The sequence below is a fragment of the Neoarius graeffei genome, chromosome 13, assembly GCF_027579695.1.
Source record: "Neoarius graeffei isolate fNeoGra1 chromosome 13, fNeoGra1.pri, whole genome shotgun sequence".
NCBI lineage: Eukaryota > Metazoa > Chordata > Actinopteri > Siluriformes > Ariidae > Neoarius > Neoarius graeffei.
This window is the reverse complement of record NC_083581.1, coordinates 60,220,980-60,674,432: the sequence shown is the minus strand read 5'-3', so window position 1 is coordinate 60,674,432 and position 453,453 is coordinate 60,220,980. Positions and strand designations below refer to the sequence as shown.

The window sequence follows — 453,453 nt, the reverse complement described above, 5'->3', positions numbered from 1 at the left end:
CTGTTTCAAGTTTCCATCCAAAATCCACATTTGGAAACCGATATGAATGTCTCTCTCTCTGGCCAAATGGACAGAAACAAGCAGAAAATGTAGCAGTTAAGAGATTAAGAAGAACATTACAAGTGTCTTCTGCTGAAGTTAAAACAGCTCATTGCTTATTACATTTCTCTCCAATCATACAAAAATCATTCTTACTAGAAGGTTAGAGTAAACATCTGGCTATTTTGTGGATACATGGTACTGTGTAAAAGTCTTAGTCACGTGTAAAGAAATGCTGGAGACCAAAAATGGCTTAAAATAATGAAATTAAATGTTTCAATGTTTAATATATATATATATATAGATAGATATAGATATATATAAACAACAGTAAGCCATAATAAATGAAACAAAGTCAATATTTGGTGTGAGACAACCCTTTGCTTTATAAAAAAAAAAAAAGTAGTCTCAGGTACAATGAGTGCAGTTTTATAAAGAAATGAGCTGTAGGTTTTACTGAGCGTCTTACAGAACCAGCCACAGTTCTTCTGGACACTTTGTCATACTCGCTTCTTAATTTTGCACCAAAACCCAGTAGCCTTCATTATGTTTTCTTTTTTCATCTGAAAAGTGCTCTCTTATGTAATATGCTGCTCAAACAAATTTTCTGCAACATTTAATTAATTTAAGTCTAGGCTGAAAACATATCTGTTTAGTCAAGCCTTTTGTTAATGGTGTTTATGAGGTAAAGGAGTAGATCTGGAGGGTCCTCAGACATAGAGTGTTTTGGTAAACTGGGATGTATGGATGCTGTCAGTCTCCACTCGCTTGCTCACTCGAGTTTGTTGACGGTGTAGTGGCTGGCTGCTTTATGTCCTGGGGCTCCCTCATGCCTGTGTTACCTTCTGGCTCTCTCCTTTTAGTTATGCTGTCATAGTTAGTTGCCGGAGTCCCTGCTTGTACTCGGTGCAATATGTATACTGTTCCTACTTATTCAGGTGACATTGGGCATACCTAACCACCTGTGTTTTCTTTCCCTCCCCCCCACCCCAAATCTGTCCCTCTGAGTTACATGGAGTCAACAGGAAATCTTTTGTTGGAGAGGGTGGAGACCTCGACTGGCTATCGTAGCCTGCAGGGAATCGGCCGTCAGACATACTGTCGCATGTCCCAGACCCGGTGAAATGTAACTGAATTGTCTTGGCCAGCCCTAAGGGTCCCATCTGCATCTCATCATTGCTGAGGAGTGTGCTCCCATCACCCAATCAAGCATCCAGCCAGAGCAGGTCATGATATATTTTACCATATTAACATGCCATTGTTGTGTGTTATGCCTGATGTAAAGACTCTCGTCTCTGCGAGCCTACCACACAGATTTAATACTTGTCATTTTTAGGACATACCTAACAACGTGTTTTCTTTCTCTCTCTCTTCCCCCCCCCCCCCCCCCCCCAATCTGTCCCTCTGAGTTACATGTTGATCCTGGGATTGAGATGCTGGCCTCTTCTGCTCCTCGGACCTGCTTGATCAATCCTGGTGCCCTGTGTCTGGTCGGAGTTTTATCGCACCGCTCCTGTGAAGGACGGCCCCATGAGGACAGTTGAGGGTTATACCTGTTAAAACTGTTAATATTATAGTCATGCTGTCTGTTGTTGCCCAAATGAGGATGGGTTCCCTTTTGAGTCTGGTTCCTCTCGAGGTTTCTTCCTCATGTCGTCTGAGGGAGTTTTTCCTTGCCACCGTCGCCACAGGCTTGCTCATTGGGGATAGATTAGGGATAAAATTAGCTCATGTTTTAAGTCATTCAAATTCTGTAAAGCTGCTTTGCGACAATGTTTATTGTTAAAAGCGCTATACAAATAAACTTGATTTGATTTGATTTAATTTTGTGCTGGGAAACGAACGTTTGGAACTCTGAAATGTTTTTGTACTGACTCGATAATGTAGAAGTCATTAAGACTTTTGCACAGTACTATATATGGACTGACTTTAAATCTAACTGGCCTTTTTACAGTGACTAGAAAGACTTACAAAGTCTTAATCCTCCATAACCCTATGATCATTCTTACAAACTGTGTTCTAAATGTATTTACCCAAGACCTGCTTAAAAGTGATGCAATAAACAAAGGAATAAAAAGCATATATTAATAAAAAATTTTCGGCTTTGGCCCATGGACGTCATCACAGCTTCATTAGCAGCACTTCCAGTTTGGGTTGTACTAATATAAGTGTTTCTAGTTTCTGTAACAAGTGGTTTTTATGGGATAGAGTTGTCAGCCCTACGCTCAACCCCCAACCTGGAGGATCAGGGGATCACTCTTTGTCAGGATCCTACCCTTCGACCTGTTCGGCATGGGTGGCCCTATCAGGAGTTCAAGACTCCAGCCGACATAGCTCTAAGGATCATAGGGACGCACAAACTGCCCCACCATGATACGGTGGTGATCCCTTCGGGGCAGTTGGTTTTTTTGTTTTTGTTTTTTTTACAACGTGGAGAAGAACTGTAGTGAAGGAGAGGAACAAAGCTGGATCGCAGCTAAAGAGGCAACAAAAGATAGGGAGGAGTGGAAAACAAGGGTGAAAGTCTTATGCGCATACTGGTGCAAAGAGAGATGATGACGATCAATAAAATTTACTACATGGTTGGCTTAATAATAGGTAGAATAATAGGTATTTTACAAGATCCTTTGGATTTGGGTTAATAAGCACATAATAAAACCACAGTTGTTGTTTTCTAAACAAATCTGATTGGATCAAATACAAAAAAAAATCAGAGCATGGTACAGTAGCAGGTGAAAAACTTGGTCATAATGGAGCCCTACTGGAGATGCTCTTGGCGACTTATACAAACCTCAGTTTGTGCTTGTATGGCTGCAGGTTTTAATTCAGACCAAGCAGGAGCTACACCGGATTCCACCTGTTTAATCCCAGGCTTAGGTGTGGATCCTGTTTAGCTGGAATGAAAACCTGCATTCACACCAACCCTTTATGTTTAGGATTGGACAGCCTTCTGTTAAACTATAGCTGGCTAAGCCCATTTGTGAAAATGTAAAAGCCTGGAATTTTTTTTTTCCAGTGCTGAACTAATACCCTGAGTAAAACAGGGTGTATTGGAACTAATCTCAGTGTGATACATTGCCTGGAACGGGGTTGGGCGTCCATGCCTTAAGCATTAGACAAGCCCTCTTTCATTTTTCAAAGAATAATATTTTTGACTAAATTTCAGTAAAGGGACAATCCGGCCAAAAAAAATCTTGGCCAAGGGCCAATGGGTTACTTTAAAACCTAGAAGACTTTTTAAAAAGTACTTGACAGTGGTATTTTTTTTAGATAAAATATTCCAGAAATGTAGGACACTTGATTAGAGTTGAAGCGTATGTGTAGGTTGGGGATGTCACCCAAGGGACAAACACTGTACAGTAACCATTGTGTACATCACTGTGTCACTGATGCATGTGGCCAGTGAACAAAGCCTTCTCCATCATCAAAAACTTAATGCTTTGTAGCTCACAAGCTTTTAACTATTTCCAAGTATAAAAAGTATTTTCTCAAAGAGCCAAAGGCAAAGTATTGACATCTGTCTCCTAGCTCCACAGCAGGCTAAAAACAGAAAGAAGTTTTATGCTGACTTTAATTCTGAGAAAACTCCTGAGGCACTCTGAAGACAAGAAGACGACAAACTGTAACAGAAGATATACTTATTCGGTTGTCTGAGAAAAAGTCAGAGCTACATCACTGCTGCACAGGACAAGACTTGTTTCATACAGTGGGGTGTCTATATACAGTGGGGCAAAAAAGTATTTAGTCAGCCACCAATAGACCTCTTGCAGTCACGTGACCGGAATGTAAACAGCCACCATCTTGTCGGTCAACAACACAGCTGAATACTGCTGCACTCATGTACAAAATGGATCAATTTCAACCGACGGACTACACGGCTCATTTTTCTAATGAACAGATAACTAGATATATGTCTAAAATAAACGACCTACAGATTAGTGACCCTTATCGATTACCGGACGTAGTTTTCACGACTGTGTCAGTGGATATTGAACTGCCAGAGGTGGAATACCCAGATGTGTATAATTACCTCATTAACTTTCCCTCGCTGTTCAGTGGTGAAGCACTGCGTGCTTATACATCTCTGGACAGTTATCTTTACAGAAATTCAGGATTTGTCAGCCCCCCTCAGATGTGGCATCTTGTAAACAAGAAAATAACAATCCTCATTGGACGGGTAAGTCACTTAAGTATTGAGTACTAGTACTGATACTAGATATATCAGTAGGATCTAGTATAGCACTGACCAGCCGATTATAGAATAGAATAGAATAGAATAAGGTAATTCCAGCTGTAATTCCAAATCATCCGTCTTGTTTACCATGGATCTGGCATTGGAGAGGTAGATGCTTGGCAGTGGAGGTTTGAGTGGCTGTTTTCTGAGCTTAGTCAACAGGCCGGCTCTGCAGCCTCGCTTTTGCTTCCTCTCCCGACGCTGCTTTCTTCGCTTGCCAGACCCGATAACAATTCACGGAGACCCCGCTGGTCTCGCTATCTCATCCGGAATGTTGTGCATGCGATGGAAATCGCTACAAACCGTCATTTTCTGCTGGAAACCAATGTCCAGTAAGTCCATACGGTTGTAGTGGATATTGAAGTCCGGTACAAACGAACAACATGCAAAAATACACACAAAAAACATAAAAAACGTGCACAGGTAGGGAGAGCTTGTAGCCGCAGCATCCCCATCATGCGCCGCCATATCCACTATTATGGTTGAATATTTTATATTATCAGTTAGATCAAGTATCAGTAGTCTATCACTATTACTGTATATATGGAATACCTGATAGCAGCAATCCATTTTGCACACCTGTCAGGGTCCTGTGGCAGCCTACTGTCAAGTGTATGTGAGCATCATGGGTTTCCCACACTTGAAAGGGAAGGACTCGGACACAGGATTCCACTCGTCTTATGTTTTATTGATTTTCAGTGGAGTTGATGTTGTAGTAGAATTGTATATAGTAGGGTTTTCCAGAAGAAAAGGTAGAAGTAGAAGCAGAAGTAGAACCAGAAGTAGAAGTGGAACCAGAAGTAGAAGTAGAAGGCGGAAACGTTTGACCGACAAGATGGCGTCTGTTTACAATCTGGATCGGCTGTGACGTCACATGCAAGTAGTCCATTGTGCAAGTTCTCCCACTTAAAAAGATGAGAGAGGCCTGTAATTTTCATCATAGGTACACTTCAACTATGAGAGACAGAATGGGGGGAAAGAATCCAGGAAATCACATTGTAGGATTTTTAATGAATTAATTGGTAAATTCCTCGGTAAAATAAGTATTTGGTCACCTACAAACAAGCAAGATTTCTGGCTCTCACAGACATGTAACAACTTCTTTAAGAGGCTCCTCTGTCCTCCACTCGTTACCTGTATTAATGGCACCTGTTTGAACTCGTTATCAGTATAAAAGACACCTGTCCACAACCTCAAACAGTCACACTCCAAACTCCACTATGGCCAAGACCAAAGAGCTGTCAAAGGACACCAGAAACAAAATTGTAGACCTTTGTTTGTGGGAGCAATTGGTTGATCTTGCACTACATCGCCACCACGTCCCCAGTGCGATCAGGGACCTGATCCTGGATTATTACAACAACTTCAGGTTGAGGGTCACTTCTGGGGAAGTAACATCAGACTGGCATCAGCTGGAGAAAGGGATAATAACTGGGTGTACCATCTCAGTTATCCTCTTTGCCCTGGCGATGAACATGGTGGCCAAGTCAGCTGAGGTGGAATGCAGAGGCCCTCTAACCAGGTCTAGCGTACGGCAGCCCCCATAAGAGCATTTATGGATGACCTCACTGTGACAACAACATCAGTCCCAGGAGGGAGGTGGATCTTGCAAGGCCTTGATAAACTTGTCACCTGGGCCAGGATGAGCTTCAAGCCTACCAAGTCAAGATCCATGGTGCTAAAAAGGGGGAAAGTGGTTGATAAATTCCGCTTCTCCTTGGCTGGAGCTGCTATCCCCTCCATTAGTGAGCAGCCAGTGAAGAGTCTGGGGAAGCTGTTTGACGCATCTCTGAAAGACACCGCCGCCATTCAGAGGTCCAGTAAAGAGCTGGAAAGTTGGCTCACCAAGGTTGACAAGTCAGGCCTGCCAGGCAGATTTAAGGCCTGGATCTACCAGCACTCCATTCTACCACGGGTTTTATGGCCTCTGCTGGTGTACTCAGTCCCAGTGTCAACAGTGGAGTCCCTGGAGAGGAAACTCACCAGCTTTCTCCGAAAATGGCTGGGCCTCCCTCGCAGCCTCAGTAGTGCAGCCCTCTACGGGACCAGCAACATCTTACAGCTCCCATTCAGTGGTCTCACTGAAGAATTCATGGTGGTACGCACAAGAGAAGCCCTTCAGTACAGGGACTCCCAGGACCGGAAGGTGGCAACAGCCGGCATTGAGGTGCGAACAGGGAGGAAGTGGAGAGCAGAGAGAGCAGTGGAGATGGCAGAGTCACGCCTCAGGCAGAAGGAGCTGGTGGGGATGGTGGCCATCAGGAGAGCTGGTTTGGGCTTTTTCTCAAAGACCCAAGTGGGCAAGGCCCAAGGGAAGGAGAGACACCAGCTAATCCAGGAAGAGGTCAGAGCAGGCGTGGAGGAAGAGTGAGTGAGCAGAACAGGGGGGCTCAGGCAGCAGGGGGCATGGATAAAGTGGGAGGGTATCCTACAGCACAAGGTCACCTGGACAAACATCATGCAGGCAGACCTCTATCACATTCATTTCCTCGTCCAGGCTGTATATGATGCCCTACCAAGCCCAGCCAACCTCCATGTGTGGGGCAAGAGTGAGACACCAGCATGCCAGCTATGCTCTGGAAGGGGATCCTTACAACATCTGCTGAGTAGCTGTCCAAAGGCCCTTGCAGAAGGTCGCTACCGCTGGCGCCACGACCAAGTGCTAAAGGTGGTGGCAGAAAGCATATGTAATGCCATCACCCCTGGCAAACACCATCTTGCCCCGAAGACCAAAATTAACTTTGTCAAAGCTGGAGAGGAACCCTGCCAACAGCGAAGAACAAGGTCAGGGCTCCTCTATACAGCCTCTGATTGGCAGCTGCAAGCCGATCTGGGGAAGCAGCTGAAGTTCCCTCAGCATGTTGCTACAACATCACTCCGGCCAGATATAATCATCATCTCCGAGGCAACAAAACAGCTGATTGTGCTCGAACTCACAGTGTCCTGGGAAGAGCGGATGGAAGAGGCAAATGAAAGGAAACGCGCAAAGTACCAGGAGCTGGTGGAGAAGTGCCAGGAAGGGGGCTGGAAGACTCACTACGAGCCAATAGAGGTGGGCTGTAGAGGATTTGCAGGGCGCTCACTCTGCAAAGTCCTCAACCAATTGGGCCTAACAGGAGTGGCTAAGAAGAGGGCCATCCGATCCACATGTGAAGCTGCAGAGAAGGCCACAAGGTGGCTGTGGATAAAGAGGGCTGATCCATGGGCGGTTGCTGCTGGGACACAAGCTGGGGTTTGATCAAACTCAGCTGGGTCACCTGGGCGAGGGTGTCTGATGTTGAAAGACCCGAAACACCCAGTGACCCCAGGTTACATCACTGATGATGCGTCCCAGTGCATCCAGAGGATGTATCTTGCACACTGAGAAAACTCCTGAGGCACTCTGAAGACAAGAAGACGACAAACTGTAACAGAAGATATACTTATTCGTTGTCTGAGAAAAAGTCAGAGCTACATCACTGCTGCACAGGACAAGACTTGTTTCATACAGTGGGGTGTCTATATACGTATATGGGGTGCCAAAGGAGGGCAAGAGATTTTTTTTTTTAAGAGTCACCACCTGATAGGACCTGAATAAGACAAAGTCGCATTTTCAAATTATCTGTTTTGGTCCACTGTATAACATAGCAAAAATAAATGACCTCATAATTACATTACTGTATTGGCTTGTGGTTAATTAGTTTAATTTCACAAGGAAATATGAGAGAAATACAATAACGTTTAATTGAAATACTTTTGTTCTAGGAAAATTAAAAACCTTGATTAAACAATTTAAATATTTTTAACAAAACCATATCTCACATATTCACGCTGAGAGCAACAATTAAGTTTAAACCAACCAAAGCTGCAATGAGTTTGCCTCGAAGAGGATACAAGTGTATTTTGCCCCCATGAGCAGTGAGGAAGATTAGAGAGGAAGGTTAGAGAGGCAAGGTTGGAGATTTGCAGAAGATGGTAGAAGTTTGAGGTCACCAAGTCCACAAATCTACAATTAGATGTTGATCCTGTGCCAAAAATGTGTGACAGAAGAAAGCCTTTCACCTAATCACAAATGTAACCACCTGAAGTTCACTTTGACTGAAACCAGATTCTATGGTGAGGTGAAACTAAAAAAACAACACTCAAGGTGGGTTTGGCATAAACAAAAATAATCTAATCCATACCGTGGAGGATCTATGAAGTTGCAGATCTGTTTTTTTTTTTCCTTCAAAGACCCTGGGAACCTTGTGAGGATACATCACATCATGAAACTCCAGGAGATTTTAAATGGAAATCTGGCTGCCTCTGCTAAGATGTTACAACTGGGTTGTGGTTGGACCTTCCAGCAGGATAATGATCAGAAATGGTTCAATGACCACAGAATCGAGTGAAACGTGGTCATCCCAGACTCTGACCTAAAAATTCTGATTCTGGCATCCTTCTGTCTTGGAAGACCATGGAGAAGCACCTGGTCAGTCTTTTGTTGAGTTGCGGCATCTACTGTGACTATACCTAAACTCAGCTGAAAATCTGTGGGGTGTGCTGAAGAGGAGAGTCCAAAAGAGAGGATGGTGGACTCTGGAGACATTTTGTATTTTGAAGTTCTCACAGATTCCGTGCTCTGTATCCTCATCAAGCATTTCAAGACTCAGTGCTGTTGTGTGGGCAAAGTGATTTTTGGTTTGTTTTTGTTTATTTTCTAAGAATAAATTTTCAGGGTGAAGTTAAGATAATTTCACAATCATTGACATAATATGGATTAATACGATTATGGAATAGGATTGTTTACTGTATTTTTATTATTTACTATTTTAGACTTAGACAACCTTTACTGTCATTCAGTATGCAACAAGTGTACACAGAATGAAATTTCGTTGCAATTTGGCTCAGCACAGAATTAAATATGAAAGTGTATTAAATTATGCAGCAGCAAAAATATTATAAAGTGCAATGTCATAAAGTGACCTGTGGAATTAGGAATTGTTCAAGTATAAAAAGAAGCTTAGAGTTTGGATTTGGAGTTCAGGAGTCTAGTGACCTGGGGGGGAAAGCTGTTATAGAACCTAGTGGTCCTGCACCGAATGCTGCGGAACCTCTTTCCAGAGGTCGGGAGGGAGAACAGTCCATAGTGAGGGTGTGAGGGGTCACTGATGATGTTTCTAGCTTGGGACATGCAGCACCTTGGTGCAATATCCTGAATGGAGGGAAGAGAAGTCCCAATGATTTTCTCCACTATCCTCACCACTCTCCTCACATTCGTCCAGTCAGAGGCACTGCAGCCCCCACACCACACAGAGATGCAGCTGGTCAGAACGCTCTCTACGGTGCTTCTGTAGAATGTAGTGAGGATGGGCAGGGGCAGGTGGGCTATCCTCATCCTACGCAGGAAGTGTGGATGCTGCTGTGCCTTCTTGACCAATGATGCGGTGTTCACAGACCAGGTGAAGTTGTCTGTGATGTGCACTTCCAGGAACTTGGTGCTATTGACCACCTCCACAGCCGTGTTGTTGATGAGAAGTGGAGTGTGGCTGGGCTGGCTCTTCCTAAAAGTCAACAATGATGTCTTTGGTTTTGTCCATGTTCAGGATCAGGTTGTTTTCCCTGCACCAACCCACCAACTGCTCCACCTCCTCTCTGTAAGCCAGGTCGTTGTCATCCCTGATGAGGCCCACCACTGTTGTGTCGTCCGCAAACTTCATAATGTGATTGCTGGCACTGGGGACACAGTCATGTGTCATCAGAGGGAACAGCAGAGGGCTCAGGACACAGCCCTAAGGGGAGCCTGTGCTGAGGGTGATGACACTGGAGGTGTTCTGTCTGACCCGCACTGACTGTGGTCTTTCAATGAGGAAGTCTAGCAGCCAGTTGCACAGGGGGGTGCTGAAGCCCAGGGGACCCAGTTTGTTCACCAGATGCTGTAGCTTACCCCCTTACCGGGTCGAGCTAGCTCGGCTAAGCATGACCCTTTCCCTCCAAACGGCCCTATCGCTCATCAGAGCTGGTAGTTCCTCGGGCCTACATCCTGTGTCGTCACACAGTTGGTCGATGTAGGTCCTTTTAGGGCAGCCTTTAGATCTTCTTCCATGTGATGGAGACCACAGAATGGTGTCCCCGGCCAGTTCTTCTTTGCTGCCCCAGCAGTGACTAGTGAAGAGCAGCCTCTGCTGTCGGATAGAGTCACTGATGGGAGGGATGTTTCCGTAAAGTTCTTTGTTGGTTGGGTGGTCGCTCCAGGATCTGTTGAGAGCGGCGCAAAGCATGCGGGTATATGCCCCGTCAATCTTCTTCTCCAATTTCGATGTTAGGATCCATGTGATAGAACCATACGTAAGAACAGATTCTACGGTCACTCTAAAGAAGTTTTTCTTGAGCTCGTCTGGAAGGTCTGATTTCCAGATTTTCTCCATGCCATTTAGTGCTCCCCAAGCTTTCCCAAGTCTGATATTAACATCCTGTTCCATTGAAGCAATGTAGCTACCCAAGTACTTGAAACTGTCCACCTGCTTGATCTTCTCACCACTCAGGCTTTTCATACCAGTAGATGCGTCTTGATTTAGGCACATGAACTCTGTTTTCTCTGTGTTGACATAAAGCCCGATTTCTTTAGCTAGTTTTTCAATGCTATGAAGGAGAGTTGTTGCATCCTTCAGGTGGTCAGCGAGTATTGCAATGTCATCAGCGTAGTCGGCATCTGTGATCTTCTGAGCTGCATGTTGCCTGCTCCTATGTTCAGTAAGAGTAAAACCAAGCTCCAGATTTTCGTCGATGGCTTTTCTTAATACATAGTCCAGGCAGATGATAAATAGGAATGGGGCCAGAGTGTCTCCTTGGAGAACTCCAGTGGTGATGTCAAAAAAATCAGTGTCTCCATCAGGTGAGCATACCATGGACCGGGTGTTTTTATATAGCATCATGATGGCGTTCACTGTTTCTTGTGGTATTCCATAGGCAGTTAGGATCTCCACCATTTTTCTGCGATGTATGGAATCAAATGCCTTGGAGAAGTCGACAAATAGAAGAGTAGCTGGGAGGTTTTTTGCGTTCATGCCCTCTAATGGCCCTTTTCCACTACCCTTTTTCAGCTCACTTCAGCTCGCTTCAGCTCACTTCAGCCCGACACGGTTCGCGTTTCGACTACCAAAAAACAGCACGACTCAGCTCGCTTCAGCCCTGCTTAGCCCCTAAAACTCGCACCGTTTTGGAGTGGGGCTGAAGCGAGCCAAAGCGAGCCGAGTGAGGCTGGGGGCGTGAGCAGACACTCCCCTGTGCACTGATTGGTGAGGAGGAGTGTCCTCACATGCCCACACACGCCCCGCGAGCGCGCTGGGATCTGTAAACACCGCAAACCCGGAAAAAGAATAATTACGAATTACGAGAATTTCTGAAGCCTTATGCGCCTCGCCTCATCTATACACTCTTGCCAGTATCTGTCCACGTTGTCGGTGACAACAAGCCACAGCACCAAGACCAGCAACACTAACGACTCCATGTCCTCCATGTTTATTGTTTACTATTCGGGTCGTGAGACTACCGCTTAAAAGATCACTGATGTCACTGTTTGCGCTGCTTAACGACATCACGTGACGTCCACCCACTTTCGCTAACTCCACCCAATGTGTCCACCCACTTCCAGCCAGCACGGTTCAGCGCGGTTGTAGTCGAAATGCAACTCCAACAGCCCCGCTCAGCTCGACTCAGCACGGCACGGCTCAGCCCGACTCAGCTGCGTTTGTAGTGGAAAAGCGGCATAAGATTCTTCGGATGGTCAGTATCTGTCCTGAGGTAGACCTGTTTGTTCAGAAACCGTTCTGATTTTTCCTCAGCAATGGGTCGACCTCAGGGCATACTCTGTTTAGCAGCATCAGATTGTAGATTTTCGCCGCGATTGCTATTAATGTGATGCCTCGATAGTTCTTCGTGATCCCTAGATTGCCTTTTTTGGGGAAAGGAAGTAAGTAGCCTTCGGTCCATCTTTCAATAGGGTCTTGGTTATAGACGCTGTTGCACATGTCTAATAAGATCTGATGAAAATCATCTATCTTCCACACTTCTGCAGGTATTTCGTCGAGCCCACAAGCTTTGCCATTTTGAATGCAGCTTACTGCTTCCTTGAGTTCTTCCATTGTAAGGGGGCCTTTCTTTATCTTGAGCTCATCAGTGAATAGTGGTGTTATTACTTTGTCAGATGTCTGGGGTGGCTTACTGAGCAGGTCTTCAAAATGTTGCTGCCATAGGTGCAGTCGCTCCTCCTGACTGGAGGCTTTTAGTGTGCCACGGTTACTGTTTTTTCTGCCGCTGATTTCATTGATGGTTTTCCAGGCTTCAGCAGACTTTTTATTGCTGGCAGTAGTTCTAATGTGGTTGATCTTAATTTGAAAGTATTCCGTTTGCTCGGCAATGTAGGAAGTTTTAAGCGCCATCCGAGCATCTTCGAATTTGTTAACATTTTCAGGAGATGGTATCGAGTTTTTGAGTTGTGCAGCTATATGTAGGTCCTTGCGTTTTTGGCATATCTCTTCAGTTTCCCATGGTTTTTGTTTCTATGCCTTGGGTTTCAGCGGAATGGTATTCTTGGCTGTTTCTCTACATGCCGTTTCGAAGTTTTTGTAGGTGGTATTTACAGAAGTCGACGGTGCGGAGTCTTGAAGAGCAGCAAATCTGTTGTTCAGCTGAATAACAAATGTCTTATGGATCTCTGGGTTCGTATTTAGAGTTGACCAGTCATATGGAACAACACTGCTTAATTTCTTCTTGTTGCCGCTCAGGCGAATTCTGGCCGAGACAATGCGGTGATCGGATGCGACACTCACAAAGGAATTGAAAGCTCTGCAATTTTTAGTGCTGTTTCTCCACTTCCGGTTCATGATGACGTAGTCCAGCTGGACTTTGTTTCCATTTGGAGCTCTGTATGTCCATTGCTGACCTGATCTTTTCTGGAAGATGGTGTTTAGGCAAACAAGGTTGTTTTCATGGAGGTAGTCTTTAAGCATTTGGCCATTTCGGTTAGTCACTGAGTGGTATGCAAATTTAAAGCCGTCATGATATCCAAGATGGGCGTTGAAATCTCCACCAATGATGAGAATGTTGTGTTTTGGGACTTGTCTGGTGACTGATGTCAGTTCCTCATAAAAACGTTCCACTTCGGACTCATCACTCACATTAGTTGGACTATATCAGTAGATTACAGTGGTTTGAGGATTGCCATTGAAGGTGGATATCATTATCCTTGGTGTTATCATTTCAACACTGGTGAGTGCTTTGAAGGCTTCAGGGCTGACAAGCATCCCAATTCCTCCGTTTGTCACATTCACGCTGTTTTTCCAAGCTGAGCAGGTAACCAATCTCCAGTTTCCATAGGAGTGTACCTTTGTTGATAGGTCCTCATGTATGAATCTGTGTTCTTGTACGCAGACAATGTCATGGTTTGAGGCCTCAGCTGAAGCAATGATTTCAGGGATTTTCTCGACTTTCTGAAGTGTCTACGTTGAGTGTGCCAACGAAGATGTCCTTCTTCCCCTTCATTAGTCATGCATAGGGTGTCTTCGGTATCGTGTTGTTGTCCCCAGTAGCTGATTTTTTGACTGCAGCCTGGGACATCACTGCAGGATGTGCTCCTTGTTTAACAGCGCGAGACAAGCGATGCGGGATGAACGTCATTTAGGGGTATGTGTCATGATTAGCTTTCGGTAGCTGGATAAACACTTGCAGTCGCTACTCCATACAAACGTGTGCAGTACCCTATCAAGGGTGATTGTGCCTTACCGCGACATCCAACAGTGTTGAAGTGAAGCGCCTTCCCACCTAGTAGATTGAACCAAATTCACAGTCACTTGTTCATTGCGTCATCTACCAATCTGACGTCCTGCTCACCGGTGTCTTCACGTAACCCTGCGTGGGTGGCTAAACGGATATAATGCCTTGCCAAAGGGCATTCCGTGATTTTGTCCGGCGCTGCTTATTAAGGTTATTCGCAGCCAACCTCTATATCTAGAGGCCATTTCCCTATCCGCAACCTGGGGAGCCGGTGGATGGGAGTTATCATCACCACACCACATACTGTGGAATGATGGTATTAAATGCTGAACTGAGCATTTAATACCATCATTCTCTTTATGATCTCAAACGCATTAAGAAGGCAAGAAATTGCACTAATTAACTTTTGACGAGGCACATCCGTTAATTGAAAAGCATTCCAGGTGACTACCTCATAAAGCTGGTTAAGATAACGGCAATAGTGTACAAAGTGTCATCAAGGTAAACGCTGGCTACTTCGAGGAATCTAAATTATGAAGCATTTTCAAAATTCCATGTTAGTTTTGATGTCTTCAGTATTGTTCTACAATGTAGAGAATAGTCAAAATACAGAAAAACCTATGAACGAGTAGATGTGTCTGAAATTTGACTGGTTCTGTATGTGGTTCCCACAGGACAGCGATGCTCCAAACATCAGAATATGATGCTTTGCTGTAAATTAAACTATCTAACAGTATATAAATTAAATTAAATTAAATTAAATTAGCTCAACCTTGAACATCAACAGCAGCAAATTGCAACATTCACTCAAAAAAACCAACATGGGTGTCTGTTACATGAACCTAAGTCTAACATGTAACGGTTGACATTTAGGTCACTCAACAAAATTGTTTCTGGCTAAGTTAACGCATTTTACTTGGGTGGAAATACTTTCCATAATTTTATTACGTTCACTGAGCAAGTTATTTTTTTGAGTGTACAGAAGTGATATTAATCCAGAGATAAATAGTAAAACACTAACAGGGAACATTTTACTGCACAATGAGTACTTTAAAGGAGATACGCAGAACCATGGCCTCACATTTTGTTTATAAATGCCTTGAGACCTCAAGAATGGCACAGGAATAGTTTTAAGTGTTAACAATAAATCTAATATAGTAATTTTTGTGATTCATATAGGTAGCGGTCTGAGTGAATGACCTTGACATCTATGACATCACCGCAGGAAGGCTATCGGTCTCATCGCCATTTCCGTTATACTAAAACACAGAGCTGACTGCAACTTCGAGCTTCCATTTTGAGCTAATTTATCGCCATGCCACGTAGATGTGTTGCTGGCAGGTGCAGCAACATGACAGAAGGTGGATTTATGTTGCATTCATGGCCCAAGAATGTTCAAACCGCAAAGATTTGGAAGTGTTTTGCGAGAAGTTCACAGGCACATTGGGTGCCTACGAAGTGGTCTCTCCTCTGCTCTGCACATTTTACTGAAGACTCATATGAGACCTCTGATCTGTTGAGGAGTGTTGGCTATAAACCTGTATTGAAAGAGAATGCAGTAGCAACAATTAAAGGAAAAGAAAACTACAAGAAAAGGAAAGTAAGTTCAGCTGCACCAGTTCTCCCGGAGTGTGAGCCGAGAGTTGTTGCTAAAACCCAGGACAGAATGGGACCGGACGGAACATATTATTGCTCGGGCAGTGACCTCCCCATGGTTGTTGCTAAAACCGGTGACATCCCGTCCCGGGTTTTAGTAATTGCCTCAGCCAAGCAGTAATGGCGGAGTACTCAGTATGGAGAAAATGGAGAATGAGTGGCCCAGCCGTCTGATTTCTCCACTGGATATGCTTGCCACAGCAGCAATATCTCGCCGTTATGTGGAAGAAGTGAATGAACGGAGAACTGAACGAACAACAGAAAGTCAGATTGTTTCAAAACAATTGGCCACAAGATCGGCCTTCAGGAAGTGAGAACACAGACGGGTAAGCTCCGACTCTCATTTGGATACAAAACAACACTCGTTGTTTACCTGAATTTAGATTAATACATGTAACTTGTATTGTGTATTTAAGTATAAGATTATTTAATTTGCTTCAGAATGTGATTGTCTCAGTTCATCTGATTTATTTAATTAGCCTTTTACGTTTTATCAGTGAAAATGCATGCATGTACATGTGTGTTGCATAAGTTATAACACCTATCCTGTTTTAATGAGAGTCAACCCACAATCAGTGAAGTCAAATCAGTCTTAGTTGAGCAAGTTGGTAACGGTATTTCTTACTTTCACCATAAATTTTTATTTATATGACGTTGGTCTTTAGCTGTCAAAGGGCATATCACGGGTAAATTCAGGAGCAAGATCAATGTAATTCTCCTATTTTATATTAAACTTTGGTCAAATATCTGTAACATTCTGCATTCTCTGCAATTTTTTTACCTTGCGCAATACCAGAAAAATTCAGTTGAAATCAAGCCATTTGAGGCGAATTGGTCTGCCTCTGAAAAAACTTGGCATTTGGATTTCCTGGGAAACATTGATTTTTGTGACGTCGCGTGCGGGACGCCTCCCTCTGAATTCTACATCAGCGCTGGTTTGTTTATGAAAAAACGACCTGGTGGTTTTCTGCAAATTTCTTCAACTTTATCGTGTAATTATTAAAATGGTTAACAGATGTATCGTAGGAGGGTGTAGCAACACCAATCTTGATGGGATTAGCACTCATCGTTTTCCAAAAGACCGGACAACGAGAGAGAAATGGAAGTGCTTGGTCTACACAGGCTGTGCACTGAAACCGTGCAAGCTCATGCAGCCTGCTGGCGCTTCCGCAGGTAACGTCACGAATCTGGCTCCAGACTCTTTTTGTTATTTTATTTTTTTCTGCTGCCTTGTGCAAAATTACCCTTCTGGATGAGTGTGTAAAGGGACATACTTTCATATAAAAAACCCCGAAATTGGTCCAGAATATGCCTTTTAAAACTGGTTACCGCTGTGACGTCACGCACTCAGGGCTGGCTGGCTTGGCGGGGCAGCTCGAATGCTAACTTATATATAATTCCCATTTATGCAGCATACAGGAGTCAAAGTTGGAGATACTGGGGCGGCACGGTGGTGTAGTGGTTAGCACTGCCGCCTCACAGCAAGAAGGTCCTGGGTTTGAGCCCCGTGGCTGGCGATGGCCCTTCTGTGTGGAGTTTGCATGTTCTCCGCGTGGGTTTCCTCCGGGTGCTCCGGTTTTCCCCACAGTCCAAAGACATGCAGGTTAGGTTAACTGGTGGCTCTAAATTGACCGTAGGTGCGAATGTGAGTGTGAATGGTTGTCTGTGTCTATGTGTCAGCCCTGTGATGACCTGGCGACTTGTCCAGGGTGTACCCCGCCTTTCGCCCGTAGTCAGCTGGGATAGGCTCCAGCTTGCCTGCGACCCTGTAGAACAGGATAAAGCGGCTAGAGATGAGATGAGTTGGAGATACTATCCACTCAGAAATGTATTTAAAAATAAAGGTTCTTTGTGTCTCCTTTAAGTACGTTTTGCTGATAATACTTACATACTTAAGGTTTTATATGCAGGGCTTTTACTTGTGGCAGAATATTTTCAAAGTATGGTATCTTTAATAGTGATTTTACTTAAGTAAGGGATCTGAATACTTCTTTCATCATTGTTAAACCGTGAACTAGAGCACATCTCATCTCATCTCATTATCTCTAGCCGCTTTATCCTTCTACAGGGTCGCAGGCAAGCTGGAGCCTATCCCAGCTGACTACGGGCGAAAGGCGGGGTACACCCTGGACAAGTCGCCAGGTCATCACAGGGCTGACACATAGACACAGACAACCATTCACACTCACATTCACACCTACGGTCAATTTAGAGTCACCAGTTAACCTAACCTGCATGTCTTTGGACTGTGGGGGAAACCGGAGCACCCGGAGGAAACCCACGCGGACACGGGGAGAACATGCAAACTCCACACAGAAAGGCCCTCGCCGGCCCCGGGGCTCGAACCCAGGACCTTCTTGCTGTGAGGCGACAGCGCTAACCACTACACCACCAACTAGAGCACATATGGAACGCAAACCTTGGGAAAACATGGCGGCCTCCAGACCACTAGATGGCGCTGCACATATCTATAGGAAGAAGTTTAAAGACTATTTCTCTGCTTACTTTCATCAAATCTTGTGTGTTTCTGTTTTTGACGGCTCTAAGAAGTTGTATGGCTACATCTGGGTATTTCTCATATAAGTTAGGTTTTAATAAAAGCCAAGCAAGAGCATCACTTCCTTTTTTTCCCCCCTCCTATCAAACAAGACTCGTTAGCTGTCAAGTCAATTAATTTCATTTCCGGAATATTTCAGTGAGGTAAACTTATGATACTCAAGAAGAAGACTTTGCTAATGCTGTGTAAAGTGAGTGAGCTGTAGTGAGAGAGACTGTGGTGAAGTCCTGGTGTGTGTGTGCGCGCGCAGCTGAGTGGAAATGAGCGCCGCTGCACCCACGTGGTTCGATGGCGGAGACTCCGCACGCGCTTTTGTTCCAAATCAATCAAAAAGCGGAGGAAGACAGACAGAGCTGCTAAATCAGGAAATCCATGGTTCCACACAGAGCGGTGTAAATACCCAAGTCTAATAGAGCAGCCTGTCGCGAATTTAAGTCACGGTTACATTCCTTAACTTAAAATATCCACGTTTGAGAAGCGAAGGAAAAGTTTTGAACCGGTACGTTCATGTTATGTTCGCTGTTTGTGACTGGGGCTTTGTTGCATGTAAATGCGGCTTGCTTGCTAGCTAGCTAGCTAGCCAGCTAACGCGGCTAAATTCATGTTTTTATTGAAATGTTGTCAAAATTTCAACACGGCTGACTTATTTCGATATTCTGTTGAGTTTTCATTGGTGTTGAGTTGCTGTTGAGCCACACGACCGGTGTGTTTTGTGCTGAAATGTGTTCTGTGGTGTGAGTTTTTTTTTTTAAATGTAATGTTTTTTTAATCGCGCTGGTTAATTGTTTAGTCAGCTCCTCGGCGGGATGCGCGCGCGCTGCTAGCGGTGCTAGTTTGCTAACCAGAGCCGCATAACGCACCGCACAACAAAGAAACAAACGGAGCTGAAGGTCTACGGCGGTGGGTGATCCCTGAGCCACACACACATAACCCGGCTGATATCGCTTTCACCGTTACCCAGTGTTCATATGGAATAAGAGTCTCCTTAACAACTTTTTTTTTTTTTAATAACTTAACTCTGTCTCTTTAGCTGTGTTTTTTGTTTTTACACGGAAGCTAATTCTCCTGCAGAGTCCCGGATCATTGATATGCTGTGAGCATATGTCCAATTCCTCAGCTAGCAGTTATTGCAGCACAGAAGTGTGAGCTGGAAATTAAGAATTAAAAAGCTTTTAACTCTGCTGTATCCGTATTTAGTCGAATCCAGAGTGCACTTGAGAAGTGTACAGGGTTTAGTTGATAAGTTTGAGTGAAAGAAGTGGGTTAATTATGATGCAGAGCTCGGTAGCGGTGGAGTCTGCTGATCACACGGTGTGTTTGTCAGATTATTTTCAGTGACTATGCCACGCAAGAAGGTGACTGATGTCTCTGGAAATGGTGGTCTGAAGAGAAAGAGAGCCAGCGGCAAAAAGAAAGACCGAGACTTCAGCAGCGACGACGAGTTTGAAGATTATGAGCAGGAAAACACAAAGAAACCCGGCAAGCAAGCTACTAAATCCGGCCTCCAGCCAGTCACAGTGTCTGACGACGTGAAGGAAAAGATTGTAAGGTTTCATTTTTTTTTATACACGAAACCTACCCTTTTTAAACTTTTTGCAGCTATTTTAAACTAAAATTTCACCCTGAAATACATTGTTTGAATTTAAAAAAAAAATTGAGTGAACCTTAGTGACTGGGGTGATTGTATATTAGTGATAGAAGAAACCTTTATTTGTCACATGCACACTTCAGTACAGTGAAATTCATCCTCTGCATTTAACCCATCTGAAGCAGTGAACGCACGTGTGCGCACACACCCAGAGCAGTAGGCAGCCACACTAGAGTGCCCAGGGAGCAGTCAGGGGTTGGATACCCTTCAGCCCAAGGCTGCCCCACGTTAACCTAATCTGCATGTCTTTGGATTGTGGGGGAGACTGGAGCACCCGGAGGAAACCCACGCAGACACGGGGAGAACATAGAAAGGCCCTCGCTGGCTGCTGGGTTCGAACTTCTTGCTGTGAGGTGACTGTGCCGCCCAGTTAATGCTATAGTTTTGTTTTTCCTGTGAGAAGTTGGGAGTTGCCTCACAGCAAGAAGGTCCTGGGTTCAAGCCCAGCAGCCGGCGAGGGCCTTTCTGCATGGAGTTTGCATGTTCTCCTCGTGGGTTTCCTCCACAGTCCCCAAAGACATGCAGGTTAGGCTAATTGGTGGCTCTAAATTGACCGTGTGTGTGTGACTGGTTGTGTCAACCCTGTGATGACCTGGTGACTTGTCCAGGGTGTACCCCACCTCTCATCCATAGTCAGCTGGGATAGGCTCCAGCTTGCCTGCGACACTGTAGAACAGGATAAGCGGCTACGGATAATGGATGGATGGGAGTTGTGCAACGCTGATGTCACAGGGTGATACTAGCTATGTTTACATGGACCCCAATAATCCTTTAATAATCAGATTCAAGCACCATGCAAATGCTGTAAAGGAGATGCACAGAACCTTTATCTTTAAAATACATTTCTGAGTGGATAGTATCTCTGTCCTTGACTCTTGTATGCTGCATAAATGGGAATTTAATGCATTTATTTTATTTATTTATTTTTTTGAGAGTTAAAATCGACCACAAAGTTGGCATTCGAGCTGCCCCGCTGAGCCAGCCAGCCCTGAGTGCGTGACGTCACAGCGGTAACCGGTTTTAAGGCCAAGGCCTTTGACAGCTATAGACCAAAGTCATATATAAATAAAAATTTCTGGTGAAAGTAAGAAATACCGTTACCGACTTGCTCAACTGAGACTTCATTGATTGTGGGTTGACTCTCATTAAAATATACAGGTGCTGGTCATATAATTAGAATATCATGAAAAAGTTGATTTATTTCAGTAATTCCATTCAAAAAGTGAAACTTGTATATTATATTCATTCATTACACACAGACTGATATATTTCAAGTGTTTATTTCTTTTAATTTTGATGATTATAACTGACAACTAATGAAAACCCCAAATTCAGTATCTCAGAAAATTTGAATATTGTGAAAAGGTTCAATATTGAAGACACCTGGTGCCACACTCTAATCAGCTAATTAACTCAAAACACCTGCAAAGGCCTTGAAATGGTCTCTGTCTAGTTCTGTAGGCGACACAATCATGTGGAAGACTGCTGACTTGACAGTTGTCCAAAAGACGACCGTTGACACCTTGCACAAGGAGGGCAAGACACAAAAGGTCATTGCTAAAGAGGCTGGCTGTCCACAGAGCTCTGTCTCCAAGCACATTAATAGAGAGGCGAAGGGAAGGAAAAGATGTGGTAGAAAAAAAAACTGTACAAGCAGCACCCTGGAGAGGATTGTGAAACAAAACCCATTCAAAAGTGTGGGGGAGATTCACAAAGAGTGGACTGCAGCTGGAGTCAGTGCTTCAAGAACCACCACGCACAGACGTATGCAAGACATGGGTTTCAGCTGTCTCATTCCTTGTGTCAAGCCACTGTTGAACAAGAGACAGCGTCAGAAGCGTCTTGCCTGGGCTAAAGACAAAAAGGACTGGACTGCCGCTGAGTGGTCCAAAGTTATGTTCTCTGATGAAAGTAAATTTTGCATTTCCTTTGGAAATCAAGGTCCCAGAGTCTGGAGGAAGAGAGGAGAGGCACAGAATCCACGTTGCTTGAGGTCCAGTGTAAAGTTTCCACAGTCAGTGATGGTTTGGGGTGCCATGTCATCTGCTGGTGTTGGTCCACTGTGTTTTCTGAGGTCCAAGGTCAACACAGCTGTCTACCAGGAAGTTTTAGAGCACTTCATGCTTCCTGCTGCTGACCAACTTCATGGAGATGCAGGTTTCATTTTCCAACAGGACTTGGCACCTGCACACAGTGCCAAAGCTACCAGTACCTGGTTTAATGACCATGGTATCCCTGTTCTTAATTGGCCAGCAAACTTGCCTGACCTTAACCCCATAGAAAATCTATGGGGTATTGTGAAGAGGAAGATGCGATACGGCAGACCCAACAATGCAGAAGAGCTGAAGGCCACTATCAGAGCAACCTGGGCTCTCCTAACACCTGAGCAGTGCCACAGACTGATCGACTCCATGCCACGCCGCATTGCTGCAGTAATTCGGGCAAAAGGAGCCCCAACTAAGTATTGAGTGCTGTACATGCTCATACTTTTCATGTTCATACTTTTCAGTTGGTCAGCATTTTCTAAAAATCCTTTTTTTTTTTGTATTGGTCTTAAGTAATATTCTAATTTTCTGAGATACTGAATTTGGGGTTTTCATTAGTTGTCAGTTATAATCATCAAAATTAAAAGAAATAAACACTTGAAATACATCAATCTGTGTGTAATGAATGAATATAATATACAAGTTTCACTTTTTGAATGGAATTGCTGAAATAAATCAACTTTTTCGTGATATTCTAATTATATGACCAGCACCTGTAGTAGTTACAACTTATGCAACATGCATGTACATGCATGCATTTTCACTGATAAAACGTAAAAGGCTAATTAAATAATCAGATGAACTGAGACGATCACATTCTGAAGCAAATTTAAATAATCTTATACCGGTAACTTAAATACACAATACAAGTTACATGTATTAATCTAAATGCAGGTAAACAACGTGGCGTTTTTTTGTTTTGTATCTAAGTGAAAGTCGGAGCTTACCCGTCTGTGTTCTCGCTTCTTGAAGGCTGACCTTGTGGCAGATTTGTTTTGAAACAATCTGACTTTCAGTTGTTCGTTCAGTTCTCTGTTCATTTGCTCCTTCCACATAAGGGCAAGTTATTGCTGCTGAGGCAAGCATATCCAGCAGAGAAATCAGACGGCTGGTCCACTCATTCTTCGTTTTCTCCATACTGAGTACTCCGCCATTACTGCTTGGCTCAGGCAATTACTAAAACCCAGGATGGGATGTCACCGGTTTTAGCAACAACCGCGGGGAGGTCACTGCCCAAGCAATATGTCCCGTTCTGTCCCGGGTTTTAGCAACAACCCTTGGCTCACACTCTTGGAGAACTGGTGCAACTGAACTTGCTTTCCTTTTCTTGTAGTTTTTCTTTTCCTTTAGTTGTTGCTACTGTATCCTCTTTCAATACAGGCTTATAGCCAACGTGCCTCAACAGATCGGAGGTCTCGTACGAGTCTTCGTAAAATGAGCAGAGGAGAGACCACTTCGTAGGTGCCCAATGTGCCTGTGAACAACTCGCAAAATGCGTCCAAATCTTTGCAGTTTGAATCTTCTTGGGCCATGAATGCAACTTAAATCCACCTTCTGTCGTGTTGCTACACCTGCCAGCAACACCTCTATGTGGCATGGCGATTAAATTGGCTCAAAATGGAGGATTGGAGTTGCAGTCAGCTCTGTGTTTTAGTATAGCGGGAATGGCGATGAGACCGATAGACTTCCTGCTGTGACATCATGGATGTCAAGGTCATTCACTCAGACCGCGACCTATATGAATTGCTTTAATCGTAAAAATTACTATATTTAGATTTATTGTTAACGCTTAGTGCCATTCTTGAGGTCTCAAAGTGTGGCCGTGGTTCTGCGCATCTCCTATAATCTGACCAAAATGCCCCAATCTGATTGCAAATTTAATCCGATTCAAAAGAGGTGCCGTAGATGTCTGTGAATTCATTTGATAGGAAAATATTAGATAAATGTTTCACAGAGTGATAATGTTTTATGGACGAGAAACATAGTGGTGTTTAAGATAAACATTTATCTTTACAAATCAAAGTAAGCCAGTTATGTCTGATCACTTTCATGTAAACGGTATATTTGGAATTGCTGATCAGAATTAATTTATTCCAAATTTTTTTTTTTTTTTTTTTATATTTTGAAGTATGCATGTAAACGTGCCCATATATACCCCTTTTCCACAAATGGGGAATGGGTTCTGTCCTTGTTTTACGCATCAAGTTTTGACCTGTTCAGAGTATTTTGACCGAAAATAAATTGGTTTGGAACCTGAAAAGTTGGTTGCCAGCTGGAACAAAAATAGAACTGGTCTTTCCAGCATGAATCATAACATCAATGGGCGTGTCATTAGTTTGGAGAGGAAGTGGAATACAGCAATGGAGAATGCAGCGGAAAAGGCTGCATCGTCAGGAAAAAAAAAGGGCCATGCAATAACGGAACAAAAGCTCGGAGGTAATCAATGTGCTCTGCCCTCATGATGCTACTGTTTACTCCCGTTGTGCATTATGCAACGCTCTCCGGTCATGACCATCCTTGATTACAGCAGTTTTGGTGAAAATGTGGCCTGGTTTGCTAGCTGGCATCAAGGTTCAAAGAATCCTGAACGAAACTTGTTCAAGAACCTGGTCCCTGTTGGTCGAAAAGGGGTATCGGTGGCATTTAATAGGAGAAAAAATTTATGCAGGTAATGCAGCTATAGAATTATATAGAATACGGCTATATGGCTAGTTGGTGATGACAAGATGACAAGCACGCTGGGGGTTTTCACATGACTGTTTGCACATGCAGATGAGGTGAGCGCTCAATTAAAGCCCTGCTGCACTGGTATCGTTCAGAAGAGATGAAGCGAGAGTTAAGTCTTGTGGTGCTACAATCAGCGGGTTGTTGAACAGCATTATGGGTAGCTGTTAACCAAGTGAAAGAAGTGTAAACTCCAAAATTCAGTGTTATAGGTTACGTTAATTATAAACATTTAAAGGGTCGGCTCAACCTTCCCCGACGCCTCTGCACTAAGTAGCATGTCACTTTTCACATCCATCAAATGTGAGTCACTCTCTTTAATATGCAAATTGTTTGGGTGAGTTTTACCTGAAACTATAAATTAAACTTCTCACACCCAGCATGTACTTATAAAAATAGTTGGATTATGTTTATATGTTAGCCTTATTGAGTAGTTGTGTGTAGTAAAATTCTGGCTATTTAATGGAGCCATAGAGGGTGGAAATACCCCCCCCCCCCCCCCCCCCCCAACAGAACATTGCAAGTCAAAGGTGATATTCTTTTTATAGACCTACTTGTTTTTGAGGTTTGGATTAAACACAGTGCATTAAAATGACTAGTCAAACAGGCTAAATTAGCTATAATTACTTGGTTAGTGGTGGATTGATATTTCCAAAAAAGAAAATTGCAGAGTTCCTCAGAATTCACTTTAAGAATCATTGATAGAAGGAAAGTGTTGACAAGTACAGTGTCTTAATTTTTTATCCTTTTACTCCTGTAGAAACTTGATGTGCCCAAGGTCAAAGGTCAGCTGCTTGTTTTTGGCGCTACTAACTGGGACCTGATTGGCCGAAAAGAAGTCCCAAAGCAGCAAGGTACCTACACACTTGGACTGAAAGTACAAAAAAAAAAACCAGATTCTGGAAATGGTTTGCTTTGTGTGTAAGCATTGCACTTGTTTAATGTGTTTACAGGAAAATAATCACCTTCATGGTGAGTCAGTTCATAACTGCAGTTATTTGGTTAACTGTATTTGCTGTTTGCAGGTGGTAATGTCGTTACTTTAAAAAAAAAAAGTCTGTCATGAACCAGGTCACTGGGCTGCTTTGTTAAATGCAAAGCTTAAATTTTTTGGTTTTTTTTTTAAAATGTTAATTTTACAAAAGAAAGGTGACGGAAAAATAAGCCCAAATGTAAAGTCATTTAAGATGAAAAAGTAAGTTATGACACATTTTGCACAAAAATTCAGATATCTCACTTGCTTTCTCATTCCTGATGTCATTAATGTAAAATGTGAAGTTTTTTTTTTTTTAAAGTCAAATGGCCTTTAAACAAGGTCTTCGTATCTGAGGATTTTTTTTTCATGTGTAACATACAAGACTTTTGCAGTAATTTTGCGATTTCTAAGTTGATTAGGCTTAAATGTAAACTGCAGCATTTCTAAGCGCATGCACAGTGTGAACTCATGAGTCTGTGTATACTGAAGACTCCGAACACCTTTCAAACACAATACAATCCTCTGATTTCTTGACCATAAACCATATAACACCTAATATTGTAGGGAAGCAGACTGTGTATAAGCGCAGTCTAAAGGCCAATTTATGCTGACAACGCAGTCCTCGCAGATGGCGTCTGCGTAGCCCCCCCCTTCGCAGACGCTCTGCGCGCAACTCCCAAAAATTGTGACCACCGCAGAAGCCTCGCAGACGAGGGCTCTGATTGGTCCACTCTACATCCGCTGTACACGCACTTCCGCTTCCCTACTTTCCCGGTTTTTGTTTTCACTACCGCCATTTTTAAAAACACGAGCGAAGATGGAGCAGCACGAAGAGCGGTTGATCGAGGAAGTGAGGAAGTACGTACATCTATACGACTCCAGTTCTAGTCATTATAAGTAACCGGAGGATAAACACTCCACTAACCACACCCACCAACTACTCCTAGCGATTTCGCGACTTCGCGCCCCCTTGCGTTGTGGCGGTGAATAACATCGCGCACGCCTATTACTCCCCGCTCAACGATAAATTACAACTGTCTGCGAAAAGCTATCTGCGAAAGCCTTGTCGCAAGAGCATGCAGAGGCCCTAAGAATGCCAGATTGTGTTTTTGTAAAACTACTTTTATGAACATTATGATTCTAAGCAGCTGTTCGATAAGGGTTATTATGCTGTATGGAGTCAAAGGAAGGTTGAAGCTGAGAAGCATTCCTGTTTACTTTGGTGTGCTCTGGCTTCAGACAGTGTTGTAACAGCTGTGCAGCATGTAGGCCATGGTCTAATGGGATCAATAATGAATTGATCTTGGCCATGGCTGCTCTGACTATTCTGTTTCAAGAAAACAAGCTTGCTTTAAAAGAGCCCAATTTGGAGTTTTAACTGGTTTTAGTTATGACTTCATGCTGCTCTGTATCTAGTGCTTTTGAGGATCAGTGTCCTCGTTTGGTCCTTTTGTGTTTTACTTAAAATTTCAGCTGGGACCTGATGATGAAAACAAAAAGGGTGAATGGTCTTGTTTGTCTTGAATATAATAAGCTGTATGGCCGGGTCGTGTCTTTTTTTTTTTTTTTTTGTCTTTTTTTTTGTCTATACTTCAAAAAGTGTCTCTTTTCATGTGTAAAGCTGCATACAGGAACCTGGGCCAGAATCTGTGGGGTCCTCATCGCTATGGCTGTCTGAATGACGTGATGGTGAGCAGTGTGGTGTCAGGGCCTTGTGCTGCCCACAGCCTGCTCATCACCACCGAAGGCAAACTCTGGAGCTGGGGTGAGTTGTTCTATGCACGGCTTTCTGTTACATTTTGGTGTTATTCCTTACTTGGGATGAAAAATTAAGTAACTAAGATGAGTAACTTGATATCGCACATTCTTGATATTTTTTTAAAGCCACTTTGTGTCCTAAATGCCTCCCTGTGCCTTTAGCAAGAGCATTACTAGAGCACAGAGTGCATGTTCTGTATCATGCAAGAAATACAATAAATTAGGGTTATACAAATGTAAGTACCATTCAAAAAAAAAAAAAAGGCATGTTAGTTTTGTTTGTGTTAAACGAAGTTGTGAAGGCATAATCAAGGGCACTTGCATGGTGTATGCCTTCACCATGACTTAACGGTAACTCCAGCTATTATTTATACTATAAACAGCCACTAAGCTGTGTCTCAACATTTAAAAAGTCAGTCTGATGTCCAGGTTTGGTGTCTTAAATGCATGAACTATGAACATGTATATGTTGAATGTTTGTGGTGGGGGACTATTAGGCATCTGTGTGGTTGTCTTTTAACAAGAATTTTGAAAATTTGTGTAACTGAGCTCCTCACCTAGCCATGAGGCATTTTGTATGTTCATCCAGAAATGAATATTAATTTATGGTGATGAATATATTAACTAGACAAAATATTCCTTTATAAGGACTTCGAAGTCAAATTATCGGTCACAGCATGATTCACTTCAGCACAATGTTTATTCAGTCTAGTCTATTCAAATTAGAAGCTGGGTTGGTTTCTTGCCTTGTTTTTTGTTTTAATGTTGCAGCTGTGGAAAAGAATTAAGCTTTCAATTCAGAGCCACAGCTAGCCAGAAGTCTGTAAGTGCTAATACTCGAATACTGTAAACAAACACTCAAACTAAATCTTACTGTTTGGATCTCATTCTTGTGCTTGGAGAATGATTGATTTAAAACAACTTTCCCTCTCCTGTTCTCTCAGGTCGCAATGATAAGGGCCAGCTGGGCCACGGAGACACCAAGCGGTTGGACGCGCCAAAGCTGGTGGAGGGTTTGGAGGAGGAGGTGATCGTGTCTGCTGCCTGCGGTCGGAACCACACCCTCGCTTTAACAGGTAGGCTGACAGGGTGTAGGACAGAATTATGTGGGGAATTTAATCTCAGAGCTACTCTAAACCACCACCTCCAGTGACTTTACTATGGTCCTGCTCTAAATATTTCCCAACACTCTGTTAGTCCAGTACACCTAAAACACTTCATTTCACATGCAGTGTTTGTAACAATGCAGGAACAGACAGTTTTTCTGGCAAAAAGTGTTATACTTTTTTCATATTCCCATGTCCTCTTATTTCTGTGATGGGTTATTTCCGGTTGAGAGTACGTCATGCGCATTCTGGTTGCCGCTTCTCACCGGAGCTTTATTTTATTTTCTCTCCTTTTTTTTTAAATTAAAATTTTTTTTCTTTTTTCTGTGTTTTGATGTTTGAGTGTTTTTGTCTGCCGTGCTTGGTTTGCTGTGGGTGATGCCTGTGCTCCCAGCTATGGACTGCAGTGAGCTCATTGCTCATTTTAACATCGTGGTTGTCCAGCGCTCTGTGCTTTTAATGCTTGGCGTGATGTTCCGAGCGATGTTGCTCGGTGGCATCGTGGCGGCTGTGCAGGCGGTTTGGGACATACCAGTGCTCTGCATGGCGGTGCTTCTGTGCTCGCTTTGTGGATCCATGGCGTGGTGTTCGAGTGATGTTGCTGACGGCGGCTGTGCTGGAGATGTGGGACTTGTTTTTGTGCACCTTTTGATGGGACTGTGGCTACTACACCACTGGAATGCAGGGCTCTACACTAACTTTTTTTTTCAGGAGCACACATGCTCCCAAGTTAAAAATTTTAGGAGCACAGGGAAAAAAATGGGGGCACAAGTAGGTTTTCATTTTAAAGGTTTATTGCAGTGCAAACCTTAGACACACCAACACACAAAAAGCAAAATTCGGTTGAGAATGAATGAACGAACGAATGAATGAACAACTGAATGAATGAACAAACAGTAGCTAAACAGAGCAGAGCTCAGCAGAGCTAACAACATCATCAAGGACAGCTCCCACCCTGGCTCGGAGTTCTTTGACTTGCTGCCCTCAGGCAGGCGTTACAGGTGCATCAAAGCAAGGACCAACAGACTCAAAAACAGTTTTTTCCCACAGGCCATAACCACCTTGAACAATTAGCCTTTTTCACATTACGTCACTTTCAGGGGAACTCGTATCCGTTTTCAGCCTTTTGAATGGAAGAAGAGATGTACGGCGGCAACATATGTTAACAAAACTGTGTCATTCACAGATAAGATTGATGATAATATTGCGCATTGTTGTTTATCATTACATATTGTTGTCGACCATTCCAGTCACCTATCTGCCTTGTTTTGGAAAGGAAGTTTACTGACTTTCTATGGTTGCTACTTGTTAGCCAGCAGATTAGCATGCCGCCTCTTCTTCCATTCAAAAGGCTGAAAACGGATGTGAGGTTCTTCTGCAAGTGACGTAATGTGAAAAAGGCTAATTACATGCACTGACTGATGCCACTTCTGGCAGGTGCAACAATGCACCAACAAGGACCTAAAAGGACAATATTCTCACACTTACCTGATACAGTGCAATACATATTACAGTGCAACCTCACAGAGCAACGTTTTAGTTTTTATAGCTTCTGTATATTTATATTTATACACTTTTTTTTACATCCATACCCAATACAATGCAATACCAAATACAGTGCAATATCCTGAGTTTTGTAGCTGAACTGAGTTTCTATAACTAATGTGCAATTAACATCTGCAACTCAACACGCCCAGTTGTGAATATATATTATTTGTTTTTCTCCTGTGTTGTATGGTCCCATCTAAATGTTTGCACTGGGGTGTGTGCTTTCCACAGATCTGCCAACCTTTATGCATTTTGCATAGCAGATACGCATTTAGACATCAAACTACGCTGCTACGATTTAACACTTCAGAATACGCAAAAAGCCATTGTTGGCTTTGAGTTCAAAGCTCTTTAATATTCCGGTTCACCTGTCTGTGCATTTGCGCACTAGGCAGCTCGTCTATGGGTGTAACCGCATTGACCAGCAACCTGTAGAGAAAAGAAGATTTCGACCAATCACAGCGCTAGTTTTAAACTCTTCAAATAGGCCCTAGGCTATGAGGCTAAGCGGAGAGCCGAGGAGCCGTCAAAACAAAGGTAACGAAATTGATTTTCATCCCTCTCGGTCGATCTTCATACTGTGACTGGTTTTACAAGGGAGGAGGACGCTAAACACCGTTTCGAAGGTAAATGGGCAGGGCAAGGGTATTGTGAATAAAGCAAGGACAACCGTCCTAACGTCATAGTTGAAAACACAGTGTTCCGCCTTATCTGAAGGAAATATTTGTTCCAGCTTGTTTTGATATTTGACCCAGGCTTCTCAATCCAAAAAATATTGCATACCCTAAAGTGAAAATATAGTAGCCTACTGATGTTTCCATCCAGTCAACCGATAGACGCGTTAAAATCTTCTGAACTAGGCTACTCGTGCGTGTGAGATTCAATGAGCAGCGCACGAAGTGTTTTCACGCAAGTGCATGTGGTGGATGTGTGTTTGTGTATGTGCGTGCCTTGCAGTTAATCATACACGACGTCAGATGAGGATACTGACAGAGAGAGAGAGAGGGAAGCAAATCTAAAAAGAAGCGAGTCTATGCCCCTCAGAAGTTCCTAACGAAGGATCAAGATCAATGGCCATGCCTCCGCCCCTCTAAACTGCCTAATCATGCGTTTTGCAGTGTGCAATTATGATTTTGACATTAGCCATCAAGGAAATACAGGTAATAATATTGCTAACATAGAAATGCTTGCATTTATATACATAGGCCATTATTTTTTCCAAATTAGGCCAGGTCAGTGAATATGACTATTATAAAGGCTATGTTATTGGATAGGCCAGAGTAGCCTATAATTTATTTTCAGTAAATTTTTCTGTAAGTGTGGTTATCAGTTTGCATTTACTAAATATTAATGTTGAAATATATATTTATATAGGCACTCTGGAATATTCACTTTCGATGGTTAGTGTAGCCTAGTTCAAAGTGTAGCGAGGAGCAACAGAATCTCTTTTACGGTCAAAACTAAATTTATGAAAAAAGGATTTTGTGTGTGTGTGTTTTGCAGACTGCCGATGTCTGTTTTAAAAGACAGGCTATAGCCCTTTGGTTTTTCTGTTATCTATACAATATAATGCTAAATGTCAAAAGGGACATAGCATGCTATTTGGGATTCTTTGTTTATAATTCCCAATGTATTTAAGACACAAAATGCCAAAGGCAGTACATTTATCCCTTATCTTTTTTTTTTTTTTTTTAAAGATTTTTTTTGGGCTTTTTTCACCTTTATTGGATAGGACAGTGTAGAGACAGGACAGGAAATGAGTGGGAGAGAGAGAGACCAGGAGGGATCGGGAAATGACCTCAGGTCGGAATCGAACCTGGGTCCCCGGATTTATGGTATGGCGCCTTAGCCACCTGAGCTACGACGCCCCCAGTATCCCTTATCTTTAAGTTTGTCTGTATAAAGGACATATTTTTCGGGCACAGTTGCCTTGTGCCAAATGTCTTGGTGAAAGCATTGGAAATATATTCATGCCTTTTCATTAAGAGTTCTTGTTTTCTTCATAGTCTACTTGTATGTTGAATAACTAGATATGGTGGTGAGTGGGAACTCTGTGCTTAGTAATACATTGTTCACATGCTCACTCATGACGATCAATACTGATCAGCAAATGTGTCTGACCTCACGCCGTGCTGCGCTGCACCACCGCGATAAGTTGCTACTCAATTTTTTTTTTCCAAGGTTGGCAGGTATGTTTCCATCTCATTATTCTATTAAACAAAAATCATGTCACTATCGGTTACGGGAAATGTTACGGGGGATAGTTATTGTGACAGTAGGCTATTGTAGCATCAGCACAAAAGCACCAGACTCAACTTTAACTGAAAGTGTTATTCAGTAGCCTAAACTTATTCAAGCTACAGACTGGGAAGAATAAAAATGCTGAAATCTCATGTCCTGGTAAAATGCACTAGCATGGCAGAACAGCAAAAAAAAAATGTAACTTGCCCCCCCCCCCCCCCCCGGCTACCGTGGGAACCACCGCAGTGCAAGACAGAGGCAATGCACGCAACTACAGACAGGGAGCAAGGCGCAGGCAGAACACACGCACGTACACAACACTGAACACACACACACTTGCAACAATACAGGCCGTTACTCATTACACTATATTAGGTAGGCTATCCAGCGCTGGATTTACATACTTTGCAGTTTAACATTTGATACATTTTAGAATGTTAAACTCGTCGCGTCTGTGCTCAGTGCTTTCCTAAATTGTCGGCCGCAAGAAGCCCTCGCACGAATGCGCATGTTTGGTTTTTTTTTTTCGTCGTTCGCATGCCGAAAAATTCACTCGCAAATGCGAGTGAAATGTGCTCACTGTAGAGCCCTGCTGGAATGATATCCTGACCTCTATTTGGTGGACTTTTTTTCTGCCTATTATTGTAAAGCGACCTTGGGTTTTGAGAAAGGCGCTATATAAATTGAACTTAATAATTTCAGTTTATCTTTAACCCCACAAGTAAACTTCAGCCTAGCTCGACTACAAACCTTGAAGGTGTGAGCCATTACATGGGCTGTGGTCTTTCTTAAAAATCTACAATGAGCCTATGTACTATTTCCTGTTTAATGATCATTTCTGATGTTCCTGGTATAAAAATGTCTCAATAGTTTTTGATTGAGATCCCAGTCTTCTGAAACAGGGTGTTGCTGTTTGAATTGTTTGAGCTAACCAGCAGTTTTCCCTGCAGAAAATGGTACCGTCTACTCATTTGGAGAGAACAAGCTTGGGCAGCTTGGGCAGGGCAACCAGACAGACGCAGTCCTGAGCCCAGCTACAGTAAGGAACTTCTGTCTGAAATATGTAATATCTTTCACATCAAATTCACAAGTCAGTAGCACCATTCTTGTATTAGAAGGTAAAGTTAATTGTTTTCTTGAACCATTCTACTAAATTCTATAATGGACTAGTGAGTTGTATTTGTGTTTATGCCTGTCTGAAGCATAAACTGTTTTGCGGTGTTTTGTCTGCAGATCTTGTACAACGGACAGCCTATAGTTAAAGTGGCATGTGGTGCTGAGTTCAGTATGGTGGTGGACTGTAAGGGCAATATTTACTCTTTTGGGTGTCCAGAGTATGGCCAGCTCGGTAATCTATTATAATATTTAAAGGGCTGTTGGCTCTTATCGTTTTAGTTAGAATTTTTAAATGGCTATTTTTGTTTATTTTGCTTCCAACAGGACATAACTCAGATGGGAAATTCATAGCTCGAGCCCAGCGTATCGAGTTTGACTGTGAGCTTATCCCTCGACGAGTGGCCATTTTCATCGAAAAGACTAAGGATGGCCAGGTGATGCCTGTACCCAACGTTGTAGTGCGGGATGTTGTGTGTGGTGCCAATCACACTGTGAGTAACCAGACTGTCTTTTTGTTTGGAACCTTTATTTTTTTTGAATTGTTACTTTCGGTGCTCAGATAAGTTTTTAGTTGAACTCGATAGGTTGTTTGAACAGGAGTACACCATGTGTTTGTGAAATTATGTCGACATGAAAGTGGTTCAAAATGGACAAGGACAAATTAAAGGGATTGCCTTAATGTTTAGACTTTTTGAAACACGAGATGTATTGGATTAAAGGAGTGGCAGGTAGTTGTTTCCAGTCTAAACATGTCCTTGGCAGCTTTGTTCTAACCACAAATATTATACAAGCTGTTGTGCAAAGCCGACCTAGAAATAAATGAGGAACTTTTTATATTCTGGACAGTTATCTAACTGATGATCACTGGGTTGCTCGTTTATAGCTGGTACTAGACTCGCAGAAGCGTGTTTTCTCCTGGGGTTTTGGGGGCTATGGACGTCTGGGCCACACCGAACAGAAGGATGAGATGGTCCCTCGTTTGGTCAAGCTCTTTGATTTCCCTGGTCGTGGAGCCACCCAGATATACTGCGGATACCAGTGTTCCTTTGCTGTCAGTGAAATGGGTAAGAAGAGTTTCTGTAAGTGATGGATGACTCAAATAGCGATTGTGTCTATTGGTAAATGGTTTGCCGTGTGGGTTTTTATTTATTTTTATTAAAGGTGGTCTGTTTTTCTGGGGAGTGACAAATACATCTCGTGAGTCCACCATGTACCCAAAAGCTGTGCAAGACCTATGTGGCTGGAAAATCCGCAGTCTGGCCTGCGGGTAAGAGTTCAGCCTACTTCTAGCTTTCTTCAGTTGTACTCACTAGTGTTATGCCGAGCAAAAGTGGGAGAGAACGTGTGTTTTAATGTACAGCATGTGCAATAGTGTAACTACTCTATCCTCTTTGGCTTCTTAGGAAGAGCAGTATAATCATTGCTGCTGATGAGAGCACCATCAGTTGGGGACCATCACCTACCTTTGGAGAATTGGTATGTTTGGCTTATAGCTACAGTTCAAGTTTTTATTGAGGGGAATTATTGAATTAGGACTCATTTGACTAACATGATTTCAGAGGTTTTTATTCTTGAAAGCAGTTTTCTGCCAGGTCTGTAATCTTAAAGCTACACGGCCTTTCGATTTCATAAAACCGGTGAAATTTCATCTGTCTGAAATTTGATCATTGTGATATATTTATTTCTGCAATATCTCAAAAGGCCAACAAAAAAACAGGTCATTCTGTGGCTGGGAAGTTATTTAATTTGAGGAGATTCCATAGCAAATATTGTGCATGAAATCACTCGCTTCGTGCAGATAGAGGAAGTCTGGTGTGTGCTTGCGCAAGTTTACAGCCTGTTGCTTCTTTTTTCCCTTTTGGGTTGCATTATTGCCATCTACAGATTTACCTTTGACCGTGCACTGACAGTTACATCATTCTGTCGCTAAACGAACAACTGATCACACCGAGGTGCTCGCTGACTGCCGGTATTTGTTAGTTTGGTCCTGTGTTTCCTTTCTTTCGCAACATAACGTCTTTTCTTCTCGTGTTCCGTTACTGTAGTTGATCTTTTACGTTTCATTCGCGTCCTCAATTTTCTTCTGTTTTCAAATTTGTATCCCACAATGCCTTGCGTGAACAGGGAAAGCCCACCACGTGATGCATGACGTAGTATCTTGAATTGGGTCATGGTGAAGCAGGAAAAAATAGCGGATAATTTAGGGCCATATGGCCCTTAATTCATTAATTGTTCTATTTACGAAACCTAATAAAATTTGGAAGTTTGTGATTTGAATTCAGTAGCTTTCGGTCCACTAAACAAAAATTTTTAACAAATTTCTTTTTATGACCTACAGTTGAAAAATCTGAAAGGCAGTCGACCTTTAAACCTACGAAGAAGCAAGAGCATTCACCATAACCCAGATTAGATTACACAGCAAATTGTGCATGCGATATAGTTGCCACAAGATGCTTAGTTCTAAAATCATAACGTGTATATGATTTTTATATCTTCATGCTCTTCTGATTCCTTGAATGAATAAGTTGTGCCCTCATTTCAGTTAATTTTGCGCACTCTTCTTTTGAAAACCAGCAGTAATGTGTAAACCAAACAAGCATGTCAGTGATTAGTTAATATAAGTGGATAAAGACGTGTACTCTGGTACGGAAATGTGACGTGGCGCATTAGACACTTTTCTGTTTAGCTGTAGTAGAGATTGAATTATGGTTAAGTTTATTCATGAACCAAAATGTGAACACAATTTATTAACTTGAAAAGTAATGAAATAAATTAAGTAAATTGTGCGCAAGCATTATATTTTCACATTTGTGCATGTTTCTACAGGCATGCTATTTGGTCGCAGATCTGCGAAAATTTGCGGATTTGAATAAATTTTTAAACTTGTGAAATGCCAAAATACTCAAAAATCGGGAGAGGTGTTGACTTGCGGTAAATGTGCAAAAGTAATATTAGCTATTTTGCATTCGATTCTGTGTCCCATTCCGTTTTTTATGGACTGACCTCGACTCCTATTATGCGTGTGTAACGAGGTTCTTGATTGGAATAAAATGTGTTAAGCGTTTAGTAATGTAGCCAATCGGCGACGTGAATATATTGTAGCTCGTTCTTGCTTGTTTACAACGTGGTAACCGCATTTCGAAGTTAGAAAGTGAATATTTTGAACAATGGCAAATTATTGATCGAAAAGAAGAAAACCGGGCAAGGGAAGTTGATGGTGGGTGCAGAGTGAAATGGAATTGGGAATGGTGTTCAAAACCGTTAAGTTATTTATAACGATAAAGGAATGGACGCCACTGCGGGCGAATATTAGCGGAAAGTTGACATTGCTGGTAAATGCAGGTACGTCTTGTGTGATGCAGAGACTAACTGTGCTGATCGTGGTTGCTTTGCCCTGGTCGACCATATGAAAACAAAAGGACACGCACGGAAACTGTATGAAAAGCGATCAGATCATCAACTGCAGAGTAATTATTTTTTCCACTCGTCGCTGGGAAGATGCACAAAAACAAGATTTGACATGTGGCATTAGCCCTGTTTACTTACAGGCCTCGGAAAAGCCTGCAGCCACACAGTCTAAGCGTCTGACACCATTTGTGGACAGGAAAGCACACACTGAGGTAAGAAACCACTTTTTGCTGAAGTTTTTGGCACTTTCCTCTTAACTGTCAAACAATGCAAAGAATATAATATATCCTAATTATAGAGAAGTTTCAAATTTAGAATGAAATGCTACTGATTTGACATTTTGGATCTAGTTTTGAGTTGCTTACAATTGCAAAATCATGAAAATACCTCACTGATTTTATACAGATAAAACTTAATATTTAGATCTACTGCAGGCCAAGTTAACTAATCAAATGTAGTTTAGTGTACATGTGAGTCTTCGTAATACACAATAGAACAGTTAGTGAATCTAATAGACTATAGGCCTATATGCTTTTGCATGAAACTGTTAATGTTGTGGTTTAATGCTTCTCGAATTTAAATACTGTACATGTTGATATTAGCAGATATGTACTGTGACTTCTTTTAAAACTTTTTTTTTTTCAGGCTTTAATCTTAGCTTTTGCTGCAGAGAAAACTCTGGCCATGAGTGATGTAGAAGATCTTGTAGCCTTGTGTAAAGAAGTAGCTAAAGATAAAGCCTTGGATGCACTTCACATGGCAAGAAGTAGTGCAACTTGCAAGCTGATTCATGGACTGAATCAGACAGGCAGGCATTTCTTAAAGACAGTGAACCACCCAAGAAAAAGCATGCTGCCAACTTATGATGTGTAATTTTTCAGCAATATAATAAAGTTATGAGCTATGAAATAATGTACATTGTGTTTTTGTATTAACTAATTTTCAAAAACGCTATCCTGTTTCAGTAATATTTACTGAAAATAAACTCATTAAAAATGGTAATGATTAAGTTTTAGTAGCCCTCCACTAGTCAGATGAAATACCCCTCAGTGGTCATGAGGTTTCTTGAAAAAGTGAAAATTTGTTGTAATTTGAAAGTTTGCATGCATTTTATTCTAAAAGTTTCTCAAATTTTAAAATGTGTGCTATAAATTCTGTGAAAAGGTCTTTGCTTCTGGAGGCCCCCAGATCCCCCCCCCCCCCCCCCCCCCCAAGCGGGGCGTTGCCCCTGCACCCCAGTGGGGGCGTAGCCTGCCCCCACACGCCCTGGCTTGACATTCACTTTTTTTTTTTTTTTAAAAGATATCCTCAGTGGCATGCCTGGGCGTAAGACGAGTATTTTAATGGCCCCTTCAGACATCAGTATCACTTTTTTTTTTTTTTTAATAAACTAGTCATTGTCCTGCCATTCATGATTTTCAAGTCTCAATATGAATGCCCTTTCTAATTAATGTGGGATTGTGCACTTCTTTCAAACCATCTACGTAGCTAATCTGACCCAGCTTACACAGCATTCAGAGAACCAAATTAACCACTTTGGAATAATCCATGATTAGTAGACCTGGCATAAGGTATCACCTTATGTATTTCATCAACATAAGAAGAGCAGGGCTTAGTTTGTGTTCTCGAGCTCTGCAAATCCCACAGCAGCTGACCTACAAACAGAAGGAATACAGATGAGCAAAAGTGCACATTTAGCTTTGTCTCTCTTGCCTTTCTTAATGCATTGGGCTGCTGTATGAGTTTTTCTTTTATTTTTTTTATAGGGATATGGAGACAACAAGCCCAAATCATCCACCACAGCTCAGGAGGTCAAAACTCTGGATGGAGTGTATTCAGAACAGGTGAGAAAATAAATATTAGGGTTTTGGAAATGTCACTGATTTCAAACTGGGAACTAGGTTAGAAGTCATAAACAGGGTGTAAATACAAGTTGTGCTTTTAGCTCTCCTCATGGACAGATATACGCATGCGTTTATTTACAAGCCAAGGGATATGGAACTGGTAGAAGCAAAGGAAATGTTGACTGACGATTTAGAGTAATTACAGGATTTTACACACACATGACTGCATAGTTTTATTTATTGTGACAGCAGTGAGCACTAATACAACAAAAAGGATAAAGCTTTAGTTTTGCTGAAATACTGTGGGGTTTTTTTTCAGGCCATATATATATATATATATATATATATATATATATATATATATATATATATATATATATATATATATATATATATATATATATATATAGTTTGCTAAAACAACAGGCATGCTGTTGGAGGAAAATGATCAATTTCTGGGTAGTAATAGCACACTGCCTCACCACTGGCTGTTTTCGTACAATGCCATGCCCCATTAGGTTTTTCGAATAAATGGATCCTTAAATGTGATGTGCATGTAGTTGCTACTTTATTAGATATACCACACACTCTACACTCTGGTTACTTTCAGATACATTACCGTATATATACACTTTGGAGGTGCAGAATTATTGACATGGTAGTGTGTGTTATGAGTGTATCAGGTGTGGTGGGGTGTTTTTATGCCTCCGCCACCTTAAGGTGCAGGAGGCATTATGTTTTCGGGTTGTCTGTGCGTCTGTCCCGAAACCTTGTGAACGCGATATCTCAAAGGCTAATGAAAGGAATTTCACCAAACTTTCACCATTTGTGCGCTTTGGGACAAACATGGACTGATTAGATTTTGAGATCAAAAGGTCTAAGGTCAAGGTCACTGTGAGGTCAAATGTCTGTCCGAAAACCTTGTGAACACAATTGCCGCTTTTCCACTACCAACGCGGCTGAGCCGTGCCGTGCTGAGTCGAGCTGAGCGGGGCTGTTGGAGTTGCATTTTGACTACAACCGCGCTGAACCGTGCTGGCTGGAAGTGGGTGGACACATTGGGTGGAGTTAGCGAAAGTGGGTGGACGTTACGTGATGTCGTTAAGCGGCGCAAACAGTGACATCAGTGACCTTTTAAGCGGTAGTCTCACAACCCGGATAGTAAACAATAAACATGGAGGACATGGAGTCATTAGTGTTGCTGGTCTTGGTGCTGTGGCTTGTTGTCACTGACAACGCCAACAGATACTGGCAAGAGCGTATAGATGAGGCGAGGCGCATAAGGCTTCAGAAATTCTTGTAATTCGTAATTCTTCTTCCGGGTTTACGGTGTTTACAGAGCCCAGCGTGCTCGCGGGGCGTGTGTGGGCATGTGAGGACACTCCTCCTCACCAATCAGTGCACAGGGGAGTGTCTCCTCACGCTCCTAGCCCCACTCGGCTCGCTTTGGCTCGCTTCAGCCCCACTCCAAAACCGTGCGAGTTTTGGGTGCTAAGCAGGGCTGAAGCGGGCTGAGTCGTGCTGTTCTTAGATAGTCGAAACGCGAGCCGTGTCGGGCTGAAGTGAGCTGAAAAAGGGTAGTGGAAAAGGGCCAAATGTCTCCAAGGCTGATACAAGTAATTTCACCAGGTCACGATTACTGTGAGGTCAAATGTCCATCCCCAAATCACCAACTTAAGGTGTGTAGTCTACCAGGTGGAGGCATACTCATCGACGCCATTGGCGTCGAGTTCTATCTAGGGTTTTTTTTTTTTTTTTTTTTTTTTTCCCCCCCCTCTCTCTTTTGCTGTCTCTCTCCCCAAACACTATTCATACTGGCCACTTGATATACCTACCTCACTAGTCAGTCTTGTAGATGTACAGTTTTTATCCCCTGCTGGCTGAAAGGCCCGAAGGGGGATTATGACATGGCGATGTCCATCTGTCCTGGCAAGGGCGCTCACTTTCTGAAATCAACTCTTCTCCCACTTTTTGGAGGAGTTTCACAAAACTTGGCAGGATTCTTTGTTATATGTCGGTAGTATGCATATTGTAATTTTGTTAAATTCGGTCACATTTTACCAGAGTTACAGCCTTTGATTAACAAAATTTTATAATTTGACAATTTCATGAGTGTGGTGGTGGCTCCCCCCCCGAAATCAACTCTCAATTTGTGGAGGAATTTCACCAAACTTGGCAAAAGGCTTTGTTATATGACAGACATTGAAATTTCGTTTAATTTGGGCAAATTTTACCAGAATTATGCCCTTGATTATTAACAAACTTGTACTTTGGCAATTTCATCAATGTGTACTTGCTTTCTGAAATCAACTTCCCTCACAATTTTTATCCCCTGGATTACGTCGTGGCGATGTTCGTCCCGGGAAGGGTACTCACCTTCTGAAATCAACTCTTCACAATTTTTGGAGGAATTTCACAAAACTTGACCGGATTCTTTGTTACATGTCAGTAATCTGCGTATTGCAATTTCATTCAATTCGGTTGCATTTTACCGGAGTTATGGCCGAGTTGCCAGCAGGGGGATATTGTGCTCTCGGAGCACTCTTGTATATAGTTTATATACTTTGTTTTTTCTCTGCACAGTTTGTATTACAGTGTGTTTGACCACAAGACTGCAGTTTGTCTATCTTTCGTTGGTGGACTGCAATTTGAGATGTTTTGGTCGTTCCAGGTGGCGATGGGCTACTCGCACTCGCTGGTTATTGCCCGTCAGGAAACGGATCAGGAGAAGGAGAAACTCAAGAAGCTGCCAGAGTACAATCCACGCACACTGTGATTCAACCAGGTCCTTTCATCCTTGTCATATTCTGCAGGGGCTTCTGATTTTTCCACACAGGCTTCCTCTGCTCAATAGGTCATCAATATAGTCACAGTTTGGTTGAGATGCAATTATTAATTTTTTTAATTATTATTTTTTTTTTAGGACTTTAATATTACAAGTTGCAAGATGTGTATTAAATCAGTTTGAACCTTGGGGCTTGTAATAAGTGATTTCATCTGAGCTGGAAGTCCTTCACAATGGCTTCATGCACCTGTTTTAATACTTGGTGTCTGGAGCTGAGGGGACCCTCGTATAGCTCTCTCCAAGCACTTAAACGCCATTTGGATTTCTTCTATTCCTCACTTATACATTCCTAAAGGAAGTTCAAAATGTTTTTTTGGTTTTTTTTTCCCATTAAGTTGGCTGGGAAGAACTGTTGTGTGTTTGTGTCTGCTCTCTCCAAATAATTTGGTGCTAAATCATTTTGAGGCAGACTGTTTCAGCTGATGACATTAGCTGGCATTACTGAAAAGACCAACACTCCATGCGTGTGCCTTTTTACAGTTTTTCTTGATCGCTTCGATGCAGTTCGCATATCAGAAATGTCATTCTTGCTACTCTTAATGCAGTTCTCAGCACTAACTGACCTGTACAAAACCACTAAAACAGTTGAAACCTTGTTCACAGATGTTGAAACATGTAAAGTTAATAAACTTCAACATTGTCACTAGTGAATAACACCCTTTCAGCAGTGCTTTGAGTTAAACACCATCTTACTGACTTTAGAAAAAGAGTACTACAAAAAATGTAATGTAGAGTAAAAGTTCAGACAAAAAATGAAATTCGTACAATTACACTAACGTTATGCGTTGGAAAATAAAAATATGCAATAGAACTTGGAACATGCCACCAATTATAGTACAGTAAATTTACACTACATATGCATCTGTATAAATCAAAAATTGCTATACAGTGCAAAATTAGAAATCCCACAAGCAACATCCAGTGTCTCCTCTCTGAGGCCACATTGTCATGTCAACGTCACACCTCCTCATTTCTTCCTTGCTGAGCCACGGGAAAAATATTTTGGCATGCTGCACCCAGCCCCCACAAGCCTCAGCTGTGATGTCCCGGTAGCTGACAGCCATTGCCTCTGATAATGATATCCGATTATGGGGCTGGTGATCATACACCCTCCTGTCTCCGAGCAGAGAAGTCATCCTCGGTTGAGGAATGGTGAATAAGGTGACAGGAACACCATTATCGTGTGCTGGTGGGTTTCAAACCATTCCCTCACATGGAGTGGTGAAAACTTGCACATTGTCAAAAATCACCACGTGATCTGCTATGTTGGCCCTCAAACCCATCTTTCAATCTCTGGAAAGAGGGTATTGTAGATCCCATCCAAGAAATGACGGAGCTGGTCTGTGTTGCAGGGCCCTGCATGGTAAATTACCACATGTTCAGCAATAGCCGCACATATTGTGATGTCCCGTCCCACCCCCTCCTGGCTTGGCACATCCACTGTGGCCCTCTGAATTACAATGATCCAGCCATGCTGCCTTACTTGTTTCAGTTCAAATCTTGCCTCATCTACGTACATGAGACCCATAGAAGTGTTGGAAATTAAGGAGCGATGTGTTGAAGTGCCATCTGGTGGTGGGTTTATGTGGATTTGTTCTATTCCATTTAAATGTTCCAGGGGCATGGTTGCTAATAATTATGGCATGAATCTTTGACTCTGAAATATTGGATATAATTGAATCACTGACTATATTCTCCTGTGAGAATGAGTGGTGAGAAAAATGAGCATTTTTCAAGGCCGAAATCTCTCGACTGTTTTATCGTCTGCAGATTGGAAGATGCGTTTATTTCTTGAGACATCAGATTTATCTATGGATGGGTCGAGAAGTGTTGAAGTCGCCTCCTTTAATAATTGGACAATTAGAAATATTTGAAATGGAGCAAAAAAGATTCTGAAAGTTGGTTGGGTCGTCAGCATTTGAGCCGTAAACATTAGCAGTCGTTATTGGGCTATTGTTGATTTGGTATATTTATAATGATAAAATGTCCTTCAAAATCTGTAACAGTCGTGTTATGGACAAAGGAGATGTTTTTATTTATTAAAATGCATACACCTCTGAGTTTTTGTCTTGTGATGAGCTGAAAAGTGATTTATCATTATTTTAATTTATTACGGTCCGATTCTGATGGATGTGTTCCTTGCCTATATCGGCTTGCAGTTTGGTCAAATGATTCAAAACGTTTACCCTTTTTGCCTGAGAACCTATTCTACGTTAGAAAATTAAGTGACGTTCTTATAAAGAACTGTACACTGTGTGTGTGGTTAACTGCTGTGTATTGGTGGTGCAGGTCACATGAGGACTGGTAGATGCAAAAATGTGAGCAGAGAGATCTGTACAAAGAAAAGTGCACAAAACAACAAATGAGGCAAAATACAGATACCAACGTGAACATGTTTTGTATTGTACAATGAGACCTTGGTGCAATAATTTGTCAACGTAGTGTGATTGTGTTTGTATTTACATCCATGCAGTTGTGAGAGACTGAGAAGGGTTTTGAAGAACCAGGCGGTTATATCCTTATCACAGTATAACTGTCCATCCATGTACAGTTTGTCCACAGTTTGTCTTCTGTCCATCAGTTGTTTTCAGGTTGGTAGTAGTTGTTTCCATCATTGTAGCATTGACGTCAAATCTAGCAAGTTTACTTTCGATGGAGATTTGAATATCGCTTAGCTCTGTGCGGCATGGTGGTTTTGAACATGTAGCTGGTGGCGTACCGTACATGGGCTCGAGAGTGAATCTGGACGAGGTCTTTTGGGGTTTGAGGAAGAGAGCTGTTTTTGGGGTCAGCTTTTTTTGTCCTTATTTGTAATGCAGAGCTGGTTGAAATGAAATACTCGTTGATAAATTCTTCCAGGTGTTCCAGGTCGTCGTGAAAAGTTTGTTTTTTGGACAAAAAAAAAAACCAATTAGTTGTTTAGGTATGAAGTCTAGCAGTTGAGGGTCGCCATGTCAAGTCTCACACCAGGTCTTGCAAGACTGGAAATCTCAGCACCTTAGGCTGTGGTTGATAACATGGTCCATAGTTGTTGCTCGTATTTCAGTAGACGTCTTCCGGTACCTATTCACTCCTCTCTCCCTCCGTCCCTGCCTCTTCCTTGTACTCTGTGTGCTCGTCTTCCTCTTGCCAGACCATGCATTTGGACACAATGTTCTCTCATAAAGCCTGGTTCTTTTAGTTGAGTGAAACCTGCTTCCTGCTCCGTTTTCAGCACCATCATGAACTGGGTGAAACCTGAACATCTGGATACGCTTGCGTGTAATTACTATAGTCCCATAACCTTCACCTGTGATACACGACTGAGAACATGTTTCAACTGACCCTGTTCTGAGAGCATGTGACTTTTACATTTGTTTTCAAATGAAGGGCAGTTTTACTCCTACCGCTGACTGTGTGACCGGCCTTGTGTTTCATACATATTTGAAGGTTTAAAGTGATTTGATCGAAACCGCTAATACAACGCAGGACGGAGTTATGGTGTGAGAGAAGTCTGTAATTCTGACTGACAAACGTACAAACTGTTCATGTCCGAGTCAAATGAGAAATACATCAACACTTTAGTAGCGAAATGTGTGCGGATACAAAAGCAATTTGAACAAGCACGATTAGGAAATGCGAATTTGTTTGGAGAAATGCTGTACTGATTTCACACCTACATTAAGAGCGAGGAAAGGGACATTTCTGGTGTGTAAATTGCATCAAAGCGATCGAGGGAAAAACTGTAAGTGATCGAATTCAGGCTGTGGATGCTTTGTTGTCCCAAAGATCTTCCGTCATTATATAATCTGGGACCATAGCAGTGTGTGTTTTGTTTGCAGTCACTTAATGTTCTATGTACTGTGCCTTTTTTTTTTTTTTTTTCTTCACCTGTGCTTAATTGTTGTTGTTTCTTATTCTAGTAAACTACCTGTATTTAAGTTGTCTGACTACAGGATGTCTAAGTAAACAGACTCTGCAGAGAAATTTTGGTGTAATGCCCAAAAACACTTTTGTCCAGAAAATGTATGTCCATTAGGATGCCAAAATGTTTTTTCATACTTTTAAATAAAGGTTCATGTTTATGTTGGTAACTGCTTTCTTAACTGCACTTTCGTTGAGTTTATATAAAGAGGTCTCATGTTTTAGAATGCGTTACAGATCCATCTTTGTGAATATGTGACCCCTCACCGAATCCAGGGACACATGTTGGCCGAAACAAATCCGAGATAATCGCAAAAGAAGCATTTTTTTTTTTTCTCGAAATTTGTGATTTTTGTTTTTTTCCATCATGTGCAAGTTGAGATCTTGAAGAATGCAATCAGTATTTCAGATAATAGATTTTGTTGGAAAAGCATACATTTTTTTTGTTGCAAATTGTCTCGTTTTTGTCAGGACTGTAGCCTGCTGGGGGGTGTGGGTAAATTACCATATGGGCCATTCACATGATGATTTAAGTCATTTGTTTTTTTTTACCAAGCCGGAAAGTCTGCACACCCCTTTCACCATCTCCATGTTTTATTACATTACAGACTTGTTCGACGATAGATTGAGTTAATTTTTTGTCACAAAATTCTACACAAAATGGCCCATAATGACCAGTGAAAGCAGGTTTTTAGAAAATATGCAGCTTTTTATATTTTACTGACACAAATAGGTTATTTAGGGGTTACATATCTGTACATACCCTTGGCCTAATACTTGGTTGATGCACCTTTTGGCAGCAATTACAGCTTCAAGGTGTCTTGGGAAAGAAGCTATGAGCTTGGCACACTTGTTTCTGGACATTTTTGCCCATTCCTCTTGGCATATCCTTACAAGCTCTGTCAGGTTGGATGGGGAGCATTTGGTACACAGCCATTTTCAGCTCCTTCCACAGATGTTCAATTGGATTCAGGTCTGGGTGCTGGCTGGGCCACTCAAGTACATTCACAGACTCTCTGAAGCTACTCCTTTGTTCTCTTGGCTGTGGGCTTCAGGTTATGTTGGAAGGTAAACCTTTACCCCAGTCTGAGGTCCAGAGTGCTCTGGAACAGGTTTTCTTCAAGGATCACTGTGTACTTGGCTTCATTCATCTTTTTCTCTATCAGGACTAGTCACCCCGTTTCCGCTGCTGAAAAACATCCCCGCATCATGATGCTGCCACTGTAATGCTTCACTGTAGGGATGGCATTAGCCAGGTGATGAGCGGTGCCTGTTTTCCTCCAGACATGATGCTTGGTATTCTTGCCAAAAAGTTCAAATTTGGTTTCATTAAACCAGAGAATCTTGTTTCTCATGGTTTGAGTCATCTAGGTGCCTTTTACTAAGGAGTGGCTTCCGTCTGGCGGCTCTACCATAAAGGCCTGATTTGTGGAGTGCTGTCTGGATGGTTGATCTTCTGAAAGGTTTCCCATCTCCACAAGGATATGCTGGAGCTCTGTCAGAGTGACCCTCGGGTTCCTGCTCACCTCTCTGGCCAAGGCTCGTCTTTCCTGATCGCGCAGTTTGGCCGGGCAGCCAGGTCTAGGAAGGTTCTTAGTGGTTCCAAATTACTTCCATTTATGAATGATGGTGGCCATTGTGCTCTTTGGGACCTGTAAAGCTGCAGCAATTTTTCTGTACCCATCTCCACATCTATGCCTTGACACAACCCTGTTTCTGAGGTCTGCAGATAATTCCTTTGACCCCATGGCTTGGAATTTGCTCTAACATGCACTGTCAACTGCAGAACCCTTTATATCAGCAGGTCTTGGCAATCCCCAATCATGTCCAATCAATTGAATTTACCACAGGTGGACTCCAATTAAGTTGTAGAAACATCTCAAGCAGTATCAGTGGAAACAAAATGCACCTCAGCTCACGTTTGGGTGTCATCAAAGGGTGTGCACACTTGTGTACATATATTTTACTTTACGTTTTGATTTTTAATAAATTAGCATGTCTTTAAAAACCTGCTTTCAAAAAATGAAAATCTATTGTAGAATAAGTCTGTAACGTAATAAAACGTGGAGAAGGTGAAAGGGGTGTGTAGACTTTCTGGCTTGACTGTATTTTTATACACGAGTATAAAGAGTAAAACAGGGTGATGTGAGGGCAGCACGGTGATGTAGTGGTTAGTGCTGTCGCCTCACAGCAAGAAGGTCCGGGTTTGAGCCCCGTGGCTGGTGAGGGCCTTTCTGGGTGGAGTTTGCATGTTCTCCCCGTGTCCGCGTGGGTTTCCTCCGGGTGCTCCGGTTTCCCCCACAGTCCAAAGACATGCAGGTTAGGTTAACTGGTGACTCTAAATTGACCGTAGGTGTGAATGTGAGTGTGAATGGTTGTGTGTGTCTATGTGTCAGCCCTGTGATGACCTGGTGACTTGTCCAGGGTGTACCCCGCCTTTCGCCCGTAGTCAGCTGGGATAGGCTCCAGCTTGCCTGCGACCCTGTAGGACAGGATAAAGCGGCTAGAGATAATGAGATGAGGGTGGTGTGGTGAAGCCTGGCACAAAGGGGCAAAGTATTTTTCCCTTCTTATGCCACAATTTGTCACTATTAAACAGTGATCTTTACTTTTTAAGTTGCAGAACAGCCATGAACCAGACTGAGATCTTTATAACTTTTTATATAATCTCATCTCCTCTCATTATCTCTGGCTGCTTTATTCTTCTACAGGGTCGCAGGCAAGCTGGAGTCTATCCCAGCTGACTACGGGCGAAAGGCAGGGTACACCCTGGACAAGTCGCCAGGTCATTACAGGGCTGACACATAGACACAGACAACCATTCACATTCACACCTACGGTCAATTTAGAGTCACCAGTTAACCTAACCTGCATGTCTTTGGACTGTGGGGGAAACCGGAGCACCCGGAGGAAACCCACGGGGAGAACATGCAAACTCCACACAGAAAGGCCCTCGCCGGCCACGGGGCTCGAACCCGGACCTTCTGGCTGTGAGGCGACAGCACTAACCACTACAGCACCGTGCTGCCTCTTGAAGTTTATAAGATGAAAAAAGCAACTTGTCGTGTTACCAAGAAACTGAAAAGCAGTCACTGGTCAAAGACTACTGATATGAAAACATACTGTTCGGAAATACTGACACTAGAGACTCCTTCCATCAAATAAACCTCCTTACATAAAGCTTCACCAGCAATTATTAAACAATTACCTCCTCAAATGACACCACATTTTTGATTCAGTTATGTGGAACATCCACCATACAGGTCCCTATGAATTAGCCATTACTATTTAAGCGCTACTGTCAAACTTGCTTAACAATTATTCACTGAAGACAAAGTGAATATCGGTGAATAGTAACCTTGACTTCATCTTGGTTGGGAAGCCATGGCCTAATGGTTAGAGAAGCAGCTTTGGGATCAAAAGGTCACCGGTTTGATTCCCTGGACCAGCAAGAATGGCTGAAATGCCCTTGAGCAAGATACCTACTCCCGTCTGCTCTGGGTATGTTGTATATCGTTCTGGAGAAGAGCGTCTGCTAAACACCTGTAACGTAATGCTTATTTTTCAGGTATTCACTGAGCCAGAGGTGGATAATTGTTTTAGTATAAATACATAGGTGATTATTTTATAATCATTTATTTTAATCTTCAAAAGCAGCATGCAAATATGTGCGTAGACTTGTCACTTATCTATGCGAGTCACACAAAATACTTTCTGAAATCGATAAAACAAATCACAATTCCACCTTACGTTTTGAATAGTTTTAGACCAAACTTCGTCGCATCTTTAGTACTTTTAGGAATAGCGTTTTCTTTCATAATTTGTAATTCTTCCTTACTTATGGTGCCAAAGCCTGGTCGCTGTTTTGCCGAGGCACTTTATTGAGAAACCATCTGAATTTCTCGTCAAAAGTTTGGGGTCACTTTGAAATGTCCTTATTTTTGAAAGAAAAGCACTGTTCTTTTCAATGAAGGTCACTTTAAACTAATCAGAAATCCACTCTATACATTGCTAATGTGGTAAATGACTATTCTAGCTGCAAATGTCTGGTTTTTGGTGCAATATTTCCAGCAACTCTCACTCCAGTGTTCTAATGGTACAATGTGTTTGCTCATTGCCTCAGAAGGCTAATGGATGATTAGAAAACCCTTGTACAATCATGTTAGCACAGCTGAAAACAGTTGAGCTCTTTAGAGAAGCTATAAAATTGACCTTCCTTTGAGCAGATTGAGTTTCTGGAGCATCACATTTGTGGGGTCGATTAAATGCTCAAAATGGCCAGAAAAATGTCTTGACTATATTTTCTATTCATTTTACAACTTATGGTGGTAAATAAAAGTGCGACTTTTCATGGAAAACACAAAATTGTCTGGGTGACCCCAAACTTTTGAACGGTAGCGTATGTATACTAAAGAAAAATAATCAACACCTGACAAATGCAGAGAGATCCCACAGTACGAGAGTCAGGATCTTCATTCTGAACCATGTGAATAATCAAAGTCGGAGTTTTTTCGTATTTTTTTTTTTATTTTGAGCAAACCAGTGTGTGGTTTAATTACTGAAGAGCAATCTAAGACTTAAAAAAAAGCTGAAAATCATTGTTAAATGAAATTATTTAAACAGAAAAAGAAACAGTTTAATCTTCATCCTCTTCGTCCTCCTCATCCTGGTTGATCTGGAAGTAGCGAAGTTCATAACTCTCCTTCGTATTAGCCACGACCCGCAGCCAGTCTCTGAGGTTATTCTTCTTCAAATACTTCTTGGTAAGATACTTCAGGTACCTGAAGATAAAGCAAAGCTATAATGATCCAGGCGAGAATGAAATTCTACACGGAGATGCAATTATATCCAGACATGGAACAACTGGGAGGAAAAAATAGACAGACAAACCTTTTGGAGAAAGGAATCTCAGAAGAAACTGTGATCTTGCTTTTGCTTCTCTCAATTGTTATGACTCCGCCGCCGAGGTTTCCTGCTTTGCCGTTCACTTTTATGCGCTCCTGAAGGAACTGCTCCTGTGAGAACATGAGCGCGATGACTTTAACCAGAACAATTAAAGGATGGATTTTTTGAGTCAAGAAGAGTCACGGACAGGGTCTGGACCCATGCCTTGTGATGCACAGAGGATACTGCAGTCATAATTATTTTGTATTGATATGCCTGCATTTCTATCTAAGACATCACAAGATAGACAATTTATGCAAATACATTTAAAAAATAAAATAAAACCCTGCTTGTAGTGGTGTTCTCTCAGCCACATGACTGCAACAGTCTTGAGCAGTGATCCTAATAATAAGTGTGTTGAAACGTGTGCATATACGTACACATGTGCATGTACAAGCAGGCCAATGAAAGCACCAAAATTAGGGTGAAGTTTTTAAATTGCCGTTCCCTATAGGCACTGTTCGTTCTTACTCACTTTAACATTGCTGCAACTTGCTTAAGGTCATATGGACAAACCAGAAGGGGGCTGAGACCAAAATAGATCTTTTCATTTAAATGAGAAGCATTATGTCTGGAGAAAAGAAAGCATTGCATTCCAGCATAAGAACCTTATCCCAACTGTGAAACATGGTGGTGGTAGTATCATGGTTTGGGCCTGTTTTGCTGCATCTGGGCCAGGACGGCTTGCGATCATTGATGGAACAATGAATTCTGAATTATTCCAGCAAATTCTAAAGGAAAATGTCAGGACATCTGTCCATGAACTGAATCTCAAGAGAAAGTGGGTCACGCGAGACAACGACCCTAAGCACACAAGTCGTTCTACCAAATAAGAATAATGTTTTGAAATGGCCAAGTCAAAGTCCTGACCTTAATCTAATATGATAAAGTTGTTCAATTTATACAGCGCTTTTCTCACACCTAAGGTTGCTTTACAATTTGAAGAAGAGAGAAAAAAAATGAATAGAAATGTTGTGCGAGCAGTTCATGTGAGGAAACCCCACCAACATCCCAGAGTTGAAGCTGTTCTGTAGATAGGAATGGGCTAAAATTCTTCAAAGCTGACGTTCAGGACTGATCAATGGTTACCGGAAACGTTTAATCCTTGGGGTTCAGTCACATGACTTTTCTTAGCAATTTCACTTCCGGTAGAACAGCTGGTGGTCAAGCAAACCAAAACGGCTGCCGTAATGCAAACAACTAGCGATAACTTATCAGAGTACGCTCGTAATCTAGAAGCCACTGCTCGCTTTAGATATATTCAGAATATTGCTATGTGCAATGGAATCGACCCATACAATCTGGGAAAGAAGGATTTGTCATACGATCTCAAAAACGACCCTTCAGTCGAGTTCTCCGACATCTCGAACTATCTGGTGTTGCAGACGTCCTTCTACACCGCAAAACAGATGAAACCGTGGAAGAGTATGGAGGCTTACAACTTTTTTTGTACGTGGCTGGGTAAAGAACCTCGGTATCAAGTCGCTATCGAATGAATCCTGTATTGTTTTTGCCTGTGTAAGTATGTTTGTCTTTTTTAAGCTTATCATTCGCGTCTTTACAACGAAGCGCTGCAAGCTGAAGTGTAAACAAACAGTTCACTTGATTCTCACTTGTGTTGGCTCTTATCCCTCAGGTAAATCATTCACAAAGATCATCAGAACCTGGATCTTAGTTAAACAAGACGAGAAGTCACGGCGCATTGTAACTGTATGGCTGGGGAAGGATTTTGTCGCGACCTTCATACATATGGACTTTGTGAGAAGTAAACAAAGAAACAGCTGGGGACTTCAGAGCTTGGAGCCTTAAAGTACTGTAAAATAACGACACATTAGGGCTGTCACGATTACCGGTGTACACGGTTACAGCGCTAAAATATTTTGACGGTGACCATAACCTTCTGAGTGTCAAAACCGCAATAGCTTCCATTTTCGCGAGACTTTGAACTTTCGTGCGAGTTTTCCTGCCGACGCCACTCAAGTTCACTCACTCACTGTCCGAAGTTCAAGCATGGCGGAAGGAGGAGACTGTGGTGGTCATCAAGATGAAGACATCTATCCGCCTTCCAAGCGGATAAAATCGGCATTGATACGGAGCTCAGATATCAATGCGCTGCCGAAGCGCGCAGAAGGTGTTAGTACGCCTGTCATTATAGTGCGGACTTTCCATAGCATAGAAAATCGCTATGTTTCAATTTGTGTAACTGAACTTGTTTCATATCACTGTTTCATATAAACCTATGTAAACAGGAAAAACGCAGAAGAGTTTGGTCACATCTAACTACAGCCCCAAAAAATACCGTTGGCCATACTGAGCCTAGCTACATTGCTAACAGGAGTGACAGCGCGTCGGACTGACTGGGAGGTCACGCAAAGCTCGGAGAGGTACGGAGCAGCTCGTCTCAATTCAGATAAGAGCATATTTCATTATGGAAATACGGTGGACTGTTCCTTTAAGGACAACCTAAAACAACGCAAGCGTAAAGCATTTTTCATACGAGCAATGCACCTTCTCCGTACAAATGCTTTGTCAAGTGAGCTTTGGCAGACCACCAGCTAAAGTTTTGAATAACTAATGAGGCGGATGTGACGCCACGTGAAACCCAATAATTGCAGTTGCTGTACAAGGGGGTCGCACCAGATACTGAAGCAAAGGTAAAGGTTCACATACTTTTGCCACTCACAGATATGTAATACTGGATCATTTTCCTCAAATAAAGAAATGCCTAAGTATAATATTTTTGTCTCATTTGTTTAACTGGGTTCTCTTTATCTACTTTTAGGACTTGTGTGAAAATCTGATGTTGTTTTAGGTCATATTTATGCAGAAATAGAAGATTCTAAAATGCTTGCAAACTTCCCAGCACCACTGTTGATCAAGTAACATTAACAGTAATCTTTTGCCATAGCTCGAGGAAGAACTGGAACCACTGGATTAACGTGTTGTGAACCGGTCGTGACTTTGCTGGTGGTGATGTAAATGATGATGCAGTGACACCGTGAGGTCATATACGGTCTCACGTGTTTTACACGTCTCACAGAGGTTCACACTCCTCAATGGAAATACACATCATCTCATTATGGAAGACTGAGTGGGAATGAAAATGTGTCATCTATCCCATGTTCTTTTTAATCGATATATCAATGGATTTCGTATGTGAAAGGGGCTATAGTGTTTTTTTTTTTAATTGTTTTGTTTTTTGCCCGTATACCACATTTCCTCAGTCATGCTTGCATTCAGTTTATAATGACAATTTGATGGCAGAGATTTTATGCAAAAGTCATTTTCAACAATATCTTTCTAAGAAAGTACATTTCCTAAAGAATGATTATCTTTTTTGTTTCCTTTAGTTTATACATAAGATCAGCCATAACTTCATGACCACTGACAGGTGAAGTGAATAACACTATCTCATTACAATGGCATGTCAAGGGGTGGGATATATTAGGCAGCAAGAGAACAGTCAGTTCTTGAAGGTGATGTGTTGGAAGCAGGAAAAACGGGCAAGCGTAAGGATCTGAGCAACTTTGACAAGGCCCAGATTGTGATGGCTAGATGACTGGATCTGAACATCTCCAAAATGGCCCATCTTGTAGGGTGTTCCCAGTATGCAGTGGTTAGTACCTACCAAAAGTGGTCCAAGGAAGGATAACCGGTGAACCGGCAACAAGGTCAAGGGTATCGAAGGCTCGTTGATTCACATGGGGCCCATATGGTCCAATCCCACAGAAGAGTTACTGTAGCAGAAACTGCTGAAAAAAAGTTAATGCTGGCTTAAACAGAATGATGGGATTGGACCATATGGGCTAGCCTTTGTGCCTCATGCGAATCAATGAGCCTTCAACACCAATGACCCTGTCGCCGGTTCACTGGTTGTCCTTCCTTGGACCACTTTTGGTAGGTACTAACCACTGCATACCAGGAACACCCCATCAGATGCACCATTTTGGAGATGCTCAGACCCAGTCATCTAGCTATCACAACTTGACCCTTGTCAAAGTTGCTCAGATCCTTATGCTTGCCCAATTTTCCTGCTTCCAACACATCAACTTCAAGAAGTGACTGTTCTCTTGCTGCCTAATATATCCCACCCCTTGACAGGTGCCACTGTAATGAGATAATTAACAGTTAATTCACATGATCGGTCAGTGGTTTTAAGGTTATGGCTGATTGGTGTGTGTACACAAGGATGTGAGGAAAACTTCTTGCGCGTATTTAAATTGTCGATTAATACTATGCCAAGTTTAAACTGTGCCATTTTTAAAACCAAAGACTTCTTCAGATACCTACAAATAAGAGATTACTATGATAAAAGAATAAAACCAACATTGTTTGAAGAGGGTAACAGTGATGGATGTTCTAACTGAAGCCTATAAAAATCTCTCAGGGCCTTCAAAAACAGAATGGGAACAACACGGGATACATTAAAGCGACATGGGAGAAAGAACTAAACATAAAACTATCACAGGAGGATTGGCGTTCAATGTGGAGTGCATAGCATTCATCCACAAGTTCAAAGAACTGGAGAGTATTTGGTTGGAAAAATTTGATCCGTTTCTTCATTACACCACATATTAAAAGCAAATTATCTCAACCTCAGGAAGGGTGCTGGAGGTGGTGCGGGAACTTGAACGCTGATCACTCCCATATCTTCTGGTCGTACCCAAAAATTCAAACTTTCTGGGAAAATACATGTCTAACTGTGGGAAAGATTTTGGGATATAAAATTCCTAATGATGTTAAGATTCTATATTTCTGTGTTTGGAAAGACGACGTTATTATAAAGGAAGACTGGTAGGTGTGTAAAGTACTGTTAATTGCCTGTGTTTAAAAAAAATAAATAAATAAATAAACCTATTACAAAGAACTGGTATAAAACTGAGTCCCCAAGCCTCAATCAGTGGATGGACAGGGTTAACAAGCTGATTAGGAAGGCAGGACCTGTCCTGGGCTGTGCACTGGACTCAGTGGACGTAATGGGGGTGAGGAGGATGTTGGCCAAGTTGTCATCCTTAATAGCGAACACCTCCCATCCACCGCAGGAGACAGTAGCAGCACTGGGCAGCTCCTTCAGTGACCGGCTCCTCCATCTGCAGTGTGTTAAGCAGAGATATAGCAGCTCCTTCCTCCCTACTGCTGTGAGACTGTACAACCGGCACCTCACCAAGCACAGCACCAGACACTCTTCACAGTAATGAACAACACTGTCCAGATCACTTCTACATCCATAGAAACCCCTCTGAACGTATACTATGTGCAGTATATTGTCTTATCTTAAAGAAATCTATGTAACGGAAAAGATGACTTTCTCTCTGAGGTCCAGTGGAGCAGGAAATGGAAGAAATGGACTGCTTATATCAAAGGAAGAGAGGACACTACCAATTAAACAGGACAATTAAAGACACTGGACATGATGTATCACAATACAGACACAGTCTCAGCGTTTAAGTCTAGGCTGAAAACATATCTGTTTAGTCAAGCCTTTTGTTAATGGTGCTTATGAGGTAAAGGTGTAGATCTGGAGGGTCCTCAGGCATATAGTGTTTTGGTAAACTGGGATGTATGGATGCTGTCAGTCCCCCACTCGCTTGCTCACTCGAGTTTGACGACGGTGTAGTGGCTGGCTGCTTTATGTCCCGGGGCTCCCTCATGCCTGTGTTACCTTCTGGCTCTCTCCTTTCAGTTATGCTGTCATAGTTAGTTTTGCCGGAGTCCCTGCTTGTCCTCAGCGCAAAATGCATATTGTACCTACTTATTCAGTTGACATTGGGCATACCTAACAACCTGTGTTTTCTCTCTCTTCCCCCCCCTCCAATCTGTCCCTCTGAGTTGCATGTCAATCCGGGGATCGAGATGCTGACCTCTTCTGCTCCTCAGACCTGCCTGATCCATCCTGATGCCCTGTGTCTGGTTGGAGTCTCATCACATCACTCCTGTGGAGGACGGACCCATATGGACAGTTGAAAGTCACACCTGGAGGACGCTCTGGACACTTACAGTAATGCTTCTGTGGCTGAGGACTACAGTTGACTTGCTAACTTTAGGACTGTGGTTGTCATGAACAGTTTTGCACTCAAGTTTCCATCAATGAAGAGTTTATAACATCAACGAAACTGACTTCATGTTAAAACTGTTAATGTTATAGTCATGTTGTCTGTTGTTGTCCAGGTGAGGATGGGTTCCCTTTTGGGTCTGGTTCCTCTCGAGGTTTCTTCCTCGTGTCGTCTGGGGGAGTTTTTCCTTGCTACCACTGCCACGGGCTTGCTCATTGGGGATAGATTAGGGATAAAATTAGCTCATGTCTTGGGTCATTCAGATTCTCTAAAGCTGCTTTGGGACACTGTCTATTGTTAAAAGCGCTATACAAACAAACTTGACAATACTACCAACAGAGGAGCCCCTACGTTTTTGTTTTTGGTCATGTATACCCCTTGACAGTTTGTTGTCTGCTTGTTTGTTTCATATTAAGCTGAAAATACTAAATAAAAGTATTTTTTTTTAAAACTGTCATTTTTAGATCAGGTTATCATACTGTGAAGGTTTCAAACTTTCAAGTGCATATCACGGGTAAATTCAGGAGCAAGATCAATGTAATTCTATTTTATATTAAACTTTGGTCAAATATCTGTCACAGTTTGTGCAATTTTTTTTACCTTGCGCAATACCAGAAAAATTCAGTTGAAATCAAGCCATTTGAGGCGAATTGATCCGCCTCTGAAAAAACATGGCATTTGGATTTCCCGGCAAGCATTGATTTTCGTGACGTCGCATGCGGGACGCCTCCCTCTGAATCCTACGTCAGCGCTGGTTTGTTTATGAGAAAACGACCTGCTGGTTTTCTGCAAGTTTCTTCAACGTTATCGTGTAATTATTAAAATGGGTAACAGATGTATCGTAGGAGGGTGTAGCAACACCAATCTTGATGGGATTAGTACTCATCGTTTCCCAAAAGACCGGACAATGAGAGAGAAATGGGAGCGCTTGGTCTACACAGGCTGTGCACTGAAACCGTGGAAAGCTCGCGCAGCCTGCTCGCGCTTCCACAGGTAACGTCACGAATCTGGCTCCAGACTCCCTTGGGATTTTTCCAGACACGTTTTGTTATTTTATTTTTTTCTGCTGTAGACAGATGGCCTTGTGCAAAATTACCCTTCTGGATGAGTGTGTAAAGGGACGTACTTTGATATAAAAAATAAAACACAATTAGTCCAGAATGTGCACTTTAACATCTCTACACACAAGTTAAAACCCTGTGAGGGGGAAAAAGTTTACAGCTTACAAAGTTGGCTGCATCCATGATGCCATCCTCAACCGGGTGAGTGCAGTCCAGAGTGAACTTCAGCACTTGCTTCTTTTTCTTGCCACCTTTACTGGGCACAGCTTGCCTCCTCTGTAACCATTAGGATAAAGAGAGAGAAATAAAACAAGTCCTGCAAGCAGATACTGCTCTATTTCTATATAGTCCCTGAATGACATAATATAACTCTTCAATCTCAATCATTCCCCCTTAACAACAATTACATTTACTTATTATTACAATCACATCTGATTCAGGAAGTCGTTGTTTATTAGCAACATCTAAACAGACTTAGCTCTTAGCTACCTAGCTTGTGTTAAGCGGTTAGCTTAGCTTCATTCACTGCGGACCTACAAATTACCAAATAAAAGCAAAGCTAGCTTTAGAAAGTGTTATTTCGGTTTATAACGTGATAAAGACAGCGCCAACAGAGCAGTCAGCGCTAATACGACAGCGCAGAGCAGAAACGAGGCATGTAGAGTTCAACTAAATCCGGCCATATGAGCACTCACCAGCGGAGCCATGGCGAAAAAGGGAGACAACCACTGCGCATGCGCGCTGTAGCGTGCGCCTCATCGAGCGCAGACGCAGTAGCGTTTGACAGCTCAGAGCAAAAGTTTGTGCCCCCTCCGTGAATGATATGTGAGACTATGTTGGAAAAAAAAAAAGACAACGATCCAAAGGTAACTTCGACAGAACAATATTTCGAACCAAAAAAAAAAAGTTCAAGCAATTGAGGCAAAGAGTGGAGACACAAATTACCAGAAAAATTTATAATCATGGGCAGCACAGTGGTGTAGTGGTTAGCGCTGTCGCCTCACAGCAAGAAGGTCCTGGGTTCGAGCCCCGTGGCCGGCGAGGGCCCTTCTGTGTGGAGTTTGCATGTTCTCCCCGTGTCCGCGTGGGTTTCCTCCGGGTGCTCCGGTTTCCACCACAGTCCAAAGACATGCAGGTTAGGTTAACTGGTGACTCTAAATTGACCGTAGGTGTGAATGGTTGTCTATGTGTCAGCCCTGTGATGACCTGGCGACTTGTCCAGGGTGTACCCCGCCTTTCGCCCGTAGTCAGCTGGGATAGGCTCCAGCTTGCCTGCGACCCTGTAGAAGGATAAAGCAGCTAGAGATAATGAGATGAGATTTATAATCACTCTCAGAAAGACAGATTGTCATTTTTATAATAAGCATATAATAAACTTTTCTCATCTCATTATCTCTAGCTGCTTTATCCTGTTCTACAGGGTCGCAGGCAAGCTGGAGCCTATCCCAGCTGACTACGGGCGAGAGGCGGGGTACACCCTGGACAAGTCGCCAGGTCATCACAGGGCTGACACATAGACACAGATAACCATTCACACTCACATTCACACCTACGGTCAATTTAGAGTCACCAGTTAACCTAACCTGCCCTGCATGTCTTTGGACTGTGGGGGAAACCGGAGCACCCGGAGGAAACCCACGCGGACACGGGACATGCAAACTCCGCACAGAAAGGCCCTCGCCGGCCACAGGGCTCGAACCCGGACCTTCTTGCTGTGAGGCGACAGCGCTAACCACTACACCACCGTGCCGCCATAATAAACTTTTGATATTATTTATTGTTTCCATTATTAATATCTTAACACACACCATTAGACTTACTGGTGATCATGGATTAACTTTTGTGAAAATCTGACATTAAACTGACACTAAAATGTCTTGTTTATCATTCCTTAAATCACTTTCATTTCCCTTTACAGGTCTGCATAATCCATCCATCCATTATCTCTAGCCGCTTTATCCTGTTCTACAGGGTCGCAGGCAAGCTGGAGCCTATCCCAGCTGACTACGGGCGAGAGGCGGGGTACACCCTGGACAAGTCGCCAGGTCATCACAGGGCTGACACATAGAGACAAACAAACAGTCACAGTCACATTCACACCTACGGTCAATTTAGAGCCACCAATTAGCCTAACCTGCATGTCTTTGGACTGTGGGGGAAACTGGAGCACCCAGAGGAAACCTGGGCAGACACGGGGAGAACATGCAAACTCCACACATAAAGGACCCCGTCGGTTGCTGGGCTCAAACTCAGGACCTTCTTGCTGTGAGGCGACAGTGCTAACCACAACACCACCGTGCCGCCAATAATAATAATAATTAAAGCCGCAAGCGGCCTCGACGGGCCCTCGCGCCAGCGGCCAAGGGGGGCGGGGGCATGCGTCCCCGCGAAATACCTTCCACAGCTTCTTTGGCAAGAGACATTACTCCCACAATGGTGACAAAGCACAGAATTGGACACAGAGTACACGGTGCGCTGAGATGTTGTCATGGACAGAACATTGTGTGCCATGGCTTCCCAACCAAATTAATGTATTTACCTCATCAGTCACCAAGCTATAGCTACATAGGATTGTCTTCTGTTAGACATCTATTAGTCTGTATGTAACGCTACAACACTTGCCCCCGACTGCCTACCCATTCCCCACAAGTCATGTGTGTTTAAGGCAACCAAAACAACATACTCCTGGTGCCTCATGATTGTAAACACCTCTCCTGCAACTGCTACAGTGCAATGAGCGCCCCCAGTGGTCCACAAGTCATGTGTGTTTAAGGCAACCAAAACAACATACTCCTGGTGCCTCATGATTGTAAACACCTCTCCTGCAACTGCTACAGCGCAATGAGCGCCCCCAGTGGTGAAAGTTCACCAAATTTGGTATACATGTCAAGGGACCTATGAAGAGTTGTTTTGTAAAGTTTGATCAAGTTTGACCAATCAGAAGCCGAGATATAAATTGTTGCCTGAAAACAGCGCCCCCAGTGGTAAAAGTGCACAAAATTTGGCACACATGTCAGGTGACCTGTTAGGAGTGTGCGAATCAAGTTTGATCAAGATTGAGAAAATAGAAGATGAGATATTGATTTTTGAAGAATAAATTTTTTGGTTTCTCCCATGTCAGTAGGTGGCGCTATGCTGCACATGAGCGATTATGAGTTGGAAAAATAAGTGTCTACAACAGCAACGTACTATCACAAGGTAGTGGTGTGAAGGAGAAGCATTATGGAATCATTTACCAAAAACCTGTTTCGGAGCAATTGCATTGGCCAAAAACAGCGCCCCTCATGGACGAAAATTCCCAAAATGTGGTGTACATGACATGGGACGTAGTAAGAGGGTGGCCGTGAAGTTTGACCAAATTTGAGGAAAGAGTGGATTTTTTGCCCAAAAATAGCGCCCCCAGTGGCGAAATATCACAGAAATTGGGTAACATGTCAGATGCCCAATGAGTGAATTGCGTGTGAAGTATGAGCAGTTTTGAGCAATTTGAAGATATGTTATGAATTTTTAAGCATGTAAAATTTTGCATTGAAAATTGATTGACGTATCACTTCTGAACGGTTTATTCTACGTGAAACGTATTTAGGAACTTTTGTCAGCCGTGTCTGTAGATGATGTGTATCAATTTTGGTGACATTCCTATGAACGGTCTAGGAGGAGTTGCGCCGTCTTCGTGGCCATGCATTTCGCACAAAAGTGAAATTGCCTCACTTCCTGTTGGGCGTGGCTAATGCATTGGCATTACATTTTTGTCCGGCTTAGTGAGATACATATGCGTACCAAATGGCATGCCACTACTACAAACTACATGGCAACCAGGCACCTTAATGCGGGAGGCCAAAATCACAATGAGTTAGGGGGCGCTATAGAGGCCCTGAGGCCCGCCTGGATCTGGGCTTCTGGTTCTCAGTAGCGGTGGCAGTCTAAGAAAAAGGAGCCAAATTTCATGCGATGTTGACCATGGCAAGCGCCCCAAAAAGGGTCTTGTAAAGAGTTTGCTTGCCAAGTTTGACAAATCAGAAGCTGCAATATCATTTCTGTCATAACCAGCACCCCCAGGGGCGAAAGTGCACAAAATTTGGCATACATGTCAGGTGAGCTATGAAGAGTTTGCGTATGAAGTTTGATGACAATTGAGTAAACAGAAGATGAGATATAGATTTTTGAAGAATAAATTTTTTGGTTTTTCCCATGTCAGTAGGTGGCGCTATGCTGTACATGAGTGATTATGAGATGGAAAAATAAGTGTCCACAACAGCAACGCACTATCACAAGGTAGTGGTGTGAAGGAAAAGCATTATGGAATTATTTACCAAAAACCTGTTTTGGAGAAATTGCGTCGGCCAAAAACAGCGCCCCCCATGGACGAAAACTCCCAAAATGTGGTATACATGACATGGGAGGTAGTAAGAGGGTGGCCGTGAAGTTTGACCAAATTTGAGGAAAGATTGGATTTTTTGCCCAAAAATAGCGCCCCCAGTGGCGAAATATCACAGAAATTGGGTAACATGTCAGAAGCCCAATGAGTGATTACCATGTGAAGTATGAGCAGTGTTGAGCAATTAGAAGATTTGTTATGAATTTTTTAGCATGTAAAATTTTGAAGTGAAAATTGATTGACGTATAACTTCTGAACGGTTTATCCTACGTGAAACGTATTTAGTAACTTTTGTCAGCCATGACTGGAGATGATATGTATCAATTTTGGTGACATTCCTATGAACGGTCTAGGAGGAGTTGCGCCATCTTCGTGGCCATGCATTTCACACAAAAGTGAAATTACCTCACTTCCTGTTGGGCGTGGCTAATGCATTGGCATTACATTTTTGTCCGGCTTAGTGAGATACATATGCATACCAAATGGCATGCCACTACTACAAACTATATGGCAACCAGGCACCTTAATGCGGGATGCCAAAATCACAACGACTTAGGGGGCGCTATAGAGGCCCTGAGCCCCGGCCAAGTGTGGGCTTTTGGTTCTGAGTAGCGGTGGCAATTCTCGGAACTGGTGCCAAATTTCGTGCGTTTTCGCCCATGGCAAGCGCCCCGAAAATGGCCCAACAGCGGAGAAAAATAAAGAAGAAGACGGAAGAATAATAATAGTGAACTCTTACAAGAACAATAGGGCCTTCGCCCTATAGGGCTCGGGCCCTAATAATAATAACAACAACAACAGGGCAGCACGGTGGTGTAGTGGTTAGCACTGTCACCTCACAGCAAGAAGGTTCTGGGTTCGAGCCCAGCAACCGATGGGGTCCTTTATGTGTGGAGTTTGTATGTTCTCCCCATGTTTGCATGGGTTTCCTCTGGGTGCTCCGGTTTCCCCCACAGTCCAAAGACATGCAGGTTAGGCTAATTGGTGGCTCTAAATTGACTGTAGGTGTGAATGGTTGTCTGTGTCTATGTGTCAGCCCTGTGATGACCTGGTGACTTGTCCAGGGTGTACCCCGCCTCTCGCCCATAGTCAGCTGGGATAGGCTCCAGCTTGCCTGCGACCATGTAGAACAGGATAAGTGGCTACAGATAAGGGATGGATGGATAATAACAAGGTGGCATGGTGGTGTAGTGGTTAGCACTGTCACCTCACAGCAAGAAGGTTCTGGGTTCGAGCCCAGCAACCGACGGGGTCCTTTCTGTGTGGAGTTTGCATGTTCTCCCCTTGTCTGCATGGGTTTCCCCCAAAGTTAGGTTATGTGAACGTGAATTGTTGTTTGATTCAAAGTGTCAGCCCTGTGATGATCTGGCGACTTGTCCAGGGTGTACTCCACCTCTCACCCATAGTCAGCTGGGACAGGCTCCAGCTTGTCCGCGACCCTGCGCAGGGTTAAGAGGTTACAGATAATGGCTGGATGGATAATAATAATAATAACACCAACAATAATGAAACTGCATTTTAAAATATATTTACATATTTTTAATATTTTGCATTTTTTAAAATACAGTGGAAAAAAGAAACGAAAAAAGTAGAATAAAAAGAAAAATGCACATAATCTTGTTTAGTTTTACACTTAACTGTACGAACAATTAGTAGTCCTACCAGAATTGTCCTATTCATTATAATCATCCCAGTCATTTTATTATAAACATTTCAACAGCACAATGTCAAAGACATGTCTTACATTTTGAACTTGGATCATTGTTCCTGATAGCTTTTATTCACATACTGTAACACTTGGGTTAGGTCTAGTTCTTTAGAGAATGTTCAGAGCAGCAGTCAACTGCATACTTTTTATAATTCCTAACGGGTCTAAGGATTTACTTTAGTTCGTGAACTCGCTTTAGAATACTTAAAAGTGTTTAAATCAGATGGCTACATTTACAATCTGTCAGTGTCTTATTTTAGGCGACTTTTATCACTGCATTGTTCACTGACCCAGATTTTAAAAGCCAATATAATAAAAGACACGCTATTTTTGTCAGTCACTGATAAACAAAGGGTATCTGGTTTCTTGGGTGGGATATTTGGGCACTAACTAACCACCCCCTCATTCAGCTGCTGTGTGGTGTGGATCCCTGGGTCTCCTGACGTCAAGGCCAGCTCTCTATCTAGGCAGGCTGACAAACCCTCTGCATGGATTTCATTCCAGCCACAGACAACAGCTAGGACACCAGCAAGGTGAATGAATGTCTCTGCGTTGGTTTTATTTCTGATTGCTACCTGTACCAGCTTTCATGTGACATTTTGCCTGTCATATTTAGTATGTTTCTGTTTGTTTTGTGATTACACTCTTAGAATAAAAGCTTCCATTTAGCACTCTAAAAGGTTCTAAGGATTTGTCCATCTGGGGGAACCCTATAGCTTCTATCTTGGAGCTTACAAACAAGGGTTGTCCTTTCTGAAAACATCCCAGGTAAAACCTCTTTTAAAAGCTAGAATTGTTAACCATCCAAAGAACCCTTGAGCATTTTCTAAAAGTGTTTTTTAGTTCGTTATTAGATTTCATGGGTCAAGAACCAGCAATCTTTTTTTCCCCCTAATGTGATGAGTCCAGGCACTGTTTTAGTATATGAAACATCAATTCATATTCTAAGGTTCTCTGAAGAACTTGCCTGTCTTTGCAGATGTCTGGAGGAATCTTCTCTCCCTTGGATAAACTTTTCGACCCAGACAGTGCAAACTGCCACCCCTTGGTATGCCACTTGTGCCGTGAGCAGTATGAGCATCCATGCCTACTGGACTGTTACCACACTTTCTGTGCCAGCTGCCTGCGCGGTAGAGCAGTGGACAGCCGTCTCACATGCCCCCTCTGTGGGTAAGAACCTGTTTATGCGACTGCAAACAAAAAATCCTAACGCCCTTATTTTGCGCAATACCACAGTGTTGCTGAATGCTTGATTTTGATTGGTCAAAAGGTGTTGATTACTTTTCACAACAGCACAAATCTGACAGTAGTTCAAGGTGCAAGGTTTATATTAATGCACTTGTTATACAGTAATACATTATTGTTTCTGTAGTAACAACTTACATTATCCTTGGTAAACTGCTGCGATATAGTGGAATAAGCTTTTTCATGTCGTTGATTATTATCCTATAACAGCACACCATGTAGTGTTTTATTCCTCGCATAGTCTGTAGTGTAATAACCTGACTTCTGGTGTATGGCTGTAGCTAGCAGGAATGATTAAAAAAAATTATCTAAATTCAACTGTAATGTGTAGTGTGTTACATTTGAACAGCTTGGCATCATGTTCACAGCTCAGAATGACATGCATTCATTCAGTTCCCCAGTGCCAGGGCATACCAGAGACAACAATCAACAGCTGCAGCATAAATCCTGCCCTTGTTTTAGCCTGGATAGTAATACACATGGCATACTCCAGCAAGGCCACTGCGGCGTCAGACAAACACCGGGCATGTACCCTTATCTTGTGCTGTGTATGATTAGAGATTGCTACACCTTCTCTGTCCTGTCCGTTCTCCTTCTGTGGACTAGCAAGTCATGCAACAGCTAACTTCTATAGAATATTTATGGATATCAAATATAAGGAAATGCATCAAAAAAGGAGAAACGTCATGGTTACATTAACATGTTTATGTAAGTATGAGTTTAAAAGTGCTTGCATATCTTGCATACGTTACTACTAAATTGCCAAACGTAGCAGAAATATGAATTACACTGGTTTCTATTCAGAACTACAATCTTCACTTGATATGGATAAAATTGTATAAGTGAGTTTGCATGTGTTTTCACGAACCTTGACTAATAATTGTTCAGAGACCAAGGAAATCCTGGTTTCCACTACAGCATATGCTCGTGACTATTTTTGGAGTTGTATCTATCTTTACAAACACTGATTTATCCAGGAATTCAAAACAATGCTAGTTCTAGTCTTGTTGCTATGATGGTAAGAGAAAGGGAGTGGTAGATACTGTATATAGCAGATGTATGAGCAATATAGAATTCAAAATAGTCTCTCACTTTCTAAACTGGAACAAAAACAGCATGTGAGATGTGCTTCCTTTTCCCCGTACCTTTCAGGCACCAGTCTGTTGTGAAAGGGGTGAATGCACTGCCTCCAGAGGACCGTCTGCTGAAGTTCTTGGTGGATAATTCTGCGGACAGCGAGGAAGTCGTGCAGTGTGCCAACTGTGACTGGGAGTGCAAGAAACAGGTCTTAAACCGTCTTCTGGTCAGGCACAAGAGTTATGATTCGTATTGATACAATGGCTTGATTTAAATGGATTGAAATTGCATGGGTAAAAAGTTTCCTAATCTCCAGTGAACTAACCTCCAAAACTTTGGGTTCCTGAGTGTAAGATTTCGGGATTTAAGGATTTGAAGCCCTCTTTGGTTAATAAAAATGATACTTATGAAATATTTCTTTAATGATAATCAGGTAAATATATAATGTCGTCTAATAAAGGTTACTATATAATCAGATATCTACGGTAGATTGTCAATGCAGATCATCTTTTAGATTTGTGCTCCACTATGTGTTAGTCAACACGCATTCAATGGTAATTCAAGGCTGTGTCCCCAATGACACATTGGTGTACTAACGTACTATTTAGTATGCAGTATCACATGGTTTGGGTGGCACGGTGGTGCAGTTGGTTAGCACTGTCACCTCACAGCAAGAAGGTTCTGGGTTCAAGCCCAATGGCTGACGGGGGCCTTTCCATGTGGAGTTTGTATGTTCTCCCTGTGTCTACGTGGGTTTCCCCCACATAGTCTAGGACCTGGCTTAGACATGTATGCACATAATTTAGGAGAGTATAACTCAACTGTTATAGGTTAATTTGACCCCAAGGAATAACTTAGGATGTGTGCCAAAATCACTATCCGGGGCCAACAGCCTGAAAATTACCAGTCCAAGATGGCCACCAGAATTACGACATTATTATTGTGTTACTCTTCATGTTCCTGACCCCTGTTTGTGTGACACATAAACAGTGATATGATGTTAAAAGTTGTATTGTTGGCTGTTGAAAATTTAGGCTCAAGATATTTCTGCCTACTAAAGTTTTGTTTTGTATTTTTCATTTTAAGTTAACATTCCATTGATCACAATAGGATTGAAAATACAATTTCTTTATATTAATCAAATGCTTGCTTTCTTATACTCTTCTAAATTATGTGCATAGGTCTCCCAATTCCATGAGTTCATGTTTGAGGTAGGGTTATTCTGTTTTTCTCACGTTTTGTGTGAAACTGTAATTTTGGCCAATTTTTGGTGGGTGGGTATTTATTTCATCTCATCTCATTATCTCTAGCCGCTTTATCCTTCTCCAGGGTTGCAGGCAAGCTGGAGCCTATCTCAGCTGACTACGGGCGAAAGGCGGGGTACACCCTGGACAAGTCGCCAGGTCATCACAGGGCTGACACATACACACAGACAACCATTCACACTCATATTCACACCTACGGTCAATTTAGAGTCACCAGTTAACCTAACCTGCATGTCTTTGGACTGTGGGGGAAACCGGAGCACCCGGAGGAAACCCACGCGGACACGGGGAGAACATGCAAACTCCGCACAGAAAGGCCCTCGCCGGCCACGGGGCTCCAACCCAGACCTTCTTGCTGTGAGGCGACAGCGCTAACCACTACACCACCGTGCCGCCTGGGTATTTATTTATTTATTTATTACCTTGCCCCTGACCATAGCTTGTTCCTTTTTCCTTCAATCATGAAAATTGTGTCAATAATGGATTCCCCATACCTAAAAACCCATACAATGAGGTACTGCACATACTTCTGTGGTGAGTGGTTAAAAAATTGATATTTTCAAAATGGCTACCGGCAGCCATCTTGGATTGGTCATTTTTGGCCTGTTCGCCCCGGATAACGATTTTGGCACACATCCCAAGTTGTCTCTTGGGTTCAAATTAGCCTATGACAGTTGAGTTATCCTCTCCTATGTGCATACATACTGTATCTAAATCAGGTCCTCTACTAACAGTCCAAAGACACACGGTTAGATTAACTGACTACTCTAAATTTCCCATAGGTGTGTGTGTGAATGATTGAGAGGAGAAAACCTCTATAATAATCCAGTAGAAGGCAACGGCAAACCACTACTGTAATTCTTCCCTAGAGACTTTGATGGCTGAAGCCGTCAGAGCGGCCACGTCACTGCAGTGATATGCCAGATAGATAGATAGATAGATAGATAGATTGATAGATAGATAGATAGATAGATAGATAGATAGATAGATAGATAGATAGATTGATTGATTGATTGATTGATAGATTGATTGATAGATTGATAGATTATGTGGTTTGGGACATAGCCCAATTAATGGAAACTAAGAGTAGGCCTAATTATGTGCTGCTGTTACCAGAGTTTCCTCAGTATTACAACAAGTACAATTATTGTGTACATAAAAGCCTCTTTCCTACAACAAGTGTTTGTTTTTTAGTGAGCAAGAAAATATTAGCCAGCTAGCTCAGTTATTATCTGTGTGAGTCAGTAATATTCCAATCTTTCACTAGTCTTTCTGTTTATCACCTACATTTAGTTGATGCTGCATTTTAATTATGGCTGGGTGTTTTTTTTTAAGTCAATCAATCAAGCTAAGTGACTAGTGTTGGCTAGCTAGCTAAAACGTGGTATAGAAAACAAACCCCCATCTATATTTTGGGCGTGTGTGTTTTAAGTTTTGATACTTCAACAAAACATTACACTAAGTATTGTTGTCACTTGTTAAGTTGGCACTAGAACTTTCTTGTGTAGAAGTTCAGCACTTCATGTACCTGACTTTAGCACTCATTGTACGTCGCCCTGGATGAAAGTGTAAGATCCGACGCAGAGACAGAGGTTGCTTTTATGAACTTTACTGGAGACTTAAACAACATGGCGTTACATGACTGTTCGATTCAGAAGCAACTGAGCAATATACAAATCGTAACTATGGCAACAGCCCTAGATGGTGCGCATGCACCGTAACACAAACCCAAATACACTAACACAAACCCAAATACACTACACCCCTTTCCCCCAGTCCACAAAATCTTCAAAACGCCGTGGTGGGTTGCGCTCCCTTGCTGGGCGCAGTTGGGGAGTGGTAGGCGTAGGCACCACCACGGGGACAGAGGGACCACCTGGCTCCACGCTGTCTGGTGGTTGCGGAGAGACAGGTTGGGTCGGTTCAATAGGCTCCTGGGCACTGCGGTCAGGTGATTCTTCAGAACCCGGGTCAGCACATGCCGGCACTCGACCACGAAGTTGATCCACATGGCGCCGATGCAGTTGCCCATCTGGTGTTTGTACTCTGTATGAAACAGGGCCTGTGGTATCCACGATGACCCCCGTGACCCATTTACATGCCCCAACGTAGCTCCTCATGTACACATTATCTTGAGGCTGAAAACTCCTAGCACTGCCTCTCTGCTTATCGGCAACCACCTCTTGTTTGTGATGCATGTCCTTTTCAAAATCTGGATGAAGGCGATCGAGAGCCGTGGTAAGGCACCTATTCATGAGCATCTCAGCAGGGCTTTTTCCAGTTGACGAATTAGGAGTGGTGTGTTGTGACAATAGGAACCTAGCTAGACGTGTCTGCCAGTCCCCAGCGGTGATTCTGGACAAGGCCTCCTTGGTTGTCTGGACCATGCATTCAGCTTGACCATTGGAGCAGGGCTGATAGGGCGCTGTAGTCACATGCCTTATGCCATTGTGCCTGGCAAACTCCTTGAATGCTTCAGAGGTGAAGGAGGCCCCATTGTCAGAGACAATAACGTCTGGCAAACCATGAGTTGCAAACAATAGTCTCAGTGTGCTAATCACAGCAGAGGATGACATTGAACTGACCATGGCTACCTTCAACCACTTGGAGTGGGAGTCCACAACGATGAGGAAAGTCTTTCCTTGGAATGGACCAGCAAAGTCTATGTGCAGTTGAGACCATTTCTTTGTTGTCCACTCCCATGGATGCAGCTGTGCAGTGGGCGGAGCATGGCGGGACCTTTGGCAGATGTCACAGGATTTCACAGTTTGCTCAATGGCGGCATCCATACCTGGCCACCATACATAACTCCTACCCAGCCCTTTCATGTGCACAATACCTGGGTGTGCATCATGTAGCATGGCTAATACTCCCTCCCTTGCCAGATTGGGAACAACCACCCGACTTCCCCATAAGAGGCAGTCCTTATGTGCCAACAGCTCATGATGGCGGTTGAGGAATGGCTTGAAACGGGCATCAGGCACCTCTGCTGGCCAGCCATGCAGGACCCAGGGTAAAACGCGAGACAGAATCGGATCTTTCAGAGTGAGGGCAGCAATTCTGCTTGCATGTAATGGGGCATCCGGTACCATTTCCAATAAAAGTACCTCCAGGGGTGGTGGGGTCACTGCCGCTGTAGAGGGTAGGGGCAGACGGCTCAAAGCATCAGCATTTGCTAGCTGTTTACCTGGTCAGTAGCAGAGCTCATAATCATAGGCTCCAAGAGTCACACTCCAGCGCAGCATGCAAGGGGACAGAGGGGATGGGCTTAGAGTGTTGCAGCAGGCCTAAGAGAGGCTTGTGGTCAGTAAAAACCACAAAATGGCGACCAGCGAGGTACTGGTGAAACTTCCTGATGGCAAAAATGACGGCCAGCGCCTCTTTATCAATTTGTGCATAATTCCTCTCCGTCAAAGACAGCATTCTGGACACAAAACAGATGGGGGCCTCTCGTCCGTCTGGCTCAATATGGAAGAGAAGCGCCCCCAAGCCATAAGGTGAAGCATCACATGCAACGGCAAGGGGTTTGCTTTCATCATAGTGGGTCAGCACACCATCAGCTTGTAGTAGCTGCTTTGCAACAGTGTAAGCCTTTTCATGTTCATCATTCCAGTGCCACTTGGAGGACTGGTACAGCAGACGATGCAGAGGTTCCAACACTGTAGCTTTGTTGGGCAGAAAACAGCTGTAAAAATTTAGGAGGCCAAGAAAGGATTGCAGCTCTGTTTTGTTCTGGGGTGACGGCGCCTTCTGGATTGCCTCCACTTTTTCACTAGTTGGCCGTACACCATCCTTATCCACCCAAAAACCCAGGAACTCAACCTGACTTGCTGCGAAAATGCTCTTTTCTTTCTGCAGCCACAGACCTGCTTCTGTAAACCGCTGCAAGACAGTGGAGAGCCGCACATTGTGTTCATCTATTGTTTTTCCTGCAATGAGGATGTCATCCAAATATGGTTGAACACCTGGAATGCCAGCAAGAAGGGTGTCCATGAAGCGTTGGAATATTGACATGGCCGTTGACACCCCAAACTGCAGACGGCGGGCCCGGAAAAGTCCACGGTGTGTGTTAATGGTAAGGAGTTCTGCTGCGGCATCATCCAACACGAGCTGCTGGTAAGCTTGTTTGAGGTCCAGTTTACTGAAAATCACCCCACCTGCTAGTCTGGAGAACAGTTCTGCCACAGTAGGAATAAGGTACACATCAGGCTTTACGACAGTGTTAACTGTGCAGCGGTAGTCACCACAAATCCTTAAGCTGCCATCTTTTTTTGCTACTGGCACAATGGGCGTGGCCCACCTCGAGGTACATACTGGCTCAAAAATGCCTTGAGCTACTAGCTTATGAAGTTCTTCATCTAACTTGGGACGAAGAGCAAATGGCACGGGGCAGGCTTTGAAGAACTTGGGTGAAGCTGTAGGATCAATGTCAATGGAGATTGGAGGTGTGCGTGTGGCCCCCAACTCTTGAAACACTTCTGCATATTCATTCAGGATTGACTCTACGGATTGTATGTGTACTTGATGCACGCCCATCATGAATATGCCTAAGGCATCAAACCAGTCGCGGCCCAAAAGACTTGTCCCCTGTCCTTGCACAATAAGCAGGGGCAATGTGACCTCATGGCCCTGGTATTGCACTTTTGCAAAAATCTTCCCCCTAACCCGCAGCTCTGCCTGTGACCACTGCTTAAGCACACTATTGTCTTTATGTATTAAAGGAGGTTGGTCTGGCCACAGGGTGTTGTAGGTGTTTTCACTGATCAAAGAGCATGCCGCTCCAGAATCCACTTCCATCACATGTGCTTTGTTGTTTAATATCACAGTGGTCTGATATGGTAGCCTCTTTGCTGCAATCACCTGCCTGCCCATTGTGTAGATTTCATATTCCTGCTCCTCTCTTTGTGTGACAATGTGTGCATGCTGTGTTGATTGGGCACCCGCCCCCGAAGATTCAGAGCCATCCTTGGCTTTCTTTAGGCAAACACGAGCAATATGCCCTCTCTTCTTACAGTAATGATATACAGCTGAGTTGAATTTGCAGGTACGAGGGTCATGCACCCCCCCACAACGGAAACACGGATGATTTTGGGTCTCTGTTTGTTTCCCCTTCGTTGAGGTCTGATGAACATCAGCTGTTTGTGCAGTGTCAGTCTGTTCTGGATTAAGAATGCGAGCATTTGAAGCGGCTGTCTCGGCAGTGAGGGCTCTTTCCTCTGCATCTTTAAAAGTGAGCTTTGGTTCCGCCAGCAGACGCCACTGGAGTGCTTCATCTAGCACCCCACAGACAATCCTATCACGCAGCATTGCTTCTGGTTGTGTCCCAAACGCACAATGGACAAAGTTTTCGCAGTTCAGCTATGTAATTGGCGATGCTCTGGCCCGGCTTCTGTTTGCAATTGTGAAACTGAAAACGCTGCACTATTTCAGAGGGTGCGGGGCCATAGTGGCATTGTAAGGCTTCCTTAATGTCTTTGTAGGCACTTTCAGCGGGGCGGGTGGGGGCCAGCACGGAGCGCAACGTTGAATAAGTTGCAGCACCACACACACTAAGCAGGACAGCGCGTTTCTTTTCATCCCCCTCTATCTAATTAGCAACGAAAAAACATTCCAATCTCTCCAGGTATTTGTCAATACAATGACCAGAGCCTTCATTAAACTCTTCTATCCGACCTAGCGTGGTCATGTTGTAGACTTATCGAAGTCACTACTCACACACCATCTTGGGCTTGAATGAAAGAAAGTGTCCAACTGTCCGTAGCCAGGTGATGCGAAAAAACCTTCATTTAGTCCGAATCCGCTTCGTCGCCAGTGTAAGATCTGACGCAGAGACAGAGATTGCTTTTATGAACTTTACTGGAGACTTAAACAACATGGCATTACATGACTGTTCGACTCAGAAGCAACTGAGCAATATACAAATCGTAACTATGGCAACAGCCCTAGATGGTGCGCATGCACCGTAACACAAACCCAAATACACTAACACAAACCCCAATACACTACAGAAAGCGTCTGCTAAATATCATGTCATGTAATGTGGTGGGGTTTTTTTTGTTTTTCACTTGAACTGTGTATTTTGATATTCAATTTCACTTGTGCTCCCTGGTTTGTACCATATATAAGTACTGTATATATTCTCAGGATGTGGATGCAATGTATTATTGCAACACTTGCAACCAGCCCCTGTGTGGAAACTGCAGAGAAGCCACCCACAAGGCCAAGATGTTCTCACGTCATGAAATTGTTTCCCTGGCCAAACGCACCAAGGAAGCCCACAAAAAGTGTGGTACGCATCGTGCCCTTTTAATGTATCTAAATGTTTCACAAATCCCTGGAGAACATTGGTGAAATTGTTTGTCTTGACATCACTATCAATTGTGTTAATCCTGAGGCTCTCTGTTTGTTTACAGCCCTCCATGAAGAACTATACATCATGTTCTCTACGGAGAAGAAGTCTATGCTTTGCATCAACTGTTTCAGAGACATGCCAGTGTGAGTGCAGCTTTTCTCACTTCCAGGAGTTGGATAAAGATTGTTGTTTTTGTTAATCAAATTGTTTTGTGGTGATTATTTTACAGGGAAAGCAGAGCGCACTGCATTGATATTGAGACAGCCTATATGCAAGGCTGTGAAAAACTGGACCAAGCCGTTTTAGTAAGGAACCTGAAATCCTTACCTTCTACATATTATTGCAAGGTAACACATACTGTACGAACACCCGTCATCTCTTGTTTAAGGCTGTGAAGGAGCTCCAGACGTCAGCACGAGAAGCTATTGCTCTACTGAAAGCTATGATTGGAGAAGTCAGGGCAAATGTGGATGAGGAGGAGAGTGCAATCTGTACCCTTTTTAACAGCATGCAGGTAATGCATGGTTAAATTTTACAATAATAAAAATTGTGAGTGGGGCGGCACGGTGGTGTAGTGGTTATCGCTGTCGCCTCACAGCAAGAAGGTCCGGGTTGGAGCCCTGTGGCCGGCGAGGGCCTTTCTGTGCAGAGTTTGCATGTTCTCCCCGTGTCCGCGTGGGTTTCCTCCGGGTGCTCCGGTTTCCCCCACAGTCCAAAGACATGCAGGTTAGGTTAACTGGTGACTCTAAATTGACCGTAGGTGTGAATGTAAATGTGAATGGTTGTCTGTGTCTATGTGTCAGCCCTGTGATGACCTGGCGACTTGTCCAGGGTGTACCCCGCCTTTCGCCCGTAGTCAGCTGGGATAGGCTCCAGCTTGCCTGCGACCCTGTAGAAGGATAAAGCGGCTAGAGATAATGAGATGAGATGAGAAAAATTGTGAGTAATGGTTCACTGTAATGTGTGGTGATTAAAGACAGGATACAAGTGCCTACGCCATGTGCCATTTAAATCAATTTATTTGTAGAGCACTTTTAATAATAGACATTGTTGCAAATCAGCTTTACAGAAGAATATAGATTTTAAACATATGAATCAATAAATATATCCCTAATGAGCAAGTGGCAAGGAAAAACTCCCCTTACAAAAAAGAAGTTTATTCAAGTGTGCTTCTAGTCTAAAAATAAGAGAGTATGCTTTCAGTTTACTTTTTATTTACTTATCAGATATATACTTAATAAAGTTATACATAAGTACACTTGGCTTATACTGAAAAGTATATAGAAAAGTCAAAATATATTAAGTTTATACTTAAACTTTTGATCAAGATATACTTAACAAAAATGTAATAAAGTATTAAACATAAGGCACAAATTTTTTAAGTGTACTTGCCCTGTAGTTGTGCTTATCCTTTTGGTAGTAGCCTATAAAATACTTTTTTTTCACACATATTGGCTTCTTTGTGATATACGCCAGCATGTTTTAAATCCCATCTTTTAAACCTACATGTACCATAAGTTTGTGGTCAGTTCTGGGGTGGAATACTAATAGTATATTTCCAATATGCTATAAAGTATACTTTAGTAAACTAAAAAGTGGACTAGAAGTATAAAACAAGTAAACTCATGGTATATTTCCAGTATACTATGAAGTATGCTTTTGTAAACTAAAGAGTGGACTACAAGTATAGAACTAGTAAACTATTCGTATATAAGTTTACTTGTGGTATACTTCTCATCTCATCTCATTATCTGTAGCCGCTTTATCCTTCTACAGGGTCGCAGGCAAGCTGGAGCCTATCCCAGCTGGCTACGGGCGAAAGGCGGGGTACACCCTGGACAAGTCGCCAGGTCATCACAAGGCTGACACATAGACACAGACAACCATTCACACTCACATTCACACCTACGGTCAATTTAGAGTCACCAGTTAACCTAACCTGCATGTCTTTGGACTGTGGGGGAAACCGGAGCACCCGGAGGAAACCCACGCGGACACGGGGAGAACATGCAGACTCCGCACAGAAAGGCCCTCGCCGGCCACGGGGCTCGAACCCGGACCTTCTTGTTGTGAGGCGACAGTGCTAACCACTACATGTGGTATACTTGCAATACAAAATTAAAAAAAATCCTAGTTGTATACTCAAAGTTTACTTCTCTTAGATTTAAAGTATACTTTTTATAAACTAAAAGTGGGCCAATTTAGTCCCAAGAAGTATTAGATTAGTTTACAAGTATACTGTAAGTACAGTGATATCAGTATACTTGGTACACAAAAGTATATTTAAGGAAATATACTTTAACTTTACTTAATAAAATGAACTTCTTTTTGATAAGGGTCCCTCAGGTGACATGAAGAAACCTTGCAAGGAACCAGACTCAAAAGGGAACAGATCCTCATTTGGATGATAACAGATAGTGTGATTATAAATAACTTGCTTCTATAACTGTGTCTTATATGGTGAAAAAGTGCAATTGTCTCATCTCATTATCTCAAGCCGCTTTATCCTTCTACAGGGTCGCAGGCAAGCTGGAGCCTATCCCAGCTGACTACGGGCGAAAGGCGGGGTACACCCTGGACAAGTCGCCAGGTCATCACAGGGCTGACACATAGACACAGACAACCATTCACACTCACACCTACAGTCAATTTAGAGTCACCAGTTAACCTAACCTGCATGTCTTTGGACTGTGGGGGAAACCGGAGCACCCGGAAGAAACCCACGCGGACAACATGCAAACTCCACACAGAAAGGCCCTCGCTGGCCCCGGGGGCTCGAACCCAGGACCTTCTTGCTGTGAGGTGACAGCGCTAACCACTACACCACCGTGCCGCCCCAAAGTGCAATTGTGTAACCAGGAAATTCATTATAATTTTAACGTGAAGTCTATTTTGTTGAACTTATCAACTGTTCATTGATGGTGACTTGAGAAAACTGTTCATGACAACTGTAACCCTAAAGTTGTCATGGCAGTTGTAGTCCTGAGTGCAAGCAGGGACACTGAAAAGACTAACTACTCCAGCATAACTAAAAGGGGAGAGCCAGAAGGTAGCACAGGGATGAGGGAGCTGTCAACAAACCTGAGTGAATGTGTGAGATTTTTTTTTTTTTTTTGGGGGGGGGGTTCAGCATCAAAACATCCCAGTTTACCAAAACACTTATGCCTGAGGACCCTCCAGATCTGCTCCTTTACCGAATAAAAAGCTACAGTATTACCAAAAGGCTTGATGAAACAAATATGTTTTCAGCCTAGACCTAAACACTCAGACTGTGTCTGAGTCCCAAACACTACTTGGAAGGCTGTTCCATAACTGTGGGGCTTCGTAAGAGCAGGCTCTGCCTCCTGCTGTAGCCTTCACTAATTGAGGTACCAACAAATAGCCTGCACCTTTTGATCTAAGTAAGCGTGGTGGGTCATAAAGGACCAGAAGTTTGCTCAGATACTGTAGCACGAGACAATATAGTACTTTGTAGGTCAATAGTAGTATTTTATAATCAACGTGAATTTGATTGGGACCTGCTGCAGTGTAGATAAGATAGGGGTGATGTGATCATATCTTCTGGTTCTGGTAAGGACACTTGCTGCTGCATTCTGGATTAACAGGAGCTTGTTTTATGTACCTGCTGGAACATCCAGATAGTAAGGCATTACAATAATCCAACCTAGAGGTAACAAAAGCATAAACTAGATTTTCTGCATCGTGTAGTGCCATCCATCCATTATCTGTTGCCACTTATCCTGTTTCATAGGGTCGCAGGCAAGCTGGAGCCTATCCCAGCTGACTATGGGCAAGAGGCGGGGTACACCCTGGACAAGTCGCCAGATCATCACAGGGCTAACACAGAGATAAACAACCATTCACACTCGCAGTCAATTTAGAGCCACCAATTAGCCTAACCTGCATGTCTTTGGACTGTGGGGGAAACTGGAGCACCTGAAGGAAACCCACGCAGACACGGGGAGAACATGCAAACTCCACACAGAAAGGCCCTCACTGGCTGCTGGGCTCGAACCCAGGACTTTCTTGCTGTGAGGCGACAGCGCTAACTACTACACCACTGTGCCCATGTAGTGACATTATATTTCTTATCTTAGCAATCTTTCTGAGATGAAAGAATCCTATCCTAGTAAAGGCTGGAGCCAATAATCACACCAAGGCATTTTACTGTTACACATGATGAACCAGAAAGGCCATGCAGAGTCACTGTGTAATCAAAAAAAGCTAATTTATTAGGTCTAATTTAAAAAAAAAAAGTCATAAACCATAGTGGGGGTCAAATCATAATCCGGAAGCAACAAACCGGGATAATCCATAGTGCCAAAACAAAAACATAAGTAAAGTCAAAGGTAGGAAACCCAGAATCACACAAGGCTCGATAACACAAACTTACAATGAATGAGTCTTTGCGACAAGACGAAGGTACATAAAGACTAACTAATCAAGGGATAATCTCAGAACAGGTGCATACATTAGGTAACAGACCAATGATGGGACAAGAGCAGAAAACAGACCAATACACAAGCACATGGCAATGTAAACAAACGCACATGAGATCAACTCAAAACAAAACATGTTTTGAGTTGTGCTGACCGTGTGCTGAGACATTCACATTAATACATACACACACACACGATTTTTACTGCATTACTTAACCTTAGTTCAGAACTGAAAAACCAAATATCATCACCACCATAGACGGTACACTGATTGAACAAGTGAGAGAGTTCATCTACCTAGGACACAAGATAACAGATGATGGCAGATGTGATGAGGAGCTCACAAGGAGAATTGCGATTGCTAAAACATCCTTCTCTGAAATGCAAAAGATATTAACATCTCACAAAATATCACTGACCACAAGAAAGCGAATTCTCCAGTGTTATGTTTGGTCACCTCAGAGATATGGGTCTGAAGCCTGGACAATCACTCCTGTAATGAGCAAACACCTGGCCGCATTTGAAATGTGGGCATATCGGAGAATGTTACAAATACCCTGGACAGCAAAAATCACCAACAAAGAGGTATTAGAGAGGATTAACATCAAGGAACGCCTCATGAACATTATACGAATTAAGAAACTCAGGTATTTTGGGCCTATTATCTGCCACAATACTTTTCATCGCACGCTTTTAGAGGGAAAAATTAATGGAAAAAGAAGAGGAAGGCCAAGAATTTTATGGACATCCAACATCTGTAGGTGGATAGGCCTCTGTTACACCAAAGCAGTGCAAATGGCTCAGGAAGACAGAAGCGGATGGAGATCTATTGCATCCAACCCTCGATCCGAGGATGGAACCTGACAACGACGACGACGACAACATTAATGAACAAAAAATAGTCAGCACTTGTATTATGTACTATTACATCACTTGTATTTTTTTAAATTATAAACCAAATGAGCCAAATGATGAATACCAGCATTAAAGCTCATAGGCAAAGGTTTTCAATTTATGCACATTTGAAACTTTATATGTTAAAAAACCCTCTGTAATTTTCTTCTGGGCCCAAGAAGTATTGTTAATAAGTAATAATTAAAATAAGTTAGAGCGGATTGCGGCGAATTTCTGCTCGGCGATTTTCGTGACCACTCGGCGCATGACGTCATTCATGGCAAACAAATTGCTTGAGTTGAGTCCACTTCTGTTTACTTGCATTGCCGTTCGGCTTGAGTGCAGACGTGCATTCGGGAATTTCCAAAGAAAAACCATGCCTTTTTGTTGTGCAGTGAACTGTAACAACGGGACTGGTTCAGGAAGAAGTTTTTACCTTTTTCCGAGAGAGGAGAAGAAGCGGAGAGAGTGGATTGTGCGCATGAAGCGAGAGGGTTGGCAGCTGGGTAAATATGCCACTCTGTGCTCCGAATCCCCATCTGTTGGAGAGTTTAGGTGTCAGTGTCGGACAGAGAAGGCTCAAACCTAATGCTGTTCTGACAAAATTCGAACACAAACTCAAACAGTCAAAGAAGAAACGGACCAGCAACGCTCAAGCAAAAAGGAGAAGATTGGAGGCAAACATTTTTACCTTTGCTTACAATTGACAAGTCAAGAATCCTGAGGGATCCTGTACAATCATTGTGGAAATGAGACAAAAGGGATATTTCCTCGCTTAGAGTAGGCTATGAATAGTATAATGCTTGCACTACTATTAGCAATATATTATATTAGCAATATAAACGAACCCACGTTATATTATAGGGATTATGTGTGTGCCCGCGTGGTTTAATTATTCTTCAAAAGGGCTCTTATTTAGTATTACGACAAAAGTAAAAATTTATCATAATTCTCGTCTCGTCTTCTTCCGCTTATCCGGGACCGGGTCGCGGAGGCAGCAGTCTAAGCATGGAAGCCCAAACTTCCTTTTCCCCAGACACCTCGGCCAGCTCCTCGGGAAGAACACCAAGGCGTTCCCAGGCCAGCCGAGAGACATAGTCCCTCCAGCGTGTCCTGGGTCTTCCCCGGGGCCTCCTCCCGGGGGGACATGCCTGGAACACCTCCCCAGGGACTGATCATAATCAGGGAATTTATCATAATTACCAGGATAAATCGTTTGGGCACGAGTCTTGTTGAGGTCCGGGGTCACCGCGATCAGAGTCGGCAGAGTCGCTGTCTGATTCCGAGGCTGCACGGTGAAACCAGTGAGCCACATTCACCGATTGCTTTGCAACGGCCATAAGTTCATACATATATGGTTTTACCTCTCGATATTCAATTTGGAGAGTTCCCGCTTCAAAATCGCTTTCAGACATTTTACACAACCTCTCACGACCAGAGTCCGTACATGTGTGCTCAATTCGCAAGTAAAACAGAGAACTGCTCCTGGTCTGTTTGGCTTAAATGACATCACGACGACGGCCCCCTGGCGGTAAAAGTGTGCATAAGTGAGATGTAAACAAACCTTCGGAACTTGCGCAAACCAGTATATTTTAACCGTTTTATTCAATTTTAGGGTGCAAATTAGACACCAGGAAGACTGAATTCGCTTTTTGGGTCATTCTTCTAGAAAATAAAGTTGATATTCTACATTCCACCGCCGACCCTTGTTTATGACCTTGAACCAATATTTATTCTAACATTGAATAAAACCAAGTCCACAACTACCAATATGAACTGATGTTCATATTATAATATGAATATTATAATAAAATACGGATGTTCATATTAACCTGGCAACTTGTCCAGGGTGTACCCCGCCTCTTGCCCATAGTCAGCTGGGATAGGCTCCAGCTTGCCTGCGACCCTGTAGGACAGGATAAGCAGCTACAGATAATGGATGGATGGATGGATGGATGATATTGTTTGTTGTGACACTGAATGATGAGGGATAGTATTTATCCTTTGGCTTTAATTTAATTTATGTTCTACCGCTCATGGATTTTCATTCTGATTGGTCAGAAGAGAGTGATTAATTTTCTAAAAGAGCATGGCTCTGACAATAGTGCTGATTGTAATTCAAATGACATGTTTATATTAAGGGCGGCACGGTGGTGTAGTGGTTAGCGCTGTCGCCTCACAGCAAGAAGGTCCTGGGTTCGAGCCCCGGGGCCGGCGAGGGCCTTTCTGTGTGGAGTTTGCATGTTCTCCCCGTGTCCGCGTGGGTTTCCTCCGGGTGCTCCGGTTTCCCCCACAGTCCAAAGACATGCAGGTTAGGTTAACTGGTGACTCTAAATTGACCGTAGGTGTGAGTGTGAATGGTTGTCTGTGTCTATGTGTCAGCCCTGTGATGACCTGGCAACTTGTCCAGGGTGTACCCCGCCTTTCGCCCGTAGTCAGCTGGGATAGGCTCCAGCTTGCCTGCGACCCTGTAGAAGGATAAAGTGGCTAGAGATAATGAGATGAGATGTTTATATTATTACGATATTGTTTCAATATTAACAGCTAAATCCAAGGGACTTGTATGGTGGATGTGCCACATCATTTAAAACAGAAAGATGAGTAACTGCTCAACATATATTTAATTGTTATTTAACAAACAAAAATGCATTAATTGCTGATATGGTGAAGCTTTCTGTAAGGAGACATTTACTGTATATCATGTTTATGGAAGGAGTCTCCAGTGTCAGCACTGAATAGGAATAGTCAGTAAATCTTTCGCCTTCAGGACTGAGGACTTTCTTGATGTCTTGTTAAAATGACAAACTGCGTTTTTTTGTTTGTTTGTTTGTTTGTTTTTTTATTCAAGAAAGAGGTTAATAATGTTCATAGCTGTTTATAAGAGGAGCTGAGAGGAAGTGATAAGAGGAACTAACTTTATTTAAAGAATACTGGATGGCGTTGAGTGGTATATCAGATATATTCCATTCAGCTAGCATGATATTGAACGAGTCGAAGATGAGTTCAGTATCATGCTAGCTGATGACATGAAAAAAAGCCATTATTATTATTATAATACACATTCCTTTCGGGTGTTCGACACGTCTTTCTCTTTCAAAATTCTCTCAAAATCTTCCGTATTTAACGAAGCAAACCTGGCGGCCATGTTTGTTTACAAATTGTCACAGTCGCTCACTAGCACGGAAGTCACACGTCTCCAGTGTGTGACATCATGTTGTCTTGACAACCATGCAATATCATAAACCATATTCAACGCTCATTCTCCACTGGGTAGAGTGACATAATACACGTAGGATGAGCGATATGCTAACAATATTGCATGCTATCAAACTAAATGAATGAAACCCGCTAGAAGGGAATAGAACACACATTTTTATTCCATCGAAAAGGTTTCCTGTATGTGTAACAGTGGCGGCTGGTAGTCTTTCAAACAGGGGAGGCTGGTCGGTTACGATATTTCCAGATTTTAAAAGAAAAAAGAAAAAACACATCAATTTTGCCCATACTCTTGCCTCTGATCTGGCTGATTGTTGGCAGGGTCACAAACTGTGAAATAACAGGTTCTTTTGGCCCATTAGCCTACTGTCCAATATACATGATGGTGGTGTTGGGGGGGAGAGGTATATTTTAACATTTTATATTTTAAAATTGTGGCATGTTGTTTAAAAATTGATCATTATTGAAAGCAGCTCTTTGTCAGGAACCTCAGCAGTAACAGCAGAGTGTTCTGGAATAGACACAAGCACTGACCTTGGGGAGCCAAACATAGAGCTGGGTGTCACACATTTCATTCAATGACACTTTCCCTATATTTTACTTATTTTGACTGAGAAATGTTTTATTGACAATTTTGATAACCCTTCACTTTTAATCCAGGTCTGTAGTGTGAAATGTTCTCGGCTGTGTTTTTGTTTAAAAATGTTTTCTAAATTGTAGCTGTGTTTAATTCATATCCAGAAAAATATATATTCCAATATAATATACTCAGCATAAACATTTTAAATAGATTCTATATTTTTGGTCCATCCATGACATATTACTAAAGTAGCCTATTTACTGTTGTTGATGTGGGTCACTTGCTGTTAGCCAATTCACTTTCTCGTACCAGGAGAGCTGAAAGGAATGAGTATTATTCCCTACCTTTTTCACCAAGTCAGTTTGAGGCATTGGTCTACCCTGCTCTTTAATTTTAATTTTTTCCTCGAAAGGAAGACTGGCAAATGGCTTCGCCAAAATTAAATCAGCAATGCTTGGCATCCATGCGCAGCTTTCTTGCTAGCTGACTAGCCCCCTCAAGTTCAAGTTCAGTCACTCAAATAAACAAAATTTCTGGAACTAAGATAGCAAACTTGACAACACTATATTTACAATGAAAATATATACAAACTAAAAAAGCTGGTAGAAACCGTATGTAATGAATGAAATCGAAATGTAAGCTGATCTCTTACAATACACCACAGCACTTGCGAATCCGCATGGGACTGAACTGAGATTCACCGCTGCCTGTCTATATTTGAAACGAGCTGTCAATCAAAGAAAATATCCGGCCACTTTCACCAATCACCAGTCTCCTCGCGGAAAGCTTTGCCATGTCCCTCCCACTGTGAGGGAGGGTGGGTGGGCGTTTTCACAGTATTTGTCCAATAATCGTCTTGCATTTTGATATTGAAAGCGCATAGCTCCCAAATGCCATTGAAGTCCACTGAGGCTGGGGGTCCGTGAGACTCCGTGGGCGGGCGTTTTCGCAGTATTTGTCCAATAATCGTCTTGCATTTTGAGATTGAAAGAGCATAGCTCCCAAATGCCATTGAAGTCCACTGAGGCTGGGAGTCCGTGAGACTCCGTGGGCGGGCGTTTTCGCAGTATTTGTCCAATAATCGTCTTGCATTTTGAGATTGAAAAGCGCATAGCTCCCAAATGCCATTGAAGTCCACTGAGGCTGGGCTGCATCGCGCTGTCACGAGGGGGAAAAACTCACGCGTACATTAGGCGAACTGGGGAAAGTTATAACGGAATGATTTCGCACTGTAGTTGGGTTGAGCACATATATTTCTATGATTCTGGATCTGAAATAGCAATGTTATAACTTATAACATTGCTATTTCAGATCCAGAATTTTTAGAGGAGGCTGAGCCTCCCTCGTTGTCTTAGAGCAAATTTTTTAAAAATAATTTTTACTTTCTCTGCATGTTTTAAATTTACTTTAATTTTAACTTTATTCTATTTTATTCTTTATTCTATTCTGCTGGTTTCTTTTTTTTCTCCTCCTATTTCTACTTCATTTTATTTTTACTATTGTTTAATTCTTATTATTTTTCTTTTAATTCTTTTAATTAATTGTTTTAGAATAAAAATAAAATTGTTTTATGTAATTTTATTTCTCTATTGTTTACTGTTTTTGTTTTTACTTCTGTAAAGCACATTGAACTGCCATTGTGTATGAAATGTGCTATATAAATAAACTTGCCTTGCCTTGCCCTTGATGTGTAATAATCCACAATATCGCATTGTAACTATATATTTTTTTAATTAATAAAAAATTGTAATCCTTGGCACATTGTTGTGGTATAATAAGAATAAAACATGTCGAGACATGCTGTAAGGAAAATAATGAACCATCAACAGCACACCTACAGTAATTGTGTTTTATTGTTTATTTTAAGCGATATGTGGACTTATTTTTCAGTCCTGGTTTAAATAAACACCTATTAAGCATCAGTTATTTTATTTATTTATTTATTTTGATGTTAACTAATGCAGTAAATACATGGGCGTCGACGCCATTGAACGTGAAGGGGGCGTGTCCCCTTCACATTTCATAATTCTTCGTTTGGACCCCTCCCACATTTAACATAAAATAGTTCACCGAGTGCCGTTTCTATTGCTTCGTGAAAGAATCCATTCCACTTGATCGATAAGAGAAAACACAGAGCACTGAAAATCCACTCCGGGTTTTCCGGGCGCTCCCTACAACAGCTCACCGCGCGCGAGGGAAGGGAATCTCAGCGCGAGCACAGACATTTCGGTGCAGCTGCTCGAAAGTGGAGGAAGTGACGTCAGCCCCATTGCAACCTCACAATGTCTGGCTTTTGCTAAAACCTTATTCTTTTGTTACATGCCCTCAAAATTAACCCTAGGCCACGTTAAATTAATGTTCAGCTAAACAATGAAATAAGCTTAGCCTAATGGGGTATTCTTGGTTGATGATGAATTGTTTGCAGTATTTGCTCCTCCCCAGACACAGTGGACATAAGGACATTCTTTACAAAGCAAAGTCAGAATTTCCCCACAGGACAGGGTTTTTTTTGTCCCAATGGAAATGTTAGTGCAGTTAGCTGGCTAGTCAATGTTAGGAGATGTATCAGCTAGCTTAATGTTAGCTATCATTTAACTCAAACCCAGTAGGCCTGCCTTACTGTAATGCCAAGAATGAGGTCAAGTCTGCTCTGATGATGTTTATTGATTCCCTGTTGTGATTTGAAAATTTTTGTCTGGTCTTTGGCAGTTTTCTGGAAAGTAACGTGGGAAATCAGTGTATGGTAGGGTGCATCAGTTGCCCTCATTTTCATAAAATCTGATGCATTTTTGTTTGGGTGTTCCTTTTCACCAATAAAGACATCCTGTAAAATTTTTTGACCATATTCAAAAGTCTAATGGTGGCACCATGAGGTTCATTTTTTTTTTTGCCAAAAAACGCTGATTTTATGTTTTCGCGTAAGGTTTGAATCACAATGTTGGACTCCATTTATTGATTTCTTGTGACCCAGAGATCATGTTAAGAACCTTTGCAAGGGCTTGAGAAGCATTAATGTCTCATCTCATCTCTAGCCGCTTTATCCTTCTACAGGGTCGCAGGCAAGCTGGAGCCTATCCCAGCTGACTATGGGCGAAAGTCACTAAAGTACACCCTGGACAAGTCACCAGGTCATCACAGGGCTGACACAGACAACCATTCACACTCACATTCACACCTACGGTCAATTTAGAGTCACCAGTTAACTTAACCTGCATGTCTTTGGACTGTGGGGGAAACCGGAGCACCTGGAGGAAACCCACGCGGACACAGGGAGAACATGCAAACTCCGCACAGAAAGGCCCTCGCCGGCCCCGGGGCTCAAACCCAGGACCTTCTTGCTGTGAGGCGACAGCGCTAACCACTACACCACCGTGCCGCCAGCATTAATGTGATTCATAATACATTTGTATTGTTTAAAAGTAGTTGAACAATGATTCAATGAACAGCTAAAACTCAAACTGTGCTTGATAATATATTTAGAATATGTACTAAAAATGTGTATCTAAGATATTTGGTATACTCTATAAGGTGCCATAATGTTTCATGAAAAGTGATCGAAATGTCATAAAAGTCATAAAATAGCAGCTTTTTCCATAACTTTGAGCTCCTGGTGCCACTTCGCTTAAAATTAAGCTTTTGAATTTTGTCAAATATTTCACCCAGTGTGTTTTCTTACCAAAAGGAACATAAAAACAAAAATGCATCATGATCGGAGGAACTTTTCATTTTTAGGGGGCAACTGATGCACCCTAGTGTATGGGGAAGGAATAGTAGAAAGGAAAGCAATGGAGAGAGATGGATGTTATTCCAGGTGGATTGTGAAGGAAAGGGGGATAAAAGTTATGAAGTGGTAGAACTTGTGGTGGCACCAATGTAAGAAGGAGTTATATCTAGAAATGTATTTGTTATACTCATCTGTAAATGTTACTGTAGTACCACCATTGCATGTACGGGTAGGTTGACAAAACTGCACTTGTTCATTGTGTGAAGTTCTCTTTTATGTGCCATTGCTTGACACAGTGTGATTTTGTGTTATGAAGACTGCATGATGCCATGTCATTTTTGTTATGAGTATCACTAAATCGGAAAAAAAAGTAAAACGCACCCACTAAAGTCACTGTTGGTGGTGAACAAAATTGTACCTGTTCATTGTGTGAAGTTGGTTTTTATGTGTCACCGTTGCTTGACACAGTGTGGTTTTGTGTTATGAAGTTTGCATGATGCCATGTCATGCCTGTTCATTGTGTGAAATTATGAATATTCTTATTTTTAAACATACAGTTGAGTGTCACTATTGCTTGGCCCAGTGGCATGTTGTGTTACATCAAAAACTAAATAAAAAAGGAAACTCAAAATAAAAAGTAAAATGCACGCATAAAGTCATTGTTGGTGATAAATTGTGTCACATTCATCTCATTATCTTAGGCAGAGCAGTGGGTTTAAAAACAGGCTGATGAATATATGGACTAGTTGAATGAGGACTTATTGTTGAGTCTCTAAAATAGTCATTGAATTAAGTGACTTTTGTAGGTAAAATTAGGTGTTTAACAACCTGTTAAAATACACCAGAATGCAGGAAATGGCATCTAATTAATTACAAATTTTCTGGGGGAGGACCCCCCCACCAGTGTGTCCCCCCCACATTAAAAATGCTTCTGACACCCCTGAGTAAATAATATTAGTTTCATGTAACTTAATGTAAAATGTTAACAGATTGTTATAGACATTAAAATCATACTATTTCTCCAACTTGGTGTTTTAAAATCTATTTATTGATGATACTCTGCACTTATGTCTTTCAGGAAAAACTAGCAGAGAGAAAGAAGGTTCTACTTAAAGCAGCTCAAAGGTTAGTGTATTATAACCGAATGTTATACTGTATAATCAAATGTAATGTTTTGTTCTGAGGAACGCATCATGTCTCCATCAGCTATATAAAGCACAATAAAATCCACAGAGAGCTTTGAGGCAGTCGCAAGATAGTAAGGATCTTATTACACAATCTAAAATTATCTCTGCAAATCTGCCTGACATCTCACTCTGCTTCTATTCAAGAGATAATTATAGTACTTTGTTTCTATGTTTCTACATTTCTGTATCATGGGCACCTTGAAATTAAATCGTCTATAAAGTGTTTTATCCCTCTATTGTACCACGGCAATTTCTTTCTCTTCCTTCGAGTTAATGACACAAAACTGATGCTTGTCATGTCACCATGAAGGCCTGAGATGACCTGGTGACTTCTCCAGGGTGTACCTCGCCTCTCGCCCATAGTCAGCTGGGATAGGCTCCAGCTTGCCTTGTACAGGATAAGCGGTTATGGATAATGGATGGATGGATGGATGGGTGTTACCACGAAACAGGAAAACTTTGAATCCTGAAATCTTCCTCTTGACTGAGAAGTTACAAAGTGATACTGACACTGGAACATCTTTCCAAAATGCTAAATAAACATTCCCGTATCAACTGCACACTTTAAAAAAAAAACTATTTATGTGGAGAAATAACTATTCAATGCTTTGTAAATGACTTGTTGCTATAGACGTGATAATGTATTAGAACGAGTGCATTAATATACAGTACATAAACCTATGATTTGCAGTCAGGTTTACTGTCTGAGCCATGCTATTATAGAATTTTAATCAACACCTACTGACAAATCATCATGAAGAATTTTGAATTATAAATGAAAAATGAATCATTTTGCAGCCAGCATGAGGAAAAGGAACGAGCTTTTAAAGAACAGCTGTCACATCTGGCTGCACTGCTGCCGACTCTACAGGTCAGAGCCTTTCCTGGTGTTTGTCTGTCTGTCTATCTATCTGATTCAGTAATTCCTGTTTCTTCTGCAGGTCCATCTGGTTACATGCTCTGCTTTCCTTAGTTCAGCAAATAAGTTTGAGTTTCTGGACATGGGCTATGTAAGTCTGCTCTCCCCCCCCCCAACTTTTCAGAAAGCTGCATGGTAATAGGCAGGAGTGACGAGGTACACAAAGTGTATGTGCTATGTTGTAGGAGCTAAAAATTATATGAGTCAAAGATAAAGTGTGTCCACACCTGCATGCGCTATTCAAGAACTTAAATGTAAAAACATTGCAAAATGGGGCGTCGTGGCTCGGGTGGATGGGGCGCCGCGCCGTGGGTCCGGGGACCTGGGTTCGATTCCGACCCGAGGTCATTTCCCGATCCCTCCCCGTGTCTCTTTCCCCTGCTCGTTTCCTGTCTCTACACTGTCTTATCCAATAAAGGTGAAAAAAGCCCCAAAAATATCTTTAAAAAAAAAAAAGTTGCAAAAAAAAAGAGAGAGGGGAGGGCAAAGTGATTTAATATTACTTTCAATGAGATTATTATTATTATTATAATATCGCTCCTGTGGAGGACGGCCCCATATGGACAGTTAAAAGTCACATTTGGAAGATGCTCTGGATACTTACAGTAATGCTTTTATTAAGGCTGAGGACAACAGCTGACTTGCTAACTTTAGGACTGCAGTTGTCATGAACAGTTTTGCACTCAAGTTTCCATCAATGAAGGGTGATAACATCAACGAAACTGACTTCATGTTAAAAATGTTATAATCACATTATCTGTTATCACCCAAATGAGGATGGGTCCCCTTTTGAGTCTGGTTCCTCTCGAGGTTTCTTCCTCGTGTCGTCTGAGGGAGTTTTTCCTTGCCACCGTCGCTTGCTCATTGGGGATAGGTGAGGGATAAAATTAGCTCATGTTTAAAGTCATTAAAATTCTTTAAAGCTGCTTTGCGACAATGTCTATTGTTAAAAGCGCTATACAAATAAACTATTATAAATGAAATATTATTATTCTGTCTTTTTATGCTTTTATTCATTTCAATCTTTACATTTTCATGTTTTAGTAGCAGATAATTTTGCTTTTGTCGATAAAGAAATTTCTAAATTGTCTTAAAATAAAAAAAGATCTCATCATCTCTAGCCGCTTTATCCTGTTCTACAGGGTCGCAGGCAAGCTGGAGCCTATCCCAGCTGACTATGGGTGAAAGGCGGGGTACACCCTGGACAAGTCGCCAGGTCATCACAAGGCTGACACATAGACACAGACAACCATTCACACTCACATTCACACCTACGGTCAATTTAGAGTCACCAGTTAGCCTAACCTGCATGTCTTTGGACTGTGGGGGAAACCGGAGCACCCGGAGGAAACCCACATGGACACGGGGAGAACATGCAAACTACACACAGAAAGGCCCTTGCCGGCCACGGGGCTCAAACCTGGACCTTCTTACTGTGAGGCAACAGTGCTAACCACTACACCACCGTGCCGCACAAATAAAAAAGATCTGTCAACAAAATAAGACTATTTCAAGCTTGTATTAGTAGAAAATGTCTAGAAATAGGTTGAATAGTCGTGGGGTTTTTTTGTTTTGTTTTTTTGTAACCTTATAATTAATAATTATTCACTGAAGGCAAGGTGAAAATCGGTGAATAATAACCGAGACAAAGTCGAAGTTATTATTCACCGATATTCACTGAGCCTGAGGAGAATAATTGTTTTAGTATAAATACACAGGTGATTATGTAAAAAAAGATTATTTCAAACTTCAAAAGCAGCATGCATTAAGTAGTGATGTGTGCATGCTTGTGTCAATTATCTGTGCTGAGTCACATAAAATACTCATCTCATCTCATTATCTGTAGCCGCTTTATCCTGTTCTACAGGGTCGCAGGCAAGCTGGAGCCTATCCCAGCTGACTACGGGCGAAAGGCGGGGTACACCCTGGACAAGTCGCCAGGTCATCACAGGGCTGACACATAGACACAGACAACCATTCACACTCACATTCACACCTACGGTCAATTTAGAGTCACCAGTTAACCTAACCTGCATGTCTTTGGACTGTGGGGGAAACCGGAGCACCCGGAGGAAACCCACGCGGACACGGGGAGAACATGCAAACTCCACACAGAAAGGCTCCCGCCGGCCACGGGGCTCGAACCCGGACCTTCTTGCTGTGAGGCAACAGTGCTAACCACTACACTACCGTGCCACCCCACATAAAATACTTTGTTTTGAAATTGATAATATAAATCACAAGTCCACCTTACCTTTGAATAGTTTTAGACCAAACTTCATAGCATTTTAAGTGCTTTTAGGAACAGCATTTTCTTTCATCATTTGTAATTCTTCCTTACTTACGGTGATGAAGCGGTTGGCCGCTATTTTGCCGAGTTGCTTGAGGTGATTATCGAGAAATAGTCTGAATATCTCGACCAATCAGCATGCACAATTTCCTATGTATTTATACTTATAAAAAGACTAGATAAATATGATTATATTCATTATAATACATAGGATCAAATTACTCAATTCTGATTGGTCAATCAAGGAGGGCTTTTTTCCTTAATACGGGGCCGTATTTCTGAAATGCTATTGGCTAGTTCGTTGCTTGGTTACGGTTACAAAAATTAGCAAATTGTGTCAACAAAATGGCTGACTCTGCTGACTCAGCAATGCCGCGTTTCGCTACATTTGACGAAGAAATGCTAAACCAATTGAAAGCTGCAAGCGGAAATGAAAATACCAAAAAAAGTATGAATTTTGGCTTTCCGTGTTTAAGAAATAGGCCGCAGAAAGACAAATAAACGACTCTCTAGTGGCATATGAATGCTGGGAGTTAGACAAGGTGCTATCACAGTTTTATGCAGAAGTGAGGAAAGAAAATGGGGAAAACTATGAGCCAGACTCTCTTAAAGTAAGGCAGGCAGCATTGGATCCGCATCTGAGACAAGAGAAATATCTGGGATCAATCCTGAAAGATGTTACTTTTCAAGAATCACGAAAAGTCCTCGAGGGAAAAGCGAGAGATTTGCGAAAACAAGGAATGCTTTAGAAACTGATTCAAACGTGCAAGATAGTCTTGCGCCCTGATTGGTTCAGAAAACGTGAATGACAAATGTTGTGAACTTGAATGGCTTCCAAAGTATGAATTTGGCCCTATATATTATAAACAAGTAATCGTATGGGGCCGAGTAAAATTAAGGATTAAGTTGCTTCGCGACTTGGGCAATTTTCAAAACTTCGAAATCACTTGTGAAATTAATCCTTAATTTTACTTGGCCCCATACAATTACCTATACAAATACCTTAAATTTCCAAGGTGTCTTTTTTTTTTTGCAGTGCACAATAATAATAATAATAATAATAATAATACAACCCCGATTCCAAAAAAGTTGGGACAAAGTACAAATTGTAAATAAAAACAGAATGCAATGATGTGGAAGTTTCAAAAGTCCATATTTTATTCAGAATAAAACATAGATGACATATCAAATGTTTAAACTGAGAAAATGTATCATTTAAAGAGAAAAATTAGGTGATTTTAAATTTCATGACAACAACACATCTCAAAAAAGTTGGGACAAGGCCATGTTTACCACTGTGAGACATCCCCTTTTCTCTTTACAACAGTCTGTAAACGTCTGGGGACTGAGGAGACAAGTTGCTCAAGTTTAGGGATAGGAATGTTAACCCATTCTTGTCTAATGTAGGATTCTAGTTGCTCAACTGTCTTAGGTCTTTTTTGTCGTATCTTCCATTTTATGATGCGCCAAATGTTTCCTATGGGTGAAAGATCTGGACTGCAGGCTGGCCAGTTCAGTACCCGGACCCTTCTTCTACGCAGCCATGATGCTGTAATTGATGCAGTATGTGGTTTGGCATTGTCATGTTGGAAAATGCAAGGTCTTCCCTGAAAGAGACGTCGTCTGGATGGGAGCATATGTTGCTCTAGAATCTGGATATACCTTTCAGCATTGATGGTGTCTTTCCAGATGTGTAAGCTGCCCATGCCACATGCAACCCCATACCATCAGAGATGCAGGCTTCTGAACTGAGCGCTGATGACAACTTGGGTCGTCCTTCTCCTCTTTAGTCCGAATGACACGGCGTCCCTGATTTCCATAAAGAACTTCAAATTTTGATTCGTCTGACCACAGAACAGTTTTCCACTTTGCCACAGTCCATTTTAAATGAGCCTTGGCCCAGAGAAGATGTCTGCGCTTCTGGATCATGTTTAGATACGGCTTCTTCTTTGAACTATAGAGTTTTAGCTAGCAACGGCGGATGGCACGGTGAATTGTGTTCACAGATAATGTTCTCTGGAAATATTCCTGAGCCCATTTTGTGATTTCCAATACAGAAGCATGCCTGTATGTGATGCAGTGCCGTCTAAGGGCCCGAAGATCACGGGCACCCAGTATGGTTTTCCGGCCTTGACCCTTACGCACAGAGATTCTTCCAGATTCTCTGAATCTTTTGATGATATTATACACTGTAGATGATGATATGTTCAAACTCTTTGCAATTTTACACTGTCGAACTCCTTTCTGATATTGCGCCACTATTTGTCTGCGCAGAATTAGGGGGATTGGTGATCCTCTTCCCATCTTTACTTCTGAGAGCCGCTGCCACTCCAAGATGCTCTTTTTATACCCAGTCATGTTAATGACCTATTGCCAATTGACCTAATGAGTTGCAATTTGGTCCTCCAGCTGTTCCTTTTTTGTACCTTTAACTTTTCCAGCCTCTTATTGCCCCGTCCCAACTTTTTTGAGATCTGTTGTTGTCATGAAATTTCAAAATGAGCCAATATTTGGCATGAAATTTCAAAATGTCTCACTTTCGACATTTGATATGTTGTCTATGTTCTATTGTGAATACAATATCAGTTTTTGAGATTTGTAAATGATTGCATTCCGTTTTTATTTACAATTTGTACTTTGTCCCAACTTTTTTGGAATCGGGGTTGTTATAATAATGTTGCAAAGTATCATTACTGGCGGCACGGTGGTGTAGTGGTTAGCGCTGTCGCCTCACAGCAAGAAGGTCCTGGGTTCGAGCCCCGGGGCCGGCGAGGGCCTTTCTGTGTGGAGTTTGCATGTTCTCCCCGTGTCCGCGTGGGTTTCCTCCGGGTGCTCCGGTTTCCCCCACAGTCCAAAGACATGCAGGTTAGGTTAACTGGTGACTCTAAATTAACCGTAGGTGTGAATGTGAGTGTGAATGGTTGTCTGTGTCTATGTGTCAGCCCTGTGATGACCTGGCGACTTGTCCAGGGTGTACCCCGCCTTTCGCCCGTAGTCAGCTGGGATAGGCTCCAGCTTGCCTGCGACCCTGTAGAAGGATAAAGCGGCTAGAGATAATGAGATGAGATGAGTATCATTACTCAAGTACTGTACTTTGTACCTCTGTGAAGTCACCTCAAATTAAAAAGTGCTTTGTTAAAATATGTTTGGTGTTGAGGATCCCAAGTCTTTCTTTATGGTTTTCCTGCCTCATTTAGCAACTGATGGAGAGGCTGAAGAAGATTGTAAAGCTGCCTCACAGACTGAGGCCATCCCAGAGCAGTAAGGTAAAAGCAGGCTGCACATTTAGCATGTGTTCTTTACCGTCAGCACTTTTCTGATGGAGTGTCTTTTTACACAGATAAACACGGAGTATCGATCCGAGTTTGCCCGCTGTCTGGAGCCACTGTTACTTCTGGGTCAGCGACGCTCAGTGTCCACATCAGGCAGCGTCTCAGGACTGGGCACTAGCGGTGGATTGTTAGTGTCTCTGTACTGTGTAGAGCAGAGGTTCTCAAACCTTTTAGAGTCAAGGACCCCGTCATAGAGCCATAGAGCTTTTTAGTCCTCAAATGTCCACTGACAGAACACATTAGGTCAATGTGACATTATTTATAGACGGACTTCTTTTTTTTTTTTTGAGTTATTGAGATTTTGATTAAACCGATTCAGTTTAACTGAACAGTCAAATACATGAGTAACTAATAATCAGAACTCAAAAACAAATATAATAACTTTGATACTGATGAGTTGTTTTTCCACCACTGGAACACAAAATGAAAAAATGCCTCACAGACATCCTGGCTGTGCTTCATAGATCACTTGAGTCAGCGCTGAATCTCCATATAGCAGTTTGCTTGTTTGTTTTTTCGCTCCGTGCAGGCTGCCATCTGTGACCTGTCACACCCCAACAGGTGGACATATGATACTAGACTCTTCAGTGGTCCGAAAGCCCACTTCTCACCGCTACATCAGCACTAAAGTCCTCCTGGCTGAGGGTGGAGAGAGTCCTTTCATGGAGCACTGCAGAGATTATGAGAACAGCTACAAGGTACACACAGGATGCTAATAGGCTAGCGATATGGCCTGTAACTGCATCTTTGTTTGTACTGTTCCTCATATAGTCTTATTTTCCTTATCTCTCGGAGTAGAATTTGCAGACGGAAATCCAGAAGCTTAAAGATCAGGTTCAGGAGATTCATCGAGATCTGACTAAACACCATTCCCTCATAAAGACAGACACCATGAGCGAGATCCTGGACAGGTCTCTGGAGATGGATGGTGAGATCTCATCAGAATACGCATCTGTCGAGATGATGAGGGCAATGTTTGAGGAGGTAATCATAAATACTGATCATATTTGTTCTTGTGGTGGATTAGCGTCAAGTTCAGTTGAGAAAACTGAAAGTTTTATGACATTTTCCTCTTAGATCTGGGAAGAGACGTACCAAAGGGTGGCAAATGAGCAAGAAATTTACGAGGGTAAATCAATATAAAGTGTTATTTACAGTGGTGCTTGAAAGTTTGTGAACCCTTTAGAATTTTCTATATTTCTGCATACATATGACCTAAAACAACATCAGATTTTCACACAAGTCTTAAAAGTAGATAAAGAGAACCCAGTTAAACAAATGAGACAAAAATATTATACTTGGTCATTTATTTACTGAGGAAAATGATCCAATATTACATATGTGAGTGGCAAAAGTATGTGAACCTCTAGGATGAGCAGTTAATTTGAAGGTGAAATTAGAGTCAGGTGTTTTCAATCAGTGGGATGCCAATCAGGTGTGAGTGGGCACCCTGTTTTATTTAAAGAACAGGGATCTATCAAAGTCTGATCTTCACAACACATGTTTGTGGAAGTGTATCATGGCACGAACAAAGAAGATTTCTGAGGACCTCAGAAAAAGCGTTGTTGATGCTCATCAGGCTGGAAAAGGTTACAAAACCATCTCTAAAGAATTTGGACTCCACCAATCCACAGTCAGACAGATTGTGTACAAATGGAGGAAATTCAAGACCATTGTTACCCTCCCCAGGAGTGGTCGACCAACAAAGATCACTCCAAGAGCAAGGCGTGTAATAGTCGGCGAGGTCACAAAGGACCCCAGGGTAACTTCTAAGCAACTGAAGACCTCTTTCACATTGGCTAATGTTAATGTTCATGAGTCCACCATCAGGAGAACACTGAACAACAACGGTGTGCACGGCAGGGTTGCAAGGAGAAAGCCACTGCTTTCCAAAAAGAACATTGCTGCTTGTCTGCAGTTTGCTAAGGATCATGTGGACAAGCCAGAAGGCTATTGAAAAAATGTCTTGTGGACGGATGAGACCAAAATAGAACTTTTTGGTTTAAATGAGAAGCGTTATGTTTGGAGAAAGGAAAACACTGCATTCCAGCATAAGAACCTTATCCCATCTGTGAAACATGGTGATGGTAGTATCATGGTTTGGGCCTGTTTTGCTGCATCTGGGCCAGGACGGCTTGCGATCATTGATGGAACAATGAATTCTGAATTATACCAGCGAATTCGAAAGGAAAATGTCAAGACATCTGTCCATGAACTGAATCTCAAGAGAAGGTGGGTCATACAACAAGACAAAGACCCTAAGCACACAAGTCGTTCTACCAAAGAATGGTTAAAGAAGAATAGTGTTTTGGAATGGCCAAGTCAAAGTCCTGACTTTAATTTAATCAAAATGTTGTGGAAGGACCTGAAGCGAGCAGTTCATGTGAGGAAACCCATCAACATCCCCGAGTTGAAGCTGTTCTGGACGGAGGAATGGGCTAAAATTCCTCTAAGCCGGTGTGCAGCACTGATCAACAGTTACCAGAAATGTTTAGTTGCAGTTATTGCTGCACAAGGGGGTCACACCAGATACTGAAAGCAAAAAGTTCACATACTTTTGCCACTCACAGATATGTAATCTTGGATCATTTCTCAATAAATAAATGACCAAGTATAATATTTTTGTCTCATTTGTTTAACTGGGTTCTCTTTATCTACTTTTAGGACTTGTGTGAAAATCTGATGATGTTTTAGGTCATATTTGTGCAGAAATATAGAAAATTCTAAAAGGGTTCACAAACTTTCAAGCACTATTGTATATTACATGTTCTCACGTCTGGCTGATGTCCTGACTCATTTTTCCATTCCTAGCACAACTTCATGACTTGGCTCAGTTAAAGCAAGAGAATTCCTACCTGACGACTATTGCCCGGCAAATAGGCCCTTACATCCGATCCATAACGAAGGTGAAAGAACGCCTAGAACCCAGGTCAGTGTTTTGTTTTTTTGGTCATGTTACTCACGTCAAATCCACTCCAGACCTTATAATCAGTCATGCAACTTCCTTGATATGATTTTAAGCAGGCTCAAGGAGCCAAAGGAGCTTAAAGATGACCACACAGAGACGATGCTGAAAATTTACGAGGACAGCAGCATAGCAGCTGATAACCAGGACAGGCAAGAGCTCACCACAACTAATCAACTCTTTGCTTCTGTATTGTCTCTGTGGAAGAGAAATATGTTGCAACACCTATAACATAAAGAAATTATCATTTATGTCAATTCAAGTTTGAAAAAATACACTAAAGTGATGCAGACAAACATTTACCCTATTAATGGGACATTGTGCATCTGTAGCTAGGAGTTCAAGAAAGAATAAGGGCCCGGTCCCACAACACCGATAACTATACCTATACCTGAATTTAATTCCAATCTGGAGCAGTCACACCACAACTATAATCCTGACTATTATATCGGTTGGTCCTGCCACTCAGGGAAATAAATGTATGCAACTTAGGAATAGTCATGGAAGTTTTTTCCAAGTAGTAGCATGTTATTCCGGGTCATACTGTACAGCTTGGACTTCAAAACAACCCATGCACATACTCTGGTGGTTGACAAACTACGGATAGGTCATGGATTACTGAAATATAATAAAAAAAGGATACAAAATACAGAGTGGTTACAGATTTTATTACAGTATGGCTGCATCACAGATGCTAATCATTTATGGATTGGTCATGGACGTTTCAGTATATTACAGATTAGTTACTGATTTCATATGGATGATCCATCATGGATAAAAAATTAAGAAGTCTAAAACAATTAAAATGTTTGGACTGCCGAAGTTTATAACTAAAATCTCACCTGCATGTATATGTTTAATTTATTAATTTACTATTGATATTTCATGGAAAATATCAATGGAATAAAAGATCCATGCTTTGTATTATATTTTTTTATTTTCCGTGAACCCGTATTCTGTGACTTCATGATGCAACAAGTACAACCCCGATTCCAAAAAAGTTGAGACAAAGTACAAATTGTAAATAAAAATGGAATGCAATAATGTGGAAGTTTCAAAATTCCATATTTTATTCAGAATAGAACATAGATGACATATCAAATGTTTAAACTGAGAAAATGTATCATTTAAAGAGAAAAATTAGGTGATTTTAAATTTCATGACAACACATCTCAAAAAAGTTGGGACAAGGCCATGTTTACCACTGAGAGACATCCCCTTTTCTCTTTACAACAGTCTGTAAACGTCTGGGGACTGAGGAGACAAGTTGCTCAAGTTTAGGGACAGGAATGTTAACCCATTCTTGTCTAATGTAGGATTCTAGTTGCTCAGCTGTCTTAGGTCTTTTCCAGAGGTGGAAAAACCCGGGTGCAGAAAGTAAAAACCCTGCCAGATTTTTGCTCCAGCCAATTCAGTGAACCAGCTGATCCTAATTACCACATCCCCTAAGCCAGGTTGATGAGCTAATTGGTGAAATCATCTGTGTTGCGAGCACAGGCAGAAGGAAAACCTAAGCAGGACTTTTACTTTGTCAATCCAGTTTTTCCACCTCTGGTCTTTTCTGTCGTATCTTCCGTTTTATGATGCGCCAAATGTTTTCTATGGGTGAAAGATCTGGACTGCAGGCTGGCCAGTTCAGTACCCGGACCCTTCTTCTACGTAGCCATGATGCTGTAATTGATGCAGTATGTGGTTTGGCATTGTCATGTTGGAAAATGCAAGGTCTTCCCTGAAAGAGACGTCATCTGGATGGGAGCATATGTTGCTCTAGAGCCTGGATATACCTTTCAGCATTGATGGTGTCTTTCCAGGTGTGTAAGCTGCCCATGCCACACGCACTAATGCAACCCCATACCATCAGAGATGCAGGCTTCTGAACTGAGCGCTGATGACAACTTGGGTCGTCCTTCTCCTTTTTAGTCCGAATGACACGGCGTCCCTGATTTCCATAAAGAACTTCAAATTTTGATTCGTCTGACCACAGAACAGTTTTCCACTTTGCCACAGTCCATTTTAAATGAGCCTTGGCCCAGAGAAGACGTATGCGCTTCTGGATCATGTTTAGATACGGCTTCTTCTTTGAACTATAGAGTTTTAGCTGGCAACGGCGGATGGCTCGGTGAATTGTGTTCACAGATAATGTTCTCTGGAAATATTCCTGAGCCCATTTTGTGATTTCCAATACAGAAGCATGCCTGTATGTGATGCAGTGCCGTCTAAGGGCCCGAAGATCACAGTATGTTTTTCCGGCCGTGACCCTTACGCACAGAGATTCTTCCAGATTCTCTGAATCTTTTGATGATATTATGCACTGTAGATGATATGTTCAAACTCTTTGCAATTTTACACTGTCGAACTCCTTTCTGATATTGCTCCACTATTTGTTGGCGCAGAATTAGGGGGATTGGTGATCCTCTTCCCATCTTTACTTCCGAGAGCCGCTGCCACTCCAAGATGCTCTTTTTATACCCAGTCATGTTAATGACCTATTGCCAATTGACCTAACGAGTTGCAATTTGGTCCTCCAGCTGTTCCTTTTTGTACCTTTAACTTTTCCAGCCTCTTATTGCCCCTGTCCCAACTTTTTTGAGATGTGTTGCTGTCATGAAATTTCAAATGAGCCAATATTTGGCATGAAATTTCAAAATGTCACACTTTCGACACTTGATATGTTGTCTATGTTCTATTGTGAATACAATATCAGTTTTTGAGATTTGTAAATTATTGCATTCCGTTTTTATTTACAATTTGTACTTTGTCCCAACTTTTTTGGAATTGGGGTTGTATGTACAAAAATTCCTGGGGAAAAATAGCACATGCTCAGATATCACCACATGTAAACAATTACCTGATTGGTCAGGTGTTTTATCGGATCAGGTCCAGGCCTGAAAAAAAAATCGCGCCAGCACCAACCACATAAACCACAGATTTATTTATAGTTATCGTTAAGTATTGTGGGACCGGGCCTTTATTTATAGTTATTGTTATAGTTATCAGTATTGTGGGATCTGGCCTTAATTGTCCCTGCTCTTCGACATGAAGAATGGTGGTCCTCCTTTCCTCATGAATCAGAGCAGCGTTAAATAATCATGGGGATCTGTGAGCTCACATATGCAGAAGAGGGCAGTTAGCACTTTTCTCTGAGGGTGTTCAGTTGTCCTTTGACGTCCACTACATGACCAAAAGTTTGTGGGCCCCTAACTATCACACACGTTCTTGTTGAACATCCCTTTCCAGAGTTAGTCCCCTAATCTCCACTCTTCTGGAAAAGCATTCCACTAGATTTTTAGAAGAAGCAGCCTTTATTTGTCACATGCACACACAAGCACAGTGAAATTCATCCTCTGCATTTAACCCATCTGAAGCAGTGAACACATGCACACGCACCCAGAGCAGTGGGCAGCCATACTAAAGCACCCAGGGAGCAGTTAGGGGTTAGGTACCTTGCTCAAGGACACTTCATCCCAAGGCCACCCCATATTAACCTAACTGTATGTCTTTGGACTGTGGAGGAAACCCATGCAGACACGTAGAAAACATGCAAACTCTACACAGAAAGCCCCCCCCCAATGTTCTCTGGGCTCGAACCCAGAACCTTCTTGCTGTGAGGCGACAGTGCTAACCACTACACCACTGTGTGAGCGTGGCTGCAGGGATTTGCTCATTCAGCCACAAGAACATTAGTGAGGTCAGGCACTGATGTTGGGCGAGGACGCTTGGGGCACAGTCAATGTTCCGGTTCATCCTTGGGAAATCATGTTTTCAAAGAACTCGCTTTGTGCACAGAGGCATTCAATTCAAATGAGCATATAATTGCAAATCATCCCATTGTTTTTATTTACATTTTACACAGCATCCCAGCCTTTTTGGAACCAGGGCTGTACTTTTGACCATATAGTGCAATACAAGTAGCAATTTGAAAAGAACCAGTGGTGGGATTCTTATCCTTCATGTGTTTTTGTAGGAGTCATGTGATAAGGAAGAGTAAGCTATAATGGGCAGGAATTTACAAATGATGAAATTGGAAGAAAATTACAGCTAACATGGGAAGTTGTTAGAAGAGGCATGTACTCCTGTATAATAATTAAACTGAACCGATAATAGCTGTCAGAACAGTTTCCCCCCCAACATAATCTCACACTGGGGTGGCACGGTGGTGTAGTAGTTCGCACTGTCGCTTCACAGTAAGAAGGTTATGAGTTCGAGCCCAGCGGCCAACGGGGGCCTTTCTGCGTGGATTTTGCACGTTCTCCCAGCGTCTGTGTGGGTTTCCTCCAAGTGCTCCGGTTTCCCCCACAGTCCAAAGGCATGCAGTTTAACTGGCTACGCCAAATTGTCCATTAGTGTGAATGGTTGAGAGGAGAAAACCTCTAGAATAATAATAATCCAGTAAAACGCCATGAGAAACCACTACTGTAATTCTTCCCTTAGGGTTTGTAGCTTTTCTTTTGACTTCTTCCATCCAAAATTGGATGATATCCAACCCCACTGTCCTAGTTCATGTGAAAATAAGATCAGATCTTTTTTTTTCCCCCTTAATAGTAAATTTAACACGTGAAGACAAAATGCAATAAAGATGATTGTGGTGTGGTTCCTATAAACTAAGACAGATGTTTCAAAATGAACATTAAACATGCACATTAAATGTAATGGATTTGCAATCAGGCAAATCAAAAAAATATTTCTAGTCCAGGACCTGTGTAACTGTAAAGAGAAAGAGATTTTAAATAAATAAATAGATCCCACAAATCCTGCTTGTATAGACCATTTTTATGAAAATAGACTCATTATTTGTGTGTACAATAGTTTTGGCTGTTTATTCAAATTACCAGTCTCATCTCTAGCCGCTTTATCCTGTTCTACAGGGTCGCAGGCAAGCTGGAGCCTATCCCAGCTGACTACGGGCGAAAGGCGGGGTACACCCTGGACAAGTTGCCAGGTCATCACAGGGCTGACACAGAGACACAGACAACCATTCACACTCACATTCACACCTACGGTCAATTTAGAGTCACCAGTTAACCTAACCTGCATGTCTTTGGACTGTGGGGGAAACCGGAGCACCCGGAGGAAACCCACGCGGACACGGGGAGAACATGCAAACTCCGCACAGAAAGGCCCTCGCCGGCCACGGGGCTCGAACCCGGACCTTCTTGCTGTGAGGCGACAGCGCTAACCACTACACCACCGTGCCGCCCATGACCAGTCTAACAGGTTAATTATCAAAACTCAAAAATAAGTAACTTTGAGAATAGTGGGTTGTGATTTCTATCAATGTAACAAAACTAAAAGAAGAAGGGGGGGGAAAAAAAACAAAATACATCTCAGCCCCTATGCTCCACAAACCTCTTGGGCTCCCCAGAGAACCCAATGCCTGCATGATGAAAATGTAAGAAGAAAGGGAAAAAAAAAAAAAAAAAAAAAAAAAAAGACCTACTAGTTTTCATGGAAATCTAATTGTGTACAAGTGTTCATTTCAGTCATATAGAATTAAATATACTGATAAAGTATAGTAAACCTTCTGCTGTTATCAACATGTAGTGAGTAGCTGTTAATGTGATTTATCTCAACAGCAATGAACGCTCACTTGCCCATGAAGACTATTGCACTCTGAACCTATCTGACGACTCCACTCTCAAAAGCAAGGACCTGTATAGGCTCAACAAACAGAAATGCACAACTGACATGAGCCACTGCGTCCCTGTTAAACCGCAACTCAGCTGATTAAGCAGACCGACAAACTCCCTCAACTATTTGCATACTTGTGAACAGAAGACACTCGCTAAGACATTGTTGATGAAAATGCACTTAATCTGCTTTGGAGTGCACCGATTAAACAAAAACATAATATATTAAATATATTACTCATACTGTCTTTATATTAAGTCTTTATTTCAGAGGTTTGCAGTAGTTTTGTATGCTCAGTGTCATGAATAATTGTACAGTTCAGTTTCCTTTCCATTTGTCTTACTGTAATACTTGATATACTGCGACTTGCCATCCTGTTGTACATGAATGAAACCTTTGTCTGACAATTATTAGAAACTGTTAGGGGTCATTCATCAAAAAAAAGTGCAGCAAATTCTACTTCCTGCCATCCAGTGAAGCTAGTTCATGTTGAAAATGAAGGATGGAAAAATAGCCACGGATATGGCCGAATGTATATAAATCAAACAAATGCATTATTTGATTTATTTAAATGGGTTGGAAGGACTGGTGAAAATATGGACACTGATAAAATGAGAACAGAAACTGACCAAAATACACGCAATGCATAGAAGCTGTAGAACATCACAAACTCACCCATGCGTGTTGGAACTAATAAGGTTCTCTTACTGACAGACTTTGTGTATTCAGTGTGCCAATAAATACATCTGTTCCAGTTGGCCACTTCATGCAGAATCCAATTAGCGAGCAGACACTTCTTCCCACTCAACTTATGCTTGAATTTTGCCTGCAGCGCCAAGTTTATCACTATTAATAAGGCAAAATTTAGGAAAAGGTGTTTATTAGAGATTGTCAGATTTCAGCATTGAGAGCTGCATGTGCCCAAATGGCCTGACCGATGTTAGGAGAAACAAACAAACAAACAAAAAAGTTTAGAAAGATCATAATGTGTAAAACTCCTATAGGAACATTATGAAGGTCATAAATTTACTCTTTCTACAGCCACACATCAGTAGAATATCAAAAATGCAGACTTGCCAGCCCTGAAAAGGATTAATGTGTATTCTTGGTAGAGAACAGTTTTGATGTAGTCCATTCACAAATCAGTTCCGGGATAGAAAGGGAAGTGTGGAACGGATTTGACACTTGCCTGTTTTAGTTAAGATGCAGACGCTAAATGTTTACATGTAAGAAAGTTGAAAAAGCTCTAAATAAAGAAGTTTACTTTCGTTCTTCCTAGATGTGATGTAAAGCAATTAACAAAAAGCGTGCATATACACTTCGTGTTTACATCTTGACTAAAACAGAAAAGTTACACACACACTTCTGTTACAGTAGAAACTGGATTAACCACATTGAACACGTCTGCCCTGACCAGTACTGGAAAACAAGCAGTGTTTTTAACCACGCTCCAATTATCATTACCATTAAAATTGTTTGTAGATTTTTTTTTCCTTTTTCCACTGATGGTATTTCATTACAGCCCTATCTAATTTTTGTTAATTTTTCCCTTTTTAAAAAAAAAAATTCTCTTCTAACCCTTTTGACTCATTTCCACAGAACTTATTTAGTGGTATCCCTAATAAATATAGTTGACTGATGTTAACTATAGACTTGTATAATGTTCGCCAAGGCAATGAATAGATTTTACCAGCAATTTTAGCAAGGCGCCATCTTTCAACTGAAAAAAACGAGATTATTAATATGAGATGGGGAAAGGGGGTGGGGCTTTGAAGGGCTCCATTAATATCAGAAAATTCAAAACCTACACGTTATTTTTTTTCCTAGATTGACATGCCAACTAGCTCATCTACCATTTTTATTGGGGGGGGGGGGATGGATGGACAGACTGCTCCATTTGTATATTTGTGATTGATAACGTAGCCACGTGCTCTGATGTTTAAAAACACAGTGCTTCTAAGGTTGACAGGTCTGAAAGCTTAAACAATTGCACTGATGGATCTTATCTAGATAAAACCTCTAGACATTACTGAACTGGGTTGGGTTTCCCAAAAGCCTCTTAACGCTAAGAGCATCTTAACTAGGAGAGAGTGTGTTCATTGTGCTCGCTCTACAATTTAAATGATGATCTTTGTGGTACGATGCTTTTGGGAAACCCACCCCTGTTCCTATCGGAGTTTTTAACCTAATAAAGATGAGAAATACCATACGCAAAATACTAATTTATTTACTAGGAGAGTTCCCAAGCTTTCCTGTAAAATAAATAAAATCTGGTATAAGTGTCTGGAATATTTAGTATAAGGCAGGCTGAATGTATACTGAGCTGCAGTAAACTTCTTGCTGCACATACCGTACAACCTCACTGCAGTTTCATTACCTTTTAAATTCTAAACCTTGTTCTACAAAAAGAAAACAACCACACACACACACTTAAGACACCGAAACTAAGGAACTGACAAGAAATGACATGAAAAGGATGGATGTGTTAAACAGGTCTGTATCATGAAATAGAGATGCAAAACTGATCTACATGAATATGTGGATACAAAAAGTATTATATGACAGGGTAGAAAAGATAAAGTGAAGTGATGATGCAGGGGAGCGCAGAGAGACTTTATAGCTGTGTGTTAGTGGTCTGAATTGCATCGAGGTAGAGGCTTCACCCTGCTCAGAGTGAACCGTTGTGTCTCAGAGCAGATCAACAGGCCAGGCTCTCTGTATCGTGTCCCCTCATTTCCCTTGGCGTTAACGTGAGCCAGGAGGTCACCAGGTGACCAGTTCACCCACAGTGCCAGTCCAGGAAGTGTCCAGGAGTGCACCAGACTTTTCCGCGTGTCTCCCTTTTCCCCAGTCTTATGAGTTTACTCTGATGCCTGAGATAAAGGGCAAACCAGTAGGGACTTTCTTTTTGTACTCGATGTAATCCTCTCCAAAGAAATGGATGAGAGAGATCTCCTCCTCCTCCACACGCTCCTTGAAGAACCGCCAGGAAGCCAGTGTATAGGCCAAGAGGCAGAACGGGTTGCACAGCATTATCTACAGAGAGAGCATTGATGCTTTTAATCCAAATATATATATTGAGGGGAAAAAAAAAAAAAAAACACCCTTGCCATCCTCTTTAAGAGGAACACCTGTACACCTTCACATTTATGCAGGTATCTAATCATTCAATCATGTGGCAGCAGCACAATGCATAAAGTCATGCAGATATAAGGGTGGATAAATCGGTAACCCGGGCCAAGGAGATTTTTGTAACTGAGCAATTAGCTTTTAATTCGTAGCTGCCCAGTGTCCGCAGATGACGGATAATTTCTTCTGAATCAGGAACGCACAGGCATGTCAGAACACTGACAAAACGCAAGCGTCACATAAAGCTCAGTTCAGTCTTATATACAGTGGCGTGCACAGACATTTTGGGGGGCAAGTGCTCTGGGGGGAAAAAAGGGCACTTTTTTGCACATGTGGAACACCTTATTATAAAAGTCTGAGATTTAACCCTCCTCTTGTGTTCAGGTCGCCACTGACCCGTTTTAGTTTTTAAAAGGTGTAAAACAACCACTTAATGTTAATTTATTACATCAAAGCTTTTTGACTTTGCCAGGAACCTCTAGTTGAACAAAACAGAAAAAGAAATTTTTGTTTTCCTAAATCTGAAAATGGTCTAGCAAAAAATATAATACTTATGTGCAGTTGTTTCTGTATGCGACGGGCTACTTCACGACAAAATAATTACAGCTTGGGCTTAGAGGGCAAACAATACATTTTCACTCGATTCATGTGTTACCTGGCTGGTGGGGCAGGGGAAGAGCTGACTGACTGCCCGATGTGTTGTCTGCGCTACGACAAGGCCGTGGCTTCCAGGACGCTATGCTGCTGCAACCTCACATTGAATGCACTGCACGCTTGTTCACGTGACAGAGCAAGAGAGACAGAGGTCCGGTGTGTGCGCGGAGGGGGCACACATCGGGACATTATTTTCACACACGCTTTTAATGCCGCGGCTTTTCTAAAAGATCATGTCGACATTGGCCTCAGTAAACTGTAAAAAAAAAAAATTCAAAAGGGCACTTTTTTGGACAGAGGGCAGAGGGGCAGGTGCTTGAGCACCACCTCGTGTCTATCTGTGCATGCCACTGCTTATATAACTGTCCTGCTAGCAAAACAGTCACCTCGTGGTTCAACACACACTCACCGGCCACTTTAATAGAAACTTGTTCTTGAATCTCAGATTCCTGTTCTTGGCTGGCAGGAGCGGAACCCAGTGTGTTGTTCTGCTGTTACATGCCGAGATGCTTTTCTGCTCACCGTGGTTGTAAAGAGTTATGATTTACATAACAGCTTGAACCAAATCTGGCCATTTTCTTCTGACCCTCTCGTATCCAGGCGTTTGTTTCCACCCACAGAACTGTTGCTCACTCAGTGGTTTTTGTTTTTCGCACCATTCTGTGTAAACTCTAGACTGTTGCGTGTGAAAACCCCAGGAGATCAGCAGTTTCTGAAATACTCAAACCAGTCGATCTGGCTCAAACCAACACCCATGCCACAGTGAAAGTCACACTTTGAGATCACAATTGTTCCCGTTCTGGTGTTTGAAGTGAACATTAACCGAAGCTCTTGATTTGTTTCTGCATGATTTTATGCGTCGTGCTGCTGTCCAGGGATTGGCTGATTAGAGAACTGCATAAAAGAGCAGGTGTATGGGTGTTCCTAATAAAGAGGCCAGCGAGTAAGAACCCACCGTGACACAGGTGTCACCACGACTTTAAATGTCCTGCAAACTTTCACACAGCTTTATCCTTGACTTTACCTCATTAGGCCCCAAAGTGACATGTTCGTAACTTCCTGGTGCAGTCACGTGACACTCTGAATTTGAATACCCATGACACCATTTTCAAGATGGCCGTGTGCAGGGCAACCACACCTGACCAAATCATCTCATTTCAAACATCTTATTTTTTGGTGACTAAAGGCAAGTTTCAACCGATTTAACAATTCTGATACTTAAATAAGATGTCAAATATTACATTTAACATGTTCTGACAACATTTCCTGAAGAAATTGATCTAAAACAAGTTACGACAACATTGTGGTAACATGGATGTCACATCGGGCATTTAACCTTAACATAGTCGTGGAAAATATTGTGTGACGTATTTGTCACAATAAGAAAAATGTTCAATTCAAAGCACATTTAAACAAATATAGCAAATTTATAAAATTATTAATAATATAGGTTACAAAACAATTTTTGAATATCTGTAAGTAAAACAAACACGATTTTACGGTGCTCCTAATTCAATGTAATTCTATTAATTTTTTTGTAGTATGGCTAAATGCTACAGTGTTCAGAACGCAGCCCAATAAGGCAGTATGTGAAGGGCAAACCCCACCCATGGGGACTGAAAATTTGGGCCTGCTGCTCATCCTCAGGAATCCTCTGTGATTTTGTGGTTTATGAAGGTGGCACTGGGAGGGGGGAGAGGAGAAGAAAAAAAAAAAAAAAAACATACTGGGCATGGGAGGTGACGTTGTGGTCAAGCTGTGTGAAACTCTCCCATCAAACCAAAACTACAAAGTCTTTGCAGACAATTTTTTTTTCCTCAGCACCACTGGTTCTCAAGCTTCTTGAGCAACAGATCTACTTTGTAGGAACACTCCGTAGCAATCGCTTGGCTGGTTGTATGCTTGAGGATGGCAGATTCTACCGTAACTGGATCCATTAATCACTTGCCCACAAAATAAGAAATTTTTCTTGTCCTTTTTTCAGTGAGGTAATATTTTCAAGATTGAAAATATGGTATTTGGTCTTCTAAAACAGCACGTCATTTAAAAATACACTGAGTATATCAATAAAATAAAGAATAAAGTTCTATTTCTTTGACATATCTGACAGACATAACTCCCATTTTAAAAATCACTTTCATTATCCCTTTTGCTATCGTCAGTGAATTTCTGTCAGATGACCTGACGATAGACTCAGCCATTATGGATCTTTGGTAGTTATCGTGTGGAAGCAGGCTTTATCATTTTTGGGTGTCAACAGATAGAGTTGAAATAGATTAACAGTGAAAAAACTATTTCGTTCACGAGAGAAGCCCACAGTTATTTTTAAAAAATGCTATCATCAGTCTGTCAGTCAAATGCACCTGACGATAGCAAAATTCAAGCCCTCACCACGCACATGTTGACTGACGCAAAGAGGAAATTCTACTGCGCATGATTTTTGAGACAGCAGACATTTACTTCCGGGCAAGACTTGGAGTTCTGACAGCTAGATTTCATCAAATAAATCAAGGCAAGATTTTCAGTCAGCTATCCTGACGATAGAAATTTTTGACGATAGAAACATTGAGAATATATTTGTGCATTCATATTTACATTTTTCTGGAGGAAAACTATCGTAAGTTGAGATAAATCAGAGCCACTTGCGACCCTTTCAGCCGACAGGCCATTTCAATGTGTTATTTCCCCGCGAAAGTGACACAGTCGTGTCTATCGTCACTGTTCTGACAATTATTGTTGATATTTCAATTTTGAAAATAAATTCTCTTTATTTCAATATTTTATTTTATTATTTGGTTCTAGTGATGAGGTATTTAATATTATTACTAAATTTGTCAGATTAATAATGTAAGAAACAGTTTTGTTGCTATTGTCATCTAGAGTGTCTGTCAGAATATGATGGTAGACGTTATTTTGTCTGTCAGATTTTGATGATAGAAACCGATGTGTTTCTATTGTCATTTAGCATGTCTGTCATGTCAGGCTTTTATTAATTAATTAGTTACCAGGACTACTGTCCTAAAATTTACTGTGAATGTCCAAGACCCCAAATGCTACTAGAAAAACTTAATAGAATGATCAAAATAATCAATTCAGCAATTTAAGGAGATGGGACTTAACTGGCCTCTGTTATGGTAGAATCTGCCGGATGACAAAAGTCTTGCCAAGAGAGGCAGAGGATCTGTTGATGCCAGGGTGGAGAAAGGGGAAGTATGGTCATTGTGAAGTGGTATGACAACAAAATCTGTTACCCTGATCTCATCCTACTATGCAACTGAGCCTCAGGACAAAGCTTGATGCTGAAGCAAAGCAGACAAAGCATTTGTGGAGGTCAACAGGCCGCACATTGTGAAGGAGTACAACACATTCATGGGAGGGGATAGACCTCCTTGATGCATGTGTGTTGCAAGGTACAAGTACCACATGAGGTCATGGAGGTGGTACCTCCACCTCTTCTGGCAAACCATCATGTTAGGCCTCGTTAATGCATGGTTGATCTACTGCCATGACTGTAAACTGCTTGGTGTCCAAAAGCCACTGAAACAAAGGAGCTTCCAGGCAGAGGTTGCCACTAGCCTGATTTTTTTTGCAGGCACAAAGGGGTCGCCCAACACTTGATGCCTCATCTCCACCACTGCCCAAGAGAGTGCGTGTTGGCGTTCCGGTTGATGTTCGCACTGACCAGGTTGCACACTGGCCTGTGAAGTGTGAAAAGCATGGCCGTTGCAAATTATGCAAAGTCAATGCAACCACCACCCTCTGTGAGAAGTGTAATGTGTGTCTTTGCTCCACTGAAGAACGAAATTGTTTCAGATGTTACCATTTGGCCTAGGCTACTTTGCTAAAACTGTTTAAAAGTGCATATCACAGGTAAATTCAGGAGCAAGCTCAATGTAATTCTCCTATTTTATATTAAATTTTGGCCAAACATGTGTCACATTTTGCACAATTTTTTTTACCTTGCGCAATACCAGAAAAATTCAGTTGAAATCAAGCCATTTGAGGCGAATTTGTCTGCCTCTGAAAAAACTTGGCATTTGGATTTCCCGGCAAACATTGATTTTCGTGACGTCGCGTGCGGGACGCCTCCTTCTGAACCCTACATCAGCGCTGGTTTGTTTATGAGAAAACGACCTGGTGGTTTTCTGCAAATTTCTTCAACATTATCACGTAATTATTAAAATGGGTAACAGATGTATCGTAGGAGGGTGTAGCAACACCAATCTTGATGGGATTAGTACTCATCGTTTTCCAAAAGACCGGACAATGAGAGAGAAATGGGAGCGCTTGGTCTACACAGGCTGTGCACTGAAACCGTGCAAAGCTCTCGCAGCCTGCTGGCGCTTCCGCAGGTAACGCCACGGATCTGGCTCCAGACTCCCTTGGGATTTTTCCAGACGCGTTTTTTTTTTTTTCTGCTGTAGACAGATGGCCTTGTGCAAAATTACCCTTCTGGATGAGTGTGTAAATGGACATACTTTCATATAAAAAAAAAATAAAAAAATAAAAATAATAAAAATAATAATAAGTCCAGAATATGCACTTTAATGGGCCTGAGAGAGTGAGAATGGTTAAAACATGGTGCTGATAATACGAAGGTTTTATTCCCCTTCAGTATTCTTTAATAGTTTTTTTGCACTATGTACATGTTTTCTGAAGGTTACTAAATCTGTCTGTAGCTCAGTTTTTTTTTTTTTACAGTTACAGTAACTTGTTGCATAATTACCCAATATGAGGTAGTTTTTATTATTCAGTCTGCACACGTTTTGTTTTAAAACCAATCAGACAATTTTTTTTTGTTAAACTTAGTTAGAATGTTATTGTATCTTATGGAAATGCAAATAAAAATGCATTACTGAACAAAAAAAGTCAAGCTGATTTATTTTCAAATAAGGAATAAGTTTATTATAAATGCCCAATATGACATACACGTAACTTTCCAGATCTTTGCCAGTAGGGGTCAGAATTTAAAAAACAAATTAGAAATCTGTTCTGTGTGGTCCATTTGGTCTGTTTTATATTCCCCATAATTTTCCTTTAAGGGGAAATGGGTCCGGGTTCTTATGGGGTAATTGAGAGAAAAGAAAAAAACAAATAGAAAAAAAAAAAGCCAAGCCAAACATGATCATCTTACGTGCAATGCAAGGACAGAACACTGCCAACTTGCTGTTTTTTTGCACAACTACAACACACTACATTAGAAACTTTGTTCTGAAAGGATGATGATAATTAACTTGTTCCTTTTTCTTAATCTGTATTATTGTATTTAACGAGCTAACTAACCTGCCATACGAATATAATATATGTGAGCCATCATTTTTTAGCCAGGTTGATTAGGTTTCTGGGCAAACAAAAATATGGGACTGGGAAGCACACTGGAGTTTCCACTTGCCCAGCAGGCTAGATAATAAATGTATGATTTGTCCACCCACATACCCAATAAAACAGTAAGCAATTTTTTGTTGTAACTACACAATGAGCAATTATTTACTCAATAGGAACTTGGGCCCAACAGCCATTTTCCAAGTTTTATTTAGCCACCTCATACCTGAGTACCGATGCTCCAGTAGAACCAGCCCACATATGAAGGGTGTCTGAAGAACGAATAGACGCCATTAGTGACCAGCACGTGGCTCTGAGCCTTCTCGTTCTGCACTATGTGGTTGAAGTTGGATCCCGCCGTCAGCATGGCAGACTTGCGTAGACCTTCTCCACAGAACACCATTATTAATCCCACAAAACAGATCCAGTTCAGCTGCTTCAGCTCTGCCCAGGGACATGTTAACGAGGATTAATCACAATATAAAAACTATACAGGATAGACACATTTTGTCAAATGGTTACAGAAGCAGATGAGCTGAGAATCTCTCAAACGTGACATCATCCTAACTGTTCATGATTCGCCTTTATTTATTATCTTTTAAAATGTTGTGCATTTTGGGTACTGTTCTATTTTTTTTGGTCTGTTCTAGTCCTGTGTGGTCTTGTTCTATTTTTATGTGGTCTTGTACTTTAAGGTAGAGGTCTGCGCGGGTCGGATTTTTCAGTCCCGCTCCCGCCCGCATTGTGCAGTCCCGCTCCCGCCCGCAAAGAATTATGATTTTCAGTCCCGCTCCCGCCCGCGCCCACAAAAAAATTATGATTTTCAGTCCCGCTCCCACCCGCAAATCCCGCATGATGCAGACGTTCCCGTTATTTCTCAGGAAAGTTCTTGTCTTGACACAGCGTGATGGTGCCCCGCCCCCTACTTTGAGTGGATTTGAGCATAAATATCTATAGCTCACGTTCATGTTTATTATTTACCTTGTTTCTGAATTCAGCATGTAGTGTCTCTAATAATAATAATAATAATTAGTGCTGTCAAGCGATTAAAATATTTAATCGCGAATCGCACATTTTTATCACATGAGAAACCATTGTAATTCTCTGATCAGCATAAAAAAAGTGAATGGGCTTGCTTTGTACCAATGGTGTTTTTTTTTTTTTTTTTATTGCAAAGCAGAGATAGTAAGAGAAGTGAATTATTTACTGCTTGAGTTAGTCTACAACTTTAATCAGAGAGACAGGTTACACAGTGACGGTAGGCTTGACTCAATGCTATCCCAGAAATCCTTCTTGTAATATGCAAATTTGGCCGCCTCTGATTGGACAGCCAAATTTGCATATTACAGGAAGGATTTCTGGGATAGCATTGAGTCAAGCCTACCGTCACTGTGTAACCTGTCTCTCTGATTAGAGTTGTAGACTAACGCAAGCAGTAAATCACTTCACTCATGGTTCTCTTGCTGGCTGGGTGTGAACTGCGAGTCATTAGAGTGATCAAAGAATTTCCTGTTAGGGTGATCAATGGCAAATTTAAGATGCCATTCCTCACTCAATCTGGCAATCTGACTCTGTCTGCCAATTTAGGCATCTTAAAATGTTTTTATTAATGCCAAATAAAATATCCAGCACAAATTATATATGATAGACATAAATTAATAATTTATAAATTTTATTTTAAACATGTTTTTAGTTAGCGGGACTGCAGCTCATCACCGCTCCCGCCCGCGCCGCATATGTGCACTCCCGCTCCCGCCCGCTTGCAATGAGCTTTCAAAATTTGTCCCGCGCCGCACTGCTTTGCGGAGAGTCCTGCGGGAGTGCAGGGCTCTACTTTAAGGTTAGCTTTTAAATTTTGTTGTACTTGGTACAATGATGACAAATTCTGATTCAGGTGTACACCAATACAGAGGTTACTCTTGGGCAGAGGCCTTTAATCCGATCCACAAAGGACCAGCTCGGCTGCACGTCTTCAATCCAGCTAAGCAGCAGCTACACCCAATTCCACTTGAACTTGATCTTCAAATTACTATTATTTCTATTTGGTTGAAATAAACACTGCAGCCACACCGGCCCTTCACATTACAATTTGCTAATTAAGCTGGCTCAGCAAATCATCCTCAACTGTGCAAATCTGTACATAACGAAATCTGAAAGCTGTAAAATAATTAACACAGCCAAACGTACTGGATAAGTAATAATCTGTTAGAATTGTGATTTCTCGTGGCAGATTTTAAAAACGTGAACATCAGGTTGATTGTCAAGTTCTGTTTATAAAAGTCATATGATAGGGTTTCAGTTTGACAAATGGTTGCAGTATGTGGGACAGAAAAAAATTGACATCTGAACATTACAATTATATACTTTTGTATGTTTTCATGGGGTCAATGAGCGCCCTTTCAGGCTCTCAGCTTGGATCAATTTCCTTCAGTGGAAATTTCCACGGAATTTTCCTTGCCACCTAAAAAAAAAAAATTTCCATAGACGTAACCAGACAAACAAAGGGTGGTATTATAGGTGGCCAGATTCAGAGATGCTTCAGACAGTGAACTCACCATAATCAGTCTCATTGATGATGTCACGCGAGTCACAAATCTAAGTAGTTTAATTTTTCTCCAATAGCAGACTATTTTCGGAAGATTAAAAGTTGTACATTATAACCCTCCTGGATAAAGAAGTAAAGCCACAAATCCATTTATTTTTCTGACTAGTTAATATATAAATATCTACCTCAAAGACTGTCACGCGAGTCATGCTGTCATCATCATGTTAACGGTTCTATATCCCCTGCCAAAATTCATGACTGATTTATTTTATACAGTAGTTCACTGTAACAAAATGGCCTTAACAGCAGCTGAAAGACAGAAACGAAGAAGAGCAAAACTTAAAGCTGAAGGCAATTAGGACTTGTATAAGGCAAAGCATAGAGAGTACTGTAAAGTTAGTTGTCAGAGAGAACAGAACAGAGTGGAAAGAATGACAGATGAAGAAAGAACTATTGTTTTAAATAAGAAAAGATTGGAGCAACAGAAATGCAGACAACGCAAGACTTTGGCCAGTTTGACTCCTGAACCATGTGTTAGTCAACATGGCAGAAGACCCGAATCTACTTCCAGTTTATTAAATCGAGCCGCCAATCGACTTAGAAACCTATTACCTAGAAATCCTGAGAAAAGACGAGCTGTGTTAAGAAATTTGGCATCAGAGAGTTTTGTGAAGATTCTATAGGAACTGAAAATAACCAAAACACGCCTACGAGGCTTCAGTCAGTTAACAGTGGGAGCTGTAAGACAGACAGTTTTACTGTAAGGACTATACAAGTATAAAATTACACCTGGAAGACGGGATATCATTACTGTTCAAGACGGTGAAGGAAAAAGAAAACGACAAAAGAGACATTTGACTGAGTATTAAGGAATGCTATGCAACATTCAAAGAAGAAAATCCAGATATAAAGATTGGAGTCAGTAAATTTGCACGGTTGTGACGACAAAACATCCTGCTTTGTTCCCAGACACCAGCTAATGCCTGCCTTTGCATTCATCAGAATTTCATACTGGCCTTAGATGCCTTACGTCGACAGATTGCTGAGATCCCCTCTTACTGCAAAGACTTTCCAAAAACAGCCAAAATGTAACTAGAGAGTATTGACAAACGGATTTCTTCATTAGCACATTTTATCCTACAAGAAACACAGCCTTATACACACTGACTGGCCAAAAAAGCCCCAATTTGGATTCAAATAAGCAAAAATGCTCAGGAGACTTTGACTGGATAATTCCTGCAGTGATTAATATGTTTCAGAAGCCAACAATCCTTAAAGTGCATATCACGGGTAAATTCAAGAGCAAGATCAATGCAATTCTCCTATTTTATATTAAACTTTGGTCAAAAATCTGTCACATTTTGCATTTTGTGCAATTTTTTTTACCTTGCGCAATACCAGAAAAATTCAGTTGAAATCAAGTCATTTGAGGCGAATTGGTCCGCCTCTGAAAAAACTTGGCATTTGGATTTCCTGGAAAACATTGATTTTCGTGATGTCACGCATGGGACGCCTCCCTCTGAATCCTATGTCAGCGCTGGTTTGTTTATGAGAAAACGACCTGGTGGTTTTCTGCAAATTTCTTCAACGTTATCACATAATTATTAAAATGGTTAACAGATGTATCGTAGGAGGGTGTAGCAACGCCAACCTTGATGGGATTAGTACTCATTGTTTCCCACATTGCGCTCAGGTGACAATTCCATATTTCAATGCAAAATCGCTAGCTGCTAAACTTGGTCTACAGAGGCTGTGCACTGAAACCGTACAAGCTCTCTCAGCCTGCTGGCGCTTCCGCAGGTGATGTCACGAATCTGGCTCCAGACTCCCTTGGGATTTTTCCGGACGCGTTTTGTTATTTTATTTTTTTCTGCTGTAGACAGATGGCCTTGTGCAAAATTACCCTTCTGGATGAGTGTGTAAAGGGACATACTTTCATATTAAAAAGAAAAAAAAAAAACTAATTTGGTCCAGGATATGCACTTTAAACCCTAACTGATGCAGTGAGTAGCTTCTCATTTCTTATACAGTCATGTCGGAAGACGTATCCCGTGGTCATGGAAAAGACGTTACCGTGTTTCGGAAGGGTGAAATTATTGTCCTGCATCAAGCAAAGGAAAACTACTAAGGAGATTACTGAAATCGGGTTAAGAACTTTCAAACGTGATTAAAATCTGGAAGGATAGTGGTGAACTGCCATCAGCTTTGTAGAAGAAATGTTGTCGGAAAAAATCCTGAGACACCGTGATGACAGAACACTTAGGGTGTATTCGGACCAGGATAGTTCGATAGTTCACTTGCTTTGGTCCGAACCAAATGTTTTTTTTATTTTTTCATTTTGGTGCGGTTCGCTTTCACACTGTACATTTTAGTAAGCGGACCAGAATCTGTCAACAAAGCCACGCGCCCTGAGGTCGTTCAGCTATTGGTCAGAGACGACACGCGCACAAAGCGCTGTTCTGGGGAGCGCGTGAACCCCTTCTCCTTCATTGTCTCACTGAATACAGCAAACACGTCAGCATTTTTGTGTGTTCTCTCCAAAAGCTCAGATATGTGGACATTTGCCCATATATCCACAAGGGTACGCGTTTCTTCCTCGGCCCACGTTTGCCCCCTACTCATTTTTTGTACTCTGTAGTCTAGCCTACCACTGGTCTGAATGACTGAACGACTGTTGTAAGGTTCCCTTGACAACCGAAACAGTGTTTGCACTTTGCGGTGGAGTGTCAAGACTCTGTTTCCCATAATGCTCGACAAACGACGGAAGCTCCCGAGGTACAAAAAAAGCAAAATTGTCGGATTAGGTCCGGTCTGCTTTCACACCTCCAAAAGGTCCGCACCAGGGTTCCTTTGGTCCGGACCGAGTCCGACCTTGCAGCTCGGTCTTGGTCCGCTTGTTTGGTCCGGACCAGAGTTCGGTGGTTTGTATTCAGACCAACCCAAAAGGTCCGGACCAAGGTAAATTTAGTTCGTTTGATCCGGACCAAACAACGTAGGTGTGAATACGCCCTTAAACACTTGAAGTCCAATCATTAAAAAAAAAAATGACAGTAGAACTCACAGCTATGTTTAATAGTGACAGTAAGAGCATTTCCACATGCACAATGTGACGAGAACTCACAAGATTGAGACTGAAAGGCTGGGTGGCCATAAGAAAGCCTCACTAAAAAGTGGGTAATAGGAAGAAAAGGCTTCAATTTGTTAGGGAGCATAAAGATTGGACTCTGGAGCAATGGAAAAAGGTCACGTGGTCTGATGGGTCCAAATTTACCCTGTTCCAGAGCGATGGGCGCATCAGGGTAAGAAGGGACGCGCATGAACCGATGCATCCATCATGCATAGTGGCGAATGTTCAAGCCTCTGGAGGCAGTGTTATGATCGTGTGTTGCTTCAATTGGTCAGGTCTTGATGCAGCAACATTACGTGGCAATAAAATGAAGTCAGCTGATGACCTGAAAGCACTGAATGACCAGGTTTTCACATCAATGGATTTTTTTCTTCCTTGATGGCACAGGCATAAAATTAGAGCTCACATTGTGAAAGAGTAGTTCAGGGACCATGAGTGATTTGATTTTCCAGTGGTCAAGACAAGATATCAGCAAAAATCTAATGCAACTTTGGATGGAAATTAATGCTGCGACATTGCATAAGGTTGCTGAAACAATGGCACAGTGAAGGTGCGCCATAATCAATGCTAAAGGCAGTCCAACAAAATATTAGTGTGCACAACCTTTTTTTTTTCTTTTTTTTTGGCAGCCAGTGTATTGTGAATTAACAGACGTTATTTATCGTTTGATAGAACGTGACCCACAGGCCATTGATATTTTCCATTAAACTATACTGCAAAGCTCCATTTTTCCAGTGAGAGCCTGCGAGTTATTAAAGCTTCAATTTTAACTGGTACTAGCCTTAACAGGAGAGGCAACCGCAACCTGAAATAACTCCGTAATCCCGGCAATACTCTTGAGACGCCGACACTCAAATTAAAAGCTTAATGTCACATTAATTTTGTTATATGGTGGGACCTTTAAAAAAAAAAAAAATTATCCCGTCACCAAGTTGGTCTTTCCTTGAATTTTGCCCCCCGTCTGTTGCAGCTGTGAACATGACCTCTGATATCTGTCTGTCTGTTATAAAAGCACTAAAGCAAATCTTTCAGATGAAAACAACTGAACAGACCTGGAACAAGCAGTTTTTCCACAGTAAACTCCATCCAGGAAGAGATTGCTGCTACAGTGTATTCAACACTGTGGTTGAGTAGGAAGGAGTCTAGAGACAGACTGCGAGGGTTGATGACGGCTGTGACCAGGTATTCAGAGTAGTGGAAGAATGCCAGTGAACACATGTACCTGCAGAAAGGCAACACTACGATTTAGACATGACTTAGGGAAAGGCATACTGCTGACCGTTCCTGATTTCAAAAAAGTGTGATTCAATCTTCATTTAATACTGAGATGCAGAAACTTGAGTTCATATACCAGCCAAACTGTGTCCATGTCGTGTTTGCAAAACTTATGCTCAAGCCACATCCGAAGACAAATCCTAGAAAGCAAGCTCGCACAGCGACCTAATGAGGAAAAACAAAAGGAAACAAAATAAAATAAAAAAAATAATAACTCACACACACACACACACACACACACACAGTACTCTTAAAGGAACAGTCCACCGTACTTCCATAATGAAATATGCCCTTATCTGAATTGAGACGAGCTGCTCCGTACCTCTCCGAGCTTTGCGCGACCTCCCAGTCAGTCAGACGCAGTCAGACGCGCTGTCACTCCTGTTAGCAATGTAGCTAGGCTCAGTATGGCCAATGGTATTTTTTGGGGCTGTAGTTAGATGCGACCAAACTCTTTCACGTTTTTCCTGTTTACATAGGTTTATATGACCAGTGACATGAAACAAAGTTCAGTTACACAAATTGAAACGTAGCGATTTTCTATGCTATGGAAAGTACGCACTATAATGACAGGCGTACTAACACCTTCTGCGCGCTTCGGCAGCGCATTGATACGGAGCTCAGATATCAATGCGCTGCCGAAGCGCGCAGAAGGTGTTAGTACGCCTGTCATTATAGTGCGGACTTTCCATAGCATAGAAAATCGCTACGTTTCAATTTGTGTAACTGAACTTGTTTCATGTCACTGGTCATATAAACCTATGTAAACAAGAAAAACGCGGAAGAGTTTGGTCACATCTAACTACAGCCCCAAAAAATACCATTGGCCATACTGAGCCTAGCTACATTGCTAACAGGAGTGACAGCGCGTCTGACTGCGTCTGACTGACTGGGAGGTCGCGCAAAGCTCGGAGAGGTACGGAGCAGCTCGTCTCAATTCAGATAAGAGCATATTTCATTATGGAAGTACGGTGGACTGTTCCTTTAAAATTTCTTAGGTCACGTGTAAAGAAATGCCGTAGACCAAAAATGGCTTCAAAATAATGAAATGAAGTGTTTCAAAATAAAAAAAAATTATACTATAAACAGTAAGCCATAATAAATGAAACAAAGTTCATATTTGGTGTGAGATGACCCTTTGTTTAAAAAAAAAAAAGTAGTCTCAGGTACAGTGAGCACGCAGTTTTATAAGGAAATGAGCTGTAGGTTTTACTGAGCGTCTTACAGAACCAGCCACAGTTCTTCTGGACACTTTGTCACACTCGCGTCTTAATTTAATTTTGCACCAAAACCCAGTAGCCTTCATTATGTTTTCTTTTTTAATCTGAAAAGTGGTATCTTATGTAATATGCTGCTCAGATACAAACATTTATTTTCTGTAACAATGCATTTTGTGCTGGAAAATGAACATTTGGACTGACTCAATAATGTACACTACCGTTCAAAAGTTTGGGGTCACTTTGAAATTTCCTTATTTTTGAAAGAAAAGCACTGTTCTTTTCAATGAAGATCACTTTAAACTAATCAGAAATACACTCTATACATTGCTAATGTGGTAAATGACTATTCTAGCTAAATTCTACTACATCCACACGACAACGGCAACGAGATTTTTTTTTTAAATATCGCGTCCACATGGGCAACGGATCAGTAAAATATCAGGTACATATGGCAACGCAACACTTGCTGAAAACGATGCAATACACATGCCACACCTCTACGTGCGCTGTAAGACGGTCCCATCGGAGACACCAGAACAATAGAAGTAGACGCATGCGCATAAACCCCTTCTTCTGTAGCATCAGCCACAAAGTTTTGATTATTAATCAGTAGCACAAAACGAAAGATGCGGAAAGAGGAATGAACGGGGGTAGATGGAAGCCGGTAGGCCAACATTCTGATATCCTCCAGAATTCTTTAATGGTCCGGAATAAATTGAATGCTACACGTTGATGGATTACTTTGTTCTTCTACGCCCTTTTTGAGGACTGTATTGTTGGACTTAAACCAACATCTGAAGAGGTGAGATCGCGCCTTTTTTTTTTTTTTCCCTATTTTTGCTGGCGGGATTGTTTTTGTTTTTGGAAAGCGCACGGGCAGTGCGCGGTTTGGTACTGCTTATGCAGTGTTTGGACTAAAGACTTCACTCTCTCTCACTTTGCACCATTACACAATAAATATTCACAGTGAAAATATTTTGCAAGCGCGTTTCATGAACCAAGTTATAGGATTTGTTGACAACTCGCATCGAGTTCGTTACACTTCTACCCGGCGTGAAGCACTGACAGTCATGTGGTCGTGACGTCATCATAAACAAATCCGTTCTACTCATCCAGACGACTTCGCAACGGCGCCGTTGCCAGATTTTTCCACTCTGGAACCCGTTCTCAAAAGATTTCGTTTTGGGGCACCCAAAACGCCGGTGCCGTGTGGACGCCAGGCCGAAACGATAAACAATTTTATCAGATTCACCTGAATCCGTTGCCGTGTGGACAGGGCCCGAGTGTCTGGTTTTTGGTGCAATATCTCCATAGGTGTATAGAGGCTCATTTCCAGCAACTCTCACTCCAGTGTTCTAATGGTACAATGTGTTTGCTCATTGCCTCAGAAGGCTAATGGATGATTAGAAAACCCTTGTACAATCATGTTAGCACAGCTGAAAACAGTTGAGCTCTTTAGAGAAGCTATAAAACTGACCTTCCTTTGAGCAGATTGAGTTTCTGGAGCATCACATTTGTGGGGTCGATTAAATGCTCAGAAAAATGTCTTGACTATATTTTATGGTGGTAAATAAAAAAGTGTGACTTTTCATGGAAAACACAAAATTGTCTGGGTGACCCCAAACTTTTGAACGGTAGTGTAGAAGTCATAAAATAGAAATCTATAGCAAAGTTTGTATAAAGAAAAAAAATAGGGTGCCTAAGACTTTTGCACAATAGTGTGTGTGTGTGTGTGTGTGTGTGTGTGTGTGTGAGAGAGAGAGAGAGAGAGAGCTGTGCACAGAAAGTACAGGCTAAACAACACATCTACTTGTCTCCATGACTCGCCAGTTAGCCAAATCCATTTAAAGTGGATTATGTCCACTTACACACTGGCAGCAGGACAGTTCAGGTTAATCTGCTGATCCTCACGAAACATTAGCTAAAGCTTTTATTTTTCCTAGAAAATGAAGTCATTCCAAAGGAACAATACAGCTTCATCGTCGTGATGATACTGATCCAATTACAGAGAGTATAAATATAACACACAGCCTGTTTATCTCTCACTCTTACCTTGTACAGAGGTCCCTTGTAAATTATTAGCAGGAAGCCGTTGATAACTGTAATATAAAGCGCAATGGCTATTTTCCCGTTTACACCGCTGAGGTAATCGAATATCCAGTCAACATGGGAGCCAAAGTTTACAAACAGGGGAATTATTATCACGCCAAGTCCTAAAAGAAAGCTTGTAATACTTATCCTCCCTTCCAGCACCAACTTACTGCCTGCCATGTTGAAAACAGGGAGATCTCGTGCGAAATCTCGCGAGACAATTCGCACTCAATAAATTCAGAAGGCGGGGCTGCTGTGACTCGAGATTATTATATACTGTAGTGCATCTCAAAAAAAAAAATTAGAATATTGTGAAAAAGTTCAATATTTTCCATCAGTTATTTAAGAAAGTGAAAATGTTATATATTATAGACTCATTACACATAAACTAAAATGTTTCAAGCATTTTTCTATTTTAATTTTAATCAGTATGGCATACAGTACAAAAAAAAAACATCTCAAAATATTAGAATTTTTAATTTCGAGTTTGAGTAAAACAGTATGAACACAGTGTATCTCTCGGGCTAGTTCAGTACACACAACCACAATCATGGGGAAGACTGCTGACTTGACTGTTGTCCAGAAGATGATCACTGATGCCCTTCACAATGAGGGTAAGCCACAAAAGGTCATTGCTGAAAAGGGTGGCTGGAAAAGCTGCACAAGCAACAGGGATGGCCGCAGTCTTGAGAGGATTGTCTGGAAAAGTCGATTCAAGAACTTGGGAGAGCTTCACAAGGAGTGGACTGAGGCTGGTGTCAGTGTATCAAGACCCATCACGAACAGACATCTTCAAGAAAGGGGATACAACTTTCGCATTCCTAATATCAAGCTACTCCTGAGCCAGAGACAATGTCAGAAGTGTCTTATCTGGGCTAAGGAGAGAAAGAAATGGACTGTTGCTCAGTGGTCCAAAGTCCTCTTTTCAGATGAAAGTACATTTTGCATTTAATTTGGAAATCATGGTTCTAGAGTCTGGAGGAAGAGTGGAGAGGCACAGAATCCAAGGTGTTTGAAGCCCAGTGTGAAGTTTCCACAGTCTGTGATGATTTGGGGTGCCATGTCATCTGCTGGTGTTGGTCCATTGTATTTTATCAAGTCCAAAGTCAACACAGCCATCTACCAGGAGATTTTAGAGCACTTCATGCTTCCATCTGCTGACGAGCTTTTTGGAGATGCTGATTTCCTTTTCCAGCAGGACTTAGCACCTACCCACAGTGCCAAAACTACTACCAAATGGTTTGCTGACCATGATATTACTGTGTTTGATTGGCCAGCCAACTTGCCTGACCTGAACCCCATAGAGAATCTATGGGGTATTGTCAAGAGGAAGATGAGAAACACCCGGCCCAAAAATACAGATACGGTGAAGGCCACTATCAAAGCAACCTGGGCTTCAATAACACCTCAGCAGTGCCACAGACTGATCACCTCCATGCCACACCGCATTGATACAGTAATTCATGGAAAGGAGCCCCAACCAAGTAATGAGTGTATAAATGAATATACTTTTCAGAAGTTGGACATTTCTGTATTGTAAATCCTTTTTCTTGATTGATCTTAGGGAATATTCTAATAATTTGAGATACTGGATTTCTGATTTTCATGAGCTATAAGCCATAATCACCAAAATTAAAACAAAAAAGGCTTTAAATATTTCACTTTACATGTAATGAATATAGAATATATGAAAGTTTACCTTTTTGAATTAAATTATGAAAATATGTGTGTGTGTGTGTGTGTGTGTGTGTGTGTGTGTGTGTGTGTGTGTGTGTAAATAAATAAATCAGAATCACTTTATTAATCCCCAGAGGCAGGGGCGTCAGAAGCATTTTTAATGTGGAGGGGACACACTGGTGGGGGGTCTGGGGGTCCTCCTCCAGAAAATTTTTAATTAATTAGATGCCATTTCCTGCATTCTGGTGTATTTTAACAGGTTGTTAAACACCTAATTTTACCTACAAAAGTCACTTAATTCAATGACTATTTTAGAGACTCAACAATAAGTCCTCATTCAACTAGTCCATATATTCATCAGCCTGTTTTTAAACCCACTGCTCTGCCTAAGATAATGAGATGAATGTGACACAATTTATCACCAACAATGACTTTATGCGTGCATTTTACTTTTTATTTTGGGTTTCCTTTTTTATTTAGTTTTCGATGTAACACAACATGCCACTGTGCCAAGCAATAGTGACACTCAACTGTATGTTTAAAAATAAGAATATTCATAATTTCACACAATGAACAGGCATGACATGGCATCATGCAAACTTCATAACACAAAATCACACTGTGTCAAGCAACAGCGACACATAAAAACCAACTTCACACAATGAACAGGTGCAGTTTTGTTCACCACCAACAGTGACTTTAGTGGGTGCGTTTTACTTTTTTCCGATTTAGCGATACTCATAACAAAAATGACATGGCATCATGCAGTCTTCATAACACAAAATCACACCGTGTCAAGCAATGACACGTAAAAGAGAACTTCACACAATGAACAAGTGCAGTTTTGTCAACCTACATGCAATGGTGGTACTACAGTAACATTTACAGATGAGTATAACAAATACATTTATAGATATAACTCCTTCTTATATTGGTGCCACCACAAGTTCTACCACTTCATAACTTTTATCCCCCTTTCCTTCACAGTCCACCTGGAATAACATCCATCTCTCTCCATTGCTTTCCTTTCTACTATTCCTTCCCCATACACTGATTTCCCACGTTACTTTCCAGAAAACTGCCAAAGACCAGACAAAAGTTTTTCAAATCACAACAGGGAATCAGTAAATATCATCAGAGCAGACTTGACCTCATTCTTGGCATTACAGTAAGGCAGGCCTACTGGGTTTGAGTTAAATGATAGCTAACATTAAGCTAGCTGATACATCTCCTAACATTGACTAGCCAGCTAACTGAACTAACATTTCCATTGGGACAAAAAAAGCCCTGTCCTGTGGGGAAATTCTGACTGACTTCTGCTTCTTTGTAAAGAATGTCCTTATGTCCATTGTGTCTGGGGAGGAGCAAATACTGCAAACAATTCATCATCAACCAAGAACACCCCATTAGGCTAAGCTTATTTCATTGTTTAGCTGAACATTAATTTAACGTGGCCTAGGGTTGATTTTGAGGGCATGTAACAAAAGAATAAGGTTTTAGCAAAAGCTAGACATTGTGAGGTGGCAATGTGCTGACGTCACTTCCTCCACTTTCGAGCAGCTGCACCGAAATGTCTGTGCTCGCGCTGAGATTCCCTTCCCTCGCGCGCGGTGAGCTGTTGTAGGGAGCGCCCGGAAAACCCGGAGTGGATTTTCAGTGCTCTGTGTTTTCTCTTATCGATCAAGTGGAATGGATTCTTTCACGAAGCAATAGAAACGGCACTGGGTGAACTATTTTATGTTAAATGTGGGAGGGGTCCAAACGAAGAATTATGAAATGTGAAGGGGACACGCCCCCTTCACGTTCAATGGTGGCGACGCCGATGCCCAGAGGGAAATTCAAATTTGCTACCAATCTCCTGAATCAGAGAAGTAAACATGTCTAAAAATAGAAGATAAAACCGTCTGAAAAAAGAATAAATAAAAATAAAATAAATTTAAATAAGTTCAATAACTTAAGTAAAAGGCGGGTGGCATGGTGGTGTAGTGGTTAACGCTGTCGCCTCACAGCAAGAAGGTCTGGGCTCGAGCCCCGGGGCCGGCGAGGGCCTTTCTGTGCGGAGTTTGCATGTTCTCCCCCTGTCCGCGTGGGTTTCCTCCGGGTGCTCCGGTTTCCCCCACAGTCCAAAGACATGCAGGTTAGGTTAACTGGTGACTCTAAATTGACCATAGGTGTGAGTGTGAATGGTTGTCTGTGTCTATGTGTCAGCCCTGTGATGACCTGGCGACTTGTCCAGGGTGTACCCCGCCTTTCGCCCGTAGTCAGCTGGGATAGGCTCCAGCTTGCCTGCGACCCTGTAGAAGGATAAAGCGGCTAGAGATAATGAGATGAGATGAGATGAACTTAAGTAAAAGGCGGGTGGCACGGTGGTGTAGTGGTTAGCGCTGTCGCCTCACAGCAAGAAGGTCCGGGTTCGAGCCCCGGGGCCGGCGAGGGCCTTTCTGTGCGGAGTTTGCATGTTCTCCCCATGTCCGCGTGGGTTTCCTCCGGGTGCTCCGGTTTCCCCCACAGTCCAAAGACATGCAGGTTAGGTTAACTGGTGACTCTAAATTGACCGTAGGTGTGAATGTGAGTGTGAATGGTTGTCTGTGTCTATGTGTCAGCCCTGTGATGACCTGGCGACTTGTCCAGGGTGTACCCCGCCTTTCGCCCGTAGTCAGCTGGGATAGGCTCCAGCTTGCCTGCGACCCTGTAGAAGGATAAAGCGGCTAGAGATAATGAGATGAGATGAGATGAACTTAAGTAAAAGGCGGGTGGCACGGTGGTGTAGTGGTTAGCGCTGTCGCCTCACAGCAAGAAGGTCCGGGTTCGAGCCCCGGGGCCGGCGAGGGCCTTTCTGTGCGGAGTTTGCATGTTCTCCCCATGTCCGCGTGGGTTTCCTCCGGGTGCTCCGGTTTCCCCCACAGTCCAAAGACATGCAGGTTAGGTTAACTGGTGACTCTAAATTGACCGTAGGTGTGAATGTGAGTGTGAATGGTTGTCTGTGTCTATGTGTCAGCCCTGTGATGACCTGGCGACTTGTCCAGGGTGTACCCCGCCTTTCGCACGTAGTCAGCTGGGATAGGCTCCAGCTTGCCTGCGACCCTGTAGAAGGATAAAGCGGCTAGAGATAATGAGATGAGATGAGATGAACTTAAGTAAAAGGCGGGTGGCACGGTGGTGTAGTGGTTAGCGCTGTCGCCTCACAGCAAGAAGGTCCGGGTTCGAGCCCCGGGGCCGGCGAGGGCCTTTCTGTGCGGAGTTTGCATGTTCTCCCCATGTCCGCGTGGGTTTCCTCCGGGTGCTCCGGTTTCCCCCACAGTCCAAAGACATGCAGGTTAGGTTAACTGGTGACTCTAAATTGACCGTAGGTGTGAATGTGAGTGTGAATGGTTGTCTGTGTCTATGTGTCAGCCCTGTGATGACCTGGCGACTTGTCCAGGGTGTACCCCGCCTTTCGCACGTAGTCAGCTGGGATAGGCTCCAGCTTGCCTGCAACCCTGTAGAACAGGATAAAGCGGCTAGAGATAATGAGATGAGATGAACTTAAGTAAAAGCAAAATGAAGTGATTTTATATACAATGATTCCTATATACAGTACAGATATTGCACCTGAGTTAAGGATACAGTATACATGGTAAGACAGTGTACCACAGTTATACAGTGGCATTGTACAGCTTGACTGCAACAGGTAGGAATGATTTCCTGTGTCTCTCAGTTGTGCAGCGTGGAAGAATCAGCCGTTTACTGAACGTGCTCCTGTGGCTGATCAGGTCCTCATGTACAGGGTGGGAAGGACAGTCTAAGATTGTTTTTATTTTGGACAGTGTCCTCTTCTCTAACACCACTGTCCAGTGGCGTGCACAGACATTTTGGGGGGCAAGTGCTCGGGGGGGGGGGGCACTTTTTTGCGCATGTGGAACACCTTATTATAAAAGTCTGAGATTTAACCCTCCTCTTGTGTTCGGGTCGCCACTGACCCATTTTAGTTTTTAAAGGTGTAAAACAACCACTTAATTTATTACATCAAGGCTTTTTGACTTTGCCAGGAATCTCTAGTTGAACAAAATAGAAAAATAAATTTTTGTTTTCCTAAATCTGAAAATGGTCTAGCAAAAAATATAATACTTATGTGCAGTTGTTTCTGTATGCGACGGGCTATTTCACGACAAAATAATTACAGCTTGGGCTTATAGGGCAAACAATACATTTTCACTCGATTCATGTGTTACCTGGCTGGTGGGGCAGGGGAAGAGCTGACTGACTGCCCGATGTGTTGTCTGTGCTACGACAAGGCCGTGGCTTCCAGGACGCTATGCTGCTGCAAGCTCACATTGAATGCACTGCACGCTTGTTCACGTGACAGAGCAAGAGAGACAGAGGTCCGGTGTGTGTGCGGAGGGGTCACACATCGGGACATTATTTTCACACACGCTTTTAATGCCGCGGCTTTTCTAAAAGATCATGTCGACATTGGCCTCAATAAACTGTAAAAAAAAAAAATTCAAAAGGGCACTTTTTTGGACAGAGGGCAGAGGGGCAGGTGCTTGAGCACCGCCTTGTGTCTATCTGTGCACGCCACTGCCACTGTCAGAGAGTCCAGTTCCACGCCTACGATATGGCCGGCCTTCCTGATGATCTTACTAAGTCTGTTAGTGTCCTTCACCTTCAAGCCGCTGCCCCAGCAGACGACAGCATACAGGATGGCACTGGCCACCACAGACTCATAGAACATCCGCAGCATCGTTCGGCAGATGTTCAAGGACCTCAGCCGTCTCAGAAAATAGAGATGGCTCTGGCCCTTTTTGTATACACAGTGTCCACATTTTTGGACCAGTCCAGTTTATTATCCAAGTACATCCCCAGGTACTTAAATTCCTCCACCACGTCCCCACTGACCCTTTGGATGTTAACAGGGTTCACCAGAGCCTTGATTCTCTTTATATATATATACACACAAAATTTGAAATGTTTATTAGTAATTATCCATCCATCCATTATCTGTAGCCGCTTATCCTGTTCTACAGGGTCGCAGACAAGCTGGAGCCTATCCCAGCTGACTATGGGCAAGAGGCGGGGTACACCCTGGACAAGTCGCCAGATCATCACAGGGCTGACACATAGACACAGACAACCATTCACACTCACATTCACACCTACGCTCAATTTAGAGTCACCAGTTAGCCTAACCTGCATGTCTTTGGACTGTGGGGGAAACCGGAGCACCCGGAGGAAACCCACGCGGACACAGGGAGAACATGCAAACTCCACACAGAAAGGCCCTCGCTGGCCACTGGGTTTGAACCCAGGACTTTCTTGCTGTGAGGCAACAGTGCTAACCACTACACCACCGTGCTGCCCCATTAATAATTATATATTAGTATATTATATATTAATATAAAAATGTGAAATTAATTAAACTTTACTAATACACATATTTCAAATTGGTTTTATACAACCCCGATTCCAAAAAAGTTGGGACAAAGTACAAATTGTAAATCAAAACGGAATGCAATAATTTACAAATCTCAAAAACTGATATTGTATTCACAATAGAACATAGACAACATATCAAATGTCGAAAGTGAGACATTTTGAAATTTCATGCTAAATATTGGCTCATTTGAAATTTCATGACAGCAACACATATCTCAAAAAAGTTGGGACGGGGCAATAAGAGGCTAGAAAAGTTAAAAGGTACAAAAAAGGAACAGCTGGAGGACCAAATTGCAACTCATTAGGTCAATTGGCAATAGGTCATTAACATGACTGAGTATAAAAAGAGCATCTTGGAGTGGCAGCGGCTCTCAGAAGTAAAGATGGGAAGAGGATCACCAATCCCCCTAATTCTGCGCCGACAAATAGTGGAGCAATATCAGAAAAGAGTTCAACAGTGTAAAATTGCAAAGAGTTTGAACATATCATCTACAGTGCATAATATCATCAAAAGATTCAGAGAATCTGGAAGAATCTCTGTGCGTAAGGGTCAAGGCCGGAAAACCATACTGGGTGCCCGTGATCTTCGGGCCCTTAGACGGCACTGCATCACATACAGGCATGCTTCTGTATTGGAAATCACAAAATGGGCTCAGGAATATTTCCAGAGAACATTATCTGTGAACACAATTCACCGTGCCATCCGCCGTTGCCAGCTAAAACTCTATAGTTCAAAGAAGAAGCCGTATCTAAACATGATCCAGAAGCGCAGACGTCTTCTCTGGGCCAAGGCTCATTTAAAATGGACTGTGGCAAAGTGGAAAACTGTTCTGTGGTCAGACAAATCAAAATGTGAAGTTCTTTATGGAAATCAGGGACGCCGTGTCATTTGGACTAAAGAGGAGAAGGACGACCCAAGTTGTTATCAGCACTCAGTTCAGAAGCCTGCATCTCTGATGGTATGGGGTTGCATTAGTGCGTGTGGCATGGGCAGCTTACACATCTGGAAAGACACCATCAATGCTGAAAGGTATATCCAGGTTCTAGAGCAACATATGCTCCCATCCAGCCAACGTCTCTTTCAGGGAAGACCTTGCATTTTCCAACATGACGATGCCAAACCACATACTGCATCAATTGCAGCATCATGGCTGCGTAGAAGAAGGGTCCGGGTACTGAACTGGCCAGCCTGCAGTCCAGATCTTTCACCCATAGAAAATATTTGGCCCATCATAAAACGGAAGATACGACAAAAAAGACCTAAGACAGTTGAGCAACTAGAATCCTACATTAGACAAGAATGGGTTAACATTCCTATTCCTAAACTTGAGCAACTTGTCTCCTCAGTCCCCAGACGTTTACAGACTGTTGTAAAGAGAAAAGGGGATGTCTCACAGTGGTAAACATGGCCTTGTCCCAACTTTTTTGAGATGTGTTGTTGCCATGAAATTTAAAATCACCTAATTTTTCTCTTTGAATGATACATTTTCTCAGTTTAAACATTTGATATATCATCTATGTTCTATTCTGAATAAAATATGGAATTTTGAAACTTTCACATCATTGCATTCCATATTTATTTACAATTTGTACTTGTCCCAACTTTTTTGGAATCAGGGTTGTATTAGACATTTTATGTATAGAGGGCTTTCGCGTGACGTCACCGCACCGCGAGATTTTGTTAGGGCGCCATATTGGAAGACCAAGTACACATCTATGCAAGTACATACATAAATAAAACAAACTACACCTGAAATGTAGCAGCAAATTTTCTTTTATTAACATGTTAACAGTGTTTTCTTTACTACATTAACAGTTGTTCCATTCTATGAAAGACCTGTTCAGAATTTGTTCATTTATATTTCATATAATAATCAGTGCAGATTAAATGAAATTCTCCACTATCATGTTAAAAAAAATTATAGCACTTGACCACTATTGCAATCTGTATTCATGCTGTTATGGATTTTTTTATTTCATAATTTATTTTTAATTTACTACTTATCTCTTTATTTATATATATTTGAATTATTTGGACATGGGGAAAAACTATATTTAAAATTCAAAGAGGGATGGAGAGAGAAAAATTAAAACAAAAGAAAGAAATGAAATACATAACATAAATGTGATAAAATTAAGGATGTTTTTATTCAGTAAACATTTAAAAAAATGTTCTACAACACTCTAGCCTAGTAACTTACCAGTAACAAAATGGTCTGAACATATTCTGTACTGTTGTAGACGAGAAGTATTCAGATCCGCTCTGCTTAAAGCAGCTAAATACTCTCGCTGTCTCCTGGCAGAAAGCTCCTTGGTTTGTTCCCCTTGTGTCTCAATCACAGCTGGTATTCTGTAGGAAGACTTCTTTTCACCTTTCTCATCAGCTTTGTTAGAACACCCTAACACAGCACAAAAGTTTACCATTGTAGGTTTTTGATGATCCAAGTGCCTCGTGGGTTCATATACCGCGCGCTGCCGTTATTTCCCCCAATCACGAGTTTGCTGGCCTTCCAATATGGCGCAGGGTTTGTTTACTTCCGGTTTCGGGTGACGTCAGTGAAAGGGGTCTATAGCCAAATGAATAAATAGGCTTGAATCCCACATGACGTTCGCATTCATATCTTGTTTATATCCTTAGGCTATTTTACAAATGCTAACATCCATCCATCATCTCTAGCTGCTTTATCCTGTTCTACAGGGTCGCAGGCAAGCTGGAGCCTATCCCAGCTGACTATGGGCGAGAGGCAGGGTACACCTTGGGCAAGTTGCCAGGTCATCACAGGGCTGACACAGAGAGACAAGCAACCATTCACACCTACGGTCAATTTAGAGCCACCAATTAGCCTAACCTGCATGTCTTTGGACTGTAGGGGAAACCGGAGCACCCGGAGGAAACCCACGCAGACACGGGGAGAACATGCAAACTCCACACAGAAAGGCCCTCGCCGACCACTAGGCTCGAACCCAGGACTTTGCTGTGAGGCGACAGTGCTAACCACTACACCACCATGCCGCCTATGCTAACATCCACCTATTATTATTATTATTATTATTAACAATAATTAAAAAATGTTTTTGGGGCGGTATGGTGGCGTAGTGGTTAGCACTGTCACCTCACAGCAAGAAGGTCCGGGTTCGAGCCCCGTGGCTGGCAAGGGCCTTTCTGTGCGGAGTTTGCATGTTCTCCCCGTGTCCGCGTGGGTTTCTTCCGGGTGCTCCGGTTTCCCCCACAGTCCAAAGACATGCAGGTTAGGTTAACTGGTGACTCTAAATTGACCGTAGGTGTGAATGTGAGTGTGAATGGTTGTCTGTGTCTATGTGTCAGCCCTGTGATGACCTGGCGACTTGTCCAGGGTGTACCCCGCCTTTCGCCCGTAGTCAGCTGGGATAGGCTCCAGCTTGCCTGCGACCCTGTAGAAGGATAAAGCGGCTAGAGATAATGAGATGAGATGAAAAAAAGTTTTAATAAATATGTAAACCGCAAAAGCCAAACAAAATATTAATCCACTTACAGTCAGAAATTAGTCCATACACTTTTACAAAGACACAGAAGCTTGTCCTGAATCACACACAAGTGTTAGAATATACGTACAATCAACTTTATTCTCGTCATTCTTTATTAAACTGAGAAATAATATTTGCTGAGCCTCAAATTGCCTCAAATTCATGTGCTGGATGCAGGCCTACATTAGCTATAGCCAAGTCTTAACCTCCTGGTGGAGGCAACCTGGTTTAGAGCTAAATTATCCCAGTTATTAGTAGAACTCATGACACCATCAATCTTCATGAGAGCCACTGGTTCACTTGTTGTAAAACAGCCCCAAAACACCATTTATTCACTACCTTCATTCTTTGTTTCTTTCTCTTTCAGTTGGTATGCAGGTTGGTTTCAGCAAGTGTTCATTTTTTATTCATCTCACACACAATGTACACTCAGATTTGTGATAAATAAGAGCAGCCCTGGTTTCAGTTTCTAGTTCCAAGTGTCAGTAAAAAGTGTATGATTCCTCCAGATTACTTTATTTGTTCAGTAAAGGATGTTGTTTTATGTTATCCATTAAAGAAAATGTATTTTATTTTTATGTACATTAAAGAAAACTTATACTGTACTAGTTTGTTGGTACAAATTAGTACAAGTCTTGAGATTTGAAATCAAAGGGCACACATAATTCCACAGTACTAAATACAAATGTCAATGCAATTAAAATACATTTTAGAGAGATTTTATTACATGTATATTTTACAGTACATTTAAGTAAAAGATAATGTAAGGTTTACACAATAGTCACAGTAATTGTTACTGTAAATTACTTTTATTTCCTGATTTTTTCTCTTACTATAGATATACGTACAGTATTTCAGTAACTGCTGTAAAAAATATTTACAGTACATATTTTTACACGGTACAAAGAATCAGCTGGTACTATAGCATGTGACAGTAGACCTCAATTTAAAAAAAAAAATCAAGTCCTTTATTCTTAATACGACATTTAACATTTCTTTAGGTGCTTGCTGTGTTTCCAAAGATCTCACTGGTCAATAATTGGCTTGGTTAAACAATACCATGCTGAGGATGGATATCACATTCTTATCTTATTTCCCTCCTGCTGCAAGACACAGCACACAAACAGACCAGAAAAACATGATCATTAGTTTCAGCTCACTCCCTGATTCAGACCATTTCACTGGGGTCATTACAATATCTCAATGTCTCCACTTTCCTGAAAGCAAACCTATAGGACATTATACAGTACTGTTCATGGTTAAACACTGAAAACAGATCCAATAGCAATCTGCCACGAGATGGAAACATCATCAAACTGGGTAATGGTAAGTGTAATGTGTTCTAATGGAGCCATAAGGCTTGACAACAAAAGAATTTTGCCCTTTGGGTGTTTTATTTCACCATTATCCAGGTAATTCTCTCAAGTAAAGGCACCATTACCAAAAATATAATGCTATGATTTTAAAAACTGTCTTCTGGATGAACCTGCTCTGCAACTATTACCTGCAATTTAGTGGAAAGAGAAAATGGAAGACAGTCCACTGGTTACTGTGGCTGCTGAAGATGTTTACACTACACCAACGCTGAAGGAAAAAGGAAAAAGTGCACAACTACAAGTAGGCTACATTAGTGACTTTTTAAGGTACTCCTACTCTGGACTGCTTCATTTCCTCTATTGCAAATAAAATCAGTAATGTGCCCTCGAGGTGTAAAAATCCAAAAACAATTACACAAGATTGGTGAGATACTGGTTTTGATGCTTCTAAATGGAACAAAGTGAAAGAGGCAAGCAGTGACAGACACGCACACACCTAAACCATTTGCTCTCATCGGTTCCAGTGCATACATGTCAACCTATACGGAATGTCCGTATTTTATACGGATTTGATTCAATAAACGTAGTATACGGGTGTACAAATAAAGTTATACGGATTCTTTAAAAAAAACTTCAATATTTATTTAGAGCTATAATCAATTCCCACAATGATAAAAGAGCGCATAACATTTACAAACGTACTGTACACCACAGAAAGCACAGCCAGCCAGTAAAGAGTCTTATGAAATCGCGCGTTATCTTGTGGTAGCGAGACTTCGTTCCACTTTTGATCATGCGCACACCGCATTGTGAGAATCCCGCCAACCGGGAAGTAACATTTTGTTTGAAAAGCGTATTTCCACCTGAGTGACTTTCACTAGCGACTGAAAAGATTCTGAATGGGCAGTCCGGCAAGATCAACACAGACACTTGCTGTCACATGCAGCCTAGTGAGGTATTGGTGCAGAGTGCTAAAAAAGCTGTCATGGAGTACAATTCAGAACATTATGCCGTTTTTCCACTACAAACGCGGCTGAGTTGGGCTGAGCCGTGCCGTGCTGAGTCGAGCTGAGCCGTGCCGTGCTGAGTCGAGCTGAGCGGGGCTGTTGGAGTTGCATTTCGACTACAACCACGCTGAACCGTGCTGGCTGGAAGTGGGTGGACACATTGGGTGGAGTTAGCAAAAGTGGGTGGACATCAGGTGATGTCGTTAAGCAGCGCAAACAGTGACATCAGTGACCTTTTAAGCGGTAGTCTCACGACCCGGATAGTAAACAATAAACATGGAGGACATGGAGTCGTTAGTGTTGCTGGTCTTGGTGCTGTGGCTTGTTGTCACCGACAACGCGGACAGATACTGGCAAGAGCGTATAGATGAGGCGAGGCGCATAAGGCTTCAGAAATTCTCGTAATTCGTAATTCTTCTTCCGGGTTTACGGTGTTTACAGATCCCAGCGCGCTCGCGGGGCGTGTATGGGCATGTGAGGACACTCCTCCTCACCAATCAGTGCACAGGGGAGTGTCTGCTCACGCCCCCAGCCTCACTCGGCACGGTTTGGCTCGCTTCAGCCCCACTCCAAAACGGTGCGAGTTTTAGGGGCTAAGCAGGGCTGAAGCGAGCTGAGTCGTGCTGGTTTTTGGTAGTCGAAACGCGAGCCGTGTCGGGCTGAAGTGAGCTGAAAAAGGGTAGTGGAAAAGGGCCATTAGAGTGACACTTTGTGTTTTTGTCAAACATTGGAGCTTTGTATTCATTCTGAAGGTTTATTGTTATTAATATTGAATAAAACGTAACTTGGATATATCATTGTTAATTATCATTCAAATTTTAGGCAAATTATTTTAATTTGCATCTTATACGGATTTTATAAGGGAAATATGGATTTTGGAGGTTGGTTATACAGGTTTGATTGACCAAAGGTTGACATGTATGCCAGTGCCTTTTGCACAATTTAAGAGGAAGATTACAATTCATCGTAGTTGATATGTTTTTATCAGAAATGTTCATCCAAAATCAGAAAAAAAACCAAGCCAAAAGGTTATAAAGACTCTGTAGCAGAACACCCAGATTTGATTTTCACTACAGAGAGAACATGTTTCTACCCATTGCCTCAGGACACTTGGCCATTTTGTTTTTCCTATTTGGCATTTGATCAGGTACATGTGCACAATCTCGTGTAAGCCCATCTGTATAACGGTTCTCCTGTAAGCCACTGAGTTGGTGCTAAAGAACCGATCCAAGCCAAAGGATTTTAAATGCATGCTACTCACTTTAGGGATGTAATGAGTAGCTGCTTAACCACACGTTTTATGTCCAAAGAGTTAACAAAAAAAGGTTTATTAAATCCTGAAACAGAAACGCACAGCTTCACAGTGATAGTCTGAATCTACACTAATATGACCTAAAGTTTGTGGACACTTGACATGTTGAATTATATATGTTAATTTTGTATACAAATAAAATAGGCTATAACTGTCTAGACTGTCACTTACTGGTTAGCTAGCATATCAAAATTCAAGATGGTTGATGGTGAGGTCAGTTAACAGAGAAATGTGATATTTAACAAGCTATAAGAGAGAGATTCTGCTTATGTGGAAAATTATTTTTCCTGGAAAACAAGGATGAAGCTCAAAGAGCAAAGCATATCCACTGTTATTCATGTGATTAATATATTTCTAGGTCATTGCACTACCCAACATTTTTGCACCCTCTTAAGAATACATTTCAACAAAGAATGTACTTGCTTATATAAAAATAACACACAATTTCAAAAAATGTGATATTTCACAATCTAATAACTTTGCCAATTCTGGTTCAATTGGCCTCAAATTTTAACAGCATGTATGGAAACAGGTCAAAATTTTATGTTTAATGTTTTTATCTTATTAGGTATAGAAACGCCATTCACTGGAAAAGAAAAGGCGTTGTGTGTGTTAGAGTACGCTCGAACACAGTCGAACAAGACTGTGCAGTGTGCATTTATGAGAGAATTCTCTAAAAATGCAACAAATGCAGTGCAGACTTGGACATGGAACAAAAAGTTCAAAGAAGAAGGCTGTCTGTGTGTCCGTGTCTCAGGCGGCACGCATTTTGAAAATTTGTGAAATCGTTCATGGAATCCACATACCTTTGAATTTCTCAGTCAAATTTTGAGGAATAAATCTTATATTGCTCAACATTAAGCCTGTTCAGTTTCATTTGCCTAGACTATGTAGTTTCTGGGATATTTACATCTCAAATAATATCAATTTTTTTGAAAACACCGTGTATTTATTAGATAGATAGATAGATAGATAGATAGATAGATAGATAGATAGATAGATAGATAGATAGATAGGGTACATTTCAAGTGTTGAAAGAAAACAAAATTGGATTTTTTTCCATTAAACATTTTTTTTTTTATTGTCAGACAGCACACTTCAAATTTAACACTACAACTATTTTCAAACCTTACACCTGTAAGGCTAAGTATTTATTCAAAAGAACAGAAAAATCTGTCACCTCTGTTGGAGACGAATTCAGTAAAATATGTATATTTAGCAAACGTAATCAATTTTAAATCCTGTTTCCCCAAGACAACTTTTGTCTCTATATTCACTAAAGCAACTTTAAATCTGATAAGATTGAGACCTTTTGTTTTGAAGTAACAAACAAAACCATTCATCTGACGAGTTCCCAAGATGGTGTGCATTTAAAAAAAAAAAAACCTAATAAATGAATGATTTCTTTTAATTTCATGTTGTAAAAATAGTATTCGTTGTAACAACATCTGATAGGTTCTTATTTTCAAATGTATCATTTTAAAAGCAAATCTTAAACAGAATTGACACTGATGGCATACAGAGTTAATATGACTAACAGAATTGACCACCCATATCTTGACTCAATAATTTTCAAAACTGTGTTAATGTACTTTAACCATTTTAAACCATTTCAAATGTATTCCAACCATTCTAAAAACAACCCCAAACATTTAATTATAACAAGTAAACCTGAAGTGTACATTGTATCATGCATTACTGATCTGGCCTAGCCTTGATGCCAATCACTCACTAGCAATTTCTGCCCATATTTTCTTGTTAATTTCGACATGTCGTGACGTCACTCTGGTTGGTTGCGGGATGAATCTGAGGATATCATCAAAAAGATACCACAGCGTATCCTCACGCACTGGCCAATAGAAGCGATTTACCCCCACTTTATGCATGCACGTGACCTTTGCATGGGTCTCATTGACCTCGACAATTGTCCCAGGATAAATATCATCATCGTATTTGACGACACACCACTGTCCAATGACATCTTTGCTTTCCCAATTTATTTCTTCAATTGTCTGTTCTTGTTGATCTGTGATGTCAGAAAGGATGGGCTGAGTATCTGATTCAGCAGTGGCAGAAAGCGTGGGTTCCACTTCAAATTCAAACATGTGTGTGTTATGACGACATCCATACTCCAGAATCTGCTTGATTGAGCAGAGACAACAGATGTCTCTGTAGATGATCTTTCCTGGTGTGAAAGTGATCATCTGATGGAGCCTCACTGTTGATGGAACTAGAGGGAGTCGCTCTGGCATTTGCAGTGGTGTCATCTCCACAAACTGCTGCCTTCTTGCTCTGCACCTCTGCTGCGCCTCTCTCCAATACCTACGCTTGTACCTTTTCTCCCTTTCATCCAGATCAGCGACTCCGCTTGTTTGCCCTGCATTTTTCTTCTTGTGCCACCTATTTCTGTCCTTTTGTAAATTTTCTGCCCTTTTTACAGGGTCGGCATCTCGCCGTGCCCGGTACTGCCGTTGCCTTTCTGCTGCTGACAGCTTCATCTACCTAGAATAGAAATTATTCAATTTCTTTAACCTGGAATGGTATACCACACATGTAGCCCTTACATTAAATGACCCAGAATCTGTAAGAAACTCAAAACAAACAATGTAGCATGCTTCAATGCAGTCGGTTACATCTGACTCTGTTAGTCACCGTCAACTCTGTTATCGTTAAACTGGCTATCCATTAACAGAACTGATGATAACAGAGTCAACATTTTCCACCATTTTGTGTCTTAACTCCACATGCTAACCTCAAACTAGCTACCAAACGACATGTATAAAAACAATGTTATGGATTTTGGTCACATTATTGTTTTTTTTTTTTTTTTAAAACGAGTGAGAGATTCACTCCAATATCACAATAACAGATTTGACGAATAATTAACCTACTGTTGGTGTATCCTCAACATTTTATACAAATTAATGGGAGAAGAAACACAACATACCTCAGTGCCTTTCTGAAGTTTCCCGCTAGAGGAAGTGACATCACTGGGTGCAGGTGTCAAGAGTGTTATAAAATGCCTTTGTGGCTTTTACGTGGTTTTAGAAGAGTTATAACAGAGTTAACAAGAACATTGTGACGGATAATATATACACACACACACACACACACTGTATAAACTGAAATTTCACATACAGAAAATAGACTTTCTATGCAATTGATTTCATAACAGTTAATAAAATAAGCTCCAAAAAACCAGATTGTTAGACAGAATCACTTCATGTTTATTCGAGTTGAATGGATGAATCAGGAGTCAAAGGCAGCCAGTAACGGGAGGAGTCATTTAGTTAATATTTTATGGATAAATTGGTGAAAGTTTGTCATCATTTGCATTACTGTTCAAAACTGATTCAGTAAATATTACTTTTGTGGAAGATTACAAAAGGTTTATCTCAAAGACTGGATCCCGAATTCTAGAATGACCCACATATATATATATATATATATATATATATATATATATATACACACACACACACACAGTGTATATATATTACTGAAATTTCACATACAGAAAATAGACTTTCTATGCAAGTGATTTCATAACAGTTAATAAAATAAGCTCCAAAAACCAGATTGTTACTGAATCACTTCATGTTTATTCGAGTTGAATGGATGAATCAGGAGTCAAAGGCAGCCAGTAATGGGAGGAGTCATTTAGTTAATATTTTATGGATAAATTGGTGAAAGTTTGTCATCATTTGCATTACTGTTCAAAACTGATTTAGTAAATATTACTTTTGTAGAAAATTACAAAAGGTTTATCTCAAATTCTAGAATGACCCAGATATATATATATATATAATGAGCGTATGTATGCATATATCCTATAGACTTAATGTATGTCACTGATACTGTGTCATTCAGCAAAGCAAAACCAATCACATAATGGAAATATATCAATGCGTGTTTGTTGGTACACTGTGAGAAAATTTAGAACACTTAAGGGTTCTTTGGTTGCCATTCTGGGGAAACGTTTCAACTTCCATGTAGAACCCTAGAACACAGTGTTTACCTTTCAGAAAATAGAAGTCGTTTTGCAAGCTAGGAACTATTAAAAATCTACTGAACTCTTCAAAAACCTTTTTCTAAGAGTGTAATCTAGTCTTATATTGATTTGTCTAATTAAGCCCTCTAGATGGCAGTACAGATTAACCTTCCAATTTGATAACCTCAAAACTTGTGTTTATAATTTTGGCTTCTGTATTATTGTATGGTGGTGTAGTGGTTAGCACTGTCGCCTGACAGCAAGAAGGTTCTGGGTTTGAGCCCAGTGGCTGATGGGGGCCTTTCTTTGTGGAGTTTGCATGTTCTCCTTGTGTCCGTGTGGGTTTCCTCCAGGTGCTCTGGTTTCTCCCACAGTCCAAAGACATGCAGGTTAGGCTAATTGGTGGCTCTAAATTGTCCATAGATGTGAGTGTGAATGGTTGAGAGGAGAAAACCTCTATAATAATCCAGTAGAAGGCAATGGGAAACCACTACTGTAATGTTGCCTAGACACTCTGATGGCTGAAGCTGTCCAAGTGACCACGTCACTGTTGTGATATGCCAAAATGGATAGATGGGTGGATATTACTCTATAAACACATGCAAGTTCTGCTTGTTTGGTCATTTTTTAAATAAATTCTTAAGCCAACTTGTAGAAACTTGATTTTTCTGTATGTACAGTACTGTATGTATCCATCTCTCTGACTTTTTAATTCATCAACTAAGACTGAGACTATCAGTAAAATGGAAACGATGAAAAAAAATTAAGGAGGCATGATTATAAACAGATTTTGTGGGTTTTTATTAAAAAAGACTCATATAATCTATACTAATATAATATTCATCCATCCATCCATCCATCCATTATCTGATAATCTAATGCATTCATGCAAATATTTTTCAACCTAAGTAACCTAAAATACTGAGAAACACTTTATAACTTAGTTTTTGCATTAACTGCATACTAATGGTTCCTTTGTCAAAGGAATATGGCTTTCATTCAAATATTCTGCTCAACATTTGCATGGGTTCCATGTACCTATTAACCATATTCTTTGCATAGAATAGTAAAGCTCTCTGTTGCTAAATAAGAATGGCTATGGTCCAGCTGTGGACAAACTAAAAGCCCTACAGAGCCGTGTGTGTTACAGAATTAATTTGTCTTTACAAAAGACTTTACATACAGCTATGTTAGAAATTCTTTGCCATTTCAGAGCAAAAGTTCCATTTTCACTTGAGGCATCCAGAGTCATTCAGTCGAACATTCAGCTGAAGTGCATCACTTCTGAAAACAGAGAGGGATCACATCTTCATCTGAAGCAGGGAAAAGCCGCAGGGTCTCTCTAGAGTTCTTGGAATAACCATCGTGAAAGATCGATGTCTTTTTTGAAGTAAAGAATGAGACTGTCTTGTCCCAGAGGTCTATGTGAGAGATGCTACTGTGCAGCTGGGCCTCCACGATGGCCTTGAGACGCTCCACACCATCAGTGCATCTCCTCTCCAAGGCCATGAGCTTGCCTCTGACAAATCAAACCACATCACCGTAAGTGCTAGGCTTCATCAGGATACATACAAAAATATCTCCAGAGCTTTCGGGAAGCTGACTGCTCATAATAGATCCATAGATTGCACATGTACCGCATTATTTTTAATTAACATGCTTTGGACTAGACATACCTTTTTTGCAGATCTTTCATGATGGCTGGTGTTCATGAGTGAGTCAGTGATGTAGATCTGATTTTCAACTGCTTTTTCGCCAGCATTTATACAAAAACTAAGGGCATTTAATGAGATGCAAGTTCTCACGTTTCTGAGCCAATCAGTGAGCTTGAGAAAATGGATGAATTGTTGGAGTAATTGGTGCACAATAGCTGAGAATTAATAGGCAGGTGGGAGGGGCTATTTTTCATACCTTAGTGTCAATCAGTTGTTAACGTCATTGTTGGCAAAGCAGCTCTGGGTGTTGTAAATCAACACACAGATGATTCATGTTGTCAGTGATGTGCTGTGGGAAAGGATCTGCGCAAATCAAACATCTGCCCAAAGGTATAGTGAGCTACTAGCATCAATATATGTAATGCATAATGGATGTGTTCCAGTATAAGCAAAAATAATCAAGGTGACTCATCCAAAAGCAAGTCTTAAAGAACTTTTAATGGCATTACAGATTATTAAAATATTTTTCACACCACTGTAAAGATAGTCATCGCAGAATATATAACTTCCTATACTGCAAACGAATTCGAATTAGCACAGGCTGATATTTAGAGATAACTGTGTCCCACACACTGAGAGCAGATTGTGTAGTCTCTGGGTGGTAATTGAATGAATCACTCCAGATGGCTGGCCTGGAGGTCTGGAATAGGGGGGCTTACCGTCCTAGCTTTGTCTAATGGGCCACGCTTTCTTTGTGTTCAGTTTCAATGTCATGAATCTAGAAGTGTGGGAAGCCTTGCTACAGCACTGCTCCCACATTCCCGCTACTGAAACAGGAGAATGTGAACGAGGGATAGACAGCAGGCCAAGCAGCTGTGTGTGTGTGTTTAGGGGGCTGGCGGGTTTCAGGAAAAGTGTTCCAATGTGGTCATTTAATGTTGAAAGACACAGAGCACACTTTCACCCAAAAGCTTTGCTCTGGCTATAGGAAATAATAATGTTAAAAATTGAAGATAGAGGGGCAAGGAGTGATATACAAGACAAAACCAAGTTCTTATTAAGAGTTTGTCACACAGTACAAGTCAAAAGTTTGGACACACCATCTAATTCAATGGTGTTTCTTTATTTTTATTAATTAAAAGGCACTTCATGCCTTAAAGTAATGGACTGTCGTTTCTCTTTACTTGGTTGAGCGGTTCTTAACGTAATATAGGTTACTGCTTTCATTTTGCTTTCATTATGTCCCATTGAGATTACTGTAAGGAGTTTGCATGTTCTCCCTGTGTCTGCGTGGGTTTCCTCTGGGTGCTCCGGTTTCCCCCACAGTCCAAAGGCATGCAGGTTAGGTTAACTGGTGACTCTAAATTGACCGTAGGTGTGAATGTGAGTGTGAATGGTTGTTTGTCTCTGTATCAGCCCTGCGATAACCTAGCGACTTGTCCAGGGTGTACCCTGCCTCTCGCCCATAGTCAGCTGGGATAGGCTCCAGCTTGCCTGCGACCCTGTAGAACAGGATAAGCAGCTACAGATAATGGATGGATGAATGGATGGATAGATTACTGCAATTCACTCCTCATTGGTCTTCCTGCAAAGTCTTTACAAAAGCCACAGTATATTCAGAACTTTGCAGTTAGAGTTCTAACCCATACTAAATGCTCTGCTCACATCACCCCCATCCTCTGTCAGCTCCACTGACTACCAGTTCTGTCCCATATTACATTACAGGCATTTAACAGACACTTACCCAGAGCGACATACAAGAAGTTCAATTTTTTTTTTTTTTTACATAATCTGCATGTCTTTGAAGTAGGAGGAAATCCATGCAGACACAGGGAGAACATGCAAACTCCACACAGAAAGGCTTCCATCGGCCTTGAGATTCGAACCCAGAACCTTCTTGCTGTGAGGCGACAGCGCTAACCACTGCACCGCCATGCCGTCTCATCTCATCTCATCTCATTATCTCTAGCCGCTTTATCCTTCTACAGGGTCGCAGGCAAGCTGGAGCCTATCCCAGCTGACTACGGGCGAAAGGCAGGGTACACCCTGGACAAGTCGCCAGGTCATCACAGGGCTGACACATAGACACAGACAACCATTCACACTCACATTCACACCTACGGTCAATTTAGAGTCACCAGTTAACCTAACCTGCATGTCTTTGGACTGTGGGGGAAACCGGAGCACCCGGAGGAAACCCACGCGGACACGGGGAGAACATGCAAACTCCGCACAGAAAGGCCCTCGCCGGCCACGGGGCTCGAACCCAGGACCTTCTTGCTGTGAGGCGACAGCGCTAACCACTACACCACCGTGCCGCCCCGCCATGCCGTATTAAATTTAAAATCTCGCTTCTCACTTTCACAGCCTTGCATAATCTTGCTCCGATATAGTTTAGGGAATTACTGACCCCATACACCCTCTCTCACTCACTTAGGACTTCTAGTATCAATTTACTTGCTGTCCCATGCAACAGACTTTCCACCCTGGGGGCAGGTCCTTCAATGCATTACCTCCAAACTCTGGAATTCTCTTCCTCAATCTCTCCATGGCTGCTCTTCTTTCTCTACTTTCAAAACTGAATTGAAAACTTATCTTCTTCACGAACATTTCTCTTCCTCTCTTACTGCTTCGTGTTTTTTTCATCCCTTCTGTAAAGCAACCTTGGCATTGTGAAAGGTGCTATAGATAACTCATCTCATCTCATTATCTCTAGCCGCTTTATCCTGTTCTACAGGGTCGCAGGCAAGCTGGAGCCTATCCCAGCTGACTTACTGGTTAGCGAGCATATCAAAATTCAAGATGGTTGATGGTGAGGTCAGTTAACAGAGAAATGTGATATTTAACAAACTATAAGAGAGAGATTCTGCTTATGTGGAAAATTATTTTTCCTGGAAAACAAGGATGAAGCTCAAAGAGCAAAGCATATCCACTGTTATTCATGTGATTAATATATTTATAGGTCATTGCACTACCCAACAATTTTGCACCCTCTTAAGAATACATTTCAACAAAGAACGCACTTGCTTATATAAAAATAACAGTTTCAAAAAATTTGATATTTCACAATCTAATAACTTTGCCAATTCTGGTTCAATTGACCTCAAATTTTAACAGCATGTATGGAAACAGGTCAAAATTTTATGTTTAATGTTTTTATCTTATTAGGTATAGAAATGCCATTCACTGGAAAAGAAAAGGCGTTGTGTGTTTTTTATATAAGCAAGTGCGTTCTTTGTTGAAATGTATTCTTAAGAGGGTGCAAAAATGTACGCTCGAACACAGTCGAACAAGACTGTGCAGTGTGCATTTATGAGAGAATTCTCTAAAAATGCAACAAATGCAGTGCAGACTTGGACATGGAACAAAAAGTTCAAAGAAGAAGGCTGTCTGTGTGTCCGTGTCTCAGGCGGCACGCATATTGAAAATTTGTGAAATCGTTCATGGAATCCACATACCTTTGAATTTCTCAGTCAAATTTTGAGGAATAAATCTTATATTGCTCAACATTAAGCCTGTTCAGTTTCATTTGCCTAGACTATGTAGTTTCTGGGATATTTACATCTCAAATAATATCATCTCATCTCATCTCATCTCATCTCATCTCATTATCTGTAGCCGCTTTATCCTTCTACAGGGTCGCAGGCAAGCTGGAGCCTATCCCAGCTGACTACGGGCGAAAGGCGGGGTACACCCTGGACAAGTCGCCAGGTCATCACAGGGCTGACACATAGACACAGACAACCATTCACACTCACATTCACACCTACGGTCAATTTAGAGTCACCAGTTAACCTAACCTGCATGTCTTTGGACTGTGGGGGAAACCGGAGCACCCGGAGGAAACCCACGCAGACAACATGCAAACTCCGCACAGAAAGGCCCTCGCCGGCCACCGGTCTCGAACCCGGACCTTCTTGCTGTGAGGTGACAGCACTAACCACCACACCACTGTGCCGCCCTGCTATAGATAATATTATTATTATTATTATTATTTACTATAGTGGGGCGGCATGGTGGTGTAGTGGTTAGCGCTGTCGCCTCACAGCAAGAAGGTCCGGGTTCGAGCCCTGTGGCCAGCGAGGGCCTTTCTGTGTGGAGTTTGCATGTTCTCCCCGTGTCCGCGTGGGTTTCCTCCAGGTGCTCCGGTTTCCCCCACAGTCCAAAGACATGCAGGTTAGGTTAACTGGTGACTCTAAATTGACCGTAGGTGTGAATGTGAGTGTGAATGGTTGTCTGTGTCTATGTGTCAGCCCTGTGATGACCTGGCGACTTGTCCAGGGTGTACCCCGCCTTTCGCCCGTAGTCAGCTGGGATAGGCTCCAGCTTGCCTGCGACCCTGTAGAACAGGATAAAGCGGCTAGAGATAATGAGATGAGATGAGATTTACTATAGTTGTGGAATAGGGCTATTTACTGTATTTTTATTATTTACTATTTACTGTTTGATCTCAAACACATTAAGAAGGCAAGAAATTGCACTAATTAACTTTTGATGAGGCACACCTTTTAATTGAAAAGCATTCCAGGTGACTACCTCATGAAGCTGGTAAAGATAATGCCAATAGTGTGCAAAACATCATCAAGGTAAACAATGGCTCATATCTAAAATATGAAACTTTTTTTTCAGAAATTTTTACCACATAATTCCATATATGCTCCATATGTCATTTTGTAGTTTTGATGTCTTCAGTATTGTTCTACAATGTAGAAAATAGTAGGTGTGTCCAAAGTTTTGACTGCTACTGTACATGATCATATGTTGTAAAATATTATGTAATCGACAGATAGATAGATTTAGTATACTGCAGTACGTTTACAGTCTTCATAAAATTGCTTTAATGTTAGGATTGGATATCCTGCTATCAAGCATCTGCTTAAAAATATGTAAGGTCACTGGTTTCCCACGTTCACACACTCCTAAGCATTTCACTGCCTATCATCATAAGACCCTCCACCTGCTCCCTTGAGACAGAACCGTTGTTTTCTAAGTAATTATTGAGCATGTGGCAGCTTGCAGTTCTTTAGTCCCATCTGACCTCCCCATTGGCTGCGGACTGTGAGAACCTCCAGCAAACCCAGAACTCACACATTCATATGGAGATTAGAGAGTATAAATAGAGGAGTAAAATAGAGGAGTATAAATAGAGGAGGGAGTGAGAGAGAGGGAGCGAGAGAGAGAGAGAGAGAGATCAGCATAGCTCAGATCTTCTCTTCACAGAGAGCTGATAGAGGAAACACAGCCATGGCTCCTACAATCACTGCGTCAATGATCAACTCCAAGCACCTTCTTTCATTGACTAATAAGGTAAATATACTAAACCATGATATTGTATGCAGTTTCATTTCTCATTTTATTAATACTTTGGGGAATATTTATTTATTTATATACAGTTGTGGTCATAAGTTTATATGAATGTCATGGCAATATTTGGGCTTTCAGTAATTTCTTTGAACTGTTCTTTTTCTGTGGCAGAATGATTGTACAGCATACATCTTTAATAAAAAAAAACCCACTAGAATTTGGTGCACAAGTTTTAATTTTCTTTGGGTTTTCTGAAATCAACACAGGGTCAAAAATATACATACAGCACACCTAATATTTGGGTAAAATGTCTCTTCACAAGTTTCACCTTGAGCAAGCATTTTTGTTTACCATGAACAAGCTTCTGGCAGAATTTTTGTTGGATATTTCACGACTCTTCATGATAGAATTGGTAGAGTTCAATTAAATTTTTTTTCTTGGCATGGACTCGACTTATAAGCATGGTCCATATATTTTCAATAGGGTTGAAGTCAGGACTTGTTTTAAGCTTAATGTTAGCCTGCTTTATCCTCTACAACCAGCTCTGATGCGTGTTTGGGTTCATTGTCCTGTTGTAACTCCCAAGTCCCAAGTCGTGTTCAAGTTTCTAATGGTTTATGCCAAAGAATTCTGAGGTAGTCCTCCTTCTTCATTATTCCATCCACTTTGTGCAATAAACCAGTTCCACTGGCAGCAAAACAGCCCCAGAATATGATGATCCTACCACCACCACCAGCTGGTACAGTGTCCCTCTGTACATGGTGGTCATTGTGGCCAAACAACTCAATCTTTGTCTCAACTGACCATACAGCTATCCTCCAGAAGGCTTTTTCTTTGTACGTGCGGTCAGCTTCAAACTTTAGTTAAGCTTGAAGATGTCAATTTTGGAGTAGGTGGTTATTTCTTGGATAGCAGCCTCTTAGTCCATGGTGATCTGAACTGTAGACAGTGATCCATCAGCTTCCAGTTCATGGCAGGGCTGTGCCATGGTGGTTCCCAGGTTGTTCCTGACAGTTTGGGTTTTCTTGAAGCAAAGTGGCTTGGCAAAGTGACTACACCTCACAATAACTTGGATACAATTGTTCAAACTGATCTTGGAATTTGCAGTTGTTTAGAAATGGCTCCAAGAGACATTCCAGAGTTGTGTAGACAGTGCCTTGAAAAAGTATTCATACCCCTTGAACTTTTTCACATTTTCCCACCTTACAACCATGAACTTAAAAGTTTTTTACTGAGATTTTATGTGATAGACCAACACAGAGTAGCACATAATTGTGAAGTGAAACGAAAATGATAAATGGTCTTCAAAATTTTAAACAAATAAAAATCTGAAAAATGTGGTGTGCATTAGTATTCAGCCCCCTGTACTCTGATACCTCTAAATACAATCCAGTGCAATCAATTGCCTTCAGAAGTCATCTAATTAGTTAATAGAGTCCTACTGTGTGTAATTTACTCTCAGCATAAATACACTTGTTCTGTGAAGGCCTCAGTGGTTTGTTAGAGAACGCTGAAGAACAAACAGCATCATGAAGACCAAAGAACTCACCAGACAGGTCAGGGATAAAGTTCTGGAGAAGTTTAAAGCAGGGTTAGGTTATAAAAAAAATATCCCAAGCTCTGAACATCTCAAGAAGCACTGTTCAATCCATCATTCAAAAATGGAAAAAGTATGGCACAACTGCAAACCTACCAAGACATGGCCATCCACCTAAACTGACAGAGCGAACAAGGAGAGCACTGGTCAGAGAAGCAGCCAAGAGGCCCATGATCACTCTGGAGGAGCTGCAGAAATCCACAGCTCAGGTGGGAGAATCTGTGCACAGGACAACTATAAGTCGTACACTCCACAAATCTGGCCTTTTTGGAAGAGTGGCAAGAAGAAAGCCATTGTTGAAAGACAGGCATAATAAATGTAGGGGACACAGCAAACATGTGGAAGAAGGTGCTTTGGTCAGATGAGACCAAAGTTGAACGTTTTGGCCTAAATGCAAAGCGCTATGTGTGGCGGAAAACTAACACTGCTCATCACCCTGCACACACCATCCCCACTGTGAAACATGGTGGTGGCAGCATCATGCTATGGGGATGCTTTTCTTCAGCAGGGACAGGGAAGCTGGTCAGAGTTGATGGGAAGAGGGATGGAGCTAAATACAGGGCAATCCTGGAAGAAAACTTGTTGGAGGCTGCAAAAGACTTGAGACTGGGAAGGAGATTCACCTTCCAGCAAGACAATGACCCTAAACATACAGCCAGAGCTACAATGGAATGGTTTAGATCAAAGAATATTCATGTTTTCGAATAAAAAACTTTTAAGTTTGTGGTTGTAAGGTGGAAAAATGTGAAAAAGTTCAAGGGGTATGAATACTTTTTCAAGGCACTGTATCTGCAATCCTCTTTCTCAGATCTGCACTGAGCTCCTTGGACTTTCCCATTTTACTGTGTGTTGGTCAATCCAATGAGTGCTGTAAACAAACCTGTTTTATGAAGGCACAGAAAAGCTACCAGCTGGAGTCAATCATGATCACTAACAAGAAGTTAAGAGGCCTCAGCCTTGGCAAGATAAGAGACATTTTGGAAGTTTCAGCACCACTGAATTAATAATCTAAGTGAGCGTATGTAATGTTTGACCCTGTATGTACAATTTTGACCCTGTGTTGATTTCAGAAAACCCAAAGAAAATTAAAATTTGTGCACCAAATTCTAGTGTTTTTTTTAATTAGAGATGTATGCTGTACAGTCATTCTGCCACAGAAAAATAACAGTTCAAAGAAATTACTGAAAGCCCAGATATTGCTACGACATTCATATCCAAGATGACATTCATGTAATTGTATGTAAACTTCTGACCACAACTGTATATTATATATACATATATATATATAAAAGTGTGATGAAATATTTCTATTCCATCTTGTCTTTAGCTGAGAAAGCCAATAGTGGAGAAGTTGTGCTGAGAACAAATTAACAGCAGCATGGAGAAGCTCAAGTCTCTGCTGGGTGGAGAATTCCTAAAGCAACAGCCTGATTCCAGACAGGAAAACAGTGACATCCTGGAAATGACAGTTTATTTCCTGAGACAGCAGCAGCAATCATACAAGAAGTCGAGCTGCTCCACTGAAGGCTACAGCAGGTGTGTGCAAGAGACCATCAACTTCCTGTCTCAGTGTCAAGTACACACTCAGCCCCAGAGAAGACTGCTGAGCCACTTCCTTGCCATGCAGCCTTTCATGGAGAAGAGCAGAAATGTTGTTTCTCAGTTCAGCTTTCCAGCCTTCCAGATCAGCAGCAAAGAGGACACTCCAGGCTGCAGTGGCCTCTGGAGACCCTGGTAGAGATGTGTGGACACTTTACCATCAGGAAACCAACTTATAAATGCCACATTGACATTAAATGCAGTTTCCTAAATGTGTTAGAATATTTTTGTCCAACTTTGCATGGACAGAATATGACAAGTTGCTTTCATACTGGAAAAGCATGTGTAGATGTGTAGATGTATAGACAAGTTACCATTAGGAAACCACATTACAAATACCACACTGGCATTAATTATGTTTTCCTAAAGTGTGTTGGAATATTTTGTCCAATTTTTCATGGACAAAATATGACAAGTTGCTTTCATTATGGGAAAGCATGTGTAGATGTTTCCATCACTGCTTTGTGAAACTTAAAAAAATTCACATAACTATGCAAGAAGAAAATATTTTAAATTATTTTTTCACGGTCCGGTTTCCATCAAATTGTGTGCTCTGATTGGCTCGTGAGCAGTCCGGAATCCTATGATCCAGATCCCGGTTACGGACCTTTGGCGACTCGCTCGTTCACAACAACAAACATACTAGCAATTTTTTGTCAACATTTATTTTCACATTTCTCAGTATAATAGCATTAATTTTACAGCATGGATAGCGATAACAACAGTGTTAACAGCGAAAACGAGTTTTACTACCCTGATGAAGACGAAATAAAAGAAAACATTTCAGGAGAAAGCTGAAAAGGAGCTTGTAGCAGGTTTGTTCTAAATATGGTTTCCCTTTCGGGCGCTCTCATTTTCTGTTAGAATTTGGTAAAGAAAAAAATAAATATATTATTTACCAACTTAAGGTTGGTCCATATTGTGAAATACCGTGACCTCTGCCTTGAAAATACTGACCTCGGCCCAAAGGCCTCGGTCAGTATTTTCAAGACCTCAGTCACAGTATTTCACGATACGGACCTCCCAGATGGTAAATAATATCTCATCTCATCTCATTATCTCTAGCCATTTTATCCTGTTCTACAGGGTTGCAGGCAAGCTGGAGCCTATCCCAGCTGACTACAGGCGAAAGGCGGGGTACACCCTGGACAAGTCGCCAGGTCATCACAGGGCTGACACATAGACACAGACAACCATTCACACTCACATTCACACCTACGGTCAATTTAGAGTCACCAGTTAACCTAACCTGCATGTCTTTGGACTGTGGGGGAAACCGGAGCACCCGGAGGAAACCCACGCGGACAACATGCAAACTTTGCACAGAAAGGCCCTCGTCAGCCACGGGGCTCGAACCTGGACCTTCTTGCTGTGAGGCGACAACGCTGACCACTACACCACAGTGCCACCCGGTAAATTTTATATATATATATATATATATATATATATATATATATATATATATATATATATATATTTTTTTTTATTTTTTTTTTTTAATGATCTCTTATTGTATAAGAGTTCTCTATCTGACTTTTGAAATATGATTTTAATTTTGTTTAGGCTATTTCATCTGTTATTCATATCTAATATGAACAGATAAGTACAAAATATCTGTGATATTTTTAATACAGATCTTTCCAATCCAGTGCGATGCAACTGGAATATTTTTACTGTATTATTATGCATTTGTGATTTTAAAACACCTTTTTTCATTCTTGAGAATATTATTTATTTAGCTAGATTAGCTGGGTAAGCTCTTCAGTGAGTTAATTGCAGGTGTAAATTTTTTTTTTTCCAGAAAGGAAAAGGCATGAGTATGCCTTCAGTGAAGGTCTTAGATGATATGTTAGTTTATTTGTGAGTACACAAAGCCATTCTTGCAAAAAAAAAAAAAAGTTCTGAAAATAAACTGTCAAATTGTTGACAATCAATATGCTCTTTGTGAGTGGTTCATTTTATTCTTATAGCTATTTTTATTTCCACCCTTTACATTAGACATCACTGTATATCACTTAACCATCGCCCACTTTACGGTCACCTGGAAGTAAGATGACAATTAAAATCTCATAAAAGCTTCAGTCATGGAGGGTCTGGAGCGAATATAGTTGGGAAAGTGTTCGCTGCCCACCCAATGAAGCCCTGCCAAGCCCAAGTGAAAGCCTGCCCAGTGGAACAACTCTCACTAGAAAGCACTGGGTAACCCTAACTAGAGCAAGAGCAAAAGTGGGCAAAACTGGAGACAATATCCACAAGTGAGGATTCATCACCAGTGGTGAGTGTCCCTGTGGTGAGACACTACAGACCATAGACCACATCCTCTGTAGATGACCCCTGGGACCGACATGCTCCAACCAAGACCTCCATCCATCCCTCCATTATCTGTAGCCACTTATCCTGTCCTACAGGGTCACAGGCAAGCTTGAACCTATCCCAGCTGACTACGGGCGAGAGGTGGGGTACACCCTGGACAAGTCTCCAGGTTATCGCAGGGCTGACACAGAGATAAACAACCATTCACACTCACATTCACACCTACGGTCAATTTAGAGTCATCATTTAACCTAACCTGCATGCCTTTGGACTGTGGGGGAAGACGGAGCACCCGGAGGAAACCCATGCAGACACAGGGAGAACATGCAAACTCCACACAGAAAGGCCCTCACTGGCCACTGGGCTCGAATCCAGGACCTTCTTGCTGTGAGGTGACAGTGCTAACCACTACACCACCGTGCCGCCCCCAACCAAGACCTGATGAAAGCAAATGACACCGCTCTCCTATAGACACAGCAATGGCAGGACAAGATATCTGACTTAACCATCAATACTTAAACTTCACTGAATATACTAAAGCTGTGAACTCTGATTTTAAACACTCAAGGGTGTTTTCACACCCGGTCCAGTTTTACATTCTGTGGTCTTAGATTAATGACTATATAAACACAACAAATGAACTCAAACCCCTAAAAAGGCCTACAAGCAAACTGTATTCAGATCACCTCTCAAGATGGTCCCAATACAGTTGCTTTGTGGTTCATTTTGCAATCCATTTTATTCGTGTCAAATTAGTCTCAGTCCCCTTCACATTTGCTTGCAGCTGTAGCATTATGGAACTAGCTTTTATGCTATTGAAATTAAGTACTTAGACAATAATAATAAGAAGTGTTGCCAGGCAAAACAAACCTCACCCGGTAGCACTTGATGAATATGAAGGAAGATATCGCGAAAAAATGATTTTGACCTTTTTGGTGACCTTGAACTTGATTTTGACCTTGTGTGTGAACATACTTGGCCAAGAAACATGGTTCTGATTCTGATTCTCTGCTGCTCTCAGCCAATCAGTACACACCATACTGCATGACTGTTACACTCTTACATTCTTACAGCACGATGACATAGTGGCTACCACCTCTTTATGAAGCAGTTGCCACAAAAACCTTGACCTTGACTGGATGACCCCCAAAATGTTGGAGGTTCTATTTGAGACCAATACCCATCGATCCTGAAAGTTTCATGAAGATTGGTCCAGCCATATTTCCCATAACATCATTCACAAACAAACAAACAAACAAACAAACAAACAAACAAACAAACAAACAAAGAGAATGCATTTGTTTTATATGCCAACCACCTAATGAGAGTCACAAGTGGGCCGATAACATAAAGCATGTGTGATGGCTCCCTAACAAAATTATTTCTCCTTGTTGATTTATTTTTCCCCAGCCCCTTCTGATATTTGACTACAATTTTGTTTTTGAACCATTTTGAATGGCATCCACAATTATCCATGATTCAGTATTACACAGCCAGGTCTAAGAAGTTGTAGTGTGAACAATAAGTGGTCTGAGAGCTCATCATGGTAAAAAGTACTTTGCAGATAGTTTCCTTTCAGGTTCACTTTAACATGGCTGAGTATAGTTCAAAACAATAGACTAAAGAGACGATCAAGATATGCTGATGAGCATAGAAACACTCACACCTGGATTAAGTAAAACACCAATATCATTCTACGTACATCCATAACCATCATCAACAGAGAGAGATCTGAAAGCATGAGCAATCTGTCAGTGAAATAAACACATTTAAAAACCGAAAATGATTTGTTTAGGGTTTAGACCTACTGCTCTTTATAACCTGTAGTGCCTCCTCATTGATAACACTGGTCTACAGCCAAAATGCTTCTGAAATAAATATACGGTAGTCAAACTTTACTAATTCTGGGTCGCTGAGAACAAAAATATCATCTCACCTCATCTCATTATCTCTAGACGCTTTATCCTGTTCTACAGGGTCGCAGGCAAGCTGGAGCCTATCCCAGCTGACTACGGGCAAAAGGCAGGGTACACCCTGGACAAATCGCCAGGTCATCACAGGGCTGACACATAGACACAGACAACCATTCACACCTACGGTCAATTTAGAGTCACCAGTTAACCTAACCTGCATGTCTTTGGACTGTGGGGGAAACTGGAGCACCCGGAGGAAACCCACGCAGACACAGGGAGAACATGCAAACTCCGCACAGAAAGGCCCTCGCTGGCCACGGGGCTCGAACCCAGACCTTCTTGCTGTGAGGCAACAGTGCTAACCACTACACCACCATGCAGCCCTGAGAGCAAAAATGAAACTTAAAATTGTTCATTGGCTCTAGTTTTCAAGATTGGTTCCATGAATAAATCTATGATTGAGTTTGGACAGTACTTACTTTTTTGGCAAAACAATAAATGATGCAATCTGAAGCCGGTATTGCATAATACATGATATAATGTTGTTCCTAGAAGTCACTGATGATGCAATCATAAGTCAACTTACATCGCTCTGCTGACCAAATTGCCCTATAATCAGCTCAGAAAAAAAATCATACAGTGCTAGACACTCGAGATTAAGTCTTTGCTTGACAAGCTTGACAAGAGATGCTCCGTTTCGTGAATACAAGAGACAAGCTGCCAAAAAGCACTGAGTAAACACTGAATAAGAACTAAACCTATTCGGTACTTATACATAATTGTTTTTTGCCATTTGGTTCATAATACATTTTATTTATATCAACTTTTTGCTGATTTTGTAGTGTTACATAAAGAGAACAGGTGAAATATCATGTAAACCAAGCAGAAACACATGAAGAGACCTAGGTTTACAATTTATACTTTAAACGTTACTATCTACACAATGTACATACTGTAAGTATAAAATGTAAAATCTTAAATATCTTGGAAGACGTAGCCAATAAGCTGTTTTAATTGTCATATTTGAATTCAACACACCAAATTTCATAACAAACAGCCAAGTTCATCTCTGAAGCAAACAACTTCTGAAAAATAGTTGACCAGCGTAATTTCCCACTTCAAGATGTTGCTGTAATTTTAAAGTACAGGGTGTTTCAAAAAATTTTATATCATTCTGGGATATTTACATCCAAAATAATATCAAACTTTTTTGAAACACCCTGTACAATGAAATATATGGTGTCAGTGTAAACCTTTAAAGACACACACCAAAGATGGGAATCATAGTAAACACTAGGGGAAATGGTTCTTCAAGGGTTCTTTACAAGTTCTCTACTTGGAACTTTCTATGAAACAGAATCAAATCTTCAAATTTTTATAATTTCTCCTAGAAGGACAAACTGAAAAACATTTGAGGCTTCTAGAATAAACCTTTATTTCAATAAGCAGATTGAATGAATCATTCAGAGACCATCTCGTTTGTATTATTAGAATTTATTTTCATTATTTTGGCAATATTGGTTTATAGTCATGCAGTAAAGTACAAGACCTTCACAGAAGGCAAAGTCATTTCCAGTTTGAACATTAAAAAATAAAAAAGCTAAAGCAGCAAATATCTTCAAATAAAAGCCTGAACTATATATTTTTTTTCTCTCAGTCACAAGGACCCACTGTAAACATGTTTACGCTGTGCAGAAGCCAGCATCAGCATCCCTTCTATGTTACTCCACTGGAGCTGGCGTTACTAGATGAGGAAATGTCACAAAAAATGTCACAAACTCAAGGTTCACGAGTCTCAATAAAGAAAAGTTTTTTGGGTTTTTTTAAGCCTTAAAGTTCTATTTCAAATAGAAAAATAGTGGCTTACACAATAAGTGAGCTGTATAAAAACTAGAAAAAGTTTAATTGCTTGAAATTCAAACAGTTTACAAATGCAGAAAGTTTACACCCAGTATGGGTTTAGTAATGCACTCAAAACATGATGACTGTAATGATTCTTCTTGCATGGGAAGAAAATGGAATAGATTCTGAAAAAGTCAAAACATTTATATATGCTTTCTTGCAGTGAAAGCAACTTAGATTTTGCACATGCAAAACTGTAAAAAGTCCAACACTCTGGAAAACATGATTAATGCCAATGTGACATTTAAAAAGTTAATTTCTTAAAGTACTGCAAAAGCAGTAAATGTATACTCATTATGAGCTTTTTCTTATACATTCAAAGTAAAAAAATATATATTTGAAGGATGTAGCAGTTCTTTTTGTTTAGTAAGTACAATATATGGCACAGTAATGGAAAAATATACATACTTTTCCAATATGGAAACAACTTGTCTTATTCTGTCCATGCAAAACTGGACAAAAATATTCTAACGCATTTAGGAAACTGTAGTTAATACCAATGTGGCATTTATAAGATGGTTTCCTAATGACCAAGTGTCCACGCATCTCTACCAGGGTCTCCAGAGGCCACTGCAGCCTGGAGTCTCTTCTTTGCGGCTGATCTGGGAGGCTGGAGAGATGAACTGAGGAACGACATTTCTGCTCTTCTCCATGGAAGGCTGCATGGTGAGGAAGTGGCTCAGCAGTCTTCTCTGGGACTGAGTGTGTACTTGACACTGAGACAGGAAGTTGATGGTCTCCTGCACACACCTGCCGTAGTTTTCATCAGCTGCAGTGGAGCAGCTCGACTCCTTGTGCGATTGCTGCTGTCTCAGGAAATAAACTGTCGTCTCCAGGATGTCGGCTTTCTCCTGTCTGAAATCAGGCTGTTGCTTTAGGAATTCTCCACCCAGCAGAGACTTGAGCTTCTCCATACTGCTGTTGATTTGTTCTCGACGCATCTTCTCTACTGTTGGCTTTCTCAGCTACAGATAAAACAGAAATGTTTGTTAAAACATCATTTAACTCAATAAATATTCAAATTTTAGTCAAATGTGAAATGAAATTGTACAAAATATCATGGCTTAGTATATTTACCTTATTAGTAAGTGGAAAAAGTTGGTTGGAGTTGATCATTGATGCAATGATTGTCGGAGCCATGGCTATGTTTCCTCTCTCAGCTCTCTGTGAGGAGAAGATCTGAGCTGTGCTAAGCTTTCTCTCTCTCTCTCTCTGTCTCTCTCTCTCTCTCTGTCTCACTCCCTCTCTCTCATGCCCTCCTCTATTTATACTCTCTAATCTCCATATGAATGTGTGAGTCCTGAGTTTGTTGGAGGTTCTCACAGTCTGCAGCCAATGAGGAGCTCAGATGGGACCAAAGACCAGAGGACCAGCCACATGCTCAATGAAGTGCGTATTACTAAGGAAACAATGAGTCCATCTCTGGACAGCAGGTGCAGGAGTGTTTAAAAGAGTGAGGGGTCTTTGGGAAAGTGGAGACCTCGACTGAAAAATGGTCTGTCACTTGACATTACATGGTTGAGGCACGTGCCATGACAGTGCATGCGTTATTCATGCGGTTTTTATTTAGCAAATGTAATATCATACATGTGAAATGTTTGCTTATATACGTGGAAAAGATGCTTTTATTTCATTTTAACTTAAAGAATATGACAACAGAATACGAGAAATTCTGCAAAATCTCACTTCAAGATCAGTTCCATTAATTAGTGCATGCTAAGCAAGTGTAAGTGAACGTTGTGCATTCAAACTTTCCCAAACTTCTATCACAATGAAAATGTGGCCCTCAGTGAAAGTCAGTGTTTTGATCAAGTAGTTCCAAATGATTGGCATGAGTAGAAATACAACCTACATATTTGGGTACAAATGAGGACAAATAGTTGGTTTCCGTTTGATTCTAATATCATCGATTTAAAATGTATGTACAGTGGTGCTTGAAAGTTTGTGAACCTTTTAGAATTTTCTATATTTCTGCATAAATATGACCTAAAACATCATCAGACTTGTGTGCTTAGGGTCGTTATCTTGCTGCGTGACCCACCTTCTCTTGAGATTTAGTTCATGGACAGATGTCCTGACATTTTCTTTGAGAATTCGCTGGTATAATTCAGAATTCATTGTTCCATCAATGATGGCAAGCCGTCCTGGCCCAGATGCAGCAAAACAGGCCCAAACCATGATACTACCACCACCATGTTTCACAGATGGGATAAGGTTCTTATGCTGGAATGCAGTGTTTTCCTTTCTCCAAACATAACGCTTCTCATTTAAACCAAAAAGTTCTATTTTGGTCTCATCTGTCCAATAGCCTTCTGGCTTGTCCATGTGATCTTTAGCAAACTGCAGATGAGCAGCAATGTTCTTTTTGGAGAGCAGTCACTTTCTCCTTGCAACCCTGCCATGTACACCATTGTTGTTCAGTGTTCTCCTGATGGTGGACTCATGAACATTTAACATTAGCCAATGTGAGAGAGGCCTTCAGTTGCTTACAAGTTACCCTAGGGTCCTTTGTGACCTCACCGACTATTACACACCTTGCTCTTGGAGTGATCTTTGTTGGTTGACCACTCCTGGGGAGGGTAACAATGGTCTTGAATTTCCTCCATTTGTACACAATCTGTCTGACTGTGGATTGGTGGAGTCCAAACTCTTTTAAAGATGGTTTTGTGACCTTTTCCAGCCTGATGAGCATCAACAACACTTTTTCTGAGGTCCTCAGAAATCTCCTTTGTTCGTGTCATGATACACTTCCACAAACATGTGTTGTGAAGATCAAACTTTGACAGATCCCTGTTCTTTAAATAAAACAGGGTGCCCACTCACACCTGATTGCCATCCCATTGATTGAAAACACCTGACTCTAATTTCACCTTCAAATTAACTGCTAATCCTAGAGGTTCACATACTTTTGCCACTCATGGATATGTAATATTGGATCATTTTCCTCAATAAATGAATGACCAAGTATCATATTTTTGTCTCATTTTGGGTTCTCTTCATCTGCTTTTAGAACTTGTGTGAAAATCTGATGTTGTTTTAGGTCATATTTATGCAGAAATATAGAAAATTCTAAAGGGTTCACAAACTTTCAAGCACCACTGTACAATTTTGGAGAATTTTTTTAATAGAAGAGAAGAAAAAAGTATTTAAAAAATGTAAATAATTGCACTCATTTTAAATGTATTATTCATAAAATAACTTTTATTATTTATTTTTGTTGTTGTTGTTCTAAAAGTACAACAAAACTATTGTTGTGATTTGGTTCATCAGGCACTGTTGTCCTTTCTGACCGACAGGTTTGCAACAAAGTAAAATGCACACATTTGTGCAGTGTCTGATCCTGAGGATTCTTTCTGAGGGAACATCTGCTGCATTTAATGAGGCGCATGTCTATTCAGTTATTCAGTGCTGAGGCTGTGAATGGGGAATGTGTGGGAAAGCTCTGGGGAGTGCACTCTCAGTCCTGTATTACTCACTAAAGCCTGACCTCAATTGTATGCACACTTCATGCAGTTACTGCTGTTGTGATACGGTAGATTTATATCCTGTTGGAATGTATGTTGCAACCCACCTTGCCATGAAAATTATTATAAGACACTAGATATTTCAAGACTGTTTTTAGCTCCTCTGTGTTTCTTTAAGGCTGGCCCCACACTAGAGGATAATTGGGCCAATTTTGGGTCCAATTTGCCCTTCTGATAATCATAGAACCCAATTTAAGACTGGATGGAAATGATTATCTGCCCAACTAATCCTGTAATGTAATATGTAGTCCTGGGTATGACTTTAAACTCCAACTGGTGATGAGTCTCAGGTCTGGGAGAACTTGAGTATTGGGGAAAATGGAGTTACCCCTTAATCACCATTGCTCCCAAGTCTGCTTTGACCCAGAGTGGCTGCACATGCCTGGGTTCCAGCTATGAGTTAAATAGTACATTACCTTATTGGTAATATTACCTTATTGGTAATATAAGGTGCTGGCAGCAGGGCACTTTTTGGTGCAATGTGGCAGATGAACCCAACGTGGATCAATGGTACACCACCAGATGGCATGCAGAAGAGCCACTCAAATGTTCAATGGATGGCATCACTTGGGAAGTCAGTTGTCACTGCGGGGCAACTTCCATACCCATCAGGTCTGTGGCACTTTTGTGCACCACTTGGCACCAGGTCTGGAGGTCCAGAGATGGGGGCACAACATCTTTTGTCTTACCTTACTGTGCAAGGCGCTTCATTAGGAAAGGAGCTCTGGTCCGGCCCATCTCCGTTTCTGTGCATGTGCATAATGAAGCAGTCATCATCACTAGTGATGGACAGCCGACAACGACGAGTGTGATATGAGGGGCCCGTGTAGGAAATATTTCAAACTTTTGCTACTCAAACACAAGAAACATGTATGCATTCACAAGTGAAACTTTCACACACACATCCATACAACTGAAAACTCACACACATTGGCTATATGTGAAACAATCATATAGACGTGAAAAACACATTCACACACACACATACTTGTGAAACGTTCATACAGATAGAGGTGGAACAGACTTGCACATACATATGAAATACTCATATGTGAAACAGACTATTTTATAACCTTGCACACTTACATACATGCTTCTGTATGCTTTAAGTGTGTGTGAAAAATTCTTATAGAATGAGTGAAGCTTTTCACACATGTATGTGTTTGAGAATATTTGAGTAGGCCTATATCTGGAAGGCAATTCAATATACCCAGAAGGCACTTCAATTCAAATTTGGTTCTCTATGCGCTTTCCACGTCACATCATGAAGGATTTGAACTGGCTCATGTGATGATTGAGGATGTTGGCTTGTTAAATGCAGTTTTATACTGTAGTCAAGCTATCAGTGCTTTAGAAAATCACAGTCAAGCCATTTTTGGCAAATTAATAAATTAATACTGAATCATATGGCATGTCAGTGGTTTTAAATATTCTGTGAAATATTTGCTGGAATGTAGCCTATGTATTTGGTCATATAAAGCCATTAAATACAAAGGGATTCAAAGAATTTACTTTACAACAGGACCGTAAACTTCTCAGGCTCAGTCTGTTTCACCTTTATCTGTATGATCATTTCATATATACAGTCTCATCTCATCTCATCTCATCTCATCTCATCTCATTATCTCTAACCGCTTTATCCTTCTACAGGGTCGCAGGCAAGCTGGAGCCTATCCCAGCCAGAGGTGGAAAAACCCGGGTGCAGAAAGTAAAAACCCTGCCACATTTTTGCTCCAGCTAATTCAATGAACCAGCTGATCCTAATTACCACATCCCCTAAGCCAGGTTGATGAACTAATTGGTGAAATCACCTGTGTTGAGAGCACAGGCAGAAGGAAAACCTAAGCAGGACTTTTACTTTGTCAATCCAGTTTTTCCACCTCTGATCCCAGCTGACTATGGGCGAGAGGCGGGGTACACCCTGGACAAGTCACTAGGTCATCACAGGGCTGAGACATAGACACAGACAACCATTCACACTCACATTCACACCTACGGTCAATTTAGAGTCACCAGTTAACCTAACCTGCATGTCTTTGGACTGTGGGGGAAACCGGAGCACCCGGAGGAAACCCACGCGGACATGGGGAGAACATGCAAACTCCGCACAGAAAGGCCCTCGCCGGCCACGGGGCTCGAACCCGGACCTTCTTGCTGTGAGGTGACAGTGCTAACCACTACACCCCGTACCGCCCATATATACAGTATCAGTCAAAAATTTGGACACACCTTCTATCTATCCATCATCTGTAGCCGCTTATCCTGTGCAGGGTCGCAGGCAAGCTGGAGCCTATCCCAGCTGACTATGGGCGAGAGGTGGGGTACAACCTGGACAAGTGACCAGGTCATCACAGGGCTGACACATGGACAAACAACCATTCACACTCACACTTACGGTCAATTTAGAGCTACCAATTAGCCTAACCTGCGTGTCTTTGGACTGTGGAGGAAACCAGAGCACCCGGAGGAAACCCACACAGACATGGGGAGAACATGCAAACTCCACACAGAAAGGTCCTCATCAGCCACTGGGCTCAAACCCAGGACCTTCTTACTGTGAGGCAACAGTGCTAACCACTACACCACTGTGCTGCCTCTATTGCAATAGTTTTTCTTTATTTTTATTCGTCAAAAGTCACTTCATGTCTTAAAGTAATGATGGACGTCGTTTCTCTTTACTTAGTTGAGCGGTTTTTGACATAATATGGATTACTACAGTTGTGGAATAGGGCTATTTACTGTATTTTTATTATTTACTATTTACTGTTTTGGTCTCAAACACATTAAGAAGGCAAGAAATTGCACTAATTAACTTTAGACCAGGCAAACCTCATCTCATCTCATCTCATCTCATCTCATCTCATCTCATCTCATTATCTCTAGCCGCTTTATCCTGTTCTACAGGGTCGCAGGCAAGCTGGAGCCTATCCCAGCTGACTACGGGCGAAAGGCGGGGTACACCCTGGACAAGTCGCCAGGTCATCACAAGGCTGACACATAGACACAGACAACCATTCACACTCACATTCACACCTACGGTCAATTTAGAGTCACCAGTTAACCTAACCTGCATGTCTTTGGACTGTGGGGGAAACCGGAGCACCCGGAGGAAACCCACACAGACACGGGGAGAACATGCAAACTCCACACAGAAAGGCCCTCGCCGGCCACGGGGCTCGAAGCCGGATCTTCTTGCTGTGAGGCGACAGCACTAACCACTACACCACCGTGCTGCCCAGAATCTAAAATCACACATCACACATCACATTATCTCTAGCCGCTTTATCCTTCTACAGGGTCGCAGGCAAGCTGGAGCCTATCCCAGCTGACTACGGGCGAAAGGCGGGGTACACCCTGGACAAGTCACCAGGTCATCACAGGGCTGACACATAGACACAGACAACCATTCACACTCACATTCACACCTATGGTCAATTTAGAGTCACCAGTTAAAGACCTGCATGTCTTTGGACTGTGGGGGAAACCGGAGCAAACCCACGTGGACACGGGGAGAACATGCAAACTCCGCACAGAAAGGCCCTCGCCGGCCATGGGGCTCGAACTCGGACCTTCTTGCTGTGAGGCGACAGCGCTAACCACTACACCACCGTGCCGCCCTGTATGTGAAGGTGTTTCATACAAGTCTGTATGTATGTTTCATATGTATTAATGTGCCCGGTTCATGTGTATCCGTACGAACGTTTCATAAGTATATGTATTTGTGAATGTGTTTTTCACGTGTGTATGGATGTGTGTGAAAGTTTCACATCAGTTCTTTTAACATTTGTAGAATTTCTCATATTATATAAAATTAAAAAAAAAATCAAGAACTAACACAATTGATTTGCTTTTACGCGTCTGATATTACAAAACTATGACATTACAATTTAAACCATATGCATGACATGTGCATTGTCATGGCACATGCCCAAAATGTGACAGAGCTGCTTTCAGTCAAGGTCTCCACTTTCCCAAAGACCTCTTGCTCTCTTAGACACTCCTCCACCTGCTGTCCAGAGATGGACTCATTGTTTCCTTAGTAATATGCACTTCACTGAGCATGTGGCTGGTCCTCTGGTCTTTAGTCCCATCTGAGCTCCCCTTTGCCTGCAGACTGTGAGAACCTCCAGCAAACTCAGGACTCACACATTCATATGGAGATTAGAGAGTATAAATAGAGGAGTATAAATAGGGGAGTGAGAGAGAGGGAGTGAGACAAAGAGAGAGAGAAAGCTCAGCACAGCTCAGATCTTCTCCTCACAGACAGCTAACAGAAGAAATACAGCTCCGGCTCCTACAATCACTGCATCAATGATCAACTCCAACCAACTTCTTCCACTTACTAATAAGGTAAATATACTGAACCATGATATTGTATACAGCTTCATTTTACATTTTTATTAATATTTGAATATTTGTTTAGTTAATAAATATTAACTAAATATTAGTTAATATTAGCTGAGTTTTAACAAACATTTCTGTTCTGTCTGTAGCTGAGAAAGCCAACAGTGGAGAAGTTGCGTCAAGAACGCATCAACAGCAGCATGGAGAAGCTCAAGTCTCTGCTGGGTGGAGAATTCCTAAAGCAACAGCCTGATTCCAGACAGGAAAATGGTGACATCCTGGAGATGACAGTTTATTTCCTGAGACAGCAGCAGCAATCACACAAGAAGTCGAGCTGCTCCACTGAAAGCTACAGCAGGTGTGTGCAGGAGACCATCAACTTCCTGTCTCAGTGTCAAGTACACACTCAGCCCCAGAGAAGACTGCTGAGCCACTTCCTCACCATGCAGCCTTCCATGGAGAAGAGCAGAAATGTCGTTCCTCGGTTCATCTCTCCAGCCTCCCAGATCAGCAGCAAAGAGGAGACTCCAGGCTGCAGTGGCTTCTGGAGACCCTGGTAGAGCCACATGGTAGACTAGACACTTTACCATCAGGAAACCAACTTATAAATGCCACATTGACATTAAATGCAGTTTCCTAAATGTGTTAGAATATTTTTGTCCAGTTTTGCATGGACAGAATATGACAAGTTGCTTTTAGTCTGGGAAAGCATGTGTAGATGTTTTTCTCTCACTATACCACGTTCCTGCTATGCAAAAACAGTTATTACACTCATAATTTTTTTTCGAATGTTTATAGAACAGCCCATATTGGCTATAAGACTTTACAGAATTTTTTTTATTCTTTTTCAAATTTTAAAAAATGCTTTTGCAATTTTGATATCATCTCTTGTACTGTATGAGAGAAAATGGCTATTGAATTATTTAGGATATAATCAATTATTATTCAGTTGATTTGTATTCGGAAACTCTGAATGTATTTACTGTACACCTGACTCCAGTAGTGAAATTTAATTTAGATGATGTTTGAATTGAGAACATTTATACATGTATTGCATTAACTAATTGCAGAAAACAGAAGAAGTTATTTCTGACAAACAGTGGCTTGGAAAGTTAAACAGTGTGTCTGTTAAAAATATGTATTTACAGAAGAGTATGGGTTTGCCCTCATTATATTCTATTTTACTACTTCAGGAAATCTCAAATTCCTGACATGAGCAAATCATATTGATGTAGTTCTCTTTATTATATAATCAATTGTCTTAGGATAATGTTTCTCCTTACTATCACTCATATTGAGATTAAGTCTGTTTTTTGTTATTTGTCTATACGTAGATTAGTGGATCACATGTATTAAACAACTTTATTGCTGGAAATAATTCTATGTTTCTTAATACCTTTGTTTTTATCAGAAGTGAATGGTGAACTCTCTGTATAACCATATAGGTATTTCTGTCACTTTATTCAAAGTGGTAAATATGAAGATGTTGAGCATCTATATCATTAAATATACTTTCATAAGAATATATATTGTGTGTATGAAGAGTTTGGTTCCAAAATGCTATATATCTAATTCCATTGTTTCGAGAAAAATCACTTTTTCTGATTACGGGAAATGATAAAAGGAAAACCACTGTATCCTGTTTTAAAATTTCTTGACTAACTCCTTAATGATAATAAACTTCAAAAATGAAATCCAGGACTAATTAACAGCTTTTAACTGAACCAAGTAATTTTTTTTGTCAAGTTGCTACATATTCATGCCACGACATTTTTCCCCAAAATGCTACATATCCTCTATTTAAAGTGCATTTAACTGTGTTCTTTCATGACAGATTATTTTATTTTATAGATTATTTTATTGAGATTATTCATAATTCAGTGTGAAATTGTCCAATAAATGTGAGAAGTGACTAAGCGATTTCCTACTTCATGGGCGCAGCCAACTTAGAAGACTTCACACCAACGGCGGCCTCTAATTGGCCAAATAAATATGTCTGGTTTTGAGAAAAATTGGTGATGGCGCTTGTTGCGTTTTGGAATGAAAGGCTGTAATGCAGTGTGTAAATCAATGGCAGATATTGTGTTTTGGTGAAAACTGAATATGGTACGAGTAAGATATGATAATCGCTGATGGTTTGGTGGCAGGAGTTTCAATTTTTCAAATTTGGCATTTTATTTATAAGAGTTTTGGAACAAACTCTTCGTATGTTGTGTCTGCAACTCTGTGTCTAGAAATTTGTATAATACCGTCACGTTCAGCACAGAGGGAATGGATTCATCAAAGGGGCTATTCCAATGGCAAAGCAAGGTTCCAGATTACTGGAGAAGTATTTATTTTTAAGATATTACTTACTTTATCTCTCAAGAGCCAATCTAAGTGGCCAGAGGTTTGTTTGCCTGGGCAGGATCAAGTATTGGCTTTGGCATTAGATGTGACATTGAGTCTTGGAACAGTGGAATCAAACATTTTAGGCTGCGAATGGAATGGCTGCGACAGTTTGTTACCTGAGACTTTGGGGATATCCCACTTAAAAAAGGCCGGGGCATGGATTTAATTGTGTTGAGAAAAATTATAAGAATGTATTTATTTGTTGGTTTATTTTGTTTGTTCAAGTTTTAGTTTTTCCATTTGCAGTTTCAGACATTAACATTTGGTTCACTCAATTTGTTTGCACATTTAAAGTCTTTTAAATAAAATGTTGAAATAAGTAGGATGGTATTATTTAGATGCATTTTGAAAGGCAAAAGTGGTCTTAGATTTTTTAAATCTTACTAAACTATATATTTAATTTACCGTACTGTACTATGTCCTTTACCATAAGTTGACCTAGTTGTTAGCGTGTCCGCCTCTTGGCCGGGAGATCACAAGTCCTACTCATAGTCGAGTCAAACCAAAGATCATCATAAAATTGGTACCTACTGCCATCTGGCATATCCTTTACCTGGGTGCAAACAAAATTGAAGAGACATTGTATTATCTATGGTACGTCGCATTCCATTGAGTGTGTTCAGCTGCCTTGTAACATAGCATAAGTGTGAAAATATGCAATGCCTGGCTTGATGTGTCTCTGAGAAAACACATTAGCCTGAATTCGCCCTCCACAGTTGGTAGCTGTTGTGATAATGGAGAGCTAGCTAGTGGGTGGGAATTTACAAATTACTAAAGTTAGAGTGAATGAAAATATAGTAGATATTTTGAATATGAAGGAGTACAATTTTTGTTTTTTGTGATTGTGTGATGATCAAAATAAAACTTGCTATAAATAGACACAAATTATTCAAAAGAGCACTTTGATTGGATCATTTGATTTTATTTTGAGAACATACTGGCACAATGAGTTTGCATCTTATATTAGGTTACAAATAACACTGATGCCCTTCACTGAAGGCAAATTCAAGTTATTTTCAGGGTAGACAACTGTAGTCTCACAATCAACTCACCAAAAAGTGCACACAGCTAATGTAGCTAAAGGAATAAAGCACATGTCAAAACATGTATTTTTCCAATCAGCAAGAAATGTTGGCACTAGTGTATAGGATAAACACATATTTTACTCTAAATGCTTCAGTATTACAGAAGAACAAAAATTTGTTCAAATTAAATCAATCATTTATGCATTTCATAAAGATGCTTTCTTACATAGTAAGAATTATAATACAAGAAAAAAGCAAAATATTTCATCAAATGAAATCAGATTTCAAACATTCTGCAAATGCAGAGACCTAATACCCAATAAGGGGTTTTTAGGAAATCCTTGAAAGATGCAACAATTCTTCTTGGTTTCCAAAATACATAGTGATGGAAACATCTACACATGCTTTCCAACACTGAAAACAACATGCCATATTATGTCCATGCAACGTTGACACAAAAAGTCCACCACACTTAGGAAAACAAATTTAATGTCAATGTGGCATTTGTAAGTTGGTTTCCTGATGGTAAAGTGTCTACCATGTGGATCTACCAGGGTCTCCAGAGGCCACTGCAGCCTGAAGTGTCCTCTTTGCTGCTGATCTGGCAGGCTGGAGAGTTGAACTGAGTAATGACACTTCTGCTCTTCTCCATGGAAGGCTGCATGGTGAGGAAGTGGCTCAACAATCTTCTCTGGGACTGAGTGTATACTTGACACTGAGACAGGAAGTTGATGGTCTCCTGTACACACCTGCTGTAGCTTTCAGTGGAGCAGCTTGACTTCTTGTGTGATTGCTGCTGTTGTCTCAGGAAATAAACTGTCATCTCCAGGATGTCGGCTTTTTCCTGTCTGGAATCAGGCTGTTGCTTTAGGAATTCTCCACCCAGCAGAGACTTGAGCTTCTCCATGCTGCTGTTGATTTGTTCTCGATGCATCTTCTCCACTTTTGCCTTTCTCAGCTACAGATAAAACAGAAATGTTTGTTAAAACATCATTTAACTCAATAGATATTCAAATTTTAGTCAAATGTGAAATGAAATTGTACAAAATATCATGGCTTATTATATTTACCTTATTAGTAAGTGGAAGAAGTTGGTTGGAGTTGATCATTGATGCAATGATTGTCGGAGCCATGGCTATGTTTCTTTTGTAAGCTCTCTGTGAGGAGAAGATCTGAGCTATGCTCTCTCTCTCTCACTTCCTCTTTCTCACTCCCTCCTCTATTTATACTCTCTAATCTCCATATGAATGTGTGAGTCCTGAGTTTATTGGAGGTTCTCACAGTCCACAGCCAATGGAGAGCTCAGATGGGACTAAAGACCAGAGGACCAGCCACATGCTCAATGAAGTGTGTATTACTAAGGAAACAATGAGTCCATCTCTGGACAGCAGGTGGACAGCTGGCTATGTGTGGTAGAGAGTGTGTGGGAAAGTGAAGATTCCACCACTCTCTTGACCTTAATAAGGGGTGTGTGTGTGTGTGTGTGTGTGTGTGTGTGTGTGTGTGTGTGTGTGTGTGTGTGTGTGTGTGTGTGTGTGTAAACATTCCAAGATGTGTTTCCAACAAGTAAGATACCCATACTGACATACAGTACCAGTCAAAGGCTTGGACACACCTTCTAATTCTATGGTTTTTCTTTCTTTTTATTATGTCAAAGTCACTTCATGGTTTAAAGTAATGATGGATGTTGTTTTTCTTTACTTAGTTGAGCGGTTCTTGACATAATATGGATTACTAAAGTTGTGGAATAGGGCTATTTACTGTATTTTTATTATTTACTATTTACTGTTTGATCTCAAACGCATTAAGAAGGTAAGAAATTGCACTAATTAACTTTTGACGAGGCACAACTGTTAATTGAAAAGCATTCCAGGTGACTACTTCATGAAGCTGGTTAAGATAATGCCAATATTGTGCAAAGTGTCACCAAGGTAAACGGTGGCTACTTTAAAGAATCTAAAATATGAAATATATTTAGTTTCAAACGCATTTTTGTTTACCACATAATTCCATATATGTCCCATGCGTTATTTCATAGTTTTCATGTCTTCAGTATTGTTCTACAATGTAGAAAATAGTCAAAATACAGTAAAACCAGTGAATGAATAGGTGTGTCCAAACTTTTGACTGGCACTGTAGATCGATTACATAGGTGGAAATGTTTACATGGCACATTAATGAAAGATTCAAGAGTTTTGAAAACAAACTTATAGTTTTATTCAACACGTATTTAAAATAATGTCCACATTATAATAATTAATATCTAAAAGAGAAGAGAGTAATAGCATTACAAGTTGCAACATGGGCATTCTGAACAGTATATCTACCAAACCATCAGTAAAAGTTACTAAAAGTGAATAACTCTTACGAAAGAAATTTTGTCTCTGGCTGAGGAAGCTGATAATGGGGAAAATGCATCGCAGATTGAGAATGCTGCCGTTGTGTATCCTAGGTCAAGAATGCTTAAAAAAGCTGAATGGCAAGTGTTTGAATACAGGTCTGCATGAGTTTCTCACACTCTGCACATTCACACCTTGAGAGCTCTGTAGATGTGTGCCTCATGAAAACATAAAGCCAGCACATAGCAAAAAGACTGACCCTCTTGACAAATGGCATAAAGGCTTGCATGCAAATCATTAGTTTCATCATATGTTCAAGATATATTCCTTAAAAAAAAAATCTATACATCTATTTAAAAAAAATCTATATCACTCAGACTGTTACACATTTATTCTCATCTCATCTCATCTCATTATCTCTAGCCGCTTTATCCTTCTACAGGGTCGCAGGCAAGCTGGAGCCTATCCCAGCTGACTATGGGCGAAAGGCAGGGTACACCCTGGACAAGTCGCCAGGTCATCACAGGGCACACATTTATTGATTTGTTTATTTATTTTCACTTGGGCAGAGACATTGACAAGTGCCGAATTATAGATTTTCAACAACAACAAAAGAGATGAGTGACATTGCAACTATTTTTATTTTTCGTTAGGTGAATCTTGTCTCTTCATTGTCAGTCATTATTAGCTGCTTGACCAAAACACTGAATTCCAGTGAGGGGCCACACATCCATTATTTGTGTGTGTGAAAGAAGCCTTAGAGAGTGTGACTACTACACTTGCACTAATTGCTCAAAATCATCTCAGAAACATGACTCATACTCATGAACGAATTGTGGTTAAGACAATAAATCTGCAAATAAGAGCAGAAAGTGAATGTCTAGAGCCTCTTTACTAAATTCTGTGTGAATATTTATTATACATCTTACTGTGTGGGGTTTCTAGCATCTGTAGTACCAAAGACCACGAAGTCACATTACTGCAATTTTAATATCAACTACATTGGTTTGGTTTAAGCTTATGGTCTATTTTAAAGAATCTAAATAAATTTAAATGTCAGTCTGAATAAATGCATTGAAAAACAGCATTATATTTTATATCATTGATATAAATGTTACAATTATTTCCTTTAATTCACACTTTTTTTGCATTCTGTAATGTTTTATATAGACAGGCAGTACACTGGCTCTGGTTTTTGAAGCTCTGCATATGCCACTAAAAAATGTTCAAAATCTTGGGAAAGGTTTTGGGAACATAGCAGCTCTTCAAGTCCAGATGGTCTTTCGGCGTAAAGGTCCCTGTTAAACAAAGGGAGATCAAACACCGTGGCTAATGTGATGTGTAACAAGACACACTTCTTTTGTCTCTTTATTGAGGGTAGACTGTGGGAAAGGGAAGATAGGCCTCTCACACAGACTTCATGGGAATCTCACTACATCATTGTTTCTATGCAATTGCATTTTATGGTTACACATTCAGAATGCACACAAGTACATAATCAGTAAAGAATTAAATAAGATATAAAAAGATTAAATAAGATTCAAAAAGATTTAAATGTGGAAAAAAAAACCTGAAATGGTGTACCAAACTGAACACTGATTTTTCTGTATTTCAAAATAAATGTAATCCAAATTGTCCCATGCTGACTGAAGATAAATAGCTTCAAATAAGGGCTTGTTGGAAAGGTCCCGACAAAATGGAGAAGTTTTTTAAATCTGGTGATCCTGGGCTCCATTGTTTGCTCTGGGTGATAGGGTGAACACTTTTTTGTTGCATCACTTGGGGGTCCAAGTTATGAGTTTTTAAATTTGGGCCCTCAGGGGCCTTATTTCTCAGAGCCACAGGGCCTGAGAGGGTTAGGGTTGGGCCCATTTGGTCTGGGCCAGTGGAATGTCCATTTAAAGTTTGGTGAAATTTGGCCTGGCGGATCTTGAGTTATTAACCAGGGGTCCAACCGGCAAGATGACAAAGTTCAAACTTCTCAGTTATCCCAGGGGCTGGGGCTAATTGGTGGCTCAGGAGGAAGGGCTTTAGTCTGGATGAGTGGGGGTGCTTACAGTGTCTTGCAGAAGTATTCATCCCCCTTAGTGTTTGTCCTGTTTTGTCGCATTACAAGCTGGAATTAAAATTGATTTTTTTGGGGGGTTAGCACCATTTGATTTACACAACATGCCTACAGCTTAAAAGGTGAAAATTGTTGTTTTATTGTGACACAAACAATAATTAAGATGAAAAAACAGAAATCTGGAGTGTGCATAGGTATTCTTCCCCCCACCCCCAAGTCAATACTTTGTAGAGCCACCTTTTGCTGCAATTACAGCTGCAAGTCTCCTGAGGTATGTCTCTATTAGCTTAGCACATCTAGCCACTGGGATTTTTGCCCAATCCTCAAGGCAAAACTGCTCCAACTCCTTCACGTTAGATGGGTTGCGTTGGTGTACAGTAATCTTCAAGTTATGCCACAAACTCTCAATTGGATTGAGGTCTGCACTTTGATTAGGCCATTCCAAGACATTTAAATGTTTCCCTTTCAACCACTCCAGTGTAGCTTTAGCAGTATGTTTAGGGTCATTGTCCTGCTGGAATGTGAACCTTCATCCCAGTCTCAAACCTCTGGCTGACTCAAACAGGTTTTCCTCCAGAATTGCCCTGTATTTCGTGCCATCCATCTTTCCTTCAGTCCTGACCAGCTTTCCTGTCCCTGCAGATGAAAAATATCCCCACAGCAGGATGCTGCCACCACCATGCTTCACTGTAGGGATGGTGTTCTCAGGGTGTTGGGTTTGCACCACACACGGCATTTCTCATAATGGCCAAAAAGATAAATTTTTGTCTCATTTGACCAGAAAATCTTCCATGTGTTTGGGGAGTCTGCCACAAGCTGTTGGGCAAACTCCAAATGTGTTTTCTTAAGCAATGGCTTTTTTCTGGCCACTCTTCCATAAAGCCCCACTCTGTGGAGTGTATGGCTTAAAGTGGTCCTATGGACAAATACTCCCAACTCCACTGTGGATCTTTGCAGCTCCTTCAGTGTTATCTTTGGTGTTTTTGTTGCATCTCTGATTAATGCCCTCCTTGCCTGGTCTGTGAGTTTTGGTGGGCAGCCTTCTCTTGTCAGGAATGTAGTGGTGCCATAGTCTTTCCATTTTGCTATAATGGATTTAATGGTGCTCCGTGGGATATTCAAAGTTTTTTATTTGGACATTTTTTATAACCCAACCCTAATCCATACTTCTTCACAACTTTGTCTTTGACATGTTTGGAGTGCTCCTTAGTTTTCATGTTGCTTGCTTAGTGAAAGGGTCAGGGTCCTTCCAGAACAGGTTGATTTATACAGACATCATGTGACAGATCATGTGACACTTTGATTGCACACAGGTGGATCTTAATCAACTAATTATGTGACTTATGAAGTGAATTGGTTGGACCAGCTCTTATTTAGGGGTTTCATACGAAAGAGGGTGAATACCTATGCACACTTGGGATGTCTGTTTTTTCATCTTAATTATTGTTTGTGTCACAATAAAACAACAATTTCACCTTTAAAGCTGTAGGCATGTTGTGTAAGTCAAATGGTGTTATCCCTCCAAAAATCCATTTCAATTCCAGCTTGTAATGTGACAAAACAGGACAAACACCAAGGGGGATGAATACTTTTGCAAGACACTGTAAGAGTGGGTGCCCATACACCAGTGTTTCCCAACCTTTCTTGAGCCACGGCACATATTTTACATTCGAAAAATTCCATGGCACACCACCAAACAAAAATATCACAAAAAGTATATATAATGAAATATAATGATCATCTAGTCTCAATTTACTCACAATTTACTTACTCAGTGTGAAACCTGGGCCTGTTTAGTTGAACACAAAGCTGATATACTCGCAAGAATTGAAGAAAGACACACACAAAGATCTTCCTCAAAGCTCTGAGTCACTCTCCTTTTTTAGTTTTTATAGCAGTCATGCTTGAAAAGCCCAGCTCGCATAGATAGGTTTTGGAAAATAACTTTTTTTGCTTTCTTCTGACCTCTACTCATACTAGGGCCTTCATCTGGGTCAGAATTTTCTCCAGGACCCAGTTTGGATTGTGTACTTTTTCTTTTCAAATATTTATCCATCGCTATCACCGCTGTCACACCCGAAGCATTACTAATTCTATTGTTTGAATGGCAACAGGTAGATACACAGGTTAATTAGCTACCTGCTGCCATCTAGTGGAAGAGTATTTAATTGTTCTGCCTGTCACTATACGTCGCTGGCATAGACGAACGAAGACAAATTATTTGCAGTAAATAAATCATTTTCGGAACAATTAAGTGAAATTGGATAATTTCCCACGGTACACCTGATGATCTCTCACGGCACACTAATGTGCCGCGGCACAGTGGTTGGGAATCACTGCCATACACTACTGGTGCTCCAGGTAAGGCCTCTCTTGGGGGTGGGGGGTTTGACCAGGGCATGCTCCTTTTTGTCCTTTTATTCTCTGGCCCATTTCTTGACCCCATAAGGGCTAGATTCTAGATGAGGGAAAGGTCTCAGCTTGATGGAAAAGCCCATAAAATCTGGTGGCCTTGGGCTCAAGCATTCATGAGTTACTGGCCCCAAAATGCTGGTGTTTTGGGCCGAATAAAGTACTAAACCGTGGTCTTATTGGGCTCAGCATGCCCTATGCAACTGTAAAGTTTGACCAACCTAGGCCTTTTGGTCAGGAAGGCCCTCTGGGGGCACGTTTCTCAGGACTGAAGGGCCATAGAGTGTCAGACACAGGCCTGTTCAGTCAAGGTCAATGTGGAAAATGGTTGTTTAAATTTTGTTGATTTTTGGCCCTGCAGATTTTCAGTTATTAACCAGGGGCCTGACCAGAAAAATGACAAAATCTTCTTTCATGCTTTCAGAGAGTGATTGAGGCATCCACCTGGTCAGTCACTGTATTTGTAGTTAAACACTGAACCAATTATCATTTCTGATGTACCATTCAGTGCATTCAAGTGCTTCTGGGGTTATTTAGTCCGCGATTGTGCACAGGATGGTGGGAACCTCAACAAAAGTCCTTGGCCTTGGAATGACCCACCTGCTGTCTGTGAATTATATAGCCTCATAGGTTATCTACAATGGACCAACATTGGCCCAAGAGAACAATCATGCTGGCTTTTAAGGACCTAAAAGCCAGTAAATTCTTGATGTTAATAAATGTATGTTTGCATAAAAGTGAAATGTCCAAATCATTGCACACTCGTCTTCTTCTTCCAGCTGCTCCCATAAGGGGTCACCACAGCAGATCATCTGTACAAATTTATGATCCACATATTTGCTTTGGCATAGGTTTATACTCCGGATGCTATTCCTGACACAACCCTTGCCATTCTATCTGGGCTTGGGACCAGCATTAAGTGCAACCCCAGTGGCTAGATATTTTTACCTAATCTGCATGTCTTTAGATTGTGGGAGGAAACCGGAGCACTTGGACAAAGCCCACACAGGCACAGGGAGAACATGCAAGCTCCCCAACTGTGAGATTTGAACTCAGAACCTTCTTGCTGTGAGGCGGCATTGTTAACCACTGCACCACCATTGCGCACAGCACACACACCTCAAAAGACATTATTTGAATAAATAGGAGTTATAAATGAACTGTGTTTTAAATGTCCATATTAAACAATTAATTATACAAAACAAACTGAAGCCAAATTATCACCCCTACTACTTTTAAAGGTGCTGACTGCAAAGTCATCTGAAATAATTTTTTTTTTTTATTGTGCATGCTATTTTCCTGTGTCTTGCAAGAACAATAACATGTGGACAAGATGTGATCATTTTGATGTGCTGAGGGTCACTTTTCTCCATTTTGGAACTGAATATCCTTCCTCTTGAGACAAACAGTATGGCTCCATGGAAATAGCTGAACGCGGGGAGCTTGAACTAATTAGCATAACTATGGAACTGCATCACACCAAGATAGCGACACGCAGAAAACATCATGATTCTGCATCAACCTCGGAGAGTTTTGATTCGCAGGGATATAATTTGTAGTTGACATTCGCAAATAGATCCGTGAAACAAGACGAATATATTTTTTCTCTGTTATTGCTTTTGTGTTGTTTCTTTCTCTGTAAGATCACAACATTAGGTGTATAACTCCATACTCGCTACCGTGGAGTCGAGCCCATGCATTCTAAGGCTAAGATAGCTAAGCACTAGCTAGAATGATTTAGCTATGTGTCCAGAAAAATGATGTCATCTAACCTTGCTCGATCTTGCAGTTGCACTCACTAGGCAGGCTTTCCTTTTATTTTCTGCTGGCTTTTAGCTGGCAGGAGCGCAGAGTCCGCCATGTTTGCCCATACTCACTTGTTTTGGTTAAAAGTAGGTCAAACACGTCCCACGGTGGTCACATGATATTGTTGCTCACTTAATTGCTTCGGCAATTTCCGGAATCGTAAAATGAGGGACGCATTTTATCTCAGCAAAACATTACACATAGGATACACGGTGTGTGCAGCAGCGAAACATCTCAAAACTCCAACATCAATAGAAATAGAACATTTTGCCCAGAATTCAACTTTGCAGTCAGAACCTTTAAATACAATTCCACCTTTAAACTTTAAGTTGTTGTTTTTTTAAGCAGGCACGTGGGTGTCACAGCACCGCGACTTCAGGCTCAATCCCAAATGGCTCACACTGCACATGGTGTAAAAAGCATTATTTAATCCTCTGTTTAGTGTGTTTATGCATGGATCGAGGAGTTGGTTGCAAGATCTGTGTGATAACTATGTGAAGTCTTTTTATGAGCCAAATCTTTATATAAACCCAGCAAAAGTTAACAGGCTGCGTGTTTGTAGCTGTGCTCGAGCCTCTTTAAAGTGCACACTTCAACCACGTGCCCTTATCACACCCTCTTGTTAGTCACACTCCTGTAAGCTAATGCTAATCAGACACTGGAAGAGATTCTGAACATTATTTTTAAAACACTGAAGTCTTACACTCTCTCACATCTAAAGACAATATGTCATTAGTCACAGAGTTACACCAAACACTTTTCAAGCGATTATTACAGAATATTTCACATGTAATCATATCACAAGATCATGCCTTGTGTTGACCTACTTATATCTTTTAAATGAAACTGAGGTTGATGTTACTGAGAGGTTGTTTTCTGCTCCACTCTCAGAAAATAAATATATGTTATTTACCAGCTGGGAGGTCTGTATCGTGAAATACCATGACTGAGGTCTTGAAAGTACTGACCGAGGCCCTCTGGGCCAAGGTCAGTATTCAAGACCGAGGTCACAGTATTTCACCATACAGATCGACCTTAAGCTAGTAAATAATATATTTATTTTTTTCTTTACAAAATTCTAACAGAAAACGAGAGCGCCCGAAAGAGAAAACCGAGCCGAGGCGAGCCGCCATTTTGAATCCTCATTCACGGCTGTAATGCAAATTGCTTCCTCCTCGGTATACAAGTGCACTTCCATGGCAGGAAAAAAAACTACATTTTGCCGCCTATGTAGTCCCCTATTTATACAAATAGGAGTCATTCAGGATTCAGCCATGTTTTTGCTTGGTGTTAACAAGTTAGAGGTGTTTAGCTTTCTCACGAAATGTTTTCTTTTATTTTGTCTTCCTCAGGGTAGTAAAACTCGCTTTTGCTGTGAACACTGTCATTATCACTATCCATGCTGTAAAATTAATGCTATTTTCCTGAGAAATGCTGGCAAAAATTTGTAAGATTTTTGATAATCTTATAAATAAATCTTATTAAAAAAAAAAGATAAATGTTGACAAAAAATTCTACTATGTTTGTTGTTGTTGTGAACGAGCGAGTCGCCAGAGGTCCGTAACTGGGGTCCATACCGTAGGATACAGACCCGCTCGCCAGCCAATCAGAGTGCAAGATTTGATGGAAACCGCACCGTGAAAAAAATAAAGTATATTATTGTACCTTTAGAAGTATATAACAGCTTGTCACTGGGGCAGTACCCTCTAAATTACTTATCTGTACCCTTTATATACTGCATGAGAACATATACAGTGTTCAGCATAAATGAGTACACCCCCTTTGAAAAGTAACATTTTCAACAATATCTCAATGAACACAATTTCCAAAATGTTGAAAAGACAAAGTTTAATATAACATCTGTTTAACTTATAACGTGAAAGTAAGGTTAATAATATAAACTTAGATTACACAGTTTTCAGTTTTACTCAGATGAGGGTGGTGTAAAAATGAGTACACCCCACAACAAAAACTACTACATCTGCAGTGCCTTGAAAAAGTATTCATACCCCTTGAACTTTTTCACATTTTTACACCTTACAACCACAAAGTTAAAAGTTTTTTATTGAGATTTTATGTGATAGACCAACTCAGAGTAGCACATAATTGTGAAGTGAAATGAAAATGATAAATGGTCTTCAAAATTTTAAACAAATAAAAATCTGAAAAATGTGATGTGCATTAGTATTCAGCCCCCCTGCATCAATACTTTGTAGAGCCACCTTTTGCTGCAATTATGGCTGCAAGTCTTTTGTGGTATGTCTCTACCAGCTTTGCACATCTAGACACTGAAATTTTTGCCCATTCTTCTTTGCAAAATAGCTCAAGCTCAGCCAGATTGGATGGAGAGCATCTGTGAACAGCAATTTTCAAGTCTTGCCACAAATGCTCAATGGGATTCAGGTCTGGACTTTGACTGGGCCATTCTAACACATGAATATTCTTTGATCTAAACCATTCCATTTCCATTATAGCTCTGGCTGTATGTTTAGGGTCATTGTCTTGTTGGAAGGTGAATCTCCTTCCCAGTCTCAAGTCTTTTGCAGCCTCCAACAGGTTTTCTTCCAGGACTGCCCTGTATTTAGCTCCATCCATCTTCCCATCAACTCTGACCAGCTTCCCTGTCCCTGCTGAAGAAAAGCATCCCCATAGCATGATGCTGCTACCACCATGTTTCACAGTGGGGATGGTGTGTGCAGGGTGATGAGCAGTGTTCGTTTTCCGCCACACATAGCGCTTTGCATTTAGGCCAAAAAGTTCAACTTTGGTCTCATCTGACCAAAGCACCTTCTTCCACATGTTTGCTGTGTCCCCTACATGGCTTCTGGCAAACTGCAAACGGGACTTCTTATGCCTGTCTTTCAACAATGGCTTTCTTCTTGCCACTCTTCCAAAAAGGCCAGATTTGTGGAGTGTACAACTTATAGTTTTCCTGTGCACAGATTCTCCCACCTGAGCTGTGGATTTCTGCAGCTCCTCCAGAGTGATCATGGGCCTCTTGGCTGCTTCTCTGACCAGTGCTCTCCTTGCTCGCTCTGTCAGTTTAGGTGGACGGCCATGTCTTGGTAGGTTTGCAGTTGTGCCATACTTTTTCCATTTTTGAATGATGGATTGAACAGTGCTTCTTGAGATGTTCAGAGCTTGGGATATTTTTTATAACCAAACCCTGCTTTAAACTTCTCCAGAACTTTATCCCTGACCTGTCTGGTGAGTTCTTTGGTCTTCATGATGCTGTTTGTTCTTCAGTGTTCTCTAACAAACCACTGAGGCCTTCACAGAACAAGTGTATTTATGCTGAGAGTAAATTACACACAGTAGGACTCTATTAACTAATTAGATGACTTCTGAAGGCAATTGATTGCACTGGATTGTATTTAGAGGTATCAGAGTACAGGGGGCTGAATACTAATGCACACCACATTTTTCAGATTTTTATTTGTTTAAAATTTTGAAGACCATTTATCATTTTCGTTTCACTTCACAATTATGTGCTACTCTGTGTTGGTCTATCACATAAAATCTCAGTAAAAAACTTTTAAGTTCGTGGTTGTAAGGTGGAAAAATGTGAAAAAGTTCAAGGGGTATGAATACTTTTTCAAGGCACTGTAGTACTTTGTATGGCCTCCATGATTTTGAATGACAGCACCAAGTCTTCTAGGCATGGAATGAACAAATTGGCCACATTTTGCAACATCAATCTTTTTCCATTCTTCAACAATGACCTCTTTTAGTGACTGGATGCTGGATGGAGAGTGATGCTCAACTTGTCTCTTCAGAATTCCCCAAAGAAAATAATTTCTTGACACCACAAAGGTGAAGGCTACAAGAAGAGCAGCAAAGCTTTACTTATCAGTCAGAATACTGTTGCAAAAGTGGTACAAAAATTTAAGAAAGATGGAACTGCAACCATCTCACAGAGACGTCCAGGTCGTCCACAGAAGTTAACACCTCGACAGGAGCGTCTTCTGATGAGAAGGGTTGAAGAAAATCAGCATGCAAGTTCACTGCAGTTATCTAAAGAAATAGAAACCCAAACTGGGGTGACTATTTCCTGTGACATAATACAGCGTACACTGCAGAGGAATGGCATGCATGGATGCCGTCCACAAAAGAAGCCTCTCCTAAAGCCCAGGCACAAAAAAGCCCACCTAGAGTTTGCCAGGGCCCATGCTAACAAAGATGAAGACTACTGGGACTCTATACTCTGGAGTGATGAGACCAAGATAAATGTTTTTGGAACTGATGGTTTCAAAACTGTATGGCGTCGCAAAGGTGAGGAATACAAAGAAAAATGCATGGTGCCTTCAGTGAAACATGGTGGTGGCAGTGTCCTTATGTGGGGCTGCATGAGTGCTGCTGGTGTCGGGGAGCTGCATTTCATTAATGGTATCATGAATTCACAGATGTATTACTCTATACTGAAAGAGAAGATGCTACCATCACTCCATGCCCTTGGTTGTCGTGCACTTTTCCAACATGACAATGATCCTAAACACACATCTAAGGCTACTGTTGGATTTCCGAAGAAGAACAGGGTGAAAGTGATTCAGTGGCCAAGTATGTCTCCTGACCTGAACTCAGTTGAACACCTATGGGGAATTCTGAAGAGACAAGTTGAGCATCACTCTCCATCCAGCATCCAGTCACTAAAAGAGGTCATTGTTGAAGAATGGAAAAAGATTGATGTTGCAAAATGTGGCCAATTTGTTCATTCCATGCCTAGAAGACTTGGTGCTGTCATTCAAAATCATGGAGGCCATACAGAGTACTAGATGTAGTAGTTTTTGTTGTGGGGTGTACTTTTTTGCACCACCCTAATTTGAGCAAAACTGAAAACTGTGTAATCTAAGTTTATATTATTAACCTTACTTTCACGTTATAAGTTAAACAGATGTTATATTAGGGGCGGCACGGTGGTGTAGTGGTTAGCGCTGTCGCCTCACAGCAAGAAGGTCCTGGGTTCGAACCCCGGGTCCGGCGAGGGCCTTTCTGTGTGGAGTTTGCATGTTCTCCCCGTGTCCGCGTGGGTTTTCTCCGGGTGCTCCGGTTTCCCCCACAGTCCAAAGACATGCAGGTTAGGTTAACTGATGACTCTAAATTGACCGTAGGTGTGAATGTGAGTGTGAATGGTTGTCTGTGTCTATGTGTCAGCCCTGTGATGACCTGGCGACTTGTCCAGGGTGTACCCCGCCTTTCGCCCGTAGTCAGCTGGGATAGGCTCCAGCTTGCCTGCGACCCTGTAGAAGGATAAAGCGGCTAGAGATAATGAGATGAGATGAGATGTTATATTAAACTTTGTCTTGTCAACATTTTTGGAAATTGTTTGTGTTCATTGAGATATTGTTTAAAATGTTACTTTTCAAAGGGGGTGCACTCATTTACGCTGAGCACTGTATGTACCTTTTTGGCACTAGAAAGGTACACATAGCTACCTTGAGGTCCAAAAATCAACCTGCATTCTTTATATATCATCATGACCTAGCCAAGACCATGTTGAATTAAGTAAGTAAGAGAGTTCAAACATCTAGTCCGAACCTTTTTATCTCAATAGCTTTTAGAGGAAGAACTCAACCCTTTTATTATGTTATAATCTAACTAGTCCTCTGTTATTATATTGTCTGTGTTTTGTTAATTTTGATACAGGTATTTGTTTACTCGTATGTTGCACTAAGTACTTTTGTACAGTATTATCTTTTTATATTTATATTATCATTTATTTATATTTATTTATACTACTCATGTTGTTTATTATCAGTGTATATATACACACACCATATTTTTCTTTGTTAATTTTACATTCTATATTTTCCCTTCATTTTGTCACTTGATTTTATGAACCGCAATGAAAATAAGTGTTTTCACTTTCTTGTGTCATCCATGTATTTTTAATGTAGCTACAATTGTTTGTATGTATTTACATTGAATTTACTACATAAAATCAATCAAGTGTGCATTCTGTTTTAAGCACTTATCCATACTGTATCATGTATTGCTTTAATTACGTGTTGTGCTAGTCTTGCAAGTTAATGAATAACAGACTATCAAAAAGTACTCCAAGTTACATATTGTTCATTCTTGATCATGTGTTCATGTACTGGACAGTTTGGTTGACAAGAAAGTATGAGAAGGTGAAAAGAGTGAGTTGTTGGAACATGATGATTTCTGTTGATTTTATTAAGAATAAATGAAGTTGTTTTTGCTCAAGTAATAAATTAAAAATGATTGATGATATTAAAGTTGGCAAGTAAAATAAAAATTAATTACTGTTATTGCCAAGTATCCTGAATCATGTACTATTAAAACACATTTTGCTTTGTTTTTTTTATCATGTTGTCAATATCTTGGAAATATTGGTGGTTACATTGAATAATGAGAGATGTACTGAACAATAGAAAACAACGGTAGAAATCTGGCAGAGTTTGATGTGAAATGTCAGCCAATAAGATTGGGGATATCAAAATGGGTGTGAATTATGATGCTTTAGAACTGTATAAAATGAGAAATTTTGTCATTGTTGATCAGATCACTCTGCAGACTGGTTTGGCTTTTGTTTGATTCAGTAAAAGTCTATTTTATGCAACTCCTTTGGCTTTGACTCTTTTTGAGACAGGTAAGTTTCCACAACATTATCTATGATTTTGCAAAGACTGGGGGTCTTGTGGTGACACTATTTGCATGAGCAAAGACTAAACATACTATTAAACATGGTTGATTTTTATCAAAATGTCAAGGCAAGAAAAAGATGACTGAAGACAGCTGTCCTGAGCACCTAACACCAAACGAGAGAGATGACATATATATATACAGTGCAATGCAATAATGAGTACACCCTCTTTGAAAAGTAACATTTCACACAATATGACAAGGAACACAAAGATATATTTCCAAAATGTTCCCAGACTAAGTTAAACACAGGTTCTGTTGAGCTTTTGAACTCAAAACAAAGGCTAATAATATAACTTAAATTATTTTTATTTCAGTTTTAGTGAAATTTGTGTGGTGCAGAAATGAGTACACCCCACTGAAGGGCTCTGAGTAAAGCAACTTTTTAGGCTACCAATGTGGACCTGAACAAACAATTAACCACAGGTGAGTCTAATTAGTCATTACACAGGTGTTAATTAGGCAGTTGGCTACAAAAGGCTGTTACCTAAAGCAAACCACCCTTTCCCATTTCCTGCTGTCAGCAATGGCACCTCATGGCCAGGAAATGTCTCTGGATCTGAGAAAGTGGATTTTTGCTTTACACAAGAGAGGTGAGGGCTACAAGAAGATCAGTAAAGCCTTACTTATCAGTAAGAACACGGTTGCAAAAGTGATCCAAAAATTCAAGACAGATGGAACTGCAGCCAAAGTACAGAGATGTACAGGCCGGCCAAGAAAATTAACACCCAGGCAGGAGCGGCTTGTAATGAGAAAAGTTGAGGAAAATCGGCATGCAAGTGCACAACAGGTATCTAAGGAAGTAGAGACTGAAATTGGAGTGAATGTGTCACGTGACATAATATGCCGTACAGTGCAGCAGAATGGCATGCATGGGTGTCGTCCCCGAAGGAAGCCTCTCCTAAAGCCCAGTCACAAAAAAGCCCGTCTAGAGTTCGCCAGGGCACATGCTGAAAAGGATGAAGGCTACTGGGACTCTAGACTCTGGAGTGATGAGACCAAAATCAATCTTTTTGGAACTGATGGCTTCAAAACAGTCTGGCGTCGCAAGGGTGAGGAGTACAAGGAAAAATGCATGGTGCCCACAGTGAAACATGGAGGGGGTAGTGTTCTTATGTGGGGTTGCATGAGTGCTGCGGGTGTTGGAGAACTGCATTTCATTGATGGCATCATGAATTCTCAAATGTACTGCTCTATACTGAAACTAAGATGCTTCCATCACTTCGGGCTGTTGGTCGTCGTGCCGTTTTTCAACATGACAATGACCCAAAACACACATCTAAGGCCACTCCTGACTTTCTGAAGAGGAACAGGGTGAGAGTGATTCCATGGCCAAGTATGTCACCTGATCTGAACCCTATAGAGCATCTTTGGGGAATACTGAAGAGGCAGGTTGAGCATCACTCTCCATCCAACATCCAGGCTCTGAAAGATGTCATCCTTGAAGAATGGAAAAAGATTGATGTAGCCAAATGTTGTCAACTTGTGCACTCCATGCCAAGGAGACTTGTGGCTGTCATTGCAAATAATGGAGGCCATACAAAGTACTAAATGTACTGGATGTAGTTGAGTTTGTTGTGGGGTGTACTCACTTTTGCTCCACCCCACTTTCACGGAAACAGAAAAATATGTAATTTAAGGCATCTTTTCACCTTTCTGCTTGAGTTATAATGTAAGAACATAGTGCAATAAACATCATCAAGGAACTGTTTGGGACATATTGTTTGTGTTCATTTTAATACTGTGAAAAATGTCGTTTTTCAGGGGGGGTGTACTCATTATTGCATTGCACTGTATATACACACACACATACACACACACACAGGACCTATTTGCAGGAGTTAGTTGGTGTTATTCTAAAAGACAACCATGATTATGAAACAGCCCATAATAATGTATCACCACCTTAAACACTGAGGAATGCACATATTTTTGGTTTGTTTTTATCTATAATATTTCACATATTTACACTGGGAGGATCTTCTTTCAAGGTAGGTCAAAATAACAGATATGGTTATAAATTTACGCTATGGTTAGGAAAATGTTTTAGGCAGGAAAAAAAAGATAAAGGAGATACGCAGAGCCTTTATTTTTAAATAAATTTCTGAGTGGATAGTATGTCCATCCTTGACTCTTGTATGCTACATAAATGGGAATAAAAATATATATTTTTGAGAGTTAAAATTGAATGCAAAGTTGGCATTTGAGTTGCCCCACTGAGCCAGCCAGCCCTGAGTGCATGGCGTCACTACAGGAACCGGTTTTAAGGCCGAGGCCTTTTACAGCTACAGACCAAAGTCTCATCTCATCTCATCTCATTATCTCTAGCCGCTTTATCCTGTTCTACAGGGTCGCAGGCAAGCTGGAGCCTATCCCAGCTGACTACGGGCGAAAGGCGGGGTACACCCTGGACAAGTCGCCAGGTCATCACAGGGCTGACACATAGACACAGACAACCATTCACACTCACACCTACGGTCAATTTAGAGCCACCAGTTAACCTAACCTGCATGTCTTTGGACTGTGGGGGAAACCGGAGCACCCGGAGGAAACCCACGCGGACATGGGGAGAACATGCAAACTCCGCACAGAAAGGCCCTCGCCGGGCACGGGGCTCGAACCCGGACCTTCTTGCTGTGAGGTGACAGCACTAACCACTACACCACCATGCCACCCCAGACCAAAGTCATATAAATAAAAATTTATGGTGAAAGTAAGAAATACCGTTACCGACTTGCTCAACTAAGACTGATTTGACTTCATTGATTGTGGGTTGACTCTCATTAAAACAGGATAGGTGTTATAATGTATGCAACATACATGTACGTGCATGCATTTTCACTGATAAAATGTAAAAGGCTAATTAAATAATCAGATGAACTGAGACAATCACATTCTGAAGCAAATTAAATAATCTTATACCGCTAACTTAAATACACAATACAAGTTGCATGTATTAATCTAAATGCAGGTAAGCAACGAGTGTTGTTTTTGTTGTTTTGTATCTAAGTGAGAGTCAGAGCTTACCAGTCTGTGTTCTCGCTTCTTGAAGGCCGACCTTGTGGCCGATTGTTTTGAAACAATCTGACTTTCAGTTGTTCGTTCAATTCTCCGTACATTCGCTTCTTCCACATAAGGGCAAGATATTGCTGCTGAGGCAAGCATATCCAGTGGAAAAATCAGACAGCTGCTCCACTCATTCTCCATTTTCTCCATACTGAGTACTCCGCCATTACTGCTCAGCTCAGGCAATTACTAAAACCCAGGACGGGACGTCACTGGTTTTAGCATCAACCGTGGGGAGGTCACTGCCCAAGTGATAATATGTCACATCCCGTTCCATCCCGGGTTTTAGCAATAACCCTCAGCTCACACTCTGGGAGAACTGGTGCAACTGAACTTGCTTTCCTTTTCTTGTAGTTTTCTTTTCCTTTAACTGTTGGTACTGCACCCTCTTTCAATACAGGCTTATAGCCAACGCTCCTCAACAGATCAGAGGTCTCGTACGAGTCTTCAGTAAAATGTGCAGAGCAGAGGAGGGACCACTTCATAGCCGCCCAATGTGCCCGTGAACTTCTTGCAAAATGCGTCCAAATCTTTGCAGTTTGAACATTCTTGGGCCATGACTGCAATGTAAATCCACCTTCTGTCATGTTGCTGCACTCACCAGCAACACATCTACATGGCATGGCGATAAATTGGCTCAAAATGGAGGATCGAAGTTGCAGTCAGCTCTGGTTTTAGTATAGCGGAAATGGCGATGAGACAGATAGACTTCCTGCGGTGACGTCACAGATGTCAAGGTCATTCACTCAGACCGCTACCTATATGAATCATTTTACTCATAAAAATTACTATATTAGATTTATTGTTAACGCTTAAAACTATTCCTGTGCCATTCTTGAGGTCTCAAGGCATTTATAAACAAAAAGTGAGGCCATGGTTCTGCGTATCTCCTTTAAGCACACTGGCATTAGTGTTAACCTGTAGGACATGAAAAGAAAATTACTTCTCTCTCTCTCTCTCTCTCTCTCTCTCAAACATGATCACTTTAAATATTTAAATGTTGAACATTATTGTACTGTACTAATGGAAGTATTGTACACTAGCCCATGAGCATTATGCACACAGACAGAAAAATTGCAGTAGAATTCAAGCCATTGAGTTATGAGCTGTTTAAAAAGAGATCTAAAACTTTACGTCTGGTCAGGAACAAAATTATTGTTTTTATCCTTTAATTATATATATGTGCCCCAACATAGACTGCACAGAATATTCAGAAATCTTCAAAATAATCAGATATTCCTCCTCATGAAAAGCAAAACCGCCAAATGTCTTCTAGCGCTGAAACTTTCCCAGAGCTTATAAGAAAGTTCTGATAATAACAGCGGCACTCTTCTGATACCTTGGGAAACTTTCACCGGGCAGAAAACAAGCAGCCGGCTAACCACAAAGTGAATGTCCCCTATTGTTGTGATGATCCAACCCTCTGCTCTTGGAGTGTGGGAAAAGTAATCCAGCACAAGCCACATGGCTTTGTAATGGAAATAGCCTACTATAAATACAGGGCACTGGCCCTCATACAGTCCCAAAACTAACTTTGTAGCTCAGGAAGAGACAGTGATTAACATGGCTCCACACTCAACTATACTTTCCACCTTTGACCACCAGAGATTTACTGATAAGGACAAATTTAAGGTAGATTTTTTTCTTTGTAGTTGCTGTACATTTTATACCTAAACTCTATTGTGGTCTGACTAAAATTTTGTTCCACCAAACACTGTCTTTTCTACTTACAGCTGAGAAAGCCAATGGTAGAAAAGATGCGCCGAGACCGCATCAACAATTGCATTGATCAGCTGAAGAAGCTGTTGGAGAAGGAGCTTTGCAGTCAAGACCCAAACACCAAGCTGGAAAAAGCTGACATCCTGGAGATGACCGTCAGCTTTCTGAAGCAGCAGCAGAGGCTTCCAGGAGCACTGGCTCAGAGAGACTATAATCAAGGCTACTCTCAATGCTGGAGAGAGTCTCTGCATTTCCTTAACATCCACTCCAACAGTGGACAATCTACCCAGGAGGCCCAACAGATCCAGCAGAGATCCAGCACAGAGCTCAGCTCCAGGTCATCCGTGCAGAGCTCCAAACACAACCATGCTGATCAACAACAACCTGGCAGGCCTGTCTGGAGGCCCTGGTAGAACCATGGAGGACTGACTGACAAAACCTGAGGAACAGTGGTGTTCATGTCCCTCAAGAAAGTAGGAGATATTAATTTCCAGGATTTAAGTTTTGCCATCATATTGATTGGGCGAAACCTTGTACTTTTTCTGTCGTCAGTGAGACGAAAGACTTTAAAGACTATGGCCTTATTAGATTTAGATGTTTGGCTCTTAATGTAATGTTTCCCCCATGTATCTTTTTTTCTCAGTTTAATTTTCTTCTATTAGAGCAAATGGTTTGTACATGGTTTCTGTGATGTCTGTGTATTTAATGACGGTTTACTCCAGTGGAGTCTATTTGATATGATATATGCAAATCAGATCTATGAATTGTTGTATTTCCTGGTGGTTTGGAGAATGTTTCTCATTGTGTTACGAGTACAGCACAATATATTAAATTACATTTAAGAGAACCTTTAATAAAGGATCCAATCCTCTGTGTGTCTGTGTGTGTGAACATTACTTAACATATCTTGTGTTTTAACATATTTTTGTGATTCCTTTTGCATAGGCAAGCTCTTATATCTGTTAATAAAATTTTATTTTTCAAATAAAATATTCATTGTCTGAATTCATTTCATATGAAATGGTTTGAACATTTATCGACCTATACTACCTGGACACCTTTTTGTAAACTCAACATTTGGTTTTGTAGGAGTGAAATTTTACTTCAGTTCAAACTTCATCCTTATAAGAAAGCAAGTCTAAACTAGCTCTTAATGATTACGTTAATGGATTATCTGAGGATTAATTTCCTTACAAATGATAACACCTCACATCATTATTTCAGACTCGAAAACAGGCAGCACTAGCGTAAGCACAGATGCTGTCTTGCGTTCAGCCTGTCCCTACAGGCACACGTCTATTGTTTTAGCCTTCTGAGAATATTACACACTGAATAGCAGAGTAGTGTGGGAAACACATCCAGTCAGCCTACTCACACGCTTCGCAGTCAGTGGCAGTGACATCCTCGACAATGAAACCTTTTCATCTTGTCATCTGCCTCGAAGTAACTGAATGCTTGTGTGTGTATATAGTGACAAATGGAGATGGATAAGGTAATGCAGACTATATGATTATATTGATGGAAGGCAAAGGCATATGACAACTGGTTTACTGTTACCGTGTTCGCTTTATAATTAACACATGATCTTCAATGTCATACAAGATTTTATTTGTAATGAACTTGTCTTTTTTAGTTTAAATTTCTGGTCTGTTTTCACTTTGGCAGTTTCCTACATTACCCACAATGCTAACTGACTACCTGCTTATAGTGGTGCCAGTGGGAAATAGTCCTTGTTTTAAACTCTTAGTCATCAGGACTGAACCCAGTCACCCCCTTCATGCTGAAGTCAGTGCTGTGCAGAGTGCAATGAGCAGCAGACCCTTTTAGTCCCAGTCCAAAAGGGAACACTTTCACAGGTCCTTCCTCCTGGCAGCTATTAGATTGTTTAAGTCTGTCCTTAGCTCATCTATTCAGCTCATCCATCCATCCATCCATCCATCCATCATCTGTAGCCGCTTATCCTGTTCTACAGGGTCACAGGCAAGCTGGAGCCTATCCCAGCTGACTATGGGCGAGAGGCGGGGTACACCCTGGACAAGTCGCCAGGTCATCGCAGGGCTGACACAGAGACAACCATTCATGCTCATATTCACACCTACGGTCAATTTAGAGCCACCAATTAGCCTAACCTGCATGTCTTTGGACTGTGGGGGAAACCGGAGCACCCGGAGGAAACCCACGCAGACATGGAGAGAACATCCAAACCAAGCTCCACACAGAAAGGCCCTCACCAGCCACTGGGCTCGAACCCAGGACCTTCTTGCTGTGAGGCAACAGTGCTAACCACTACACCACGCCCCTACACTACACCCACCCACTATGCCCCTATTCAGCTCTTCCAAGTTCTCTTTTGTTGTTCTTGTCAGCACAGGTTTCTTCACTTTCCTCAGTCCAAAGCTACATAATGGCACTTTACACACAGGTATAACCTGACATATACTGTACATATGTACAGTTTTATATATTTGTATTAGCTCATTTTTATTTTCTGCTGCTATCCTTGACTTGCAAGTGACGTCAAAGCAAAATAGAAACCTGGATGTCGGCCACGTTGGTGGATATACAAATGCAGGATCAAGCGACATTCCATACAAAACACAGTCACGCGTGCGCAACTCTCTTTGTTTTTCCACTGCTTTAAGCGTTCTTTTAGCTATGCCATATCTTTGTGCTGTATATGGCTGTGGTCATAACAGTACTCGTGACTGTGGCAAGTTCCAATTTCTTAGAACTCCGTCCATGATTCAGAAAGAGGGCAAGGAAACTCTAAAGCTTAGTATGGAGAGGAGATGAGCACGGTTGAACAACATCAGCAGGGCTGATCTAACAGAGGCTAAAACCAAAACAGCTCGTGTTTGCAGTAATCATTTTATCTCAGGTGAAATTCAAAAGCTTTCCCAATAATATCATGGAAGAATTTTATTTCATGTTGCTAGAATTTTGCTATTAAATGAACGTTCTCTTGTCGTGGTTCACTCAGTTGTTATAATTTTAACATGTGTATTAATTACCATTTCGCTTCTAGGAGCACCAGCAAAATCATATGATGGAAACAATCCAGACTGGGCACCCACTCAGAAAATGGGCTATGTTTTGTCCAAAGTCAGACTTGATTCTTCGGCAGCCAAACCAGATAGAATGAGATATCTGGGTACTCGATGGTCAGTAGGAGCATCTAATCTTCAGAAAAGTCTGACTTTTTTAAATAATACGTGTCAAAACCACACATATCTATCTTCTCTGCGTATCGAATCTTCGCTCGACTGTTCAAATCGTGGTAATACTGAGAAAATTCAGCATTGTTTACAGACACGCTTTCAGTGGCTGCCATCCTAGTTGCTTTGTATATTCACCATCATGGCATACGCTCGTGATGTAGCACATTTTGATCATGTGGTTGCAAGTCATCTATAGGGGCTGTTTAACAATCATTGTTGTCTTTTTGTATAACATCAACTAACTTCTGCAACTAGGTCCAGTATATATATGCATGTGTGTGTGCTGAAGTTTCTTATAACTTATTTTACAAGGACACACCAGCCCTACCTACAGCAGTAATGCCTCTTATAAGTTTTTATAAATATGTTTGTAAGAGTCAAATGCAGGTTCAGGTTTGACCTTGTGGTCATTTCATTTAATTCTACTTTAATTATTACACTTAGATTTTACTAGTTAAATTCAGAATTGCATCTTTTAGCACTAACTAGGTTTTATTTAGGGACGTATACTTTCATTCACAATAGAAAGATATTTTAATGGAAGTTACATTTTTTTAAATTGTAAACTAAGTGCCTCGGACAGGATCCTTTGTCCATCAAAAATGTCCTCTCTGAAAAACACTCACCTTATGATGAGGTTGTAAATGATTTCTTTTCTAGAAAATATGTCTCTTTTGAAGCAGAATACTCTGTTGTTGCACAGTAAAAAACAGGACTTGAAACAGATGCGAGACACATTTGCAGCGGAGCTTCACGTGTTTGAATTGTGAGTATGTCAAAAAGTGTCTTCTCTGGAAAACCACAAGGATGGTCACCATTTCAGTTGTTATTACAGTTACCACCGTGTACAAACATTGCTGCACCATATAGCTGCACTTATGGAACTCCAAGTTCAACATTTATAATATGCACTACTTCATTGGATTTCTCATTAATGTGACATTGAATGTTGCTGGAAAATGGCAAATGAAAATGTTGCTCTTTTGCTTTTCGGAGCTAATAACCTGACCACCACCACTTGTGTTTGACATTTTTATCCTATTTAACAACATTGTAACTGCACTAGCAATGAATTCCTGCGACCTCAGTGCGGCATACAACCACAAACCTTGAGCAAAACAAAAAAAATTACAGCAACAACCAACAAATTAGCACCAAAATCCCTATAAACATGACAAATATTTCAATGTAAAAATATTGAATGTGTTTCAGGGTGTTTTATTCAAAGTAGGTACATATTGAAACATTAGTTCAAGACTACTTGAAATGAAACCCAAAATGAATGCCCAGGAGTGAAGCTTGGGACACATGGTTGTTATATATTAAATTAAGCTTTAGCATGTCTTTTATATATATATATATATATATATATATATATATATATATATATATATATATATATATATATATATATATATATTAGTTAATTAAAATTGCCTTTAGACTATCAAGCATATGCAAATAGATAGATAGATAGATAGATAGATAGATAGATAGATAGATAGATAGATAGATAGATAGATAGATAGATAGATAGATAGATAGATAGATAGATAGATAGGACTAGCTGCCATTAAAGTGGGATTTTATATAACTAACCCCCCCCAATCTAGATCTGGCCAATTCCTACCCCCACACCCATTCCCTCCATATCACACAACAGCTACGAACCAGGAAGGGTGAAGGCCATCACGCCTTCCTCCGAGGCACATGGTACCAGCTTACCTGCTGCTTATGCAACATTAAGGAGCGGCATAACACTCTCGGAGGAAAGCGCTGTCTGCCCACTTCCGTATGCATGAGCTCACAGATGCCAATGATTGGCCAAGTTTGCTCTCTTGGGATCCCAGCCACGGATGGCTGCGGCATCATTAGGATTTAAACTATCAATCCCCAGAAAGGTCTATATAGACTGTATGGCAAATGCTTTTCTGCTGCACCTCTCAGGAGCCATAACTACTTTCTCTAAATGATGTTTCTAAATATGTTTTAGGTGGAGTTTCACTGTTTAGCCATGGTATACATTTGAATACAATTTTGAAAGTGAGCAGTGGTATTCTTTTTTGGTTGTAATAAAATGATGTACACTTTAGGCAAAAAGTATCCACCAAGTACTCCAAGAACACTAAAAAGAATGGCAACCACCTCCAAGGCCATAGCTAAAGTTCCTCTGTTAACACTATAGGTGGTGAAGAAAGTGATCCAAGAGATGATATAGACCATCAGACTGAATGTAATGCACTTGGCCTCACTGTAATTTGCTGGTAGGTCTTTACCCATGTAGCTCAAACAAAAACATATTACAGTCAGTATAAAGAAATACAGAAACTGTGGAAGCACCACAGACACACTTTCACTGCACTCTAATATAATGCTGTCAAAATAGAAGTCATAGTCCGCTGAGGGGAGAGGTGTACTTAAGCTTGTACAGAGAACAAAGATGAGGAGCTCAACCAAAGAGGTGACCACGATGAAGATATCAGGGCCTCGATTTTTGACCCAGATATCGTAGAACTTGGGAAGCTTTGCAGACCACTTGAATATGCACACCACCTGCAGGGAGAAAGCACAGGTGTGTTCTACTCAAGAATGGAAACTGTGAACCAGAATACTGTACACTTTTATCAAGACTGGTGGCTTCCAAAATAAACTTTCACACCTGGAAGGCACGGACAGTCATGCAGGTCAGGCAGACAGTGAAACAGAAGATGAACAAGGACTTTCTGAACAGGCAGGATGCTCGAGAGGGCTTGCTGAAAGTGCACAATGAGCTGCAGGCAGCTAGAGTCAGAGCCAACAACATCAGCAGACATGTCCTGCCACCTGCAGACTTTACCACAGGGGTGTTCAGTTTGAGTAGGAAGATAAGAGCAGTGCCCAGGGTGAGCAGCAGCGTCAGTGCCAGAAGAACCAGGAGAACAATGGCCAATGGAGCATCCCATCGCAGGTACAGAACTGTTCTCTGTAAACAGTCCTCACTCCCAGATGGAGACCAATAATCTTTGTTGCAGGGCTGGCAGCTAGTAGAGCCTGGTATAAAACAAACAGAAATTGGCATTCTTATAAAACAAACAGAAACTGGTATACACACATACACACACACCCAACTGCTCTGGAGGTACATTATTTAAAAATGGCCTTGCACAGCTATCCATCGCAAATGTCACACTTGAAAGCAAGGCAGTGAGCACCATCTGGTGGTGATTTACTGAACTATAGTTTGTCTTCTTAACTTATACCTTAAAATGTGTACTATTATGGTTAGTGTGTTCACCAGTTTTGTTGAGGAAAGTGGAAGCAGGACATTCTATGCACTTGAAACAGCATTTGTGTTGTCCAATCTGCAGTTGCCTGTGCCCATAGGGACAGTCTGGGGAACAGCGTGATTCAGGCATCTGGGTATGCAAAAATATACAATGCTAATATAGCATACGATCCATTTGGTACATTTTGGTAACTGTTTGTCATGATAAATTGTATTCAACCATAGTGTAATTTCAAATGTGAGTATAAAACCAGGCAGCACGGTGGTGTAGTGGTTAGCGCTGTCGCCTCACAGCAAGAAGGTCCGGGTTTGAGCCCCATGGCCGGCGAGAGCCTTTCTGTGCGGAGTTTGCATGTTCTCCCCATGTCCGCGTGGGTTTCCTCCGGGTGCTCCGGTTTCCCCCACAGTCCAAAGACATGCAGGTTAGGTTAACTGGTGACTCTAAATTGACCGTAGGTGTGAATGTGAGTGTGAATGGTTGTCTGTGTCTATGTGTCAGCCCTGTGATGACCTGGCGACTTGTCCAGGGTGTACCCCGCCTTTCACCCGTAGTCAGCTGGGATAGGCTCCAGCTTGCCTGCGACCCTGTAGAACAGGATAAAGCGGCTAGAGATAATGAGATGAGATGAGATGAGATGAGATGAGTATAAAACCAAAACTGGAGACATATATCACATACAGTACCAGTCAAAAAATTTGGACACACCTTCTAATTCAATGGATTTTCTTGATTTTTATTAATTAAAGGACACTTCATGTCTTAAAGTAATGATGGATGTCTTTTCTCTTTACTTAGTTGAGCGGCTCTTGACATAATATGGATTACTACAGTTGTGGAATAGGACTATTTATTGTATTGTTATTATTTACTGTTTGACCTCAAACATATTAAAAAGGCAAGAAATTCCACTAATTAACTTTAGACGAGGTATATCTGTTAATTGAAAAGCATTCCAGGTGACTACCTCATGAAGCTGGTTAAGATAATGCCAATAATGTGCAAAGTGTCATCAAGGTAAATGTTGGCTACTCTGAAGAATCTAAAATACGAAACATTTAGTTTTATTATTTTTTAACCACATGATTCCATACATGTTCCCTATGTTATTTCATAGTTGTGATGTCTTCAGTATTGTTCTATAATGTAGAAAATAGTCAAAATACAGAAAAACCTATAAACGAGAAGATGTGTCCAAATTTTCGACTGGTGCTATACACACAGGTTATATTTTAAACATGTCCCACCCACTGCATCTGTGAAGCGTCTATCTGAAGACTAGGGGGCTCTGTAAGAAATGATCCCACCACTCTGAGGGACCATGTTTGATTAATCCATTTCCATGCAACAATGTCATATCCTGTTGGCGGGTTTCCATGCTCATCAAAATATAGCGTTGTGTTTCTGATGGAAATCCGTACCCGTTTTAAATATTGGAAGAGCTGAAACAAAGAGAAAAGAAAATAACTCAAGAAGTATGGTATCCATCATGGATGGACTTTTATAAGGTTACAGTAAATGGGGTTTAATATAAAACTGAAGTATAATTTGAACACAAAACTGTGGTATCAAGAGAGATCAAACATAAAACATATTTAAAACACTGACCTGCCATGGCTGTATTTCAGTGTTCTGACATTTTTCAGAATCACACCTGAGAGCCTGGTGCAATGCATGAGCCACTGCATATACCGCCTGATACACATTAAACGAAGAGGCGATATCGTAGTTTGACAGAGGATATTGTGCAGATGCCATTTTGTACAGGTCTGTATTCTGTAAGCATGGGACGCTCATTTCACTGGAACTGTTTTCAACACTGATGTGTTGAAGCTTAGCTATGGCCTGGTTCACAAAATCTTGGAACCCATTAAAAGGTGTATATTTTACAGACACGCCCAAGACAGTTCCAATTGTACTGATTCCTGGGATGCCAGACACTAAGGGTGCCACGGACCAGTCCTCAGACCCGATCCACACCTTCCCCGTCACATTCTGCTCTATTACAAATGAGAAAAACCCTCTGGCTATTCTCTTGCTGGAAAACACTACAATGGTATTCACTTTGGTTTTGATGATATTCTTGACAATGTCTTGCATCCGTGACTGTGTGTCAGCTTGAAGATTAGGAATCACTGCTTGATATGCGACGCAGATATTGAAATCTGATGCTTGCTGAGACAGGCTCAACATTCCCTGCAAGCCATAAGAATTGTCACTCCCGAGAAGGGCTATCCAGGTCCAGTTGTATCTCGCAAGAATCTCGAGCATGACTTTCACCTGGTTTTTATCACTGGGGATGGTGCGAAAGAAAGATGGGTATAGCTGTTTGTTGCTCAGCATTTCATTTGAAGCTTCATATGAGATCTGTGAAATTTAGGGAATAAAAATGACACCAGTGACTTCAATAGGCCTGCATGTAAAAACGCAACAAACCCAAATCAGTGATGCAAAACACATTATATAAATTTAAGGATTATCTTTGTTTTGAGCCTTACGGCCTCCAAATGACCCTCTTCAGCACTGTGATTTCTTTTCACCTGCTGTAAGTTGCTTCACCAGATTTACTGCTCCTGGTTCCTTAATTATACTGCAGTGCAAAGGCAAACTGCAGTATTTGCATATTGTGTCGGTGGAAAAAGATGGTCCAATAGCGCCACCTATTCATTATTGGACTGTCTTTTGCCACTGACACAATATGCAGATACTACAGTTTGCCTTTGCAACGCAGTATAGCTGTTGGTCTTTTACAGCGTTTGCAAAGTCTGTTTTTGCAATTCTATAATGTGCTCCATCAGTTTTCTTATAATTTTGTATTTTGCTCATTACATCATCTGCCTGTTCGATTCTGCTTTTAATTACTAACTGCCCCCCTACACACGGGCGGCACAGTGGTGTAATGGTTAGCACTGCCGCCTCACAGCAAGAAGGTTCTGGGTTCGAGCCCAGTGGCTGACGCGGGCCTTTCTGTATGGAGTTCGCATGTTCTCCCCATGTCTGCGTGGGTTTCCTCTGGGTGCTCCAGTTTCCTCCCAAAGACATGTGGATTAGGTCAATTGGCTACACCATAGGTGTGTACCGGTATGTGTACCCACCACCAGATGAGGGTTTGGGTCCCTCTGATGTCCTATAATCACCCAAGAGATTTCAGGGATGCTAGGTGATAGTTTCCTGGATCGCTAACCCTCAACTGTGAGGACTGTGGCAGACAGACAGATAGACGACCCCCCCCCAAAAAAAAATCTTCCTAAGGGAAGATTACACTAATTACCTCCGCCAAGGAGGTTATGTTTTCGGTAGCGTTGGTTTGTTTGTTTGTTGGTTTGTCTGTTAGCAACATTACAGAAAAAGTTATGAATGGATTGCTCTGAAATTTTTTCCAGAGGTGTGACTGGCCACAAGTAACAATCCATTAAATTTTGGCGGTGATCCGGATCACCTTCTGGATCCCGGAATTTTTTTAAAGGATTCTTGGTGGAGGTCTGCGCTCTCCGAGTGCTTTTCTAGTTATAGTTAGTTATAATCTATCGTAATTATAAACTACCAATAATCCTAGATAAATACAGAAGAGAAATAATGGCACTAATGCATGTTAACCTTATATCTGTGAGTATAATGGACTAAAAAAAATTTTATATATATATATATATATATATATATATATATATATATATATATATATATATGGCACTAAAAAAATTACCATTCCTATTTTTATTCAGACATTTGAAAAAACACAAATACAAACTAGAAAAGCATTCGGAGAGCGCAGACCTCCGCCAAGAATCCTTTAAAAAATCTGGGATCCAGAAGGTGATCCGGATCACCACCAAAATTTAATGGATTGTTACTTGTGCCCAGTCACACCTCTGGAAAAAATTTCAGAGCAATCCGTTCATAACTTTTTCCGTAATGTTGCTAACAAACAAACAAACAAACAAACCAACCAATGCTACCGAAAACATAACCTCCTTGGCGGAGGTTATGATTTAGTTATTACTAAATCAGTAATTAAAAACTATGAAAATATTAAAGATGTATACAAAAATAAGACAACTATCAAAAAGACGCAACAAACTATTTGTAGTATTGTATTATGCAAATACAAATAAAACATAAATCTAATTATTAAAATTAATTTGCTACTTGGGGTTGTTGTTTTTTTCTGCAGGGTTACATATGTTGAAACCGTGTGAAATTATATCCAGTGTTGTGGAAGCTACAGTAGTTGGACAGGAAACAGAATCTTGTCATTGTATGCAAGTAACATAACAACACAAGCTCACAAACATAAGTGTTCTACGAGCCTATTTCATTACATGCGGAATATTATATTCAAAGTGATGGCATAGCTACATACCGTTATCGTTTGTGCATTTCTGCTCTTCTTCTTTCCTAAACTGGGCACCTGATGGTTGACCCTAGACCTTTTTTTTTTTTTTGCTGTGTGTGTTGATTTGGCACTCGAGCATCCTTCCATTACCCATCATCTAACACTGTAAGCTGAGAGTCAAGACTAAACTGGTTCACCTTGGTGGTGTACAAAGTGGTTTTTATCTCATTCTTAAAACTTTGCACAAACCAGGAAAAAAAAAGCAACACTATGTTTGTGAAACTATCTACTCACAGGATTATGAACGAATTGTGGTTTATTTGGTAGTATTTCACTGTGTGACTGATTTTACTCTGCATTAGTACTATGTGCATTATTTAACAGAGTCCCCTGTTTCCCTTATCTCAGGCTGCCATTGGGGAGACCTGAGGTCGTAGGTCAAATGCCCATGTGGCCCATACCTAAATCAGCCACTGTATATAAACATAATCACAAAAATTTTTAGAACTAAAACTGTTTACTCACTTAGGCTACTGAGCATTAAAGTATTTTAAGACAAATATAATAATCAATTTATAAAGGTAACAATTTTCCTATTATATACAGATACTAAAAGCAAGCATAGATGTACGGTACCTCAGGCATCAGAAAGGCACCGAGTCCAGCAGCTGGAGTGAAACTGTAGCTGCTGCTGTCTGGTCCGATGAGAACGATCGCTCGAGGCTCCACTTTCTCTCTGTTATACTGCTGGGCTAAGAGGGTCACCGTGCCCAGAATACTAGCTCGAAGCGAGCAAGTGTCATACATCTGGTAGCCGAGAGTGATGCCAGGCAGGAGCTGACTGTCGCTGTTGATCTCCTCCACAGCGTAGCGCAGAGCCTGTGCCATGTAGTAGCCATGGCTGTTGGCAGTTCCTCTGCAAAAGCCAAAGCAGCTCATTAAATTGAACACAACTTTTTATTGTCTGTAAGAAGTATGCATATATCGACAAGTCATACCGGTTACAGCCAGTCAACTGAGGTATCGCCGAGACAGTGGCACCTACATTATGGAGAGGAAACATGCTATAGATGGTAATATTTCCTTCATGCTGGAGTCCACTACCACAACAGCAGCTCCAGAAACACACCAACAGCAGAGTCTTAAACAAGAGCGTTCCCATACTGTAAGCACAGCTGGTCTTTACAGATCACGTTCACTTGCTTCTTCTGTTTGTGCAACCCCATTTCCCTTTTCTACCAACTGATCGATGAGGATTTGCATGTGTAAAAGTGTTATCATCACTGAAACATTGGATTTGCATTAGCCCATTTGTTTCTTGACCAAAATTGATTTCCATGCAAACATCCTAGCAACTTATGGACAGACGAAATAACTGAGGACTACTAATAATTCAACAGCGTTCAACATGAATGATCATTTCGAATGCTTATCAAATATATTCAGGGCTTAGATGAAAATCATTGTGCTTTTTAAAAAAAAATTATTTATTCAGGTTGTAGGTAAAACTATTTTCTACACACTTTCTTGCATCGACTGTATGTTTAATAGACAGTGGAAACAGACAGCTGCATCAAATTTTGAATACAAGACATGGTACAGGGGGGTGGCATGGTGGTTAGCACTGTTGCCTCACAGCAAGAAGGTCCTGGGTTCAAGCCCGGTGGCCGGCGAGGGCCTCTCTGTGTGGAGTTTGCATGTTCTCCCTGTGTCTGCGTGGGTTTCCTCCGGGTGCTCCGGTTTCCCCCACAGTGACATGCAGGTTAGGTTAATTGGTGGCTCTAAATTGACCGTAGGTGTGAGTGTGAATGGTTGTTTGTCTACATGTCAGCCCTGCGATAACCTGGCGACTTGTCCAGGGTGTACCCCGTCTCTCGCCCATAGTCAGCTGGGATAGGCTCCAGCTTGCCTGCGACCCTGTAGAACAGGATAAGCGGCTACAGATAATGGATGGATGGATGTGGTACAGGCTTGGGTTCCCCCCCGCTGTCATATTCTAAGTTAGACTTCAGAGATACATTCTCCAAAGTCCTAATTAGTATCGATTCTTTATCCAAATTCTGTTGACTGAATGGGATTGAATTACAGCTCAGTGTATCATTCAACCACTGAAGGTCAATTTGCCTGACACTTGACACTATGACACCATCAGCACTTGACACTATAGCTGCCTGTACGTGAGAGACGCAAATTCATGTAAAAGAGATTATTGAGCCTGAAGACACATGATGATGTGTCCTTGATTATAATGGTCATTTTCATGTGGCCAAAAACCAAAGCCAAAAAACTATGACACACCATCGTGAAAGTATTACAAAGAAAATCATACATTGATATAAATCATTCATAATTATAAAAATGTCCAGTTTATTATCAGTTTTTAAAACTTTCTATGAAGCCCATATTCATATACATCATTCTAACTCTGCTTATTAAAGTTGCTGATTCTTTGGAAGCATTTTTTTTTTACACTCCTTTAACAATGTGCAATAAATGATCATTTGTAATTATTGATAACTATGATGATATTGCAATGCAAATATTAATATTAATTAGAATGCCATGCAGCTCCTTCGTTCATTCAGTTTCAGTAGTCACTGTTCAGATGGGATGCCAGTCCATTTCAGGGCCGTTCATTCATTCTTTCTTTCTCTCACACAAGACTACCTGCTTACAGAGAAATCAAACCAGAGAACCAGGAACAAACCAACATGGACATGGGGAAAGCAAGTAAACCTCCACACAAAGATGAACTCGAGCTCACAATCTAACCAGGCATCATGGGGCTGTGAGGTGGTTATGCACTAGCCTGGGCCCGCCCATCCTAAGTGTGACGCAACACGGGGGCAGAGCTTTGAAGTCGCGTTAGCCAGACTAGTTATGCACTGTGCCACCATGCCATCCCATAATACCATGTGGTCTTTTTTTGGGGGGGGCTTTTTTCACCTTCACTACTGGACAGGACAGTGCAGAGACAGGAAACGAGCGGGAGAGAGAGACGGGGAGGGACCAGGAAATGACCCCGGGCCGGAACCGAACCCAGGTCCCCGGATCCCCATCCACCTGAGCCACGACGCCCCATACCATGTGGTCTTAAGAATAAAATAAATGGATATAGCACATACAGTGGTGCTTGAAAGTTTGTGAACCCTTTAGAATTTTCTATATTTCTGCATACATACGACCTAAAACATCATCAGATTTTCACACAAGTCCTAAAAGTAGATAAAGAGAACCCAGTTAAACAAATGAGACAAAAATATTATACTTGGTCATTTATTTATTGAGGAAAATGATCCAATATTACATATCTGTGAGTGGCAAAAGTATGTGAACCTCTAGGATTAGCAGTTAATTTGAAGGTGAAATTAGAGCCAGGTGTTTTCAATCAATGGGATGGCAATCAGGTGTGAGTGGGCACCCTGTTTTATTTAAAGAACATGGATCTATCAAAGTCTGAGCTTTACAACACATGTTTGTGGAAGTGCATCATGGCACGAACAAAGGAGATTTCTGAGGACCTCAGAAAAAGCGTTGCTGATGCTCATCAGGCTGGAAAAGGTTACAAAACCATCTCTGAAGAGTTTGGACTCCACCAATCCACAGTCAGACAGATTGTGTACAAATGGAGGAAATTCAAGACCATTGTTACCCTCCTCAGGAGTGGTCAACCAACAAAGATCACTCTAAGAGCAAGGCGTGTAATAGTCGGTGAGGTCACAAAGGACCCCAGGGTAACTTCTAAGCAACTGAAGGCATCTCTCACATTGACTAATGTTAATGTTCATGAGTCCACCATCAGGAGAACACTGAACAACAATGGTGTGCATGGCAGGGTTGCAAGGAGAAAGCGACTGCTCTCCAAAAAGAACATTGCTGCTCATCTGTAGTTTGCTAAAGATCAAGTGGACAAGCCATGAAGTCTATTGGAAAAATGTTTTGTGGATGGATGAGACCAAAATAGAACTTTTTGGTTTAAATGAGAAGCGTTATGTTTGGAGAAAGGAAAACACTGCATTCCAGCATAAGAACCTTATTCCATCTGTGAAACATGGTGGTGGTAGTATCATGGTTTGGGCCTGTTTTGCTGCATCTGGGCCAGGACAGCTTGCCATCGTTGATGGAACAATGAATTCTGAATTATACCAGCGAATTCTAAAGGAAAATGTCAGGACATCTGTCCATGAACTGAATCTTAAGAGAAGGTGGGTCATGCAGCAAGATAACGACCCTAAGCACACAAGTCGTTCTACCAAAGAATGGTTAAAGAAGAATAATGTTTTGGAATGGCCAAGTCAAAGTCCTGACCTTAATCCAATCAAAATGTTGTGGAAGGACCTGAAGTGAGCAGTTCATGTGAGGAAACCCACCAACATCCCAGAGTTGAAGCTGTTCTGTACGGAGGAATGGGCTAAAATTCCTCCAAGCCGGTGTGCAGGACTGATCAACAGTTACTGGAAACGTTTAGTTGCAGTTATTGCTGCACAAGGGGGTCACACCAGATACTGAAAGCAAAGGTTCACATACTTTGGTAGTCTTTGACTACAATAAAGTTGTAGTATATTACATTATAAAAATACTCTAACAGGGAGGAGTCACAGACACTAATATTTTGTTGGACTGCCTTGAGATATGATTATGGCACACATTCGCTGTGGCGTTGTTTCAACAACCTTATGCAACATCACACTTTTCATTCACAGCTGTATTAATTCCCCCCCCAGGTCTTGTCTTGACAACGTAACGCCGTCTCCAGCACATCCCAAAGACTTTCATTGGGATTAAGGTCAGGACTCTTTGGTGGCCAGCATTGTTGCTGATATTTAACGGATTAGAAAAAAAATAGCTAAAATAATTAAGGAAATTATACTATACCCCAATGTAAGTCGAGAGGATAATCAATCAATCAATCAATCAATCAATCAATCAATCAATCAATCAATAAGAAGGGCAAGAGAGAAAGAACTGTGTATAAATAATGATTTATTAAGTGACCATTATGCAGAAGCTAAAATATAAAGGAAGGAGTCTTTTCCATAAATAAAAAAAAAAGATCAGTGATTAAAAGTCTCCACATAATTCAGCATTATAATAACAGAAAACTCTAAACAAGACCTTTATAAAGATACAGAAAATATACACACAGAAAAACTCCAAAAACTCAAAATCAACAATAATGAATAATAAGACATTTTTGCTTCACTGATAACCAACAGGTGTATTATTTTTCTTGATGTTTTTGTACATTACACAGTGTTTTCTATCTGCTACTAACTTTGATCAGTTTTGAAACATTTTTAAAAGCACAGCTAAGGAAAATCAAATAAGGCAACACAGTTACTGTATAAAACAGTGTGCAGGCACAAGGGTTTTGGTTTTCTGCTGTTTGGCATCAGCTTTCTCCGAACACTGAACCTTCTGCATTACAAGTAACATAAGAACAGGGCACTTCAACAACCCTGATTCCAAAAAAGTTGGGATGCTGTATAAAACGTAAATAAACACCGAATGCAATGATTTGCAAATCCTTTTCAACCAGTTCTTTTAATTGAATACAATACAAAAGTCTCTTTTACACAGCCTGTTCAAGGTGAGAGGCTTACGCCATGATTCCACCTCACGTTCTGTATAAAATATCCGAATTCAGAATGGGTCCGTTGTTCCACCTCTGAGCCGGAACGAATGGTCGTAACAGAGCCGGAATTGATGTCTGTGTAAAAGAGAGACACAGCACGGCAGGACATTGACACTGATATTCTTTTCGAGACCAACACAAATTCAAATGTCTTGGTCTATGGCGTCTAAGGTCTGCAAGCCTTTCTGCCTCAAAAAAGCTTCTACTTCACATTCTCCAACATACACAGCCTGGCCAAAAAATAAAAAATAAAAAGCCACTGTTTGGGCTGAAATAAGCAAATTCTAAAGAGCTTTTCATTGGATAATTACTGCAGTAATTAATATGTTGCAATAATGCATTATTAAACCTGAAAGGATAGTGGTGAACTGTCAACTTCACAGAAGAAACGTGGCCAGGAAAAAAAATCCTGACTGACCGTGATCAGAGATCACTTAAACACTTGAAGTCAAATCATTTATATATATATTTTTTTTAAAAAGCCCACACCCCAAACCCCAGCAGAACTCATAGCTATGTTTAATAGTGACAATAAGAGCATTTCCACACGCACATTGTGATGAGAACTCACAGGATTGGGACTAAACAGCTGTGTGGCCATAAGAAAACCACTTGTTAGTGAGACTAATCAGAAGAAAAAGCTTCAGGAGCATAAAGATTGGACTCTGGAGCAATGGAAAAAGGTCATGCGGTCTGACGAGTTCAGATTTACCCTGTTCTGGAGTGACGGGCGAGTCAGGGTAAGAAGGGAAGCGCATGAAAGCATGCATAATTGCCACTGTACAAATCTCTGTACACTGTTATGGTCTGGGGTTGTTTCATTTAGTCAGGTTGAGGCTCAGCAACATTACGTGGCAATGAAATGAAGGTCAGCTGATGACTTGAATGTACTGAATGACCAGGTTCACATCAATGTATTTTTTTTCTTCCCTGATGACACAGGCATAAAATTAGGGATCAAATTATGAAAGAGTGATCCAGGAAGCATGAGGAATCATTTTCACTCATGAATTGGCCATCACGGAGTCCTGACATTAACCCCATTAAAAAGTATTTGGGATGTGCTGGAGAAAACTTTAACAGAGTGGTTCGACTCTCCTGTTGTCAGTACAATATCACAGTGAAAAATTAATGCAACTCCGGGTGGAAATAAAGTTGCAATGCTGCATAAAGTTGTTGCAACAATGCCATGGTAATTGGGTGCCGTAATCAAAGCTAAAGGCAGACCAAAAAAAGTGTGCGCTACTTTTTTGGGCCGGGCAGTATATTTCTGTTCGCACAAACATTGCATGAATCTCTCCACTCCTCCCTTCCTCGTTACCCTTCACTTTGATTCATTCTTTCTCCCTCATATTTTTCATATGTATTAAAAAAAAGCCATTATAATATAGGCTTTCAGACATATATCCAGAAGAAAAGGACCATCCAGATTGTTACCAGCACAAAGTAAAAAAGCCAGCATCTAGGACAGTATGGGGGCATGTTAGTAACCCAGGTCACTTGCATATCTGTGAAGTCACTATTCATACTGAAAGGTACATATGGGTTTTGGAGCAACATATACTGCCATCCAGATGATGTTTTTTTCAGGGACATCCCTGCTTATTCCAGCAAAACAATGCCAAGCAACATTCTGCATGTGTTACAACAGTGCGGCTTCATAGTAAAAAAAGAGTGTAGGTGCTAAACTGGCCTGCCTGCCTCCCATTGAAAACATGTGGCGCATTATGAAGTGCAAAATACGACAGAGACCTCGGACTGTTGAGCAACTAAAGTTGTATATCGAGCAAGAATGAGAAAAATTTCAACTTCAAAACTTCAACAATTAGTGTCCACAGTTCTCAAACACTTACTGAGTGTTGTTAAGAGAAAAGGTGATGTAACACAGTGGTAAACACGACCCTGTTCCAACTTTTTTGAAACATGTTACAGGCATCAAATTCACAATGAGTGTAAAAAACAAAAAGTTTCAGTTTGAACATTAAATATCTGGTCTTTGCATTGTATTCAATTGAATATATGTTGAAAAGGATTTGCAAATCATTGCATTCTGTTTTTATTTGTGTTTTACACAGCATCCCAAGTTTTTTTTGAGTCAGGTATACCAAATACCAAGAATGTCCCTGGAGAGGAAGTGGGGGGAAACCCAACAACAGTTAACAGCATGTCCATAGCAGCTTATTGCATAGTGCTCTATGCACAATTGTGTCGAACCCTAGTGTAGAAGCTCCTACCACATGGCTTACGTGTTGTGTCTAAGTGATTATCTGCAATATGACAGATTTCATAGAGGAGTCATGATTCCTCTGAAGTCCATACAGTCTAAAGTCTATAAGTCAAACACAGTATTTCTGTTGATCAAGTGACAAGAGTCTGAGCAAACGTTACTGTTAATTCTAGGCTCCTTTATGACATTAACAAAATGACCAACAAAACAATTCTGTTGTAATATGATAACTGGTAAATGGATTTCATGATTACATCTGAAGCAGAGTATAAAAAAGGAAAAATGTTGAAAGACATTCCCTGTGTCCGAAATCGCTCTCTAGTGCTGTCCGAAACCTTAGTGAGGATTATTTACACCCTATATAGTGCACTCAAAGTATCCCACAATGCATCACGAAAAGTAGTGTACAACCAGTGGTCACTAACCAAAGCAACATATCCCATCATGCATTGCGGTCGCGCTGAAAGAAATCAAATTAAAAAGTCTCAAATTTGATTTAATAAAAGGCAGCGGCAAAGAAGAAAGTATTTAGTCTTGATTTAAAAGAACTGAAAGATGCAGCAGACACAAAGTACTTTGTATTGATTAATGTGGGAAATATGCTCAGTATATTATGGATTTATCACAAAAATACATGCATGTATTTGTTTTGAAAACCCACCAGCCAACTGATCTGGCACGTTTTAATTGTGTGACAGTAATGACGTAAATACCAGCGTGATGGACTAGTGTCCGAAAGCGTTTTTAAATTTTATCAATGAGCTCACTATATAGTCCTCTCTATATTCCCTATATAGTGAGTTGGGAGTAGTGAACAAGTGAGTGATTTCGGGCACAGGAAATGTGTATACTGTAGATTTATAAGCCAGTGAGAAAGAGAACAATAGAAGGTGGAGCCATGCCATGGCAGTGCTGATGAAAGAGACAGTTTCAGTAGATAGACTCTTTAAAACTGATTTAATCCCAATTTGGGACAGCATACATAGCACCAACTTTGAGACCGACAGAAACACATATCATGGAAGACCGGATCAGAGATTCTCCTCCTTGTACCACTGTGGAAGAAGAGGGAAGTGATGGGAAGGATCAGCTGACCTCCCCACATACATCTGTCTCTCCATCACTCTTTTCAACGATGTCTCTGTCCTTCTCTCCATCCCTGTCCAGTTCATCTTGCAGGTCTTCTGCATTTCCTGAGTCACTGCTTGCTCCGGAGTTAAAGAATGGGGAGTGTCTGTAGCACAGAGCAACCAGACATTTGTCATGTTACAAGCTGGAACTGAAATGGACTTGAGTGGGATTATAGATCATGAATCGATATAAAATAGCTCATAATATTGCCCATAAATTTGGGGCATTATTAATTATGTCCATTTATATTAGCAGGATGATAAGTGAGCGCTAAAATTCTCCGTCATAGCAGTGGATTGTGTAGAGATCAGTGCATTGTGTAGAGATCAGTGCATCTGTTCTCTCAGAAACAGAATACTACATTCACTTTCAAAATCCCAACTGAAATATGATTCCTATTAAAAACCCATTATAACATGCCCCAAATATTATAGCAATGGAGTCTAAAGGCCCAAGTACCGGTATACGTACACAGACGTTCCCATGGGTGTCTCCAACGTATACTCGGTTTTCAGCTGAACATATATTGTTGGGTTTCAGTCACGTGACTTTTCTTAGTGGTTTTACTGGAAGTGAAATAGCTGGTGGTCTAAACGGCTGCCATAGTGCAAACAACTAGCGATAACTTAGAGTACACTCGTAATCTAGAAGCAACTCCTCGCTTTAAATATATTCAGAAGATTGCTATGTGCAATGGAATCGACCCCTACAGTCTGGGAAAGAAGAATTTGTCATACGATCTCGAAAATTACCCTTCAGTCGAGTTCCCTGACATCTCGATCTATCTGGTGTTACAGACGTCCTTCTACACCGCAAAACAGATGAAAGCGTGGAAGAGTATGGAGGCTTACAACTTGTTTTGTATGTGGCTGGGTAAAGGACCTCAGTATCAAGTCACTGCCGAATGAATCCTGTATTGTTTTTGCCTGTGTAAGTATGTTTTTATTAAGCTTTTCGTTCACATCTTTACAACGAAGTGCTGCAAGTTGAAGTGTAAACAAACAACAGTTCACTTGATTCTCACTTGTGTTGGCTCTTATCTCTCAGGTAAATCATTCACAAAGATCATCAAAAACCCCTTTAAAAGACCTGGATCTTAGTTAAACAAGACGGAGAAGTGATCACGGCGCATTGTAACTGTATGGCTGGGGAAGAATTTTGTCGCGACCTTCAAGCATATGGACTTTGTGAGGAGTAAACAAAGAAACAGCTGGGGACTTTAGCGCTTCGTGACTAAAAAAAAGTACCGTAAAATAACGACACACCACAAGAAAAGTACTTAGAAAACACTAAGGACATAGCTGAGAGGGAGATACAAACCTTTCACAAAGCGATCGCTGCAAACTCGAGCATGCTTCGACTCGGCTCCCTTCGATTTCAGCGAGAGGTTCAAAAGCCACCTTTCTCGGCGTGTTTTTGTGAAATCCTGTGTTCGTTCAACCTTTTTTATTAGTTCACGGGGAACCCTGAAGAAACTTATCAGTTTCATCGATTTGAACAACCTAAAAGAACGCAATAAGGCATTTTTCATGCAAGCAATGCACCTTCCCCGTACAAACGCTTTGTCAACTGAGCTTTAGTAGACCACCAGCTAAAGTTTTGAATAACTGATGAGGCGGATATGACGTCACGTGAAACCCAGCAATACACGTCTCTATACGCACATGCACTACGCCTTTATTAAATACCTGCCTCACCTACTGGGAGTGTCAAAGGGTGTGGCCTGAAAGTAGACAATGCCCTGAAGAAGATAAAAACAAGAACACAAAAGCCATGTGCGGCAGTTTGGAACTCAAGAGAAGAGCTTCTTCAATGCTTAATGCTGATGTTGGAAGAAGGAGAACGAGACAAGGAAGAAAAACGTTCGAAAACTGCTTTAAAATGCTCTTCTTCTGTATTTCAGACTTCGACTACTCTCACCTACTGGACGGTGTATACGTTCTCAGATTTGCACATGCACACAGTCAGTGCAGCTACAAAATCTGGACTGCGTACATGAGGAAATTGGCATCACGTGCACTGCGTCCACTGAAGTATACTTGGGCCTTGAGTCACAGCAATGATGATTTATTAACAAGCTGAAAGATCCCCTTTGATGTGATCTGTTGAAAGTATTTGAAATGTGACTCACTAAAGTGTCTGATAACTTAAAACAGGTTAGTACTTTTTTTTTTAAGCATAAAATGTTCCCACATTTAGGCTCACATTTTTCAGTAGTCAGCTTGCTGTAAGTAGTCAATTTAAGAGCCAGTTAATAGGAAAACAACCCTCAACACCTCAAACCAAATATTAGCCTTTCACAGAGCTAGAAAAGGGTATAAAAAGATACTATTCGCATGAAATATGAAAAAGAAGGTAGAAACATAGAAACAATGACCTCAAACGCGGACCTCAACTGAACATCTTTGGGATAAATTAAAACACTGATTGGGCTTTTCATTTGACATCAATTAATGCCCGAATTCACTAATGCTCTTGTGCCTGAATGAGCACAAATCCCCACAGTCACGCTCCAAAATCTAGTGGAAAGCCGTGCCTGAAGCGTGGAGGCTGTTATAACAGCAAAAGGGAGACCAACTCCTTGTTAATGCCCATGGTTTTTGAACGAGCACATATGGATGTGATGGTCAGGTGTCTACATACTTTTGGCCATACACTGTATCTTAACATTACTTCTGGACCATTTTTGATAATTGTGATAATGAAGGAAGCTAACTTGTCTTGCTGTGTTAATCACTTTGCAGTCAGGTTTATAGTGTATATAAAATTTTGTGCTGTATCCTATATACAGTGCCTTGCAAAAGTATTCATCCCCTTGGTGTTTGTCCTGTTTTGTTGCATTACAAGCTGGAATTAAAATGGATTTTTGGAGGGTTGGCACCGTTTGATTTGCACAACATGCCTACCATTTTTTTTTTTTATTGTGACACAAAGCAATAATCAAGATGAAAAAACAAATCTGGAGTGTGCACAAGTATCCCTCCCCCAAAGTCAATACTTTATAAAACCACCTTTTGTTACAATCATAGCTGAAAGTCTTTTGGGGTATGTCTCTATTAGCTTAGCACATCTAGCCACTGGGAATTTTGCCCATTCCTCAAAGCAAAACTGCTCCAACTCCAAGTTAGATGGGTTGCGTTGGTGTACAGCAATCTTCAAGTTATGCCACAAATTCTCAATTGGATTGAGGTCTGGGCTTTGATTAAGCCATTCCAAGACATTTAAGTGTTTCCCTTTAGACCACTCCAGTGTAGCTTTAGCAGTATGTTTAGGGTCATTGTCCTGCTGGAACGTGAACCTTCGTCCCAGTCTCAAACCTCTGGCTGACAAACATGTTTTCCTCCAGAATTACCCTGTATTTAGTGCCATCCATCTTTCCTGTCCCTGCAGATGAAAAACATCCCCATAGCATGATGTTGCCACCACCATGCTTCACTGTAGGGATGGTGTTGGGTTTGTGCCACACATGGCATTTCCCATGATTGCCAAAAAGTTCAATTTTTGTCTCATTTGACCAGAGAATCTTCTTCCATGTGTTTGGGGAGTCTGCCACATGCTGTTGGGCAAACTCCAAACATGTTTTCTTAAGCAATTACTTTTTTCCTGGCTACTCTTCCATAAAGTCCCAGTCTGTGGAGTGTATGGTTTAAAGTGGTCCTATGGACAGATACTCACATCTCTGCTGTGGATCTTTGCAGCTCCCTCAGCATTATTGTTGCATCTCTTATTAATGCCCTCCTTGCCCAGTCTGAATTTTGGTGGGCGGCCTTCTCGTCAGGTTTGTAGTGGTGCCATGTTCTTTCCATTTTGCTATAATGGATTTAATGGTGCTCCATGGGATATTCAAAGTTTGGGATATTTTTTATAACCCAACCCTGGTCCATACTTCTTCACAACTTTGTCTCTGACCTGTTTGGAGGCTCCTTGGTTTTCATGTTGCTTGCTTAGTAGTGTTGCAGAGTCAGGGTCCTTCCAGAACAAGTTGATTAATACAGACATCATGTGACCGATCATGCGACACTTTGATTGCACACAGGTGGATCTTAATCAACTAATTATGTGACTTATGAAGTGAATTGGTTGGACCAGCTCTTATTTAGGGGTTTCATACGAAAGGGGGTGAATACTTATGCACACTCCAGATTTCTGTTTTTTCATCTTAATTATTGTTTGGGTCACAATAAAAAATAAATAAATAAAAAATGTGCACCTTTAAAAGTTGTAGGCATGTTGTGTAAATCAAATGATGCTAACCCTCCAAAAATCCATTTTAATTCCAGCTTGTAATGCGACAAAACAGGACAAACACCAAGGGGGATGAATACTTTCGTAAGGCACGGTAGATGCACTTTATATAATTATGCAGTAGTCTTTTACAGAAAGACCTAAGGGGCACTACAGGGTCTTGTATATACAGTACACACCTGCCAGCGGTTGCTGAGCTCTGGAGGAGTCTGCGACAGGTCTCCATCTGCACATCCAGCCCTCGCTTCATACTGCACATCTCCATGTACTCGTGCAGGTGTCTGGTCATATCACTCTTGGCTGTGGCCAGCTCCAGCTTTGAGGACAATAAGAACAAATTAAGTATAAGAACAGGATCTGTTCATATCGAACCCTAAACCGCTACTTACCTCAATCTGTCCAATAGTAGCCTGGTAGTCCTGCTCTCTAACTTTAAAGAGTGACTCGGTCTCGTTTATCAGACTGCGCAGACTTCCATCCTGAAAGAACCAGAGATAGTTATAAACGGGTAACACAACCTAAGCCACAGTATCAACACGAATATTTTGCTATTCTGGAAAATCCTTGCATTGTTTGCAGGATGAAGCTGTGCTAGTTCACCTGCTCATGAGTTTCTCCGTGGCATTCGGCAGCACAGGCAGCGCTAGTGTGTGCACTGGCGGCAGCAGTAGTAGTGGTGGAAGGGGTAATAACATGGCTGTTGGTAAAATCCTCCCACAGGAGCAGAGTCTCTTCAGTCTCCTCCCAGGCCAGACTGTCACAGTCATCGTCGAAATCGAAGGTCTCCCTCCTGGAGACAGAGCAGTTATCTGAGCTAATTCTACAAACACAGGTGGAGTGGGAGAGGAAAGTGAAAGGAAACCAAGGCAGGTTCCACCACAATTTCAAAGGGGTCCAAACAAAACTGTGTGCAAACAACTTCCAAAACTGATTACCACAATGTGACCACTAGGTGGCGGTATACCATTAGACTTTAGTGATTACTGCATTTACAGCCAAGAGCAAAGGTGTGCATCACCTCAAATTGGCAACTAATCCGAGAGAGAGAGAGAGAGAAAATTCCACAATGCTACAAAAACAATAGAAATCATAACGCAGAAGAAATAAAAGTCAAAAGCTTGAAATCTGGTGGAGTTTTCAAATATCAGTAAGTAGCTGTTGATGCAAACTGCCTCAACAGGGATGTCTCTGCCACCAAGCACTCAAGTACTTGTTACCTCACCCCCTAGTGGGACGGCGAGGTATTGTGATCACCCTGTCTGTGTGCGCGTCTGTGCCACTCCAGGTTTTCGCTCATAACTCAGCAACGACTGGACGGACTGACATGAAATTTGTTGGGTAGATGTATCATGATCATAGGAACCCATTCAATTAATTATGTTGTGGTGTGGAAAAAAAGAGGAAGAAAAAGTACTTTCACATATAGACAGGGTTAGTCAAAATTACGTTAACACTTAAATAGTAGAAACCATTTATTCACAAAACATACATCATATGTGCAAGATGATTTACAGGACGGTCTCAACCTGTTCAAGCAACAGTACCGTTTAAAGCCCAGACACACATTTCACGGTCACGGTGCACCACGCATTCAGGAGGAAAAATAATCGATTAGTGTTAACATAATTTTGACCGACCCTGTATTTTCCGAACAATTATGCTTTATGAGAAAAGAATGAACCACGATTTGTACAGATCTGTTTAATAATACTAGCGCCGCACTGCCTGTCTTTAATGATACTCTTGAAAATTGATAAAGCAATGTATCGTAACCCTACAAAAATTATATTCAATTGGAGTAATGGAAGAAACAAATAAAACAGTGCATGAATATAATCTGAATGACCCACCACTTCTATCCAAAAGGAAAATCATAGTTACGCTGCAGGAACGAGGTCTGCTATCTCTGATTGCTTTGTTACTAATTTGTATGCCTCAAATACCTGTAAAATATACTTCAGGACCAGGACAGACAGGATTGAAGAAAAATGTGACCTTGACCCTGCTTGGATCCATTTCAAAATCTATTCAGTTCATTTGCTGGTTACAATGATAATTCCATATACATCCTACAAACATTTGACTACAAGTTCTTGAGATATCACACTCATGATAATTTCGGACAAACAACACATGCGCATACAAAAAAAAAATTAAATCACGAATAGAAGCAATGTTACAGCTGAGAGGTTCTAAATATTGTTTTAGAGAATATGAAAGTTAATAAGGCGGCACGGTGGTGTAGTGGTTAGCGCTGTCGCCTCACAGCAAGAAGGTCCTGGGTTCGAGCCCCGGGGCCGGCGAGGGCCTTTCTGTGTGGAGTTTGCACGTTCTCCCCGTGTCCACGTGGGTTTCCTCCGGGTGCTCCGGTTTCCCCCACAGTCCAAAGACATGCAGGTTAGGTTAACTGGTGACTCTAAATTGACCGTAGGTGTGAATGTGAGTGTGAATGGTTGTCTGTGTCTATGTGTCAGCCCTGTGATGACCTGGCGACTTGTCCAGGGTGTACCCCGCCTTTCGCCCGTAGTCAGCTGGGATAGGCTCCAGCTTGCCTGCGACCCTGTAGAAGGATAAAGCGGCTAGAGATAATGAATGAATGAATGAAAATTAATAAAAGCAAAGATTCTTCAATAGCTTCATTCGCTAATAAGTACGTATGGTACATCAAATTCAGTAAGGAAAATGCAAATATGTGAAGAGAAGCGTGTACAGAAACCATTCAGTTTGCTTGCAGGTTGATGGACAGAATAAACACTCACAGCTGACTGAGCATGCGCTTCATTTCATCTGTAATGTTCAGAGATCCAGCGACCTCCTTCTCAGAGTGCTCACTGTCTGCCTCCACCTGAGCGTTCTCCTCATCAGACACAGTCTTGCGTTCCTTCTTTTTACAGGATGCAGACACCTTTAAAACACACACACACACACTTCCCTTTTCATATCAGCAGTGTGTGACAAAGAGAAAGTCAGTACACCTTCAGTAAACCAGCAGCAGTGAATAACAGTAAAACTATCCCTCTAGTCTATGCTGACTGAGCACAGATAAAGCACACTGATGTCCTTGATCCTATTGTTTAATACTCTGGAAATCAGGTAAAATGGTCTTTATCAACTTACTCAGCAAATCACATCGTTCTGTTGTTACCAGACCTTCCAGTGATCATACAAAATCAAATTAAGATACCAGAGAACACAAAATAAGCATTATGTTGACTTAACACAAATGACAGACCAGGCAAATAATTAAATCTGCAGTTCAATCAGGTCAAGTTTGGAAATACAGAACAATTTAGCTTAACGCTATAATGAAATGTGTACAGCACTGAAAACATCTATACCCCTTTGTGGTCTGCAGGAGCTCTAGAAGGACTGACATGAAACATCTTGCTCATGTCTTCAGAGTTCCTCTGCTGGGCCACGTCGCACAGCTTAGCCGTGATGTCGATGCGTCTACAAATGTCCATGTCCACCTTCATGGCTTTCTCTTGAATTTTGGAGTCCAAATCTGACATTTCCTAAGCAATGAAAAATACAATGCTCGAGATTATCAATCTGTTACAGATTAGTCACACACACAAAAAAAGCCACCATTTAATACGTATACAGTAGTAAGTAAGAGCCTCAAGTTGATTATTTTCCTACATCATCATGTCACAAAGTGCTTTGCTTCTCTTTCCTATAATTCACTGTTTGAGACACCACAGTGAAATTTCCCCTCAAGATAAAAAAAATTATTAAAAAATACGGAAATTAACTGTCCCCTTTTGTATAACGCGCGTACAATAGCAGTATTTCCATTTCTACTGAGTTCTCCTTAGACTTAGGATGCCCCCCCCCCCCAGGCCAGCCTTGTATGATACAAGGGTTACATATGAATTAGGAATGAGTGCTTGTTTTCCTACTGCATCAACTTCAGTATTATCAGTTACAATTTCACCATTATTAAAAATGTATTATATCCCTATATTATGCCTTAATAAGTAGTAACATTAAACAAAAACCAAAAATAAATAAATAAACCACACAGGCGTGACCTCCAAAACAACAACTTGGGGGGGGGGGGGGGGGGGGGGGGGGCACATATCTAAGTAGAGCTAGCTAGTTCCCTAATGGAGGTTTATTTACTTTAATTGATAACATTATGCTAGCTAACAAACTAGTCTTGCATTGTTATTTTGTTCTGCCAGGTTCGTTTTTGTTTCATGAAACGGTAGCAATCTATAGAACAATGACCCAAAATAAAACTGTTATTAACAGATTTGATAACATCAGGTTCATTGTTGTTAGCGAACTAGCGATAGATAGATAGATATTGGGTGTGTTGATATTTGTTTCCATTCACTGAATGCATGGTTTGGGTAGGAACTGCTGTAGACCACTTCTGACTGAGGAAAACCCCTGAAATTGCTGAACTGTTTTATTCCCACAGTCAATGATTATATATGTTTTATTTATTAAAGAGTAGCATTCCATTTATAGTAAACCTGTTTATAGTTACATTTAATGATGTGGAAGTTCTGTGAATTAAGTTTAGTTCCTGTTATCACATACAGTACCAGTCAAAAGTTGACACGCACCTTCCAATTCAGTGGTCTGTCTTAATTTTTATGAATTAAAGGACACTTCATGTCTTAAAGTAATGATGGATGTCATTTCTCTTTACTTAGTTGAGCGGTTCTTGACAAAATGGATTAGTACAGTTGTAGAATAGAGCTATTTACAGTATTTGTTATTTACTATTTGATCTGAAACGCATTAAGAAGGAAAGAAATTGCACTAATTACCTTTTGACAAGGCATATCTATTAATTGAAAAGCATTCCAGGTGACTACCACATGAAGCTGGTTAAGATAATGCCAATAGTGTGCAAAGTGTCATCAAGGTAAACAGTGGATACTTTAAAGAATCTAAAATATGAAATGTATTGGGGGTTTTTTTTTAAATATTTTTGTTGATCACATAATTCCATGTTATTTCACAGTTTTGATATTGTGATATCCCGAGAGGCTGCATCATCGAGGGGCGCTATGTCACACGCAGATGGCTCCAACTTCTGGCAGTTATAACTCCATCTGGTGGTGGAGTTGGGAACTTCACCCTCAGCACCCAACACGACAACACACCTGTGGCCAATGAGGAAGAGGGCTTTGTGAGAGCTCAAAACTCCCAGTGTGAATGTGGAGGGGAGAGGAGAGAGGTTCATGGACTCCCGTTGCTGAGTGGAACCTGCTGGGCGGAGTATTTGTTGAAAAGCTTATCTGGAATTCTTACCTGAAGGACTCACCTGTGTTATGAATGTCTGCTACTGGGCTGCCACCAGGCTAAAAATTACAGGGATTGTTGACTGGACTCCGAGTAAGGCAGAAGATTTTGTTTGTTCTGAGAACGGGATATTGGACTGAAGGAAACCTGCCTATAATTTTGTTGTTCTAAAGCCAGAGACATTGTTTGAGTTTGACTTTTGGGAATCCATCTTCGTTTGAACACTGGACTTTGAGTTACCTTTTCTATTTAATTTCCTGGCATAACATTAAAAACCTTGATTTATTTTAACCTTTGTGTCCTTGCACTGATAGAAGGGTCCCGCCGAGAGCCAGCCAGCCTCTCGTGATATCACATGGTGGAGAATGTGGGCATTTCAATCATCAATAATAGTGCAAGTATGAGGAGGACACTGAACATTTGATTGCTCCATTTTCCCAGCTAACTATAGGCCCTCTGCATAACAAGATGGAGGAAATCTTGAAGGCCCTTGTCGCAGGCCAGCAGGCTCAAATGCAGGTGAGCGCAGCCCTCCTGGAGGAACAAAGGAAAGCCAACCAACTGAAGGCAGAGGAGTTGCAGCCACAGAAGATGGCCGTTCAGAGCATTGGCCCAATAAAGGCAAGTGATTTTCTCTCCAAAATGGGGGTTACAGATGATGTTGAGGCCTACTTGCACACCTTTTGAAGCCACGGCCATTAGGGAAGGGTGGCCCAAGGCACAGTGGGTTGGACTGTTAGCGTCATTTTTAACGGGAGAATCATTGAACGCTGTCCAAGACCTACCCCCTGCCAAGACTACGGACTATGATGGTCTGAAGAATGAGATCCTCAGCGGACATGGGCTCACCAAGTTCGGTATGGCTTAACGCTTCCACAGCTGGACCTTCCAAGCAGACCAGGCTCCCTGTGCGCAGATGCACGAACTTTCCAGAATCATGAGGAGATGGCTGGAACCTGAGAAAACCACAGCAGCTGCAGTAGTGGAGGCCAGTGTCATGGATCACTACATTCGAGCCCTGCCATATGAGGCGAAGCGCTTCATCAGCCAATAAGCCCTAACTACAGCTGAACTGATGGTTGAAGCTGTGGAAAAGTACCAGGCCACAACAGAAATGCTCCGTGCTTCTAGGAAGGACCCCAGGACTGTGCCCCCACTGCTGACAGGGGGATGCCACCCCAAAAAACCCAAGGGGTCCAGCCCAGCCACAGCAGGACCTGGCTATGCTCCAGGGGGAGCCAGAAGCCAGCCGGGTCCGGTTAGGATTCCTCATGAGGGTGACACCCGACAATGCTTCCGGTGTGGGAGCAGGGGACACATGTCTTGGCAGTGTGGGAAACCGGTGGACGAGCCTATGCCCACTGCAGGGTCCTCCAGCTCACCCTCCGCCCAGCTGTTTGCATCACTCGTTGGGGCTGCAGACGGGCCCCCAGATCGACCCCCCCCCCACACACACACACACACTTGCCCAGTGACAGTGAATTGCCGTGATGTCAAGGCACTGTTAGATTCGGGTAGTCGGGTCACCTTGGTGCATAAGGACCTGGTGGATCCATCGTGTCTGACCACTGACAAAGTTCTCCCAGTTTCCTGCGTCCATGGAGACACCAAAGAGTACCCCACCGCTGAACTAAAAATGACCACCACCAGGGGGACTATACACACGAGGGTGGGAGTGGTTGATTCCCTCCCTGTTCCTGTTCTGATTGGGCGAGATTGCCCAACCTTCCACCTGCTGTGGAGACAGACCCAGCAGAGGCCAGCCTGGGTACCCCGCAGTCAGAGAGGTAAGACTCATCCTGCAACCACACAAGTGCAACCCACACAACCCCGCATCCCCGCTTTTGCCCTCACAGGGATGACAGGCACCCAGGCTGACACAGAGACTGGCCCGGAGACCAGAGAAGAGAATGGGGCCCCAGAAAGCTCTCCGAGCTCCAACGAGGAAGACGCCCCAAGCATCGGGGAGCTTCCCCCTCTCACAGGCCAGTATGGTACTGCCCAGTTGCAGGATCCCACACTTGCAAATGCCTTAAGAAATGTGCAGGTGCTAGAGGGTGTGCTGTTAGGGGGTAGAGCAAGCCCTACATACCCCCACTTTGCAATTATACGGGGCCTACTGTATCAGGTGGTGAAGAAAGATGACAAAGTGCATGAACAGCTCCTTGTACCACAGCCCCACCGGGAGACTGTGCTCAATCTGGCACACCCACATCCACTGGGGGCCCACCTAGGTGTAGAGAAGACAAAAGAAAGGATCTTACAGCATTTCTTCTGGCCGGGAGTGCACAAGGAAATGGAGAATTACTGTTGTAGTTGCCCAGAATGCCAGAAGGTGGCACCTAAACCCCCATACCGTAACCCGCTCATCCCCTTACCAATTATCGAAACTCCTTTTGAGAGGATTGGACTGGATATAGTTGGGCCTTTGCCAAAAAGCTCCAAGGGGCATCAGTACATTCTGGTCATCCTGGACTATGTGACCCGGTACCCTGAGGCCATCCCCCTGAGGAAGGCTACCTCCAAACAGATAGCCAAGGAGCTGTTCCTCCTCTCCACCAGTCTGGGGATTCCAAAGGAAATATTGATGGACCAAGGCACTCCATTCATGTCTCGGGTGATGAAAGAACTGTGTGCCCTGTTAAATCAAACAGTTGCGAACATCTGTCTACCACCCCCAGACAGACGGGTTGGTCGAATGGTTCAACAGGACTCTGAAGTCCATGCTGAGAAAGGCGACTGAAGAGGATGGGCGGAATTGGGACCAGCTGCTGCCATACCTACTGTTTGCAGTACGAGAGGTACCCCAATCTTCTACTGGCTTTTCACCTTTTGAACTGTTGCTTTCTTACAGACCCAGACGGCTGCTGTACATTGCCAAGGAGGCTTGGGAGGAGCAACCCTGCAGACAGTGGACCCTGATCGAGCACGTTGGGGCCATGAAGGAGAGAATGAGGGCCATCTATCCAATAGTGCATGAACACATGGAGACTGCTCAACGGCAACAACAGGCTTCCTACAACTGACCTGCCCAGCCGAGAGAGTTTAAGCCGGGGGAAAGAGTGCTGGTCCTGGTGCCGACCGTGGAATGTAAGTTCCTGGCAAGAACTGTATGAGGTCATCGAGCGGGTAGGAGAAGTGAATTATAAGGTGAGACAACCTGATAAAAGAAAACCTGAGCAAATATATCACGTTAACCTCTTGAAAAAATGGCACGCCAGGGAGGTGTTGTTCAGTTGTTTGCCCCTGACAGAGTCCAAAGAACCCGCCAGAGAGGAGGTTCAGGTGGGGCCAGGCCTATCCCCACACCAGCGGCAGATGACCCTAGAGCTGGTGGACCGCAACCGAGACGTCTTCTCACTCCCCGGGCACACAGAGGTGGTCCAACACGAGATCCGCACCGTCCTGGGCCAAACAGTGACCCAGCGTCCCTATCGTGTGCCGGAGGCTCGCAAGGTGGCTATCCAGGAGGAGGTGAGAAAGATGCTAGAGCTGGGAGTCATCGAAGAGTCCAAAAGTGCCTGGGCAAGCCCCATCGTCCTGGTTCCCAAACCAGACGGGTCGGTGAGATTCTGCAATGATTATCGCAAATTGAATGAGGTGTCAGAGTTTGATTCATACCCTATGCCCCGTGTTGACAACTTAGTAGACTCCTTAGGACATGCCTGGTTCCTCACCACTCTGGACCTGACAAAAGGATACTGGCAGGTGCCCCTGACCCTGGCGTCAAAGGAGAAGATGGCCTTTGCCACACCAGAGGGTCTCTACCAGTACACACGGCTCCCATTTGGTCTGCATGGAGCGCCGGCCACGTTCCAGCGCTTAATGGATCAGGTCTTGGCTCCCCACGAGGTATGCAGCTGCATTTTTAGATGATGTGGTCATTCAAAGTCCGGATTGGGACAGTCATTTACCCCATGTACAAGCTGTGCTTGATTCCCTCAGGGATGCAGGTCTGATGGCGAACCCGAAAAAATGCAGACTGGCCTTCAGTGAAACCAATTACCTGGGGTACACCGTTGGCCGGGGACTAGTCAAGCCCCAGGAGGCAAAGCTGCGGGCCATACAGGACTGCCCGAAACCCCTCACCAAGAAGCAGGTGAGGTCGTTCTTAGGCCTAGCCGGCTACTACCGGTGTTTTATTGCCGATTTTGCCTCCACTGCTGCACCCCTGACAGATCTGACAACTAAACGGCACTCAAGGATGGTGAAGTGGAATCCCGCGGCGGAGGCAGTCTTCATCAACCTGAAGCAGGCCCTCTGTTCCAGTCCGGTTCTGGTGGCACCAGACTTCAAGCGGGAGTTCGTGGTGCAGACAGATGCTTCAGAGGTGGGGCTGGGGGCTGTACTCGTGCAAGTACATGAAGGTGAGGAACATCCCATCCTATATCTAAGCCGGAAACTACCCCCTAGAGAGAAGAACTATTCAACGGTTGAAAAAAAAAAAAAAAAGTGTCTCGCCATTACCTGGGCCCTGGAATCCCTGCGATATTACCTCCTGGGCCGGCGTTTCACAGTGATCTCTGACCACACCCCTCTGCAGTGGATGGCCAAGAACAAGGAGACAAACAGTAGGGTTACCAGATGGTTTTTAAGCTTGCAAGCGTTTAACTTCTCTGTTGCTGGCAGGCGCCATGGCAATGCGGACGCCCTGTCCCGGCGAAATGCCCTCTTCGCCACCTTCAGCCCGATGAGGACGTCGGTCCCGAGGGGGGGGGGGATGTGTGATATCCCGAGAGGCTGCATCATCGAGGGGCACTATGTCACACGCAGATGGCTCCAACTTCTGGCAGCTATAACTCCATCTGGTGGTGGAGTTGGGAACTTCACCCTCAGCACCCAACACGACAACACACCTGTGGCCAATGAGGGCCTAATGAGAGCTCAAAACTCCCAGTGTGAATGTGGAGGGGAGAGGAGAGGGGTTCATGGACTCCCGTTGCTGAGTGGAACCTGCTGGGCGGAGTATTTGTTGAAAAGCTTATCTGGAATTCTTACCTGAAGGATTTTGCACTGAAGGACTCACCTGTGTTATGAATGCCTGCTACTGGGCTGCCACCGGGCTAAAGACTACAGGGATTGTTGACTGGACTCCGAGTAAGGCAGAAGATTTTGTTTGTTCTGAGAACGGGATATTGGACTGAAGGAAACCTGCCTATAATTTTGTTGTTCTAAAGCCAGAGACATTGTTTGAGTTTGACTTTTGGGAATCCATCTTCATTTAAACATTGGACTTTGAGTTACCTTTTCTGTTTAATTTCCTGGCATAACATTAAAAACCTTGATTTATTTTAACCTTTGTGTCCTTGCACTGATTGAAGGGTCCCGCTGAGAGCCGGCCAGCCTCTCGTGATATCACAATATCTTCAGTATTGTTCTACAATGTGACGTGCAAACCCCTCCAACCTGAAGACTCTCTTTAGAACAGCTTTATCTCTGACCGTTACAAAAGTACTGATAGTGGAGATTCCTTCCAAAAATGTTACGTAAAAGGTCTCCTTACAGAAAGCGTCACTATTTCGGTTATTTGTTGCATCCACTATAGAATTCCCTGTGAATTAGCTGTTAGTATAGAAGCGATAATGCATTAGAATGAGAACGTTATTATTTAATAGAAATCTGCAATTTGCCTCAAGGGGGGTGAATACAGAAAAACTTCACTTTAGTGTTTTGACATCGGCCTTATATAAAATCACTGCAGATTTATGCAGTACTTTTGAATGTGTTATGAAGGCTAAATGCAGATTTTTTTTTTTTTAAACACAATCATTGCTAACTGCAGCCTTAAATAGGAGCTCACAATTCACAACCTTTTCTTCTCTACACTAATTCACAGAGCTACTGTGGAAACCCACAGTCAGGACAAGTACATGATTATTAAAATTTGGTCAATGACTTCACATACACAAACATCTTGAGATAAGAGTTAGTCTCGTAATTAAAGCAGGTGGTTCAGGATTGAGGAGGTCTGTACTCAGCACCAGACACTCTTGAGATTCATGGCATCTTCGTAAACGTGTGCCATCCGGACCATAAAACATGGAGCAGAGTGGTTTATAGCCACAGCAAATTATGACGAACCAAGTTCTGATTAAAAAAAAAAACATGAGGATCTGTGCAAGAGCTAACAAATCAACTGCTTATCTGTCCATCTTCTACAAAAACAGCTGTTCAAGAAATGTAGTAAAGACTCTCGATGCTAACTGATAGCAAATATGACCAGAATGACAGTCTACATGTTTGCAGATTTATTTATTCTTCAGTAAGTGCTTCGTCTTGCTCAGGGTCACGATGGAGCTGGACACGAGGCTGGAATACACCCTGAATGGGACTCCAGATATTCACAGTGCATCATGCACACACATTCATACTCATTCACACCCAGGGGTAATTTAGCATAGCCCAATATTTTTGGGAAGCTTACGCTGGCAAGAGGGAAATATGCTCAAATTTGCATAAACAGTAACCAAAACTCTGGATCAAACTGTGGACTGTGGAGCTCTAGGACTATCTGTTTTGCTTATATGCAAATACATAAACATATTTAACAATTCTTCCACGAACTCAAGTCGTACATGAGCTGATAGCCGAAGAGGTGCGGCGCGTCGAGTGGACTGAGTGGAATAATTGTTAGTATATCCACAGTCACTGGATTTTGAGAAACGGAGCATTTTTAATTTGTGCAAATTCGATAAATAAAAACTTTATACAAAACCATTTCCGTTTAGGTGGACTTCTTAAAAACCCATCGATGGCTGCACAAATTGAATTTAGTGTTGTTTTGCAGAAAGTGCCGTCTTGCTGTCGTGCCGAGGTATAGAACAGCTTTAGACATTTATTTAATTCTTCCTTGGACATTTCGGTTCTGTAATTTTCAAACTTTTGAGCTTTTGAACCAGTCTAAAAAAAAATAAAAATAAAAAAACAACAAATTTTCACGTGTAAAGATGAATGCAAACAAACCAGCGAAATGACAGCTATTTGTGAAAAAAAGCTATAAATTATAATTCTTGAAAAATTATTTTTTAAAAAAAGATACCTTCTTACCATCAAATACTTTAATTCCATATTTTGTTGCTTTTTTTGTGTATTTTTTGGGGTTTTGTTTTCGAGTAGAGTTTTTATTTCGTCCTCGGTTGGTTCAGCAACACGCGCCACCATTTTGTTTTCCTCTACTCACGGTATATGAGCTGATAGCCTAGTAGTAGAGTAGCCAATCAGAGCACGCGATTGCTCATATCCAGTGAATGTGGATAGAATAAACTGCAAATACTATATGCCTATAGCAACAGTATTTGCAGCACTTTGGTTTAAATATGCATTATAAATAAACTATTTGTAAATATTCGCTAATCAAATTTTATCATTTAATCTACGCATATTGTAAATCCAAGTACTGCAGGTCAGTTTTGTGCTTGCTCTTCACGCTTAATTAGCAAAACTGTGTCTTTTTAATGTCCAGTCGTAACAGAATCAGTTCTGTCATCTCCATTTCTGTCTGGTTTTGCATCATTACACTCAGCAGAAAGTACACCCCACTGTTATTTGTTAAGAGAATAATCACTGACTGCAGACTCCCTTGACAGACACGTACTCATTTAAATTGAATGAGAAAGCTGGGAAAACCATGGCTGAACTCCCTCACCCCAGTCACACTCTCTTCCAGAGGCTTTCTTCCCAGCAAAGATGAGGAGTGAGCGCCAAAAAGACTAGAACTAATGGTCATCTGAGCATCTTACCCTAGGCCATGATGCTCATACACAAAACTCATGCTCTTCACACAACCTCTCCATGAGACAACAAATACTGAGCCCATAATGTGTAATAATAATAATAATAATAATAATAAATTATTATACAGACTCATCCCTACATAATTTTGCCATTTTAATACAACTATACATATCGTATAGTTCACTACATGTCATATATACAAAGACTGAAAATAACTTGAGTGCATTTGTTACATTATCCTACACAGTTTTTTTTTTTTTTTTTAACCTCGCCTGGGACAGAGTCCACCAGGGGGCGAGGTATTGTTTTCAGTTGGGTTTCTTTGGGGTTTTTTGTTAATGATATTACGGGAAAAACAGCTGAATCAATCTGCATGAAACTTTCAGGATAGATGGGCATTGGTCTCAAATAGAACCTCCAACATTTTGAGGGTCCCAAAAGCCAGTTTTATCAGCCGAGGATCAGGACACCAGGGCCTCTGCCTTTGGCTGCTACCCAATCCACCTTGACTCCACCAGGGCTGCCCTTTGTCACAGGTTCTGTTCATAACATTTATGGACAGAATTTCTAGGCTAAGCCAAGGGGCGGAGGATGTCCGGTTTGGTGGCATCAGGACATGTCTCTGCTTTTTGCGGATGATGTGGTCCTGTTGGCTTCATTAATCTGTGACTTACAGCATGCGCTGGGATGATTTGCAGCTGAGTACGAAACGGCTGGGATGAGCATCAGCACCTCCAAGTCCGTGGCCATGGTGCTCAGCCGGAAACTGGTGGAGTACCTACTTCGGGTCGGGGGGAGTTGCTCCCTGAAGTGGAGTAGTAAGTATTTCGGGGTTTTGTTCACAAGTGAGGGTAAGGGGGAGCGGGAGTTGGACAGACGGATTGGCAGTGTCAGCAGTGATGCTGATGCTAAACCAGTATGTTGTGGTAAAGAGAGCTGAGCCAAAAGGCAAAGCTCTCAATTTACTGGTCCATCTACGTTCCCACTCTTACCTATGGTCACGAGCTGTGGGTAGTAACTGAAAGAGCGAGATCACGGATACAAGCGGTAGAAATGAGTTTTCTCTGCAGGGTGGCTGGGCTCCATATGCCCCTTCCTAGAACTGCCACCTTATTGTGGTGGAGGGGTTTGTGTGCTTGAATGATCCTAGGAGCCATGTTGTCAGGGGCATTACGCCCCTGTTAGGGTCTCCCAAGGCAGACAGGTTCTAGATGACAGGCCAGACCAAGAGCAGTTCACCAAAACCCCTTATGGATAACACTCAATTCAAGGACCGTGACATCGCCTGGTATGGTGCAGCCGGGGCCCCACCCTGGAGCCAGGCCTGGGGTTGGGGCTTGTATGCGAGCGCCTGGCAGCCAGGCTCAGCCCGAAGCACTGACGTGGGCCCGACCTCCTGTGGGTTCACCACCCCAGAGGTAACCGTAGGGGGCCAGTGCAGTGTAGATTGGGCAGCAGTCGAAGGCAGGGGCCTCGACAACCTGATCCCCAAACACAGCGGCTAGCTGTTGGGACATGGAATGTCACTTCACTGGGGGGGAGCCTGAGCTTGTGCAGGAGGTTGAGAGGTACCGGCTAGAGATAGTCGGGCTCACCTCCACGCACAGCTTGGGCTCCAGAACCCAGCTCCTCGAGAGGGGCTGGACTCTCCACTTCTCTGGAGTCGCCCATGGTGAGCGGCGGCGGGCTGGTGTGGGCTTGTTTATAGCTCCCCAGCTCAGCCGCCATGTGTTGGAGTTTACCCCAGTGAACGAGAGGGTCGCCTCTCTGCTCCTTCGGATCAGGGAGAGGGCTCTTGCTGTTTGTGCCTACAGGCCGAATAGCAGTATAGAGTATCCGGCCTTCTTGGAGTCCCTGGGAGAGATACTGAGAGGTGCTCAGACTGGGGACTCCATTGTTCTACTGGGGGACTTCAACGCTCATGTGGGTGATGACAGTGACACCTGGAGGGGCATGATTGGGAGGAACGGCCTCCCCGATCTGAACCCGAGTGGTGTTTTGTTATTGGACTTCTGTGCTAGTCACGGTTTGTCCATAACGAACACCATGTTCAAGCATAGGGGTGTCCAGAAGTGCACATGGCACCAGGACACCTTAGGTCGGAGGTCGATGATCAACTTTGTTGTCGTTTCATTGGATCTCCGGCCCTATGTCTTAGACACTCGGGTGAAGAGAGGGGCTGAGCTGTCAACTGATCACCACCTGGTGGTGAGTTGGATCCGCTGGCAGAGGAGGAAGCCAGACAGACCTGGCAGGCCCAAACGTATGGTGAGGGTCTGCTGGGAACTTCTGGCCAAGCACTCTGTCAGGGAGGTCTTTAACTCCCACCTCTGGGAGAGCTTCTCTCAGCTTCCGAGGGAGGTGGGGGACATTGAGTCTGGGTGGACCATGTTCTCTGCCTCCATTGTCGACGCAGCTGTTTGGAGCTGTGGCCGCAAGGTCTCCGGTGCCTGTCGTGGCAGCAATCCCCGAACCCGGTGGTGGACACTGGAAGTAAGGGATGCCGTCAAGCTGAAGAAGGAGTCCTATCGGGCCATGTTGGCCTCCGGGACTCCTGAGGCAGCTGACGGGTATCGTCAGGCCAGGCGTGCCACAGCTCAGGCAGTTGCGGAGGCAAAAACTCAGAACTGGAAGGAGTTCGGTGAGGCCATGGAGGAGGACTATCGGTCAGCCTCGAAGAAATTCTGGCAAACCGTCCGGCACCTCAGGAGGGGGAAAACAGTACTCTGCCAACACTGTTTACAGTGCGGGTGGGGAGCTGTTGACCTCGACTGGGGACATTGTTGGGCGGTGGAAGGAATACTTCGAGGATGTCCTCAATCCCACCGTCACATCTTCCATTGAGGAAGCGGAGGCTGATGACTCAGGGGTGGACTCGTCCATTACCCAAGCTGAAGTCACTGAGGTGGTTAGTAAGCTCCTTGGTGGCAAGGCACCGGGGGTGGATGAGATCTGCCCCGAGTACCTCGAGTCTCTGGATGTTGTGGGGCTGTCTTGGCTGACACGCCTTTGCAACATCGCGTGGCGGTCGGGGACAGTGCCTCTGGAGTGGCAGACTGGGGTGGTGGTCCCTCTTTTTAAGAAAGGGGACCGGAGAGTGTGCTCCAATTATAGGGGAATCACACTTCTCAGCCTCCCAGGGAAGGTTTACTCCAGGGTACTGGAGAGGAGAATTCGGCCAATAGTTGAACCTCAGATCCAGGAGGAACAATGCAGTTTTCGTCCTGGTCGTGGAACACTGGACCAGCTCTATACCCTTCATAGGGTGCTCAAGGGTTCATGGGAGTTTGCCCAACCAGTCCACATGTGCTTTGTGGATCTGGAGAAGGCATTCAACCGTGTCCCTCATGGTATTCTGTGGGGGGTGCTTTGGGAGTATGGGGTTTGGGGCTCTTTGCTAAGGGCTGTCCGGTCTCTGTACAAATGGAGCAGGAGTCTGGTTCGCATTGCCGGCAGTAAGTCAGACCTGTTCTCAGTGCATGTTGGACTCCGGCAGGGCTGCCCTTTGTCACCGGTTCTGTTCATAATTTTTATGGACAGAATTTCTAGGCGCAGCCAGGGGCCGGAAGGACTCCTGTTTGGGAACCACAGGATTTCATCTCTGCATTTTGCAGATGATGTTGTCCTGTTGGCTTCTTCAAACCAGGACCTTCAGCATGCACTGGGGCGGTTTGCAGTCAAGTGTGAAGCGGCTGGGATGAGAATCAGCACCTCCAAGTCCGAGGCCATGGTTCTCGACCGGAAAAGGTTGGCTTGCTCTCTCCAGGTTGGTGGAGAAGTCCTGCCTCAAGTGGAGGAGTTTAAATATCTTGATCTTGTTCACGAGTGAGGGAAGGATGGAGCATGAGATCGACAGGCGGATTGGTGCGGCTTCTGCAGTGATGCGGTCGCTTTACTGGTCCATCGTGGTGAAGAAGGAGCTGAGCCAAAAGGCGAAGCTCTCGATTTACCGATTGATCTACGTTCCGACTCTCACCTATTGTCATGAGCTTTGGGTAATGACTGAAAGAACAAGATCGCGGATACAAGTGGCCGAAATGAGTTTCCTTCGCAGGGTGGCTGGGCGTTCCCTTAGAGATAGGGTGAGAAGCACAGTCACTCGGGAGGAGCTCGGAGTAGAGCCGCTGCTCCTCCACATCGAGAGGAATCAGCTGAGGTGGCTCGGGCATCTCTTTTGGATACCTCCTGGACGCCTCCCTGGGGAGGTGTTCCAGGCATGTCTCCCCGGGAGGAGGCCCCGGGGAAGACCCAGGACACGCTGGAGGGACTATGTCTCTCGGCTGGCCTGGGAAAGCCTCGGTGTTCTTCCCGAGGAGCTGGCCGAGGTGTCTGGGGAAAGGGAAGTTTGGGCTTCCATGCTCAGACTGCTGCCTCCGCGACCTGGCCCCGGATAAGCGGAAGACAACGAGACGAGACATCCATATGCACTTTGGCAAATAAATGCTACATGGACTGTCAAAATTTGTAGGAATGCTCAGTAAGCAGCAACAACAAAAAGATACTTACATCCGTCATGAGACTCTTATAGACGACCAATTCGGCTTTGAGCTGTTCCACTTTCTCACTCAATTCTTTCCGCAGGGCCTCGGACTCCTGCGTACTCTGTAGGGGACACAAGATAACCAGTCAAACCAAAAGTTTCTTCCAAGAACACGTCTACATTCAACACCAGCACTGTGAGCAAACATGCACTAAAAGAAAACTAATGATGCACAAAACAGCTAATTGTCTATTTAAAAATATTAGCAATGATCTTTTGCATAACTGATCTTCATTTGGAGGGCGGTGTTACTTCTGGAGCTGTAATCTCTAACATAAAACGCATCCAAAAGCTGTATTTACAAATGGGTCAAGTGTACATAAAGTGGAAAGTGTGCATATTATTTATTCAGACTTGACAATTATCCAAAGTGCTTAAGGGCTGCTCAGGCAGTTTGGCTACTCGAGACGAGTCTCATCGTTTGAGTGATATTAACTCCAGCACAGCACAGGATTTAAGACCAACTTTACATTAGACCGTATCTGTCTCATTTTCTTCGCGGATGCACTGTCCGTTTACATTAAAACGCCTGGAAACGCCGGGAAACGGGAATCCGCCAGGGACCACGTATTCAGTCCAGATCGTGTCTGGTCCGGTGCTGTGTAAACATTGAGAATACGCGGATACGCTGTGCTGAGCTCTAGCTGGCGTCGTCATTGGACAACGTCACTGTGACATCCACCTTCCTGATTCGCTGGCGTTGGTCATGTGACGCGACTGCTGAAAAACGGCGCGGACTTCCGCCTTGTATCACCTTTCATTAAAGAGTATAAAAGTATGAAAATACTGCAAATACTGATGCAAATACTGCCCATTGTGTAGTTATGATTGTCTTTAGGCTTGCCATCCTTCCACTTGCAAGTGGTAAGTGACGCGCATGCCCGATATGCACTGGGATCACACACACAGCGGCTCAGTCCCAAATCACTGCTCGTGCGCTTCACTCGCACGCTCTGTGAGCTGCGCAGGGCCAGAGTGCGCACCCGCCAGAGGGCACTCGCTGTTCAGGGCGGAGTGATTTGGAGCGCAGGATGCCTGCGGAGCCGAGCGTATCCGTGTATTGGCGTTGCTGTGCGCACGCTAATCGTTTTAAAAACGTTAATCTGATGATCCGCTGATACGGTCTAATGTAAACCCCACCTAAGTTTCAACACAATCATCTTACTTTTTTTTTTTTTGGTAACACAATATTTCACCCTATAATCCATGTTTTGGAGAACATAAACACCCTAGAAATATATAGAATGCTTTTTGGGAGCAATATTAAGTGCATAAATACTAACTCCATTTCCAGAAAAGTTGGGATATTTTCCAAAATGCAATAAAAAAAAACATCTGTGATTTGTTCATTCATGTGAACCTTTATTTAACTGACAAAAGTACAAAGAAAAGATTTTCAATAGTTTTACTGACCAACTTGATTGTGTTTTGTAAATATAAACGAAGTTAGAATTTGATGCCTGCAACACACTCAAAAAAAAGTTGGGATGGGGCAAAATAAGGCTGAAAAGTTTATAGGATATTCAAGTAACACAATTTTGGAAGATTCCACAATAAGCAGGTGAATTGGTATCATGACTGGGTATAAAAGGAACAGCAGCAAAGGCTCAGTCAGTGCAAGCAAGGATGAGTCGTGGCTCACCCCTTTGTGCCAAAATTTGTGAGAGAGTTGTTAGTCACTGCAAAAAGAGCATTTCTCAATGCAAGATTTTAGGTCTTTCAAAATCTACAGTACATAATATTGTGAAAAGATTCAGGGAATTCAGAGACATCTCGGTGCGTAAAGGGCAAGGTCAGAAACTGCTGTTGAATGTGCGTGACCTTCAAGACCTCATTCAGCACTGCCTGAGAAACCATCATGCTAATGCGACAAATATAGCCACATGTGCTCGGGAGTACTTCGAAAAATCATTGGCACTTAACACAGTCTCCCTCTGCATCCAAAAATGCAACCTGAAGCTGCAGTATGCAAGGAGGAAGCCATTCTATGCAAAAACGCAGCCAATTTCTCTGGGCCTGAACTCATGTTAGACGGACTGAAAGACAGTAGAAACGTGTGCTGTGGTTAGATGAGTCCACATTTCAGCTTGTTTTCAAGAAAAACGGACGTCGAGTTCTCAGTGCCAAAGGTGAACACGACCATCCAGTTTATCATCAGAGAAAGGTTCATAAGCTAGCATCTGTGATGGTATTGGGGGGGGCTTCAATGCCCATGGCATGGGTGAGTTCCATGTGTGTGAAGATACCATTGATGTATTGAAGCATATATTGGGATTTTAGAGAGATGTATTCATCAAGGCAACATCTCTTCCAAGGAAGTCCATGCTTATTTCAGCAGGACAATGCCAGGCCTCATTCTGCACGGGTTACAATAGCGTGGCTTTGTAGACAGAATGCGTGTGCTTGACTGGCCTGCTGCCAGTCCTGATCTGTCTCCTATTGAGAATGTATGGCTCATCATGAAGAGGATTGGACAACAGGGACCACAGACTGTTGAGCAGCTGAACAACTGTATCAAGCAAGAATGGACAAAAATTCCAACTGCAGAACTGCAACAATTAGCATCCTCGGTTCCCATATGATTAAAAAGTGTTATTAAATGGAAAGGTGATGTAATACAAATGGTAGTAATGCTTTTGTTCCAACTTTTTTTTTTTAAGTGTGTTGCATGCGTCAAATTCTAATTCCGTTTATCTTTACAAAATACAGATAAGTTGGTCAACTAAAATTATTGAAAATCTTTTCTTTATATTTTTGTCAGTTAAATAAAAGTTTCACATAAATGAACAAAATCAGATTGTTTTTATTGCATTTTGGAAAATATCCCTACTTTTCCAGAAATAGGGTTAGTATGACGATTCAAAATTGCTTGAACAATCTACACTCTGGTTTCCAATCTGAACAGTAGAGGGTTTTTTTTGTCCATCTCTGAGCTCCATGCTTTCAGGAGATTACTGTGGTGAGCATTTCAAATTCATGATGCCAAAAATAACTTTCTTGGTCTGCTCTGCTTCTCCATTATTCAGATCTGCTGTATACTATTTCAGATATCAGTTCACATTTATAGTTTGGTAAATAAGTAAGCTGTAGGTTGATTTCAGATTGCTGATTTGGAGAAAGAAAAAAACCCAGAAGGAAAGTCATTAACATGATTAACCTGACTAGGATTTGTAAGGACTATAAAATAATGATGAGACATTTATTTAATTCTTGCCTACTTCCTCAGAGCGTTCTCTATGCAATGCAACTGGAGGGAGAAGGAAAAGAAAAAAAAACCCACACACAAAACCACCTGGCAACATTGCCATTAATGTGACTAGAGCCTGGATAAATCAACCCCAGCTTAGCATCAAGCCTGAAGAGGAATAACTTTTCCTGTGTAACTACAGCTATGTCTTTTGAACACAAGTGTCCAACTGTGAATACTGCCCCGTATATGGAACCCAGTCCTCAGTAAAACCACAATGAGCATGAGATGAAGGGCTGAGTGGTGTCTGGCATGACGGAGCGCTCACTTGTTGTAAAGTTTCCACCATGGCCTCCATTTGCTGGCACTTGGACAACTCCTCCTCCCATCTGGAACACAGAGCACAGACATCTGGTCAATAAATCCAGTCCAGACAAAGATCATGTCATTTCACTTCATCAGTAAAGACAGAAAATGTCTTATAATTGCAGATTGAATTAGTAGAAATTAGTTCCATAGTAGAAAGAAAAAAAACCCACTACACAATGAGGATGGATAGACTGTTAAAAGTCTTAAAATGTCATGCAGTATTTCAAACAAACATTCAATGAGATATAGAGCACCACAATAATTATCCTGAATGCTTTGTCTTTATAGCTTCTTCCTTAAAAGGTCACTATGGTGATGGTAGAGACAGAGGGCACAAGCCAACCTTTCCAAGTAAAACGTTTAACACAATCCAGCGAAGAGGTTCTCCGAGTCGACCTACTTTGTTTAGGGTTGTCATGTTTAGCGTCATGCAACTGATGCTACAGTTTTGCCCCTTGGTTTGTTCCTGAGTATTTTATCCTGAGTAGTTTGTTGACTGTCACAGCATGTACGCAAACGGAGCTATTTTTAAAAGGTCACAGACTCACAAACGGAGTATTTAATGCACCAACACTGCCTTGGGTGTGAGAACGTTTACAGTATCCAGTTATTTAGCACAAAAGTCTTTTAGTACAAGTTCTAAAAGTCTCTTCGCACAACTCTGGATTATGGTCCTCATAATTGAAAAAAAAAAATACTCATCTTGATATAGGAAGGGGTTTATTATGATTGCTTCGGGACCGGAAGCTGGAATTTTTGCTGCTGTCCATGTTAAGGATCAGTTGCTGATCCCTGAAACATGGACTGAAAATCAGATTCTTTGGTGTCTTTGGATAGTTGTAGTTAAGCCAAAACAAACCTGGGTAATTCTGTGCCAAATCACCAGAAGGCTCCCGACTTACCATCTCAGATTTGGTTCATATTTTTTTTTATTTTGATAGCCTTGTAACTAATAATTACTGTGCAAAATTTTAGGCCAATATCTCCACTAGTTTCGGAGATATTAAGCCTTCAAAAAGGGGGCGTGGCCCCATATTTAACATGAAAACAAGTGTTACAATCAAACATCCATAGTTTGATGACTAATAACTTTTGAACTGTTCACACTAAATGGTTCAAATTTGCACACATGATTCTTTGATATAATAAGGCTCTGTACACAGAAGGAGAGCTTTGTATGTAACATATTTGCAGATTTATGGTGTGCCAAATATGGCTTCCTGGAATGTGCATTTGTCCATGGTAGCACTTTTGGCTCTCTATATCTCCAGATTTAATGACACCAGATGTCTGATTCTTTTTAATATATGAGACATGTTATAGTACTATCAGGAAAACATGTTACATCTGTGACAAAAATTATACTTGTCTCATATATAGGCCCCTAAAAATGGAAAAAAGCTTGTCGCGTCTGTATTTTGAATGCTTATAGCAAAAATCTGACAAGGTCTACCAGAAAACAAATTAGATCAGTGAAAAGAGCAAGGTCTAATTGATGTATGTACCAAATATGAAGTTGGTGCTGTGAAGAAAACCATTTTATTCAAGCTGTTGAATATAGGTTTTACGACATGCGAAAATGCCATTCACAAGGTTACATCACATGCTACATCATTGTATTTTGCCTTCTAAAAGGCAAAATACATTGTAATTGCATGGTTTCTTATTATTCTTTTCATTCTTCCACTCTTTCCTTTGGCATAAAACTCCTCCTAGGATTTTAATCCTAGTTAATGATCCATTATAGGTTTCTGTTGGGGAGAGGTCAAGGATCTGCAGCTGACCTTAATTAGGTCAATATTAATGAGGTCAAGGACACCGTGACATGAAATCACTTTGCGTGACCTAGTTTTACTTTGAGTGATAAAGTTCAGTGTACACTTTCACTAACCATATGATAGGGTAGCTCAGGCTGGGGAATGAGAAAAGCCTAATGTACTAATTACTCAAATATTAATAGGCAAATTTTTGTCTTGAAGATAGACAGGTCACATGGAGTTAGCATATTCATCATTTATATAGCGGTATAAATGTATGTTCGTGGTTTATTGACTGATCAGCATTGACCTCATTTGAAACTCCCTAATAAAGTGACATGTTTAAATTTTTTAACTAATTTATTAACAAACAAAAATCTCATCTCATTCATCTTATCATCTCTAGCCGCTTTATCCTGTTCTACAGGGTCGCAGGCAAGCTGGAGCCTATCCCAGCTGACTATGGGTGAAAGGCGGGGTACACCCTGGACAAGTCGCCAGGTCATCACAGGGCTGACACATAGACACAGACAACCATTCACACTCACATTCACACCTACGCTCAATCTAGAGTCACCAGTTAACCTAACCTGCATGTCTTTGGACTGCGGGGGAAACCGGAGCACCCGGAGGAAACCCACGCGGACACGGGGAGAACATGTAAACTCCACACAGAAAGGCCCTCGCCTAGCCTGGGAAATCCCATGCTGCTTTGCACAATCGTTCCAATCTGAAAAGACAGCATGGAAACTATGGTCTAAAGCAGGGGTCTTCAATCCTATCCGCAAAGGCCGGTGTACCTGCAGGCTTTCATTACAGCCAAATTGGAGGCTCACTTGATTGTTGACTGGAGACGAGGGTGAAATGATTCAACAAGTGAAATCAGGTGTAGCTCCTGCTTGGTTGGAATGAAAGCCTGCAGCCACACTGGCCCTTTGTGGATAGGATTGAAGACCCCTGGTCTAAAGGCTCGCCTGAGTTAGGGAGCCAATCAGAGAGTGGGGAGGGGTGGAAAGACGGTGACGCATACTACTCGACAAACGGAAGCTTATAGTTTATTTGGGACTGTTTATGGATCACATTTAACATGGCGGCGAGCGATACGAACCAAACTTTCGATCAAGCTTTAGACACTGTTCTGAATAGTTTAGAGCGAAAGTTTGTTTTAAAAAAAGAACAGCGTTTGGCGTTACAGTCTATTTTTGTTTTGCCTTCTCTTTCCTTCTCTTCTTCGCCTCTTCATCTTCTTCGTCGCTCTAACTACGTCACCGGGTACAACTGCCATGATTGGCCATGGGCTACGTATACACCAAATGATAGACATTCGCAACGTCCAATAAACGGCCGTTGACAATCGTAAACCACACCTCCCCTATGAGAAATTCAATAGGCGGATTCCAGACCATATTTCACTTGTGATATGGTCTGGTGTTAACCAGACTAGCCCTCGCCGGCCACGGGGCTCAAACCCGGACCTTCTTGCTGTGAGGCAACAGTGCTAACCACTACACCACCGTGCCGTCCAACGAACAAAAATTTCAGAAAAAATTCTTTTGGAATGGAGGGTTGACAATGTACCAGAGTAACAACTTGCTTAAATTGAATGTTTAACTTAATCAGTATGCATACGTTTATATATCAGAATTAAACATTTTTTATAGATTCTAAATATGTTAATTAATTGCATGTTTATCAAAAATAGATCTGTAATTTAATGATTAAACATAGCATAAAACCTAGTTATGGTAAGTTAAAGAAAAGTTTATACTCTCTCCGTCATCACATGTTGACCTACAAAGGTCACACAGCTTATAGGCAGTTACTTCACAACACATACTGACACCACGAGATCTCTTTGTGTGGGCAGAAAAAAACAAACATCCATTTCATATGAATTGAAAAGGGGGAAGTAACAAGCAATGGAAAAGTTCTTCAGAAGAGACTTTCAAAGTCCTCAACAATACCAGGAACAAGGGACAACCACTCATTTGTTCCCATCTCAGAGAACCAGTTGCAGATCAGCAGAGTGTCTGGTGGACCAAGCTTCATTGTGGACATGAGTGGCACTCATCCCCAGGTTGTAGATGATGCTGTGAAAGAAGGTTACACCCTGTCAGACATGACCCCAGGAAAATATGTTGCATGTTTGTATGACCAGCAATGGTGGATTAGTAATATCTGTGCAATATCAGAGGAGGAACAGGATGTGCAAGTACAATTTATGCATCCTCATGGTCCTGCAAAGTCTTACAGTTGGCCCAGAAGACAAGATATCTGTTGAGTTCCACTGATACACATCATAAAGATCATAGATGCGCCAATCACATCAACTGGTAGACAATATGTAGTTCCGTCTGGTGTGGTGAAAGAAATTGACCAGTTATTCAAAACGCTTCAAATAGACATGCTAAGTCTACATAAATAGAATTAAATGTGTAATTGACTTTTGTGAGATTTGTAAATCATTTATCATATTTACAAATATACTACATATATGTATAGTCAAGAAAATTTGAATTAATAATGATGTAGCATGTGATGTAACCTTGTGAATGGCATGTCATAAAACCTATATTCAACAGCTTGAATAAAATAGTTTTCTTCACAGCACCAACTTCATATTTGGTACATACATCAATTAGACCTTGCTCTTTTCACTGATCTAATTTGTTTTCTGGTAGACCTTGTCAGATTTTTGCTATAAGCATTCAAAATACAGACGCGACAAGCTTTTTTCCATTTTTAGGGGCCTATATATGAGACAAGTATAATTTTTGCCACAGATGTAACATGTTTTCCTGATAGTACTATAACATGTCTCATATATTAAAAAGAATCAGACATCTGGTGTCATTAAATCTGGAGATATAGAGAGCCAAAAGTGCTACCATGGACAAATGCACATTCCAGGAAGCCATATTTGGCACGCCATAAATCTGCAAATATGTCACATATTTGCTCTCCTTCTGTGTACAGAGCCTTATTATATCAAAGAATCATGTGTGCAAATTTGAACCATTTAGTGTGAACAGTTCAAAAGTTATTAGTCATCAAACTATGGATGTTTGATTGCAACACTTGTTTTTATGCTAAATATGGGGCCACGCCCCCTTTTTGAAGGCTTAATATCTCTGAAACTAGTGGAGATATTGGCCTAAAATTTTGCACAGCAGTTATTAGTAACAAGGATATTAAAATTAAAAAAAATATATGAACAAAATCTGAGGTGCTCAGTCGGGAGCTTTCTCTAAAATCTGGTGATTTGGCACGGAATTACTCACCTTGAATTGTGAGCACCTTTGTAGATATGATCAGAAGTGACTGAAGTTATCACAAATTTAACTGACTCAATTACGCGTTTGCCAAATTGATTAACCGGGGGATTATGTCTCTTGCCCTACTTGACAACATACGTTTTGCTGACAAAACAAACCTGGAAGTTGGCTGTAGCGGTGTACCGTGTCAGCGTACAGTACGTGCCGTGTTAAATAATTTGGATGGAGGATTGGTGACCAACATGGCGGAGCGAGGAATTGTTTTCGATCGGAATCTCGGCAACTTTCATTTAAAAAAAATCCATCAAACATCTTTAAACATGATCAGTAAGTATTCATAATAAAGATGAAGTGTTCTTGGATCTTGTGCTAAAAGACTTTGGATTTGTGCAAAAGGACTTGTGCTAAATAAACGTAAACCATGTTTACCGTGCCTTTACAAAGCCCTTGATTACAGAAACCCTCTTCCTTATATGTTTACTTACAAGTTTTAGGACTTGAGGTATTTTTATTTTTTTCACAGGTAATAAAACAAACCCTTTTCCAAATAAGGGAAGAACTGTTCGTGTTGCATCAGGTCTTTTCCACACAAAGGAATTCCCCATCATGCCATGTTGTCAGAATACACCTCCTCCACACATGTCCCTGCTTCCCCCCCCTCATACCTTTCATTCCTCTCATAGTCCAGACACTGCACAGCTATTGCCATTGGTATTAAGCAGCCAGAATGTACTCTGGCTTGGGAAAGCAGTCTCTTGGAGTCTCTCAAAGCGAATGCTGACTCAAGCAATCATTACACTTTTTATCTCGAGAAAATCTAAATGGAGGTCAAAACATGATCAATACATTTCCAACATACTGAAAAACAGACAGCGTTTGTTTTATGCAGTACTGCTGTGGGACACTGACAAAAGGACTAGATCAGAAATAAAATTATTTGTACTGATTAGGATTTGCTTTGTAATATATTAAACTTGCAACACATCCATGTGGTAGGAATGGTAGATCACTGGTCATCAACTGGTGGAGCGTAGTCCAGATACGGATCAAACTGAATACTTGGAAAAACTACTGTAACCAAGCTGAATAACATAAAAAATAAAAAGTTAAAGAATAACTGGCTGTAATTCAATGGCTCTAGTTCTTTTAAACGTGAACCAGTTCAATGTTTGCAGCAGATCATCTGATACAGTTTATCCAATCACATAACATACACATGGAAATTATTTAGCTGAAGGCAGCTCATCAGCCCAGAGACTGGAAACCTGACTAGAGACTATAAATCAGAAAGGGAAAGGTTTTACATTGATGTTCATAGAATTATTAATATCTCATTTACCCTACTTGGGCCATGTAGTTCTTGTGAAAATGAGGAGCCAGGAGACAGGCTTGTGACAACTTGGGGGGGGGGGGGGGGGGCGTATTATTAGCTTATCCCGCCTACAGGCGATGAGCTTATGCTATCATGTGTTGTCTATCATCCACATTTTACGAAAATCACTTCTCTCTTAATTCTTTACCGATTTTTGTTCTTTTTGGCAGGAAGGTAGGCCTGCCTGGGGTGCATATAGTTTCTACCCAAATTTGCTTAATTACAGCTATTAACAAGTGTTGCCAGGCAAAACAAACCTTGCCCAGCACTTATTTTATACCTATATGTTAATAATGGGGCGGCACGGTGGTGTAGTGGTTAGCGCTGTCGCCTCACAGCAAGAAGGTCCTGGGTTCGAGCCCCGGGGCCGGCGAGGGCCTTTCTGTGCGGAGTTTGCATGTTCTCCCCGTGTCCGCGTGGGTTTCCTCCGGGTGCTCCGGTTTCCCCCACAATCCAAAGACATGCAGGTTAGGTTAACTGGTGACTCTAAATTGACCGTAGGTGTGAATGTGAGTGTGAATGGTTGTCTGTGTCTATGTGTCAGCCCTGTGATGACCTGGCGACTTGTCCAGGGTGTACCCCGCCTTTCGCCCATAGTCAGCTGGGATAGGCTCCAGCTTGCCTGCGACCCTGTAGAAGGATAAAGCGGCTAGAGATGATGAGATGAGATGTTAATAATGGTAATATTTCTCAATCATCAGTGGTCAGGTTATAGTCCTACGAAAATCCATAACTTTGGGTTTGACATTTCAAAGTCATTCAAGGTCAAGGTGCCAAATGAAAAACGGGCTTGTATGGCACTTCCTATAAGTTGATAATGGTAAATATCTGTCTATCATCAACTGTTCAAGTTACAGCCCTCTGAAAATCCGTGACCTTGAGTTTGACCTTTCAAGATCATGGTGCCAAATGAAAGGCCATATGGGAGTTCCGATATGCTCATAGTAGTAAACATTTGTCTATCAGCAACCATTTGAGTTATAATGAAAAAATGTTATTTTGACCGAAAGGTTGACCTTTCCGGTGACCTTGACCCGATTACCCTCAAAATTTAAATCAGGCAATCTACGGACCACTGCCCACCTACCTTGAAAATTTGAAGTCAATCGGTGCAACCATCTAGACGCTAGATTGTTAACAGACAGACAAACAAACAAACAAACAAACAAACAAACAAACAGCACTGATTACAATACTTCGTCCCGCTTACTCCGTTGCGGGCGAGTTAATGACGTCATGGATGAATGAAGCCTTAATGAGCAGTTCAACAAAAATCGCTTCTTCTCGGTCAACTCCTCACCGTTTTGGATTCTTTCTGGCAAATAGGTCGGTATTCCTAGGGTATATATAACTTCGAAATATAACTTGTATATAGTGTATATAGCTTGCAACATTTATTACGCAAGGTGGCTCAATTTAGATCGTTCCTTCTGGACTAGACTGGGCCGGAGTGACTCACAGTGCCTTGAAAAAGTATTCATACCCCTTGAACTTTTTCACATTTTTCCACCTTACAACCACAAACTTAAAAGTTTTGTATTGAGATTTTATGTGATAGACCAACACAGAGTAGCACAGAATTGTGAAGTGAAATGAAAATGATAAATGGTCTTCAAAATTTTAAACAAATAAAAATCTGATAAACGTGATGTGCATTAGTATTTACCCCCCCTGCGTCAATACTTTGTAGAGCCACCTTTTGCTGCAATTACAGCTGCAAGTCTTTTGTGGTATGTCTCTACCAGCTTTGCACATCTAGACACTGAAATTTTTGCCCATTCTTCTTTGCAAAATAGCTCAAGCTCAGCCAGACTGGATGGAGAGCGTCTGTGAACAGCAATTTTCAAGTCTTGCCACAGATGCTCAATGGGATTCAGGTCTGGACTTCGACTGGGCCATTCTAACACATGAATATTCTTTGATCTAAACCATTCCATTGTAGCTCTGGCTGTATGTTTAGGGTCATTGTCTTGCTGGAAGGTGAATCTCCTTCCCAGTCTCAAGTCTTCTGCAGCCTCCAACAGGTTTTCTTCCAGGATTGCCCTGTATTTAGCTCCATCCATCTTCCCATCAACTCTGACCAGCTTCCCTGTCCCTGCTGAAGAAAAGCATCCTCATAGCATGATGCTGCCACCACCATGTTTCACAGTGGGGATGGTGTGTGCAGGGTGATGAGCAGTGTTAGTTTTCCGCCGCACATAGCGCTTTGCATTTAGGCCAAAACGTTCAACTTTGGTCTCATCTGACCAAAGCACCTTCTTCCACACGTTTGCTGTGTCCCCTTCATGGCTTCTGGCAAACTGCAAACGGGACTTCTTATGCCTGTCTTTCAACAATGGCTTTCTTCTTGCCACTCTTCCAAAAAGGCCAGATTTGTGGAGTGTATGACTTATAGTTGTCCTGTGCACAGATTCTCCCACCTGAGCTGTGGATTTCTGCAGCTCCTCCAGAGTGATCATGGGCCTCTTGGCTGCTTCTCTGACCAGTGCTCTCCTTGCTCGCTCTGTCAGTTTAGGTGGACGGCCATGTCTTGGTAGGTTTGCTGTTGTGCCATACTTTTTTCCATTTTTGAATTATTGATTGAACAGTGCTTCTTGAGATGTTCAGAGCTTGGGATTTTTTTTTATAACCCAACCCTGCTTTAAACTTCTCCAGAACTTTATCCCTGACCTGTCTGGTGAGTTCTTTGGTCTTCATGATGCTGTTTGTTCTTCAGTGTTCTCTAACAAACCACGGAGGCCTTCACAGAACAAGTATATTTATGCTGAGAGTAAATTACACACAGTAGGACTCTATTAACTAATTAGATGACTTCTGAAGGCAATTGATTGCACTGGATTGTATTTAGAGGTATCAGAGTACAGGGGGCTGAATACTAATGCACACCACATTTTTCAGATTTTTATTTGTTTAAAATTTTGAAGACCATTTATCATTTTCGTTTCACTTCACAATTATGTGCTACTCTGTGTTGGTCTATCACATAAAATCTCAATAAAAAACTTTTAAGTTTGTGGTTGTAAGGTGGAAAAATGTGAAAGTTCAAGGGGTATGAATACTTTTTCAAGGCACTGTACGCCGTCATTGACGGCCTCGTTAGAATATTGAGCTTTTCAGTAATATTTAATTCTCGCTCTCTCTCAGGCACACATTAGTGGACTGCCAGTGATTATTCACAGGTAAGACTCCTCACGCGTTACCTGCTGGTTCTACCCGACAGTAAATCACACCCCTGCTGCCACAGGCTGATTTAGTGAACTTGTTTAAAAAAACGTCAATGACAAAGTCAGAACATGTAAAGAGGATATGTGTGCATGTTCATGTGTTTATTCTGTCTGCTCAAAAATCAATGTCTCATCTATCCAGAGTCCAAAGTGGTAACCACACAAAAAGAACCACTTACAAACAATAACAATTTCAATTTACAGCCATAATTGTAATCAGTAATGGTTAGGCATGCAACAGTCATCATTCAGTAACGTTACTTGCTTATCTGAACCTTTGGAAGCAAGGAATTGTTTACATCTGGACCTTCACAACTTTTAGTTGAATGTAACCTCTGTAGATTGGTCTGCATTATTCGGGACAAACGAAGAAGTGAACAGATTACATGAATGCCGCATTTCATTAAGGCCTACAGTATATAACTCATTTTGAACAAACAAGGTTGGCCAGGAAGAAAAATATATTTGACAAGTTGCACAATTTGTGTTTAAATATTTGTGTTTTTAGATATAGTATGGTGGCACATGCAAAGAAATGCTGTAAAGCAAGGATGCCTTCAAAAAAAAAAAAAAAAAAGATACAAAGAGCGGTTAACTGTAATAAACTAAACAAACTCAATATTTGGTGCAGCAATCTATCCATCCATCACCTGTAGCCGCTTTATCCTGTTCTACAGGGTCGCAAGCAAGCTGGAGCCTATCCCAGCTGACTACGGGCAAAAGGCGGGGTACACCCTGGACAAGTCACCAAATCATCGCACGGCTGACACAGAGACAAACAACCATTCACACTTACATTCACACCTACGGTCAATTTAGAGCCACCAATTAGCCTAACCTGCATGTCTTTGGACTGTGGGGGAAACCGGAGCACCCAGAGGAAACCCACGCAGACACGGGGAGAACATGCAAACTCCACACACAAAGGCCCTCGTCAGCCGCAAACCCAGGACCTTCTTGCTGTGAGGTGACAGTAATAACCACTACACCACCGTGCCACCCATGGTGCAGCAATCCTTTGCTTTTAATAATAATAAAAAATTAGTCTGAGGTACATTTTGTGCAGCTTTAGAAGGAAATGAGCTGCTAAATTTTACTGAGCATCTTGAAGAAACTGAAAATGCTCTTCTGAGGACACTGACTGTCACACTTGCTGCTTCTTGTTCTTTTTCCAAGCAGGTTTCTCTCTGAAAAGTGCTCCGTTACGTAACATGCTGCCTTCTTTATGGACATGCAAACATTTTTCTGTAACATTTGATTTTCTTTTGTTTCCCGTGGGAAAAGTAACATCTGGAAATATAAAATGTTTTTGTACTGACTCAGTAATGCAGAGGTTATAAAATAAAACTTGAGAACAAAATTTTGTACAAAACAATAGCACGTCCAAGCCTTTTGCACAGTACAAAATGCTTCAACATAAAAGCACATTTTATTATCTTATACTTTGAATATAGACAAGGAGTCAAGTTTAAAGAAGTTAATTTGTTAAATGCACGCTCCATTTCAAAGGCTTTTTTTTTTTTTTAAAGCGGTGCCATTGGCTGGACGGCTCAGGCGATAGCGAGACACAGACATTCAGACTGGTGGGTAACTCCAGTGCAGATGATTAAAGTATTGCCCAAGGGCATGAGAAACTGACTCCACTAATTTCCTCTGGCCCACTCAGTCCAGCCCTGCAGTTTTACTGCAGAGAAACAACATCAATTCAGACTGAGCAATAAAAGAATGCTTAGACACAGAACAAATTAAAAAAAAGAAAATTCAAGTGTGTATCGAAGTCTTTTCGTGTCACTTCTGGTATTTTATTAAAAACAGGTTAAGTGATATTTAAAAAACAAAAAAACAAAAAAAACCACAACAGTTAAATAGTTACAAAGCCCTACCATGGAGGCATATTATATTACATTACAAAAACATAAGCCATTTCTGTAGAAGTGTACTTCCGTAAAGGCTCATCATTACCATATAACCAGGAAGAATAGTTTTGGGGAAAGAGAACAATGCAAGGAACCAGTGAACAAAATATGTATGCACTTTTCATGGCACAAGGTCAGTTCAGACTGAGCAATGCAACAATACTTCGACACAAAACTTTTGCTATTTAAAAAAAAATTCAAACGTGCATCGATGTCTTCATGTTGTTTCTGGTATTTCATTAAAAACAAGTTGGGTGAGATAAAACGATTAAATAACGATAAAGCATTATCATGAGCGCATATTAAACTGGCCGGCCACTTTAATAGGAACTTGTTCTTGGCTGCAGGAACGGAACCCGGTGTGTGGGACCCAGATGGGAGAAACCTGGGTTGCCCAAGTAGGTTTTAGCTAGGGCCCATATGAAACCCACTTTTAGCCCAACTGGGCTTGCCCACATGGGGCCACCGCATAACCCTTGGCCAAAACCGACTGGAGCCCAGCTGGGCAGCCCACATTCAACCCATGTGGGACCCACATGGGTGTGTGTTGGCAGGGCCGTGTGGGACCCAGATGGGAGAAACCTGGGTTGCCCAAGTAGGTTTTAGCTAGGGCCCATATGAAACCCACTTTTAGCCCAACTGGGCTTGCCCACATGGGGCCACCGCATAACCCTTGGCCAAAACCGACTGGAGCCCAGCTGCGCAGCCCACATTCAACCCATGTGGGACCCACATGGGTGTGCTGGCAGGGTTGTTCTGCTGTTGCATGCTGAGATGCTTCTCTGCTCATCATGGTTGCAAAGAGCTGCTATGAGTTACTAGATCCTTCCTGGGAGCTCGAACCAATCTGGCCATTTTCCTCGGACCTCTCTTCGGATCACTCAGTGGGTTTTGTTTTTCGCACCATTCTGTGTAAATTCTAGAGACTGTTGTGTGTGAAAACCCCAGGAGAGCAGTGGTTTCTGAATTACTCAAACCAACACCCATGCCACAGTGAAAAAGTCACACTTTGAGATCACAATTTTTCCCCATTCTGATGTTTGACGTGAACATGAGCATGAACTGACGCTCTTGATTTGTATCTGCATGATTGTATGCATGGTGCTGCTGTCAAGGGATTGGCTGATTAGAGAACTGTATAAAACAGCAGGTGGATGGGTGTTTCTAATAAAGTGGCCGGTGAGCGCATACTACGTTACAAAAATCTAATCCATTTTCCGTGGAAGTGTTAAAGTTTACTAGCTCTACCATATAACCAGGAAGAACAGTTCTGAGGAAAGAAAGAACAATGCAATGCATGGAACCAGTACACAAAAACTCTCTCTCTCTCTCGCTCTCTTTTTCTCGTGCCAATCATATTTACTGCTCAATACAAAAGACAGCCTCAGGGAAATACCACATAGCCGATTTACATTTCAAACCATATACTCTTGCTCTAACTTATTTTATTTTCATGTTCTAGGTATGGGAAAGGTCTCTACGCACTTAATAGGATAAGTAAAGACTGAACCAGAACAACACACTCTGATTGCCATCTTCAGTAAAATCACTATACTTAACACTCAAAGACTGAGATAATCTGCTGCCAACACACAGTCTGGCTGACATCACTGAAACAGAGTGTGTGACACAGCACAGGTCATAGCAGGCTACAATGAAGGCAGATTATGTCAAATGTGTGAAGTATTAACCCATAGCTTTATTCATCTTTAATCTACAGGGAAATTTAGCAGATGGTACGTCACCGGGATGCATCGATACCAATACTGATATCATCTGATGGTCCGAGATCTTGCTCATTTACTCCTAATTGTAAAACATGCCCCGATACAAGGTAAATAGGACGTAAATCTAGCGTATGCCGTCCTGCTAACATACAGACGGCAGAAAATGACAACAATCTGGATGCATTTCATGATTAACAATGGAAAGCAAAGCAGACGCAAACATCCATCCATCCATCACTGCTTATCCTGTTCAGGGTCCTGGGCAAGCTGGAGCCTATCCCAGCTGACTATGGGCGAGAGGCAGGGTACACCCTGGACAAGTCACCAAATCATCGCAGGGCTGATACATAGACACAAACAACCACTCACACTCACATTCACACCTACGGTCAATTTCTCATCTCATCTCATTATCTCTAGCCTCTTTATCCTGTTCTACAGGGTCGCAGGCAAGCTGGAGCCTATCCCAGCTGACTACGGGCGAAAGGCAAGGTACACCCTGGACAAGTCGCCAGGTCATCACAGGGCTGACAGACACAGACAACTATTCACACTCACATTCACACCTACGGTCAATTTAGAGCCACCGATTAGCCTAACCTGCATGTCTTTGGACTGTGGGGGAAACCGGAGCACCCGGAGGAAACCCACACGGACACGGGGAGAACATGCAAACTCCACACTGAAAGGCCCCCTGTCAGCCACTGGGCTTGAACCCAGAACCTTCTTGCTGTGAGGCGACAGTGCTAACCACTACACCACTCTGCCACCCAGACGCAAACAAAAATAAACATTAACAAGTGTTGCCAGGCAAAACAAACCTCACCTGGTAGTACTTAGATATCACAAAAAAAACAATTTTGACCTTTTTGGTAACCTTGACTGGATGACCCCCAAAATGATGGAGGTTCTATTTGAGACCAATGGCCATCTATCCTGAAAGTTTCACAAAGATTGGTCCAGCCGTTTTCCCGTAATGCTGCTAAAAAAAAAAAAAAAGAAAAAAGAAACCCGACCGAAAACAACACCTCGCCCCGCTTACTCCGTAGTGGGCGAGGTAAAGAGAATAATACAGCACTTTTTTCATGTAGTTTGATAAAACACCCTTAAACATTAAGCTCAGCATGAGGAGCTCATTTTTAGTAGCGCAAAATAGCAAAAATGTCTACAGACAATCGTAGCTGACTGAAAATAAGAGCTCTTACCCAGTATGCTGTTCTTGTTTAAATCAGCTAATACTGGCTGCACATAGACAATGAGGGATTCTGACACAACGACCAACTCTCCTCCATGACAATGTAGCTAGCTAAGGCACTTTAAAATCAAATAGCTGATGTTATCAAGAACAAGCCTTGTAGCCTAAGCTACTGCGAATGCCAACGTGTACAGTTGCGGTCAGAAGTTTACATACACGGACATGAATGGCATCATGGACAGGAATTTCGAGGCAATATTCAGCCCTCAGTGTTTCACTGAACCAGTGTTTCACATACACCATACATGATGTAGGCATGTATACAATTATCCTGCCACAGAAAAAGAACCATTCAAAGAAATCATTAAAAGGCCCAATATTACCATGAAATTCATGTCTTTTTATTTAAACTTATGACTCCAACTATGCACATGCACCCTTAAATATAAACAGAGCTAAATAATTGGATTGGATAATTACTGAAGCAATTAATATGTTTCAGATGGCGACAATTCTTTTAATCCTAACTGATGCAGTGAGTAGCTTCTCATTTTCTTAAACAAACAACTAGGCTATATTGGAAGACGTATCCTATGGTCATGGAAAAGATGTTACGGTGTTTTGGAACAGTCAAATTAGTGTCCTGCATCAAGCAAAGATAACAACTAAGGAGATTGCTTAAAGTACTGGAATTGGGTTAAGAACAGTCAAATGCATTATTAAACCCTGAAGGATGGCGGTGAACTGTCAACTTCGCATAAAAAATGTGGTCAGGAAAGAAGAAAAAAAAAAACACCACACAACAACAACAACCTTGACTGACCATGATCAGAGATCCAATTGGTGTCAATTCGTTTTAAAAACACACACACACACACACACACACACACCACAGTAGAAGAACTCATGGCTATGTTTATTAGTGACAGTAAGAGCATTTACACACACACACACACACACACACACACACACACACACACACGATTGGGACTAAACAGCTGTGTGACCATGAGAAAGCAATCTGTTAGTGAGACTAATCAGAAGAAAATGTTTCAGTTTGCTAGGGGGCATAAAGATTGGACTTTGGCGCAATGGAAAAAGGTCATATGGTCTGAAGATTGATGGTGCTGCTGCTGTCAAGGGATTGGCTGATTAGAGAATTGCATAAAACAGCAGGTATATGGGTGTTTCTAATAAAGTGGCCAATGAGTGTATATTACGTTACAAAAATCTAATCCATTTTCTGTGGAAGTGTTAAGGCTTGCTAGCTTTACCATATAACCAGGAAAAAAGAGTTTTGGGGAAAAGAGAACAATGCAATGCATGAAACCAGTACACAAAAACACTCTCTCGTGCCAATCGTATTTACTGTTCAATACAAAAGACAGCCTCAGGGAAATACCACATAGCTAATTTACATTTCAAACCATATACCCTTGCTCTAACTTATTTTATTTTCATTTTCTAGGTATGGGAAAGGCCTTTACGCACTAATAGGATTTAAAAAAAAAAAAATTATACATCTTGACTGACCATGATCAGAGATCATGTAAACATTTGGTGTCAATTTGTTTATTTAAAAAAAAAAAAAACCACAACAGTAAAACTCATGGCTATGTTTATTAATGACAGTAAGAGCATTTACACACACACACACACGAATTCACAGGGTTGGGACTAAACAGCTGTGTGACCATAAGAAAACCATTTGTTAGTGAGACTAAATCAGAAGAAAATGTTTCAGTTTGCTAGGGGGCATAAAGATTGGATTTTGGCGCAACGGGAAAAGGTCATGTGGTCTGAAGATTCCAGACCTATTCCTGAGTGATGGGTGTGTCCGGGGAAGAAAGGAAGTGCATGAAGCGATGTATAGATCATTCAGAGTGGCCACAGCACAAACCTCTGGAGGCAGCGTTATGATCTGGGGTTCATTTGTTCATTCCAGGCATTTAGCAGACGCTCTTATCCAGAGTGACATACAACGTACCCAGAGCAGCCTGGGGAGCAGTTGGGGGTTAGGTGCCTCGCTCAAGGGCATTTCAGCCATTCCTGCAAGTCCAGGGAATTGAACCAGCAACCTTTGCAGTCCCAAAGCTGCTTCTCTGACCACTGGTCGTTTCAATTAGTCAGGTTGAGGCTCAGCAATGTTACAGGGCAATAAAACGAAGTCAGCTGATGATGTCAATGTACTGAATGATCAGATTATCCCATCAATGGATATTTTTTTTCTTCCCTGATAGCACAGGAATATTCCAGGACAAACAAACAAACAAACAAACAAACAAACAAACATCGGGCTCAAATTTTGATTCAGGGAGTATGAGGACTCATTTCCACACATGAATTGGCCATCACAGAGTCCTGACATTAACCCCATTAAAAGTTTTTGGGATGTGCTGGAGAAGACTTTAGAGTGTTTCAACTCTCCGGTCGTCAGTACAAGATCACGGTGAAAAATTCATGCAACTCTGGATGGAAATAAATGATGTGATGCTGCATAAGGTTCTTGAAACAATGCCATAGCAAACAGGCCCCGTAATCAAAGCTCGAGGCGGGCCAACAAAATATTAGTGTGCAACTTATTTTTGCCTGGGCAGTGTATACACATAATACTTCATAAAGTTGGCAAGACATGAGAGGCTTATTTAATTATTCATGCGTGCATGACAGGATGTGACGGACAACCAAAAAGCAGTTTGTTCATTAAACAATACCTCTTGGCATTGTCTCAGTTTCTGATCTGATGTGTACAGAAAAGAATTTTATGAAAACATCTTTGTCTTCACCACTGAGCACTGAATTTAAAATAAATAAATAAAATAATAAAGGGTTTACACATGTGATGAAAAAACCGGGCACTATGCCAGCTACCCCCAAAGTTCATTCTAGCTGTTCAACCACTTTGTTTTTCCGAACTATAGAATGATAAAGCACAACCTTTAGCCTGGTTTGTGGTTAAACAAGGCATTATAAAGAGCATAACTAGCTTGATCCAGTTAATCTTATGACCAAAGGACTTACAATGGCACCAGATTCCATCTAAAACATCATGCTTTAATATTAACACCTTTGCAGCGATTCTATTTCTTGCAATTAATTGTATATAGAATAAATTAAAAAAAGATTTAGTCACAGTGACATATAATAATTGGGGGAAAGAAAAAAAATCTTCTTGTAAACATTAGGAAAGCTTTCGAGCAGTTTTCTCCATCTTTTCTCACATAATGGATTTCAGTAAATCCTGCTCCATGGGTTCAGTCTCCCGAATTGCCAAGATATAGACAAGGAAAGGAAAGTTTTAGCATCGAGGTAAACCACAACGGCTGTTGGATTCGGTTTCTTTCTCACAGCTTTCGACACGGAACACTGAACTGAGGAATTCTTATTTGAGCCGCAAGGATCGACACATTACCTTTAAAAACTACAGAGTCAGCAATCAGTAAATACTAAAGAAAGATTTCACACATTTTAAGAATTTCATCCAAGTTCTCCAGGAACACCTTGTTATTTAACATTCAAATGTTCTAACTCACTTGTACTGCAACATATAGACGTAAAGTTACAACGCTGAATGAAAAACAGACAGGCGAGGTGTGTGGGTCGGCATTACAGTATGTCACTCCAGAGGTTTTGATTTCAGCACAGACAACAATTACAGTACTTTGCAAAAGTCTTAGCACATGTAAAGAAATGCTGTCGACGAAAAAATGGCTTTTTAAAAATAAATAAATGAATTAATAATAATAATAATAATAATAATAATAATAATAATAATAATAATTAAATGTTTCAACATTTAAAAAAAAAAAAAAAAAGAGTCTCAGGTAGAATGAGTGCAGTTTTATAAGGAAATGAGCTGTAGGTTTTACTGAGCATCTTGCCGAACCAGCCACAGTTCTTCTGGACACTTTGACTGCCACGCTTGCTTCTTAATTTTGCACCAAAACCCAGTAGCCTTAATTATGTTTTCTTTTTTAATCTGAAAAGTGCTCTCTTATGTAATATGCTGCTCAGATACAAACTTTGTTTTTTCCTGTAACATTTAATTTTGTGCTGGAAAACAAACGTTTGGACTCTAAAATGTTTTTGTACTGACTCGATAATGTACAACCCTGATTCCAAAAAAGTTGGGACAAAGTACAAATTGTAAATAAAAACGGAATGCAATAATTTACAAATCTCAAAAACTGATATTGTATTCACAATAGAACACAGACAACATATCAATTGTTGAAAGTGAAACATTTTGAAATTTCATGCCAAATATTGGCTCATTTGAAATTTCATGACAGCAACACATCTCAAAAAAGTTGGGACAGGGGCAATAAGAGGCTGGAAAAGTTAAAAGGTACAAAAAAGGAACAGCTGGAGGACCAAATTGCAACTCATTAGGTCAATTGGCAATAGGTCATTAACATGACTGGGTATAAAAAGAGCATCTTGGAGTGGCAGCGGCTCTCAGAAGTAAAGATGGGAAGAGGATCAGCAATCCCCCTAATTCTGCGCCGACAAATAGTGGAGCAATATCAGAAAGGAGTTCGACAGTGTAAAATTGCAAAGAGTTTGAACATATCATCATCTACAGTGCATAATATCATCAAAAGATTCAGAGAATCTGGAAGAATCGCTGTGCGTAAGGGTCAAGGCCGGAAAACCATTCTGGGTGCCCGTGATCTTCGGGCCCTTAGACGGCACTGCATCACATACAGGCATGCTTCTGTATTGGAAATCACAAAATGGGCTCAGGAATATTTCCAGAGAACATTATCTGTGAACACAATTCACCGTGCCATCCGCCGTTGCCAGCTAAAACTCTATAGTTCAAAGAAGAAGCCGTATCTAAACATGATCCAGAAGCGCAGACGTCTTCTCTGGGCCAAGGCTCATTTAAAATGGACTGTAGCAAAGTGGAAAACTGTTCTGTGGTCAGACGAATCAAAATTTGAAGTTCTTTATGGAAATCAGGGACACCGTGTCATTCGGACTAAAGAGGAGAAGGACGACCCGAGTTGTTATCAGCGCTCAGTTCAGAAGCCTGCATCTCTGATGGTATGGGGTTGCATTAGTGCGTGTGGCATGGGCAGCTTACACATCTGGAAAGACACCATCAATGCTGAAAGGTATATCCAGGTTCTAGAGCAACATATGCTCCCATCCAGACGACGTCTCTTTCAGGGAAGACCTTGCATTTTCCAACATGACAATGCCAAACCACATACTGCATCAATTACAGCATCATGGCTGCGTAGAAGAAGGGTCCGGGTACTGAACTGGCCAGCCTGCAGTCCAGATCTTTCACCCATAAAAAACATTTGGCGCATCATAAAACGGAAGATACGACAAAAAAGACCTAAGACAGTTGAGCAACTAGAATCCTACATTAGACAAGAATGGGTTAACATTCCTATCCCTAAACTTGAGCAACTTGTCTCCTCAGTCCCCAGACGTTTACAGACTGTTGTAAAGAGAAAAGGGGATGTCTCACAGTGGGAAACATGGCCTTGTCCCAACTTTGAGATGTGTTGTTGTCATGAAATTTAAAATCACCTAATTTTTCTCTTTAAATGATACATTTTCTCAGTTTAAACATTTGATTTGTCATCTATGTTCTATTCTGAATAAAATATGGAATTTTGAAACTTCCACATCATTGCATTCCGTTTTTATTTACAATTTGTACTTTGTCCCAACTTTTTTGGAATCGGGGTTGTAGAAGTCATATAATAGAAATAGCATTTGTATGAAAAAATAAAATAAAATGGGATGCCTAAGACTTTTGCAAAGTGCTGTGTGTTAAATATATTTTTCTTGTGCCAAAGATGGTAACATTTTGTTCTCATTTAAAAAGAACTTGAGAAACAAGCAGAGATGCTACAGAATGCATAATAATAATAATAATAATAATAATAATAATAATAATAATAAACTATTATTATTATTATTATTATTATTATTAAAGCCGCTAGCCGCGTTGACGGGCCCTCACACATGTGGTTCCGTAACCCAGAACATTCCACCATCCAACAAAACAGTCACGTGTCATATATTCATCAAATGTTCAAAGGTGATGTGCATGTTGCAAATGCCATAACGGATGAGAGATAGACAAAGATTAAGTGTGTGTGTGTGTGTGTGTGTGTGTGTGTGTGTGTGTGTGTGTGTGTGTGTGTGTGTGTTTTTCTGTGGTGTGAAAATGTACATTTATATATGTACAAAACTATACATGTGTCTCCTCCTTATCTCTATCTCACGCTGTAACCTTAAGTCATCTTAGCTTTCCTGTGTCTGCAGTGTGTGTGTGTGTGTGTGTGTACATGCAGAGTTTTCACATGTCTGCAACAAAATGCACAATGATGGCAGGTCACTAATATATAGATTTAGGCACTGCCTAAAAGCGGAGCTCCCATCTGTTTCTGGGTTGTAGAATTTTCTTATATCCTAGCCAGTCTCTTTTGTTTTACTTCTTTACTGGCTAGCACTGGCCACTAGGCGGTGTGTATGACTGGTAATTACTAACACTGGCCACTAGGCGGTGTGTATGACTGGTAATTACTGACACTGAGCACTAGGCGGTGTGTATGACTGGTGGTACACGTACAAACCACAAAAAAAAAAAAAATCGACTCAATGGATTTACCATTTTTTTTTAGGTATGGTGCTCCGCTGGAGCGCCGCTATTATTGTGCGCGCGCACGTGTGCGTGTGTCAGAGGGAGAGGGAGAGAGAGAGAGAGAGAGAGAGAGAGAGCTCATAGATGTTGCGTGTGCATGTGAGTGCATACTTGTGAGAAAGTGTGTGTATGCATATGACAGTGTGTGTATGAGTGTGCACAGAATTGTATTATATCATCAGATTCACGATATCCAATATTTTGTAAAGTTTCAGATCAATCCATCAATGAATTGAACATTTTTTCCCCATTTCCTACTTGGCCAGATGGTGGCGCTGTGCCAGGCATCTGAATTACACATGTGAATATCATCACAATCATAATACCCAATATTTTGTAAAGTGTCAGATCAGGCATTGCCAATTTCTGGCACATTTCCTGCTTGGCCAGGTGGTGGCGCTATAACAGGCAGGCCCATTGGGCGTCAGGTTATCATAATATCTATTGAAGTAAGAAGTGTCCAACCATACAGTCAGTGCATGGTGGCTTTCTGACACATTTCCTGTTTATGTGGCAAGATATTAAAATCATAAGGCCATTTCAACATAAGATAATCAAACATCCCTTCGCAATTTAATATTAGCGACATCTTGGCATCACGTATAACAAATTTCACATGAATCTCATGAACCGTCTAGGAGGAGTATGTTAAAATTCATCACGTGTCAAAACACACATATTCAAAACCCTATTCTTTCCTTGGCCAGTTGGTGGTGCTATACCAGACAGGCCCATAACGGCTAAAGAGTATCAGAATCAGAATCATATTACAAGATATCAAGTTCAACATTCAGCAATATCTTGGTATATGTTATAATATTTCAACATATCAAAAATCCCTTCGCAATTCAACTTCAGCAATATCTTGGCATCATGTTTGCCAAGTTTGACATGAATTTGATGAACCGTCTAGGTACGTTAAAAATGACCATGTGTAATTTCACTCCAAATGGCCTTATGACATCATCATTCCAAAGTTCCACCCATTCATTTCAATGGGAAATGGAAAAAGGGGCGCTATGAAGTCCCTGGCCCATGCCCGGGGCCACAAGTCTGTGGCTGAGTAGCAGTGACAATGACTGATGTGTGTATCAAATTTCATGAGTTTTCGTGCATGGGAAATGCCTCAAATAAGGCCAAACGCGACAGAAAAATAAGAAGAAGAAGAAGAAGAAGAATCCTTCGAAAAACAATAGGGTCTTGCACCAAACGGCGCTCGGGCCCTAATAATAATCCTTCAAAAAACAATAGGGTCTTCGCACCGAACGGTGCTCGGGCCCTAATAACCAGCAAGTGTCAAATCTCAATTCGCAAGAAATGAGAACAGATACATTTGTGATACTGATGCTAATGTTGAATCTAATTTGATGAATAATCATATGATATGCATGCCCTTATTTCTCACTCTCACACACACACACACACACACACACACACACACACTCTCTCTCTCGACTACTACTTCCCTTACAGTGTTGTGTAACGTACTAAAAGCTTTTTCGTCATGTGCTACTGTCAAAGGTTTGTTTTCGTTACTCAGGATCGCATTAAACCTTCGAAGAAAAGAAAAGAAAAATAACCACCTCCTGTGGGTTTTTAAAATACTTTTATTGCACTCGATTATTTTGTTACTGTCTATTCCTGACTTTTTTTTTTTAATTTGTGAGCTGCTGGAACATGTAAATTTCCCCACCGAGGGATGAATAAAGATTTATCTTACCTTATCTTAGTACAAGCCCGATTGCCAAAAAAGTTGGGACGCTGCGTAAAACAATCCAATGATCAATAAATCCTTTTCAACCCATATTCAGTTGAATACAATACAAAAGACAAGACATTTAATGCTCAAACTGATAAACTTAGCATATTTACAAAAAATGCTCACTCATTCTGTATGTTGCAGGCATCAAATTCAGAATGAGTGTATATTTACCAAAAAAAAAAAGAAGTCGATCAGCTTGAACATAAAATATCTTGCGTTTGTATTGTATTCAGTTGAATATGGGTTGAAAAGGATTTGCAAATCAGTGCATTCTGTTTTTTATGTTTGACGTTTTATACAGCGTCCCAATGTTTTTGGAATCGGGGTTGTGGTAGTAAATCTTTGCTCTAATTTATAAATAGATATCAGCCTAACAGCATTCTGATATTTGTGTGGTGGCCTGGGAAACCCTTTACATGGTCGGTTGGTCATACATACAGTGCCTTGAAAAAGTATTCATACCCCTTGAACTTTTTCACATTTTTCCACCTTACAACCACGAACTTAAAAGTTTTTTATTGAGATTTTATGTGATAGACCAACACAGTGAAGTGAAATGAAAATGATAAATGGTCTTCAAAATTTTAAACAAATAAAAATCTGAAAAATGTGGTGTGCATTAGTATTCAGCCCCCTGTACTCTGATACCTCTAAATACAATCCAGTGCAATCAATTGCCTTCAGAAGTCATCTAATTAGTTAATAGAGTCCTACTGTGTGTAATTTACTCTCAGCATAAATACACTTGTTCTGTGAAGGCCTCAGTGGTTTGTTAGAGAACACTGAAGAACAAACAGCATCATGAAGACCAAAGAACTCACCAGACAGGTCAGGGATAAAGTTCTGGAGAAGTTTAAAGCAGGGTTAGGTTATAAAAAAAAATCCCAAGCTCTGAACATCAAGAAGCACTGTTCAATCCATCATTCAAAAATGGAAAAAAGTATGGCACAACTGCAAACCTACCAAGACAAGGCCGTCCACCTAAACTGACAGAGCGAGCAAGGAGAGCACTGGTCAGAGAAGCAGCCAAGAGGCCCATGATCACTCTGGAGGAGCTGCAGAAATCCACAGCTCAGGTGGGAGAATCTGTGCACAGGATAACTATAAGTCGTACACTCCACAAATCTGGCCTTTTTGGAAGAGTGGCAAGAAGAAAGCCATTGTTGAAAGACAGGCATAAGAAGTCCCGTTTGCAGTTTGCCAGAAGCCATGTAGGGGACACAGCAAATGTGTGGAAGAAGGTGCTTTGGTCAGATGAGACCAAAGTTGAATATTTTGGCCTAAATGCAAAGCGCTATGTGTGGCGGAAAACTAACACTGCTCATCACCCTGCACACACCATCCCCACTGTGAAACATGGTGGTGGCAGCATCATGCTATGGGGATGCTTTTCTTCAGCAGGGACAGGGAAGCTGGTCAGAGTTGATGGGAAGATGGATGGAGCTAAATACAGGGCAATCGTGGAAGAAAACCTGTTGGAGGCTGCAAAAGACTTGAGACTGGGAAGGAGATTCACCTTCCAGCAAGACAATGACCCTAAACATACAGCCAGAGCTACAATGGAATGGTTTAGATCAAAGAATATTCATGTGTTAGAATGGCCCAGTCGAAGTCCAGACCTGAATCCCATTGAGCATCTGTGGCAAGACTTGAAAATTGCTGTTCACAGACGCTCTCCATCCAATCTGGCTGAGCTTGAGCTATTTTGCAAAGAAGAATGGGCAAAAATTTCAGTGTCTAGATGTGCAAAGCTGGTAGAGACATACCACAAAAGACTTGCAGCTGTAATTGCAGCAAAAGGTGGCTCTACAAAGTATTGACGCAGGGGGGCTGAATACTAATGTACATGACATTTTTCAGATTTTTATTTGTTTAAAATTTTGAAGACCATTTATCATTTTCATTTCACTTTACAATTATGTGCTACTCTGTGTTGGTCTATCACATAAAATATCAATTAAAAAAAAAAACTTTTAAGGTGGAAAAATGTGAAAAAGTTCAAGGGGTATGAATACTTTTTCAAGGCACTGTACATACAACCAGTCAAAAAAGTTTGGACACACCTAACTCAGTGGTTTTTCTTTATTTTTATTAAGAGAGAGATACTTCATGTGCCGACGAGGGCCTTTCTGTGTGGAGTTTGCATGTTCTCCCCGTGTCTGCGTGGGTTTCCTCCGGGTGCTCCGGTTTCCCCCACAGTCCAAAAGACATGCGGGTTAGGCTAATTGGTGGCTCTAAATTGACCGTAGGTGTGAATGGTTGTTTGTCTATGGTGGGGTTTACATTAGACCGTATCAGCGGATCATCAGATTAAAGTTTTTAAAACGATTAGCGTGCACACAGCAACGCCAATACACGATTCGCGTGCACACAGCAACGCCAATACACGGATACGCTCAGCTCCGCAGGCATCCTGCGCTCCAAATCACTCCGCCCTGAACAGCGAGTGCCCTCTGGAGGGTGCGCACTCCGGCCCTGCGCAGCTCACAGAGCGCGCGAGTGAAGTGCATGAGCAGTGATTCGGGACTGAGCCGCTGTGTGAGAGATCGTAGTGCATATCGGGCATGCGCGTCACTTACCACTTGCAAGTGGAAGGATGGCAAGCCTAAAGACAATCATAACTACACAATGGGCAGTATTTGCATCAGTATTTGCAGTATTTTCATACTTTTATACTCTTTAATGAAAAGGTGATAAAAGGCGGAAGTCCGCGCCGTTTTTCAGCAGTCGCGTCACATGACCAACGCCAGCGAATCAGGAAGGTGGATGTCACAGTGACGTTGTCCAATGACGACGCCAGCTAGAGCTCAGCACAGCGTATCCGCGTATTCTGAATGTTTACACAGCACCGGAGCTGACACGATCTGGATTGAATACGTGGACCCTGGCGGATTCCCGTTTCCCGGTGTTTCCAGGCGTTTTAATGTAAACGGACAGTGCATCTGCGAAGAAAACGAGACAGATACGGTCTAATGTAAACTTGGCCTATGTGTCAGCCCTGCGATAACCTGGCGACTTGTCCAGGGTGTATCCCACCGCTCACCCATAGTCAGCTGGGATAGGCTCCAGCTTGCCTGCAAACCTGTAGAACAGGGTAAAGCGGCTACAGATAATGGATGGATGGATGGATGGATGGATGGATGGATGGATGGATGGATGGGATACTTCATGTTTTCAAGTGATGATGGATGTCGTTTCTCTTTACTTAGTCAAGTAGTTCTTGACCTAATATGGATTATTACAGTTGTGGAATAGGGCTACTTACTGTATTTTTATTGTTTACCGTTTGTGCACATTTCTTCCCCCCCAATGACTGACAACAGCAAAATCCAAAACCAAAAAACACACAGCATGAAACACCAGTGGATCAGAATACACCACATCCAATCTGCTAACAAACAATTTCAAAGTTTCAGACCAATAAATATCTTGATATCGACACTTGATTTTGGTTGAGTGCATTCCCATTAATAAACAAGTGTTATAATCTTCATACAGTGTCTGATGTGTGAAACCTTGCTAAACAGTTATTCACCTTTCTATTCATGTCCAATGGGCTGTTTTTGCATGACAGTGAACAATATGCAATAGAGAAATGGAAAGGGAATGAAATCAGTGAAAAACCTGGACTGAATGCCAGTCATAATCTCTAGGGCCATTTAGAAACACATCTGTTACCAGAATAAGAGAGAAGGCAGAGATCAATATTTCAAGACGGGCTACACCCTAAAGTCCACATTACACTGTGTGTATAGCACATATAAGGAACATAGACTATACATTGTGCATGTTTATTATCTGTGATAGAGTAGGGAAAACATGAAAACTAAATACGGTGGGTGACAAAACATGGTTGCTACATACGGAATTAAGTCGCTCATTCATTGTAATTATCCAATCAGCCAAACATGTGGCAGCAGCACAATGAATCAACTCCTGCAGATACAGGTCAAAAGTGTCACATCAAATATCAGAGTGGGGAACAATTTTGACAGTGGTGTGACTGCTGGTGCCAGACGGGCTGGTCTGAGTATTTCCGAAATTACTGATCTCCTGGGATTTTCATGTGCAAGAGTTTACACAGAATGGTGCGAAAAACAAAAAACATCTAGCAACTGGCAATTCTGCAGGTGCAAGAGCATTGTTAAAGAGGTACTGCACACTCGGATGTGTTTTTTTGAGCTGTAAACTGAGTGATATAACTGTACAGTGATGAAACATCAATGCTGGTGTTACCACTTTTATTAAATTTTAAAAAAAATCTGCATTTTATGGGTTGAAAATGGCTCAAATTGCCATCTAATGGTTTAACTCATCCTGAACCTTGCAAGGCTGAAAGAGTCGACTGTTTGGAGAGTCTCTACATCATGAAAAGTTTTTTTTTTTAAATTAATGCCCTCTAATAAAATCAGAGGTGGGCGACCCACCTCCCCAGTCTCCGCCCTTGAGTGGGAGTCTGCGAAACTGTGCTCATTTTTAAATAAATCACATATCCACCATCCCCCTCCCTCCTCATATCAAGTAATGACTCTTTACACCTGTGGTGAGCAGAAAAGCATCTCAGAACGCATCGCACGCCAAACCCTGTGGTGGGATGGACCACATCATGTTCCACTTCTGTTAGCCAAGAAAAGGGGTTTGTAGTGATGGTGAGCACAGGTTTGCCGAAACTGGATGGTTTTTGATTGGAAAAGACCAGGAGATACAGCTGCAGATTATATACACTACATTAGCACATTTGCTTGAGTCACATAGATTTCTTCAATTCATCTCAGTATGTGGGTGGCATGGTGGTGTAGTGGTTAGCGCTGTCGCCTCACAGCAAGAAGGTCCGGGTTCGAGCCCTGTGGCCGGTGAGGGCCTTTCTGTGCGGAGTTTGTATGTTCTCCCCGTGTCTGTGTGGGTTTCCTCCAGGTGCTCCGGTTTCCCCCACAGTCCAAAGACATGCAGGTTAGGTTAACTGGTGACTCTAAATTGACCGTAGGTGTGAATGTGAATGGTTGTCTGTGTCTATGTGTCAGCCCTGTGATGACCTGGCGACTTGTCCAGGGTGTACCCCGCCTTTCGCCCGTAGTCAGCTGGGATAGGCTCCAGCTTGCCTGTGACCCTGTAGAACAGGATAAAGCGGCTAGAGATAATGAGATGAGAATGAGATCTCAGTATGTCATTGTGGATATACTGACGTACTTTCTGCATGTTATCTGCTGGATTTTTCTTTTTGTAGAACCTATTGCTTAATTACTTCACTAAACAACAGCCTCAGTTCAAGTAAATTCATTCATGAATAGGCCTTTGAAGAAACTCAATCATGTGTAGGACCCCAGCATAATGCAAAGAACACAGAACAAAAAAAACAGAGCGTCATCTCTCGGAAAAACTGGCAGGCTTTTGCTGAATAACTAGGAGTGATTGGGATCACTGACTTATTTCACATGGAGATGAGTAAAGCAGAGATATGATTCTTCTTTCCCGCTAACAACATAGTAATCAGGACTGACTGAAGCGTAACAGTGTGTGTACAATCAAGTCATCAAGTTGCTGACTGAACACCCTGAAAACCACCAGCTTATCTTCTATTGTTGATCTTTGGACATGGCACATAACACAGTTCTTTTCAAGTGTGAGAACTCCTGGTCAAATTACACATTAATTGCAGTTATTCAAGAAATGTCCCTGCTCTAACACACTTATTATACATACATAACATACATGACATACAAACAAACTGTGCTGGGTCTCCTTTAGGCTGTCCTATAGTCCCACAAGGCAGACTTTTAGCTTTCACTAAAAGTTCTGGTACTTTATTACTAAACCTAGCTAAGAACTGCCTACTTTCACAAGTGATTTGTCTCACAGTGCAAACAACCAAACTGACCTTCTCCATTAGCTTAGAAGTAAACACATGGGATGACTTGGTTTTCTTGCCATGAACTAACTTTTTGGAACAAAACTCAGTAGTAACCTCTAAAGATGACATGCTATGAACTTTCTCAGTCTACTGAATATATTTTGCTCCAGTTCATTGTAGTACAGCGGTCCAATTTTTCTTCTCTTGTTCAAAATTACCATAAGGAAATGTGTATACATGGATGGGAATAACCAGTAGAGACTACAACCTTCAAGAGCTTAAAGTTTGTGGCAAAAAAAAAAAAGGTCTTGACAAAAAGTCTTAAGTCCTTCCCACGCCAGAACCTGGTCTTCCCAGGCTCTTCTACAGCTCCCATCCCAGTACTAACCAGACCGTTAAGGCGCATCGGGCGGCACCGATCTCGGTTTCAGTAGACCTCGGCCTCTTGCCTATACAGCTAGGGTTACAGTGGGGGGCTGGTCCTCTGGTAACTGCAAAAGTTTGACTCCCTACTCACATCTGTATTGCAGCATGCCTTGCCAGACCACAGTAGGTACCATTTTTATGATGGTCTTTGGTATGATCCAACCGCGAGTAGAACTCGCGATCTCCCAATTGAGAGGCAGACACGCCTACAACTAAGCCAGCTTGGGGTTTGATGATAAAAGTAGCAACATAAATTTGCTCTCGTTTCAATACAGAATTCCACTTAAACACCAACTGCTGCTAAAACCCGGAAATTACAGGCTTGGTTTTCATCACACTGACCACTTCTACTTACAGCACCAGCCAAACGTTTGGACACACCTACACATTCATAGGTTTTCCTGTAGTTTAACCATTTTCTACATTGTAGAACAATACTGAAGATGTCAAAACTGTGAAATAACACATGGAACATATATGGAATTATGTGGTAAACAAGTGTTAAAAACAAACGTTTCATATTTTAGATCCTTCGAAGTAGCCAGCGTTTACCTTAACGTCGCTTTGTACACTATTGGCTTTATCTTAACCAGCTTCATGAGGTAGTCACCTGGAATGCTTTTCAATTAACAGGTCTGGCTCATCAAAAGTTAATTAGTGCAATTTTTTGCCTTCTTAATACGCATGTTTGAGATAAAACATTAATAGTAAACAGAGGTGGACAGTAACAAAGTACATTTACTTGAGTACTGTACTTAAGTACACTTTTTGAGCATCTGTACTTTATTAATTTTTTTGGCAACTTATGACTTTAACTTCACTACATTTGAAAGACAAATATCGTATTTTTCACTCCACTACATTTCTATCAAGGTCCTCGTTACTCATTACTATAAAGCGGCTTTGAAAGTGGATGTTTCTTCCTTTTCTTTTCTAAAACATGATTGTTTTTTTCACAGGTGACACTGAGTAATTACTAGAGTCATGTCACGTCCATAGACTGGATAAAATCAAGTTCAACGATTTCTCCGCAGCATTATTTAACATGATCAGCTGATGGCAGAATGGAAGGAGGAGGTTCTTCTGGGGAATAATGCATGCACCCATGGGCATACCTAGAACCCATGTTTCAGTTTTCGGAGAGGATTAAAAGATCAGTTTTGTTTTAAATGTTTGCCGAAAACGAACCACATCACGGCCTACAAAAACTTGCTGTCCAACCTGCAGAAGCATATTGAGGTATAGAAATGTTTTATTCCAAGAGAACGCTTGCAACGAAGTTGTCTGTGCTTTTAGTGCTAGCGATAACGTTGCAATCGCGATACAGTCTGGTTAGTCAAATGACTTTCTATGGATTTTCCCACCAAGTTGCCATAGCCTTGTCCACGGCTAACGTTAACACATAGCTAGTTAACTTGGACACTGTTAGTTAGCATGTAAAAACGGAGTTACGCTAACATGAATAACGTTAACTTATCAAGTCCTTTCAGAAATATGTTTTAGCATAATCCTGCCAAATAAACAGAATGTAGAAATCTTTCTTTTCTAGTAGTGTTAGCTACCCAATATGATTTAGAGTTTGAAAAGAGTTTGCTAGCATGTCAGGTGGAGCTTCATTGACTAGTTAGCTTCACGTTAAACCACCATGATGGCACAGCATGCGTTCATTTTGTGAATTCACATTTCTGTCTTTGGTTGTGACAATAATACAACAATGCATTGACAGAAAATGTACTTTTAATACTTAAGTATTTTTAAAAGCAAGTACTTCAGTACTTTAACTTAAGTAAAAATTTGACTGGACAACTTTCACTTGTATCGGAGTAACATTTGACCAGTGGGATCTGTACTTTGACTTAGGTAATGAAGTTGGGTACTTTGTCCACCTCTGAGAGTAAATAATAAAAATACAGTAAATAGCCCTATTCCACAACTGTAGTAACCCATATTACACTACCGTTCAAAAGTTTGGGGTCACCCAGACAATTTTGTGTTTTCCATGAAAAGTCACACTTTTATTTACCACCATAAAGTTGTAAAATGAATAGAAAATATAGTCAAGACATTTTTCTGGCCATTTTGAGCATTTAATCGACCCCACAAATGTGATGCTCCAGAAACTGAGGCTACGTTTACATTACGTCGAATCAGCGGATCATCAGATTAACGTTCTTAAAACGATTTGCGTTTACACTAAAACCGTTAGCTGTGCACACAGCAACACCAATACACGGATACGCTCGGCTCCGCAGGCATCCTGCGCTCCAAATCACTCCGCCCTGAACAGCGAGTGCCCTCTGGAGGGTGCGCACTCCGGCCCTGCGCAGCTCACACAGCGCGCGAGTGAAGTGCACAAGCCACGATTCGGGACTGCGCCGCTGTGTGTGTGATCCCAGCGCATATCACTTACTACTTGCAAGTGGAAGGATGGCAAGCCTAAAGACAATCATAACTACACAATGGGCAGTATTTGTATCAGTATTTGCAGTATTTTCATACTTTTATACTCTTTAATGAAAGGTGATACAAGGCGGAAGTCCGCGCCGTTTTTCAGCAGTCGCGTCACATGACCAACGCCAGTGAATCAGGAAGGTGGATGTCACAGTGACGTTGTCCAATGAGGACGCCAGCTAGAGCTCAGCACAGCATATCCGCGTATTCTCAATGTTTACACAGCACCGGAGCAGATACGATCTAGATTAAATACGTGGACACTGGCGGATTCCCGTTTCCCAGCTTTTCCAGGTGGTTTAATGTAAACGGACAGTGCATCCGCGAAGAAAACGAGACAGATACGGTCTAATGTAAACGTAGCCTCAATCTGCTCAAAGGAAGGTCAGTTTTATAGCTTCTCTAAAGAGCTCAACTGTTTTCAGCTGTGCTAACATGATTGTACAAGGGTTTTCTAATCATCCATTAGCCTTCTGAGGCAATGAGCAAACACATTGTACCATTAGAACACTGGAGTGATAGTTGCTGGAAATGGGCCTCTATACACCTATGGAGATATTGCACCAAAAACCAGACATTTGCAGCTAGAATAGTCATTTACCACATTAGCAATGTATAGAGTGGATTTCTGATTAGTTTAAAGTGACCTTCATTGAAAAGAACAGTGCTTTTCTTTCAAAAATAAGGACATTTCAAAGTGACCCCAAACTTTTGAACGGTAGTGTACATCAAGAACCGCTCAACTAAGTAAAGAGAAATGACATCCATCATTACTTTAAGACATGAAATTTCTCAGTTAATAAAAATTAATTAGAAGGCTTCCAACACAGAAATGAAGCACATTACATTACATTGCATGTAAGCTTTCTGGAGTTCTACAGCTAAAATACGAAATAAAGGAGATCTGCCTGAATGTTGAACGTGGGGGGAAAATGTTTGAGAGAAAAAAAGATTTTTAAAAAAATGGATAGCTGGCCAAAGTATATGGAGCTCATTCATAGACCTTAGGGGCTTTTAAAAATTCACATCTGTTTCCAGACCAGGAGAAGGCTGAACTCACCTAGATTGACCTCAGTATTTAGACAGACTACACTCTAAAGCCAGCATTACACTGTAATGGGCATTAAGCTTTATGCAGGAATAAACTACAGGATTATGTTCGATCTTTTTTTGGTCATACAAGATATAGACTACTACATAGTAATTTGGGAACTCCTGGGCAAAATGGAAGAAATGTTTTGAGCGAATCTTGAAGCAGAAGGACTGGATATTAATAGGAAGCCACAGAGTCAAAGATCCCAGAGACCAAGATGCCAAGATACAATGCAGAGCTTGCCCCAATTTCCACCATTTCCCTGATATTCCCTAGGGAAATGACCTCACACGGATCCTCACCTCCGTACAATACAATACACTGTCTGACACATTGTCTGACCAACAGTGTCCAGCCACCGCCCTGGAAGCTGAGTCACAGCGGTCACCATATCATATGGCAGGGTGAGGAGGCAATCCTCCAGAGGTGTGCGTGTTTGCGCCTTATGACCCAGCAGGCCCAGCCTTCACGAACACAGATCTTTATAGCTCGATTGTGAATCACAGAGCTACTGTCTGTGCTAAATTATCATGTCAAAGCAAAGGAATGAAGAACACCCTTTCCCAGTGGTACACCAAACTGATGCAGGACTGTACTGCCATACTTGCATACAGATTTCAAATGCTTCATAGGTTAATTAAGAAACTAGTCAAGGAAAGTTTAAAAAAAAAAAAAGTATTATTTTCTTTTATAGTTGTGAAATGGGGACAGATTGTACAGATCTACCAAAGACAAAACGCAATCAGGAAGATAAAAGCATTCCATGGAGCGGGAGGAGTAGGAGGATGGGATGGGATGGGATGGGATGGGATGGGATGGGAGAGGAAAGGAACAAAAGCTATAACCAGAAGGAATCAGGGCTTGGAATGTGGTAACTATTTCAGGAATGGACTGGTTTTTAAAAACGTATACAGGATCATGTTCTGACAAAGAATTTGCTAACACAAACCAAGTGTGTAGATTACAACCACAAGACATTAAAAATTATGTCTTTTAAACAAACCATACCCGAGCGGTTATTTGACAACTCGGATATGATCTTCACGACGTGACCATGACTTTGTTTTTTCTAATCATTTTGATGATAAACACAAGGCAGACGATTTCTTAGAATGAAAAAGATGTCATATGCATGTTAGGAGCGTTCTTGCGAGTTCTACATTTTTTACACAAGGAAGGAAATTTTCCTTTTCTCTCTTGAAGTTGATAAAGCTTCAACTCAAAAAAAAAAAAAAAAAGTATGAAAAGGAGAACTGAAGGCAAATTTATCAAAATTCTCTCTCATTTTATTAAATATAGGAATGCATTTTTGATAGCTATTTTGTCACTGCTATAGCAAGTTATGAGTGTTTGAAATATGCTATGTAATATAAACAGTCCATATGTCAAAGCAATGGCCGTAAACGAGATTCGTTGAGACCTGTGCGAGACATCGTAGGACGGAAGTAAAATGTACAGCGGAAATCAAAGTGACCAACATCTGCCAACGTTGTCAAAAGACGCGCGCGCCCGCTTTTGAATGCTGATGCAATCAAGCCGGAAGTTTTGTTTTTGAGAGCAATCAGGAAAGTTTGGAAAGAGTAGGCAGTAATCGTCATTTAAACTCGTTTTTGTGCAATATTTCGTTTGGAAAACAGTTTTCAAAATGGCGGCGCTGACACTTCACGTTTCGAAGTCTCGCACAAGTCTCGTGAAGATTGTGCAGATAAGCGACTCCTGCCATGGACCAAACGAACTAAATTCGACATGGCTAAAAACCGAATAGGCCGATAAGTATAATATTGAATTGCAATTAGTTTCCAATAGGAGTCATGATATAAGGTTACTAAAACCAAAAACGTTAATTGAATAACACGTTAATTAAGAAATAAAGCAAGTTTAAAAATGACTTCAGTTCTCCTTTAACAACATCAGCGGAAATGGGAAACCATACACTTTTCATGAATACAACTTCTGACTTAAAATACAAAGGTCCATCAGATAAAGATGAAAAGAAAGAAGGGAAGCCAATTTCAATAGATGCACCTTTAACAGAAATGTACAAACCATTGTAAGCTAGCTATCTGATGTGCTTTCAGTGAGTGTAGCTTCTTCAGGATCTATTTCCGTTCACGGAGCAAAAGTAAACAAATTATTTTGCCATATTGTGCCAGAAATGTCAGTTATTCAATATCCATCCATTATCTGTAACCACCTAACCTATGCAGGGTCGCGGGCAAGCTGGAGCCTATCCCAGCTGACTATGGGCGAGAAGCGGGGTACACCCTGGACAAGTCGCCAGGTCATCACAGGGCTGACACATAGAGACAAACAACCATTCACACTCACATTCACACCTACGGTCAATTTAGAGCCACCAGTTAGCCTAACCTGCATGTCTTTGGACTGTGGAGGAAACTGGAGCACCCGGAGGAAACCCATGCAAACTCCACACAGAAAGGCTCCCGTCGGCCATTGGGCTCGAACCCAGAACCTTCTTGCTGTGAGGCAACACACCACCGTGCCGCCCAGTTACTCAATATTAATTTCTCATTTATAAAACTGCTGTATAACCACTATCACATTCGTAATCATGCTGTTAATCTGTACCTTCTGATGAACCAGAATCACGTTCAACATTATACGAGGGTAGTCCAAAAAGTTCTCAGCCTCACGTAGAAAACTTCACAGGAGAAAGATTGTCCTTGCATTATTTTTCAACATCGTCTCCTTTAACTTCAACGGACCTGGTCCACTGATGTTCAAGCTTTGCCATCCCTTTGTGGAAGGTGGTCACATCTTGAGCCTCCAGATCCTCCTCAACAGCATAGGTAACTTCATTATCACCACTGTGAAAATGGCGACCACGCAAGTGGGATATCAGTTGGAGGAAGCAGATACTGTAGAGGTCAGACAGTGCCAGGTTGGGTGAGTAAGGCAGATGGGGCAACAGTTCAAAGCCACACTTGGCCGTTTCTGGCCCTGCCACCTGTACTGTGTAGACGAGCGCATCGTCCTGGAGCAACATCACGCCAGCTCAAAGCTCATCACTCCTTTTTAATTTCATTGCTTCCTTCAGTTGAGTTTTTGTGGACAGTAAGATAAGGCTTTAGAGTATACAGTTATGCCCCCAAATGGGAGTTACACCCCTTGTTTCCGGGTGAAGCCGAGAACTTTTTGAAGTTTTAAATAAGTCTTAAATAAATGAAAGACAGACTTCCGGCTGATCAAATCCTTTAGGAATTTTAACTTCTCAGAATTCTTTTCACATGAACCCATGACAAACCCACTGACATAAAAAAGCAGTCCTTTATTATCTTTCAACATATTTCTTTTTAAATGCTGCCGTTCTAGCCAAGCAATACTTCAACAACTTGATAGTCATTTCCCTCCACAGAGTTATGCAAGAATCCTGTCAGTAGCCCAAAGTGCAATCGACTGTCCCACTTCTGCGATTAATGGTGGGATCTAAATGCCGACAAGCTGCTAGTGGATGAGAACCGTGTACACTGGCACCATGCCAACATGTGCCGCTGTGTGAGCTTCCACAGTGCAGATAAATGTGTTTCCAATAAAAGGGATTTACAGACAGTAGAACTTCGATCATGTTAGAAAATGACCCTTCTGAAAGTTTTTTTAAAAAAAACTTGGCAATATTTAGGATGGTAAGTCAGAACTAAAGCTGTCAAATACGTACATTTCAACTAACATTAACAGGTTAATGTTGCTATCTAGCTTCAGGAGTTGACTTTCAGCAACATTGATTTTAAACAAATGTGTGGTGGTTTTTTTTATTTGCAATATTTATCTGAAGGCTCAAAGGATGAAGAGTTGAGAACAACAGGAAAACGTCTGTTCCAGGAAACGGATCACTGTGGACTTTATCGCTCTGCGATCACGATCTAACATTCTCAGCCTATTACTACTGTTTTACACCCCCAGTTAGTGACACACAGCATTATTAGTTCAGCTTTACAGACCAGATAACCTTAAAATATACAAGTTATTTGATTTAAAAAACACTACACTAAAGATTAAAAATAAAAGAATCCTTTAAAAAAAAGGGGGGAGGGGGATTACTCATATTTAAACCCAAATAAAAACTGTGTGTGATCTGTCTGGCCTTTGTCCAAGCTATTTAGTCATATAAAACACCATGCTAGACAGGAAATGCCTTAAAGACACAGTAAGCCTTTCACACAATAGCGTCCCAATGAATGAACAAATGCAGTAGCTCCATTCATTCACTGAGGGAAGATAATTTTCTTTCAAGTTATCTTCATGATCTGTTCTCAGATCCAAGCCACAATTAAACAACCATGAAACGCCTACAGCTGCATGAAAGCATTAGCATCCCTCATGATTTTTAGATTTAAAAAGGAGTACGTGCCGATATTTTACAATTCATTTGCATAAATGAAGGCAAAACTGAACAGAAAATAGTCAGAAAAGACAAACGGAAGTTCTGTCGTCACTCGTTCAGTCTCCAGAACGGCTTTCGAGAAGTCGGTATGTGACATCAGAAGAGAGCAGTCAAGAAGAATAGATAAGGAAATATTTACAGCTGAGAAGATCCAGACACTCAGGTAAAAAGCAAAAACGGTGGGGATACAAGTTATTAAAGAATACAAGATGCATTTTATAATACCAATTATCTATCCACAGTCGCTGGATATGAGCAATCGAACACTTTGATTGGCTACTCTACTACAAGGATATCCACTCATATACTGTGAATAGAGAAAAACAAAAATGTCAGCTTTGTTATCAAGTATTTAAAAGAAACTGAAATAGCTTAAAGGAACAGTCCACCGTACTTCCATAATGAAATATGCTCTTATCTGAATTGAGACGAGCTGCTCCGTACCTGTCCGAGCTTTGCGCGACCTCCCAGTCAGTCAGACGCAGTCAGAAGCGCTGTCACTCCTGTTAGCAATGTAGCTAGGCTCAGTATGGCCAATGGTATTTTTTGGGGCTGTAGTTAGATGCGACCAAACTCTTCCGTGTTTTTCCTGTTTACATAGGTTTATATGACCAGTGATATGAAACAAGTTCAGTTACACAAATTGAAACGTGGCGATTTTCTATGCTATGGAAAGTCCGCACTATAATGACAGGCGTACTAACACCTTCTGCGCGCTTCGGCAGCGCATTGATATCTGAGCTCCGTATCAATGCGCTGCCGAAGCGCGCAGAAGGTGTTAGTACGCCTGTCATTATAGTGTGCACTTTCCATAGCATAGAAAATCGCTACGTTTCAATTTGTGTAACTGAACTTGTATCATATCACTGGTCATATAAACCTATGTAAACAGGAAAAACGCGGAAGAGTTTGGTCGCATCTAACTACAGCCCCAAAAAATACCATTGGCCATGCTGAGCCTAGCTACATCGCTAACAGGAGTGACAGCGCGTCTGACTGCGTCTGACTGACTGGGAGGTCGCGCAAAGCTCAGACAGGTACAGTACGGAGCAGCTCGTTTCAATTCAGATAAGAGCATATTTCATTACGGAAGTACGGTGGACTGTTCCTTTAAAATATATCCTGTTCCACACTCCAGCCCAGTTGGTGGCAGGAATGCACCTTTAAGTTGGTTTGCCAACCACCAAAACAACCCTAAAAGAACAACAAAATGGTGGAGCATGTTGCTGAACCAACAGAGGACGAAATAAAAACTCTACTCGAAAACAAATCCCCAAAACATACAAAAAAACATACAAAAAAAAAAAAGCAACAAAATATAGAATAAAAGCATTTGATGGTAAGAACATCTCATCTCATCATCTCTAGCCGCTTTATCCTGTTCTACAGGGTCGCAGGCAAGCTGGAGCCTATCCCAGCTGACTACGGGCGAAAGGCAGGGTACACCCTGGACAAGTCGCCAGGTCATCACAGGGCTGACACAAACACAGACAACCATTCACACTCACATTCACACCTACGGTCAATTTAGAGTCACCAGTTAACCTAACCTGCATGTCTTTGGACTGTGGGGGAAACCGGAGCACCCGGAGGAAACCCACACGGACACGGGGAGAACATGCAAACTCCACACAGAAAGGCCCTCGCCGGCCACGGGGCTCGAACCCGGACCTTCTTGCTGTGAGGCGACAGCGCTAACCACTACACCACCGTGCCGCCCTGGTAAGAACATATCTTTTTTTATTTTTTAATAATTATTCTTATTGCATTTTTCACAAATTGGCAGCACGGTGGTGTAGTGGTTAGCGCTGTCGCCTCACAGCAAGAAGGTCCGGGTTCGAGCCCCGTGGCCGGCGAGGGCCTTTCTGTGCGGAGTTTGCATGTTCTCCCCGTGTCCGCGTGGGTTTCCTCCGGGTGCTCCGGTTTCCCCCACAGTCCAAAGACATGCAGGTTAGGTTAACTGGTGACTCTAAATTGACCGTAGTTGTGAATGTGAGTGTGAATGGTTGTCTGTGTCTATGTGTCAGCCCTGTGAGGACCTGGCGACTTGTCCAGGGTGTACCCCGCCTTTCGCCCGTAGTCAGCTGGGATAGGCTCCAACTTGCCTGCGACCCTGTAGGACAGGATAAAGCGGCTAGAGATAATGAGATGAGATGAGATGAGATTTTTCACAAATTACGACTGTAATTTCGCCAGTTTGTTTACATTCTAAGCGGCAATTATTTTGTCAGACGTTGTGTAAAAACATCTGACAAATAATTTGTGGAATAACTTAATTATCCAGTAAATGTGGATAGAATAAAACCGTTATTCCACTATTTATCAAATTTGCAAAAAATAAAAATGCTCCGTTTCTCAAAATCCAGTGAATGTGGATAGAATAAAACAGTTATTCCACTCAATCTCGTCATACATGACGTATAGCCGACTCGACGCTATGCACCTTGTTGCCTACTAGCTCATGTACGACTCGATTTTGTCGAGTAACTTAATTATATCATAGAGATTTTCTCCACAGTCAATTTGAATATTTCGGTTCCTAGTAGAAAGGAAAGAAACACGAAATCAGACGTATAAAAAACTGTCTAGAACTACAGTACGTTGGACCAGAAATACTTTCGAAACTAAGAAATATGCTTTTATTGTTTGTTGATTTTATTAAGTTTTTGCCGATGAGCGGCTCAGTCATACAGCACTCAGCATTGCAAACCCATAGCTCCAGAGTCCCTGGTTCAATCCTGAGCTTTAGTTACAGTCCGTTTAGAGATTCCCACATGTTCTCATAGTCTCCGAGCAGGATTCTTCCGGGTTCTCCGGTTTCCTTCCACCTTCCAAAAACACGCTAGTAGGTGGATTGAGGACTCTAAATTGGCCCTAGTTGTGAACGTGTGTACACCCAGTGCCCTGCGATGAACTAACATCCAGTTCAGGGTCTTTTACTCGCACCCAGTGTTCCTGGGATAGGCCCTGGATTCACAGTGACTCTGAACAGGATCAAACAGTTACGGACAATGAATGAATGAAATAATGTTATGCTTTGTTGTCTTCTTGCACTATACGCCAACATTTCACTTTTAAACACTCGCATATACAGTACTGCGCAAAAGTCTGAGGCACCCTGCTGTTTTTTTTTTTTAAACATACATGACAGACTTTGTTATAGAGTTTTTTATGACCTCTACAAAAAGTCAGTACAAAAATAGAGGAGTTCCAAACAGTTTTCCAGCACAAAATTAAATGTTACAGAAAGTGTTTGTATGCAAGTAAAAAGCAGCCTATTACTGATGAGACACTTTTCAGACAAAAAACAGAATGAAGGCTATTGCGTTTTGCTGCAAATACAAGGAGGTGTGACAGTCCAAGTCTCCAGAAGAACTGTGTCTGGTTCTGCAAGATGCTCAGTAAAACCTACAGCTCATTTTATTATAAAACCACATACATTACACCTTTTTTTTCCTTTTACCTCCACCAACTTTGTTGGAAGAGGTTATGTTTTTGCCTCGGTTTGTTTCTGTTCCCAACGTAACTCAAAAAGTAATGAACGGATTTTGATGAAATTCTGAGGAAAGGTGGGCCATGGGCCAAGGAACCATTGATTAGATTTTAAAGTGCCATTCCACCATTGGATGTATTTTTTTGGCATAAAATCCAATATATTTTATGACAACATGACTAGACAGAGAAATCTTTTAGCTTCAAAATGATATCAAACATAATTTTTTGACAACGACAAGTATATTAATTTTGCGACCAAAGTCACCTACCCTTTTAATTACGGCGCGGTAGTGAAACGTGATGTCATCGGCAGGTTCCCCTTCTTGTGTACCATGTCACGTGTGACGTGGCACAGATTATCAGCAACGGCGGATAGAACGCGATTGTCAGCTTCGGAAAAGAAGCAAAGGAAAATAGCAAGTGATGCCCAAAGGAGACGGTCGATGGTGAATATCAGCACAGCAATCGACAAGTGGAAATCGCGTTCTATCCGCCATTGCTGATAATCTGTGCCACGTCACACGTGACGTGGTACACAAGAAGGGGAACCTGCCGATGACATCACGTTTCACTACCGCGCGGAAATTAAAAGGGTAGGTGACTTTGGTCGCAAAATTAATATACTTGTCATTGTCAAAAAATTATGTTTGATATATCATTTTGAAGCTAAAAGATTTCTCTGTCTAGTCATGTTGTCATAAAATATATTGTATTTTATGCCAAAGAATACATCCAGGGGCGGCACGGTGGTGTAGTGGTTAGCGCTGTCGCCTCACAGCAAGAAGGTCCTGGGTTCGAGCCCCAGGGCCGGCGAGGGCCTTTCTGTGTGGAGTTTGCATGTTCTCCCCGTGTCCGCGTGGGTTTCCTCCGGGTGCTCCGGTTTCCCCCACAGTCCAAAGACATGCAGGTTAGGTTAACTGGTGACTCTAAATTGACCGTAGGTGTGAATGTGAGTGTGAATGGTTGTCTGTGTCTATGTGTCAGCCCTGTGATGACCTGGCGACTTGTCCAGGGTGTACCCCGCCTTTCGCCCGTAGTCAGCTGGGATAGGCTCCAGCTTGCCTGCGACCCTGTAGAAGGATAAAGCGGCTAGAGATAATGAGATGAGATGAGAATACATCCAATGGTGGAATGGCACTTTAAGGCAAATCTGGATAAGTATTTTGATCCAGGTTTTTTTTTTTGCCTGTTCTCAACATAACGCAAAAAGTAATGAAAAGGTTTTGATGAAATCTGGTGTACATCCTTAGTATTATCCTAAATTCAAATGATTTGTTTGTGATGGTGAGAATACTGTATGGGGCTTGGCAGGTGTGTACTCTACCGAGTACCCTTACAGTTTTGTTTTGTTTTTTAAGCAGAGGGTCATCACCCCAAACACAGACTTTGATTATTACTGTTTATTGCTCTTTATATTTTTTTAAAATGTGGAAACATTTAATTTCATTATTTTTGAAGACATACTTGCTCGACAACATTACTTTGCATGTGCCTTTTGCACAGTACTGTGTAATTTATATAACAGTTATTCCACGAAATTGGGTTGTACACGAGCCGAGAGCTGACAAAGCGCGTAGCGTTGAGTTGGCTACAAGCCATGTACGATGAGATTGAGTGGAATAACGGTTTTATTCTATCCACATTCACTGGATTTTGAGAAACAGAGCATTTTTATTTTTTGCAAATTCAATAAATAAAAACTTTATGAAGGGACGTTGACCCTTTTTCATTTCTGTTTCCGGTTGAGAGTACGCCATGCACATTTTGGCTGCCGCTTCTCACTGGAGCTTTTTGTTTTTATTTTATTTTCTCTTTTGTTTTTTTGTGTTTGTGTAGTTTGATGTTTGTTTTTGTTTGAGTGTTTTGTCCGCTGGTTGTGGTGTAGCTCCGGACCCAGTTTTGGGTGTCGGTTCCCTCCAGGCCTTGGTTCGCCGTGGGTGATGCCTGTGCTCCTCGCTTTGGACTGCAGTGAGCTTGTTGCTCATTTTAATATCGTGGTTGTCCAGCGCTCTGTGCAGCAGAGCTTTAGTGCTTGGTGTGATGTTCCGAGTGATGTTGCTCGGTGGTGTCGTGGCAGCTGTGCAGGCGGTTTGGGACATACCAACACTCTGCGTGGCGGTGCATCTGTGCTCGCTTTGTGGATCCATGGCGCGGTGTTCTGAGTGATGTTGCCTGTGGCTGTGCTGGCGGTGTGGGACTTGTTTTCATGCGCCTTTTGGTGGGACTGTGGCTGCTACACCACTGGAATGACATCCTGACCTTTATTTGGTGGCCTTTTTTTTTTTCCCTCTATAATTGTAAAGTGACCTTGGGTTTTGAGAAAGGCGCTATATAAATTGAACTTATTATTTATTATTATTTATACAAAACGTCTGACAAAATAATTTCCACTTAGAATGTAAACAAACTGGTGAAATGACTAACACTTTCTGAAAAATGCGACAATAATAATTCTTGAAAAAAAAAAAAAAGGATACCATTCTTGCCATCAAATACTTTTGTTGCTTTTTTGTATTTTTGGGGGGTTTTGTTTTCAAGTAGAGTTTTTAATTTTGTCTTGGTTGGTTCAGCAACACGTGCCGCCATTTTGTTTTTCTTTACTCATGGTATATGAGCTGATAGCTTAGTAGTAGAGTAGCCAATCAGAGCGCACGATTTCTCACATCCAGTGAATGTTAGTAAAAGAAAAAAAAATTTTATATTATATATACACAAAAAAAACCCACACATGCATATGCATGCACTCTCAGCACTGTGCAAAAGTCTTAGCCCCCCCTTTTTCTTATACAAATGTTTATAGATTTCTATATTATCGAGTCAGGATAAAAACATTTCAGCGTTCCAGAAGTTTGTTTTCCAGCACAAAATTAAAATGTTACAGAAAATAAATATTTGTATCTGAGCAACATACTATATAAAAGAAACCACTTTTCAGATTAAAAAAGAAAACATAACGAAGGCTACGGGCAGCACGGTGGTGTAATGGTTAGCACTGTCGCCTCACAGCAAGAAGGTTCTGGGTTCGAGCCCAGCGGCCGGCGAAGGCCTTTCTGTGCGGAGTTTGCATGTTCTCCCTGTGGGTTTCCTCCACAGTCCAAAGACATCCAGGTTAGGCTAATTGGTGGCTCTAAATTGACCGTAGGTGTGAATGTGGGTGTGAATGGTTGTCTATGTGTCAGCCCTGTGATGACCTGGCGACTTGTCCAGGGTGTACCCCGCCTCTCGCTCGTAGTCAGCCGGGATAGGCTCCAGCTTGCCTGCGACCCTGTAGGACAGGATAAGCGGCTACAGATAATGGATGGATGGAATGAAGGTTACTGGGTTTTGGTGCAAAATGAAGAAGCGAGTGTGGCAGTCAAAGTGTCCAGAAGAACCGTGTCTGGTTCTGTAAGATGCTCAGTAAAACCTACAACTCAGTCTACCTGAGACTACTATTTTTTAGTCGTCTCAGACCAAATATTGATTTTGTTTCATTTATTCTGGCTTACTGTATGTTGAAACATTTCATTTACCGATTTTAGCTTTGCTCCACTGGCTACCCATCCATTTTAGAATTAATTTTAAAATTCTTTTATTTGTTTTTAAATCTTTAAAATGGTCTTGCTCCATCGTACCTCTCTGAGGTGCTATACACCCTATACATCAGCTGCTCCTGAGAGTTCCCAAGAGACTAGACTGAAGCTCAAAGGGGACCGGGCTTTTTCGGTTGCAGCTCCAAAATTATGGAATGCATTGCCGCTGCACATTAGACAGGCCTCCTCACTGTCTAATTTTAAAACTCTTCCTAGGCTTTTAACACCGTGTAGGTTGTTGATTTTATGTACACAGATATTTTATTTGGAGTGGACAGCCTATGGGGCGGCACGGTGGTGTAGTGGTTAGCGCTGTCGCCTCACAGCAAGAAGGTCCTGGGTTCGAGCCCCGTGGCCGGCGAGGGCCTTTCTGTGCGGAGTTTGCATGTTCTCCCCGTGTCCACGTGGGTTTCCTCCGGGTGCTCCGGTTTCCCCCACAGTCCAAAGACATGCAGGTTAGGTTAACTGGTGACTCTAAATTGACCGTAGGTGTGAATGAGTGTGAATGGTTGTCTGTGTCTATGTGTCAGCCCTGTGATGACCTGGCGACTTGTCCAGGGTGTACCCCGCCTTTCGCCCGTAGTCAGCTGGGATAGGCTCCAGCTTGCCTGCGACCCTGTAGGACAGGATAAAGCGGCTAGAGATGATGAGATGAGATGAGAATGTTCTATGGTGTTATTTTATCGTATAGTTTTATTGTGTTTATTTAAACTGTGCTTTATAAATAAAATTGGATTGGATTTCATTTCATTTCATTATTTTTAAGCCAATTTTGGTCTCCAGCATTTCTTTGCAGTATAAACCCTGAGCTACGCCCATCCTGAAGGATGTAAACAGTGACTGGGCTTTGATCCCACACCTGCTGTACCGGAGGAAAAAAAAAAAAAAGTGTGGATGAATAATTTCAGTATGGATCATTAAGAAACTGAAACGAATGAACTTGCCTCCTCCTGTATTCGTCTCTTTCTCGTTTCACTTTGGCTAAGACGTTATAGATGGCCCTGAGCTCGGGGGTGATGGTGTCGATCTGCACTCCGACTCCATCCGGGAGCGTCCAGGAAACTCCGGGCCCGGGCTGCAGCTCCAGCCGGCTCCCCCACCTCCTGCTCTGGGAGGAGCTCCAGATTCTCCCCGGGACCCTGCTCTCGACTTGCGGGCCTGCAAACGGGAGCTGGTAGTCCGTTTGGATGGCTTGTTCCCTCCTGTAGCGGGACTGATCCAGAGCCTGCTGCAGCTCAGCCTCCAGCACTCTGTTCCTGCGCTCCAGCTCATGCACTCTGGCCAGAAAACAGCGGAAGCGCAGATTCAGGGTTTTTAAAACGTGGATATTGGAGCCTAAATCGTTCCGTAAGGCGCTGCTCATCCCGGAGCCGCTTCCGGTCACTGCAGCGGCACCGAGGAGACCCGGTAACGGCGATTCCATGTGCAGTGACGGGTTCGGGTCGGGGAAAAGATGAGAGAAGTCATCCATCCTGGACTGGAAGGGTTTCATTCAAACAAAACCACTCGCGTCATCTCACAAGTGCAAGGTGCACATACTTATTCACACCCTCTGTCTCTCTCCCTTCCCTTTATAATGCCATACAAATAAAAACATACAGGCCACCTGAGATCGTTTAACGGCTAACAGAGCGGTTACTTCACTTTCTCCGGCTGCTCAGTACCGAGCGGAGCTGGGAAACCTGTCGCGAGTGAGGCTCCGGGTCCGAGCCGCTAGAATAAGCTTCAACAAACGGGAAATAGCAGGAGGAGGAGGGGCGTCATCATCGCCACGCCCTCTTTCCCCTTCTCTCTCTCTCTCTCTCAGAGCCTATGGGAGGACCAACTAAGCAGATTTGCATGTTTTATTCTTTAATAATAATAATAATAATTTTTTAAAAATATATCAGAATCAGAATCAGTTTTATTGCCAGGTATGTGAACACACATGAGGAATTTGACTCCGGTTTCACTCTGTATCTGTAGCCATTTTATCCTGTTCTACAGGGTCGCAGGCGAGCTGGAGCCTATCCCAGCTGACTACGGGCGAAAGGCGGGGTACACCCTGGACAAGTCGCCAGGTCATCACAGGGCTGACACATAGACACAGACAACCATTCACACTCACATTCACACCTACGCTCAATTTAGAGTCACCAGTTAACCTAACCTGCATGTCTTTGGACTGTGGGGGAAACCGGAGCACCCGGAGGAAACCCACGCGGACACGGGGAGAACATGCAAACTCCACACAGAAGGGCCCTTGCCAGCCACGGGGCTGGAAGCCGGACCTTCTTGCTGTGAGGCGACAGCATGATGACAGGGCCACTACACCACCGTGCCGCCCCTTAAAAATAATAATAATAATAATAATTTTTTAAAATATATATCAGAATCAGTTTTATTGCCAGGTATGTGAACACACATGAGGAATTTGACTCCGGTTTCACTTAGCTCTCTTAGGAGAAACAGATTAAAAAAAAGCGGAGACAAAAAAACAAAACGCTATGTACATGTAGAAGGGTAAATATAATATACATCTCATCTCATTATCTCTAGCCGCTTTATCCTGTTCTACAGGGTCGCAGGCAAGCTGGAGCCTATCCCAGCTGACTACGGGCGAAAGGCGGGGTACACCCTGGACAAGTCGCCAGGTCATCACAGGGCTGACACATAGACACAGACAACCATTCACACTCACATTCACACCTACGGTCAATTTAGAGTCACCAGTTAACCTAACCTGCATGTCTTTGGACTGTGGGGGAAACCGGAGCACCCGGAGGAAACCCACACGGACACGGGGAGAACATGCAAACTCCACACAGAAAGGCCCTCGCCGGCCACGGGGCTCGAACCCAGACCTTCTTGCTGTGAGGCGAAAGCGCTAACCACTACACCACCGTGCCGCCCCTATAATATATATATAATTATTTGATCCCTTGCTGATTTTGTAAGTTTGTCCACTGACAAAGAAATAAACGTTCTATAATTTTAATGGTAGGTTTATTTTAACTGTGAGAGACAAAAGATCAAAAAGAAAATCCAGAAAATAACTTCATGTTAAAGATATAAACTGATTTGCATTTCTTTGAGTGAAATAAGTATTTGAACCGTCTAGCAAACAAGACTTAGTATTTGGTGGCAAAACCCTTGTTGGCAAGCACAGCGGTCAGACGTTTCTTGTAGTTGATGACCAGGTTTGCACACATGTCAGGAGGAATTTTGGTCCACTCCTCTGTGCAGATCATCTCTAGATCATTAAGGTTTTGAGGCTGTCGCTTTGCAACTCGGAGCTTCAGCTCCCTCCATAGGTTTTCCATGGGATTAAGGTCCAGGGACTGGCTAGGTCACTCCATGACCTTAATGTGCTTCTTCTTGAGCCACTCCTTTGTTGCCTTGTCTGTATGTTTTGGGTCATTGTCGTGCTGGAAGACCCATCCACGACCCATTTTCAGCGTCGTGGCAGAGGGAAGGAGGTTGTCACTCAGGATTTTACGGTACATGGCCACGTCCATTCTTCCGTTGATGCAGTGAAGTAGTCCTGTGCCCTTAGCAGAGACACACCCCCAAAGCATAATGTTTCCACCTCCATGCTTGACAGTGGGGATGGTGTTCTTTAGGTCATAGTCAGCATTTTTCTTCCTCCAAACATGGCGAGTTGAGTTAATGCCAAAGAGAATTGGGCACACTTCCTGGGCAGGAAGTCACCGGTGAGCTCAAACCCGTCGAGTCTCCAGAGAGCTGAGAGACACAGTGGAGCTACATGCTATGCTATACTAAAGGCAATAAAAACAACAACATGGATTTTTACCTGTACATTTACGAATGAATTTTGGCCAATATAAACCTTTATTTGTCACGTGCACACTTCAAGCACAGTGAAATTCATCCTCTGCATTTAACCCATCTGAAGCAGTGAACACCCAGAGCAGTGGGCAGCCCAGAGCACCCGGGGAGCAGTCAGGGGTCAGGTACTTTGCTCAAGGGCACTTCAGCCCAAGGCCGCCCCACACCAACCTAACTGCATGTCTTTGGATTGTGGGGGAAACTAGAGCACCTATATATATATATAGGTCTCTAAAATTATTCTTTCAATTATTTATTGAGACTAGTATTTTTAAAGGAAAAAAAGACTTGGTTTCCTTTATTAATATTTACTGCTCTTTAATATTAATTACTGATTAAAATTGTTTATCTATATATACAATGGTGCTTGAAAGTTTGTGAACCCTTTAGAATTTTCTATATTTCTGCATAAGTATGACCCAAAACCTCATCAGATTTTCACACAAGTCCTAAAAGTACATAAAGAGAACCCAGTTAAACAAATGAGACAATAATATTATACTTGGTCATTTATTTATTAAGGAAAATGATCCAATATTACATACCTGTGAGTGGCAAAAGTATGTGAACCTCTAGGATTAGCAGTTAATTTGAAGGTGAAATTAGAGTCAGGTGTTTTCACTCAATGGGATGACAATCAGGTGTGAGTGGGCACCCTGTTTTATTTAAAGAACAGGGATCTATCAAAGTCTGATCTTCAGAACACATATTTGTGGAAGTGTATCATAGTGCGAAAAAAGGAGATTTCTGAGGACCTCAGAAAAATTGTTGTTGATACTCATCAGGTTAGAAAAGGTTACAAAACTATCTCTAAAGAGTTTGGACTCCACCAATCCACAGTCAGACAGATTGTGTACAAATGGAAGAAATTCAAGACCATTGTTACCCTCCCCAGGAGTGGTTGACCAACAAAGATCACTCCAAGAACAAGGCATGTAATAGTCGGCGAGGTAACAAAGGACCCCAGGGTAACTTCTAAGCAACTGAAGGCCTCTCTCACATTGACTAATGTTAATGTTCATGAGTCCACCATCAGGAGAACACTGAACAACAATGGTGTGCATGGCAGGGTTGCAAGGAGAAAGTCATTGCTCTCCATAAAGAACACTGCTGCTCGTGGACAAGCCAGAAAGCTATTGGAAAAATATTTTGTGGATAGATGAGACCAAAATAGAACTTTTTGGTTTAAATGAGAAGCGTTATATTTGGAGAAAGCAAAACACTGCATTCCAGCATAAGAACTTTATCCCATCTGTGAAACAGGGTGGTGGTAGTATCATGGTTTGGGCCTGTTTTGCTGCATCTGGGCCAGGACGTCTTGCCATCATTGATGGAACAATGAATTCTGAATTATACCAGCGAATTCTAAAGGAAAATGTCAGGACATCTGTCCATGAACTGAATCTCAAGAGAAGGTGGGTCATGCAGCAAGACAACAACCCTAAGCACACAAGTCGTTCTACCAAAGAATGGTTAAAGAAGAATAAAGTTAATGTTTTGGAATGACCAAGTCAAAGTCCTGACCTCAATCCAATCGAAATGTTGTAGAAGGACCTGAAGCGAGCAGTTCATGTGAAGAAACCCACCAACATCCCAGAGTTGAAGCTGTTCTGTATGGAGGAATGGGCTAAAATTTCTCCAAGCCGGTGTGCAGGACTGATCAACAGTTACCGGAAACGTTTAGTTGCAGTTATTGCTGCACAAGGGGGTCACACCAGATACTGAAAGCAAAGGTTCACATACTTTTGCCACTCACAGATATGTAATATTGGATCATTTTCCTCAATAAATAAATGACCAAGTATAATATTTTTGTCTCATTTGTTTAACTGGGTTCTCTTTATCTACTTTTAGGACTTGTGTGAAAATCTGATGATGTTTTAGGTCATATTTATGCAGAAATATAGAAAATTCTAAAGGGTTCACAAACTTTCAAGCACCACTGTGTATGTATATATATATTGTACGCACTACCAGTCATCAGATACCCCGCTGGTATCATAAACTGGCCAAAGGAGGAGATAGAAGCCACAGATATCAAGACTAGAAAGCTCCTCACCATGCATGGAGGGTTCCACCCCAAGTCCAGCACCCTGAGACTATACGCTAAGCGGAAAGAGGGAGGCCGAGGGCTAGTGAGCGTCAAGACCACGGTCCAGGATGAAACATCGAAAATCCGAGAATACATCAGAAAGATGGCCCCAAAGGATGAACTGCTAAGTGAATGTCTCAGGCAGCAGAACCCTGAAGAGAGTGCAGAGGAGGAGGAGGAACAGACAACCTGGAGAGACAAACCCCTACATGGCATGTACCACCGTCAGATAGAGGAAGTGGCTGATATCAAGAAATCCTACCAGTGGCTGGATAATGCAGGACTGACAGACAGCACAGAGGCACTAATCATGGCAGCACAAGAACAGGCCATAAGCACAAGAGCCATAGAGGCCAGGATCTACCAGAGTAGATCAGACCCAAGATGCAGACTGTGCAAAGAAGCCCCTGAAACAGTCCAGCACATAGTAGCAGGGTGTAAGATGCTAGCTGGATCAGCGTACATGGAGAGGCACAACCAAGTGGCTGGGATAGTATACAGGAACATCTGCAACCAGTATGGAATAGAAATACCCAAGTCCCAATGGGCCATACCACAGAAGGTGGCTGAGAACAACAGGGCCAAGATTCTGTGGGACTTCAGCTTCCAGACTGACAAACAGATCCTGGCTAACCAACCGGACATAGTGGTGGTGGACAAAGAGCAGAAGAGGGTGGTGGTGATAGATGTGGCGATCCCAGCTGACGCCAACATCAGGAAGAAGGAACATGAGAAACTTGAGAAGTATCAAGGGTTGAAAGAGCAGCTGGAACGGATGTGGAAGGTCAAGGGTTGCGTGGTCCCCGTGGTAGTGGGGGCACTTGGGGCAGTAACCCCCAAACTGGGAGAGTGGCTCCAGCAAATCCCAGGAACAACATCTGAAGCCTCAGTCCAGAAGAGCGCAGTCCTAGGAACATCGAAGATACTGCGCAGAACCCTCAAACTCCCAGGCCTCTGGTAGAGGACCCGAGCTTGAGGATGACATGGATACCCCCCCCCCCCCCCCACTCCACCCCCGCCGGGGGTGAGAAGGAGATTTTTTTTTATACACACACACAGTGCTCAGCATAAATGAGTGCACCCCCTTTGAAAAGTAACATTTTAAACAATATCTCAATGAACACAAACAATTTCCAAAATGTTGACAAGACAAAGTTTAATATAACATCTGTTTAACTTATAACGTGAAAGTAAGGTTAATAATATAACTTAGATTACACATTTTTCAGTTTTACTCAAATTAGGGTGGTGCAAAAATGAGTGCACCCCACAACAAAAACTACTACATCTAGTACTTTGTATGGCCTCCATGATTTTTAATGACAGCACCAAGTCTTCTAGGCATGGAATGAACAAGTTGGCCACATTTTGCAACATCAATCTTTTTCCATTCTTCAACAATGACCTCTTTTAGTGACTGGATGCTGGATGGAGAGTGATGCTCAACTTGTCTCTTCAGAATTCCCCAAAGAAAATAATTTCTATACACCACAAAGGTGAAGGCTACAAGAAGAGCAGCAAAGCTTTACTTATCAGTCAGAATACTGTAGCAAAAGTGGTACAAAAATTTAAGAAAGATGGAACTGCAACCATCTCACAGAGACGTCCAGGTCGTCCATGGAAGTTAACACCTCGAAAGAAGCGTCTTCTGATGAGAAGGGTTGAAGAAAATCGGCATGCAAGTTCACTGCAGTTATCTAAAGAAGTAGAAAGCCAAACTGGGGTGACTATTTCCTGTGATACAATACGGCGTACACTGCAGAGGAATGGCATGCATGGATACCGTCCACGAAAGAAGCCTCTCCTAAAGCCCAGGCACAAAAAAGCCCGCCTAGAGTTTGCCAGGGCCCATGCTGACAAAGATGAAGACTACTGGGACTCTATACTCTGGAGTGATGAGACCAAGATAAATGTTTTTGGAACTGATGGCTTCAAAACTGTATGGCGTCGCAAAGGTGAGGAATACAAAGAAAAATGCATGGTGCCTACAGTGAAACATGGTGGTGGCAGTGTCCTTATGTGGGGCTGCATGAGTGCTGCTGGTGTCGGGGAGCTGCATTTCACTGATGGCATCATGAATTCATAGATGTATTACTCTATACTGAAAGAGAAGATGCTACCATCACTCTGTGCCCTTGGTCGTCGTGCACTTTTCCAACATGACAATGATCCTAAACACACATCTAAGGCCACTGTTGGATTTCTGAAGAAGAACAGGGTGAAAGTGATTCAGTGGCCAAGTATGTCTCCTGATCTGAACCCAATCGAACACCTATGGGGAATTCTGAAGAGACAAGTTGAGCATCACTCTCCATCCAGCATCCAGTCACTAAAAGAGGTCATTGTTGAAGAATGGAAAAAGATTGATGTTGCAAAATGTGGCCAACTTGTTCATTCCATGCCTAGAAGACTTGGTGCTGTCATGAAAAATCATGGAGGCCATACAAAGTACTAGATGTAGTAGTTTTTGTTGTGGAGTGTACTCATTTTTGCACCACCCTAATTTGAGTAAAACTGAAAAAAAATGTGCAATCTATTATTAACCTTACTTTCATGTTATAAGTTAAACAGATGTTATATTAAACTTTGTCTTGTCAACATTTTGGAAATTGTGTTCATTGAGATATTGTTTAAAATGTTACTTTTCAAAGGGGGTGTACTCATTTACGCTCAGCACTGCATACACACAGTTTACTGAAGTATTTTTAAAGGGAAAAAAGACTTTGTTTTCTTTATTACTATTTACTGCTCTTCAATATTATTACTGACAAATTGTTATATATTTCTACATCCATAGAAACCCCTCTGAACGTATACTGTGTGCATTGATGATCAGCATCAGTACTTTACAGCGAACTGCTAGCTACACATGGTTAAAATGGCTCTTGTGCAATACTACCTGGGTAATACTGGTAGTAATACCTGTGCAATACTTACACATGCAATTCCACCTTCGTGGAAGTTAATGTTAATTGTATATCTACAAACCTGTTCATTTATACAAATTTATCTCTAAATTTTGTAGTTTATTTCTTATATATCCTTTTTTGTATACTTAGTACTTTTTTGCACTACTCCTTCACTGCCTTATCTTTTTCTCTTTATATATTTTGCTGCTGTAACAATGTAAATTTCCCCTTGTGGGATAATAAAAGGCTCTCTTATATATATATTACACACACACACATACAGTGAGAGTAAAAAGTATTTGATCCCTTGCTGATTTTGTTGGTTTGCCCACTAATAAAGACATGATCATTCTATACTTTTAATGGTAGATGTATTATAACATGGAGAGACAGAATATCAAAATGAAAATCCAGAAAATAACTTTAAAGAATATATTTTAATTGATTTGTATTTCATTGAGGGAAATAAGTATTTGATCCCTCTAGCCAAAAGCACTTAATACTTGGTGGCAAAGCCTTTGTTTGCAAGCACAGCGGACAGACGTTTGCTGTAGTTAACCACAAGGTTAGCACACATATCAGGGGGAATTTTGGCCCACTTTTCTTTGCAGATCCTCTCTAAATCATTAAGGTCGGTGGGCTGTCACTTGGCAACTCGGACCTTCAGCTCCCTCCATAGATTTTCGATTGGATTGAGGTCTGGAGACTGGCTGGGCCACTCCATGACCTTAATGTGGTTCTTCTGGAGCCACTCCTTTGTTGTCTTTGCTGTATGCTTCGGGTCGTTGTCATGTTGGAAGACCCAACCACGGCCCATTTTCAACTTCCTGGCAGAGGGGAGAAGGTTGTCCCTCAGGACTGCATGGTACATGGCTCCATCCACCTTCCCACTGATGCAGTGAAGTAGCCCTGTGCCCTTGGCAGAGAAACACCCCCAAAACATAATGCTTCCACCTCCATGCTTGACAGTGGGCACAGTGTTCCTGGGGTCATAGGCAGCATTTTTCTTCCTCCACACATGACGAGTAGAGTTTAGGCCAAATAGTTCAATTTTGGTCTCGTCTGACCACAGAACCTTCTCCCAATCACTTTGTACATCTTTGAGGTAATCATTGGCATACTTTAGGCGGGCCTCCACATGTGCCTTCTTAAGCAGGGGTACCTTTCGGGCACTGCAGGATTTTAATCCATTGCGGCGCAAAGTGTTGCCAATTGTTTTCCTGGTGACTGTGGTCCCAGCTGCCTTGAGGTCATTCTCTAACTCCCGCTGTGTGGTTGCCGGCCGATTTCTCACAGTTCTCATGATCATTGCCACCCCACGAGGTGAAATCTTCTGTGGAGCACCAGACCGAGGTCTATTGATGGTCATGTTATACTTCTTAAATTTTCTCACAATTGCACCAATGGTTGTTACTTTAATACCCAGCATCTTGCTAATGTTTTTGTAGCCCATTCGAGATTTGTGCAGGTCAACAATCCTGTCTCTGAGGTCCTGAGAGAGTTCTTTGGTCTTACCCATGTTGGAGAGTTTGGAATCTGTCTGATTGTCTGATTCTGTGAACAGGTGTCTTTCATACAGGTGATTAGTTAGAACAGGTGTCTTCAATTCAGGTAACAGGTTGATTGGGAGTGTCTAACTGGTCTGTGAAAGCCAGAACTCCTAATGCATACTAGGGGATCAAATACTTATTTCCCTCAATGAAATACAAATCAATTAAAATATATTCTTTAAAGTTATTTTCTGGATTTTCGTTTTGATATTCTGTCTCTCCATGTTAGAATACATTTACCATTAAAAGTATAGAATGATCATGTCTTTATTAGTGGGCAAACCAACAAAATCAGCAAGGGATCAAATACTTTTTACTCTCACTGTATATATATATATATATATATATATATATATATATATATACACACACACACATATATATATATATATATATATATATATATATATATATATATATATATACACATATATATATATATACACACACACACCTGACAAATTATTCTTTCAATCGTTTACTGAGACTAGTATTTAAAAAAAAGACTTGGTTTCCTTTATTACTGTGCTTTAATATTATTGTTTATACATCTGACTCTGAAGTTATTCTTTCAATCGTTTACTGAGACTATTTTTTAAAGAAAAAGACAGTTTCCTTTATTACTATTTACTGCTCTTTAGTATTATTACTGACTAAAAGTGTATATATATCTGACTCTGAAATTCTTTCAATTGTTTACAAAGACTATTTTTAAAGCAAAAAAAAAGACTTTCATTTATTACTACTAACTGCTCTTTATAATACATTCTCTTATTCTGATTAATTCTGTAGACATATTTCCCATGTTTTTGTACCTTTGCTGCTATTAATGCTATAATACTAGCCTAGAGATCTTTTTCTCTGGCAGTAGTCCTCTGAAATCTCCAGCTATAAGCCACCAAGAAAAATCCAGCTTGGTTTGAGCAGCTTAACACAGGCCAAGCTGGTAAATCCTTATTACATGAGTAAAGTGATCAGTATTTTAAATGTCAAAATTTAAGGCTTTTTAATGGTCTTAGCTGTCTATGATGTAATAACGGTAATTCTGAAACAGTTATCCATCTACCAGCACTTCCCAATTGACTAAGATGGTTTCCAGGTGTCACCAGCTTGGCCTGGGTTTCAGCAGTGGGCAGAGCAAGGCACCTCACCCCCAACTGCTCCACAGGAGCTGTAGCACCCACTGCTCTGGGTATGTGTGTATGCTCATTGCTCACATGCATGTGCTCACTGCTTCAGAATGAGTGTACATGTGACAAAGTTTTCTTCTTCTTCTCGTTGGCTAAACTAAGATGATTTTTTCAGCAGAGATGTTAAGGAGAAAGTGTTTGTACATGAGTTGATCCACCTGCACCTTTCCTAACCATTCCTCAGAAGCCACTCCTGGATGTAAAAATGTGACTCTTACGGGAGCGTCTGTACAGTATTGGGAGGCAAGTTGCTGGGAGAATAAGGAGGCAAGAGAGGGAAAACAGCATGGTGAATGATGCCAAAAAAGGCCAGCAAGCGACTGAGGAAACCCAAGTCAAAGATAAGTCAGAGTTAGAAGCAGTCTCTAAAATGGGTGAAAATTCAAGTGGGTGACAAGATGATAGGAAACGATACAAGTATATATCCCAGAGGACAGGCTATTTGGAGCTCAGACAACAGATAAGTTGCACATGTACGGAAGAGCGATAGTTCCACTAAGAAATACATATATTTTTTTTAAATTTCTGAGAAAAAAAACAGAATTTTCAAGATTAAAATCAGAAATTGAGAAAAAAGTAAAAAATTGAGAAAGTCAAAATCTGAGAAAAAAGTCAAAATTTGAGAAAAAAGTCAAAATTTTCACGGAAAAAAGTCAAAAATTGAGAAAAAAGTCAATTTTCAAGAAAAAAGTCAAAATTTGTCAAAAGTTGAGAGAAAAAAAAAACTCGAAATTTTTGAGAAAAAAAGTCACAAATTTAGGCTACCAGGAAGTACCAGGTCATTCAGAGCTGACGGAGACTTAGTCTGCTACTACTGTGTTTAGTGCTGCTGAAATGGACGACTTAATCAAATGTTATTTCGGGATTGGGTTTAATAACAAAGAGATCCTTGCAGTCTTGGCACAGAATCACAGTATTGTGATTTCTGAACCCCGGTTGTCATAACTCTGAATTCCATGGCTCTGGTCTCAGCCATTCATGTCTACCGGCCGCGAGTGAGTGTCACTTCCGTATGGAAGGCTGCCTTCTACAGATTTCTGACGATTTTTTTTCTCGAAAAATTTGACTTTTTTTCTCAGAAGTTTCCAAATAAAATATAAAACCCTGGCCCTATTGTTCTGCCGTACACATGAGATCTGATTTGTCTTTTTTTTTAACATAGGAAGAGGAATGGGAAAGATTGCTGTGTAAGCACTGTGTTTATTTCATCCTTAGTAGTTAAAAGGAGAAAAACAGAACTCTTAATTTATCTTTGAACAGAGGTAAAGGCTAACATGTGCACCATGTCTTAATTTCAAAAAGCAAAACAAAAAAACAAACAAAAAACCCCCCGCAAATGACACCTTTCAGAATAAACCAAGAGAAATAAGCAGTTTAGTGTGTGTGGTTCATTTCTCAAGGTGGCAACTGTAATAAATTGTCACCTCTATAATAAAGCTCATGCACCCAGGTAGCTACAAATTCATGTGTGTGTCTATTAGGTTTCTGTTCCTGATGATGCTATGATTAAATAAATGAATCAATCAGACCAATAAGTGTTTACAGCATGGCACCACTAGGTGAGTAGTTTAATTTTGCAATAATTTTCAATTCCAGTATTTACTCAGATGACAAGGAGAGTCGTGTGTGGGATTCTTATAGTTTTATTCATTAGAGAATTCAAAAAGCGGACATTCAGCAACAGTTGAACATTGTAGCAGCGGGAATAGGCGAATAAACACTAACTGGATTCTTTTCTTTTTATTTTTTTTTTTAACTCCACACCATGCATTCAGCTCAGAATACAAGATCACCCTTTCCAGGTGTGTATATATACCGTGTATACATATAGAGATATACTACAAATTTGTCACTAAGACTGCTTTCAGTGGCACCTTGCCTAAAAACAAATGCGCTTTGGGAAAATCTTGTCTGCAGCACATTTTGGTATATGTTTGGGTAAGGATGTGAGAAGAGTCACACAAACAATTAGCCCACAAAAAAAAAAAATCTCTAGTGTTGTAAACAGGAAAATCAAACAAAAACCCAACCAGGAAAACAAACCAAAAAGAAAAAATGCTTCCAAAGTAAAGATGCAGGCCTTTTTATTCTTTTATCTCCAAAGTCTTTAAGTTTCATTGTGAAAGGTAAAACCCCATTACAAAAGCATTCAAATTCAACAGGCATACATAAACAACTTGCATTCTCCATCACTTACACAAGGAGAGAAACCTCACACAAGTATGTTCAAAGTAGGAAGGCCTTATCTTTCTCGCAAATTACAATCAAAATCACTGAACACCGCAAAATGTCCAGAAACAAAGTGCATGACACCAAGAGATCAATTCAAACTTTTGTGAAGCTGCTGCTCTTCATCACTCTGGAAGTTAACTCAAAAAAAAAAATCAAAAGGGATAAATAAAAGCCAGAAGCTGTTTCACGCAGTCATTAAATTCCCAAACATTTAAAGTTACTTGAACAAAGCACCTGCAACATGTTGGATCAAAACAGCATGGTCATGGTATGTTTCAGTGTTATTAGATGTTACAGAAACATTTGTAATAAATGCATTACTTATCCAGACTACATATAATTTTTACCAATTTAGGAGCGTTATAGTTGAAGGCGCTGTAGAACAACAAACCCGTGTGAATATCAGGAGGTGGTGGTGAATGAGAGTGGGTGAGCTGATAGATATGGGAGCCCAGAGCTTAATTGCAAGGTGTTCCTGTGGAGTTGCATTAGCAATGTCCGGGTAGAGGACAAGCTCCATGTTTAAGCAACACCTGCGCTGAGCAGGCTGGAGACACACCCAGGGAGAGACTGGCTGGATACCATCAGGGCACAGAATTCAACAGGTCCTGCAGGAAACCATCAGGGTCTGGGATGTCCGAGAGTAGCCCTGCCAAGAGACAGAACAGAAGAGGGGTTTATTTAATATAAAAAACTAGATAGAACTCGACGCCAACGGAGACGATGGGGATGCCTCCGCCCGGTAGACTACACGCCTTATTAAGTTGTGATTTGGGGATGGACATTTGACCTCACAGTAATCGTGACCTGGTGAAATTACTTGTATCAGCCTTGGAGATACTGTGTTCACAAGGTTCTCGGACAGACATTTGACCTCACAGTGACCTTGACCTTAGACCTTTTGATCTCAAAATCTAATCAGTTCATGTTTGTCCCAAAGCGCACAAATGGTGAAAGTTTGGTGAAATTCCTTTCATTAGCCTTTGAGAGATCGTGTTCACAAGGTTTCGGGACGGCCGCACGGACAACCTGAAAACATGATGTCTCCTGCACCTTACGGTGGCGGAGGCATAAAAAACATTTATAAAAAAAAAGAAAAAAAAAAGATAGAACTCTACGCCAACGGCGTCGATGGGGATGCCTCCGCCCGGTAGACTACACGCCTTAAGCTGTGATTTGGGGATGGACATTTGACCTCACAGTAATCGTGACCTGGTGAAATTACTTGTATCAGCCTTGGAGATATTGTGTTCACAAGGTTCTCGGACAGACATTTGACCTCGACCTTAGACCTTTTGATCTCAAAATCTCATCAGTTCATGTTTGTCCCAAAGCGCACAAATGGTGAAAGTTTGGTGAAATTCCTTTCATTAGCCTGTGAGAGATCATGTTCACAAGGTTTCGGGACGGACGCACGGACAACCCAAAAACATAATGCCTCCTGCACCTTACGGTGGCGGAGGCATAAAAAACATTTTTTTTTTAATAAAAGATAGAACTCTACGCCAACGGCGTCGATGGGGATGCCTCCGCCCGGTAGACTACACACCTTATTAAGTTGTGATTTGGGGATGGACATTTGACCTCACAGTAATCGTGACCTGGTGAAATTACTTGCATCAGCCTTGGAGATATTGTGTCCACAAGGTTTTCGGACAGACATTTGACCTCACAGTGACCTTGACCTTAGACCTTTTGATCTCAAAATCTGATCAGTTCATGTTTGTCCCAAAGCGCACAAATGGTGAAAGTTTGGTGAAATTCCTTTCATCAGCCTTTGAGATATCGCGTTCACAAGGTTTTGGCACGCATGGACAGACGGACAACCCGAAAACATAATGCCTCCTGCACCTTACGGTGGCGGAGGCATAAAAAACAAACAAACAAAACCCAGCCTCAATGAGGTTGTAGCTCATACCAGCCAAGATGCCCATAAAAGTCGTAAATACGACGACAGGTGGCACCACCATCTTGACAACTTTTATATGCACACCCACCTGGGGAACATGGTATGCGAGTTTAATCGAAATCCAATCAATCCTGTAAGAGAAGCAGCGATTTTTGTAAATCGTGGTCGGACGACAACGACGCGTGATCACATGAGCTCATCCGGCCTGGCCTGCGGCCGGACGAGTTAAAAAAATGACTAGTTACTTCATCAAAATGTGCTCATCAGAACATACCAGGACGTACTTTATGACAATACTTCTGTAATAGTACAGGGGACTGTTTTGATAGCTCTCTGAAACCTCTCTTCTATAAAGAGCATCTTATCCACAACTCTAGTTTTCTGCTTAATATTAAAGTCACAATGTTGTACCTTCGATACAGCCACTTCAAGAAAAATGTACCAGATCATGAAAATCAATACCAGTCATACAAGGACTGTTTGGTTACTGTACTGTTATTACTGAAATCGGTTTTCAGTTTACTGTTCGACTGCATCTGTCTGTAATGAACACTTCCATCTGGCCTTGAACCAAATACATTTTCCAACATGAACTCCGTCAAGCATTTATGTCAAGGGAAAAAAAAAACAAAACAAAAAAAACACACAAACTGTACATAATAGAAAATTAAAAATGCAACTTCATAGAAATAAGGAATTGTCATAGGACATCCAACAAATTATATTAACTGTAATCACGATTTCTCTTCCTGAGTCACTTAAGCATAAATGACATATTGGTCAGCTCAATTAAAATTAGTCATTAGCTAATATGAAGCGTCATTTTTCATTATATCTGATGCATTAAACCAGGGGTGGGCAATTATTTTTTCCATGGGGCCACATGAAAAACAGAAAATTTTGTGGAGGGCCGGACCAAAAGGCTGAACTAAATTCTGCATAATATTAATTGTATTTCTTTATATAAAGCAGTAAATTGTTTTTACAAGCTGCTAAGACTGGTAAGAGTATGGAAAAAACGAGGTTGCCTTACAAAAAAACGTCATTTATTCAATCAAATTTCCCAAAACAATGGTTAACAAAATGTGAACGTTTGTACCATTTTTTCAGTCACATTCACCCCAAAACACAATAAAGACATCACAATATTGTCTTTCTACTCCAAATATCAAGCAAGATACATCATATTATAATAATGATGCCCACATTTGTAGTCTAATCACCTCATTTGGTGTTTTTCATTTGGTAATGCCGACTCAAATTGTAGTCTTTGAACACTGCAATCTGCTCTCCGCAAACTAAACACACGGCTTCATCTCTGACTTCAGTAAATAAATACTTAGCAGTCCATGTTTTGTTGAAAGCCCTGCATTCGGCATCTACCTTTCTTCTTTTTGCGGACATTTTGGGGACTAAAGTCTTCTTGTGACCTGCTCGCAACAACTTCAATTTGGTGTAGGGATCAGATCTACAGATCGGCTCGGGCTCTGGTGCCTGCTGGTGACGTCACACTATGTGATTGGCTGGACCGTTTGAAGGATGACGTACAAGTTTGTGGTTGGTCTGGACAAATTACGGAAGTAGTTATCGCGGGATTCGGTTTCGTGGGATTTCATGTCATGCTCATGTCGCGCGCATTGCGTTTTTGTTGAACACAGCTTCAAAATAAAAGCAATGCACATTCAGTCCATGCATGAGGTAAAATTAGAAAATACGTTTATTTTGTAATTTCTAATTAACCTTACGCGGGCCGGTCAGAATGAACCAAAGGGCCGGATGCGGCCCGCGGGCCGTAAAATGCCCAGGTCTGCACTAAACTGTCTACTTGGGTGCATACTGTCCCAGTATAACTTGAGATTAAAACCCAAGAAGCACTCTTATTTCAGATTTATTAGTCACTCAAAGAAGAAACAGAGGCTTAAATTGACAAAACTTTTTGATCCAGACTGACTGTTGCTAAATATACTATTTTGCAGACCCTTCTAAACCAACCTTGTAATTTTAGCAATCAACCAAATTATAGGAGGAGTGAATGTATATACACGTCTTTTCACCCACCTACAACATCCAGGAACTCCGCGAAAGAATCGGCAGGCATGAGCTCATCCTGGAAAGCCCTCAATACCCTTTCTGAAGCTTCGTATATCGGCATATCGTTGTGCCGCACATACTCTGCTAGTGAGAAGGACCAGCCTCCCTCGGTGTTACTGGTGGGCACTTTCTGTTATATTCATAGAGAAATATTAAATTAGAATATATGTGTTCCATTGACAGGACAATGCAGACTGATATACAAACAATGGATAGGTATTTAAAGAAAAGCATATATTTGTACCCTGAACATGTCATAGATGAGGTCCACCAGGCCCCAGAAGAGAAGTGGGGAGCGATAAACTGCATATTCCTTCACTGTTTTGTCTGCGAGTCTGTGAATAAAAGCAAAGAGGTTCATTAGACCAATTAAGTACGTGTCAAACAATTTATGTCTCGTCTTACAATGAGTTCACTGTTTGACAAAATGCACGTGCAAAATCAGTCAAATAGATATAGTCACTGCCTAAATTACAATATCACAGTCAATAGCGGTGTTCACACGGCACATATTTGCATCGATGCTGCACCGATGTATTTTGTTGCGATATATCTTACACCGGTGTAAATTTTGTGGAGCGTTCACACGTCACAAACCTGCTTGCTAGAGAGAAGCGTGTTAGCACCGGTGCAGCCCCACTTGCGTTCACACGGCAGTTTTTGCGACCGTGCTATTGAGATTTTTCACCCACGTGACCAAGTCATGTGAGGCTGCCATTTTGGACGTCACGGCTCGAATCAGTTTGAATGCGAGGAAGGCGACAAACGAAAAACATAAAAGAAAAAGGAGCGAGATGCAGAAAACACCTTCACTATCCAGCGACGTAGGGCATTTACAGGGCGAGCAGAGGGAGAGGTATTTGCAAAAATTGAGGTTAGCAGGCTTAGAGAACGACGTTTACCTGCTTCCACCAGGATTGTTCACTGACGTACGGAAGTACACGAAGCCCTCGTCTTTACCTGACTTCAGCCCACATGATCTGTATACCTATGTCGTTAAAAACCCATCGCCATACACAGGTATTGATCTGAAAGCGTATAAGAGTTTGGATGCCTACAAATATTTTGTGTCAGGCTGGGTAACATGCCTACATCAGCGGGTCGTCCCTGGAGCCGGTGGTCGCCATCTTATTACAGCTAAGGTTTGTTCACATTTTCATTTACTTTCGGTCCTCAGGATAAACAAAATGTTATTAAATGTCATTGAAATAACTTCTTAGTCTGTTGAGACATGGCCCGTTATAAATTTGCTGTTACCAGGCAATGACCAAGAACTGTATTATTAGGGTCGGTGTCTGTGTTGTAGCAGTGTACTAGCAGCTAGCTGTTAGCACTAGCTAATGTCAACAACATAGCTAGTATGTTACTGTAGCAATGTTTACGTTCAGTCATTTGGATGACTGTTAAAATCTTTCAGTCTCAAGTTTTTCCTTTACTGTATTTACTAGTTTACTGTAATTATGATCCGGCAGCTATTTACACCGGATCCAGTGTAAATAGCTGCCGGAGCGCGCTCCGGCTTGCTCCCCCTCAAATTAAGCAGCGCGCTCCGGCTTGCTCCCGGAGCAAGCCGGAGCGCGCTGCTTAATTTGAGGGGGAGCAAGCCGGAGCGCGCTCCGGAACCTCGGCCGGAGCACTCCGGGAGCAAGCCGGAGCGCGCTGCTTAATTTGAGGGGGAGCAAGCCGGAGCGCGCTGCTTAATTTGAGGGGGAGCAAGCCGGAGCGCGCTCCGGCAGCTATTTACACTGGATCCGGTGTCTGTAACACGTTTTTTTTTCCAAGCTGGTTCTCCCTCTCTGTCTGCAGCATTAGTATGTAGCTTGACCTTCAAAATGGCGGACACCGGGGCGTCACGTGACCCTGTGACGTCAGGTGAAAAACCTCAAAACGATAGTAATAATGCGGAAATGAAATGTGCGCATGCGTGAAAATGTACTTCCTTTTCCCAGTTGTCATGGCATCACCAAGCGCCGGGAAAACAACGTGGATGAAGACACCAGTGTTGCCAGATACTGCTGACGTTTTCCAGCCCAAAATATGTTCAAATCCACCAAAATGCACTTAAAACCGCCCAATCTGGCAACACCGGAAGAGAGACAGTTCTGTTGTTGTTGATATTCGCCATTTTGGAAGCGCAAAATACCAGGATGCAAATTATGCAATGCCCGTATGTAATCAACTCTCCTCACGCGTAGCAAGTCTACCCCTGTAGCGTTCAGACGTCCCATTTTATATCGGTGCTGCCCCGCAAACTAGCATTTACTCCGGAGTAAATTTCTTAAACCACCTCCCGAGCAGGGTTAGATTTGCACCGGTTTAAGCAGCTTTCAGGGGCGACACCGGTATAACTTTGTACCGTGTGAACGCTCTACTGGGGCAGCCCCGGTGCTACACCGGAGTAAAAGTTGCCGTGTGAACACCCCTAATATGTTGTCCATGACAACCATGGTTGGTTCAGAGGTTTTAAATATACAGTTACATTTAATTAAATCTCCACTTTCAATACATGGAAGGATAAACTGGTTATATTAAACGCAAATTTTGTCACATAACAAAAAACAGCAACATAAAACATGCTTTAAAAGACCAAAAAAAAAACAAAAAAAACCCCACCACCGTGTGTGTGTGTGTCCCCCCCGTCCTTTTCTTACTTGTTGGTGCCCCCTGGTGAGACTTTTCGTGCATGTGCAGTGACGAGCAGCCGGCGTAAGAAATCGATGCGTGTGGTTCTCCAGCGCTCAGGAGGGAGGATGTGCATAGCCAGCACAGTGAAGTAGTGTGGCCCGTCCATTTCATAGGAGCTCTCCACCCACTTATCACACGGCTGCTCTAAGAAGCTCTGCAAGTTCTTTTCCTCTCGGGATGTGGCCCTTGTGCTGAAAAACAAAGACTGGAATTGTTAAAACTACAGCAAATGCACAGTTTTTCACATGGTGTTCTTGTCGTTGGTTTAAAATGGCGGTGTGCATCCGAATCCGATTACTAAGGAACATACGTGTTGAGGACGTAGAGGACAGTATGGATGATGTAAGGAATGAGGTGGATGTTGCTCTCGCGGCCACCTCCCCCTGTGTCCACGCTGAAAGATTGTTCCATTGCAAAGCGCAAAAACAGCAGCTTGGTATCGTGGATATTGAGCTGGTATGTGGGCTCTCTCTGCCCTGTGCATTCCTGCAGATATGTATTGTGCCTGCAAGACAATATAAACACCGCACGTTAACATGCAATTCAGAAAAATCAGCGTAATTGACTCAGATGTGCAGTTTGGGGGGGGGGGGGGGGGGGGGGTAGTGGCCTACCTTGCTAGACAAGTGGCAAATGCTGATTCAGGTACGTGTGGCCCCCACACAGGCAAAAGCCCATTGCACTTGGTGTTGGCGTTCTGTAGGGCGGCACTTTCCCACTCCTCACGCCCTCGAGCAAGCCTGACGCAATGATCAGAGAGACGGGTCAGGCCACAGTCTTGTTAAAATAAGACGATAAGAGAGACAAACAAGTTTGTGCGTTTACCGGACAGCAGCAAGGTGGCAGTCATAGTGGACTATGTTAAAGTGCGAGACAGTGCTATAGCCCTGCTGTTTGCGGGGTTTGTTCTCAAACTCTTCCAGAGCCACACGCTTCGTAAACGTGTAGATACCCAGGACCTTCGTCGGCTGTGCAGAGAAACACTAGTTACTTTACACGCATGACTGGAGTGATGTTTTGTGATGCATTAACTTATAACCACAAACGTGAGGTCAGTAGGAATACCTGAAACTTGTAACCTTCTCGGCAGATACAGCAAGTTAGACCTGGCTCCTCTATAAGCTCCTCCATCTGCTTCAATAAGGACGTCTTCGTCACAACCTGCCCCTTCTCATTGGTCTGAAAAAAGCATTCATAACTCAAACAAGGGTATACTTATGGATGTACACTGATTTTCATTTCATAAACAAACAATGCCTGCTTAATCAGAAAACTTCCCTGATAACCGAAATTGGTCTAATTTGTTTCCTAGCCCCGTGACCTACATTGCTACAGTAAGCATGGGTGGGCCATATTGTGAGAGACTCACAGTCATTCCTAATGTGCCCAGAGCTTTCTGCCTCATCGCCATAGCCATCCTCTTTTTCTCTGCCCGAGTCTCCCTTCGAGCTGCGTCAATTTTCAGGTTCACTTCTGCATGCTCCCTCAAAGCTTCCAGAAGGTTCTCAGCAAGAGTGCCGATTCCCTCGTCACTTGACACTTGCTCTAACTTGTGCAAATTACTTATGGAGTCTGTTCCAATCAGCATCTAAAGAACACAAGACAAAATACATGGCAAGATCCCACACCATCTTTCTAAAAGTGAAGGACGTGAGGAACAGTAGAATTTTCTTGAGCAATAAAGTCACTATACCTGTGTAGGGGGATGCTGGGTGGCCAGACCACGCAACAGTCTGAGGATAAAGGGAAGGGCTGGTCGAGCAAGGAACTTCTTCCAAACATCTGCATCCAAACTGTAATACATACAGCAGATTAGCAAGGGATATACAAAAGAAATAAGAACTACATGCAGGAGAAGCAGGGCTGTCAAGAGTAAATTGTTTTGCTACTGTGCTAAAACTACACAGTCACATATCAAGTCTCTAACCTCAAGTCCAAGTCGTAAGTATTCAGCTGTCACTGCTAGTTGGAGGCACGTTACTGGACATAAACATAAGCTGAACTTAAGACAGTACGGTCTGCCTAATGATGTGTATTTTGGACTAGGGATGTTAACCGATGACCGTTTGACCGGTGGTTGACCGAATCAACGTCAACCGGTTAATTTTTTTTGGCTGTCAGTTAAAAAAAAAAAAATCGTTTTGAAGCTGCCGATTTTGGAGCGGAGAACCTGGAATTCTGTGTTGTAAACGCTTGGGGCATGCCATGCGGTGTAAGGACGACAGCTGACAAATCAGAAACACCCATTCAGTCATGTCCCACCCTCCCGCCCCAGTTGAAGACAGCTGACAAATCAGAAACACCCATTCAGTCATGTCCCGCCCTCCCACCCCAGTTGAAGACAGCTGACAAATCAGAAACACCCATTCAGTCATGTCCCGCCCTCCCGCCCCAGTTGAAGACAGCTGACAAATCAGAAACACCCATTCAGTCATGTCCCGCCCTCCCACCCCAGTTGAAGACAGCTGACAAATCAGAAACACCCATTCAGTCATGTCCCGCCCGTTGAAGACAGCTGACAAATCAGAAACACCCATTCAGTCATGTCCCGCCCTCCCGCCCCAGTTGAAGACAGCTGACAAATCAGAAACACCCATTCAGTCATGTCCCGCCCTCCTGCCCCAGTTGAAGACAGCTGACAAATCAAACACCCATTCAGTCATGTCCCGCCCTCCCACCCCAGTTGAAGACAGCTGACAAATCAGAAACACCCATTCAGTCATGTCCCGCCCCAGTTGAAGACAGCTGACAAATCAGAAACACCCATTCAGTCATGTCCCGCCCTCCCACCCCAGTTGAAAACAGCTGCCACTCGGCGAGAGAAAAGTGTAGACACAGGCTTTTTAGCTTACAAATTACTATTCTGTTTTTTTTTTTAAATTTATTATTAGATTTTAGATATTATTAGATTAGATTATAATTATTATCACATCGAGTTTAGTCCTGCCTTGGCCAGTGCATTCTGAAAGTATGTTTCGGTCTGTAGCCAACAATGCATGTTATTGCAGATCATATCTCTCCACACAAACTAAAGGCGCAGATGCCGACTTTTTTACGGCTGAATCGTGCAGATCCAATTTTTTTTTTTTAGGGGGGGCGTTGGAGTGTCTGAATAATTTCATCAGAGTAAATTCTGTATTAAAATTACTAAATAAGCAAATGCCGTTGAAATTCTTCAGACACTCCAACACCCCCCCCCCAAAAAAATCGGATCTGCACGATTCAGCCGTGAAAAAGGCGGCATCCGCCAAAAGGCGCGCCGTTTGCATCCCTGTTAAACTCATAGGTTAACCGACTTTAACCGGCTAATGAGGCTCGGTGGTCGGTCAAGATTTTTTTTTAGTTTTCGCCATCCCTATTTTGGACATTGCTTCCCTTTAATTATAATACCCATATCAAACAATTACACAAATTATTATTAATTAAATGAACAAGGTTTGTTGGTAATAATTTCAAGTCTTACCTAAACATATTTAAAACATTTGCATAATAGAGAAGCTGTTTGTGTTTCATCAGGATTCAAATGAACCTTTTTCTTTTTTAAAAATTTCTATCATAACATTTATTTTAAGAACTTCCAGTAGTGTCATGAGGGGCTGTCACCGTACACAAATGAGCAGCAATAGCTGTAATCAAGCAAGTATCCTCGTAATACCTGCTTTCACCATATAAGAATCAATAGAAGAACTGCTTTCTGTATGCTCGCGTTTTAAATCTAGTTTCAGAAACTGGCCATTTCATGGTTCAAGAAGCATGAAGTGTTGGCACAAACCACCGCCCAAACCCTAGTGTCAATGCTGTGCATTGAAAATGCACACCATTCAGGGTCCCACACCCCTGATTTGGAGCCAAATCAAACCTAGCACTTTTGTAAATAGCAGTGATTTAAACCATTACTTTAATTTAATGAGTATTGATGCTCCTAGTTTAACTTTTTTTTTTTAAATCCAGATGGAAAGGTCATAAGTCTCAAGTCACAATTGTGAATCAGTGACATGCAAGTCTGAGTCAAGTTGCAAGTCAGTGCAACAGTGTGACTCAAGTCCAAATCCCTAACTCAAGTGCTCATGGTAGTTACAAGACCTTCCACATCCTGTTACGGTTAAAATGACAAATCGTACCACTAGCAGCTTTGAGCAAAATTATTCTGGACATTTCCCAGTACTTCAATGAGTCAACTGGAAAAACTTGCAACTTAACCATCTGGGGTCTAAGGGTATTTTCTGGCACTCGAAAGATTGTGGTTTACTGCAATTTTGTCAATTTCAACAAATTTTAGCCGTATTTTCAAAAAAAGTCATGACTTTTTTTGTATTCAGCACAAGTTCAGCTACAATAATATCTGTGTCATATGTATGTCATGATTGTACTTTATTTAAAAAAAAAAAAAAAAAAAAAGGATATTGTAAAAAGCAGTTTTAGAACAGTGTTGGAACATGTGAAAAAAACATGACCTTACCCATTGTGACAGACCATTTTGATCACTTGAGGTGATTCCATTCAGTCTTAGGAACGTATCAAGCACAAAAACTTAAATCTGATCCATTGATTTGGACAATTAACCGGCCATCAAAAAATTTGTCTCTCTCATTGTTTTGGGATAAAGGGTTGGCAGTGGGAGGGGTATTCAATGAGGAGAGTAAAAAATTCCATTCCATTCAATGAGAAGAGTGAAAACCCCTCCCACTGCCAACTCTTAATCCCATCAGGTCACGTGATCGAAACAGTTCATCACAATGGGTAAGGTATGTTTTCTCACACATTCCAACACACTTCTAAAACTGCTTTTTACAGCAACTTCATTTACCTGGTATTTAGGGGTGTTCACACGGCAACTTTTACTCCGGTGTAGCACCGGGGCTGCCCCGGTAGAGCGTTCACACGGTACAAAGTTATACCGGTGTAGCCCCTGAAAGCTGCTTAAACCGGTGCAAATCTAAACCTGCTCGGGAGGTGGTTTAAGAAATTTAAATGCTCGTTTGCGGAGTAAATGCTCGTTTGCGGGGCGGGGCAGCACCGATATAAAATGGGACGTCTGAACGCTACAGGGGTAGACTCACTATGCGTGAGGAGAGTTGATTACATACGGGCATTGCATAATTTGCATCCTGGTATTTTACACTTCCAAAATGGCGAATATCAACAACAGAACTGCGTGTCTTCCAGTGTTGCCAGATTGAGCGGTTTTAAGTGCATTTTGGCGGATTTGAACATATTTTGGGCTGGAAAACGTCAGCAGTATCTGGCAACACTGGTGTCTTCATCCACGTTGTTTTCCCGGCGCTTGGTGATGCCATGACAACCAGGAAAAGGAAGTACATTTTCACGCATGCACATACTTTATTTCCGCATTATTACTATCGTATAGCACGGTTGCAAGAACTGCCGTGTGAACGCAAGTGGGGCTGCACCGGTACTAACACGCTTCTCTCCACAAAATTTACACCGGCGTAAGATACATCACAACAAAATACATCGGTGCAGCATTGATGCAAATATGTGCTGTGTGAACACCCCTTTTGACTCTATTCAGTATCTTGAAATTAACTCTTAGACTATTTTACTCAATTCAGAGCTACAACCAACTCTGTTACACAATTACTCTAATTTTGCTTCCATTCCAAATTTTACTCTTCAAACTCAAAAAACAGAGCAAAATTAACTATTTTTGAGGAAAATACTTTTAATTCTGGAAAAACTGCTCAGTCACTTTCCCATGTATGCACTACACCGCATGCATATCAACCGACATGCTCATAAGAAATATTTACACTTCAAGTTCATCTTCAGCGGGATTGAGTCGAAGAAAAAAAAAAAAGGCACTGCTCATCATCAGTGTCCCAGTTCTCAAGATTGAATTGCTGTCCTGAATCATCCGAAGCAAATAAAACCCGCGTGCCATCTCGCAACAAGTTTTACCTCTAAATAAGCTTAAACTATGGCTGACAGATTTTATGCTGTTTACAAGCGGGCGTTCCACTATGAAAGAGAAACCAATGGAAACTGAAAGAGTGAAAGTGATCATCATGCCGTTGCCATGTGAATAGCCTGATGAAACGTGCAAGTGCGCGCTCAGTGCTCCAACAGCGGTGTGACTGAGTAAGGCGACAAGTTTTATGTTCCACCTAATTTAGGTAATTTAAAAATATATTATTTGGCAGTGGACACATAGGAAAGTGTAAAGTTTGTCAATATGTTTATCATGCTCGTATGATAAAAACGCGCAAAGATAGTTATACAGGACCTACTCATTCGAAATCTGCCGAGCTTCACCGGCAAAGCTCTCGACCCCAGTGGGTTAAATTTGAAAATCTTCTGGCACCTGTGTTATGGGTCAAAAAGTTAAAAACAAGCCTTGAGAAGTGACGTAAAAATGGTCCTACTTTTTGGCACCGGGGATATGTTTCTTCATGTAGTCCAAAGCACTTTGGGTGATGCCCTTCTGGAGGATTAGATCTTTTAGCTGATGGCCATTGCTGTTGTTTTTGATCCCTGCTGCAATTTTACAGAAACAGTCTAGGAAGACCTTATCGTCTGCATTATGCTCCTCATCATACCTATTGAAAAAAAAAGTATTGATTTTTCAAACCTTTTTACCTTCATAAACTGAACTTGCTTTAGTACATGACAAGTAAAATATTAGACAATTTATTGCTGTACTTGTCAAAACTGCAGCAAGGCTTGAAGCGCTCCACCAAGATGTGCATTTTCTCCAGTTCTCCAAAGGAGAGGTAGGGAATGATGCGGAGGAGGCCCTGTAGAACACTAGGGTTGGAGCGTACAAAAGTAGTGTTGATCTGATCCAGCAGCATCACCAGCTGGTCCTTATCACCCGTCAAGAGCAGATTACTCTACAACACAAATAAGAGCACAATTGGAGTACATAAGTAAATATATAAGTTTTATATATTAAAACCCCAAACCCCAACAGATTGGGAATGATCACCAACCTAATGCCTCGGTCACAACCGGACGTACGTGCTCCTACAGCCGGTCTACGTTAGCCTGGGCCCACCCATCCTAAGCGTGACGCAACACGAGGGCCTGTTCCGAGCTTAGTTTGACCAGGCAGGCTATCTACAGCATTTCCAAGCTCCCGAAAAATCGGGAACCAATCAACTTTGAGCATCTCCAACAGCCCTGGGTAGAGGCGTGTTCAAGGCAGTGACGACGTAGAACTGCGACCGGAAGCCATAGATTGTTTACAGAATCTATGCCGGAAGCGCTTCATTCACATCACGAACATGGAGCAGCGGCAAGCCTTTGACATAGCGGTAGATGCTGTATTGAAAGCATTCAACGGGAAGTTCTCATCGAAAACGGAGCAAAGAGCAGCCCTGGAGGTATTTATTGAAAGGAAGGATGTTTTCGCCTTGCTCCCGACCGGCTTCGGTAAGAGTTTAATCTACCAGTTAGCCCTGTCGCGTCACATACATCAGAGGAAAGAGTGATGTGATTGGTTTAAGCTTCGTCACAGCCTTTTCTGGCTTCGACCAGTAGCAAAATGAGGCATTTCAGGGAGGCGGGTCAACCACAGGCTCTGGGAAACGGTTTGGCTTAATAGCTTGGCCAGACCAAATGCTCGGAGAGCTTTGAAGTCGCATTAGCCAGGCTACCGGTAGGTCTACGTGCAAAAAACGCAAGAAACGCACGGGGGGTGCGCGTGAAATGCATGGAGGGCGCGTGTGTGACGTGCTGATTTTCGAGCCGTAGACCGGCCGCAGAGGTTCTTTGTCATGTCAAACAAACTCTACGGGCGCTTACGTTTTTTTTCAGGTTGCAAGACAAACTTACGGCCAACGTGCGTCTTTCTCCACGAACAAAAAAAAAACAAAAAAAAAACAAAAAAAAAAACGCAGAGATTTGGGAAATGCCAAAAATCGTACGTCCGGTTGTGACCTAGGCTTAATATATATGTATGGAACTGATATAATTATGGCTTACTTTGTCCTCAGACAGAGTCTCAGCATTGGCCTCGTCCAGAATGATCTCCATGATGCTGAGGACCTGCTCTGCTATAGATGCCCCTCCACTGTCCTTACTCTCCTGCTCAGCTACCAATGCCTGAACAAACAAAATTCAAAATGGTGGAGTTTAAATTTGTGTACACATTTATTCTAATCTCAAGAGCTCAAGCTAGCAGAATTTGTATTACCTACCAGGTTCAATGTGCCCAGCATAACATTAAGTGTGTTCATTTCTGGTTTAACCAGCTGCTGTCTGTTGATTTTTACTTTCACACAGTAACTAAACAGCTTCAACAGGACCTAAAGCATTGAGAGCAAAGTTAGGAGATTCTAAAACTTGACTTTAAAATGTGCAAATGTTTACACACTGGCATTTATATCAAACATTCAGTATTTTTTTTTCTAGAAAGTGGTATAAACTACATACAGAGGATAAAAAATAAATAAATAAATAAATAAATAAATAAATAAGGGTGCATCAGTTGCCCCCTAAAAATGAAAAGTTCCTCCGATCATGATGCATTTTTGTTTTTATGTTCCTTTTGGTAAGAAAACACACTGGGTGAAATATTTTTGACAAAATTCAAAAGTTTAATGGTGGCACCAGGAGCTCAAAGTTATGGAAAAAGCTGCCATTTTATGAATTTTATGACAAAATTTCCATCACTTTTCATGAAACATTATGGCACCTTATAGAGTATACCAAATATCTTAGATACACATTTTTAGTCCATATTCTAAATATATTATCAAGCACAGTTTGAGTTTTAGCTGTTCATTGAATCATTGTTCAACTACTTTTAAACAATACAAATGTATTATGAATCACATTAATGCTTCTCAAGCCCTTGCAAAGATTCTTAACATGATCTCTGGGTCACAAGAAATCAATAAATGGAGTCCAACATTGTGATTCAAACCTTACGCGAAAACATAAAATAAGCGTTTTTTGGCAAAAAAAAAAATGAACCTCATGGTGCCGCCATTAGACTTTTGAATATGGTCAAAAATTTTTACAGGATGTCTTTATTGGTGAAAAGGAACACCCAAACAAAAATGCATCAGATTTAATGAAAGTGAGGGCAACACACACATACACACACATTTTTACTTACTGTGAGTAGATGCCTGCCCTGTTTGAAGTCCTTGATTCCAGACAGTCTGTTGAGCATGCACTCCAATCCTCCACACTGTGCCATAACCCCTGCCATTTTATACACCTCCTCATCGTCCTCTTCCTCATCTGCAATTGGAGGAATTAAAGAATCAGTCTGAAAACATGAAGCGTATGGAAGGTCTTCTTATGGCAGCTACTGATGTTCACGTACCTGTGGTAGAGTCCAAGGACTCAATAAATTCCTCTGTGGCATCACCCAGAAGGCCCCTCATGCGGTAAATTATTCTCATTGGTTCACCCTTGGAAATAGGTACAATATTAAGAGTTATTTTTTTTCCCAAAGCCAAAGAAATTTAAAAAAAAAAAAAGGGAGAAAACAGTGTTTTGACCTTACCTCATTGGTTGGGCACCAGACCTTCTTGTACACCTCAGCCACAGACAGGTCTAAGCTGATGATCTTGTTGTTTACAAGAAGCTAAACAGACAAAGCATTCAAAAAATTAAAAAAGGGTATGCCATTGTCTTGAGGACAACAGAAAAACAACCTTGTCTACATTAGCTACTAGGAGGTCTGCGCGGGGCAGAATTTTCAGTCCCGCTCCCGCATTGTGCAGTCCCGCTCCCGCAAAGAATTATGATTTTCAGTCCCGCTCCCGCCCGCAAATCCCGCATGATGCAGACGTAGTGAGGGTGTGCGCTGCCAGGCGGCATGCGCAGCTGAGGCTTTACAGAGATACCCAACACACCTACCAAAATCTACAGTGGATATTAAGAATATTGTACATTGCACATAGCTTATATATCACTCCTCACATTTACATTCTAGGAAATACAAGTAGGCCTATAAGAAATGAATATAATTTAAAGACACAGCGTGATGGTGCTCCGCCCCCTACTTTGAGTGGATTTGAGAATAAATATCTACAGCTCACGTTCAGGATTTCAGGACTCTTGACTTTTTAACGGTAAATGTACCTCTTTTTAAAGCAGCACTTACTTCTGAACCACTGTGAGCTTCACTAGAGGAGCTCTGCTCTTCTGCCATGATCGGAGATCTCAAACACGGAAGAGCGGAAAGGAATCGGAAACGTACGCGAGATTAGACCACATCCGCAAATTTAGGCATCTTAAAATGTTTTTTATTAATGCCAAATAAAATATCCAGCACAAATTATATAGACATAAATTAATAATTTATAAATTTTATTTTAAACACGTTTTTAGTTAGCGGGACTGCAGCTTATCACCTTTCCCGCCCGCTCCCGCATTGTGCACTCCCCCTCCCGCCCGCAACGAGCTTTCAAAATTTGTCCCGTGCCGCACTGCTTTGCGTCGGGTCCCGCGGGACTCCCGCGGGAGTGCAGGGCTCTATTAGCTACCTCCATGCCGCTGTCATCCTCTAATAGCGCCACGAGATCACAGTCTTGACAGATCTTGTTCTTGATGTCCCTCATGAGTGGACCGATGCCAGGCTCATTACTACTGTAGGGGTTTCCTGGCATGCGGCCCTGCAGAAAGTCCTCCTGCTGAGGATCCTTCTCCAGAGTCACAAAGAACTCCGTCACCTCATTCTCCTCCTGAGAGAGACACAGAGAGAGAGGAAAGCAGCATTAGCAGGGCTCTTTGATGAAAAGGGAATGTCCACACATCAGACTGTCTCACAAGAAGAGACAGAGGAGCCACTCACAGGATAAATAATGCTACAAAGCCTCTCAAAAATGAAGACAGGAGTGCGGTAATCATCGAGGTTGTATCGTTTCGCTGTCTCAATGCACACTGCCATGAAAGCCTTTGTTTCAGACTCTGTCCCTGCAAATATAATGCAAGTGTTAGCATGCAGCCATAAAATCCAGTAATTTTACAATCCAGTAAGCTGAAAGACTGAGCCAAATGTTATGGACAAGTACCTGTGGTCATGTCCTCCAGCATCTCCAACAGCATGTCCTGAGTTTCATCAATCAGTTTAGTTCTCTGAACCACTAGCTTCCTCAGACAGAGATATCCATTCAGCACGGTGCCCACTAGCCGGCTTTTAAAGTGCCGTTTAATAGACTCCACTTCCACGAAGGACGACAACAGGCCTTGGTAGACAGTTACAAATATAGGATGAGTTAATTAAACGCATTCCTAGATATTCTAGAAGTAATACCAAAGTAGTCTAAAATTGTCTTCCTTACCAGTGAGACTCTTGAGTGCATATCCTTGCTGTAGGTCTGTGCTCAGTGTTGCTTCTTCTAAGGCTAGGAGATGGGCAATTTCCTGAAGAATGGAGGAAAAAAAAAAAGATACGACTTAAGAAAATAATGGGTCGAGACAATGTACTGGTAAGCAAAGCTTTAGCTGCCGTTACCTTGGTGATGAGGTTGCCGATGTAAGGGAGAACGCCACGGGCTGCCAGATACACCTTCCAGTGAGCAGGTTTAATGAGCTTCTGGTACAGAGCCAGGTACTCAGCAGCACATTCTCCTGCAACACTTAGCTCATCCAGGTAACTAAAGGACAGAAGTTCCAGTAAGTTACATAAATATACGATAAATCTGATTGCAGATTTAGATCCCCATTTAGCAAGCCAGAGGTGACGAACGTCAGGTCCCAGACTCAAAAGGGAACCCATCTTGTTCAGGGTGTCACTGGATAGTGGAATTACACTACTTTCAGACTGCAACCTGAAACGACCCATATCCGATTTGTTGTGAAATCCGATTTTTTTGTTAGGCTGTTCACATTACCAATTATATGAGACTTGTATGCGATCTCCAATATGAACGGAAAACGACCCAAAAGTGTCCCGCATGCGCAAATTGACATGTAATAAGCACATCTACGTAATACGTAAACAACAACAAAAAAAAAAAGCGCGCACTTCATGTTTAATGATTTCTTTTTGTTTGTTTAATTATCTGGTTAGTGTTAAAGTGTGAGGTCTCGTGTGTTTTTGTTTCTGAACTGAAATGAAAACGTGTAGCCTGGTAACGAGGGTTGACTCCTAAATGTCTCTCTAATTTCTATATAAGTGCACTACATGTTACTAGGAAGTAATGGATTTTTAAACTCTACATAGTGCACTCGAGCTTCAGTAGGCAGTCATTTGGGATACGGCTGCTGTATTACCAAACTCTTAATTCAGGCTTAATAATTTGCACATATTTATTTCGTCATATTAATAAACTTTTTCTACATTTTTATAAATATTTATTTAGATTGTTTATAGCCAGCTGAATTCTGCAACTTCTCTCAGCGCTGGCTCAAGGTGCAGAAACACCAGTGCAGTTTGCTATGGAGATGAGGCGAGACCTGGTGATGTGGTTTTTGTGGCGGCGGCGGCGGAACTCGCACAATAATCTGATTAACAGCAGACTAATGAGACCGAAGGTGTCAAATTACTGGAAATTTCCAGAACAATCTTATAATCTTGTAATACAGGATGGTTTAAGTTATAAATCAGTTATAGAACTGTTTTATTTAATCAGGCTAACAGATAAACATCCAGGTCCCTACCAAATCCACCATTAGCTTGATCAATTCTATAAAAGTCTATTTAAATTCTGAAAACTGTACAAATGTTGTCTTCCACCAAAGAGGCGGGATTAGCCAACGCAGAATAGTGACGTTTGTCTCTTGTTGATGACGTGTAGGTCGCATGAATGCGACCTGTCCGGTCAGACTGCAGTCGCATGTGAAAATATCGGATATGCATCGGATTTAGGACCACATATCCAAGCAGCCTGGGTCGCATGTGAAAAAATCGGATCTGTGTCGTTCAGATTGTCAATAACAAATCGGATACAGGTCACATATGGGCAAAAAAATCGGATATGGGTCATTTCAGGGTGCAGTCTGAACGTAGTCTTATACTTTCTATTATCTGTATACCAAGTTGTTTGTTTTCGTTTATTGCCAGTTAAGCAGCTGTGGCTATTTCATGGCAAATACAGGTAATAAATTTAACTTAACATATTCAAAACCAACAATCAAATAAATAAATACATTAAATAAGTTTGTTCACATCAATACACTTTAAAAAAAAGTTTAAAACCTTTAAAGGTGAGACCTTATTAAAAATATCAAATATAGGGGGCACCATGGCTCAGTCGACTAAGGTGCCATACCATAAGTCCGGGGACCCGGGTTCGATTCCGACCCAAGGTCATTTCCCGATCCCTCCCCGTCTCTCCCTCCAGCTCATTTCCTGTCTCTACACTGTCCTATCCAATAAAGGTGAAAAAAGCCCCCCAAAAAATCTTTAAAAAAAAATCAAATATAGTGTCTTCTTTAAAAAATTTGTCTTTTTACTCTAAGGGCAGAGCAAGATAAAATATGCTTAATAGATAAGAGACTACCACAAAGATCACAAAGGGGAGGTTCTCCAGTTAATAAAAAACCATGGGTGAGTCTAGAATGTCCAATTCTACACCTTGTATACACAACTTGATCATGTCTGCATGAAAATGACTGGGTTATCACTTGTTTCACTGTATTACATATGTCATGCAGCTTATTTCCAGCACATTTATCCCATTCGGCTTGCCATATATCATTTATGTAAGAACAGAGCACAGGTTTAATGTCAGAGACAGGGATTTGGCATTGAGAAATGTCTTCATTCAGGGCTCCTTTAGCAGCACTGTCTGCCTTTTCATTACCACTCAGGCCCACGTGACCAGGGACCCAGCAAAAAATAAATGTCCATGTTAAGTTTAGTTAGTTGATCCACTTTTTTATGTATACCAAGTAAAATAGCATTAATTATATCAAAAGGATGTGTACGAGAGAAGGAATGTGGATGATCATACTGTGAACTAGAGGTCTGCGCGGGTCAGATTTTTCAGTCCCGCTCCCGCCCGCACCCGCATTGTGCAGTCCCACTCCCGCCCGCAAAGAATTATGATTTTTCAGTCCCACTCCCGCCCACAAAGAATTGATTTTCAGTCCCGCTCCCGCCTGCCATATTTTGTCCCGCTCCCGCCCGCAAATCCCGCATGATGCAGACGTTCGCATTATTTCTCAGGAAAGTTCTTGTCTTGACACAGCGTGATGGTGCCCCGCCCCCTACTTTGAGTGGATTTGAGCATAAATATCTACAGCTCACGTTCACATTTGTTATTATTTACCTTGTTTCTGAATTCAGCATGTAGTGTCTCTAATAATAATAATTAGTGTTGTCAAGCGATTAAAATATTTAATCGCGAATCGCACATGTCGTCGTCACATGAGAAACCATTGTAATTCTCTGATCAGCATAAAAAAGTGAATGGGCTTGCTTTGTACCATGAGTGAAGTGATTTACTGCTTGAGTTAGTCTACAACTCTAATCAGAGAGACAGGTTACACAGTGACGGTAGGCTTGACTCAATGCTATCCCAGAAATTCTTCCTGTAATATGCAAATGTGGCCGCCTCTGATTGGACAGCCAAATTTGCATATTACAGGAAGGATTTCTGGGATAGCATTGAGTCAAGCCTACCGTCACTGTGTAACCTGTTTAAAACACGTTTTTAGTTAGCGGGACTGCAGCTTATCACTGCTCCCACCCGCGCCTGCATATGTGCACTCCCGCTCCCGTCCGTGCCCGCAATGAGCTTTCAAAATTTGTCCCGCGCCGCACTGCTTTGCGGCGGGTCCCACGAGTCCCGCGGGACTCCCGCGGGAGTGCAGGGCTCTACTGTGAACAACAGTCCTGGGTCAAAGGACAGACTTCATGATTACAGCAGGAAATATTAGGTACAAGTCTACAGTATGCAGGTGGGGGGAAAAAAAAGAGAAAGACTTGTAAAAACAATCTCTCTGGATGGATAACGCCCACTCTACCTTGTGAGAAGGTCCAGGACCTGTTGTTTGCGGCTGGGAATAGTTGTCAGGGCCTCTACAATGGTACACGCAGCTTGTCTTGCCGCCTGAGTGGCCGGGGTGAAGAGCACCTGAGAAAACAGTTGATTCCATAAGAGTGCGTCTCCCAAGCACTTGTGACTGAATTGCAGTTTGAATGCACCAGCAGGATGGACAGATTGGTTCAAAGAAGCTTTACCTGTCTTAGCCAATTGTTGTGTCCCAGTTTGAGCAGGCGAGGAAACAGGCCCTCTGATCTCGACCTCGTGAACTGTTTCCATTTCCACACATACTTTTCCATCAGGTACTGCCTCCTAATCTCTGCCTTATTTAAAGGCTTAGAGGCAGTCTCTTGGCCTGAAAGGGACACGCACACGTCTTATTTTAATGCTTTGTAGTCTTATAGCTCATAAAAACGCACAACACACCAAAACCTTTGAGTGGTACTAATACATTTCAGCCTAAATGAATGGCACTCACATCTAGCAGGAAGGCACTTTTTCCAGGAATCATATGCAGCTTTGGGATCCTTCTTGAGCCAGAGCTGGGCCTGGGCATGTATTTCATTGCAATATGGTTTGACTGTAGTCAGAGATTCAACAGCAGCATCCTAACACAGAAAAAAATTAAGAGAGAATAAATATACACAACAGAGAAATAGGATCGAAATAATTCCCTAAGCACTCTACAGTACCTTGTTTTTCTTGCTAGTGGGCGAAGGGGGTTTTATGAGTTTCTGTAAGATTCTCAGGCACATCAGAGTAATATTCTCCACCACTACCGGAGTCTTTATATTGACTGCCATTAGGAACAGACTCAGGGCTGAGGACGGCAAAACAGGCTGCTTTAGTGCTTAATCAATGAATCGGTTATTAGTGTGAAACTAAAAAGCCATCCGTTAAAATATGTAAATAGTACATGGATATTCTATTCTGATCAGATGCAATAATGAGACTACTCACCACAACGTAGCCTCAACTCCCAACAACCTCCTTCCTTCGCTATGGAGTCAGTGAGGAGCAGCATTTCGTACTGCAGACTACTGACCTGGAGAAAGAGTCACACAAGGGCGTAGGTTTGGTCTAAGCTTTGGTAGGGACATCACAACTTACTCCCCCCCCCATAACTTGATCATACATCACGTGTACACAACCACACTCATACTCAGTGGAACAGTTCAAGAACACTTTACTTATTCCTTTTCCAAATTCAGCATACATTTTGCATTTTGTCCTCTTATGCAGTTAAAGTGCCATTCCACCATTAGATGTATTTTTTCGGCATAAAATACAATATATTTTATGACAACATGACTAGACAGAGAAATCTTTTAGCTTCAAAATGATATATCAAACAATTTTTTGACAACGACAAGTACATTAATTTTGCGACCAAAGTCACCTACCCTTTTAATTTCCGCACGGTAGTGAAACGTGATGTCATCGGCAGGTTCCCCTTCTTGTGTACCACGTCACGTGTGACGTGGCACAGATTATCAGCAATGGCGGATAGAACGCGATTGTCAGCTTCGGAAAAGAAGCGAAGGAAAATAGCAAGTGATGCCCAAAGGAGACGGTCGATGGTGAATATCGGCACAGCAATCGACAAGTGGAAATCGCGTTCTATCCGCCATTGCTGATAATCTGTGCCACGTCGTACACAAGAAGGGGAACCTGCCGATGACATCACGTTTCACTACCGCGCGGAAATTAAAAGGGTAGGTGACTTTGGTCGCAAAATTAATATACTTGTCGTTGTCAAAAAATTATGTTTGATATATCATTTTGAAGCTAAAAGATTTCTCTGTCTAGTCATGTTGTCATAAAATATATTGGATTTTATGCCAAAGAATACATCCAATGGTGGAATGGCACTTTAAGAGATAAACATTCCAGGTAAGATCAAAATAAATAACTATTATTGGGATCTTCTGTATTATACAGCAAACACAAATCCAGATAAGAACAAAGAAATAACTTCTTGCACTTCAGGTAGCTAAATGATGCAATCTCTACATTATTGGGATATTGTGCATTTAAGAGAAAAATATCCAGAAAAGAACAAATAACTAATATCTTGCACTATATAAAAATAAATAAATAATAATCTCTGTATTATTGCAGTGTTTGTTGCATGCTTATGTGCATCTGTGTTTATCAACTGGCAAAACTAAATATGTAAACATAAATGCTTAGAACTTTTACACCCATCTAAATGCAGTGTAACCTGCAGATTTTTACAGGGGTATGAATATGTCTGTAATGTTATTTAAATACACCAAACACATGCCTTTTGGCATGTGTTTGTATTCATTTGTATTCATATCTGCCAGGGCTTTATTCTGTTGGCTACTACAGACAGTTAAAACTAGCACTCCAAAAAGACACGGGAGGGGAGGAGGAAATATAACACTTAGCTAAGCCTTCACTGAACGCTGCAATAATTGTGTTGTGTGACACAGCTAAATATCAAACTTCTGGGCGCACTATGGACTAGGGCTGTAAAAATATGAGTATCGAAATCGCGATACGCAGAGCCACGATCCGTGTTGCGATACAAGAAGGCAGAATCGCGGTACACCCTTTCAAACTTCTCCTCAGCCCAAAAACAGAGGCGCTTCCAAACTTCAATTTATGAATACTTTACTTTTTATTTAAATTACATTTTAAACTTACTTAAATTACTTTTATTTTTTATATCTATTAGTAAGTCGTTTTTTCGCCGACCTGCGACAATCTTCTGCGAGTCACGCAACGTCCACACTCACCACTGGCAGAGCATTCATTTCTTTTAAGCGGTCGCCATTCTGGTTGCGACGCGGGGAGCGAATCTGTAAACAAGCAGCTCATTGGCTGGCTAGGTGTGCCACAAGCCAATCACAATCACTTGACCGGAAAGGCATGCAGTGTTGCCAGATTGGGCGGGTTTAGGTGCTTTTTGGCTGGTTTTGAACATATTTTGGGGTGGAAAACGTTAGCAATATCTGGCAACACTGAAGGCATGTCTGCTTGGGCGGAAGCCTTCTGCGGCAGTTACATTTTGACACGCGAGCAATGTTTCACCATAAAAATTCTGTAATTTCCATCTGTTTTCCGCGATCACAGAAAATCATTGGCCCTATGAGAGTGAGACAGTGAGAGAGCCACCACCCCCAAAAAAATCTTAACGGATTTACACGATTTGGAAAAATGACTTTCAGAACCGAAAAAAACAGAGCTTCCGGCTCAACAGTATTATTTTGAGAAATAGAACAGTCTTTGGATATACATTTGTTCATTTTTGCATACATATTACTCATTCTCTGCAGTGGTCTGAATTATTTGTTATTAAATAGTTAATCTAAGTAAGTAAATGTTAATAAGTCAAATTTACTACTTTAAAAATACATTTTAAAAAAATCGTGGGTGTATCGAATCGTGGGTCAAAAATCGCGATACGAATCGAATCGTGAGTTGGGTGTATCGTTACAGCCCTACTATGGACCCTTTTCACGTGACGTCACGACAAACGCGGCCGCCATTTTGGACATGTACTACCAGTAGTTTACCACAGCCAACATTGAGGAACGGCAGCAAAGAAAGTGTTTATTTTCAGCAAGACTTCCATCATGCCACTATATTGTTGTGCACCTGGATGTAGTAACCATCAACAAACAAGGCAAGGTTTATCATTTTATCGGATCCCGGTAGATGCTGACCGACGGAGAAGATGGATAGCGGCATACCAACGCTTGTGTAGTGACCACTTTGTTGGAGGTAAGACGAATAAAATTAGCCAGAAAAGGCATTACGTTGCTGTTAACATTCCATTCTAGTTTACTGTAATTATGATCTGGCAGCTATTTACACCAGATCTAGTGTAAATAGCTGCCGGAGCCAACGTCCAAGGTTCCGGAGCGTGCTAGCTCGCGGCCGGGCGGAGCGCGCTAGCTCGCGGCCGGCCGGCAAGCTCGGACGTTGGCTCCGACAGCTATTTACACTGGATCCGGTGTAAATAGCTGCCAGATCATAATTACAGTAAACTAGTAAATACAGTTTTCTGCATCTCGCTCCTTTTTCTTTTATGTTTGTCGCCTTCCTCGCATTCAAACCGATTCGAGCCGAAGTCCACTACATGTCCAAAATGGCGGTCGCGTTTACGAAGGTCACGTGACTGAAAAGGGTCTATACTTACTGTCGCGGTGGTGAAATAACTTCTAATGTCCCGTTTCTTTTTTGGTGGCAATGGCGGCATTGTTGTCTCTTAAGCTTATAAAGTAGAACAGTGGTCAAATTCAGAATGACAAATTTATAGAGTTTCGGGCCGTTACGAGCCAGATGCGTTGCCGCTTTCAGCACCACAGCACATGGACCTTTGCTTTCGCGTGAGGCTACCTGACCAGCACCACTGATGACCATCGCTCTGTTGCAGCCAATGAAATAGCGGCATGGGTTGTCATAGCTCCGAATACATCTCGGAACCACTCAAACAAAACGTTTAAATTAATGCTACCACTGCGTAGTATATTGAAATATTACATTAATAAATGTAGATTTTCACTATATTAAAATAAAATGGTAAATATTGGTAGGGACTGTTTTGTATTCCCCAAATATTGACTGTGATATGTCCCTACCATCCCTATATAAATCTACGCCATTGGAGTCACACAACCATCACAAACAATAATTTCACACAAATTTTCCAGATTTGCTTAGTATGTAGTCTTAAGAATCGTAACTGACTTGCTTACAGATAACAGGTAGTCAATTACACTTTTAAATTTTTTTTTTTAAATTTTTAAATAATTACTTTCAAAGCTGGAAACATGAACAGGGTGAGATGGTCACATTCTGTGATCAGTCTAAAGGTGTGTGTTTTTTCTTTTTTCCAACTCTATGATTTAAAAAAAAAAATTAGTACACTCTGCAAACACTAGAAATCCTACTGAAGGCTACAAAGAACCCATACAACAATCAAGGTTCGTACCAGGTCCGGGTTTGCCCAGTGTCCCTTCAAAGCAGCCGACACCTTCGCAATGATGAGGTCATTCATCTGTTGAGTGGCCTCAGGGTGATCTCTAAATGAAATGATCAGTAGAAAGTATTTACCTCAATTCTTAAAAGGTTGAGCATCTAACAAGCAAAATGTTAACTGCTTTTCACAGGTCAAAAAAAAAAAAAACGCACATTTGTGCATATGACTGTACCTTGTAAGAAGGCAGATAAGTTGACGGACTTCCTCTCTCATAGCACTGGTGCCACGGCGAAGGTTGTACTCAAACAGCTCTCGGATGAGGCCCTGCAGCACCAGAATCTGTCTGATAGCAGTGTTGGTGGCTAGTGCACGCAGCAGAGTGATGCAGTGACCCGTGACTGCAGATGCGCAGCCATAGCACTTTGTGGAAGATGTGTGACCACAACCAAGAACTGAAAGGGCCCGGTACTGACTGGCCGTAAAGGTGGGTTGGGTGCTACTGCGTGAGGATTTGGTAACTGCCTCTCGCTGCTGCAAGTCATACTCCAGCAGCTCTTTACGAGATGCAAGCACTTTCTGAAAGGGGTGGATAAAACATTACAAATTAGCTCAATCACCTTCTCTACTCGTTTCACATCAAGTTTTCTGAAACCCATTTTAAAAGACAAATCACGTTTCTTGTATCGAATACTAAAAATGCTTGATGTGATTTTCATAAAAAGTACATTTTTCCAGATTCTGTGAGCAGGAAAAATTAGGAATTTCCATTTTGCCTATTCAAGCACCTACCCGTCACATGTTCAAGCGATATACATCTTTTTTACTTCAACCTCCCCATTTCTGCAGTGACAATTTTTGTAACAGTCTACACACGCAATTTAATCACGTTTAATGAAATTCCTTAAACCTGAGAATATTTTTTTTTAAATAAAAAAGGCGAAAAAACGGCCTTTCAAAAATAAGAAATAAAAGATTAAAACAAAGCATATTTGCTTGAATCAGGTGAAAAAAATCTGCCAATGGAACTAGTCAAATCTGACTTGGTAAGATTTCTTAAAGTAAGATGAAAAATCTAACCTGTTTTTAGATGAAATAATTCCAAAATAAGATTGGGGAACTTATTATGCGAGATCTGATTAAATCAAAATAATTCTTATAACAAGATCGTACTTCTTACATTTAGCCATTCAAGTCATTTTTATTTATTTCATTTTAAGGGTATTTCACTTAAATTCATGACAAAGTCTTAGCAGTAAAAACTGAATTTAAGATAAATATACTAATATTAGGATTGTTAAATTCTACAACTAAGCATTGCTAGCTTAAAAGATTCTCCTTTTGTGACCTGTAATTAGTAAAATATTCTAGATAGGAGACCAGAGACTATCTTGAATCAAGTTGACGACACGTGTAGCATTGCAACAAGTTTATTTTTTTTCCCATTTCAACATTCAAACATTAAAACATCTCTTAAGATTCCACTTCCCCAGGACCTCAGGCACCAAAAAAAAAAAAAAATCATAATAATAAAAAGTCTACGCATTTTGACTTGCAGTGCTTACACAACGCCAAAGCAACAGTGCATTTTGGGGGCACTGACTATTCATGTGTACGAGGGGTTTACAAGATCAGGCACAACCCCCCCCCCCCCAAAAAAAACACTCAACTTAACTCACAGCATTCCAAAAAGACCTCCCTAAAACGCCCTCCACTTACTCAAACTTTTTGCAGGCACTTGTCTGGTCTAGAGTATGTATAGCATCTAGAAGGAGCTCAATCTTGTCAGTGTTGTTCACATATGTTTTGAAATGTATGAATTGTAATGAAAGATTCAAAGATTTCAGTAAAGTTCATTTATTCCCAAAACAAGCATTATGAGTAGCACGCTGTGTGAGCACAATCGCTATCAGGTGCGTTAAAATGTAAATAACTTTTCTAGAATTTCACCAAAACTCATTGAATTTTCAGCATTGTAAGAGAACTCCCTAAAGTATTATTCAGCAAAACCCCAGAATGACAGCACAAATCTAGAATTTTTAAACAGGATTTTAGTTCTTAAAATTTAACGTAATTATGGATGTCACGCGTAACATTTACACCCGTGAAAAATCACTTTGAATGCTGTTTTGAAAGTTTTGATCAAATGTTCTCTATAATAAAAAATAGTTTAAATATTATAAACACACAGTCTTTTAAAGTATCAAAAAATAATTTTGTTAAAGAAAGGAAATTCGGAAGAAAACTTTTTTCTTTTGCTTGTTGTGCGCGTCACGCTACCAAAATCTAACTAACCCCTTCACGAACAATTCCAACTTTCATGGACTTGTAGCGCGAATAAACCTTTCAAAAAAATATATAATACTTCTCACCCAGTAAATTAGAATCCTGGTGATTTATATCCTCGTAGCTTCAGTAGATCTAGAGATTTAGTCGATTTAGTAAATCCCAAACGCTGTGAAACACGCCAGCCATCTATGGTGAGAAGTGCCGCTGTAGTTGAGAAACTTATTTCTCCCGCTTCCAACTAACTCCGTGACCCATACCAAAATAATGTCACGCTCATCACTTAAGGATGATTTATGCCAAGTTTCACGGAAAAATACAGCGAAATAAACTTGCTAGAAGCATTTTTCAAAATCCCAAACATTATGAAACATTTCTTGTAGGGTTTCAGGTTACAAATTTCGAGAATAGAGAAATTGCGGTGCAAAAGTTTGCCACTAAACTCGCGAAAGTACTCCATCCTAGCGAGTTTCACAACCGAACTAGGCTACATGACAGTCCGTGACCACCCAGGAATGTTCTAGAAGGTACGCTTCTAGGCACGTGTGATCGAGAAAGACGCCACGTGAAGGTAGTAAAGGTAGTATTTCCACTGTCTTATGACGTTTTTTCTTGTTTTAGCGCGATAAACAATGCATTATGGGTAATCATTAAAATGCTGATTTCAAGGTTAAAATGGGTAAAAACAACTAATTTATATAGATATTGTAAAAATCGTGCCTAATAGTTATTTCAGTACATAAAATCAAAACCTGAATTTTTAAATTTTTTCCCTATGTTACACCATTGTGCATCTATAGCATGCTACTCATCCATACTTTGTTTTTGTTTCTTGAAACAAGATGAACCACATTTGACAAATGTCCAAAATGTACTTACTTGTTTTTAAAAAAAAAAACTTGCTTTATTTTCAAAGGTGCTCCAAATAAGACTTTTTCCAAGACATTTTGTCTATACAAGATTTTCAAGATGGACTGTCTAAAAACTAGCCTTTCTAGCTAAATGAGGTTTTGCTTGTTGGGCAATTATAATAAGGGTGGCTAGATGTTTTGACTTGAAAATAGACAAATAAACTTCCTAAGATTTTTATTCTTTGCAGTGTAGTGATTTTGATGAAGTAGTTAATGTGCGGGATTGGAATTTCTCCTACCTGTATGATCTTGGAGAGCTCATCAAATGATGTTTTGCAATCCCCACTGTATTCCTGAGCCAGCTGCTGAATGTATCTGTTCACGCTAGCTGTAGAGCTACCCAGGCCTGCTCCTGCACCTGTGTCATCCTAAAAAAAACCAACCCATTGTTACAACATAAGCACAATACTTCCCAAGTGCTTCAACAATAATATAATACATCATATAATGGCAGCATGCTAGGTATGGGAGAAAGGCACACAAGTTACATTCTTTGAGCTTGTTGAGTACTGATGGTGACATGCTGACTGACCTGAGGTTTCTCTGGAGCAGCCTCATTCACCTTTGACAGCAGACTCTCCAGCTGAGGCCGATGGCCCATGAGTTGGTGATACACACGGTCAGCTTTGTCGAGCAGAGTGTTGATGTTGGTTACAGCCTGTATAGTTCAAAGGCAAAAAAGCAACTTGACTGTTGTTCTATTTCATTTTAAAAAAAATATATACATTTCATATACGAGTGATTCCACGCTTATGGGTACTGAAATGGGGACATGAACTTATTTTTAAAACTTCACCTAAAACCATTTCTTTTTTTACCATCAGGTCACAAAACATGTAATCTTTAATGAATGATATGTTAAAAGATAACTTTAATTTTCTGAGATGTAATAAAAACATATTTATATGCCAAAGTCAGAACGTAACAGAAGTGTTGTGGACATATATATTCTCAGTTTTAACAATGTAGAATTACTTTTTGAAACATAGGAAGGTGATGTTTTAGCAAATATAATTAATAAACATGTGTAGCAGAATAAACATACACATTCTTTCAATAAGATTAACATGGTATATAGCTAGATTGTAATTAATTTGTAACAGACGCGAGATGGACAATCGTAACAGAAGTAATGTAACAGACATCATTTTGGAACTCATAGGCTTGACTTTGGCATATAAATATGTTTTTATTACATCTCAGAAAATTAAAGTTATCTTTTAACATATCATTCATTAAAGATTACATGTTTTGTGACCTGATGGTAAAAAAAGAAATGGTTTTAGGTGAAGTTTTAAAAATAAGTTCATGTCCCCATTTCAGTACCCATAAGCGTGGAATCACTCGTATATATTTGTGCAAAGAGGAGTTTGTTACCTTTTTTCTGTCTTCCTCATTCTCAATGGGATCCACAGCACAACAGGGCTTTGCATAGAGCATGAAATCAAAGCGAGCATATTTACAGAAGCCACAGGCATTGCACAGGAAGGGGTCCTTCTCATCATAATTAATTGACCTATAAAAATAAAACAAGATCAACTGTGAGCTACTGCTCACCTAGGTATCCCCCCCACTCTCGTTTATATCAGAATGCAAGCTATCGAAGGAACAGGACACTTATTATGAATATTGACTTCAACAAATAATTAACCCTGAAACAAGTAAGTAAAGAGCAGCGGTGTTCTCAGGGATTTAAAATAGCATCCTGGTAAACTGTCATTTTGAAAGAGCATTTTGCGTCTTGAAATACTGTCAAAATCCACCCTGTGCGTTTCGTAAATACATTCAAATCGGTAAACAGGAAGTTGATATGCGACAGACCTGAAAACGGTATACACGGTATAGAACCCCAAGCTGAAGCTCGGTACCAAATATCAAGCAGTTGTGATTTGTACTTGCTGAGAAAAGAGTCATGAAAATTTTGTAAATCCATGCTATACGTTTCATAAATACATTCAGTCGGTAAACAGGAAGTTGATGCACGACAGACCTGAAACTGGTATACACAGTATAGAACCCCCAAGCTGAAATTTGGTACCAAGTGGATATAATTTGCGGTTGCTGAGAAAAGGGTGTTTCGGACGGATGGAGATATGGATGGACAGAGGTAAACCAGTATACCACCCCCTCCCTTCAAAGTGGGGGTGGTATTATAATAATAATAATAATAATAATAATAATACTCATGTTAAAGCATGCAGCTTTTCATTGATGTAAAAAGCTGGCTTATGTAGGATCAATCTCTACCTGCACTTGTGACACTGGTAGACATTTTCTCCACAGTTGCCACACACTCCTGGGTTGGCAGGTACAGATGCGCTGCAGCGTGGGCACTGCAGGGTCTCTGTAGATGCCTGGTAGTTCTCATAGAAGTCTGAGAACTCTATCATTAAGTTGGAAGCCACAATGGGGAGAGGCAAGTCAATCTTCACCTCTGTCTGTCCCGGGGTCAACTGCACCCTCTTAGCCTTGTGCCAGCGGGCAGGCCTACAATGGAATTATAAGAGAAATTATACTAACAAAAGATAATCACATTATTTGATTACAGAAAAAAAACAAAATGTCATTAGCTATACATACTTGTTCTTTAACTCCACAATGGCCTGAACAGTCCTGTTGTTGTAGTACAGGTTAATAGTGCGCACCATTTTTGTTCTTTTGAGTTCGCCAATTTTCACAGTTACTTTACTGATAGTGTGGCTGCCAATCAGCTTTACCACTTGCTGTGTGGTTGTATAACGGGTGTCCACTTTGATAGAGGACAGTTTGATGTTCTGTCAAAACAAACAAACAAAAAAAAACCAGCAGTCAGTAGTGAATAAGCAACATACATCAGACTTAACAGACTCTCCTTTTTAAAAAAAAAAAAAAAGCACAAACTCAAATGCACTGCCTGACTTACAGAGAAGGGCACTTCAGGATTGTTGCATACTAAGCAGGGATCACTTTCAAGATAAAATCCATCAAATTCCACCAGGCCAGAAAGGGTACTTAAAACATAGCAGGAGAAAAGACGGGGAGGAAAAAAAAAAAAATCATTGTTGTCAGCGATTATGACAGATATGAAATACAATACTGTATATACACTCACCATGAACTTTATTAGGAACACCTGCACATTCACACCGGTATCTAAAATCAGCCAATCATGTGGCAGCAGCACAATACAAAAACTTAAATAAATAAATATCTTGCAGATACAGATCAGGAGCTTCAGTCAGTGTTCACATCAAACACCAGAATGGGGACTGGTTAAAGCTGAGGGCCCGTTTACACGAGGACGCTGTCGGGTAAAAACGACTAAATATTTTATCGGAAGTGCCTTTCGTCTACACGGGGACGGCGTTTCCGAGGCTGAAAAACGGAAAAAATTGAAAACGCCTTCCAGAGTGGATAAGTTAAAAACGGCCCCCGTTGCATATCCGTCTAAACTACCCAATACGCGAAACTCTGCTCGGATCTGCTCACGTCGGGTACGCGTTTACGTCATACATATGTCATATACTGTACATGCCAGCCCGGGAAGTAAGAAAGTAAGTAAAAAAGTAAGAGCATGTCTGATTACATCGATCCAACGGACCTTCAAGCTGCTCTGGCAGCTTTAATAAACGTCCAGGAGTCCTTCGAACATCTATACCGAATCTGCACATATACCGTTAATGAACAGAGGCGGGTATAGTATGCTCTTACTTTTTTTACTTACCATAGCCAGAGTAGTCAAAGTTTTCGCGGCGCAGATGTGCAGATCAGACAAGACAGAAGACGTTGCGCATGCGTGCAGACATAGCAGAGGTCTTTCACAGCACCACCTAGCTGCCTGGCATGCGCATCCAATTGAATTCCACACATTTATGCGTCGCCGTATAGACGCAGATTTCCTCCTTGAAAACGGCCGTGTAGACGCGGAAAAAAGTGAGAACGAAAACGGACTTTTGCGTTTTTGTTTCAGATCATTCCTGTGTAAAGTGGGCCTGAGAAGTCGTCTATATGTAACTCAAATAAGCACTCTTTGCAACTGTACAGAACAATTTCTGACGCACTCAAAATGGCCGACCAGGTACCAACGACCATGCCAGGGTTAAAACCAGAGCGCATTTTCCCCCCAATTCTGATGGTTGATGTGAAGATTATCTGAAGCTCTTATCCTGTACGTACAAGATTTTATGCATTGTTCTGATGCCACATGATTGGCTGATTGGATAACTGCATAAATGAGCAGGTGTGTGTGTGTGTGTGTATGTATATATTTTCTTATTAAAAAGTGACTGGTAGACAGACATCTACAATTCAGAGATGGACAAAATATCCTGACTACTTACTTGTAAATATTTGAGTTGGGATGGTTCGTGAGTATGTGGTTTTGTGCCCTCAAAATCTCAACAGCTTTTTGAGAGTATTCCTTCAGCTATATGGATGAGGGGGAAAAAAAATTAAGAGAAACCTATTTCAGGAGCGCAAAAAATAAATAACACCCACAAATCACAATGTATATCAATAAGAACATGATTATTTCCATGTTGTAAAATGAAATACACTTGTATGAGTATCAGTGAAACGGACCTTCTTTTCTGTTTGAGGGGTTTTGAGTGAGAAATAGCCCAGTAGGTCCACAAACTGAGCAGCTTTACGCCCATAGGCAGGGAGCTCAGGCCAGATGGCCCAAGTCAGGTCCAGCAGTAACTCTTGGTGGGCTTTGGTCGAATTCCTATAAAGAAAAAACAGTTCTTGTGACTGAACAGACTTTCAAATATCAAATGCAGCTACATTACAATGAAATTTACGAGACACTGATCAAGCAAAGCAGTACAATAACATGGGAGTATTTATGTTACATATGCTATGTACCTGTAGATGTGCAGAGCCAGGCAGTGGGCTTGCCAGCGCACAGAGGAAGAGTTGGATTCCAGCAAGAAGCAGCGCAGGAACTGAATCAAAGTTTCTTTGTCTGCAAATTTGTTGAGCTGACTGACCAGAGCACAACACAGCTGATCCTCCTGACTGCTCACTCCCTCACCTTTACAGGGCAAAACAAGAGGCAGAAGACAACGCTGAAGCGTGCATGTCGGCAGGAAAAAAAAAAAAAAAGTGACAATGTATACTTTCACTAAAAACGCATCTGGCAACTTTCAAATCTCTACTAACATTAACATGGGGACAGTGGGCCACTGGAACAGGAACCCAAATTGTGGTACAAATAGAAACCAAAAAAAGTTTTCTGTTAGAATAAAGACTGAAGGAGTAATGCTTATTGTTTTTCCATTTTTAATGCAACACCATTTCAGTCATTTTTCATTTTTATTCAGAATCACCATTAGCACTTGTTATAAACAAGGCTATTCTTCCTGGTGTCCAATCTTCTCGCATCACAACATTAAACAAAATCATACATATACATTACAACATACAATACACTACAAACCAAACACACAATGGCTCACAGATTTGAATCAAGTACAATAAAAATTCATAAATCTATTCCTTTCTAATATACATTACCACGGGTTTCTCTCCACTTTCCATATTACCTTTTCTCCAATTCAAATAATAAAAAAAACCAAAAAACAAACACCACCACCACCACCAAAAAAGTAGAGTGACCTGTGGATGCAGACACCCAGCCCCCAACACGTGCCCACCTACAACCCCCAACAGCCGAGTGTCCCTTGTAGAGTAGCACCGGTGAACACGCGCCAGACACCCGCACCCCAAGACCCCCCCAAACATAAATCATAATACGAACTCAATAAAACAAACAATACAGTCCATTTTTATCATACTCAGTAATATTTTGGACTTCCCACAACAAAATCATAATTCATGAAATCCTACAAGGTATTGTTTTATCAGCATCTTAAATCTTTCCCCGGTATTCTCATGCACAAGATACACTGGCAATGAGTTCCACCTCTCCATCACTCTATATAGGAGCGTCTTCTGAATACTACATGTATTGGCTCTGGGCAATATAAAAACCTTCCAACAGTTGCATATCGCGTTTGCTATTCATGTTGAACAAAATTAGGCAATAACCTTTTATACAATATTCTTGGGGACTGTGTTAAAGTGCCATTCCACCATTGGATGTATTTTTTTGGCATAAAATACAATATATTTTATGACAACATGACTAGACAGAGAAATCTTTTAGCTTCAAAATGATATATCAAACAATTTTTTGACAACGACAAGTATATTAATTTTGCGACCAAAGTCACCTACCCTTTTAATTTCCGCGCGGTAGTGAAACGTGATGTCATCGGCAGGTTCCCCTTCTTGTGTACCACGTCACGTGTGACGTGGCACAGATTATCAGCAATGGCGGATAGAACGCGATTGTCAGCTTCGGAAAAGAAGCGAAGGAAAATAGCAAGTGATGCCCAAAGGAGACGGTCGATGGTGAATATCGGCACAGCAATCGACAAGTGGAAATCGCGTTCTATCCGCCATTGCTGATAATCTGTGCCACGTCACACGTGACGTGGTACACAAGAAGGGGAACCTGCCGATGACATCACATTTCACTACCGCGCGGAAATTAAAAGGGTAGGTGACTTTGGTCGCAAAATTAATATACTTGTCGTTGTCAAAAAATTATGTTTGATATATCATTTTGAAGCTAAAAGATTTCTCTGTCTAGTCATGTTGTCATAAAATATATTGTATTTTATGCCAAAGAATGCATCCAATGGTGGAATGGCACTTTAACATAATATTCCTCAAAAAAGGTTAACAAAACATAAGACCTCTGTCTTACAGTTAACCATCTCAATCGATGATGCATGTCCTTCACGTTGGTTCTGTAAGAATGATGGAATGCACAACGCGCTGCTTTATTTTGAACAACTTGCAGTTTTCTCATGTCTTTCATAGAAGCACCATATTACAAAACAATACTCTAACTGTGACATCACTAAAGCATTTAAAACCTGTTTGATAACTTCCGGTGGCATACCTTTTGAAATTCTTCTTACAACTGACACTCCCTATTTTTCTTACAATTTTATCAATATGGTTAGACCATGATAAAGTATGATTAATAGTAATGCCCAGAAGTTTAGTCTCTTGTACTTGTTCAACAGAAATATCATTTACTTGTAAATTCAATTTTGGTTCAGCTTTCAACTGATACCTTGAGCCTATTAATATGGTCTTTGTTTTGGTCACATTAAGCACAAGTTTATTACTGGTTACCCACTCTACCACCAATTCTAGTTCTTTCTGTAATATATGATTAACAATATGAGCTGATTCTGCATACAGTATATTGTTGAATCATCCGCGTACATAGAAATTTGAGCTTCACTCAGCACCAAGGGGAGATCATTAATAAAAATCGAAAACAATAAAGGCCCTAAACAACTCCCCTGTGGTACTCCACAGTCAACAGGACTTACTTTAGAAAAACTACCATTAAAATAAACAGCCTGCCCTCTATCTCTTAAGTAACGCTCCATCCATTTTAATGCAGGAGGAGTGAAACCATAATGTTTAAGTTTATCCAATAACAAAAAATTATCAATAATATCAAACGCTACACTGAAATCCAGTAAAACAGCCCCCACCAATTTTCCACCATCCATATTACATTGCCAGTCATCAATCATGTGTGTTAAAGCAGTACAGGTGCTATGGCCGGGCCTATAGGCATGTTGATAATCCGTGTTTAAAGGTCCCATGGCATGAAATTTTCACTTTCTGAGGTTTTTTAACGTTAAAATGAGTTCCTCTGACCTTCTTAAGTCACCCCAGTGGCTAGAAATTTCATAATGTGTAAACCAAACTATGCCCAACATTTGAGAATGGCGCATCAAAACGGCGCGTTGATAAGCTCTTCCCTTTACTACGTCAGCAAGGGAGATGATCCCCACGCCCCCCCTCTGGATTCCCACCCACTGTATGAATTGCCCGCCCAGTTGTAGTGAGGAGACCATAGAGGACACAACAACATGGCATCACCTAAGCGAGCGAAACATGGAAATTGCGCTGTACATGGATGTGACAACACAGAAAAGAGTCTGTTTTTACTGCCGACGGGAGAGCCCCTGAAGATGCAGTGGCTTAATTTTATTTACTTCAATAATTCGCAGTCGAGTCTACCTAAGACGGTGTATGTTTGTCGGAAGCATTTTCCTGATGAATGTTTCCACAACTTGGGACAGTACAGGGCAGGTTTTGCACATCAACTGTCACTGAAGCCTGGGCCCGTACCAAGCATCCCTGCCGCATCAGCAACAAACACCGAACAAGTAAGTGTATAACTGGTCGTTTTGCCATGTTTTAAAATCGGTGCGTTAGCCTAGCAATGGCTACATCAGCTGTGCAGCTAACCGCTTCCTGCAGTTAGCCAGGTAATCTGTGCTACAAAACTAAAGAGCATGCAGCATCGCTCTGTTAAACTGAGTTTAGTCTGGAAATTGACTGTAACTTATGAGCTTATGTTTGACTATTGCTCCGCAATGCATGTCTTCTGTTGGATAAGCGATATGTTGCTGTAGTTGCTGCTTCTATCCTCTTTGGTTATGGAGTGCATGTTCAAGCCTAGGGTATTATACGTTCGTAAACTACCACTCCGAGCACACTCACACTCTGTTCTCTGTGTCACGTTGAGTTTACGAAAGGAGTCCGAGGGAGAACGGGGTTTTGTCTTAGTAGCGTGGCTACAGGTGCTGATAGCAGCGAGTATGTGTGCGCGCAGCTTGGTCAAGCCCCTCCCCCTCCCCCATGGCCCGCCCCCACCCTCTACCCTTCCCCGCCTCCTGCTTCTCATTAGCAAAACGACGCACTGGGAAAAGCGCTGAAATGGGGCTTTCTCCCAGGAGGCTATATTTACGTGCCGAGGGTTCATTTCGAGAAAGGCTGCGGATATAACATCCGGAAGCCTCCACGAGCCCGTTTAAAGCATCAACAAACCACCATGCCATGGGACCTTTAAATTATATACATCAAAATATCTTTGTATTTGTTCAAAAATAATTCTCTCCATCACCTTTCCTAATACTGGTAACAAACTTATAGGACGACTGTTTGTACCTGAAAAAGGACCAGATTTTTTTTTTTAAGTGGAATGATTTTTGCAATCTTCCATGCCTTAGGACAAATACATTTTTCAATACTCAGATTGACAATATGGCAGACAGGAACTGAAATCACACTGGCAGCTAAACTGAGAAATTTAACATCCAACAGGATAAAGCGGCTGGAGATAATGAGATGAGAAGTTATCCACCCCGGTGACCTTTCCTTACATTTTTTAATTAAACACTCAACATCCTTAACAGAAACCTTTGCTATTTTAAACTCACAGTTCTTATTATTCATCACTAACTCTTCAATTCTTGTTATAGAAGAATCAATCAATCAATCAATCAATCAATCAATCAATCAATCAATCAATACCCATCTGTTGCATATTACTCCTTAAATTATTTACCTTTGAAGAGAAATAATCATTAAAATAACTAGCAATATGAACTGGTTTAGTCAACCATTTTCCATCCACTTCCAAATGGGAAGGGCAGGATTTTGGCTGTCTTCCCATCATTTCATTTACAACATACCACATCTTTTTGTCATTTCTCACATCTTTAATTTTATTTTGATAAAACAAGTGTTTTTTTCTTTTTATTTAAAGCTGTAACGTAATTTCTTAACTTCTTTTTCTAAATTTGCCAATCAGACTCAAAACTAGATATAATCGCTGCTTCTTTTGCTTCATCTCTGTTTCATCAGTTCCCTCAACTCTGTATCTAACCAGGGCGATTTCAAATTTCTGACCGTCTGCTTTCTAATCAGAGCATGCTTTTCAATTACCTGTAAAACTAAAGTATGAAATATGTCGAGTGCATCATCAAGATCATCCTTTTCAAGAACATATTGCCAGCTAATTTTTTTTTTTTTAAATATCAAGTATAAATGCATCTTCACTGAAAGTTCTCACTGATCTCCTGAACACTATTTTTGGTCCTGAATTTGGAACCTTTGCATCTCTAACTATTACAATTAAATTATGGTCAGAACACCCCACTTTTACTGAAACCGCTTTAGAACATAAACAACTTAAATTAGTGAAAATATGATCAATACAAGTTTCACTTTTATGACCATCTTTCCTTCCACCAGTTGGATTCAATTACCGTATTTTCTGGACTATAAGCCGCTACTTTTTTCCTAGGTTTTGAACCATGCGGCTTATACAAAGGTGCGGCTATTCTGTGGATTTTTCTTCCACCGCTAGGGGCGCTCTAACTGGAAGTAGAATCAAAAATAAGATAGACGAAAAATCAATGCAAAGAAGAATTAGCAGATCTTTAGCAGATAGAACACGCACGACAAATTACTAACTGGTAATTATTTTCAAATCCAGCGAAGATGATTAAAGTGACTTGTGGTTTCAAACACAGGAGAAATGAAGGTAAATAAATACCGGTTATTTTCTCTTGGTTCTGTTCCGTTTTAATCAGCAAAGTTGCTGCCGTGTTAAAAGGCACTGTTCGGAAAGAATCTGTTCAGGTACATACATGTACATTTACAGTACAAAATCGTTCTGTACATGCAGTAAATATCTAATTTTTCAACATAGATATCTGCGGCTTATAGCCCGGTGCGGCTTGTATATCTTTTTTTAAATTTTTTTTTAAAAATAGAGCGGATGCGGCTTATATACAGGTGCACTCTATAGTCCAGAAAATACGGTACATGCATTTGTAACTGATTGAAGTTTCTCTTTTAGTGGACAGTTAGATGAATTCCAATCAATATTTAAATCTCCTAAACAATAAACTTCATTATCAAGACTGCTAGCTTGGCTAACGCGACTTCAAAGCTCTCCGAGCTATTGGTCTGGCCAAGCTATTAAGCCAAACCGTTTCCCAGAGCCCGTGGTTGACCCGCCTCCCTGAAATGCCTCAGTTTGCTACTGGTCGAAGCCAGAAAAGGCTGTGACGAAGCTTAAACCAATCACATCCCTCTTTCCTCTGACGTATGCGACGCGACGGGGCTAACTGGTAGATTAAACTCTTACCGAAGCCGGTCGGGAGCAAGGAGAAAACGTCCTTCCTTTCAATAAATACCTCCAGGGCTGCTCTTTGCTCCGTTTTCAATCAGAACTTCCCATTGAATGCTTTCAATACAGCATCTATGCGTAATAGATGCGGAAGCGTGAATGAAGCGCTTCCGGCATAGATTCTGTAAACAATCTATGGCTTCCGGTCGCAGTTCTACTACGTCAGTGCCTTGAACACGCCTCTACCCAGGGCCGTTGTAGATGCTCAAAGTTGATTGGTTCCCGATTTTTCGGGAGCTTGGAAGAGCTGTAGATAGCCTGCCTGGCCAGACTAAGCTCGGAACAGGCCCTCGTGTTGCGTCACGCTTAGGATGGGCGGGCCCAGGCTACAAGATTGCATACTTTTAACATGTCACAAAGCTGATCCAAATACTCCAACTTTGCACTCGGCGGCCTATAGACACATCCAACTAGCTGAGGTTTTAAATAAGGTAAATTAATTTGCAACCATATCACTTCAATATCCACAACCATTAAATCATCTCTTATTTTGGTTGGAATTTGATTCTGAACATAGACTGCTACGCCCCCCCCCCCGTGAGTTTCTATCCCTTCTAAAAATATCGTACCCCTGTCTAGCCAATACCTCATCATTAATTGTATCATCTAAATGAGTTTCTGACAATGCTAATAAATTTATTCCAAAATAAATTTCTGATACTTCTGTAAACCCTTTTCATGATTAATTGAAATCATTATAAATCGGAATATTTATTCTATCTTCAAATTTGTGAACCATTAAACATATAAAACACACAACAAATACATTCACATCCCCACATACACACACAATTTGTCACACATGTGATAGATTATGGGATTGTAAGAATCTTTATAGCATGGTGCCCAGAGCGCCAACCCTCATTCATTTTAACCTCTCACCTCCCCATTGTTCATCATGGAATAATCATTTAACTCAATCCGTATAGAATTGAAACAACCATTGCAATAGCAACATAAACGTATGAGACCCCTTCCGAATGGTATAGCCCGTGTAACATCACTTGTTTCAGGAAGTATGTACACCATCAATGTGACCAAAGAATATACGCTAAACAATCAATGCTTACCCTAATCTTTGGTAAATAGACAACTCTACTCCACGATGCTCTTAAGGAGGGAATTTAACAACGTTTTACCCCACTCTTAAATGCAAAACTGACATGGATCTTTACACCAGGTGTTTACATCTGCAGGCTGAGGCACGACAGATTTTGCCCCAAGTTCCCGACCAGAAATCTCGACTTTACTGCTCCGTTGCGCAAGAATAACTGAAGTGCAATTGTATTCGGAACTTAAGTATCTTACGAAGTTCCAAATACAATGAAATGCAGTATTATACAAAACATATTTCAAAAAGTTAGAACTTGTTCTTTGGAGAATTAGTGCTCACCTTCTTTGTCCTTTTCCTTGTCCTCCTTTTTGCTCTTCTTGCTAGAGGACTTGCTCTGGGAGGATTGTGATGCTCCAGCCCCCGAAGAGCCTCCAGATGAGGAGGCAGCCAGGACTTTGCTACCACACAGTGCGCAGGAGAGCAGCTGAAGCAGCACTGGGGAGACACCCTCATCCACAAGGAAACTCACTTGCAGCAGGAAGTACAGCACAGCTGCCAAGAAAGAAAGACAGCAACACCTGAACATTGCAAATCAAGTGCATAAAACAAGGACCTGTCTTAAAACGTTGCAATTTTTTTTTTTTATGTGTAACTGGTAAAATGGAAGTCTCCTCAAGACTTTCATTTAGCATTTTTGGAAGGAGTCTGCAGTGTCGGCATGTTCTAACAGTCAGAGGTAACTGTTTTTGCGACACGAGAAAATCTTCAAGACGGGTTTGAGGTTTCTTGGTAACGTTACAAGTTGCGTTTTTTGGTCTCTAACTTCAAAACAGGTGTGTTATAGGAAACCAGTCAGTTTCAGCCGGCTTCGCATCACACCACGGCGTCCATAAGCATTTTCTTATAAGCAGCTTAGACATTTGGCCCTTTTCCACTACCCTTTTTCAGCTCACTTCAGCCCAACACGGCTCACGTTTCGACTACCTCAGAGCAGCACGACTCAGCACCCAAAACTCGCACGGTTTTGGAGTGGGGCTGAAGCGAGCCAAACCGAGCTGAGTGGGGCTAGGGGCATGAGGAGACACTCCCCTGTGCACTGATTGGTGAGGAGGAGTGTCCTCACATGCCCCCACACGCCCCGCGAGCACGCTGGGATCTGTAAACACCGTAAACCTGGAAGAAGGAGAATTACGAATTACGAGAATTTCTGAAGCCTTATGCGCCTCGCCTCATCTATACACTCTTGCCAGTATCTGTTGGCGTTGTCTGTGACAACAAGCCACAGCACCAAGACCAGCAACACTAACGACTCCATGTCCTCCATGTTTATTGTTTACTATCCGGGTCGTGAGACTACCGCTTAAAAGATCACTGATGTCACTGTTTGTGCCGCCTAACGACATCACGTGACGTCCACCCACTTTCGCTAACTCCACCCAATGTGTCCACCCACTTCCAGTCAGCACGGTTCAGCGCGGTTGTAGTCGAAATGCAACTCCAACAGCCCCACTCAGCTCAACTCAGCACGGCACGGCTCAGCTCAACTCAGCCGCGTTGGTAGTGGAAAAGCGGCAATACAGTACTAGTCAAAACTTTGCACACACCTACTCATTTATAGGTTTTTCTGTATTTTAACCATCTTCTACATTGTTGAACAATACTGAAGACATCATAAAACATTTGGAATTATGTGGTAAACAAAGACGTGTTAAAAAAAAAAAGCTTCATAGTTTAGATTCTTCAATGTAGCCACCGTTTACCGCAATGACGCTTTGTACACTATTGGCATTATCTTAACCAGCTTCATGAGGTAGTCACCTGGAATGCTCTTCAATTAACAGGCATGTCTCATCAAAAAAAGTGTTAGTGGATATTTAATGGAAATTATTAAAATACACAGTAAATAGCCCTATTCCACAACTGTAGCAATACATATCATGGTTTTCCCCAAAGCGTTTTAGCGTATTGGACCCAATATGCTTGCTCTGCCTGCCGATACGCTTAGTCGCTTTAGCTAAAATCCGATACGCTTAGATTTATACCGATACGTTAAATTTCCTACCCACAAGTAACTAGATACATAGGAGAGCAAAAAACAGATCCATTTACATATTGATTGATACTTGTGTTAAACAAGCGGTCTTTTTTTCCAATGTTTGTGTTGATTCTGTCAAAGTAATATGTCCACGTGGTATGATGTAAACAAACTGTAATCTGTTGGCTATGTCAAGATCACGTGTTCAAACCGTCCAATAAAAATATCGAAAAAAAACGTCAGACATCCCGGAATTTTCCGATTCATTATAAGCGATCTCATTGGCTGCCGACGTTGTCCCCCACCAGACGGACAAAGCAGAGTGATTTATTTGATAGACTATTGTGTTTCTGTTTAGACTGTGAACGAGGCTTCTCCTACCTAAAGAGAATAAAGACTCCAGCGAGGAATAAGCTAGGAGAAGACTCGCTGGACAATTTGATCCACATCAGCATGGATGACAGCGAGATGGACTATGAGAGCATTGCCCAACATTGGGCCAAGCAAAAGCCAAGGAGAATTAATCTGCTTTAAAGGAGTAGAAAACTTAATTCATTAGTTTGGGTTTGCAAAAAGATTATGTACTTAAACACTAAGTGAAGTTGTCCAAATCTGTCAAATATAGCATAATTTCAAATAATCATCAGCATTTTTGGCAGCGTGATGTCACTGGGATCCATTTAACAAAAGAAGGCTCCGGATTATTCTTTTGTTAAAGGCTCACAGTGACACACTGCCAGATATGCTTATCATTATTATTCGAAATTATGCTACATTGAATGTGTTTATAAGTACATAATCTTTCTGCAAACTTAAATGTATGAATTAAATTTTCTTTTCCTTTAAATAAGTTTTAATCTTAATCTAGTCCATTTAATAAAGTGCCAAAATTTAAACTTGATATGCAGCTGCCTTACTTTTCTTTTCATTGTATCTTATACCCTGTCTACACTAGGGATTTTGTACCGATACGATACTACTTTCGTACCGCAACACCTGTCCACACTAGCAACTATACCAGTACTGTAGCGGTATAACTGTATCGGTACGAAACCCACAAATGTATGGGTTTCGTACCGGTACAGTATCGGTACTGTAGCGCTTCGCTGTAGTGTGGACAGATGAAGCGGTTCTGTATCAATACAAACAATGCGCATGCGCAATGAACCATTCCTACTTCTTCCGGGTTATTCATACAATACGCACGTGCTTTCCAGCTGTAAATAAAACGTCAAAATGGCTCAAAACGACCATGGAGCTACATGGAGCAAAGACGAAGTTGTGTGTTTGTTGGAGCTTTGGGGAGACGAGCGATGCCAGGAACAGTTGGAACAGGAGATTCGTTTTCTTGGTTTCTTTCTCAACTGCCTCGCGCGTTTAATACGATTCGACTGAATAAATGACTACCAGAAATACAGACTGTACACTGACAACAAAAAGCACACGCACGTTGTTTCATCCGCCATATTCTCGGAAGGAAGTTACTCGGTAACTACGGAAACATTTCGCGCACGCACATTTCAACTACCGTGAAAGAAAACCGCAAACATTTCTCATGGATTAAAGCAAAAAAAATTATTTGACTGAAAATTAACGGGGGGGGGGGGGGGGGGGTTATGGGTGGATTTCAATGAAATTCTGAGAATGGTTAACTTAGAACTGATAACTATTATCAATTAATTAATGGATTAATATATTCCATTTATTGCACTCTCTTTCCATTGCTTCCGTATATTATTTTTTTGTGGCAAACCACACAAATACAAGTGCCTGGAATGTTTAGTTTTTTGCACCATGAACTAAATGGCTTTCCGTTTTCACCCATTTCGTACAGCCAAGCCCACCTCCACTTGTTTTACACCTTTATTGACACATCAGTGCCTTCTTTCATGTAAAGCACTAGTCTGGCTAACGCGACTTCAAAGCTCTGCGAGCATTTGGTTTGGCAAAGATATTAAGCCCAACCGTTTCCCAAAGCGCGTGGTTGACCCGCCTCCCTGAAATGCCTCAGTTTGCTACTGGTCGAAGCCAGAAAAGGCTGTGACGAAGCTTAAACCAATCACATCACTCTTTCCTCTGACGTATGTGACGCGACGGAAACTGCTTGAGTAACAGGAAGAAGATAAATACCTCCAGGGCTGCTCTTTGCTCCGTTTTCAATGAGAACTTCCCGTTGAATGCTTTCAATACAGCATCTACCGCTGTGTCAAAGGCTTGCCGCTGCTCCATGTTCGTAATGTTTCTAGTGAATGAAGCGCTTCCGGCATAGATTCTGTAAACAATCTATGGCTTCCGGTCGCAGTTCTACTACGTCACTGCCTTGAACACGCCTCTACCCAGGGCCGTTGGAGATGCTCAAAGTTGATTGGTTCCCGATTTTTCGGGAGCTTGGAAGAGCTGTAGATAGCTTGCCTGGCCAGACTAAGCTCGCAACAGGTCCTCGTGTTGCATCACGCTTAGGATGGGTGGGCCCAGGCTAGTAAAGTGCATCCATGCTGCCGAAACCAAAAGCAGAATGACATGCTCCTCTATGCTCGACGTCAATATAGAAAAGAGTTTGGATCTTTGCTTAAATTAAAATTATAATTTGACCTTACTGTGTGTTGAATACGACTTCAAAAACAATTCAGGATTTTATAAAGAGAAATATTGTGGCCAACACGAGTGTTAAGTTATGTAAAAGATCGCGTGAAGTTGGCTGTGTTCGTTCTCATTTTCCTCCATCATTTCATAGGCCAGAAACAGATGTTTTGACGTAATTTAACTTAGTAGGCTATGATTATTATTTAACCGTAGTCTTCTAGACATTTTGACTGTTTGGGGCATTGAATGCTGGTGTATGATTTTCAGGGAATCAAGTTTAGCGCATGTCGGAACATCATTGCGCTCGCAGCCTCCAACTCCTCAAACGTCCTTTAAATTGTGATATAACGTAGGCTATAAGGCACGGTTCTAACAAACCTTACACATTGGCCTAACGAAAATAATAATTGTTGGGGCATCTGCTGATTTGTTAGCTATAAATTTAGGTCTAATTACTTCTGACAGTCTGCAAGCATTGCACCGTCGGGTCTTCAAGTCTGGCTGAAGCAGAGGAGCGGGCTTTCCGGGGTTTATTTTTTCGTTTTTTTTTTTTTTTTTAACATGCTCTATTTCTATATGTCCAGGTTTGAACTAAGTCATTTTGGCAAGATTTAATTTAATACAAAAGAGAAATGGTCAGACACAAGCACGCCAAGCACATGGGAATGTATTTTGCCAATTTTGACAGCGCATGTTTTTTTTAACGCCGCACCGTAGACAGCGAACGTTTAAACATGATCAAACATAGGAAATGAACGACACAAAGCATGGCTCAAAAACAAAAAAGTTAAATAAACCCTGCTGGTAGTTGATGGTGTTGCAACACATCAGTGTTATAACCCAATCTCTACCCAACCACCCGTCATTTTAATTCTCCTCGGATCAGCACCGACCGCACATTTGGCCTTGGGAGAGTTCAGTTGACAGAAATCCGTCACACGACGGAAAACTTTAATCCATGATTTCTCGCTAGTGTGGCCAGATGCACTAAACTGTACCCGTATATACTTTGTATCGATACAATTATACCACTATCGTACCAGTATAAGTGTGAACACAGCTCAAGTTATACATTCGAAATCACTACAGTTATAGTAATACAGCAACTTATTTTAAGGTGGCAGTTCTTGGGTTCAGATCCCTTTGTGATCAACAGGAGGTCATGATCGATTCTCTTCACTGGATTGCACAAGATGGAGCAAACCACTGTTCATATTTTCATGCACATTTTTGTTACAACACTACTTGATCATAGATAATTAAGGGATCCCCGTAAATTTTAAAATCTATCTATAATAAAACAGTTTAACTTGCATGTTGAACTTTAAGGTGAAATTTCAAATGTGTATACATTAATACTATTTAGGTCAGAAATCATTGAAACACTGGTAAAATCTATCCTATAATCATGCATCTAAAACCTCTCAGAGACCCTGAAAACACACCTGAGAGCATCTATTTTCAAAAATGTTTCCGGGGGGACCATGCTCCCGCACCCCACTAGTTTCACTTTGCACCTTTGGCGCTCAATTGTCTGTGTATTATAATCATGGATGCAAACGGCGCACCTTTTGGCGGATGCCGCCTTTTTCACGGCTGTCTGGGGGTTCTTGTGTGAATCGCGCAGATCCGATGAGGTTTTTTTTGGGGGGGGGGGGGGGGGGGGGGGCGTTGGAGTGTCTGATTATAATTTCATCAAAGTAAATTCTGTATTAAAATTACTAAATAAGCAAATGCCGTTACAGTCCATGAAACACAGGAAGTATAAATATGAGAAGAAAACAGTAAATCAGAAAACTGCGCACGTAAAGCCAATTACGTAACTTACGTTGGACTGATGGAAATCCTTGCGTGTGCAGTGAAGTGCAGCCAGCAGCAGATAATGGCGCGCAGCGAATTGGCTTTACGTGCGCAGCTTTCTGATTTACTGTTTTCTTCTCATACTTATACTTCCTATGTTTCATGGACTGTAACGGCATTTGCTTATTTAGTAATTTTAATACAGAATTTACTTTGATGAAATTGTAATCAGACACTCCAACGCCCCCCCCCCCCCAAAAAAACTCCTCGGATCTGCGCGATTCACACAAGTCCCCCAGACAGCCGTGAAAAAGGCGGCATCCGCCAAAAGGCGCGCCGTTTGCATCCATGTCATCATGCCAGAATTTATGGCTTTAATTTTTTTTCTGGGGAAAACACTGACATATCAAGAACCACTCAACCAAGTAAAGAGAAATGACAGTCCAGCATTACTTTAAGACATGAAGTGTCTTAATAAAAAAGAAAAACCCATTGAATTAGGTGTCCAAACTTTTGACTGGATATATAAGCATGTTCTTATACATAAGCAGCATGCACAGCCTTTCATTATTCTATTTTTCATTACTCTGTTCTTTTAATATTTTGAAAATAAACCCCAAGACTTACAATCATCCTTGATACAGAACTTTTGCCAGTTGATGGTTCTCTGGGTTGCTATTTCAGCACAAGCTTTCAGGTGTTCCATCTAAAGCAAGTAGACAAACCATTAATATGTTAACGCCAAAGCACTGCTGCATCAAAAACCAGACACCGCATTCCCAGAGCCCACTCACTTACCAGGCTGATGAGCGTGTCATACTGTAGCGCAGAGCCAGAGGTTGCGGTGACTATGCCTCCCCTGAGGAAGATACCCTGCTCTTCTAGAAGCTTTTTGATGCTGCGAACGTGAGAGTCTAACGTATGGAGATCTCGCAACTGCCGATACTTCTCCTTTGAACCACAGATAAACAGCAGCAACTTCCTCACCTGCCTCCTCACAAATGGAGTCTGTTGGATCATCAGGTACTGCAGAAAGGAAGGACAGAAGAGTTCAAATGGGCCACCATTAAACCCAAGCATATAAAATATTGAATATGGAGTCGAATATTATGTACTATATGGCCAAACGAATAAGGACACCTGAACTTCAAACTCGTATGCTCTTTCTGAACATCCTCCACTCTTTGGAAAGGCTTTCTACTAAATTTTGGAGTGTTGCTGTGGGGATTTGCCCATTAAACCATGAGAACACTAGCGAGATTGGGCACTGATGTCAGGCAAAGGGGCTTGGGGGTGCAAGTGATATTCCAGTTCATTCCAAAGGTGTTCAGTGTACACTACCGTTCAAAAGTTTGGGGTCACTTTGAAATGTCCTTATTTTTGAAAGAAAAGCACTGTTCTTTTCAATGAAGATCACTTTAAACTAATCAGAAATCCACTCTATACATTGCTAATGTGGTAAATGACTATTCTAGCTGCAAATGTCTGGTTTTTGGTGCAATATCTCCATAGGTGTATAGAGGCCCATTTCCAGCAACTATCACTCCAGTGTTCTAATGGTACAATGTGTTTGCTCATTGCCTCAGAAGGCTAATGGATGATTAGAAAACCCTTGTACAATCATGTTAGCACAGCTGAAAACAGTTGAGCTCTTTAGAGAAGCTATAAAACTGACCTTCCTTTGAGCAGATTGAGTTTCTGGAGCATCACATTTGTGGGGTCGATTAAATGCTCAAAATGGCCAGAAAAATGTCTTGACTATATTTTCTATTCATTTTACAACTTATGGTGGTAAATAAAAGTGTGACTTTTCATGGAAAACACAAAATTGTCTGGGTGACCCCAAACTTTTGAACGGTAGTGTAGTTGAGATCAGGGCTCTGCACAGGCCATTCAAGTTCCTTCACTACAACCTTGGCAAAATCTTTATGGACCTTACACTGGGGCAATGTCATGGTGAAACAGGTTTGCACCCCTTAGTTGCAATGAACTGGAATCTTAATGCTACAGTATGCAGTGGCATTCTAGACAATGGAGCACTTGCATGTGACGTCACAGCCGATCCAGATTGTGACAGACGCCATCTTGTCGGTCAAACGCCATATTTCCGCCTTCTACTTCTGGTTCTACTTCTACCTTTTCTTCTGGAAAACCCTACTATATACAATTCTACTACAACGGCTGCGGCTACAAGCTCTCCCTACCTGTGCACATTTTTTGTGTGTATTTTTGCGTGTTGTTCGTCTGTACCGGACTTCAATATCCACTACAACCGTATGGACTTACTGGACATTGGTTTCCAGCAGAAAATGACGGTTTGTAGCGATTTCCATCGCATGCACAACATTCCGGACGAGATAGCGAGACCAGCGGGGTCTCCGTGGATTGTTATCGGAAGCAAAGCGAAGGAGGCGGCGTCGGGAGCGGAAGTAAAAGTGAGGCTGCAGAGCCGGCCTGTTGACTAAGCTCAGAAAACAGCCACTCAAATCTCCACTGCCAAGCCTCTCTCTCTCCAACGCCAGATCCATGGTAAACAAGACGGACGATTTGGAATTACAGCTGGAATTACCTTATTCTATAATCGGCTGGTCAGTGCTATACTCAATACTTAAGTGACTTACCTGTCCAATGAGGATTGTTATTTTCTTGTTTACAAGATGCTACATCTGAGTTGTCCAGAGATTTATAAGCATGCAGTGCTTCACCACTGAACAGCGAGGGAAAGTTAATGAGGTAATTATACACGTCTGGGTATTCCACTGGCAGTTCAATATCCACTGACACGGTTGTGAAAACTCCGTCCGGTAAGCCATAAGGGTCACTAATCTGTAGATCGTTTATTTTAGACATGTATCTAGTTATCTGTTCATTAGAAAAATGAACCGTGTAGTCCGTCGGTTGAAATTGATCCATTCTGTACACGAGTGCAGCAGTATTCAGCGGTGTTTTTTACCGACAAGATGGCGGCTGTGTACTTTCCGGTCACGTGACTGCAAGATCTCTATTGACAGCGACAAGTCATTCTACCCCTCCCCCGGAAACCCTGTTTCCGTTTCCGGTCAAGAGTACATCGTGCGCATTCTAGCTGCCGCTTCTCACCGGAGCTTTTTATTTTTTTTTTCTTTTCTTTGTGTGGTTTGATATTTGTTTGGGTGTTTTTGTCCGCCGGTTGTGGTGTAGCTCCAGACCCGGTTTTGGGCGTCGGTTCCCTCCAGGCCTTGGTTCGCCGTGGGTGATGCCTGTGGTCCTAGCTATGGACTGTGGCGAGCTCGTTGCTCATTTTGACATCGTGGTTGCCCGGCGCTCTGTGCGGCTGTGCTTTGGTGCTTGGTGTAATGTTCTGGGCGATGTTGCTTGGTGGCGTCGCAGCAGCTGTGCAGGCGGTTTGGGACATACCAGCGCTATGCGTGGCGGTGCATCTGTGCTCGCTTTGTGGATCCATGGTGTGGTGTTCCGAGTGATGTTGCGGCAGCTGTGCTGACGGTGTGGGACTTGTTTTCATGCGCCTTTTGATAAGACTGTGGCTGCTACACTATTGGAATGACAGCCTGACCTCTATTTGGTGGACTTTTTTTTTTCCTCTCCCTATAATTGTAAAGCGACCTTGGGTTTTGAGAAAGGTGCTATATAAATTGAAATTATTATTATTTAATTGTGTGCTTCCAACTTTGTGGTGAAGGCCCACATATGGGTGCGATGGTCAGGTGTCCACATACTTTTGGCCTTAGTGCGTGAGCTGCAGATATGACATGACCGTTACCTCAGACAGAAAGTAAAACCAACAGTGATCAAAGATGGGGGGTGGAATGCGGGGGTTTGTGTCAGCAATCTTCTTGATCTGGTAGGGCAGCCGTAGCACCATTTCAGTGAGTAGCTGGGAGTATGCTTCAAAAACATCAGCAGCATGACCCTGATGAGGCAACACAACAGGCTTAGTCGTTTTCCACCAAGTGCTTATGTTTTCGCACATGCGCGCACACATACACTTCACTTTACATGAACACTTAAATAACCTGCTGACTGCTCAAATCACACAATCATCGGATTATTAGAAAACAATTTGTATTACCTTGACATACTGCCTCAGGAAGAATGGGCTCATGTCAGGCGGAGAAGAGGAGGTGTGGGGTTTGAGGAGCTGACTGGCAGCTGCTGGTTCCTCCTCCCCCTGCTGGGTTTTCCAGAACTCAAGTAAAGACTTAAGCACATGCAGACAGTAGTCTATCGCTCCCAGACTCAACAGAGCAGTAGCCGTTGCATTAGAAATAAGTGAGGAAGACTGCAGAATTAAAAAAAAACAAATAAATAGTGAACATACTGCTTTTTGAAGTTGCCACTTAACAGTATGGAATAAATATTCTGAACAAGTCTAGTTTGTTGTAGATTTTGTTGTTAGGTTTCTGTTATTTAAAATCTATATGGTATATGGCTATTTACTGTAAAAACGTTGAATAGTATTTAAAAAAAAAAAAGTTTGCCAGGTTACACAAAGAACCTGAAAAGTAGCGTATAAAGGCGCGAAACCAAGCAGAATGAAATATATTATTTGTAGAAATCTGTGCTCAATCTGAAATCCAACAAAATCTGAGTTGCTCGGATACCTCAGAGGAAGGCTTGGAGCCAGACTTTGTGCGCGACATGAAGACACTCAGGAGCCTCATGATGACCAAATGCACTTCGTTCATAGGGCTGCGCTCATTCTTCTTTGAAACATCCTGAATGGAAAAGTGGAAAAGTTCATATTTAAAGCCTGGTAAAGTTTAATAAACTCAACAAAAATAAAAAACTTTACACTCGTTTCAAAGTCAATAATTTGAACATTTTGGAAAATAGGTTTGAAATAACGATTGTATTCAATTATCTTGTCATTAAAGATGCTATAGCATACAGATCGTGTTTGTCATGGAATCGGTTCCACCGGAAATGCGACGGCAATGTCCATGATCAAAAACTGAGAGTCACAACTTAATGAAATCATGTCAATATCGGGTGTGTCCTCCATGGGCGTTCACAACTGCGATACAACGTCTCCTCATGGATTGGATGATGCGTCTGAACACAGCTTGGGGAATGCGCCGCCATATTTGTACCAACATGGCACCAAGCTCCTGCAAGTTCTGTGGAGGGTTCCTTACGGTCGGCTGTGGTGCCAGTTTGATGGAGACGTGTCTGGAAATTATGGATGGTCTGTCGACCGCATCCCATAACCCTCGCAACGTCAGTGACGGATGTTCCCGTATTCAGCATGCCAATGGCACGTTCACGCTGAATGTTTGACAGTCGTGGCATTGCAAATTAACGAATAATTAACCATAAAACCTTGTTTTTCTGAGATGACACTCTACTCTGCTACCGTAAGATCAATTGCACATGTATCAATAGGTCACGTCACTTGTGTCACGTGGAAACGTGATTTTAGCGTGCAGTGCTCTCGCACGTGCTACGTAGGCCCGACCAGCAGAATGAATGTGCGACGTAATGCCCTTGACAATGCATTTAACCATAATCACAACAAGAACTCTTTCAAGAAAAGTTTCTAAACACTATTTGAAAAATAATGTGTCAAGTTTTTATTTTTGCTGAGTATATAAACTCACTAATGGCCCTTTTCCACTACCCTTTTTCAGCTCGCTTCAGCCCGACACGGCTCGCGTTTCGACTATCTAAGAACAGCACGACTCAGCTCGCTTCAGCCCTGCTCAGCCCCCAAAACTCGCACGGTTTTGGAGTGGGGCTGAAGCGAGCCAAACCGAGCTGAGTGAGGCTAGGGGCGTGAGGAGACACTCCCCTGTGCACTGATTGGTGAGGAGGAGTGTCCTCACATGCCCACACACGCCCCGCGAGCACGCTGGGATCTGTAAACACCGTAAACCCGGAAGAAGGAGAATTACGAATTACGAGAATTATGAAGCCTTATGCGCCTCGCCTCATCTATACACTCTTGCCAGTATCTGTTGGCGTTGTCGGTGACAACAAGCCACAGCACCAAGACCAGCAACACTAATGACTCCATGTCCTCCATGTTTATTGTTTACTATCCGGGTCGTGAGACTACCGCTTAAAACATCACTGATGTCACTGTTTGCGCCGCCTAACGACATCACCTGACGTCCACCCACTTTCGCTAACTCCACCCAATGTGTCCACCCACTTCCAGCCAGCACGGTTCAGCGCGGTTGTAGTCGAAATGCAACTCCAACAGCCCCACTCAGCTCGACTCAGCACGGCACGGCTCAGCCCAACTCGGCCGCGTTGGTAGTGGAAAAGCGGCATTTGTACAAATCACTTTCCGCATGAACTATGTGGAGAAAATAATTAAAAAAAAAAAAAAAAAAACACAGCACGCATGTTTGTTCTGGGGGGCAACCAACTTCTGCTGACCTTCTTGTGCATCCCAAGCTCTCCAATAAGCTGAGCCAGCAGATCATCGAGTGCTCCTTTGTCCTTTTCGTCCTCTCCATCCAGGTCAGCGGTCAGCATGAGAATCACCTGCATGTAGGGAATGGCACGTACTCCACCCACATTGTGCAGCTGAGGCAGGTGCTGCAGGAGCCGCTCTAAGAGCATTAACCGTACCATGTGCAACCTGAACAATGAGATACATACAGAATTGCCACAGATTAACTGGCGAATCAATAACTTATGTAAAATATACAGCTACCTGCTCGAAATGTGACGATCCATTACAAAGCCAGTCAGAAGTCACAATTTTGAGATACATAGAGAAACACATTGTGTGGGTGAAAAGTGTCAAATTTTAGATTTTTGCATATCAGAGTAGAACGTCTACACTTTCATGTTTTGAATGAATTTTGCAAACCTTTAAAAAACACTTATTGAGATGAGGTATTCAAATTCTGGTAGAAATTCTTATATGTTAAAAAAAAAACTTTCAGACTTTGTACCACTGATCGTGCATCTCTGAGGATAACCCTTCATGTCTGCTATCAAAATACAGTGAAGATTTCCCAATCACAAGCTACAGCATTCATTTTGACAATTTCAACGAGCGGCCAATAAAATGGTATACAACAAACTCATCTTTGTGTAAACAAAATTTCTATTATGGGATTTAATCTGCTTGTTGCTATGGCATGATCTATAAGGCGGCTTCAAACTGGCAATATAACCCATTTCTTGTATGAATCATGGTGGTAGAAATCGCAAAGCTCAAACTTAAATTGCAACGACGGTGAAAAAAAAAAAAAACCCTGAGCGATATATTTGCAGATTTCTTCGCGTAACCCTGGTAAGAGGATATTATAACTGGTATCAGTAACAAAGATGAATTTGAAGATGACTGACTCAAAGACAGATTTCCAGTTCATCATGGAAAGTGGTCCCTGTGGTGAATAAACCACTGATGCCAGTAGTGACAGACAGTGGACAGGGGAGTGAAAAACTAAAGAAACAAGAAATGAGCTTTCTAATTAGAATTATAAATCAATTGGGGGCATCGGGGCTCAGGTGGATAAGGCGCCATACCATAAATCCGGGGACCCGGGGTCGATTCCGGCCCGAGGTCATTTCCCGATCCCTCCCCGTCTCTCTCTCCCGCTCATTTCCTGTCTCTACACTGTCCAATAAAGGCGAAAAAAAGCCCCAAAAAAATATCTTAAAAAAAAAAAGAATTATAAATCAATTAGAACTATAAATGGTTCATATGCCATTTTAATATCTTAATACTTGTTTAAAAAAAGTCAAAGAAATGGTCCATTGTAAAACAGACTGTTGGAAAATAATTGTTCTGCTGTTTGGAAATTTGGAAAAATTGTTCTAATTATTGTATAAAAAGTAAATGTGAAGACTTGAATATGACTCCTTTAACTGTTTGTTCAGGTCCAAACACTAATAGGAGCCACGGGGAGGGGTCCTGCAGGTGTCCTCATCCAGCAACAACCCCCCCCCCCCCAAAAAAAAGGAAACTTGGGGGAAACACTGCATTGACCACTCGAAGATAAACTTCCCATCTTCACACCACTGCGTAATATCCTCTATGTACATCTGTGAAGCTATAATAAATGTACCCCAAATTTCATTTTAATATGCTTTGCAAAGCAGTTTATGTAGTAAATTTTGCAAGCAGATTTTTCCATTTCTGACTTTTCATAAAACGTAAAACCTGATTACACTGTGTTCCAAATTATTATGCAACAAGTGTTTTAGAGTGGTAAGGTAAGATATTTTTTGTTTGTCAGTTAAACTCATGAATGGTAATGTGTATCAGGGCTCTGTATATCACTGAAACCAACTGAAAACACCTGTGCTAATTAGTTTGGCAGGTAGAGTCCAATTAAAGGGGAAACTACTAAAGAAGGTTGTCCCATATTATTAAGCAGGCTACCATTTTCAACCAAAATGGGCAAGAAAAAGGACCTGTCGGCTGCTGAAAAGCAACAAATAGTTGAATGTTTGGGTCAAGGCATGGCAACAATCAAAATTGCCAAGAGACTTCATCGCGATCATCGCACTATCAAGAAGTATGTAGCTGACTCAGAGCACACACGTGTGCGTGCTGATAATGGAAAATCCAGGACTCTTTCCAACAGGCTAATACGTTGGATCAAAAGAGCAGCTGTAAAAATGCCCTGTCATAGCAGCAGACAAGTTTTTGAAGCTGCTGGTGCCTCCAACATGCCCCGAACAACAAGATGCAGGGTCCTCCAGGGGTTTACAGCGGTGCGTAAGCCATCGTTTCGACCTCCCCTATCCATTGGACACAAGCAGAAACGGCTCCAGTGGGCCAGGCAATACATGAAGGCTGACTTCAAAACTGTTCTGTTCACCGATGAATGTCGTGCAACCCTCGATGGTCCAGATGGATGGAGTGGTGGATGGTTGGTTGGTTGACGGCCACCCCATGCAAACAAGGCTACGGCACCAACAAGGAGGTGGTGGAGTGATGTTTTGGGCTGGAATCATGGGGAGAGAGAGATTGTCGGCCCTTTTAGGATCCCTGACGGTGTGAAGATGACATCCATAACGTATGTGGAGTTCCTCAAAGAACACTTCCTGCCATGGTTCAAAAGGAAGAATCGTGCTTTTCGAAACAAGATCATTTTCATGCATGACAATGCACCATGTCATGCTGCAAAGAATACATCTGCATCTCTGGCTGCAATGGGCATCAAAGGAGACAAACTTATGGTGTGGCCCCCATCCTCCCCTGACCTCAACCCTATTGAGAACCTTTGGAGCATCATCAAGAGAAGTGTTTATGATGGTGGGAGGCAGTTCACATCTCAACAACAGCTCTGGGAGGCTATTCTGTCCTCATGCAAGGCAGTTCCAGCAGATACTATCCAAAAATTGACAAATTCAATGGATGGAAGACTTGAGAAGGTCCTTTTCAACAAGGGGTCCTATGTTCAGATGTGACTTCATTTGTGATAATGTTTTGATTTAAATAGTGTTTGATTTCAGTTACATTTCAGCAGGGCTTTGAACCAGAATTTTTTTCCTATTGGTTCGTTCCGAACAGAAACGGAATTTTAACGTTTCCGGTTTTGGGTTCCACCATTAAATAGACGTTCCCGAACCGGTTAGAACAAAAAAATTTCGTTCCCGGAATGGTTAATTACGTTCCCTGTCAGCTGTTTAACAAATGGCTATAAAATTATGTCTCTGTCTCATCCAGCTTAAGCCAAATGTAAGCTAATTCTATTACAACCTTCATTAAATAAGACAAGAAATAATTCAAAACAATTATTATTTCAAATGTTGGCGATTTGGATTCTCAGTACGTCTTCCCATCTACACAAACAGAAAAAGTGCCAAAAATGAAAGATAATTCGTTTAGTGTGTTACCAAAGGCTAGTCAGGCCCTATAGAGGGCTACCGCATGACGTCACCGCACCGCGAGATTTTGTTAGGCGCCATATTGGAAGACCAAGTACACATCTATGCAAGTACATACATACATAAAACAAACTACACCTGAAATGTAGCCAGGGCCGGTTCTGCCCTAATCTGGACCTGGGTGCAACATCGCGCAACACCCCCCCAAAAAAAAAGTCTAAATCAGGACAACCATCACATAACTATAAACATTTTATATCAACTATTTTAACTAAATGGGCTATAATAAATAAGCCTGCAGGCAGCCACGGCGGGCTGCCTCAGAAAAGTAACCATTCAATGACACAACTGAAAGCCTGCAGCCACGGCGGGCTGCCTTAAAAAGTAACCATTTGTCCTACCTTAAAACTCGTTTTGCATTTTCTGCCTCCTTTTTTGTATTTTCGACCCTCCGTTTATTTTCTTTCCTTTTCTGAAAACCCGATTTGTGTCCAGACATTTTGTTCTGCTACCAACGAACTAACTCGTCAGGTCTCGTCTCTCGAGCCCGCGATGATTCCCGTGGGAAGGGCAACAATTGATACATTATTACAAACAGCCAATAGGGAGGTTGCAACGTTCAGGCTCTTCTTTGCTCAGACACTCAGTAATGCACTTACTCACTTATTATCACGTGGAGACATGATAGCAGTCCACCTTCCCGCTCTCTCCATTCAGTCAGCGACCGTCACACAGGAAGTGAACCCCAGCGGGTCATAGAAACTTGCGCAGGAGAAGAATGACTTTTATTTGTAGGCTACGGAAACTTTGAGGAACGAAATAAAAACCGGTATTAACCGGTTACCATTATTTTTAATAAGCGTTTCTGTTCCGGAACATAAAAAATAATAAAGTTTCTGGTTTCGTTTCTGTTCCATGTGAAATAGAAAAAGTTCCCGGTTTTCGTTCCTTGAACCGGTTCAAAGCCCTGCATTTCAGTTAGTCATGACCTGCTAATGTTTCTAATTTCACACATGACCATTTTTTGTTCTTTATGACAATAAAATGTTTGGAAACTCAACTGTGCGTAATAATTTGGAACATGCATTTTGGGTGCATTTGTGTTTTTTATTTCTTAAAAATTTACTGTTAATTGGGAGGTTCGTTCAAAAACATTTGAATTGTACTCTAATGGTTGATGACTGGAAAATCATGATGACTGCCATTAATATAGATAATTTAGGAAAATCTGAGAAAATATGATTTGCATAATAATTTGGAACACAGTGTAATTCAAATGCCCATCTCAGTGGTATATTGGTCAATACTCTTGATATATGCATCACTGGAATGCTTTATTATTATTTTTTTTTAAATGGCCCTTCATGAAAGCAATCATTTGGGGGGGGGGGGGGGGGGGGGGGGGAGACCCATGTAACTGGTTTTGTAATAGAGTGGCACACCACATTAAACAGGTCTACTGTATTTTAGTGCAGTGCTGCTTGGTGTTATACAAAGGTCAGACCTATTGCTAGTGTGAAGATCCCCCTCATTTTCTCCTTCTCCTTCAGAGCCATCTCCCTCCTGCTGGGCTGTGGTAGTGCTGATGGCTCCAGTGCTGGAGCTCACACTGCCTGGCCCTGCATGGTGACCCTCGACTGTGGTGTCCCCATAAGCGCTGCTGCGCCCAGACACTACCAAAAAAAAAAAAGGGAGGTTTTTTTTTTTAAAGCCTTGGGTTTTAACAGCAAAACTCATGGTAACAGTCATAATCCTATAATCTTAATTCGACCCAACATTAGACTACAGCCACAGAAGAGCAAAACATTCAGCCAAAATTCTAGAGATGGCTATAATGTCTGGCAGGTTTAGTTTTTCAAATGTAGAAAAGAATGATCCATTGTTTGCATTTGACTGCAATGGCAAACAGTTAACCACGTTTTTACTGTACATGGAAAGTGATTGTACAGACAAAGTGCTACAACAAAAACGAATCCTGATGCTTAATATATATATATATTAAAAAAAAAATTAATAATAATTCATGGAGTCCTGCATCACAAAATGCAGGACACTCAATTTCTTGGCACTGGCTGCTAAAAATGAAAAACTCTACCTTAAAAACGTGATGGTATGACCCTCACAAAAAATTGAACCCAAACCCTCAAATTTGTTTAACATCAAACCAATGATAGAAATCGGTGGCCAAATCCACCCACACAGATAGTTAACTAGACTGTACCCAAGAAGACTAATCGTTATAGCCAGCAAAATGTATAAACTAGGGCGGAGACTACTTAAGTAATTATCAAGCTTTAATATATCCAGCTCCTCACATTTTGCTAACCAAAGATCTCCCCTCACCGTTATGTTCTCCAGCTACTGAGTCAATGGCACTGCCTCCACTCTCAGAGCCCACACTGCCCCCGTGCTCGGCGGGAGAGGTGCGCAGCGTGGAGCCGTCTGTGGCCGCTGTGCTCCCCTCATCATCCGAGGCTGGGGCTGAAAGTATAACCAGAGCTGTTACAGGAAAAAAACAGCAGGCTTTGCAAGGGGGTTTTCTAAAAGGTACAGGCAAATATATTCAAGCAAACAGCCACTATAACAATTACAATGATGCCCCTGTTTACTATACACCCAGTTGTTGATTTATTATTAGTTGTAACTACCCTGTATCTACTTAAAGCATATACGCAGAGCCATGGCCTCACTTTCGTTTATAAACGCCTTGAGACCTCAAGAATGGCACAGGAATAGTTTTAAGCGTTAACAATAAATCTAATATAGTCATTTTTATGATTAAAGTGATTTATATAGGTAGCGGTCTGAGTGAATGACCTTGACGTCCGTGACGTCACAGCAAGAAGTCTATCGGTCTCATCGCCATTTCCGCTATACTAAAACACAGAGCTGACTGCAACTCCGATCCTCCATTTTGAGCCAATTTATCGCCATGCCACATAGATGTGTTTTTGGAGGGTGCAGCAACATGACAGAAGGTGGATTTACGTTGCATTCATGGCCCAAGAAGGTTCAAACCGCAAAGATTTGGATGCATTTTGCAAGAAATTCACGGGCACATTGGGCGGCTATGAAGTGGTCTCTCTTCTGCTCTGCACATTTTACTGAAGACTTGTGCGAGACCTCTGATCTGTTGAGGAGTGTTGGCTATAAGCCCGTATTGAAAGAGGGTGCAGTACCAACAATTAAAGAAAACTACAAGTATTTATTTTTTTTAAAAGGAAAGCGAGTTCAGTTGCACCAGTCCTCCCGGAGTGAGCCGAGGGTTGTTGCTAGAACCCAGGACGGAACGGGACATATCGCTTGGGCAGTGACCTCCCTGCGGTTGTTGCTAAAACCGGTGACATCCCGTTCCGTCCCGGGTTTTAGTAATTGCCTGAGCCGAGCAGTAATGGTGGAGTACACAGTATGAAGAAAAGTGAATGAGTGGAGCAGCCGTCTTATGTCTAAACTGGATATTGCTGCCATCTCGCCCTTACACGAAACAAACAAATGAACGGAGAACTGAACAAACAACTGAAAGTCAGACTGTTTCAAAAACAATCGGCCTTCAAGAAGCGAGAACACAGACAGTTAAGTTCCGACTCATTTGGATTTAAAAAAAAAACAAAACGTTGTTTACCTGAATTTAGATTAATACATGTAACTTGTATTGTCTAAGTTAGCGGTATAAGATTATTTAATTTGCTTCAGAATGTGATCGTCTAAGTTCATCTGATTATTTAATTAGCCTTTTACGTTTTATCAGTGAAAATGCATGCACGTACATGTATGCTGCATAAGTTATAACACCTATCCTGTTTTAATGAGAGTCAACCCACAATCAGTGAAGTCAAATCAGTCTTAGTTGAGCAAGTCGGTAACGGTATTTCTTACTTTCACCACAAATTATTTATATGACTTGGGTCTATAGTAGGGATGTTAACCGATGACCGTTTGACCAGTGGTTGACCGAATCAACGTCAACCGGTTAATTTTTTTTTGGTTGTCAGTGAAAAAAAAAAAAAATCGTTTTGAAGCTGCCGATTTTGGAGCGGAGAACCTGGAATTCTGTGTTGTAAACGCTTGGGGCATGCCATGGGTGTAAGGACAACAGCTGACAAATCAGAAACACCCATTCAGTCATGTCCCGCCCTCCCGCCCCAGTTAAAGACAGCTGACAAATCAGAAACACCCATTCAGTCATGTCCCGCCCTCCCGCCCCAGTTAAAGACAGCTGACAAATCAGAAACACCCATTCAGTCATGTCCCGCCCTCCCGCCCCAGTTAAAGACAGCTGACAAATCAGAAACACCCATTCAGTCATGTCCCGCCCCAGTTGAAAACAGCTGCCACTCGGCGAAAGAAAAAAGTGTAGACACAGGCTTTTTAGCTTACAAATTACTATTCTGTTTTTTTTTTTAATTATTATTAGAAGGCACATCAAGTTTAGTCCTGCCTTGGCCAGTGCATTCTGAAAGCATGTTTCGGTCTGTAGCCAACACTGCATGTTATTGCAGATCATATCTCTCCACACAAACTAAAGGCGCAGATGCCGACTTTTTCACGGCTTTTTCATGGACTGTAACGGCATTTGCTTATGTAGTAATTTTAATACAGAATTTACTCTGATGAAATTATTCAGACACTCCAACGCCCCCCCTAAAAAAAAGAAATCGGATCTGCACGAGCCGTGAAAAAGGCGCGCCGTTTGCATCCCTGTTTAAACTCATAGGTTAACCGACTTTAACCGGCTAATGAGGCTCGGTGGTCGGTCAAGATTTTTTTTTTTTTTAGTTTTCGCCATCCCTAGTCTATAGCTGTCAAAGGCCTCGGCCTTAAAACCGGTTCCTGCAGTGACGTCACGCACTCAGGGCTGGCTGGCTCAGCGGGGCAGCTCGAATGCCAACTTTGTGGTCGATTTTAACTCTCAAAAATATATATTTTTTTATTCCCATTTATGCAGCATACAAGGGTCAAGGATGGAGAGACTATCCACTCAGAAATGTATTTAAAAATAAAGGCTCTGCGTATCTCCTTTAAGTGTAGATACAATGTAGGTGCCTTTTGTAATTATACCATTTCCTGTCCATCAGTAGAGACCACATTCCCACCTACATGACAAGGTTTGCCTAATAAAATGGCCAATTTGTGCAGCTAAGAAAGAAGCACCCATATAAAAGGGTCTACATATGAATGTTCTAACGCAGTGCTCATAATCCGGGTCCGAGAGTAACCCTTGCCTTGCACATTTTTCCTTCCCCAAGTCATCTAGTTCAACTTAATTCATGAGCTGATGAGTTAAATCGGGGGAAAGAAAAAAAAATCTAAATGTGCAGGGCATGAGTACTCATTCAGATTATGAATTTTTTTTTCTGAGAAGCTCTGACTTTAAAATGAAGAATTTACTTTACTATGAACGTACCCAAGAAAAGCACTGCTGAGGACAAGCAGGTGCAGTTACCTGATGCAGTTGTGTCTGATAAGGTGCCTGCATCCAGAGAGGAGGAGCTTGGAGCTTGGCCAGAAAGGCCCAGACTCTGTAATCCCAGAGCACTACTGCTGCTTCCTGCAACAGCAGCATACGCAAAAAACATTTCAGAAAACAAACTGATAGCACTACGGTTACCTACTTACATTAAAGGAAAAAAATGCAATTCTTCCACCTCTTTTTTTTTTGGACAAAGAAAAGATACTGAAGACCAACTTCAAGTAAAACACAGAAATACCATCTCACATATTATACGAGGATATGAGAATTCCTATACTCCCTAAGCCTGTTTGTTGGAACAATCAGCAGCTTCAGATTTTAACCTTGCTGATCTTGTTGAAGACTGAGAGCTATGGCTAGCTCAACCATGGTCTCATCATCAGCATCAGGAGGGATGTCCAGCATTGGGGGGAAGCCCTCAGCCCCAGCTAGCAAAGCCTCTAGGGGAGATGGGTTTCCGTTGTTCACGTTCTCTGCGGTCTCCAAAACCATGGACTCGGACTGTACGGCACAGACAACCGAGCGAGAGAGAGAAGTAGAGCATTACATCATAACTGTCTTTTTCATAATGTTAATGACATTAGTAACTAGATTAACACCACATGAGGGCCAATACTTGGGCAAAACTCACCACCATCTCAAAATCTCCGTGATCCACCTCACTTTGTTCTTGGCTCTCCTGCCTGCCATTGCCTCCTCCAGTCATACCAGAGGGCTGCATTTTGTCATCAGCATCATCGTCGTCTTCATCATCTTTATCACCTGAGAGATTATAATGTAATTACTTGTATTAAAATGTTACACTGGAAGGATCCACTGCAAGCCAATAGAATAACAGCGTTCACATCACAGTAGAAAACAAGAAAGAACTCCTACAACAGCACCAATAGGCATGCCTCCACTGCTAACAAATCTAGCTGTTTCAAGTCTAGCTACTAATAAACATGCCTGAAACAAACAACACGTATGCCTTAAAACAGTGTTTCCCAACCTTTCTTGAGCCACGGCACATATTTTACATTTGAAAAATCCCACGGCACACCACCAAACAAAAATGTCACAAAAAGTATATATAAAATGAAATATAATCATCTAGTCTCAATTTACTCACAATTTACTTAGTGTGAAACCTGGGCCTGTTTAATTGAACACAAAGCTGATATACTCGCAGGACTTGAAGAAAGACATACACGAAGATCTTCCTCAACAGCTCTGAGTCACTCTCCTTTTTTAGTTTTTATAGCAGTCATGCTTGAAAAGCCCAGCTCGCATAGATAGGTTGTGGAAAATCACCTTTTTTGCTTTCTTCTGACCTCTACTCATACTAGGGCCTTCATCTGGGTCAGAATTTTCTCCAGGACCCAGTTTGGATTGTGTACTTTTTCTTTTCAAATATTTATCCATCGCCATCACCGCTGTCACACCCGAAGCATTACTAATTCTATTGTTTGAATGGCAACAGGTAGATACACAGGTTAATTAGCTACCTGCTGCCATCTAGTGGAAGAGTATTTAATTGTTCTGCCTGTCACTATACGTCGCTGGCATAGACGAACGAAGATAAATTATTTGCAGTAAATAAATAATTATTTTTGGCACAATTAAGTGAAATTGGATAATTTCCCATGGTACACCTGATGATCTCTCACGGCACACTAATGGCCCTTTTCCACTACCCTTTTTCAGCTCACTTCAGCCCGACACAGCTCGCGTTTCGACTACCAAAAACCAGCACGACTCAGCTCGCTTCAGCCCTGCTTAGCCCCTAAAACTCACACCGTTTTGGAGTGGGGCTGAAGCGAGCCAAGCCGTGCCGAGTGAGGCTGGGGGCGTGGGCAGACACTCCCCTGTGCACTGATTGGTGAGAAGGAGTGTCCTCACATGCCCCGCGAGCGCGCTGGGATCTGTAAACACCGCAAACCCGGAAGGAGAATAATTACGAATTACGAGAATTTCTGAAGCCTTATGCGCCTCGCCTCATCTATACGCTCTTGCCAGTATCTGTCCGCGTTGTCGGTGACAACAAGCCACAGCACCAAGACCAGCAACACTAACGACTCCATGTCCTCCATGTTTATTGTTTACTATTCGGGTCGTGAGACTACCGCTTAAAAGCTCACTGATGTCACTGTTTGCGCTGCTTAACGACATCACCTGACGTCCACCCACTTTCGCTAACTCCACCCAATGTGTCCACCCACTTCCAGCCAGCACAGTTCAGCGCGGTTGTAGTCGAAATGCAACTCCAACAGCCCCGCTCAGCCCAACTCAGCACGGCACGGCTCGGCTCAGCCCGACTCAGCCGCGTTTGTAGTGGAAAAGCGGCATAATGTGCCACGGCATAGTGGTTGGGAATCACTGCCTTAAAACATACATCAAATAAGAAGAAAGATCCTGATGGAAAAATTCAGACTTTTGACCCTGCTGTTTCGGACACTGTTTGGGTCAATTCCAAAATCTAATTTAATCTGCTGGTTACAGTACATCTCACACAAATGGATGATGAAGAGGAGACAACCTGGAAACAGCGTACTAGCAGTGGAAGCATGAATACAAAAAATCCTAATGACAATGGCTGCATGTTTTGAGTCTATTATGTCCCAGTTAACATCTCTGTGTATCCAAGCCTTATGCTAACTTGAGATTTTTATTAATTTAAAAAAAATAAATAAATAAAAAAGGAAAACCCCATACACCCCACCATTCCTAATACAGCACTTACCCATGGGGGTGTTGGAACGTGGAGGAGAGGGCAGTGTCACATGCCTACGTTTATTCCTGGGTCTTAGTACTCGTATCAGGGCCTGCTTGCAGGCAAAGCTCACAGACGTGTCCTGAAATGATTGTAAATATAACCATCACCTATAGAGTGCTTTGATTGTAGACAGAGCGATTTAATACGTTTCAGGTAACAAAACATGAAGTGCATCAATATCAAAATCTAGATCTTACAGGGCAGAGTAGCATCTGCATGTAGATTTTAGAGGCCACATTGATATAGTCCAGCTCACAAGCGCAATATCCATGAATGATGTCCACGAGTGCATTTACTGTGGCTTCAATATGGGTTAGACCTCAAAAAGGCCGAGAGGAAGGAAGAGGGAGGGAAAAAAAAAAAAGTTATATTGAGCAGTCTTTGCAAACATGATCTAAATATGGCCTTTAAAACAGGGATGCATCTATTTACCAGGCAAACAGGCTGGAGCAAGGAAAGCATTCTTGGGTTTGAGAGCATGGAGCTTCCAGAAGTTATTGACGAGCTGCATAATGAAACTGCAGCCTTCAGTGTCCGCTTGCTTCAGCCCATCCTCACTCAAATCTGAGAAGAGAGTTAAGGTAAGAGCACAAAAGGACAGGATAAATAACAGGAACGCTATTAAGATGTAGATGAACCCTGTGTCCGAAATCGCTCCCTACTCACTATATAGTGAGGACGCCATTTTGTAGTGCTGTCCGAAACCTTAGCGAGGATTATTTACACCCTGTATAGTGCACTCAAAGTATCCCACAATGCATCACGAAAAGTAGTGTACAACTGATGGTCACTAACCAAAGCAATATATCGTCGCTGTCGGTTCAAAACCTGCTATGTGACAATTTAGGTCAAATTGGGTTCTCCATGCTGATTGGTGGGGCGGCACGGTGGTGTAGTGGTTAGTGCTGTCGCCTCACAGCAAGAAGGTCCGGGTTCGAGCCCCGTGGCCGGCGAGGGCCTTTCTGTGCGGAGTTTGCATGTTCTCCCCGTGTCCGCGTGGGTTTCCTCCGGGTGCTCCGGTTTCCCCCACAGTCCAAAGACATGCAGGTTAGGTTAACTGGTGACTCTAAATTGACCGTAGGTGTGAATGTGAGTGTGAATGGTTGTCTGTGTCTATGTGTCAGCCCTGTGATGACCTGGCGACTTGTCCAAGGTGTGCCCCGCCTTTCGCCCGTAGTCAGCTGGGACAGGCTCCAGCTTGCCTGCGACCCTGTAGAACAGGATAAAGCGGCTAGAGATAATGAGATGAGATGCTGATTGGTCAATTTTGACCTCGTGCTTCCATTTATGCTAATTAGAAAAGCTAATAATAGAACAAGTAAACTTTTACTGGCTTCTCAGCTTATTTCAGAGTTTTATTCAGTTTTTTACGTCTCCTGTAAAAAAGGAAACGTGTCACATAGCAGGTTTTGACCTGACAGCGACGATATCCCATCATGCATTATGGTCACGCTGGAAAAATCAAATTAAAAGTCTCAAATTTTATTTAAAAGGTGTCATTCCACGACAAACCGTTTAATACTTGCTCTTTTTGAAATACCATAGGTCACTTCGAGTTGCATATGCATGCGAAAATGTTCTTCTACCCCCATTCCCTGTATTAGCCTATGAAAGAAAACAGACGGAAAAATGAGCGAATCAGAAAAAGCCCTACGAACTCGCGTCACTTCGAAAATTAGCAGCCATGGCCTCGCCCATAACCCACTGGAGGGAGCGTCACAGTGCTGTTAGCCAATCAGAAGCGATATGTTTACATGTCATGAATATTCATGAGTAAGAGCTGAAATCCTGTCGTTCTCTCCCCACCCACTCCTCCACCAAACTAGAACAGCCTGAAACAGGAGCGCCACAGCATTTTTTTTTTTTTTTTTTTTCACCAAAACCGGCTCACAGGGCATTCATTTATACTAGAGACCACCGCACAATTAATGAAAAAACGATGCAATGACCTCTTTAATAAAAGGCAGCAGCAAAGAACAAAGTATTCAGCCTTGATTAAAAACAAAAACACCCTGAAAGCTGCAGGTACTTTGTATTGATTGTAGGAAATACGCCCAGTATATGTATTTATAACAAAAATACATGCATGTATTTTATTTTGAAAACCCACCAGCCGACTGATCTGGCACGTTTTAATTGCGCGACAGTAGTGATGCAAATACCAGCACGATGGACTAGTGTCCGAAAGCGTATTTTCATTTTATCAATGAGCTCACTATATAGTAATTCCCTATAGACCCCTTTCACTGACGTCACCCGAAACCGGAAGTAAACAGACCCTGCACCATTTTGGAAGACCAACAAACTCGTGATTAGGGGGAAATAACGGCAGCGGTATGTGAACCCACGAGAATAAAGTGGAGTGGCAAACGACTTAAACAAATCTGAGCTGTTTTATTTATGATTTATTGGCCCAACAGTAGACTTGAAAGAAACCTGTGTGAGACTTGGCAAAAAACTGTGGATATAATGGATAAGTCTGTGCATGATCTGCGGACACTTTGAGGTAAGCCAACGCAAGAAATTCAGATTTAAAACATGCTAAATTGGCCCCAAGTTGATAACTGTATGAGGAGCAAGCCTCCCAGACTTCTACAATTTAATAATAATAATAATTTAGGATGGTTTGGGGCTTGCTCGCTGCTGCCAGGTTGGTTGTTGAGTAGCCTGACTGTTTTTTTTTTTTCTTGCGTGTGGTATCATTGTTGACGCGAGGTTGTTTTTTGAACATGCCAATGCAGACACGATTTCCCCTGATGAGTTATGACTTCAGACGCGATGCATGTGTGGAGTCCGCGTGATGTGCGCGTAAGATAGGCTTCTCATGTGTTTGGAGATCCGTGCTCTGAGGCAAGCGCAAGCACCCCCCCCCCAAGGGGAAAAAAGGGACCCCCCGAAAATATCGGCATAGTTCGAACACTGAGTGTAGGCACTGGGTGTAAACAACAAATAGTTTACAATGTCTGGGTAGCAAACAGATGGCAGAATTGGTGTCCGGTCCTCCTTATGTTTCCATTCTCCCTTGCCGCGAGTCTTATCATATGGGTCAAACCCATCAATCACAGCCAGTTTCTCCACGTGATGGGTTTTTTATTGTATGTGTTTTTTGTCACTTTGCTGTGCTGTAAGACAAATTGCCTTTTTTAAGGACATTAAAGCTTTCAAGTCAAGTCACATACCGTGCCCTTTCTGCAACTGGTAATGTACTCACATAACCAGAATTATCATCCATCGTGTCACTTTACTCTCGCTCGTACTTTGTTTTATATTGTGAGTGCATGTACTTGGTCTTCCAATATGGCGCCTAACAAAATCTCGCGGCGCGGTGACGTCATGTGAAAGGGGTCTATACAGGGAGTAGTGAACAAGTGAGCGATTTCAGACACAGGACTAGTGTTCACTACTCTCCATAGCACTACGATTGCTATAAAACATTAAGAGCATTCACTGTTGTGTACCGGTTTCTGGATGAGGCATCTTGGACTCTGTGAAATGCACCAGGTTGTTGGGTCTCATGATGGCAATGGAGCGGGCAGTTATCACAAGCCTCTGGAATACTTCAGGGTCCAGATCCTTGCTTTCCTTACTGCAGCTATTTAAACACTGCACTGCATTACTCAACAGAGACTGATCCTGCAAACAGAAGACTCCATGGTTAAATAGCAACCGATACTCTGCCTTCAATCCAGAAAAATGAGCTGCCTTGATTATCTAGGAGGTAGGTAGCTTGGGTCAATACCTTGTGGTTATGGTAGGCTGTGCGACTAGTGTGCAGACTGGCCAGAAGGCCTTTGGTCTGCTGCTGGACTCCAGCAGGAGTTGGCATGGACAGCAAAAGGGTGGCTAACTCCAGAGCTGGAGCTTTGCTTTTCTCCTAAAATCATCCACAAAATGATGCAAACACTAATTTAAAAAAAATACATTTCATAATTATTTCTGTAGTTTCCCTATTGCAACTCAACATGCCAACGGGTGTAACCGAGTTTTACCCACCTTCTCACTGGCTGAACCAATTGCATAGCAGCTCTCTAGAGCTTCAAGAGAGCTGACCACCAACCTAGGGAGGGAAGGAAAAAGAGGCAAGAGTACATTAAGCCATGTTCATGTAAAAGTGAAGAATATAAAAGTTTTAAACCCACACAATTTAGAGCAATGCAAATAACTATCAAATGTTTCTTGCACATCACTGCACCAAAAATACACCCAGAAAAAGCACACAAGTAAGCAACATTATGAGCCGTCATGAAAGTGAAAATTGCTTGCATTTTTTTCTAAGCCATAGCAAGTTTAGTATAATAACTGCTTTGTTTTTGCCTTGTATGTGCTGACACACTCACACACACCATGCAAACAAGCAGAAAAAGGGCGGTTACTAACCGGTCCAATGTTGATAAGGACTCAGTTTCGCAACTTTATTTTATTGTTTTTGGGAGCAAAGAAAAAGAAATATGTGTGAGGATCACAGAAAGAAACAAGTAAAAAATGATTTGTATGTAACAGAAGACATGTAAGCATGCAACCACAAGTCATTATGAAGGTAGCCATGCACTGGACACACCACACACTCCTCCACTCTACATCTCCCTGCTCTCCTTGCATTGTTTATTGTTAAAGCAAATTTAGCAAAATATACTAATCACATAAAGACAAGACAATCTGCATTTAAAAAGACATTAAATTAAAGGAAAAAAAAAAGAATTTTAGATTCAGGTAGATAGATGTGTAGGCTGTCCTGAAGTACTGATTATGTTTTGAATTAGGGCTAAGTAGCAGGCTAGGCTCACCTCTCCAGTACTGTGCCGCTGGTGGAAGTGGGTGTGGTTATATCGTTATCGCCAGTGCCATTGCCTTGGTTCAAGTTGGGGCTGCACACGTTGTTGACTGAGGCAGAAGGGAAGTCCTCGGGGGGTTCATCAGGCCACCCAAACTGCTCTTTGGTTTTACCATAGATCTTAATAGAGTCCAGCATTGTTACTCCTGTAGGATCTACAGACGCCCCAACTGTGGTCAGACACAAAGAAAGGAAGAAAACATCAAATAACGCAGACTGATATCACAGTCCTATAGAACACAGTCTAGAAAGCGGGGGGAGGGAGATATTTACTGAAAATGGAGAGCTTTTTGTCAGCCTGCAGGGCCTCTTCTCGTGTGAAAGGCAGATCAAACCAACGGGAGCGAGTCAAGTTCATCTGCGTCGTGCGGCCAAAGATCTCAATGTATGATGGAGCTCTTTCTATGGCCTGAGTACCAACCTGCACCCTCATACCCGTCATCACCATAGAGCTGTTATTGTTGACCACCTCCACTGTAAATCCACCAGGCTGAGAAGAAAAAAAAAAAAAAAAACACAGATGCTGCTTTTACTCTGAAACATACTGGCTTTTTGAACATGCTCATAGTCTGCTGGGAAAATATTCATTATTAACACAAAATCAATGCAGTATCATTATTTAAAAGAATTTTTTTTTTTTTTACCTTGGTGTTGGCCACATACATCCCAGAGGAGTTGAGGCGGTGTTTGATTTGCTGCCCGTTATACACCTGAAGTAGGTCATTGCCTCCAAACTCCACTTCTGTGAGCTGCTGATTGTGTTCAAAGAAATCCACAGGGAAGGTCACCTGGCTAGATGTGCGTGTTGCTGCAAGAGTGACAAAGTCCAAGATTTAACAGAGATGAACGGAACAGGTTGAATATTGAATGTTTTGGGGTTGAACAATTAACAGGATCATAAGGGGTGTTCACACGGCACATATTTGCATCGATGCTGCACCGATGTATTTTGTTGCGATATATCTTACACCGGTGTAAATTTTGTGGAGCGTTCACACGTCACAAACCTGCTTACTAGAGAGAAGCGTGTTAGCACCGGTGCAGCCCCACTTGTGTTCACACTATATGATAGTAATAATGCGGAAATGAAATATGCGCATGCGTGAAAATGTACTTCCTTTTCCCGGTTGTCATGGCATCACCAAGCACCAGGAAAACAACGTGGATGAAGACACCAGTGTTGCCAGATACTGCTGACGTTTTCCAGCCCAAAATATGTTCAAATCCGCCAAAATGCACTTAACACCGCCCAATCTGGCAACACTGGAAGACATGCAGTTCTGTTGTTGTTGATATTCGCCATTTTGGAAGTGCAAAATACCAGGATGCAAATTATACAATGCCCGTATGTAATCAACTCTCCTCACGCGTAGCGAGTCTACCCCTGTAGCGTTCAGACGTCCCATTTTATAAATCGGTGCTGCCCCGCAAACTAGCATTTACTCCGGAGTAAATTTCTTAAACCACCTCCCGAGCAGGGTTAGATTTACACCGGTTTAAGCAGCTTTCAGGGGCGACACCGGGATAACTTTGTACCGTGTGAACGCTCTACCGGGGCAGCCCCGGTGCTACACCGGAGTAAAAGTTGCCGTGTGAACACCCCTAAAATTTCTGGCTTCCCCAATTCAACATCAGCTACTGATGAATATTGCTAAAATTAGCCAATTTGCTAAGGCAAGATTTTTTTTTTTTTAATGGGCTTGGGTGCTCACTAGAAATGTAATCATTTGGTTGCATACTCTGCGGGCATTTACTTGTCTAATTGTGGCTATAAGGATAAATATAAAATAGTTACCAAAACCTTTTCCAATATTACTGTACTTAAAAGTATTTCAAACTTAAAGGGCATATTCTGGACCAATTTCGTGTTTTTTTTTTTTAATATGAAAGTAGGTCCCTTTACACACTCATCCAGAAGGGTAATTTTGCACAAGGCCATCTGTCTACAGCAGGGGAAAAAAAAAAAAAGCGTCTGGAAAAATCCCAAGGGAGTCTGGAGCCAGATTCGTGGCATTACCTGCGGAAGCGCCAGCAGGCTGCGTGAGCTTTGTACGGTTTCAGTGCACAGCCTGTGTAGACCAAGCGCTCCCATTTCTCTCTCATTGTCCGGTCTTTTGGAAAACGATGAGTACTAATCCCATCAAGATTGGTGTTGCTACACCCTCCTACCATACATCTGTTACCCATTTTAATAATTATGTGATAACTTTCAAGAAATTTGCAGAAAACCACCAGGTCGTTTTCTCATAAACAAACCAGCGCTGACGTAGGATTCAGAGGGAGGCGTCCCACACATGACGTCACAAAAATCAATGTTTCCCGGGAAATCCAAATGCCAAGTTTTTTCAGAGGCGGACCAATTCGCCTCAAATGGCTTGATTTCAACTGAATTTTTCTGGTATTGCGCAAGGTAAAAAAATTGCAGAATGTTAGATATTTAACCAAAGTTTAATATAAAATAGGAGAATTACACTGATCTTGCTCCTGAATTTACCCGTGATATGCACTTTACAGGCATGTGAGCAAGGTTCCAAAAAAAAAAGAGAAATTTTTTAGTGTCAGATGATGACCCCGAAGGGGTCATCCCAACAACGCAAGTTGTCATGGGGAGGGTATGGGAGGATGTGCCCTCCCATAGGGGGGGGTCCGGGGGGCCTCCCCTGGGAAAATTTTTGCAAAATGAAGCTTAAATGGTGCCATTTAAAGCATACTTGAGGCCTTATCAAGACAATTTAAAGAGCAATCTAAATGACAGAATAAAATATAAAATATGCCAATTTCAGTGAAAATACAAGTCTCAATAACCATTAAAACATTTATTGACTGTAAAATGATTGAATCATTTAGCTTGAGCATTTAGCTTAGTTCATGATCAACTAAAAAATTTAAATAATTGTATATTTAATCTATAGACAAACTTTGTAATCACTGACATTGGCCCTTCTTAAAAATAAAATACAGTCCCATCACCATGTCCACCGATCACCAACATACCAAGTTCACACATTTCCAATACAAATATCCCTCATTATTATAAAATTAGGCGAGTTAGAAATAGGCCAGTGGCATGTGATAAATGGATTAGGAATTCAGATCCACACACGTAAAAATACTTACAAGATCAAGGTTCAATGTGTCACTGCAATTAAATTAGTAGGTTGCATATATTCCTAAAATCTAGGTAATTCTCAAATTATAAATCGTTACAGACTCGTACGTTTAAATTTTTAATTACTGATATTAATTTTATAACCCAAGAGAAAAAAATTGCTTTCGGATTTCATGACACATAATACGAAAAATACGAGTAGGAATTGCAACAAAATATATTTAATTTTCTAAATAATCACGATAATATTAAATACGTACCTGGTAAAGCATAGTTGGTTTTCTGGATGTGGACAAGTTGTTTGTGTTTGGCTCCGGACACATGATCATCGAGAGCGACTGACCCACGCTTCCCATAGTTAATTTCCTTCCGACAAATCTTGCAAAGGGCAAATCCTGGCTTGTTTACTTTCTCAATCACAGTACTAAGTTGTGTTTTATCGATTATTTTCTCTAACCAGGCCCATCGCCATGGATTTCTCACCCCCTTATCAATTTTCGTGACATCGGACTTCCACTCGACTTTCGCCATGTTTTCATGTTGATGATGGCAAACTCCTCGCACCGCGTGCTTCGATAATGCTTGTCTTAGTCGCTACAGCGTCGCTGTACGGAGCTTAGAATGGCGGGAAATCTCGTCGCTTCCGGGCCCAGTTAAAATCCGGAGAATACCAAACGAAATTTCGCAATGATTTTTTTTTTTAAAAACGAGATTGAAATACGCGGATATGACATTTTTACGCGAAAATTAACTTTCAAAAGCGCGGATTTTCGTGTTTTCGCGGAAATTTCACATGCCTGACTTTAAGGCTATTTTTAAGCTGCAGTGTGGTAGGACTTACTGGCTGCAGCAGATTTGCGTTTCCGGACAGGCTTCATAATACTGATGACGCCACTGGGCTGCAGAGATGGCTGGAGCCAGTAGGATGTGTTCTCCACATTGGCCATGTAGATTCGGAGGCTGCCGTCCTCACACAGCAAAATCATAGTAGTACGCTGCTGTTCATTACTGGCTGTGTGGCGAATGGCCACCATGTCCTGGATCTGTGCAGCAGAGAACAAGCATTCAGGATCATCACCCACACCCCCAAAATTTACTGCTGTGCTCTGACTTAGGACAAACCTTGGCTTTGGCAGGTAAAGTTTTGATCTCTTGGATCAGGAAGGTGTCTGGCTTCACCATGATGACCAGAGGGATCCCTGTGGTCTGCTGCACACAGCACACTAGCCCTGGGTGGTTCATTACCTCAGACCACTGACACAGAGCTGGAGAGGTTTTACTGCCTCCATTCGACCTTCATTCATGAATTTAAAAAATAAAAAACATTTTACATAAGGGAACACGTTTGATGGCTCTGATGCTGCAAGAAATTTCTTTACAGTTAAAACATCATATCCAGAAAGATATAAAGTAGTATACCCTTTAATGTTTATGGTGAATAGTCTTTGCATCTCCATGTTGCTACGGTTTACTGTGGCAGCAAAGGACTTGCCCTGACTGTAACTGAAGAAGAGCATCTGCAGCACGTGGGAGTAGTACACGGACACACCTCCTCCTGCCACCTGGCCATTGCTGTCCTGTGAGACCAAGCAACAAAGCAAACCTGTTGAGCTTTCTTCTAACCACAACAATGCATTTATGCTTCAAGCAGATATGCAGAGCCATGGCCTCCCTTTCGTTTATAAATGCTTCGAGACCTCAAGAATGGTACAGGAATAGTTTTAAGCGTTAACAATAAATCTAATGCCGCTTTTCCACTACAAACGCGGCTGAGTCGGGCTGAGCCGTGCCGTGCTGAGTCGAGCTGAGTGGGGCTGTTGGAGTTGCATTTCGACTACAACCGCGCTGAACCGTGCTGGCTGGAAGTGGGTGGACACATTGGGTGGAGTTAGCGAAAGTGGGTGGACGTCACGTGATGTCGTTAAGCAGCGCAAACAGTGACATCAGTGAGCTTTTAAGCGGTAGTCTCACGACCCGAATAGTAAACAATAAACATAGAGGACATGGAGTCGTTAGTGTTGCTGGTCTTGGTGCTGTGGCTTGTTGTCACCGACAACGCGGACAGATACTGGCAAGAGCGTATAGATGAGGCGAGGCGCATAAGGCTTCAGAAATTCTCGTAATTCGTAATTCTTCTCCTTCCGGGTTTGCGGTGTTTACAGATCCCAGCGCGCTCGCGGGGCGTGTGAGGGCATGTGAGGACACTCCTCCTCACCAATCAGTGCACAGGGGAGTGTCTGCTCACGCCCCCAGCCTCACTCGGCTCGCTTTGGCTCGCTTCAGCCCTACTCCAAAACGGTGCGAGTTTTAGGGGCTAAGCAGGGCTGAAGCGAGCTGAGTCGTGCTGGTTTTTGGTAGTCGAAACGCGAGCCGTGTCGGGCTGAAGTGAGCTGAAAAAGGGTAGTGGAAAAGGGCCATAATATAGTAAGCTTTACAACTGAAGCGATTCATATACGTAGCAGTCTGAGTGAATGACATTGACGTCCGTGACGTCACAGCAGGAAGTCTATTGGTCTCATCGCCATTCCTGCTATACTAAAACAGAGCTGAATGCAACTCCAAGCTTCCATTTTGAGCTAATTTATCACCATGCCACGTAGATGTGTTGCTGACAGGTGCAGCAACACGACAGAAGGTGGATTTACGTTGCAGTCATGGCCCAAGAAGGTTCAAACTGCAAAGATTTAGACGCATTTAGCGAGAAGTTCACAGGCACATTGGGGGGCTATGAAGTGGTCCCTCCTCTGCTCTGCACATTTTACTGAAGACTCGCATGAGACCTTTGATCTGTTGAGGAGTGTTGGCTATAAGCCTGTATTGAAAGAGGGTGCAGTACCAACAATTAAAGAAAACTACAAGTATGGTTTTTTTTGTTTTAAAAAGGAAAGCGAGTTCAGTTCCACCAGTCCTCCCGGATTGAGCCGAGGGTTGTTGCTAAAACACGGGATGGGACGTATCGCTCGAGCAGTGACCTCCCCGCGGTTGTTGCTAAAACCGGTGACGTTCCGTTCCGTCCTGGGTTTTAGTAATTGCCTGAGCCGAGCAGTAATGGCGGAGTACTCAGTATGAAGAAAATGGAGAATGAGTGGACCAGCCGTCTGATTTCTTCACTGGATATCGCCGCCATCTCGCCTTTATGTGGAAGAAGCGAATGAACGGAGAACTGAACGAACAACTGAAATTCAGATTGTTTCAAAACAATCAGCCACAAGATTTGCCTTCAAGAAGCGAGAACACAGATGGGTAAGCTCCGACTCTCATTTGGATATAAAAACAAAAAACACATTGTTTACCTGAATTTAGATTAATACATGCAACTTATATTGTGCGTTTAAGTTAGCGGTATAGGATTATTTAATTTGCTTCAGAATGTGATTGTCTCAGTTCATCTGATTATTTAATTAGCCTTTTACGTTTTATCAGTGAAAATGTATGCATGTACATGTATGCTGCATAAGTTATAACACCTATATTTTAATGAGAGTCAACCCACAATCAATGAAGTCAAATCAGTCTTAGTTGAGCAAGTCGGTAATGCTATTTCTTACTTTCACCATAAATTTTTATTGATATGACTTTGGTCTACAGCTGTCGAAGGCCTCGGCCTTAAAACCGGTTCCTGCTGTGACGTCATGTACTCAGGGTTGGCTGGCTCAGCGGGGCGCTCAAATGCCAACTTTGTGGTCGATTTTAACTCTCAAAAATATATTTTTTAAATTCCCATTTATGCAGCATACAAGAGTCAAGGATGGAGAGACTATCCACTCAGAAATTTATTTAAAAATAAAGGTTCTGCGAAGGCGGCACGGTGGTGTAGTGGTTAGCGCTGTCGCCTCACAGCAAGGAGGTCCGGGTTCGAGCCCCGTGGCCGGCGAGGGCCTTTCTGTGCGGAGTCTGCATGTTCTCCCCGTGTCCGCGTGGGTTTCCTCCGGGTGCTCCGGTTTCCCCCACAGTCCAAAGACATGCAGGTTAGGTTAACTGGTGACTCTAAATTGACCGTAGGTGTGAATGTGAGTGTGAATGGTTGTTTGTCTCTCTGTGTCAGCCCTGCGATAACCTGGCGACTTGTCCAGGGTGTACCCCGCCTTTCGCCCGTAGTCAGCTGGGATAGGCTCCAGCTTGCCTGCGACCCTGTAGAACAGGATAAAGCGGCTAGAGATAATGAGATGAGATGAATGAGGTTCTGCGTATCTCCTTTAAGCATCTGTATATACAAAGTAAGAGATGAACTACCTTCAAGTCTTCATGGGTGATCTCCAGCACGTTGGTAACGTAGAACGGGCCGTGCTGAGCACTGCTAGTTTCATCCATCACCTGAGTGTACATGTAACCAGCTGAAGACATAATGACGATGATGTTTTTACCCTCTTCACTGAACAGGAACGTGGCATCTCTGATCTTTGAGCTTGGAAGCAGGAAGTAATACATGGGACTCAGAGCATCCACAGATAAATCGTAGATCTAGAAAGAGAAGCATAACCCATAGTTATGAAATTAAAAGCATCCATGATGTGTGTGAATTACCCCGATTATGCTTTGCAAATTTAAGGCTGAAGTATCAATTTGAAGAGAATGGTTAACCTTCACAAAGTCAGCTGTGATGATGGCTAGTTCTGTTTGAGATCCAGGCAGCCAGATGGCCTTGATTATGAAGTTGCCGGTTGCTAGCTGAGGATGCAGTACCAGATGATCCGACACAGAACCTGTACTGCTGAACGTGAGGACATGACAGTCCTGCAAATTGAAGAGACATAAGAATGGACAGAGATGTAGCGCAAGCAGGCATGCAAACTGGTCAGGGGTGAAAAAGGTGAGAAGGATGCACGGGGACACGGCACGCGCGCAAAAGTACATTTCGTAGTCTATGTTACAAAAAAAATTGCAACCAGTGACATCTTGAATTTAATACAGTACAAAATAACTTTCCATAAACGTGTCTTAAGTTACTGTTGAGTGGCCGGTAAATTGTACCATTTATTTGTCAGTGGCCGGTAAAGTTTGATATTTTGTGAAGTTAATTTTCACCCGTGTACAACACAGTGGGCCATTTACAAAAAGGTATATATTACTGCCTGTGCTATCTAACAGACCTACCCCAGAGGACACACCTGGCCAATCCCTGTCTGTCAATTTTCTTAAAGACATCACCTATGTGAAATCAGGGGCGGATCTAGAAAAATATTTATGGGGTGGCAAGAGGGGGGCAGGAATTTTTGAGGGGTGTCAACGTATTACAGACATGTATATATACTGAATTTAATCACAGTTTGACGACAAATAGTATGTACATACTACAAAAGGGCACATACTGCCATTTACAAACTCATACAGATAAACTTAATCTCATGCCTTTATTGTTCACGAAGAACACACATTCTCAGATGAGGTCTATACCGTTTCTGGACAGTTTTATACTGTATATGCAAAAGAACAGACACTAAAAAACAACAATAACAACACTGCTTCAAGTTCAGCATGATTTAAACCATTTACACCAGTGTCACATTTTATAGTTTTTTTTCCTCACGCTTTGTAAAGGCTCACCAGTGAGCAGAACATGAACTTGTCATGCCTACAACAGCTGAATGCGGCGATTTCCATGTTGCTCAGCAAAACGCTTTACAAATTTATCAAGATCTAATGCTTTTGTGCGCTTTGATTCAATGCTGAGTACAGCCAAACTTGATAGTCTCTTTTCTGTCATAGTCAACCGCAAATAAGTCTTTATGAGCCTGAGAGATGAAAAACTTCGTTCACAGGATGCACTGCTCACAGGCAAGACAACCGCTATTTTACACAACCTGAACAACTCAAAAAAAAACATCATCATCATCTTGGTATGGGTCCAAAAACAGTGAACTCCATGAGAGTGGTAGGACTCTCCTGTTCCCCCTTTTTTCTGTCTAGTACTCTCCTCGTCTGATGTAACTCATGTTTAAGATCCTCAATATTTGAATCATAAGCTTCAGCCAATAGCAATGTTTTCCTTGACAGACGGTGAATCAATATTAACTTTTGTGGCCGACTTTACACAAAACTAATGTCAGACCTAGCTAACATTAGGCCAAAAAAAAAAAAAGTGTGTTTCAGGTAACATGAAATACTAAAATAAGGTCGGTAGGTAGGAAATTTTTTTTCTTAATTTGTTTTATCTTGTTCGAAAAAATTAACACAAGTAAACATCTTACAAAATAGTATTTTGGCACAGAATCCTTTATACCACACATCATAATAAAATAAGTGTTTTAAATCTTTAAACGAATAAAAAAAATATCGCAAGAGTTCGAGTTATGATCTGCGGAAGCGTATTGCTGCCACACTCAAAAAAAAAAAAATTGGCTTAGACTCAAGTAATTACGTGAAAAGATATTGTTAACAGAGTTATCACGTTTTTACAATATATTTATCATGTAATAACATATCACGTTATTTCATGATACGAAATTATCACGTTATTTCATGACATTTTCATGTGATAATGTGAAAACACCTTATCAAGAAATAACGTGAAAATATGGTTTAACGTCCTAGGCTCGGCTACTTCCATTAAAAGCAGACGGCCTCGCCTAGCCTACTGTAAACTTGGGTCGAGCAAAAACACCGAGCAAAAACATGGCTGAATCCTGAATGACTCCTATTTGTATAAATAGGGGACTACATAGGCGGCAAAATGTAGTGGTGTTTTTCCCTGCCATGGAAGTGCACTTGTATACTGAAGAGGAAGCAATTTGCATTACAGCCAGGAGGGCTGATAGAAGTGGCAAAACATTTTACTTTTTATCGTTTCTTTCACAACTTGAATGCGTTGAAACAAAAAATTATGACAAACTAACGCCGCTTACACTAAAATATCGAGGGAAATTTGTAATAAAAACTTTACGGTCGGCAATTTCGACGCGGAAATTCTCGATCGGTCGGGTTACCGGAAACACACTTTTTTTTGCCTTACATGTATAGTTAGCTAAATAACCTTCTCCAACCTGATTTTTATCCTCTCAAAATCAACATCGCAACTATGCTAGCACTGTTCATTCATTATAATTTCATTTTTTGATAGATAGTTAATCAGCTTTTACCCCTTTCCTCCCGTGTCTCCTTTCCTCGCGACTCCTGGCTCCCTCGCTTCGCGCCTCTCAATTTTCCAAAACAACCAATCTCTGGCATTATCTCGTGCTGCATTCGCTGCAGTCAGACATTGGAAATTCGCGCATGTAAATGTCAAATTGGCCGTAATTTTTCTTTGAATTCGTCGCTGCCAACTGGGGTAGCAGCAGGGGTGGCAAGGCTTTCTTTTAGAGTGGCATATGCCACCCCGGTAGATCCGCCCATGGTTATTCACCCCCGAGCGCGCTGGAAACTGTTCCATTGGTATTCAGATTCAGTCGCGAGATGAGGTTGCCAGATCTCTCTATAAAAAGGTGACTTTGCGGTCTGAATCTGTGGAATATTCGTAAGCGAGGACTGGCAACCAGCAGTGGGTTGTGCACCAGCTGATCAGAACTCCAATGGAAAAGAAGCGTGTTAGTAACTGTTAATCTTGATTGGCTGTAACCTTGTAAGTGAAATGTTTGGCAACAATAGCGTTGTAGCCTGCCTACCCCCCCCCCAAAAAAAAACTCTTCGGATCTACACGATTCACACAAGTGACCTATTTTGGGACCAAAACGGCGAATTTCGCCGAAAGGTGAGGAGTTTGCATGTGTGGCAAGCATTTTTATCCATTAAAAGAGTTCCTATTAAAATATATATTTGCAGACTTGCATTACCTTGAGGCCACAAACAGCAAGGTAGTCCTCATTACATGGGTTTCCAGTCAGGCTGAGGACCGTGAAGGGCACAGGTGCTGAAGCCAGGCGTGTCAGAGTCAGTTTCCTTTTACTGGAGTCAGCTTGCTTCAGGAGAGCCGATAGCTGCAAGACTGTAATCTTTGGAGGGGGGGGGGAGGAGGAGTTAGTTACAAAAATGTATTTTCAGCTATGGGAAACCATTAACAGGGATACTCATCAGTAAACTTACCTTTCCCTTCTCATGGCTGACAGCAAGGTGTTGTCTGCGTCCATGGGGAGAAGACAGCACGCACATGGCCACACGACGCAGAACGTGAGCACTGATGAGTTGCCTGATGGTCTGGCCCTGATCACCACTATAATTCATCCTTACATTCTCAAATGCACCCTCCTGAGAGCCCAGAGTGGGAACCTTGACAAACCACAAAACATAAAACTCTTAACTGAGCAAAAAAAATGTGACGCCTCACCGAATCCAGGGACACGTCGGCCGAAACGAATCCGAGATGATCGCAACAGAAGCTTTTTTTTCGAAATTTGTGATTTTTGTTTTTTTTTCCATCATGTGCAAACTGAGATCTTGAAGAATGCAATCAGTATTTCAGATAATAGATTGTTTTGTTGGAAAAGCATACATTTTTTGTTGCAAATTGTCTCGTTTTTGTCAGGACTGTAGCCTGCTGGGGGGTGTGGGTAAATTACCATATAGGCCATTCACATGATGATTTAAGTCTTTTGTTTTGTTTTTTTTCGCCAATCAGCTGTATGATACGAGCTGAGCTCGTGGCTACTTAAGCTGCATACATGCATGTAATTTCACTATGGAATGAGCAAGCTAAACAGAGTGCAGAGGAGCTGAAACACCTCAAAGCAAACAGACACATGGTATTTACATCGGAGATCACCATTTCTAGCAAAAAAAAAACCCAACCAAAAGGAAGCTAGGATTACATTCCATTGGAGGCATTGGTGTGTGCAAGGCGCCGTTTCTCTTTCTGATGGGGTGAGTTTATTAATCTAAGGCTGTGTGGTTATTTTTGCATGTAACGGAGAGTGTTGTGGTTTGATTAAGCCTAGGTCACAACCGGACGTACGATTTTTTGGCCGTGTGATTTTTGGCGTTTCCCAAATCGCTGCGTTTTTTTTTTTGTTCGTGGAGAAAGACGCACGTTGGCCTTAAGTTTGTCTTGCAACCTGAAAAAAACGTAAGCGCCCGTAGAATTTGTTTGACATGACAAAGAACCTCTGCGGCCGGTCTGCGGCTCGAAAATCAGCACATCACACGCGCCTTCCGTGCGTTTTTTGCATGTAGACCGGCCATAGGAGCACGTATGGCCGGTTGTGACCGAGGCTTTACATGAAACTAGTGTTGTGTTAGTTGTGTCATCATCGTGCTATCTTTCTTACGGTGTGAGTAATTTTTCAACCACAAAACGTTAAAGTATACTTTAGGACTTATTTTTGTACTTCATAATTGTGTTGGGCATACTTTGCATGGAAGGAAAATTGACGTGGTGATCTTTGTTTACATGAAAGTAGTATCGTGCTAGCTCGTAGGGGGTAGGGCTTTCCTTAATATCATGCAAATGAGCACCATTATGTGCCCGCCCTACACCCAGAGTAACTGAGATGGAAAACTTTGAGGGCGATTTTCTCCCTTCCCTGTTTTAAGAGGTATGCACTTTCAAAAGGCCACACATTCTTCAAATATTGTCAGATCTCCACATGGAAGGCATCATTGGAAAGCTTAGAAACTGTACTTTCTGAATCTGTCAATAACTCAAAATGCCCCCGGGCGGACACGTGTCCCTGGATTCAGTCAACAAGTTCAAGTCCAACATTCAGACTCCTTGCTGGTGCTTATGACATTGTTTGTACCATGAGCTGGTCAGTCATCTCTACAGTCTTATCCTGAGTGTGTAGTTCATTGAGAGCATGCTGAGCACGGCTGCTGCTGCCCACAGCCGAGTCTTGCTGGAAATTGGTCTGGATGGCATCCATTAGGAAGCTCAGCAGGTCCAGCACCAGGGTTGCTGTTGACGAAGTCGCCTGAGAGACGTGAACAAGAAACAGGCAAATGGTTCAAACAACCAAAAACAAGACATCTTTCCATTTATAAACAAGTGAAGAGCTCTTCCAAAACGCGATAAACGCCAAAAAAAAAAACAAAAAAAAAAAACTTCATCGCACTATTCTGCTGTGTACAGAGCCTATTCACTGCTCCATTAATGTTTCATGCCAAATCGCTATATTTCCTTGTTTATACGTGCTGCAAATTGTAGTTTCTCTCCAAAACACGATAGGCGCTACACCTGTTTTTTGGCTGAGTGCGACATTTCCTCTAGACCAATCAGAGTTCGGTCAGCGCTCTACACTATCCCACAAAGGTGGCGCCCTGAAGCAAGGAGTTTTGTTTGCTTGTGTAGCTTCTTGAGCACAAATAACTTGTGTAAATGGTGGCTGTTAATACTTTTGATGGTTCTGAAGAACCTGCGAGACCTACACCAGGTGGTAGAAGACGTCGTTTAAACAAAAGATAACCATGAACGAGAGCAAACTAAGAAAACGTGCTATTCTGGTGGCGGGCTGATTCCTGCCGTTGGATGTAAACACACTGCTGCCAAAAACTTTTGCCATGCAGGTAAATTAACACCTGATGACCTCGTCATGAATTTTGAGAAGTTTTATGACAAACCTGGTAAGGTTGAACAGGACAAGGCTCTACTGTATTTTTATCAGTGTTGATTATTGTTATTTAAGGTGGCACTTTGAACGGATTGCGTTTAAAAAATTGAACTAACTGGCCATTTGTTTAGTTACTTGTTTTCTGTGGTGGACAGTCTTAAAACGTAAGCTTAAACATAAATGAATGAATGTTAAGTATTTATATAATTTATTTGATTTTATTATAAATTGTATGATGAAAGTTCCTGATATTATACATCTACAGCATGTTCTCTTGTTTTAAAAACAGAAAAACAGAAAAAATGAATGGATTTATAGCATTTTGAAAAAAAAAAGAATGAGTGGATTTATAATCAATAACGTTGTTAGATTTGACAATTATTGTTGAAAATGTTCAGACTGAACCAACTATCTATTATAACAGGATAAATGAAATATTTGCAAAAATTTACGGGTCTGGGTAAATGTCATTTTTCTGAAAACAATCAAAATGGATTTATAGCATTTTGGAAAAGAGCTCTACAAGTGTAATGTAAAGAACATCACTGAAATCTTGGTGACTCAGTGATGCAGTGTGTGTGTGTGTGTGGGGGGGGGGGGGGGGGGGGGGGGGGCATAACAGACCACTCACACCTGCTTTAAACTGCAAATATTAGTGTAGATATCCTTACATTTGAATCAAATTAATATATCTTTTTGCAAACACCATAATAGCTAGCCAGCCAGCTGGAAGTGTATGCCCAGTTAGAAAACAGAATCTGTCATGGTTACATAACTTCATATTGGCGGATACAAAATAAGAAAATTTTAAAACTGAAAAAATCCCACCTACACTATGCACCACCTTGCTAGCACCCACGTGCAATGAAGCGGTGCTACAGGTGCTCTAGCCCCTGCCCCTTTTCTGTTTGCTGTCCAAAGTGCCCTTTTCATAGGGACTGTTTTTTTTTTTTTTTTTTTAATATTTGTAAAAGATAAGTTAGCTCCAACATCAATATTCTCTACAATTTGACAATAATATATGAAATTATAGATTTATAAAATAACGTTTTTCTATGTAAATGCGGGCATCAATCCGTGACGTCATGCATTCAGTGAGCCTCCGTGCAGAAAGCGCATGCAGGCGGTTGACAGTGGGAGACAGTGCGAGGAACGGCATGGTAAGGTCACACTGAAAGTCTCCTTTCATTTCTTATCTGAACATGCAATATTGTGCAGCTTAGAACACAACAGTAAATGCGTAGGGTTGTTTATCACTTAATGAAGCCGCCTAGGCTATATTTAAGCCGTTTGCTCCATCCATTTCATTAACGTGGCCGATTCGGAAACTTTAGTTTGAACGACGGCGTTAATAACATATTCTAGCAGCTTCGAAAACTTAAAGTGCCATTCCACCATTGGATGTATTCTTTGGCATAAAATACAATATATTTTGACAACATATATAAATGGTATCACTAGATAGAGAAATCTTTTAGCTTCAAAATGATATATCAAACATCATTTTTTGACAACGACAAGTATATTAATTTTGCGACCAAAGTCACCTACCCTTTTAATTTCCGCGCGTGATGTCATCGGCAGGTTCCCCTTCTTGTGTACCACGTGACGTGGCACATATCAGCAATGGCGGATGGAACACGATAAAAATAATACCAATAAATCTAGCTAACTGAAAGATTAACTCAATTTTTTGCAATTTTTTTGGCCCCCATATACGAGGAGAAATGACTCTCTCACTTTGGGGGTTTCCTGGTCTAAAAATAGACCAACACGTGGTACACAAGAAGGGGAACCTGCTGATGACATCACGTTTCACTACCGTGCGGAAATTAAAAGGGTAGGTGACTTTGGTCGCAAAATTAATATACTTGTCGTTGTCAAAAAATTATGTTTGATATATCATTCTGAAGCTAAAAGATTTCTCTGTCTAGTCATGTTGTCATAAAATATATTGTATTTTATGCCGAACAATGCATCCAATGGTGGAATGGCACTTTAAGGCTGAATGACGACGTCCACAACATATTCTATCAAGACACACAGAATGTTCAGTTGCAATTGAAATTTCGTTTTGAATAAAGTTAACTTGTGTGAAAAATTTGTTCCAAGTGCCCTTTTTTGAATGTTGAGCCCCTGCCCCTCCAAAGGTCTTTGCACGGCCCTGCTTGCTCGTCAAAAGTGCCATCAACAGACGTCTAGAAATCCACTTCATTCACTGCAAGCAACAAGAACTTTTGTCCTCCTTTTTCACACCAAGAAGTACAAGGTATCCCATGTAGCGACCATGCTTACCACTTGGGCTAGAAGGTCCTCTCTGCAGCCTTCGATGTTTTTGCACACACTGCTTTTCTTGGGCTTCTCTTCATCGCTGCTCCTGCCATCACAGATGGTGACTTTGCCCTTGTCAGCAGGGGAAGCACTCTGATGCCGGATGGCACTTTCAGGCATGCGTAGCTCACTCTGGAACGCGGAGGACTCCTTCATCGTGGAGCTCATTCCACTGCTGGGACTTCTCTTCACCAGAGCCTGGGCAACAAACACACACAACCAATTTCAAATATATGGACAAAACGTATTTAAAACACTTATTTCATTTAAAATGTTAAATGGGGTACCATGGAGTACAAGAGGAGTTAACGGACCAAGCTTGATTTTTAACAGTACATATCAGAGTTAACTGAACATACTGATTAGTTTTGCATGCTTTGGGACTCCATTAAGACCTGGATTATAATTGACGTGTGCGCACGTACAGTAGAAGCAGCAACAATACAAACAGCACTGCTCATATTTATTTGCATACATTATAGACGCAGACTATCTATGTAATCTGGTGAATTAATAGTGACCCCCACTAGATGGCATGGAGTTGCTGTAAAACAGCCTGATCGTCAGCGGAGGTGGAAAGTAACGAATTACATTACTCACGTTACTGTACTTGAGTAGCTTTTTTGTGTACTTGTACTTTTTCAAGTAATTTTTAAAGAGTGTACTTTTACTTAAGTATGTTTTCTTTTAAGTAGTGTACTTCGGTACATTTTACATCACAACCGTTACTGAGTAAAAAATAAATAAATAAAGGCTAAAACGGAGAAGGGGAAACACGTTCTGGAAATGAATCACGGGAAGGACAGTTGTCGCGCGCGCGAGTCTCACACAGACGATGGCGGACATGGAGGAGACCGAGGAACCTGTGGTGGACGACCCTGCAGAAAACGCAATTTCTTCCAGTAATGAAGTGCACCCCTGGCCCTACATACGTGATCACTGCAGCTTCGTAGAGAAAAGGGGTGACAGTTTCATTATGCAATGCAGATTATGTGCGCCCAAGAAGACAACCATTGCGGCATACAAAAATTCGACGTCTAATCTGCGCAAGCATGTTGAGGTAAGTATTGTCATTGGCATCATAATGTTTCCTTTCCATAGTAAAACCGACAATAGGCTGGTTATATTCCAAAAATAGTGGCTGGCATTGCTAATGTTGAAGTAGCAATCTGTTGGTACTGTAACATAACGGTAACTAGTCTGTTATTCGGTTGGCTAATCACAAAAGTTAAAAAAATCTCATAAAAAAAAAATCTATGGCTTGGCCATGGTATTGTATTGACCTTTTTTGTTTGTCTCAGTTTTAATGCAGCATTATCCTAAGCATTCAATTTGATACACTTCCTTTAAATAAAACATCTGGGTTGAGATGTACATACATCCTTGTTTCCTCTTCTTTTTCATTTTTGCACAACACAATGGAGGCAGAAAACACCCATTGTTAAAAGTAACGTTTTACTTTTACTCAAAGTACACTTTAAATGATCTACTTTTTACTTTTACTTGAGTAGATTTTTTTGTCTGGTAACTTTACTTGTACTTAAGTAAAATTTCATCAGCGTAACAGTACTTGTACTTGAGTATAATATTTTAGTACTCTTTCCACCTCTGATCGTCAGGTTTCCAAGTAAAGCTGTAAAATGTTTAGTACTTTCATGCACAGCTATGTTAAACACACTGATATGCAGTTTCTCCACCACCATCATCATTATTTGTGCCTCAAATCGAAAATTATGACCTTGTATTAATAAGAGTGCTCTGAGACGACAAGATCCCCCGCTGGCAATTATGTCATAACTCTGGTAAAATGTGACTGAATTGAACGAAATTGCGATACGCAGATTACTGACATGTAACAAAGAATCCGGTCAAGTTTCGTGAAATTCCTCCAAAAAATTGTGAGGAAAGTTGATTTCAGAAAGCAAGCACACCTTGATGAAATTGCCAAAGTTTGTTAATAACCAAGGCCATAACTCTGGTAAAATTGGCCCAAATTAAATGAAATTTCAATACAACTGTCATAACACAATGCCTTTTGCCAAGTTCGGTGAAATTCTTCCACAAACTGTGAGAGGAGGTGATTTCAGAAGAACGTACACGCTCATGAAATTATCAAAAGTACAAGTTATTTAATCAAGGGTCAAAACTCTGGTAAAATTTAGTCTGGCTAACGCAACTTCAAAGCTCTGCGAGCATTTGGTCTGGCATAGATATTAAGCCCAACCGTTTCCCAAAGCGCGTGGTTGACCCGCCTCCCTGAAATGCCTCAGTTTGCTACTGGTCGAAGCCAGAAAAGGCTGAGACGAAGCTTAAACCAATCACATCACTCTTTCCTCTAACGTATGTGATGCGACGGAAACTGCTTGAGTAACAGGAAGAAGGAGGAGCTGAAGAGGAAGAGGACGATAATAGCGCGATCAAAGGCGAGACGACCACAACGATAGGATTCTCGCTGAGCCCCATTGATTTGGCTACCAGCGGGGCTAACTGGTAGATTAAACTCTTACCGAAGCCGCTCGGGAGCAAGGCGAAAACATCCTTCCTTTCAATAAATACCTCCAGGGCTGCTCTTTGCTCTGTTTTCAATGAGAACTTCCCGTTGAATGCTTTCAATACAGCATCTACCGCTGTGTCAAAGGCTTGCCGCTGCTCCATGTTCGTAATGTTTCTAGTGAATGAAGCGCTTCCGGCATTGTTTACAGAATCTATCTATGGCTTCCGGTTGCAGTTCTACTACGTCACTGCCTTGAACATGCCTCTACCCAGGGCCGTTGGAGATGCTCAAAGTTGATTGGCTCCCGATTTTTCGGGAGCTTGGAAGAGCTGGAGATAGCTTGCCTTGCCAGACTAAGTTCGCAACAGCCCCGTGTTGCGTCACACTTAGGATGGGCGGGCCCAGGCTAGGTAAAATTGTCACAAACGAAATTAAATCGCAATGTGCGTATTACCGTCATATAACAAGGCCTTTTGCCAAGCTTTGAGAAAAATTGTGCCAGAAATTGTGAGAGGAGTTGATGTCAGAAGGTAAGCACACCTTCAGGAAATTGTGAAAGTACAAGGTTGTTAATCAAGGGTCACAAGTCTGGTAAAATGTGACCGAATTGAGCAAAATAATATGCGTACTACCGACATATAACAAGGCCTTTTGTCAAGTTTGGTGAAATTCTTCCAAAAATTGAAAGAGGAGTTGATTTCAGAAGGAAAACACTCATGAAATTGTCAAATTGTAATTTTGTTAATCAAGGGCTGTGACTCTGGTAAAATGTGACCAAATTTAACGAAATTACAATATGGGTAGTGCCGACATATAACAATGCCTCGTGACGTTTCGTGAAATTCCTCCAAAAATTGAGAGAGGAGTCAAGGGCAAATACAGCCCCAATTACATACCGTATAACGGCGCCCAAATTACGGGCTTGTCAAAAGGCCCAAAACAGAAGAAAAAAAAAATCCTGTTTCATAAGGGTGGAGAACCCAAAATATTTTTAAATTATTGTTAAATGTCATTTTATGGCATGTATATTTCAATTTGTTGTTCAGTCGCTTCATAACATGAAGTGAACATGAAATGCGTCTAGCGATTACCGTAAACCGTGTCCGAGTCTCTGACGTCTGAATGTCGTAAAATATACTTCTTTTGTTTATGTTGTGAAATTCTCAACGATTCATGATAACACGTGGCTGTCGGTTTGTGATACTGTTGATAGTATAGATTGACAAGTGGTCTTCATGCCGGGTCGTGGTAGACCTAAGACAACTGGTAAATCACACAAGAACCGCAGTTCATATCTTCATGGAAAACGCACAGTCGATGGCATTATTAAGTCTACAGGCGGGGGAATGGGGAGGTTTATAAATAAGTTTTACGGTATGTATTTGTTGCTAGAAAATATCTTGCACACAAATTTCTCTGTAGAAACTGATTTAATTCTAAGAGTAATAACTTTGTGTTGTAGAATGACTGTTATACCAATTATACTACTGGACCTATTATTAATATATGTAAAGACATACTACAAACTATTTTATGTGGTTATATTATATATTGATATCTTGTTTTATTTTAATTGATATATTGTTATATTGACATTCTAGCTTTTTTTGATATGCATCAATAGCTTAATTTAGACAGATACATATACATCATATTTTTGATATTTTGATTGTTCTAGATCATTATTGTTTCACTGTTTGAGATTTTAAAGTTCTCTGCTGCCCATACTCTTGTGCAAATAGATTGATATTACATATTGTTTCCCATTTTTCATGCATATATAAAAAAAAAAAAAAAATTCATGAACTATTTTTTAATCTTTATTTATTCAGAATGTTGGAGAAAACTTTTGACTTTTTAGATACAGCACTACTTTATACTTGCACATGATTATGTAATTTCTATTATTTTTATTGCTCGATATATTTATAATTGGTAAAAAAAAAAAAATTACTAAAGATGTGTCAAAAATTTTCAGCACGCTACGTGTGAAAATAGTAAAAAAAAAAAAATTTTTTAGGCTCGCTACGCTCGCCATGGTGCCCAAATTAAAAACCTGTCTTTGCCCCTGGGAGCTGATTTCAGAAGGTGAGCACCCTTGCCAGGACAGACGGACATCGCCACGTCATAATCCCCCTTCGGGCCTTTTGGCCAGCGGGGGATAAAAAGTATTCAAAAGTCTAGAAGATCCAGAAAACTGGCATGCAAGAGAGACTTTCAATAGATTTGATGTCTCAATAAGAAGTTTCTAAAATTCAAACACATAATGGGTAAAATGGTTAGTTTTAGTCCCTGTTGATTTGTACACAAGAATGTGATTTGAGACTAATTTGTTTAGTCCGTTGCAGACAGTGTCACATGATGCCAGCGAGTACGTTGGCACTGCACTACGCCGATACGTAGCATTAATTTCTGAGAACGCGCACAAGCAACTGCAGGATACATGCCACAGCGACCTTGCTACATGCTATCTTGTGTTTACGTATGCATATTTAAAAGTAATTATAATCCAGGCTTAAAGGGACATGCATGAGATGTAATGGCTAAACGTTAACCATAGCTAAAAATATTTAGATATTGAGGGAAATGTATCATACTGCTAAAATGATAAGCAAACGTGCTCTAATATTTTAGTGAACTGCCAATTAAAACTAATGTTGACATGAAAGAAATATATGATGATTCATGAAAGATATTGAAAATCCTGATGGGCTGGGGGGGGGGGGGGGGAGGGGGGAGAAAAAAAATAAATGGGATGAACTCATGACTTTCAATGATAACTGATTTGCAAGCCAAAGTTACCGCTGTTGTTCTTTTCCCATGATGACTTGAAGTATTCGGTCTCACCTGGCAGCTGCCATCCTCTTTGGCCCCGCAGTCACAGAAGAAAGAGCCGTATTTGGCATAGGAGATCTCATGGTCTTTGTGACAGACCTTGGCACACACTGTACACACACCTACCCCATCCACCATCTTACAGGTGTGACAATGATACCTGTGTATAGGGAAAGGAGAGCGGTAAGGGCAGGGCTGCAGTTTTAGATCAGTATAGTGTGTCACTGGAAGGGGGGGGGATGGGTACATATAGTAGATGGCTAGTTCTTCCATTACCAGTGCTGGTTCATGAACTCCTTCTGTGTAATGGTAAAGGTACAAAGCTTATTGCAAAGAGAATCCTCATCCTAGAAAACAAAACCCCAAACAGAAGCAAAAATTAGACTTCTCATAGCACGAAGTCCTGAAAGGCAGCCTCACGTTCGGGTTTTTAACCCTCTTGAAAGCAGAAAACTATACTGTTGCATTCATGAACCCTGACAGCAGACAAGTTTCTGACCGAATCCTCAGCCTGCGAGTCTTCCTCCTCCACGGCCAGCTCTTCCACCCAGTCCGAGTCCACCTCGATGGCCTTCTCCTCTCCCTCCATCAAGAGCTGGGATGAGCCCTGACCGCTGCTCTGCCTTAGTGCGTTCATCACATCTGCCAGGTATGAGATTATGTGGCATGCACACTCCAACATGCTGGTGTGCTGAAAAATAAACATCCCCCAGTAGAGTTCAGAAAATTTTCCTACTCCAATTGTTTAAAGACCAGTGTTTGTACAGACTGTTGTCATTAAATAATACAAACTTATGCTTACTTTTCCTTGTGAAACATTGGCTGTCACTTTCTCCACAACATTCTTCTGAAATAAATATTTCTTACTGAAAGAAGAAGAAAAAAAACCCACGTATTTAATTGCATGGATGCAAACGGCGCGCCTTTTGGCGGATGCCGCCTTTTTCACGGCTGTCTGGGGGACTTGTGTGAATCGCGCAGATCCGATGAGGTTTTTTTTGGGGGGGGGGGGGGGGGGGGGGGGGGTTGGAGTGTCTGATTACAATTTCATCAAAGTAAATTCTGTATTAAAATTACTAAATAAGCCAATGCCGTTACAGTCCATGAAACATAGGAAGTACAAGTATGAGAAGAAAACAGTAAATCAGAAAGCTGCGCACGTAAAGCCAATTACGTAACTTACGTTGGACTGATGGAAATCCTTGCGTGTGCAGTGAAGTGCAGCCAGCAGCAGATAATGGCGTGCAGCGAATTGGCTTTACGTGCGCAGTTTTCTGATTTACTGTTTTCTTCTCATACTTATACTTCCTATGTTTCATGGACTGTAACGGCATTTGCTTATTTAGTAATTTTAATACAGAATTTACTTTGATGAAATTATAATCAGACACTCCGACGCCCCCCCCACCCAAAAAAAACCCTCATCAGATCTGCACGATTGACACAAGTCCTCCAGACAGCCGTGAAAAAGGCAGCATCCACCAAAAGGCGTGCCGTTTGCATCCATGTTAAATTGTAGTGTCCACACACATTCAACAATGTCCGGGACTAAAGTGGGTGGGGAGGAAAACACTTTCTTGGGTGTATAGAGAGAAATCAAGAGTGACAGAGCCATAATGCAGAGTGTTTTATGAAATTAGGCAAACTCAATGTACAAGATTGATACAGAAATTGTTTTTAGTGTGGGAAAAAACATCCATTTAATGACTCACCATCGACTGAGCCAGTCAATAGCAGCCCTGTGTAACTGTAAATGTCCTGCTCCTTGGCCAGCACTGGCCAACGTTGCCATGATAACCATGAGCTCGGGAAAGCCGGCTCCATCTCCGCTTGCCAGCATCTCCGTGGCCATGGGGATGAGGGTACTGAGCAGCACGGTGCACACGCCTTCACCCACTTGGCTGTTGTCTCGCACGATGTAAGAAGTGAGGAGCTGCAGCAGCTGCCGGTTCTCCTGCACCGTGTCCAGTTGGTCCGAGTCTTTGGGTGGTGAGGCGGTCATGCGAGTGAGCCAGGCCTGCAGCCTGACTGGCTCCACACAGGCCAGCTGTGCCAGAGAACCACACAGACTCAACAAGCTTGGGTTGGGGCTCTTCTCAGCTACATAGAACAAATAGAAAGGAATAAATTAGATATACTGGACAGTGTGTGGCCTAAAAATCATTCTTCCACTGTTTTCCATAACTTACTGAGCTGGAAAAGCTTGGTAAAGAACTTCAGAACCCTGTTGCAAAACTTGGCAGATAAATTTTCATTTGCGGTTGCCATCATGATTTGTACCAGTTCACCACTGCAGAAACAAATAAAGGCGATGCTCATTTTAAAACAAGCCATTTCTCTGGGGATACAGAGAGAGAGAGAGAGAGAGAGAGATATTAAGATGTGTGGTACCTGAAGGAAAAGAATTCCTCCATGGCTTTGCGGACCTGGCTGCTCTCCAGCTGTTTCTCCAGGTACTGCAAACACTCCTCCAACACAGACTCATCTAAACCACTGAAAGACAACCAGAGAGAATGATCACAATAACATTCAAAACTAGAGTCGACAATTCCCCTGCTGGAAATTGTGAGAGGGATGCAGTGCGCAAAGCAATGTGGTCACGCATGTTCGCTAGCTGTGAATGTGTCACTTGCTATGATGCTTCAATGCAATGATTATGTGCGTGTTTGAGACAGCAGCCCCCCCCCTGCTCCCAGTTGGCATGGCGACGGTCCTGAGAAGGCGCTGAGTCACACAAAATGTCAGTTTTTGGCTGATTTTTGCTCAGGACCAGGGCTCGAACAACGACGAATAACTCGAAAACGAAAGCAGCTATTCACAAAATTCTTTCACAGTGAGTGCCACAAGGGTCTCCTGAAGACTGTGATACAATTTTTTTGTCCCTAGTGTAAAAACTGAGGACACTAGAGCGAGTTAAAAACGAGTGACTTAAAAACGAGTGACTTTTCAGCCACGTTTATAATGGCAGTCAATGAGGCCGCTCGCCTGCGCTCTCCTCAGTTTGAGGCTCCTCATTCAAAAACTGTAAATCCTATCGGTTAGGTAGACACATTGTGTGAATCAGGACATGTGTGACTACTACTTTTGAGAAAATTATGTCTGTAGAGTGAAAATTGTGGCTGAAAACACCAGTTTAAAGGAGAAAGTTTGAGGGGTTTTTTTCAGGCCCTCTACACTCTAACTTAACGAGCTCCACTCGTGTGTAACGCAATAGACACCCATTATAAACTCTGAATTTCTCCATTTTTGCTCATGGTGTTTGAGCCGGGACTGATCCAAAAGTATAGAACCTAGCAAAAAAGTTGAATGCCAGATCCACACAGGAGAAGTTTCTCTACGTTTTTACGTTTGAATCATGTCTCTAGGTCAATGCATGCCAGAGCAGCGGAGGTTTGAAAAAGTGCGTTGTTTTTCAATTAATTACACAGAAATGAACGGGAAATTTTGGACGATTTTTTCGCGACGTAGTCGCGAAAAAATCATAGAATAATGAACAAAGTAACAGCACACCGAGTCCGATCGAGCCGCACGTTTTGATATATTGTTGTCTGTGTGCGACGTACGGTTATTGAGTTATTACGAATCAAAATTTGTACGGAAGATGGGGTTTTTTGGACCTGCGATTTTGAGCTGTTGGTGGCGCTAGAGAGTTTAAGGTGGTGACTCGAAACTTGCTGAGAAGAACCTTGAGTTTGTCAAGAAGCAGTGTGCAAAATTGCAGAACTTTTCCAGAATATGACGTCAAGATATGAGCCAAAGGACACTTTTCCCAGTTGTAGCGCCCCCTAGCGGCCAACTTGTTCCACTTTTTTTGTGGGCCTTCGTGGAGGGGTGGGGCATAACGCCACCATGTTCTGTTAAGATATGCCAAAGCGCGGCCGAGATATGAGCACACTTCCTGTTTCACGTCTGCGCAGCCAATTTTGATTGGCTGCCACGGCCAAACGCTTATGAAATTCGAAAAAACCGGGAATGTCTTTTTTGCAGCTTAGTCTAAAGTTGGCATGTACCAAGTTTGGGAGAAATTGGTCAAAAATTGAGGGAGGAGAAGCATTTTAATTGATTTTCAAAAAATTCAAAATTGCAGGAAAACTTTCCGAGGTTGACAATTTTGTCAGAGGGTGCGCTGTATTCGTCTTGGCCCAAGGATTCCAGGGATACCAAGTTTTTGAAAATCGGACCAACGGTTCAAAAGTTACAAGCAGAAATGTACCTGCGAATTTGAGCTGTTGGTGGCGCTAGTGAGTTTAAGGTGGTGACTTGAAACTTGCTGAGAAGAACCTTGAGGTTGTCAAGAATCAGTGTGCAAAATTTCACAACTTTGCGCCAGACCGTTCTAGGGGTAGCTATAAAAGTGTGTAGTTTTTCAAATAATTCCATAGAAATGAATGGGAAATTTTGGGTGATTTTTTCGCGACTATGTCGCGGAAAAAAAAAATCACATTTTGATGAACAAAGTAATAGCATACCGAGTCCGATCGAGCCGCACGTTTTGATATATTGCTTGTCTGTGTGCCACGTACGGTTATTGAGTTAAGTGCCGAAATTTGTACGGAAGATGAAAGCGGAAGAAGAAACACGTAGAACAATAGGTTGCAGTGCAGCAGCACTGCATCCTAATTAACATCATCCTTTAGATCTTCGATGACATTAAACATCTCCCGTCTCACCTGCTGGGGTCAGAGTGGTTGGCAATGATGTTGTAGCAGCCAGTGATTAGACGCTCATATACACGGGCCAGAAAGGAATCGGACTCGGCAGGGCCCAGGATCCTCTCTAATGAGGTACTGCAGATCTCTGCAACACTCTCTGTGCTGCTCTCCAATAACAATGGCAGCAGTGTCCGGATCACCTGGGGAGGGTTCAGCTCCTCTGTCCTATAGGAAGTCACGTTTATGTGCAAGTGGGCTCAAAAAAAACCATGCCTAGACTTCTTTAATTTACACAGTGCATTTCATGTTATTGGATTCATTTTTATTTATTTATTTACTGGGGGTTTAAAATGCAACTTACACAATGAGATCTCCAGTGAGGCGCACCAGTGTGAGCAGGATGTGTTTGAGTGAGGAAGCTAATGGTAGAGACTGGTTGCTGAGCGTACCAAGGTGGGCTGCCTGGATAGCACTGATGTAGCTCTCTGAGGGAATGGTATCATTGGCAAAAGCATTTCGCTGCAGGGGGGAAAGTACTTACAATAAGCTTGTTGCTGATGGAAAAACAAGCAAACATTCTATTCAGTCATAAACTGGACTTGTAGGAGGACACTTACCCAGGAGCCAATGTTGGGAAACTCATTAGTGTGAATGTTGTTCCATGTCTCACACAGAGTCTGAAGTGCAGATGGCAGATTCTGCATAACTGATGGACCTGAAATGACAAAAATATATTAGCTGCAATTAGTAATGTAAATAGTATACAAAAACTGCAAATTATAATTTAGCCCAAACCTAGAATTCCACTCCCACTAGAGAAATATAACGAAATAACCACAGCAAGCAATTAAGCCATTTTTCCTTGGATGATAAACATATAGAGAGACACTTAAGTATTTTGTCGGAGTAAGATTTTATGGATAATAAATACACAAATTCTGGTTATGAAGGTGATGTTTACCTGACTTATCAATTCAAGTAACCTATTCAGGCTGGGCAGCGTTAATCTACTCATCATACGTTTTGATCACATATGCAACACTTAAAGTAAAGGTTTGGCCAAAAATTAAATTTACACAAACCTTATATTAAAAACTAGATAGAACTCGACGCCAACGGCGTCGATGGGGATGCCTCCGCCCGGTAGACTACACGCCTTAAAGGAACAGTCCACCGTACTTCCATAATGAAATATGTTCTTTTCTGAATTGAGACGAGCTGATCCGTACCTCTCCGAGCATTGTGCGACCTCCCAGTCAGTCAGACGCGGTGTCACTCCTGTTAGCAATGTAGCTAGGCTCAGCATGGCCAATGGTATTTTTTGGGGCTGTAGTTAGATGCGACCAAACTCTTCCACGTTTTTCCTGTTTACATAGGTTTATATGACCAGTGACATGAAACAAGTTCAGTTACACAAATTGAAACGTGGCGATTTTCTATGCTATGGAAAGTCCGCACTATAATAACAGGCGTACTAACACCTTCTGCGCGCTTTGACAGCGCATTGATACCTTCACTCCTGCTACTTGTCTTGGTGGTCACGTTGGTTGTATTGACGGAAGTTGGGGGGGGCGGGGGAGAGGGAAAAAAAAAAAAAACAGGAGTGAAGGTATCAATGCGCTGTCGAAGCGCACAGAAGGTGTTAGTACGTCTGTCATTATAGTGCGGACTTTCCATAGCATAGAAAATCGCTACGTTTCAATTTGTGTAACTGAACTTTGTTTCATGTCACTGGTCATATAAACCTATGTAAACAGGAAAAACGTGGAAGAGTTTGGTCGCGTCTAACTACAGCCCCAAAAAATACCATTGGCCATACTGAGCCTAGCTACATTGCTAACAGGAGTAACAGCGCGTCTGACTGACTGGGAGGTCGCACAAAGCTCGGAGATAGGGTTGGGCGGTATTACGGTAAGAAGGTATCCCGAGGTATCCAAAAGTACCAACGGTATCGGTCTCATTACCGTCATTTTAAAAAAATATATAATATCTAAATAAATATGGAGTACATGAGGTCATAATATAAAATAATAAATTGAAGATCATCCCGAATAACTGTGTGATCGTATTTTCACTAATTCTATCAATTTCCTAAAGAAGTTCTCATCGCGTGCAGGGTTGTTTATGTCGTTACCATGGCAACCCTGCGTGACATTTGGAGTCTGACAGAAAGCTTCGCAAGAGACTGAGACCGCGGTTGAAAGATGGCAAGTCAAGATAACGAGTTAGTGGCAAAAAAAAAAAAAAAAAAATACAACATCGGCAGTGTGGCAGTATTTTGGTTTCAAACCAAACGAAAAGGAAGAGCCAGCAATAATGTAAATGACCGCGCAAAATCGAAAAAATCTAATATGTCCCCTAAGGCACACCATAGCCTGGGGTACTCCACTTCCACGAGATCTCTCCAATGAGTTGTGTTTTGAGTAGGTTACATGAGTAACAACAAGGTAAAATAATATAACGTATGACATTTGGGATGTGGGTAATAAACGTTTGAAATGTCATCTACTGAAGAAACGGAAGAAAACATCGTAGCGTAAACTGTTAGGTTTCTGGTGGGAATTAGCAATGCGCTTGCTATCTTTGTTGGGTGTGTTAAACCGTATGGATTTAAGTGGAATAATTGTAAGGAGTTATGTGATCAAGACAACGTTTTAAGCAAGGTAAGGCCATTTGATTATTAATTTCCCCGCCATGGCATGACGTGGGCCCATATGATTTTGCCTTGTGCAGCTATCACGCATTTGAATTAGGTTCGCCTCATTTGCGCTGAAGAATATGGTTTATCGCGCAGTCTAAACGGACTTGGGTGTTGGTTGATTCTTTTTCTTTTCTTTTTTTATTTCCCATGCTTGAAAGGGTATGATCCTGCTCATCGTGTACTTTTTTTGATGGAGTAGGTGAAATAGTGCTGCAAATGGCGTTTCAACGCACACGTGTAAACGACAGTTGAATGCTATTTTCAAGATGAAGGAAGAGTTGCGTGATGCTTTGAAATCTCTCTTAATCCATTCATCAATGCACAAAATTCACTTTGCTGCTTAATCTATACCACAATGCACATAATTCGCTATGCTGCTTTTAAATAGTACATTTGAGGCATAGGCGCAGGTCTGGACAAGGTCCGCCGGTATAGGCGCACGTTACACAGTAGGCCGAAACAAAAATATTTTTTTCTCGGTAATACCGTATACCCCGGGAAAACACAGAGACAGTTTAAAGGTATCAAAATTTGGATACCGCCCAACCCTACTCGGAGAGGTACGGAGCAGCTCGTCTCAATTCAGAGAAGAACATATTTCATTATGGAAGTACGGTGGACTGTTCCTTTAAGTTGTGATTTGGGGATGGACATTTGACCTCACAGTAATCTTGACCTGTGACCTTTAAACCTCAAAATCTAATCAGTTTATGTTTGTCCCCAAATGGTGAAAGTTTGGTGAAATTCCTTTCATTTGCCTTGGAGATATTGTGTTCACAAGGTTTTTGGACAGACATTTGACCTCACAGTGACCTTGACCTTTTGATCTTAAAATCTAATCAGTTTATGTTTGTCCCAAAGCGCACAAATGGTGCAAGTGTGGTGAAATTCCTTTCATTAGCCTTTGAGATATCGTGTTCACAAGGTTTTGGGACGGACGCACGGACAACCCAAAAGCATAATGCCTCCTGCACCTTAAGGTGGCGGAGGCATAAAAAGGCAAGCCACAAGTCTGTCATCTGTTATTTGCTAGCTACACAGCCTAACAGATCCAGTGCATTAATAAAAAAAAAAGGCCAAAACATCAAAAGCTGATCAGTTTTGTTTAAGGGGAAAGTCTCCCTTTTATTTTCAAACAGCCTCTTTTTCAAACAGGTCTATTTCACGGGGGGTGTTAGGGGTCGTCCTGTGCAAATGCACAGTACCCTTACCAAGCTGATTGGCTTTGCAGCGCGTGGAACCAATAGACAACACAGCAGCATAGCCTTGCAGTTTGGCTTCTGTCGGCTTGTTCTCTCCATCCTCAGGGAGGCTCATTAACAAGTAGGATCTATCCAGGTAAAACAGACAAGAAAATACATTTGTTTCACTCAGATAAACAAAAAAAAATGAGGTAGTGCGTCAACTCACACAGGTGAATCCTGATTATGTAATAGGGAAAAAAAAAAAAAAAACCTATTCCTCATTGTAAGCCACAAATATAGTATGGACCTTGTGAAGGCTGTGTAGATGTCAATAAGCTGCAGTGTGGCAGGCAGCAGATTTTTGGTGATTTCCAAAGATTTGTGCAGGTCCGTCTCTGCTGCCACCTTGGAGAAATGCTCATTACGGGAGACTTGCACTTTGGAGATTACGGCGTCCAGTGTGTAAATGATCTGAAGGGAAGGAATCTGGTGAAGAGACACGATGCTGTTGGGATCCACACAACAGAATGATGAGATCTAAAAAAAAAAAAAAAGACCCAGACACAGAGAAGTTGTTCTTCAGTATTGTATTTATCCTGAGTAATAGAAGATAATTTTTATTTCAAAACATCTGGCCATTACCTGTCTGGCAATGTACTCCTCTGCAATCTCGACATCATATTTCACTGCACTGCATTTAGAAGAGACCACTTCAACCAAAGAAGTGGCATGATCTGCTTTCACTCCCTGCTTCACCAAGTTTTCCTGATTGGGGTGAAGAATGAACAACAGAAATGAGAAACGTGAGGGAACTTAAGGAAAACACATGCTGTGTTCACACTTATACTGGTACGATAGTGGTATAACTGTATCGATACAAAGTATACCGGTACAGTTTAGTGCATCTGTCCACACTAGCGAGAAATGTTTGCGGTTTTCTTTCACGGTAGTTGAAATGTGCGTGTGCGAAATGTTTCCGTGGTTACTGAGTAACTTCCTTCCGAGAATATGGCGGATGAAACAACGTGTGCGTGCTTTTTGTTGTCAATGTACAGTCTGTATTTCTGGTGGTCATTTATTCAGTCGAATCGTATAAAACGTACGAGGCAGTTGAGAAAGAAACAAAGAAAACGAATCTCCCTTTCTCCCCCCTCACTTTCTCCCTCTTCCTCCTTTCTTCCTCCCTGTCCCCCCCCATGTAGCTCCACGGTCGTTTTGAGCCATTTTACAGCTGGAAAGCACGGGCGTATTGCATTGTATGAATAACCCGGAAGACGTAGGAATGGTTCATTGCGGTTGCGCATTATATTTGTATCGATACAGAGCCGCTTCATCTGTCCACACTACAGCGAAGCGCTACAGTACGAAACCCACAAATGTATGGGTTTCGTACCGATACAGTTATACCGCTACAGTACCGGTATAGACCCTTCCCACGTGACGTCACGACAAACGCGGCCGCCATTTTGGACATGAACTACCAGTAGTCTACCACAGCCAACTAGGGGTCGACCGATAATCGGCCTGGCCGATATTCTGCATTTTTAGGGTTATCGGTATCGGCCATAATTTCCACTGATATGCCGATAACATGCCTTTTTGCAGCCATTCCGTTCCTAACGCGACTGTCACTGCACGTCCTTTCCTGCACTCGCCTCTCTGAGTTCAAGAACACGGTCCGGCCCACCACAACATCTGATTTGTTTGGCACAAGAGATGTAGCCAATCAACACGTGTAGCTAACCGCTGTGAACTGTTTCAAGGCGGCCGTACGGGCACTTGGGCAGAAGCAGGTCCCACTTCAAGGTAAGGACACGCTGCTTTTGCTGCAATAAGTCACAAACACACAAGCTGCAAAAGCACAACATTCATTATATGTTTACATTCTTCTACTACTCGTTAAAATTGTCCACTTGCATCTGTGTAGCCAGGCAAACTTAGCTTACGGAAGGAAGCACTTGAATTAGCCTACAACCAACTAGTCTCGCTGAAACTCCATGTAATGTTGTCCATAGTAAGCAGTCCCCAGCATAATGTAGGCTGCAGTCATTTTTAAATCCCCGTCTGGAAACGTTGTGAATGTGTCAGTAGTTCTACTCGAACAGCAGAATGACAGCCGTACAGAGAGGTGGTCAAGGGAAGACCAAATAAAACGTAGTGTTTGTGTTCTGTAGGCTAGCGCAAGCCTACTGGCTATTTGTTATGGTGATGAGTAAACTTCATGACGTGACTCGTGCTCAAAAAGTGCATTGCACTTGTACATGTTAGGTAACTTTATAAAGCGCTATTTGAACATTTAAACAAGCCAGGTGTGATATGGTGCTAGTAGGCTGTGTAATACTGTAGGGAGTTTGTCAGGACGCTTGTTGTGGGCTCAGTAATGAATTGTGTCGTGGATGCACACTTGCTTGGATAAACGCGAATGAACGAAATACATCAATTAAACTCTTGACTTAAATGTTCTTACGCTACTTCACATTGCGCTGTAATGTACTCCACTAGTATTTATAATTCTCGTGCAAGTGATTCTCCTCGCTAGCGCTTCTGATTCGGAAAGCGATATACTCAAAGATGCAGCCGCTCCTTTTAACCAGAGCTTTTAACATGCAGAGCAACTGTGCTTCCTTCACTACAATATAATCCTCCTAAATTGGGAATATTAGGCTTGGGCATTAAAAGCATTAGAATGTAGACGGTTACTTGTTAAGTTGTTACATAATAGGGAGTGATAGCCTACTTTACATTTGATTTTACTTTTTAAAAAATGCTGCAGGCAGCTCCCTACACTTGATTTGTTATTTAAAAACTACTTGAAGTTGGTAAGTTTTACTTAGTTCTTAGTGTAAAATAATCCAGAGTGTATTTTCATTTATTTTCCACTGAAAATGGTGAGCTGTAATATAGTAGGGAGTGATTTATTTTTTTTATTGGTGAATATTTATTATTATTATTTTAACTAATGTTTGACTTTATTGTACAAATGCTGCTGGCATCTCCCTGCACAAAATTTCATGTTCAATTTTACAATTAAACATACACTTCATGGATATGAAGGTCTGTGTCAGTGTGTGCTACGTTTAATTTCATGTGAATTATAATGTTTACATTTATCGGTTATTGGCATCCCAATTCCATAATAATCGGTATCGGCCCTGAAAAAAACATATCGGTCGATCCCTACAGCCAACAACGAGGAACGACGGCGAAGCATCGAAAGGAATATAGCCATCAAAGAAAGTTTTTACTTTCAGCAAGACTTCCATCATGCCATTATATTGTTGTGCACCTGGATGTAGTAACCATCAACACACAAGGCAAGATTTATCATTTTATCGGATCCCGACAGATGCTGACCGACGGAGAAGATGGATGGTCTCTAAAATATTGGCAAAATGATGTTTATTGACATAGCAATCGTGTGTAACGGGAAGCATTTGCATATCCGAAGTGTTGTTTACACATCAAAGATAAAATAAACCGATATAACAACGACTGCTGCTGCCAGGTTGGGGACACAAACTAGTAGAAAGGAAGTGTGCCAACAGTGCCAACACACTTCCTTTGTGGTCGATTCTGCTTTAAGGTAAGATGCATTTAATTATTCGTCTGCTGTGGGTTTGGAATCGGTAGCCTGACCGATGCGTTCATGTTTGTGGTGCCATTTGTTTGTTGACGCGTGTTGAAATGGAAGATTGGTTGTTGACAGGATTTCCAGTGATGCTTTGGTGCTGCTGTGGATCAGATGTGTTGAGTAGCCTGACTGTTTTTTTTTTTTTCTTGCGTGTGGTATCATTGTTGACGCGAGGTTGTTTTTTGAACATGCCAATGCGGACACGATTTCCCCTGATGAGTTATGACTTCAGATGCAATGCGTGTGTGGAGTCCGCGTGATATGTGCGTAAGATAGGCTTCTCATGTGTTTGGAGATCCGTGCTCTGAGACAAGCGCAAGCGCCCCCCCGCCCCCCCCAAGGGAAAAAAAGGGACCCCCCCCCCGAAAATATTGGCATAGTTCGAACACTGGGTTGGAGAAAGTAATGGCAAGTAGTGAGTGCACAAACCATAGAAGGTAAACTGTACACAGCGCCAGGGCAGCTTGATGGCATGTCTACTTTTAGATTGTGTTAGCTTATCAATGAACACACTCGTCACTCGACGAGTTTCACGTCTTTACGACGGATACTTAAATGTGTGTTAGGTATTATTGTTGCAGTCACTGTAGCAGCTAGATGAGCAAGAACCGAAAGGGTCTGTGCCATAAACCGTTATTTCTTCATGTCCAAAATGGCGGTCGCGTTTACGAAGGTCACATGAGTGAAAAGGGTCTATAGTTGCTAGTGTGGACAGGTGTTGCGGTACAAAAGTAGTTTCATATCGGTACAAAATCCCTAGTGTGGACAGGGTAAAAGATTTGTTCACATGATTATGATGTTCAAGAACTCACCTTAATCCAATTAACGTATGTGCTGACACCTAATCGAGATGACCACCTAAGTGTGTGTAGGATGTCGCTCTCACTGGGGTCGCTGTTACCCGTCTTCAGCTGCTCGATATAGGCTTTCGAGGGGGGAAGCACTCCTAGGATCCTCCAGAGAATCAGAAAATAGTACTGGAGAGAGCAGGCCTCCTGCATGGAATGAGTACCAGCAACACAAGTGTATTTTCATTCAAGTCCCAATCAGTTAAGTAAAATATAAAGCATATAAAAAACACACACACACACACACCCCAATTAACATCTAATTAGACAAAATCCAGGATCATAAATATGGAAAGGTCGCACACTAAAGAAGAAAGAGTTTGTCTGATTGCGATTTTTCTGAATGTTACTCACAAGCGGGGTAAGAGGTTTGCTTTCCTGTCTCCTGGCTGTGTCGACGCAAGACCCCGCAGCCAGTAGGGAGATGAGAGAGTAATACAAGTGGTCATATTTAACAGTTCCACTGAACAACACTTGGAAGACCTACAAGGAAAACCAGAATTTAGTCAAAAACGTAAACCACCAATAAAATAAAATGCATTGCAATAAACTATTTTTGTGCCGCAAACTGGGCAAGCATGGCGTTTGGCTTTACTTTGCTGTCAAGTCGACTCCGATCATCTTCTGAAGCTTCAGGGGAAAGGACGCAGTAGAACTTGGGCTGTAAATTAGAATCTAAACAAGAACACATGCAGTCGACAACATAACTTTTAGCTCTTCCTGCCAAAACTGACCAACTAGACAATAATGTGGACAATAATGGGAGGAGCATAAGCGATAGGACTTACTCCGGTCTGCTGAACAGTGCTTGGCCCAGTTTTCCTCCACTTCCTTAAAACCATAGTAGAGTGGGACGGAGCCTCTCTTTGTGCCTTCTTGGGCAGAGCTGGCTCCAGATGCAGGAGGAGTCAGAAGATTGTACTGCACCTGATCAAATAAACAATATCTAGCCACCGTAGCCGAGAGCAAACATTTTAATAAGCATGACAATTATGCAAAAAAATTATTTTCCTACTTGCTCAAACAGATACACAGGGGCTTTAGAGTATTGGTGCAGGAGGTAGTCAAAGACCAACAGAATGCGAGCCAGGTTAAGGGGCACAGCCTGGAGCTGGGAGTCTATGTGTGCGGCCACCTCGGCAATGGCCTGCGTGCAGAGAGTGAGGACAGTGCGACGGCCCTTTTCTGACAGGTTGTGGAAGATGAGCAGCAGCAGCTGGAGGTGCTCGACATTAAGGTCTTCCTCAGTGGGCATTGCTCCCTGCAAAGTGTGCTGCTTCAACGTGCCAACAAACCTGGATCAAGCAGAGGGAAAATTTCAGGAGGTTCTGCCTTATACCAGTAACATAGCAACTCAGTTACTTTCGTAGATCTTCTCCTCAGCTACCTCTGAACATCCAACAATCTCGAGTAAAGCTCAGTGACCCTGTCTTTGCAATAACTGCTCAGAGACTCTAGACCCTTTTCAGTCATGTGACCTTCGTAAACGTGACCGCCATTTTGGACATGTAGTGGACTTCGGCTCGAATCAGTTTGAATGCGAAGAAGGCGACAAACAAAAAACATAAAAGAAAAAGGAGCGAGATGCAGAAAAAACCTTCACTATCCAGCGACGTAGGGCATTTACAGGGCGAGCAGAGGGAGAGGTATTTGCAAAAATTGAGGTTGGCAGGCTTAGAGAACGACGTTTACCTGCTTCCACCAGGATTGTTCACTGACGTACGGAAGTACACGAAGCCCTCGTCTTTACCTGACTTCGGCCCACATGATCTGTATACCTATGTCATTAAAAACCCATTGCCATACACATACACGCCAACGTCCGAGGTTCCGGAGCGTGCTCCGGCTTGCTCCAGGAGTGCTCCAGCCGAGGTTCTGGAGCGCGCTCCGGCTTGCTCCCCCTCAAATTAAGCAGCGCACTCCGGCTTGCTCCAGAGCAAGCCGGAGCGCGCTGCTTAATTTGAGGGGGAGCAAGCCGGAGCGTGCTCCGGAACCTCGGCCGGAGCGCGCTGCTCAATTTGAGGGGGAGCAGGCCGGAGCGCGCTGCTCAATTTGAGGGGGAGCAGGCCGGAGCGCGCTGCTCAATTTGAGGGGGAGCAAGCCGGAGCGCGCTGCTCAATTTGAGGGGGAGCAAGCCGGAGCGCGCTGCTCAATTTGAGGGGGAGCAAGCCGGAGCGCGCTGCTCAATTTGAGGGGGAGCAAGCCGGAGCGCGCTGCTCAATTTGAGGGGGAGCAAGCCGGAGCGCGCTGCTCAATTTGAGGGGGAGCAAGCCGGAGCGCGCTGCTCAATTTGAGGGGGAGCAAGCCGGAGCGCGCTGCTTAATTTGAGGGGGAGCAAGCCGGAGCGGAGATACAGTAAAGGAAAAACTTGAGACTGAAAGGTTTTAACAGTCATCCAAATGACTGAACGTAAACATTGCTACAGTAACATACTAGCTACTATGTTGTTGACATTAGCTAGTCAACAATAGCTACTACAGAAGAACAAAGAGGTTACAATGGGTTATTTTAACCTGTTTGATTACACACTCACCGCCACAGAATGTTAACAGCAATGTAATGCCTTTTCTGGCTAATTTTATTCGTCTTACCTCCAACAAAGTGGTCACTACACAAGCGTTGGTATGCCGAGGGCTGCCAATCTTTCCTGTTAATGGCTGCTATCCATCTTCTCCGTCGGGATCCGATAAAATGATAAACCTTGCCTTGTTTGTTGATGGTTACTACATCCAGGTGCACAACAATATAGTGGCATGATGGAAGTCTTACTGAAAGTAAAAACTTTCTTTGCTGCCGTTCCTCAATGTTGGCTGTGGTAAACTACTGGTAGTACACGTCCAAAATGGCGGCCGCGTTTGTCGTGACGTCACGTGAAAAGGGTCCATAGAACCATTTACGACTTGGTTGTACCTGTTTTACAACAGCCTTTAAATCAACACTTCAAAGTGTAATACTCTCAAACAGAAATATTCTTATATTGTTTTATTTTGGGTGCGTGTGCTACTTAGATCCATTTTATAGGCCACCTCGGATAACACCTCGTACACTATGCATGCTGTATTACTGGCTCTTGCAGCACACGCGATCAGGCCGATTATCACTGAATTGCCAGAGGGGATTCCGCATTCCGATGATGTTAACAAAATAAAATTAGCAAAACTGAAAGAATGCCAGATGAATAATGGAAGTTGTTCTAGAAATGCTGAGTAATGCGATGATGAGGCTCACCTTTCCCAGACCTTCATGCACTCGGGGACATCAGGGTCACCCTGAAGGCTGGCTTTGTGCTGCCAAATGAGCAGCAGTCTCGAGAGCACAGACAGGGACTGTGGGTGGATGTACATGGGCCAGGGACCTTCAGAGAATGGAGCCACACCTAGCTGCTGCAGCAATGTATTCTGATTGCAAACAGAGTGTTCAGAGTGTTGGCCAAACAGCTAAACAGTCAGCAAATTTGTAAACTAAATCAATAGCGACACACATTATACCTGAAGGGCTGGAGAGGGCAAGTCTGATGTTACCAAAGAGTGGTTAAAATGGTACAAAGCAGAGGCAAATTCTTCATCAGAGGATGCTAAAGAAAAACCGAGCACAAACCGACACACATGAAGGTCCTGGTCTGTGCAAAGCCACATTCAAATTAATTACCAGTCACTTTTAGATCCATATGTACATATAAACAAAAAAAGCCACTCATACCCTTAACATCTTTGTCGACATCCTTGATGATGCTGGCCAGAGTGGCCATGTGCTGCTCAGCGAGGGACACACTCAAATAGTTGCGAATGAAGTTGTTCCTGGACTTCAGCATGGATGTGGTGATGAAATTCAGAATGCTAGAGGCCAGACCTAGGAACTGAAAAAGGAAAATATACACGCAGCTCAATAAAATGACCCAGACAGAGCTTGTTTTTTTTTTTTAAATTACTGCAGTGATTAAGACCAAAACATGTACAGGTCGAAGGCCTAGCTCAATTTAGTAAGCTTATACGTCCATATGGTTAACCCTTAGAACCCAACTGACGCAAATTCACATCACTTCTTCAGGACTGTGAAATAGAAATGACAAAATCCAAGGAAACAATTTTAGCAGGGGGTCTGGGGGGGCGCAGCTCCCCAGGAGCCGTGGGCCGCAGGGCCGCAGAAGCTGAACAGATTTTGTGTATATTGATAGATTTGAAGCATCGCCTGAAAGCAAATATTTTCTCAACCATGCCATTTAATTTGAACTGTTATTATTATGTTGAAATAATACAATTTGAACTGATTTACCTTTTAACTGATAAGGGTTCACTTGAAGAATGAAAATATATCAATAACATACCTCATATTGTAAATTCACTTATATTCTTGTGTCGATTTGTATCAATTCATTGGGTACCATAATGTCTTTTCCAGGGGGGAAATTCTAGACTGACTATTAAATAATAGTCACTAATGTTCTTGTTTTTGAACTGATTCAATACCAAAATGTCTTTCTTGTTAGACAGATTCTAGTCAAAAACTATATACAACTATTTACAAGTCAATTTTTATATGAGTGATTCCACACTTATGGGTACTGAAATGGGGACATGAACTTATTTTTAAAAATTCACCTAAAACCAGGGCTTTGAACCGGAATTTTTTTCCTATTGGTTCGTTCCGAACAGAAACGGAATTTTAACGTTTCCGGTTTTGGGTTCCACCATTAAATAGACGTTCCCGAACCGGTTAGAACAAAAAAATTTCCTTCCCGGAACGGTTAATTACGTTCCCTGTCAGCTGTTTAACAAATGGCTATAAAATTATGTCTCTGTCTCATCCAGCTTAAGCCAAATGTAGGCTAATTCTATTACAACCTTCACTAAATAAGACAAGAAATAATTCAAAACAATTATTTCAAATGTTGGCGATTTGGATTCTCAGTACGTCTTCCCATCTACACAAACAGAAAAAGTGCCAAAAATGCAAGATAATTCGTTTAGTGTGTTACCAAAGGCTAGTCAGGCCCTATAGAGGGCTACCGCATGACGTCACCGCGCCGCGAGATTTTGTTAGGCGCCATATTGGAAGTACACATCTATGCAAGTACATACATTCATAAACTACAGCTGAAATGTAGCCAGGGCCGGTTCTGCCCTAATCTGGACCCGGGTGCAACATCGCGCAACCCCCCCCCCCCAAAAAAAAAACAGTCTAAATCAGGACAACCATCACATAACTATAACTATAAACATTTTATATCAACTATTTTAACTAAATGGGCTATAATAAATAAGCCTGCAGGCAGCCACGGCGGGCTGCCTCAGAAAAGTAACCATTTGTCCTACCTTAAAACTCGTTTTGCATTTTCTGCCTCCTTTTTTGTATTTTCGACCCTCCGTTTATTTTCTTTCCTTTTCTGAAAACCCGATTTGTGTCCAGACATTTTGTTCTGCTACCAACGAACTAACTCGTCAGGTCTCGTCTCTCGAGCCCGCGATGATTCCCGTGGGAAGGGCAACAACTGATGCATTTTTACAAACAGCCAATAGGGAGGTTGCATCGTTCAGGCTCTTCTTTGCTCAGACACTCAGTAATGCACTTACTCACTAGTAGTCCACCTTCCCGCTCTCTCCATTCAGTCAGCGAACGTCACACAGGAAGTGAACCCCAGCGGGTCATAGAAACTTGCGCAGGAGAAGAATGACTATTTGTAGGCTACAGAAACTTTGAGGAACGAAATAAAAACCGGTATTAACCGGTTACCATTATTTTTAATAAGCGTTTCTGTTCCGGAACATAAAAAATAATAAAGTTTCTGGTTTCGTTTCTGTTCCATGTGAAATAGAAAAAGTTCCCGGTTTTCGTTCCTTGAACCGGTTCAAAGTCCTGCCTAAAACCATTTCTTTTTTTTACCATCAGGTCACAAAACATGTAATCTTTAATGAATATGTTAAAAGATAACTTTAATTTTCTGAGATGTAATAAAAACATATTTATATGCCAAAGTCAAGCCTATGAGTTCCAAAATGATGTCTGTTACATTACTTCTGTTACGATTGTCCATCTCGCGTCTGTTACAAATTAATTACAATCTAGCTATATACCATGTTAATCTTATTGAAAGAATGTGTATGTTTATTCTACTACACATGTTTATTAATTATATTTGCTAAAACATCACCTTCCTATGTTTCAAAAAGTAATTCTACATTGTTAAAATTGAGAATATATATGTCCACAAAACTTCTGTTACGTTCTGACTTTGGCATATAAATATGTTTTTATTACATCTCAGAAAATTAAAGTTATCTTTTAACATATCATTCATTAAAGATTACATGTTTTGTGACCTGATGAAAAAAAAGAAATGGTTTTAGGTGAATTTTTAAAAATAAGTTCATGTCCCCATTTCAGTACCCATAAGCGTGGAATCACTTATTTCCTTTGTTAGCAGTTTCTTCAGCTTAGAAATCCTACTCTTTTCTTTCTGACTTTCTATATGGCTTTTCCTTGCTCTTTTGGTCTCTCTTTCATTACATATTCATGATGACAATGAACATTATGAACAATAACAAGTTAAAACTACATAAAGAATAAATGTGAACAAGATGGTCTACCTGGTAATCTATAGTTCGACAGCTTCAATTTCACCAATTCCGCATGTTTTTTTCCTTTAACATGGTCAACCAAACGTGTTCTTCCACCAGAACCGTACTTCACATCCTGATGGCACAAGATGCAGTAAGCTTTCCCCGGTTCTTTTATCTCCCGTATGTGCTCATGGAGATATTCACTACCGGCTTTAAACTCCAGCCATCGCCAATTCCATGGATTTTTGACGCCGTTTTCCTTGTCAATGTTTTTGACATCGTCGGTCTCACCGTCCTCCCTCTGAACGATGTCCCTCCGTGACGTGGACATACCGCAAAATTCTCCTTTTCAAAACCGTTGATATCGAAAGCGTGTTTAAAGAGCACAATGGTAAAACGAAAAGAACACAAGATTCGCGCCATGGTTTGTAAGCATGGCACAAATGCCGTAAACTGGTCTGTCATTGTCGCAAAAGAAAAAAAAGATACCAAAAAAAATTACGATGTCGTTACAGAAAGAACAATTTGCGATAGGCTCTTTCCCAGACTCGCCGGCTCGGTGACACTCGCTGTACGAGACTACTAGCGGTCGGTAGACAACAACCCCTACCCCCCCCCCCCAATTTGTTATTGCAAAATTAGATGATTTACTAAAATTATATTTTTGGCGGCCAAATTCGCGGAATTCCGCGGATTTTTCACAGCCCTGCTTCTTGGTTGAACTGCTCACAAAGTTTTCACTGATGCAAGGTGGTCCAATGATGCTAGTTGCTTATCGAGGCAATGAAGTGCTACTGAGAAAATTCTTGACTTTAAAATCAAAATTTAAATCATTAGAATCTTCATTACAATCTGCATACAGCTCTGCGTCCATCTCGACACGCATTACTCTTGCTTGGATTATTCATGAACGTCACTGCATAGATATGGAACACATCACAAGAAAGAACTGGATCTTTGCAACGATGCTAGTTACATTTGGACAAACCAAATCACATTATGAAACAAATCAAACTTTTGCAAAGTAATATCCGGAATTTCTTCACCCATTTTCACACTCCAGCTCTCGGTTGAATAAGTCAAAGCCCCTACTGTTTCACAATGCTCCACATATCAAAGAGCAGTACTTACCGTTTGACAATTCTAGTTGTTTCTCTGTGCAACATAGCATTGTTGAGTAATCCGGTTTTGAATTCACAGCAAATAAAAATAACGTGGCCCACGTTTTCACAAATTGCTGAGTCATAGAATCATCATGCACTGTTAGCATTTTATGGTGAGATACATGTGTAAACAATTTCATTAGATGTAATCCCCCCCCCCCCGATATAAAATTGAATACAAGTTACGAATTAATATAAAATGTGCAAGTATGGCGGCATGGTGGTGTAGTGGTTAGTGCTGTCGCCTCACAGCAAAAAGGTCCGGGTTCAAGCCCTGTGGCCGGCGAGGGCCTTTCTGTGTTGAGTTTGCATGTTCTCCCCGTGTCCGCGTGGGTTTCCTCCGGGTGCTCCGGTTTCCCCCACAGTCCAAAGACATGCAGGTTAGGTTAACTGGTGACTCTAAATTGACCGTAGGTGTGAATGTGAGTGTGAATGGTTGTCTGTGTCTATGTGTCAGCCCTGTGATGACCTGGCGACTTGTCCAGGGTGTACCCCGCCTTTCGCCCGTAGTCAGCTGGGATAGGCTCCAGCTCGCCTGCGACCCTGTAGAAGGATAAAGCGGCTAGAGATAATGAGATGAGATGTGCAAGTATCATCATAAAAAATGACGGAAGAGCTGGATACCCTAAACCAGCGTTTCTCAACCCTTTTTCAGTCACGGCACCCTTCAGAAGTATGCAAACTCTCAAAGCATCCCCATATAAAATACACGCAGTCACGCTGACCCCGGCAGTGACGTTGTGACATGGGAAAGGGGGCCGTGAGACAAATTTTGATGCATGAGGCGGCGATGATCTGCATTCGTGTAACTATCGTTTTTTGGAATTTTAATTCATTTTATTTATTTCAACGTTAGAATATATAATTTTTTGACGGCACCCCGGTTGAGAAAGGCTGCCCTAGACTATTCGTTTGGGGGAGGTGGGGAGACACACACAACCAAGAAGCAGCATGTATAGTTAGTCTTTATAATGACCAAGATGAGAGCTTAAAAGTAAAGGTAGTGAAATTACCATGAAAACAGCACGGGCTCATAGGGTTAAATTCTGCAAAGGATCCTTTTAAACTACAAGTGACTGTTCAAAATATAAGACCAAGAATAAGGCTGGCAATGGGCCAATACCGGTCCCTGCAGAACAGTTAACACGTACGACTCCCCCATCAGTACGCCAACATGCTTATTTTATAAATAACCTTCAGATGACGATCTATGGATTTGCTCCTTGAGACTTTTCATCACGAGGCTTTGCCGACGTTCCAGTTGCACTTTATCAGTAAACTAAAGCTACAAGATGGCGAGTCCAAATAAGCGTAGCGTAGTTATCCTTAAGCTGCAGATTTCATCTTCATTCTTCTTGAAAGTCAGTTCTCAATACATTATGATGCAGGAAGAAAATCTGTTTGGTATTATCTATTAAGCTAGCCGAACACTACGCCAATCCACGCGGTACCGAACTGACCCATTTCAGAGCCGACTCCCGACAGGGCACGCACATATCCCCGACTAATTCACGACTGAAAGAAAGCAGAGGTTAATATCTTGGGCCATTATTAAAAAATGTTCTGTTTCCGGTCCACCGGCCGGGTGAGTGCCGTTTGTGTGGGTGAAATTTTTTTAATGCCGGTTTTTCGACATTTTTTTCGGGTTCGTAAATCTAAAATCGAACTTGACATTTACGCATTCCCAGGGCTTTCCACTAAGGCTCATACTAGCCAGCCATGACAAATAAGTAGCCAGCCGGGGGGAGTAAACACAAAATAAACTCCTGTGCACGCAGTTCCCAGGGTTAAGTGTATTTTCCACAGACCATTTATTTATTCACTTTACTCAAATACAACATAAAATGGAAGTAAATCATCTTTCTTTTCTTGTGTATTGCATCATGAGGCGTTCCTGGCTTGTAAATCTCTTATTTTCGGTGCATGACACATTCACGCAACTGAGCATGCGCCCAGTGCGCGCGCACACCGCATGTCGGGGCGCGGATCTCCCTTGATCAACGGTTCAGTTTGACATTGTCAGTCCGTTCATTTTTCGAAAAGATAGAAGTCACATGATCACGAAATATCACGTGTTATATGCGAAAGATATGATTGGCTATTGCTAGCGACTCTCGCCTATCAGTCTGGCTCCCGATTAGTTTTTCGAATCGGCTGTGAGACGAGTCGGTACCATCGAAAACTAGTCTTTACGCCTGACTCGCGACTTCAGTTGGCTCGGTACGCTGAAAATCGGCGTAGTGTGCGGCTAGCTTTATAGGTTCTACATTTGTTCATGATAAATCAATTTAAAATAAGAAAAAAAAATCAATCCGGGATGTTCCTTAAATTTTGCATCCCTAGATTTCACAGATCAGCTCGAATACACAGCAGTCCGTCCTCACCAGCTCAGGGTCCTTCCGGCTAGCCAGGATGTTGCCATTCTCTCCCGCGTTCTGTTTGCTAGGGCTCTTGAGCCTTGGCGAGGTCTCCAGAGGAGGTGGTGGAGGAGGAGGGGGAGGTGCCACCTTCTCTTTACTGGGAGAGATGGTCTCCTCAAACCAAAGGCCTAAAATGGGCTCACTGTCATCATCTGTGAATATGCAGACAGACAAGTTCATCTCCAAATTCACTTATGGCAGTGTATGCAGACAAACAGAGCTTCTGTTTCCACAAACCGTGTACAAGACTACTTGAAGCCTTTATTGTTGGAAAAAAATTAAATAAATTAAAAAAAAAAAAAAAAAAGTTGCACATTGAGACACTACAAGGCTGAGCTAATGCAGAAATCTGCTGACCTGAGACACAAGTTGCTCTTGTCCTCTCCTGTCTTCTCTCTGCTGAAATAACGGACACTGTCACTAGGTGTGCAGGCTACCATGGCGGTGCAGTTAAGCAGAGCATGCTTGGTGTGCAACAGCACTCTGCAGCAGAATTAAACCAGAGATGCCTACCCCAAATTTTGAATTTCAGTATTCTTGAAAACATTTTTCAGTATTTTGGAATGACTTTCAGTAACATTAATTTATGCGCATTTCCATTATAAAAGAGGTATATATACCAATATGTTTAACATTTAAATTATTAAAAAGAACTGGTGTGTGAATTGAATAAACAAATCGCGAGCAGCCATCTCAACTGAATTTCCACAGCATACAATAGATCACATTTTTATAAATACAATAGTGTTCCCTGTTTGCAGACATTACGGTTGACTACCAATCATTGGTATTGAATGCAACTCCTCAAAAGTATTATATTACATTGCCTGGCAAAATGTTCTACCTGTTAACGGATTCTAATAAAATTTTTAAAAAATCTCTTATTTCATGCCAAAGAGAGTCCGACATTGTTATCTTAATGTCCCAATATATAAATACTTCAGCATAATGCTTCAGAAGAGACACTGAATAAAATGACATTTATAATTGTATTTAAAACAGTGGAATGATCAATTTTTTGTCACAATCCCAACAGCACTAATCATAAAATTCTGTTTTTGATCATACTACATGTACATTTGCACTTGCAACACTGAAAAGACTTTGAATTAAAGAAGTACAGCCAGTGTTTGATATTTCAGTGAATAAAAATCAGACATGTAAAAAGAAACTGAATAAGTTTAACTCACATTTCATGGCACTAATCGGCAAGTTCAACTCCAAGCACAGGTCAACCATCACCGCTTCAGCACGTGTCACGTTCCGTGTCTTTTCATCCACAGATTTCGTAAAAAACTGCTGGATACCCCCAGATTTCCTTTCCGCCTGACTCGCCATTTCAGCATACTCCATATGGTTTTTTTTGTAGTTGACATGCCGCGTGCAGTCATCGCGACCACCATGAGTGATGTTAATGTCAGTTCTACACAGTTTGCAGTGCGCGTATCCATTGCCCTTTTGACTGGGTGTAATGCACGGCCATTCTACCGTATCAAAAATAGCGTGAACAAATGTGCGGAATCTGCGCATGTCACACACAGCATGTGTGGTTGTCGTAAAAATAAATAGCCTAGCCGTGAATCGCGCATGGATTGAAAAAGTCGCTTGGACATTTAAAAACAACTCACTGGAATTTAAGACTTTATAATAATTCCGTACAGAATAACACTGTTTGCCCTAACATCCTATTTACGTAACTTTTCCGTACAAAATACGGCCAATCCGTACTAGTAGGCATCTCTGGAATTAAACTGACCTGTCTCTAAGTGCTCTGGTCCGCCTACGACTGAAGCAGCTTTCAGCAACTACATCAAAAATATTCCACACTTGCCTGAACCCTGAATCTATCTCAGCCAATGAAAGAACAGCCCAGATTTTTACAATGACAGATAGGTCTAAGCTAGAAAATTCAGTGTTAAATTTACTGTAAATAGTAATCTGAAGTTTAAAAAAAAAAACACCCCAAAACTGGTCTATGAATAGATTTGTCTTTTCTATTTTCTGTTCATTTCACAGAGACTGACTGACTGACCTTCCTAAGCCTATCTGATTCAAGGACAATTCGGCAGCGTCGGTTACCTTGACTACTGTCCTCCTCCGTGCTGCTGAAGTCATCTTCGTAGTAAGTGTTCGAGTCCGTGGAGGCGCTGGCGTCGCTGCTCACTGAGCCTTTCCTCTGTCTCTGCAGCACGCAGGCCTGAGCCATACAAAAATCAGAGGAAATACATTTAAAGCCATGCAAAGTAGTCCTTCAAGGGTGAAGATTAAAATACTTGAAGTGCCATTCCACCACTGGATGTATTCTTTGGCATAAAATGCAATATATTTTATGACAACGTGACTAGACAGAGAAATCTTTTAGCTTCAAAATGATATATCAAACAATTTGACAACGACAAGTATATTAAATTTTGCGACCAAAGTCACCTACCCTTTTAATTTCCGCGCGGTAGTGAAACGTGATGTCATCGGCAGGTTCCCCTTCTTGTGTACCACGTCACGTGTGACGTGGCACAGATTATCAGCAATGGCGGATAGAACGCGATTTCCACTTGTCGATTGCTGTGCCGATATTCACCATCGACCGTCTCCTTTGGGCATCACTTGCTATTTTCCTTCGCTTCTTTTCCGAAGCTGACAATCGCGTTCTATCCGCCATGTCACATGTGACGTGGTACACAAGAAGGGGAACCTGCCGATGACATCACGTTTCACTACCGCGCGGAAATTAAAAGGGTAGGTGACTTTGGTCGCAAAATGAATATACTTGTCGTTGTCAAAAAATTATGTTTGATATATCATTCTGAAGCTAAAAGATTTCTCTATCTAGTCATGTTGTCATAAAATAGATTGTATTTCATGCCAAAAAAATACATCCAATGGTGGAATGGCACTTTAAGCTTATTTACAGTGTCCATGGGACTGTGCAATTACCACGACATGGACAGCCCATTTACTCATTTTGTAGAATTTTATGAATATTTCAGTCCAAGAAGGTATTTTAAGAGGCTCTAAATCTACATAATTCATCCTTTCAGAGGCGGGACTGCATTCCCAACACAGTCAACGTAGGCGCCGTTTACACATACCCGGGTATTTTTAAAAACGCAGACCTTTGCCTTCGTTTGTGCCTTTCGTTTATACACAAACGGAGTTTTTTCCTCTGAAAACGATTCTTTCTAAAAACCCCGGCAAAAGTGGAGATTTTTTGAAAACTCCGTTTTGCATTTGTGTGTAAAGAGACCAAAACGGAGTTTTAGGCAATCTTTGCGCCACAAAAGAGCAACCATTGTACATATGACAAGCATGGAAACACTCAGAGTAGCAGCATTTCTGTTATTAAGAGCTATATTCGCCTGTTTGCTTTTGAGAATAAAGCTCATTGACCAGCAGAGACGCATTAGGACTCGGAGGGCAGCAATTGCGGAGCTTCTGGTGACCAAAAGAGCCCGACCGTACCACCGCCAGCGTCGGCGATTTTGGGTTCGACCTGGACGGACTGCTATCTGGTGGGAGAATTTCGAGAATGGCGTTGTCGTCCCGGAGGAACGGCAGGAAAATTTCAGAATGTCGCGATCCTCACTCCTGTCACTCGCAGAGTTGGTACGTCTGTACATACAGGGTGAGTGTACTCACATGTGCGCTTCTGTCGATGTCGTCAAAAAAGTTGCCTGCACACTCTGGCGTAGTTTAACAGCTAGACAGCGTATTTATGCGGATCAATATAAATGTAATTTAAAAAAAAAAAAAAAACGCAGCTGTGTGCACGAAGTTATTTTGGAAAACGGAGTTTAGAAAATATGCGTTTTTAAAAATACCCAGGTATGTGTAAACAGCGCCGTAGTTTAACGTAAACATGAGAATGTCTTTTTCACCCCAGAACTATTTTTACTCTATTTCTCTAGGATTACAAAGTGGAATAAAACCACACATGAACAGCATCTTAACAAGCTAAGATAATTTCTGTAATGTCTCTCTTCCTAATAATTTTATTGTTGGAGCATAATAATTGGTTTGCATTTGTGTTATATGCTCACATATTTTAAGCATCTACTGATGGAATTCAACAACTGTTCCTATGGCACCGGCTGTAAGAGTTTCGAGTCCTCATCCCTGTCTATATAATTAGCACAAGCATTACAGGTGTGATGTGGCATGGTAGATTTTAGGGAAAACAAGCTGGTATGTTCCGTTAATGGGGCAGAGTTACTTACCTTCTTATAGGCGGTGGACAGCAGTGTAAAGAGCAGATTGGTTAGAGGCACGGAGTCGATAAGTCGCTGAACTCTCTGAATTGATGTACTCTGTGCCATGATGTTTAACTCTGCTGGTGGTCCATCACTAGCCCATCCCTAAGGCAGAAGAAAATTAAATACACTAATCAGTCCCCCCAGGATTTTGCGGGCCTTTTTTGTGATCGTTGTGGGCTAAAACGTCTGATGTTGCGGGGGTTTTTCCAAAAAATTGCGATGAAAGTTGCGGTGTTTTTTAGGTTTTTGTTGCGATTACATTGGGGGAGGAAGTGAAAGTTGCGAGAAATTGTTGCGATTTTCTCTTTTTGTGATTAAAATTGAGTGACAAGTTATTACTGAAAAACTATTGATTAAAAAACAGACACTGAGAAATGGTCCTATAAACAACTTTACCAATATAAAAGATTACCAGGACTACAAAAATGCAAAAAATAGGCTTTACTTATCCAAATGCACCTGTTGGTTCAGAAGTTAAAGTGCATGGAACCTCACAGCACAACATGAAGTTACCTTAAAATATAATATAAATGCCTCAGCTTTCATATAAGAAAAAAAAAATACTAGTACTGTGTGCAGGCAGTCTCTCCTGAAGACCAAATTAAACAATAATTATAAACTAATAAAATAAATGGCTCAGGCTTCATAGAAGAAAAAAATAATCTCGCAGTATGATGCTGAAGCTGCCTAAACAATGGAAAATAAAATACCATTTTGGCAAAAATGTTGGCATCCATTAATTTCTTGTATTAAGTAAAAAAAATAATGTAAAGTGCACACAGTCCTTCACTGTAAACATAACACACTTTCAGTAACAGAATTTAAGCCTATATAAAACACTGACTCGCACATCATGCAATGTTGCCAGATACTGCTGACGTTTTCCATCCCAAAATGTGTTAAAAACCCGCCAAAATGCACGTAAAACCGCCCAATTAGGCGGGAAACCGCCCTATCTGGCAACACTGCGCACATGCTGCTTCTCTTGAACGTATACACGGAAGTAAGGCGGAAGGTAGTTTGTCGACATCACCTCAAGACGACGCCAACGATTGGTCAAATTTGCGGGAAAGTTGCGGTGATTGGATATAATTGCAACACCGCCCTGAATTCGCAGGGATTGGTTGAATTTGCGTTGATGTTGCAAATCGCAACATCGCGAAATCCTGGAGGGTCTGACTAAACCACCTGTTCAGGCAACATTTTTAAAAAATTCAATGTATAAGATGACAATATTTTTGGCAGATTTTTTTTTTACCCTGTGCAGTGCCTCCACTTGTAGGTCCTGGAATAGTGAAGTGAGCAGCTTGATCGAGTGGTTTGCCAGAATGACTGACAAAACCCCAAAACCTTGGTGCCTTCACAAAAACAAAAATGTAAAATGTTAGGATGCTGCAAAATATTTAAAAAAGTATAGATATTTTATAACGGAAGCTTACCCTTTCCCCGGGCCCAGTTTAGGGGATCCTGCCCCGTCTTTGGTGCGTGTAGCGATGTCCCGAACCCGCAGTGCTGCCAGAGGGTCCTTCTCCTTTCCCTTATCTGCCAGGGCAGTGGGGCTTAGGTTCAGTATCAAATACAGGCTATTCAATAAGCACCAGGCACCCAGCAGTTGGAAGTTCTGATAATGCTGTGGGAGAGAACGGAGGAGAAAATAAAAATAAAAATTAAAAACGATGTAGAATACCACATCACATCTGGATTTTCCAGTGCTGTTGGAGATGCATTAACATGAGGTTCTTATTTACCTCCCCTCCAGCGCGTCGAGAGTTACTGATTGCCTGTCCAATCATGTCATATATCTCTAGCTGAGAAACAGAGAGCAGAATCTAAATCACTACACACATCATTAAACACGATACAAGTAGTTAAATGACGAGAAGTCTTAACATACACATTTCTGCACAATGGTTGCAGCATCATTCTCGTAGTCTTCCTCCTTAGAGCCTGTCGATGAGGTGCGAAGCTGCAGGCCACTGCCCACCTGCAGAATTGCCATGCACGTTGCCACACTCACGCCTGCAAACAAAGACCAAATATCTTTCCATATACATAGTTTGCACATGACGTCACAGAGTCGGGGATTCCCTAGTGGCGGCCATCTTGCGGGTCAAGCTTACCGTACGGGTGACTGAGCACACATTGTAACGCGCGAGTACAAAGTCTTCAAAAGAACCCAAGCAGGCTATTTAAAGCTAGCAATGGTGCACACCTGTCGTAATAGGTCAGATGATGACGTCAAGCAGAGCTTTTATGGAATTCCAACTGTATGGGAGCACGAAGGCGAGCAAACAAAGAAACTCAGCATACAAAGGAGAACTCTATGGCTTGCGAGACTCAACCGCAAGGATTATCAGCCTTCCAAACACAGCAAAGTCTGCTCCGATCATTTTATAAGTGGTAAGTTGTTTAAATAAACAATCAATTGTGTTTAAGTTTGTTTTTGGAAACCAAAACATCATGTGAACAATCTCTGGAGAATGCCTAACTGGAACCACTGAGTGTACGTTTACATTGTAATGTACACTTAATATGGCTCGTTTGTCACGTTTCTATTTGACACTTGTCACTTCACTCACGCAAGGATCATTTTTGAAAAACATTTTAGGTCTATTCTGTATGATTTGATTTGTGTTTAATCAACCAGGGATGCAAACAGCGCGCCTTTTGGCGGATGCCGCCTTTTTCACGGCTGAATCGCGCAGATCCGATTTTTTTTTTAAGGGGGGGCGTTGGAGTGTCTGATTATAATTTCAAAGTAAATTCTGTATTAAAATTACTAAATAAGCAAATCCGTTACAGTCCATGAAACATAGGAAGGTATATACATAGGAACATAGGAAGTATAAAACTGTTTTTTTCTCATCCTTATACTTCCTATGTTTCATGGACTGTAACGGATTTGCTTATTTAGTAATTTTAATACAGAATTTACTTTGAAATTATAATCAGACACTCCAACGCCCCCCCCCCCCAAAAAAAAATCGGATCTGCGCGATTCAGCCGTGAAAAAGGCGGCATCCGCCAAAAGGCGCACTGTGAATATATAAAGTTGTATATATCAGACAGGCTTTAAAGTTTGATGGTCAGTTTCAGGCTTTGGCAGCCCTGCATAGTCACTTGAAAATGCATCTTTGTCCACTTCGTAGGGGTCAATTCCCCCAATCAAGGCCAGTTTGGCTGCATACCGTTGTCGTGAGAGGTCGTCTAATGTATCTATATACTTCTGTTTGCTTGATTTTGCCGACATTGATCTTTATTTTAGAAAACTGACTATATAACTTCATAAATTCGTCCGAGATAACGTAGCCGGTAATGGCGATGGTCCGTTTTGTTTGACCCACAAGATGGCGGCTGGAGGGCTTTCCCCGGAATGCCATGACGTCAGTGAAAACTATGTATACCCAAAATAATTAAAAAAAAAAAATAATAATAATAATAATAATAATAATCTCAGGTGTTATTAGTTACCCAACCTGCATAAAGGCAGCTCAGGGCTAGCACGGTCACATCTAGAAGCCGCCCAGGAGTTAAAGGCTCAAGCACAGGTAAGGACAGAGTATCCAAGGCCATTGTTACATCAATCACAAGGGAGTGGAATCTGACAGGTACATACACCAAAGATGTTTAAAAAAAAAAAAACCATGACTCACAACCAATATAAAAATCCATCAGCTACTAAAACCATGCTTCATCCTCACCCATTTCGGACTGCGGTGGCATCTGCAACAGTAGCTGGCATGATGAAGAAAGAGTTAGCTGATACAGCATCCTGAAAGCGGTTGATGTAGCGCAAGAAGTAGGGCAGGTTGAGGCACACGCGCAACAATTTTTCTGAGCCTCCTGTAACAAGGTGAAATAATAGATATGCATTTAGAATAAGGTTTAATCGCACATACATAATACTACAGAGTCAAAAGTGTTAAAGGCCCCATCACACTTATTCAGAATTAGCAGGAATCAAGCAGAACCGGCTGGAATGAAATTTTTTTCAAAATTCGTGCCACGTTCGGGCGGGAATTTCAAACTGACCAACATTCTTACAGCTTTGTAAGAATGCCGTTTGAACACTTAGAATGCGCTTCAAACCCACCTCGAATGAGTCTTGCACGTTCTGAGTGTATTAGCTTTCGAATGCAGTTGGAACACAGTCGGAATACCTAGAATGCGGTAAGAATATTAAGAATGCACTTCGAACGCTGTACGAGTGCAGTTCGATTGCTGCCCGAATACCACCCCAAGTCTGGTCAGAAGGTGCCTCGAACGCTGTACGAATTCACCTCAAATGCAGTCAGAACGCTCCCGGAATTGCCGCCGAAGTATGGAATCAATTTTGTGCCAAAATGTTCATACAATACTTTTGAAATATCAAACAAAAACGACAAATCAAAATACAAAAAAAAGTTAATTTTTTTAGACTGGCAAACAAATTATTCGTGTAATCGTGCAAAATATCAGTCTATTACTCTTCAGAAACCTTTTATTTTTGTTCCGCGTCTTTCTCAGTTTTGTTTGACGTAATTTATTTTGGTTGCGATTCCAGCTTTCTCGTTTGCGCTCCCTGACTTTTTGCTTGCAGTTTTGGCACAAACTTCACGCGTGGGTGGGCTGTCCAGGAATGCATTCCCATTGGCTAACTTGTGTTTGACTGACAGCTACGCTCAGCCATTCCCTACTCGGATTCTGGCGGACTGTTTGACGAGTGACCGATCCATTGACGGTAAACAAGGATCGAGTGGACTATGATATGGCTGAGCGTAGCTGTCAGTCAAACACAAGTTAGCCAATGGGAATGCATTCCTGGACAGCCCACCCACGCGTGAAGTTTGTGCCAAAACTGCAAGCAAAAAGTCAGGGAGCGCAAACGAGAGAGCTGGAATCGCAACCAAAATAAATTACGTCAAACAAAACTGAGAAAGACGCGGAACAAAAATAAAAGGTTTCTGAAGAGTAACAGACTGATATTTTGCACGATTACACGAATAATTTGTTTGCCAGTCTAAAAAAATTTACTTTTTTTTGTTTTTTTGTATTTTGATTTGTCGTTTTTGTTTGATATTTCAAAAGCATTGTATGAACATTTTGGCACAAAATTGATTCCATTCCGAATACGTTTCGAACGTCTAAGAATTCAAAGAGAATGCAGCTCGAATACTTAGAATGTACGTACTTCGAATATCCCGGAATATACGAAGCATTTTCATTCCGACGGCATTCCGGCACATTCTGGCAGGATTTGAAGTGGCTTGCCATTTCGATTTTTCCCCCTCGACCGCGATCAGAACGCGGTTGGAATGCCATAAGAATATTTAGAATGCAGTCAGAATACACTTCAAATGCCGTTCGATATTTCTCCTCTTTGAATGCACCTTGAATGTTTTGAGCATGAGCAAAACATTCAGGCCGGCCACAAGAATAGGCTCGAATGTTTGGAATGCACTCCGAATATCCCAGAACATACGAAGGATTTTCATTCCGACGGCATTCCGGCTCATTCCGCCTCTAGTGTGACTACCCTATAAGGCTGCTTTCACACTTTAGCCTGTTTTTCAAGACCGAATCAGAGTGAAATCGATACTATTTCGTTTGCTATGAACCAAGGCGCAGTTTAGTTTCACTCTACTTAATAGCTTGAAGTGGGAGTTCGTGTCTCCCAGCTCTCAAAGAAATGTTTGGTTCGCTTCCTGCAGGTGAGTTGATTCACTGTCATTACTTTCTCAATGTAATCAAACCGTGCTACAGTTTACTTGCAACGGAACCAAGATCACCATCTCAGACCAGTTGTTACCTCCGCCAAGGAGGTTACGTTTTCGGTTGCGTTGGTTTGTCTGTTAGGGCCTCTGCATGCTCTCGCGACAAGGCTTTCGCAGATAGCTTTTCGCAGACAGTTGTAATTTATCGTTGAGCGGGGAGTAATAGGCGTGCGCGATGTTATTCACCACCACAACGCAAGGGGGCACGAAATCGCTAGGAGTAGTTGGTGGGTGTGGTTAGAGGAGTGTTTATCCTCCGGTTACTTATAATGACTAGAACTGGAGTCGTATAGATGTACGTACTTCCTCACTTCCTCGATCAACCGCTCTTCGTGCTGCTCCATCTTCGCTCGTGTTTTTAAAAATGGCGGTCGTGAAAACAAACCAAACCAGGAAAGTAGGGAAGCGGAAGTGCGTGTACAGCGGATGTAGAGTGGACCAATCAGAGCCCTCTTGTCTGCGACGCTGTCTGCGAGGCTTCTGCGGTGGTTACAATTTTTGGGAGGTGCGCGCAGAGCGTCTGCGAAGGGGGGGGGGGCTACGCAGACACCGTCTGCGAGGACTGTGTTGTCAGCATAAATTGGCCTTTAGCAACATTACGGAAAAAGTAATGAATGGATTGCTCTGACATTTTTTCCAGAGGTGTGACTGGGCACAAGTAACAATCCATCAAGTTTTGGCGGTGATCCGGATCACCTTCTGGATCCCGGATTTTTTTTAACCCTTTGGTGACTGACCCCTTGAAAATGGTTCCTCCAGGAACCATGACGTTTCAGTTGTCAAGACAACAGAAAAACTAAAATACAAATACAAGAGCATTTTGTTTTGTGCACAAGAGCATTGTGACGTATCTTTCTGTTTTTGTATTTTAGTTTTTCCGTTGTCTTGACAACTGAAACGTCATCGTTCCTGGAGGAACCATTTTCAAGGGGTCAGTCACCAAAGGGTTAAAGGATTCTTGGTGGAGGTCTGCGCTCTCCGAGTGCTTTTCTAGTTTTGCTCTGTAACCGAGTACAATTGCGATGTTCTCACCTGCAAAAACGAACCACACTGAGGGGGGAAAATCAGACCAGGGTTTGATTTAAAAAAAAAAAAAAAAAAAAGGACTAAACTCCGAATGTGTGGAAACACCCTAAAACATTATGCTTTAGAAAAAACAAACCCAATTCTTGTAAACTGGACACATTTTGAGAGATGAAGGCATTCTTCATTTTGGCCTGTGCAGCCTGATCTGTCGTCGCTTGGTCATCAATTTCACCCTCGGCCTATGATACAAAATGGCAGACATTTTTCAAGGAATATATACAAAATTTTTGCAAACAGAATTCATATACTGATGCATACTTGGTCCTTCTGTGTATGCAGTTTGCTGACCTGTATGTGGGCTGAGGGCGAGGACAGGACGGTAATGTCGGGGTTAAACACTGAGGTCAGCTGATTGAAGAAGTTCATTTGTACTTCTTTGTGCCGTAGCTCAGGGTTGACTGGGGAGGGCAGCTCCTTCTGGTCTTCCACTGGACGACAAGAGAATACAAGATAAGTACGGAGAAACCCAGCTCTGATGATAACTCCTCTGGAAACGGTAGGCTGCAAAGCCCAACGGACAAAGGGGGAGGAAACAAAGCTTGGTTTCTCAGTCAGTCTGGCACTCGGAGGGGTGGAGGAAAGAGAATTACACACTCCGAGGACCCAAGACATTGTCTAGACAGCTGTTCATCTGAGAACGTACTATGATGCTCAAGAGACTGTCCACAAGGTACTAAGAGAATCTAGACTCCAAGTTAATTTTATTTTTACTCACGTTAACTAGCACGTCAATTCAGTTTATTCGCATCATGAATTGCAGCAGCTTTACAGAAAAAAAAAAAAAAGACTTGAAATATACGCACTAATTTTATCCCTAATAAATTTATTTATCCCTAATGAGCAAGCCTGAGGCAACCTTGGATAGGAAAAACTCCGACACGACATGAAGAAACCTTGAGGGAACCCATCCTCGTTTGGATAACAACGGATTGCGCGATTATCAATAACTTGCTTCTACACCTGTGTCCTATATAGTCCCAAAATACAGCTGTGTAACCAGGAAATGCATTATAGTTTTAACATGAAGCCATCAACTGCTCATTGATGGAGACTTGACTGCAAAACTGTTCATGACAACTGCAGTCCTTGAGTCATCATGGCAATTGTAGTCCTAAGCCATCGTAGAAAAACTCCGTGTCCAGAGTGCATCTTTCGACTGTCCATACGGATAAGTAACAAACACACCATCCATTTTACGTAATGTCAGAACAACGTTGAGGTTAAACATGATCATGTGCACCATAAAGTAGTAACAGTCGACACCAGTGATGAAGCTTCATCTTAAACGAAAGCAAAAGATTCTGCCTTCACGTTCCAAATAATAAAAAGTGTCAAAATGGTTCATTTTAATCTTAACATTAAAGTGCATATCACGGGTAAATTCAGGAGCAAGATCAATGTAATTCTCCTATTTTATATTAAACTTTGGTCAAATATCTGTCACATTTTGCACAATTTTTTTTACCTTGTGCAATACCAGAAAAATTCAGTTGAAATCAAGCCATTTGAGGCGAATTGGTCCGCCTCTGAAAAAACATGGCATTTGGATTTCCCCGCAAACACTGATTTTCGTGACGTCATCCGCGGGACGCCTCCCTCTCAATCCTACGTCGGCGCTGGTTTGTTTATGAGAAAACGACCTGGTGGTTTTCTGCAAATTTCTTCCACGTTATCGCGTAATTATTAAAATGGGTAACAGATGTATCGTAGGAGGGTGTAGCAACGCCAATCTTGATGGGATTAGTACTCATCGTTTCCCAAAAGACCGGACAATGAGAGAGAAATGGGAGCGCTTGGTCTACACAGGCTGTGCACTGAAACTGTGCAAAGCTCACGCAGCCTGCTGGCGCTTCCGCAGGTAACGTCACGAATCTGGCTCCAGACTCCCTTGGGATTTTTCCAGACGCGTTTTGTTTTATTTTTTTCTGCTGTAGACAGATGGCCTTGTGCAAAATTACCCTTCTGGATGAGTGTGTAAAGGGACATTCTTTCATATCAAAAACAAAACGAAATTAGTCCAGAATATGCACTTTAAGACAGGTAAGTAGATTTGAGATGAGGCTAGGTGTAGCCAAAAGTCGTTATTTACATGAACATTTGGCTTTTTGTACTGCTAGTTTCTCTGAGACGCATGATGCAACGATAAACTGTCCTATTTATTACTTAAGAGTGCTTTGAAAGCACAATATCCCCCGCTACAATATACTGCAAACGCAATTGCAACATGCGTATGACTGTCCTGTAACCAAGCCTTTTACCAAACTTCATGAAGGTCCTCCAAAAATTGTGAGAAGAGTTGATTTCAGAAGGTGAGAACCCTTTCTGGGAAGGACGGACTTCGCCGCGACAATCCCCTCGGCCAGCGGGGGATAAAAACCTTTTTTGCAGCCTGCTCAAATCATATTCTTAAATATTCGCGATACCCTACTCCGAATAACACATTCTTTTACTTTCACAATCCAAAAGATTCAGGGAAAAAAAAAAAAAAAGCAGTGAAACCCAGTGGACCAAGCATGTTGATATCCATCCTTAATTCACTCAAGCATGATGGCACCACCTGCAACTGTAAACCATGTAACCTTAGAACAAAAGGGTAACTAAATGTCCTAAAAAAAACATTAACAATTTTATAAACAAGATACTGTGTGCGTGTCGCTCTTTTCTTAGCAGGGACTTTGGCCAGAATGCCAAGTGAAAAACAGACAGGACACAAAAACCAACAAGAACGGCTAACTAGTTTTGTAAGTTATTAAACAGACAGGGACGCATCATACATCTCTCTCTCTCTCACACACACACACACACACACACACACCCCTTACCATCAGAAAGGGTCTTAACAGTCTGTGGAAGTTTTGCAGACTTCATCATTGCAGTGAAGGTAATGATCTCTGTTCGATCTAATCGACTGCAACCAGTGCAAAGACCTTTTATTAAGAGAATTAGGTGTTTCTGAAAAAGAACAAAAGGAATAAACCAACATTAAATGAGGCGCAACAGAAGTGAGAAACAGAAACAGCCGTACACACGACAAAAACGAACAAATCTCACCTGTGAAACTGCACATGCTTCATCAGGGTTCTCGAGCCGCAGCAATGAGAATTCAATCAATACTTTACATGCTGCGGCTACGGACAGCAACTGATTTCTGGGGACTAGTCACAAAAAAGTAAAGGGGGGGATATAACAGATTAACTGGTGCATAAGGGAGCTTTCTAATGCTTCTAGGAATAGCATACTGTATATAAATAAAATTATTTTGCCAAAAGTAAGTAGATTCATTTTAAAACACCCAACAGCAACACCCTTCCACAAAACACACTTACTTTGTCCACAAACTGTGGTGATGTAATGTGCAGAGAGTGCCACGAAAGACGAGTAGAACGGCTCATACTGTTTATCGTGATGAAGTATCTCAGATTCACTGGAAAGGAAGATTACATACAGATTAGAAAAATTTTTATTAAAAAAAAAAAAATAAAAAATAACACACACAACCAAACACTTTACCAAAAACCAACCCTGCTTCCTTGTGGGTTCATGTACCAATTAAAAGGTTTCAAATTTATCCTCCAATTCTGACCACGATGGCTACATCTTTTTTGTCCCGTGATTTTGATTTTAAAAAAAAGTGAGCATTATATTTTCAAAGCAGCATGAAAAACAGACGAAAATGATTCACAAGCTAAAACTATTTAAGAAATATATATATAGGAGAAGGAGCAGAATCACATCAAGAAAGCACTTCAGAACTGCAGGTATCCCAGCTGGGCTTTTTTCATAAGCAGAAATAGGAACATAACGGACAAGGATGATAACAGGAACAAACAAGAACATTGTCATTCCCTACATTTCTGGTCCATCTGAGAAACTCAGGAGGATCTTCTACAAACACAACATTCCGGTACATTTCAGACACAGTAACCCCCTGAAGCAGAAACTGGTCCACCCTAAGGACAGAAGAGCCAGACACAAACAGGACAACGTAGTGTATGCAGTTCAGTGCAGCGAGGAATGCACGGCCTCGTATAGACCCCTTTCACTGACGTCACCCGAAACCGGAAGTAAACAGACCCTGCGCCATTTTGGAAGACCAACAAACTCGTGATTAGGGGGAAATAACGGCAGCGGCATGTGAACCCACGAGAATAAAGTGGAGTGGCAAACGACTTAAACAAATCTGAGCTGTTTTATTTATGATTTATTGGCCCAACAGTAGACTTGAAAGAAACCTGTGTGAGACTTGGCAAAAAACTGTGGATATAATGGATAAGTCTGTGCATGATCTGCGGACACTTTGAGGTAAGCAAACGCAAGAAATTCAGATTTAAAACATGCTAAATTGGCCTCAAGTTGATAACTGTATGAGGAGCAAGCCTCCCAGACTTCTACAATTTAATAATAATAATTTAGGATGGGGGCGGCACGGTGGTGTAGTGGTTAGCGCTGTCGCCTCACAGCAAGAAGGTCCGGGTTCGAGCCCCGTGGCCGGCGAGGGCCTTTCTGTGCGGAGTTTGCATGTTCTCCCCGTGTCCGCGTGGGTTTCCTCCGGGTGCTCCGGTTTCCCCCACAGTCCAAAGACATGCAGGTTAGGTTAACTGGTGACTCTAAATTGACCGTAGGTGTGAATGTGAGTGTGAATGGTTGTCTGTGTCTATGTGTCAGCCCTGTGATGACCTGGCGACTTGTCCAGGGTGTACCCCGCCTTTCGCCCGTAGTCAGCTGGGATAGGCTCCAGCTTGCCTGCGACCCTGTAGAAGGATAAAGCGGCTAGAGATAATGAGATGAGATGAATTTAGGATGGTTTGGGGCTTGCTCGCTGCTGCCAGGTTGGTTGTTGAGTAGCCTGACTGTTTTTTTTTTCTTGCGTGTGGTATCATTGTTGACGCGAGGTTGTTTTTTGAACATGCCAATGCGGACACGATTTCCCCTGACGAGTTATGACTTCAGACGCGATGCGTGTGTGGAGTCCGCGTGATATGTGCGTAAGATAGGCTTCTCATGTGTTTGGAGATCCGCGCTCCGAGACAAGCGCAAGCCCCGCCCCCCCAAGGGGAAAAAAGGGACCCCCCGAAAATATCGGCATAGTTCGAACACTGAGTGTAGGCACTGGGTGTAAACAACAAATAGTTTACAATGTCTGGGTAGCAAACAGATGGCAGAATTGGTGTCTGGTCCTCCTTATGTTTCCATTCTCCCTTGCCCCGAGTCTTATCATATGGGTCAAACCCATCAATCACAGCCAGTTTCTCCACATACCGTGCCCTTTCTGCAGCTGGTAATGTACTCACATAACCAGAATTATCATCCATCGTGTCACTTTACTCTCGCTCGTACTTTGTTTTATATTGTGAGTGCATGTACTCGGTCTTCCAATATGGCGCCTAACAAAATCTCGCGGCGCGGTGACGTCATGTGAAAGGGGTCTATATTGGGGAAACAAAAACAACTGCTTCACAGGCGTATGGCTCAACACAGGAGAGCCAGTTCCTCAGGCCAGGACTCTGCTGTCCATCTTCACCTCAACAACAAAGGACACTCATTTCAGGATTGCAACGTACGCATTTTAGCCAGAGAGGATTGTCGGTATGAGCGAGGAGTTAAAGAGGCCATTTTTGTCAACCTGGAATGGCCATCACTGAACAGAGGTGGCGGTCTAAGACACCATTTATCAGCCACCTACAATGCAGTCCTTAGCACACTTCCCAGACAACTGAGGCCCTGTCCACACGGCAACGGATTCAGGTGAATATGATAAAATTGTTTATTGTTTCGGCCTGGCGTCCACACGGCACCGGCGTTTTGGGTGCCCCAAAACGAAATCTTTTGAGAACGGGTTCCAGAGTGGAAAAATCTGGCAACGGCGCCATTGCGAAGTCGTCTGGATGTGTAGAACGGATTTGTTTACGATGACGTCACAACCACATGACAATCCCGCCAGCAAAAATAGGGAAAAAAAGGAGCGATCTCACCTCTTCAGATGTTGGTTTAAGTCCGACAATACATTCCTCAAAAAGGGCGTAGAAGAACAAAGTAATCCACCAACGTGTAGCATTCAATTTATTCCGGACCATTAAAGAATTCTGGAGGATCTCAGAATGTTGGCGTACTGGCTTCCATCTACCCCCGTTCATTCCTCTCTTTCTCCATCTACCCCCATTCATTCCTCTTTCCGCGTCTCCATTCAAAAAACAAGCACGTGATTTAAAGGGACTATATATCCATAGGATAGGGAGTGAGAAGGTGTGTGCGTGTGACAGTGACAGGGAAGAGCCTAGGCTCATGCTCGCCCTGAATTTCTCTTAAAGTGAAGGCAGAAGAACGTTCAGCGCCTGGCCAGGCTTTCTATGTATTAATTTACATAGACGTTTTAATATGAAATATAAATAAGTGTCTTAGACAATAGATACTATTTTTACGCTACTGATTAATGATCAAAACTTTATGTGGCTGATGCTACGGAAGAAGGGGTTTATGCGCATGCGTCTACTTCTATTGTTCTGGTGTCTCCGATGGGACCGTCTTACAGCGGACGTAGAGGTGTGGCATGTGTATTACATCGTTTTCAGCAAGCGTTGCGTTGCCATATGTACCTGATATTTTACTGATCCGTTGCCCATGTGGACACGATATTTTAAAAAAAAAAAACTCGTTGCTGTTGTCATGTGGATGTAGCCTGAATGCACACCAAAACCCAGCTGTTTTCAGTGACTCACAAGAGGACAGAGAGAACCAACTATCCATTGATCACCCCAACGACTCTCTAGGCCGTTCACACCCGGCCCCCAGTGACCCACACCAACAGGATGACTCAACGACACCTTAGGATTGCTTTTCATCCATGAGAGGATAAATACCTGATACTCCCTATTATGGCCCTTTTCCACTACCCTTTTTTAGCTCACTTCAGCCCGACATGGCTCGCGTTTCAACTACCTCAGAGCAGCACGACTCAGCTCGCTTCAGCCTTACTTAGCACCCAAAACTCGCACGGTTTTGGAGTGGGGCTGAAGCGAGCCAAACCAAGCCGAGTGGGGCTAGGGGCGTGAGGAGACACTCCCCTGTGCACTGATTGGTGAGGAGGAGTGTCCTCACATGCCCCCACACACCCCGCGAGCACGCTGGGAACCACCATCTGTAAACACCGTAAACCCGGAAGAAGAATTACGAATTACGAGAATTATGAAGCCTTATGCGCCTCGCCTCATCTATACGCTCCTGCCAGTATCTGTTGGCGTTGTCGGTGACAACAAGCCACAGCACCAAGACCAGCAACACTAACGACTCCATGTCCTCCATGTTTATTGTTTACTATCCGGGTCGTGAGACTACCGCTTAAAAGCTCACTGATGTCACTGTTTGCACCGCCTAACGACATCACGTGACGTCCACCCACTTTCGCTAACTCCACCCAATGTGTCCACCCACTTCCAGCCAGCACGGTTCAGCACGGTTGTAGTCGAAATGCAACTCCAACAGCCCCGCTCAGCTCGACTCAGCCCAACTCAGCACCGCACGGCTCAGCCCAACTCAGCCGCGTTGGTCGTGGAAAAGCGGCATTAGTCAGACAGAACTGAAGAAGCCTTTCGGATGAGAGGTGAAATGTCTTCAAGAATCTTCAAGCAAGTCCAGTTGCTCTCTTTTACCACCCACAGTTTATTTAAGAAATAAAACAGGAAGTAAAGAAAGCTCCCAAGTAAGATTTTCAGAAAGCAGTCCTTACAAAGCCAGGGGCATGTCTGCTTTATTCCAGCCTCGAAAGCTGGAACATGAATTGGACACGAACTGTCACATTGGACACGAATCAAGTCCACCTGGAGGGGAAAAAAAAAACCCTCTTCACATGAATGGAAGAGGGAAAGGGATTTGCTTCTGGTAGCGGGTAATTACGCATCTACTTCCTTTGCGAAGAGTTTAACTTGTTCTGAACCTGCTGACCTTAGCAGTATGTGGTTGACAGACAAGTTGGAGTTTTTTTTTTCTGCTCCTCACTCAACATAATAGCTCATGTTCATCAAAGTTGCATAAAAAGAATTGCTGATTTTAGTGTACAGAGTGGTGGATGAATAAATCAGCATTTGATTAATGACACCATCATAAACCTCAACGTGCAGCGATTTATGTAAAATAACATCTTTATTTGAAGCAACCTTGGACACATGTATCTAACTCACTGCATCACTAAAACAGATCTTGTCCTCTCTCTTCCTTCCTCAAACAGCCACGGCTGAATGTAGGGTTGGACAATATGACAAAAAAAAAAAAGAAAAATCAATGTCTTCATGAATTCTCACAATATACTTTGAGATATTGCGTGTGTATATCATGATATCTTTTTCAAAATTTTTTTTTTTTTAAACTAACTGGAATCAGCAGAGTTGTTCAAGCTCTGTACTGTTTTCATTAACTAAAATTGTAAGCTGAACACTAATCTTTACTCCTTTTCACTGTTAATCTCTAAATATTTAGCTACCGTTAAACTCAGTTAGCATACTGTACGTGTGTATGCTAGCAAGCCGTGCTTTACACGGCCATTCTCCCAAAAAAAAAAAAAAAAACCCACAACACCATGGCCATAAATCCCCAGACACGGCCTATAAATTTTATACTAACCTGTGCCAACCAAAATTGTTGTTTTGTGAAGTAGTTTTGTGCATTTCTGTGGACATTTGTCAACGGTCAGCGGTTTCCCGGGGTGTGCCCAGCACGCGTGCTTTCCGTATATGGAAATTAAATCGAGAAAATCAAATTTACAGCCAAAAACATAGCGCCTATTGGTCAGACTTCAAAACAAGGCCTGAATGGAAGCAAAATACTACGATTTTTGAGAGCTTCACCAGCGAAGCTCAGCAGGTTTAGAATGAGTAGGTCATGGATTTAGATAAATATATCTTCATGAGTTTTTTTTTTTTTTAAATCATACAAGCCTGATAAACATATTGGCAAACTTTATACTTTACACTTTCCTATGTTCCCACTGCCAAATAATATAGTTTTTAAATGACCTAAATTAGATAAAACAAACTTGTGACCTTCCTTAAGTCACACCAGACCCAGCATGCCGAGAGCCCACTTCCACGTTCATAAAAGATTGTTCCCATGGTAACAGCATGATCACTTTCATCCTTTCGGTTTCTCATTCACCAAGATTTACATCATCTTAAATAGTACTTTCATAAAACTACCATTATTTAATTTTTTGTATTGTTTACAGTATTTACATTTCAAGTAACCACCAACTACGGAAAATTTTCCTTTCGTTTATAAATTAATTTCACTTAACTCCTGTTTATTGCACTTAACAGAATCAAAATGATTCCCAACATTGTGATGTAACATTTGCATTATGTATAATTTCGTAGAATCTATTATTTTCAGTTGTATATAATTTGTGTAATATATCATCTCATTATCTGTAGCCACTTTATCCTGTTCTACAGGGTCGCAGGCAAGTTGGAGGTGATCAATGGATAGTTGGTTCTCTCTGTCCTCTTGTGAGTCACTGAAAACAGCTGGGTTTTGGTGTGCATTCAGGCTACATCCACACGACAACGAGATTTTTTTTTTTTTTTAAATATCGCATCCACATGGGCAACGGATCAGTAAAATATCAGGTACATATGGCAACGCAACGCTTGCTGAAAACGATGCAATACACATGCCACACCTCTACGTGCGCTGTAAGACGGTCCCATCGGAGACACCAGAACAATAGAAGAAGTAGACGCATGCGCATAAACCCCTTCTTCTGTAGCATCAGCCACAAAGTTTTGATTATTAATCAGTAGCGTAAAACGAAAGACGCGGAAAGAGGAATGAATGGGGGTAGATGGAAGCCGGTACGCCAACATTCTGATATCCTCCAGAATTCTTTAATGGTCCGGAATAAATTGAATGCTACACGTTGATGGATTACTTTGCTCTTCTACGCCCTTTTTGAGGAATGTATTGTCGGACTTAAACCAACATCTGAAGAGGTGACATCGCTCCTTTTTTTTCCCTATGTTTGCTGGCGGAATTGTTTTTGGAAAGCGCATGGGCGGTGCACGGTTTTGGTTATACTGCTTCCGCAGTGTTTGGACTAAAGACTCTGCCCTAAGGGCTATTCTCTCACTCACACACTCTCTCTCTCTCACTTTGCACCATTACACAAATATTCACAGTGAAAATATTTTGTAAGCGTGTTTCATGAACCAAGTTATAGGATTTGTTGACAACTTGCATAGAGTTCGTTACACTTCTACCCGGCGTGAAGCACTGACAGTCATGTGGTTGTGACGTCATCGTAAACAAATCCGTTCTACTCATCCAGACGACTTCGCAACGGTACCGTTGCCAGATTTTTTCACTCTGGAACCCGTTCTCAAAGGATTTCGTTTTGGGGCACCCAAAACGCCGGTGCCGTGTGGATGCCAGGCTGAAACGATAAACAATTTTATCAGATTCACCTGAATCCGTTGCCATGTGGACAGGGCCATAGACACAGACAACCATTCACACTCACATTCACACCTACGGTCAATTTAGAGTCACCAGTTAACCTAACCTGCATGTCTTTGGACTGTGGGGGAAACCGGAGCACCCGGAGGAAACCCAAGCGGACACGGGGAGAACATGCAAACTCCGCACAGAAAGGCCCTCGCCGGCCCCGGGGCTCGAACCCGGACCCTCTTGCTGTGAGGCAACAGCGCTAACCACTACACCACCGTGCCGCCATACATCTCTTCAGAGTTGGCTGACTCTCATTTATGTATGCTGTATATAACCAAGACGTATTCTGTGCAACAGGACTTGATTGCAGCAATTTGTATTTTGTTTTTTGTCTTAAGTGAACTAGAAATTATAATTTAAGCTGCAGGAATTTATAGAAGATTTTATTGATAATTACAGTGATTTGTAAAGTTCTGGTTAACGAATAAGAAACTAAATTTAAAACTTTGTTATAACATTATTTAGTAAATAAAATGTGTTAAATGCCTAATAAAATATAATTCACACTTAAAATTAATGCTTTCTTTTTTTTTTTTTAAGGCTCAATTGCAGCCTCAGAAGTCACCAGATTGCACCAAATAAGATGAAATTTTCAAAATCCCCCCGGTCACGGCCAAGTTACACTCCCTACTTTCAGAAAAACACTCCCAACCTTCCCAATCCTGGACACGTATCTAACTCACTGCCTCACTAAAACGGATTTTGTCCTCTCTCCTTTCCTCGAACACAGCCACGGCTGAATGTGGGGTTGGGCAACATGACAAAAAGATCAATTTATTCATGAATTCTCTCACAATATACTTTGAGATATTGCATGTGTAGATCATGATATCTTTTTTTAACTAATTGGAATCCGCCGAGTTGATGTTCAAGCTTTGTACTGTTTGCATTAAATCTTTAAAATTGTAAACCGAACACTAATATCTTTACTCCTTTTCACTGTTAATTATTAAAAATCTGTTAACATATTGTGTGTGTACACACGTTTATTATATAGACAAGTGTTTTACTGGGAAATATGCCACTCATTTTTCAAATCAAATTACATCTGGGACATTGAGTAAACATTTTCCAATATGTTCACTCGTAAGGATATTGATGAGGTCACTCCCAATGTTTTCCCACTGACTTGATGCACATTGTCAAAATGGTAAACCAGTTCAAAACTTATCTTCTCGTATTGAACAATATTTCTCACACAGTGTTTATGTGAGCAGTTTTTAATGTTTCCTCCTTTTCAGTGTCAATTTCTAGATTACGTATATTAATCACAAAACTCAGTTTTTAACTTCTGTAATGCAGCACAACTGTTTTGCTTGTAGTTTGTTTGCAAAACTATACATCATGACACGCATTATGTATGATTTAAAAAAAAAAAAATTTTTTTAAGAAGTCTTCCTAGTATTGAGATATTTTGGTCCTACCACCCAGCCCAAGCTGAATACTTTCATTTTACTGGCTTACCATCACGAAACCGGTTTCCTGTAAATCAGAAGTATGTGAGGGAAAATCCCATGCGAACGCTGCTCAACAAACCTGAGCCGAGTAATGAAGACTCACAGAACCGACATCACTATATTATTATGTTTTTGGGGTTTTTTTTGGGGGGGGGATAAAAATGAGCACAAAAATGTCAAATTAGATAGATGACTGGTGATATGGAGCCCCGTATAACTTAAGCCATGTACACACGTAGCCGGGTATTTTTAAAACCGAACATTTCCCCCCCCTCCGTTTATAAAAATGTTTTATCCGCACCACCTCATCTTCGAAAAAAATCCCTTCCAGACATAACCGAACATCTGCGTTTTCAATCACATTCATAAGCATTCCAAACCTGTAGATGGCATTATTTCCCCAAATCCTACCCCCTAATCACATCAGAATAGCCCTCTGTTGGCGTCACTTCCGCCTAAACATAAAACATGGCGCCAAGCTCGTTCGCCTGGACAGACTCGGAGACAGAATTGCTTCTAAACACGATTTTGGAGTATAAACTTCAAAAGACGCAAGAAAACGTTGATTGGGAATCTTGTCAAAGCAAATATGTGGACATATTGACCCTGTTTTTGGAGCAGTAGTTGGGCTTCTAAAATTAAACATGTAAATAGCACCTGCACAATAATTAACGCTTTCAAGGCACTACTCCGATCCATTACTCTTTGTCCATGCTTAATCTGGCTTCTGCAGTAAACAAAGGTCGCACGTTTGACGTCAGGGCAGATTTGTTGTCATTTTTTTGGCGCAGATTGTGACGTTCTAAAACGCAAAACTTCGGTTATCTCTGTCTACACGAAAAGGCATACACGGAGTTTTCAAAAATCTTCACTTTGCCCGGAGTTTTTTTAAATATTCGTTTTTGATGTGTTTTCATGTGGATGGCAGGCCAAAACGTAGAAAAATATCTTCGATTTAGCAGATACCCGGCTACGTGTGGACGGGGTCTTAAACAGTCAAAGGACGAAGGCCTTATATCCAGAGAACAGGGACTAATACCCTGTCCACGCTAGGGATTTTGTACCGATACGATACTACTTTCGTACCGCAACACCTGTCCACACTAGCAACTATACCGGTACTGTAGCGGTATAACTGTATCGGTACAAAACCCACAAATGTATGGGTTTCGTACCGGTACAGTATCGGTACTGTAGCGCTTCGCTCTAGTGTGGACAGATGAAGCGGTTCTGTATCGATACAATGCGCATGCGCAAAGTCACACACCTCAATCGATGTCTTCGCTGAATAAAATAGTGAACGGAGATTCGTTTTCTGTTTCTTTCTCAACTGCCTCGCGCGTTTTATACGATTCGACTGAATAAATGACCACCAGAAATACAGACTGTACATTGACAACAAAAAGCACACACACGTTGTTTCATCCGCCATATTCTCGGAAGGAAGTTACTTGGTAACCACGGAAACATTTCGCGCACGCGCATTTCAACTACCGTGAAAGAAAACCGCAAACATTTCTCGCTAGTGTGGACAGATGCACTAAACTGTACCGGTATACTTTGTATCGATACAGTTATACCACTATCGTACCGGTATATATGTGAACACAGCTTAAAGGCCAATTTATGCTGACAACCCAGTCCTCGCAGATGGTGTCTGCGTAGCCCCCCCCCCTTCGCAGACGCTCTGCGCGCACCTCCCAAAAATTGTAACCACCGCAGAAGCCTCGCAGACAGCGTCGCAGACAAGAGGGCTCCGATTGGTCCACTCTACATCCGCTGTACACGCACTTCCGCTTCCCTACTTTCCCGGTTTGGTTTGTTTTCACTACCGCCATTTTTAAAACACGAGCGAAGATGGAGCAGCACGAAGAGCGGTTAATCGAGGAAGTGAGGAAGTACGGACATCTATACGACTCCAGTTCTAGTCATTATAAGTAACCGGAGGATAAACACTCCACTAACCACACCCACCAACTACTCCTAGCGATTTCGCGACTTCGCACCCCCTTGCGTTGTGGCGGTGAATAACATCGCGCACGCCTATTACTCCCCGCTCAACGATAAATTACAACTGTCTGCGAAAAGCTATCTGCGAAAGCCTTGTCGCAAGAGCATGCAGAGGCCCTAAGAGAGAGACCCTGAGAAACAATGCCACTCTGCCTTAACTGAGCCAGAGGACAAACTCCACTGTCAAGAGCAATTCACATCAGAGTAGCAGGCTGGAAAAACCACATTCACTGATCAGACCTCAGGACTGCAAACTTTCAGTTTCACAACAGCGACGTTTCAAAAAGCACAAATGCATTTTTTAACACCAGCGCAGCGGAGGATAACGAATGCCCTCCAACACGGTATCCTCACATGTTTCTCAGGCATGTGTGATCCATGTGTGCGTGCACACTTTTTTAAATTTATAACATATTACACACACCCACATGCACTAACTGAATTTAATCATTTATTTCTGTAAATATTTATCCAACAGTGAAAAGGAGGAAAAATTAGTCGTCAGTTTACAATTTTAAAGATTTAATGAACACCGTACAAAGCTTGAATATCATATGCTTTCCATTAGTTTGCAATTGTTCGGTTAAAAAAAAAAAAAGTGAGAAAAAATATCCTAATACACACTCAAAAATATACTGCATGTGTACACAAAATGAACAGGATTCAAATCAAACATAGGTCACAAAAAATGGTGCATATATAAGGTGACTCATTTTAGATTTTTCGGATCACGGATCCGCCGACGGCAGTTAAATACTACCGCTAGAAAAATAAAAAAGTCTGTGCGTATTTTTATTTTAACCGCCGAAACGTACAAAAAAATGTAAAAAAAAAAATCACATTTTCCTTGTAACAGCACTGTATCCCTGGTACTAGGTCATATTTCTTTAAGTAAAAAGTATTAGAATTGCAAATACAAACGACAATGTGTGTTGTATATATCCACTTCAGCTGAGTCCGAAAACAAAACTATTTACGACACTGAGTATTCACTTGAATGTTATGGTATTTACGACCGCTTTACGACAGTGTCAACCTCGTGCTGACCATGGCTGACGCTGACAGCATGGATTCCGAGCTATCGCCTCAACTGTACGCAAGCATAAAGTGTGGTAAAGAAAAGTCTTTTCGCTGTCTCACTAACCAAAACGTGGGCGATTTTGTCTCTCAAGCGTTGAAAGTAAACAATGAAAAGATCAAAACGATCTTTGGTTCTCAGAAAGAAGGTGGTGATGTAACGAGCGCGATGCCGAATATGCCTGCCATAACGTTAGTTCGCGATTTTGGCTGCAAGTATCTGACTGTAGTCTGGTTAACACCAGACCATATCACAAGTGAAATATGGTCTGGAATCCGCCTATTGAATTTCTCGTAGGGGAGGTGTGGTTTACAATTGTCAACGGCCGTTTATTGGACGTTGCGAACGTCTATCATTTGGCGTATACGTAGCCCATGGCCAATCATGGCAGTTGTACCCGGTGACGTAGTTAGAGCGACGAAGAGGCGAAGAGGAGAAGGAAAGAGAAGGCAAAACAAAAATAGGAAAACAATGGCACCGAACGATTACTGCCGTTTGTGCAAGACAAAGCTTGATCGAAAGTTTGGTTCGTATCGCTCGCCGCCATGTTAAATGTGATCCGTAAACAGTCCCAAATAAACTACAAGCTTCCGTTTGTCGAGTAGTACGCGTCACCGTCTTTCCACCCCTCCCCACTCTCTGATTGGCTCCCTAACTCAGGCGAGCCTTTAGACCATAGTTTCCATGCTGTCTTTTCAGATCGGAACGATTGTGCAAAGCAGCATGGGATTTCCCAGGCTAATCTGACTGTGGAATTAGAAGAGGATGGTGCCGCAGAGAGTCCTATCGAATCAAGTAGCACGAACGTATCAGCCTTCGATGTGCTCATGAGAGCTCAACGGTCATATGACCACATATACCTTCAGAGAAGTAAGTACTGGAATGCTAGTCCGTGTTATAAACTTGTACACAAGAACACACACACACACACACGTATGTATGTGTGTGTATGTATGTAAATCTTAATCCGACATTGAAATTTTGCCATGCAAAAAAAAAAAAAAATACTGGACAAGGACACATTTTTATTTCGACCGACATCAAAAATATGTTGAAAACTAGACAGGGACACTCTAACGAGTGCAAACCCCGCCTTTTCCCTATTAAAATACATTGGGCGAAAATTTCGAAGTTCTGCCATGACCTTGCCCTTTGACCTCCAAAATGTAATGGTTTCCTTCCTGGGTGATTGGCAACACATACAAAATTTGGTCCAAATCGATCCATTGGTTCTTGAGATATCTTGCAGACAGACAGACAGACAGACAGACAGACACACACACACAGACGCAGGTGAAAATAATAACCCCTCCAACTACTGTCGGCGGGGTTAAAAATCCGTGAACCTAAAGATAAAAAATGGGTGGCCTAACTACATAAGTGACACCACTTTCTAAACCATTCCAGAAAAGAATCTTTTCAGTGCTTATAGACCCTTCCCACTGACGTCACCGAAACCGGAAGTACACAAACCCTGCGCCATATTGGAAGACCAAATCGGGTTTTCAGAAAAGGAAAGAAAATAAACGCAGGGTCGAAAATACAAAAAAGGAGGCAGAAAAAGCAAAACGAGTTAAGGTAGGACAAATGGTTAGTTTTCTGAGGCAGCCCGCCGTGGCTGCAGGCTTTCAGTTGTGTCATTGAATGGTTAGTTTTCTGAGGCAGCCCGCCGTGGCTGCCTGCAGGCTGATTTATTATAGCCCATTTAGTTAAAATAGTTGATCTAAAATGTTTATAGTTATAGTTATGTGATGGTTGTCCTCAGTGTTCGAACTATGCCGATATTTTCGGAGGGTCCCTTTTTTTCCCTGGGGGGGTGCTTGCGCTTGTCTCGGAGCGCGGATCTCCAAACACATGAGAAGCCTATCTTATGCACATATCACGCGGACTCCACACACACATCACGTCTGAAGTCATAACTCATCAGGGGAAATCGTGTCCGCATTGGAATGTTCAAAAAACAACCTCGCGTCAACAATGATACCACACGCAAGAAAAAAAAAAAAAAAAGTCAGGCTACTTAACAACCAACCTGGCAGCAGCAGTCGTTATCATATCGGTTTATTTTATCTTTGATATAAACACAACACTTTGGATATGCAAATGCTTCCCGTTACACACGATTGCTATGTCAATAAACATCAATTTGCCAATATTTTAGAGACCCCCCAACATTTCCCAAATCATGTTTTCAAGGGATCTCATGTCTGTTTCAGGGGATCTCGGATCCCCCGAGTACCCCCGTAGTTCAAACACTGGTTGTCCTGATTTAGACTGGTGGTTTTTTGGGGGGTGGGGGGGGGGTGGGGGTGTTGCGCGATGTTGCACCCGGGTCCAGATTAGGGCAGAACCGGCCCTGGCTACATTTCAGGTGTAGTTTGTTTTATGTATGCATGTACTTGCATAGATGTGTACTTGGTCTTCCAATATGGCGACTACCGAAATCTCGCAGCGCGGTGACGTCATGCGGGAAGGGTCTATATAAGGAATAAAGCACATCAGGATGTGCTGTTATAGGAAACTAATCAAATGATTCAATAGTGTGATGCAACCCCAGGTGAACTTGATCATGTTCCAATAGTGTTTTCTTCCTCTTATACCACAGCAAACTGCCGATGTAAATATCACTTACATTACAAGACCTGTTCCCTCTCCAGCCTTTACTTTCTTTTGAAACAATAAATTACAGGTTGGCACGTTACCAATTTGGCATTTCCGCTCACAGTGAAAACCAGATATTTCCGTTATTATGCTGTAATGGTGTCCTGTGGGAACGGGAGCAAAATAGCAGTGTCAAAATGTTAATCTACCCCCGGTGACCTAGTAATGTTTACGGAAATCTTTTATCACGGCTCCCAGTGGAAACCGGAGCCATCAGATTTGTGCATTGTGACCGGCTGTGACGTAAATGACGCGGTAATATTGCGATGGCACGACTCATACTGCCTCAACGTGAAGCAACTGGTGCCAAACGGGAGCACCATATCCATGGTTCAAAGATCCGACACGAATAGCCGAAACCGTGGATCGGAGCAAGCCATATACAAAGCATGTTTTTCATGTCGGTACATACATACCTATGATGTTTCATTTATAAACTATGCACAATATAGACCCCTTCGCAGTAAACGTCATTCATACGCAAGAGGAAATTGCGCACGCAGCCTGGACTCAAAAAAGACTCAGAAATGCCTAGCTGTTGTGTTGTCGGGTGTCAGAATCGTAGCAGTGATGGGGTTAAAATGTACAGAATTCCAGCAGGATCTCACCCATTCCAAAAAAATAAAAATAAAATCGCCGACGTCTATGGCTACAAGCCATCAAACGTGTAGACTGGGATGAAAGCACTATCAAAAATGCACGGGTTTGCAGCGCCCACTTCGTCACAGGTAAGATCAGGCTATTTATTAAATCCTTTCTTTTTTATTCTTTCTAGTCTTCGTTTATTGATGTAGCAAAATACTTTGGTAACGTTTGTCTGATTAGCTGGGTCATAGTTACACAATGTAATGAATATTGTTAGCATGTTAACTTAGCTTTGCATGCAATTTTGTTTGTAGGAGAGGTCTCGCTTGACTCAAGCAGTCCAGATTTTGTGCCATCATTATTTGTGTAAATTGTGCCGAAAATCACAATTTTAAAGCAAGGATGGAAAGGTAAAATTGTGTGCCCTCACTCGAAATGCCAAATTACGCTGACTGCTCTAACCTCGCTCCCGCCCCATTCAGTTTCATTTCTGCTCTCTGCCTCTCGCTTTTTACGCAGCTCTGATTTCTCTTAGCTGCACTCTTTACACCATCATTCCTTTCATGCCATTCCCTCCTGCAAATTGCTGTTTAGTGTTGGTATTTGCTGTTGTAGCTAAAGCCACATTGCCATCACATCACTGGCATAATTTGATTAAAACAAAATGAATATGAATGTCCCATTGTTAATCAAGTTGTACATGCCCACACAATCATATGCGTCTAAAGACTTGTAGGCATGAAGTTTTTCGTGGATGGACACTGAAGTCGTCAATAAGGTACGAGCATATATCTGGCCATTGTATACCAGGGAACTTACTAACATCGTCCGTCCACTCTTTAATTAAATGCGGATCCGGTAGGCGATGTCCACTTGTTAGAGTTAACTTATTTATGTAGCATTCTCGATCTTGTAACGACAATTGTTTTGCATAATCTGACAGCTCATAATGCCGGTCTATGGGCAGCGCCATTGTTTCTGAGTCCAGGCTGCGCGCGGATCCTGGCAACGGTCGGTTTGTTTACAAGCATGCGAAGGGGTCTATAACATGAACAATAAACAATTTACACAATATATTGCAATCAAGATTACGTAAATGTGGTCTCTCTCAAACAAATGGGATTCTGAAATTTCTGCACATTTTTCGAAGACAGATGCAAGTGCAGAAACCTTATTTACACAGGATATTCAAAGCAATTATTTATTTATTGGGGGGGAAAAAAAAAAAGCCCCACACCCAGGCATGAAAACATGACAGTAGAAATGATTAACAATTCTTTCACAATATTTTCCAGCACTGGCATGGAAAAAGACACAAATGCAGGATAAACCAACAGAAGCCAGGCTTTAAATAACAGGCTTTCGTCTAAACCGGGGAACAGGGGTGCTGCGCCCTCTTACTCTCGGAGCGCACCCCCTTACCGAAATGCCGATTGAACCCCAAGTCACACTTAGGCCATGCACTTATATGCTACTGCACAACATGCAATCTTTCTCAAAACGATCGTTTCTCCGTGAAAACATCCCAGCAACACCACGTGACAATGTGTCTGATCATCAAATGCGTTATAATTACTCCAAAAATATTCCAATCATAATAGATACACTGCCAGACGGTGCAAAAACAATCCGAATTGGCGTTTTCCAGACTGAGGCGCCATGTTGTTTAGTTGTTTACTTGTCGCGGCTGCTCTCGCGAGATTTGACATGGGTTACATACAAGGTCAGCTGACTTGTACAGCGAGATTTCTCGAGACTGAGGGCCCGTTTACACGAGGACGCTGTCGGGTAAAAACGACTAAATATTTTATCGGAAGTGCCTTTCGTCTACACGGGGACGGCGTTTCCGAGGCTGAAAAATGGAAAAAATTGAAGATGCCTTCCAGAGTGGATAAGTTAAAAACGGCCCCCGTTGCATATCCGTCTAAACTACCCAATACGCGAAACTCTGCTCGGATCTGCTCACGTCGGGTACGCGTTTATGTCATACATATGTAATATACTGTACATGCCAGCCCGGGAAGTAAGAAAGTAAGTAAAAAAGTAAGAGCATGTCTGATTACATCGATCCAACGGACCTTCAAGCTGCTCTGGCAGCTTTAATAAACGTCCAGGAGTCCTTTGAACATCTATACCGAATCTGCACATATACCGTTAATGAACAGAGGCGGGTATAGTATGCTCTTACTTTTTTACTTACTTTCTTACTTACCATAGCCAAAGTAGTCAAAGTTTTCGCGGTGCAGATCAGACAAGACGGAAGACGTTGCGCATGCGTGCAGACATAGTGGAGGTCTTTCACAGCACCACCTAGCCGCCTGGCATGCACATCCAATTGAATTCCACGCATTTATGCGTCACCGTATAGACGCAGATTTCCTCCTTGAAAACGGTCGTGTAGACGCGGAAAAAAGTGAGAACGAAAACGGACTTTTGCGTTTTTGTTTCAGACCGTCCCCGTGTAAAGTGGGCCTGAATGACCTTTCGCCCACCGGCGCGGGAGCTTTTGACAGAAGTAGTTCGCGAGTTGTTTTTGTTGACACTTGGGCATTTAAAGATGTCATCCCGCGGCACGAGACGGAAGAAAGCCAAATAAGACTGTCCGGGCCAGATGATTACTTTTCTTTTTCAATGTTGACAGACAATTTGTTACAATTTCCCTCTCAGATAGCCTCAGAATGTCCCACTGTAGCCTCAATTTTTCAAAGGCTTCACATGACGGGGGGGACGGACAACCGGCACCATCCCCCCCGTTTCGCTCCCTCGCCATGGTGAGCGCCCTCATACTAAATTTTTCTAGAAAAAACCCTGAATAAGGCGAGTAATAAGTGGCCAAAGTGAAAGCAGATGTGCGTGATTAATGCCGTCTATAAGCAGGGTGTGTGGGACTTGTAGCTCGAAAGTCATGCTTCTATGCTTGTGCGAGTCAGCGAATACGGCATTCCCGCTGTATAAGCAAGAAACGTTATAGGCAGCCTTTGTTTGAACAACACAAATGTTCAGAAACAGGAAGGCAACTCTCTCAGAGACATGATGCAGCTCGACTCGTATCAGGTGACTAACCCGTGAATGTCTCAGCTTCGGCTTTTCACAACAATGGACTTGCTGCCTCATGAATTATACGTTATGGCCGGTCGCACAGGGTTCACGCTCCGCAGCGTTCCATAGGAATGCACAATATCCATAACTTTTCCATTATGGAAGACAGAATGGGAAGGAAAACTCATCAATTCCATGCTTTTACCTCATACAATAACATTTTGTATGTGAAAGGGGCTCAAACAGGAAATCGCAAAGTCATCCCTCCTGAAGACTCTCGCATGGCAAAAATCTTACTGACTCTTGACAAAACCCTGACAGCTGAGGCTCCTTCAATAAACGTCTACTTCCAGAAGGTGCATTTATAGAACCTTCGAAGCCGGAACTACTGTCAGAGCTGCCGATTTATAAAATCTGATTAGTCAGGTGGTGTTGATTCATTTTCTACAACTGGCAGTAATTCAAATGGGTTATATTAATGCAGGCAGCACATTGCAGTCTCTCAGCTCCAGGATCACTGAGCTCGGGTTACTCTGTCTGTGCCACAGTTTCTGTGCCCACTTTCTCCATGTGGGGTTCTTCCAGGTTCTCTCAAACCTCCTAAAAACATGCACATGGTAGGTATATCTGTAGATATGAATGTGTGTGTAAACATGTGCATGGGGCTCTGTGATGGACAGGTGTCCCATCCAGAGCGAATTCCCATCTCGTGCTAGCGTTCAACCCTGACTCAGGTGAAATGATTACTGAAGAGGAGCTAATGGTTTATATATTGATACTTATCAATATATATTACAGTATCTTACAGCGTCAGCCCGTCCAGGGGACGATATGTATAATCTAAGACTAAAGCCCTATTCGCACGGGATAAGTATTACCTGTGGACCTCTGGTAATTCGGAATAGTTACAGAGAATGTCTGAGTTCTTAAGGCCAATTTATGCTGACAACCCAGTCCTCGCAGATAGCGTCGCAGAGAGTGTCTGCGTAGCCCCCCCACCTTCGCAGACGCTCTGCGCGCACCTCCCAAAAATTGTGACCACCGCAGAAGCCTCGCAGACAGCGCCGCAGACAAGAGGGCTCTGATTAGTCCACTCTACATCCGCTGTACACGCACTTCCGCTTCCCTACTTTCCTGGTTTGGTTTGTTTTCACGACCGGCATTTTTAAAAACACGAGCGAAGATGGAGCAGCATGAAGAGCAGTTGATTGAGGAAGTACGTACATCTATACGACTCCAGTTCTAGTCATTATAAAAAAAAAAAGTTCTAGTCATTATAAGTAACCGGAGGATAAACACTCCACTAACCACACCCACCAACTACTCCTAGCGACTTCGCGCCCCCTTGCGTTGTGGCGGTGAATAGCATTGCGCACGCCTATTACTCCCCACTCAACAATAAATTACAACAGTCTGCGAAAAGCTATCTGCGAAAGCCTTGTTGCACGAGCATGCAGAGGCCTTTAGTCCCGTGCGAATGCGCCATGTCCGTAATTTGCCAAGTAATAATTCCGCCGTGAATTACCTACTGTGTTTTGGCAAAACACAGACATCCAGTGGTAATACAAGTCCCGTGTGAATGCGCATGTCTGTGTTTGTAATTATTAAACGCGCGTCTCTTGTACTTTTCTGGAGTGAATAATGGAGGATACGGGTGAAATTTTGATAAACAGCATTTCAGGGGCAAGTGGTAGTAGGCCTATCCCGTATTTGAACCAGATAAGCAGAAACACCTCCAAGAAGAAAGCACGAAGAATCTTCAACTGGATGGCTTGTGTGACACATCCGGTCACAATGTCTGTAAATTCAGTGAATTACAGGCTTTTGCTTATCCCGTCTGAATGCGCCACACAATAACACAGAGGTGCGGGGGTAATTGCGAATTACCAGAGGTCCATAGGTAATACTCATCCTGTGCGAATAGGGCATAATAATATAAATTATTGATATGATTATGCTTTCTTTCTCTGTTATTTGTGGACGCAGTCTTCAGCATCAGCGTTTCATAAAAGTCTGCAAGTTTTTCACTGCAGGACACAAGTGCTTTCTGGTTTGTCCATAATTTTTTTTGTTACACACACACACAGAGAACCATCTTGTTTCATGGAAGTCCCACAACTTTAAATTGCACTATTTACAGTTTAAAACCATGACAATCATAAAATTTAAAGAGGTCACTGTTGGCAAATCACTGTGGTATTAGCATAATTCTGGACATGCCGTTTACTGGAAAATAATCAACTTCAGGGTGGTGACAGTAACTCATGCAAGACTGCATCACCACCCTGTCATGGATCATTTTCCTACAAGAGCTGTTTTATTCCTCACTTAATCATCATCTGACAAATCAGATTTGAGCATTCAACAGCACTGTGGTATAGAGAGATGCAAACACGATCTAAAGTTCATAATGCTTAATGCAAGAGTGTTGGAGACCATGTGGACGCAAGACAAGGATCAGACTACACAAATTCAGCCTGATTTTATTATGGCCAACAAACTTCAAGCACTGGGCCCAAATATGTACGCTGGGAACGATAAACAGGCCTTGTGTGACAACAGCAATGCGGTGTTCGGGACGCTTCACGACACCAATGAAAAGCCTAGCATGTCAATTATTTTTGTATTTTCTCACTTAGTGACACCTCCTACAATGTGTCCCTCGATAGCCACGACTGAATTTCTTGACCCTCCTCCCTGAAGACATGACCGATCATCGGTCAAACTCGTCACCATGTTGCCAGTTTGCTGACCAAGACACACACATTTTTCACTACGACTGCCTGATCTGACATGATGACTGTCATGAAAGGCGCAAAAAAAAAACCTGTAGTTTGATCCCATCATAAGCATGACGAAATATTTTTAATCTGAAAACACATTAAAATCATTTTAGCTGTGGTTGATCAAATTACAAACCAAATGAATAAGAAATTATATAAATATACTATTTGGCTCTTACACCATCATCTATAAGAATTACAGTTTTATATTAAGAGTGTCACCAATAACACTGAACTCTCAATGCTCCTCTTGAATGGATATGACAAATAAAGCATATATTATTTACCAGCTGGGAGGTCCGTATCATGAAATACCGTGACCAAGGTCTCAGTATTCAAGGCCGAGGTCATGGTATTTCACCATACGGACCGACCTTATGCTGGTAAATAATATATTTTTTCTTTACCAAATTCTAACAGAAAACGAGAACGCCTGAAAGGGAAAACCGAGCCGAGCCGCCATTTTGAATCCTCATTCACAGCTGTATTGCAAATGGTTTCCTCCTCGGTATACAAGTGCACTTCCATGGTAGGGAAAAAAAAAAAAACACCTACATTTTGCCATCTATGTCATCCCCTATTTATACAAAATTGAGTCATTCAGGATTCAGCCACGTTTTTGCTTGGCGTTAGCAACAGTTACAGGTTTTTAGCTTTCTCCTGAAGTGCTCTCTTTTATTTCTTCTTCCTCAGCTTTCGCTGTGAAGACTCGTTATCGCTATCCATGCTGTAAAATTAATGCTATTCTCCTGAGAAATGCTGGCAAAAATTTACGATTTTTGATAATCTTATAAATAAATCTTATATTTAAAAAAAAGATAAATGTTGACAAAAAAAAAAAATGCTACTATGTTTGTTGTTGTGAATGAGCGAGTTGCCAGAGGTCCGTAACCGGGGTCCGTATTGTAGGATACGGACCCACTTGCCAGCCAATCAGAGCGCAGGATTTGATGGAAACCAGACTGTGAAAAAAAAATGAGGATTATTTTACATCCAAGTCACTAATGCCGCTTTTCCACTACCAACGCGGCTGAGTTGGGCTGAGCCGTGCTGAGTTGGGCTGAGTCGAGCTGAGTGGGGCTGTTGGAGTTGCATTTCGACTACAACCGCGCTGGCTGGAAGTGGGTGGACACACTGGGTGGAGTCAGAGAAAGTGGGTGGACATCACGTGATGTCGTTAGGCGGCGCAAACAGTGACATCAGTGACCTTTTAAGCGGTAGTCTCACGACCCGGATAGTAAACAATAAACATGGAGGACATGGAGTCGTTAGTGTTGCTGGTCTTGGTGCTGTGGCTTGTTGTCACAGACAACGCCAACAGATACTGGCAAGAGCGTATAGATGAGGCGAGGCGCGTAAGGCTTCAGAAATTCTCGTAATTATTATTCTTCCGGGTTTACGGTGTTTACAGATCCCAGCGTGCTCGCGGGGCGTGTGTGGGCATGTGAGGACACTCCTCCTCACCAATCAGTGCACAGGGGAGTGTCTGCTCACGCCCCCAGCCTCACTCGGCTCGGTTTGGCTCGCTTCAGCCCTACTCCAAAACCGTGCGAGTTTTGGGTGCTGAGTAGGGCTGAAGCGAGCTGAGTCGTGCTGTTCTAACGTAGTCGAAACGCGAGCCATGTCGGGCTGAAGTGAGCTGAAAAAGGGTAGTGGAAAAGGGCCATAATATGGCGCTCCCTGGCTCACTTCAAGCACTGAAGCAAAGCAGATCAAATTGACACACCCTACACTATAATAACACAATACAGATGTTGGTCCCTGGAGTGAGAACCGACTGAATAAAAAATTTAATTAAAAAAAAAAAGGGATTTTAAATATATGTTGCTCCTTCATCCTGGAACAATTTACAAAGGGACTTGAAACCGTCAGAGCTGATGACTTTGGATGAATTTAAATCCATTTTAAAAGAGCGACAAAACACCTCTTGTACAATGCACTTGCTTTTAAAGTTCTATTGATATTTTAACCTTTTACAGCATTTTAACTCAACACGTATCTGTAATGTTGCACCAGGTGTATTTTGTCTGGTTGTGTGGTGGTTTTTTTTAATTGTAATATTGTTTATGCTACCCTCTTGACCAGGTCACTCTTGGAAAAGGGATTTTAATCTCGAGTCTTTTACCTGGTTAAATAAAAGGATATTTATTGACTGACTGAAGCATTGCCAGGTAAATGGTTTTTCACGCAAAAGGCTAAACTTAGCCGAGCTGACAGCAGAACAGACAGCTCTGTTTAAACACCACAATGACTGCAACCAGACTGACATTTGGTCATAACCGGGTGATTTCTGTTTTTAAAATAAAAACTCTTCAAGCTTCACGTTCGAGCTTATAAACAATCGCTACTGAACAATTAAACTACCCAACTGCTAGCTAGGTTAGCTTGACATGCTTGCTAGCTGGCTAGTTATTTAGCTAATTACAACCTTCACTGTCCTGTTTTCCCGTCGTGATCATACACCACCACTTTCGAGACGTTTCTTCCAAAAACGCTCGGATGATGTGGCGGATCGAACAGTGTTAATTCCCTTTGCCTTAGCAAGCTAAACAGCTAGCCGTTAGCAAGTTAGACAGCTAACAACTCGGTGGCTATTTAAACGACACGAACGAACTGACAAAATAAAACATTAGTGCAAAGATTCAACGCTTATTATAAAAACCAAGCTCAAACGACAAGGTGAAAGCCGCTGCATAGCCACCGGTATGTTTTCTAAGCTACAGCCCAAGCAGCGATCTGCTATTCGGCCTGATGATGAAGCAGAATCTCGATAGCAAGCTATGCTAACACTAGCATTAGCAACAAGTGCTATCGCTAGTACCAACACCTACTACTACTACGCTAGCTTAGCAAGCTAAGCAGCTAGCTTAGCGCAGACACCGAGCCAGGCTCGACCGATTTGTTTTTGCAGGACGGCACGCACCAAACTGCCGAAATAACCACCGCGCTGACCTGTTTACGATGGATCCTACAAGCTGAGGTAGCTCTTTTGTTTCAAAAGCCGTGTAAGACGCGGATAAAAGCGGTCGCACAGCCGCGGTCCACTCCGGTTCTCCATCTCCTCCGCTCGACGCCATCTTGCGACTTCACTATTAGAAGCTGGCGGAGGAAATGAGGTTAATCACCAGACGCAAGACAACAGGATGTGTCGTCACAGGTAAACATAAAAATTTATATTTCAACAATGTACTGTATATATTTTTTGCCAGTACCGGTGTAATTTAATGTAATAATTTATTATTATTTTTGCACACCATGAAAACCTTGATAAGTTGCAATGGTAGGTATAATGACAAATCTTTTGGCACCCCTACCCTGCCCATCAGATATTATTATCATCTCATCTCATTATCTCTAGCCGCTTTATCCTGTTCTACAGGGTCGCAGGCAAGCTGGGGCCTATCCCAGCTGACTACGGGCGAAAGGCGGGGTACACCCTGGACAAGTCGCCAGGTCATCACAGGGCTGACACAGACACAGACAACCATTCACACTCACATTCACACCTATGGTCAATTTAGAGTCACCAGTTAACCTAACCTGCATGTCTTTGGACTGTGGGGGAAACCGGCGCACCCGGAGGAAACCCACGCGGACACGGGGAGAACATGCAAACTCTACACAGAAAGGCCCTTGCCGGCCACGGGGCTCAAACCCGGACCTTCTTGCTGTGAGGCGACAGCGCTAACCACTACACCACCGTGCCACCCCAGATATTATTATTATTATTATTATGAGAGTTCTCAGTACAGCAAAAGTATTGAGATGGTAGTGACATGCTAGTAGCACTGCTATGAGTATATCAGGTGCAGCAGCATTGCTAGGATGTAAAAACACCCCAATGGCATAGAAGCAATAATAATAATAATAATTTGTCAGTTCCCCTCTAATCCATCTACCATCAGGAAGGGACCATTACATTACTGACACTCTTATCCAGAGCGGCTTATAACATACCCAGAGAAGCAGTTGGATGTGGGGTACCTTGCTCAAGGGCACTTCAGCCATTACTGCTGGTCCAGGGAATTGAACCAGCAACCTTCTGGGTGGTACGGTGGTGTAGTGGTTAGCGCTGTCGCCTCACAGCAAGAAGGTCCGGGTTCGAGCCCTGTGGCCGGCGAGGGCCTTTCTGTGTGGAGTTTGTGTGTTGTCCGCGTGGGTTTCCTCTGGGTGCTCCGGTGAATGGTTGTCTGTGTCTATATGTCAGCCCTGTGATGACCTGGCGACTTGTCCAGGGTGTACCCCGCCTTTCGCCCGTAGTCAGCTGGGATAGGCTCCAGCTTGCCTGCGACCCTGTAGAACAGGATAAAGCGGCTAGAGATAATGAGATGAGACCTTCTGATCCCAATGCTGCATCTCTAACTTTTAGGCCATGGCTTCCCCACTACAGAATCACAGCTGAGCTGATATTATTTGGCTATTGGAAACTTTTCAGTCACACTAAAATAGTAAAATTGAAGTGACGTGCTACTTATGAGAAGATCAGATGCACAGCATTGCTAAAATTTAAAAACACTCCACTAGCACTGTTGTGAAAGCTTTACCATCCAACTGATATCTGCTCATTAGTGGTTCTATTCCAAAGGGGTCCATGGAGCAGTTGGGTGTGAGGTGCCTTGCTCAAGGGCACTTCAGCCATTCCTGCTGGTCCAGGGAATTGAACCAGCAACTTTCTGAGCCCAAAGCTACATCTCTAACCTTTAAGCCATGGCTTCTTCGCTACAGAATCACAGCTGAGCTGATATTATTTAGGTATTGGAAACTTTTCAGTCGTAGTGACATGCTTCTTATGAGAGGATCAGGTGCAGCAGCATTGTTAGGATGTAAAAACACCCCAGTGGCACAATAATGATAATTTGTCAGTAGCCCTCTAATCCATCTACCATCAGAAAGGGACCATTACATTACTGACATTTAGCAGACACTCATCCAGAGTGACTTACAACATACCCAGAGAAGCAGTATGTGGGGTACCTTGCTCAAGGGCACTTTTGCCATTCCTGCTAGTCCAGGGAATTGAACCAGCGACCTTCTGCACACATAGCTGTGTTGCTAACCTTTAAGCCATGGCTTCCCCACTACAGAATCACAGCTGGCCTGATATTATTTGGCTATTGGAAACTTTTTAGTAAAATTGTAGTGACATGCTACTTATTATGAGAGGATCAGATGCACAGCATTGCTAAAATTTAAAAACACTCCAGTAGCACTGTTGTGAAAGCTTTACCATCCAACTGATATCTGCTCATTAGTGGTTCTATTCCAGAGGGGTCCATGGAGCAGTTGGGTGTGAGGTGCCTTGCTCAAGGGCACTTCAGCCATTCCTGCTGGTCCAGAGAATTGAACCAACAATCTTCGGAGCCCATAGCTAACATTTAAGCCATGGCTTTCTCACTACAGAATCACAGCTGAGCTGATATTATTTGGGTATTGGAAACTTTTCAGTCATAGTAAAATGGTAATGACGTGCTTCTTATGAGAGGATCAGGTGCAGTAGCATTGTTAGGATGTTAAAACACCCCAGTGGCACAATAATGATAATTTGTCAGTAGCCCTCTAATCCATCTACCATCAGAAAGGGACCATTACATTACTGACATTTAGCAGACACTCTTATCCAGAGTGACTTACAACATACCCAGAGAAGCCCAGGGAGCAGTTGGGTGTGGGGTGCCTTGCTCAAGGGCACTTCAGCCATTCCTACTGGTCCAGGGAATTGAATCAGCAACCTTCTGATCCCAACGCTGCATCGCTAACTTTTAGGCCATGGCTTCCCCACTACAGAATCACAGCTGAGCTGATATTATTTGGTTACTGGAAACTTTTCAGTCACACTAAAATAGTAAAATTGTAGTGATGTGCTACTTATTATGAGAGGATCAGATGCACAGCATTGCTAAAATTTAAAAACACTCCAATAGCACTGTTGTGAAAGCTTTACCATCCAACTGATATCTGCTCATTAGTGGTTCTATTCCAGAGGGGGCTATGGAGCAGTTGGGTGTGAGGTGCCTTGCATAAGGGCACTTCAGCCATTCCTGCTGATCCAGGGAATCAAACCAGCAACCTTCTGATCCCCAAGCTGCAGTGCTAACCTTTAAGCCATGGCTTCCTCACTACAGAATCACAGCTGAGCTGATATTATTTGGGTATTGGAAACTTTTCAGTCATAGTAAAATGGTAGTGACGCGCTTCTTATGAGAGGATCAGGTGCAGCAGCATTGCTAGGATGTAAAAACATCCCAGTGGCACAATAATAATTTGTCAGTACCCCTCTAATCTATCATCAGAAAAGGACCATTACATTACTGGCATTTAGCAGACACTCTCATCCAGAGCAATGTACAACATACCCAGAGAAGCCTAGGAAGCAGTTGGGTGTGAGGTGCCTTGGTCAAGGGTACTTCAGCCATTCCTGATGGTCCCGGGAATCAAACCAGCAACCTCCTAATCCCATCACTGTGTCTCTAACCTTTAAGCCATGGCTTCCCCACTATAGAATCACAGGTGACCTGATCTTATTTGGGTATTGGAAACTTTTCAGTCACACTAAAATAGTAGCAACATGCTACTTATGAGAGGATCAGATGCACAGCATTGCTAAAATGTAAAAACACCCCAATGACACAGTTGTTACAGTTCTACCATCCAAGTAATACCTGCTCATTAGTGGTTCTATGGTGGTTCCTTTTCTTTAAAGGGCAAGGTAGAGGTGATCTGACAAACTGTGCTTAGCAACTGATATGCTAGAATCACTAATTGTAAAAGGGGAAAAATGTAAGCATATGGTAGATGTAGCCTACAGTGGCAGAAGTCAGAAGTTTGCATATAGCATCATGAATGTCATCATGGACATCAGTGTCATGACAATATTGGGCTTTCAGTAATTTCTTTGAACTGTTCTTTTGCTGTGGCAGAGTGATTGTACAACATATATTTAATAGAAAAAAAGCACAATTTAGTGCACAAGTTTTAATTTATTTTGGGTTTTCTGAAATCCACATGGTCAAAATTATACATACAGGGTCAAAAATTTATACACGCCCATCCTTATATTGATAAAAGGGCTTGTTTGACAGCACTCATTGGATTAGTTAACACACCGTACAATGAAAAAGTCTAAGGAGCTCAGTGCAGAGAAGGACAGAAAGAGGATCATAGATTTACACAACTCAATGTCTTTTGGAGCCATTTCTAAACAACTGTATGTAAGTACAGTGAGAAGAAAAGAGAAACCTTTGTCACATGCATGCTTCAAGCACAGTGAAATTCATCCTTTACATTTAACCCATCTGAAGCAGTGAACACACGCACACACTCAGAGCAGTGGGCAGCCACACCAGAGCACCTGGGGAGCAGTCAGGGGTTAGGTACCTTGCTCAAGGGCACCTCAGCCCAAGGCCACCTCAGCCCAAGGCCGCCCCACGTCAACCTAACTGCATGTCTTTGGATTGTGGGAGAAACCGGAGCACCCGGAGGAAACCCACGCAGACGTGGGGAGAACATGCAAACTCCACGCAGAAAGGCCCACTGGGTTCGAACCTGGAACTTTCTTGCTGTGAGGCAACCGTGCTAACCACTACACCACCGTGCCGCCCTTTGCTGGAAGAAGACCCAAACTATCATCCTCAGCTGAGAGGAAATTGGTTCATATGGTTAGGAACAACCCAGGAATCACCAATACACAGGGCAGCCATGAACTGGAAGCTGCTAGAACATTGTCTACAGTCAAGTGAGTTTTACATCACCATGGCCTGAGAGTCCCTGCTCCAAAATTAACACTTTCAAGCTTGACTTAAGGTTGTAGCTGACCGCACGGACAACAAAAAAAAAACACCCTGGAGGAAAATGTTACGGTCAGATGAGACAAAGATTGAGTTGTTTGGCCACAATGACCAGAGGTACAGAGAAACACTGTACCAGCTGTTAAGCATGGTAGTGGTAGCATCATGCCCTGGGACTGTTTTGCTGCCAGTGGAAATGATGCATTGCACAAAGAGGATGGAATCATGAAGAAGGAGGACTACCTCAGAATTCTTCAGTATAACTTCAAACCTCCAGAAACGTAGACACAATCGGGTGTTCCAGCAAGACAATGACCCCAAACAGGCATCAAAGCTGGTTGTGGAAAAGATAAAGCAAAAAGCAGGCTAGCATTAAGTTTAAAACAAAAACCCTATCAAAAATATATACTGTAGATTGTGTTTACAGTGGGGCAAAAAAGTATTTAGTCAGTCACCAATTGTGCAAGTTCTCCCACTTAAAAAGATGAGTGAGGCCTGTAATTTTCATCATAGGTATACCTCAACTATGAGAGACAAAATGAGAAGAAGAAAAAAAAAATCCAGAAAATCACATTGTCTGATTTTTAAAGAGTTTATTTGCAAATTATGGTGGAAAATAAGTATTTGGTCAATAACAAAAGTTCGTCTCAATACTTTGTTATATACCCTTTGTTGGCAATGACAGAGGTCAAACGTTTTCTGTAAGTCTTCACAAGGTTTTCACACACTGTTGCTGGTATTTTGGCCCATTCCTCCATGCAGATCTCCTCTAGAGCAGTGATGTTTTGGGGCTGTCGCTGGGCAACATGGACTTTCAACTCCCTCCAAAGATTTTCTATGGGGTTGAGATCTGGAGACTGGCTAGGCCACTCCAGGACCTTGAAATGCTTCTTACGAAGCCACTCCTTCGTTGCCCAGGCGGTGTGTTTGGGATCATGTTAATGCTGAAAGACCCAGCCACGTTTCATCTTCAATGCCCTTGCTGATGGAAGGAAGTTTTCACTCAAAATCTCACAATATATAGCCCCATTCATTCTTTCCTTTACACGGATCAGTCATCCTGGTCCCTTTGCAGAAAAACAGCCCCAAAGCATGATGTTTCCACCCCCATGCTTCACAGTAGGTATGGTGTTCTTTGGATGCAACTCAGCATTCTTTCTCCTCCAAACACGACAAGTTGAGTTTTTACCAAAAAGTTCTATTTTGGTTTCATCTGACCATATGACATTCTCCCAGTCCTCTTCTGGATCATCCAAATGCTCTCTAGCAAACTTCAGACGGGCCTGGACATGTACTGGCTTAAGCAGGGGGACACGTCTGGCACTGCAGGATTTGAGTCCCTGGCGGCGTAGTGTGTTACCGATGGTAGCCTTTGTTACTTTGGGCCCAGCTCTCTGCAGGTCATTCACTAGGTCCCCCCATGTGGTTCTGGGATTTTTGCTCATTGTTCTTGTGATAATTTTGACCCCACGGGGTGAGATCTTGCGTGGAGCCCCAGATCGAGGGAGATTATCAGTGGTCTTGTATGTCTTCCATTTTCTAATAATTGCTCCCACAGTTGATTTCTTCACACCAAGCTGCTTACCTATTGCAGATTCAGTCTTCCCAGCCTGGTGCAGGTCTACAATTTTGTTTCTGGTGTCCTTTGACAGCTCTTTGGTCTTGGCCATAGTGGAGTTTGGAGTGTGACTGTTTGAGGTTGTGTACAGGTGTCTTTTATACTGATAATGAGTTCAAACAGGTGCCATTAATACAGGTAACGAGTGGAGGACAGAGGAGCCTCTTAAAGAAGGAGTTTCAGGTCTGTGAGAGCCAGAAATCTTGCTTGTTTGTAGGTGACCAAATACTTATTTTACCGAGGAATTTACCAATTAATTCATTAAAAATCCTACAATGTGATTTCCTGGATTCTTTCCCCCTGTTCTGTCTGTCATAGTTGAAGTGTACCTATGATGAAAATTACAGGCCTCTCTCATCTTTTTAAGTGGGAGAACTTGCACAATTGGTGGCTGACTAAATACTTTTTTGCCCCACTGTAAGTCAGGTCAGTGCCAGGAAACACACCAATTTAATTGAGCGCTACCAAATCTGCCAAGAAAAGTGGTCAAATATCAAATAGAATTCAGCTTGATGATGGCTACCAGAAACATCTGGCCATAGTGAAACTTAAGGGACGTCTAACCAAATATTAGGTGTTGGGTATGTATGTTTTTGAGCCTGTGTTGATTTCAGAAAATCTCATCTCATCTCATCTCATTATCTCTAGCCGCTTTATCCTTCTACAGGGTCGCAGGCAAGCTGGAGCCTATCCCAGCTGACTACGGGCGAAAGGCGGGGTACACCCTGGACAAGTCGCCAGGTCATCACAGGGCTGACACATAGACACAGACAACCATTCACACTCACATTCACACCTACGGTCAATTTAGAGTCACCAGTTAACCTAACCTGCATGTCTTTGGACTGTGGGGGAAACCGGAGCACCCGGAGGAAACCCACGCGGACACGGGGAGAACATGCAAACTCCACACAGAAAGGCCCTCGCCGGACCCGGGGTTCGAACCCAGGACCTTCTTGCTGTGCGGCGACAGCGCTAACCACTACACCACCGTGCCGCCCCGATTTCAGAAAATCTGAAATAAATTAAAACTTGTGCACCATTTTTTCCCCTATTAAAGATGTTTGTTGTACAATCATTCTACCTCGGAAAAAGAACAGTTCAAAGAAATCACCGAAAGCCAAATATTGCCATGGCTTTCATGTCCATGTAAGTAAACTTCTGACTGCAACTGTATGTAATACACAAGAGTAAATGGTCAGGTGGTGTTTGAGATCTCTTTTTTTTTTTATATCATCATCATCAAGTGTTAGGGATAGATTTTATTTGATGAAATGCTTTTGTGTTTTGGAAATTACATCCGGTACCAGTGAACAGTTTGGACACGCCTACTCATTCATAGGTTTTTCTGTATTTTGACTATTTTCTACATTGTAGAACAATACTGAAGACATCAAAACTATGAAATAACATGAAACATGGAGTTATGTGGTAAAAAAAAAAGCGTTAAGATATGCTTCATATTTTAGATTCTTTAAAGTAGCCAGTTTACCTTGATGATGCTTTGCACACTACTGGCATTATCTTAACCAGCTTCATGAGGGAGTCACCTGGAATGCTTTTCAATTAAGAGGTGTGTCTCATGAAAAGTTAATTCGTCCAATTTCTTGCCTTCTTGATGCATGAGCTCAAACAGTAAACGATAAAAATACAGTAAACAGCCCTATTCCACAACTGTAGTAATCCATATTATGTCAAGAACCGCTCAACTAAGTAAAGAGAAACAACTTTCAGACATGAAGTGTCTTTTAATTAATAAAAATAAAGAAAAAACAAAACAGATTTAGGTGTCCAAACTTTTGACTGATACTGTATACTTCATTTAAAATAATCATAATAAATTTATCCAATCCAGCAATAAAATCACACATGTACACTTGGTACTCAAGATCTATTGGTTGGTGGTGGTTTGGGTGGGGGCGCTGAGGAATTACACAGCTGTGCTGAGGATAACCAAACAAAATCAATAAAACGCAAGACACAGCTCATGCTTATTAAAAAATTAAAATAAAAATTTGGATGTGCAATTAATCAATCAGATTAGCGCATCTCACCTAAAAGAAATCAATCAGTGTTTCCCCCACAAGCAGTGCCTGGGATCCACCACTGGTGGGTGGCATGGTGGTGTAGTGGTTAGCACTGTTGCCTCACAGCAAGAAGGTTCTGGGTTCGAGCCCAGCAGCTGATAGGGGCCTTGCTGTGTGGAGTTTGCATGCTCTCCCCGTGTCTACACTATCATTCAAAAGTTTGGGGTCACCCAGACAATTTTGTGTTTTCCATGAAAAGTCACACTTTTATTTACCACCATAAGTTGTAAAATGAATAGAAAATATAGTCAA

The 453,453-nt window shown here is 41.8% G+C and overlaps 12 protein-coding genes and 1 pseudogene across 26 annotated transcripts; 5 read left to right on the top strand and 8 right to left on the bottom strand.

The window, feature by feature from the left end:
• Positions 1-18,413: 18,413 nt before the first annotated feature.
• On the top strand, positions 18,414-45,550 carry rcc2 (regulator of chromosome condensation 2). 2 transcript variants are annotated; one of them, XM_060938245.1, is made up of 13 exons: positions 18,414-18,717; positions 19,543-19,762; positions 25,396-25,489; positions 27,233-27,376; positions 28,314-28,445; positions 33,215-33,303; positions 33,498-33,612; positions 33,705-33,871; positions 34,264-34,444; positions 34,542-34,647; positions 34,784-34,856; positions 38,555-38,632; positions 41,304-45,550. In XM_060938245.1, the coding sequence occupies exons 2-13, from the start codon at positions 19,559-19,561 to the stop codon at positions 41,406-41,408; spliced, it is 1,488 nt and encodes a 495-aa protein (XP_060794228.1). In that variant the 5' UTR covers positions 18,414-18,717; positions 19,543-19,558; the 3' UTR covers positions 41,409-45,550. The 2 variants fall into 2 exon arrangements, with proteins under 2 accessions (XP_060794228.1, XP_060794227.1); XM_060938244.1 differs by lacking the exon at positions 18,414-18,717 and adding an exon at positions 19,105-19,311.
• A 4,336-nt stretch (positions 45,551-49,886) lies between these two features.
• On the bottom strand, positions 49,887-58,205 carry LOC132897002 (large ribosomal subunit protein eL22-like). The gene is made up of 4 exons (XM_060938243.1): positions 58,134-58,205; positions 57,604-57,714; positions 50,271-50,395; positions 49,887-50,161 (listed from the first exon to the last, which is right to left on the bottom strand). The coding sequence occupies exons 1-4, from the start codon at positions 58,143-58,145 to the stop codon at positions 50,017-50,019; spliced, it is 393 nt and encodes a 130-aa protein (XP_060794226.1). The 5' UTR covers positions 58,146-58,205; the 3' UTR covers positions 49,887-50,016.
• A 5,749-nt stretch (positions 58,206-63,954) lies between these two features.
• Positions 63,955-102,879, top strand: rnf207b (ring finger protein 207b). Of its 7 annotated transcripts, none has more exons than XM_060938241.1 (19): positions 63,955-64,057; positions 64,175-64,292; positions 64,504-64,694; positions 65,922-66,054; positions 73,256-73,400; positions 73,525-73,606; positions 73,693-73,768; positions 73,852-73,977; positions 87,395-87,441; positions 88,302-88,374; positions 88,445-88,513; positions 93,910-93,978; positions 94,053-94,171; positions 94,574-94,742; positions 94,843-95,028; positions 95,122-95,173; positions 96,856-96,973; positions 97,069-97,161; positions 102,583-102,879. In XM_060938241.1, exons 3-19 carry the CDS (start codon positions 64,504-64,506, stop codon positions 102,731-102,733), a joined length of 1,899 nt encoding a protein of 632 aa, XP_060794224.1. In that variant the 5' UTR covers positions 63,955-64,057; positions 64,175-64,292; the 3' UTR covers positions 102,734-102,879. The 7 variants fall into 7 exon arrangements, with proteins under 7 accessions (XP_060794224.1, XP_060794221.1, XP_060794220.1 ...); XM_060938238.1 differs by having other exon boundaries at positions 97,066-97,161; XM_060938237.1 differs by having other exon boundaries at positions 65,922-66,072.
• Positions 102,880-104,503: 1,624 nt separating this feature from the next.
• icmt (isoprenylcysteine carboxyl methyltransferase) lies at positions 104,504-122,186 on the bottom strand. The gene is made up of 5 exons (XM_060938242.1): positions 121,962-122,186; positions 118,766-118,854; positions 118,467-118,636; positions 111,969-112,186; positions 104,504-105,673 (listed from the first exon to the last, which is right to left on the bottom strand). The coding sequence occupies exons 1-5, from the start codon at positions 122,178-122,180 to the stop codon at positions 105,491-105,493; spliced, it is 879 nt and encodes a 292-aa protein (XP_060794225.1). The 5' UTR covers positions 122,181-122,186; the 3' UTR covers positions 104,504-105,490.
• A 15,137-nt stretch (positions 122,187-137,323) lies between these two features.
• On the bottom strand, positions 137,324-139,202 carry LOC132896224 (uncharacterized). The gene is made up of 2 exons (XM_060936956.1): positions 139,179-139,202; positions 137,324-138,733 (listed from the first exon to the last, which is right to left on the bottom strand). Exon 2 carries the CDS (start codon positions 138,727-138,729, stop codon positions 137,956-137,958), a length of 774 nt encoding a protein of 257 aa, XP_060792939.1. The 5' UTR covers positions 138,730-138,733; positions 139,179-139,202; the 3' UTR covers positions 137,324-137,955.
• A 7,843-nt stretch (positions 139,203-147,045) lies between these two features.
• On the top strand, positions 147,046-151,561 carry LOC132896222 (transcription factor HES-5-like; annotated as a pseudogene).
• Positions 151,562-157,051: 5,490 nt separating this feature from the next.
• On the bottom strand, positions 157,052-157,683 carry LOC132896221 (transcription factor HES-5-like). The gene is made up of 2 exons (XM_060936955.1): positions 157,583-157,683; positions 157,052-157,470 (listed from the first exon to the last, which is right to left on the bottom strand). Exons 1-2 carry the CDS (start codon positions 157,643-157,645, stop codon positions 157,054-157,056), a joined length of 480 nt encoding a protein of 159 aa, XP_060792938.1. The 5' UTR covers positions 157,646-157,683; the 3' UTR covers positions 157,052-157,053.
• A 6,242-nt stretch (positions 157,684-163,925) lies between these two features.
• Positions 163,926-165,136, top strand: LOC132895938 (transcription factor HES-5-like). The gene is made up of 4 exons (XM_060936677.1): positions 163,926-163,988; positions 164,143-164,211; positions 164,257-164,379; positions 164,523-165,136. The coding sequence occupies exons 1-4, from the start codon at positions 163,926-163,928 to the stop codon at positions 164,931-164,933; spliced, it is 666 nt and encodes a 221-aa protein (XP_060792660.1). The 3' UTR covers positions 164,934-165,136.
• A 3,089-nt stretch (positions 165,137-168,225) lies between these two features.
• Positions 168,226-187,606, bottom strand: LOC132895937 (transcription factor HES-5-like). The gene is made up of 4 exons (XM_060936676.1): positions 187,480-187,606; positions 169,001-169,090; positions 168,860-168,966; positions 168,226-168,747 (listed from the first exon to the last, which is right to left on the bottom strand). The coding sequence occupies exons 1-4, from the start codon at positions 187,604-187,606 to the stop codon at positions 168,337-168,339; spliced, it is 735 nt and encodes a 244-aa protein (XP_060792659.1). The 3' UTR covers positions 168,226-168,336.
• Positions 187,607-187,690: 84 nt separating this feature from the next.
• On the top strand, positions 187,691-188,467 carry her12 (hairy-related 12). The gene is made up of 2 exons (XM_060936954.1): positions 187,691-187,772; positions 187,874-188,467. The coding sequence occupies exons 1-2, from the start codon at positions 187,704-187,706 to the stop codon at positions 188,270-188,272; spliced, it is 468 nt and encodes a 155-aa protein (XP_060792937.1). The 5' UTR covers positions 187,691-187,703; the 3' UTR covers positions 188,273-188,467.
• Positions 188,468-193,078: 4,611 nt separating this feature from the next.
• LOC132895936 (taste receptor type 1 member 1) lies at positions 193,079-199,899 on the bottom strand. The gene is made up of 7 exons (XM_060936675.1): positions 199,838-199,899; positions 199,310-199,589; positions 195,949-196,707; positions 195,588-195,782; positions 194,352-194,472; positions 193,737-194,107; positions 193,079-193,630 (listed from the first exon to the last, which is right to left on the bottom strand). The coding sequence occupies exons 1-7, from the start codon at positions 199,897-199,899 to the stop codon at positions 193,079-193,081; spliced, it is 2,340 nt and encodes a 779-aa protein (XP_060792658.1).
• A 3,941-nt stretch (positions 199,900-203,840) lies between these two features.
• Positions 203,841-278,878, bottom strand: iffo2a (intermediate filament family orphan 2a). 2 transcript variants are annotated; one of them, XM_060938233.1, is made up of 9 exons: positions 278,133-278,878; positions 232,963-233,023; positions 229,414-229,509; positions 215,250-215,426; positions 214,671-214,816; positions 212,512-212,731; positions 212,301-212,390; positions 212,091-212,227; positions 203,841-207,769 (listed from the first exon to the last, which is right to left on the bottom strand). In XM_060938233.1, the coding sequence occupies exons 1-9, from the start codon at positions 278,678-278,680 to the stop codon at positions 207,622-207,624; spliced, it is 1,623 nt and encodes a 540-aa protein (XP_060794216.1). In that variant the 5' UTR covers positions 278,681-278,878; the 3' UTR covers positions 203,841-207,621. The 2 variants fall into 2 exon arrangements, with proteins under 2 accessions (XP_060794216.1, XP_060794217.1); XM_060938234.1 differs by having other exon boundaries at positions 212,512-212,701.
• Positions 278,879-290,293: 11,415 nt separating this feature from the next.
• On the bottom strand, positions 290,294-444,810 carry ubr4 (ubiquitin protein ligase E3 component n-recognin 4). 7 transcript variants are annotated; one of them, XM_060938226.1, is made up of 106 exons: positions 444,665-444,810; positions 420,935-421,032; positions 420,660-420,763; positions 420,431-420,560; positions 417,897-418,036; positions 417,685-417,787; positions 414,471-414,612; positions 414,246-414,370; positions 412,664-412,788; positions 412,518-412,577; positions 412,209-412,399; positions 412,028-412,127; positions 410,734-410,871; positions 408,599-408,716; positions 406,877-406,918; positions 406,484-406,671; positions 400,079-400,235; positions 399,868-399,953; positions 399,608-399,777; positions 397,395-397,674; positions 397,168-397,306; positions 396,975-397,054; positions 396,734-396,862; positions 396,344-396,526; positions 392,543-392,665; positions 392,208-392,437; positions 391,928-392,046; positions 388,633-388,730; positions 388,377-388,534; positions 388,034-388,240; positions 385,755-385,856; positions 385,553-385,653; positions 385,076-385,463; positions 384,166-384,229; positions 383,863-384,054; positions 383,640-383,710; positions 383,331-383,523; positions 377,999-378,232; positions 374,897-375,067; positions 373,248-373,430; positions 372,998-373,156; positions 369,813-369,965; positions 369,465-369,692; positions 366,651-366,808; positions 366,354-366,525; positions 366,073-366,274; positions 362,767-362,930; positions 362,396-362,612; positions 362,076-362,292; positions 361,669-361,701; positions 361,285-361,348; positions 361,031-361,165; positions 360,750-360,924; positions 357,724-357,855; positions 357,489-357,610; positions 357,259-357,370; positions 355,168-355,298; positions 354,860-355,037; positions 354,510-354,614; positions 351,410-351,547; positions 350,571-350,739; positions 345,650-345,854; positions 343,870-343,983; positions 343,338-343,547; positions 343,029-343,178; positions 340,067-340,294; positions 339,896-339,974; positions 333,190-333,402; positions 325,580-325,748; positions 325,295-325,439; positions 325,054-325,139; positions 323,637-323,724; positions 323,315-323,508; positions 322,982-323,221; positions 322,112-322,250; positions 321,267-321,392; positions 320,974-321,102; positions 317,773-318,116; positions 317,553-317,643; positions 313,547-313,631; positions 313,279-313,406; positions 313,065-313,194; positions 312,784-312,941; positions 312,567-312,676; positions 309,109-309,250; positions 308,936-309,017; positions 308,666-308,839; positions 308,446-308,567; positions 308,138-308,335; positions 307,153-307,233; positions 306,970-307,057; positions 306,757-306,884; positions 305,834-305,941; positions 305,619-305,738; positions 304,335-304,525; positions 304,058-304,231; positions 299,368-299,467; positions 299,044-299,262; positions 298,740-298,853; positions 298,500-298,642; positions 298,289-298,414; positions 297,985-298,179; positions 297,641-297,865; positions 295,234-295,324; positions 294,957-295,119; positions 290,294-291,638 (listed from the first exon to the last, which is right to left on the bottom strand). In XM_060938226.1, exons 1-106 carry the CDS (start codon positions 444,787-444,789, stop codon positions 291,574-291,576), a joined length of 15,561 nt encoding a protein of 5,186 aa, XP_060794209.1. In that variant the 5' UTR covers positions 444,790-444,810; the 3' UTR covers positions 290,294-291,573. The 7 variants fall into 7 exon arrangements, with proteins under 7 accessions (XP_060794209.1, XP_060794211.1, XP_060794214.1 ...); XM_060938228.1 differs by having other exon boundaries at positions 351,410-351,541; XM_060938231.1 differs by having other exon boundaries at positions 383,376-383,523.
• Between the last annotated feature and the right edge of the window lie 8,643 nt (positions 444,811-453,453).

What these genes read in the sequence shown, in the direction of transcription:
- LOC132896221 (XM_060936955.1), bottom strand. Translation starts at nt 157,645, where the DNA reads ATGGCTCCGACAATCATTGCATCAATGATCAACTCCAACCAACTTTTT. An exon ending in TTTTTCCACTTACTAATAAG is followed by an intron (nt 157,471 to 157,582) that starts GTAAATATACTA and finishes TTTTATCTGTAG; the next exon opens with CTGAGAAAGCCAACAGTAGA.
- LOC132895936 (XM_060936675.1), bottom strand. Translation starts at nt 199,899, where the DNA reads ATGGGGTTGCACAAACAGAAGAAGCAAGTGAACGTGATCTGTAAAGAC. An exon ending in GTGCCTTTCTGATGCCTGAG is followed by an intron (nt 196,708 to 199,309) that starts GTACCGTACATC and finishes TAAATTTCACAG; the next exon opens with ATCTCATATGAAGCTTCAAA. An exon ending in CACTTTCCTCAACAAAACTG is followed by an intron (nt 194,108 to 194,351) that starts GTGAACACACTA and finishes GTTTTATACCAG; the next exon opens with GCTCTACTAGCTGCCAGCCC.
- ubr4 (XM_060938226.1), bottom strand. Translation starts at nt 444,789, where the DNA reads ATGGCGTCGAGCGGAGGAGATGGAGAACCGGAGTGGACCGCGGCTGTG. An exon ending in ATTGTGGAGTTAAAGAACAA is followed by an intron (nt 323,222 to 323,314) that starts GTATGTATAGCT and finishes ATTCCATTGTAG; the next exon opens with GCCTGCCCGCTGGCACAAGG. An exon ending in AAAGTGCCTTCCTGCTAGAT is followed by an intron (nt 312,942 to 313,064) that starts GTGAGTGCCATT and finishes TGTCCCTTTCAG; the next exon opens with GCCAAGAGACTGCCTCTAAG.
- iffo2a (XM_060938233.1), bottom strand. Translation starts at nt 278,680, where the DNA reads ATGAAACCCTTCCAGTCCAGGATGGATGACTTCTCTCATCTTTTCCCC. An exon ending in AGAGACGAATACAGGAGGAG is followed by an intron (nt 233,024 to 278,132) that starts GCAAGTTCATTC and finishes TCTGTGTTCCAG; the next exon opens with ATGGGAGGAGGAGTTGTCCA. An exon ending in ACGGAGAAACTCATGAGCAG is followed by an intron (nt 212,391 to 212,511) that starts GTGAACTAGCAC and finishes TGGTTCTTTCAG; the next exon opens with GATGGAAGTCTGCGCAGTCT.
- LOC132896224 (XM_060936956.1), bottom strand. Translation starts at nt 138,729, where the DNA reads ATGAAGCTGTCAGCAGCAGAAAGGCAACGGCAGTACCGGGCACGGCGA.
- icmt (XM_060938242.1), bottom strand. Translation starts at nt 122,180, where the DNA reads ATGGCAGGCAGTAAGTTGGTGCTGGAAGGGAGGATAAGTATTACAAGC. An exon ending in ACATGGACACAGTTTGGCTG is followed by an intron (nt 118,637 to 118,765) that starts GTATATGAACTC and finishes GCCTTTCTGCAG; the next exon opens with GTACATGTGTTCACTGGCAT. An exon ending in GGAAAAACTGCTTGTTCCAG is followed by an intron (nt 112,187 to 118,466) that starts GTCTGTTCAGTT and finishes GTCCCTGGGCAG; the next exon opens with AGCTGAAGCAGCTGAACTGG.
- rcc2 (XM_060938244.1), top strand. An exon ending in ACGACGTGAAGGAAAAGATT is followed by an intron (nt 19,763 to 25,395) that starts GTAAGGTTTCAT and finishes TTACTCCTGTAG; the next exon opens with AAACTTGATGTGCCCAAGGT. An exon ending in ATCCGCAGTCTGGCCTGCGG is followed by an intron (nt 34,648 to 34,783) that starts GTAAGAGTTCAG and finishes TTGGCTTCTTAG; the next exon opens with GAAGAGCAGTATAATCATTG.
- LOC132895938 (XM_060936677.1), top strand. Translation starts at nt 163,926, where the DNA reads ATGCATGACATGTGCATTGTCATGGCACATGCCCAAAATGTGACAGAG. An exon ending in TAGAGAGTATAAATAGAGGA is followed by an intron (nt 164,212 to 164,256) that starts GTATAAATAGGG and finishes ACAAAGAGAGAG; the next exon opens with AGAAAGCTCAGCACAGCTCA. An exon ending in TTCTTCCACTTACTAATAAG is followed by an intron (nt 164,380 to 164,522) that starts GTAAATATACTG and finishes TTCTGTCTGTAG; the next exon opens with CTGAGAAAGCCAACAGTGGA.
- her12 (XM_060936954.1), top strand. Translation starts at nt 187,704, where the DNA reads ATGGCTCCACACTCAACTATACTTTCCACCTTTGACCACCAGAGATTT. An exon ending in CTGATAAGGACAAATTTAAG is followed by an intron (nt 187,773 to 187,873) that starts GTAGATTTTTTT and finishes TTCTACTTACAG; the next exon opens with CTGAGAAAGCCAATGGTAGA.
- LOC132895937 (XM_060936676.1), bottom strand. Translation starts at nt 187,606, where the DNA reads ATGTGGCTTGTGCTGGATTACTTTTCCCACACTCCAAGAGCAGAGGGT. An exon ending in GAGTATAAATAGAGGAGGGA is followed by an intron (nt 168,967 to 169,000) that starts GTGAGAAAGAGG and finishes GAGAGAGCATAG; the next exon opens with CTCAGATCTTCTCCTCACAG. An exon ending in TTCTTCCACTTACTAATAAG is followed by an intron (nt 168,748 to 168,859) that starts GTAAATATAATA and finishes TTTTATCTGTAG; the next exon opens with CTGAGAAAGGCAAAAGTGGA.
- rnf207b (XM_060938236.1), top strand. Translation starts at nt 64,504, where the DNA reads ATGTCTGGAGGAATCTTCTCTCCCTTGGATAAACTTTTCGACCCAGAC. An exon ending in CACTGCTGCCGACTCTACAG is followed by an intron (nt 88,375 to 88,444) that starts GTCAGAGCCTTT and finishes TTTCTTCTGCAG; the next exon opens with GTCCATCTGGTTACATGCTC. An exon ending in GCAGCTGATAACCAGGACAG is followed by an intron (nt 97,162 to 102,582) that starts GCAAGAGCTCAC and finishes TTATCTCAACAG; the next exon opens with CAATGAACGCTCACTTGCCC.
- LOC132897002 (XM_060938243.1), bottom strand. An exon ending in TCATGGATGCAGCCAACTTT is followed by an intron (nt 50,396 to 57,603) that starts GTAAGCTGTAAA and finishes ATGTTCTCACAG; the next exon opens with GAGCAGTTCCTTCAGGAGCG. An exon ending in GAGATTCCTTTCTCCAAAAG is followed by an intron (nt 50,162 to 50,270) that starts GTTTGTCTGTCT and finishes CTTTATCTTCAG; the next exon opens with GTACCTGAAGTATCTTACCA.